At 46.3% G+C, this 569543-nt stretch overlaps 14 protein-coding genes, 7 long non-coding RNA genes, 3 other non-coding genes and 5 pseudogenes across 57 annotated transcripts in view, besides 1 other annotated feature; 16 read left to right on the top strand and 13 right to left on the bottom strand.

Moving 5' to 3' along the window:
- Nucleotides 1–31781, bottom strand: part of Gm36684 — a 160729-nt gene extending 128948 nt beyond the window's left edge. Inside the window, exon 1 of the long non-coding RNA XR_385245.4 lies at nt 29508–31781. This is a non-coding gene — a long non-coding RNA (predicted gene, 36684). The remainder of the gene's footprint in view (nt 1–29507) is intronic.
- Gm36798 lies at nt 18790–31913 on the top strand. Of its 2 annotated transcripts, none has more exons than XR_876420.3 (4): nt 18790–23527; nt 26414–26526; nt 26663–26810; nt 31718–31913. It is a non-coding gene; the product is annotated as a predicted gene, 36798 (long non-coding RNA). The 2 variants fall into 2 exon arrangements; XR_876421.2 differs by lacking the exon at nt 18790–23527 and adding an exon at nt 23535–24040.
- A 25617-nt stretch (nt 31914–57530) lies between these two features.
- Nucleotides 57531–69659, bottom strand: Gm36277. Of its 2 annotated transcripts, none has more exons than XR_003952298.1 (3): nt 69476–69659; nt 68899–69152; nt 57531–58471 (listed from the first exon to the last, which is right to left on the bottom strand). It is a non-coding gene; the product is annotated as a predicted gene, 36277 (long non-coding RNA). The 2 variants fall into 2 exon arrangements; XR_385237.3 differs by lacking the exon at nt 57531–58471 and adding an exon at nt 58533–58658.
- Unc93a (unc-93 homolog A) lies at nt 58495–93658 on the top strand. Of its 6 annotated transcripts, none has more exons than XM_011246216.2 (10): nt 58495–58907; nt 76285–76338; nt 76564–76708; nt 78824–79005; nt 79302–79531; nt 81389–81514; nt 84438–84655; nt 85961–86096; nt 86644–86775; nt 92422–93043. In XM_011246216.2, the coding sequence occupies exons 3-10, from the start codon at nt 76622–76624 to the stop codon at nt 92685–92687; spliced, it is 1377 nt and encodes a 458-aa protein (XP_011244518.1). In that variant the 5' UTR covers nt 58495–58907; nt 76285–76338; nt 76564–76621; the 3' UTR covers nt 92688–93043. The 6 variants fall into 6 exon arrangements, with proteins under 6 accessions (XP_011244518.1, XP_011244519.1, XP_006523396.1 ...); XM_011246217.3 differs by lacking the exon at nt 58495–58907 and adding an exon at nt 68217–68239; XM_006523333.4 differs by lacking the exon at nt 58495–58907 and adding an exon at nt 70285–70666 and having other exon boundaries at nt 78829–79005.
- Nucleotides 81580–81742, top strand: Gm23050. Its single transcript, XR_003952450.1, has one exon. It is a non-coding gene; the product is annotated as a U1 spliceosomal RNA (small nuclear RNA).
- Nucleotides 93659–103802: 10144 nt separating the features above from the next.
- Gm11166 (predicted gene 11166) lies at nt 103803–105615 on the top strand. Its single transcript, NR_024558.1, has 2 exons — nt 103803–103878; nt 104049–105615. It is a non-coding gene; the product is annotated as a predicted gene 11166 (long non-coding RNA).
- A 14422-nt stretch (nt 105616–120037) lies between these two features.
- Tcp10b (t-complex protein 10b) lies at nt 120038–141175 on the bottom strand. Of its 2 annotated transcripts, NM_009341.2 has the most exons (12): nt 141069–141164; nt 140303–140429; nt 139835–139986; nt 139210–139425; nt 135903–136061; nt 134530–134629; nt 132503–132606; nt 131331–131429; nt 128660–128800; nt 126585–126669; nt 122087–122204; nt 120049–120716 (listed from the first exon to the last, which is right to left on the bottom strand). In NM_009341.2, exons 3-12 carry the CDS (start codon nt 139937–139939, stop codon nt 120527–120529), a joined length of 1317 nt encoding a protein of 438 aa, NP_033367.2. In that variant the 5' UTR covers nt 139940–139986; nt 140303–140429; nt 141069–141164; the 3' UTR covers nt 120049–120526. The 2 variants fall into 2 exon arrangements, with proteins under 2 accessions (XP_006523376.1, NP_033367.2); XM_006523313.2 differs by lacking the exon at nt 131331–131429 and having other exon boundaries at nt 120038–120716; nt 141069–141175.
- Nucleotides 141176–141188: 13 nt separating this feature from the next.
- Gm36226 lies at nt 141189–145309 on the top strand. Its single transcript, XR_385236.4, has 3 exons — nt 141189–141345; nt 143985–144155; nt 145049–145309. It is a non-coding gene; the product is annotated as a predicted gene, 36226 (long non-coding RNA).
- Nucleotides 145310–149994: 4685 nt separating this feature from the next.
- Gpr31b (G protein-coupled receptor 31, D17Leh66b region) lies at nt 149995–150954 on the top strand. The gene has a single exon (NM_001013832.2). The coding sequence runs from the start codon at nt 149995–149997 to the stop codon at nt 150952–150954; it is 960 nt and encodes a 319-aa protein (NP_001013854.2).
- An 11257-nt stretch (nt 150955–162211) lies between these two features.
- Nucleotides 162212–167531, bottom strand: Gm36117 (predicted gene, 36117). 2 transcript variants are annotated; one of them, NR_155514.1, is made up of 3 exons: nt 167284–167531; nt 166937–167202; nt 162212–165317 (listed from the first exon to the last, which is right to left on the bottom strand). It is a non-coding gene; the product is annotated as a predicted gene, 36117 (long non-coding RNA). The 2 variants fall into 2 exon arrangements; NR_155515.1 differs by having other exon boundaries at nt 166937–167174.
- Nucleotides 167532–184155: 16624 nt separating this feature from the next.
- Nucleotides 184156–194436, bottom strand: Sod2 (superoxide dismutase 2, mitochondrial). The gene is made up of 5 exons (NM_013671.3): nt 194207–194436; nt 193889–194091; nt 191639–191755; nt 188663–188842; nt 184156–187249 (listed from the first exon to the last, which is right to left on the bottom strand). The coding sequence occupies exons 1-5, from the start codon at nt 194227–194229 to the stop codon at nt 187104–187106; spliced, it is 669 nt and encodes a 222-aa protein (NP_038699.2). The 5' UTR covers nt 194230–194436; the 3' UTR covers nt 184156–187103.
- A 15295-nt stretch (nt 194437–209731) lies between these two features.
- Nucleotides 209732–235476, top strand: Wtap (Wilms tumour 1-associating protein). Of its 4 annotated transcripts, none has more exons than NM_001379058.1 (8): nt 209732–209966; nt 216322–216359; nt 218763–218818; nt 220467–220525; nt 221326–221453; nt 226801–226979; nt 232716–232870; nt 234224–235476. In NM_001379058.1, the coding sequence occupies exons 2-8, from the start codon at nt 216330–216332 to the stop codon at nt 234805–234807; spliced, it is 1191 nt and encodes a 396-aa protein (NP_001365987.1). In that variant the 5' UTR covers nt 209732–209966; nt 216322–216329; the 3' UTR covers nt 234808–235476. The 4 variants fall into 4 exon arrangements, with proteins under 4 accessions (NP_001365987.1, NP_780603.1, NP_001107005.1 ...); NM_001113533.1 differs by lacking the exon at nt 209732–209966 and adding an exon at nt 210016–210198; NM_175394.2 differs by lacking the exons at nt 232716–232870; nt 234224–235476 and having other exon boundaries at nt 209736–209966; nt 226801–231255.
- A 3585-nt stretch (nt 235477–239061) lies between these two features.
- Nucleotides 239062–241312, bottom strand: Gm15946 (annotated as a pseudogene).
- A 237-nt stretch (nt 241313–241549) lies between these two features.
- Nucleotides 241550–259233, top strand: Acat2 (acetyl-Coenzyme A acetyltransferase 2). Its single transcript, NM_009338.3, has 9 exons — nt 241550–241666; nt 242146–242280; nt 245875–246056; nt 249906–250023; nt 253618–253761; nt 254796–254918; nt 255860–256014; nt 257765–257875; nt 258243–259233. Exons 1-9 carry the CDS (start codon nt 241612–241614, stop codon nt 258411–258413), a joined length of 1194 nt encoding a protein of 397 aa, NP_033364.2. The 5' UTR covers nt 241550–241611; the 3' UTR covers nt 258414–259233.
- Nucleotides 258600–266105, bottom strand: Gm20591 (predicted gene, 20591; annotated as a pseudogene).
- Acat3 (acetyl-Coenzyme A acetyltransferase 3) lies at nt 261680–278445 on the top strand. 2 transcript variants are annotated; one of them, XM_030249675.1, is made up of 10 exons: nt 261680–261736; nt 261934–262029; nt 262267–262401; nt 267273–267454; nt 272604–272721; nt 273637–273780; nt 274815–274937; nt 275743–275897; nt 276897–277007; nt 277445–278445. In XM_030249675.1, the coding sequence occupies exons 2-10, from the start codon at nt 261975–261977 to the stop codon at nt 277613–277615; spliced, it is 1194 nt and encodes a 397-aa protein (XP_030105535.1). In that variant the 5' UTR covers nt 261680–261736; nt 261934–261974; the 3' UTR covers nt 277616–278445. The 2 variants fall into 2 exon arrangements, with proteins under 2 accessions (XP_030105535.1, NP_694791.2); NM_153151.3 differs by lacking the exon at nt 261680–261736 and having other exon boundaries at nt 261879–262029; nt 277445–278316.
- Tcp1 (t-complex protein 1) lies at nt 277208–285946 on the bottom strand. Of its 2 annotated transcripts, NM_013686.4 has the most exons (12): nt 285646–285946; nt 284392–284477; nt 284104–284232; nt 282827–282924; nt 282350–282460; nt 281818–281999; nt 281409–281535; nt 279997–280172; nt 279543–279666; nt 278865–279057; nt 278582–278745; nt 277208–278015 (listed from the first exon to the last, which is right to left on the bottom strand). In NM_013686.4, exons 1-12 carry the CDS (start codon nt 285707–285709, stop codon nt 277799–277801), a joined length of 1671 nt encoding a protein of 556 aa, NP_038714.2. In that variant the 5' UTR covers nt 285710–285946; the 3' UTR covers nt 277208–277798. The 2 variants fall into 2 exon arrangements, with proteins under 2 accessions (NP_038714.2, NP_001277641.1); NM_001290712.1 differs by lacking the exon at nt 284392–284477.
- Nucleotides 279358–279418, bottom strand: Snora20 (small nucleolar RNA, H/ACA box 20). Its single transcript, NR_028479.1, has one exon. It is a non-coding gene; the product is annotated as a small nucleolar RNA, H/ACA box 20 (small nucleolar RNA).
- On the bottom strand, nt 282553–282690 carry LOC115488839. The gene has a single exon (XR_003952435.1). It is a non-coding gene; the product is annotated as a small nucleolar RNA SNORA29 (small nucleolar RNA).
- Nucleotides 284488–290930, top strand: Mrpl18 (mitochondrial ribosomal protein L18). 3 transcript variants are annotated; one of them, XM_006523344.2, is made up of 4 exons: nt 284488–285880; nt 286451–286637; nt 288274–288505; nt 290526–290930. In XM_006523344.2, exons 1-4 carry the CDS (start codon nt 285820–285822, stop codon nt 290595–290597), a joined length of 552 nt encoding a protein of 183 aa, XP_006523407.1. In that variant the 5' UTR covers nt 284488–285819; the 3' UTR covers nt 290598–290930. The 3 variants fall into 3 exon arrangements, with proteins under 3 accessions (XP_006523407.1, XP_017173106.1, NP_080586.1); XM_017317617.2 differs by lacking the exon at nt 284488–285880 and adding an exon at nt 286045–286328 and having other exon boundaries at nt 288274–288356; nt 290526–290593; NM_026310.3 differs by lacking the exon at nt 284488–285880 and adding an exon at nt 286184–286328 and having other exon boundaries at nt 290526–290920.
- A 764-nt stretch (nt 290931–291694) lies between these two features.
- Nucleotides 291695–313552, top strand: Pnldc1 (poly(A)-specific ribonuclease (PARN)-like domain containing 1). 5 transcript variants are annotated; one of them, XM_006523325.3, is made up of 19 exons: nt 291695–292424; nt 292756–292813; nt 293149–293222; nt 295738–295777; nt 296390–296513; nt 296681–296769; nt 298967–299067; nt 302358–302434; nt 302599–302742; nt 304945–305014; nt 306678–306763; nt 307860–307915; nt 309452–309516; nt 309902–309955; nt 310097–310139; nt 311455–311554; nt 311821–311996; nt 312101–312199; nt 313306–313552. In XM_006523325.3, the coding sequence occupies exons 1-19, from the start codon at nt 292364–292366 to the stop codon at nt 313367–313369; spliced, it is 1581 nt and encodes a 526-aa protein (XP_006523388.1). In that variant the 5' UTR covers nt 291695–292363; the 3' UTR covers nt 313370–313552. The 5 variants fall into 5 exon arrangements, with proteins under 5 accessions (XP_006523388.1, XP_006523389.1, XP_017172953.1 ...); NM_001034866.1 differs by having other exon boundaries at nt 292275–292439; nt 313306–313373; XM_006523326.2 differs by having other exon boundaries at nt 291697–292813; nt 295609–295777.
- Nucleotides 313553–324432: 10880 nt separating this feature from the next.
- Nucleotides 324433–326241, bottom strand: Mrgprh (MAS-related GPR, member H). Its single transcript, NM_030726.1, has one exon. It carries the CDS (start codon nt 325398–325400, stop codon nt 324435–324437), a length of 966 nt encoding a protein of 321 aa, NP_109651.1. The 5' UTR covers nt 325401–326241; the 3' UTR covers nt 324433–324434.
- Nucleotides 326242–334124: 7883 nt separating this feature from the next.
- Mas1 (MAS1 oncogene) lies at nt 334125–363434 on the top strand. 11 transcript variants are annotated; one of them, NM_008552.5, is made up of 9 exons: nt 334132–334176; nt 336417–336531; nt 339173–339342; nt 347168–347294; nt 347638–347838; nt 347942–347973; nt 354155–354198; nt 355863–356037; nt 359705–363434. In NM_008552.5, the coding sequence occupies exon 9, from the start codon at nt 359741–359743 to the stop codon at nt 360713–360715; it is 975 nt and encodes a 324-aa protein (NP_032578.2). In that variant the 5' UTR covers nt 334132–334176; nt 336417–336531; nt 339173–339342; nt 347168–347294; nt 347638–347838; nt 347942–347973; nt 354155–354198; nt 355863–356037; nt 359705–359740; the 3' UTR covers nt 360716–363434. The 11 variants fall into 11 exon arrangements, with proteins under 11 accessions (XP_011244492.1, XP_011244494.1, XP_011244493.1 ...); XM_011246190.3 differs by lacking the exon at nt 336417–336531 and having other exon boundaries at nt 334125–334176; nt 355844–356037; nt 359705–361408; XM_011246192.3 differs by lacking the exons at nt 336417–336531; nt 347942–347973 and having other exon boundaries at nt 334125–334176; nt 359705–361408.
- Airn (antisense Igf2r RNA) lies at nt 342391–460964 on the bottom strand. 4 transcript variants are annotated; one of them, NR_027773.1, is made up of 3 exons: nt 460851–460964; nt 343023–343168; nt 342391–342734 (listed from the first exon to the last, which is right to left on the bottom strand). It is a non-coding gene; the product is annotated as an antisense Igf2r RNA (long non-coding RNA). The 4 variants fall into 4 exon arrangements; NR_027784.1 differs by lacking the exons at nt 342391–342734; nt 343023–343168 and adding exons at nt 386718–387779; nt 422763–422985; NR_027772.1 differs by lacking the exons at nt 342391–342734; nt 343023–343168 and adding an exon at nt 372152–372450.
- On the top strand, nt 364117–364460 carry Gm17592 (predicted gene, 17592; annotated as a pseudogene).
- Nucleotides 381433–382460, top strand: Gm7162 (predicted gene 7162; annotated as a pseudogene).
- On the bottom strand, nt 382734–383490 carry Gm16574 (predicted gene 16574; annotated as a pseudogene).
- Nucleotides 409205–412558: an enhancer, noted in NCBI's record as "VISTA enhancer mm89". NCBI's record gives its function as "enhancer in: heart[6/10] | blood vessels[8/10]" and the evidence as "EXISTENCE:transgenic organism evidence [ECO:0001131][PMID:17130149]".
- On the top strand, nt 432569–519869 carry Igf2r (insulin-like growth factor 2 receptor). The gene is made up of 48 exons (NM_010515.2): nt 432569–432875; nt 453492–453631; nt 461869–461993; nt 462890–462988; nt 466176–466308; nt 468349–468478; nt 470762–470867; nt 475442–475604; nt 475920–476085; nt 476857–476960; nt 479983–480147; nt 482325–482462; nt 483480–483623; nt 484865–485002; nt 485559–485706; nt 486228–486402; nt 486782–486897; nt 487234–487402; nt 488135–488314; nt 490155–490256; nt 491534–491638; nt 492701–492896; nt 496423–496587; nt 497235–497378; nt 497467–497642; nt 497916–498003; nt 498699–498914; nt 499948–500078; nt 500245–500342; nt 500919–501055; nt 501743–501933; nt 502969–503095; nt 503631–503750; nt 503933–504189; nt 504732–504950; nt 506840–506989; nt 508111–508272; nt 508994–509201; nt 509490–509636; nt 510158–510392; nt 510982–511118; nt 512029–512143; nt 513139–513285; nt 513772–513959; nt 515467–515653; nt 516541–516684; nt 517068–517137; nt 518149–519869. The coding sequence occupies exons 1-48, from the start codon at nt 432742–432744 to the stop codon at nt 518563–518565; spliced, it is 7452 nt and encodes a 2483-aa protein (NP_034645.2). The 5' UTR covers nt 432569–432741; the 3' UTR covers nt 518566–519869.
- A 6567-nt stretch (nt 519870–526436) lies between these two features.
- On the top strand, nt 526437–553401 carry Slc22a1 (solute carrier family 22 (organic cation transporter), member 1). Its single transcript, NM_009202.5, has 11 exons — nt 526437–527029; nt 534945–535048; nt 535496–535650; nt 537717–537885; nt 539397–539511; nt 539632–539738; nt 542515–542729; nt 545229–545337; nt 549791–549903; nt 551304–551406; nt 553191–553401. The coding sequence occupies exons 1-11, from the start codon at nt 526616–526618 to the stop codon at nt 553255–553257; spliced, it is 1671 nt and encodes a 556-aa protein (NP_033228.2). The 5' UTR covers nt 526437–526615; the 3' UTR covers nt 553258–553401.
- The last annotated feature ends 16142 nt before the right edge of the window (nt 553402–569543 follow it).

The raw sequence follows: 569543 nt of genomic DNA, 5'->3' as shown, positions 1-569543 counted from the left end.
TCCCAGATGATTCTGTATTCTGCCAAGCTGACAACAAACATGAACTGACCCAGGGAATGATGTTCAGTGGTCATGGGTAGAGGAGCGGGTGGCTGAGTGAACAGACGCCTCCTGGGTCTCAGTCCAGAAATCTCAGCAAACATCACACAGGGCCAGTCAAAAGAAACTAAGCCACCAGCAAGTCAGATTCTAAGACCTTATGAATGTAACCCGTGTCAGGCTTCCAGAGGGAGAAGTGGTACCGGTCACACAAACTTGAAGATGGAAGGTACGTGAGTAGGGATGGGTGAGGTGGGGGATACAGTGGAGCTCCCACAGCTGAGCAGGACCCACTGGAGTCTGGACACAGTGGCCCAGCATAATAAGTTGTGTGCTAGTAAAGACTAACTCCTGCTTCACCTGTGTAACTGTGGAATAAGGTGTTGCAGGAATTATTAAAAAGAATGGCAAGCGCCTGCACTACACCAGATCGCTGTCTTCCCAACTCTGGTTCCCTTGTCTCATAGCTGCTGTACCTTCTTAGCCCTAAACGCCCTGCGGTTGGTCCCAAATTCCAGTAACCCAGTAAATCAAAACTCTTATACTTAATCAGTCAGATTTATATATCAATAAATTTTTTTGTTTGGTTTTGTGTGTTGGTTAGTTGGTTTTTCAAGACAGGGTTTCTCTGTGTAGCTGTCCTGGAACTCACTTTGTAGACCAGGCTGACCTTGAACTCAGAAATCCTACTGCCTCTGCCTCCTGAGTGCTGGGATCAAAGGCGTGCACCACCATGTCTGGCATCAATAAATTCTTAATTCACAAGATGCTCACACAATAATTTCAGAGCCAATTGATAGTGATACAAGCTGCCCAGCTCCATTAGACAAGCTATCCCAATTATTCGATCCTCTTATTATATTCACAGCTACTTGTAGCTATTTAAAGCCATTTAGAATCTGAATCGTGTTTCTCCTACTCCATCTTCCTTCCCCTCTCCCTACCTGTCTCCCCTGTCTCCATCTCTGCAACTCTTTGCTTTGTCTCCCTTTTCCCTGTCTAATCACAGGCTTCTTGTTGTATTAATATTTAACACAATTGGACAGGGAAAACTCTGCTACAATAAGGGAATTTTAAGTTTCTCTCTGTGCGTGACGTTTTTCCTAAACAGAATGAATCTTAAATTTAGATGTGTGGGCTGGGTAATGTGGAAAAGTATCTGTGTTGTCTGAGAGCTGAGAGCATCAGTAACTAAGAGCAGTAACTTGAGCAGTCGTGTACTCTGGGGACAAGATAGTGTCAATGGGACAGTCGCAAGTGTAAAAACCTCAAGAGAGAGGCAAACCCTTAGTGAGAATCAGTCACTGGGAGAGAAAGAAGACCCAGCAGCAATGGTGGGAAGACCCTGGGGCTGCAGAGGGCTTTCGCCAATGGAGGGTGACACAACCCATGGGAAAAAGAAAAGACTGAATATGAGTATTCAAACAGTACTGACAGAGTGGTTAGCCCATGATAATAACAGCTCACCAGGCACTAGGGGCTACTGTGCTTTTCAGACCACCCTAGGATCACCTCAAGAGAGATGAGTAGGGACCTGTTCTAATATGGAACCCTGAGGACAGAAAGTTAAACAACATAGTTAGGGCTGTTCTACTATTTAAAATCAGTGATTACCAATGCTACTATGAGTTCTTGTTTGTGGAGTGCATTCAATGGGCTGTGTGCTTTCCCACGAACTTATGTGCTTCATTTTTAGAATAACTTACAATATAAGTTTTTCATTTACATTGCTAATTAGTTAATTCTTTGGCTGAGTATACCCCCCTACACACACACACCATACACACACATGCACAGACATACACTACATTATAAAATTAGTAGGAACAAAGGATTCATAAGGAACAGTGTGTGTACAGATTGCCAGCACTAGCCCAGTCCCACAGGGAGCATGCACAGTGCTGACTAGAAAGACAGCAGGCCCCGCTGGTGCTCTGCTCTGTACTTGACGGTGCTCCCTTCATCTCCACACAGCAGAGCCACATCCTTTGGAGGTAAGTGCGCACTAGTGCACACACAGCTGCTTTGCTGTCTCAATGATTGCACAGAATCCCCTTCTATAAATGAGCTATAATTTATTCAGCCAGAACCCTTAAGGAACGTTTGGATGGCTGCCAAGCCTTTGCTTTTTAAACCCCGTTTGCACAAGGGATACCATGATTTCACAAATGGCCAACTGCCCAGACTCAGCTTCGCAAAGCCGATCCCTGCAGATCCCTGAGACCACCTCATGGGGTTTTCTTTCCCAGTTCCAGTCCTAAGCAAGGCCATATTTTCTCTCCACAGACGTCAACTAAAACAACACATCACAGTCTACAGGCAGGAACAAAACTGGGATCCAGCTGTCTCCGTAGGCCACACTAAACATACTGCAATATGTAAAACAGTGCCCTCTTTTCACTAATTTCTAACAGTATAATTTTCATGGGATGGAATTATTTTTAGTCTATAATACAGTAAATATCTTTACATTTCTTGTTTTAGCCAGCTGTGGAAATGGCTGACTTAGTCAAGTGTTTGGCTTGCCAGTCTGAAGACAAACTCGGTCTCTAAATTCGTTAATAAAACAAAACAGCTGGGCAAGGGTGGGGCTGTCTTTAATCCCAGCACTCAAGAGGCAGAGAAAGACAGGCAGATCAGATCTCTGCGAGTTTGAGGCCAGATTAGTCTACAGAGGGTAGACTACAAAGGAAACCCTGTTTCAAGAGGGTGGGGGTGGGGAGGAGAGGGAGGAAAGAAGGCAGGAAGGCAGGAAGGCAGGAAGGCAGGAAGGCAGGAAGGCAGGAAGGCAGGAAGGCAGGAAGGAAGGAAGGGAGGAAAGAAGGAAGGAAGGAAGGAAGGCAGCAGGCAGGCAGGCAGGCAGGCAGGCAGGCAGGCAGGCAGGCAGGAAGGAAGGAAGGAAGGAAGGAAGGAAGGAAGGCAGGAAGGCAGGAAGGAAAGGCAGACAACAAAACTCCAAAGATCCAAGCATGGTGGTGCACACTTGTAAACCTGGCGCTGGTAAGGTGGAGCCAGGCAAATACCTGTGGCTAACTGGTCAGCCAGCCTAACATACTAGGCAAGCTCTAGTCACTGAGGAGGCCTATCTCAACAAGAAAATGTGGATGGTGCCAGAGGAGTAACTCCTAAGGTTAATCTCTGACCTCCATAAACATAAACGCACACACACTTGCACAGTTTGGGGTCCATGGCTACGTGTACAGGCTCCAGGGCTTTGCCATATCTCTCAAATAATGTTCAGGTTTCCTGGGTTTTAGGTGTTTTCTGCATTTCAGCCAAGGGGAATTCTCAGCACACCCCTCCCACACTGGGCCTTTCCTGGGCTTCCCATTCTGTTCTGACATTTTTTTCCAAGGACCAGAAGTGGAAGACTCTTCTGGCCATTGGAGTCACTAATTGAGCTGGCCAGCCACTTGGCCAGCAGGCCTGTCTCCCAGTGGGTGTTAAACAGGGCCTAATATTGGATGAAAGCTCTGATTAGCCACCACGGTTGAGCTAGAACTGAAGCCTCCCTGAGGTGCAATGTAGTGGCTTTCCAAACACCCAGGCCCAAAAAGAGGGGAGACCATGACCTGCCCACAGGCCTGCTGTGTAGAGGGTTTGGAGTATAGTTTAGGGACTTTTCTATTAGTAAGATCAGGTCATCTGAAAACAACTTTCTCTTTTCCTATTTGGATACACCTTCTCTCTCTCTCTCTCTCTCTCTCTCTCTCTCTCTCTCTCTCTCTCTCTCCCTCTCCCTCTCTCTTTCCCTCTTTCTTTCTTTCTTTCTTTCTTTCTTTTTTAAACACCCTGAACATCCTAGAACCTTTTGATCAGGACTCTGTCTACAAGCATGGGGTTTCTCTGAAAGTAGAAACAGGTTCTGGGTTAAGCTTGAGCGTCTCACACTGCACATGGGAAATTACAGCAGGAAAAGTCACGAAACTTGCTCAAGGAGAGAGGTAGTTCTGGAACCAAAATCTCCATCTAAATCCATACTGCTACTTCCAGCCTAAAAATGGCTGACTTCATACTACCAAGCACTCTTATTTTAATCCCAAATGCTTCCTGTTTTGCTCCTTCTCAGTAATAGGCAAGCACTAACTTTTTAAAAATAAGTTATTTTTTATTTCATGTGTATTGGTGCCTTTCCTGCATTCATGTCTGCATGTATGTCTGTGTGAGGGTGTCTGGAACTAGAGTTATAGACAGTTGTGAGCTGCCATGTGAGTGCTGGGAACTGAACCTGGATCCTCTGGAAGAGAAGCCAGTGCTCTTAACTGTTGAGCCACCTCTCCAGCCCCAGACACTAACTTTCTTAAAGGATCAGATGGCACCAGCATTTCCTAAGAAGATGTTGCCTCTGCTGGTTTTCATGGAAAATGGCATTGAACAAGCCACTAAGGAGATGATCGCCACAGTGGCTCAGGCCCTCCATTCACCAAGTGGCCTCTCTGCTTCTTCCTCACACTCTGACATGATTAATAATCTATGGTGACTGCAGCCAACCTGAAGTTTTGACGTAGTTTTGCTAGCATGGGTGAAAACAGATGTAAACATAAAACTATGGGCGAGCTTGGTGGTGTTTCACTGACAGACCCTATTCTGAACCTGGAGTGACATGGAAAACATTAGCCTGGGCAAGGATGTCTCCTAGCCCCCATGGTGACACCCCTCACGTGGGTAGCAATGAAGCCTATTCCAGGAAATGGGGAGATTGCTTTTAGATGACTTTATCTCCCCAAAGCCCCCAAACCACACTCTAAACAAACAGGAATCAGCCCTGTCAGCAAATGGGTAGCCTGTAAAACCCAGCAAGCTCATGTCTGCACTTGAGTCCAGTGTTTGCTTCCAACTCTAGATGCAGGGTGGTCCTCAGAGTTCTCAAGGCTCCGCCGCCCTCAATGTCCCTGGTGGACTATATCCGGAGCAGTGAGCAAAAATAACCCTTTTATCCCAATGTTTCTTTTGTCAGAGTATTTTAATCATTAAAACAGAAAAGGAAACCAAGACTGTCTTCCCCCCTCCCCATACCTGTTCTCCATTGAGGAATTCAATATCAATACCAAACTCCAGGTAGGAAGGAGTGTGTCCCGAGTGCTGTGTAGTCAGGGGATGACAAATCCTGAAAAATATACTGAGGTGTTTCAAAAAAAAAAAAAAGCAACAGAGAAGATTAAACATCTTTGTTTGTTTGTTTTATGTGGACACATGTTTTCCCATCTGAATTTCTGTGCATTGCCTTTGGACCTGGTGCCTACAGAGGCCAGGAGAGGATGGTGGATCCCTTGGAGCAGAAGTTACAGATGGTCGTGAGCTTCTAGGTGGCTGCTGGGAACTGAATGGAGGTTTTTTTGGGGGGGGGGGTTCGAGACAGGGTTTCTCTGTATAGCTCTGGCTGTCCTGGAACTCACTTTGTAGACCAGGCTGGCCTCAAACTCAGAAACCTGCCTGCTTCTGGGATTAAAGGCATGTGTCACGCCTGGCCCCTGAATGGAGGTCTTATCCGAGGATCTCACACAGTTCTTACCAGCTGAGCCATCTTTCCAGCCCCACAAATTCTTTTGCTACAAAGAATTGACTAAGTGCCAAGCATGGCAGTTCTCTCCTGTGCTCTTGGCAAAGGGAACGCTGACCCAGGAGGATTGCCAGGTACTTGAGGCCAGCTTGAGCTACATAGTAAGTTCTATGCTGGGCTATCAAGTGAGGCCCTGTCTCAAAAAATAAGCCAACCCAACAAAAGAAGCCATAATTATTTGTGGAGGTCAATATGCTTACCCTGACTACTATACCAAGGACACACATACCGAAACCCCACACACTTCGGAGTGGGTAGCCTCATCACTCACAGTCACCTCATGTTGGGTAGCCTCGTCATTCAGAAGGGTGAAGTAAGAAACGTAATTCAAGGAAAGTCTGGGCTAAGAAGCAAAATCGGCTCTCAAAACCAAACAACCAACCTAAGGTCTGGGGACAAATCTCAGTGAAAGAGCACATGCTGGGGTATGAAAGAGTCTGTGTCCCACCCCCAGAAAGAGAAGCAGCTGATAGCCTGGTGACCTGTGGCTAAACAGCAGCACTCCTCAGCTTCCGGTTACCAGATAACTCGCACAGAGCCCGGGCAGGTGAAGTTACTCGTTTTCTTGTGTTGCGGTATATCTCCAACCCAAATATGCCCTGGCAATGAAAACATGACTCAACTATGTGTGCCTAGATTGGGCAGATCTACTGCTACACTACCATCTTCCATATCTATGAGACCCCTTAGAACTTGCCGTTTCTCCAGGCCATGGGCTTCTGCTCCTCTTTCCTTCCACTTCCTCTGCGTCCTCTCCCTCTTCCATTTTCTCCTTCTTCTCTCCCCCACCTTCCAGTTCCACCTTGCCTTTTTCTGCCCAATCATCAACTCTCCTTTATTTTACAAATTAAGGTGGGAAACAGGTTGACAGGAAGTCACCTGAGTGCTGACTCATTCTTTGTTTGAAGCCCCTCACAGGAGAACGGAATTAACATCAAATATAATTAGCCCCAGGGTCATGGCGCCTCAGCTCTAACTGGACACTGCTCCTGTCTCCCAGAAGCTCCAGAGCAAGCTGAGAAGTCAGTACTGGTATCGAGAAGAACAAAATGGCCCTGTTGGGAGGCTCTCTCCTCTTCCCTTCTGTGGTTGGTGCTATATATTGTGAGGAGCAGGTGTGGCAGCAGTCCCAAGTTGGCACCCGGGACTGCAGCTAAGTCTTATGACTTGCACCTGACTTCCTCATACACCTGAAAATAAGCCACGACCATCGTGAGAGCTGCACAGGTGCACCATGATGCTGGCGGTTTAAACAAGTCCATATTTGGGGGAGGCATGCCCCTGCCGCCCTGATTGGCTGAAGCCGCGTGCCTGGTGAGGTGACATGGCCTGCTGTGAGTGGATGAGGACTGAGAGTATATAAGAGTGAGAGGCCCAGGGTTCAGGGGAGATAGATGAAGCGAGAGAGATGAAGACTGAAGCTTGCTGAATAAACTGCTATTAGAAGGACTGGTGGTCGTTTCGTTCTTGCTGGTCGAGAGCAGACGCAACAATTGGTGGCCCATATGGGGAACCGATTCCCCCACCAACAAGTTCAGAACTTTCAGCAGTCAGTGTTTGCCAGCAGGGTAAGTTCATGGTAAGTGAAACTTATGACCCCAGGAGTTTGGGAAGGACCTCGGATAAAATGGAGGCGAATATAAAGTTGCCAGGAAGCAGGCACAAAGTAAAAGTGAATTGGGAAGGACCTCGGATAAAACAGAGGCGAATATAAAGTTGCCAGGAAGCAGGCACAAAGTAAAAGTAAAACCATGGGAACAAGTTAAGGTTCCCGGTCTTGGGACAAGTTAAGGTTCCTGGTTTTGGGACAAGTTGCACCAAGCACCATGGGGAATTGAGGTTTGCAGAGGAACAGAGGGTTTTACCAAAAGGGGTTTTGCCGGTCTGGAAGTTAGTGAGAAATTGCATAGAAGATAGAGAAAGATATGGCGCAGAACTCCAGAGAGGTAATGAGGTGCTGAATCAGGTGAGAGAGGAGCGCTCAGTTGGTTTGGGAGAGAGTGTTTGCTTGTGTTTCCCCAGGATCACCTACAACAGCTTTGGGTCCCAGAACTGCTGACCAGAGCAATTCAAAACAAGAGGAGCTATGAGGACGTGGATGTTCCTGTGGCTGGGGGTGCTCCCGCTAGTGAGAACTGAAGAGCTATGTTGCGGAATTATGTCTGTGTTCCTGAAACCCATGTCATTGACGCATTCAAGTGTTTCCTCAATTCTTTACATCTAATGCTTCACTACAATTGCCTTTTTTCTATGCTGCTTCAGCTAAAGGGATTGTTGCGTTTTCAGATGATTCAAAATATTTCACAGATGAGTGATTGTGTTCAGCTGTATCTACTAAAGCTAATGCTACCTGGATTTAGGGATGTGGCCTGCCAGTATATCCAAGGGCATTGGCACTATACCCTCCCAACCTAGATGGGCCCCCCTTTCCTTTTTGTAGGAGTGTTCCTGATTCCCTTCCGCCTTGGGCAGTGCCCCTTATATGTATGGTTGTTATGTGGGGTGAATGGTAGTTGCACTGATCTTTCCCCCTTAAGCCAGGTGGCTGGAAGGGCCTGAGATAATGCAAATTTTATTGGAATGGTTCTAATGTGTTTGAAACTTCTGTATTTCAATTTGCTAGAGGAAGGAATGTTTCTTTTCAGGCTACGCCTGTTTGTATGTGACCTCCTTTTGTGTTTATTGTTTATAAGATCCCTTGCCTCAGGGCTGATGGGAGCCCTGGGATGTATGCTTGTAATAGTGTGTTGTGTGTTTGGCGCATGTGTCAGGTGCAGCATGTGTAGGCCCGCACTTTCGCCATGGTAGCGCAGGCTTTTGCCGCAGTGGAGGCGGGACAATCTCCTCAGATTCGGTTTGCTGCTCTAAAGAAATAATGCTGCGTTATGCCACGGGTTGCGAGGCTAAGCACTGCACAGAGGATAGCTTGCTGTTGGCATCCTGTGGAAGGCACGTCTGATTGCATGAAGGTTCAGTGTCCTAGTTCCCTTCCCCCAGGAAAAACGACACGGGAGCTGGCCAAGACCTCTCTGGGTGATGAGCCCGAGGGATGGTTTTGTGTAGGGCCCCTATGCTTGCACACTGGGAATCAGACCTCTACCTTCACCCATGAGGCTTGCTTGCAGCAATCAAGATCTGGCCATAGATTAATCAGCATTCTGGCCTTCTGATGCACCTGCTGCATGCAAACAGGACAATCTCCCCAAGTGTGGCTTGGCATGATAGAGAAGTAGTCAGTGACGGATAAGACTCCCTGGGCATGTCACCAACCTAAGACAGGGATCAAACCAATGCTGTTTGTCTCACAAGGACGGGTAAGGGGCATTGCTGCAGGGGGCAATCTAAGACAGACATTCTCTCTGCCAAAAAAAAGGGGGGGGGAGATGTGAGGAGCGGGTGTGGCAGCAGTCCCAAGTTGGCGCCCGGGACTGCAGCTAAGTCTTATGACTTGCACCTGACTTCCTCATACACCTGAAAATAAGCCACAACCATCACGAGAGCTGCACAGGTGCACCATGATGCTGGTGGTTTAAACAAGTCCATATTTGGTGGAGGCATGCCCCTGCCGCCCTGATTGGCTGAAGCTGCGTGCCTGGTGAGGTGACATGGCCTGCTGTGAGTGGATGAGGACTGAGAGTATATAAGAGTGAGAGGCCCGGGGTTCAGGGGAGATAGATGAGGAAAAAGTTGAAGCGAGAGAGATGAAGACTGAAGCTTGCTGAATAAACTGCTGTTAGAAGGACTGGTGGTCATGTCGTTCTTGCTGGTCAAGAGCAGACGCGACAATGTATGTGTGTGTGAATATATATATATATATATATATATATATTGGAAGCACAGGAGTCAGGCTGAGGTGTGACAGTGGGGGTCTACTTGGTCATGGAGGCCACACTTTCTTACTGTGACCTACTCTTCCTCAGAGAGCAGGATGGTGAGATGGTTTTTCCTTCCTGGTCAGGACAGCCAGATGAAGTCTGGCTTATCTGTCCAGAGGGAATTCAGATAAGTAGTAAAAAGACAGTGTATCGAAGTACGTGCCATATACTTCATGGATCTATTTATACTGATAGTGTATTCATTATCTGTTTGAAATTCAAATCTAACTGAGCACAGCTGCAGAGATGATGTCTTAGAGTTTCTATTGCTTCAACAATGCACAATGACCAAAAAGCAAGTTGGGGAGAAAGTGAATCATTTGCTTACCCTTCCACATCACCATTCATTATTGAAGGATGTCAGGACACGAACCCAAGCAGGGGAGAAACCTGGAGGCAGGAGCCGATGCAGAGGTCATGGAGGGGTGCTGCTTGCTGGATTGCTTCTCATGGCTTGCTCAGCCTGCTTTCTTACAGAACCAGGACCACCAGTCCAGGGATGGCACCATCTACAATGCACTGGGTCCTTCTCCACTGATCCCTAACTGAGAAAATGCCTTACAGCTGGATCTCATGGAGGCATTTCCTCAGTTAAGACTCCTTTCTGATGATTCTAGCTTGTGACAAGTTGACCCAAAACCAGCCAGTACATATGGCTTACTCATTAAGAGTTCTTTCAGAGAATCTGAGTTTGGTTCCTTGCACTCAAGTTGAAAACTCACAATGACTTTTAACTCCAGCTATCTGACACCCACTCTTTTTTGGCCTTTGTAGAAATACACACACACACACAGATTTTCTTTTGATATATCCAGCTACTTTACCTAATTTCACTTTTACTTTGTGAGGGAAAAATTCTAGTGTGCAGAAACCATGGGGTGGGTTTCATTGGAGACATTTCACTGTGTTGTATTATATGGTGTTGTGTTGCATTGTGTTGTATTGTGTTGATTTGTATTGTGTTATGTTGTATTGATTCCACTTGTATTTAGCTTCTGGTAACCTTGATTTTCTTTTTCTTTTTTCTTTGAGACAGAGTTTTTCTATATAGCCTTGGCTTTCCTGGAACATGCTCTGTAGCATGTTCAAGGCAGGCCTCGAACCCACAGAGATCTGCCCACCTCTGAGTCTTGACTTTCAATAACTGGATGAGTGGAGACAAAGGCTCCTCCATTCTTTAGCTTCAAGACATATCACAGACTGAGGTGAGTCAAAGAAGACCCTAGTTTGCTGAGCTCTAGGTAACTTACTTCCATAACCCCAGGTCTTTGTCCTGAAAGGTCACCAGAAGCATGTGGGCTTGAAGCGCTGGCCTTGCCTACAGCCATGTGGCCATCAGCACCATTTCTCCACGCTAAGCATCAAAATCCCAGTAGAGGAAGCCCCGCCCAGCCCTTCCAGCCCCAGTACACAGGTCCAGGGCCTGGTCCAGTTTACTGTGACAGATGTGCCCTTCATGTTAGCCCTCCTGTGTTACTCCACTATTTCTTCAGAACACACTAGAGGCCACCAAGCACTGAGACATGTAAAAATGCTGAGGTGTGTTTCTGGCACTTCCCCTGGTGACCCAAGACCACAGGTAACAAAGGTCCTCCAGGGTCAGGGGGACTGCACCAGACATACTGTGCATTGCTGTTCCTGAAATTCATATGCTAGAGTGGAAAGTAAAGTTACACAAAATAGCGCCTAAGCAGGACATTTGACGGGGCTACTTCTCTAAGCCACAGTGCCTGCTCCCTGTCCTGCTCCCTGTCCTGCTGTGGCCGCCCGCCTCCTCCCTGCTGTGCTGGCGCCTCTGAGGACAAGAGCTACATGCTTGCTGACGGAGACATCTATCTCCATCAGATGGATGATCAAGGGTAGAAGGCCATCCTGTCAGAGGCGTGGGCTCTGCAGAGTGTCATGATGTTCAGAAAGTGCATAGCCATCTTCCCTGTCAGTTCCCCAAGGCCAGAAACAGCAGGCTAACCAGAGATAAGCCATGTCTCCAAACTGTGGGGCCATTTCTAATCAGAGGTGCCGAATCCAAGCCATCAGGAGGAAAGGTCAGAAGTGTATTTTAAACTACTAGACAACTGATGTCCTTAATGATGCCTGGGAAATTGCAGACCAAGAAGCTCCCAGGAGGTTTCAGCTCTTCTCCCAGCTGTCGCTGTGTCTGATGAGTGCCTTCAGAATGCTGCAGTTTTGAGATTATGATATAGCCTTGTATCCTGTGGTATAGAATTGTTGCCATGGTAAACAAAGAGTGGTTAACGAATTTCCACTGCTTGGTAGTGAGTAGTATGAGCAACACACAGTTGCTTAATAATGAGTCCTTATTAACCATGGTTGAGGTATTTATGTGAGTCTAAGTCTGAGGGTTTTTCTCCAGTTTATTACATAAATCATCATGAAGGTGTCAAGTCACGGGAGCTACTGTAATTGTCCTTAATCCACAGCTCTTTCTTCCCAGAAATGATTTTTTTTCTAAGTTAGATTTAAAGACTCTGTCACCTCAATCATAGCTCAGTAATGTGCCCCAAACATTGGCCCATGCCAAGTTTATCCCCTGAGCCCGTCAGTGCTGTAGAATTAAGCTATTTACATTAGCCTCAGATAATCCCAGGGTACCAGTCAGGTGACAGCCGTCCCAAGGTGAGAGATCTGTTCAGTAATAAAACCATTCACACCCAGTTTAGCAGCCCTGGTTAACAGAAATGGGATAAAAAAAAACCTCTGGGAACCAAAAATCCATACATTTTTAGAGTTTCCTTTAATGAAGTCCATCAAAGTCAAGAAATCTGCCTAGTCCAGATTGTCTAAGCTCATAGTTTCTATGTCACATGCAGAAAAATGTTATTAAAAAAAAAAAAAAACCAACCCCATTCATTACTTGTAGATTTTGTTCTTAGCTCAAAATCATTTCAAACCATCAAGGTGTTGAAGTGGAGTCAGGCTTGGGCCTGGTGAATACAGCTTTGGGCTCAGGGGAGATGCCAGCAGGTGGCAGCCTCAGCTGCAGCGGGATGGAGACTAAACTCAGGTAGCTATGGGTTTGAAGGATATCTTTTAAAAGCAGAGCACAGCCAGGCCTGGTGGCTCTGGCCTGTAGCCCTTAGATACTCAGAAAGCTGAGGAGGGAGGGGATGCAGCTTAGCTGGCATGTGCTTTTGCAGCTCTAGGTTCAACCTCCAGGTTTAGAAAACACAAAGCAAAACCAACAAAAAAGCATAAAACCCAGAGAATAGAAACAGTGGCAAAAGACAACTGCTAATTCTTATGAAAAGATCAACTGAACACCAGCCTCAGGATGGGGGTACCTGTGTCAGGTGAGGGGAGCTGAGGAGTGTCTGAGGTGTGGGTACAGGAGGAGGGCGGATGCCCACTGGGAGGCGAATGAAGTGTGTGAGTCACTGGCTCCCACTGCACAATGAAGGAAAGAAATGACAAGAGGCCAAGGTGGTCAAGTACCATGAAGGATGGGGACTCACTCAATTATGAACTTAAAATCCACTAAAAAAAAAAATGCATGAAACAAACTTACGGATGAAAACAAATGGCAGCCCATTAATTTGGTTTAAATTGGTCTTTCATCCTTGAATGACAAGTTTGACTAAAAATGGCCTCCTTATATAGTGAACTACAAGGTATCTTGTGTAAGCAGGCTGGATCCAAACTAAGTATGTACCATGGTAACCAAGCAACTGAGCCTCAGCCAATCACAGCAGCCAACACTCAGCCAGCCTTAAGTCAGAAGGCTGATAAGTTATGCACAAATAAGGCAAAGGGGGAACTGAAACAGTCAATAGCCTGTGTGGACGCACACGGACTTGAACATGGCTTGGCCCTGAAGACCTGACTGTTCTAGGACCTCTTGTTTATTCAGATAACCATGGCTAAATCTGACCAGTGTCTGGTTTTCTGGCTTGTTTGGGAAGATATTTGGTTTTCTCCAGCAAGCCCAGAATGGACTGAGATGTGAAGATATTTACAGCTTTTCAAAGGTCCTGAGGAGTTGCTTGGCTTTGGGAGAGTCCCATGGATACCGCTCATTGCAGGTTGACAGGCAACATGGTGGAAGTGGTTTTCACAGGTGGCCAGAGCAGGGAGGGGCACCGTCAGTGTGACAGGTTTCTTCCTGACTTCCATGGTCACCCTAGGGGAGGGACACCGAAGTTGGGGTTGAGGAATTTGGAGGTGAAACAGTTCAGGTGAGAGTCCCAGCTCCACAGCTCTGTGCATTCTGAGAAATGTCTTCTTGGACAGGCTGACTCTGCCAGCTTAATAGTATGTGCTTACAGATGCCAAGCTGGCTATGACATCATTGGGCACCACAACCACCGGGACCCCCCCACTGCCCATGCAGCCTACCAGTAGTTGAGGGGTCACTGTAGAAGCCTGTCTCTAACATGATGTCTGTGTTCAGTGCCTGCTCTCTGCTTCTCTGCCTAGACCACTGTGGTTCCAGTGCTGTTTTCCAAGCTACAAAGCTGAGAAAACACGCACACCAACTAAGAAGGAAGAAACTAAGCAATTCATTTGGCTGTCTACCTTTTTATCCAGGGTTTTAGTCTAGGTAGAAAGGAGCCCACTGGTTTCTACCACCCTTTGTTTTCCCAGTTGTGTTTCTCAGGGCCCTCACTGCCCGAGATTGTCGTCAGTTTACAGATTGCAGATCTAGCCCTGTACAAATACTACCTTCCAGATGGCACCAATCTCATGAGTCATACCCATGTCTGATCTCGGAGCAGAGCTGGGCAGACAGAGAGCTCTATTTCAGTGGAGATTGAACAGGAGGGTCAGGCAGTGCCGCAGGAGCCATGCTTGGCCAGGCAGCCTGAATCTTTGCCTCTGGGTCTCACCATCTGTGAGGGGCTTGCCCATTTCACGTGTCCCACTGTCACTGCAGCGTCACTGCAGTCCCAACAGGCCCCACAATGCACGAGCATCATTTTGCTTTGGCCTCTTGCCATCTTCTGTAAGATAGTGTGAACTCGGTGAGCCCCTGAGAAATGGAGGGTTTTGCTGAGTCACCTCTGGGTCAGGGCTCCTTCCCTGTGAGCACGTGAACAGGTGACCACACTGCTCTCCTGGGACCAGCACCCTTCCCTGGCTGCTGCTGTTCTTTCTAAGGCAGATGTTTTACTCTGTTATGTAAACAGTTTTCTAACCTTTATATTTTTCTGAGGCTCATTAGAGCTGATGGAGAAGTGGAAGGACCCTAAATTTGTAAGAGCATTCCCACCCTTCAGCATTCAATGACCTTTGCCCAGAGAGCTTTGAAATACTCCTGGGCCTGGCCCCTGCTCCTAAGCACATATGCAGGCATGATTCTAGCAGCTTCTTCAGCTGAATCCCAGCACAGAGCTTACAGTGGTTTGCAGCTCTTCATGTGCACAGTTGTACTGGGGAAGAAGGAAGTACAGAGTCCTGTTATAGGTTAGTTGTGCCCCACCCCAAGGCTCCTAGTTAGAAGCTTCAATCCTGAGACTACAGATGACCTTATCTGAAGATAGATCCTTATACAGGGGGGATCAAGCTATGAAGTCCTGAGTGTAAGCTTTAATCCAATATGCCTGTGTCCTTATAAAAAGGAAAAATGCAGACGGGGACAGATATAAAGGGAAGGTACTGGAAGGAGATGCCATTTATAAATCTCAGGTTAAGCCAGCCCTGCCAACTTGTAGTCTTGACTTTCAATCTCCAACATTTCTCTCTCTCTCTCTCTCTCTCTCTCTCCCTCTCTCTCTCTCTCTCTGTGTGTGTGTGTGTGTGTGTGTGCGTGCGTGTGCGTGCGTGCGTGTACATGCAGGAGAGGGGTGAGCTGTGCACTCTCCACCTCCTTGAGATGAGGTCTCTCATAGGAAATTCAACTGGCAGAAAAGCCAAAGGACCCTCCTGTCTTCTCCCTGCACACAGTGGGACTCCAAGCACATGCGCTGTTGTTCTCCTGTGTCATGGAGATCCTGCAGCTTTGGAACAGCAGGACTGTCCCTTTCACAAGTCTCAACCATTCACGAGTAGTATAGATTTGGGGGTGGGCCAACTCAGAGCCCTGGATCCTGGCCTGGGTCGTAGCTGAGCCGGTCAGCCACAGGCTCTCGCTTACCTACACCACCAGGGCAAGCTCTCCAGCATTGCTCTGGTTAGGCCACCCAATGGTACCATCAGCAGGAATCAGGGGCAGCTCTCCTGCTCTTGTGTCCTCAGGGCCAGGTCACCTGCACTCAGGTGCAAGGCAAGCTCCATTGTGCTGCGCAATCAAAGTTCAGGGTCCACTCTCCCAAGTGCTGCAGCTTACAAGGGATTGGGGCAGCTCGTGGGATGACCTTTTTAAGTCAAAGAGGGCATGTATGTGCAATATGTAAGTGGTACTGATTGCTTGCCTGTGTGTGCACCCGCCCACAATTCTCCAGCAGAGTGCAAATTGGTGCACATGGCTCACTGAGTGGTACAACCATTGACTTCGCCCATCTGTCTGATTAAAAACATCTGTGTATTTTAATTGACATCTGAGCAGTGTGCGTGCACCCAGACATTTCTGGGTGTTTATGAGCTGGTGCTGTTTGTGTAAAACACGCGTTCTTAATCCCTGTTAAGTTTCTATGGAGTCATGGAGGCACTTTCTTCCCTCTTGGCTATTTTTGGTCATAGGTACTGGGAAGGTCACTTTTCTATCTTGAAAAGTCACAACTATTTCTTTTTCCACTTGATTGTTTTTTCCTCTTGACTTTGATACATGCCATTTTTCCTTTTGTATTAAATGCTCCAGAAAAATCTGTGCAGCCAAATTGACTAATTAACTGTACCTGTTATGACTTTTGAAGTTTGAGAGCTATTTAGAAAAAAACAACTCTTTTGTGTTAGTTAATGAATGAGAAGGAAGCTTTCTCGAGTATCACACAATACACACAAAAGAGAAGTTATTTGAAACAACATATTTCTAGATACAATTACTCTCATTGGATGTCTGTGCTTGGTTTTTACAAACTTCTTTTGATTCATGACGAAAACTGAGATGGGGGCTGGGCAGTGGTGGTGCACACTTTTAATGGCAGCACATTGGAGGCAGAGGCAGGAGGATCTCTGTAAGTTGAAGGTCAGCCTGGTCTATGTAATGAATTTCAGGACAGCCAGGGATACCTTGAGAGACTTTGTGCCAAAACCAGAAAGACAGGGGAGAGGAGGGAAGAAAAAGTTTACTTCTGAAATGGAGTAAACTTGTTAAGAAAAGAGAAATGGGGCTTGTTGGAGCTTTCTAAGAGGGAGTGTGAGAGTGATACGGGAGCCTGGGGATGCCTCACATGGCCCCTCCCAGCTGTTCACTGTGCTGGTAGCCCAGAGAGGGGACATAGAGAGGGATCCAAGTGCTGAGATCCAAAAGCTTCATCACTTTCATCATGGGACATATATTACCCGTGAGATTTGTTGGGAGGGAAGCTGTCGAGTGTTTCCGAGAAGAATGGGGTATTCTTTAAAAGTCAAGGTAGGTGAGACTCAGGAAGGAGGTGGAGAGAGGTAATGGGCTAGCAGAGGGAAAGAAATGTTCATTTCTTAGCCAGGCTTCTCTGTAGCAGCTGGATGTATATTTGAAAATGGGAGGAGGCCAGAAGCTGGGAACCGCTACAGATGTATCTCTGAGAAAGAGAGAGTGTTCCTGCAGGTAAGAACAGGGCTCCAGTGACCACAGCAAACACTGAGCTATATGGGCTGGATGCCACTCAAGACAAGCAAGAATCGTTGCCTCAGCAAGAACACCATGTGGCTGGCTGCTTTTGCAATAGGCTTAGGGGCATTACTTTCTGAGGCTTGACATTTCTGGTGTCATCTCTTGGCTCGCTGACAGTTCAGTACAAACACAGCAAGTGTTCTATGCAGCAGTAAGTACCCTTATTCATCTTGAAGGAACTAGTCGCTTTTGTCAGGGTATTTCATCACAACAACAACAACAACAACAGCTGCAATAATGGGCTGCTGGGAGGGTAAAGTCATGTGCAAAGGGGCATGTACAATCCCTACAGAGAGGATGGAGGTGCTGGTGTCAATACAAGAAAGACATCATCACTGGAAAAGAACCAGCTCACAGATGGCTATGCCGAGCCTCCGGAGACAATATGTGCTAAGCTCAGGCATGGGGATTGTTAGCATTAGAGGCAGGCCTCATGGGTCTGAGTTCCCTGCCCTGTGCTTCTTACTTATAGTTGCTGGGTAACAAGCTGTAAGATGCTGAATGGCCAAACTCCAAGCAGGACGGCCGGTGTTATCAGAAGAATTCCTACTTTAAACTGATGAAGTTCACTACAGCAGCATATATCCATCTAACCCAGCAGCTCAGCATTCTACTACGGTACTGGTTAGTTTATGTCAACTTAATACATATTAGAAACTTCTTGGAAGAGGGAACCTCTATAGGGGAATTATCTTTATTAGATTGGTCATTGGCTAAGTCGCTCTCTCTCTCTCTCTCTCTCTCTCTCTGTCTCTCTCTGCTTTCCTTCCTTCCTCTATCTCCCTCCTCCCTCCTCCGCCCCTCCCTCCCTCCTCCCCCCCTTTCTTTCTTTCTCTCTTTCTTTCTTTCTTTCTTTCTTCCCTAATAATTTGTGTGGGAGGGTCCCCACCTCACTGTGGATGGTGCTAACTGCTAACCTTGGGTCTAGGCTGTATATGAAAGCAAACTGAGCAAGCCAATGAACACCATTCCACAATGGTATCTGTTTCAGTTCATGCCTCCAGGGTTTTTGTTGTTGTTGTTGTTGTTGTTTAGTTGTTTGTTTTTGCTTCTTGGTATTTTAAAAAAATCATTAGTATTAATTAGTTAGTATACAAAGTAAAGGCTTCCTTATGACATTTTCGGTTTCTCCTTCTCCTTTTCTCCTCCTTCTCCTTCTCCTTCTCCTTCTCCTTCTCCTTCTCCTTCTCCTTCTCCTTCTCCTCCTCTTCCTCCTCCTCCTCCTCCTCCTCCTCCTCCTCCTTCTCCTCCTCCTCCTCCTCCTCCTCCTCCTTTTTTTTTTTTTTTTTTGGACCTGGCTGTTCTGGAACTCACTTTGTAGTCCATGCTGGCCTTGAACTCAGAAATCTGCCTGTCTCTGCCTCCTGAGTGCTGGGACTAAAGGCATGCACCTTCACACCTGGCTCTTATGACATTTTCATGCACATATAATTCTACTTTGCTCTTACTTTATGTTCCCAATATCTTCTTTTATTTTTCTCTAATAATTTATTTATTTTATTCACTTTACATCCTGACTGACAGCCCACCCTCCCTTCTCTCTTTCCAGTACAACCCTTGCAAATCCCTCCCCTCATTGCTTTCTCCCCTTCTCCTCAGAGAACTGGGAGCACCCTTGGGTGCCTCCCCACCCTGGGACATCTGGTCCCAGCAGGATTACTGCCTCCAGGTTCCTGTGTTGAGCTCCTGATCTGTTTTCTCTAGATGGTGAGCTGTAACCTGTAAGCCAGATAAACTACTTCCTCCCCAAGTTGGTTTTTAGTCTGCATCTTATCATAGCTACAGGAAAGCCATCCAGGACTGTTACATAACCCCACAACAGCTGTCTGTAGGAGGTGACCTTAAGGGTGAGACTTGGACCTCAGAGCAGAAGGGATTTAAGAAGTTTCCTACTTGCACCTCATTCCCAGGGTAGGAGTGTAGCACCTGGGGACATGAACAGTTCACCATTTTCTCATTTAATGATGTGAGTTGGAGGCTGGGATCAGAGGCTGGCACTCTGAGGAAGCTCCTACAGTTCGCATGTGCTTTCCAGCATTGGGACCCTCACCCTGGGAAGGGACTTCTGCCTTTCTTTGGGACCTTGTCAACCCTTGGGAGAACTGTTATAGGAGACCATCTTGTCCTTTTCTCATGTGTTGCTATAGAGTTCTTACTTCCGTGCTCCTAATGCCTGCCCCATCAATGTCACTAGGACCATATTGCTTGGACTTTTACCCTCCAGCGAGATAACCACAGTTCTTCACCAGTAGTTGCCTCGTGTGTTTTGTTGTGGCCATGACCATCTGACTAAGAGAGGCCCAGTTGCCTAAATTACTCTCCCTCAAGTCATTGTCTTCAGCAGAGGACAAAGGGAGTTTGTAGAGAGAGACTTCAACTGGCCATGCAGCAGTGCAGTGGCACTTATGGCTGCCTTGTTATTCCTCTCTCATTGGCTACAAGTGTCTGCAGGCTTGTCTCTCAGCTCTGGGCTCTGAAAAGCCCCATTGTGCTGCTTGCTCTTGACTGAGAGGCAGGAGCAGAGTCTAAGGTGACAAGGACATTATCACCTAAGTGGCGCAGGGGATCTTTGCATAAGTGATTGCATTTCAATGTGCTTCAAATCTCTTTCTCACTGGCCCATCTTTCTGATGAGCTGTTCATGCTAAATTCCCCATCCTAGTTAAGGAGCTCTCTGTGGCACTGCTAATGATAATGCTAAGTGACTTTAAAATGCCTTTTGATGTGAATCCATTCTGACTAACAAGTGAGAGGCAACCCACCTATGCTCCAGGCAAAATTTTAGCCTAGTAAAGAAAACACACACACACACACACACACACACCTTAACCTGGAGGGGGAGGGCCAGGAGCATTGCACCCAGGCTGCTTCAGAAGCAGTGAGCTTCACACACATTTGCAAAGTAAGGAACAAAATACTGAGGTCTCAGTGAAGGTACCACCAGCATCCCTAACATCTCTCCTTCATCATCCCTCCTCCATCATCCCTCCTCCATCATCCCCCCTCTATTATCCCTCCTTATACATGAATTCAGAAGGCATATAAATTGCTTAAAAATATTTACCATATTTTATGTCTTAAACAAAAAATAGAGGAAGTTTTATTACTCAGATCTCAATATGATTGTCCACGTTGGTTTTGAGGATGGCTTTCCCTGGTAGTCACTGACAGGCTCACACCGAGCTCCTTGTTGCTTACTAGTTCTTAGCCTATGGGATAGAACTGTCCACATGAGCATGTCCCCTCATGCTGTCAGTATGAGCAGAGATGAGGCATTTTGTGGTTTGCACAAGCTTCCACCAAGCCATTTCGGAGTGTTGTATATTTCCATATCTAATCAAGTGCATAATTAACCCAGAGGGCATAATCATAAAGCCAGGCTAATTTAGCATTCCTGATTGGGGATGCCCCCCCCACACGGCAGAGTCCCCTCTAGCACCCACAGACTCAGCTGTTTCTCACATCGGTTTGGGGGTGAGGTTGGAAACAATGGTAGCACTCCTTTAATGCGTATCCCAGAGCAAACCCCACTCTGCTGACGTGAGAAGTAGTGGGTTGGCTACTTGGCTACAGATAAGAATCACAAGTTTAGAAGATGAATTGGCCTCTACCCAAAGAGACCAACAAATTCCCACTGAAGAACTGAGAAGACCATGAAGCAAGGATGTAAAAATATGTGCAGAAATTACCAATATAGACCACACCATTATTCATTTGCACCCCCCCCCCATGATGGTGATGGTTTGAAGGACAAATGTACCCTATGGCTCTTGTATTTGGTTACTTGGTTCCCATTTGGTGACACTGTTTTGGGAAGTTCTAGACCCTTTAAGGAGTGCAGCCTTGATGGAGGGACTATGTCGCTGAGGGATGGGCTTTCAGATTTTGTAGCCTTTCCCCAGCTGCTGTTCACTCTTTGCTTCCTCCTCTGGCTGTTTGCTGTCATGCCTTCCTGGGCATTATCTCCCTCTGGAACCGTAGGCCAAAGCAAACCATCTTCCTTAATTTGCCTTTTGCCGTAGTGTTTATTTACTGCTATAGAAAAGTAACTGATACCAACCATAATAAGATTCCAAGCATCGGCCAGCTCATGCTATAGTTTACACCAAAGACGTTTAACCAAGTACAGGGTGGGGAGTGACTATGCCACGCACACATCAAACTTCACCTTCTATAATGGCATCCTCGAGTTGTTTTATAGTTTAAGCTGCTGCACAGATTCTGTGGTGATGCCTCCTGAGCAGGCTGCTGTTATCAGCAAGCACATGGCAGAAGCAGACATTGGTGCCCCTGCTCACCTGCTGTGCATGTCGGACATCCCAGAAGTGAAACCTCAGCAGCTCCTATCAAACCGGAAGATGCAGCTCAGCCATGCTGAACCAGACCTGCAGATTCGGAGCAAACGGGCAAGTGTGGCTTGATATTGCAAGCTTTGGGATGGTTCCTTTAACAGCCAGAGACAACAGAGATGGGGAGGGAGTGCTCCGGAGAAAGAAGAGTTGGGCTAAGCCAGTTGGTCAGGTTTAGGCTTTTGTCATTTACTTTCCAGAAAAAATATTTGCTCTGGGTGTGCACATATTCCTCACATGCTCATGAATCTATCTGCTTGATTCAGAAATGCCAGCACTGAGCCATGAGAGCCAAGGCAGGACTAATCTATGCAGGCCGCCACTACCACATAAACAGGATCCACTCCATCTTCCTCACAGTGTTGACTTTCATATCTGCCCCCTTGGGTTTCAGAGGGATGCCCTTCAACTGAATGCAAGGAAGTTCCCGTAATTACAGATTTTCCTATGACGATTATCTTAATATTCCCAGATTTTAAGATAATAATGTATATCTGAGAGTCTCCAAGGAGGACATGCAGATTTCTGAATTTTAAGTATCATCAAGCATTCATGTTTATCCTGAAAAAAATCTTCACAGTAACACTGACGGCAACTGCCCACTTTCTAAATTTCTGGGATGTGATATATAGAACTATTTTGTTTTGAGAAGACCACTCAGACACACTTCAAGCCAATAGAACGTCTTTATTAGCTACAAGAAGACAGGCCAGTTCCAAAGGGAGAACCAGAGAAGGAGGAAGGACTTAACAGGCCTTCCCAGAGTCAGAGCATGATAGCTTGAGAAAGCCCTGCATCCTGTTTCTCAGACACAGCATGTAGGGGCTGGGCCATCCAGACTCTAGCAGCCACAGATCTCCCAGTCTGAGATCATGTGTCAGGGGGTAGAGCTGACAGCTCCTCCAAGGGTCCAGGCACTGACCCCTGACACCCGGAGGTTCTGTGCATGTAGCTTTCTACTTCAAATCTAGATGGAGAAAGCCACGCTCCCATATGTCATGCGCTCAGAGTCAGTAGAGATGATGGCGCCACTGGGTACTGCCAAGTTACATCATGTGCCCTTTGAGGCAGCCATGAAGTGTTGTGCAGGACAAGGGAGCTGAGCCATGCAATTGCTCAACCCTGAGCCTTCACAGTCTGGGAGATAGGAGGGGCAGCCCCATAATCTCTGATACACTTTTGGGATCGCTCTGCCGCTGTCTGAAGGACTAAGAGTCCCTGCTGATCCACAGTAACCCTTACACAACGGCCACGGCGCTCAACCTGGTGCTCTTCTCTGCCATGGTTTTTATTTCTAATCATGAGAATAAGCCGAGGATTTCTCCAAATTCTGCTTCCCTTTGGACCAAAACATCCACATTAAAGACATTTCCACTCTTGGCTTTAAATACCCAACAGGAGACACAGTGTCCCCAACACTTACTTAGAAATGTCTTCAGCCAAATATTCCTGCTTCATCCCTCCTACGTCTACCTTCCGCAGAACCGTGGTACCTAAACACAGCTCACCCAGGCCTGTTGCTCACACATCTACCTCCCACCAAACTCTAGGACTTAAACACAGCTCGTCCCCAATGTGGCAATGACAAGCTGTCAGTTTTCAGGACCTGCCTCTCATTTCCATTTAAGAAACCATCAGAATAGCTCTAGCTGTTAAGTTTAGATCAATATTCTCTGCAGGGTCAAGAACTGGGCTCTCACTACAGCCACCACAATCACTCCAAGCATTCTAGGGCCATATAGGTACTCCCTAGCAGTGCCAGAGACTCTCTCACCCTCTACCTACTGAGCTGTATAGTAAAACTGTCTGTAAATCACCAGGACTATGGTATTTTATTACAGCAGCCAACACAAATGAAGACATAAAACTGGTACTTGATGCTGCTGTGAGAAATGCCCATAAGAACAGACAGCAGGCATGGACTGATCACTGTTCTGTAGACTCTGATGTAAACATGATGCAAACATGAAAGATGAAGATGGATTGGTGTATGGTGAGCACTCACTTTCTGATTCCTGTCATGTGAAATAGGCACAAATGTTTTCTTACCAAATGGCTCTAACCTGTCCTTTGCCCTCAGGACACAATCAGTGCACAAAGATCCCACCTTCCAATACTACACAAGTAGGATTAGTTTTCTTTTCTTCTTTCTTTCAACTTTTTATCTATCCTTTGTGAATCTTACACCACGTATCCCAACCCCACTCACCTCGCTGTCCCTCCATATTGACCCTCTGCCCTTGCAACCTCCCCCCAAAGAAAACAAATGAACAAACAAATAAATAAACATCTCACCATGGAAGCTGTGGTGTGTCACACAGCAAACCCTTTTTGCCCACTCAGCTTTCCTTACAGATGTTCATTGCAATGAGTTATTGGTCTGGTTTGAGGCTTCTGGCTTCGGCTACACTATCAATACTGGATCCTCATGGGGACTTCTCTCAGATATCCTGTTCTGTGTCATGGAGATCCTGTGGCTTTGGATCTGCAGTACCAGCCACACCAGGTGCTCTAGTAGTTCTTATATTGGTGGATGTTGGGGTGGGCCTGGGTAGTAGCTGAGTTGGTCAGCCTGCCAGCTCTCCTACACCCATACCACCAGGGCCAGCTCTCCAGCACTGCTTCAGCAAAAGTCAGGACCAGCTCACCTCAGTGCAAGAGCTGGCAAGGGTTGGGGCCCTCTCCAGAGTGCTGCAGCTGTTAAGAGGGTGGAGCCAGCTCTCCTGCTCTCTTGCCTTGAGGATCAGCTCCTATGGTGCAGTGGGTGAGGGGTGGAGCCAGCTCTGCACAGCCCTCTGACATCTACCTGGCCCCAGACAGCAGCCCAGACCAGAGAAGTCCGCTTGGCCTTTGGAGGTAACATGGTCAATGGACATTGACAGAGACCCCTGTAACTTCAGGGCCACAATCCCAGACTTAGCCCTCAGTGACAGCACAGGCCTGTATATCACCATGGCCTCAGGTGTCAGCGTAGACTACTCACTCAGGTTGTTCCTCACCACTCTCTCATCTCCAGTTCCATTCTCTTTATAGTGCACTGTCAGGAAGTTGCTTTGGTCTTTAGAATGAACAGTAGAAGAATGACTGCTTCAGACGAATGTCAAAGACTGATGCTCTCTGACCTTATAACTCTGTCTTACAATTTAGTGCTAATAAGCGCTGGTTTCTTACTATTCTGTGACTAAATACCACTGGTTTCTGTTAATAAACTCCTGCTGGCGGTAGCAGAGGGATGAAGAGGAGGAAGAGGAGGAGGAGGAGGAAGAGGAAAGGCATAATTGCTAGAGCTCTTTTCTCCCTGACTCAAGGATCTCTTGCTGGTCAGGCAAGAGGCTTGGGACTCATTAACTCTTTGTGAACCAGAAAGAAAAGAAGGAAAAGCAATCATTTAGACAAACAACATGCATTGACACACACACAGACACACACACACACACAGAGAGAGAGAGAGAGAGAGAGGGAGAGAGAGAGAGAGAGAGAGAGAGAGAGAAAGAGAGAGAGAGAGAGAATACAAACCCTGATTGGGCTCAACTACCCGTTTCATCAACTCCACAGTGCTCATGCAAAATTACATACATACATATATGCCTACACACGTGTGTGTGTGTATATACATACATATACAGACCCCCTCCCCCCCCAGATTTGGTGCGTGGGTTCAAAGCAACAGTTTCCCACGGCCTTGCTTTATCACAGTGCACACGTGTGGCCTCATCCCTGGACCTGATCTAGAATGAATGTTTTTCCTTGATCACACATCTGTCCCAAGCCTATCTCTATCCTTAGTGTAATTTATGAAAATCATTGTATTCCTTATTATGCAGCTTTTACTTACAATTCTACAAGAAGGGGGCACATTTTATTCTTGATTCTAAGTTTATCTTTCTGTCAAAACAACTAAAACCACCTCCTAGAACATTCTTCCTAAAAGTATTTGAATCAAATCAGGAATTCTATAAAGTCATTAATTCATCGAAACAGCGTTAATTCATGAAAGTTCATCTTCATGTTGAGCTGCAGGGAATTTGCCTCATAGTGTGGGCTGATGCCCAGGAATCATTAGTCTATGTAGTAGTGGCAGGAGAGGCATACTAGCAGCAAGAAGCAATTTTGGGATGAAGTTTCTAAGGACCCTGCTTCTCAGAGCTCATCCATAGCAGCCATGCAAAATGCTGGGCCAGCTCCAGAAAATTTACTTGCCTTAGTCTTCCCGAGATGGCTTCAGCCAGCGCACAAACCCTTCAGCTTCTCTTCCTCTGTTTCTCCACACACTTGTTCATCATAGTGGCCCCCAGCCACTGCACCCGAGGCAGTCAGCGGCTCTCTGCCAGTTTCTGACTGCCTACTCAGTATATGGCTGCAGGCAGGTCTGTCAGGACTAGTTTTCAATACATAAACTTTAAAAGGAAACACATTTTCACATCATATCAGTCATTTTCCTCTGGTGTTCAAAGAAATAAGTACATTTATCCTTCACGGGATTGTTCTTCACACTGACATTTTGCCTGCAATTAAGACACGTCTGGCTGGATGGTGATGGCGCAGGCCTTTAATCCCAGCACTTGGGAGGAGGGGCAGGTGACTTTCTGAGTTCGAGGCCAGCCTGGTCTACAGAGTGAGTTCCAGGACAGCCAGGGCTACACAGAGAAACCCTGTTAAAAAAAAAAAAAAGATATGTCTCACCAGGGGATACCACCATTCAGACAGCATTTCCCTTCAGCTTTTCTCCGGCCAAAGCCTAATTTCATTTTTATCTAACGTCCTTGAAAGTAAACAATGGACAAGTATTACTGCCACTCCTGAAAACTGTCTGTATCTAAAATAGGAAAGGTTTTCTACATCATCATAAATTATTGTTTTTCTGTTAACTATCTTTTAGGTACAAGAAATTGGAAGACCTAAGGAGAAACCACTGTCACTTGCTCTGCCACCAGAGGGCAGTCACTGCAAACACACAGGGTCTAGAGGAGAGATGGAGAGGATTGAATAAGTGTAAGGAAAGTGCCTGGAGTTTGGTAGACATTTTCTAAAACTGCTGATCCTTCTAATCCATTTTCAATGTCCTGTTTTCCTCCTTCTGAGTGGTAATTTGGAAGTATCTGATAGCTAAAACTCTTTTCCAATGTAGAGTCTGCATAGCTTTCGGAACTGGATCTGGAAGAGATGGAACTCAGAGATTCCCTCAGGCCTTCTGATGATGTCCTGGGTAAATTCAGCCTGGCAGCCGACATGGAAGAAGTGGGCATGGATTCCCCAGAGAATTTCAACCCAGACTGGTAGGGTGTAACTTTGTCCTCATTTCCCAATGGGAGTGGCAGGTCTCATCCTGACCTTCCTCTCCAGGGTCTCCAATGACTCCCATTGGAACATAGTCACTGTTGTGTTTTATAAAAAGAGAAGGATTATCTTTGGTGGAAGTGGGGTATGGTGTGGGAGAAGGGGCTGCCTCTGTGGGCCCATGCTGAGGCATCCCTTCCCCCTGAGGTACTACCATACAGTCTAGAGTTTATTTAGGGCATGGGCAGGGAAGGTGAGGGAGTAGAGACAGAGAAGGAGAGAGAGAAAGAGAGAGAGAGAGAGAGAGAGAGAGTAGAGGAGTAGAAGCCGGCTGTGAGCACATGGAGACAGAGGGGGGAGGAGAATGGGGAGAGAGGGGGAAGAGGGTAAGGGGCAAGAGCAAGAGAAGAAAAAAAAGGGGGGGCAAGCAGCCTCTTTTATAGTGAGTCAGGCATACCTGGCTGTTGCCAGGGAACTGTGAGACAGAGGCCTAGACACAATGCCAACACACATGTGCTCACTCTCTGTCAAGTCTTAGCTACATGTACATTTATACTGTGAGGACTCATGTCGTATAGAGGAAGAGAATCTTTTTTTAAAAAAATTATTTATTTAATGTATGTGAGTACACTGCCTCTGTCTTCAGACACACCAGAAGAGGGCATCAGATCCCATTACAAATGGTTGTGAGCCACCATGTGGTTATGGGGATTGAACTCAGGACCTCTGGAAGAGCAGCCAGTCCTCTTAACTGCTGAGTCATCTCTTCAGCCTGAGGGAGAGGTTCTTTAGAGATCATTCATGATGTCTGGCAGGCATATGAAGAGGGGAATGGCCAGATAACAACTTTAAAATATTTATTGCTACGTGTATTTGTGTGTACATGTGTGAATTTATGTGTACCACAGGAATGCAGGAGCCTGAGAACGCCAGAAGGCATCAGATGCCCTGGAACTGGAGAGGCAAGTGGTTGTGAGCTGCCTGATGTGGGTGCTGAGAACCAAGCTCAGGTCCTCGGCAGAAGCAGTAAGAACTCTTAATCCCGGAGCAAAGTCTCTGGCCCCCAGAGAACTTCATAATAACTGCAATGGAATGGATCTACAACAATGGCTTCCTGGGTCCCTCTGACCTGCTCTGAGACAGCCACTCAACTTCATCTTCTCTCTCCCACATCTCAAGAGTTTAGCTTCCCGTTTGTCTCTCTTTCCCCCCTCCCCCAGGGTATTATTTCACCAGAAGGTGGCACTACAGGCATCTCACAGGTACAGTGTCACCAGTCTCTCAGTTGTCACAGTAAGGCTGGCAGCTGGAATACAAAATGATTTGTAAGGAGTGGGGCATTCCTGCCGGCTTTGACTGCTAAAGCCAGTCTCTCCATGCTCTTTATAGTCTTTCTTAAGTTGAATTTCCCTGGAGCAGAATATGGGAGATGAGACATTGCTGTTGGCTCCCCTTGACCCTGTTCGTTGCTTTGTATCATTTGATTTGTGTATGTTCTCTGGCCGGAGGGACACGGCATTCTGTGTATGGCCAGCCAGCAGACACTGAGCCATTCAGATAGTCTAAGTTACTGAACCCAACCATTCACACACCCAAAGCCACATTGTATCACTATGCTCCTCCCCGGTTACTTCTCTATCAGATACAAAATAACGGCACTGAGATGTTTTCAGGAAGTCTCTGTGACCACTTTCCGGTGAACACCAGAAGGCAGCCTTACTGATGCTTAGAGGGGTGCTGGGTGATAAAGCAGAGCTGTGTCTCTATCATGAATGGCCCCCTGGGTGTGGGCATTTTCGTGGGGCTTTAGTGTATGTGCTTGTGTGTGTATATGTGTGTTTAGACAGGGTTTAGCATTTACTATGCAGATCAACCTGACTATGAATTCATAAAGAGCCACCTGCCTCTGCCTCCTAAGTGCTGGAATTAAAGGCGTGTGCCACCGGGCTTTATTTAAAAAACTAAAATGCTTATAAAGAATTTAAGGGAGCCTCAAGCATGATGCTGGGGTATAGCTTGGTGGTAGAAATATATGTTAAGCTGGGCGGTGGTGGCACAGGCCTTTAATCCCAGCACTTGGGAGGCAGAGGCAGGTGGATTTCTGAGTTCGAAGCCAGCCTGTCTACAGAGTGAGTTCCAGGATAGCCAGGGATATACAGAGAAACCTTGTCTCAGGAAAAAAAAAAAAAAAAAAAAAAAAAAACAAAGAGAGAGAGAAAGAAAGAAGGAAATACATGTTTAGCATGCATGAAGCCCTGGGTTCCATCTGCAGCACCCAGGACAAATAGGGGAAATATATTCTTTGTGTGTGTAGAGGATGTAGGTATCTGTTCAGGTGGATTTGTGAATTTGTATATGTGGCTACACATACATGTGTGTGTGTGTGTGTGTGTGTGTGTGTGTGTGTGGAGGGTAGAAGTTCATATCAGGTGTTTTCCTGGATTGCTCTTCACGTTATTTTTTGAGATGGTTTATCTCCCAGTACCCAGAGCTCCTTGACTCAGCTAGATTGGCAGGTCAATGGGCATCACTACATCTAGCTTCTAGAAGAATCTGGATCCAGCCCCTTCTGCATATGTGCCAGACACTTTATCAACTACATTATCTTTGAGCTCTCTAAATCTATTCTTAAATGTGGTTGTATTTCAAAAGAAAAGAGGAAAGAGTGGAAAATTCCATTACGCATCAGCCCTCACCTTGCTGGGGGCTGCTGGAAGAGACTGGTCCTGCATGCTGGGTCTAGATTTGGTAAGTCCGAAGCAGAGCTGTTGGTGGCCCAGCAGAGCGATGAAGTCAGCTCATGTCAGCAGTAATGACAGTCACAGATCCTGGGAGGGACTGAAGATTCCTCCCTAACCACTGGCCAAGGCCAATGTGGCTTCCTGGCTATCACGTTGGACAGCTTCCAGAATCACGGCTTCCAAAGGCTTTTTCCTAGGGTCCGGGTTGCAAAGATGAGCCTCTGGAAAAACGTCCAACTCATGACCTGTGTCCCACATAACCTCTGTCCTGCATCCAGAAGCCTCGTTGAAATTCCACTCACCTCCAAAGAGCTTTGACTGGGACCAAAGACTTCTGTGGTATTGGAGGTTGGGTCTGCAAGCCTTTTTCTCCCTTTCTCTCCACAGCTTAGAAAGAGCAGAGTGAACACAGGCCTCATTCCCCAGAAGAAAACAAAAGCAGGAGAAGCATGATTAGTAGGACCCCAGTAAGCATGATTAGTAGGACCTCAGTAAGCATGATTAGTAGGACCTCAGTAAGCATGATTAGTAGGACCTCAGTAAGCATGATTAGTAGGACCCGTGTCACTCTCAATGTCAATGAGCCAAGACAACAACTCCAGCAGAGATTTTCTTAGTCAGACCGCCAACTATTTACATTTTTCTTATCTTTTTCTGCCAGAGAGCTGAGATCTGTGTTTCTCTGTACATCCTCCTAGATGGCTCCCCGACTTCTGCAGACCCAGAACCTCAGAGAACCCTGCAGAGGCTTCAGGAGCCAATGTTTAGGATGGGGTAGTCACTCTCTAAGCTATAAGCTCCAGGTCCTCTGTAGGGTAGTAAGGCCTGCTTTGGCTCATTCCAGCCTTTGGTTCTGCCCAGCCAGGTTCCTAACAGTCCTTGCCAAACTGTTGAGGGTTAGCAAGAGGCCAGATGTTCTGCCTAGCTTTGAGGAGGGGAGGCAGGGCAGCGAGGGGGAGCTAGCATGTTCAGCTACTTTGCAGGCTAAGCTTGGGTCACATATTACCCTTGGCGAATGAGGCCTGTCCTGCTGCCAGCCCTGAGTGCCCAGACTTGATTCTCCTGATGTTCTCCACCATTCCATTCCCCACCACTGGTCTTGTGCAGACATGTTCTTCCCTCCATTCTCACCAGTCTTTCATGGAGGTAGCATCTCTCCTCTGAGGGAAATGAAACCCCAGGGCCTTGACAGACTCAGACACACTCTCATGCAATCACAAGGTATACTGGTTGTCTTTCAAAAATGACTTGGGACCACTTTGCCAAGAACAGACATGCAGAGAGAGCCAGTCAGTCTACTCTGTGACCTTTTTAACATCATAAGCTCAAAATCTTCCATCCAGGATGTGGAGATCACACTTGGGGCAGGGCAACAGGGCCTGTGAAGAGGCCTGATGCCATCCCATGTCCTTTTTCTCTGAATGGGTGGGGGTCCTCCAGGGTAGTCCTCATCCCTCAAATTTCAAGTCTCTATAAGACTTCGTGCTTCCTTTCCCACTGAGGCCTGAGAAGGCAGCCTAGCTAGAAGAACATACCCTGCATACAGGCAACAGCTTTTAGAATAGCCCCTATCACTATCACTCAGGAACCACATGAAGACCAAGCTACACATCTGCTATATATGTGCAGGGAGGCCTAGGGCCAGCCTGTGTATGTTTTTTGGTTTGTGGTTCAGACCCTGAGAGCCCCAAGGGTCCAGGTTAGTTGATGCTGGTGGTCTTCCTGTGGAGTTCTGATCCCCTTAGGGGCTGCAATCTTTCCTCCTATTCTTCTGTAAGAGTCCCCAAGCTCCATCCACTGTTTGGTTGTGGATGTTTGCATCTGTCTGATCCACAGCTGTTGGAGCCTCTCAGAGGACATGATAGACTCCTGTCTGCAAGCATAACAGAGACAACTTATAGCAAGTCCTTGTTTGGCATTGAGAGGACCCTAGTATTTGGAAAAGTCAGTCCAAAAAGCAGGAACTCGGGTTCAGGGTGACTGACTGACAAGACCGAAGCCCTGCCGAGCACGTGGCTTTGGGGTGTGTCTACCTAAGCTACCTCCCTTCCTCCTGGGTACCATGCAGGGTGCCATGTCTAGTCTCTGCTGTCATGGACACCCTGTGATCCTGTGTTCTCTACAGACCGGGAGCAAATGATCTCTCTTTCCTCCCTCTTTTCCAGATTGATGGAAGGGCCGAGACACAGAAAGTGCTTCTCAGAAGGCAGCTCAATATGGCGGCTGGTGTTGCTCCTACAAATGCACCTCCTTGTATCCTGAAGCCTTGGAGGCCATTGTCACAGTTCAGGACAGTGACCCATCCCTTCCCAAATCAGCCAGAATTAAATGGCCTGAAATCTTCGAGGCCCCAGGAACATACACTTCTAGATCAGCACTTCTCTTCTTTTAACACAGCTTCTCATGTCTTTGACCACACAGGCCATCCCTGTCAGGGGTAGATCCTGAGCTCAGGGATTGAGCTCTGGGAAGCACTGGCCTCTCTGTCATAATTGCTCCTCCTCTCTGGGAACACAGACCCATGCATCAACCCCCACTTTGCAGCAGCAGGCTTGAGTCCTATAATTATAAGCATGATGAAGTCTGTCTCAGCTGGAGCCAGATGGGAACTATGCTATGAAAGCTCCTAATTACACATCTCTGCAAGGAGAACCAGGTGGGTGCGGATTGTAACGATGCCTATTGAGGAATGACAACCCTGATATGCCTATTGAGGAATGACAACCCTGATACACAACATGGCAACATACGGCTCTGGTGCTGGGAAGTTCTCGGGAGGTGCTTCCCTGCATTGGCTGCAGGGAACCCACAGAGCTGGGTCCCCAGGGTAAAGAGGAAACACAACAGTAGCCTGGAAGCTGAGTCTCTTCTATTGAGAAAGACATGGGTGTTATGCATCAGAGTCATTCCTAAAAGGAAAAAAATCAGGTTAATGGGCTCTGGGACCAAGTTTTCTCCGTGACAGTGAACTGATACAAATGTATGCACACATTCAACCCAAACACACATACCTCTTTGCTCACTCACTGTAAAACAGTCACTTACATATGCGAGTGTTACCCTGTTACTTGCAGCCACATACCTACATGTACTTAAGAACCTTAAGGAGCATCTATGTCTGGTCCAAGTCACATGACTGGTGAAGAGTAGAGGCAAAGCTTCATATAACACCGCAAGCAGTGTAACCAGCATACTACACAGTCCCCAAGAATCATTCGTGTCTGGCTCCATTAAAATTGTTCAGGTTTCACAGTGAGACAAAGAGAAGCCTGACACTCTGATATGGTCATTCTTCCGGCCTCTATATAAGGCATGAAATAACCTACGCAGAGTGTGATGGTTTGTATATGTTTGGCCCAGGGAGTGGCACTATTAGAGTGTGGCTCTATTGGAGGAGGTGTGTCACTGTGGGTATGGGCTTTAACACCCTCATCCTAGCTGCCTGGAAGTCAGTATTCTGCTAGCAGCCTTCAGATGAAGATGTAGAACTCTCAGCTCCTCCTGCACCATTCCTGCCTGGATGCTGCCATGTTCTCACCTTGATGATAATGGACTGAACCTCTGAACCTCTAAGCCAGATCCAATTAAATGTTGTCCTTATAAGAGTTGCCTTATAAGGTCATGGTGTCTGTTCACAGCAGTAAAACCCTAACTAAGACACAGTAAATCAAGCACTGCATATGGTTACCATCACAGGACCCAACACTGGGGCACAAGTCCAGTTCCCCAGAATCAGAGTCCCAAAGTACCCACTTGTCCTCGGAGGCAGCACACAAACATGAAGAATGTTTTGATGAACTGGAAATTGCCAAAATGGGGCGTTTATCTGCCAGCACTTTTGGAGGCAGGATCATGGCAGCCAGAGGGGCCATATGTCCCAAGAGATGTGTGGGTTGTTGTGTCCGGCCAGCAGACCACAACCTGGGTTCTAGCCTGGAAAGGCATTTTGGAAACCTGGAAGAGAAGAGGGGCTAGGTGGCGAGAGAAAGGAATGTAGCCAAGACAGTTACTCTGATCAAGGCTCAAATTTTATTGTTGCGGCACTAGTTATGAAGGAAGGGGGAGGGGACCCGATTCCCGCCGAATAATCTTCGTCCAGTAGAAAGGTGCACATGTGTGGCTCCGCAGGTTCCAGCAGTGGGCGTGGCAGAACGAATGAGCAGGAAGCTCCACCCCTGAGCAAGCAGGTTTCAGGCTGGGGGAGGGGAGACTACATTTCCTCCCTTTTATTAACAAAACTTAAAAAAAGAAAAAGCTGGCCTGAGGGGGAAAAAATTATCTATGCTCAATAGTTCTGCCTGGAATCTAGGGCTAAAGAAAAAACTTGCTTTCGTGGGATTCCTTAACTTTTCTTATGGTAAACTGTATCTGGCTAGACTGTCCTTTCTCATCTTAGTAAACAACTAACTGAAAAGCCTGGAGCTGTAGGCTCTGACTTTATAATGCTAATTAGTATTTGGTAGGTAACTTTCTAGTTGAATTTTGAGTAGGGCGTTGGAACTCTGGCTAAGTTTGACTGAACAAATGTGAAATACACTATAATAAGAATAACACTAAGTTGATATTCCTCCACATTTTTGGATGATAGGTGGGAAACAGGGAGAAGGGGTTCGGCCTGCTCTGTAGTACAAGGCCAATTGGCTTTTTTATTTGGGTGGGAGGCAGTGAAGACAGTACGGTCTCCAATCTCTCTCCCCCCTATTAATTAAGTTAAATAAGGCAACGCTTAACTGAGGTGATTTTCTCATCCGTAGATGAGTGGGCTTTTAACCTTGGCTTGGGTGGACATTGACCCGATTCCTCCCGTGGGTACTGTTAAGACCCACACCTGTGGCTCTTGGTATCTTTTGGGGAGGGGAGGCAGAGCCGAAAAATATTTTTGATTTTTAGCCAAAATTTGATACCAACCTCTTTCAAACCGGGTTTATCTCACAGGAAACTCAGAAATGGTCAAGCTGGACCTTCCCCTGCAGTGCTCTCTGCACCAAGCGATGCCCATACTGAATTTGTATGATCACAAACCAGTATGCACAGTTCTGAGAGCTGTGCAGCTCCTAAAGGAGAATTATCAACCTCAGATTAGCAAGGCCTAAGCAATAATTATGTCATTAGTAACACCACGATTTGTGGCTAAAATAGGAGCTGGAAGTCGTTCCTCCTCATCCCTGTTTTTTCCACAGCCTAAGGAGCTAAGGACACCTTGCAGTAACAGCAAGGGTGAAAAGCCAGAGGTCAGCTAAGGGACTAAGCCTGTCTATCAAAATAAAAACCAATCTTTATTAATACAGAAATATCTACTTTTCTAGCCCTCTAGGAAAACCTAAATTTTAAATCAGACTGAAGGCCACGTGCTGGAATGTCCTGAGAATGGAGATAACAGCTGCCACCTGTGTGCTCTAGGGGGGCGGGGATGCACATCCGCTGGTCCGGCTCGAGAATGTTGATTTACCTGCTTGAAAGACAAAATCTCGACAGTGAGAAAGTAAGGAAAGCAGAACTTCTTTTGGGGAAGTCCAGGTACTTTATTCAAATGCAAATTGTAAAGCTGAGGCTAGTCTCGGGCCTCCTGTCGGGGAGCTGGCTCAGAGAGTAGCTTTTTCGGAGCCTGAGTCCTCAAGCTGACTTTTAAGCAAAAGAGGAATTTTAGTCCTCAAGGTGATACTTTAGAAGATTTAGAATCTGTGTTCATCTGACGAATTAATTTATCTGGCAGCCACCGCGCTCTATCTTCATCTCGTGAAAAAACACAAACTGAGCCCCTACCCCAAATTAGAACTGGATCTGGACCCTTCCATTTGTTAGTCAGGGGGTCCTTCTATTTTATCAATGTATTAAGTGACCAATTGCTCTTTAATAGCTTTTTTTACTAGCTGTAAGGCCAGCAATCCTTCTGAGGTTAGGGATCTAGGGGAAGTGGGGGATGTGCTCTGAATTAACTTTGCTAGGTAATTTAGAATATAGGAATCTCTAACATTGGACTGAATATTAGACCAGTCTAAGATTGAGTTAGAATGACTGGTCACACTGAAGAAAAGAGAAAAATCATTATGACTCTATTAAATGACTAATTTTACTAAGTCTGAATATACAGTCTCTGATGTACTATTGCCATAAAGTTAAAAGGCTAGAAGCTAGTCTAAACTGGAAAAAATGACAAGTAAGGATGGATCTAAAACATGAATTTAATTTAGTTTTTTAGTCAATTCAATCAGGACATGAGTCAACTTACCTACCAGCTCATCACACGAATTTACTAATATGCTTCTGCAGCGTTCTGTGGAGAAAACCTGTTTTTCCCTTTTCTAATAAGGTAGCTGTTTTAGGATCAATCTATAAGCCAATAAGTAGATCCCTTTAAGATACTATAAAGCATTTATTAAACTCTTTGACATTAAAATATTAAATTTTGAAAATAGAAAATAAAGGTAAGACTTAAATAGTGTGCATGGGAATGCACTAAATAGTATGCACGGGGATACAATTTCTCTCTTTTTTGTCTTTTAAGAAGTTAAAGTTTTAAAATTTCACAATACCTAAACTTTTGAATTAATAACTAGTTGACAAAACATTTTAAATACTTGGCTGTAAAGGGGCAGTGACTAATTGCACTTTTAATCAATTTTCTTAAGGAGCAGTTGTAACTAGAAGGCTTGCAAAGTTATTAAGAGTCACATGTGCATAATTTATTTATTTATTAACTAGAAATATGCATAAGCAATTGTAAATTTGAGAATTAATAGTATCTGAGGGATGAACAATTTAAGCAATTGCGAGCTCAGAGATATGGCATTGACTATTAATATACAAATTAAGGTTTGATTGTTCAGCATTTTAAAACACCATCTACAGCACACAACTAGATCATCTGTGCTGGAACAGGGGAAACTGTGTCTTAAGACTCCGCCCCACAGAAGCTTAGTTGGGCCCACGTGGGCCAACGATCAGCTGGGAGGATGAGAAAAATGACTTTACAATAATGTTTTTTCTGGCCAAAGAATTGTTTTGGGCACAACCAATTTTTAATTACCAATTAATAACAATTATAAAAGCTTTCTTTATTTTTTGTAAAACCTTTTGTAGTAAACTAAAACCCTAAGTAATAAAAGGATATTGTCTCTGAATCTTTTGGGTGAGAGCAAGAATTTAAGGTAAACTTCAAGAAGCATTAGTTAATAAAATACTTTTCACTTAGGAAACAATATACACTGAAAGATTAAAACTCTTGGCTTCTTGTATAGAAGCAGAAACAATAAAAATTTTTCTTACATAATGTAAAGCTATATTAGCCATACCTAGAGGCAAAATTTTCTAGTGATTACAGTTCAGAAGCAAAACTCTTTGAATTAAAGCATTATTTTAAACATCTGAATAGATCTGCAACACTGTTAAAAAGAAATTCTCTTGAACACAGGGAAAAAACTTTCTCAGGCACTGTTTGCAAAACAAAAGAAAGGCCACAAGCCGCTCTGGGGCTGCCCAGAGCCCTGCATTGACTCAAAGGTAAAATACTTTTTAATCTGAGCATCTTGGCCCTCCTGCAATAAGGACTGATTCTAGAGAAACAATATAACTGTCTACGCCTCTAAATTTTGATACTCTTTCTTAAGATGACTTACAGTTAAAACGTTCTTCACAACTTTAGTGTTGTGAAAAAATTGCCCGTACTGCAGTTTCCTACCAGTCAGCAGCTATAGCCAAACTGTTTGTCTAATCTATTCACAAAGACAAACATAACTAGATAACTTTGTCACAGTTTTGTATGAAGTGAGCAGTATGAGTGCTCTCATAAGATGATTACTCTTGTAATTATCTTAATTACAGTATACAGGTGAATTAAAGATCTTAAATTTGAAATCAAACTGCAAGCTGCAGTCAATGGAACAATAGCAGTTTTAACCATAATTTTTAAGTTTTTTGTGCAAGGTTAGGATAATACCTATAACCTTGGGAAAGCAAAACCCAAGTTTAAAACAATTTATTATCTTTAAAATCAATATTAGAAGCATTACTATCATATTACGAAGTTTGGATGTCAATTAATACCTATGAATACCTATTAAAGCAAGCTTTAATGCTTTAATAAAAAGACATTGCTTTAAATCTTATCCTAAATTTTACTATTTAGGATACGCACTATATTAATTATTACCTAAACTAGAAATATCTTTAGAGACCCAGCCTCTTGGCCTGCTTTATGCCACGTGTCGGAAGGACTCTAAACTTGAGTTATCAAATTTAACACTAACCATCTGTAGCAATGTAACAATTATTAATCTTAACCAACAACTTATGAGCTGAATGTGAAGACACTCAGAGCACATTACCAATAAAAAAGAACCAAATGAAGCAGTTACATTTAGACTAATCAGAGAATAATAATTTTTGTAGCTACAATCATAGAATAAAAAACACTTTACCATTGTCAAACACATTAATCATGAACCATTTATTAGCTTTTTTACTCTGAAACTAAGAGGCTGTGCACTCGCCCTTATTTCCTAAAACGAACAGTTTTTCCAGCAGGGGCCCTCCCGCCATGTGTCTGATTCCTGGCTGAAACACGTGGCAGCTCTCGGCTTTGCAGATAAAGTTTTTTATACCATCTTTATTATCCAACACAAAACATAGAACATTCATTCATACAGACTGGACACGAACATACATGAATTGAACACGAGAACAGATTGGTGCACCGGACATTAGACAAGACACAAAAGGGAACAGAGTACTCCTGCTATAAGGCCCAGAGAGAAATTTCTCTCTGCTTTTTGGGACATTTTCCTCCCTTATGATGCATTTTTTATTAACTGGGGCAATCCGCCTATTCCTTTTAATAAACCCTTTCTTTTCTCACGCCTCATGTAGCTTCGGAGAGCTACGGCCTACCGCCTGTTACCCAGCTCCTCACTGCTGAACCTAAGTGAACCAGCGCTCGGGTTTAACGCTGTCTCAGCTTAGCCCATACCTTCTCCGGTATGAATTTCCTTTATCCTTTATTTTATGGAGCTCCGAACCAGCAGCGTCTCTTCCAAAAATCTTTTGCTGTTTCTCAGTCCCGCGTTGGTTCGCCAATTGTTGTGTCCGGCCAGCAGACCACAACCTGGGTTCTAGCCTGGAAAGGCATTTTGGAAACCTGGAAGAGAAGAGGGGCTAGGTGGCGAGAGAAAGGAATGTAGCCAAGACAGTTACTCTGATCAAGGCTCAAATTTTATTGTTGCGACACTAGTTATGAAGGAAGGGGGAGGGGACCCGATTCCCCCCGAATAATCTCTGGTCCAGTAGAAAGGTGCACATGTGTGGCTCCGCAGGTTCCAGCAGTGGGCGTGGCAGAACGAATGAGCAGGAAACTCCACCCCTGAGCAAGCAGGTTTCAGGCTGGGGGAGGGGAGACTACAGTGGGTGACTGAGCAGATGCAGTGGCATTTACCCATGGTTCCTGCTAGTGAGGTTAAGGTGGGAGAATTATCTGAGCCTGGGGGTTGAATCCTAGGAAACGTAATGAAATCCTGTTCTAACCCACAAAATGAAGCCCAGGGTGAGCAAGGTTGGAAACACAACAAAAAAATGCCACCAAGGTGCTTGTGAGATGCTGTCCAGAGCCTGGGCCATCATGGCTCATCAGGGAGGCTGATGTGAGGGATGGAGGGGACCTGCTAAGGTCAGAAGGTTGAGAGAGAGAGAGAGAGAGAGAGAGAGAGAGAGAGAGAGAGAGAGACCAACTGACCCTCAGGCCTCTGAAACCAAAGGAAGCTACTTTCTCCTTAAACATTAAAAATATATATATATTTACTTATTGTAGTGATTTGAATATGCTTGGCCCAGGAAGTGGCACTGTTAGGAGGTATGGCCTTATTAGGGGGTGGGCTTTGAGACTCTCCTCCTAGCTACCTGGAAGACATACTGCTCTTGACTGCCTTTGGATCAAGATGTAGAACCCTTAGCTCTCCTGGAACATGCCTGCTCAGATACTGCCATGCTTCCTGCCATGATGATAAATGGGTTGAACCTTAGAATCAGTAAGGCAGCCCTAATTAAATGTTGTCCTTATAAGAGTTGCCTTGGTCATAGTGTCTCTTCACACTTAGTTAGGAAACCCTAAGACTCGTGTGTGTGTGTGTGTGTGTGTGTGTGTGTGTGTGTGTGTGTGTGTGCAGGTGCATCTGAGCCATAGTGTGCATGTGCAAGTGGAAATCAGGTGACAACTCTTGGGAGTGTCTCCTGGCACCTTGTATGATCTGGGATTAAACTCTGGTCACCTAGAGACATGTAGGGGACCTGTTCCAGCACCTGCATGTTCCCTGTTTGGTAGCCTAGCCTCTCTGAGCCCCATGGTCCCAGGTTAGTTGACTCTGTGGGTCTTCTTGTGGTGTCCTTGACTCCTCCGAGTTGCTCAGTTCTATCCCCACTCTTCCACAAGACTGTCCAGATTCAGTAGGAAAGAATGTGCCTGCACCTGCTACGACTAGATGCCCCAGGGTGGCATGGTACTTAAGGTAGGCCCCATTCTCTGAGGAAAAAGGGTGGGGGCAATGTGGAGAGGGTGGGACTGGGAAGAGAGGAGGGACAGGTGCTGTGACTGGGATGTAAAATGAATAAAAAAATGTTAAATAAAAAGAAAATAAGTTAATAACAACAACAATATAAACAAAAAAACCTCTGATCATCAAGCCTCTGCTAGCTGGGCTATGTCATCCCAGGACCCGCTTTCTTGAGGCCCCGTCTTAGTCAGAGTTACTACTGCTATGATGAACACCACAAACAAACAATGACAGGGAGCAAAGGGTTAACTTAGCTTACACTTTCACATCATAGTCCACCAGTAAAAGAAGTCAGACAGGAACTGGAGGCAGGAGCTGATCCAGAGGCCTGGAGGCTGCTCTTACTGCCTCGCTCCCCTTGCCTTGTTCAGCCTGCTTTCTTACAGAACCCAGGACCACCAGCCCAGGGACGGCGACACCCACAAGGGGCAGGGTCCTCCCCTTAATGATCGCTAATTAAGAAAATATTCTTCGGGCTTGCCTGCCGATGGATTTTCTAGAGACATTGACTCAACTGAAATTTCCTCCTTTAGGAAGACTATAGCTTGTGTAAAGCTGACATAAAAACTAAATATCACAGGCCAGGATGATGGAGGCAGTTCAGAGAGAGCAGCCAACACTGGCTTCCCCCATCAGACAATCCCACAGGTATCAGAGAGACCCTGCATTTGACCTAATTCCTGCTGCCTCCGACTTTAAACCCTACGATTTAATCCTGACTTGTGTCCTGAGACTGAGGCAAGCTGGACGGATGGTAGGTGCTGAGCGGCAGAAGAGGCTCATGCTATACGTATATTCTCAGGGGAGGGTGAGTGAACTTCTTGGGCCCATGAGCCCAGGTCTGAGTACTCCTCTGTGGGTGCACAATGTGCCTACTAATGAGTTTCTTTGTTCTCTCTCTAACCTGTCCACTTTGCAGATCTTACCAAGGACGCTGGATGAATAGGCACGAAGGAAAACATTACCTTGCCTGCACAGGGATGTTCTAGCTAGGGATGGGAAACAGGAGCTTGTGCCCTAGTGACCAGCTGTCCACTGAACCACCTCAGGACAGATGACAGAGGGGAGAAGCAGGAGACAGCCACTCTCTTTTCCTTCCTCTGCTACCTGCCTCCCACAGCCTCCACAGGTCCTGCTTCATTAGCACACTGACTGAGGTTTCAGGGAAAGCTGACTCCTGCAAGCACCTTGAAACCACTGGGACATGGGGGCACTTGACACTTTCCCCAGTGGCACTGCTGTAGCTGGGCTGTTCTCATCAAGAGAAGGAGACCAGGACGAGCCTCACAGACTGAGCCTTTCGCAGGCCCTCATGGAGACAAGCCTGGGGTCACGCTAAGCTGAGTTTATAAAGGTAAAACCAGAAGTTTGGAAGTTCCTGTTGATGTAGTCACAATGGCTGTTACCAAGCATGACAGGACATGACTGTTTTAATAAGGATAGGGCACAGGAGTTTCACACGGTGTTTGATCGGGGAATAGAAAGCCTTGTGGTTACAGGAGCAGAAAGATGCAGGTTAGGAAAAGTTTCTGTAAGAACTGCGTGTGCCCCAACATCAGGCTGAGCTCAGTTTTAGCCTGGGATTGGGTCAGGATTTAGCGACCTCAGTTGACTTGTAGCCTGGGGAGAAAGGTCCCCATCCTCTTCATCATTAGCCAGATGTGGGACCTTGGAAGCTGTATCGAGCCTTCCTGAGCTCTGGCTTCTTGTTCTAAAGATGGCACCAGTGCCGGCGCTGCCACCTCAGTGCAGAGTTGCAGCATCTGCACCAGGCATGCAGGCAACAAGGGCAGAGGACGCCCACTGTAGGCCGCTTATGCAATCTACCTCTAGCAGGAGCATTCCCTTCACACCTGCCCTGGTTTGAACTGTGACCTGTCCCCCACAGGTTCCCGTGTCAGAACATTTGATCCCCCTTCTTGTTGGGAGCCGCCCCCACATTCGCCGTTACAAGATGGCGCTGACATCCTGTGTTCTAAGTGGTAAACAAATAATCTGCGCATGTGCCAAGGGTATCTTATGACTACTTGTGCTCTGCCTTCCCCGTGACGTCAACTCGGCCGATGGGCTGCAGCCAATCAGGGAGTGACACGTCCGAGGCGAAGGAGAATTCTCCTTAAGAGGGACGGGGTTTCGTTTTCTCTCTCTCTTGCTTCTTGCTCTCTTGCTTCTTGCTCTCTTGCTTCTTGCTCTCTTGCTTCTTACACTCTTGCTCCTGAAGATGTAAGCAATAAAGTTTTGCCGCAGAAGATTCTGGTCTGTTGCGTCTTTCCTGGCCGGTCGTGAGAACGCGTCTAATAACAATTGGTGCCGAAACCCGGGACGAGAAAAAACTCGGGACTGGCGCAAGGAAGATCCCTCATTCCAGAACCAGAACTGCGGGTCGCGGTAATAAAGGTTCCCGTAAAGCAGACTGTTAAGAAGGATTCAACTGTATGAATTCAGAACTTTTCAGCTGGGGAACGAGAGTACCAGTGAGTACAGCTTTACGAGGTAAGTCTGATCTTGAACTTTCTAAGGAAATTCAAGACAGTCTATCAGAAGTAAAGTGGAATATGTTTGGCCTTGAATTTTTTCTGGTGTTAGGAGCCCTTTTGTTCCTTTTCACATGTTATCAGGTGATTAAGATAGGGCGGATTCTAGATGAAATTCAGGACAATCTATCAGAAGTAAAGCAGGGAGAGAGAGTAGGAGCAAAGAGAAAATATGGTACACAAAATAAGTATACAGGCCTTTCCAAGGGTCTTGAACCCGAGGAAAAGTTAAGGTTAGGTAGGAATACCTGGAGAGAGATTAGAAGAAAAAGAGGAAAAAGGGAAAAGAAGAAAGATCAATTAGCGGAGGTCTCTAGGAAAAGGAGCCTGTGCTCATCGCTGGATGGGCTCAGGGAGCCAGCTCTTAGTAGCTCTGAAGCAGATGAAGAATTCTCCTCTGAAGAAACAGACTGGGAGGAAGAAGCAGCTCATTATGAGAAAAAAGGGTACCAGCCAGGTAAAGTGCTAGCTAATCAGTTAAGGAAGCCAAAAGCGGCTGGCGAAGGCCAGTTTGCTGATTGGCCTCAGGGCAGTCGGCTTCAAGGTCCGCCCTATGCGGAGTCCCCGCCCTGCGTAGTGTGTCAGCCCTGCGCAGAGAGGCAGTGCGCAGACTCATTCATTCCCAGAGAGGAACAAAGGAAAATACAACAGGCATTTCCGGTCTTTGAAGGAGCCGAGGGTGGGCGTGTCCACGCTCCGGTAGAATACTTACAAATTAAAGAAATTGCCGAGTCGGTCCGTAAATACGGAACCAATGCTAATTTTACCTTGGTGCAGTTAGACAGGCTCGCCGGCATGGCACTAACTCCTGCTGACTGGCAAACGGTTGTAAAAGCCGCTCTCCCTAGTATGGGCAAATATATGGAATGGAGAGCGCTTTGGCACGAAGCTGCACAAGCGCAGGCCCGAGCAAACGCAGCTGCTTTGACTCCAGAGCAGAGAGATTGGACTTTTGACTTGTTAACGGGTCAGGGAGCTTATTCTGCTGATCAGACAAACTACCATTGGGGAGCTTATGCCCAGATTTCTTCCACGGCTATTAGGGCCTGGAAGGCGCTCTCTCGAGCAGGTGAAACCACTGGGCAGTTAACAAAGATAATCCAGGGACCTCAGGAATCCTTCTCAGATTTTGTGGCCAGAATGACAGAGGCAGCAGAGCGTATTTTTGGAGAGTCAGAGCAAGCTGCGCCTCTGATAGAACAGCTAATCTATGAGCAAGCCACAAAGGAGTGCCGAGCGGCCATAGCCCCAAGAAAGAACAAAGGCTTACAAGACTGGCTCAGGGTCTGTCGAGAGCTTGGGGGACCTCTCACCAATGCAGGCTTAGCGGCCGCCATCCTCCAATCTCAGAACCGCTCCATGAGCAGAAATGATCAGAGGACATGTTTTAATTGCGGAAAGCCTGGGCATTTTAAGAAAGATTGCAGAGCTCCAGATAAACAGGGAGGGACTCTCACTCTTTGCTCTAAGTGTGGCAAGGGTTATCATAGAGCTGACCAGTGTCGCTCTGTGAGGGATATAAAGGGCAGAGTCCTTCCCCCACCTGATAGTCAATCAACTGATGTGCCAAAAAACGGGTCATCGGGCCCTCGGTCCCAGGGCCCTCAAAGATATGGGAACCGGTTTGTCAGGACCCAGGAAGCAGTCAGAGAGGCGACCCAGGAAGACCCACAAGGGTGGACCTGCGTGCCGCCTCCGACTTCCTATTAATGCCTCAAATGAGTATTCAGCCGGTGCCAGTGGAGCCTATACCATCCTTGCCCCCGGGAACCATGGGCCTTATTCTCGGCCGGGGTTCACTCACCTTGCAGGGCTTAGTAGTCCACCCTGGAGTTATGGATTGTCAACATTCCCCTGAAATACAGGTCCTGTGCTCAAGCCCTAAGGGCGTTTTTTCTATTAGTAAAGGAGATAGGATAGCTCAGCTGCTGCTCCTCCCTGATAATACCAGGGAGAAATCTGCAGGACCTGAGATAAAGAAAATGGGCTCCTCAGGAAATGATTCTGCCTATTTGGTTGTATCTTTAAATGATAGACCTAAGCTCCGCCTTAAGATCAACGGAAAAGAGTTTGAAGGCATCCTTGATACCGGAGCAGATAAAAGTATAATTTCTACACATTGGTGGCCCAAAGCATGGCCCACCACAGAGTCATCTCATTCATTACAGGGCCTAGGATATCAATCATGTCCCACTATAAGCTCCATTGCCTTGACGTGGGAATCCTCTGAAGGACAGCAAGGGAAATTCATACCTTATGTGCTCCCACTCCCGGTTAACCTCTGGGGAAGGGATATTATGCAGCATTTGGGCCTTATTTTGTCCAATGAAAACGCCCCATCGGGAGGGTATTCAGCTAAAGCAAAAAATATCATGGCAAAGATGGGTTATAAAGAAGGAAAAGGGTTAGGACATCAAGAACAGGGAAGGATAGAGCCTATCTTACCTAATGGAAACCAAGACAGACAGGGTCTGGGTTTTTCCTTAGTGGCCATTGGGGCAGCACGACCCATACCATGGAAAACAGGGGACCCAGTGTGGGTTCCTCAATGGCACCTATCCTCTGAAAAACTAGAAGCTGTGATTCAACTGGTAGAGGAACAATTAAAATTAGGCCATATTGAACCCTCTACCTCACCTTGGAATACTCCAATTTTTGTAATTAAGAAAAAGTCAGGAAAGTGGAGACTGCTCCATGACCTCAGAGCCATTAATGAGCAAATGAACTTATTTGGCCCAGTACAGAGGGGTCTCCCTGTACTTTCCGCCTTACCACGTGGCTGGAATTTAATTATTATAGATATTAAAGATTGTTTCTTTTCTATACCTTTGTGTCCAAGGGATAGGCCCAGATTTGCCTTTACCATCCCCTCTATTAATCACATGGAACCTGATAAGAGGTATCAATGGAAGGTCTTACCACAGGGAATGTCCAATAGTCCTACTATGTGTCAACTTTATGTACAAGAAGCTCTTTTGCCAGTGAGGGAACAATTCCCCTCTTTAATTTTGCTCCTTTACATGGATGACATCCTCCTGTGCCATAAAGACCTTACCATGCTACAAAAGGCATATCCTTTTCTACTTAAAACTTTAAGTCAGTGGGGTTTACAGATAGCCACAGAAAAGGTCCAAATTTCTGATACAGGACAATTCTTGGGCTCTGTGGTGTCCCCAGATAAGATTGTGCCCCAAAAGGTAGAGATAAGAAGAGATCACCTCCATACCTTAAATGATTTTCAAAAGCTGTTGGGAGATATTAATTGGCTTAGACCTTTTTTAAAGATTCCTTCCGCTGAGTTAAGGCCTTTGTTTAGTATTTTAGAAGGAGATCCTCATATCTCCTCCCCTAGGACTCTTACTCTAGCTGCTAACCAGGCCTTACAAAAAGTGGAAAAGGCCTTACAGAATGCACAATTACAACGTATTGAGGATTCGCAGCCTTTCAGTTTGTGTGTCTTTAAGACAGCACAATTGCCAACTGCAGTTTTGTGGCAGAATGGGCCATTGTTGTGGATCCATCCAAACGTATCCCCAGCTAAAATAATAGATTGGTATCCTGATGCAATTGCACAGCTTGCCCTTAAAGGTCTAAAAGCAGCAATCACCCACTTTGGGCAAAGTCCATATCTTTTAATTGTACCTTATACCGCTGCACAGGTTCAAACCTTGGCAGCCACATCTAATGATTGGGCAGTTTTAGTTACCTCCTTTTCAGGAAAAATAGATAACCATTATCCAAAGCATCCAATCTTACAGTTTGCCCAAAATCAATCTGTTGTGTTTCCACAAATAACAGTAAGAAACCCACTTAAAAATGGGATTGTGGTATATACTGATGGATCAAAAACTGGCATAGGTGCCTATGTGGCTAATGGTAAAGTGGTATCCAAACAATATAATGAAAATTCACCTCAAGTGGTAGAATGTTTAGTGGTTTTAGAAGTTTTAAAAACCTTTTTAGAACCCCTTAATATTGTGTCAGATTCCTGTTATGTGGTTAATGCAGTAAATCTTTTAGAAGTGGCTGGAGTGATTAAGCCTTCCAGTAGAGTTGCCAATATTTTTCAGCAGATACAATTAGTTTTGTTATCTAGAAGATTTCCTGTTTATATTACTCATGTTAGAGCCCATTCAGGCCTACCTGGCCCCATGGCTCTGGGAAATGATTTGGCAGATAAGGCCACTAAAGTGGTGGCTGCTGCCCTATCATCCCCGGTAGAGGCTGCAAGAAATTTTCATAACAATTTTCATGTGACGGCTGAAACATTACGCAGTCGTTTCTCCTTGACAAGAAAAGAAGCCCGTGACATTGTTACTCAATGTCAAAGCTGCTGTGAGTTCTTGCCAGTTCCTCATGTGGGAATTAACCCACGCGGTATTCGACCTCTACAGGTCTGGCAAATGTTACACATGTTTCTTCCTTTGGAAAACTTCAATATCTCCATGTGTCCATTGACACATGTTCTGGCATCATGTTTGCCTCTCCGTTAACCGGAGAAAAAGCCTCACATGTGATTCAACATTGTCTTGAGGCATGGAGTGCTTGGGGGAAACCCAGACTCCTTAAGACTGATAATGGACCAGCTTATACGTCTCAAAAATTCCAACAGTTCTGCCGTCAGATGGACGTAACCCACCTGACTGGACTTCCATACAACCCTCAAGGACAGGGTATTGTTGAGCGTGCGCATCGCACCCTCAAAGCCTATCTTATAAAACAGAAGAGGGGAACTTTTGAGGAGACTGTACCCCGAGCACCAAGAGTGTCGGTGTCTATGGCACTCTTTACACTCAATTTTTTAAATATTGATGTTCATGGCCATACTGCGGCTGAACGTCATTGTTCAGAGCCAGATAGGCCCAATGAGATGGTTATATGGAAAAATGTCCTTGATAATAAATGGTATGGCCCGGATCCTATTTTGATAAGATCCAGGGGAGCTATCTGTGTTTTCCCACAGAATGAAGACAACCCATTTTGGGTACCAGAAAGACTCACCCGAAAAATCCAGACTGACCAAGGGAATACTAATGTCCCTCGTCTTGGTGATGTCCAGGGCGTCAATAATAAAGAGAGAGCAGCGTTGGGGGATAATGTCGACATTTCCACTCCCAATGACGGTGATGTATAATGCTCAAGTATTCTCCTGCCTTTTTACACTAACTAGGAACTGGGTTTGGCCTTAATTCAGACAGCCTTGGCTCTGTCTGGACAGGTCCAGATGACTGACACCATTAACACTTTGTCAGCCTCAGTGACTACAGTCATAGATGAACAGGCCTCAGCTAATGTCAAGATACAGAGAGGTCTCATGCTGGTTAATCAACTCATAGATCTTGTCCAGATACAACTAGATGTATTATGACAAATAACTCAGCTGGGATGTGAACAAAAGTTTCCGGGATTGTGTGTTATTTCCATTCAGTATGTTAAATTTACTAGGGCAGCTAATTTGTCAAAAAGTCTTTTTCAGTATATGTTACAGAATTGGATGGCTGAATTTGAACAGATCCCTTCGGGAATTGAGACTTCAGGTCAACTCCACGCGCTTGGACCTGTCCCTGACCAAAGGATTACCCAATTGGATCTCCTCAGCATTTTCTTTCTTTAAAAAATGGGTGGGATTAATATTATTTGGAGATACACTTTGCTGTGGATTAGTGTTGCTTCTTTGATTGGTCTGTAAGCTTAAGGCCCAAACTAGGAGAGACAAGGTGGTTATTGCCCAGGCGCTTGCAGGACTAGAACATGGAGCTCCCCCTGATATATGATATATCTATGCTTAGGCAATAGGTCGCTGGCCACTCAGCTCTTACATCTCACGAGGCTAGACTCATTGCACGGGATAGAGTGAGTGTGCTTCAGCAGCCCGAGAGAGTTGCAAGGCTAAGCACTGCAATGGAAAGGCTCTGCGGCATATATGAGCCTATTCTAGGGAGACATGTCATCTTTCATGAAGGTTCAGTGTCCTAGTTCCCTTCCCCCAGGCAAAACGACACGGGAGCAGGTCAGGGTTGCTCTGGGTAAAAGCCTGTGAGCCTAAGAGCTAATCCTGTACATGGCTCCTTTACCTACACACTGGGGATTTGACCTCTATCTCCACTCTCATTAATATGGGTGGCCTATTTGCTCTTATTAAAAGAAAAGGGGGAGATGTTGGGAGCCGCCCCCACATTCGCCGTTACAAGATGGCGCTGACATCCTGTGTTCTAAGTGGTAAACAAATAATCTGCGCATGTGCCAAGGGTATCTTATGACTACTTGTGCTCTGCCTTCCCCGTGACGTCAACTCGGCCGATGGGCTGCAGCCAATCAGGGAGTGACACGTCCGAGGCGAAGGAGAATTCTCCTTAAGAGGGACGGGGTTTCGTTTTCTCTCTCTCTTGCTTCTTGCTCTCTTGCTTCTTGCTCTCTTGCTTCTTGCTCTCTTGCTTCTTACACTCTTGCTCCTGAAGATGTAAGCAATAAAGTTTTGCCGCAGAAGATTCTGGTCTGTTGCGTCTTTCCTGGCCGGTCGTGAGAACGCGTCTAATAACACCTTCTGGTGGCACTGTTTCGAAAGCTTATGAAATCTTTGGGAGGCGAGGCCCGGCTGGAGGAAGTGGGCGGAGTTTTACAGACCAGCTTCCTGTTACTCTCTGCTTCCTGACTGAGGATGAGACCAGCTGTCGATGCTATGCTTCAGTCATCATGGTGGCTGGTAGCAGCAGGGAAAAGTCTCCTTAGAGAGGAGCGTCTCCAGCCAGATGAGAAGGAAAAGTCACATCCATGGTACCACCTGCGGTCACAGCAGAAGCACTAAGACCAACCAGGCCCTGGTTCCTACTGCCACACCATGGAAACCCCCAAGCTGGAGCCCGTGAGTTTGTTCAGGGCCTTGGGAGAACCGAGGGGAAGATGTCGAGCATCTGGGCTGCCGGCCATACCCCAAAGGTTGCAGAAGCAAGGCACAGGGAGTGCTCAGTGTCTGAGATTCCTGTTGGGCCGGTTGAGCTTGTCACCTGCCACCTCCTCCTCACCCCAGTCTCTCCAAGGATCAAGGTCATCCCAAGAATGAGAAACTTGAATCAGAACCCCACTGGGTGTTCTGGCCTGTGGAGATCAGCTCGGCCATGCCTCTAGGAAGTCAGCAGTCAGAGGGCACCCAGAAGACATCTTCCTGGCACCGGCTGGAACTGGATAGGTGATTTACTGCCATATCAGCACCAATGTGGCCAGGTGTGCCTTGACAGTGAGGCCACGCCTGGCTTTGTGTTCAATGCACACAAACTTCCTACAAGTGGTTTCCTCCTGGCCACACCTCTCTCTCCCTGTCACAGCTCACACTGGAGCCCATGGGATGCCCTGCCCTCAAAGCCCATGACATACTGTCCTTGGGAAGTTTGCCGTTCTAATCTTTATTTGTTTAGATGTGTCCACACGAAACCATAGCTCTCATCTTAACGGAAATAAGAGTTTACTCAGGGGTCATTTTGAGTGGCTATGGGTCCCAGGAACACAGATTGAAGTCACCCCAAATTCCATGTCCCAGTGAGGAAGCAGTTTCAAAGTTTTACAGAACGAAGTCATAAATCAAGGCAAGTTTAAAATGGGTTGCTAGTTATTTCAGAAGTGGGTTCAGAAAGATGTGGGCAGACTTTATAGATCCGGGATACTACCTGAGCGCTTAGGTTAGTGGAAGCTAGGGATCTGCTAAATTAATAGATTGATTTTTTTTTCCTTTAGTTGCAAGATGTTAGTTCCAACTTTGAGGTGGGTAAGGGATAGTTCTGAGGGCTAGAACTAGCAGCTCTAATCAGTCCCCAGTGTGTGTGTAGACACCAGGGTGAACCCTGCAAGTGTCTAGCCAGGGAAGTGAATCTCGAAGAGACGAGAACAAAATCCTGGTGCAGATTGACTTTGTCAACGTGGATCAGACTTGGGAGTCTGATGTCAGGTGTTTCACTGTCTGCATATTGAAAACAAGGTGCAGTCAGTCTGGGAAAAGGTTTCTAGGCTACAATCATTCCTGTTCCAGAAGCAAGATAAAGCTTAAGGTGTGACCACATAGTGAGTCCTTTGGAAAGTACATGTGACCGTGACGGTGGAGCTATAGCTAAAAGGTCTAGAATCCAGTGTGGTCTCTGGTCAAGAGACTATAGAGGTCAGCAGGCTGTAGAATACTCGTGACATCTCTCCTAAGGATGGGCTCTGTTAATTGGGAGATAAAGGTGAGGGTAGGGAAGGAGAGTCTGGGATAGAGTTCCAGGGAATGGGTGAGGTCTGTCTCTATAGCAAAAGCTGGATGAGGCATTTATGCATCTAAAGAGAGTAAAAAGTCATCAGGTCATTAACAATATCCACTCCCAACCCTTTGGTTGGAAAATAGGTATTTTATCTCCTCCTTTGAGGTGGACCCTTGCATGTTTAACATTCCTGGTTCCCTAGTGCTCTCTGAGTGCAAGGACCTTTGTGTCCCCAGTAGACAAAAGAAGAGGTTTTGTGACATTTTCATACATGTTTTGTCATGAGGTGGGTGTTTTCCTAAGAATAATCAGACATGGGTATTCTTAGAAATAGAATACCAATAGAAAGTCTATTATCCAGCTAGTGACTATACTTGGTGTTTGGTATCCCAGTGTAGCCCCAGGCTTTTCTCGGGGTGAGCTTTTAAGCACAGAAAAGGCTATTCCGAGATTTCATATTTCAGTTAACAAGAACAGTTAGCCAGAAGCAGAACTACAGAAGCCAAAAGGCAAGGGTAGGACATTCAGACACTTCCCCACAACTACGGCTTTGATGAATAAGGTCTTTGTTTTTATTTTGGCAGATGGTGTTGTCTGCGTGCTGAGTTTCATAGCCCAAATGGTGCTTCCATCATGGAGTCAGTTCTATTAAGGTCTGGGAAATTGTAACAGTATGTAATAATCTTGCCCTGTGCAGCCCTCTCTCTGTTGCCCTTCCTGTTCTTCCCCAATGGTTGCACTCATGCTTTCCCATAGCCCTTATGTGATAGCTACTCCCTGGTTTTGCTTAATAGGATGATCTCCAAGTGCCATTCATTCTTCGCTGTGGTTTAAGGAAACTCCACTTGTAATAGGCCACATTTTCATTATCAACCTTTGCACTTCCATATCTAGGCTGCTTCTATAATTTGGCTACAGTGTAGCCAGTGAACAGTGTAGCAATAGACCCTGTGTGCAGGTGGCTCTACAAAAAGCAGACTTTGACTCCTGGGGTATAGACCCAGAAATGCAATACAATATCTCAGGGTTAGTAGTTCAGACATTGGCACCTGCTCCCACAGTGGCTCCACTAATTTACCCTTATGCCAGAGTGTTTATTGTCCCTTCCCTACATCCTCACTGATCTTTCGTTTTCTTGATGGTAGAGTCATTCCAACTGGGATGATAGCCTCTCGATAGATAACATTTGATTTCATTTTCTCAGTTTCTAAAGATGTTGGACCCCTTTGTGCATTGATTGCTTCTTCTGAAAAGTGTTTGCTTAGTTTATTTGACCATTTACTGGTGGAATGGTTTGTCCTTTTGGTAGTTATTTAGTTCCTTATGTAGTCTGGACATTAGGCACCCTCCGAGTGCACACACACATGAATTCTTCAGTTCTGTCGCCACCACCTTACTCCAGTATTTTGGTTCCTGTGCAGTCCCATAGCTGATGTTGTGATTTCTGTATCTGTTTATATCCTCCTCAGAAAGTCATGGCATATGCCAAGGTCTCTACCCCTTTCGTCTGCCTTCCTGCAGGGTTTGGTTTGGGTCTTACATGAAGTTGCTTGGTCCATTTTGAGTTGATGCTGTATAGGATGAGGACTGAGTCTCCATCTGAATCCAGGTTTTCCTCCCTGAACTTGAAGAAGCCATATCTACTCCAGCATCCACTTTTTGCCATCTTTGCCAAGAATCAGACAGCTGCCGCTCTGTAGATTTATTTCAGGGTCTTCTTTTCTACTCCATTGGTCTACACATCTGTCTTTGTGTCAGTACCATGCTGGTAGTTTTACTGTGGTTCTGTCATAGAATTTAAAGTCAGGAATTAAGTTGCCTTCAATAGCGCTGTGCACACAGGATTGCTTTGTGTGTGCACTGGATTGCTTTGAGTGTGTACAGGATTGCTTTGTGTGTGCACAGGATTGCTTTATGTGCAAAGGATTACTGTGTGTGCAAAGGATTGCTGTGTGTGCAAAGGATTGCTGTGTGTGCACAAGATTGCTTTGTGGACTATTTAGCATTGTTTGTGTTTTCATATGAACTTTAAGTTTGGATTTTTGTTGTTGTTTTGTTTTTCTAGTTTCCTGAAGCACGTCATTGGAATTCTGGTGAAGACTGCATTGAAAGTAAAGATGACTTTTTTGTAGCGGAGCCATTTTCATGGTTAATTCTGCCAACCTGTGAGCATGAGAGGTCTTTGCATATTCTAGTATCTTCATTTTCTCTTCTTAGTGTTTTCCTTGTAGAGGCTTTCTGGTTCTTGGGCATGCTTGCTCCTAGGTTTTATTTTGATAATATTGTTAAAGGGATTGTTTTTCTGACGTTTCTAGTGATTTTCTTCTTCTTGTTGTTCTTCTTGTTTAGTTGTTCAAGACATGGTTTTTCTCTGTGTATCCTTGGCTGCCCCCCCTGTAGACCAGGCTGGCCTCAAACTCACAGAGATCCACCTGCCTCTGCCTCTGCTTCTGCCTCCTGAGTGCTGGGATTAAAGGCATGCACCCCTCCTGCCTGGTTTCTGATTTTTTAAATTGTGTATAAATAGATGATTTTTTTCCAATTCTTGCTACTTTGCTGGCAGTGTTTATTAGATCTCAGAGTCTCTGACAAAGTCTCCATGGTCTTCAAAGTCTAAGATCAGTAAACAGATGACATCTTAGTTTGGGATCATTGGTGTGAAGGGACAACAAAACCAAGGTCCTTCTTATAAGGACAAATGTTTAACTGGGGCTGGCTTACAGTGTCAGAGGTTCCATGCATCATCACCATGGTGGGGAGCATGGCAGCATCCAGGCTGACATGGTGCTGGAGGAGCCAAGAGTTCTATATCTCAACTGAAGGAAGCCAGGAGACTGTCTTCTGCAGGTAGCCAGGAGGAGGGTCGGGGTCACACTGGCCAGATTTGAGACTATATATGAAACCTCAAAGCCCTACCTCCACAGTGAAATCCTTCCTCTAACAAGGCTCTATATCCTCTAATAGGACCACGGCTCCTACCGGTGCCACTTCCCATGGGCCAAACATATTCAGACCACCACAGATGGTGGGATTTATCTTACTTGCATCTTTCTTATATTTCTTTCTCTTGATTTATAGATCTAGCTATGAATTCAAGCAATGTATTGAACAAAAGTGGATATGGTGGACACCCTTGTCCCATTCCCAGTTTGGGAGAAAATGCTCCCACTTTCTCACTCAGTGTAATGTACTGTACATTTGTCATATGCCACCCTTGTTATGTTGAGGGGTGATCCTTCTGCTCCTAGATTCTCACAGGCTTTTGTCCAGTTCTGATGATGGTACCATGTTCCCTTTGCTTTTGAATGTTGTGCTCCTCTTTACTATTCAACTCATGAGTCATCTTCCTTTTGATTTGGACCCAAGTGGACTTCTCTGAGACTTGGGGAGAGATCAGCAAGAATTAGCCTGGGTACAGCAAGTTTGGGAAGAACATAGCATAGGCTTCAAACAACAGAACATTTCTTTATGTTACTAAAAGCAAGACTTGCCCTGGGCAAAAATATGGGTAGCTCTTGGGGCTGTTGATGTGAGAAGCTCTGCCCTGTCATAGCCTGGTCAGCAGTGTAACCAAGTGCCTTACAGATAGATCTGTGCTTCCCACTGTTCTGGTGGCCAAGCTCTGGACAGATCCTCCTCGGGTTTGCAGATATCTGTCTTCTTGCTGTATCCTTACAGCACAAAGCGATCCCTCTGGGACCCCTTTTATAAGGGCACGGATCTCACCACGAAGCTCTCATCTACTCAACATAGTCCTTCCTGTGGTAGTTTGGATGAGAATGGTCCCCAGAGGCTCACATATTTGAATGCTTGGTCACTGGGGAGAGGCACGATTTGAAACATTTAGGAGTTGTAGTCTTGTTGGAGGAAATGTGCCATTGGGGGGATGGATTTTGAAGTTTAGAAATCCCAAGGCAAGCCTAGCACCTCCCACTTCCTGCTGCCTGCACATCTGGATCTAGAACTCTCAGCTGCTTCTCCAGCATCATGTCTTCCTGCATGTTGCCATATTCCCCCTCCATGATGAAAATGGGCTGAACCTATGAAAATATAAGCAAGCCCCAATTAAATGCGCTCTCTCTCTCTCTCTCTCTCTCTCTCTCTCTCTCTCTCTCTCTCTCTTTCTCTCTTTTAAATAAGAGTTGCTTTGGTTATGGCATCTCTTCACATCAATAGGTCACTGGCTAAGACACTCCCCTAAACCTGAACTTCCAAATAGCATTGACTTGGGGGTAATGACTTCAGCATGAATTTGAGGCACAGAAGCAGGCAAACTCTGGCTAGAAGTTTGACATTCTTTGGGCTTTACATCTTAACCAAAGCAGAATGGAGCAACTCTCCAGTCACTCGGAAGGGTGACTAGCAGGGAGGCATAGGTCAATGGTGGGTGCCACTCAGGAAGAGCTACAGCAGACAAGTGAACTCCCCCGAGATGTCCCACTATCTAGCTCAGCCGCAGTGGGTGCAGCCCCAGGAGCCTTGCCTCAGCATTGCTTCTTGCTACTGATGTGTTTTCTCCTGCAGGTGACAGCCACACTCCTCCTTTATTTGACATGGGGTGAATGGACACTGGGAGACCCTCACTGCCTAGAGCCTGGTGTGGTTGCTTCCTGGGTGATAGCCCACTCCGTTGGGCAAGTTTCCTGCAGATCAGCATGAAGATGAACATTCTTGAGATGATGCTGTTCAGATGAATTAATGACTTCATGGAATTCTTGATTTGATTTAAGTAGGTTTTTTTTTAAAGATTTATTTATTTCATGTATGTGAATACACTGTTGCTGTCTTCAGACACACCATAAGAGGGTACCAGATCCCCATTATAGATGGTTGTGAGTCACCATGTGGTTGCTGGGAATTGAACTCAGAACCTCTGGAAGAGCAGTCAGTGCTCTTAACCGCTGCGCCATCTCTCCAGCCCAGATTTAAGTAGTTTTAGGAAGTTAGCTTGAGTTAAGTAATTTGGGAAGTTAGGGTAGTTGATAGAAAATTTAGCTGGAATCAAGAATAGAATGTGCCCCTTCCTCATACAACGGCAAGAGCTGCATGAGTTACAGAGAGGAACACAGGGAGCGTTCATGCATTGCAAGCACGTAATCTCCGTAGCAAGAAAAATAAGCTTGGGACAAGTTAATGATCTGAGGAAACATTCACTGCAGGTGGGGCCTGAGTTCCTTCATCTTGTGATCTAGGGATGAGATAACAGATAAATGACCGAGTTACAATAAAGAGCATACAGCTCTCTGATGAGTATAAGAACAGAGAACAGATGATTACTCAGCCTAGCTGATCAAGACGTCAAAAATAAGACATAAGACAGATGACCTGTTCCTTAGCAAAGGCAAACTGTCCTCAGCAAACTACAAGAAGAAATGTACTTCTACAGACTTGCCCTGCTTAAACTTTGTTAACCTATAACAAGAGAATTATTGCCTTTGGGTTAAAATGAGCTTGGGGAAAGAAAGAGAGACAAGAATTGCTTAGTTAACATAAGTTCCAAAAAATAAATACATAATCAATAATCCTGTTGTAAAAGTAAGAGGGAACTTGTGTAATGGTTTTAATCTGTTCTCTAAAAATATTTTTTGTGGGGATTGTTTTTAGAAAATGTGTAACTTGTGGCTATGAGGTAATTGTCTTTCTAATAGAAAAACTTCGACTTAAGGGGTATAAAAAGGGATTGAAAGGAAAAAAAAGGTGGAGTCTGCTTTTGCTTCAACTGAAAGACTCTGAGAGGAGCCCCTTGCTCAGGCCTCGGGACAATAGCGGACACCCAAGAACTCAAGACCAAACTTGATGTAAACCACATGAGGCTTTATTGGGGAAAACCAGAGCTCTGGGGACGACTCATATCCCACACAGGGGTAGAGGAGTCGACCTCGAGGGGAAAGAGGTCCCAGTTTTTATAGGCCCTCGGGGGGGGGGGGAGAGAAGGGGAGAGTAGGGGATTTCCAGATCTAAACAATGTCTATTCTCAAGAAATGGGTATGGGAGGGGTACAAGGAAAGAGTCTGGTGCAGGTGTAGCAACTCAGGATTGGCCGGGCTGTGGTTGCTGGGGAGATTTTCTGACTCTTTCTCAGCAACCAATATCACAAATACCTGGCAATGGGCTTCATCAGTGGGCACACACATGGGTTCAAGGAACGGTCAAAACATTGGCAGACACACAGGTTCAAGGAGTGGCCAGAGCATTGTGCACCTCTATTTTTCTAAGTCAGTGAAGCTAGTTCTGCTAACAGTAACATCTATCTTGCCAATTTCAGGGCTTCTGTGACCTTTTACATTCTGTCAGGATCTTTCACAACCACTGTGTGTGTGTGTGTGTGTGTGTGTGTGAGTGAAATGTAAGGTCAGTAGAAGCCAACAGTGTTTCAGGAAGCTGTGGTTTGGTTCAGTCTCAAGGTCCCCTTATATGGGAGTGTATGGGTGTCTGAAGTCCAGTTCAGAAGGTCAGCTGGAGCTGTTTGACATCTTACCAGCAATGGCCTCTTGATTCTACCCATTCTAATCTATTCTGTTCTGTTCTGTGTTTGCTTTTTTTTCCTTGACAAATACAAACATGAGCAGACCGGTGAAAGGCATATACTAGACGGTCAGGCTGTCACATGTGCTCACATGTCATTGCTCACATGTGTTCATGTGCTCACGTGTGCTCACGTGCTCTTTGCTGGTGCCATCTCATTTCTGTAGTAGGTTGTGGTTTTCCCTTCTGGGTCAGGCAGTGGAGGGGGTGTTATGACCTCACATGGGGAATTTATACTGCTTGCTCAGGCCTATGGGGAGTGTATGAGTGTTCCAAGTTATGGTTAAATGGAAGGTTTTATTTGTAGATATGAGGGAGAGACCAGCCAGAGCACCTGGAAGAGTGCAGAGCAGAGAGAGAAAGTAGACTGAACATGGCCAGTAGACTGGACTTGACCATGAGGGGAGAGAAAGAGAAGACCAGGGGAGAGGGGAAAGGCAGGAAGACAAAAATTAGAACCCAGCCAAAACAGCAGGGTCATAAGAAGGAGACGCTGTGGGGAGAGAAGCTTCTGGGCTGAAGAAGTTGAGAGTGGGAGGGGCTGCTGTGTGGAGCCAGGATGCCAGGATGGACTCTGAAATGTGTAACAGGCACTTGTGATTCCAAGGAAGCCTAGAGACCAACATGCACTTTGGTATGTTAGTAGGCACCACGGACAGCCTTTTGTCCCCTCTGCCAGTAGTAAGAAGATGGCTCCTATGGTAGAGGGGAACCAGTGCCACAAATTCCTAAGGAATGCTGACTTTAGTCTAGCCACTAGAGTTTGACCACGACAGAGAGGAGCAGAGATTGCTCCCTTGTTAGGTCGTTTCAATTGTCACCAGTTCAAAATAACCCCATGTCAGAGTGCCAGATGCCAAGGTGAGGTATTCCAGTCTCACAGTAACAGCAGGTTCCCACAGTGAGCACAGTGCTGTCGGTTCTCGCCGCAACACGCACGAGCAACTTAAGTATTCACCACAAGCCCTTACTACCTTCTGAGAGTGAACCCAAAGTCAGGAGGCGAACAGCCAGAGTCGGTGCATGGCTCCCAGGTGTCACCAGGGACTAGGAATCCTCCCTCTTCTCTTGTTCCAGGATCCGGTCCATCTTAGCTTACAGTTGGGAAGAAGTGAAAGAACAAGTGTCACAGGTCAAAAGTCACATCATCCTTCATAAGGCTTTCTGGGTTTATGGGCACAACTACCCTTGGCTGAGGGACAGCTGAGAACAGTGCAGTCTCGGGTAGGCTGCCTGCCTGCCTCAGTTCTGAATTTTGGCTGCTGTGGCTGGAGCTGCTCTCTGCGGAAAGAGAAGGGCCACAGTGAAAACGCAAGCCGCTCACACACGCTGCAGTGAGAACAGACACCGGGATTAGAGGATGATCATGGGCGAACACAGCAAGGCGTGGAACTCTGAGGGGAATAAGAGGCTCCGTAGCTGGATGTGAGATAGCAAAGCTAAACAATGAAGACTGGGGCTCTGAGGCAGCAGCAGCAGCAGCAGCAGCAGCAGCAGGCCAGTGGATGCCCCAACGCCCCTGAGGAATAGGTAAGGCATTTTTACATAGCCTTATGTCTCACACAGGTAAATGTAACAGACAGCTGTAGCTAAGGACGGCTTCTACCTATTCTACCTATTTCAGGAGAATCTTCTACCTATTTCAGGAGACCACCCAGACCACCTCAAATTATGCGGTAACCAAGAAAGATTGCAGCTACGTCTTGGTGGCTGTGTTAGAGTTAACTCTCTGCCATGGTGCAGGCTGCTCATGCAACTGTGAGAATGACCAGAGCTTAGTACAATTAGCAGCGCTTGAGACACTTGAGGCACTGAGTGACTAAACAGCAGATATTTGAGGTCAGCGGCTAACAAGTCACAAGGCAGGATGGACAGGGCTTCAACACCCCAACTAGGTGGGCCCAGAGAGTAACCAGCCTTTGTCCAGTTTCTGCCATAGTCCCACAAAAGTCCCCAGACAAGGAAGTTCATGGCTTTTCCTCTCTTAGAACCCCCTGCCCTCAGACTTTCTCTCACTTCCCCTAATTTTGTCTTTCCTCGGTTGTCCATTTTCCTGTAATAACTCTTGATGCAGCTTACTTCTGTTTTGCATACCACCACAAGACTACACCTTTAATCTTCTGTCTCAGCTCACCCTTTGGTAACTCTGAGTTCCTGCATGATCATGGGTCATCCACCAATAGATCTCAAAACCTCTGTGCCATTAGGGAGAGAGGGAGGGAGGGAGGGAGGGAGGGAGGGAGGGAGGGAGGGAGGGAGGGAGGGAGGGAGGGAGGGAGGACGGTGCTTTCCCTGCATACGCATGGGAAGGGTACTCTCACAATGACCACAGTGGCTGCTAGGCTCCAGCTCTTTCCAGGGGCAAACTTTACTGTGCCCTCATGGTGACAGTCCTAGGGTGTCTGAGTCATCCAGACCCTATGTGTCTGTGGAGCAGCCTTGTGTGCAGGGACCTGGGTGCTGCTCTTAAAAACTAAGGCCCACTCGAGGGAGGCACTATTTGGTCTCCCTTTTCTTCAGCCTTGCGCAGTAGCATTGGGCTTCCCATCTACTGGCAAAGGACCCAGGACTTGTTTGTCCTGGAACTCACTACTAGACAATTTGAAAGCAGCCCCTGTGCCCCCTCTACTCCCCGCGAGGCTCTGAGGCTCAGCTTGTCCTACCCTCCTATGCATTCGCAAGATTTTCTTAGAATACTATTGCAGGTGTTTCTGCTCCATTTCCAAGTTTCAGAAAGGGAGAAAAGAAAAATCCCGCTAGTGTCGGCTCTAGAATTTGGATTGTCAGCAATGGGGGAGAATTTTGAGTGCCCATGTCCAAGAAGAAAAGGACTGTGTGGCCACCAGGGAGTGACTGATGAGGGCTAGGGCTCCAGTTCATTAAAGGAGACACTGGAGGGAGGCTCTGTGTTGTGCCTTTGGTGGGAGACAGTGAATCACTCTGTCCCAGAGATAGTGCAAAGGCTTTGTGATGACCTTCAGAGCGGTCTTTGAACATTTGAATGACAAACCCTCCCCCCTCCCTCTCTCCCTCCCTCCCTCCTTCCCTCCCTCCCTCAATTCTTCTCCTTTCTTTTCTCCTTCTCTCCCCACCTCTCATTCTTTTTCCTGCTAAGGACTGAGTCCAGGGCGTTGTGCATGCTAGATAAAGGCTCTACCAGTGAACTATTTCCAAGCCCTTCTTTTAATCTTTCAAATTTGAGGCAGGATCGCACTAACTTGCTGAGAATGGCCTTGAACTCACTCTGTAGTGCAGACTGGCCTTGGACTTTCCCAGTGTCCGGAACTGTGGGTGTGTACTGCCGCACCTCAGCCCTGTTTCTTTTCTGTATTGTATGCGAACAGAATTATACAAAGGCCAATGGAAGTCCTATCCTCAGAGCTGTAACCTTCAGGAAAGCCGCCCATGTGATTAGCAGAGGCTTTCTGTTTTGTTTTGGGTCAGACTGTTCCATTTTGTGAGAAAGGATCTTATATTGCTCTGACTGTACTAGAACTAACTCTCTATAGACAGGCTGGCCTCTAACGCACAGAGATCTGCAAGGCTCTCCTTCTCAAGTGCTAGGAGAAAACATGATAGAAGTAGAAAAAAATCTCTTATGATGTCCTCTATGAATGAAAATTGTGAAAAGTTCCTGATTAGATAGAAACCTTTCCGTCTCCAAGAGAGAATACGCAGTTTAACTGTGGCTTCATAGAATGAACTGGGTAGTGTTCCTTCTGTTCCTATTTTCTGGAATAGCTTGAAGAGTATTGGCATTAGGTCTTCTTCAAAGGTCTGATAGTATTCTGCACTAAAACCATCTAGAAAATTGTGCATTTCATCCAGATTTTCCAGAATATCGGCTTTTGTAGGATCTGATGATTTTTTTTTTTAATTTCCTCAGTTTCTGTTGTTATGTCTCCCTTTTCCTTTCTGATTTTGTTAATTTGGATACTGTCTCTGTGCCCTCTGGTTAGCCTGGCTAAGAGTTTATCTATCTTGTTGATTTTCTCAAAGAACCAGCTCCTGGTTTGGTTGATTCTTTGTATAGTTCTTTTTGCTTCTACATGGTTGATTTTAGTCCCGAGTTTGATTATTTTCTGCCGTCTACTCCTCTTGGGTGAATTTGCTTCTTTTTGTTCTAGAGCTTTCAGATATGCTGTTAAGCTGCTAGTGTAAGCTCTCTCCAGTTTCTTTTTGGAGGCACTCAGAGCTTTGAGTTTTCCTCTTAGCATTGCTTTCATTGTGTCCCATAAGTTTGAGTATGTTGTGCCTTCATTTTCATTAAATTCTAAAAAAGTCTTTAATGTCTTTATTTCTTCCTTCACCAAGTTACCATTGAGTAGGGCATTGTTCAGCTTTCATGTGTATGTGGGCTTTCTGTTGTTTTTGTTGCAATTGAAGACCAGCCTTAATCTGTGGTGATCTGATAGGATGCATGAGATTATTTCAGTCTTGTATTTGTTGAGGCCTGTTTTGTGACTGATTCTATGGTCAGTTTTGGAGAAAATACCATGATGTGCTGTGAAGAAGGTGTATTCTTCTGTTTTAGGGTGAGATGTTCTATAGATATCTGTTAAATCCATTTGGTCCATGACTTCTGTTAGTTGCACTGTGTCTCTGTTTAGTTTGTGTTTCCAGGATCTGTCCATTGCTGAGAGTGGGGTGTTGCAGTCTCCCACTATTACTGTGTGAGGTGCAGTGTGTGCTTTGAGTTTTAGTAGAGTCTCTTTTATGAATGTGGGTGCCCTTGCGTTTGGAACGTAGATATTCAGAATTGAGTTCTTCTTGGTAGATTTTTCCTTTGATGAGTATGAAGTGTTCTTCCTTATCCTTTTTGATAACTTTTGGTTGAAAGTTGATTTTATTCAATATTAGAATGGCCACCCCAGCTTGTTTCTTGGAACCATTTGCTTGGAAAATTGTTTTCCAGCCCTTTACTCTGAGGTAGTGTCTGTCTTTGACACTGAGGTGCATTTCCTGTATGCAGCAAAATGCTGGGTCCTGTTTACATATCCAGTCTGTTATTCTATGTCTTTTTATTGGGGAATTGAGTCCATTGCTATTAAGAGATATTAATGAATAGTGATTGTTGCTTCCTGTCATTTTTATGTTATTTCTATATTTATGTGTCTATCTTTTGGGGGGGTTGTTGAAAGAGGATTATTTTCTTGCTTTTTCTAGGGTGTATTTCCCTCCTTGTGCTTGAGTTTTCCATCTATTATCCTTTGTAGTGCTGGATTAGTGGAAAGATATTGTGCAAATTTGGTTTTGTCATGGCATATCTTGGTTTCTCCATCTATTGTAAATGAGAGTTCTGCTGGGTGTAGTAGCCTAGGCTGGCATTTGTGTTCTCTTAGGGTCTATATAATATCTGCCCAGGATTCTGGCTTGCATAGTCTCTGGTGAGAAGTCTGGTGTAATTCTGATAGGTCTGCCTTCATATATTACCTGACCTTTTTCCCTTACTGCTTTTAATATTCTTTCTTGGTTTTGTGCATTTGGTGTTTTGACTATTATGTGAGGGGAGGGATTTCTTTTCTGGTCCAATATATTTGGAGTTCTGTAGGCCTCTTGGATGGTATGGGCATCTCTTTCTTTACGTTAGGGAAGTTTTCTTCTATCATTTTGTTGAAGATATTTACTTGCCCTTTAAGTTGGGAATCTTTACTCTCTTCTATACCTATTATCCTTAGGTTTGGTCATCTCATTGTGTCCTGGATTTCCTGGATGTTTTGGGTTAGGAGCTTTTTGCTTTTTACATTTTCTTTGACTGTTGTGTCAATGTTTTCTGTGGTATCTTCTGCACCTGAGATTCTCACTTCTATCTCTTGTATTCTGTTGGTGATGCTTGCATCTATGACTCCTGACTTCTTTCCTAGGTTTTCTATCTCCAAGGTTGTCTCCCTTTTTGATTTCTTTATTGTTTCTATTTCCATTTTTAGATCTTGGATGGTTTTGTTCAATTCCTTCACCTGTTTGGTTGTGTTTTCCTGTAATTCTTTAAGGGATTTTCGTGTTTCCTCTTTAAGGGCTTTAAGCTGTTTACCTGTGATCTCCTGTATTTCTTTAAGGGAGTTATTTATGTCCTTCTTAAAGTTCTCTATAACCATCATGAGATGTGATTTTAAATCAGAGTCTTGCTTTTCTGGTGTGTTGGGGTTTCCAGTGTTCGCTGTGGTGGGAGAACTGGGTTCTGGTGATGCCAAGGAGCCTTGGTTTCTATTGCTTATGTTTTTGCTCTTGCCTCTTGCTACCTGGATATCTCTGGTGTTAGTTGGTCTTGCAGTCTCTGACTGTGGCTTGTCCCTCCTGCAAGCCTGTGTGTCAGTACTCCTGGGAGACCAGTTCTCTCTTGGAGGAATTTGGGTATAGACATCTTTGGCACGGGGTCAGATCCGGGGTGCAGACAGAAACCAGAAGGATCCTGTCCCCGGCTGTTCCTTGGTTCCTGTGCCCTGATGGCTCTGGGTGGGTCCCTCTTGCGCCAGAAATTTGAGCAGAAGTGGTGGACTTACCTGTGCTCACAGGTGAGTCTGCACTCCTGGGACACCAGTTCTCTCCAGAAGGAATTTGGGAATGGACAGTTGTGGCACAGGATCAGCTCCGGGCGCAGACGGAAACAGTAAGGATCCTGTCTCAGGCCGCTCCTAGGTTCCTGTGACCTGAGGGCTCCGGGTGGGTCCCTCTGAGCAGAAGTGGTGAACTTACCTGCGCTCACAGGCTTGTCAACACTCCTGGGAAACCTGCTCTCTCCCAGTGGTATTTGGGTATAGAGCGCTGTGGCACAGGATCAGCACTGTCTTAGTTTGTTATCTGTTGCTGTGATACAACCTTCTGACCTAAAGCAGCTTGGGGAAGACAGGGTTTATTTCAGCTCACACTGGTACCACAGCCCATCATTAAGAGAAGTCAGGGCAGGAACCACGGAGAGTCACTGACTTGCTCTCTAGATCATATTTATGTTCTCTCTCTGCTTCTCTCTGTCACTCTCCATCTCTGTGTGTCTCTGTCACTCTCTCTCTCCATGTGTGTGTGCTCACCTGCTATCCTGGCATTCACAGGGATCCACCTGCTGCTACCCCCACCAGGCAACAATAAGACTACCACCACAATTTTTGAACCATATTTGCACAAGCTTTATTCAGTACTGGCCAGGATGATAGACACTGGCCAGATCCATTCCTGGGATGCCCAGAAAATGGCTGGAGATCATGTTAGTGAAGTGCTTATATAGGCATAGCCTATAAAGCTATAGACTTCCTCCATCCCTTTTCCAATGGGGGCAAGCATACAGCCTGAAATGCCTCCTGCCTGCATACCTCCCACCTACATTTGATCAAGCCCATCCTATGCAGTTGGGGCAACCAACATTATTTACATTTCTGTTTTGATCTCTTAAGCACAGTCATTTAGCCTTAAAGCATGACTTCAGCCCTCATACTGCCTCAGCTTTCAGAGTGCTGGTATTAAAGGTGTGTGCCACTGTGAGAAGTTTTCTGTTGTTATTGTTTATTTGTTTCTATTTTGTTGTAATTTTTTATTTCTATCAAAGGTATCTAGCCCACCAGGGGGCCGCTATTGCATAATTTCACCCTGTAAAACTTTTATGCAGGTATTAAAATCTCCCCCAACTAAGAAGATGTTTTTGTATAAAGACCCCACTGCATTCCCAGAGCTTGGTGGTCCTACTCAGGCCATTCCAACCTTCCTTCATTTCTTTTGTACCATTCATTTGAAACTAGCAGCTGAGAAAGATTGTGAGGTCAGCTCACAGCCAATGGGGGAAAAGACACAGTCACCACGTGGGCTAGAACCGAACCACTTGCGCTTCCTGTCCCACCCTCACCCATGCTTGCTGGTCCTGTTTGGTTTCTGCAGCACACTAGCACACTTGTTTTTTTGTTTGTTTGTTTGTTTGCTTGTTTTGTTTTTTTGAGACAGGGTTTCTCTGTGTAGCCCTGGCTATCCTGGATTTCACTCTGTAGACCAGGCTGGCCTCGAACTCAGAACTCTGCTTGCCTCTGCCTCCCGAGTGCTTTGGTTTAAATAAAGCACACTTCTTACAAAAAGAAATTGCCTTGCTGGGTTGCTTTAAGTGTGTGTGACCTTTGCTTCCAATGGCACTGTGCCCAGCACAGCTGCCTTACTCAGGCAGCCCAGGCCCACCTGCCAGGGAGCCAATTTATTGTTCTCAACATTATCTTTTTTGAGGTAGGGTCTTTCACTGAGCCTGGAGCTCACTGGCTAGGCTAGCTGGCTGGCAAGCCACAAGAATCCTGTCTGTGTCCCGAAGTGCTGGAATTACAGGCCAGCTTCTGTGCCAAGCTTTTTATACGATTTTTGGGGATCTGAACTCAGGTTCTCAAGATTGCATGGCGAGCACACTTTATGCCCAGCCTTTCATGGCATGTGATTTTGTTTTGTTTAGGTTTTTTTTTTTAACTTTATTTGATCAACATGAAATAATACAATAAGCTATGTCTTCTAACCAGCAGGCAGCCAGCCAGGAGCCATGTGTAGCAGTGTTAGAACCTGCAGCAGGCATGTGGGTAATTGTGGGGAGCTTTTAGGAACAGCTAGGGAGCTGTGTGGAGCTGCAGAGATGCAGAGGAGCCTGGAGGAACAGACCAGTGCTGTGGGCTGGGAGGAGCCCCCCTCACAGGTACTTGCTCAACGGCTCCACGACCATAAGCCTTGACTAAGTTACATGGACATTTTACAAATGGCACAGGATTGATTATGTCTGCTGCCAGAAGCCTCATGTCGATAAGGAGAGAGCTGGCCAAAAGGTAAAGTATGCTAGCTCCATACAGTGCAATAGCCACGTAGTCTCACAGAGAAAGAGGCAGGCCTGCATCATATCCAAATATGGCCAAGAATTTTATTAAATTAAAATGCAAACAGCAGAAAAGGTATAGAACAATCTGACTACTATTATAAACAGGCGAACCTGTCCATGAGTTAAGAGGCAAACAGCCCGTCAGACAGAGGTCAGTACCACAAAATACAGCCTTGGCCTTCGGCCTGTCTGCAAATGTCAGTGGAACACAAACTCTCCCTGCCTCCCAGGCTTCAGCCACAGGGTGCTGGCTGATTTTCTAGTCTCTCATCTGACACCCCCTCACCCCTACTGCCATCATCCAGGCTTGCTGGGAGTCCCAGGCTCTCTCAGATTGTTTCAGTGGCTTGAAACATCCTTCAAGTTCAAACCTAGATACCAGTTCTCCAGACCAAGTCCAGATCCTTCTGCAGGAACAACCAAAGCTGTAAGCCCTGTGGTAAGGAGATGCAGACCACAGCACCGGCCCTGTTAACACTGCCTCCCATCAGTGGGAAGTCTGTGAAACCAAAGATCAAGACGATCCACATTTTGTCTCTGGCCTCTTGCCACAACACTGGCGCCTAATGCCAATGTGTGCGCAAAGAAAGCATTCAGGGAAGAAGGCCAATGCAGGGAAACAAGGGTCCCACAGAGAAGCCCTCGAGACAGAAAGGAATTGCTGCAGCAGCTTGCGCCAGCATCCCTGGTAGAAGCCCAACACAGTACAGATTTTGTGTTTTATGGCTTTAAAATATATTCTGCAAACGTGACTCCAGTAGTACAAACTGGTTTCAGGTGATGGATGAACATGGGCTTCTGATCAAAGTCTGTGAACTGAGTGTGTAGTCTTTGAATGAGCTGAAAGATGTTATGGGCATACTGAGTGTGATAGAGTACTAAGTCTGGTGGGAGTAGTGAGTGTGATGGGGTACTGAGTGTGTGACAGTACTCAGTCTGGTGGGAGTACTGAGTGTATTGAGTATTGAGTGAGTATAATGGGAATACTGTGTCTGGTGGGAGTACTGAGTATGATAGAGTACTAAGTGTATGGGAGTACTGAGTGGGATAGGAGTACTGAGTATGAGGAAGTACTGAGGAAGACAGAATCTGTTGATCATTACAGGCAGCCTTCTACATACCACAGATTTATGGAGTGAGTTAATACTGTGTTTTCAGAGTTTCCTGGCTCTCCCTTCCTCTGAGTGGCTAGTGACAATGGAGTAGACACAGTGGGCAGTCCCTCTGAGCTAGTGCACATAGTATGGCTCCTCTGGCAGGGGAAGCCTGACCCTTGGGTCCCACCTGGAAGGAGCTTGGCACGTTAGACTTTCCCCACCCTGCAGCCCCCATGGCTGGTACAGGCACCTTGCTCTCGCACATGTCAGGCCTGGCCTGTCCACAGGCACAGGTCTGGTGTTATGTGACTCTTCTCTGAACACCCTGCCTGGGGGGACTTTCCTCTGTGGCTGGATGTATGGCTCAGACTGACGCTCTTCTTCATCACTCCTTCCCTCCCAGAGTTTGGGAACGTTTTGTTTAAAGATAGAATTGGGGAGAGGGAAAGTAGACTTTGTTTTTTAGATTTGGTGGTGATTGGAAAGAAAGCTGGTCCTGGTGACACCTATCAGTGACTTAAGTCTGAACTTCCTGTCTTATCAACAGAAAGGAGAAACGCCTCTCCCCCACAGCACAGAACCATCATCAATGGAAACATGGCAGATTGGTTTCTCTGGGCTCAGTCCAGGAGCAATCAAGCTGCAGCCTGGAGCTTCCCACTGAAGATGACATTTTTGAAATTGCTTAGTCTTCTTCCGAGGAGCCTAGGGAGGTTGTTTCTCCAGAAGGAGCCCTGGAGATCACACCCACCCTTAGAGCCTTCCCGTGAATGAAGCCCAGGGGCCATCCATGACCTCACTAGTCTTAGCCCTTATTAGCTCTTATTGCCTCAGTGTTATTGAGAGATACGACTGGCTAAACGTACTTTGGACAGCAGGCATTTGACACCCAGCACCAGAACGAAGTCCCAGGGTGCTGTGTCCCTCCAAGGACATCAAAGGTGGGCTCTAGGGTCTGGAGGGAGGTATATAGAGGACCTGGGGCTCCACAAAACACTACAACCTTGTAGTTGCTGAGGGAGACGGGCAAGCCATTGTGTGACTGAAGTGGGGGCTGTCTAGGATACATAGAGACAGATTTCTGCTTCCCATGGGCAAGTGTTCTTTCCCAGCCAGGGCTGGACCTGACACACAGATAGCAATAGTCTCCCTTCTTACTAAGACTTAGGAAGCTCACTGTCATTTCTCAGTCTCCTGTGAATGTGTATGGGATATCACAGGCAAAACCAACCTGTCAGGTGATAACAGATCTGTTAGGGAGAAGCCTGAATGGCAATGGCCAGCATTGGTTGTGACCTGGCCTGGGCCCTCCGTGAGAAACAAAGGCTGTGGAGGGGTGAATCAGAGGTAGGGACATCAGGGACCTGGCTTTAGACCTTTAAAAGTCCACGGGATGGCAGACAGGCAGAGAGAGTAGGTTAGAGCTGGGGATGGCTCCATCTACATGCTGACCTGGAAGTGTTTTTCTCTAGGTCCTGGTACTTTCAGAGGTCAAACGGTTATAATCTCAGCGGCCAACCCTGTGCGTGACTCCATCCCTAGTGAATCAGGGGCCACCTGTGATCTGAGGGTAGCAGAACACCTGGATATTAAACCTCACCTGAGCAGCATGGGGTGCGGCGGCATAGGCTGTGTAGGGGTGTGTAGTTGGTGGTGAGGCTGCTCTTTCAACACAAAAGGGGGAAGAGTTGAGACTGAGACTGCATATCCATCACTGTTTCCTTGGAGCCTGGGTGCAGCAGAAGTCAGCGGGGCAGTGAGGGAAAGGATAATCTTCATACATGTTCAAGGACAGCAGGCTTCCATCTCAGCTGTGGCTCTTCTTGTCTCTCAATTATCAGCAAAGGAGTGAATCTGGCACATGAAAGGAGGGGGTGAAAGGTAAGAGAATGAGGGCGGGTGGAAGGCTTTCTGGAGCCACTGGGGGATGGACCAAACCCTGGGAACTCAACCCCTTCCTCCTTTGCACCGAGAGCTGTATGTGCAGGTACATGTAGAGATTCATAAGATCTATACACACACATGCACACAGACACACATAGACACACTCATACATGCGCATACACACAGATGAACATGCACAGAGATACACAGATAAACACACAAGGACACAGGCACACAGACTAACACACAGTGGCTACTCAATCAAGAGAGGGGGCATGAGTTCAGAAGCTCACCTCCTACAACCTAAAAGACTTAAAGATCAGGGAAAGCTGGAAACATTTGAAACAGGCTGCATATAGGTGAGGACTGCATAGAGAGAAATGGCCCGTGCACGGGGCTGGTGGCCTCACTGTGATCTGAGCCCCGTTCTCATTCTGTTTCCCAAAGCTGACTTTCAATCTCCTCTTGGGAAGTGTAATAGCTTATTGTGCCACAGAGGCGGTCTTATCAATGCCAGCTATAAGCTAACCCCGCCGCCCCGGGGGCGGGGGGGTGTAAAAGTGCCATCTGGCTTACTTGAAGTCACATGACTGAGTCCACAATGTCCAACACATACCCAGGACTCCTGCCCAGTCCAGACACAGACTATCCAGGGCTGGTGTGAAGAATGATCCCTGACTCATCATAAAAGCACTGGAGACCCAGACTACTCCAAGCCAGGGGGATTTACTTAGTTTTGGTTTCTCAGAAGTCATGACAATAAGCAAAAATGCCTGGTGTACCAATTGGGCACAAACCCGTCTAACATAAACACATATCCTTGCTTATCTAAATGCCTCATTGGCTGAATTCTTCGTGGAGGAACAATCTCTCCTGTATTGCCAACAAAGCCCTCACTCCAAAGCTCCCATTCTCCTGGGGCTTGGAATCCCTTTTCCTTTTTCTGCTGGGTGGGCCGAGCCACACAGCAGATTGTAATAGAGTTACAATGTAACACTAAGACTAACTAAAATGTGCCTAAACGAGCAGGTGCCAGCTGCTGGCTCCGGAAGACAGGGGCCTAATATCTCCTACTTATTTGTGATTCTTTGGTGATACTGAAAATGGACCATAATGATTTAATTTCTACAGCTGTTTGAGAGCCCATGGGGTGTGTGCGTCTCATCTGGGGGCTCTGACATCACCTGTGGGGTGATGCACACCCTCTGTAGATGACATCCAGATGTGAAAGCCAGCCCCTCCCACAGCCCCTGCAGTGAGAGCAGAGCTCCTGCCTTCCCTTGTGACTCACAATCCTGCCTGCTCTCAATGCACAGCCTCAGCCTGACTTCTTCCTCAGCTGAGTTCAGTGTCCAGCCTGACTTTTTTCCTCCGCTGAGTGGATGCTCGCCTCCTTGTGCTGTCTCGGCCATCTCAGCCTTGCGAATCTGCTAGGCAGTACGACGAAAAGGGACAGAGCAAATGGGATGGGCAGGTATGGCCAGGTATGTGTTTGTTAGCCTTAGAGGAGGCAGTTGATGAGCTAGTCCTGCTGGCCACCCAAGCACAAGCCCCAAACCACAAGTTCAGGCTGGGAGGAGGGGTCTGGCTTGGTGGAAGTGGCAGACCATTTCCATATCTAAGGTAGAGAATTCAGGAGACATTTGCTAACCAACAAAGCTGTCTACCAGAGTTCACCTGGGCTCCAGGAGGGACCTGGGGATCATGGTAAATAGCCCAACCAAAAGGTGTTTCCCATCCACCTGCCCCAAGCAGATAACCCAGGGCCTGCAGGAAGGAGAATTGGTAGAGGAGGCCCAGGCTGCACAAGCTGGCCCTTCCACTTCAGTGTTTCTGTACCTGGGCTGGTGCGTTCTTTCCCGGCATCTGGGTAAATCCCTGGGCGGTGGTGTGGACAGATGCCTTCGAGAATCAGGGTGAACATAGATCGTGAACGCAGGTGAGCCATAAAAATGAGGTAACTCCTCTGACTTGGCCTGTGTCTGATGGTTGGAAGGAGGCCAGACATGTGACCTAAGACAGGACCCTGGCCAATTCCCCACCGACCAGTGCAGAAGGGGACTGCTCACACTCAGGGGGCTGTCTCAGTTTATTTTGCAAAATTCTTCCTAAGAAAACTTACTTTTGAAGTATTGTCTCCTTAAGAACATTTTTCTTTGTAAAACTAGATGATCTTAGAGGATAGGCTAGTATACAGCTCCATCAGACATGGACAAGTTTGCGCCTTTTCCTATGGAAGTTCAGCTGCTCAGAGGAGAACTTGATGAGTCAGACCTTAGAGCCACTGTATGTGGGTATGTGCACACAGTAGGTGGACACAGACATGTGCACCTATATAAAGTGAATATGCAATGCAATATGCTTTGCAGATGCATATATTTATAATATATCCATGTGTACATATGGAAATTAACTTTTCCCATGTTTTTCAAACCAGGTACTATTTATTTCCTTGTTAATTTTATGTGTATGGGTGTTTTGCCCCTATGTATATCTGTGTGTCATGTACATATGTAGAACCCTTGAGGCCAGAAGTGTGTATTGGATCCCCTGGAACTGGAGTTGCAGTCTGTCCCGAGCCATGGGTGCTGGGAATCAAGCCCTGATCCTCTGGAAGAGCAGCAAATGGTCTTAACCACTGACTATCTCCCCAGCCGTAGACACTACGTTTTAGTAGGAGCCTCTATAACTGGCCTTAACAATATTGGGTAGTTCCCCTGCCTGTCTCTGGAATCTGCCCCCAGAATCTTCCCCATGACTGGCTGATTTCGTAGCTCTGACCATGGCCAGCCAGGAGGCACCTTACAGACAGGCTTTGCTACTTGCTCATAGAAAAACAAGTGTTGCCCAACCCTGCTTTCCCAATGCACCCTGGCAAAAACACAACAGTTCTGAACAGTGCATTAGAGTTTTATCCTGGAAACCGCACTGACATCTGAAGATCAAAGTAGCCCTGTGCCAGGTAGTGACAGGAAGCAAGAAGGTCACAAAGTAGACACAGGGTGACACTTATCTAGCACGGGGACGGAGTACCAGTTTTATGGGTGTGTGTGTGCGTGTGTGTGCTGTGGGAGCAATTCAAACTTGTCCTTTGAGCTCTTCCAGAATAACTTAATAGTACTTGGCTTTGCTTGTGGGGACAGAGCAATCAATTACATGCACATGCAGGACACACCAGCTCAATGACCGCTTGTGTGTACCTTGCCTGAGTGCTGTGGACACACGTGAAAGTGTTCCTCAGCTGTCCAGCTCTTGGCCTCTAATTGCAGGTTGTTAGACCACGGTGAGCTGCCCGCTTCACTGAACTGACAAGCTGTGGAGGCCACAGAACCAGGCTTTACTGTCCAGATGGCAGATGATCTTCCCCTGGGGCATTTATGAATAAGAGCTGCCTTGGGTGGTGGGTTTACTCTGCTGCCCCGGTGGGGATGGATTTGTATGTGTGTTTTCTGCCTTAACTGAGTTTTGGTGCCTGCTCTGCCTTATAGTCATGTGAGTTTGCTTGATTGACTTCTGATTTTGCTTGGCTGTTTGGTTTGTATCTGTTTCCTCCCCTGGACCTTGGCCCATGAGCACAGGCTGCTGGCCACCCTGTCAGAGGTCAGCTCCAGCTTTGTAATAACATCCATTCCTGGTATCTGTGGCTAGATGAAGAGGAAGAGCTGTGTCTACAGCACTGGAGACATTTATGTGTGTCGGCACGTATGCATTTAGGTATATCCTAAAACAGAGCCTGGTGTCATTATGCTTTAGAGTGTGGGGGTGTGGCAGTGAGTGACTCCCTGAGCTCTGGTTACCTGGGCATTGCTACAGCAGCAGGGAGTATCAGGAAGGGCTGAGCCCCAGACTCCAATCTGGCCTCCTTCTGTACAGGGTGTCAGTACCTTAGCCAGACTGGATGCCGTGGTCATTGGCTCTGCAGGCTGCGAAGTCAGGAGTGACTGGTTCATCAGGTCACTCAAATGTCAACAGTAGAAGTGTGTTCTAGAACCTCTGAAAGGCAGCAAGACCCAGATTCCCAGGTGATCATAGTCTCTGCTGACCTGGGGCTCCATAGGATTCATCAGTAGTGGGAGGGTGAGGGCAGTTTCTACTGTCTGTTGTAAGACGGGCTCTCTGGAAAGTAGTGGAAAATAGCATGGATACACATTGCTAAGGGGGGGTTGAAGGGGAGGCATGGAATATGAGTATTCCTAGAACGTAAGAGTTCCAGAATTCCAAAAGGGAGTGGTAACCCCCAGTCTCTGAGTATGCGTGTTTTATTTCCCTGCAGAAAATTAGTAGAATCAATGCCCATTCACTTGGTGCTGCTTTTAGATTTCAGATGTAAATGCCAAGAAAACTAATAGTAGCTTGCTCACATGAGCATGTTTCCTAAAAGAGCAGGCTATTGCTTAAGCGTCTCAATGGGGGAGTTTACTGATTTATGTGACTGTGAATCTCAGAGTCCCTGCTTTGGGCAGTGGTAGAGCAGAGGTCCTCGGTGGCTGGTGAGTTACGTGATCCAGAGCCCTAAGGTTAAAGGACATTTCCCCCCTGGGGTCCTTCATTTGCTCTCTGCTAAGTGGTCTCCTCTCTGAGCTCATGTGCAGGACCATGGCTTCTCTTTAGCCCCATGTGCGTGCTTTTCTGGTTGTTGTGATTTTATTGGTTTATCAAGTTGACATAAACCAGAGTCACATGAGACAGGGGAATCTTAAATGAGGAGACACTGTCATAAGATTGGCCCGGAGGCAGGTCTGTGGGCTATCATCTTGATTGACGACCAACGTGGGAGTGCTCAGCCCACTGTGGTGTTGCCACCACTGGAAAGTTGGTCCTGAGATGTACAAGAAAGCAAACTGAGCAAGTCAGAAGGAAAGTCAGTCTGGCAAGTGTTCCTCTATGGCTCTGCTTCAGCTCCTACCTCCAGGTTCCGGCACTGACTTCCCTCAGTGTCAGAATGTGACCTGAGAGCTGTAAGATTAATTAAATCATCTGTAGTCAGTGTTCCATGGCTGTGAAGAGACACCATGACCATGGCAGCTCTTATAAAAAAGAAAGCATTTAATTGGGGGCTGGCTCACAGTTAGTCCATTATTCTCAAAGTGGGGAGCATGGAGGCATGCAGACAGACATATGCTGAAGAAGTAGCTGAAAATTCCAGAGAGAGAGAGAATGAGAGAGAGAGAAAGAGAGAGAGAGAGAGAGAGAGAGAGATTGTGCCCTGGATTGGGTTTTTGAAAACTCAAAGCCCACCCCTAATGATACACCTCCTCCAACAAGGCCACACCTCCCCTAACAAGGCCACACCCACTAATCTTTATCAAGTAGTGCCACTCCCTGGTGACTAAGCATTAAAATATGTGAGTCTATGGGGGGGGGGGGCGTTCTTATTCAAAACACCAAATTTGAAGTTGCTTTTGGTCATGGTGTTTTATCATAACAATGGAAACCCCAAGACAGATGCTGAGAGTGTGGCATGATGACCAGTATGGTGTCTAAGTGCTTTAGCCTAGGAGCTTAGCCCTGGGTCGGGGTCTTGTTCACAGTCAGATCTGTTTCCAATACACAGCCTGGACTTCTCTCCTCCCATCCAAGTGCAGGTCTGCAGGGTGTGTCAGCCAGTGAGGGTAGCAGTCCGAATCTGGGACAGTAAGAGCACCCTTGATTCTGGCCTCAAGAAGACTGTACCTAAAACTCATCTCTTATAGACTTTGAACAATATTTCCCATTTCAAAATTCCCCCTTGACACAGATAAGGAGACTATCATCTAAAGCATCGCCCAAAAGATTCACTAAGTGAAGCTAAAATTTCATTAGCTGGTAGCAAGGTTAGTGTGTGAGCGTCTACGTGATGCTAAGTATTTCTCTCCTTCATATGTTCCTCCCGCTCACCCTGTCTTATTGGCATTTGCTGGGGATCACTGAGTTAGGGTGGTTCCACAGTTCTCTATGCTGTTAGCCTCTTGGTCTTTCACAGCCTCCAGTCAGAGCCAGAGGACAGCTTCAGGCATATTGTCTAATGCTTTTGAGACAGGCTGTCTCATTGGTTTGGAGTTCACTCGGACTGGCTGGCCAAGGAGTCCCAGGGACTCTCTCTCCTCTTTCCACCTCCCTATCCTTGGCATTATAACTACTCACCATACCTGGTATTTTAACATGGGCTGGGATCGAACTCAGGTCCCTATGCTTGTGACATGAGTGCTTCACTGCCTGGACCATCTCCTCCTGCCCCCATTAGAATATCCTGCTAGTGTATAGTGTTGTTCTCATGTGCTTATCCGTGTAATAACCCATGTTTAGTAACTATGTAAACCAATGACTTCCACAAGGTTTGTCTTTTCACAGAAACTGACTAAGCTATAAGAGCCTTATCTCCATTATGGGAGGTCAGGCCAGTTACCAAGGCTGTACGGCTCACTTGCTTGGTCCACACTAAACAGAAATGACCAAAGACCCAGCACCTTGGGAACAGTCTAAGAACAGTTAGGTTTACTAACAACTGGATAGACGGTTGCTGTTTGGAGACAAGGTCTCACTGTGTAGCCTTGCCTGGCCTGCAATTCTATGTGAACCAGGTTGGCCTCAAACTCATAGAGATTTGCCTGCCTCTGCCTTTATAGTGCTGGAATTATAAGCACCTACCAATATATCCAGCATGGAGTGTTTCTTCTTTTACTTATACTTGGTGTGCAGAACACTCTGACACTCTGGATCTGGCCTGTCTAACACTTGCCCACTTGAATATTTAATGTTAATCAACTAAATGTGATCCAAATTCAATTCCACAGTGAGTGCCAGCTATCCCTCAAGAACTCGGTGGCCACACATGATTGGCAGCTGCTGAGTTAACGGGCACAGCTCTGGGCTGAAATCCTGGGCTTCACTGTCTTATGATGGGTCTACAATTTCAAATGCAAATTGCTACACATGAAATGGTACCTATAAAATTGCTCTCTGCATGTGATGAATTACCATGCCCTATCACTTGAAACATCATCGCAATATTGTGAAATCACCCGTCTTTGCACTTCTAAGGCCCTGCATAGTATCACATTAAATGTTTTTCAGAAGTTGGATGGGCATTCTAAAAGTTAGTGGTTTCTGCTTTGTTCTTCAGGACAGAAGAACATTCCATGTTCTGCACCACTGGCAACTTCTCTGGACATATGAGGTACTGTCAAATCAAATGTACAAGAGTGTGGCATTCCTCTCTGAAAGTAACATGGAGAAACATGCAGAGGAGCTGATAAGAGCCATAACCTTTCCTAGAGATCGAGCATAAGGTGGACTCTGGCTTGCAAAAGCTAGCGCACTATCTAATGGCCAACCTACTCCTAACTCAGAGATGATGCTTGGTACCTGTGCCATTTCCCATGCTCCAATTGGTTTCTCTTAGGGAGCTGGACGGGTACCCTCTTTCTGACATCCACTGGTACTGACAATCTGTCTGCATAATGGAGAGGAGTCTGAAGAATGTTCTGGTGGTTTCTTGTGGCTTCCTCCTGCTCTTCACTGCCTACGGGGGCCTGCAGAATCTGCAGGTGAGATGCACCCCTCATGTTATCCAGTTCACACTACCATATCCCACACACTGGCACACAACTCCCTGGAACAGTTTTCATTTTCAAATGAAGCCAAACAAGGTTTAGTCTTGCTCACATTCCTCCAGAGTGACTCCAGAGCTCCACAGCCCAGGAGTGTGTGGCCCTGGGGCAAGAAGGGGGTTGCTGAGGGCTGACAGGACACTGCCTGTGAGTGGCTTTGTGGTTGGGCAGATATGTGACCCTGTTGATCCTCACTTGACCTTACAAAAGCTTTAAGCGAATCATGAGCTTCGGCAAAATCGTCTGCATTTTGAACATTTATGGAATCCCTTCCAGCTCACGTCTGTGAGTCTGTGTGAAAACCAAGCAGTCATCTCCAAGAGGCGTGTGGTCATGAGCTTCTAGGTCATGTGGGCCTGGGGATGATCTGAAAGCTTTCCCTGTGTAATTACAGTAAAAGTAGATTAATCTCTTCCTCCTTCCCACCCTCCCTACCTCTCTCTCCTTTCCTCCCCCTCCTCTCCCCTCTTCCTTCTCCTCTTTCTTTCTTTCTTTCTTTCTTTCTTTCTTTCTTTCTTTTCTTTCTTTCTTTCTCTCTACAAGCTTTGTTTTTATTTTATTTTTAAGGATTTATTTGTTATTTATATGAGTACACTGCAGCTGCCTTCAGACACACCAGAAGAGTGTATCAGATCCCAGGATAGATGGTTGTGAGTCACCATGTGGTTGCTGGGAATTGAACTCAGGACCTCTGGAAGAGCAGTCAGTGCTCTTAACCACTGAGTCATCTCTCCAGCCCCCCTTTCCCTCCCTCCCTCCCTCCCTCCCTCCCTCCCTCCCTCCCTTCCTCCTTTCCCCTCTCTTTTGTCTGTATCTCTCCGTCTCTTTCTCTGCCTCCCCCCTCCTCCCTTCCTCTCTGTCTCTGTCTTTCTGTTTTCGCTCCCCTGTTTCCTTCCTTCTTTCTTTTCTCTCTTTCAAGACAGGGTTTCATGCAGCACTGGTGTTCAGTGCTGCTGCCTGCTCTGTGTTTTCTGACAGCTCCTGTGCTTTCACCAGCTGAAGGTAGCAGGTGCTTTGACTTTTGTGCTAACGCAGCCCTGCGTGGCCCTCTAGTGGAAAGCACATCCCAGCCTTTCCCTGGCCAGATAGAAAGGCTATTGTAATGTTTATGTAATGAGGTCTAATAGTGCAACACCCATGTGCTTATTTGTATATGTATATTCCATGGGTGAACTTGTCTAGCATATGCTGGTCCAGGCACTTGAGCATAGGTATTCATGTGAAAAAGGTCATTAGCTTCTAAAATTCTGGCCCTATTTTAGATGTTGATGAGTGCCTGCATTTTCAGTGGTCTGCAGTCAGAAGCAATCATAAGTCACAAATTGTCCCTCCCCTAGTGTGGGTGGCAGAGATATCCCAAGATTGACAGGTACTGTCAGAATTTCACTAGAAATGCAAAGCAGGCAAGCTCACGGGTACAAGTGAAGCACCCAGGGCAAAAGTGCTTTTAAAAGGGCCAGGCTGCACAGTGCTTCTAGCTACTTGAAGTCTCCAGGTAACACTACTTTAGAGGAAGGTGATTGATTCAGATTCCATCTGTCAGGATTCCATTTGTAAGGATCTTAGGGACTGGCTGGAGTGTATGTTGGGTGCAGCTGACCCATTTGTGCACAGAACATGGGAGAGGACAGGTAGGATGATGCAGGGAGTGGAGGCAGCGCTTGTTCGTCCCCTCCTCCCTCCTCTCCTCCCTCACTGTGTAGTGAGGGCTCTGGCTGGTGAATGCTCTGTCTCTGCTTTGAGGCTTCCAGGCTTTCCTCCCACCTTCCCATTAACTCCTCCCACCTTCCCACTGGCTCCTCCCACCTTCCCACTGACTCCTCCCACCTTCCCATGGACTCCTCCCATACTGCCTCCTCCCTTCAGTCAGAAGCTGAAGCTGGTTTTATTTACCTTTACTGCACTGTCCTTGTGTGAGAAGGCCGCTATCTAGTGGCTCAAGGGTTGAGGTGGCCCTGAGCCTGGGGCCAGCACTCAGACATATCTTGTCTCCTCACCCCACCCAGTTCCCTCAACTGTCCCCTCCTCTGATGGCTTGCCTTTCATCCACAGAGCAGCCTCTACAGTGAGCAGGGCCTGGGGGTGGCGACACTCAGCACACTCTATGCCTCTGTGCTGCTGTCCTCCATGTTCCTCCCACCTATCCTCATCAAGAAGTGTGGCTGCAAGTGGACCATCGTGGGCTCCATGTGCTGCTATGTGGTCTTCTCCCTGGGCAACTTCCATGCCAACTGGTACAGCCCCTCTAGCCGGCCCTTCCCAGTGTGTGTGCCTTCCTCTCTGGCTCCTGACCCTGGTGGTAACCCTTTCCTTGATTTGGGATCTCTCCTGGGGCCCTGCCCTCACACACACGGGTGTCTTCATGGCTATAGAGTATCTGATGTAGATGCTGCTCAGGGAGATTCAGCCAGCAAGGGACCAACGACCCATTCCCTGTACCCTCAGTTTTTGAGAGTAGGACAGAGGGAATCACTGGCCTGGGTGGGTGCACACTGATCCCTTTCTCCATCTTTGCTGGGTCTTTCTGCAGGTACACCCTGATCCCTACCTCCATCTTGCTGGGCCTGGGTGCGGCCCCTCTGTGGTCGGCTCAGGGTACCTACCTCACCACCATGGGAAATCTGCAAGCGGAAAAGGTGGGGAAGCTTGGCAAAGATGTGGTGAACCAGTATTTTGGCATCTTTTTCCTGGTATTCCAATCTTCTGGAGTGTGGGGCAACCTGATTTCCTCACTGGTGTTCGGCAAGATGTCCATGCAAGGTAAAGGGTGAGGGCCGAATGGCCTTAGGAATAGCCAGGTTTCCATGGGAGCTACGTGCGGTCCCAATTCCATCTAAATGCCTGTCCTTACTGTGGAGGCAGGCAGCCCTGCACCTCTGGGGAGCAACCAGGAGGCTGAGTAGTTGTCTTTTCCACAGGTACCCTGTGAAGGTTGGGAAACTCTTTGGGAAAGGGTGTGGTAGGGAACCTCAGAGTCACCTAAGACACCCCCCCAAACCATGCTCACAACACAAAGATTTGCCCCAGAAGGACAGACAGCAGGGATAAGGGACAAAGAGGTAGAGGGAGAAGGGGAAGAGAGCAAGGGAGAGGTGAGGAAAGAGGCAAGGGAGAGGGGAAGGGGTGTTTGTCCCAGAGTGAGGGATGTCACAAAGGCCTGACTCTAGATAGAGAGGAGACACATGTGGCCCATAGGCAAATGGCGGTTTATAAAGCTAAAATGGGAAACCCCATGTTAGGATGAGATGATTGGGCATGTTAACTGGGTGAGCCAAAGGAGGCTTTTGGTTGCTGGACTTCAACACTTTGATAACTGGACCTTGGAAGTCAGCCTCAGTAGGAGGAAGTGGCCAAATAAGACCTTGGAGCCTATCTTTAAGAATGTAGTCTAATGGTTTTTTTTTTTTTTTTTTTTTTAGCAAGGTAGAAGGAATTGGGGAGAAGGGCAAGGCCTTCCAGAGACACGTTTGAGACCTGGCTAGAGTCCCTTTAGTTGTCATGGGGAAACTGAGCACTCCCAACTTCCACATAGGTAGTAGGGATACACAGAGTTGCTAAGAAGAATTTACCTGGCTCATCTTCCTATAAAACTGAGCCACAGGCCAATGTTATGCCCATCTGCCCAACTCCTTATCCCCTGACTTGGGGAATGTTCCAGGCCAGTCTTCCCTCAACCCCACCCACTGGGGGCAGAGCCAGCATCTCCTTCATGCCACATTCTGGCTGGAGGATGTCAGCCTTTCATTCTTACAGCAGAACTTTCTGGAAGTGACAGGCTCTGGATCGGAATGATTTCCTCCCTCCACCCTGGTTCTGATGACAGGAAGCTCAGAAGTCACCCACCCACCTCCTTCCCTCATGATGACCGAGTTCCCAGGCAGGGAAGACACAAGGCATGTGGTCCTGTGCGTGATCACGGTCACTCAGCCAAACTGAGGACAAACCTAGTCTCTGTATCACATCAGGTGAAAGAAAGGCCACGGACTTCACTTAGATACAGCCAGGCCACCATGTCCCTCAGTAATGAGATAATCCCCCACTGGCATGCCCAGAGACTACCCTAACCTAGACGATAGTCCCTCACTCCCCAGAGATGGGCCCACAGGCTTGTCTCTTACATGACTCTAGATCTTGAGAAGCGGACAACCATTCATAGTAGTTCCAATTGTGTGTGTGTGTGTGTGTGTGTGTGTGTGTGTGTGTGTGTGTGAGAGAGAGAGAGAGAGAGAGAGAGAGAGAGAGAGAGAGAGAGAGAGAGGTGTTAGGCATGTATTTATCACTGAACCATGTGCATTTAGTGCCTTTAGATCCCGGAGCAGACATGAGATTCTCCGGAACTGCAGTTAGAGACAGTTGTGTGCTAGCATGGGTGCAGGGAACCAATCCTCTGCAAGAGTAGCCAGTGCTCGTAACCTCTGAGCCAGCTCTCCAGCCCCCCCACCCCCCCACACACATTGTCTTTTTTTTTTTTTAACACATAGAGGAACTAACATTCATTTTCTGGAAAAAAAAAAAGTATCATGAAATCACCTGCCACAGGTCACCATACTTTGACCGCTGACTTCGGCCTTAGGTCTTTAGAATTCTTACCTCATCGTCTTTATTCCAACTTTGTAGAAGCCATCCCAGAGGAACAGCTCATGTCCTGTGGAGCCAAAGACTGCCTGATGGGTCCAGCGGCCACCAACAGTACTCATCACCCCTCACAGCAGCTGATCTACACACTGCTGGGCATCTACACCGGTATGTACAAGTGCCCAACCTCTTAGTGTGCCCGTAAACCGACATTCTCCATAGAAACCCCTGCCACCCTTACCTGGCACGAGAGACGCCTCGATCACGAAGGCAGTTACCCAGGACAATGGTTTCTCATTGCACTCTGGGTATGTCAGCCCTTGTGATTTTTCCCAAACGTGCAGAATGCACTGTATAATTTGCAATAATGGGAGGCTATGTTTGTGCTTGTCCTTTAATAAATAAAGCCCTACCAGTTATAGGACTAGGCCAATCTCGGGTGCTGACCTCTGACAGCTAAGTCAGTGGCCAGGGCCGTCCAACAAAGCCCCATGTAATATGCATTGTTCTAGGATGAGGATGAGGTGGGAGAGCGAGAAGGAGGTGGGAAGTGGGTACCACAAGTGGCCTTTGTGTTTCTACCTTCTTTGATCACCTGAAATCTACACATGTGCTCAGTCAATATCCTGCTTACATTGCTGTGGCAATGAGGAGAGCAAGGGATCCTAGCTTGGGCTTTCTCATATCCACCCCAGCTATGGTGGGGGAGCCAGATGCTTATGGAACCTACTGGGCTAAACTGGTGTCCCTGTCTGCTCCTACTGTTCTTAGAGAGTCATAGAGAACCTGGGCTTGTGAAATGGCAGTGTTGTACAACTGGGGCAGTAGATAATTCAGGCTTTGGGCATCACATGGTCTCATGTGTCACTCACTATTATCTTTGTGGTGGGGGGAAAGCCACAGATAGCCTTGATGAATGAGTATGTTCTTTTCAGTAGAACTTTAGCTATATGTCTATAAGAGGCTGTTAAGGATGTCTTGTCCCTCAGACTGTATTGTGTCCATCCTGGCTGTCGAGAAAAGCACAGGCCACAGGCTGGTGTGTTCTTTGTAATTCTAGGGCTCCTCGCTTGTGGCCTTGTACCTCCACAGTGGGGATACCCACAGGCCTACAGGCCCCTCTCAGTACATTCTCTGGTAACAGCCTTCATCCACACACATAATTTATACACTGGATAAATCCTGTTGCCTATGTAGCAGGTAGAGGTGGGGGAGCCAGATGCTTATGGAACCTACTGGGCTAAACTGGTGTCCCTGTGTGCTCCTACTGTTCTTAGACAGTCATAGAGAACCTGGGCTTGTGAAATGGCAGTGTTGTACAACTGGGGCAGTAGATAATTCTACTGGTTTAGGTAAGGAGACCATGCCCAAGCTGGGTGGAGACATCGTCTTATTCTGATACCTGGAGATTGTCTATGACTCTTTTTTTTTTTTAAACATATCACCATAAACAAATAAGAAGAGATAAAAATGGACTATAATGTCCATAGTGGCATCCCTGGAGTGGTGACCTGGGGTTTCAAAGCATTGCATCCATAATGAAGTCTCTTGTGGTGTGTCTTTAGAGTCTGTGTCACCAGCTCACACCCTGGAAGGTCCTGGACCTCTGGCACGGGGTACATACACCTCTGATTAGAGGATATGGCTTCTGAGTCCATGACCCTGTCACTCGCAGACTCTCCCTGTTTCTTGTTAGAGATGGCATTCTCTGTGCCACTCCAAACTTGAAGTCCCTGGCTGCAGAGTGGCCCATGAAGAGGGAGCTTCCCACCATCAGTGGAGAAGAGACACTTGTTTTCTAAGCTCTACCCACAGCCGACATCTGGATGGTTAGAAAAGCACAGGGTGTCCCCCGTGTCCAGGCACCTGTTCACTTAAAGGGTGACCGAAGAATGCTCATGGCGGGAGCTGTCCAGCCTGCTCCGCACCTAATCAGCACCACCGAAATATTGCATTAGAGGGAATGCTGTGTAGTCAGGAGAGAACGTGGCTGAGTTACTGAAAGCTTTGAAGGGATCTGGACTTTTCTGAGTGTAAGCGTGTTAATGAGGAGGTTTCTGTGATGGGCACTGAGACTGAGTAGACCATCTCGGCAAACATTAGTCAGAAGAGGTGGCTTCGTAAATCCCACAGTTCAGTAAGGCTGGAGCACAAAGACATAGTCGAGCTACATCGGTGTCCACAGAAGTGCCTGTGGCTGAGATGGGAAAAGGTATTGGTAAGACAGACAAGATAAAGCCATAAAGCCATGTCATTTTTAGGAGTGCCAGGATTTAGCTGTTGGTGCTGGGAGCGAAAGGGAAGAAACACACACCCCGGCTGAGTCTAACCCTCGCTCCCAGAGTGAATCTCACACCTGGAGTTTGGACACTTCCATCCCTGGGGAACTGCCCTTGTCAGAAAGGAGAATATCAGTGTTCAAAAGAAGTCACAAAAGACACCTCTCACCACTAGGGGCTAGAGGGGTCTCTGTATGAATCAAAACACCCACTTGAATGTCTGTTTCCTGCGCAGGAGGATGGAGCTGACTGGAGAAGTAGGGTGGGCAGAGCATGAAGAAAGATTTATTGACTCTGTGCATTTCGGTTGTGGATATACAGAATGTTCAGGGTGAAATGAATACTTTTAGGTTCTTGTTTCGTCCCACCCCACCCCAGATAGCCTATTTACATGGTTCAATTCCAAATGTGACAAAAGGTCCCAGGACCCTTGGTGCCCTCTGTTAACTGTCCCATAAGCACATCCCTCTCGGAGGTCTGCCTGATGGGACAGCACCTACCTGCCGGGTGTTTAATGCACGAAGAGATTTCTGTATCCCTCTTTGACAGACACAAAGCTCTCACCATCTGTCTTGGGAGACTTTTGTCTTTTCTTTAAAAACATGCTCTTCCTCTGTGGGTGACGGCAATGCTGACCTACTGTGGTAGGCTTCAAGTGAAAGCGAGCCACAAGTCAGCTAGAGACCTAGCACATATGAAATCTAGAGCAGCTTGTCACTAGTTACCCGGTGGCTAGCTGTCCCATGGAGATGAGGAGGGGTGGAACACGTGTGACCCAGGTATCACTGACACCCGCCCATGTGTCCTTCTAGGCTGTGGTGTCCTGGCCATCCTGCTGGTAGCTGTGTTTCTGGAGTCCTTGGAAGATAAGCTTGAGAATGAAGGAGAGAGGAGGCCCAGACCACCACCTCTTTGGTCCACATTACTGTCAACCTTCATGCTGTTTAGAGACAAGCGTTTGTGTCTCCTGATGTTCCTGCCACTGTACAGTGGGTTTCAACAAGAGTTCCTCTCTGGAGAGTACACAAAGGTAGAGAAGCCCAGGGCTCATGCTGTGCACCTGGGCTCTACTTAAAGGGACCTTAGGGTGTCCCAGCACCAGTGGCCCAGGATCCTTGAGTGGATTCAAATTCATGGTTTTCCCAGTCCTACAGTAGCTGAATCTATGATTTGAGACATTCGTCCCTGACTTCTTATCTGACTTCTTCTTATTCCTTGCTAGACAGCTGTCTTCTCTAGAAAGAACAAGGCTGGCAGAAAGTAGCTGTTCCTAGCTGTGTGTGACACCCATGTCCTTTCTGCTAACCTGGAGCCCTCCCTGTATTCTCACAGCTGTTAAACACAGGGGAAGGAGTTAAATCTACGAGCAGTGCTGTAATTCTTCCCCACGCCCGCTTTCACACCATGTATTCCAGGCAAGAAACCTGTGTGGCCTGCTGCTCTCTTGCTCATGCCCCACCTGGTTTCTCTGTGCTTACAGAAGTCCCCTCACCTGGGGCAGTACAGGCAGTGTGGACACGCAGAGTGGGCCGTTCCTAGTGGCAGACACAATCACAACTACTGTCTTCTATAGGGGCCTGTCCCCAGGTTCTATTGTTCTGAGGAGCCCTGGTGCTTCAGGAGGGAGGGAGGGAGCCACCTGTGCCAGGTAGTCCCTGGCTGAGACTTCTTTATGCAGGAGGCAAGGCAAGGCTGGGATCACTGCTGTATCCCCTAGCCCTAGCCCTAAGCCTTGCCTCCTCATCACGCTAGGAATATTCCTACCTTATCCCCACCCGTAGGCCTCCCTCCAGAATAGCAAGACAGTACCCACCCAACCTAACCTGAATTTTTATAAGCTGCAACTATCTCTGGATAAATGTGCCTCGTGCAATATTGAGGTGTCCTGGGTTTATCGAGCAACACTACTCTTTTAACTGGGGGAGGGGATCAGTCTTCTGTCTTTATTAAAGAAGATTAGCAACCAAAGAGCTGTGTTCTTGATTCATCCAGTAATGGAGGCCAAGTGTTGAGGCTGCCTTATGGCCCTCCCTGCTGCCTAGCGATGTCCCATCTCCTTCACGGGGCCTTAGGCCCGATAGGAAGTGATGAGACCTGTCAGTGTTCTTGTGAACTGTGTAAAATAGTGTGTGTATCACACCTGTAGCAAAGAATGTATAGGAAGAGACTTTCCCAGATGCCTGTCCATTCTGGTCGAACCAGACACTCTCCCACATGCCAGTGTGAATACAGGTCCTGGGCCATATCCGCATGTCTGCTGTCACATGGCAGAGTTAGACTGGAACCATAGTGGAACCTATAAGCATAACTCATTGAGCTCTTTGCTTCCCCCTAGTCTTATGTGACCTGTGCCCTGGGTATCCACTTTGTGGGCTACGTGATGATCTGCTTCTCAGCCATGACTGCACTGTGCTCCCTGCTGTATGGGAAGATCTCCAAGTACACGGGCAGGGCGGCGCTCTATGCACTGGGTAAGTAGACACTTGTCAAGGAAGCATACACAAACACGGGGCAGGGAAGGCTGTAGAGGAACCTTGAAAAGGGAAGCCCTGTGGGTGTGCTTTCCTGCCTCCCTTCTGTTCTTCCTGTGCCCCCGACACCTCCTGCCTTCCTCCAACAAAAGGAGGCGCATGCTTCCCTCTCACAGGGATCTGCCATAGAAGTCATAGCTCAAGGAACAATTCCAGACATGTCACTGCTCTGATTTCTCCCGGTCTTCTCTTATTGTTTCTATACTGGTTAGATGCCTAGCTCACATTGTAGGGACACAAACTACGGGCCTCCCAGCCACACAGCAGGGACTGTGGTCCTCACAGCATAGAGGCCTCCCTCAGAGTCAGTCATACACTCACACACCAGAGCTTTCTCTCACCATCCTGCTTCTGAGCATTGCGTGAAAGCGTTAGAAAGACTGAAAGCACAGGGGTTCTGATGGTAGGTGCTAGTGCAGGCTCCCCGAGGTCCACCTCAGGCAGAAGGAACAGCCAATTGCTGCTCTGTCTTGTTTCCTCTGACCAGGAGCAGCCATTCACTTCTCTTGCATTGTGGTCTTCCTGCTGTGGCACCCAAACACCAACCAACTGCCTGTCTTCTTCGTCCTCTCTGGCCTGTGGGGAATGTCTGACGCTGTCTGGCAGACACAGAACAATGGTAAGTGCCCAGCACAGGCTAACAAGGCCTCCATCTCCCTCAGTCAGCTGTCTTTAAGGGTAGCAAGGTCAGGAGGCAGCCACCAGGGTGCAATCCCGGCTCTCTTTGTGTGGATAGTAGAATCCTCCAGTAGATGGCAGGTCTGGAGCCCAGAGAGTGAGAGAGACAGATAGGTCTCAAGGACCATGCTATGGATCTGAAGCGAGTTCTTATCCCTGATCTTGCATAACATAGAAGTTGGGTCCAGTTTGAACAGAGGCTCCATGCAGCAGAAGATGGTTCCTGAAGTGCTCACAGGTGTGCACAGATGCAGAACCAGAGGAAGAGATGGCACGAAGGGCCAAAGAGCATCCCGATAGGGGCCACAGGACACTAGAATGCATGCCACTGTGTTCTGTAGACATGAGGCCATAGCAGATGGAGAAAAGGATGCAAAGGAGAAAGACACCTGTGGGCAGAGGTTTATGGTCCTGATAGACAGGTGAGACGATCTGATGACCCCCCAAGAGAATCACAGGCAGGGAGTGTGACCCCTTTAACCCGAGAGGACTGACTGGTGGTTGGCAGTTGAAATGACTGTGAAGAAGCGGAGGTAGATGTCACCTGAGGAAGACCTTGCCTAGTCAGAATGCATGACCAAGAGGTCAGGAGGACTAGCAAGTGAGGGGCATAGCTAGACACAGGAAAATGCACGCGTTTGGAATGTTGCTGTCCCGATGGGCTGTGGAATGGGGGTACTAGACCCAGGGGCTCACCAGGGAGGCTCCAAGAGAGTCAGTGGGTAGGGGGTGTGTCAATGCTGTGTCAAGGTTGGGGAAATGCCAGGGTATTTGCACTGGATTTGCTAGAGGCTCTTGATTCTACCCCAGGAGCAGTCAGAGGGCTTCAAGGCTGAGAAGGATGTAGGATGCTGTGTGGCTGATAACTCTGGGCAGCTGACAGGGTATGCACTTGGGTGCCAGTTATAAATAACATAGTAAGCTGGGTGCTCTCAACCTTAAGTCCTGCACTAACACCCAAGGTCCTAGAGTGCCTAAGGATCAGGTAGGGAAGGGCTCTGTGTCTGGAAGGTCTTAATGACCCCAAGGGAGTTCTGAGACAGATGTGGTTCATAAATGACCCCTTTCCCACTCTGTTCCATCGGCAGTCAGGACACTTTCAGCCTTAGACACTTGCTAAAGGAAACCCACAACAGGGTTGCCAGGAACGGGAGGCCCGGCTACTGTCTGTGTATCTGCATGTGATCATACCACGTTACTGAAGATGGCGGACCACATCCCCCAGAGCTCGTCCTTGCTGCAATCCCAATGTGCTGTCTGTTTACAAAGCTGGAAAAAAAACACCCTAGGGAAACCTAAAATGGCCAGGTATAGAGGCCCGGCTGGGACCATAGCTCTGTTGGTTTTAGTGGAGACTGAACCTAATGACAGGCTGTGTGTGGTTGGTACCCTGTATCCAGTTGTTTTTGACCAAAATCAGTAACTAGGAACAAACAGCTAGACTATTCATGGGCTGGACTGGGCTACTGTTGGTAGGAATGTATGGGTTCAGTGTGTGTGTGTGTGTGTGTGTGTGTGTGTGTGTGTGTGTGTGTGTGTGTGTGTTGGGGTTGGGTAATCAGAAACTCGCTTTAGCTTTTATTGGAAGTCCAGAACTATAAACTAGTGTCGTGGCAGATCATGTAGGAATTTTAGACACCTTACACTGTCAGCACCAGAGAGAAATTGCATCGAACCCCATACAGGTCTAACAGAGTTCACTGAAACATACATGGAGTCTGCATGCTGGTGTCCTGAGCTCACTGCAGTTGCAGAAGCAGTATTTATGGATGCAAGGAAGACACTGGGACAGACAGCCTGCTTTATGTCCCATCCCAGTATCACAGAGATTTCAGCAAAAACAGTTTTTCTCTTTGACATATATGGATAATTACCTTAACTCTTCCTTTCTTTATATGGACTTGAAATATTCACAAAGAGTATCTTTGTTAAACTTTGCAAATTACTCAAGACTGTACACACACACACACACACACACACACACACGTGAACACTCAAATCCAGTGAGTAACTTGAGCGACTCTGTTGAACAAGGAATGAAAATTTAAATTGAGATAATTTCAACCTTTTTTTGTAGAGGTAAGAGCATAATTTTTGTTAAAAGATAAACCAGCTTCTTGGGGAGTAGTTTCTTTGAAAGCCTGTGCCTGCAGCCACCCCAGTGGGGAGTGTTGAGAGTAGAGTCCCTGCAGCTGGCTCCCGCCCAGGTCCCCAGAGTACAGCACATCCACACAAAGGCATCCAAATGGACGTCTGTTCCTTTACAACATGGAAAGTTGCATGTAGCTTTGACCACATGTCAAGAACAGTGCTGTGTGAGGCTGGGGAGATGGGATAGTGGGTAAATCCACTTGCTGCACGAACAGTATGTGACCTGAGCCTAGATCCCCAAGTCAGAGCATGTAAACCCAGCACTGGGGAAAGGGAGAGGAGGCTGGCTGGCCAGGCAGTCAGCCGAAAACCAGAAAGCTCAAGCTCTAGTGAGAGACTCATCTTAACGGTTCAGACTGCTAGAGAAGAATGTTCAATGTCCTCCCTGGCCTCCGACTGCACTTAAGCACATAAGGGACAGATGTGGCAATATGGGTCACCATTTTTATCCTCCCTCAGTTTAACAATCTGTCACAGGACTCGGACACTCGCTCCTCCTGCTGGGGCTAGGTACCCCGAGGGCTCTAGGAATCTCTTCAACCTCCCAGCAGTGAATCTCTGCCTATCTGCTCATTCAGTCTGACAGCTGAGGGAGGATGGATGCAGTTGCTATAGCAACCCTCACATGCCATGGCAGTGCATTTAAGACATAGCATGTCTCATCTAAAAATACACTTTGCCCTGTTAGCTGCTTGAAGGGTTTTTTTTTTTTTTTTCAAGTTCATAAGTGCATGAAGTCTGACTCCTTCTGGGTGCTCCATTTATTTAACCTGCTTTCCCAACAGATGAGATGCCTGTTCGCTCCTCACATAATCTCATCTAAGGACTAGAATCAGCGTGTAAGTCACTTCAACCTTGAGTGCCTTGAATAGATGAGGCAGAGAGGTCAGGCTGAGGTTGAGAGCAAAACAAATCTCTTTGTAAACAAACAAGTTAGTTAACAATAGTCTTATGTTTCTAGACAAGCTGCAGAGGCAGTACCAAGTCTGCACAGAGCCGGTGTCCAATCCCCCAGTACTGAGCATCTTTCACAACCAGGGAGATCTGGCTGCTCTCAGGAAATGGATTCATTGTGGCTCACAAAGGGCAGATATTGTGGGATTTCCCCCAGTTTACAACAAGCCTCCATTTCCAGCTGTAGGATCCTGTGTTGGATGCCACCTTGCACTTGACATTCATGTCTGTGAGTTAATACAGGATGGTCACCTGCTTGCCATGCCCCCTTGTCATCCATCTAGACATTACTGATGTGGACACCTGTTTTCCCATGTGACTTCCCTTGTCTGTCTGGTTGTTAGTAATGTGACAAACGGACATCCCTTCCCCTCCGTTGTCCGTCTAGATTTAGCTCACGTGGACAACTCTCCCTCAGGGCTGGTTTGATTAACAGGCATTCTTGAAGGGAAGGTGGCAGTTCTGGCTATGCATCCAAACCCTTAGCTTCTTTGGCTGTTTGGTGACCTGGCTTCTTCTGATGGAACTGTCTGTGTTGGCAGAGAGGAAGGAACAGGGCCATTTCTGCTGGTCCAGTTGCCAGATAGATCACCCTGACTCTCCACAGTTATCAGCTCTGGAGTTCTTTTTCTCCCAGCCTGGCACCCTCCAGCCCAGGGTCCTCCATGTTGAACCTTTCTACCCAGGATCCTTCACTCTGGGCACCCCATCCTGTGTCATCCATCCCAGGGCCCTCCCTCCCGGCATGCTCTATTCCAGATTCTCCATCTTAGAGCCCTTCATCCCGGGTCATGCTGGGAAGTCAAGCAGGGTTTCTCAGGCAATGTGGGGCCTGAGAAGAAGGGTTGTGTGAGTAGGAGCTGGGTGGAGCTGGATCAGCAGTCTGTGGCGTGGACAGACCGTGGAAGTTCACCTGGTCTGTCACTGTCTCATTGAGTCCTTCCCTGACGTGCCTACTACTCATCCATGCCATGCAATGGAGTCCTAGCTCTCATACACACCTATCTAAACTGTCCCGTCCCAGCACAGGAAGCAAAGGAAGCAGTTTTCAGGCTGTGTGAGTTTTACATTTGCTGTGACCAACAAAAAATACCATGGGTGGGGGACTAAGATAATCACAGATTCTCTCACCCTGGGGTGAGATTCCCTCTGCCAGACTGACAGACTCTTCTACTCAGAAAGGTTCAGGAATGAAGACACATGCATACACAAACACACACACACACACACACACACACACACACACACATGCTCACATATATACACATGCACACATATACACACATGCACACACTCATACACATATGAACACAGGCACACACATACACGCACATGCAAACAGACATGTGCTATGTGTCAATTTAAAACTAAAAAAAAAAAATCAAAACGGCTGATGACATTAACAAATAGAAGTCACAGAACTAGTAGTAGAAGTTTGAGAAATTTCCAGAGGCCTTGGCTCCACCTTTAAGCACTTGGGGGTGGGCGTCGCCCACTGGAATACTACTACCCAAGTTTTGGTGGCACACCCTGAGAGGACAAATGTAGGTCCCATGAGTATAGCTGATTTCTGTTTCGTCCTGGGTGCTGAAGAGGAGCTGCACTCCACCTTGCACAGTGACGCCTTAACCACTTGGCAAAACAGATCAACTGCTGCTTGCTTGAGTAGATACTGAAGGTCTTCTCATGGTTTTCCCCTTTAAATGTCTTTCCCTCAACCCCCTTCTCGTGGGAATCTCAAATTTGGCCCAGTGGTTGTTCTTTCTGCTAGCAGCTAAACAGTAAATCGTTGGTGATAATTGGATTGAGTCTACGGTCTTTCCTGGGGGTCACAAACTCCACAACAGCACACACTCAACTCTTTGCTCTTTTCTTCATCGTTAGAGGACTGAACAGCTCCCTGCAGTATCTAGTGCTCTGGGACTTCCATGTATCTCCTCCCATGCTGCCCACTGCCAGGTATCATCTGACTTGTCAGCATACTTCTGTGCTTTTACTATTTTTTAGTAAGAAAAACATCCAGATATTTTCAAGAAAACTGGCAGAGACAAAGCCTGTGTTCAGGACACTAATGGACCATGTTTGAGGTCTTTGTGTATGTCTGTGTGTCTATGGGTGGTGTGCATATATGTGTTTGTGTTCTTGTGATATCTGTACGGTAACTGGATGCATATGCACATGTATGCACATGTATATGCATGTGTGTGAACGTCAGAAGTCAACATTGTCTTAGTCATTCTTCGTCTTATTTTTTGAGACAGATTCTCTCTGACCCAGCTGGGTCAGCTGGTGAGCACACCCTAGAAGACCTCCCTTCTGTCCCAGCACTGGGGTTGCAGGCCAGCACCTGGCCTTTTCTGTGAATACTGGGAGTCTGAACTCAGGCTCTCCTGCTTACCCACGAACACTTAACCCACAGAGCCATCTCTCCAGCCCTGTCTGAGGTCTTGCACAACACTTCATTCTGGTCTCTCCTCCACAGCTCTTTTCGGTGTCCTGTTTGAGGAGAACAAAGAACCTGCTTTTGCCAACTACCGCCTTGGAGAAGCCATAGGGTTTGTCATTGCCTTTGGCTACAGCTCATTTCTGTGTGTGAGTACCAAGCTCTACATCCTCTTGGGTGTCTTGAGTCTGGCCATGGTTGGTTACGGGACAGTTGAGTACCTGGAAGTCAAGGCTGCTTCCAAGGTCCTTGGTGCAGAAAAGAAAAACCAGGCAGAAGAGGAAGAAATGAAAACAAAAATATAAATGTGGACAAGTGATGGCTGAGAACCCAGCCTGGGTCAGCAGAGGCGGTCCACGTAGCAGCGCTCAGGCGATAGACTCGACCCTCCACAACTGTTTCGTCAATATGTGGACATTCTAAAGATCATCTATAGTTTTTTTTTTCCTGTATTTTCCTCGATTTAACAAATTTCTAGTTTTCTACTCATGGAGATCAAAAGGATATGCAAAGGGCTGTCATTATAGTCCAGTGCTATTGTGCATCCTTAGCAAACACAAGGCCACACGATCAGCCCACAAAGGAAGCCGTAGCTAGGTACTAGGGTGGAGGAAGTGGCTCTGTCATTAAAGCACTTTCTAGGCTGAGCACGAGGACCCCAGTTTGAACCCTCAACCCATGTTTTTTTGTTGTTTTCTGTTTTGTTTTGTTTTGTTGTTTTGTTTTGTTTTGTTTTGTTTTGTTTTGTTTTGTTTTGTTTTGTTTTAAATCAGGGAAAGGTAATGTGCATGTATAATTCCTGTACTGGGGAGGCAGAGGCAGAGGCAGAAAGATCCGTGGAGCCATTGGCTAGTAGCCAGGAGGGCCAGGACCATGAGCTCCGGGTTCAGTCCCGAGATCTTGGTCCCAAGAACTAAGGTTAGTAGCAACCAAGGACACATAATGTCTACCTCCTACACAGACACACACACACACACACACACACACACACACACCACTACACATGGAAGTATCTACTAATTTAATGGTAAATATGAATGCAATCTCAAAAATTTCCAGAATATGTTTACCTTAGCTTTTTGTTGTGCTTAATAATTGGAAGAACCATCATATTATAAAATATAAACACCATAATTGTACAAATGGGTGAATACCTAATATCACAAATTTTACAAACGGGTACAGGAAGTCACCTGAACAAAGACACTGGGCAGTTTTGGGCCTCTTAAAAGTTCCCGGGGGATTTTCTAAATAAACAGTGAAATTGTTTTATGGATCTACGTCTTGCCCAAATATGTTTTCTAAAAGCTCATGCAGATCATAAATCATATAACACATACACATAACACATACATGTACACTTGTGCATGCATACTTGCCATGTTGGAGACTATACGTGTTAGAGGCCGTTGGAGGGTTTCCAGATGGGATGCTGGAAACACAGTTCTCACTCTGGTCAAAGTCAAACACACCTCACACATCGTACCTGCCAGCTGCTCACACTATGGTCACGGTGGAGTCAGACATGGCATGTGTGTTACATGCCACATGCCCACTCTATAGTCATGACCACAGTGGTGCCTTCATTTTGCTTCATCTTGAATAGCTCTATCAATGGCACAGCTGCCAGTTTTTCCACCCATGCTTTTTTCTCTAAGTCTTTTGTTGGAGATGGCGGCTACTCCGCATACCTTGGTCTTCCTACACGGAGCACAGTACTCCCTGGAGAACAATTCTATCTTCTTCCAGTGAGTTTTTCTTCTCTCCAACCAGTGCCCTGAGGGGTCATCATTGACAGAGGTGGGGAAATTTAAAATAGGACACAGGAGCTGGAAAGATCTGCCTGTATTATGCAGAAGTGTACCTGTGGCCTAAGGTGTTTCATGCATGCAAATCCCTGTAACCTGAATGACATTCTGAGGATGGCATGGAGTCCTTAGGAGAGGCAAGTCTGGGGGTATTGACAGTGTGGAACTCACTCACACTTGGCTGATGGGAACTGGATGCCTGCTGGTCCTGCTTTGGAAGGCCTTCCTACCTGGGACCTCTCATGTCTCTCCCTGGTTTTCTTCCCCCTCTCTATCATTCCCACTCTGCCCCACACTGGCTGACTTCAATGGCCCAGCTTCACAGACAGTGGCTCCTCTGAGGTGTAAGCCTGTTTTCTCCTAGTCCATCCTTCATGCTGAGAATGGAAAACAGGCTCATGTGTCACACAGACCCATACCACATGAACAAATTATGAGGGCTTCGTCTCTTCACTTGACAGGTGTTTAGTTAGCACTGTCTTAGCTCCAGCCAGCAAGGCAGTGGCAAGACAATGCGGTAAGACCATGTGCTTCCACTGTGGAGAAATTTTTTACACAGTGCAATGAGTCAGTAGTCAGCCACTGACACTAGCAACGAGACAGGGAAGACAAGATGTCTGGGTCAGCACTAGGGCAGGAGAAGAAAGGTTAGGAAGGCATTAATGAGGGCAGCACTTGCCCTGAGGGGTGAAAGTAAGAAGTGTTCAGGTTTGGAGTGCACTCTCTATATAGAGTCTGCAGGATGTGATGGTGTAGAGAAGGGGAGCCAAGAAAACTCCAGAAGGGTGACCTAGCAAAGAGTGGTCACCTCCTTACTGGAGAATGTCTTACATTATGGTACTGGGCATGTGACATATAAACTCTTGCATGTATATTATCAATAATGAGGCTGGGATTCACAGGAGAGAGGACATGTTGGTTGTTCCCATCACAGACATGACGGATTGCACATAGGCATTTGCTATCTGTCATGCTGGAATGAGGCATGAACACAGCAAGATTTTCTGGAACTTGTCCAAGCAGCTCTTTTCCTTGGGGAGATAGTAGGGAGGGAGGCCTTGGGGATCTGGTGTGGGGTGCATTGGTGATGTATGTTCAGAAGTGGACATTAGGGGTGGATTCGGGCCACGATGGTGGGCACACCAGGATTGTTAGCAGAGGCTGAGGTGACCCTGGACCATGGAACAAGCCAACGTTTCTCTGGGGCTGCTCAGTACCACAAAGCCCAGCCTCAGTATGGCTGTTACCGGAATACCACATTCTCTCAAACCGTCCCATGAGATCCTGTGGGCATGCAGCCTAGAAGAGAACCAAGCCATAAATGAAACCCAGTGGGAACCTGGAGAGAGTTGGCTCCCAGCCGGGCAGCCTAGGATGTGTGAAACTGGGCTCAGAAGGTGTGGATGTCTGTGTTCAAGTGTTCTTGGCAATGGCTGATACCCTGGGTGGCCCCTCTCCCTTAGTGTGGATGTTCAAACACAAAGTGACACAAATCCTGGAAGCTTATTCCTCTCAAATGGAGGGAAAATTAAAAACGGTTAAATTTAGGATTGCCAAGTAACTAAAATAGCTAATCCAGGCCCAGAAATGGCCATTCTCTGATATCTCTCTGAGTTGGATACACTATCCAAATAGAATACATGTCAAACCCAGCCTCCAGTTTATGCTCATAAAGAACATAAACTTAATTATATTTATTTTTTTTAAAAAACAAAATATACCAACACCTAGATCTGGAAGGTAGTGAATAATTTAAATTAACCAAGAAAGCAAAATGTCTGTGGATTGCATACCAACAGCCTTGGCTTGCTGGCCCAGAAGCACAGCTTGGGTTGGGTTGTTTTGTTTGCCTGGCAGAGTGAGACTTCTTGTACTTGCAGCATGTCAATGGTTAATCACCAGTCAGTGATGCTGGTGATGCAGGGGGCTGATCAAAAGGGTCTCTGGCTCAGAAACAAATAGATGAGTCCTCTGGCTCCAACCGAGATTCACTGTACAGGCAGGGCTCAGGTCCCTGCTGTGGACACCGGAAGCAGTAAGAACGCCTTATTATCTCTGGAGATGGCAAAATAGTAAAGATTTGAAAAACTCATCTGCTTTCCAGAAAGTGAGGTCTCATCTCCATAGGAATCTGGTAGGCCTCAGAGTCCCCATGCACTGTAACACACAGTACATGAAGTCAAGTCCCCAAGGCACAAGCAACACAGCCCCCCCCCACCCCGCCCCCTGGGCACTCACTTGCTAGGGTACTGACTGCCAGTCTTCTCTGAGGTAGGGAAGTCCCTCCCTTTGTGAGGACAACGGGCTTTGCATTGCTAAGCAACAAGCATTTCTGTCATCCTGCCCTATCCACTTAGCTGCACAGGGGACAACACCCACTCTTGGCATCTCTGACCCAAAGAGAGGCCATTCCTATACATTAGGCTGGGGACAGATCTGCAGAAGTGACATGTAGAGTCCAGCACCTTCTGAAGAGGGCACAGGCTATTCAGTGAGTACATACTGGCCTGGCCTACCACAGGACCTGCTTCAAGGGGATTAGCAACAGAGCTAGTCCTAGCCACCCAAGCTGTGTACCTACAACATACTTCAACCCAAAAGATGCATTTCTAGCATACCCTATGTGCCGGGTGCTGATCGTACAGAGAAAATGGTATTAGCATTCGTGTCTGTGGTAAAGGTGGTAATGGAAGGGCACTCCTCTCTCTCTACCTGGCATCTCATGGGTAGAGGAGAGTCTACTGAGTTGAGTGTGTGACTGAGCAAGATGACCTGCTGGGGCATCTCACTGTTCCAGGAACACAGGAAGTACCATGAATCCTGATAGGGAATAGGGGGAACCTTTGAGTAAGAGGGGGGGCCTAGCATTGACCTAATCAATGTTTCCTTCCATCCGGGGTGGATTTGACACTTAAATAAAATATTGGGAAATGGAGACTTAGGAGGGCTGAGCCTAGTTGGAGGAAGCTGGTCGATGGGGTCAAACTTTGAAAGGCACAGCTGGCCCTGGCCTTTTCTTATCTGTTTCCTTATGCTTTCTGGCCACAATGGGACAAGCAGCTTTGCCACACACAGAGCCTGCTATGATATCCTGTCTCGCTTTTAAACCAAGGGATCCATCCGACCTGGGATGGAGACATCATACACTGGAAGCTAACGCGAACTTTCCCTCCTTTCAACGGTGTCTTCCGAGTGTTTGTTACAGGACCGAAAAAGTAAGTGTGGAGGCCTGCCACTGCTGTGTGTCCCTGACTTAGAGAGGTGAACCTTTCCGATGGCTAAAAGGCTGGCGCTTAGAGTTAAGGCTGGCCGAGCTAAGCTGTGTGAGGTAGTCACGTGTTCCTGGGGTTTTCAGAGCAGCAGACCCCCCGCAGTAGACACGGGGTAAAGACACTAACCAGAAGGTGAGAAACTACGCACCAGCAAGAGGCACATGCCATATGGGTAAATGCTGAGAGCCCAGAAAAGGTAGCTAATTCAATTTAAAAAAAAAAAAAACACTAAATACAAATTAACTTTTAATTTAAGTAAAAGGTAGCAAGGGACAGGTCTTTAGTACCAGCATTCAGGAGGCAGGATGATCTCTGTTGAGTATGAGGCCAGCCTGGTCTACATAATGTGTTCCAGGACAGACAAAGCTATGTAGAGACCTTGTCTCAAAAAAAAAAAAAAAAAAAGCAAAGCAAAATGAAGTGTGGCTTTCCGTTTCCAGTTTTGCACTTGCTGGATTCCAGCATTCCCCCAGGGAAACTCACTGACTGCAGCGGTGGAAACTGCTTTTGTAGATCTGGTAACATGGTCCCCTAAAAGGGCACCTCTGTTTGACAGCCAAATATCTGACTTTCCCTCTCAGTCCCTACATGACTGAAGTTCATAGGATTTGGTTACGTGGACTTGCACTTGGGCTTGATTGTGGCCAGGTGTGGAGAGGCACCTAGCACGGCCTGTCATTTAAGCAGACACTGTGTCAAGGAGATAAAACACAAGCAAAGAGACTCCTAGTTCTGACTTGAGAACCTGTTGGGACAGGACGAGTGGCTGAGAACCTGTGGCTACTGTGGCAGTCTCTGGCTTCTGGGTGTGTAGGCCTTTGCACTTAGTCTTTTCTCGTGGGACCCCATCTGCCCAGGATTACATCAAAGCATGGGAAAGAGGGACCCCTTCTCTTTACCTGAGGCTGGAGAGCTTATACGCAGGGCTGAACTGGACTCAGAGATCACAAAACCTATCACTTTAACAGAGTTCTGGAAACGAAGCCTCCCTATGGTTTCTACAGAATTGGGGGTTGGTTTTCATTAGGCGATGTTTCTGTTCCGATGACATTAGTGTGCTTGAGGGTTAGCAGCAAGCAAGCTCTGCATATTTTAAAACATGTGGTCTGTCTGTTGGCGGCCCACTTGAGGGTTCCGGTGCCTTTACTGGCTCTCATTACCGTGCAGTTACGTGTTATTTGGTATTTTCTTTGACATGAGAGCTCAGAGCTTGCTAATATCCCACGGCTGGCATTCCATGGTACCAGGACCCCAAGCACACAGTGGAATGCACCTGCATTGCTGCTCCTGAAGGCAGTAACATGTGACTATCCTGGTTAATCCCCAAGATCTGGGTTGACTTTGTGCTGCTCTGAGGTGGGTCTTCAAGCGAGGATTCCTGGTAGAGACATTCCCCAGTGAAACACCATGGTGACTCCCAGTTCCTTGTCTTCCTGTATCTTATCTTGGCAGATAGCCAGGTTCCCTTAGGCAGTTTTTCTGTGGTAGTCTGGCCTTGGCCTCTGGGGATGCCCGCATATGAAGTTTTGATGCCAAGTGAGCTCTTAGCAGTGTGTGCTGGTAACAAAGAGGCCAAAACTCCTGTAGTCGCACACCTGTTAGACCTCCTAAGGGGCTCCCCCAAGAGGAATCTTCTAGAAATGCCTGCTGGGAATCATGACACCCTGCCTTTTGTGGTCAGCTTTGGTAGTTTGCTGTCCTAGTGAGAAAACTACAGTTGGAGTTAGTGGAGTTGCCAACCAAGCTGGGAACTGTGACTCCAAATGAATTTCTAAGTTTGCAAAGAATGCTGAGTGGTGTTCCTGTGACCAACACACTTGACAGAATCGCCTTAAGAGGGGAGGATTTACTGTAGCTCACGCTTTGGGAGGGATTCCAGTCCACCACGAAGGGAAGGCATAGTGGCTGGAAGGCGGGGTGGTGGAAGTGTGAGCCCTAGGCAAGATGTCAAGACCACTACTCCGGTGGGCGTGGCTTTCATTGCCACACTAAAGGCTCCGTGGTCTTCAAAATAGCACTTCAAATTGGGGAGAGCCTGTGAGGGGTGCTTCAAATGTAAACAATGACTGTTCAGAGTAAAGCTGTTGCCCCAGGAGTTCTGCTGATGCCCATCGAAGCTAAGGTACAAGATGAAGGGGCCAAAATGACTCTCTCTTCCCCAAGACATGGTGGGAACGGTTAGTTAACCATGTCCTGTTGTCTCTGTGATGACACATTTGCAGGTCACACGCTCATCATAGCATAGCGTGGTTTTTCAGTCTGAGTAAGATGCATTCAGTTTAATCTCGTATTTATATCAGTGCCACATGATATAAGCTGAAGCCGTTGGGCCTCTTGCAGGACCCTCTGCCTCTGCATCCAAGTGCCCCAGCATGCATGACTTTTAGCGTATTTGTGGTTTTCATTACAATTCTGTCTGTAACATCATCTTGCCAATTTTCCCGTCTTGTGGGTTATAGACTAGAAGTCTAAATAAACTACTACATGTTACGCACCTACCAGCACTCACATCTATACACTCACATATGTACACCATCTCCGGAGGGCTCTCCCATATCCCCCCCCCAACACACAAATACATATCAGACTTCACACCCCCACAACCACCCACATACACACCAACTCCCATCCCTACTCAGGCCATCTCCACACATCACACACACACACACACACATGCACACACAAATTTACCCCATCCCCAAATCTCCCCTCCACACACATGCACACACCTCAACCCCACCTACCCACCTCATATCCACCCACATCCACATCCACACATCCACTTTTACCCACATCCTTCCACACACTGAGACATACATACACAGATATTGCCACCCCCACATACTTAATGACTTAAGAGTGAGGTGAAGGTCTGGGGTGTGCTCTTTGTAAATGTTAGCATCTGTGACAACTCTTTGTCTTGGAACAAAATTTTCTTCTGAGCTTTGGGTTTAGGGGTTCGCTTTGGTGCCAGACTCCTGGCCTCTGACCTAGGTAAGGAGATGCTGGGAGCAGAAATGAGCAGTGGGTGAGAGTCTCACAGATGTCTGGTCCCCAGAGTATCTACTCATGTTTGATATGGGAAAATGTGCAGGGGCTGGGGATACAACTCAGTGAGTCAAGTGCCTGTCACAGACGCACCAGGACCAGAGTTTGTATCCAGAGCCCATTTAAAAGCATGATGTGGGAGGCCACCTGTAAATCTAATGCATTGGAGGGGAGCCAGAGAGACCCCAGAGCAAGCTGGCCAATCAGACTAGCTAAAGCTAAGTTCTGGGCTTAGTGAAAGAGCCAGCCTCAGTAAGAGAGCCAGCCTTAGTATCTAAGAGAGAGAGCAATGGAGGGAGATATGGCACCAACCTCAGGTCTCCACACACATGCAGGCACACATGCATACACACTTGCACACACACATGTACTCATGCACACACAGACATGTACACACACATGCATATACACATATACATATATGTGCATACACTCATATGCACACACATGCATATACATAAGCACATATATATGTACATACTCACATGCACACACATGTACACTCATATGCACTCAAATACAACAGACATGTACACACATGCACACACGTGCACTCACAAGCACACATATGCACACACATCACTCACATACACATGCACTCACATGTACACACACACACACACACGCATACACACAGAGGACTATAACACCTATGTCCCTCCCTCCTCATTCTTTGGCTTGCTGGCCCCCCATTTACTCTATCATGTGCAGGGTGCCTGATACAGGAACAAACAGACTTACCCCATGTGGGCAAGGCAGCCCAAGGGCCTTTCCTAAGCCCCTGGATCTGGAGAGGACAGAGAGGGACCATGCAGAGATACCCAGAACACCTGGAGGGACAATCTGCAACCTTTCCACTGGAGGGGACCTGCAGCACTAAGCTATACTTGCCCCGCAGTGCCACCTGCATGGCCTCCAGTGGAACCCAGCAGACTGCCCAGCCTGTCTGGGGAATTGGGTCAGGAGACTTAGTGTGTTTCTTTCTCTACTCTGGTTGAGGGGGTCGGTGAAGATGGGCATGACCTCTGGAGCTGTGCTGCTGAACTAGAGCTCGTCCCACTGAGAATAAAATCAAATTAAAGGGTGGTTTTCCCACGGCAGAGGGTGTAAGATGTTATCACACAATAAGAAACAGTGTCCCCGGGTTTCCCCGCATGTGGGGATGTGTTGGGCAAGACCAGATTGCTCTTGCTGCCAGGCCCTGGCTCTGACTGATAGGATCATGATGGCACTTTGAGACATTGGCAGCAATCAAAACTGGGCAAACCCCTTGCTCAGCTTCCTGGGAAGCTGATAAAAACAAAGCAAATTTCCACTACTAGGAGGATACACACCAAGAGTGAGCCGTTCCCATCAGAGAGAGGTGCACACCTGCTCTACTGGTGGGCTTTTTTCACAAGGTCCCATGGTTCTTCTGAGTGAATGGATCTCTTTCCGAAAGGTTGGAGGCTTCTGTTACCAGCTCTTGTGCTCCACGGTGGAACCCCTGGTCTGGAAAATATCAAGGGGCAATCCAATGACTGCAACATAGCCATGACCCACTGTATGGTCTATAGTATAGTCTGTGCTACAGCCACATATCATAGCCTATGCTATGGCCCTTTACATCATGGACTTCACAACAGCCCCTGTATGAGAACATGAATGTTTTGGACTGCTCATTAACTTATGAGCAGCTGAGAGTCTTGCTTCTGTGGGAGACGGGAACATTAATGTGCAAATGTACACAGCCTAGCTAGGCAGTCTGGCCACCACCCCTCCAGGGGAGGCATAGCCACAGCAGATCACTGTCTTCTTTTTCAGCCTCAAAAGCGTTCTGCACAAGAGTGGGGAGACACTGGAGATGGCCATTGGTCTTCATGAATCCATTTTCCTGCCCATGCGGTTTATGAAATCCTCACAGGCGCCACAGTACTTATGACCAAGTAAGCTTAGGAGACATGAGTAGTTCTTACAGGTAGACGATAACGAGGTGAGATGGTGGTGCCAAAGCAAGAGCTTTCCCATTCTAAGGAAATGTTCGACCCTGGAGCCACACCTCTGCCAAAGAAAAGCACTTTTAATGTAAAAGTAACTGACTGTGGCCCCTCAGTACCTGCACAAACAATTTACAACACAGTCACATATCACACCACACCACACCTAACACTTACACAAACAACCACACGTCACTTAGACACACACCACGTACACACATACCCACAGACATACATCACATACACAAAGACATGCATACCACATACACATACATCGACATACATACCACACACATACGACATACACAGAGACACACAGATCACATACACCATACACATCACACACAGAAACCCCTCCCCACATACATAGTGCACACAACACAGACACACATACTACATATACATACATACATACATACATACATACACACATACACACACATATACACACACCATATATACATACTCCACACATACCATACACAACATATGCACATAGACATACATCACAGACACACATATACACCACATACACAGTGACACACAGATCACATACACCATACACATAGTGCACACAACACAAACATAGACATACACACCATCTATAATACATGCATACATACACATACCACACATACATAAACACATATACTACACACACACACACACACACACACACACACACAACTTGAAACGCTTATTGATATCATTAAGCTCAGTTTGAAAATACACTATAAATGCAGGTCTCTTATTCAGCCCCTTGACCAAGGTTGTAGCAATGAACATGTGTCATTTGGTTGAGTCAGTCCTACCCCAGTATGCCCAGAATCACAGCTGCAAGCTGTGTGTGACAGTGGCTCTCACATTTGGAAACACATGGTTGAGGAAACTCAGGAATTGCACGGCATTCACTCGTGTGTGAGTCGAGTGGGTGTTAGCCTGTATGCACGCAGGCTATGCAGGTGTGCATGCCCTCGTGTGAGTGGAGACAAGAGGCTGATATTGGATGTCTTCTTCTTTCACATCCTACCCTATCATTTGAGACACGGTCTCTTGCACACCTGGAACTAACTCAGCAAGCTAAGTTGACTGGCCAGCAAGCTCTACCAGTGTTTGGCCTTTTATGTGGGTGTCAGGGATCCAAACTCATGCTTGTGTGACAAGTACTTTACCCAGTGACCCATCTCTCCAACCTCTCAATCTTTTTCAAAAGATGTGTTTAAATTTGCTTATGTATTAAAAAGTTAATATTTTTTGTTTTCACTAATTACCCTTATTCTTTCCAATACACTGCTGATCCCAGAGGCAGGACTACAATGGATGGTCTGCAGAGTTTGGGTGATGTGACTGCAGAGATTTTTGGACTGCCACTAGAGGGACATTCTGTAACAGGTAAGCAGACAAATGTCAGGCCTAGGCGGAGGTGGGTTTGTCTGCAGAGGTGGCAGGGAGGGCTCTGGCGCACAGAAGCCGGAGCTTGGGGGAGGGAGAGAGGGAACCATGTCACCTCTCATCGGAAGCTCTGTTGTCTCATCCTTCCTGTCTGGATGATCAATGTTTAGGAAAGCAAGCCTTTGAGGACAGAAGATGAAACCCAAGGGGCCCCCTTGAAGCCACTGGTGTTCCGAGTGGATGAGAGCACCCCTGGGCTCGTACAGAGTGTCCTCCTGGAGCGTGGGTGGGACAAGTTTGATGAGCAACGTCAGGATGTGGAGGACTGGAATCTATACTGGAGGTCGTCCTCCTTCCGGAGGGCGGAATATGTCAATGTCAAACCCTGGCAGAGGCTCAACCATCACCCAGGGATGACCAATCTCACCAGGAAGGACTGCCTGGCCAAACACCTGGCGCGCATGAGAAGTCGCTATGGTGAGTCTCTCTATGAGTTCACACCCCTGACATTCATCATGCCCACTGACTATACCAAGTTTCTGGCCAAGTACTTCAAGGAAAAGCAGGATTTGGGTACCAAGCCAAGCTACTGGATCTGCAAGCCAGCAGAGCTGTCTCAAGGGAGGGGGATAATCATTTTCAGTGACATCCGAGACCTCATGTTCAAGGGCACGTATGTAGTACAGAAGTACATCTGTAACCCCTTACTCGTGGGTAGGTACAAATGCGACCTCCGCATCTATGTCTGCATCACTGGCTTTAAGCCTTTGACCATTTACATGTACCAGGAAGGGTTAGTGCGGTTTGCCACGGAGAAGTTTGATCTCAGGAATTTGGAAGACTATTATTCCCATTTGACCAACAGCAGCATCAACAAATTGGGGGCCTCATATCAGAAGATCAAAGAGGTGGTGGGTCAAGGCTGCAAGTGGACCCTCAGCAGGTTCTTCTCTTACCTCCGCAACTGGGATGTGGATGACCTGTTACTGAGGCAGAAGATCAGCCACATGGTGATTCTCACAGTCCTGGCCATGGCTCCCTCAGTCCCCGTCGCCTACAACTGCTTCGAGCTTTTTGGATTTGACATCCTTATTGATGACAACCTGAAACCGTGGCTTTTGGAAGTCAACTACAACCCTGCTTTGACCTTGGACTGTTCCACGGATGAGTCGGTCAAGAGAAGCCTTGTCCATGATGTTATTGAGCTATTATACTTAAACGGCCTCAGAAGTGAGGAGAAAAAGTGTGGGAGAACTTCTCCAGGAAACTCCGTGGTCTCCCTTGCCAGGAGCCATCAGCATGAGTTTTGTGCGACCCCCAATTCCTCTTCCTATGCGTCTCTCATAGAGTTTACGATGGGCAGTAAAAGCGACCCAGCTGTCCAGAACATCTGTCCCAAGCACACTCGAACCTCCCAGTTGAGAGAAATGATGAGCAGGCGGGACAGACTTCTGACAAAAGAGGCAGCCAAAAGCAAGCCAAGGCACAAGGCTTGGCACTTGCCTCGCAAGATGGTCTTCCCGTATGCGTCTCAGTCACAGCCTCACAAGATGAAGGGGCCTGCGGGCGACCTCCCGGAAGCTGGAAGCACACCAAACGACCACGCCGGCAACTTTGTCCTCATCTTCCCGTTCAACAAGGCTACTTTCGGAGCCTCCAGGAATGGGTTAAATGTCAAAAGAATCATTCAAGAGCTCCAGAAGCTAATGAATAAATAACTCTTTAAGTGATAAAAGCTAAAATGAAGAAGTGAGGTGAATTTTTGAAAAGTAAAGATTTCTGTAGCCAGGGGAAGCCATAGGGCCAAGGCCCTGACCCGCACCTTTAGCACAGACATTGTTACTGGGTGCAGAGGCACAGGGTGGATGGTCAGACACCGGTCACACTGCTACTGTCTCGAATGCTACCCATTACCACAATCAAACAGTGTGTTCCTTATAACGTAAGGGGGGAAAAAGAACAAAAACAAAAAATATAACATCTTAAAGGGACTTCTTAGGTAAAATAGTACTAAACTGCCAGGAATTATTTATTTATTCATTTATTTATTATTTATTTGGTTTTCCAAGACAGGGTTTCTCTGTGTAGCCCTAGCTATCCTGGAACTCACTCTGTAGACCAGGCTGGCCTCGAACTCAGAAATCCACCTGCCTCTGCCTCCCAAGTGCTAGAATTAAAGGCGTGCACCACCACTGCCATTGTTGGTCAAAATGATTTTGGGGGAGCTGAGGAGATGGCCTAGTTGGTGAAGTATTTGCCATGACACATGAGGACTCACACCTAATCTCCCCCCACCCCCGCCCGCACTCAAACAAGGAGCCAGGTATGCTGGCACAGGATTGGGATCCCCACACTGGGAAGGTGCTCAGGCAGATACCTGGGGCTCCCTGCTCAGCCAGCATAGCTGAGTCAGTGAGCTCCAGTCAGTCTCAGAAAACACGGTGGTTGGTTTGGGAGGAATAACACTTGAGGTTGATTTCTGGCTTCCACTGACATGTGTGAGTGTGTGTACTCACACAGACACACACAGACACACACAGACACACACAGACACACACAGACACACACACACACACACACACACACATGTCATCAGCATAAAGCCATTTAGAGTGCAGTGGATTATAGAAAGCCAATTGTTTAGAGATGCTGGGTCCTAAATCAGATCTCCTGGAGATAGCTACCTGGAGGGTGGATCATCAGCCATACATATTGAGAAGTGTTCCTCCTGGCTGCACCTGTCGCCTGCCCCCATCCAGCACCTGATGACGGAGCCTCTCACACTTAGGCAAGTTATGGTCCTGGCAGATGAAAAGGCTACAGATCCCAGACATCCTTAGAACACCGTTAAGTGTGGCAACCAGCGACGAGGCGGAGTGCACAGTTCGCCAGGAAGCAAGTTATCACCCATCTTGTTACTGGGACAGAGCACCTGATAAAAACAACTTAGTGAAGGGTTTATTGGGGTCCACTGTCCAAGGGTACAGTTGGTTTTGGGAAGGCAGCAGGCCACTGGTCACACCATGTTCACAGCCAGGGAGCAGTGAGAAACAAGGGGCTTGGTACTCAGTTCTCTTCCTCCTTTTCATCCTGTCTAAGACTCCAGGCCAGGGAGTAGCACCTCCCAGTTTAGGTAGGGTCTTCCCACATCGATAAACCCTCATGCAGATGCACTCAGAGATTTGTCTCCTAGATTCTGCGGAGTCGATACAACATTAACCATCACGCAGAAGGTGAGTTCCCAGGGCTGGGGGTGGGGTGGGGTGGGGGGAGCAGTGAGTGGGGTGGGGACTAAGGGAAGGGAGGAGGTATTCCTTTTGGGGTGATGAGCACACTCTAGAACAGGGTAGCTGTGACAGCCACACGGCTTCACGAATTGGTCAAGAGTAATGCTTATGTTATGTGCATTTTATAACAACAACAACAACAACAAAACCATTAGGTAATAGAATAAGGGGGTCCCTGCTGATACGTTTTTTCAAACATTTGTGGACAAATGTGCTTTTGTGGGATGCTGGGATTCACACAGGTGCTTGTGAGACACTGCTGGAGGGAATCAAGACTCAGGAGGACGATTGTGGCTGTAGCTCACACTCCAGCCTCCCAAACTGCCCCACTCCACAAAGGCTGTAGCTCCATCTGTCCATGAGCACTGCTAGGGTTCCACAATCATTGTATCATTGTGCCCACTGGTGTTCCAGAAGGCAGCCCGGCTCACAGGGAAACCTATGCAGCCAACAGGTGTACGAAACTCCACCAGCAGGTGTTAAAGGGACCCTGGATTGGCTCCAGGCTTTGTTGACTGCAGTCTGTCTTGGGAATCATTCTGACACCACAGACAACTCCTGAGAGACTCGTTTGTGTGCTTCTGGGACAGTCTTGCAGACTATGTGCGCACACACACACACCCCAGGCTCTGAAAGGGCCTCAGTACTAGGCACTCACTATTCACTACTCTGAAAGTAGCTCAGCTCCAGTCCCTCCAGGTTGTTCAGCAGCAGTCCTCCTATGTAAAGAACTGCGCAGAGTTTCACCTCCCAGGGGACCCAGTGTGGGCTTCCTGAACTGGATCCCTGTTAGTTATGGCCTGAGTTTGCCAGGAGTACTCAAGCACCCAGCCTGAGTCTCTGCACAGGCTTGCCAACCTCTGTCCCATGTCTGCCAATGGCCTGAGACTTCAGACCCAATTTCTCTCTTAAGTTGAAGAATAAGCAGCTCTGCTAGAGGACTGGAAGGAGGTGACTTTCGCAGTGTCTCTGACATTTCCCTTTAATCATTCTTGGAGTCTTAGAATGTTTCTATAAATTGGCTTTTGCTATTCTCAATTGGCTTAAAGCGAGCATGTCAATCCAGGAACCACGTGGACACATGCCCATTCATGGCTCTGAAGCAACGTCTGTCTCAGTATCATAGAGTGGTCCTCTTTTTAGTACCAGACCCATAGACCAAGGTCCCGAAGAGTGTTTAATCCACTCCGTGGCCAAACGGAACTTAGAGAGCCCTTGGTAATGGGTCTGCAAGAAGCAGTCTCCAATATAGCCCCCAACGACAGCCGTGTCGTCCAGACCCCAACCACGTGCATGTGGCCCTGAGCACAGAAGCAATTCCATCTTCTCAGACCTAACCTGAGACCAACTGGCTAAAACCAGTGTGTGAGGGGAGGGATCAAGGGAGACTGTGACTCCTTTGAAAGCAAAGTACATGCAGACAGCAAGAAAACCGATGGGGTTAGGGAAGCAGCGCGTGGCAGGGACTGTGGGAAAGTAGCTGGAGATAGGTCAGTCCAGACTGTCATCTGAGGCTCTTCAAACAAGGTCTGGGATGAGATACCAAGGTGTGTGACCCAAGGATGGAAAAGCTCTCCCTGTGGGCTCCTGAGTGCTGTTTGTCCACCCTCAACCCCAGGTTCATCCAACAGCAGGTTAAAAATATTTTTCAATGGTGTGAAATAAAGCAGCATATGAATTAGAGACTGGGTATTATAATAGAAAACATTGAAAAGAACCAGCCAGAAGTCCTGGAGCCAAGAAAAGCATCCACAGGAAAAGTTACCAGGAGAAAGATTAGTAAGTCCTAAGACAGGGCCACTGGAATTATTCAGTCAGAAAAACAAAAAGGAAGAAGGTGAAAAAGCAGGGGACAGAGTCGGGGAACACGTGACCCATCACATGATAGCACCAGATGGAGAAGTGAAGGGAGCATGGGGACTCATCAGCCTTCAAGGTGGGATACCCCCAGTTTCACTTCCCTGGTGTAGTGGCAGGACACTTCACAGGAGCAGAGAAAAGGAGGGAGGGAGGACTGTGGCTCACAGTCTCAGGACATTTCGGTCTGTGATGGCAGGGAAGTTATGGCACTGGCCATAGGTGTGGACGGGCCCACACAACCTGGGCTCCTCACACCACAGCAGATCAGGAAGCAGAAGGAGCACTGGACCAAAGGTAAGGCTGAACCTTTAAGGTTCTATCAATCCACTTTTTTACCAATCTAGACCCATTCCTTAAACATTCCACAGCCACTCCCAGAAGTAGAGTGTTCAAACACGGGAACCCGGGGGGGGGGGGCAGTTCACATTCAACAGGTGCATGTATATGTGCATGCGTATGTGTATATGTGCATTTGCATGTATGTATCCCCAAAGACTCCAGAATCTTAAAAGCGTCAAGAAGAACATACATCATATAGGGGAGCCCTTGAGGTGCTCTCGGTAGAACTCTTGGCAGACATCATACAAACTGGAGGAGACCTGTTCAAAGTGCTAAGAGCTAAATGCTGCAAGGACTCTGTCCATACACTCTTGGCAGATGAAAGAGGAGAGGTACCACAGTGCCAGATGCGGCAACGGAGCCAGCGGGGGGTTGGGGGGTGCTTTGAGTTGAAATGAGAGAACACTAAATGCTAACTGAACCATGAAGGTAAACATATGCTCAGACTCAGAATTCTCTTAACACTGAAGAGCTGGAATGGCAATCACTCAATTCTAACGCATGAATTTAGCACAGGAGGGATTAACATAACCAAAGCATGAATTTAGCACAGGAGGGATTAACATAACCAAAGCCGGGGGAAGCCTTTTTACTTTCTGTGCCCTGTGCTCTGCACTGAACCCATCCTATACTCAAGCTCCTTAAGTCCCAGCTGGCTCAGGTTTCAAATGGTGACAGCAGGTGTTGCTTGTAGAGGAGGGTGACACCAATGGAAGTACAGTTGGGCCAAACTGAAAATCTTGAGTTCAAGAGACACTGTCTATAAGTCATGGCCACACGGACATTAGACATTATTCCATATTCCTGGCTCCTAAATTCCACATGGTAAGATCAAGGTAGGGTGATAAAAACTGGAAGCTCCCTAGGGTGCAGTTTCAGGCATTGTCTGAGAGCTCTATGTGGGTCTGTGTACCGTGGGGTCTGAGAGCTCTATGTGGGTCTGGGTACCGTGGGGTTGGGCACAAGGCAGCAGCTTGAGAAGTTTCCCAGGATTTCTCTTACATCCTTTCTCCAGCACAGCGTTCTCCAACTCTTTGCTATCCTTGTTCTGTCAATAACTGGTAGAGGAGAGGCAAGGTCCTAACTATGTCACAGCACACATGCTGACTTTCTACTCATCCCCCTCTGAGATACCATACCTTCCCATAGTTGACTTGGTGTGCATGCAGGTGTGGACAATGTGGACAACTACACTCTGGAGGGTGGCACCCACAGTTGTCTCCTTCTAGCTGAATCAGTATCCAAGATCTGGGCCCCAAGGCCTGTCTACTGTTCCACCATGGTACTGAGATGGTGTCCTGAATAGTTTTTTGTCAACATGACATGGGCTAGCATAATCTGAAAGGAAGGAACCTCAACTGAGAAAATGCCTCCATAAGATCTGACTGTGGGGGAACTTTCTTAATTAGTGATCAGCGTGGGAGGGCCCAGCCCATAGTGGGTGGTACCATCCTTGGGCTGGTGGTTCTGGGTTCTGTAAGAAAGCAGGTTGAGCAAGCCTTGGTGAGCAAGCCAGTAAGAAGCACCCCTCCATGGTCTCTGCATCAGCTCCTGTCTCCAGGTTCCTGCCCTGTTTGAGATCCTGTCCTGACTTCCTTTAATGATGAACGGCAATCTGGAAGTAGAAGCCAAATAAACCCTTTCTTCCCCAAGTTGCTTTTTGGTCATGGTATTTCATCGCAGCAATGGAAACCCTAAGACAAATTAGTACCAGGATAGTTGGCTATTGCTGTGACAGATTGACCTTGTTTTGGGAGGACTGTGGAAGGATTTTTGGACTTTGAGCCTTGAGAGCTCAGTGCACTGTTCTGTAGGAGTTTGAAAGATAAGGACCAAGAACAAGATAGGCAGTGGAGGCCTGGCTTGTGAAGCTTTCGGAGGGAAGTTGAAAGAACCATTATTTTGAATAGTGATTCTGTGGTTCTGATTAGCTGGGCTTAACAAGATTCCAGAACTACTAAAGCGAAACCTTTGATTTGTTGGGAGATTTGATGCTGGTTAGCTGGAGCTGAGAAATTAGCGGTGATTAAGAAGAGACCAGAGTCTGAACAGGTGAGAGGGTGCGCCAGAGAACCTGACAGCTTCTGGAACAGGCAGAAGCACAGAGGCGCTGAGGCAGCACCCTGTGTGGGCCGGGGACAGCCGGCCACCTTCCGGACCAGAGGACAGGTGCCCGCCCGGCTGGGGAGGCGACCTAAGCCACAGCAGCAGCGGTCGCCATCTTGGTCCGGGACCCGCCGAACTTAGGAAATTAGTCTGAACAGGTGAGAGGGTGCGCCAGAGAACCTGACAGCTTCTGGAACAGGCAGAAGCACAGAGGCGCTGAGGCAGCACCCTGTGTGGGCCGGGGACAGCCGGCCACCTTCCGGACCAGAGGACAGGTGCCCGCCCGGCTGGGGAGGCGGCCTAAGCCACAGCAGCAGCGGTCGCCATCTTGGTCCGGGACCCGCTGAACTTAGGAAATTAGTCTGAACAGGTGTGAGGGTGCGCCAGAGAACCTGACAGCTTCTGGAACAGGCAGAAGCACAGAGGCGCTGAGGCAGCACCCTGTGTGGGCCGGGGACAGCCGGCCACCTTCCGGACCAGAGGACAGGTGCCCGCCCGGCTGGGGAGGCAACCTAAGCCACAGCAGCAGCGGTCGCCATCTTGGTCCGGGACCCGCCGAACTTAGGAAATTAGTCTGAACAGGTGAGAGGGTGCGCCAGAGAACCTGACAGCTTCTGGAACAGGCAGAAGCACAGAGGCGCTGAGGCAGCACCCTGTGTGGGCCGGGGACAGCCGGCCACCTTCCGGACCAGAGGACAGGTGCCCGCCCGGCTGGGGAGGCGACCTAAGCCACAGCAGCAGCGGTCGCCATCTTGGTCCCGGGACTCCAAGGAACTTAGGAATTTAGTCTGCTTAGGTGAGAGTCTGTATCACCTGGGAACTGCCAAAGCAACACAGTGTCTGAGAAAGGTCCTGTTTTGGGCCTTCTTCTTCGGCCAGGAGGAGGTCCAAATACAAGATATCTGCGCACCTTCCCTGTAAGAGAGCTTGCCAGCAGAGAGTGCTCTGAGCACTGAAACTCAGAGGAGAGAATCTGTCTCCCAGGTCTGCTGATAGACGGTAACAGAATCACCAGAAGAACAATCTCTAAACAGAGTCAACTATAACTACTAACTCCAGAGATTACCAGATGGCGAAAGGTAAACGGAGGAATCTTACTAACAGGAACCAAGACCACTCACCATCACCAGAACCCAGCACACCCACTTCGCCCAGTCCAGGGAACCCCAACACACCTGAGAACCTAGACCTAGATTTAAAAGCATATCTCATGATGATGGTAGAGGACATCAAGAAGGACTTTAATAAATCACTTAAAGAAATACAGGAGAACACTGCTAAAGAGTTACAAGTCCTTAAAGAAAAACAGGAAAACACAATCAAACAGGTAGAAGTCCTTACAGAAAAAGAGGAAAAAACATACAAACAGGTGATGGAAATGAACAAAACCATACTAGACCTAAAAAGGGAAGTAGACACAATAAAGAAAACTCAAAGCGAGGCAACACTAGAGATAGAAACCCTAGGAAAGAAATCTGGAACCATAGATTTGAGCATCAGCAACAGAATACAAGAGATGGAAGAGAGAATCTCAGGTGCAGAAGATTCCATAGAGAACATCGGCACAACAATCAAAGAAAATGGAAAATGCAAAAAGATCCTAACTCAAAATATCCAGGAAATCCAGGACACAATAAGAAGACCAAACGTACGGATAATAGGAGTGGATGAGAATGAAGATTTTCAACTCAAAGGTCCAGCAAACATCTTCAACAAAATTATTGAAGAAAACTTCCCAAATCTAAAGAATGAGATGCATATGAACATACAAGAAGCCTACAGAACTCCAAATAGACTGGACCAGAAAAGAAATTCCTCCCGACACATAATAATCAGAACATCAAATGCACTAAATAAAGATAGAATACTAAAAGCAGTAAGGGAAAAAGGTCAAGTAACATATAAAGGCAAGCCTATCAGAATTACACCAGATTTTTCACCAGAGACTATGAAAGCCAGAAGAGCCTGGACAGATGTTATACAGACACTAAGAGAACACAAACTGCAGCCCAGGCTACTATACCCAGCCAAACTCTCAATTATCATAGAGGGAGAAACCAAAGTATTCCACGACAAAACCAAATTCACGCATTATCTCTCCACGAATCCAGCCCTTCAAAGGATAATAACAGAAAAAAACCAATACAAGAACGGGAACAACGCCCTAGAAAAAACAAGAAGGTAATCCCTCAACAAACCTAAAAGAAGACAGCCACAAGAACAGAATGCCACCTTTAACAACTAAAATAACAGGAAGCAACAATTACTTTTCCTTAATATCTCTTAACATCAATGGTCTCAACTCGCCAATAAAAAGACATAGACTAACAAACTGGCTACACAAACAAGACCCAACATTTTGCTGCTTACAGGAAACTCATCTCAGAGAAAAAGATAGACACTACCTCAGAATGAAAGGCTGGAAAACAATTTTCCAAGCAAATGGTATGAAGAAACAAGCAGGAGTAGCCATCCTAATATCTGATAAGATTGACTTCCAACCCAAAGTCATCAAAAAAGACAAGGAGGGACACTTCATTCTCATCAAAGGTAAAATCCTCCAAGAGGAACTCTCAATTCTGAATATCTATGCTCCAAATACAAGAGCAGCCACATTCACTAAAGAAACTTTAGTAAAGCTCAAAGCACACATTGCACCTCACACAATAATAGTGGGAGACTTCAACACACCACTTTCACCAATGGACAGATCATGGAAACAAACTAAACAGGGACACACTGAAACTAACAGAAGTGATGAAACAAATGGATCTGACAGATATCTACAGAACATTTTACCCTAAAACAAAAGGATATACCTTCTTCTCAGCACCTCATGGTACCTTCTCCAAAATTGACCACATAATAGGTCACAAATCAGGCCTCAACAGATTCAAAAATATTGAAATTGTCCCATGTATCCTATCAGACCACCATGCACTAAGGCTGATCTTCAATAACAAAATAAATAACAGAAAGCCAACATTCACATGGAAACTGAACAACACTCTTCTCAATGATACCTTGGTCAAGGAAGGAATAAAGAAAGAAATTAAAGACTTTTTAGAGTTTAATGAAAATGAAGCCACAACGTACCCAAACCTTTGGGACACAATGAAAGCATTTCTAAGAGGGAAACTCATAGCTATGAGTGCCTTCAAGAAAAAACGGGAGAGAGCACATACTAGCAGCTTGACAACACATCTAAAAGCTCTAGAAAAAAAGGAAGCAAATTCACCCAAGAGGAGTAGACGGCAGGAAATAATCAAACTCAGGGGTGAAATCAACCAAGTGGAAACAAGAAGAACTATTCAAAGAATTAACCAAACGAGGAGTTGGTTCTTTGAGAAAATCAACAAGATAGATAAACCCTTAGCTAGACTCACTAAAGGGCACAGGGACAAAATCCTAATTAACAAAATCAGAAATGAAAAGGGAGACATAACAACAGATCCTGAAGAAATCCAAAACACCATCAGATCCTTCTACAAAAGGCTATACTCAACAAAACTGGAAAACCTGGACGAAATGGACAAATTTCTGGACAGATACCAGGTACCAAAGTTGAATCAGGATCAAGTTGACCTTCTAAACAGTCCCATATCCCCTAAAGAAATAGAAGCAGTTATTAATAGTCTCCCAGCCAAAAAAAGCCCAGGACCAGACGGGTTTAGTGCAGAGTTCTATCAGACCTTCAAAGAAGATCTAACTCCAGTTCTGCACAAACTTTTTCACAAGATAGAAGTAGAAGGTATTCTACCCAACTCATTTTATGAAGCCACTATTACTCTGATACCTAAACCACAGAAAGATCCAACAAAGATAGAGAACTTCAGACCAATTTCTCTTATGAACATCGATGCAAAAATCCTTAATAAAATTCTCGCTAACCGAATCCAAGAACACATTAAAGCAATCATCCATCCTGACCAAGTAGGTTTTATTCCAGGGATGCAGGGATGGTTTAATATACGAAAATCCATCAATGTAATCCATTATATAAACAAACTCAAAGACAAAAACCACATGATCATCTCGTTAGATGCAGAAAAAGCATTTGACAAGATCCAACACCCATTCATGATAAAAGTTCTGGAAAGATCAGGAATTCAAGGCCAATACCTAAACATGATAAAAGCAATCTATAGCAAACCAGTAGCCAACATCAAAGTAAATGGAGAGAAGCTGGAAGCAATCCCACTAAAATCAGGGACTAGACAAGGCTGCCCACTTTCTCCCTACCTTTTCAACATAGTACTTGAAGTATTAGCCAGAGCAATTCGACAACAAAAGGAGATCAAGGGGATACAAATTGGAAAAGAGGAAGTCAAAATATCACTTTTTGCAGATGATATGATAGTATATATAAGTGACCCTAAAAATTCCAACAGAGAACTCCTAAACCTGATGAACAGCTTCGGTGAAGTAGCTGGATATAAAATTAACTCAAACAAGTCAATGGCCTTTCTCTACACAAAGAATAAACAGGCTGAGAAAGAAATTAGGGAAACAACACCCTTCTCAATAGCCACAAATAATATAAAATATCTCGGCGTGACTCTAACGAAGGAAGTGAAAGATCTGTATGATAAAAACTTCAAGTCCCTGAAGAAAGAAATTAAAGAAGATCTCAGAAGATGGAAAGATCTCCCATGCTCATGGATTGGCAGGACCAACATTGTAAAAATGGCTATCTTGCCAAAAGCAATCTACAGATTCAATGCAATCCCCATTAAAATTCCAACTCAATTCTTCAACGAATTAGAAGGAGCAATTTGCAAATTCATCTGGAATAACAAAAAACCGAGGATAGCAAAAACTCTTCTCAAGGATAAAAGAACCTCTGGTGGAATCACCATGCCTGACCTAAAGCTTTACTACAGAGCAATTGTGATAAAAACTGCATGGTACTGGTATAGAGACAGACAAGTGGACCAATGGAATAGAATTGAAGACCCAGAAATGAACCCACACACCTATGGTCACTTGATCTTCGACAAGGGAGCCAAAACCATCCAGTGGAAGAAAGACAGCATTTTCAACAATTGGTGCTGGCACAACTGGTTGTTATCATGTAGAAGAATGCGAATCGATCCATACTTATCTCCTTGTACTAAGGTCAAATCTAAGTGGATCAAGGAACTTCACATAAAACCAGAGACACTGAAACTTATAGAGGAGAAAGTGGGGAAAAGCCTTGAAGATATGGGCACAGGGGAAAAATTCCTGAACAGAACAGCAATGGCTTGTGCTGTAAGATCGAGAATTGACAAATGGGACCTAATGAAACTCCAAAGTTTCTGCAAGGCAAAAGACACTGTCTATAAGACAAAAAGACCACCAACAGACTGGGAAAGGATCTTTACCTATCCTAAATCAGATAGGGGACTAATATCCAACATATATAAAGAACTCAAGAAGGTGGACCTCAGAAAATCAAATAACCCCCTTAAAAAATGGGGCTCAGAACTGAACAAAGAATTCTCACCTGAGGAATACCGAATGGCAGAGAAGCACCTGAAAAAATGTTCAACATCCTTAATCATCAGGGAAATGCAAATCAAAACAACCCTGAGATTCCACCTCACACCAGTGAGAATGGCTAAGATCAAAAATTCAGGTGACAGCAGATGCTGGCGAGGATGTGGAGAAAGAGGAACACTCCTCCATTGTTGGTGGGATTGCAGGCTTGTACAACCACTCTGGAAATCAGTCTGGCGGTTCCTCAGAAAATTGGACATAGTACTACCGGAGGATCCAGCAATACCTCTCCTGGGCATATATCCAGAAGAAGCCCCAACTGGTAAGAAGGACACATGCTCCACTATGTTCATAGCAGCCTTATTTATAATAGCCAGAAACTGGAAAGAACCCAGATGCCCCTCAACAGAGGAATGGATACAGAAAATGTGGTACATCTACACAATGGAGTACTACTCAGCTATTAAAAAGAATGAATTTATGAAATTCCTAGCCAAATGGATGGACCTGGAGAGCATCATCCTGAGTGAGGTAACACAATCACAAAGGAACTCACACAATATGTACTCACTGATAAGTGGATACTAGCCCAAAACCTAGGATACCCACGATATAAGATACAATTTCCTAAACACATGAAACTCAAGAAAAATGAAGACTGAAGTGTGGACACTATGCCCCTCCTTAGAAGTGGGAACAAAACACCCATGGAAGGAGTTACAGAAACAAAGTTTGGAGCTGAGATGAAAGGATGGACCATGTAGAGACTGCCATATCCAGGGATCCACCCCATAATCAGCATCCAAACGCTGACACCATTGCATATACTAGCAAGATTTTATCGAAAGGACCCAGATGTAGCTGTCTCTTGTGAGACTATGCCGGGGCCTAGCAAACACAGAAGTGGATGCTCACAGTCAGCTAATGGATGGATCACAGGGCTCCCAATGGAGGAGCTAGAGAAAGTACCCAAGGAGCTAAAGGGATCTTCAACCCTATAGGTGGAACAACATTATGAACTAACCAGTACCCCTGAGCTCTTGACTCTAGCTGCATATGTATCAAAAGATGGCCTAGTCGGCCATCACTGGAAAGAGAGGCCCATTGGACACGCAGACTTTGTGTGCCCCGGTACAGGGGAACGCCAGGGCCAAAGGGGGGGAGTGGGTGGGTAGGGGAGTGGGGGTGGGTGGGTAAGGGGGACTTTTGGTATAGCATTGGAAATGTAAATGAGCTAAATACCTAATAAAAAATGGAAAAAAAAAAAAAAAAAAAAGAAGAGACCAGCTGAAAATTGAGGGGAAATCTTCTGGCAAGTGTTTCCTGAGAGTCAGCCACAGAAGCTGTGTCCCTGAGGCAGCCAAGGTTGTACCTTGCACTGGCAGCTGAACTGCTAGTGTTGACTCACCCAGGTGGTACTGGTTTTGAAGGCATGAATGGGGTCATGGAGAACAGCTGATCATTGGCACCGTGAACCAAGCCTAGGAGAGGCTATTGGTGAAGGTGCAGCCCAGTGGCAGCAGAAGACCCCAGCATTTTGGAGATACTAGTATCATGGGGTGACCACCAAGAACAGCATCAGCCTTGCTGTGGAGCCACCTGGAAAGCTGTGTGCACTGCAGAGGGTGGAACTGGTAGTGACCCAAGCCCTTTGAGGGATTCCAGAAGATCATGAGTGGGTCCCAGTTATCGGATGCTGAGTTATTTATACTGTTGGCTTTGCTTTGCTCAGATTGTGACTGGGCCCCAGTTCTTCCCTCTCAAAGTATGGAAGGATTTAAGTTATTTTTGATTTTATGAGATCTCACCATTTAGAGACTAAATTTTAAGAGATTTTACATTTTAAAAGAGACTAATTTTTTTTAAGGAACTGGATTTTAAAGTGTTTGAATTTGGAAATTTTTAAATTTATAAACTGTTTTGTATTGTGATGTTGATGTGAATGTATGACTATGGGGATGGATAAGAAAGGAAAGATAACAGTGCTGTGTTTATGTGTCAAGTTGAAAAGGGATCCAGGGAGGTATAGGAGAAGAGATGAGTCAAATAACCATGAACTTCAGCCACCTGTCCAGAGCTCTATAATGTTCTGTTTCATCTGCAGTCCAAGCAAGTCACTTTGCTTAGATTTGACCCAAAAGCTGGGTATGAAAGTTCCAGCAACCTGGCTCACACTAGGGACTTACACCACAGCTACAGAGCTAGCTTTGTGATGGCAGAAGACAGTCTGGACAGGGTTTTGGATCCTAGACCTTTGTGAACCTTGTTTCTAGCACCTCCTATCAGTTTTCATGATAATTTGAAGGCATCATCAACTGCTTACAAACTGCGAATCCCATGCAGAGGCTAACAGTGAGAGAGCGTGGCACAGCCACGGTCACACAAACAATGAGGATTTAACAGCTCACCTCAATGAGGCAGAACCTAGTTTTGAAGACCCTACCCAAGGCATATAAGACTCTAGTGGACAGGACATAAGGAAACAAGGGCATCTTACTGTCTGTTCCAGTGTCTGGTACAACAGCAGAATGACTGCACAGCCCAAGAAGAGTCCAGAGATAGAGGATTTTTTTCCCTACCTCGCAGATCCTCTGCCATCAAGAAGGCAAGCATGCTTGCCCTTTGGGACTTCTTATCATTGACTTCAGAAGGTGAACCAGGGCAAAGGCATGACAGGTGCTGCTGCCAGCCACTCCTCTCCAATGGACACCATTGGCTAACACACAGTGAGTTCTTCCCGAATCTACTCACTTTAGCAATATGGAGGACACAGAAAACAAAAGCAAAACAAAAACACAAAACAAACAAACAAAAAAACACCCACATTCTCAGAACTCCTCATCGGTGTAGGGACTGGAAGATTGAGATTGGTGGCTGCCTAGTAGCTAGGGAGGAATCTCTCCTACAGCATGGCAGAGCGCTCCCAGGAAATGAGGGGGCAGCAGGGCAGACTCACAGGAACAGATAGGAGGTGTGGCCCACTATGTTTCTGTCTTTGTTTTTATCTGTGCTTTTACTCATCTCCTTGTTGATTGACAGATCAAAATTGTGTGAATTTATGGGATAGAATGCCACATGAGGTTCTGTCTAGACACTTCAGGATGGTTAAATCAAGTCTATTCATACATCAGGCACCAGTGAAGATACATCCCCCTGGATCCCATTGATGAGGACTCTAAAAGGGGATAGAAGTAGATGCAGGCAGGTGTTGGCCAAGCAAAAACACAGAGCCAGCTGTTGTTAACGGCTGCTCCCAGGAACTAGCTGGCAGTGGTCACGTTGCTCCCATTGTACCCTCTGCTCTAGGGCCAGACTCCGACAGAAGGCATGGTCTGGACAAGGCCACGGAAGCCATGTCCAGGACCTCATTTCTGGCTACTGCTTCTCTGACCTCTCTCCCAAGATGGTGGTGGCTACATGGTCTCTTTCTTTACAATTTTTGGATGTCTCTTTACTCCTCATGTGCAGGGGATCTCCAGGATTGTCAAGGGAATCGTGAGTCGCTTTGAGTTTTTTGGTCAAAACTATATTTGGAGATTGGAGCCTACTGCCTGGCCTTGAGTCTGTTGGATGCACTACTTCCAGTCCAGGATGACAGTTCCCTTCTCATCTTTGACCCTGACCCTCCCTGAGGCATACTTGGTCTCCTGGCAGCCATTGCAATACACAGTCTTGGTGGTGCCATCTGGGAATTCCTTCCGCTTGAACCTGGCCGTGTGGATTTCTTTCTCTCCGTTGCTGAACATGATGGTTTTGTCTCCGTTCCTGTAGAATAGAGACACTCTGGTAAGTGGAGCCATGCAAAAGCCAACTACGTGAGTGTGGAAGAACTGGGAAAGATCAAAGCCATAGGACCACCTAGATCCCCAAGTCTCCCCTCGGGGAGTAAGCTGAGGCTCTCCAGGGCAAGAGTAGGGAAAGCATTTGAGGTTTAAAGGACAGGAGAAGCTCAGACTATCTGGGCATAGAAAGGTGGAGGGGCAGGGGAGCTGAGACCTGAGACCTGAGCCTATACTCTGAGATGGGTGAGCAGAGTCAGCGAGACTGCTCAGTTCATGACAGAAATGCAACAGAAAGGGTCCTGGGTTCTATGCACTCAGCTGAGACCACCAGAAGAGCTATGGAAGCTCTGGGTGTGGGATGAGAATCCTGAGCACACTGGAGGAGCTGCTAAGGTCAAGATCATGGAGGAAACATGCCTAGAACACACCAGAGTCAGGGGATATTGGGAACATTTAAGGTGGGTTTACTAAACTCTTGCCCAGGCTGTTGGGCATATGATGGCCAAAGGCACTGTGAACTTCACTGTCTGCACACACCAGCACCGACACAGTGACTTATCACATTCTTGTCATAGTTTAGATTCTTTGCTTATGCGTGCTGCAATAGATTCATGCTTCTATCCAGCATGGCTTTGAGGAGGTGGACACTGACTGCACTCAGGGTTGGCCAGCTTCAGTCACCTATTGACTGTGTCTACAACCTGTGTTGACATGTCACCTAACAGCAATGGCACACTTGAGAAAGACAGAATAGGATTCTTCTGACGTCAAGCTAGATGACGACAGCTGATGCTGTAAACTGTGGGGTGACCTTTGTCCCTGAAGTCAATTATGGCACAACCTTGGAGACACGCGACGGCCCCAAAATTCTATGTCTAAGCTCATGTTTTCTATAAACAGATTTGAACTGAGGTCACACAAAAAAATTCTTGTAGGACCAATGGTGTCATATATTTTCTGGTGTCATTTTTGTATTTTTTAAAATATTTATTTATCGTTATTCCCGTGAGTGTCTGTATGTATATCTGTGAACCACATGAGTCCCTGGTGCCCATGGAGGTCAGAGGTGGCCATTGGGTTCCCAAAGAACTGGAGTTACAGACAGCTGCAAGCTGTCATGTGGGTGCTGGGGACTGAACCTGTGCCCTCTCTAAAAGCAGCCAGTGTTGCTAACCACTGGGCCATCTCCCCAGGCCCTGTTGTTATATTTATATGAATGATTTAACTTTTGCATACATGTAAATGAGTACAGATGTATTATAGATCTGTAGTCTTCTATAGCCCAGGGTTGAAGTATGGGTTCACACCGTCTGGTGGGCTGTTGTGGGGGGCAGTTTGGGGTAGTGTGCTGACCTCTTCACTGTCACAAATGTCCCATCGGGAAACACCGTCTCTTCACATCCATCCTTAAGCTGTTTCACTGTCCCATCAGGAAACACGGTTTCCTTGGAGCCATCCGGGTAGAATTTTTCTGCAGGACACATTTGTTTAAAGTACATGTTATAATGAATGCATTTGGAAGCCACATCATATCTAAATGACCTATGTTAAAATATTAATGTGAAAGACATTTTTTTAACCATATGAGCTTGTAGTCAGAATTGGCAGATATTACACCCACTGCCCTGTTGATCCAATTTTGGGTAAGGCTCAGCCATAGTATGGATGGTCTCTGGTGTGTATAAGTGTGGCTGGTCTCTAGTGTGTATAAGTGTGGGTAGTCTCTAGTGTATCTAAGTGTGGATGGATGGTCTCTGATGTGTCTAAGTGTGGGTGGTCTCTAGTGTGTATATGTGTGGCTGGTCTCTAGTGTGTATAAGTGTGAATGGTCTCTAGTATATGTATAATGCTCAGCAGGAGTGTGGATGGTCTCTAGTGTGTCTAAGTGTGGGTGGTCTCTAGTGTATATAAGTGTGGGTGGTCTCTAGTGTATAAAAGTGTGGGTGATCTCTAGTGTATATAAGTGTGGGTGGTCTCTAGTGTGTAACAGTTCATGGGGTTTCTACTTGGTGATGATGAACAAGTGATAGACACACCTTTAATAGAAACTAAATTCAAGTTTCAATGTCTGACATTTTTCTGTGCTGTGGATTTGTGGTAAAAATCCTTTATTGGTGCCAGGTAGTGCTAGGTGATGAAGTTCCAGACTGAATTAAAATGGGAATGCAAGAGGCACCAGCGTTCATGATTCTCTTCCAGACCGCAGTGTGATCGGCCACCTCATGGTCCTGCCACCACACCCCCGATACATCCCTACTACGTCCCTCTGAACTGTAAACCAAAATAAAGTCTCCCTCCCTCTCTTGCCTTTGGTCAAATATATGGACACAACAATGAAGCAAGTAGCCAAGACAGTGTTGAAAATACTTTTACTGTTCTAAATTGATTTTCAAAGGCAACCTAGATTATTAGCAATCACAGTGACATCTGCTTTATTCAGGGACAATTTCCCACTGTGGAGTGTGCTTGAAGCTCAACAGCACCCAAGGTTGTCACCCAGGGCCTGAAAACAGTGCATAGTCATAGCACAGAGAACTTGCCAATGTGCATTTACAGAAAATGCAAAGGGCTTCTGAGCAAAATGGCAGCGATAGATTTCCCCCTGTTCTTCTGATGTCCCTGTGCTTTGTGCACATGTGTTGGTCAATCTTTGGCAGTTGCTGTCAGACAAAAAGGAGCACGAACTATACGTAGGAAAAATAATGTGTTGTGGAACCTAACACCCAAGGAATAACTCCATGCAGTAACTATTTGTTAGCATAAAAATCTGAAAAGCTCAGAGGCAAGTTGGTGCGATGCCCTGAGGAACTATGGGTTCTCTTTGATTCGATAGTTTGAGAATCTCAGAATCGTGCTGTGGTGAATATTGTTTGGGGGGTTTCCTTCCCACCTTAGGCCATTTGGTTCCTAAATAAAAGACACAATACCATAACATCTATTATAAGCCTTAAAAACACTAGAGCTGGGCAGATATCAACTCCCTCCCCCCATGCTAATTATCTACTTCCCTATCAATAATCCCATCTTCCACCATGATTCTATTCCAACAGGCTGACTCTCATGACCCCATGGTGTCTTTTTCCTTCCTCTTCTCCTCTCCCTCATGGTATCTGCCTCAGACCTCAAGTCCAGGAACCAAAATTCCACATATCTCTCCCAGCTATGAGCTGTTGGCATCTTTATTAACCAATAGCTTTAAACTAAGGCACAAAGTTTGCACAACAGAAGCTGGCACACAAGAGAATTCACTCATTTTGAGGCACGTAGACTTGGGTTATAGAATTGAGCATTACAGCACATAGCAACCGACAAAACCTCAACAATCCTGTGACTGCCTGGTGCAGAATCAATGCAAAATGGTCTTTGCTGAACTTTGCTGAACACCCAGAAATGGCAAGAGGGGACTGTGACGTTTTCTTTTCGAACTTTCACGTGAGGGTGCTCTGGAGAATGTGAGCTGTACATACGGACAGTGATAGAACTCAGAAACTGATATACAGTTAAGTGATGCATTTCAGATACATTCCGCACAGACCAGCCAAGATTCAAAGACCACATCTGCCTATCAAACCCTTTTATGTTTTTCATCAGACCTGGCTACCATCCACCAACAACCCCATAGGGCACTTGTGAACAAGCAAGTGTAATTTTTCAATGCAGAGTGTATGCCAAAAGTTACTGAAAAAGTAATTTCTCTCCTGTCCACACCTGTGCTCGCTAGCCTATAAAAACTTCAGGGGTAGAACAAAGACCATAATAGCACTGGCTTGCATATGAAGACTCAGCTAGATTCAGCAGGCCTGTGGCTGGGCCAGGGTCCACACAGCCAAGAGAGAAGCCTGAGCAGCAATGGATTCATTATGTCTGGGTATTGTCCTATATTACAATTTATGAATTCTCTCATCAGCAATGGATTCATTATGTCTGGGCATTGTCCTATATTACAATTTATGAATTCTCTCACTAACGCAAAATAAGATCACTCACACACACACTCACACACACACACCACACACACACACACACACACACACACACACACACACACACACACACACACCACACACAAACACACACCTATTTCAGACCCAGTAGCATGGGGAGGACTCCAAATATCAGATGTCACTAAAATCAGATCAGAACTGACGCTTCCAATGCTCTGGTACTGTTTGATGATCATAGCGTCCACAAGGCTCATCTTTATAGATACACTGATACAGGATCAACGTCTGTGTCTACAGATTGCGCCTGAGCGCGGGCTCAAAATACCAGTCTCAAAGAAGGGTGAACCAGAAACAAAAACAGAAACAAACAAACAAACAACCCTCAAAAACCCAGCAAAACCAAACTACCTGTTGTCAGCTGCTGATCACCAAGGGATACTCCTACTTTCTCTGAGTTCTCTCTCGAGAATCTGTAGCTATGGCCCTGAAGTGGGTTTGGCATAGCCAATCTCCTTACCTGCTGGGTCTAGGATACTCTACATTAGAAAACTAACATGTTCTGGGGATCCATCCCATAATCAGTTTCCAAACGCTGACACCATTGCATACACTAGCAAGATTTTGCTGAAAGGACCCAGATAGAGCTATCTCTTGTGAGACTATGCCGGGGCCTAGCAAACACAGAAGTGGATGCTCACAATCAGCTATTGGATGGATCACAGGGCCCCCAATGGAGGAGCTAGAGAAAGTACCCAAGGAGCTAAAGGGATCTGCAACCCTATAGGTGGAACAACATTATGAACTAACCAGTACCCCGAAGCTCTTGACTCTAGCTGCATATGAATCAGAAAATGGCCTAGTTGGCCATCAGTGGAAAGAGAGGCCCATTGGTCGTGCAAACTTTATATGCCTTAGTACAGGGGAATGCCAGGGCCAAGAAGTGGGAGCGGGTGGGTGGGGGAGCGGGTGGGGGACTTTTGGGATAGTATTGGAAATGTAAATGAAATAAATACCCAATTAAAAAAAAAGAAAACTAACATGAAGTGATCTTGGGCTATAGTGCCAGGGCACCTGACAGAAACACCCAGAAGCCTTTCTGGAGGGGCAGCTCCAGGCTGGGCCCCTAGAATCACCACCAAATCTGTCTCCACGGGACAAACTGAAAAGCTGAAGAGACACGGCACCATGAGGAACCAGCTGTGACTAGCCACACACTGGGCTCCATGCCTGGGGGTCAGGGGTCCCCAGAGCAAGACTGTGTGGCAACCATGTGTAAAATAACTTGAGACCCAAGGGAAAGGAGGAGAAAGCAAGAGATTAGGGAGTGTTCGCTGACGTGCTGGATAGACCTGAAACGGACCAGAGAAGGAAGTGAAGGGTGTCATCAAACCAAGAAGGAGAATAAAGAGCAAGTGAGATTTCGTTAAAGAGAAAAATGGCCAAAGGGGGGAAAAAAAAGAATTTACCTGAATGGAATGAATATAATGTGCTCAGCGAAGCGCAGACTGCGTGGCATGCTGTATCTAAGATTGGAAGGTTTAGGAAGGCAAGGAATGGAGGGGCGGGCAATGTTTGCAGAAGAAACAGCTGAGAATATTCTTGAATTTAATAACATAAAAATGACAGACCAAAAAAAATCCAGTACATCTACCCAATCCAATGGATTTCAGGAAAACTAAAAATGACTCTTCGGGTATAATCTTGCCCTATGTGATTCATAGAGTGATTTCTAATTTAAAAGGAAAAACACTAAAATCTAATGGGGAAGCCGGAGCGTCTCCTTTTCTTCGCTGATTTCAAGGCTCAGTGTCTGCTGCCCTCTCTCCGTGGTACTCACCCACCCGACCATTTCCAACACAGGCACACAGGCACTGAGCCAGCAGGCACGCAGAGGTGACACCACTCACCAGTCCACTTGTTAGGAAACTGCACCACTTCAACACCATCTGGGTAGGTTGTGTGCATTGTTTGTGCATCCGCATAATAATAAATCTGTGAAGATAGGGAAACACACATTGGGAGGCCGTTCCCCTTACACTGTGAGCAACAGGGAATCATCTGATCAATTACTCCCCATAGGTGGCTGAAAGTACAGGTGAGGGAGGCCTGACCACATCTGTGGGTGCTTCCACAGGTGTGGAACACAGGAGGTGGCACTAGACGCTGACACCCCAGGAATGACAATGGCTATTGGTTACAGGGAGACTGCGGGATGCAGCTTAGTCCTCAGTTTTGAACCTAAGTATGTTCTAACTTGTGACTTGCTGGGCCTTCATGCCTGTGGGATTTGTAGCTGGTGACATCTAGGCTTTGGTGGACATGGACTGTGAGCCCCAGGGTCCCATGAATCCCACAGTTTTCAGACCCAGTGGCTAACTGCAGCCCAAGAGAGTAGTGCTCACAAGGTGCCTTGGAAATCCATGCACCTGCGACTCGTGAGCTGCCATTTGACCTTGGTGTTCCTAATAGGCACATCTCCCTTGGTTTCCAAGGAGGAAGAAAGGGAGGGAGGACAACATTTACAAAGGGGAAGGGTGCTAGTTTCAGGGGAGTGAGTGTTCCTGATGCTAAGGCCAGTCCCTAGATCTGAAAAGGGAGACACTCTTAAAAAAAAAAAAAAAAAAAGCTACAGCCAAAGGTAGAGTGGGATTGAATGGGGTCGTTGTCTAAAAGGAAGAATATGGACCGAAGACACTGCTCTACTCCTGATCCAAACTCCTGCCTAGTTATAACAGATTGGTCCTCTGAGGTAGAGCCATGTCTCCCCATCGACAGAAGAGGGAGGAGAAGATGGAGTGTCTTCAGATGGAGTCATGTTATTGGAAAAGCTGTGACTCTGAGATCCAAATGTGGTTTTGGTTAGTATCTGTGGACTTGGCACAGGCTGACGTCAATGGAGAAGACAAAACACTAGTTGAGAAGACCTTCCCACTAGATTGACCTATGGTCAAATGGGAGGTGGGGGTCACTTTTTTGATGAGTGATTGATGTGGAAGGGTCTAGACTACTGGGTGGGTGGTACCACACCTGAGCAGGTGCTTCTGGATTTTAAGAAAAGCAAGCTGAGCAAGCCATGGGAAGCAAGCCACGTAGGCAGCGTTCCTCCATGTTTGCTTAAGCTCCTGCCTCCAGCTTCTGTAGTGAAGGTGACATGTAAGCCAGATAAACCCTTTCCTTCCCAAGCAGTTCTTGGTTGTGGTGTTTATTATAGCAATAGAAAGCAGAGTAGGAAATAGAGCTTCCGTGTCCTATGATTTTTAAGCATTCTCACTATATTGGCAATATGCCTGAAAGCCGTGGGCGTCGGGAGTGCCATCTCTACGTAGTGTCTCCATCACTACGTAAGTATCATGCTTCCTCTCTGCAGAAGGGGGGACACAGGAAGGGAATGGCAGCTCCTGGACAGAGAGCCCTGGGGAAGGGCACTCACTGTCCGGGGTTTCCCTGTCACCAGCACAGAGCAGGGGAAGCCCCTCCCTCCCAGCCTGCAGTGAGCCCTGCTCTCTCTCCTCCTCCCTCATCCCTATTGCTTCTTATCATCTGTCCATCCTTGCACCACAGCTGCCTAAGAAATGTGTTTGTGACCCCACACACCCCAAGGCAACACAACACATCTTTTTACCCCCATAGGGTCGTGAATTCCTGAAAGTCACCATTTAAACAGGTCTCCCAGGATTTCCTGGTTTATTTTTTTCTCAGCTCAGGTCTGTGAAAGGGCATCTGGATAAAAAAAAAAATTCACAACAGAGGGTGGGAGGCTTGTGGAAACACCACTGACGTGCAAATCTACGGGGTGAGACCATGAGGAATCTTGCTTGCATCATACACCACAGACAAAATTCTCATTAGCAAGAAAGTGCTGACCTCATGCCTTCCCTCATCTGACATCAGAGAAACAAAAGAGCATGCATCTATAAAAGGTTCGCTAGTCACTGGGTAGCCTCTGATTCTGAAAGAAGACATGCATGTCCACGGCACGCACCACTTTCTGATCGGACTTGATCTTCTTCATGTCACCGTTAAAAAACCTGATGAGGGTGGTCTTCTTGTCAGCACTGATCTCCTTCCTGGTTCCATTGGGGAAGGTGATGATGGTTCGCCCGTCGCTGAGCATCCGCTCCACCTTGATGGACACACAGAAACGCCCAGGTGAAGAGTTAGAGCAGGCATGATGAACATGTTTCCACTATTTCCTCTTGTATTCAAAATCACTGCCCACTGTCAGCCTGACATGCTGGATACTAACTGCTGTGCACACACACACACACACGTACACACATGGGCACACACACACACACACATGCACGCACACATACACACATGCACACACACACACATACACACATGCATGCACACACACACATGCCCTATTCAGATGAGCTCCTTATCCTCGTGCTGCATGTGGTTATCAATAGGAAGTGTAATGATTTGTTCCTCAGTGTCTGCCATGAGTCTGTATGATCCATCAACCCAGGATTGATTGATGAGCCTGAAATCCTGGGCCAGATAAAATTGCACGATTACTAAGTAGAAACGATTTTTTTTGTGCTTATTTTGTTTTCCCACTTCATCCTCTCACCTCCTACTCAACACTAAATGGTTTCAACTAATAATGAGCAAATGGTTTCAAATGCATAGTGCTAGGCTCTCAGTAGAAAGCACCACCCCTGTAAAGATGAACACAAAGAAAGACGCCAACAGAAGTAACCTCAGTTTGCTATGCCAATGCGGCCTCACCCACCACACCTGCCCCTTGCTCACATCAGAAGGCCATGGTGAGTGTCAGACCGTATCGAGGTGGTGTGAGTCGCTACAACAGTCACACAATGGTGAAGTCACCTAATGCAGTTCTGAGAGCGCGTCATGCGTGAGTATGCGATTTTCAAGTTTCCACTATTAAAATAATTTCTAATTTAGACTGTGTCATGGTTTTTTCTTTTTTTTAATGTAGTAGATAAGTATATAAAAATGGATTTGACAGGATGTAAAATCTAATCTGACTCTTAACGTCTTCAGAATGGCTAGTCTAACTGTATAGAAGTTCAAGATGCATCAACTTGGACGGGAGAGACAGCTCAACCATGAAAGGCTAGACTCACAACCAAAACTATATACAAAACTGTATATGCTTTGGGTCTGGTTACTTTTATTGTGTGTCTTTTCTTATCGCAAAAATTCTGTAATAAAGTTTTAACTAAAAATATAATTTATAATGTAAAATTAAATGAACAAGAAAAGAAGTCAGCATATCCAATGCAAGGCACACATAGATTCAGGGTGAGACATTGAAAGACACAGTACTGTGATGGGGAGCCAGGGATCTGGGAGGTGTGGCTGATGTCAGGTTACAGGACAGGAAGCTCATAGCAGAATGGCACTTGCTATGGACCACCTGCTTACCACATTTATACCCTACGGCTTCTGAAGCCCAAGCCAGTGATTGGTCCATAGCTTGTTGGCCTAACCAGCAAATGGCCCTCCTTTTTACAGACCTTGTCACCAAGGTCTGGGCTTTGCTCAGCTTTGTTTCTTTGCCTGACAACCATGTGAAACAACCACACTAAAGAAAGGCTTTGTGCTCTAGGAGTGTAGCTCAGTTGGTAGACTGCCCATGATGCTGGAAGTCCTGGAATCCCCAGAATTGCATAACAGGATGTGGGGGTACAGTCCTATAATCCCAGCACTCCGGAGTTGGAGAATCAGAAGTTCAAGGTCATTGTGCTACATGGTGAGCTTGAATACATAAGACCTGAGAACTGCCTAAGAGGAGGAAGAGGAGGAGAAAAAGGAAGCACAGGAAGAAGAAGGATGGAGGGAAGAGGGAGAAGAGGAAGAGGAGGAGGGGAAGAGAGGAGGGGGAGGAGGAGAGAAGGGAGGAGGGGCAAGGAAGAGGAAGAAGGGAGGAGAAGGAAAAGAGGAGGAAGAGGATAAGGAAGGGGAGGAGGAGGAAGGGAATGAGGGGAAAAGGAAGAGGAGAAGGAGGAAAAGGAAGCAGGGGAAGAGGAGGGATGGAGGGATGAGGGAGAAGAGGAGGAGGAAGGGAAGGAAGGAGAGGAGGAGGAAGAGAGTGAGGATGGAAGGAGGAGTATAAGGAAGAAGAGGAGGAAGAAGGTGAGAAAGGGGAATAGAAGAGATTGAGGATGAGAAGGAAGAGGAGGAGGAGGAGGAGGAGGAGGAGGAGGAGGAGGAAGAGGTTGTATTGAAAAGCTGTGAAGCCAAGCAGCCTTACTCATCTATTCAAAGCATTCTCTGCTTTCAAGGGTGAAGATCTATACAGCCCAAAGTTCCAACAACAAAATGAAATGCTAACTCACTCCAGCAAAAGTGGGAGAGAGTGAAGGTGCTTTGAGCACAGAGCTGGGCCACAGCAGCTCACCCCTTCCCACCCTCCCTGAGGTAACCCCAGCCTTCTGGCAGCAGCACTCTGGGACAGAAGGTGCTTCTTGAGGTAGCTGTTGGGAGGCTCTGAGGGCAGAAGGGTGGGTGGATGTTCCTAACAGAGCTGGTATTTGTTACTGGAAGAAGCTGGATATCAGTGGTGCTCTAGAGAGGTGCACCAGCCATTAGCTTGTAGCCCCAGGACAGATGGCATGGCTCAGACTACATAGCACAGAGAATGTGGCAGGGAAAGATTATGTGCAGCAGAAACCTACCTTGCCGTTTGGGTGTCGCTTTTCCTTTGTCTCATCAGTCTTTGTAGTGTCCGAGGTTTGCTGTATTTCTTTAGGAGCTCTTGACTTTGTTGGAATATTCTATAAGGAGAGTATAACCACTGCCTCATCTGTCCCCATCCCTAGCTGTGAGAACCATAGGTCCATCAATGCTGTGAGAACCATAGGTCCATCAATGCTGTGAGAACCATAGGTCAATCAATGCTGTGAGAACCATAGGCCCATCAATGCTGTGAGAACCATAGGTCCATCAATGCTGTGAGAACCATAGGCCCATCAATGCTGTGAGAACCATAGGTCCATCAATGCTGTGAAAACCATAGGCCCCATTAATGTTGGGAAAACCAAGGCCCATGAATGCTGGGAGAACCACAGGCTCATTAATTCTGGGAGAAACATAGGACCATCAATGCTGAGAGAGCCATAGGCCCATGAATGCTGAGAGAACCACAGGCCCATTAATGCTGGGAGAACCATAAGCCCATAAATGCTAGCTCTTGGGATCATGTTTGTGTTTGTAAAGGTGTGTCTTCCTCTTGTGTTCTCTGTCCATACTGGGGACGTGGGGAGTGTGGTTGACAGTCACCAAGTTCTGATTCTGTGTGCATGTCACTGAGGCCTTGGGGGAATCAGTGGCTGGAATCTGATTAACTAAACCCGTCTTACCTTTGCTGATTAGGTTGGGAAGTGTTACTGACTGCTTTTAGGGGATCCTCCCACTGCCTACTTTACACTCTAAATAACTTTACAGCCTGTGAGGTAAATACATCTTTCCCATGGAGAAAATGGCTTAGTTCTGCATGGCTGTTGTGTAGCTATGATGCGACCCTGGCCATGGAGCTAGGGTATTTCTTCTGCCTTTGATTTTTTCATTCCATTCATTTCTACTGAGCATTGCAGATAAGAACAGAATAATACTTTGACTTCTCAATCCCTACAGCCTCAGAAGCTCCACCCGCTTTGCCTACGGGCCTGGCTGTCCTCCATTGGCTGCAGGCAAGCCCGGTCCACTCATCTGAAAGGCTGAGCGAGCTCAGAGACTGAGGGAGGACTTGCAGCCATAGCAGCCTCTGGTGCTCACAGGAGCATCCGTATTTGCCTCTACCTCCGGGTCTGTCTTCCCCAGCCTCCCCACCCGGTAAAACTCTACCTACCTGCACCCACAGTGCATTTGGGGAAAAACAAGGGATGACCCTGCTTGCTTGAGCATGCAGGAGAAGTTCACCGTCCGAAGTCTCTGGATTTGAGGACCAGATGTCTGAAACAGTGGAGAAGGTGATTTCAAGAGACTATGCACACACTGTGAAAAAAAAAATGTCATATTCCTAGTGCAGAGTTCCAAGTCCGAATTAAGTTTCCTGAGGTCACTGTGCAAATGCCGGTGGCTGGCTCTGTGGAACACAGGAAGTGCTGAGTGCAGTCAGCCTTTGTCTGCTAGTTGTGTCTTCACTACATGTGGTGGTGGCCCAGACAACTAAGCTAGCAGAGGGTGGCATCTGCCCCAGTAGGGGGCAGACGTAGGAAGAGAAAATTTACGAACTCATGACAACTGCCCATGAGAAGGAAATGGGTGGCTGGGCAGGAGCACTGTGCATCCGAGGCAGTTAGAAACAGGCAGAAAGTTCATGTTTACCAAGGAACAGAGAGCAAGCAGACCTGCATCCAAGAACAGAGACAATACTACATGGATACTTTCTCTCTCTCTCTCTCTCTCTCTCTCTCTCTCTCTCACTCGCTCTCTCAGCTCCCTCCTTTATTATATTATTCAGGATCCCTTAACTATGGAATAGTGCTGCCCACTATGGGCTGAGTCTTCCTATAATGATTCACAAGGCAGTGAGTTGTCTTGTGAACTCTTCACAGGCGTGTCCACAGGCCAACCTGATGAAAATGACTCCTCATTAACCCTATAGGCGGAACAACATTATGAACTAACCAGTACCCCGGAGCTCTTGACTCTAGCTGCATATGTATCAAAAGATGGCCTAGTCGGCCATCACTGGAAAGAGAGGCCCATTGGACTTGCAAACTTTATACGCCCCAGTACAGGGGAATGCCAGGGCCAAAAAGTGGGAATGGGTGGGTAGGGGAGTTGGGGGTGGGAGGGTATGGGAGACTTTTGGGATAGCATGGGAAATGTAAATGAGGAAAATACCTAATAAAAAAGAAAAAAAAAAAAAAGGAAACCAGAATCATAAAAAAAAAAAAAAAAAAAAAAAAGATTCTTTTCCGAGGGAGGTGATTTTTTGTTTTGTCAAGTTGACAGCTAAAAACCAACCAACACACAGGTTATGGTAGGCGTGAGCATTTGCACGCTTGGTCTCCATTCTCTGGGGATGTTTCAGGGGTTCGGTTGGTATGACCTTGATAGAGGAAGTGTATTACTTGGGGGCCGGCTTTACGAGTAAAATGCCTTACTTACTATCAGTTTGCTCTCTGTTTTGTGCTTATAGTACCTGCCATTATGAACGAATGCTCTGGAAAGAGCTAATAAACTCTGCCATGGTGGTCATGGTGCTTTATCACAGCAACAGAGAAGTAACTGAGACACAGAGGTTACAAAAGTGTTACAGAGACTCAGAGAGAGAGACAGACAGACAGACAGACAGACAGACAGACAGACAGAGGTGCTTACCCATGCACAAGGGTCTGAGGTTCAGTATGTCAAAGGGGACCCACAAGGACTGTGCACGGGGTGGGTAGGAGCAGGCTACAGGTGGTTGAGTGTTCTTTCTGCCCACAGTGGGTGCAGCAGAGCCTAGCAGCTCTGTGCAAAGGCTCCTCAGCAGAGGTCATGCACACACACCTAGGGGCAGCCCAAGAGCACAGAGTGTGTGATAGCCACCTCTGGCAGCAGCTGGAGGGGAGCACTCCTCCTACTGTTGTGAGGCACTCAGAACTGGCAGGTGGGACCCACCGGGACAGGAGAGGTTGTATACCTGGATGGACAATTTGAGCTCAGGGGGAGGTCAGACAAGTGCTGGGGAGGGACACGTGCCACAGGTGGCCAGGGCTGTGGCAAAATTGTTGGGAGAGGTTACCAAGACAGACGGAGGAGCTCCAACTGGAATCAGACAATGGCCAGAACCCAGGGGGCTCTTGAGGCTTTACCCACATGCCACATCCCAGATCTTAATGGCCACCCCTTCCAGTGAGCACCGAGCAGGGACTCTCTTCTCACCAGCCAGTGACTCTGTGTCCAGGAATGTGCTGTCAGACAGTGGTTCTGGTGACATTCTGCCGAAGCTTCTTTGCAGAAATTTGGAAGACATGTGTATAACCTGGGTACAGGCAGAATCACAAAACCAGCATGTCATTGCCACCAGCAGTGACCAGGTGGTGTGCACAGCCATGTCACCTCTCAAGTGCCTAAGACACTTCTCAGGCTCTACCAAGAGTACTCGGCTCTGTTCCCTAGTTTCCAGCAATTGATGCAATGTAGAAAAACCCCCACCCATACACTAGGTTAACAACACCAAAAATGAGCCCTGACATTCTAGTCTTCTTTTGGAGCTGAAGGCACGTATGCAGCTTTCTAATCTATAGAAACATTGTCATGTTTAACAAATTCCTGAGTCCGTTTTGAGTAGCAAAGTGAGGGTTCTCACTGGGCTTCATCCATTGGGATAAAGCAGGATGTGTTCCTGGGGCGAGGAGATAAGGAGGTAGGGAGAGGAAAGGGCTGGCAAAGGGCTTTCTGCTCTAGCATGAGGACCCAAGTTCAGATGCGTAGCACCCATAAAGCCCAGGCAGCAGGATGCCTGAAGCTTGCTAGCCCGAGAGTGGAGTCAACCAGAGAAGGCCAGGCTCAGAGAATACATCTCACAAAATGAGGGAGAGGGCCTGGAGGACCCGCCCAATGCTTAAAAGCTGGTGCTGCCCTTGCAGGGGACCCCAGTTTGGTTCTCCGCACTTATGTTGGATGACTCACAACCATGTGAACTCTACCTCAAGGCGACCTAGCACAACCTCTTCTGGCCTCCCTGGGCACACACATGGGTAAAAACAATTTTTAAAAATGATGAGATGATACCGGAAGACAATATACACACATATATACATACATACACACATATACATGCATACACACACATGCATACATACATACACACACATGCACAAACACATACATACATACATACATACATACATACACACATACACACATACACACATGCATACACATATACACACATACACATATACACACATACACATACATACACACATGCATACACACATACACACACATATATACATACACACATGCACACATGCATACACACATACACACACATATATACATACACACATGCACATATGCATACACACATACACACATATACATACACACATACATACATACATACATACATACATACATACATACACTTGAAATAAGGTAAAGATGGATACTGGACCCCACACAAACAGAGAGAGGGGAGAGAGAAGGGAGAGGGAGGGAGGGCAGAAGGAAGGGTAGGGAGAGGGAGAGCAGGGGGAGAAAGGAAGAGTCAGAGGCTACATTCAAACAGTCCAAGCTCCCAAGGTCACCTTTTCATCCACAGATGTAAAAGACAACATTTCATCCTGGGAGTCTGTTCCTCCGGTGGCCATTGTGCTTCTGTTTGGAGGACTTCCAGAAAGCTCATCTCTTTCATCCCATGAGGTTGTCCTCTCGGAATCAATTCCCTCTATCTTTACGTACACTGGCTACAAACAAACGTGGGGGATTTATGTTAACATCAGTAGTACCATTCCAAAGTATCGATTAACACACCGCATTTGCTACCCCACATCGAGGACTTTAACAACCCCATGTTTTTTTTCAGTCCCCAAGGTGTGCGGAGGAGAAGCTGCTCTCAGCATGCCCTCCCCCACAATCTGAGTTCAGATCCACTGCCTTCTGTAGATTGCAATATGCAAAAGGTTCACAATCTGTCTAGAGAGGGGTTGATACTGTAGTGCTTAAAACATGTTTAACAAATTTTAAAAACAAATTTCTAGCCTTTGTCCTACTTTTAAAAATCACTTCCCTCATGTGCACACCTCTGCTAAGCAGTCTTGCTGCATTCGGATTATTAGTTACACTTTCTTCTGCTGTGGCTACTGAACTGGCAGCAGAACCGGGGCACAGAGGAGAGAGCGCAGAAAGGCCACATGTGCAAGCCACAGGCAGGCAGGGACGCCAGAGGGCAGGGGCTCCCAGGCTTAGAGGGCACAGTGAGGGAGGGACACAGTTTGAACATCTCACTAATATTGGGATCTCTTAGTAATGGCTTTAGTTAGGGGAGTTAGGACTGGATTCTGTCCAGGCTGGTGAGACTTCTGTGACCCGTGAGTGCCTCCTTCTTCTTGCTGACCTCAGTGCCAAACCATCACAGGCCTCCAAACACTAAGACTAAACAACTCTAATCTTCCTGCCTTTACATTACGCAACTTCAGCTGAGCATGCAGGAAAGTGGAAAATACACAAGTATGTATATATATTTTGATCATATTCTTTCCTTTTCCCAGCTCCTCCCAGCTCCTCTCCACCTCCCTACCTGCACTACTTCATGATCTATCTATCTATCTATCTATCTATCTATCTATCTATCTATCTATCTATCTATCTGTCTCAAAAATAACAAAAAACAAAACAAAAAAACAAATTAAAAATTGAAACGTAAAAAGAAAAAACAATAAGACAAAAGACCCCAACACTACCACTGCAACACACACACATGCACACACACACACACACACACACCAAAAAGAAAAAAAACAACAAAAGCCAAAACCAAAAACTGAAACAATCAAACAGGACATGGGGTCTGTTTTGTGTTGGTCAACTACAAGGTCTTCCTTGGAGCGTGGTTAATACGGTGTCCTCCCCCCCCCCAGCCCACCCTCCCCCAGCATTGAAGAACTTTTCTCTTTCCCAGGAGCTTGCATTTGCAAATAGCTTCTCCGTTAAAGGGGGCCCCTTGTGTCCAATTCCCCTTCTTAGTGCTGGGATTTTATTCAGCTTGACCCTGTACAGGCCTCGGTGTGCTGTCTCGGTCTCTGTGAGTTCAGAGTGTGTCAGCCCTGTTGTGTCTGGATGATGCTGTGTCTGTGGAGGTGTGAGGGGGAGGGGTTCGAGGAAGGTACCCCATCTAGGACCAAGTGCCCCAAAGTCTCTCTCTGCACACTATCCACTTGTGATTTCCATGTTAATTACCATGTATGCAAGAAGAAACGCCTCTGGTGAGGGCCAAGGTGGCACTGATCTATGGATATAGCAACGTGTTATTAAGACTTATTTTATTGATATGTTCCTTTAGCAGAATAATTCTATTTGGTTTTCTCCTCGACTCATGACCTATCTAGTCCCAGTTTCTTGTCCAATTTAGGTTTGGGTTCTATCTCCTGGAGTGATCTTTAAATTCAATAAAGAAGTGCCCGGTTACTCCCATAATATGTATGCCATGATTGCATCAATATATCTTGTAGGCAGGTCTCTGTTTTGGGTAAATGGGTTTGTAATGGGTCTAGTGATGGTTACCTTTCTCTTCTGGTAGCATGCAGAGTACCTCATAGCACCATGAACACTGGTCAGTAGAGTTGAAGCTCCTAGTGTCTAATAGCTTGATTTCTCTATTCCAGTGAGGAAACTGTGTCTTCAGACATTAGAGCCTTACAAGTCAGTTTGTAAGGAACAACCAATAGTCTTAGCTATAGCCTGTTCTGTTTGGGGAGTTCTGTGGGACCCCTCTGGCCAATGTCTCAACAAGATGTTATCCATTCCTAGCACTGGAGGATCTATTTGGTGGTATAAGATGTCTAGTTGGGGGTATTATCTTCCCCATTATATGGTGTATCCATTTAAATTCCTTCTGTGTGTGTGTGTGTGAGAGAGAGAGAGAGAGAGAGAGGGAGGGAGGAAGGGAGAAGGGAGGGAGAAAAGAGGGAGAAAGAGAGGGGGGAGAGGAGGGGAGGGGAAGCATAAGAGGAGGGGGAGAGAGTATCCTGAGTTTCAGGACTTCCTTCTTCACAGGCTATCTACAAGTGTGGGGTGGCTTATTCTAAGTGGCACACTCTTCCCTGAGGAAGAAGGGCAGTGTGAATCTCCAACACCATGTCTCTAGTGCTGACTTACAGCTTCACACACATGTGCACATATGGCTGACCTTCTGACATCATTCCTAGAACCGAGTTTGGCTACAACATGTAGCCTGGACAAATGTGAAAGTGTGGCACTCACAGTCTTGCTCTCTGTTGTTTTTGTTGTTGTTCAAAGATGTGTGTTTGTGGTGAGATGCTGTTCCTATCCGCAGTCACGTGAGGAGAGGTGTCATGTACCATCAGTGAGCATTTAAGAACTCGCCAAGCAATTACCTCACATCGAGGAGAGCCTAGCATCTGAAGATGTGGAGTGATATCTACCCACTTAGTATGTGCAAGGGGTAGTAGAAACATGATAGCAAAGGCTATGTGAAGTCTCTTACCAGGACCCCCTCAGCTTCTATCAGTGACAGCAGCCAGCTCCCAGTCACTCAGTTACAGGGTAGGATCTAAGTCCTACTTCTGCCTGTGCCTGGGTAGGGTTAATGACAGGATCCAGAACATCAGTTAAAGTAAAGTAGGAACCTGGAGTCCTGAGGTGGCCTAGTGCACAGCTGTTCCATCAGAGCCTGTGAGTGTCCTAGAGACAGGGTGGGGACATGCTCGCCCCTGGGCTCCCAGGAAGGCTGTCAGGATTTACTGTCAGTTCTGTGTGATTTGACTGACAGATAGCGAAGCCCTCATGGGGTACCCAGTGGAGACAGTATGCCTGCATGGGATGGTGTAAGCCTTCCTGTGCTGTTATCTCTGGAATGCAGAAAGTCTGCTGTACCAGAGTGTTGCTTGCTCTTGCTGGGGTGGGTGAGCCTATACAGGCTTTGGTGGCCTCCGCATCCTGCTTCTTCAAGGTCTTCAGCTCCGCACGGATCTCCTGGTTCTCCTTTATCAGAGCATCGATCTGGCTTTGGAGGTCTTTGTGAGCTACGCACCACCAAGATGATTGTCTTGTGAGCTCTGTCCCAAGGTCACAGATCTGCTTCTGCAGCCCCTGGGGTAGGAAGAGAGTGACAGACACTTACCAGGCAACCTGCAGGAGTACAACCCCCCCCCCCCCGACAGCCTCATTCTGAGAACAAATGGGGACGGATCCTAAGCAAGGTTACAGTACAGCCCCCACGGGACAAGAGACTGGATGTGTGAAAGCCTCTTTGTGTGTGTGTGTGTGTGTGTGTGTGTGTGTGTGTGTGTGTGTGTGTGTGTGTGTGTGTTAATAGAAGGAGACATTTTGCAGGCAGATGGGGGAACCTGACAAGGATCAGAGGATTCACTGGTATGATTTAAGGAATGCAAATGTCCTGACATTTTTTTACCCATTTTCAGAAGACTAGAGCCTTCTCCTGAACTAGAAGAAGACAGTTCCCTGTCCAAGGGGCACGCTGCTTCTTGGCCTGGCTTACCACAACCTCATCAAGCTTGCTGTCTTCCTCAGTGATCTGGGCTGTGCTCTCCATCTTCCTCTTCTCATGGTTGGACCCTTTTCCTTGACTCAGATCCTCCAACATGGCTTGTCTCTGCTGACTATTTAGCCTCGAGGTGACCAGTAAGCATTCTGGTTGTAAAAGGGAAGGCTTGTGAGACTTTCTTAGTGCATCGCACCTCTGCCCCTCTGATTAGTATCCAATGGCCTTCCTATCCTCCCCCTTAGAATGGAGAATGGCCCACCATGCTTCACCAAGTCCTGCCACCCTCCTGCCTGGGAACAGTCTCCACCTGGAGCTGACCAGGAAAAGGTTCCCGTGTCTGGAAACCGCCGAATGGAAAGGACCCAGTCACTTACAAGGGCTGTGTCCCCAGAGGAGGGTGGAAAACACTTTGGTTCAGAAAGTCAGCATGGTGCCTGATCACATGAGTACTGCCAGCATTACCTTGAGGTGAACAGGGCCTTGAGAGGGCGCCTGGGAGGTCTTAGTCCTTCGTCAGACCTTTGCTGTGGAAGGTTTCGCTGCCTCTCATCAGGACAAACCCCTCGTCCCCAACCTACAACTCCATAACCTAAAAGGATGACACAGAAGGAGGACTTATGGAACCTGAGAGTTGGAGCCGTGGGGGAGGAGCCCAGCGGGAGACAGTTGAGTGGAGAGAAAAAATGGAAGAGCAGCCTTCCAAAGGAGAGCACGGCATATGACACCAACAACTAAATCAACCCCTCTACCACTACTAAAGCCCCTTTGCAGCTAATTGCCACACCCTTACCAATGTAGAGAATGGTAGCCTCTAACCGACTTGTGGGAGGGGGTGTGAGGATGGGTGAGCGGCAGGGATTTCCAGGCAGAGCCTTTGGGAATGTCCTTACCCCAAATCACAAATATAACAGCACATTTCCTGTTTCTACACATAAACATTTGTATTCACCAACCTAGGCTGTATAGAAACAAGAATGAGAGGCTTAGCCACAGTGGTAGGGGATCTGACTGGAGACAAGGTATTTCACCCTGAGAGTCAAAGGCACCTATAGCAGAGCTTATTCATAACCCACTGCACCCTCATCTGGCCCGGGCCCCATGGTTTTCTGCAGGGGTAGACTGGCATCCATGGCTTCTCAGAAGGAGGACTCTATTCCCCAGCATTGGATCCTAAGCCCTTCTCACCAGGGAGTACCCTCCCTCTGCGCCCCCCAGCCAGTCACTTCACCTAGCCTAAGATGGTGACTTCTACCAGGACATTCCTCATCTAGGCCATATCCCAACAGCTCTCTGTGCCCTCTACACAGCTAGCTTAAGGAAACCTGTCCATTCTAAACCGACTCTCTGTCTTAAAGGGCCATGCCATCTCATGCAGTCTTGGGGTTTTACATACAGTTATAAGATTTTATAATTACCAACATACTCATGATTCAGCTAGAGTAAGCTCATGTCAACCCATATAGAGGACTGGAGAGAGCCGGACTCTCTGCTCAATTGACAACAGAGTAAGTTGCAACAGGATAAAAACCCAATTTTCTCAGCACGCATTCTTGAAAAAAAAAACTGTGAAATTTCTTTAAGATGAGATCAAACTACTCATAGATGTTCACAAGGAGAATATAATCTCTACGGGCTTAAACAGGAGATACGAGACAAGATTTTGTGATTCCACAAAAATGCTCTTCCCACTAAATTGTCCATCTGGTTTTTGTGATCATGGACAAGGATGAGAAACAGAGAGTCAGTGTAAAGCTGAAAGCCCCGGCCATCACTTCTTACCCCCAGCAAAGTATTTGGAGTGGTTAAATATTTAAAGGCAAACAGGGGGGACATTTTTCATAAGAGTGTGTCATTACCTACCTGGGGATCCTGGGGACATAGAGGGTTCTAGCTGTGTTGGAATTGACAGTGCTACTTCTGGGAGGCCTTGAATTGCTTCTCATTCTTTTTTTTTTTTTCTCCCAAGGACTTGGACCAGTCCTTGTTAGCTAGGAGAAGCCAGGTGCCCAGGGCTTTGATTGTATCCATTGAACGATAAGACATCCACCACCTGGCTGTGGTCAGAGATGCTCCTTCCTGGAAAGGGATCCCTAGTAAGGCTCCATGTGATTGTCCCCAGAGCTGGATAGAGTGGAATTTCTGAAGCCCAAAGAGGCTGGGTGGAGAGTGTCCAGAAGCAGGGATATAGGAAGAGCTGAACTTCATTGCTTCCTCTCCATTTTCTGATGGGCAAACATCTATGGGAACCTGTGCCGGTGTCAGTCAGCCTGAACCTGCTTGGGACATTGGTGTTGGATGGTCTGCGGCATGGGGTCAGCAGAAAACAATGATGTGTTGAGTGAAGGACACAGTGAATGCCTTCGCTGCACTCCAGACTTGGCTGCTCACGCTCTTACGTCCATAGGGGAGGTGACAGCACACCACACGGGAGGTGACAGCACACCACACGTTCACCTTCTGAGAGCAGAAATCGACTCCTGCGCTGCCTGTTAACAAGGCAGTGGACTTTCTAAGAAGGTCCTAAAGACAGAAAGGTTTCTACATGTGATCCCCAGAGACTGGCAAGGTGATTTGGGATTTTCCCTCCTAGTAGTCAAGTCCCTTGCCTTATGTTTGAGTGTGAATCCTTTACTGTGTGTTTGTGAGATCTATGCTAAGGTGTGAATCCTTAACTGTGTGTTTGTGAGATCTATGCTAAGGTATAGTCTCTCACACTCCAACTCCTCTGTAGCGCAGATAACCATGGGCAATGACAGTCCATTGTAGAGTAGTTAAAGCAAAAACTGAAATCCACGGCTAAGAGAGAACACAAGCCCCCAGGTAAGACCCAGACCCAGAGGTCCAAACATTTTTAATAAGCAACACGGTGTGATGGTAAATACACAAAGATAAACGTATTTGTCTGTTCCCCAGTCTCCTCTGTGGTGCTGAGACAGCCAATCCTCCTGAATTCTGTTGACTTTGCCCACTCTAAGAATGAAGTGGTTGGACAGACAGGATTGAAGAAATGGAGGGGGCTTATTCAGATGGCAATAATACTTCAAGTGGGAGAATAGAAGGTCACCATGTGGGAGCAGCCAGCTGAGGACGATAGAATCTTTCAACTAGTGGTAGCAAAAGGATTCCAACCAAAGGCTGTCAGTGAGTGTCACAGCTCTCACGACATCCAGAGAGCAGTCCTCTGAATAAGCCTTCAGAAGGTGAACTAGTCAGGGTTCTCTAGGGGAGCAGTACTTATAGAAAGAGTATACATATATACATACATATATACAGAGAGACAGGCACACACATACACATATACATACACACACAAACACACATACACTCACATACATGCACACATACATATATACACACATACACATACATATATACACACATACAGACATACACATACAGACATACATATACATACACACATACATACATATACATATACACACAAACACACATACATGTACATGCATATACACATATGCAAATACATACACACATATGACACATACACACATACACATACAAACACATACACTCACATACACAAATATATACACACACATACACAAAAACATATACAGGTATACACACATAAACACACATACATATATGTTCTTATAGAATTCCTACAGAAAGAATGCACGCACACACACACACGCACACACACACATGAATGGAATTTATCAGAATTGCTTGTGTTCCAGCTAGTTTGACAATGGCTGTCTACCAATGGAAGTCTCAAGAATCCAGTAGTTGTTCAGTCCATGAGGCTGGATGTCTCATCTGGTCTTTAGTGTACACTGGAATCCTGAAGTAGGCTCTCCTGTCAGTGAAGGGATGAACTTGCTAGCAAGAGAGAGGACGAGAAGGCAAAGCGGCAAAGCTTCCTTTTCCGTGTCCTTTATATGGGCTGCCAGGAGAATCTGTGGCCCAGATTAAAGGTGGATATTCACACCTCAAAGCTCAGGATTAGAAGTGGCTCTTCCCATTTCAAACAATTTAGTTACAAAAAAAAAAAAAAAAAAAAAATAGTCAAGTAGACAACGAAGAATAGCCACCACAACAGGCATGCCATTAAAGAGAGTGACACAAGAAAAGAGGTTCGAGAGGCTGAGGCAGGAGTGAGCCATCCATTTTCCCTCTCCAGGGAGCCATCCATCGAGTTTGACAATAAAGAAGCCAAGCACCTTGTTACACAGACCCCTGCATACTCTGGTTACTGGGTACATATATGCAAATGAGGTGAAGAATAAGAACCAATCAAGAGGAAGCCTGTTAGCCCAAGAAGCACAAACCCACCCAAAGGGTTCCCAAACAGGTCAGTGGCTCCATTTTCTTTTTCTGACATTTGTTGGCAGGAAGCAGGCACTCTGAGATTGAAGGGCACGACAGCATAACATATGCCTGGAGTTTTCACTTGTGGACTCTACTGCTGGGGTTTCTCATGTCTCCTTTAGAGCAGATTCTCTGATAACCACCCAGGCAAAAAAAAATCTGGCTACCACTGGCTCTAACCATCCACCACCATGGAGGCCCCTCCTACCACTGTGAATGTGAGGCTGGTGGGGGACATTTCAATTCACACAAAACTCCCTATTTCTTTGGAATTTTCTGGTTGAGTGTGAATACCACAGACCATGCACGCTTTAAACACAGGCTCCCTTTTACACTGTGTAAGGGTTGCAGCCTTTTCGTTAAACTCAGTGGTGAGACAGCCTAGAGCTGTGGTTCTCAACCTGTGGGTTCCAACCTCTTTGGGGGTCAAATATCAAGTATACTGCATACCAGATATTTACATTATGATTCAGAACAGTAGCAAAATTACAGCTATGAGGTAGTGATGAAAATATTTTTATGTTGGAGGGGGCAGGTCACACACATGGGGAACTGTATTACTAAAGGGTTGCAGCGTTAGGGAGGTCGAGAACCACTGACCTAGAGGAGCTGACAGTTAGCAGCACCCCATAAGTTCCTTGTCTAATAAACACCTAGCTGCTGAGCAGCGTGGAGGACACGGTATTTTCCACAGTGACTGTTCTCTGAGCAGAGAAATGTCCAGAGCCGCTGGCACAAAGAATTACTCTCCACATGTGTTTGGGTTTTTTGCAAGAGGATCCAAGTGACTTGGGAACTGGGTTGGGTACTAAAAGGAGAGGAGACACAGACTCACGTAGACCCAACCATGAGCTATTTCTTTCCTATATGACCCAGAGAGCTACTTCAAACCAACCTTGACTTCTGGCCTCAATGCTGGGAGGTCACTGAGAGAAAATCCACAAAGGCTCCTGACACCAGATAGTGACAGCTGTGTACAGTTTCCTGGTGAAACTCTAACCACCAAGGTGACAGCTCGTGATCCTGACAACAGAGTGACGTCTCAGACCCAGGAAGCATGCCCCCTTCCTGCTCCTCTGGAGACAAATTCCTTGGTTTCCATCCCTAAGGGATTGGCGCTCATTTTAACTTTGCCAGGCTTCTTCTATTGTTCAAAAAGTACTTTGTTATTTAACAAATAGCCCATTTAATCAAGCCTGGAAATTAGAAGTATACTTCTAATCCCAGTGTGCTTTCTCCATCCCTGTAGGCACATGAGCAGTGTAAAATAAAGGTGCCCACTGGGCAGAACCCTTCCAACCAGCACCGTGATTGTCTAGAAGGGGGCAGGGGGGGTCAACCAGGAGCCAGGGCAGAGCTGCGTGTGCTAAAGTTCAGGATGCAGCTAAGGGAACCCCATGCATGAAGGGCAATGAGAACCCCAAACACTTTGCAATCGACTTGGTCTCCTTCCTTGATGCAAAGCAGCAGACACAGAGTACTATCTTCTCAGAGGGAGGGCTGAATACGAGCTAACTGCAGGGGAACTCTGGTCCTATTTTGTCTGAGAAACAGACATGAAGACAAGATTTCTGACACCGTGGTCCTGGACCCCACAAAATTATGATCCCATGAGTCACTGGGATGGAAATAACTCAATGTCGTGAGCTTTTGTTCTGCTTTTCTCATCTTTAAAAACCCTTGAAACAGAAACCGGTCACTGGCTTAGCTCATGACGAGAGAGAAGTCTCAGGTGACTGAGTCTTGGCCTCAGAGGAAGTAAATTGGGCAGAGTCTGGAATGAACTGAGCCTGGGCCTAGACGCTCATACATGGTAGCATGAGTGAGCATGTAGGGCTCTAGGTGAAAGTATCTGCAGTATCAGAGAGGGGAGGTCTTACAGAGAGGCCAAAAGGCCAGGAGGGGTGATCAACTGCTGTCCCAGGAGACCACCCTTGAGGAAAAGAAGTTCTGGAATCTAGAGATAAGACTAAACTGTAGGGTCTCAGCATAATGCATACTTTATTGGTAAATTGTCCTGTGATGATAATTTGATTTGATGGCACGTGATTAATCTTGTTGAAAGCAGACTCTGGGATTGAGGTTGCAGACTCTACTCCCATTCCAGACCCAAGCATGTTTGTCTCAAAAAGGTCCCCAAAACCTCTTGTCTGGGGATGAGATGGCTCCCAAAACTCTGAGACAAGATGGGAAAAGAACAACAAAACAGCCCCAAGAGTAAAAGCACTAAGTTCCCGAAGGCACTATGAGGGTAACCTCTTCCAAAAGGGGTTACTATTGCTTATCCCAGGATATAAAATGTCTACAGTGGGAAAGGCAGAAGTTCAGCGGCGGGCAGCTCAAACACAGAGTGAAAGTCCACCAGAAACTTCTGACTCCCTCAGCTTCCTGGGTTGGTTTCTGCTGCGTGTCTTGAGACCCGATTTTATGATGTTAGTTTTTGCTTGCTCTTTCAATTAGGTTGCCCAGGCAATGGTGATGATGGTGATGATGATGGTGGTGATGATGGTGATGATGGTGGTGGTGATGATGGTGATGATGGTGGTGGTGGTGGTGATGATGGTGATGATCTTTTCTCTGTCTGCTCCTCACTATCTATTATTTCACTCCTGCCAACTATACACTTAATAAACTCACTCATCCAAAAACACAGCTATTATAGATTGTTCTCCAGACCACACAAAACAGTGTCCTTAGAAGTCATTCCTGTTGTATTTAGACCCTTGATCTTAGACTTGATAGAGGAAGCAATGGGGTCGGTTGCAATTTTGTCATCATAAAGCCAGTGGATTTCGAAAGAAGATTCTGGACAGAGCATATAAATAACTGAAAGAGGAAGGTAGGATGCACAGCCTTTCAGGGCAGAACGCAGCAGCCTGCCTGGGGAGAAGGCATCAGATACTGGTTGTTGGCTTCTTTGTTTGCTTAGTTTGCATTAATTTATTTAGACACTGTACCCTAGGCTGGTCTGAAATTCACCCCACAACTGAAACATATTGGCCATTCTCCCCCCTTAACCTCCCAAATGTTCCACAGGCCACCATGCTTGGCCCTTGTTTTTATATATTCTGTAAGTAGCATTTGTGGTGGGAAGAATAGTGGTCTCCAGAGATGCACCTCAAAAAGAGGACTTTCTGTGTGGGTAGGTCATGGATCTTATGATGGAGGAGGCAGAGATTAAAGACAACAAAGTCACTAGTGTGCTTGAATCAGGGGGCAGATGGACCCCTGGGAGCACCAATGAGTACTAATGGTCAACAGTGGGAAGCAGCCACAGTGCAAGGAACAGAGGTGCCTCCAACAGCAGGCAAAGGAAAGATTTGCCCCTGAGATCCCCCCCCCTGCCGAAGCATGTGGCCCTGCTGACTGCTGGACTCCAGTATGTGACCCTCGAGTTACACTTCCGACCCACAGAGCTGTTGGGAGAAACTATGAGGTTTGAAGTCCCTGGACTGTCAACTTGTCTTTCTTTCTCTTCTTCTACCTCCTCCTGCCTTCCCTCCTCATCCTCTCCTCCATTCCTCTTCTTTCTCATTTTCTTTTTTATTTTGTTGAAATGGACTCACCTAGCTCAGGTTGGCCTCAGACTCACTAGATAGCACAAGCTGACTTTGAATCCCCATCCTCTTGGCTCTTCCTCTTGAGTAGTATCATGTACAGTTAGCAGAGACTTTCTGAGCCTACCTTATAGTTCTGGATAGAGACTAAAGGTTTTTATGGTACTCTGAGTCATACAGCTTAGTTCTAGCTAGCTGGAATGGAAGAATGTCTCCCTAATGACAGAGGTGCTAAGAATGATACCAGGGATGGTGGTGATTGCCCTCTCAGACACACTGGCTCTGCAGTTGTTGAAACAGATGGTGAATGCAGGAGACATATTAAGGTTTGGTCTTTTGCTATCTATTGTAATGCTAAGTGTGGGCCCCCATGACCTGGTTGTCCCAGAGATGAGAGAGTCCTCACATACACCTTGGCCCCAAGATATGTCTGATTGGTAAATAAAGTCAATAGTTGGGCAGAAGAGACAGAGGTGGAGTTTAGGTTTCCCAGACATGGGGATTGGAAAGGGACCACAAGGGAGAAGGAAGAAGAAGCCACCATGGTTTAGGACTCAAGAGAACATGGCCCTGAGGGCTGTCCAATTAGATTAAGAGCAGCACAGATGAAACATAGTAACTAGTAACTTGGGGTTATTGGTAGGAAAGTACATTCTAATAGCATAGAACATAGACAGCTGCCAAGCTTTTGTACTATTTAAGGCTTATTGTAAATATAAAGGCTCTGTGTGTGTGTGTGTGTGTGTGTGTGTGTGTGTGTGTGTGTGTGTGTGTGTGTGTATGTGTGTGTGTGTGTATGTGTGTGTGTATGTGTATGTGTATGTGTGTGTGTATGTATGTGTGTGTGTATGTGTATGTGTGTGTGTGTGTGTGTGTGTGTGTGTGTGTGTGTGTGTGTGTGTGTTTTACCCTAGAAGTAAGTTGTCTAAGGAGAGGTAGAAACCCCAGGTCAGGATTAAATATTTCTACAACTGAGACATTGAGAAATGTGAACTCAAAACTGCACTCCAGAGGGTCCCTAGCACATGGAACAAGAGCTGCTGCTGAAGGCTGACACATCTGCAGGCAGGACAGTAGTAGATCAAGTGTTGGTGGCCAAGGCAGGGTCTGCCCACAAGAAAGTGCACATTGGGAGCAGGGGCACAGTGGGCTCTGGGTAGCACATTGCAGGACGTGTCTTGTAAACAGCCCTGGCTGCAGCTGACAATTCCAGAAAGGTGCAGGCATAGACAATGCACCAACCTAAGGCAGATGCTCAAGACCAAAGTCTTAAGGTCCAGCTCCTTCCTCTGTAAATGTTAGTCCCTCACTTCCCTCCTTCTGAGCATCAGAGGATCTTTCTCCCTGGACCCAGACAGAAGACTTAAATTATATTGGCTTCAGCCTTTGCATGATTAAAAGGAATTAAATTAAAATGAAGAATTCACTGATGAAATGTAGTTCCCATCTGGAAACTCTTGCTTGCAGGGCACAAAACCCAGTGTTCCAGGTCCTATGTAGATAGTGTGAGTATCAGGGAAGAGTCTCAGCAGGAAACATTCTCTTGTGTGTGTACACACACACACACACACACACACACACACTTTTGACTGGATAGAATAAATGAAAAGTTCAACTTTAAGTAGCCAAGAAATCTGAAATACTCTTTCAAGTGAATATGAAAATCAGCTTTGACCTAATGTGTAAAATCTAGCCACACTTAAGAATCTTACCAAATGTCATCATTTGAGGGAGGGAATTGTAAACGTTCCCCATGAAACAGTCAGACTGCAGAACCATCTAAGACCGGTTCACACCACAGAACGGTTCACACCACAGAACAGCCTGCCTGTTTCAATCCAGTCACTGTTTGAAGTGTCTAAAGGTGCAGATATCGTCATGTCATGAACTGTTTTCAGTTCCTTCTTCAGCAGCTGGGACATGGCTCTGCCCACTAAGCCTTCCTGGAACACTAGGGCCCTGGCTTTGAAGCCCCTGATACAAAGTCAAACACAGTTTCCTCTTTCTCAGGGACAAATGAAACAGCAAAACTTGGGGGCCTTCCCCTGTGTCCATTCATCCTCTTTCCCCAAACAAATTCTGCTGGCTACTTGGTTCAGATTCTGGCACTGTTTCAGTATTATGTTCTCACTGAATACATGCAGAACTTGTGTGCTTTGTGACAGGAAGGGGGAGTTTTCCTTTTTTCTCAGAGGAAGTAGCACAGTGAGGCCTCCTGGCCTCTCTCTCTCCTCGCATTGCTTTAGCTCAGTGAGGCTCAGGCCCATGGAGCGCACCAACTGCTCAGCTGCCAGCACTGTGGTGGAGACAGCCGTGGGCACCATGCTGACACTGGAGTGTGTGCTGGGCCTTATGGGCAATGCTGTGGCCCTCTGGACCTTCTTTTACCGTCTCAAAGTATGGAAGCCTTATGCTGTCTACCTGTTCAACCTGGTGGTGGCTGACCTGCTATTGGCCACCAGTCTGCCATTCTTTGCTGCCTTCTATCTGAAGGGCAAGACCTGGAAACTTGGACACATGCCCTGCCAAGTCCTGCTCTTCTTGCTGGCATTCAGCCGTGGTGTGGGAGTAGCCTTCCTGACGACAGTGGCTTTAGACCGGTATCTGCGTGTGGTCCATCCTCGGCTCAGAGTTAACTTGCTGTCTCTGAGGGCAGCTTGGGGCATCTCCAGCCTCATCTGGCTTCTGATGGTTGTTCTCACTCCCCAAAACCTTCTCACTTGCAGGACTACCCAGAATTCCACGGAATGCCCCAGCTTCTACCCCACAGGAGGGGCCAAGGCCATTGCCACCTGCCAAGAGGTACTCTTCTTCCTTCAGGTCCTGCTTCCCTTTGGCCTCATCTCCTTCTGCAACAGTGGCCTCATCAGGACCCTCCAGAAGAGACTCCGAGAGTCTGACAAACAGCCCAGGATCCGGAGGGCCAGGGTGCTGGTTGCCATAGTGCTGCTACTGTTTGGACTGTGCTTCCTGCCTAGTGTCCTGACCAGGGTTCTGGTGCACATCTTTCAGGAATTTAAGAGCTGCAGTGTCCAGCAAGCCATAGTGCGGGCCTCTGACATCGCTGGCAGCCTCACCTGCCTGCACAGTACATTGAGCCCAGCCATTTACTGCTTCTCCAATCCAGCCTTCACCCACTCATACCGGAAGGTGCTCAAAAGCCTTCGAGGCAGGAGGAAGGCAGCAGAGTCACCTAGCGACAACCTCAGGGACTCCTATTCCTGATGACTATTGGAATCCTCAGTTCACCTTTTGTTTGGGAACCACTTTGGATCTAAGTAACAACCCAATAGTCTCAGGATAAGGAGAAAGAAACTGCACTGCACGAATCCAGACACAGTACGTCACCATGGTGACAAGCTGGGCTCACTTGGATTTCCCCCTGATATTTACAGTGCCCCGTGGCTGATTTGAATCACCAGGACAGAGCCTTCCTCCATTGCACAGCGGCCATCCTGATGGAGTTGCCATGTTGCGTTGAGCATCTTTGCACTTCAACACAGGAAGAACTCACTGGCTGCATCAGCAGAGGAGAGTGTTGATGCTGCTCCAGCACCATCTGGTCTTCCCGGTCACGCTCACTTTCCATGCTTCCATTCCCCAGTGTGCAAACCACTGTCTTCTTGCCCTCCACGGAGCTCAGAACAAGGGAAGCCAGCAACCCCCAGGCTCTGAAGAGGTCACATTCTCTTTTTTTATATAAATTTCTCCTTTGTATAGGCTGTACAGAGTGTCTCAGAAAGTTCAGTGAGCTACCTCCCTCACTTTAAGAAATGTCTGCTAATTGCCTCAAAACTGATCTAGAAGTTTTTGCTTTGCTTTGAATGTCTGACTACTTTTTACTCTCCCTCCCCTGCTTTGGAAGAGATGCCTTAACTTTAATCTTCGTCCTGGGGAAAGGTACCTGGAATTGAATTGAGGTGCTTGAGGCAAGCCAGGGAACCTAAGGGCTGGCAGATCATGTCATGGGAGCTGGGGCTGCTCTTGTCTCCTCAGTCCTAGAGCACACAGGCCAAGGGCATCTGTTGAGCAGAGGGAAAGGCAATCTCATCACTTCTCTATCTCTGTTTGTATGCTCACATCTAGAAAGGCAGTTACAGCAGAGAAATCTCCACAATGCTTGTGGGGGCGCCTACTGCCGTCCTAAATGCTCTTACAATAGCCCTGGCTCTTCACACAGGCATCCTACAGTGTTCCCTGTTTGATGCCAAAGCTGACTGCAATGGCATCACCATGTCTGCTTACAGTGTTCCTTGCCTGCTTGGTAGATTCCTTGTCAGGACCCCACCTGTGACATTATGCAGAAAGGTAGAAAAGTCCCATAGAGTCCCCAGGGAACAGAGACTCTACAGCAGTATATTGGTTTTCAGGATTTATTTCCTTCTTAGAGAGCAGACTGTCTCTGGCCTGAGACAGAACTACAGCCTGACCAGGGTGTGACTAAAAATCTGCTGGGTGGAAGCATTCTGTGCTGTGCCCTCTTTCTTCCCTTTCAACTGAGGGAAATTGGCTCCAGTCTTCTCTCCCCACCCTCAGGCATCAGCAGTTTAAATGATGCTTTGAAAGCCTTCTATTTAGCATAAACATTCCCTATGTTGTGTTGTTATTGATCACATGAGTCTCAGATCTCTCCTACTCTTGGGTCTTTAAGTCTGCTACTGCACTTACACCAGACTGAACATCATGCCATTATCTGGACAGACTCTTCTCTTATGGAGCTGTAAAACAGACCATTGCCACTCCTTGTAAAGCTTTTCTGGGCAGGCGTAGGGAGGCCCAGGATCCAAGCTTTCCCTACCCATTCTCCAGTTTCTTGCCTTGGACTCCTCTCTCACTCCAGCGGTACTGCCTCATCTCTGCCAATTTTTGTCCCTGCCAAATGACACATCAATAAGCTCAGTGGTTTGGGAGACATCCTCAAACAACATCCCTGCCCTCAGGGTCTTATTTTCTGCCCCCACAGCAGGCACAGAGGAGGAAACACTGGTGCCTTAGCACGGACATGCTTAGCTGGACAAGATGGGGAATGACACAGTATTGACAAAGTCCCTTACCTTAAATCTATTCATGCATAGCCAGGGAGATCATGGCGATAGCATCTTGCTTTATCCCTTAGCTCTGTGCCCTGAGACAAGATGCATAACTGATTTCGTCTGTCCCCACCTCCAAGATGAGGGGAAAATATCTATAAGAAATCCTTGCAGGTATTAAACATGGAGAGCTTGTCCTGTCACAACCATTCAGTAGACATTAATTTAATCAGCACTTATTTCTGTTTGCCTTGCTGATTTTCCCATCAGTCTGTGGGCCTTGGAAACATTGTTTTTCACCAGCATGTCTCCAACCAGTTGAGCATACAGTTGATGCTCAGTGATGGGAACCTTGTAAGGTTCATTTAAACTAAAGGCTTTCCGTTCCCTTTGCCCACACTTTACAATGAGCATGCCTGGCTTCATCTCTCACATTGGGAAAAAGGATTTTTCTTGCCCAGGGTGGAGAGAGCTGTCCCTAAGGCATTCTCCTGGGTCACAGCTGCATTTGTGTAGAAGACTTAACCTCCCTCTAAACTGTCAGAGGGAGGCACTGACACAAAAGGAAATGGGGGACACTCGTAAACCACAGATCTCAGGGCCCCAGCTATGTCTTCTTTGGGTTGCACTGACAGGACCACAGTCTCTTTTTCAGCTAGCATCTCTCCAGGCTACTAGATTTTCAACTTTCTGGCAAAGATGGCACCATAGCTGTTATGGGTTTTGTTGATATTACACCTCTGTCAGATTCCCCTGGTCCTGACATCTTTTGTGAATATTCCCAGCTCCTGCCAGCCTCTGGCCTCCTCAGTCAGGGACATTCCCTTTGTGGAAACTCACCTGGACAACATCCCCAACAGTAGTTGGACACAGCAGGGACTCACCTGATACCCACATCCACTGTGTCCTTACCCACGCTGTTCCCTCACAGCCAAAACATCTGGCTCACTCTTCACCTCTAGTGATTTGCTAACAGCCCAATTCACAGAGACCACTTCATAAATGAACGGAAAAGGGAGCATATTAACCCAAGCTAACAATTGAACTCAATTATGTAGCAGGTTGGGGTTTGTTTGTTTTTAGATGTGTTGTGAAAGTCTGACTCCAGAGGCAAACTTAAGACGATCTCTTGGAGAGGCTTTAGGAAGACGCTGATAGAAATGAAAGCTAGTGGTGCTGTTTGCTGAAAGATTCCTTCTATGTGCACATGGTATTTTTGCCAGTAATCTAACTAACACTGGTCTACAGCTTATCTGTGGGGACTGTCTTGATGTGGAAGATCCAGCCCATTGTGGGCGGCACTATCCCCTAGGCTGAGGGTTCTGAGAAGTTTTGAGTCATTTCAAAGCCAAATGATGATGAGCAGGGCACAGCAGAATAGTGGACCAAAACATAGGGCTGGTAGAGTTTGGATGAAGACGAGGGACTCATGTTGACACCCCCAGAGGTTTTCATCTGTTAAAGTTCATGACGTCATATGCCATTCATGACATTATGTGCCATTTCACCGTGACTGCGTCGGTTCAGAGGCTCAGTCACTGTGCTGTGAAGCATTACCACCGTCCATCCCCAGAGCCTTTTCCTCCACAAGCACATGTGGTCAGCCCTCCTTACTTTGAGCCACACTCTCCTCTCTGTGTCTGGATCCAGCTCTCTAGATGCTTCTTATGAGTAGAGAACTACAGTGTGTGTTCCACAAAGGATGCATTCTACGAAGCATGGTATCCTCAGAGCTTACCCACCGGTGGCATGCATCACCTTCCTTTCTTTTCAATAAAAATAAAAACAGGAAAAATAAATCGTATCCGTTCCTGCATCTACTGATCGGTTCTTGGGTTGCTCATGCCTTTTGGCTGTTGTGAATGATTTGGTATGAGCACGTGTGCAGATGTCCCTGTAGGGTCTGCTTACAGGGAGGGAGTGGAGTTTCTGTGTCGCATGGTAATTCTCTTTTTAATGTTCTGGGGACTCTGTTTCCCCAGGGGCCACATCACTTTGACACTACCAGCACTTGCTGTACGGGGATTCCAAATCTTCACAACCTCACCAGCCCATTATAGGGTAGTTGTAGAAGACAGAAGGCAGAATTTCTTCCTGGGAATCTGAAAATGCTTCTTATGAAAACATGGACAAAGCTCTCAAAGCCAGCCCTTGGCAATGCCAGTGGGGAACACTGTAGTTATCCTTTACTTACATTCTCTTCCCATTGTTTTAGTCAATCGGGGCTGATAGAGCAAAACACCCATGGCTGAGGAGGCAAAGCGTGGGGGCTCACAGTGCTGGGAAGAAAGCAAACAACCAGGTTAAGACACTGGCAGAACAGGGTTGGTGAGGGCTGCTCTCAGTTCCAGAGGTGGCATCTTGAAAGTGTGTTTTCTTATGGTTGGAGGATCCTGGGAACATCTATGAGCCTTGAGTATAAGGGCATTGTGCTGGTTAGTTTTAAGTTTCAACTTGACATAAGTTAGAAATAACTAGGAAGAGAACCTTAATGAAAAATTATCTGGATCATACTGGCCTAAGGACATGCCTGTGGGGATTATCTTGGATGCTTGTTGACATAGGTAGTCCCAGCCCATTGTGGGCACCACCATTCCCTAGGTAGGAGGTTCTGAATGGTATAAGTATGAAGAAAGCTAGCTGAGAGCTAGCAAGGAAGTGAAATCCATGTATTTGTTCTCACTTTACTCTTGACTGGGCATGCCAAGCTTCAAATTACTACCTTGATTTCCCCACAATCCTGGACCAGAGTCCGGACTTGTCAGCCAATCAAATCTTTCCTACCTAACTTGCTTTTTGTCTGTGTTTCCCACAGCTTCAGAAGTGAAACTAGAGCAGGCAGAGATCTCATGGAACTCTTGGGGGTGCTTTGTTAATGGGTGTCTTCCTCCTGTGCCCTCCTTTCTCACAGCATTGGGGGCTGCATGACAATGAGGCAAAGTGCTCCATTAACAACCACTATCTGGATTTCAAGTTTCCGCAGGGTGACATTTATGTTCCCCTCTAGGACAGATCTGTGACTTGAGTCCTACTCCACTCTATGAGTAGAAATGAAACTGTCCTCCAGGGTCCTGCTAGGACTCATAGGCTTTTAAAGACAAGTATTAGGGCATGCATGATAGTGAATTCTAGCAAGCCAGCTAGGATCCACACGGGAGCCATGCTGTCCCCTGTGCTCACGGTCTCCTTTCTCATTCAGGACCTGACTCTGGTCAGGGAATGCGGAAGGAAGGAGTCCAACCATCTCTACCCAAGGGTCTAGTGTGGTGCTAGTGGGCATAACCATTACAAGTTTGATTTCTTTTCAGTTAGTTTCAATCTGTAGAAAAAATACCCTCCCTGGATATTTTGAAGTCCCGTTTCTTTGTGTGAGCCTTTGAGAGGCACTGAAGAGGCTTGGAGGTCCACAGCAACATGTCCTCAAGTGTCTGTGCTGTGGACTGCAAGCGAAGGGCAGCCACCAACTCTGTTTTGCCTTGGAGAGTGTGTTACAATGTGCTTGAAAGCGAACAAGAGGCTGGAGTGTGGCTCAATCAAAGAGCGCTGCCCTAGGGTGTGCTAGGCTCTGAATATGATTTCCAACACCACAAACTCTTCATCCATTATATTTTTAGAGGTGATTCTGTAGCCCTCATGTGTGAAATCCATGATATCCATCAGGGTTCGTCCACAGTCACTTTGGTAATAGGTTAGCTCACTGAGGGATGTCCTGGACCCCATTCTCCAACTGCCAGAGGTGTCACCAAGCAGAAACACCCAGATGAGAGCAAAAGTGCCCGGGAATGACACATGGGAGCCAGTGTGACTGTCTGCCGTCCCGAGATTGATCTACCTCCCTTAGCAGAATAATGGAGACTTAATCTAAGGGTGTAGGATGAGTAGTACTAAGACTACCTAGTACTAAGTGCTTAGTACATAGACTAAGGGATCATAGACTAGGGACGGCGGTTCAAGCATTGTGAGAGGGGAGGTGCCTCTCGCCCAAGTCAGTCACCACTGCCTGTTCCCCACTGTCAGTACATATATCCTCGTAGCCTTCCTCAGAGATACAATAATTTCACATCTCACACATGACTTTGGGGATTATTTTCTTTATCAGTCTCTGTAGGACCTGGACCAGCAGGTCTCTCTTCAGTGACAGGGTCCCAAGTGTAAGGACCAGGACATTAGAAGATAAGAAGTTGGATAAGTTTGGGATTGGGAAGTCTTGCATAACCTGTGTCTTATGCCAAACTGGCTTATTAAGAAGTACAGCTTCTTATGTACTATTTCCTGGGAGAAAAGGGGCGGTGTCAGCTGAAAGCTATCACACAGTGGAGCGAAATCAGCAAGAGGCTAACCAAGCATCCCTGTACAGAGGGAACACAAGATATCTCAAGGGTGCCATCGGCTGAGCACAGAGGCCTTGGGGCTGATAACTCAGGTGTCTTCAGGGAGAAAAGCCAAGTTCCCAAGAACCAAAACTTTAAACTCCCTCAAGGCCCCCAGCTCCAGAACAGCCTTGCCAGGTCTGGCTCTGGACAAGTACAGAGAACTAGGTTCCGTCTGTCCTTTCTGCAGAGTTCCTGAGAAAGCCTTGTATCAGTCTGGCTTTCAATACCTGCAAGGTACCCTGGGCCCCACACACTTCCCAGAGAGCCCCATCATGGCTTAACACCTTTCAGGCAGTGTGTTGGCTTAGAAATAAAAAAAAAAAAAAAAACTGGGGACTGAGAACAGACTGAGTCCCAGGACTGGGAAGGGTGATCTCTTTCTGTTCCAGTTTCTGCAGTGTCACTTTGCATTACAAAGGACATCTTTCAAAGGAGCTGGCAGAAGGCAATTCACCTCTTTCAGTGATACAACTGTCTGCGGTGAGGCAGGGAGGTGCTGCAGAGCCAAACTGAAGGGCTAAAAGGATCAGAGAATCTGGGTGGGGGGTGGGGGTGGGGTTAGCTCAGGGCTGCATGTCCCTGAGCACCTTGTTGGGGTGAAGGGTGACTTCTTAGTCACTAATGGCCCAGTGCCTGTCCCTACTCTACATGACCTTGTAGCCCTCCTTCCTCTGGGGTCAACAGCCCCCCTCAGATGCAGGCAGAAAGGCCTAGATGGTGCTCAGAGCTCCACTGGCCAGGGCTCTCTCCAGTGTGAAATTAAAAATTTGTGCATCTAAGCCCTTCCACCCAAGGAACAACTAGAGTTAACACCTTGGGTTCCAAGGATGCTGCCACACACTGGTCATCTCAAGGCTTTTCACCTGTGTAGGTCTATTGTGACATTTATGATTCTCAGCTTCTGCCAGTGTGGACCATCAGAGCACAGATTCCATGTTCTGCTCAGAACTCAGGACTAGCAGTCGCTTGTCCAGGATGCAGAAGGAACCAGAAGCAAACACTGGCTAGCAGCCTCACCTGGGGGCCCTGTCTAGAGCAGTGTCTGGCTTCTGAGAGAGCTAGCAAAGGAAAAGACCAGAGAAGCCTATCAGGGTTGAGCAGGGAAGTGTCGAGTATGTGGACGTACTGCCCTCTAGTGTCAGACTTTAGCAACTGCATACAGACACAACTTGCATAAGGCATGGTGGCCATGTTTCCAGAAAGAGCTCTCCCACACTCCCCTGGAATGGTGGAGGATATGTGTGTGTGTTTGTGTGTATGTGTGTGATGTGTGTTGAGGGCATGTGGAGTTGGCCATGCCCTACATCAGGGGTGGGGTGAGGTGGGGTGGGGGGGCAGGCAGGGTGGGAGGCACCTTCCAGATACTGGGTTCTCAGAAGCCAAGCGTCCAAATTTGGGCAGCCTGTCCTGACCCCTACGAATGACAACAGTTGAGGCTCAGCTGTGAGACAGGGAGACTCATCCGTGTGAACTTAGCTTTGTTCCCGTTCCACATGGTAAACAGGGGATGTCCTGTTTGAAAAGGGCTTGGGGACCATTTGTATTTAGGGCTGGGGCAGGGGGCTGTAGTGTTTTACCATGGTTTCTTCTCTTTGAGACAAACTCTCACTGCGTAGCTCAGGCTGGCCAGAAGCCTAAGGTCCTCTAGAAGCACACACCACCATGTCTACCACTGCCTTACTGTCATGGCATGGCTCCCAAGAGATCAAACTCGGAGACTGCTCCTGTCTGGTGCCAAGGACTTTACGGCTTTGGGATTCTTGAGAGATTTTCTGGATTCCAACGGCAGAGTCCGATAGCAGTTCAGATGTCTTAGTTTGGGTGAGGAGTCTAGTTCTCATCTCGGGTGAATGAAGTTAAATATTCTTTTCTTCTGAGGGCACACTCACCTTTTCAGTGGCAAGTCAGGACCGAGAAGCAAATCCTGCTGGACCCACTCTCTAGGTCCCTAGTTTTAATCACAGGCATGGGACGTGGCAGCCTGTGGGGTCAGTCCAGTCTGCCTCTGGCCAGGGTTTCCAATTGTGTCGCAAGTCCCATACTCTGGGGTGGAGTACAGGAGGACCAAAATCAGTGGCAGACGGGGACTCCCAACAGCACTTTCCCCCAAGCTGCTGAACCTGGTGCTGTGGTGAGAACTGGCTTCTTGCCTAAGCTCAAGTGGGATGAGAAGAACACATTGATGATGCTCTCTGTGCCTGCTTACCCGTCATTCCTCGCCGGAGCAGGGTGGCAAACATCCACACTGGACAGACGTCACATGGGAGTGTTTTTCAATTCTACATTTTGCTGTTTTATCGCGAGTCTTGCTGTGTTGCTCAGGTTGGCCTTAAACTCTTTGGTTCAGGTGATCCTCCTGCCTCAGGCTCTCAAGTGGCTGGGACTACATCCGGGTGCCTTTGTGGTCTGCTCATCTATTTTCACCTTAGATCATGGGTTTCTAGCCAAGAAAGGGGGTCAGGTCGATAAGAGGATAAAGGTGCTGAGTCAGCTATTGGAGGGGCAGGACCAGGCATGGTTTGTGCTCTGCTTCCTCCTCTGCCCCAACGCCAGCAGCTCCCTCTGCTCCCCGCCCCTCCCTGCGGGCTGCCCCCTCCCTCTCTGTATTTCACTCACTCGGTGGTTGTTCTGCCCTCTCCTTGCTAATAGGCACCAATTTCTTGAGAGGTAGAACCACATTTATGACAGGACAGACAGAACTCCCAGGTCAGGTGACTTTTACACCATGTGACCTGGAAGAGTCTCACCCTGGGCCACCCTGGCAATGACTGTTGAGTGGTGTCTGGCCTGCTTTGCAGATGAGATTTATTCATTATGTGGGGAAGGTCATGGGCCTTAACTACTAGAATCCGTGATCCTCAAATTCAGGTGACTCTTCAGTCCCAGAGTGAGGTGGGCCACTCTGAGAAGACTTGATCTCAGCAGCTGTTGGTGCCCTGTTGTGCTTGGAGAAAAGCAATCGGCAGAGTCAAGTCTGCAGTTGGCAACTTGTGATACCTTGGAGGTGGGTGTTGCTTAGATGCAGCTGAGCTGAGGAGGGCAGGTGTCTTGACAAAATAACACAAGAAACAGTGACAGTCCAGGACAAGCCTACCTTCTATTCCCAGCCTTGCAGACCCACGCAGAACTCTTCTGCTGGGAACGCAGAGCCACTTGTTGGGGTTGGGCGGGGACAAGTCTCTTACATGCTGCAATCACAGCTGCTTTGATTCTTGACTAACTTTCTAAGGACACCTGTGGAGCAGACAGTATTGGCTTGTCTCTGTGCAAGGGCAGGTGAGCTACCTGTCCAGTGTCTTTCTTTATAGGCAATGCTCATTTCAGTGTTAATTATGGGAGGGTTTGCTTACAGCCCCGCTCAGGAATCTTGGGATCACTGAACATACGACGTTCATGCTCTTATAAGCTGTGTGGTCCCTTCCCCAGTGGTTGTGAGACTTTGTTAGCATCTTCAGGACTGGCAGGCTCAGTTATTGGCCTGTAAATGGGGCAAAGATCAAGAAACCACAGTACTTCATACCTGATTCCTCTAACCTAGAAAGCACAGAGGCCCGCAGCTGGAAGCAGACCTGCACTTGACTGTGTGGGACTCCATCGGTGGAATGGAACTGCCAACTTCCCCCCCTGCCCCCCCCCCCGCTTCAACACCAAATCCCTAGAACCAGCATGTATGTCAGGTTGGGGGACAAAGAGGGGTTGAGGTGAAGACTGGAGTGGGAGGACAGAGGATCTTTCCATGTCTTCCATGTATCTGAGGGGAAGAAGCTGTTTTTAGTGACTTTGCTGTCATGCTGAAATCTCTTTAGGGAGCTCTGGTGTTCCTGCCTGCTCAGAGCTCCAACAGGGCTGGAAAAATCCGCCATGGTGGGAAGCCTGGCACATGGGCTTGTATGACAGCCAAGCATACATCTGTGTTTGTGTGGTACATGCCGGACACGGTGCAGGACGGTAAGCAGAGGACATACAGGTACTGCCTATTGACATAAACTCCCTAGGAATTCACCAACCAAGAAGTTAGATCAAATAGTCAAAGACTAACAGTGTAGATTCATTTTCACCTAATTTAAGGAAGGAAGGACCCATGAGGGCAGGGGACAAAGCAACTCTTCATCACTTGTTTTGATACACAGCATAATGTCAGTGCTCCCAGCTTAACACAGGAGAGCACATCTCATACGTGTAGATTTAAAAGCATGTGTACATAAATGTGCTTCTATTCCCAGGCTTGCAGACCCACGCAGAACTCTTCTGCTGGGAACGCAGAGCCACTTGTTGGGGTTGGGCAGGGGGCAAGTCTCTTACATGCTGCAATCACAGCTGTATATACATGCATACTCGCTTGCATTTATGCAAATATGCCAACTCATACCTCTCTACGCATACATGCCAATATAATATACACATAAGTGTGCACATATTCTCATACATTCATGGGTATGCATTTTATATATAACCACTACTTCCCCCCCCCGCCATTTATGCAAATATGCCAACTCATACCTCTCTACGCATACATGCCAATATAATATACACATAAGTGTGCACATATTCTCATACATTCATGGGTATGCATTTTATATATAACCACTACTCCCCCCCCCGCCATTTATGCAAATATGCCAACTCATACCTCTCTACGCATACATGCCAATATAATATACACATAAGTGTGCACATATTCTCATACATTCATGGGTATGCATTTTATATATAACCACTACTTCCCACCCCCCCGCTCTGAAATTGTAGTGGATGGTGTTCTGACTCATTTTCTCACGAGGTATACATATATAAATGCACACAGACACATATACACAACATTTTCAAGTGGATAGATCCCTGATGCTCTAAATTACAAATGCATGTATACACAAATAAGTGTGTGTGTGTGTGTGTGTGTGTGTGCAAGGCTCTTAAGTGGAGAGGCCAGTGCTATGCCTCCTCCCCACGAAGTTCAGTGGCAGCAGAGGTTCACAGTCACTTAGAGTCAGAGGAGAAGACAGAGGAACTAAGGAGCGTTCTGTGAACTGTTATTAGCAACTCAGAAAGTGCAAAGGGTCTCATTATCCCAGAAAAATATTACACTTCATAAAATCCATGTTTATTCAAAAAATCTCATGGGAAAGTTTGGAAAGCATAATAAATATCTGTACAGTGGCCGCCGTCTCAACACACAGCCAGAAAGTGTGAACATGGAGTGAGCTGTAAACGGAACTGCTGATCATGTAAACGCAGCGCAGGCTGGGAGTGGGGTGGTGCCTTTCACCTGCACAGACGAGCCATGCTGGCTTCCCCTTCCACCTGTCCCTGCCACAGAGGGACCCCAGAGACCTTTCCCACTCCAGGTGTCTCACAGTCTTGCGGGTGGTGAAGGGCAGCAAAATGTGCCAGAGAGAATGAAGAGTCACGGTGTATCTCCTCCTATGCTTGAGAGAAGCGGTACAATGCAGGGGAAATCCCAACGGGCATCTTAAGGAAGAACACCATTTAATCAGGAATACTGCTGACATTAGATACCATCAGGACGATCCTCACTTAAAAAGCCAAACAATATCCAAAGACCAGTGCACACAGGTAGTTCAAAATCACACACGTTCCAACCATAGGACAGGGGACGTTCACGGCTTGCCTGCCATTGACTCTGGGGTACAGAATCTGACAAGCACCCCATCCCCACCTCCTTCAGTGGAGCGCTCATCATGTTCTCAGCCCAAACAGGGCAGGAGCTGCAGTGGGATAGCCCAAAAGTAGCTCTGGGGATGGGTAAAGGAGTTCCAGGATGTAGGCTGGGCTTTCCCATGACAAATTCTGTAGCTACACAAGTAGTCATTTGTGTAGAGAATACAGAGCCTTTCCTCGTGTTGGGTAAAGGGTCACAGGCCAGGTAAACACCGGGGACACGGGGTTACATGCCACAGCAGACTGCTGTGGCACTGAAGACTTTAAAGAACAGGGATTAAAACGATCCTGTCACGTGCTCCTCTGACTGACTCCACAAGAGATTTCAAGTATCAAGTACTGGGTGAGGTGGGAATGTGGGGTACTCCACTCTCTGCAGGGCAAGGCTGAGCATCCTTCCAGACACATCCAGAGGATGCGTTTGGTTTGACTGATGGTCTCCTCCATCCCTTTGGCGAGAGTAGGCTGAGTGTAAAGCAGGTAACCTCACATTACTGAAAGAGGTGATGCGGCCACATGACCATGAAGGGGACAGGTTATGCTCGCCTCCTCAGCCATGCCTTCTGTGTTCTGTTGTTCTTTCTTTTCATTAGAACATGTACACTTGAAGCTGCAAGCAAACCCAGCCTGAGCCGTGAGCAGCTGGAGCAAGGGTGCATGCCAGAGAGGCCCTCGGAGGGTGCCAGAGCTCCTGTTCATTTCCCAGAGGACAGAATCTGTCACTAAGACTACCCACTATACTTTCCCTCTGGATTTCTATCAAGAATCGGAAGGATTCAGGCCCAGAACATTAACTGGGAGATGATCTCAGCCTTGGGCAGAGCATTCACTGAGAAAGCAGGAGACCATCCCCAGGGACACTGGAAATGGCACACAGTCTATCCCCACTCTGTATTTTATAATTCTCAAACAGAACAGAGTCCAGTGGAGTAATTAAAGCTTCAGAAATACGTTTACGTTTTGAGGTCTGAAATAATTAGACTGAGCAAAGGAATTATGTTCTGAACATTCCACTGGGGCAGGCATTGCAGAAGCAGCCGTGGTCCACCTGTGGTCTTCCTAGTGTAAGCCTGCTGTGGCCAACAGGCGCCTCCTACAGGTGCCTCTACTGGGCAGAGGGGCTGCTTCTCAGACTGGCAGGTTCTGAGCCACAGTGGAGTGTCTTCTGACCTGAGTCCACTATCCTCAGCAGCCTCCAGAGAGACTTCAGGACACACAAGTCCCTCCTCTCCGACCAGGAGGAGTGGAGCACGCCACGGGGGAAGGGTCTCACTCGGTTACTCTGCATGAAGAGTATGCCACAGATAGCCTGGTCCGTGTAACTACTGCTCCCTGCGCAGACTACAGCCTGAAAACAGGTTAGACAACAGAAACACAAGATGCAACATAGGACCACAGCTTCTAAGAAGAGCATCACTCCCACTGACAACTTGTCCAGGCACCTTCTGCCTGTCTAAGGCAAGGGGCTCAGGTGTCTCTCCTGTCCTCAGTCAAGAAGGGATAGAGGGGTAGAGGAGAAGACATTCTCTGTGGCCCAGGAAAGCAGAGAGAGAGTGAATATGCTATACCACAGCAGGCAAATATGAGCAGAGATGCCAACACACCCAGCAATGGCAGAGCCCCACTCTCTCCAGTGTCCCTGGGGCCACAGGGTTAAGGGGGCAGCAGTGTAGTGGGTACTGGCTCTGCCCGGCAATTTCCTGGGGCTCCTGTCTCAACCAACAGAAATCACGCTCTCAAATAGACTCTACCCATCTAGACTCTTGGGTTGGTTGCTTTCATCCTGCCAAGTCAGTGACAGAGTCAGGGAGAAGCTACCCAGCATCTTGCTTGAGAGCAGGAGGGTGGTGAGAGGCACTCTTTGGGTGATTGTGGACAGAGTCAGGCATCTAAGCTGGATGCTTTCACAGGGCCACTGGCATTGCCAGAACATCCAGAAACATCCAGCTCTTCGAAAGTGGCTCTGCTGTCTCCAGGCAGGGACTGTGCACTAACACTCTCAGAGAGACAGTGGGACACGTAGGTGACATCAGGATGGTAAAAGAGCTCTGCTTTGGGCATAAGCCATGACATGGAGACACTGAGAGCCCTGAGTGAGCCCAGGGAGGCCCCAGCAGGGTGCTATGAGGTGACAGATTCATTTGGTTTCACTCAGGAGGAGAGAGAGAGCGGGCGGAGAGGTCGGCGCAGCAAGGCTCAGACATCCTGGGCAGGACCCTTTCTAGGGCTGCAAAGGAAACAGAGAGATAGCCAAGGCCAGATCCATCTTTGTGCTGGACTCATGGGCACTCAAGTGCCCATGAACAGGACCTGTGTCTGGCGTCTGTGAGGCTGAGAGGACGTTGGGCAGGGCGACTGAGGCTGGAGACTTGGCTGGCCACTACAACCTGGTAGACGTGAGTCTCTTCATGCCTCTGCGTTGGGCCAAGCTAGATGAGAGCACAGGCTCTAGCCTCGGTGCCTGTGGGGTCCTGTTCAGAGCAAAGTAGGTGGCCGCCATGGCGCCCTGTAGGAGGAAAGGCGGGCAGGTGAGCATGGTGCCCAACTACTCTTGAATAGGAAGCTGGAAACACGGGACCTTGAGAGCCTCAGTCTACCCCCATGTAAAGCAGGGAAGGCCCTCCTCCAAGATTCCTGGTACACTAGGACACCAGTTATGCTGCAATGCCTACCACGTGGTCAGCCCACACATGACCGTTACTACCTCAGCATCCCAGGCTGGGGATTTAAGACTGGAGTGGAGCTCCTGGGAAGATTTTGGGATAATCTTCCTGATGGCAGGAAGGCAGATGTGTTTTGGGACCAGCTGGGTCCCCAGGAATTCACTGTCAATGATTCTTAGGCTCTGCTAGTCTGAAGCAGTGTAAACTAACCTGGGCGGCTAGGCTCATCTTGGTGTAGACACAACCAGGATCTGCCTTCTAACAGGACTGGGCTTGGACTAAATGTACTTACTAGAAGGGTGGTCTAGCCTGGACCTTGGGTCTGCCCAGCAGGTGGAAGCTGCTTAAACAGGACTTGTGAGCACAAAGGGAACTTTTACAGACTTCTGGTCCAGACTGAGGGCTCCGGGGCTTAGGGCTGCACAGCCACGGTACCAGACACCACCCCTACACCAAAGCTGTCACTTAGACACAATTTGTGCACAGGTGATAAAGTGACACTTACGTGCCTATACCTGGTGACCTTACACACTACAGTTTTTGGGTGTGGGCATTTTCTTGGGGCTTTAGTGTATGTGCTTGTGTGTGTATATGTGTGTTTAGACAGGGTTTAGCATTTACTATGCAGATCAACCTGACTATGAATTCATAAAGAGCCTCCTGCCTCTGCCTCCTAAGTGCTGGAATTAAAGGCGTGTGCCACCGGGCTTTATTTAAAAAACTAAAATGCTTATAAAGAATTTAAGGGAGCCTCAAGCATGATGCTGGGGTATAGCTTGGTGGTAGAAATATATGTTAAGCTGGGCGGTGGTGGCACAGGCCTTTAACCCAGCACTTGGAAGGTAGAGGCAGGTGGATTTCTGAGTTCGAGGCCAGCCTGTCTACAGAGTGAGTTCCAGGACAGCCAGGGATATACAGAGAAACCTTGTCTCAGGAAAAAAACAAACAAACAAAAAAAAAAAAAAAACAAAGAGAGAGAGAAAGAAAGAAGGAAATACATGTTTAGCATGCATGAAGCCTTGGGTTCCATCTGCAGCACCCAGGACAAATAGGGGAAACATATTCTTTGTGTGTGTAGAGGATGTAGGTATCTGTTCAGGTGGATTTGTGAATGTGTATATGTGGCTGCACATACATGTGTGTGTGTGTGTGTGTGTGTGTGTGTGTGTATGTGGAGGGTAGAAGTTCATATCAGATGTTTTCCTTGATTGCTCTCCACGTTATTTTTTGAGATGGTTTATCTCCCTGTACTCAGAGCTCCTTGACTCAGCTAGATTGGCAGGTCAATGGGCATCACTACATCTAGCTTCTAGAAGAATCTGGATCCAGCCCCTTCTGCATATGTGCCAGACACTTTATCAACTACATTATCTTTGAGCTCTCTAAATCTATTCTTAAATGTGGTTGTATTTCAAAAGAAAAGAGGAAAGAGTGGAAAATTCCATTACGCATCAGCCCTCACCTTGCTGGGGGCTGCTGGAAGAGACTGGTCCTGCATGCTGGGTCTAGATTTGGTAAGTCCGAAGCAGAGCTGTTGGTGGCCCAGCAGGGCGATGAAGTCAGCTCATGTCAGCAGTAATGACAGTCACAGATCCTGGGAGGGACTGAAGATTCCTCCCTAACCACTGGCCAAGGCCAATGTGGCTTCCTGGCTATCACCTTGGACAGCTTCCAGAATCACGACTTCCAAAGGCTTTTTCCTAGGGTCCGGGTTGCAAAGATGAGCCTCTGGAAAAACGTCCAACTCATGACCTGTGTCCCACATAACCTCTGTCCTGCATCCAGAAGCCTCGTTGAAATTCCACTCACCTCCAAAGAGCTTTGACTGGGACCAAAGACTTCTGTGGTATTGGAGGTTGGGTCTGCAAGCCTTTTTCTCCCTTTCTCTCCACAGCTTAGAAAGAGCAGAGTGAACACAGGCCTCATTCCCCAGAAGAAAACAAAAGCAGGAGAAGCATGATTAGTAGGACCCCAGTAAGCATGATTAGTAGGACCTCAGTAAGCATGATTAGTAGGACCTCAGTAAGCATGATTAGTAGGACCTCAGTAAGCATGATTAGTAGGACCTCAGTAAGCATGATTAGTAGGACCTCAGTAAGCATGATTAGTAGGACCTCAGTAAGCATGATTAGTAGGACCCGTGTCACTCTCAATGTCAATGAGCCAAGACAACAACTCCAGCAGAGATTTTCTTAGTCAGACCGCCAACTATTTACATTTTTCTTATCTTTTTCTGCCAGAGAGCTGAGATCTGTGTTTCTCTGTACATCCTCCTAGATGGCTCCCCGACTTCTGCAGACCCAGAACCTCAGAGAACCCTGCAGAGGCTTCAGGAGCCAATGTTTAGGATGGGGTAGTCACTCTCTAAGCTATAAGCTCCAGGTCCTCTGTAAGGTAGTAAGGCCTGCTTTGGCTCATTCCAACCTTTGGTTCTGCCCAGCCAGGTTCCTAACAGTCCTTGCCAAACTGTTGAGGGTTAGCAAGAGGCCAGATGTTCTGCCTAGCTTTGAGGAGGGGAGGCAGGGCAGCGAGGGGGAGCCAGCATGTTCAGCTACTTTGCAGGCTAAGCTTGGGTCACATATTACCCTTGGGGCATGAGGCCTGTCCTGCTGCCAGCCCTGAGTTCCCAGACTTGATTCTCCTGATGTTCTCCACCATTCCATTCCCCACCACTGGTCTTGTGCAGACATGTTCTTCCCTCCATTCTCACCAGTCTTTCATGGAGGTAGCATCTCTCCTCTGAGGGAAATGAAACCCCAGGGCCTTGACAGACTCAGACACACTCTCATGCAATCACAAGGTATACTGGTTGTCTTTCAAGAATGGCTTGGGACCACTTTGCCAAGAACAGACATGCAGAGAGAGCCAGTCAGTCTACTCTGTGACCTTTTTAACATCATAAGCTCAAAATCTTCCATCCAGGATGTGGAGATCACACTTGGGGCAGGGCAACAGGGCCTGTGAAGAGGCCTGATGCCATCCCATGTCCTTTTTCTCTGAATGGGTGGGGGTCCTCCAGGGTAGTCCTCATCCCTCAAATTTCAAGTCTCTATAAGACTTCGTACTTCCTTTCCCACTGAGGCCTGAGAAGGCAGCCTAGCTAGAAGAACATACCCTGCATACAGGCAACAGCTTTTAGAATAGCCCCTATCACTATCACTCAGGAACCACATGAAGACCAAGCTACACATCTGCTATATATGTGCAGGGAGGCCTAGGGCCAGCCTGTGTATGTTTTTTGGTTTGTGGTTCAGACCCTGAGAGCCCCAAGGGTCCAGGTTAGTTGATGCTGGTGGTCTTCCTGTGGAGTTCTGATCCCCTTAGGGGCTGCAATCCTTCCTCCTATTCTTCTGTAAGAGTCCCCAAGCTCCATCCACTGTTTGGTTGTGGATGTTTGCATCTGTCTGATCCACAGCTGTTGGAGCCTCTCAGAGGACATGATAGACTCCTGTCTGCAAGCATAACAGAGACAACTTACAGCAAGTCCTTGTTTGGCATTGAGAGGACCCTAGTATTTGGAAAAGTCAGTCCAAAAAGCAGGAACTCGGGTTCAGGGTGACTGACTGACAAGACCGAAGCCCTGCCGAGCATGTGGCTTTGGGGTGTGTCTACCTAAGCTACCTCCCTTCCTCCTGGGTACCATGCAGGGTGCCATGTCTAGTCTCTGCTGTCATGGACACCCTGTGATCCTGTGTTCTCTACAGACCGGGAGCAAATGATCTCTCTTTCCTCCCTCTTTTCCAGACTGATGGAAGGGCTGAGACACAGAAAGTGCTTCTCAGAAGGCAGCTCAATATGGCGGCTGGTGTTGCTCCTACAAATGCACCTCCTTGTATCCTGAAGCCTTGGAGGCCATTGTCACAGTTCAGGACAGTGACCCATCCCTTCCCAAATCAGCCAAAATTAAATGGCCTGAAATCTTCGAGGCCCCAGGAACATACACTTCTAGATCAGCACTTACTTCTCTTCTTTTAACACAGCTTCTCATGTCTTTGACCACACAGGCCATCCCTGTCAGGGGTAGATCCTGAGCTCAGGGATTGAGCTCTGGGAAGCACTGGCCTCTCTGTCATAATTGCTCCTCCTCTCTGGGAACACAGACCCATGCATCAACCCCCACTTTGCAGCAGCAGGCTTGAGTCCTATAATTATAAGCATGATGAAGTCTGTCTCAGCTGGAGCCAGATGGGAACTATGCTATGAAAGCTCCTAATTACACATCTCTGCAAGGAGAACCAGGTGGGTGCGGATTGTAACGATGCCTATTGAGGAATGACAACCCTGATATGCCTATTGAGGAGCGACAACCCTGATACACAACATGGCAACATACGGCTCTGATGCTGGGAAGTTCTCGGGAGGTGCTTCCCTGCATTGGCTTCAGGGAACCCACAGAGCTGGGTCCCCAGCGTAAAGAGGAAACACAACAGTAGCCTGAAAGCTAAGTCTCTTCTATTGAGAAAGACATGGGTGTTATGCATTCGAGTCATTCCTAAAGGGAAAAAAATCAGGTTAATGGGCTCTGGGACCAAGTTTTCTCCGTGACAGTGAACTGATACAAATGTATGCACACATTCAACCCAAACACACACACCTCATTGCTCACTCACTGTAAAACAGTCACTTACATATGCGAGTGTTACCCTGTTGTCACTTGCAGCCACATACCTACATGTACTTAAGAACCTTAAGGAGCGTCTATGTCTGGTCCAAGTCACATGACTGGTGAAGAGTAGAGGCAAAGCTTCAAATAACACTGCAAGCAGTGTGACCACCATACTACACAGTCCCCAAGAATCATTCGTGTCTGGCTCCATAAAAATTGTTCAGGTTTCACAGTGAGACAGAGAGAAGCCTGACACTCTGATATGGTCATTCTTCCGGCCTCTATATAACAGGCATGAAATAACCTACGCAGAGTGTGATGGTTTGTATATGTTTGGCCCAGGGAGTGGCACTATTATAGTGTGGCCCTGTTGGAGGAGGTATGTCACTGTGGGTATGGGCTTTAACACCCTCATCCTAGCTGCCTGGAAGTCAGTATTCTGCTAGCAGCCTTCAGATGAAGATGTAGAACTCTCAGCTCCTCCTGCACCATTCCTGCCTGGATGCTGCCATGTTCTCACCTTGATGATAATGGACTGAACCTCTGAACCTCTAAGCCAGATCCAATTAAATGTTGTCCTTATAAGAGTTGCCTTATAAGGTCATGGTGTCTGTTCACAGCAGTAAAACCCTAATTGAGACACAGTAAATCAAGCACCGCATATGGTTACCATCACAGGACCCAACACTGGGGCACAAGTCCAGTTCCCCAGAATCAGAGTCCCAAAGTACCCACTTGTCCTCGGAGGCAGCACACAAACATGAAGAATGTTTTGATGAACTGGAAATTGCCAAAATGGGGCGTTTATATGCCAGCACTTTTGGAGGCAGGATCATGGCAGCCAGAGGGGCCATCATATGTCCCAAGAGATGTGTGGGTGACTGAGCAGATGCAGTGGCATTTACCCGTGGTTCCTGCTAGTGAGGTTAAGGTGGGAGAATTATCTGAGCCTGGGGGTTGAATCCTAGGAAACGTAATGAAATCCTGTTCTAACCCACAAAATGAAGCCCAGGGTGAGCAAGGTTGGAAACACAACAAGAAAATGCCACCAAGGTGCTTGTGAGATGCTGTCCAGAGCCTGGGCCATCATGGCTCATCAGGGAGGCTGATGTAGTATGGCCTTATTAGGGGGTGGGCTTTGAGACTCTCCTCCTAGCTACCTGGAAGACATACTGCTCTTGACTGCCTTTGGATCAAGATGTAGAACTCTTAGCTCTCCTGGAACATGCCTGCTCAGATACTGTCATGCTTCCTGCCATGATGATAAATGGGTTGAACCTTAGAATCTGTAAGGTAGCCCTAATTCAATGTTGTCCTTGTAAGAGTTGCCTTGGTCATAGTGTCTCTTCACACTTAGTTAGGAAACCCTAAGACTCGTGTGTGTGTGTGTGTGTGTGCAGGTGCATCTGAGCCATAGCGTGCATGTGCAAGTGGAAATCAGGTGACAACTCTTGAGAGAGTCTCCGGGCACCTTGTATGATCTGGGATTAAACTCTGGTCACCTAGAGACATGTAGGGGACCTGTTCCAGCTCCTGCATGTTCCCTGGTTGGTAGCGTAGCTTCTCTGAGCCCCATGGTCCCAGGTTAGTTGACTCTGTGGTGCCCTTGACCCCTCTGAGTTGCTCAGTTCTATCCCCACTCTTCCACAAGACTGTCCAGATTCAGTAGGAAAGAATGTGCCTGGACCCTCCTAGGACCAGATGCCCCAGGGTGGCATGGTACTTAAGGTAGGCCCCCTTCTCTGAGGAATAGGGGTGGGGGCAATGTGGGAAGGGTGGGACTGGGAAGAGAGGAGGGACAGGTGCTGTGACTGGGATGTAAAATGAATAAAAATGTTAAATAAAAAGAAAATAAGTTAATAACAACAATATAAACAAAAAAACCTCTGGTCATCAAGCCTCTGCTAGCTGGGCTATGTCATCCCAGGACCCGCTTTCTTGAGGCCCCGTCTTAGACAGAGTTACTACTGCTATGATGAACACCACAACCAAACAAAGACAGGGAGGAAAGGGTTAACTTAACTTACACTTTCACATCATAGTCCACCAGTAAAAGAAGTCAGACAGGAACTAGAGGCAGGAGCTGATCCAGGGGCCTGGAGGCTGCTCTTACTGCCTCGCTCCCCTTGCCTTGTTCAGCCTGCTTTCTTACAGAAGCCAGGACCACCAGCCCAGGGATAGCACCACCCACAAGGGGCAGGGTCCTCCCCTTAATGATCACTAATTAAGAAAATGCTCTTCGGGCTTGCCTGCCGATGGATTCTCTAGAGACATTGACTCAACTGAAATTTCCTCCTTTAGAAAGACTATAGCTTGTGTAAAGCTGACATAAAAACTAAATATCACAGGCCAGGATGATGGAGGCAGTTCAGAGAGAGTAGCCAACACTGGCTTCCCCCATCAGACAATTTCACAGGTATCAGAGAGACCCTGCATTTGACCTAATTCCTGCTCCCTCCGACTTTAAACCCTACGATTTAATCCTGACTTGTGTCCTGAGACTGAGGCAAGCTGGACGGACGGTAGGTGCTGAGCGGCAGAAGAGGCTCAAGCTATGCGTATATTCTCAGGGGAGGGTGGGTGGACTTCTTGGGCCCATGAGCCCAGGTCTGAGTACTCCTCTGTGGGTGCACAATGCGCCTGCTAATGAGTTTCTTTGTTCTCTCTCTAACCTGTCCACTTTGCAGATCTTACAAAGGACTCTGGATGAATAAGCACGAAGGAAAACACTACCTTGCCTGCACAGGGATGTTCTAGCTAGGGCTGGAAAACAGGAGCTTGTGCCCTAGTGACCAGCTGTCCACTGAACCACCTCAGGACAGATGACAGAGGGGAGAGGCAGGAGACATAGGTTCTCTTTTCCTTTCTCTGCTACCCGCCTCCTACAGCCTCCATAGGCCCTGCTTCATTAGCACACTGACTGAGGTTTCAGGGAAAGCTGACTCCTGCAAGCACCTTGAAACCACTGGGACATGGGGGCACTTGACACTTTCCCCAGTGGCACTGCTGTAGCTGGGCTGTTCTCATCAAGAGAAGGAGACCAGGACGAGCCTCACAGACTGAGCCTTTCGCAGGCCCTCATGGAGACAAGCCTGGGGTCACGCTAAGCTGAGTTTATAAAGGTAAAACCAGAAGTTTGGAAGTTCCTGTTGATGTAGTCACAATGGCTGTTACCAAGCATGACAAGACATGACTGTTTTAATAAGGATAGGGCACAGGAGTTTCACACGGTGTTTGATCGGGGAATAGAAAGCCTTGTGGTTACAGGAGCAGAAAGATGCAGGTTAGGAAAAGTTTCTGTAAGAACTGCGTGTGCCCCAACATCAGGCTGAGCTCAGTTTTAGCCTGGGATTGGGTCAGGATTTAGCGACCTCAGTTGACTTGTAGCCTGGGGAGAAAGGTCCCCATCCTCTTCATCATTAGCCAGATGTGGGACCTTGGAAGCTGTATCGAGCCTTCCTGAGCTCTGGCTTCTTGTTCTAAAGATGGCACCAGTGCCGGCGCTGCCACCTCAGTGCAGAGTTGCAGCATCTGCACCAGGCATGCAGGCAACAAGGGCAGAGGACCCTCACTGTAGGCCGCTTATCAATCTACCTCTAGCAGGAGCATTCTCTTCACACCTGCCCTGGTTTGAACTGTGACCTGTCCCCCACAGGTTCCCGTGTCAGAACATTTGATCCCCCTTCTGGTGGCACTGTTTCGAAAGCTTATGAAATCTTTGGGAGGCGAGGCCCGGCTGGAGGAAGTGGGTGGAGTTTTATAGACCAGCTTCCTGTTACTCTCTGCTTCCTGACTGAGGATGAGACCAGCTGTCGACGCTATGCTTCGGTCATCATGGTGGCTGGTAGCAGCAGGGAAAAGTCTCTAAGACAGCTCCTTAGAGAGGAGCGTCTCCAGCCAGATGAGAAGGAAAAGTCACATCCATGGTACCACCTGCGGTCACAGCAGAAGCACTAAGACCAACCAGGTCCTGGTTCCTACTGCCACACCATGGAAACCCCCAAGCTGGAGCCCGTGAGTTTGTTCAGGGCCTTGGGAGAACCGAGGGGAAGATGTCGAGCATCTGGGCTGCCGGCCATACCCCAAAGGTTGCAGAAGCAAGGCACAGGGAGTGCTCAGTGTCTGAGATTCCTGTTGGGCCGGTTGAGCTTGTCACCTGCCACCTCCTCCTCACCCCAGTCTCTCCAAGGATCAAGGTCATCCCAAGAATGAGAAACTTGACTCAGAACCCCACTGGGTGTTCTGGCCTGCGGAGATCAGCTCGGCCATGCCTCCAGGAAGTCAGCAGTCAGGGCACCCGGAAGACATCTTCCTGGCACCGGCTGGAACTGGATAGGTGATTTACTGCCATATCAGCACCAATGTGGCCAGGTGTGCCTTGACAGTGAGGCCACAACTGGCTTTGTGTTCAACGCACACAAACTTTCTACAAGTGGTTTCCTCCTGGCCACGCCTCTCTCTCCCTGTCACAGCTCACACTGGAGCCCATGGGATGCCCTGCCCTCAAAGCCCATGACATACTGTCCTTGGGAAGTTTGCCGTTCTAATCTTTATTTGTTTAGATGTGTCCACACGAAACCATAGCTCTCATCTTAACGGAAATAAGAGTTTACTCAGGGGTCATTTTGAGTGGCTATGGGTCCCAGGAACACAGATTGAAGTCACCCCAAATTCCATGTCCCAGTGAGGAAGCAGTTTCAAAGTTTTACAGAACGAAGTCATAAATCAAGGCAAGTTTAAAATGGGTTACTAGTTATTTCAGAAGCGGGTTCAGAAAGATGTGGGCAGACTTTATAGATCCGGGATACTACCTGAGCGCTTAAGTTAGGGGAAGCTAGGGATCTGTAAGTTAATAGATTGATTTTTTTTTTCCTTTAGTTGCAAGATGTTAGTTCCAACTTTGAGGTGGGTAAGGAATAGTTCTGAGGGCTAGAACTAGCAGCTCTAATCAGTCCCCCAGTGTGTGTAGACACCAGGGTGAACCCTGCAAGTATCTAGCCAGGGAAGTGAATCTCGAAGAGACGAGAACAAAATCCTGGTGCAGATTGACTTTGTCAACGTGGATCAGACTTGGGAGTCTGATGTCAGGTGTTTCACTGTCTGCATATTGAAAACATGGTGCAGTCAGTCTGGGAAAAGGTTTCTAGGCTACAATCATTCCTGTTCCAGAAGCAAGATAAAGCTTAAGGTGTGACCACATAGTGAGTCCTTTGGAAAGTACATGTGACCGTGACGGTGGAGCTATAGCTAAAAGGTCTAGAATCCAGTGTGGTCTCTGGTCAAGAGACTATAGAGGTCAGCAAGCTGTAGAATACGCGTGACATCTCTCCTAAGGATGGGCTCTGTTAACTGGGAGATAAAGGTGAGGGTAGGGAAGGAGAGTCTGGGATAGAGAGAGTTCCAGGGAATGGGTGAGGTCTGTCTCTATAGCAAAAGGTGGATGAGGCATTTATGCATCTAAAGAGAGTAAAAAGTCATCAGGTCATTAACAATATCCACTCCCAACCCTTTGGTTGGAAAATAGGTATTTTATCTCCTCCTTTGAGGAGGACCCTTGTATGTTTAACATTCCTGGTTCCCTAGTGCTCTCTGAGTGCAAGGACCTTTGTGTCCCCAGTAGACAAAAGAAGAGGTTTTGTGACATTTTCATACATGTTTTGTCATGAGGTGGGTGTTTTCCTAAGAATACTCAGACATGGGTTTAAGCCAATAGAAAGTCTATTATCCAGCTAGTGACTATACTTGGTGTTTGGTATCCCAGTGTAGCCCCAGGCTTTTCTCGGGGTGAGCTTTTAAGCACAGAAAAGGCTATTCCGAGTTTACATATTTCAGTTAACAAGAACAGTTAGCCAGAAGCAGAACTACAGAAGCCAAAAGGCAAGGGTAGGACATTCAGACACTTCCCCACAACTACGGCTTTGATGAATAAGGTCTTTGTTTTTATTTTGGCAGATGGTGTTGTCTGCATGCTGAGTTTCATAGCCCGAATGGTGCTTCCATCGTGGAGTCAGTTCTATTAAAGTCTGGGAAATTGTTACAGTATGTAATAATCTTGCCCTGTGCAGCCCTCTGTCTGTTGCCCTTCCTGTTCTTCCCCAATGGTTGCACTCATGTTTTCCCATAGCCCTTATGTGATAGCTACTCCCTGGTTTTGCTTAATAGGATGATCTCCAAGTGCCATTCATTCTTTGCTGTGGTTTAAGGAAACTCCACTTGTAATAGGCCACATTTTCATTATCAACTGTTGCACTTCCATATCTAGGCTGCTTCTATAATTTGGCTACAGTGTAGCCAGTGAACAGTGTAGCAATAGACCCTGTGTGCAGGTGGCTCTACAAAAAGCAGACTTTGACTCCTGGGGTATAGACCCAGAAATGCAATACAATAGCTCAGGGTTAGTAGTTCAGACATTGGCACCTGCTCCCACAGTGGCTCCACTAATTTACCCTTATGCCAGAGTGTTTATTGTCCCTTCCCTACATCCTCACTGATCTTTCGTTTTCTTGATGGTAGAGTCATTCCAACTGGGATGATAGCCTCTCAATAGATAACATTTGATTTCATTTTCCCAGTTTCTAAAGATGTTGGACCCCTTTGTGCATTGATTACTTCTTCTGAAAAGTGTTTGCTTTGTTTATTTGACCATTTGCTGGTGGAATGGTTTGTCCTTTTGGTAGTTATTTAGTTCCTTATGTAGTCTGGACATCAGGCACCCTCCGAGTGCACACACACATGAATTCTTCACGCCATCTCCTTACTCCAGTGTTTTGGTTCCTGTGCAGTTCCATAGCTGATGTCGTGATTTCTGTATCTGTTTATATCCTCCTCAGAAAGTCATGGCATATGCCAAGGTCTCTACCCCTTTCCTCTGCCTTCCTGCAGGGTTTGGTTTAGGTCTTACATGAAGTTGCTTGGTCCATTTTGAGTTGATGCTGTATAGGATGAGGACTGAGTCTCCATCTGAATCCAGGTTTTCCTCCCTGAACTTGAAGAAGCCATATCTACTCCAGCATCCACTTTTTGCCATCTTTGCCAAGAATCAGACAGCTGCCGCTCTGTAGATTTATTTCAGGGTCTTCTTTTCTACTCCATTGGTCTACACATCTGTCTTTGTGTCAGTACCATGCTGGTAGTTTTACTGTGGTTCTGTCATATAATTTAAAGTCAGGAATTAAGTGCTGTGCGCACAGGATTGCTTTGTGTGTGCACAGGATTGCTTTGTGTGTGCACAGGATTGCTTTATGTGCAAAGGATTGCTGTGTGTGCACAGGATTGCTTTATGTGCAAAGGATTGCTGTGTGTGCACAGGATTGCTTTGTATGTGCAAAGGATTCCTTTGTGTGTGCACAGGATTGCTTTGTGTGTGCACAGGATTGCTTTGTGTGTGCACAGGATTGCTTTGTGGACTATTTAGCATTGTTTGTGTTTTCATATGAATTTTAAGTTTGGATTTTTGTTGTTGTTTTGTTTTTCTAGTTCCCTGAAGCAGGTCATTGGAATTCTGGTGAAGACTGCATTGAAATTAAAGATGACTTTTTTGTAGCGGAGCCATTTTCACGGTTAATTCTGCCAACCTGTGAGCATGAGAGGTCTTTGCATATTCTAGTATCTTCATTTTCTCTTCTTAGTGTTTTCCTTGTAGAGGCTTTCTGGTTCTTGGGCATGCTTGCTCCTAGGTTTTATTTTGATAATATTGTTAAAGGGATTGTTTTTCTGACGTTTCTAGTGATTTTCTTCTTCTTGTTGTTCTTCTTGTTTAGTTGTTCAAGACATGGTTTTTCTCTGTGTATCCTTGGCTGCCCCCCCTGTAGACCAGGCTGGCCTCAAACTCACAGAGATCCACCTGCCTCTGCCTCTGCTTCTGCCTCCTGAGTGCTGGGATTAAAGGCATGCACCCCTCCTGCCTGGTTTCTGATTTTTTAATTTGTGTATAAATAGATGATTTTTTTTCCATCTTGCTACTTTGCTGGCAGTGTTTATTAGATCTCAGAGTCTCTGACAAAGTCTCCATGTTCTTCAAAGTCTAAGATCAGTAAACAGATGACGTCTTAGTTTGGGATCATTGGTGTGAAGGGACAACAAAACCAAGGTCCTTCTTATAAAGACAAATGTTTAACTGTTTAAATGTTCAGCTGCAGAGCAGAAGGACACTGCTGCACACTTTATCATGAGGCCTGGTGCTTACTAAAGATTAAGCCATCTGTCACAAACTGAGTCACTTGTTATCATTTTCTGTCTATAAATTCTTAAGTGAACGAGTAGTTGGAAAGGATGTACATGTATATATAAATCCTATTTGTAACGAAATAAGATAAAAATACAATATACATAAAAGTCTATGTCTAAAAAAAATGGAAATTAAAATCTCTACAGGTTTAAATCACCCCAGTTATCTAACTGATTCTATCTATATTAGCATATATAAAAGCATGAAATGTCCTCCTGTTAAAATAACCATGTGCCTGAACTCAGCTTCTGCTTCCTAATATCCTAAAGAAAACCCAAGGAGAGAAAACATTAACTTAGTTTCATAAACTTCATTGTGTATATAATACATAAGCAGAAAGTTTCTAAATTTCAGTAAGGGTAACACCCCATGCAATTATATACATTAAGGTTGATAAGCTGTCATGCACCCATGTTTGTACTGATTTTCTCATGAATGCATAATAACTTTTTAAACTATGGCAAGTTAATCAAAGAATTCTCTATAATCAAAATGTTCCCACCTACATCTTTACCATTCACTAAAAATGAAATCATAGCACTCAATTTATTTCAATTTTCAAAAATCTTCAAGCTACCTATCTAAATTTAACAGTATCTTCAAAACTCTACCCTATTCACCATAGTTAATCAGCAAACATTTTTTTAAATATTTGCTTAATTTCTTTTTACTGATAGTAAGTTTTTCATGTAATATTCTAGTCACAGTTGCAAATTTGAGCAGTTTTTTCAGTACTCTTATACTGTCTTTCACAACTGACTCAAGACAGGTATGAGTGGTTGAGAAACTGGGAAAAGATAGAAAGAGCAAACAAAAACAGTAATTTCTGAGTAGCCTCTAGGCCATAACCATTACTGCTTTCCAGTGGGGAATTTTATAAACAACAGAAAGCCACAGTGCTTTGCTCAGGTGTCAAGGAAGAATTTTCCTTGCCATATTAGCAGCAATCCTCAACTACAGTTGGTACCTGGTACCACCAAGCCCTTCCTCCTGCCTATCTTCTTGTTTCACTGTTTACATCACCAAATGACCAGGGCAGACTGGAGTGTCACTTGGTACCAGGCATGGAGAAAATAAGAAGGTAAGCTGCATAAATCAGCTGAGCCATTTTAGGAAGAAGGTCTCATTTGTTCCAGAGTTTCTAACTATGATTATTTACAAAAATAATAGAGCAAAGTGAGACAAAAGCAAATAACTCACTTTTAAAATGAATTTTCTTGACATGATTCACAAAATCAGAACTACTTTGAACAGGATCATCACTGTCCTGTATTCTCAGTCAGTGTCAGGGAAATGCTGCACAAGAGCTACAGGTTCAACCAGACTTCAACTAGTGAATCCTATCACACAGTTTTCCAATCACACAGTTCTCCAATCCTATCACACAGTTTTCCAATCACACAGTTCTCCGATCCTATCACACAGTTCTCCAATCACACAGTTCTCCGATCCTATCACACAGTTTTCCAATCACACAGTTCTCAGATCCTATCACACAGTTCTCAGCTCCTATCACACAGTTCTCCGATCCTATCACACAGTTCTCCAATCACACAGTTCTCCGATCCTATCACACAGTTTTCCAATCACACAGTTCTCAGATCCTATCACACAGTTCTCAGATCCTATCACACAGTTCTCCGATCCTATCACACAGTTCTCCGATCCTATCACACAGTTTTCCAATCACACAGTTCTCCGATCCTATCACACAGTTTTCCAATCACACAGTTCTCCGATCCTATCACACAGTTCTCCAATCACACAGTTCTCCGATCCTATCACACAGTTCTCCGATCCTATCACACAGTTTTCCAATCACACAGTTCTCCGATCCTATCACACAGTTCTCCGATTCTATCACACAGTTCTCCAATCACACAGTTCTCCGATCCTATCACACAGTTCTCCAATCACACAGTTCTCCGATTCTATCTCACAGTTCTCCAATCCCCCTCTGCCCAAAATGAACTCACCTGAACTTGGCCGTGCTCCCTGACACCCAGCTGCCACAGCACTGAGACAGCATGACAGTGCAGGTAAGTGCCTTCTGCCTAATCCCAACTATCCCAATCTCATCTGAAAACACAGCTTATAAACACATCCCACACCCTACCACCTACACAAAGGCATTTTTTTAAGTAGCCATACTAAAATCGAGCTACATAAGAAAAGGATCATGTGTCAAGTGTCAGTCTCACTTGTACAGTAGTGACCTGTCTACCATGTGTGACTACTAAACAAGTAAACATGAAAATAGAAACTAAGAAAGGCACCTAGACCTGTCCTGCTAATACTGCATTTCTTAGCAGGCAGGTACACTTCTCACTCTCTCCTCTGAGACCACATGCTTTCATCTGTGTAAGCCAGCCTCTAACAAAGCCTGACAAGGAACAGGTTCTCAATCAGTCCTAGTCTGAATGAACAAAGACTGCCTGCACCTAAGACAACTCCTCACAATCCAAAGGTAACCTTAAATGCTCAAGGGTTTTTTGTTTTGTTTTGTTTTTAAAGCAGGGCTGGGCCATTAAAAAACAAATCAAAGAAAAGGGAACAAATGCTTCCTCGCTGTAGGAACTCAGCCTATGTTCTAAGCACCAACTACTTCTAAACTTTCTGTTGCTTACACACATCGCTCATGATGTAAACCAATGAGCACTGTAAAGTACAATCTGCAGTACATCTCTAGAACTGAGCTGGTATTAACAACCACCTACATTAGTAATCAAACACTAACATCAAAGCTTAAGACTCCACTGAACTAATAAAATGTCGAAGCACCGAAACTTGTTCCAAAGCTGCAAACTAAGAAGCAGGGCTTTGTGCCACTTCATTAAATTATAAATAATAAATACAAATTTAAAGTAAAGTAGTACTTTACTCAAGAATACAAAGGACCGTAGAGTCAGATGCTATGTTATATTTGTGTGTGTGTGTGTGTGTGTGTGTATACACACACACATATAGGTTTGAATATGCTTGACCCAGGGAGTGACACCATTAGGAGATGGCTTGTTGGATAGGTGTGGCCTTGCCAGAGGAAATATGTCACTGTGTGGGTGGGCTTCGAGACCCTCCTCCCAGCTGCCTGGAAGCCAGTCTTCTCCTAGCAGCCTTCAGATGTAAGATAGAGAACACTCAGCTCCTTCTCCAGGGACATGCCTGCCTGGATGCTGCCATGCTTCCCACCATGATAACGGACTGAACCTCTGAACCCGTAAACCAGCCCCAATTAAATACTGTCCTTTATAAAGTTGTTGTTGAAGGTGTCTCTTCAGTGATAAAACCCTAAGACAATACTAAGAAGGTTATTTTAACACTTATTTAGTGAGATTTGTTCTCATGATAAAATTAAGTATGCAAATACGTTATTCTTAAAATACTTAAGAGAAGGCCTCTTTTTCCTAAAAGGAAAGCATGAGGGCCCTGCGGTTGTGTAATTACAATTTCTACCACTTCAGTGACCTCTGTAGACTGCAGTTCAAGTAACTGCAGAAGTAAGTAGTTCTGAGGCTTTGTTTTTCGTGTGTGTGTGTGTGTGTGTGTGTGTGTGTGTGTGTGTGTGTGCGTATGATGTTTAGTATGTGTTATGGTTTATTTCTGTGTGCACATGTGTGCCGCATGCCTGTGTATAGGTCAGTGGGCCAGTGTTTCCTCAATCCCTACTTATTTTGAGACACAGTCTGGCACTGAATCTGAAGCTCACCACTCCAGCTGCACTGAGTGGCCAATGAGCATCAGGATCTGCCTGTCTCTACCCTTCCACCTTAGCATTAGGGTCACAAATGTACACATCAGCTTTTACACGGACGTTAGGTATTCAAACTCACTTCTTTTTTTTTTAAAGATTTATTTTATTAATATATGTAAGTACACTGTAGCTGTCTTCAGACACTCCAGAAGAGGGAGTCAAATCTTGTTGTGGATGGTTGTGAGCCACCATGTGGTTCCTGGGATTTGAACTTTGGACCTTCGGAAGAGCAGTGGGGTGCTCTTACCCACTGAGCCATCTCACCAGCCCTCAAACTCACTTCTTTATGCTTTTGCAGCAGGTACTTACTTCAACAAACAAGCTAACTCCCCTGTCCGAATCATAATTTTTAAATTGTACATAGCTCTGAGTCCTGCTCAGGACATGAACTCTCTTTGTCTTGAGTTTCCACAATGTATATGGTTTTTGCCTGTCATTTAGTAGCTATCTCTATTATCAAATGGACTGTTATGGTACTACAATGTTTAAGTAATACTAATTTTAGTTCATAATAACCACAAAATATAGATTATTTTAAAATAATGTACTACATAATTATTTTAGTATTGTCGCTAATTTCTGTTCCCAATCTATAAATTAAACTTTACCATAGAGGTGTATGTATAAAAAAATTGTGTGTGTGTGTGCGTAATTATATATATATAAATACGCACGCACACACACACACACACACACACACATGTGTTTGGTACTATCCCTGGCTTTAGGCTTCCATTGAATGAATGAATCCTTAATGAATCCCGACCAACCAGGGAGGCCAACTGGTTTAGCTCCCCACCCAGAAGCTTTCTCACCAAGCTTTCCTAACCTCACACAAAGGAAAAACAAAAGCTCATCCGTGGACGGAAGTCTCATCAGCTTACCGCTAAGCCTGCCCTGTATATGAAATTCCCTCCTCTTTTGGAACAGCTCACATTCATCTGCATACAGTAAGAATCTGCTAATCACAATCAAATACTGCCTATGAACTATTTTTCTAGAATTCAAGTGCTACCTTGAGAAAACGGATATAGAATATTATATATACTATAGTTTCATGATATCAAATTAGCTGAGCTTTAGCAGAAAGGAGAATCAGGGTCTCTAAAAGTCACAGAAGGAGGGTGTTTTGTTTTCAGTGAAGCAGTAAGAGGGAGGGACCAGGGACTCCTCCAGCGGATGTCAGAACACTGTCAGACTCCTTGTCTCATATTTATTTTCTCTTTCTCCCTGTCCCATGAGCACAGGGAGGTTTCAGTAAAGCTACAAAGTGTCGTTCACACATCCAGCACTCATGCAATTTTGGCTGTTATGTAGGAAACAAAGTAACTCCATACTCTGCCTGAGCTATTGAAATGTGGCATGTATCATCTGAGCCAAAGACAGAACAATCGAGCTCAAACAAAGACTGTAACAGAGCTTTACAAGTCAAGATAAAAATCAATATACTATAGACTGACTGCCATCAGCCAGATGACCTGAGTTCAATTCCTGGAATCCACATGATCAAAGGAGAACTGCTTCCTGCAAGTTGTCCTCTAACTCCAACATGTGCCATGGCACACACTCCCATGCATGTGCATGCACACAGTGAGAGTAAACAAACAAACAAACAAATGAAAATTTAGAAATCAATACTCTGCCAGGTGTGGATTACAAACACAGTAGTTAATAGGCAAATGTCATCAGACTACCTGCCCACAAATCTCTGCTACACAACTGACTAGCTGTATTCCCTCACACTAGTCATCTACTCTTACTCTACTTTCTTGTCCATTCACAACTGCAAACAGCAAAAGACCTACCCCCTAGGGTTGTCGTGAAAACTGAAGGAGAGAACATAGAGAAAGTATTCACATAAGTATCAGACTAACAGTGGGCCTCAGGAAGAGTGGAGCATTCTTACCAGAATAACCTGGATCAGTTTTAATAACTAAATTCTTGGCAGAGATGCATCTAAGAAATATGATTCATTACTGGCTAAAATGGAAATGATTAACCAGATACAATATGTACTCTCCTACCCCTAAGTAAAATAAAATCCTGCAAGAAACTCAGAAAGGCAGTATGCATTTCTTCAGACAGCATACCACTGGATACTTTGTTACCTTTGCTTTTATTAGTATTTTCCAAATATCTAAAACATGCATTTTACAATAAAACAACACTCACCTTTAAAACTGATAATTTACTACAGCTAATCCTGTCAGGTCTAACAGTATTCAAGAATACTAACAGTCACTCAAAACAAAACAAACAAAATCAACAACAATATTCCTCAAAACAACAATTTTGTAAATGTAATTTTTTAAATTTAATCTGTAAAAATCAGCAAATATGGCATAAAAATCACGTTAACTGCACCATGAACTCACCGAGGTCATCTCTGCCAAACTTGCAATAAAACAGTTTTAAACACTGGAAGGCCTAAACATTAGACTCAGTAAAATCACTGTCCATGGTACTCATGGCAGGCGGCGCCTCTCAGATAAACAGGGGCTTCGCTGATCTAAAGAGATCTTATTACAAATTCACATACTTAGGAATTATAATTCCTTGTCTGAATTGTAATGTCCTTATAAATTAATGTTTAATAGTAAGCCTATTTCACTAAATGGTTAAAAATAGTACACCATCAAAACAGTTCAGTAATGCTGTCTACAACATTAAATATAACAAGGACCCAATGAGCCAAAGAAACGTATACACACTCAGGAATTAACAGTATGCTGTACTGTTATGAAACAACTTGCCACTAGATTAAAAGCAAGGGAACCCTAAATGCTGCCAGTCAGAAATCCAAGTATTAAAATTCCAAATGGACACGATAGGTTTGGGCATATAAAAGCTGCCTGTGCTTGTATGACTATCTTTTTATCAAAATCTACTCTAAGAAAGGAAAAGATGACACGAGTGAGCACTGAGATTCTCTGTTTAAAATAATAAAAAGGTCTGTTTTGTCCTATTCATGTGTGTGTGTGTGTTGTTAACTGTTTTCTAATGGGAGGGAGAAAGAAAAGGTGTGGATTTGGGTGGGTGGGGAGGTAGGGAGGATCTGAGAGGAGTTGGAGAAGGGAAAACATGATCAGAATATATTGTATAAAAAGAAGTATTTTCAATTAGGGGAAAAAAAAAAAAGAGGGTCCAGGCTGGAGAGATGACTCAACGGTTAAAAGCACTGACTGCTCTTCCAAAGGTCCTGAGTTCAATTCCCAGCAAACACAGAGTGGCACACAACCATCTGTAATGGGATCCAATGCCTTCTTCTGGTGTGGCTGAAGACAGCTACATTGCACTCATATGAATAAAATAAATCTTTTTTAAAAAAAGAAAAAGAGCAGGGTGTGGTGGCACACGCCTTTAATCCCAGCACTCGGGAGGCAGAGGCAGGCGGATTTCTGAGTTCGAGGCCAGCCTGGTCTACAAAGTGAGTTCCAGGACTGCCAGGGATACACAATGAAACCCTGTCTCAAAAAGCCAAAAAAAAAAAAAAAAAAAAAAACTTGGGACAAATTACAAAATACGTTTAAGAAAACAATCAATATTAAAAAAAAAAAAAAAATTCCGGGGGCTGGAAAGATGGCTCAGCGGGCAAGTGCTTATTGCTCTCACAGATGATCCAAGTCCCCGCTCAAGGCCACCTGTAACTTCTCCAGCTCTAAGGGACCCAGACCCAACAAGCTCTTCTGTCTTCCATGGGCACAATGAACAGAACATACACAGACATGCATAATTAAAAAGAAAACAAACCTTTAAAAAATACTCCACTAACAAGGATTTGCATGCATGAGAGGCGCCCACGGCCTTTTTGGTAATAAACAACAATTAAACACCAACAAACTATTGACTATTGAGCAACCGATAAAACATCACATGGACATTAAGGATGACAGGAAGATGGTGAGACGAATGTGAAAAGGCAAATTCACTAAGGACCCCTGTGACAGATATCTCCACAGTGCACAGGAACACAGTCAGAAGCACTGTGTCACCTTGTCAGGGAAAGGGCAGCCTTCTATTGAATAACAATACAAAGGCCCTCTTGTGACTGTAAGTTCTTGAAACTAAAGAAAAATGAAAAATCTGTGTCTCTAAAAACTAATGTTCTGAAGACACCCTACTGACCTCACTCAGAAACCCATTTGCCGCTACTGAGAAAGGTGCCACCACACCCAGGGTCCAGTTCTCCAGAGATATACAATTCATGGGGCTGAATGGCTTCCCAGAATGCCCTGTGGCCTAGTGCCCATGGCTGACATCATCGGACAGGCCCTACCTACTTTGTCCATCTTGAACACATTCATACAGCACACTGTTGGTTTGTAAAGACAAGATTAGCTGTTTTTGCATGTCTGCCTATAGAAAACCCAGAGGCACCATTACCTTCCTCTCATAATAAGCACTCCTCAAGCAGGAGCAAAGCTATGTCTGTTGACCTTTTTTCATTACTGAGGTAGAGCCCAGGGCCTTGCATAAGACAGGCAAGGCTCTACCACTGAACTCCATTCACAGCCTTGAGTTACAGAGTTTGAGTGAAAAAAATGGTGTACTGTGAAACTGTGACCATAAACAAAGACTACTAGGTGATGTCCACTAAATAGAGGATTACTTACAAAAAATAGCAATTTTTAATAGAAAAGAGAACTATTTGGTTCTCTATTTCACTATTCAACAACTCAGGGGGCAGGGGGGAACAACTCAACTTTTTTTCTAACTGCAGTAGAACAGGATTACAGACTCTCCTACAGGCCCCCCAAAACAGAGATGGGATATTTCTGATGGTCTTATAATGACAGCTATAGCATCCAAGCAATTCAAGGCTCTAACGAAAATGTTCAATCAAGAGCAATTCACACAGAGTATGCGCTGTTCTCAAATAGTTGCCTAAGAATAGATTTAATTAAAATAAGAAATTATCATAGAATTATCAGGTATGTGGAAAGACATCAATAAAGACTACAGCACCCCAGTCATAGTGCTGCAATGCTCTACACTACTATAAACCAGCCCGGAGCCTGGCACTCAATGTGGCCGTGAGTGAGGTTTCACTTCTTGCAAGCTGTGTATCTTTCAGTAACATTCTCCCAGTTGATTACATTCCAAATAGCTTTCAGATAGTCAGGTCTGACGTTTTTATACTGAAGGTAGTAAGCGTGCTCCCACACGTCAATCCCCAGCAGCGGAATAAGGCCTATCAGAAAGAGGGAAAAATTACTCCTAAATACAACATCATTCACTTGCTTCTTAGATAACTGAAAATTTGCATATCCCTGCAAAAACATGTAAAGTTTTTATTTTGGAAGAAAATATAATAAATAATCTGAAAGAGCCCCTGAAAGGTCAAGTTAAACTACAGAAGCTTAATCCCTGATGCTAAAATAGCAATAGTGGCGCCTAGCGCTGAAGCCCAGCCTCCCTCCTAGTCTCAGGCAGGCACCACAAGCGAAAGAGACAGCTAAGGCCCGAGCTTCCATTCCAGAGGGCTGGAGGGCAGGAGGCTAAGAAACTGCTTCTATTCTCCAAGGGTACTTTCAGTTTTCTGGAATAAACATCAATGAGTCACTAAAAAGAATTGATTAACAAGAAGTTAAACAGAAGCAAAGAAAATGAACACTACCTTCAGAAATTAAATGGTATAAATGAAGAATTTAGTTCCATACGTTAAAAAAAAAAAAAAAAGTAAGTCCTCAAGTCAGTTATGGTAGCATAGGTCTGTGGTAACAGTGCACGGAGGCTCAGGCAGAAGAGCACGGAATAGGCCAGACCATCCTGAGCCTCAAAGCAAGACTCAGTCTTAAACACTTCTCAAGCCTTCCTATGAAAACATCTCCACCACTTTATCTAGGTAGTTGTGAGGAACAGAAGTCATTACTAATAAAGTAGCAATATTTTGTGTGACTTTTCATCCCAGTGTGCTTTCTGTATGTGGAGGAGAAGGGCAGTGGAAGCCACACCTCTCAGTGGGTACCCGAGGAGCAGGTCTGACTGAGGAACTCACTGTACACAAGCTCACCATGGGCTTAACAGACTCGGTGGCATCTCGTGTACATGAAGAACGAGTGACACGGTAGAGGTGAGAAGAGGGGCCGGAACTAATGTTTGAGATGTCACAGCAGAGACGGAAGCCACAGACAACTGCTACACACGGTGGCTCTCCACTTCCCTCAGTCTTCAGTGACATATAGGATAACCAGTTCAATCAGACCCAGGGAACAAGAAAGCATTTGCTAAGCTGAGAGTGTCACACACTGAAGCCATGCAGGGAGCAGGACCGAGGCCCTGAGTCCTGGTCCCAGTTTTAAGCACAACACTCACGAGGAAAGGACCTGTTCCAGTCACCCTCAGCCTGTATTCCTTTCTTCTCTTATTGCTTACCTAATAATCTCAAGTTTTTATTGTAGTGCATACAGAAATCACCCACGCTTATTTTACAGACTATCAGTCAGTTTTTACTATAAAAACTCCGGGTAGAATTTACTAACATTTGCTCAAATTATCACACATTCCTCACACACTTAACTCTGCTAATTTACCTTACTTCTTAGCTTAGTCCTTTCTAGGAAGCCATGGCACTGACATGGGAAGAGTTTTAAAGCTCACTCACCTGTTGTTCCTTGCAATGGGTCCTGATTAGAGCAGGCAGCAATCTGTAAGCGACCTTGCTCCTTATTGAAGCCAAGCCAGCCCCAGCCTGAACCTTGGACTCCCACAGACACGGCTGTCAGCTTCTCCTTAAACTTCTCAAAAGACCCAAAGTCACGCTTGATAGCCTCCAGCAACTCTCCTGAGGGGAAAAAAACAAAGCCAGAAAAGACTTCAAACACTACAATAAAATGTTAGGTTCACCACACTAAAATATTCTTGTCAAAGGACCAACTGGACCACACCTGAGAGAAGATGCCTACGTCCCACCGCAAGGACACTGGGCTGAGGTTGACTAGTGAGTGCAATCAGGGTCTCTCTGCTCCCTGTACTAGTGAAGAAAACTAGGAAGGGAAGAGCCTTCTCCATGGGCCTCCTTTCCGTTTCTCCCATTTCACAGTTTTATCCTATTCTATAACCCCATTTGGAAACTGAAAGTTACTGCTGCTATTCAACATCCTCCAATCCTAGATCTTCCCATCTTTATCATCTTGTTCTTTAAATGAAGGCTTCTCTTGTTACTGAGCTAATGGTACACTTAAGAGGGCTGGAGTGGAGCTCAATGAACACACCTAATAGTCACGAAGCCCTGGAGTTGACCACAACAAAGTAAAGGAAAGAGAGAGAGAGAGGGCAGTGAGGGAAAATACTAACAAACACGCACACCTGGACTCAAACTTCTGAGTCTCCTACCTCTCCCTCCCAAATGCTGGGATTACGGGCATGTAATACCCCTCCCCTAGAATCTTTTTACTCTATAGAAATATAGAACTGGAGCCGGGCGTGGAGGCGCACACCTTTAATCCCAGCACTTGGGAGGCAGAGGCAGGCGGATTTCGGAGTTCGAGACCAGCCTAGTCTACAAAGTGAGTTCCAGGACAGCCAGGGCTATACAGAGAAACCCTGTCTCAAAAAAAACAAAAACAAAATAAGAAAGAAAGAAATATAGCACTGATTCTACATGAAGCAAATCAACTGAATCAAATGGGTCCAACATCTCACTTCTCTCATTCTATTGGCTAAAACATAATTATCTTTTACAAACATGGCTAATGCTTCAGGTGGGACAAACTGTGTAACAGAAACATCAACAGGAGAAAGAAGAGAAGGAGGGAGAGGAGGAGGAGGAGGAGGAAGAAGAAGAGGAGGAGACCTCAACACACCTTATATCCTGGTCATAGCCAAAACCTGACAAGTATCAAGTCATGGTCAAAGTGATTATTACTAGTGAGTAAGTCAGGCTGCCTTTTACAACATGGTTTACATAAACAGCACAAGCAACATTATGCTGGGAATGTAGCTCAGCAGAGAAGGTTGGCCTAGCAATGGAAGACCACGTTCAATCCCAGCATCACCACCACAGAGAAAAGGACTGGAGAAGAACCAACAAAACCAGAAATTTAAGGCACATGCAAGAGGGAGAAAAAATCAAGGGAGGAGATCTATACTATAGCCCTCACCTCCCTAAATAGAAGATAACTAAAGCCACACAGGAAGTCAGAGGAACCATGGCGGCCATATAACTATCTAACGTCTTACAGAAAATATATTAGTGTACAGAGTGGCTAAAGAGTAGAGAGTTTGGTTTGTTGCTGTTGTTTTCATTTTGGTGTTTTGTTTTGCTTTTTAGGATTTCCTTTTATTTATTTTATATATATGACTACACTGTCACTGTCTTCAGACACACCAGAAGAGGGCATCAGATCCCATTACAGATGGTTGTGATCCACCATGTGGTTGCTGGGAATTGAACTCAGGACCTCTAGAAGAGTAGTCAATGTTTTTTGTTTTTTTTTTTTTTTGGTTTTTCAAGACTGGGTTTCTCTGTGTAGTCAATGCTCTTAACTACTGAACCATCTCTCCACCCCGAGGATTTGTTTTTGTTTAAAGACAAGTAAACTGTCTCTTCATTGCACAAAGTTTTTCTTTTTGTTGTTTTTGTTTTTATTTTCATAAAAAACTTGTTTTACTGGGGCAAGTGAGTTCTTCACATTAGAAATAATAATCAAAAGCACTACTCTAAGCACTTTACATATAACACTGAAAGCAGCCCCATAATTACTCCTGTATCCCATGGATGGCTACGTGACTACGTGTCTTCTTTCCCAGGGTCCAGAGCCAGCAGTGGAAAGGTCATAGTCTCTAAATACGAGGTTTGCCCAGGTTTTCCTTAACACTTATCCTAGCAGTGGGCAGTGCATGCAGCATTTTGTGTGTGTGTGTGTGTGTGTGTGAGAGAGAGAGAGACACCTCCCTGAACACACACACACACACAGAGAGAGAGAGAGAGAGAGAGAGAGAGACCTCCCTGAACACATTCTCTATTCCTCCCTTTGAAACTTAAGAACGTGTTACAACCTGACTGTAAAAAAAAAAAAAACACCAATATGAGAACTCAGGTAATAAGAAAACGCAAAGTCCTCTGGAGGCAGTCAATAGGTACATACTTTGGCATAGAGAAAATACTGAGTTCAGTCCCTAGAATAAAAAGAAGAAAGTCACCTCCACACACAGATATATATATATACACATAATAAAAATTATATAATAAACTGCCTCAAAAAAATAAACAAATTTATAAAGACTGTCTACATACTGATTTCCAAGAACTACACAGTAAAACTCTTGTAAAAGAAAATTTTAAAAGTTAAGAAAGAGAGGGGGAAAAAACCAACAATCGGGGCTAGTGAGATGGCTCAGCGGTTAAAAGCACTGACTGCTCTTCCAAAGGTCCCGAGTTCAAATCCCAGCAACCACATGGTGGCTCACAACCACCCGTAATGAGATCTGACGCCCTCTCCTGGTGTGTCTGAAGACAGCTACAGTGTAGTTGCATATAATAACGTACATATAATAAATAAATAAATCTTAAAAAAAGAAAAAACATCAATCATTCCTACTGTCCACCAAATATGAAGCTGTAGCAGCTTATACCAACCTTTGGGTTCTCCACCACCCTTAGGGCTCAGGTTTGTCCAGAAAATGGTGTGATTAATATGTCCCCCACCATTGAACTTCAGTGCAGGCTGAAGAGCGACCTGAGTTGTAACATCTCCTGAAATATAAAATAAGCACCTTTAAAAAAACCTGTCCTCAGCCAGGCAAACCAAGCCACAGTTTTCTTATTCTTGACAACATTCACTAAACAAACAAAGCTCTGGCTCCACAGAAGGATTACAATCAAGATGTCTGGACAACATTAAGAAGAAAGTTTTCTAGATGCCAGATGTCACCTTAAAGGAAATGCTTTCCCAACTGGGCTATTCCCCTGCTTCACTATTACCACATCCTCCCCAGATCTGCAATTTCCAAAAATCCCAGTCTCTTCCCGTATTTAAGATTTGTGTGATTTGCTTATTGCAAGTAAAATTTCCAGAATGTGGTAATATTTCCCTCTCTTGGATTGGCCACTTACACAATTATGTTGAAATACTATACTTCTCCACTAGATGCCCCTCGTCAGCCAGATGTCACTAACATTTTACTCAACCAATTTCCCAGATAAAAGTACATTTAAGAAAAGGTGACTCAGCAGTTAAAAGCAATGACAGCTCTTCCAAAGGTCCAGCAACCACATGGTGGCTCACAACCATCCTTAATGACATCTGACGCCCTCTCCTGGTGTGTCTGAAGACAGCTACAGTGTACTTACATATAAAAATAAATAACAAATAAATCTAAAAAAAAAGAAAAAAGAATTTTACTATCTGGTTTTTCAAGCAATATGACTAACATAGAGACATGACTACAAATTAATTCTCCTTGTAAAAAACAATAGATTAAAAAGACTATTTTGTTAAATACTATTTTGTTTAGCCATTAAAACAATATTCCCAGGGGCTGGTGAGATGGCTCAGTGGTTAAGAGAACTGACTGCTCTTCTGGAGGTCCTGAGTTCAAATCCCAGCAACCACATGGTGGTTCACAACTATCTATCTGTAAAGAGATCTGATGTCCTCTTCTGGTGTATCTGAAGACAGCTACAGTGTACTTACGCCCTCTGTCTGAAGACAGTTACAGTATATGTAATAATAATAAATAATAATAAAAATATAATAATAAATAAATCTTCCAAAAAAATTCCCAGAAATTGTGGTTGACTCAACAGGTAAAACACAAAAAGGCTCTTGCCAGGAAAACCTGACACCCTGACTTGAATTGACAATCTGAGCTTAGTTTCTGGATACCACAGTGGAAGGAGAGAACCAATGCCCTAGGTTATCCTCTAACCTCCACTGGCTCCGTGTGTCAGCACGAATCCATTCACACACACACACACACACACACACACACACACACACACAGAGGTTTTTTAATACTATAGCATTCCCATATACATCATCTAGGGGTGCAAACACAGAACTCTGCACTATGGATTTTGTTGGCTGAGCGCTTAAAAATATAGGTAAATAAATAAGCTTGCCTACTGTTCCATTCAGTGACAGATACTCAGTTTCTCACAAAATAGCTATTTTTCTTGTGAACTTTGACCCCAAAAGTACCAAGTCTAGCCTGTTCTGCAGCTAAGTGCTCGTTCCTGTCTTTTCCTCCCCCCCCCCCCAAGGGTAAAGAGTGTGAAACAGGATGTCCAGAGATATCCAAGGGGTCAGGGAGTCCCAGCCCTAGACTGAACTAATCCTATTGTTGTCCACAACGGTGACAATAATCACAACTCGGACTGCAGTCTTCTGATGCCACTTCAGACCCTCTCCTGCACCTGCTGCCAGGCCACCAATATCGCTTGCTCTCAGCAAAACCCCAGCCACTTCTAGCCCCAACCACCCTCTCACCCAAGGGCACCTGGCTGACCCAGCTCGGGCACTCTCAACCCTCCTGCAAATGGCTGCCAAGGCTACCTGAAAAATAAGCAAAACAAACTCTCCTGAAGCCACGTTATATAACAACCGCATATTTTAAATATTCATATGCAAAACAAAAACTAAATATTCATTACGCAAAAAGGAGCAGCGTCCGAGAGCTGTCTTTAAAGGACCACCACCAATGCTAGCTAGCAACACGGGTGACAAAAAAGGACACAACAGTAAGGTCCGTCAAGTACTTTCGTGAGGTCCTGTGTTTTCCGGGATAGGAAAGGACGTTTATGCGAACCAACGGAGGTATTCCCCGGCATCGAAACAGACCTCCGTCCGGCCACCGGGATCCTCGTGTGCAGGGGCCCCGCACCTACCCTTGGCCAGAGCCTCGTGGTACTTCTCCTCGGTGGCGTTGAGATTGTTCACGTAGGCCGCGTGGTGCTTGCTGTGGTGCAGCTGCATGATCTGCGCGTTAATGTGTGGCTCCAGCGCGCCATAGTCGTAAGGCAGGTCTGGGAGGCTGTGCTTGTGCCGGGAGCCCGCGGCACCGGCCACAGGGCCCAGCCTCCTGCCCGTGCTGAGAGGAACAGAGAGGACGGCGGGTCACGCCACTGACACGGCGAGCCAGCCACGCCCGCCGCCCCGAGACCCACCCGTAGGGGACGCCGAGGCCCCGGGGCCCTGCCGCTCACCTGCACGCCGCCCGACACAACATTATTGAGGTTTACACGACCGCTGCTCTCCTCAGAACACGGCCGTTCGCTCGCAGGCGCGCGTCTGCTAGGCAGCGTCCGCCCGGCGTCCGCAAGGACACAGCGAAGCGGTGACCCTGCCCGCAGCGCCCATCAGCGGAGGGGAGGACGGCGACACGGACGGCCCGGCGCATAACGGAGCGGCATCCTGGGAAGGCAACGTCTCCCCTGTGCCAAATTGGTAGAGGCCGCGTGCTTGCTACAGCCACGCCCCCACCATCGGCCTTGGCCCCGCCCCGCCTCGGGGAACCCCGTCCGCCCCGCGGTGTGGCTCCGCCCCTCCTCGGGCCGCCCTGTCCAGCTCTGGCTGTGAGCTGCAAAGCTTCCACTCTATTTCTACTCCTGCTTCTGGGAAACCCTGGAGACTTTCCTCCGGAAAGCCAAGGCTCTGCTGCTGGTCAGAATTATGGAGTAATCAGGGCCCCTCTGACCCAGTTAATTTATGCCCGGAGTGACCTTCCCTGGGGCCTAACCTGACATTAAATCACGTCGCAGGTTTGCGTGTGTTCATCTTTGTTGCCCCTGAGACTGGGGTTGCGGACTCCGGGTGCAGCTTGCCAGTTAACTAGTAAGAGTCCGGATTAGAAGGCGAGGTTCATCTTTCTTGATTAAACTCTGCAACATTCAGTGACTTCAAAAACCAACCCACTCGACCAAATGTAAAAGGACATTGTTTCCCTTTGTGGACTTATTAGTCTAAGAAGCAGTGGCTATCAAATGTTTCCATAACAATTATACAGCTTTCCTCTTCTACTTAATGGGTTTATGTCTTCCCTGATTAGAAAACACTAAGAAAGCAGAAGGCAGTTGGCTGAGTAGTTCCCGGTGGTTTTTTCCCACCCCCTTTGCAGGCCTCCTAAGGATGACAGGGCTTAGGGTAAGGGGAATTGCAAGAGGATGCTTTCCGGTAGGGAGAAACCTGTCCACAGGCGTCAGACCGGAGCTGTATGGATGACCTGTGTCTTAGTTAGGGTTTTACTGCTGTGAACAGACACCATGACCAAGGCAAGTCTTATAAAAAACAACAGTTACTTGTGGCTGGCTTACAGGTTCAGAGGTTCAGTCCATTATCATTAAGGTGGGAGCATGGCAGTATCCAGGCAGGCATGGCACAGGCAGAGCTGAGAGTTCTATGTCCTCATCCAAAGGCAGCTAGTGGAAGACTAACTTCCAGGCAACTAGGGTGAGGATCTTATGCCCACACCCACAGTGACACACCCATTCCAACCAGGTCACACCTATTCCAACAAGGCCACACCTCCAGATGGTGCCATTCCCTGGCCCAAGAATATACAAACCATCATGCTCCACTCCCTGGCCCCCCATAGACTTGTTCAAAAACATGAGTCTATGGGGGGCCATACTTAAACATAGCATAATGCAAAATGCTATGGTGGTGTGGTGGCACATGCCTTTGATCCCAGCACTCCGGAGACAGAGGCAGGCGGATTTCTGAGTTCAAGGCTAGCCTGGTCTACAAAGTGATTTCCAAGACAGCCAGGGCTATACAGAGAAACCCTGCCTCAAAAAAAAAAAACAAAAACAAAAACAAAAAAAAATGCATTTAGTCAAACTTTTCAAGTCCTCATAGTCTATAGCAGTCTCAACAATATTAAAAATCCAAAGTTCAAGGTCTCTTCTGAGATTCATCCAATCACTTAACTGTAATCCCCAAAGAAAGACAGGAAACCAGCTGGGTAAACTCCAAACTCTGCGTCTCCATGGCTGATGTCAAAGCGGTCTTCAGATCTCCACTCCTTTTTCATCTTTGTTGACTGCAACAACTGCTTTCTCCTGGGCTGGTTCCACTCCCTGTTAGCAGCTTTCCTTAGCACGTATCCCATGGCTCTGGCATCTTTAATAGCTTTGAGTCTCCAAGGCAATTTCAATGTTACAGCTTCTTGTTTCAGTGTCTGGGATTCCACTTGATCTTTTGGGCTCCTAAGGGCTGGCATCACTTCTCCAGCTCTGCCCTCAGTAGCATTCTAAGCTCAGGTTGATCCACTCCACTACGGCTTGTTCTTGGTGATCATCCCAGGGTACTGACATCTCCAATACACTGGGGTGTTCTACTCCAACTAGGCTTCACCAATAGCCTCTCATAGGCTCTCTTCATGGTGCCAATCCTCAAATCCTTTGCATGACCCCTTCAGTCCGGGGCCATCAACTACAACTATGGCTGCACCTTCACCAATGGCCTTCCATGGCCTCTCACAGTGCCAAGCCTCAGCTGCTCTTCATAACCCCTTCATGCTTTCAAAACTAGTACCAGCCGGGCGTGGTGGCACACGCCTTTAATCCCAGCACTCAGGAGGCAGAGGCAGGAAGATTTCTGAGTTCGAGGCCAGCCTGGTCTACAAAGTGAGTTCCAGGACAGCCAGGGCTATACAAAGAAACCCTGTCTCGAAAAACCAAAAAAACCAAACAAACAAACAAAATAATCAAAACCAGTACTATCTGGGTGACTCTTATACATTACCAAGTCCAGCTGCAGCACAAGGTACAACCTTGGCTATCTCTGGAACACAGCTTCTTGTGCTCCCAGAAAACACTTCCCAGAAGATGTCACCTCAGTGATGCTGGTCTCTTCTTACTTAATCATTACTAGTTTCTTAGCTCCAGCTAACCAGTAGTTCCTTCCATTCTTAACTCTAGAGCCAGAGCCACATGACTGAAGCTGCGAGTTCTGCTGCTTGCAGGAACTAGAACATGATCCCCTTGTACATTGTCACTGGCTTTCTGTTTTCCAAATCCTTCACTGCCTAAGCTTGGCTATCCTGGATCTTGCTCTGAAGCAAGAGACCTTGAATGCAGAGATCAGCATGCCTGTCTCCTGGGATTAAAGGTGTGTACCACCATGCCTGTATTTAATTTAGCTGGGTAGGATCTTGCCCCAAAGTCCCACTCCCTTAATCTGTTATCTCCTAGAACACAGGATTTTGCTCCATTTCACTTCCTGGTACTCCTTTAATACTCGAACCATATATTTTATATTTGGCCTTTCTAAGCTTGCTATGCTTGTTCAAACTTCTCTTCATAAGACCTAACCAGAGAACAGAGTCTCTGCTGGGCTTTTTTGAAACTTCCTTTGTCAATGCAGTTAATGCAATTAATCCAAGTCTCTTCACCTTAGCCTCAGGCAGACTTTTCAGACAGGGGCAAAAAGTAACCACATTCTTCACCAAAATACCACAAAAACAGTCTTTATGCCACATACTGAAATTCTTCTCTTTTGAAATCTCTTGGGCCAGGTAAACACAGTTCAAATTACCCCCAGCAACAAAGTCTTCCATATTCCTACTAGGATGACCCATTAAGCCCCATTTAAAGCATTCCACTGTTTTCCAAATCACCCACAGTGACACCCACAGTGACACACCTATTCCAATCAGGCCACACCTCCAGATGGTGCCATTCCCTGGTCCAAGAATATACAAACCATCACAGCCGGGTCAGCATGGATGAAAACAGAACTTGACATGTTAGGAGACTTAAGGTGGCCCTGACCGTATTCTTCCCCAAGGTGGTCTAACACTGTTACCTTAAGGGGCAGGCTATTCAGTTCCACAAACCTGAACTCAAAATCTCTGTATGAACACAATGATCTCAGCTGTGTCCTCTTTGGAGTTTTCTTTTCTTTTTTAATTGTTTAGGTCAGCACACAAAGCAATGGGTTTCATTAGGGCTTTTTTATCTAGATTTATTTTTCTTCATATATATATATATATATATATATATATATATATATATATATATGTGTGTGTGTGTGTGTGTGTGTGTGTGTGTGTGTGTGTGTGTGTGTGTGTGTGTGTATATATCCCAGACAGGAATATAAGCAGAAATGACTTATACCATCTCCAGAGACACAGTCCCAAATGCCATCATCCCAAATATTGAAGTCTCAAAAGAACTAAATCGCTAAAATGTAAATTTCCTATAGTTACAGTTCTGAAGATTTGTAATGCTGAAATTCTGAAGTCAAAAATCCCCAATATTTCAATTTCCATGTTTTTTTAAAGCAAGAAAGGTCTCATCAAATGGGTAGAAACCAGATTCTAAGGAAATTTCAACTCACAGAATATAGATGGCAACAACAATTTGCAAATGTGCCATCTGCCCTGTCACTCCTTCCAGTTAACAGAATTTTTGAGTTTTTATAATGAATCAAAGATACACTTGTGCCTCGACCTGCAGGACTTAAGCAACAGGGGTCTCGGGGAAGGGAGCAACAATGACAAATTGGGATCGGGAGACTCGAAGGAAGGATTTCAATACATTAACACAATTGGAACAAGTACAGTCAATACAACTTAAATACAACATTAAATACTATGGAAGAAAAAGTCATTTTTGTTGTTGGGTTTTTGGGTTTTTTTTTTATTTATACTATGGAAGAAAACATATTTTGTTGTTGTTGTTGGTTTTTTTGTTGTTGTTATTCTGTTCTGTTTTGTTTTTGTTTTTGTTTTTTCAAGACAGGGTTTCTCTGTGTAGCCCTGGCTGTCCTGGAACTCACTCTGTAGACCAGGCTGGCCTTGAACTCAGAAATCTCCCTGCCTCTGCCTCCCAAGGAGATTAAGTTTTTGAAGGTGGTTTCCAGTCTTCATGTTCTCTGCCCTACAAGGTTTAAAAGCTTGAAGGAAGGCAGTTTATCCAATCTGGAATATAGGCAAGCAAGGGTGGGGCAGGAACACATGTCCAAAACAGCTTCCCAGTCACCGTTGTCAGAGTACTCTGAAAGCTCATGTCAGCACCATTCTTTGTCCCAGCATCAGCATGTCTCACAAATCTCTCCAGAAGCTAGCATGCTCCTTCAGCATCCTGGGGAAGAAACACAAACATGTCCTCTTCCCCATGTTAAATACCTGAAGGACCATGCCATGTGCCACTATGTGGATCCTTCCATTGCACCTAGGCATAAGTATGCCTGGTTGTAGGTGGCATACACATTCAGAGAGTTCCTTGGCATCCAAATTTTATTTATTTTTTAAATAAAGAGAACATGATTTAAATAAATTTGTGGTGTATGGGGATATAACTCCTCCTTTTTTATCTTATGACAATATTGTTTTAAAGTTCCACAATACCCAATACCCGTTTCTCAATACTTTCTCCTTGAGGATTATCAGGAACCCCAGTAATATGGGTAATGTTAAATTGTTGACAAAACATCTCAATGCTTGACTGTAATAGCCAGTTCCATTATCTGTTGTAATCTGACTTTGAGCACCCAGAATAGAAAAACAATGCAGGCAATGACTAATTACATTTTTAGTTGCTTCTCCTGTTAAAGGAGTTGCAACTAGAAAATCTGAAAAGGTGTCAATAGTCACATGTACAATTTTAATTTTCCAAAATCAAACATATGAATAATATCTATTTGCCATAATTGATTAGGTATAAGTCCTCAAGGATTAACACCATTATGTGGTACAGGTAGAAATTGAGGGGCTGGCGAGATAGCTCAGTGGGTAAGAGCACTGACTGCTCTTCTTGAAGGTCCTGAGTTCAAATCCCAACAACCACATGGTAGATCACAACCACCCGTAATGAGATCTGGCACCCTCTACTGGTGCATCTGAAGTCAGCTACAGTGTACTTATGTATAATAATAAATAAATCTTTTAAAATAAAATTGAGGACATTCAGGATAAGTCTTTACAATTTGACATGCACGTTGTTTAGAAATACCAAATTGTTGTCTTAAGCTGTTACTAATTTGATGATGTAAAGATGAGATTGCAGCCAGGCGGAGTGGCACACGCCTGTAATCCCAGCACTTAGGAGGCAGAGGCAGGAGGATTTCTGAGTTCAAGGCCAACCTGGTCTACAGAGAAAGTTCCAGGACAGCCAGGACTGCACAGAGAAACCCTGTCTCAAAAAAAAAAAAAAAAAAACAAAAAAACAAAAAACAAAAAAAGAGATTGTTTGGCCGATTGTTCATGTGTAAGGCTATAACCTTCCTGGTATACAAATCTGCTGTGGCACTGCCCTCACTAAGGGGTCCAGGCAATCCAGTATGAGCTCTTAAATGACCCACAAAATAAGGAACTGTACCTTCTCTTAAATTGAGTTGTATTTGCATAAGTAATTGTAAAATTTGAGAATTAGCAGTATCTAGAAAAGGAACAGTTTCATGTAGCTGTAAACGATGATATATATATATAGATATGTATATATATATAGGCTATCAGTATACAAATTAAAAGTTTGCTTTTTCAGCATTTCAAAAGCAGCAGCTACAGCACATAGTTCAATTATTTGTGCTGAAGCAGGGGGAAACTCAAGAGAATAAACATGTGATCCAATCACACATGTAGCCTTCCTATTAGATGAGCCATCTGTAAATACAGTATGCATGTTCTCTATGCATAAATTTACAGGGAATACAAAAGCATCCATAGAGGCAAATTTAACAATTTTTCTTTTGGAAAATGATTATCAATTTTGTCTAAAAAAATTGTACATGTAATAGCCAAAAATCAGTATTTTGCAATAACCAATTTAACTGTTGTTTGGAATAAGGAATAAATATTTTATCAAGTTCTTTCACAAGATATTTCTGTGATTCTATCTTATAATTTTGTATTAACACAGCAACAGCCTCATAAGGTGTAAAAACTTTATTTGGAGACAAAGAAAGATGAATCCACATTAATGGTCCCTTTCGCCAAAGGACTGCTGTGGGTGCATGAGTTGTAGCAATAACGCACGCAAACAGCCAACAACTGATCAGTCTATATAATGTATCTGTTGACTAACAGCTTCCTCTACTTTCTGCAAAGCTATTCGTCCCTCATCAGTTAATTGTGGAGGGGAATTAGGATTTGCATCCCCCTTAAGAATATAAAAAAAAAAGGTTTATGTTATCCTGTAGTAAGCTTATGACGAGGTCTTAGCCAATTAATATCGCCTAACAGTTTTTGAAAACAATTTGAAGTAAGTAAATCGTCTTTTCTGTCTTGAATTTTCTGTGCCACAGTTTGTTTAGGATACAACTGAGGCCCCAAATAGTGAAACCTTTCTAAATCTAAATAACTTTGAATGTCCCCCAATCTTTACATATTCTTAAATTTTCGATCTCTTTAAAATATCCAAAGTCTTTTAAAATTCAAAGTCTCTGAACTGTGGGCTCCACTAAAATACTTTCTTCCTTCAAGAGGGAAAAATATCAGGGCACAGTCACAATCAAAAGCAAAAATTAATCTCCAACTGTCCAATGTTTAGGATCCAACTCACGATCTTCTGGGCTCCTCCAAGGGCTTGGGTCACTTCTCCAGCCCTGTCCATTATAGCACACAGCTTTTCCTCTAGGCTCCAGATGCCTGTACTCCACTGCTGCTGCTCTTGGTGGTCATCTCATGGTACTGGCATCTCCAAAACACTGCATGACCCCTTCAGTCAATTGCAACTGAGGCTGCACCTCACCAAGGGCCTTCCATGGCCTCTCACGGTGCTGAGCCTCAGCTGCCCTGCGTGACCCCTTCATGCCTTCAAAACCAGTACCACCTGGGTGATTCTAACACAGTACCAAGTCCAGCCACAGCACAAGGCACAACGTTGGCTATCTCTGGAACACAGCCTCTGTGCTCTCAAAAAAAAAAAAAAAAAAACACTTCCCAGAAGATGTCAAATCAATAATGCTGGTCTCTTCTTAATCACCGCTAATTTCTTAGCTCCAGCTAACCAGCATCAATAGTCCCAGCAGTGCAAAGGTTTCACTCTAGTGGTTCTGGTATCTAGTTAATCACAGCTGATTCTTCAGCCCCAGCTAACCAGAACCACCGAATCGTCACAATCAAACTAGCAATGGCCCTGAAAAGAGTCTTTAATCTTCCCTCTGAAATTTCACAAGCCAGGCCTCCATCTTCTGCACTGTTCTCAACATTGTCTTCTAAGCTCCTACACAACATTCGACAGAGTTCTTAACAGCAAATGGATCTTCTGGACCAAAGTTCCAAAGTCCTTCCACAGTCCTCCCCAAAACATGGTCAGGCTGTCACAGGACTACCCCACTTCGGGTGCCAATTTGTCTTAGTCAGGGTTTCTAACCTTCCATAAATCTTAAATTTGTACTTTATTTTGAACAACACCTGGATAGAACTGTTAAAAATGCTGTTCTGGCCTGAAACTTCCTAGGTAGGGTTTGCAAGACAAAGGCGGTGCCATACAAACTTCCCTGAGGCTGCTCTGAGCTTTGCATTAACTCAAATGTAAATATTTCTTACTCTGGGCATACTACCTGAGGCCAGGCTTAAAGATTACCCCTCCTGTGAGGTCAGATTCTACTGTCTGTCTATTTCTTTAATTTTTTTGGACAGTCTTTCCTAAAGTGATTTATGCCCCATACTTAAAACATTCCTTATTTCCTCAGGCTGTGAAAGCATTGCTTGAACTGTAGTCCTCTGCAAGGCAGCAGCAGCCATAGCCAGAACCTGATTGAATGAGGGTCCAATTTCTGCACAAAGAGGGATATCTGTCTGTCTTTGCTTTGCTGAATGGCCACGGTGGCAGGCTAATTTAGCATTCTCATAAGACAATTGTGTAACAAAAGGAACCCTTGCTTGAGGGGCTCCAAAAACTCTTACTTAGCTGTTTTGTTTTGTTTACCATGACCCCAGGCAATTCTGAAACTGAAGGTAAATTTAATTTTCCCAATCCGCTTTTAGGCCATCTTAACTACATGCAAATATCAAGGGCAAGCAGTACAATAAGGAACTAACAAGGCAGTAGGCAAAGTCCCGTGATTACTCCCGTGACTGTTGTTTCCAAGGGCTAGTCAGAACGACTGAAATACCTCAGCCCACTTCCTTGTCCAAGCCCAAAATCTTGCCTGAAGCCTACTTCTTTAGTTCCACCCTAAGATTACAATTCCTGCCTTAACCTACGTCCCTATTATAGCCTAAAGTCCCCTATAGTAAAATGTCCGGAGTCAACCAAAGCAAGATAGTAGAAGAAACAAGAGTGTTAACTAAAAGATGATGGCCTGCCTGGCATGGTGGGGCTCGCCTTTAATCCCAGCACTTGGGAGGCAGAGGCAGGCGGATTTCTGAGTTCGAGTCCAGCCTGGTCTACAAAGTGAGTTCCAGGACAGCCAGGGCTATACAGAGAATACAGAGAAACCCTGTCCCAAAAAGATGATGGCCGAGGGACAAGATGGAGGCTGAGATGCTAGGGGCTTTGAAAGCATACTCTCAATGCCACAAAAGGCCACAATGTTACAGGACTTGATGCCAAAACTAGTGGGGCTCAAGATGGCTGCACAAATGAGAAAAGGAGGAGCTATTACAAGAAACCAGCATGACAACAGTCCTAAAGAAGCCTCTCCCTTCAGTAACTCATCATCATTATTATTACTTTCTTTTTACTCATTCACTTTACATCCCACTCACTGCCCCTCCTGGTCACCCCTCCCACAATGCTTCCCCCATCCCCATTCCATTCTCCTCTGAGGGGTGGGGATCCTCTGGGTATCCCCCACTGGATATCTCCCCCTCCACCCACCCACCCTGGCACTTTAAGTCTCTGCGAGGCTAGGCGCTTCTTCTCCCACCAGGGCCAGACAGGGCAGCCCAGCTAGAAGAATGTATCACACATAAAGGCATGAGTTAAATGGAGTCACAGCTTGGGCACCTCTGTCTTCATGTTGTGTCTGCCCCTCGTCTGTCTTAGCTTTAGAGTCGGACTCAACTCGAGACTTTCCAGTCACTTGAGAAATGCTTTGCTGCAGACCATGGCACAGTGTGAACTTGGCCTGCTATGCTCTGGGACAGCTTTGTGTCTCTTTTGCCCCACCTGGTCTTTCTCTGAATCATGAGTAACTCTTGTGCCTTATTATATGGTTCAAACCAAACCATGAGGCTACGGCAGTTATGCAAGATGATAATGTCAAGAAAATCCCGCAGTTAAGCCTCTGCCGTCACCCTGAAACCTCAAGGCCAGGGCTTGCACTCAGGAAGAACATCGTCTTTTGAAGCTGTGTATGACTCGTGGACAACTAAACTTCACCACAACTCAGTAAAGGCTTGCTGCTCTTCATTGACAGGGCTCCTTCTCCATCTGTCTCCCTTCTGCTTAATCTGAAGCTGGCCAGCTTAGGCTGATGTCCTGTCTTCCCATTTGCAATATTTATAACCCGAGGAAACCTCCTTCCTCTGCCTCCAGGGTTCTTGGAGTACAGACATGCACCACCACCTCTAGCAGCTCGGTCCCCATTCTCCCGTGGCCTGGGATCCTATCATCTAGTATGGATAGTTTAAAGGAGCCAGCAGAGTCACTAACTGGTTGCAACATAGTTATGTAGGTGGATAAGACACACAGCAGGGATGCTGATCGCTCCTCTGTTCTGCTCTCTGACAGGCATGGGAAATGCATCTCACACCCAAATCCTGGGCTCACCCCCTTTTTGTGTGTAAGTGATGTATGTACATGGTCTTATGGATGGATGCTTATGTGTATGTAGGTGCTGTGCTCATGGAAGGCCAGAGATCAATGTCTGATATCTTCCTAAATCACTCTCCGAGGGGCTGGAGAGATGGCTCAGGGGTTAAAAGCACTGACTGTTCTTATGAAGATCCTGAGTTCAAATCCCAGCAACCACATGGTGGCTTACAACCATCTGTAATGACATCTGACACCCTCTATTGTGTGTCTGAAGACAGCTATAATATAAATAATAAATAAATCTTTAAAAAAAATCATTCTCCCAATGAGGCTAGAGTTCATCAATTTCCTAGGTCCCCATCTGTCTCTACCACTACCCCAACAGCAACAGAGTTACAGCCAGGCACTACCATCCCCGGCTTTTATGTGGATACTGGGGATCCGAACTTGGATCCTTACACTTCCAGCAGCCACTTTACCCACTGAGCCATCTCCCAACCAAGCCTCATACACATACACATATGGATCCTCCTTCCTTGGCTTCCAGAGTGAAGAGCTTACAAAGGGGCACCTTCTATGCACAGCTGTCAAACCTGCCTTTATACAGTCTGTTTAGAAATGTTGCTCCGACTGCCTCTACACACCTTCTCCATGTGTGCCTTTCGTCACCTGACCTTCTCATTGTATTTCTTACATTCAATTCCTCATTAATTTTTTTAACCCGAGGCTTGCTACTCCTCTTTTCTTCTGACCTTAGGCCTAGATTACATTTGCTTCTTAGCTTCACTGAAGACTCAGCCTCCTGCCATTTCCTTTGACTGGTACCTGACCAATTCTTCCCACCCCTGCAAGGAACCCAAGAAACCAGAACCAAATCAAGGAAGGTTGAAAAGAAGGTTCATCCCATATTTGAAACCAGCAGGCCCTTCTAAAAGCTCCCCTGTTAATGACATGCAATGTCCCCCAACTCCATTAGAAAATACACAACAATCACGGCTCTCACATCTATTACTACAAGGACCGATAGTTTGCATCCGTGTGGCCACCAGGTGGTGCTTCTTCCCAGAAAACAGTACTATACAGAGCTTTCAGCATAGTTTCTGTTGAAAAAGGTATGCCAGATGACCACAATTCCATGTGCTTGGGCTATGGAGTAGTCCTGTCCTGGTGTCTCAATAGATAACCACATCTCAGCTCACTGCTGTTGTTGGGCAACTTGCTGATTTTTCTCTGCTGTTTGGCAGGATAGAGCAGGTAGAGTAGAAATGTTACAGAAAGAATATGCCTTATCAGAGAGAAATCACCCCCACACTCATTGATTAGTTAAGGAAAAGCTCGTCAATAGCCTTTGGCTATCATACCTGGCAGCATAGGCAGAACATAATAGCCTGACCCATATAGGCCATCACAGACAAAGTGAAGTTTATTGTGGCATGACTCATATAGACCTTTGGTGCTGGCTAATCAATCATGGTATTTCCAATCATGAAATAGATAAGAAGCCTACTGTGTTTCTGTTTTGATTTGTATACCTAGGAAAATTCTCAAACGAAGGCTCCATTGGATTGAGGCAAAAGGAAATCTTGACCAATGAACCAATTTCCAGACTTGAGCCAGTTTGCAGACCCAGAACACCCAGAATGAAGGTACAGTTATATTCCCCTGAGGAAGGGCCTTGAATTATGGTTAGCTTTTCCCCAGCCCTTCCCCAGAGATAGATATACTTAGAGATTGGCAGCATTCTACATGTCTTAGTTAGGGTTTTACTGTTGTGAACAGACACCATGACCAAGGCAACTCTTTTTTTTATTAGATATTTTCTTTATTTACATTCAAAATACTATCCCAAAAGTTCCCTATACCCTCCCCCTGCCCTGCTCCCCTACCCACCCACTCCCACTTCTTGGCCCTGCCGTTCCCCTGTACTGGGGCATATAAAGTTTGCAAGTCCTAGGGGCCTCTCTTCCCAATGATGGCCGACTAGGCCATCTTCTGCTACATATGCAGCTAGAGACACAAGCTCTGGGGGTACTGGTTAGTTCATATTGTTGTTCCACCTAGAGACTACTCCACCGGGGATCCATCTCATAATCAACCACCAACCCAGCACTATTGCTTATGCCAGCAAGATTTTGCTGAAGGGACCCTGTTACAGCTGTCTCATATGAGGCTATGCCAGTGCCTAGCAAATACAGAAGTGGATGCTCACAGTCATCCATACAATGGTACACGGGGCCCCCAGGGGAGGAGCTAGAGAAAGTACCCAAGGAGCTGAAGGGGTCTGCAACCCAAGGCAACTCTTATAAGGACATCATTTAATTGGGGCTGACTTACAGGTTCAGAGGTTCAGTCCATTTTCATCAAGGCAGGAACATGGCAACAACCAGGCAGGCATGGTGCAGGAAGAGCTGAGAATTCTACATCTTCATCTGAAGGCTGCTAGCATAGCAGAACACTGGCTTCTGGGCAGCTAGGATGAGGGTTTGGTTTGGTTTGGTTTGGTTTGGTCTTTGTTTTGTTTTGTTTTGTTTTTTGAGACAGACACAGTTTCTCTGTGTAGCCCTGATTGTCCTGGAACTTACTCTGTAGAACAGCTAGCCTCAAACTCAGAAATCCACCTGCTTCTGCCTCTGCCTCCCAAGTGCTGGGGATTAAAGGTGTGTGCCACCACTACCGGGCCAGATGAGGGTCTTAAAGCCCACACCCACAGTGATGCACCTACTCCAACAGGGTCACACCTTCTAAAAGTGCCACCCCCTACTCCAAGTAAATACAAACCATCACACTACATTAGTTCCCCGACCTGTGGAATAAGGGCTGTTATATTTGGAAAGGCTAAATGGAAGCCTTTAGAGTTTCCTCTCTCAAGGAAAATGGTGAATCAAAAACACTGAAAGGGCTGGGCAGTGGTGGTGCATGCCTTTAATCCCAGCACTTGGGAGGCAGAGGCAGGCAGATTTCTGAGTTCAAGGCCAGCCTGGTCTACAGAGTGAGTTCCAGGACAGCCAGGGCTACACAGAGAAACCCTGTCTCGAACCACAACCCCAAAATAAATAAAGTTGGACCTTTCCACTTCAAAAGATCTGGATCAAAGGTTTATCTTTCTACCTCAAATCCTGATTAGCAGTAGGTCTCCCTACTTCTAACAATTCAATTAAGAAACAATCCCTCACAGTTATTTGAGTTTTACTTAATCCCAGATGTAGTCAAATTGACCTACAATCCAGAATTGGAAGGCTCACCACTCCAATCTGGGGGCTGGGAGATACAAGTTTCTGACCTGGATCTTGGCATGGAGATCTAGAGGCATGGTGGATATGAATTCCAGGAAATTAAGACAGGGAGATCTCTGAGTTCAAGGTCAGCTGTGGTTAAAGGCAAGGTGGCACACACCTTTAATCTGGGCCACACCTTCTGCTGGAGGCCTACAAAAAGACGTTGGAAGAAGGAAGATTTGCTCTCTCTCCTTCACCTGCTTGCATTGTGGGACTGAACAACTGCTAGATCCTTGGACTTCCATTCACAGCTGCTGCTGACCATTGTTGGGAGTTGGACTACAGACTGTAAGTCATCAACAAATTCCCTTACTATATAGAGACTACCCATAAGTTCTGTGACTCTAGAGAACCCTGACTAGTACAATGTGTTCAAATATATGTGTCTGTACCACAATATGCCTACCAAGACCAGAAATGGTCATCAGGTCTTCTGGAACTAGAGTTACAATTGTGAGCCATGATGTGGGTGCTGGAAATTGAATCCAGGTCCTCTGAAAGAGCAACAAGTACTCTTAATCACTGAGCCATCTCTCCAGCCCCAAGTTAATCTTTAAATTTAAAATAGTGTCTCTGAACTTCTTTGGTATTTGAATTTGTATCTCATTATCTTTTACACTAGAAATCTTTGAAGAAAGTAACATTAAAATGTTTGTACTACAATATATGTAACTTCAAAACCATAGCAACAATGTTATAACTACAAATCACTTAGTGAAACTGAGTGATTCTTAGGTATCTAGGACAGAGCCCTCTGTAGGCACAGAGCCAGAGCATGAAATTCAAACACTGCAGCTATATTCTTTCTTTTGTGTATCTTTCAGTTCCGCTATCAATTTTAATTTGAATTGATTCCTTTCAATTTGTTTTGGACTCTGGAGGGATTTTCTTGTTTTACCTATTCGTTTCATAAGTTTTGAAAACTCACAAGTCTTGCTGTTTCTACCTTTATCTCCTACAGCCATTACCCTCTTTTGAGTAACTATTAAGTTTCTGCAATATTCTTCCATTTTCTCGATATGTGCCTACATATATGTGTATATGTATTTCTACACCTTGCTTTATTCACTCAAGCCAGGACTCATTCCAAAGTAACACATAACTATTAATGTCTGCATCCTCACCAGGAAACAGGATTTCAATGTATATTTCCATTATAAACAAAGTTGATCCTCCTTCTATGGAATATTTTAAGGATCTGTGAACCATCTGTTCACGTCCTTCTCCATTTTCTTTAGTTTTCCAAGGACCCTGCGATGTAAACTACCTAGTGGTGGCATCTGGTCTCTACTGTAACTGTATCCTTATAAATGATCTCAGGCAGGGCACCTACGCTGGGGATTAACCGGGCTCATAAAACCGACTAAGCCTAAATATGACTGTCCCATCTGGGAAGTGCTGAAGAGACTGCCGAGCACCGCTGTTCTTGCTAGAGTACTCCAGAACCCTCACCCGGCTGCCTTCCCGGGGCTTCCAGTCTGCCCACACGCGCAGCCTCCTGGCTCCTCGACTCAAACCCAAAGACGCCCCGGGGCAAAGCCGGCGGCCCCAAGAACGGCGACGGCTTCTAAGTCCCCCTCCCCCGCCCCCAACTTAAAACGAGGGGCGCTTAAGCATGAAGCCGCTGTCTCCCCGTTCCGGCACGATGCGCGGAAGCATCCTGAGCTGTGAGACTGCCTGGAAGAGCCAATCACGCGCTTGTCGGCTCGGATTCCTCCGCCCAGGCCGCGCAGCAGCCGCAGGTGGCCCCGCCGAGCTTGTCCGGCAGCGGCCGTCGTCCCGAGATGCCTCGCGGGTGACCTCCGACCTCGCGGGCCCGCCCTTCTCTCCGGCCGCTTCCCTTCCCAGCCCCGCTGAGCTTGCAGAGCCCCGACGGGGCCGGTGCGGGCTTCCGCGGACTGTCTCCGTGCGGCGGCGGCGTAGTGCCGCTGCCTCTCCGCGCCCCGAGGTCCCGAGCGGGGCCGAGCCGGCCGCCCCTCGCCCCTTCTCTCCAGAGGCGCCCGGCGCGGTGACCGAGGAGGCGCCCGAGAGGCGCGTCTCGGGTGAGTGGGCCACGGGCGGGGTCTCCGCGGCGCGCTCGGGGCGGGGCGCAGTCCGGGCGGGGCGGGGCCGGCGGCAGGGCCGGCTTTCCTCCCTCAGCGCCATTTTGTGGCTGCGAGACCCGCAAATAAAGGTTCTCGCCAGCGCTGCGGCGGGAGGAGCGCGGGGGGGCCGGCGGCGGCGCGGCCTCGGCCTGTGTGACTGGCGGCGCCCGCGCAGCCTCGGGCTGGGAAGGTAGGTGCAGCCCGCAGCGGGAATGGCCACGAGGGCCTGTGGGGCCGGGGAGCGAGGCGCGGCCGCCCTAGACCCGGGGAAATGCACTCCGGGCCGGAAGGGCGACCGGGCCTGCGGCCGTGCAGGTTTCCCGTTAGGCAGAGCGGTTTGCTGCCCGTGGGGATCCTTGCACCGCTTCGCGGCCATTCTACTTCCGTCCCTGACGGCAGGGGACAGGGCGGGCGTTCCCGCGGCCGGGGAGGCGGGGAGGCCGGAGGCCGCCCTCTCGGGGCTGACTGGCCATGCCGGTCCTTTCCCCGCCTCTGTCGCCCCCTCCCACCTTCCAGGGTTCGTCACCGGGGACCCAGAGGTACCCACAGTTCTGTATGGCACAAGTGAAGCATTCTGTTTTGTTTTTTGGGTTTTTTTTTTGTTAAAAACAATTCCGTACCACGTAGTAGCTTGTCTTTGCAACCACGTTCACCTGTGGACTTCCATTTTTACATAAGTGCATGCATTGTGAGAGTAGTTCTTTTTTTTTTTTTTTTTTGACAGCTTAGTGGAATTTTTCGTGAACTTCTAGTCTAGTTTTGGATTTCTGTATGGCTGATTTGACCGTATTTAAAATTGTTTTGCATAAGACAGCGGGTGCACGGTAGAACAAGACCTAAGTTTTCCTCTCTGTGTACATGTTTTATGGGCGTGGGGGGCGGCTAGGCCTTGTGCATGCACGCTAGGCCAGCCTTCTGCCGTTCAGCAATTCCCCGAGCCCACAGTTCTTGGTTTGAGAATGAGGAAGTCAGTTAATTTGACCCCAAAGGACTAAGAATACACTGTAAGCTGGTTGTAAAGATCGGTGAGCCTGTTAAAGCTTCAAGGAGCATGTTATAATCCTCTACGTTTTATTTACGCCTTTTTCATCGTTTTCACGCTCTACCCTAGCCTTTTCATTTAGTTAATTTTATTGTTTGGAAAGATAGGTGGAAGTCACAGATCAGTTACTACAAATTCTACCTTTCTTTCCCTTTAGCTTATGTTTGAGCTTTGGGACTGGAGAGTTGGCTCAGCAGTTTCTCTTCCAGCACCGGAATGATGGCTCTTGACCATCCTTAACTCTTGTTCTGGAATTTTGACTTCCCACTTCTGACCTCAGTGGGTGGCATCAGGCGTGCACGTGATGCACATATATACGTGCAAAACATTCATAAAACATTTTTAAATGCGGTCTGGAGAGAGATGGTTCAGCGGTTAAGAGAACTGACTGCTCTTCCAAAGGCCTGAGTTCAAATCCCAGCAACCACATGGTAGCTCACAACCACCCATAAAGAGATCTGAAGCCCTCTTCTGGTGTATCTGAAGACAGCTACAGTGTACTTACCATATAATAAATTTAAAAATTTTTTAAATGCCTTTTTTTTAAACGCTTTTTTTTCTTTTAAACCAAGCATCATGTTTTCTTATAGGTAAACATGTAGACGATTTGAAACTATTGAAAACAGACATTTTTGAGGTGGCTAGGTTTCACTCATTCATTCACTACTGCTGGGGCAAGTTAGGGGAGGTTGCAGTCTACAGGATGGCTTCTGATATGATTGAAACTGAATTTTAAGGATTTGGGCAGATGGGTTTCTAAGAGTGCTTTAGTTCTTCACTCTTAAACAGATGAGTGTGTTTGTACACTATGTTATGACTTGTATTTTTTGTTTTTGTTTTGGTTTTTTTCTAGTTCATTTTTTTCCTTTTTTTAAATTTCATTTACATTTCCAATGCTATCCCAAAAGTCCCTCACACGCTCCCCCACCCACCCACTCCCACTTCTTGGCCCTGGCGTTCCCCTGTACTGAGGCATATAAAGTTTGCACGACTAATGGGCCTCTCTTTCCACTGATGGCCGACTAGGCCATTTTCTGATTCATATGCAGCTAGAGACAGGAGCTCCAGGGGGGTACTGGTTAGTTCATATTGTTGTTCCACCTATAGGTTTGCAGATCCCTTTAGCTCCTTGGGTACTTTCTCTAGCTCCTCCATTGGGGCACTGTGATCCATCCAATAGCTGACTGTGAGCATCCACTTCTGTGTTTGCTAGGCCCCGGTTTTGTTTTTCTTTTTCTTTTTTTTTTAATTAAAGATTTATTTATTTATTTATTTATTATATATGAGTACACTGTAGCTATCTTCAGACACACTAGAAGAGGGCGTCAGATCCCATTGTAGATGGTTGTGAGCCACCATGTGGTTGCTGGGATTTGAACTCAGGACCTCTGGAAGAGCAGTCAGTGCTCTTAACCACTGAGCCACCTCACCAGCCCCGGTTTTGTTTTTCGAGACAGGGTTTCTCTGTATAGTCCTGGCTGTCCTGGAGCTCACTTTGTAGACCAGGCTGGCCTCAAACTCAGAAATCCGCCTGCCTCTGCCTCCGGAGTGCTGGGATTAAAGGCGTGTGCCACCACGCCCCGGCAACTTGTAATTTTCAAGCCTCCTCTTGTCATATGTATCTAATGTAGGCTCCTCTTGTAAATGTTAGCCATCTAGATTATTGGTGTATAATAGAGTTGTATTTCTTGTATCGTGGTCTTTAGAAGCTTTACTTTATCAGCTTTAGCAAATCAAGATATAAGATAGCATTCTTATCTTTATCTCCACTTTCCTGCCTCTAAATACTTTATATTTCTTGTCACTAACTAAGCTTGGGGAAATTTTTCAGTATTCCCATAATTGAATAAGCTATTGATACAGGGTGTTAGGCATTTGTTCTTTGCCTGAAAGATGATGTTGGTAGAGTTTATTTTCTCTGTTGATTGTGTTCAAACAATCTTTGTTTATATAGTGTTTTTATGGTACCAATAACAGATCTGCAGCACTTTGTACACCAAGCAACACTGGCATTTTCTTTGACTGATATGGAAACTGAAGCCCAAAGTATTAAGTGACTTGATCAAATAAAGCTGTGAGACTGAAATAGCATTCTGATTTCTAACGAGTTCTCTTACTCCTGCAGTGCTGATACTTCAGCACTGCCAGACGATGCCATTTCTTACATCGTGATTTATTTTAGCAAGGCATATACATACCTTCTTTCATAAACTTACTTTGGCCTGTGATTGCCTTTCTCCAGAGAGTACTAAGTTGCCTAACTTAGGATCATAGTGTTATGATCTGGAATGCTAGGCACTTAGTAATTCCATAACCCAAGCTAGGCTTTAAGAGTAGATGGCATCCTCTATATTCTTTATACTGTCTACACAAATAACTTAAGTTTAAAAATATATTTATTCGGTTTTATGTTATGGGTGTTTTGTCTGTACGTCTGTCTCTGTACCACATCTATGCTGTGCCCTTGGAGGTTCAGAAGAGGATATCAGATCCCTAGAACTGGAGTAACAGTTGTTATGAGCTACAATGTAAGTGGGAATTGAATCCTGAAAGAGCAGTCAGTATTCTTAAATTCTGAGCCATCTCTCTAGCTGCTTCCCACCTTGTGTAATTTTAAAATCAGTCATTGGACGCTTGCCAAATTATTCGTGTTTTAATTTTTCTGTTTTGCTTTTGTTTTTTGTTTTTTTGTTTTGTTTTGATTTTTTTGGTTTTTCCAGACAGGGTTTTCTCTGTGTAGCCCTGGTTGTCCTGGAATTCACTTTGTAGGCCAGGCTGACCTCGAACTCAGAAATCCACCTGCCTCTGTCTCCCGAGTGCTGGGATTAAAGGCGTGCGCCACCACGCCCGGCCTTGCCTTTGTTTTTTAAAGAATTACTTATTTAGGTGTATGAGTACACTGTAGCTGTCCTGAGACGCACCAGAAGAGGGCATCAGATCCCTTTACAGATGGTTGTGAGCCACCATGTGGTTGCTGGGAATTGATTGAACTCAGAACCTCTGGAAGAGCAGTCAGTGTTCTTAATCACTGAGCCATCTCCCCAGGTGTATGTCTGTAGCCCTGGCTGGCCTGCAACATCCTTGCTGTGTAGAACTTGAAACTCTCCAGCCTCTGCCTCCTGCGTGCTACTGAACGATGTATGCTGTGCTTTTCTGGGGTTTGTTTGCTTGTTTTGTTTTGTTGAGACAGGGTTTCTCTGTGTAGCCCTGGCTGTCCTGGAACTCACTTTGTAGACCAGGCTGGCCTGGAAGTCAGAGATCTGCCTGCCTCAGCCTCTCAAGTGCTGGGATTAAAGGGGTGCACCACCACCACCCGGCACAGTGAGATTTTTAATAGAGAAGATTTAATTTATGATATGCTCATTTAGAGTGTTTTCCTAAAATACTGGTTTCTTCTGTACAACAGACCTGATTGAGAGCCAAGGGGTCAGTGGTGGTGTGACTAGACTATTTCATGCATATGGGAGTATATGTAAATTGATAATGGAAAAATCTTTATTATGACAAGTCAAATATTCATTAAGAAATTAAATAGTTTTTAAAAACAGTATAACAAAATGTTCAGTCAAAATCTTTTTTTGTTTATTTGTTTTGTTTTGTTTTTTTGAGACAGGGTTTCTCTGTATAGCCCTGGCTATCCTGGAACTCACTTTGTAGCCCAGGCTGGCCTCGAACTCAGAAATCCCCCTGCCTCTGCCTCCCGAGTGCTGGGATTAAAGGCATGCGCCACCATGCCCGGCTTCAGTCAATATCTTAATCATTTAGAATTTTGAGACAGTCTCTATGTAGCTTTGGCTGTCTGGAACTCTCAATGCAGGGTGGCTTCAAAATACAGGGGTCCACCTGTCTATCCTTTCAGAGTGCTCAAATTTGAAGCATATATTACCACACCCAGCTTATAGTTTAGAATTTTTGATAGGTATAGTTAAGTAAAATAAAGTGGGAAAAATATAAGGTAACTTTGGGAACTAGGATCTAGTAATAACTGACTCCTTGTTAAGTTTGAATGTTAGAAAATATCAGGTGTGTTATTACAGGAACTTTTTAAGATTTAGTCATTGCATATACAGTATTCTGCATGCATGCACACTTGCATGCTGGAAGAATGGCTGTGAGCCACCTTGTGGTTGTGGGAATTGAACTCAGGACCTCTGGAAAAGCAGCCAGTTGTCCTAACCGCTGAGCCATCTCTCTAGGCCCTAAAGATTTATTTTTAATTCTGTGTGTGTGCTAGTGTGCATATGCTTGTCTGTGGAGGCCAGAGGTGTTGGTTCTCCCTGGAACTGGAGTTGTGAGCCACTTTATATGAATTCTGGGAACTGAACTTAGATCTTTGAGAGCAATTAACTGCTGGGCCATCCCTTCAACCCAAGAATTCATGGTTTTTGTTGTTGTTGTTGTTGTTTGTTTTTTGGTTTTTGGATTTTTTCAAGCCAGGGTTTCTCTGCCCTGGCAGTCCTGGAACTCACTCTGTATACCAGGCTGGCCTCGAACTCAGAAATCAGCCTGCCTCTGCCTCCCGAGTGCTGGAATTAAAGGCGTGCGCCACCACACCCAGCAGAATTCATGTTTTAATTGTGTATAAATTATTACTTCAAAACAATTTAGATTTAAAAAAAATACTGTCCCTCAAACTGAGTCAAGTAATGTTTAGTGCTCAAAATCTTCAAGTGGAGGTTTTGTATTTGTTAGGTTAGCTGTCCCTATTCTGTCTATTTATTTCCCAACTTGTGTAGTGCATTGTTTAAGGTCCATTTGTTACATGGTTCTGTCTTTAAGGTATATATACTTTATATTTAACATCGTTAGAGTGTAGTGAATCACATGATGGCTTCTGCTTTACTGTCACAGCAATGCTGTACAAGTCAAGGCCAGCAAACTGGTGGCCGGTGCTGCCCTTCTAGGCCTTTAGCAACAGGCCTCGGTGGCCTTCTGAGGCCTGACTTACACTTTTTTAAAAATAATATAACCACGATGATGAAAGATGTTAGCAAAGAGGAAATTTGGTGAAAGTTACGGGGGTACTTATGTCTTTTGTGCCCTTTTTTTGGTGGTTGTTAATTGAAGCTATCCTGGGCTAACTAACCTAAATTGTGAAGAGTCCTAGGTTGAATCCCTTTCACTAAAATGAATGAAGGGACCAAAGTGCTGTGAAATACAAGATTGTTTAATAACTATTTCACAAAACAGTTTTGTTTTGAGGAGAAAAAACTTTAATTGAAAGAAAATCAACTGAAAATCTTTCCCCCACCCCCACCCCTTATTTTTCAGGGTGCAAGATGACCAACGAAGAACCTCTTCCTAAAAAGGTATGTCAGCAGCTTCAAACCCTCCTTTCTTAGAGTTTAAGGGGCTATTCTATGTCCTTATTTTCCACTTCCTTTACCTTGTACTTTGCATCAAGGGACTACAGCTTTAAGATGTCTCTGTATGTGCTCAGTTTCACAGCTTTTAGAAGGCATTACAGTATTCCTGTGATCTTCACTTCTTAGCCTGTATTACATTACCATATACACACGTGAACAATTTCTGAATATTTTACAGATTTTACACACATCTATACACACACATGTATGTATATGTTCCTATTTTTGCTCCTATTTTGTTAAACCCCCAGGGTTGTAACTTAAATCTATCCACCTGAGTATTTTTCAAGGCTACACCTAATTAGTTCTTGTTTTTTTCCTTTATTTTCTAACTTTGGATGTTCTGGCTCTATAGTCCTTTACTGAGTTTAGCTATCATTACTTATAGGTAATAACACTACATGTATCCTGAAGTTCTGTTAAACAGTGTGCTATAGGCTATGGAAGGATTTGTAATTCAGTTTGGAAAAGCGTAATGTTATATAAAATTCTGCCTAAAGTTTTGGAGTCAACATTATTCAGGAGTGAGTAATGAACTGTGGTTTGCTTTCTCAGGTTCAGTGTTTTTTCCTGTTTTGTATTGTGACACTAGTGTTACTGGTTAATACTTAGAAACTCTTTAAAGTGTTCTCTGTGCTTCTAGGAATCAAAGTCTGCTTCTTGCATGCTGTGCAGGCAGTTCTCCTTTTGTCTAGGCTCCCTCTTCCAAGAATTTTTTTGTTTGTTTTTTCGTTGGTTTGGTTTGGTTTGGTTTGGTTTTTGGTTTTTCAAGACAGGGTTTCTCTGTATAGCCCTGGCTGTCCTGGAACTCACTCTGTAGACCAGGCTGGCCTCGAACTCAGAAATCCACCTGCCTCTGCCTCCCGAGTGCTGGGATAACAGGCACACGCCACCACTGCCTGGCCAAGAATTTTTTTTTAATAAGAGAAATTAATAGAGCCATAGAAAAAGCATTTCTAGGGGCTGGAGAATGGTTCAGTGGTTAAGAACACCGACTACTCTTCCAGAGGTCCTGATCAATTGGAAGCAACCACATGATGGCTCACAACCATCTGTAATGGGATCTGATGCCCCTCTCCAGGTGAGTCTGAAGATAGCTACAGTGCACTCACATACATTAAATAAATACTTTTGAAAAGTAGAACCTAAGTTGAAATTGTTTCAAACATTTAGAAATGCATGCATGCATGCATGCTTGCTTTCTCCTTTCTTTCTTTCTTTCTTTCTTTCTTTCTTTCTTTCAAGATTTATTTGTTATTAGGTGTAAGTACACTGTATCCGTCTTCAGACACACCAGAAGAGGGCATCAGATTCCATTACAGATGGTTGTGAGCCACCATGTGCTTGCTGGGAATTGAACTCTGGACCTCTGGAGAAGTCAGTCAGTACTCTTAACTGTTGAGCCACCTCTCCAGCCCTCAAACTATTGAAAGTTGTAGATTGATAAGATGTTTAGTAACATTCTATGAGCTTCTTTCAAAATCAGCATCTGGATTAATAGTTTAAAACTAGGGAACTGGTACACTCACAAGTTTTTCAAATTTCTTCATTTTTTTCAAACGTTCTCTATACAACTGCAGTTGTATCTCAAGATAAGCATCTGAATCCTCACCACAGGGCACTTTGATGCCCTCCCTCCCTCCTTCCCCAGGCTTGTAGTGATAATCCATTTTCCAGTTTCTTTAACTTCCTGAGTGCCTCAGGAAGGAAATCAGGCATGTATGTCCTCCTAAGATTATCTTTTCACTTTGTATTGCATATCAGTAATCTTATTTCTACTTGCTGCTGAAGAATATTGAATATATGGCTGGATCAGTTTTTCTGTTTTATTTTTTTTCTGGTTTTTCATAACGATTTCTCTGTGTAGCCTTTGCTGTCCTGGAATTTGATCTGTAGAATAGGCTGATCTTGGAACGTACAGAGATCCACCTGCCCCTGTATTATAATTATAGTTTTACAAGCATTTACCTGTTAAAGGACACTTGGACGGCTCAAGGATGCAAATACTGGTTGATGTGGTGTGTGAAAGTTTAATCTGACTGATGTGAGTTTTTTATTTCACTTGTTTGTTTGGTTTTAATTTTTAATTTTTTGTGTATCTGTATTTTGGGAATGCTCTGAAGTGGAGAAATGGTGTCCTTTGGAGCTGGAGTTCCAGACAGGTGTGCACTCTGACTGATTAGGTATTGCGAACTAAACTGGTTCTCTGAAGAGTTCCAAGCACTGTTAACCGATAAGCTTTCTCCAACCTTCACATTTAGTTTAAAGCTATTTTCAGAGTTGTTCCTGTGGAAAACACTTTGCGCTCTGAAAGAATACTCAGTCTGTTTTAAATTTTCTTTCTAGGTCCGACTGAGTGAAACAGACTTCAAAGTTATGGCACGGGATGAGTTAATTCTAAGGTAAAATGTTCTTTCATCAAAAATACATATACATCATACTATGACTACCTACTTACCATTATGCCATCCCTAGTTTGGGTTTGCTTGTTCTGTGGGGTTTTCTTGTTACTGATTGTTTGAGACAGTGTCTTCCTATGGAAATTAAGATCCTCTTGCCTTAGCCCACCAAGGGATAGGAATACTGGCATGTTTCCACTACAGTAGCTGACATGGTTGTTTGTAGTGTTTGTTTGGGGGTTGGCTTAATTTGGGTTTTTTATTTGTTTGGTTTTGGGGGGTGGGGGTTGGGGTATGTATGTGGGGAGTTTTTGTTTTAAAACATGGTTCCTTTGTGTAGCTTTGGCTGTCTTGGAACCTCTAACCCAGAGTTCCACCTGTCTTTAAATCCCACTGCTGGAATTAAAGACGTGTGCTATTATTATCTGATTCAGTGTGACTTTTTTTTAATGTTAATATAGCCTCAAGTCACTTGAAATATTTTTTTGGATATGTTTCCTATGATTCTTCAGTATGTAAGCAAGAAGAACTATAATATTAGTTTAGGTGATTCATAGATTGATAGCAACCAAATTTTCTTTTAGAGCTAAAATACTCAAGATTAGTTACACAGAAAGCATTTATATTTCATATATACCTTGCTAGAGAATGTGTTTAGTTTAATAAATCAGCAAGCTCAGGGAGGGCACAATGGTTCAGTGGGTAAAGGCCCTTTCTGTGTAGACCTAGCTGTAGCCCAAGCTTAATCCCTGAAAAACAAAACAAAACAAACAAGTCTACAAGACGGTTCCTTAGTCTCTTCCACATGTGTACCATGGCAAATGTGAGCCCATATACAATAATAAGTTTTTACTAAAAACTATAGGAATGGGGGCTGGTGAGATGGCTCAGTGGGTAAGAGCACCCGACTGCTCTTCCGAAGGTCGAGTTCAAATCCCAGCAACCACATGGTGGCTCACAACCATCCATAATGAGATCTGACTCCCTCTTCTGGAGTGTCTGAAGACAGCTGCAGTGTATTTACATATATTAATAAATAAATCTTTAAAAAAAAAACTATAGGAGTGGGTGTTTTTCTGAAACAGGGTATATTCAAGTTGGCCTCAAATTAGAGATCTCCCTTAGTCTTCTGAATATTAGAAATACAAGGGTATATATACTAAAATAGTCTGACAGGTAGTCTTATTTCAATACAATTTCAAAGGATGATCCCTACCCCCACCTCCAGCCCCACCCCTACCTCCACCCCTAGGTTTTTCACGATGGGGTTTCTATATGTAGTCCTGGCTGTCCTAGAACTCTATAAATCAACCAGGTGGGCCTCTGCCTCCCAATGCTGAGATTAACATTACCACTACCTGGGTCTTTTTGTTTTAGTCTTGCTAAGGTGCCAAGCTGGCCTTGAGCCTTTGTAGGTAACCTATGCCCAACCTATGTGTATGTTCTTTTGCCTTACCTGTCTTCTGTAAATTGTGAAGAAGCAGTAAAGCTAATGAATGCATTTGCTCATTAAACTATGTTTGTAATTATGTCAAAGTTAAGTATAATCCAGCACAGTTTTTACTCTATGATAATGGGTGTGCTTTCCTAGTGTATTTAATATAAAGGTAATTTCAATGTAACCACTAATATGAATTTCCTTTTTACTTAGATGGAAACAATATGAAGCATATGTTCAAGCTTTGGAGGGAAAGTACACAGATCTTAATTGTAAGTTTGATCCTTCCTAGATAGAGATAGTATAGTTGTCTTTTTTTTTTTTTTTTTTTTTTGTGGTTTTTTGAGACAGGGTTTCTCAGTGTAGCCTTGGCTGTCCTGGAACTCACTCTGTAGACCAGGCTGGCCTTGAACTCAGAAATCCGCCTGCCTCTGCCTCCCGAGTGCTGGCTTCTATTTATTTATTTATTTATTTTTCCTTTGTCGATTTCCGAGACAGGGTTGTTGCAGGAGTATTCTTGGTTTTGTTTGGGTTTTTTGGTTTTTTGAGACAGGTTTTCTCTATGTAGCCTTAGCTGGCCTGTTACTCTGTAGACCAGGCTAGTCTTGAACTGATCTACCTGCCTCTACCTCCAGAGAGCTAGGATTAAAGGTGTGTTCCACCATAACCCTGCTTGAGACAGGGTCTCATACTATGTAGCAGAAGCTATCCTGGAATTATGATCTCCTGCCACAGGCTCCTGAGTGCTGTGATATAGCCAGGTTTCTGCTCTGCCAGGCCAGTTAATGTCATTGTTCTATTGAGTGGGTTAGAATGTATTATTGTGAGTTTTATATATTAAATATACTATAAATGAGTGTAGGCGTGTGGTCTCCTGTGTTCAGGTGTGACTGGTGGAGTACAGAAGCAGCTCAGTGTGACTCCCTGGGGAGCTCTTCCGAGCAGGAACAAATAACTTGTGTCCAAAACTGAAAACTTAAAGGCGTTAAAGGCGGTGAATTTTTTGATTAATCTTGACAAGAGAATTTTCTTTTGGTTAGTGAAATTTGTAATTTTGATTTCTTTTACTCAGCAAACGATGTGACTGGTTTAAGGGAATCTGAAGAAAAACTAAAGCAGCAACAGCAGGAGTCTGCACGCAGGGAGAACATTCTTGTCATGCGGCTAGCAACCAAAGAGCAGGAGATGCAAGAGTGCACCGTGAGTGTCTTTAAATAGTGATAATAGCAAATATAAGTGTACTGTTTTTAAAGGGTACAATGGAGAGTGGTTGGGAATGGAGGTTCTTTTTGGTGTGTTTGTTTGTTTTTGTGGGTTTTTTTGTTTTTTTTTTTTTTTGTTTTTTGTTTTTTGTTTTGTTTTTTTTTTTTGTTTTGTTTTTTTTTTTTTTGAGACAGGGTTTCTCTGTGTAGCCCTGGCTGTCCTGGAACTCACTCTGTAGCCCAGGCTGGCCTCGAACTCAGAAATCCGCCTGCCTCTGCCTCCCGAGTGCTGGGATTAAAGGCGTGCGCCACCACGCCCGGCTGGGAATGGAGGTTCTTATGTTTGCTTCCATCTCAATTCCTAATTTCTATGGAGTCTGTGTACCTTTTGCTATCATTAGGCAATTTGTGCTGCTTGCAATTGAATATGCAACTGTTGTGCATACAGTGGCACTTTGAGTCACCAGGGCTTTGAGGACGATGGTGCTCCCATCACCTTTTGAGATGGGTTTTAGGTTTTTGTTTTGTTTTGTGTTGCGTTGGGATTTTTTATCTATCTATCTATCTATCTATTTTGCCTTAAGCTTTTCTTGTCGTATTTTTAATATTTATTTCATGTTTATGAGCATTTGGCCTGCATTTATGACTCCGCACTACATGTTTGCCTGGTGCCTGTGGATGCCAGAAGTAGGCATTGAATCCTCTGTAAAAGGAGTTACTGATGGTTATAAGCCACTATGTAAGTGCCCGAGCAAGAGCAGCCAGTGCTGTAAGCACTCAACACATTGTTTATGCCCTTCCCTATGTAATACAGCCATTATTCTTCTATCTACAATTCAAAGGTGAGGCTTTGCAGGCAGCACTGGGGACAAAATAGGGAAAGGATACATAAAGTTGGAGTTACGGGTATGGCTGAAACTTGGTTAAGGGTTTAGGGACTTGTTTTACCCTAGGTATAAGTAATAGCTGGAGTTTTTTGGTTGGTTGGTTGGTTTTGTTTTTTTAAAGTTTTGTTTTGTGTGACAATATGTCACTACATAGCTCTGGCTAGCCTGAAGGACTCCTTATGTAGACCAGACGGGGCTTGAATTTACAGAGATGGACCTGCCTCTGCCTTCCTGGTGCTGTATTAAAGGTGTGCACCACTCTGTACAGCTACTGGTGGAAAATTTTTCAGCAAAAGACTCATGAGGTTGGTTAAGTCACTGGTACCTGGGAAGGGTGTCTTAAATAGTCTTCTAGGCACAGTCAGTAGGACCTGATCAATTAGATCTTGTGGGGCAAGCTATTTAATAAGTCATAGGTAGGTCTCATGTTTATACTGTGTGACTGTGAAAGAGATGGAATTTAGAAAGAGAAGAGCATAATGCTAGGGAAACAGGAACTGCAAATCACCTCTTCTGTCCACCCACCACCAGCTCACCAGTTAAGAACCACTGATAGTTAGATGTAGGCTAGAGAGTTGGTTCAGCTGTTAAGAGTACTTGTTCTTGAAGAGGACCCAGGTTCAATTGCCAGCAACCAAATGGTGGCTTACAGACTAACTCTAGTCCCAAGGGACCCAAACCCTTTTTCTGACTTCTCCTGGCACCAGGAATACAAATGATGCATGTACACATGTGTAGGCAAAACACAACATGTAAGAAAATGTAAATCTTTTTTGTTTTGCTTTGTTTTTTGAGATAGGTTCTCTATATGTAGTCCTGGCAGTTCTGAAACTTACTGTGACACACTGGTTTCAGACTCAGATCTGCCTCTGCCACTTGAGTGCCAGGATTAAAGATGTGCACACCACACCTAAAAAAGAAGTGTCGAGGCAAAAGTTAGTTTTAGTAAAAATAGGAATTGAAAACTTTTATGTTTAGCAGTCAGAAAGATAGTAGGCTACTTTTTAGTAGGACCTATTGCTTTGGGGGCTAAGGATAAAAGTAAGAATGGAGTAATTAAAGCAGGTGATAATTTCAGATAGTTAAACAGAACTAAGAGAATGTCTGTAGGGTTCAGAGCCTGAGTTCAGAACTGCAGTACCAGGTAAAGAGCTGCACATGGAGAGCCCTGAGGAGCCAGTGGAGCGAGGCAGACCTCTGGGGCTTCCTGGCTGCAGTCAACAAGCAACAGGCCAGTGAGATACTTTGTCTCCAAAAACAAAGTGGATGTTGTCTAGGGAGGGAAAATACTAGAGGTGTATAGCCAGGCTAACACTCAAGATGGTTCTCTGGCCTATACAGAAACACAGGTTTACATCTTTAGTAAAATTGTATTTAATGTGAAAGTCAGAGGACAGCTTGCAGCAATTCATTCTCACCCTACAGATCTTGGGGATTGAACTCAGGCCAACAGACTTAGCAACAAGTGCTTTCCCCCATTAGAAATCTTGCTAGCCCTTAAGATTTTTTTATTACTATATTTCATTTATTTATTTATGGATATTTTATGACCTGCGTATTTAAGTTAGAGGACAACTTGTGGGAGTTGGTTCTCTTTCCATCATGTGGATCCTGGGAATTAAATTCATATTATCAGGACTGACAGCAGGCACCTTTAGCTGCTTAGTCATCTTGCCAGCCCTAAAACTTTCCTCCTGTTTTCTTCCCTGGCAAAGGGGAGTTTGTTCTGGTTACATTCGTCTCCTTTTCTATTCGCCTCCTTTTCATGACCAAAAGTGCTAACTGTTGGGATTTAGTTTGAGTCAGTGTTGTGAGATTGTTGTAACCAATGAGGAGAGCACATGAGACACACTGACGTGATGTTATTTAACTCTCCTCTTAAAATACTTTAGTAGCGCTGGGCAGTGGTGGCACACGCCTTTAAACCCAGCACTCAGGAGGCAGAGGCAGGCGGATTTCTGAGTTTGAGGCCAGTCTGGTCTACAGAGTTCCAGGACAGCCAGGGCTACACACAGAAACCCTGTCTTGAAAAACTAAAAAAAAGGGGGAGGGAAAGGAAGAAAAAAACAAAACAAAAAAAAAACCTTTAGTAGCTAGCAGTACTTTGAATTAATGGGTAAACTTTCTGTTTAAAATTAATTTCTTTTACATTTTTCCAAAGGAGCTGGGCAAGATGATCTAATGGTTAAAGTGCTTGCTTACTGCTTGTGCAGAGGACTGGAGTTCCCTTTCCAGTACACTCAGTTCCCTATATAAATGCAGCCCCAGGGATCTGATGGTCTCTGGGGGTACCCTCAGGCACATGCTCATACTGACATACAGATACAAAAATTAAGTAAATACTGTTAGAGCAAGCTTGGGCTCATGGTGCTATCCTGCTGTGTACAGTATGGATCTCTGAATTCCAGGCTGGCCAGGTCTACATAATTAGACTTTGTCTCAAAAGAAAAACATAGTATCTCCATAAATATTCTTTTCTATTTGTGTACAGTGAACTCATAAATAAATGTAGTCTCAAGTCAGTCAGTATACTTGTGTCTTCTACTAAATTTATGGTAAGGAATTTAAACTTCATTTTATTAAAACATAGGGTAGGGTAGAATTGACTATATGACTCAGTAGTCAAAGATGCTTGCTACTGTGCTATATAGCCTGAGTTCAACCCCCATGACCCACATGGTTAGAGGAAGAGGACTGCACTTACCCCATAAGCACAAAATAATAAATGTCCCAGCACTTGGGAGGCAGAGGCAGGCGGATTTCTGAGTTCAAGGCCAGCCTGGTCTACAGAGTAAGTTCCGGGACAGCCAGGGCTACAATGAGAAACCCTGTCTGGAAAACAAAACAAAACAAAACAAAAAAAAGATGCTACAAAATTTCACTAATATAAAGATATAATGTCACTACTGTTTTAAATTTAGAAGTGGAAATTGTGTGAAATTTAACCTTTCTGTGGGAGTTTTATGTAGTTTAAGCAAAAAGTAAGCAATGAGAAACCCTGTCTGGAAAACAAAACAAAACAAAACAAAAAAAAGATGCTACAAAATTTCACTAATATAAAGATATAATGTCACTACTGTTTTAAATTTAGAAGTGGAAATTGTGTGAAATTTAACCTTTCTGTGGGAGTTTTATGTAGTTTAAGCAAAAAGTAAGCTAAGACCTTACCAGTTCTTCTATAATAAAATTTTAAACTTTGCTTCTTTCTAGCAATTGTCAGTCCTTAAAATAAAAACATGTTGCTTGTTTTTTGGTTTTGTTTTGAAACTAGATCTCACTGTATAACCCTGGCTGCCTTAGAACTCACTGCATAGATCAGACTGCCTCCCATGTTCCACCATGGTCAAGTTTGGTTTGGGTTTTGGTTTAAGTTCTTTTTACTAATGTTTGTGTCTGTGGGTTTCTGCTGAAGGATGCCACAGGTGTTGGATCCACCCACCCACAGCCCCACCCCCAACCCTGGTGGAGTCCTAAGCAGTTTTGGGCTGTCCATTGTGGGTGCTGAGAGCTAGAATTCTTCATCCTCTGCCTCTGTAAGAGCAATTCATGCTCTTATTTATGTATTTATTTATTTACTTATTTCCATTTTATGTGCATTGGTATTTTCCCTCATGCATACTTGTGTATGTGTGATGGTGTCAGATCTTGGAGTTATGGACAGTTGTGAGCTGGGATTTGAATCCCAGTCCTCTGAAAGAAAAGTCAGTGCCCTCATCCACTGAGCTATCTCTCCAGACCCCAGTTCATCCTTCTAACTGCTGAGTGTGATGGCAACCCTGATTTGGCTTGGTTTGGTTTGGTTTGGTAGAGTTTGGTTTTCAGACAGGGTTTCTCTGTAGTCCTGGCTAGCCTTGAACTCAGAGGCTTGCCTCTGCCTCCTAAGTATTGGAACTAAAGGCATGTGCCACCATTCCCCAGCTTATGATATGGCCTCTGTTTTGTTTTGTTTTAATGCTGTTTTGGTTGTACAGTGAAAGTAACCTCATGAATTGCCTTAAACAAAGACGTGTGTTTTCTTTTGTCCCCGTTTTTCCTTTGTGGTTGTAGAGACTAAAACGTAGGGCCTTTTTCATATAATGCCAGTGATCTGCTACTAGGCTACATCCCCAGCCTTTGGTAGCCTTCTTTAATTAAGACACAGTCTTTTTTTTTAACTCTTAGGAAGCTTAAAATCCTCCCTCTACTTCCTAAGGGCTGGAATTATAGGCATATGCCATTGTTCTCAGTTTTGGTACTTTTTCTAGGGTTTGTGTTGTTGTTTGAAATTGTGTGAGATTTGACTCAAGGGTCTTGTTCTGTGTGTATGCTCTCTGTTAAAGAGCTACACCCTTAACTTTAGGGAGACTTAATATCAAAGGGGTACAGACCTAACATAGGCTGACTGAGTGTTTAATAAGAGTGTTTCTCCTCTTAGGGGTTCTTTGGTTTGGTAGTAATTGTACCCTTTGCTTTGCACAGACTCAAATCCAGTACCTCAAGCAAGTTCAGCAGCCGAGTGTGGCCCAACTGAGATCAACAATGGTAGACCCAGCAATCAACTTGTTTTTCCTAAAAATGAAAGGTGAACTGGAACAGACTAAAGACAAACTGGAACAAGCCCAAAATGAACTGAGTGCCTGGAAGTTTACGCCTGATAGGTAAACAAATCATACTCCCCAGTCAAGACTTCCCTGACAGTCCCACCTCGAGAAAGCTGTGGTGGGACAGCCAAGTACTCGTTTCCACACCAAGACTCAGACTTTTTGAGCCAAAAAAGCCACATTCTTATACTGTCCAGCTTGTAATGGTTAATGTAAAACTTAGCAGATGAACCTTGTGTTTCAGCTTTTCTCTTCCCCTCCCCCTTGCTTCAGAGGCCTGATGCCGTCGGACTATTCCGAAGAAGAGGCCAACTCCGAAAAATTCCCCTTCTAGGACATGTAGACACTTTGAAAAGTGTTTCTGTTTGAAGAAAATAGAGGGAAAAACAGAAGTCTTAAGTCTGTGGCACACTGTGTCTTCAGACAGTTTCGAGGATTGAAATCCTAGAGGTTTTAAATCATGAATTGAACATGTAAAATTCCAGTAAAATGTAAAAATGGAATATGCATCGCTCTTAGCCATGAGCATAGTGACTTAGAGACACTGTACATCAGTTATGCCAATAAGACTGTGGACTTCATGATTGTTGAACTACTGGGTCAAAACTCAAATGAGGTGAATTTGCCTTTAAAGGACTTACTTATGCTAAGAACCAACTAATAGCCGTGAGACAATCACGTCATAGCTACCAGTACAAGTAGAGCAAATATTTATCCATTTAGCTCTGAGCTCTATATTATATAATGGAGCCTTAAATCTATGTGGTTTTTATCAATGGTTTGTCTTTTGAATGGTTGTGGAAACTGTAGATAACCTTAACCAAGGACTGTACAAACGTGAAGGTGTGGTCTCACACTTCAGGTTTAAAGTGTTTGAAGCATTATAAGCATTCATTTCACAACTAGATTGTATATGGTATTTGGCTGTGATGAGACTCCCATTATTCAGTAAACCCTCATCTCATTCAGCAGGCACATGTTAAACAGCATTGTCGTTGGTGTGAAATGGGGGAATGTGTTCCTTCATTGTATTGGGCCTTTTGTATCTATCGAATTCCTGATATTAAATTAAATGTGCCTTGAAATAGTTGGGTTTTTTTTAATTCAAGGAATACTCTGATAATTTTGTTGTATTCAATATTTTACTTTGGGGGGCTATGGAGAGCAGATCAACACTTTGGAAAATTTATTCTGTGCTCTTCAAAGTGAAGGGAAAGGCTGTCTCGCTTAAAAGACTATTCCAGATGGTATAAAAGACAAGGAGACTTGGCATTTGGCCCCAGGATATTACAGTAGAACATATTGTGGGACAGTCTCACAAGGTGCCTGCCAGAAGATTGGGGAAATAATGTGTTGGATCTCTGGGCTGGCCCAAGTGAGATGGTTTGTGAATTGAAAAAGGTATAGTGATCATTTCTAGCAAACTCATTTGCTCATTTAGATAAATGAGGCATTATATTCTTCATGCTTCCATCCAATCCTGGAGGTGAATTTTTTTCGTCTATAAGTCACCAGTTTGAATTTTCCCTTGGTGATAATGGAGTCTGAGATGAGTAGAAGATAAATGTTCCAGCATGCCCCAACGTTTAAGTGCAGTTTTAACAAGGGTGACTTAAGTTCTCTCTTAATCGTTCCAATCAATTGTAAGTATGCTTATGTTTGTGCTTTAGTGGACTGACTGTGGGCAGGGTGGGCTGGAGGAATGATGTGTATAATTTTTCAGGAACAAGTCTGCTTCTAAAATTGTCACTGGGGGTTTGGAGGGTAAGTAAACCAGTCTGTTTAAAAGTAGTTTATTGTGACAAAATTGGATCTTTTGTATTTATTTCATGCATTTTCAGGTTCATGGTTGAAATGATTCTGAATATAGTTTTAGTGGGTTGAATAGTAATTGGTAAAATGTATTGCTAGTATGTACTCAGATTTAGCCAGTCTTTCTCTGCTGCTTGAATACAGTGACTTTGAGGCCTGTGGGCCTGCTTTCTTGTTATTGTTAATCTTCTCTCTTAATAAGACAATACATGTTCATGTATACAAATGAAATACTAGAGAAAGATGGGAGATGGAAAGTGTCACTCATGGACCTGATGTCAAACTACCCCATTCTGCTCTACAGGACCAGTACCACTGTTAAATATCTTGGGTGTCATCGAGATAATTTGTGGATACACAATGATTTCATGTATATTGGTTTTAAAGAAATGTAATCATATGGTACATACACATGCTTCAAAGCTTTATTATTTCCCTTCATTTTTATCTTCTAGGTATTTTTTTAGCATATCTAGATTACTACCTTTTTAATGGTCTCTTAGTATTTTTTAATCTTATTTTAACAACCCATCAATGAGGTTTCATTATATAAAACTAAACCATGTGATATAATGAATCAAGTACTAAAACTACATTATTAATTTGAAAATAAGTAGTACTTAATTAGTAATGTGGAATGATTCCAATGATTGGGTTGTAAGGTTTCCTATATGTATATGGTATTCCTGCCCTTTGCTGCAGGTCTAATTTTGAGGGATAAAGATCTTTTTAGCTGGATGTGGTGGCTTATGCCTTTAATCCCAGCAGTGATGAGGCTGATACAGAAGGAGAGGGGACTTAGGAGTACGTTCATAGATTTGTATCTCAAAGAATAAACAAAAGAACTACTAAGAAATGGATTGTGATTCCTTCCATAATATTGTCAGCTCTACACTTTCATTTGACAACACAATCATTGTAAGAGTGTTTAGGAATATACTGGTCATTTTCAACTTAGTCATTTAGGCAGTTGTATGTACAACTCTACAAAGTAACCTGGCTTCCTTCCCTTGATTATTAAGGTAATATACTGATGCCCCTTGTGTTTTAAGTATTTCCTGTTACTGGGATTATTTGGTTTTAGGAGTCACCTCAGCACTTAGGAGGCAGAGGCAGGCAGATCAGGAAGTTGAGTGTAGCCAGGACATCACATTGAGAAACAAAAGGAACTAGAGGGTTTGGCCCAGTGGTTAACAACTGGCTGCTCTTCCAGAGGACCCAGATTCAATTTCCAGCACCTACATGGCAACTTACAGCTTTCTAAAACTCCAGTCCAGGAGAACTAATATGCTTCCCTCTAGCACCCGGCGTGCATGTGTTGCATAGACTTACATGCAAACAAAATACCCACACTCATGAAAAGAGAACAGAAATATTTTTAAAATACAAAGGCATTTTATTTTTTAAAGACTTATTTGTATGTATATGTGAGTGATTTGTCTACATGTCTTTCTCTCCACCATGTGCATATGGAGGCCAGAAGAGGATGTCAGGTCCTTTAGAATTGGAGTTATAGAAGGTTGGGAGCCAGCATGTGTGTGATGGGGATCAAACCTGGGTCCTGTAAAGTAGCCAGTGTTCTTAACTATTGACCTCACTTTCCAGCACCAATTTTTAAATTTTTTTTTTAATGAAAGCAATAACCTCTACTATCCATTTTAAAATAGTTGTAGTTAAGTTCTCTCTCTTTCTACTTATTTTGTGTTGCTGAGGATTGGATCTAGGGCTTTGACATGGCTAGATGAGCACTTTACAATAGAGCTATATCCTTAGCCTTTTCTTTGGTGAAGAGTACTAAGGATTGAACCCATGACCTCACTTGCTAAATAAACTCAGAGTACACTCCCAGGTCCCTCACTGTTTTATGTGTGGAGTGTGTTTATGTGTGCTGTTATAACCACAAGTACAGATTTTATACAACATAGTTGCTAACATAAAAATTAAAGCAGTTTTGAGGTATTTTAGAGGTACTCCTTGAGACAGGGTCTCTCTGTGTGTCTAGTGCTGGCCTATAAAACTAACTTCAGTTTATGCTAGGACAATATCAGCCTGCTAAGCATTAAGCTATGTTACACATTTTTAAATAAAATACTTTAACATTTTTGATATTTTTGTATGGGGCTAAGGCAAGTGACCAATTAATGTATTTTATACTTTTTTTTAAAGTCTTTATTTTCTGGCTAGAAAATCTGTTGTATATGATTCCAAGAAACAGGTAGCCATAACTTTAATCCAATACTTACAAAGTAATACAAACTGTAAGAACAGTCAGTTCCAGGGCAGCCAGGGGTAGTAAGAATCTTTCTCTCCCCTCACCCCCTTTTTTGTTTTGTTTCATTTTGTTTTTTTTTTTTGAGACAGGATTTCTTTGTGTAGTCCTGGCTGTCCTAGAACTCGCTCTGTATATCAGGTTGGCCTCAAACTCAGAAATCTTGCCTGCTGGGATTAAAGGCAAACACGTGTTGGGCCAGACCCTGTCTCAAAAGAAAAAAAGAAACGAAGTTATTGGAATATGGGTAGCCAACTAGAAGGAAGAAGGAGCTCTGGTGTCTTTGGCAGTGGTGTCCACATCTTGTTTCCTTGTTAGATTCTCCGTGCTTGTTTAGTGGAGGCTGAACTCTGAGGAGGTCGATAGGAAATGTGGGTAGGGATGTAGAGCTACAATAACTGAAGGCAATGGTTAAACAAAGAAAACTTAATACATGCACTCAGGGCTTCTACTGTGACTCCTTTGAACATTAGTAACCTGGGTTTTATTGTTCCAAAAACATCTGTAAGGAAATTTTAATTGCACTTTATTGTTGTTATTGAACTGTATTATATAACATGAGCTGTAAGTTAAGGAACCCTACAACATTACCTGTAAAAGAGTTGTCTACAAAGTACTACTATTTTTAGGTGTTCCTAGGATCAGATGAAAATCTGTGTATCTGGAAAGTGCAAGTCCCGCTATATATGGGAAAAAAAACACTCTAGTACCAAAGTGTTCCTAACACAATTTGAAGAATGTTAAACTGTTCCTATGCAAGTCTCAAAGTTAGTACCACAGTTACATATTAAAGTTATTTCTGCTGTTATTGCTAAGGCTGAAAGCAGTGAGATTTTTATTGGTTTGTTACTTGAAATTTTGATTACCCTTTTCAGTTGTTGTAGGAGTTGAATAGTTAGGACACTATTATTGAAAACTAAACTGTTCTGTGGCACTCATAATCTGGCAGATAATTCAAGGTTTGGAAAATAGCCCAAACCTTTGTGACTTGGTATTATACAGTCTAAATCACATCCCAGTATTATATGTTCATCAGGAATAATGGCCCACACCTGTATTCCTGGTGTTTAAGAAGTAGGAGGATTGCAATTTTAACATCATCCTCTACTACACAGCAAAAAGAAAGGAAATTATGTCTCAGTTAAGTTAAATAAGGAATTAATGGATTTCTATTTGGGAAGTCTTTTAAAAGATACATTCTTGTATAGAAGTTATATGTGCCAGAGAACTGCCTAGTTAAAGGAATCCATTATGTGTGTTTCCTAGTAAGAATATATTCTTATTCTTTTATAGGTATTTTATAGATGATAAAGGGGCATGCGTTTGTAATTGATACTACACGTATTTTCTTAAAGAACCTTTCTGTTTGATGAATTAGTACCTTGGTGTTACATTAACAGTTAAATCCAACATACACGTTAAATGGCCTATTTCTTCTTGAAATGATAATTTAGGATGAGAACCTTGATACAGTAGGAACAAAAAGTGGCTATTTGGCACTTTTTGTTTAAGGTTTATTTTTGCTGTTCTTGGTAAAAATACTGAAGTGCAGAAGATGGACATGTTCCAGAAAAGAAGATGGTAATTACAGGGTGGCATCTCTGTAACATAGTTATGTTCTGTACGTGTTGATGCTCCAGTTATTAAATTGTGAGCAAAGGCTAGAGAGAGCTTTGTCTTCATCTTGTGATGATAGGCTCTTTCCTTTGCAGCCAAACAGGCAAAAAGCTAATGGCGAAGTGTCGAATGCTTATCCAGGAGAACCAAGAGCTTGGAAGGCAGCTGTCCCAGGGCCGTATTGCACAGCTTGAAGCAGAATTGGCTTTACAGAAGAAATATAGTGAGGAGCTTAAAAGCAGTCAGGATGGTAAGGAGGTTTTTATTTTAACTTTGCACTGGCTTTATAGCTACCAGCCTTGTGGTGGATGAGATTCTGTGCATGTTCTTAGATGATGGCTACCTAAAATTGTGCATGTACCACCTACCATTGACTTATGAAACAAAACCATTGAATGTTAAAAGAGTGCTCCCCAAGGTACTAATAGCATGCAGGGACATTTTTCTAAGTTTGTGTGTGTGATGTTTTGTTTAAGGTGTAAGAATTGATAACTCAGTGCATGAGCATCACTAACAGTGTCTTCTAAATATAAATCTTGGAAACTTGGTCATTATACTTCCTTAAGGTACTCTTCGTTTAAAAGAGGATTTAGTATTGAAATTTGCTGAGACAAACTAAATGTGTTTGTTACTATAGTCCTTTTTTGTCTAAGTGTAGCTGCATTTTTTGTTTGTTTTGTGAAGTGGATTAAGAGTTAAAAATGGATCCACACTGTAAACTGAGAACCAGTGTAGTTAGTTGGTTCTTGGTTGCAAAGAAAGCCAATAGACAATGTTGTTGTCATTATTAGTTTTTACTGAGTAAACATGGAAGTGGGGAGAGTTTATGTAGTTTGTTGTTCTTAAAGCCTTAAAGACAAAACAACAAAAAAAACCCCAAAAACCTTAAAATTGACTTGTATACTTTGGCAAGCCCCAGTTATTTTTTATGATTGTGTTCTTGTATGTGGAGCAGACTTTGGTTCGTACACATACATCTTTGTGAGGTTAGAGTAAAAAAACTAACACTGTCTTGAGGGCTAGAGATGCTGTAGATTTAATTTAAGGCCCTGGCTAAGGGTGAAGAAAAGGGACACAGATAAGATTTTACAAGTTATCATCAATTGTATGAGGCAGGATGGTTGCAATCAAATTTTAGCTTGATTTCTTTAATATAGTATTTAAAACATCAGGCCACCCTCCAAATGTTTCCTTCTTGGTGATTAAAATTCCAAGTAAATTCTTTAAAGAATCTATTTTGGGGTCTTGGTGGTCAACTAGCCTAGCCAGAAGGGTAGGTTCCAGGTTCAATGAGAAGTAAAAAGCTGTAGAAAAGAGACATCTGGTGTTGACTTCTGGCCTCTCAATGCACACACATACACAGGTGAGTGGGTGTGTGTACATACAGCAGAGAAATGTTTTAAAATGTTAAGATATTAGCCGGGTGGTGGTGGTGGCGGTGGCGGTGCACGCCTTTAATCCCAGCACTTGGGAGGCAAAGGCAAGTGGATTTCTGAGTTCGAGGACAGCCTGTCTACAGAGTGAGTTCCAGGACAGCCAGGGCTATACAGAAAACAAACAAACAAAAAATTAAGATACTAAAGTTTGGCTCTCCTTTGCACAGAACTGAATGACTTCATCATTCAACTTGATGAAGAAGTAGAGGGTATGCAGAGCACCATTCTAGTTCTTCAGCAACAATTGAAGGAGACACGACAGCAGTTGGCACAGTACCAGCAGCAGCAGTCTCAAGCTTCAGCTCCAAGTACCAGCAGGACTACATCTTCTGAACCTGTAGATCAGGCAGAGGTCACAAGCAAAGACTGCAGTCGTCTGGCAAATGGACCAAGTAATGGCAGCTCCTCCCGCCAGAGGACGTCTGGGTCTGGATTTCACAGGGAGGGGAGCACACCTGAGGATGACTTTCCTTCTTCTTCAGGGAATGGTAATAAGGCCTCCAACAGCTCAGAGGAGAGAACTGGCAGAGGAGGTAGTAGTTACATAAACCCACTCAGTGCGGGGTATGAAAGTGTAGACTCTCCCACGGGCAGTGAAAACTCTCTCACACATCACTCAAATGACACAGACTCCAGTCATGACCCTCAAGAGGAGAAAGCAGTGAGTGGGAAAGGTAATCGAACTGTGGGTTCCCGCCATGTTCAGAATGGCTTGGACTCAAATGTAAATGTACAGGGTGCAGTTTTGTAATATTTTTCCAGAAAATTTTTATACAGTGTCATTTAATTGGGGAAAGGATACTGTCAAAAAATTAATGCATACTTTTGTCACAATTTACCTTTTTGTGGGTGTGTTTTTGTTTTGTTTGGTTCCTTTTTTTTTTTTTTTTTTTTTTTTTTTTTTTTTTTTTTAATTGCTTCAATACCTCTGCCACTTTGAAAATTGTAACAGTTAATTACTTTGAACATTGCTAAAAGGACATTTTGTGTAGGGTCAAGTTATTTTTATATGAGTTAATGTGAAGTTGTAAATGGGAATCTATAGCAATGATGTCTGTATAAATCTGTCTTATCTAGAACTTGTGCTGTCAGGGCACTCTTCCTCACGCTGTTGTTACTCATGCACCATTCAGACTTGTTAGAGTAGATGTGGGTTTAGGACTGCCAGGTTTGCCCAGTATAGTAGTTTTTATCACTAAAAAGTTGGACTTGGAGTCCTATAGTAGTTTCAGCGTTAGATAAAGTTTTTCCACCATACATCTTTAGGTGCATTCATCTTTAGGTGACTGAATGTTAAGAAATCTGTGTGCATAGTTACTAAGTTTTTATGAACTGTTGTGTCCTGTTAATGCATATTGCCCTGTGACTCCAGTATATCTCACCTGTACTGACCAAACCTAAATAAACATTTTTATTACGACTCTTGTTTGTTTTTTCCTTTTGTCTTGGGTGTGTTTAGCAATTGTCCTTTCTTTTCACTGAATGGCTGAATTGCTACTTACTCTGTAGTATATACAAAGATCACATTAAAACAGTCTATGCATTAAGTCTGACTATCCACCTAATTTTAATTTGCACTTTTCTTTGCAGAATGAAGTGGGAGTTTGACTACAGCTCAAGGACTTTGGTTTTGGTTTTTTTCCCTCTTGACGTAAAGATCTCATTTTTTAAAAAAACTAACCAAATTTTAGGTTTTTGTTGAAGAGCAGTTTGTTCTTCAGATCTGATTTCAGGGAATAGGTACAAAGATGTTTGCTTTAAAGCATTGGCCAAATAATGCTTTTTCCAGAAACAGCATCCTTGCATGTATTGTAAGGAGGTCTATGGGTCTGGACATGTGAAACAAGTACCCTTAACAGCTGTGCCATCTCTTTGTCACCACTCCCTTTTTGCCCACCTTCTCTCTTCCTCTTCTCCCCACCCATGCATCTGCCGGATTTATTATCATCCTTAGTTTGCCATTGTTCTCAAAATGTGGCAATGATACCTGGGCTAACACTTAGAGGACTATCATTTAAGCTCCCTTGACAACATCCACTCTTACGTTAGCAGGTCACCCAACCATGATTCTGAGCTTAGTCCTTAATGTTTTCCTGCCTCCCTTCGTGCTTCTGAATAAAAGGAAGAAAAGAAACAAACCTGAGCAGGGTTTGAGGTTGCTGTGCCAAATACTTAAGAGATTGGAGCGAGAAATGAACGTGACGGCTGTGCAGTAAAAATGCAAATTAAGGGCTGGAGAGGCTGCTCAGCAGTTAAGAGCACTGACTGCTCTTCCAGAGGTCCTCAGTTCAATTCCCAGCAACCACATAGTAGCTCACAACCATCTGTAATGGGATCCGATGCACTCTTGGTGTGTCTTAAGACAGCTAGAATGTACTCTAAAATGCAAGTTATAAAAGCTTTTAAGTATATAGTTAATGATGGCAGGCTAAGGCAACAAGCTTGATTAAATAGTCTTTGGAAGCAATTTGAGGATGGCACGGCTCTGCTTAGCATAGTCACAGCCCAGGCCATCCAAAAAAAAGAGAAAGCAAGCAAAACAAAAAACAGTTTATGAACAAAAGAAATTGAAAGCAGCATTAAGTCTAGCATTGAAAGGTGGGCTAGTTGTCATATACTCAGTTCAGTGAGTGAACAGTTGGTTGTGATGGTAGCTGTTTTATGTTGTCTAATCAAAACACTGAGAGGGTGAAACAGGATTGAGAAATCAAGGCCAACCTGAAGCTACTATCTCAGAGTGAATGCTACTATTGAGAAGACGAGTGTGAGCATGTGTAAAAAATGCTTCCTATTAAAAATATACTTCAACAGATGAGCTTGTCCTTTCAACTGTGTTTAATATGGCCTTTTGTAAAAGTAAAATTCATGAACAAACAGCATTTTTCTGACAGTTGGACTCCTGTAACTAGTCATGAAACAACCCCAGAATGACTGCAAGACCCCTTAAGGACAAATAGTTTGTAGCACCACTAAATTATTTTTTTCCATTTTTCCCCTCAGTCTAACAGATATAGGAGTTATTTAAGAAACTATTGTAGGGGCTGGAGAGATGGTTCAGCAGTGAGAAAGCACGTTACTGCTTTTGCAGAGAACTCTGGTTCCATTCTTGGCATCCAATAATCTATAACTTTGAATTTTAGGAGACCCAAAGCCCTCTCTGGCCTCCACAGGCCCCTGCACATGTGTGCTGCACACATACACAAGAAATAAACTGGGCATAGGGGGCTGGAGAGATGGTTCAGTGGTTAAGAGCACCGACTGCTCTTCGGAAGGTCCGAAGTTCAAATCCCAGCAACCACATGGTGGCTCACAACCATCCGTAATGAGATCTGATGCCCTCTTCTGGTGCATCTGAAGACAGCTACAGTGTACTTAGATATAATAATAAATAAATCTTTAAAAAAAACTGGGCATAGTGAGACACACCTTTAATCTCAACACTCAGGAAGCAGAGGCAGGGAATCTATAATTTGGAAGTCAGTTTCGTCTACATAGTTCCAGACCAGCCAGAACTAACTACATAATTCCTGTCTCAGAAACCAAGCAGCCAGGCAATGGTGGCGCACACCTTTAATCCCAGCGCTTGGGAGGCTGAGACCAGTGGATTTCTGAGTTTAAGCCAGCCTGGTCTACAGAGCAAATTCTAGGACTGCCAAGGCTACACAAAGAAACTATCTAGAAAAAGCAAAACAGGGCTGGTTAGATGGCTCAGTGAGTAAGAGCACCCAACTGCACTTCTGAAGGTCCAGAGTTCAAATCCCAGCAACCACATGGTGGCTCACAACCATCTGTAACAAGATCTGACGCCCTCTTCTGGAGTGTCTGAAGACAACTACAGTGTGCTTACATATAATAAATAAATCTTTAAAAAAAAAAAAAAAAAAAAAAAAAAAAAGCAAAACAACAAAAGAGTTAACAACAAAAATATTCTAGCCCTCTGGTTCCTGTATAGATTAGAATACTACCAATAGCAGATTCCTTCTTCTGCCATGTTTCCTCTCCCTGTTGCCATGCCTTTCTGCCTCAATGAATATCCTTTTGGAACTGTAAACCAAAATAATAAATGAAAAGAAAAAAATAGAAACTATTCTCTTAACCTTTTCCCCCTTCATTATCTTTGACTTGAATCTAGCACATAGGTCTCTCAGGAGCTAAAATGAAGACTTCTCGGTGTTGCTGTCAGTCATTCCACAGAAGCAGTTGGCACTGCTTACTCTGCGTATAGCCTCCAGGAAGGAGACAAGTGAACACCTTGTCCCTAGAAGAAAGTATTCCTGCTCATTTTTTTTTTTTCACGAGTGTTTACGTGTGGAGGCCTGAGACCAGTGTCTAGAGATCTTCAAGAGCACTTACTGTTCTTCCGGAGAACCAGAGTTTAGTTCCTAGGATTTACAGGGCAGCTGACAACCTATTCTAATTCCAGTCCCAGAAGATGCAACAACCTCTTTTAGCCTACTCGGGCACTGGTCTATCTTCTTTTGAGGCATGGTTGATCAGTAAACCAACAGCTAAGCAATACAGCTGATCTAACTAGCCACTTGTTCCAACCCACGGATGCCCTGTCTCTGCCTTGAGATTAGGATTATAAATGGACTTTCACATCCACTGAACCTTTACATGCATTCTCAGAATCCAAACTCTGGTCCTCTTGTCAGCACAAATGCTTCAGGCAGTGAACAGACTCCACAGACCCATGTTTGCTTGTCTTTTTAAAAACAAAACCAAGGCTCCTGCAGCCCATCTACCCTTGAGCTCTTTCTTCATCCTCCTTCGTCAGTTTTTGAAATGCTCAGCTTCTAGGCCTGTGTCACCACCCCTGGCTCATATCCATTTATCCATATGCACAGAACATCTGGAATATATTATTGTTCATCAGCTTTGCTACCTAAAATGTGCTAGGCATATATAATAAAACAATATGAGAAGGGACCAAGAGTACTTTGTTTTTTTGTTTTTTTGTTTTTAGTTGGAATCTGCTGACAACCACTTAGAGGTTTATTGGCAGGAACTTTACAAATACAAAATTTATTCTCGGTATCTGATGTTACAAACTCTAGGGTCTTTGAGATATGCAGGATCCTTGTATGTAACTGGCATAAACCCCATTTTCTGAGTTCTCTTAGTGGCTTTAGTTATTTCCCTCTGTTTCTTTCCACAAAGTCCTGTTATGTGCCTTCTGTAAATGCATCCGGTAAATGGAGAAATAAACTGGGACAAAAGCTGCACATTCTTGTAATCTACATGTTTCTCGCACAAGACACACTTCTTAAGAGGCTCCTTATAGGGCTTTTCCATTGGGATTGGCAGGTCCTCATTGCTGGTTACCTGTTCAGACTGTGAAAAACTTCTTCTCCACAGTACAGAAACTGCGTGAGTTCCGAGATCCATGAAGCAGCCAGTCGCGGTTCTCAAGTTCTTCCTCCCTATACCACTGCACAGAGCAACCAGAGCCAGCCGCCATGGTTCTCCCCCAAGAGTACTTTGTATAGCATAATAAAGAAAACTGGAGCCGGGCTGTGGTGGCGCATGCCTTTAATCCCAGCACTTAGGAGGCAGAGGCAGGTGGATTTCTGAGTTCGAGGCCAGCCTGGGCTACAGAGTGAGTTCCAGGACAGCCAGGGCTACACAGAGAAACCCTGTCTCAAACAAACCAAGAGAAAAAAGAAAAAAAAGAAAAAGAAAAGAAAACTGGAAACTAAGAGTTGTATGGTTAACGAAGATAAGATTAGGAATAAGAGCCAAGGCAGGATTTAGGAAGGCTTCCTGGAGGAAGTGAAGCCTAAGCGGAGGTCCAGAGATTTCTAGCTTAGCTAACAGAGCCTCACACCACTCACTGAGACGTTCTTCAGTCAAAAGAAATAAGCTGAAGAGGTAAACACGAGTTTGGGTTAGATGTCATAAGTTGTTTTTTATAGAAAGTTTAAATTGAGAGAGCCAGTCTGCTCACAGGCAACAAAATTAAAAGAAGGATTCCAGAGTTGTCAGCATAATGGGGGTAACTGACAGGATGGGGTGGACATGCTGTGGCATGTTGGGTGAGGGGCAGTGAGAGTAAGGCCACAAAGGGAACTGAAGAGTGGCCAGAGTAGTGGGAAAACAGAGGGCTAGGGAGGTGACACAGTGGTGATGAGCACTACTGCTCCTGCAGAGAACAGGGTTTGGTAGCTAGCACCCATATGATAGCTCACGACTGTCTGCAATTCCAGTTCCTGGGGTCCAGCATCCTCTGCTTGCCTCTGCAGACACTAGGCTCACATGCAAGGATGCATACATGCATGCAAGCAAAGACACATAAAAATAAATTATTAAGCCAGGCGTGGTGGCGCACGCCTTTAATCCCAGCACTCAGGAGGCAGAGGCAGGCAGATTTCTGAGTTTGAGGCCAGCCTGGTCTACAAAGTGAGTTCCAGGACAGCCAGGGCTATACAGAGAAACCCTGTCACGAAAAACCAAAAAGAAGAAGAAGAAGGAGGAGGAGGAGGAGGAGGAGGAGGAGGAGGAGGAGGAGGAGGAGGAGGAGGAGGAGGAGGAAACCATGGGAAGTCCCTTGCATTTCTTGGACCCTTGAGGAAACAGAGGACATAATCTAGAATTTAGCCTCATCTCTAGAACCTACTTTGATCCATCCACCTCTCTCAAAATACTATTTTTTTCAGGTTGCTTTACATTTCAGGAGGATATCCCAGCTTACCGGGTTGTTGTTGTTAGGTTTGTTTTCCTTTCCTACAATCTGTGGCGCAGTTCTCTTACTTCACTGTCCACTGTCCCCACTGAGGGCAAGACTTGCCTAGAAAGCCTTTCCTTCCACCACAGGATTCTGCTTTCCTAAACAGATGGCATTCTCTGTAGACCAGCAAGCTGCAGAAGCAAACCAGGATGACTCTCCTTTCAAAACACTGGGGACACTGCAGGTGACCTGTGATAGTGCTAGGGCTGGGACTGGGGGGTGGCCAGAGGGAGCCTGCAAAAGGCATGAGAATGACACAAGGCAGAGAGGTAAGTAGAGTCTGGCAGATTCTGTCTTTGGCTGAATAATAAGTCCGAGAGGATTGGACAGTAGAGATCCACTGCCCTAAGGATCTCTGTTAGCAAGGAGGCTACCCACTCAGAAGCTGTCAGCGCTGAGAAGAACCTTCAGAAGAAACGGGAGATGCCTATGTAGGAAAGGTTAGGCTAGGTTCCAGTGTCACCTGGAGGAAAGCCTTACCCTTGGACCCGACTCCACCTATGACCCCTAGACCGTCTGCACACCGCATCGCTCTTCGACACCCCTAGGCTGTCTACCTCCAACCCAACATCCCTGGATCCTCCACACCCCACCCTAACCCGACACACCTAGGTTGGGTAGACACCATCTACCCCATACCAAACCAAAGAGTCTCCATCTTACACAATTCTGGGACTTAGCCCTACCAGCTTCCTGCGCAGGCGTGAGGAGGCGTGGCGTGGAGGCCATAGCTCCGCCCCCCCCAGCACAGCCTGTCAGGCTGGAGGAAGTTTTACCTCAGTCGCAGACAGGACAAGGCTGAGAGCTAGCAGAGACCAGAGCGACAAGATGAATGCGGGCTCAGACCCCGTGGTCATCGTCTCAGCGGCGCGCACCGCTATAGGTGAGTGTCCCGCGAGGTCACTTCAGCCTGTGACCCTCCTTCCCGACATGATCGCGGAGACTCGGGCTCTCGTGACGGGGAGGGGGCGGCCGGCCACAGACTCCACAGCTCGCGGTGCCCCGCGCCTTGCCCGCGGACCCGCCCCTCGTGCTGCGATTGGCTCCTCGCAGTAGAGCCACCGCTCTGCCAGGCTCACCTATTAGATAACGTTGGGACGCGCTCTCTCTCCTGATCGCTGATTGGTCTGTTCGGCGGTGCACCATTGATCACGCTGTGGTGTCGGGGGCCCGAGAGATGGTGGTCTGAGCTGCTCCTCCAGGCAGGCCTTGGCTTTGGCATTGTTCTGGAAGTCACCATCGCCTTTGCCCGCCTCGGCTCCAGCCGTTTTTATTTGGAATGCATGTGACCCCTTCTCCCCCTCGGTGGTCCTCAGTGTGCTCTTGGTTCAGATTCCTTCCCTCTTCCCCATTCCATTGTAGGCTCCTTCAATGGTGCCCTGTCCACCGTGCCTGTCCACGAAATGGGGACAACTGTCATCAAAGAAGTCCTGCAGAGGGCCAAGGTGGCTCCAGAAGAGGTGTCCGAGGTCATATTTGGACATGTCTTGACGGCAGGTAACTCCTCAGTAGCCCAGGACAGATCTGGTTCACTAGAAACAGCATTTATTTATATGTGTGTGTGTGCGCGCACACACACCACCACCACCATACATTGCTTTGCTTGGAGTTCTCTCTGCTAGGATTCTTTCTGTCCCTCCTCCTTCCTCTGGCTGAAGTCACAGCTCCTTTACAAGCCTTTTCGGTGAGTGATCTTAGACCACGGGACTGTATCGCCTTTGCATTGTTAGAAGCACAGCAAAGTATTCACAGTCCTCCACATACCCCTAACATGTCACACAGTCAATAAAAGTGTGTGGGCCTGGCACTGTGCCACAGCTGCGAGTGGGGCTGCAGCAGAGCAGCTCTACCCTGGTCCACTTTGTCAGGAGATCAGCTGTCCCTCACTCCAGGGGACTGTCCGGAGGAAGGCAGGAGAGTCTAAGAATGCTTCATCATAGCTCTGATTCCTGCTGGGCTTGGAGATCAGTGACTACTGATGTTGATGATTGGTTTGGGGCCTGGGTGTATAGCTCAGTGGTGAAGTGTGTGGTTAGCATGCATGTGGTCATGAGTTCCCACTCCTGCCCTGCCCTGTGCTCCCTCAGCACACATTTGAATCAACTGTAGAGAAAATTGTTAATATTCAATACCAAGTTCTGCTCTTACTCTGTCTGAGACCATTTGTATGTGTGCCAGTTGAATATTGTTTTTTGAAACATTTGGGGCTAGAATTGTTTTGACATCAGATCCCCACCTCCTAGATTATGCAACATCTGTATATATATATATATATATATATATAAAGGATCATTGTTAGAGAACTTGGTGTCACAATCTTTATCTCAAGAAACCACGTTCAGCTAGTTGTCCTTCATATTCTAGGTGGAACAGCAAAATGGATAGTAGAAAAGGGAGCTTTATTTAATTTGGTTAAATTGGGAGGAGATCCAAGTATCCTCCTCAGGTCCATCTTCATACTCCAGAAGTGAGATTAAACTTTAAATAGACAGCTGGAGATTCGCACTTCTAAACAGTCAGGTCATGTTATGGCCCCACCCCCTGCATTGACCCATTGTCTGGGTCTCTATAGCAGGGTGGTCTGGCAAGTCCTCAGAGTGTGTGGAATCTTTTTCCCTGGAAGGAAAGATCTCCTTTGCCTTGTACCAGGCTTCAACTTGTTCCTTCTCCCAGCATGTGATTCCAGTCTTTGAGGAGTTCATTGTTTCAGTCGTCTGAAAGAGCAAAGAAGCCAAGTGTCTCTAAGAAGTATCATCATCTTTTAGAGAGTAAAGAGATTGCTCAGCTCTAAGGAGCACTTACTGTTCTTATAAAGGGCCCAAATTTGTTTCCTGGCACCCTCTTGGATTCTTACAGCCTTCTTCACTCTTCCAGGAATCCAGAATCTAGCACCCTCTTCTAGCCTCCATAAGTACCAGGCACCCTCAAACATACATACATACATACATTCATTCACGAAAAACATTCATACAAGTAAATATATATATAATATCACCAGACTGTGGTAGTACACACCTTTATTCCCAGCACCCAGGAGACAGAGGCAGGTGGATCTCAGTGAATTCAAGGCCAGCCTGGTCTACCGAGCAAGTTTCCTGGACGGCCAGAGCTGCGTGAGAACCCTGTCTTGGGAGGAAAAGAAAAAATATATATATGATCTTCATCTTCATCCCTGTAAGGATGTTTATGTCCTGGCTGGAGCCCAATTCTGAGTAGAAATTAAATCCTGATCATCGTTTGTAGCCCACTGCTGGACAGTGGTGGTCATGTCGTAGCGTCTCAGCGTTCACAAGTTGTACATTGCCTCGCTTGCTGATCTATAAATGTAACCTCACCACTCTGTAGACCAGGCTGGCCTCGGACTCGGAAATCCACCTGCCTCTGCCTCCTGAGTGCTGGGATTAAAGGCGTGCGCCAACACGCCCTGCATAGCAATATCTCTAATGAATAGTATCTTCTTAGTTTAATTTTAAAGTTTTGAGTTTTTTTACTTTTTAATTTCTGAGACATGAGAGGCTACCTTTCAACATATGCGATCCTTGAAGCAAACCCGTTACCTTTAACTCCTGAATCGCTGGGTTACAGTCAGGAGCCACTACTCTCAGACAGAACGTTGTTTGATGCCCTGGCCTGTCTTAACTCAGATCCTCCTACTGCTTCCTCGTTAGGGCGAAGCATTGAGGAGATGAATCATTTTATGTGCTTTTCACTTCTAAACCAACTTCAGATTAATGGCACTATTAATATAGTTGCTAAGTTCTGACGGTGTCCCATTGGTACTTCTCTAACAGGCATACTAAGGGAAGGATATGTAGATGTGTGTGTACCTGGAACTTGCAAAGGAGAAAGCCACTCTTTGTCATTATTACAGTGTGATTAATAGCATTTCAGAATTTTTGACTCAATTATTTTTCTGCTACTTTTAAGAAGTGGAATTTTTGTTTGTTTGTTTGTTTGTTTGTGTTGGCATCTGAAGGAAATCTTAGGTGAATTGTTGGCTCTAATTTTCTTAAGTATATTTAACTTCATTTTTTACTTTCTGAGAAAAGGCCTTACTATACAGTGCAGGCTGGCTGGAAATTCACTCATAATGTAATTCAGAATGCCCTTGAACTGGCCATTTGGCTCATGCTTTTCTCAAACTTAATATGTAGCCCAAACTAACCTCAAACTTAATGAGATCCTTCTACTTCAGTTTACAAAATGCTGGGATTACAGTGTGAGCTACCGCACCAGCATAGTGCATAGCTTTTGTGCACAGATTTCCTCCTAAAGTAACCCTCTTTCCTTCCTAGTTATCTTACACCCTGAACATCAGAGCACAGTGTACTGCATGCCTGAATTCTGCCTGTGTTAGATGGCTGTAACTAGCTGGCTGTTACCTTTGCTCTTAGTTAAGTTTCTTGCCTAATAGGAAGAAAAGTCAAGTTCTCTCTAGAGGTGAAGCTCTTACGGTTCTGTGTTATGGTATCAGGAACACTGGAGGAGGAGGCTTCTCTCTGAAACACCTAACAATTGCACAAGGTAGCATCTGTCCCAGGACTAGAGTGACAGGCAGAGAGGAGGACAGGCTTCTCTGCTGCTGTGGGAACTTAGCTGGCCCGAAGGCATGCCAAAGCGGCAGGCTATCTCCTGGCACTGAGCCCGCACTTGAACCTGCTGTCTTAAAAACCTTTCTCCTTCACAGGCAGCAGTTCTCAACCTTTCTGAGGCGGCAAACCTTTCTTACAGTTCCTCGTGAGGCGATCACCACAGCCATAAAAGTAGGGCCTTGGGCTGGTGAGATGGCTCAGTGGGTAAGAGCACCCGACTGCTCTTCTGAATGTCAGGAGTTCAAATCCCAGCAACCACATGGTGGCTCACAACCATCTGTAACGAGATCTAACTGGAGTGTCTGAGGACAACTATAGTGTACTTACATATAATAAATAAATAAATTTTAAAAAAAAGTAGGGCCTTGCTGCTTCATACCTGAATGTCCCTACTGTTATGAATTGTAATGTAAATATCTGAGATGCAGCCCCCAAAGAGGTCTCGACCCACAGCTTGAGAACCACAGACTTGGAGGCTTCTGTGTTCCTTGTGTTCCAGGTTGTGGGCAGAATCCTACTCGACAAGCCAGTGTGGGTGCAGGGATCCCCTATTCGGTTCCAGCATGGAGCTGCCAGATGATCTGTGGCTCGGGCCTAAAAGCCGTGTGTCTTGCAGCCCAGTCCATAGCCATGGGCGACTCCACCATTGTGGTAGCTGGAGGCATGGAGAATATGAGCAAGGTAAGTGCAGAGGTGCTGCTCATCACCCTGGCCACCTAGAGGGCAGGTCCTGCTGAGGAACCCACAGGAGATGACTCAGCCTGACCCCTGACTGAATGCCCACTGCTCTTCAGGTTGGATCAGAAATCCCATGTGAAGAACAGTCTATCAGCCAGGCAGCTGGAGGAGAACATACTTTCTCTAAGCAGTTGTTCTAGAAGCATACAGTGCTTTCTGAAATGAACCCACAAGATCATTTGGTTGCTATTCCTGCTTGTCATGTAGCTGAGGCTAGCCCAAGACTTGCTATGTAGCCTAGGCTAGCCTTAAATGCTTGCCTCTCCTGCTCTGCATCTAGAGTGCTAAGAATATCTTTGGATATTTTCCAACTCATCTAAACTTTTTAAGTTGTCTTCCTTAAAAATCTTAAAATTTTGAGAAAGCTCCTTTTCATTATGCCCAAAGAGTTAATAAACATGCCAGGTACAGCACATTCATTCTGAGAACACAAGAAAGGTAAAAGATAATACACAGGCAACTAACTTCTGAGGGTGTCATTCTTAGGAAGGTCATTAAGACCCTGAGTCATCCAGACTTATAATTCAGCTCTCTACTCATTATCAACGAATGAAAATTAGATGATGCAATAAAGGTCATGACTATCCTGGTGAGGTTCCCAAATTTTCCACTTGAGATGCTGTCGATGGTGAATTGTTTCCCATCATGCACTACACTAATTCTCCACTTCTTTAAAAAAATTTCAGGATGGGGTGTGGTGTGGTAGTGTACAACTTTACCCTCAAAACAGAATTAATAATTACAATACACGGAATAAAAAACATTTATTACCCCTTTTATGGGGGACGGCACATGCACCCACACTTATGGAGGTCAGAGAATGACATCCTGGAGAAGACTCTCTCCATCTCACCAGATGGGGATTGAACTCAGCTCATCAGGCTGGGTGCAAGTGCCTGTGTGCACTGACTGAGCCATCTCACCAGCACTACCTGCTTACATTTCTTTTTCCTGTGTCTAAAACCTATATGTGTGTATGTATATGTGTATATATGTGTGTATATATATATGTGTCTCTCTGTCTGTATATATGTGTATATATATATATATACATATGTATATATACACATACATATATATTGTTTGTTTGTCTGTTTGCTTGCTTTTGAAGGCAAGATTTTTCTGTGTAGTCCTGGCTTTTTCCTGGAACTCCCTATTTTTTTTTTAAAGATTTATTTATTTATTAAATGTAAATACACTGTAGCTGTCTTCAGACACCCCAGAAGAGGGCATCAGATCTCATTACAGATGGTTGTGAGCCACCATGTGGTTGCTGGGATTTGAACTCAGGACCTCCAGAAGAGCAGTCAGTGCTCGTACCTGCTGAGCCATCTCTCCAGCCCCCGGAACTCCCTATTAAACCAGACTACTGGCCTCAAATTCAGAGATCTATCTTTGCCTCCTAAGTGCTAGGATCAAGGGTGTGCGCCCCATGCCCTATCCTCCCACCCCCCAAGTTTAGTTAAGATCCTGTGTAGCTTGCACTAGCATGGAAATCCCTGTTTACCAGGCTGGCCTCAAATTCACAAAAATCTACCTATCCCTGTCCACAATTCTGGCACTCCCCCCCCACACACACACACACACTTTTGTTTTTGAAGTGACTAAATGTTCTTTGAGTAGGTCAGTGGAACATAAGCTGTGCTGTTAGAATCCTAGTTCATCCTCCACTGAACTTCTAGAGAGACTGTCCCACGGCTGAAAGTATAGGGCAACTGAACCCAAACAAGTCAGCTAGGATTCTTTGAACTGGGAGCTTCCTGTTCTTAGACTCAGCTCAATAAATCAGGGCACAGCCCATCCCTACAAAGTGTTCTTCTAATTTTGACCTGGAGCCAGAGCCCAGGATAATCCAGGCCATGATCTGCACACAGAGCACAAGGATCTTCTGTTGGTGTAGGATTTGCTCTCTTAGTGGATTCTTATTCCTCTACTCCCCTTCCACCCTTGTGCACCAGCATCCCTCCAACCCCCTACTGCTAGGTGGGAGAGAAAGAAGGCCAGGGGACAGGAGACATGGACTTCTTTTGACTGCTTCCTGCTGACTCCTTAGGGCATTGAGTTCCTTAGGGCATGTCCACTTTTATCTTCAGGATATGTCCCTTCATCTCTCATATATCTTCTCATCAGACCACAACAACAACAAACAGCAGCAACAGCATAGAGCAGGAGGCTCCTCAGAGGATACACATGCGAGCGCGCGCGCACACACATACACACACACACACACACACACACACACACACACACATGAAGAAGAGTCAAGTCACACATTGCCAGTTTTCCTTCTTGTCATGGTTCTTGGTCAGGACATACCCCAGGGGTCAGACTTCTGATCTCCTAGAGGGTAGGTAGAACACGTGAAAGACACCTGTGGTGAAGCATGCAGGCCCTTCAGGAGCTGAGGCTGAGAAGCACGTGAACCCTGAAGCTCAAGACCAGCCTGGGTCACATACAAGTCCTTGTCTCAGAAACTGAAAGCCTCCTCCCGGCCCCCCATCTTGCTGGCACTGCAGTGGAACAGCATCTTCCTCCTATGCTGGAGGGCTGACCTTGGAATCCACTGGTCAGAAACCTAGTGAGCTCAACTTCTGCAGAGCTCAGGAGGAGGCAGGCTGGAGGTCACAAAGTGAGCAGAGTCCCTCTCGTTAGATGTACTAAGCTGCATACCAGCACCCAGGGCTGTTGTGTGTGGTCACAAGAGCCAATATGGAGTCAGTGCTGTTATTCCCAACTTAAAGGTGGGAATACTGATGACTAGAGCCACCACTTAAATGCACAGCTTTTGTTTCTTCTTAAAAATAAGAAACATAAAAAACTATTAACCTGGGCAGTAGTGGCGCATGCCTGTAATCCCAGCACTTGGGAGGCAGAGGCAGGCGAATCTCTGAGTTCCAGGCCAGTTAGGTCTACAAAGTGAGTTCCAGGACAGCCAGGGTGATACAGAGAAACCCTTTTTCAGGAAAAAACAAAACAAAACAAAAAAACTATTTAACTATATCATTTTATTCATAGACATCATTATTTTCATTAATACCTCTGTTGACTCTTTGTCCACTAAGCTTTCCATTGCATTCTGGTTGCCTTTGAATTGCTGAATGTTAAAATCTCTTCTACTCAGAAACCCTCTTCTCAGTGCATTTTACAGCCTGAATATTTTCACTGTGGGTATTTTGTCTCCTACCAAAACAGATACTAGATGTGCTGGAGAAATAGGTCAGTGTGTGAAGAGCCTGTGCCATTCTTGCAGAGGAGCCAAGTTTAGGTCCTAGCATCCATGTCCTGTGTGTACCACCTATTACCCAGCTCCAAGGCATCCAATACCCTCTGTTCTCTTTGGGCACACACTCACATGGTACACAAAAACTCATTCAGGCCCCCACACACACACACTGCTAACCCCAACCCCTGCCATCTCACACACACTCACACACACACAACATCTTTTGAAAGTAGTACAGGAGTTAGGTTTCTATGCTATCTCCTTAGGTAATAATTATCTATCTGGAAGGAAATAATAGAATCTTAAGAATTAAGGCACAGAATGGACAGGTTTGATCAAGAAACAAAAATGGGCAGGTGATAGAGGAATAGATGGCTAAGAGAAGGCAGGTGGGATTGTCTGCTAACACCAAGATGTTTCAGATCCTGATCTGGAGAGCAGGGGATGGGGAGAAGGCCTGATGGGTAATGAAGAAGGAGGAAGTACAAGGCAGAGCCTCCTGACTCTGAGTGGGACCCTGAGAGACAAGTGACACCCCTCCTAAATCTGTTCTTCCTCCCTGTGTCCAGGCTCCTCACTTGACTCACCTGAGAACAGGAGTCAGGATGGGTGAGGTGCCACTGGCTGACAGCATACTCTGTGATGGTCTGACAGATGCCTTTCACAACTACCACATGGGCATCACAGGTAAGGCCGATATGCCTGCAAACACTAGCTTTAAAAAGATTGATGAGAATATGGGACAGTGAGGCTCATTTGCATAGACTCTGGTCTGGTGGTGTCTCACCTCCGTACATTGTCGACCATCTATATGGTCAGGAAGCTGAGGCAAACCATAGTACCCAGAGAATCATAGGATATGTGCGGTGTTGGAAGCTTCCTGGAACTTCCCTAGATGGCCTGTACTTTAGTTTTGACCAGATGCAGAAAGTTAGCTGTAATTGTGTCATTGGTATGCATAGGACTTTGGTGGCTGGATCATGTACACAGGCAAGAAGAGTTCATGCCTTCCAGATGTATGTAGCTCACTCATTCTATCTTTAAAGTTCCCTACAGTGCCTACTTAAAATACCACCCACATCTTACTGGCAGAGGGTAGATACCAATATAAAATAGTCACAAGACGAGGTAAGAAATCTGAAAAAGGAAAGGCAAGGATGACAGATTTTTACCAGATTTTAAAGTCATAAGAGCAAAAAATGTGAGACTATAACAGAAAATGAACTTTTGAACCCGAAGGGGCAGCAAGTGACTTCCTGAAAAGTCTGTGTTGCTAATGAACACCTGAACTACCAGTACAAAGATGACCAATATCAGCTGGTTCAGCAGTCAGGAGCACTTGTTGTTCTTGCAAAGGATCTGAGTGTGGTTCCCAGGACCCACATCAAGTGGCTAAGAACTGTCTGCAGCTCCATTTCCAGATAGTCCTATGCCCTCTGGCCTGGATAAGCACTACATACCTAGGGTGCACATGAGCTAACTCAGCCTTATACACATAGCATACACATAAAGAAAAATAAGTAAAAACTTTTTTTTTAAGGATTTAGCCAGGCACAATGGTACACACCTTTATTCCCAGCACCTGAGATGCAGTAATAGACAGATCTGTAAGTTTTAGATTAACCTGGTCTATGGCACTCAGTGAGTTTTTAGGCCTGTTAGGGATATACCACATGTTGCTAATGAACACCTGTCTGTAAATAGAAACTCAAAAAGCAAACAAAACAAAATTTAAAAGGTCACCACTGTGTGTACTTCAGGGTCTGGAGAGAGGGCTCAGCACTCAAAAGCACTTGTTGCTCTTGCAGAGGACCCAAGTCAGTTCCTACCACCCACAAGGTGATTTCATCAGGCCCAGTGCCCTCTTCTGATCTGAGTTCACTAAGCAGGCATATGGTACATAAACATACATGCAATGAAATGAAGTAAATAGATTAATTTCTAAAGGAAAGAAGGGTGTATTCCCAAAGCCTTATCCTGTGCAGGGAGCTGATGGGGGGCACCACGCCCTTAGGAAGTTCAGCAGTTGTGTGAGCCACAGCTCAGGAAGACCTCAGGTCAAGCTGAAAGCGGTGTGTACACTCTCCAGTGTGCTCCTCAGCTTTCCTCAGTCAGTACTCTGCAGTTGTGGGTCCTTGGTGCAGAAGGATGTTTGATTCTTCTGGATGGATTCCCCCACCTTATCAAAGGCTGTCTTGTCAGAGAGGTTCTGTCAGATAAACTCATGCTTCTCTGGTTACACACAATTGAACCATTGGTCATGTGTCTAGGTCCTTGTTTCCTGTGTTAACAGTTGAAGCAATTGGGAAGCCAAAACAAAACCTTTACCGAATGTAAATATAACTTAAACAGAAGTAGCATTTGACTATGAGTGAAGTCAACTGAGAAGTGAAGCTCATTGTTGAAGAGCTGGCAGCAGTGGCCTCGGTTCTATGAGAAGTATGAGTCTTGTGAATAAGGAAATAGGGACAAGGCTACACGCAGAAGCACAAGAGACAACTTGTGCAAATATAAGGAGAGAGGGCTTGGGATGTGACAAACAGGGACTCAAGATTTCTCTGCTTCAGTGAGATGATAGAAGGCATCATGGATCCTGGTTGCCCGAGCAGCTAGCCAGTTGCTTGCTTGGTTGATTTTTTTTGTTTTGTTTGTTTTTGTTTTTTTGGGACAGAGTTTCTCTGTGTAGTTTTGTCAGTCCTAGAACATACTTTATATTCATAGACCAGAGTAGCTTCAAGCTCACAAAGATCTACCTGTTCTACCTCCAAAAGATAAAGATGTACCACCTCTGCACTTCCACTCCCAAAGAGCCAGCTCCTTGTTCCTATTATAAGACAGTATATCTTTTTTCTTTTCTTTTTTAAGACTTATTTATTATTATATGTAAGTACACTGTAGTTGTCTTCAGACACACCAAAAGAGCGCGTCAGATCTCGTTACTGATGGTTGTAAGCCACCATGTGGTTGCTGGGATTTGAACTCTGGACCTTTGGAAGAGCAGTCAGTGCTCTTAACCGATGAGCCATCTCACCAGTCCCCACTAGCCAGCTTCTTAAGTGATATCCAGACCACCTGCACAAACATCAACAAGATGATTAATAAATATTTAGGACTTGGGCCTGGAGAGATGGCTCAGTGGTTAGGAGAATACTGGCTGCTCTTCCAGAGGACCAGGGCTCAACTTCCAGCACCCACATGTCAGCTCACAACTGCCTGTGACTCCAGCTTCAGAGGATCGGACACCCTCACACAGGCCCCTGAAACACATTTAACACACACACACACACACACACACACACACACATACATATCCTGAAGCTAGGGGTATAGTTTAGTGTTAGAACATTTGTTTAGTGTGTGCAGTTTCTTGGACTTCATACAAAACAAAAATATGTAGAAACCTGATCTCCAGAGGCACCAAGCATAACAGATTATCATGTATGCCAAGAAGCCATTATTCAGTATTCAGTTAGGAAACCTAGACAATGTGATGAAAGAAGGGCCTTCTTATCACTCTTCACAAATATCAAGCCATGGGTTAGAGAGACAGCTCACTGTTTAAAAGTGCTTGCTGCACTTTGAGAGGAACAGAGGTCAGTTCCCAGCAGCGATGTCAGCGCTCAGTTCCAGACATCTGATGCCCTGTTGTGGCCCCACAGACAACTGCACGCAAGAGCTCATATAGACACATACACACATAAAAGGAATAATATATCTTTTTAAAATTAAAAAAGAATATCAAGCTTACGGAGCATTAATGTCTGGAGATGGAAAGATGCTGATGGTGAGGAGCACCAGGTCCTGAGCAGGAAGGGGCCTGGAGCGCACAAACCTGCTGCCTAGCTGGGCCATCATGTCTGTCAAGCTGCTTTGCCCCTGAGTCTTATTACAGCCAAAGGTAAGGTTTCAAGATAACCCAGGAGTTAATACTAATGTTACATTTCCTGATGTAAAAAAAAAAAAGTGAGAGAGAAAACCTGCTATAGTTCTCTCCCTCCACCATGTTCATCCCAGGGTCAAACTCAAGTCACCATGCATGGCAGCTGGTATCTTTATCCTGTGGACAGTCCACAGAGGGAAAGGGCAGTCTGTGTTCTTGTACTTTTTCCCAGAAGGTTCCTATAGGAGATGTTAAGTAAAAGAGGTAGAAATATCAATGGTGAATCTGGACACAGATTTCTGGAAGTTTACAGATATAGGAAGGGAAAGAGTAGTATGAGTAACCCGAGCTACCAAAGCCCAGCTCATGAATTTGCTGTTTTTGCCTTTTCTTCTTCTCAGCTGAAAACGTAGCCAAAAAATGGCAAGTGAGCAGAGAGGCCCAGGACAAGGTTGCAGTTCTGTCACAGAACAGGGCAGAGCATGCTCAGAAAGCTGGCCACTTTGACAAGGAGATTGTGCCAGTGCTGGTGTCTTCCAGAAAAGGTGAGCGTGGAGGCCACAGTTAGGATGAGGCCGTGTGTAGGCACGGATGACTCCTGTGAGGATGATAGGGAGGCTTGGTGGATTTTGGTCTTTACCGCTTGTAAAGGTGTAGGCATTATACATCTGAATGGGGGAGGGCAGGTTGGGATGTGTTGCGTTCTGAGACGTGGTCTTGCTGTGTAGCTGGGATGGCCTAGTGCTCACTGTGGACCAGGCTGGGCTCCAACTGCTGGGTGATCCTCCTGCTTCTTCCTGATGAGTGCTGGGATTACAGGTTGTGGCAACATCCTTGTCTGGAAAATACTGCCACCACAGCAGGATACGGTCACATGGGAAACTGTCATCTTCAAGTGTCCACAGCTGCAGTGTGTATCCCATGGGTTTCATGAGAAATGGAGCATCAGTTTGTGGTTGTCAGAAGAAAACAGCTTTCCAAACCTTTCAGGAATGGCATCTGATCACCTAGTTGATCTTGCATGTCTCTTAAATTCACATTCTAAAGGGGACACTTTTAGGATATCTGTCTGTCTATCTCTGTGTGTATATGCACACATGTGTGTGAATACCCTTGGAGGCCGTCTAAAGGCCTTGGACCCTAGGAGCTGGAGTTACAGGTGTTTATGAGCTGCTGAAGAAATGCTAACCAGTCTCTAGAGTTCCTTAAGGACACACTCACCATGATCTGAAGCAGAATCTGACATTGGTTCCCAGCTCAGACAAGGTGGATTGCTCCACTTCTGACCCACTCAGTTGTACCTAGATGAATGAATGCACTGACCCAAACCTGTGTCCATACAATACAAAGAGCTGCTGTCCTTAGGAAGGGCTGAGGATTTGAAACACAGGGTGAGCGACTCATGAAGAGTTCTCATGGGAGAGCATGCAGTAATTCTAGCAATTCCTACTAGAATGGAAGTGGGTAAATGGTCATAGACCTTTCTTCCAAATGTCACTCCTTGTTTCTGAGAAGTCCCCAGTCCCAGAACTCTGCCTTCTCTGTACTCATTCCAAGTAACTGGCTTTGCTCTCTGCAGGTCTTACTGAAGTGAAAATCGATGAATTTCCCCGTCATGGGAGTAACCTTGAAGCCATGGGCAAGCTGAAACCTTACTTTCTTACTGATGGGACAGGAACTGTCACCCCAGCGAACGCATCAGGTTTGAGTTCTGAGGGGCACTGGGGGAAATACCAACTCTGTGGAGGTCTACCAAGTGAATACGTCTTTCTACACAACATGATTCCTAAAACTGGGTTTAGGGAACATTTATAGTTTCTCCAGGCTTCGCTAGTTACTTGATGCATACTAAATGAAGTGATTTGCTTGCTTTTTTTTTTTTTAAGATTTATTTATTTTATGTATATGAGTACACGGTAGCTGTCTTCAGACACACCAGAAGAGGGCATCAGATTCCATTACAGATGGATGTGAGCCACCATGTGGTTGCTGGGAGTTGAACCTCTGGAAGAGCAGTCAGTGCTCCTAACAGCTGAGCCATCTCTCCAGCCCTGTGATTTGCTTTCTTGACATCTAGACTAAACATACAAGTTTAAACATAAGACAATTAAATCCACGCGATGATGGTGTACACCTTTAATCCTAGTACTCTGTGAATTTGAAGCCAACCTGATCTACAAATTTACTGCAGGGCTACATAGAGAAGAAAGGAAAAAAAAAAGCCCCTGAAGTGGCCAGGCATGGTGAGGCTCTCCTTTAATCCCAGCTTTGCACAAGAGCTCTGTGAGGTTGAGGCCACCCTGGGCTGCATCGGGAATTCCAGGCCATGAAGGCTAAAAAGAGGTTATTTACCTTCACACTTTTCAAATTTTGGGAAATCTCAGAGGCCTAGGCTTGTTTCTTCAGTATCCTTCTCCCTCTCTCCCTCTCTGTTGCTTTTGGGGGAATCTTGTAATATTGTGTGGTCAGTATCTATCACGCTCCAGACTCGACCATTTCTCAGTTCACTGAAGTCTGATGGATCACAGCAAACAGAACCCTTTGGCAAGATGTCAGTAGCTTAATGCTTGCAGGTGGGCAGCAGGCCCTGGGTCCATACCTGAAGCAAAGGAGTGCTGTAGACACCAGGTCATTTGTTTCCAGGAATGAACGATGGCGCTGCTGCTGTGGTCCTTATGAAGAAGACAGAAGCTGAGAGGCGGATGCTGAAACCTTTAGCAAGAATAGTCTCCTGGTCCCAAGCCGGTGTGGAGCCTTCTGTTATGGGAGTAGGACCAATTCCAGCCATAAAGCAAGCTGTGAGTCTTACACTGTAGACTTTTAGTTGTTTTGTTGTCTGTCTGTCTGTCTGTTTATGACAGTGTTCCTAATAGCCCAAGCTGCCTTCATACTTGGGTGAACACCTTGAGCTCTTAGGCCTTTAGCCTCTTCCTCCCAGCTACTAAGACCACAGGTTTGTGCCTGGCCGTCTTTCTGTCTCATCTTTGCAGACCTCAGCTTGGCTTTGTTGACCTTGAAGGCAGCTGACCTGTAGCTCTGTATTAAGCCCTTGTAAGCCCCTCCACTCCCCTTTCCTCTGAAGTGTAAAGATGTGCTGGGCTTTGTTACTTCCACCAGGTTTGATTTGCTGTTTGTCAAACATTGTGTATGCACACCTAAAGTGAATTGAGTTTGTTTCCTTACATTTGGATCACATACTTGTATATGTATTTGTGACTTTGGGTTTGTATGAAGGCAGAGGATACATTGAGTATTATTTCATCTTGTAAAAACAAAACTCTACATATCACGCCTTTAATCCTAGCACTGGGGAGGCAGAGGCAGGTGGATTTCTGAGTTCGAGGCCAGCCTGGTCTGCAGAGTGAGTTCCAGGACAGCCAGGGCTACACAGAGAAACCCTGTCTCGAAAAACCAAAAAAAAAAAAAAAAAAAAAAAAAAAAAAAAAAGTCTACATACATGAGGGCTAGAGAGATGGCTCAGTGGTTAAGAGTGGCTGTTCTTCTAGAGGACGTGGGTTCGAGTCCCAGCACCCATGTGAAAGATAACAACCATCTGTAACTGCAGTCCTAGAGGATCTCAGGTGCTCTTCTAACATCACAGGCACCAGGCATGCGTGGGATGGAGGCACTTGCTTACCTGTGCTCAGGCAAAACATCAAGATACAAAATAAACATTTAAAAATAAACTACAGATATCCTTTAGTATGTGTCTGTTCTCATCTGTGTGCGTGTCTCTATGTGTCTATAGCTATCTCTCTGTCTCTGTGTCTATGTGTGTTTGTGTGTGTATGTCTGTGTATTTATCGGTCCCTAAGTCTATGTGTGTGTTTGTGTTGAGGGCCAGCCCAATCCAAGGCTTCTCAAAGTCTGGGTTGATAGAAGAAAGGAAATCTAGTTTAATGTCCTTGCCCAGGAACAGACTTGCAAGATGTAGTCTAGAGCTAGGGTCAGGGCCTGGAGAAGTTAAGGTTTCAGTTCTTGGAAGCATGGTGTTTCCCCCTGAAGAGACAAAATTATCAACCATAAGGCCATTTTGTGCACTGAAGATACCCTGTGTTCTTCTTGTACAAAATTGATTGGTTAGCTTCCTGCGGCCTTCATTATCCCATTTCTCCCCTACGAGCTGTATATAAGGTCCTGTGCTTATTAATAAGCTTGCAAAGTATAGGACATAGCTTGTGCAGAACATCCTGGCCAAGGCTTCTATCTTCTTTAACTTCTTATCTCCTGGTCATCTGCTTTAGGACCCTGTCACTGAAGAATGACCTCCTGGTCTGGTGTGTCTGTGTGGGTGTGTGGGTGTTTATGTGTGTGTGTCTGTCTGTCTGTGTGGGTTTCTATGTCTGTGTGTGTGTGCACACAGGGTATATGATACCATAGAGCTGGAGCTGCAGGCATTGGGGAGCCATCCACCCGTCAATGAGCGGTGGGATCAGAGGTTTGGTCCTCCTGATAGAGCAGCAAGTGTTGTTGACCATCTCTCCAGCAACTCATCTATATCTTTATGTTAGTAATGAACAGTTTGACCTCATTTAATCTTTCCTGTAGGTTGCAAAGGCAGGCTGGTCCCTGGAGGATGTTGACCTGTTTGAAATCAATGAAGCCTTTGCAGCGGTGTCTGCGGCAATAGCTAAAGAACTTGGATTAAACCCCGAGAAGGTAACCAACATGAAGTTGTGTTTGCCAGTGAACTTGCACAGTTCATATTTAAGGCTGTGAAATATAACAAATGGGGTCATTTCCCAGGACCATGGCTAGAGATAAACAAATACAAGTTAATTTTCAGTTGGGTTTTTTGTTGCTTTTCACAGCAAAGAACTGAGTGTGTTAGTTCACATCAGACTCAGTGGGACAGTCTAGAAACAAGAGAGACAGCCGGTGTCACATAGGCCTATTTATTCCTAAGGTTTACAGTGAAAGTTGAGTTCGAAAGGATGGTTTGCTAGCATAACACTGCGGGGAGACATATAAAACAGGCATTAGGCTGTGACCACAGAGGACTGACTTAGGCTCTTCTTCTCTATAGGTCAACATCGATGGAGGAGCCATTGCCTTGGGCCATCCTCTGGGAGCATCTGGCTGCAGGATTCTAGTGACCTTGCTGCACACCCTGGAGAGAGTGGGCGGGACCCGTGGTGTTGCAGCCCTGTGCATTGGGGGTGGGATGGGAGTCGCAATGTGTGTTCAGAGAGGGTGAACTGCATGACAGCCACCACCTTGGACAGTTCTTGTTAAATCAGTGCAACACTAAGCAGAAAGGGAAACCAGAGGACCAAACTGAGGACAGGAACCCAGGTGGACAGCTTGCTGTACTTTAATGTGAGACACCCAAGGCTACGGCATTGCACCTGACACTGTTATAAATAAGAGGGAAATCCAATCAGTCATCAAGGGCTCCAGAGTGAACAGCATTTTCATAACTTCCATGTTTATCGTCTTTACTTTCTGGGTGTAATTTTCTCTGATCATTGTTTTTTGTTTTTTTTGTTTTTCTTTGTTTTTGAGTTAGGGTCTCACCATATAGCCTCAAAATCGTTTTGTAGATCAGGTTGACTTTGAACTCCCGGAGATCCACCTTTCTGTGCCTCCTGAATACTTGAATTAAAGGCATGCACCATTATGCAGGGCCCCCAAAATGATCCATTCAAAACATGGGGATTCGGCTTCTGTTACGAACTTCAGGCTCTTCACTTTAACTATGGTTGGTTCAAACGCCCCTGCGTGCCTGTCTCTCGGTTTCCCATTGATCAAATCAAGACCAATCCTGTAGTGAAAGTCGGATTCAGTGACCTCTTCCAGGCTGAGGTGGGGTAGGTATTCCAGCTGTTCTAGTCAGAAGACTGGCAGTGCCAACAAGTGTGCCTCTGGATTGTTGAAAGGTGGGCAGCAAGCAGCATCCACGTACTTATTTCTCTGCTTGACGGGATGGGATGTTACCTGCTTCAGATATCTACCTTGACTTCCCCAAAATGATGACTGGAACTGGAACTGACAGTCAAATAAACTCTTTCCTCCCTTACATTGCTTCTTGTCAGTGAGTTTGATCATAACAACAGAAACAAAGCCAGAGCAGAGGATGTGGTGAGGGCAGCCAGCTTCAACAGAAAAGCCACAGTTTACAATATGTTCATTTGTGATCGTTTCTAATAAACAATATGTTACTCAGATGAACCTGCTGGGAGGTATGCATGTACTATGGAAATCATAAGCAAACTATAGTAGAGATAGCTTGCAAAAGTCAGCTATTTAAGCCAGGTGTCACACCTGCATGACTGGTCAGGTGATGGGCCAAGTGCACAACAGCCATCCCCTAAGAGTATCATGGATAGAAAGTACCTACCCAAGGGATGTCCCAGCAGCTGTAGTCAGGGTGGTGCATCCCTAACAAACAGGACTACAGCCAGCATGGTATGCACTAACCTCCATAGCCGGATGTGTCGCTGCATAGCACCTACAGTCTGATGGGAAGTAGTCTTGCCAGTCCTGCACGCCCAGGGCTACACTTCAGGAACATGTTCTGCCTCTGCCTCAGGAAGATGCAATGGAGTTGTACAAAAAGAAATTTACCAGGAATAAGCCAAGATTTATTTTTGTGTGTTTGTGTTCCCACGTTTGTATATGCACATTTGAGAACCGGAGGGCATCAGATCCCTGGAATGGATTGTGAGCCACCATGTGGGTGCTAGGACTGAACCCAAGTCCCCTGCAAGAACTACTAGTCCTCAGCCACTGAGCCATCTCGCTAGCCCCATTTCTAGTTAAATGGTGGGGTGGGCTCCATGTGAATAACCGGAGGGAGCCAGGGGCAATGGCTGCTCCTGGTGGTGGTAAGCCAGTGCTGGGTGCTGCGAATTGAACTCCAATCCTAGGGAGTTTAAATAGAGAGGACCAGTCTGCTCATAGACAACTAAGTTAAATACAAGGATTCCAGAGTTGTCAGCGAGACCGGTGGTTACTGAAGGGATGGGGTGGACCCGATGTTTCCCTAGAGCTGCTGCAAAGTTGGGTAAGGGACAGAGTAAGCCCACAAAGGGGGCTGAAGAGTGGCCAGAGTGTAAGGGGGAAATGGAATGGAAACCGCATGAAACTGCAGAAGCAAACCAGAATGGCTATCCTTTCAGAACACTGGGAGTCCGTCCGGCAGCCAGCCTGTGAGGGAGGGGGCAGGGGGTGGGGAGAATAGCCAGAGGGAGTCTGCAAAAGGAAGATGTACATGGAACATTACAAGATTAAATGAGACCAAGGGTGTTCCATCTTTAATTAGATAAGACATGTTCTGGCAGAAATACCTTCCTGCTCAGCATTTTTTTTCTCAGATAATAGTGTGTGCCCAAGGTTACATCTGCTTTCAAAAGTTACACTTGTAGTTTGCCTTGAGTTAGGCAACTATGTAATAACAGTGTAAGGCTAAAGCCAGGTGCTAAAGCCAGGTATGGGGGCACCCAGCTTTCACCCCAGCATTCAGGGAGTAAAAGCAGGTAGATCCCTAAATTCCAGGCCAACCTGACCTACATCGTGGCATAGGTCAGCTAAGGGCTACATTATAAAATCACGTCTGAGAGAGAGAGAGAGAGAGAGAGAGAGAGAGAGAGAGAGAGAGTTAAATTGTTGGGACCTGAGTTAGTTCCCAGCCCCCACATAGTGACTCAGAATCATCCTAACTCCATTCCAGGGAATCCAATGCCTTTTTCTGACCTACCTGGGGAACTAGGAACATAAACGGTGCACATACATGTATGCAGGCAAACAAAAACTCAAAACACTGATATACATAAAATAAATCTAGTAAGATTTTTTCCTTTGGAAAAATATATATACATGTATTTATGCACATATATATGTATGCGCTTGTGTGCGTGCATGGGTGCGTGTGTTTGTGTGTGTGGCCAAGCTCTGAAGTGAAGCACACTGGCCCTTCCTGTCTGAAAGCCCAGCCTCACCCCAGCCTGTAGGATTTAGAGTAGTTGCGTGGCCTCTGCAGAAATAACTTCTGCTTGCACACATTCTGTGGATTATTTGGACCGCTTGTGGGAGGACCGATTTCTAGCAAGGTAGAGGTAATTAGAAAGTCCAGACAAATTCTGACTTTGGCTGCAGGTGTTTTAAACAGCCGTGATCTGTGGCCCTAAGGGACCTTTAATGAATAAGATCTTCAGATCACCTTCCATCCTCGGCCCCTGGGGTTCTCCTCTAGCCAAGAACACGACTTTTAGCAACCAAGTGAACTAGGGTTTACAGCGCCCAGGCACACTTGGAGAAATCTCAAAGTTCCTGCGAATTGACCGACACTGTATCCTGTTCCTTCTGGCGTGTTCGGGAATTATAGCCAGGGCATTCCAGTCCCGGCTGAATCATCAGAGGTAGACTTTTAGTCACCCTCATTGTTTCGAAAATACACAAAAACAGACAGAAAAGGGATACAGAGAAAGATTCCGGGATTGTGTTGCAAGCGTTCAAAGTCCACAGCTTGAGACTTCCCCCAACGCTGATCGCTCTCACTCTAACACCCGGAACCCCCAGGTCTCTATCTATGTCACACTCTAAGACCCCTAGACCTTGCACACCCTGTTCTTCACCATCCCTGAGCTGAGGAGGAGTGGGGATCAGGGGAGCTGCTGAGCAGGGGCGGGGCGGGGAGGGCGGGGCGGGGCGGGGCGGGGCGGAGCCGTTGAGGCTCCATCTCCAACTCAGCCAGAATTTAGCAAAGTTTGCTTCAGCTGCAGCCAGGGCTGTGCAGACGCCAGGGGAGAGCAACAGGATGAACACAAGATCCGACCCAGTGGTCATCGTCTCGGCGGCCCGTACCGCCATAGGTCAGTGTTGCGGAGGCTTCCCACCTGCTACCCTACAGGTGCACAGAGAACCCTGCCAACTGCCTGCTTGCATGCCTGATGGTTCATCTGTCACCCTGTGGTGGCAGATACTAGTGGTCTGAATTTGGGCAGCCCTGGGCTTGGCAAAGCACTGATTTAAAGTCCCCACCCTCCCCCTCGGTGGTCCTCAGTGTGCTCTTGGTTCAGATTCCTTCCCTCTTCCCCATTCCATTGTAGGCTCCTTCAATGGTGCCCTGTCCACCGTGCCTGTCCACGAAATGGGGACAACTGTCATCAAAGAAGTCCTGCAGAGGGCCAAGGTGGCTCCAGAAGAGGTGTCCGAGGTCATATTTGGACATGTCTTGACGGCAGGTAACTCCTCAGTAGCCCAGGACAGATCTGGTTCACTAGAAACAGCATTTATTTATATGTGTGTGTGTGCGCGCACACACACCACCACCACCATACATTGCTTTGCTTGGAGTTCTCTCTGCTAGGATTCTTTCTGTCCCTCCTCCTTCCTCTGGCTGAAGTCACAGCTCCTTTACAAGCCTTTTCGGTGAGTGATCTTAGACCACGGGACTGTATCGCCTTTGCATTGTTAGAAGCACAGCAAAGTATTCACAGTCCTCCACATACCCCTAACATGTCACACAGTCAATAAAAGTGTGTGGGCCTGGCACTGTGCCACAGCTGCGAGTGGGGCTGCAGCAGAGCAGCTCTACCCTGGTCCACTTTGTCAGGAGATCAGCTGTCCCTCACTCCAGGGGACTGTCCGGAGAAAGGCAGGAGAGTCTAAGAATGCTTCATCATAGCTCTGATTCCTGCTGGGCTTGGAGATCAGTGACTACTGATGTTGATGATTGGTTTGGGGCCTGGGTGTATAGATCAGTGGTGAAGTGTGTGGTGAGCATGCATGTGGTCATGAGTTCCCACTCCTGCCCTGCCCTGTGCTCCCTCAGCACACATTTGAATCAACTGTAGAGAAAATTGTTAATATTCAATACCAAGTTCTGCTCTTACTCTGTCTGAGACCATTTGTATGTGTGCCAGTTGAATATTCTGTATTTTTTTAATGGGTGTTTTGTCTGCATATATGTCTATATACCACTTGCCTGCCTGGTGCTAGCAGAAGCTAGAAGAAGGCATTGTCTTCCCTGGTCCTGGAGTTATAGATGTTTGTGGTTGTGAGCTGCCGTGTGGGTGATGGGAATCACCACCCCCAGCCCCCCAGAGAAGCCAGTGTTCCTAACCACTGAGCCATCTCTTCAAACCCCTGAACATTTGGAAAGTTTTTTTCTTTTTTCTTTTTTCAAGACAGTTTCTCTGTGTAGCCCTGACTATCCTGGAACTCACTCTGTAGACCAGGCTGGCCTCAAACTCAAAAATCTGCCTGCCTCTGTCTCCTAAGTGCTGGGAATAAAGGCGTTTGCCACCATTGCCCAGTGGAAAGGTTCTTATTTCAGAATTTACAACCCCAACATACTTTTATTTCAATGTATATTAAATTTTAAGTATATGTTGGATAGATGTAATTGAAATTATATATATATGTATATTTGTGTGTGTGTGTATATATATATATATATATGTATATATGATACATATAATCAGCTGGGACCCAGTTCTGTGTAGAAATTTCATTTAGTATAGACTTTACATATATAAGCTGAAGGTAATACAAAATATTTATGATTTTGTACTTGAACTAAATAGTGTGCATCCATGTAAAGGGGCTAGGTGGCCTTTCACAGTGACCTAACCCTGTTATACACCTGCATTTTGATTTCTGCCTGACAGGAACTCTACAGTGGCATCATCTCAGCATCCAGAAAGTTCCACATTGCCCAGCCTGGGGGTGCATGGCTATAACCCCAGCACTCTAGAGTCTGAGAACTGAGCCTTATGAGAGTGAGGCCAGCCTGAGCTACTAGCCAGCCTCTTTGTCAAAAAAGAAAAGAAGGGACAGAAGGAGGGAGGGAGAGGCTGGCGTTGACACTATAGAGAGCTTTCCCAGCATGCACAGAGCTTGAGTTTAATCCTTGGCACTAAGAAAAAGGAAGCTTTGTATTCTGGGTCATTGCTGATTTTGAGAATAGGAGCGCTTACTTGACCTGTAGTTTCTTGTGTTGTTTTAGGTCTTGAAGTTTGGTTTTGATATTTTTCTTGTTAAAAATGTTAACTTATTTATTTATGTATTTATTTATATTTGAAGGATGCTACAGTGGATGTATGGGGGTTGAAGGACAACTTGTGGGTGTTGATTCTGTCCCCTCTCCACACCCTCCACACACACACTCCACACACACACACACACACACACACACACACACACACACACACACTACAGGTCCCAGGAATTGAATTAGGTCATCAGGCTCAGTGTCAAATGCCTTTCTCACCCAGAGAGCTGCCTCTCAAGTGTTTGATTTTGTTGCTGTTGTTGACATAGAATCCAAAGTTTATGTGTAGCTAGGATAATGACCTTACACTTTAAAGTTCTTGATGTTTCTGCCTCCAGTGCCCAAGTGCTAGGGTTTTGGGCATTCGCCATCATACCTGGAGTTCTCATCTTTTCTGACCCACTTTGTCCTCATGGTGCTTAAACTCTGGGTTGAGCCACACCTCTTTCTCATGGCCATCCAAGGTCTGACTGTGATGCCATCAGCTGTCTGTGGTCCACCACTGCCCTCCTCCCCTCTTCCCAGACCAGTGACTCAGAACTTTTCCATGTGTCAAAAGACATCCCATCATTTGGTAATCTAAGAGTCATCTGGTACTAGTTTTTTGTTTGTTTGTTTGTTTTGTTGTTGGTTTTTCGAGACAGGGTTTCTCTGTATAGCCCTGGCTGTCCAGGAACTCACTTTGTAGACCAGGCTGGCTTCAAACTCAGAAATCCTTCTGCCTCTGCCTCCCAAGTGCTGGGATTAAAGGTGTGCACCACCACCGACCGGTCTCCTATTTCTTTTTCTTTCTTTCTTTCTTTTCTTTTTTTTTTTTTGAGACAGGGTTTCTCTGTGTAGCCCTGGCTATCCTGGAACTCACTTTGTAGACCAGGCTGACCTGAAACTCAAAAATCTGCCTGTCTCTACCTCCCAATAGCATCCATCTCCTTTCTTATTTCATTTAAGCATTTGTTTGTGTTCTTGAATATAATTATAATGATTTCCTATGTCTGGAGTGTCATCTAACTCACTATCACTATATACGTTGTTTTATGAAGTACAACAAACTCCAAGCTTATCCCTGACTAGCTTACAAATGAATGAGACTCGGCCTATGGTTATTTTACTCGGCTTTGACAATTACTTGGGGGGCAGGGGGTAATCTCTAATCTATTCTTCTTTTTTTCTGTTTTTTGTTTTTTTTGTTGTTTTTTTTTTTTTTCGAGACAGGGTTTTTCTCTGTGTAGCCCTGGCTGTCCTGGAACTCACTCTGTAGACCAGGCTGGCCTCCATCTCAGAAATCCACCTGCCTCTCCCTCCCAAGTGCTGGGATTAAAGGCATGCGCCATCACTGCCCGGCTAATCTACTCTTCTAACTGCTGGCCAGGCTACTTCCCCAGTGGTGAGCCCCAGATACATGCTGTTTCTTGTGACCATGTCATCTTCCCCCATGGCAGCTTCTCTCCTCTCCCTCTCCCCTCCCTCTCCCGTCCCCTTCTCCTCCCCTCCTCTTCTCCTCCCCTCTCCTTCTCCTCCTGGTTTCTCCTCCTCTGACCAGGTCACTCCAAACCCACCCACCTCTAATCCCTCCAGTAATTGGTTGTAGCCAATTTTATTTAACCAGTAGTTTTAAATCAAGGAACGTGTTTGCACAACACAAGCTTGTAAATGTGAGAAATCGCTGGTAAGTATAGAATTTAGCATTACACTCCACAGCAACGCTCCAAATCTCAGCAAGGGGCTGGCCTTTGGAGGGCTATGTCTATGTCCTGTATTGGTGATCGAGGTATCTGGCGTTATTTGTTTACTTACCTTTTTTTTCTTTTTAAAAATCAGCTCTATTCTTTCAGTTGAAGTATTTGCAGTGTTCAAGGGGGACTTGGAGGTACTAGTGTTGAGTGTGTAGTTCTGAAAACAATTACTCAGTCCAGAAGCTCCGGATGCTGGGCAAAAGAAGCTTTATATATTCCCTAGGAGGGCAACAACTGTTCGCTAGAATCATTAAGCAATTATTATACTAGCCAATTAGTAACAGTGGCACTTTGACTTCAATAGCATGGAGAACAAACAACCACGGATAGCATGGAATGTACTAGACTCCAATTAATAAGATTAGGAGGGGGGAGGGAAGTAGGGTGGGTAAAGATAAAGGACAGGAGTTAAATGAACCCGGAGAGGCAAGCATGCGTAGGATGACATAAGCATTCAGGTGGACTTTGAGAAGGCAGAGTGGGTAAAGATTAAGCCTTAAATTGACTTTGGAAAGAGAGGGGGAAAAAACCTAATAGCTAAGAGGGGAAAGTTGAGACTGTTATACTCCACAGATGTTAGCTTCTGTTAAAGCTACAGAAGGTTATAATTAAGAAGTATAAAAGAGAAGAGGGCAGGGATGAGATGGGAGAAAGGGCATAGGACTAGGAAGGGTGGTGCATGAGGCATGTCCTCAGAGTGGAGTAGAGCAAACTGGGTGAAGAAACCCAACAAAATGGGCTGGAGAGATGGCTCAGCGGTTAAGAGCATTGACTGCTCTTCCAGAGGTCCTGAGTTCAATTCCCAGCAACCACAGGATGGCTCACAACCATCTGTAATGAGATCTGATGCCCTCTTCTGGTGTGTCAGAAGACAGCTACGGTTTACTCATATAAATAAAAATAAATAAATTAAAAACAAAAGAAATCTAACAACAGGCCAAAGACCTAATAGCCATATACAGAACAAACAAAACCATCATTAGACATGCAAGAATAAAATTAGAGACAAAGAATACTGGCACAGCTGGGCTGAGATGAAAGATGAACAAGTCTGAGAACATACGGAGCAGGGTATGTGGTCAGCATGACATTGCTGAGTCAAACTATTTTCTGTGTCAATGACTGGCAGGCATGGGACAAAATGGCTTCAGCTGTGCTAAAGGAGCCTCAGGAGAGATGAAGATGCACTGTTTATGGAGGAGGGAGCTTCTCTCTGAGAAAACCTATAAATTGTAATGTAAATATCTGAGATGCAGCCCCCAAAGAGGTCTCGACCCACAGCTTGAGAACCACAGACTTGGAGGCTTCTGTGTTCCTTGTGTTCCAGGTTGTGGGCAGAATCCTACTCGACAAGCCAGTGTGGGTGCAGGGATCCCCTATTCGGTTCCAGCATGGAGCTGCCAGATGATCTGTGGCTCGGGCCTAAAAGCCGTGTGTCTTGCAGCCCAGTCCATAGCCATGGGCGACTCCACCATTGTGGTAGCTGGAGGCATGGAGAATATGAGCAAGGTAAGTGCAGAGGTGCTGCTCATCACCCTGGCCACCTAGAGGGCAGGTCCTGCTGAGGAACCCACAGGAGATGACTCAGCCTGACCCCTGACTGAATGCCCACTGCTCTTCAGGTTGGATCAGAAATCCCATGTGAAGAACAGTCTATCAGCCAGGCAGCTGGAGGAGAACATACTTTCTCTAAGCAGTTGTTCTAGAAGCATACAGTGCTTTCTGAAATGAACCCACAAGATCATTTGGTTGCTATTCCTGCTTGTCATGTAGCTGAGGCTAGCCCAAGACTTGCTATGTAGCCTAGGCTAGCCTTAAATGCTTGCCTCTCCTGCTCTGCATCTAGAGTGCTAAGAATATCTTTGGATATTTTCCAACTCATCTAAACTTTTTAAGTTGTCTTCCTTAAAAATCTTAAAATTTTGAGAAAGCTCCTTTTCATTATGCCCAAAGAGTTAATAAACATGCCAGGTACAGCACATTCATTCTGAGAACACAAGAAAGGTAAAAGATAATACACAGGCAACTAACTTCTGAGGGTGTCATTCTTAGGAAGGTCATTAAGACCCTGAGTCATCCAGACTTATAATTCAGCTCTCTACTCATTATCAACGAATGAAAATTAGATGATGCAATAAAGGTCATGACTATCCTGGTGAGGTTCCCAAATTTTCCACTTGAGATGCTGTCGATGGTGAGTTGTTTCCCATCATGCACTACACTAATTCTCCACTTCTTTAAAAAAATTTCAGGATGGGGTGTGGTGTGGTAGTGTACAACTTTACCCTCAAAACAGAATTAATAATTACAATACACGAAATAAAAACATTTATTACCCCTTTTATGGGGGACGGCACATGCACCCACACTTATGGAGGTCAGAGAATGACATCCTGGAGAAGACTCTCTCCATCTCACCAGATGGGGATTGAACTCAGCTCATCAGGCTGGGTGCAAGTGCCTGTGTGCACTGACTGAGCCATCTCACCAGCACTGCCTGCTTACATTTCTTTTTCCCTGTGTCTAAAACCTATATGTGTGTATGTATGTGTATATATGTGTGTATATATATATGTGTCTCTCTGTGTATATATATATATACATATGTATATATACATACATATATATTGTTTGTTTGTCTGTTTGCTTGCTTTTGAAGGCAAGATTTTTCTGTGTAGTCCTGGCTTTTTCCTGGAACTCCCTATTTTTTTTTTTAAAGATTTATTTATTTATTAAATGTAAATACACTGTAGCTGTCTTCAGACACCCCAGAAGAGGGCATCAGATCTCATTACAGATGGTTGTGAGCCACCATGTGGTTGCTGGGATTTGAACTCAGGACCTCCAGAAGAGCAGTCAGTGCTCGTACCTGCTGAGCCATCTCTCCAGCCCCCGGAACTCCCTATTAAACCAGACTACTGGCCTCAAATTCAGAGATCTATCTTTGCCTCCTAAGTGCTAGGATCAAGGGTGTGCGCCCCATGCCCTATCCTCCCACCCCCCAAGTTTAGTTAAGATCCTGTGTAGCTTGCACTAGCATGGAAATCCCTGTTTACCAGGCTGGCCTCAAATTCACAAAAATCTACCTATCCCTGTCCACAATTCTGGCACTCCCCCCCCCCCACACACACACACTTTTGTTTTTGAAGTGACTAAATGTTCTTTGAGTGGGTCAGTGGAACATAAGCTGTGCTGTTAGAATCCTAGTTCATCCTCCACTGAACTTCTAGAGAGACTGTCCCACGGCTGAAAGTATAGGGCAACTGAACCCAAACAAGTCAGCTAGGATTCTTTGAACTGGGAGCTTCCTGTTCTTAGACTCAGCTCAATAAATCAGGGCACAGCCCATCCCTACAAAGTGTTCTTCTAATTTTGACCTGGAGCCAGAGCCCAGGATAATCCAGGCCATGATCTGCACACAGAGCACAAGGATCTTCTGTTGGTGTAGGATTTGCTCTCTTAGTGGACTCTTATTCCTCTACTCCCCTTCCACCCTTGTGCACCAGCATCCCTCCAACCCCCTACTGCTAGGTGGGAGAGAAAGAAGGCCAGGGGATAGGAGACATGGACTTCTTTTGACTGCTTCCTGCTGACTCCTTAGGGCATTGAGTTCCTTAGGGCATGTCCACTTTTATCTTCAGGATATGTCCCTTCATCTCTCATATATCTTCTCATCAGACCACAACAACAACAAACAGCAGCAACAGCATAGAGCAGGAGGCTCCTCAGAGGATACACATGCGAGAGCGCGCGCGCACGCACGCACGCACGCACGCACGCACGCACGCACGCACGCCCACCCACCCACCCACCCACCCACCCACCCACCCACCCTACCTACCTACCTCTTGGGGCTCTGGAATTTATTCCCTCTTCAGAGTCCACAAAATTTAACTACTTGCAGCTGGCAAAAATCATGCATCTTCTAGAGCGCAAGACAATCATAGTTAACAGCTGTGGGCAAACTGAATTTAATTCCATATCCCAAACCTAGAATTAAAACAAAAAAAATTCACATTATATAACTTATTTTTTGTTTGTTTGTTTTTTGTTTGTTTGTTTGTTTTTGTTTTTTGAGACAGGGTTTCTCTGTATAGCCCTGGCTGTCCTGGAACTCACTCTGTAGACCAGGCTGGCCTCGAACTCAGAAATCTGCCTGCCTCTGCCTCCCGAGTGCTGGGATTAAAGGCGTGCGCCACCAAGCCCGGCTCTATAATGGTTTTAAAGGAGCCAAAACTTTCACTGCAAGCCTCCTCAGGACAGATTTCCACTACCTCAGATCCCAGACTGGAGGGAGACAGGAATCAGGCTGAGTCAGTTTGGACTTGTTTTCCCACTGTGAAGAAGAGTCAAGTCACACATTGCCAGTTTTCCTTCTTGTCATGGTTCTTGGTCAGGACAGACCCCAGGGGTCAGACTTCTGATCTCTTAGGGGGTAGGTAGAACACGTAAAAGACACCTGTGGTGAAGCATGCAGGCCCAACTGTTCAGGAGCTGAGGCTGAGAAGCACGTGAGCCCTGATGCTCAAGACCAGCCTGGGTCACATACAAGTCCTTGTCTCAGAAACTGAAAGCCTCCTCCCGGCCCCCCTGTCTTGCTGGCACTGCAGCGGAACAGCATCTTCCTCCTATGCTGGAGGGCTGACCTTGGAATCCACTGGTCAGAAACCTAGTGAGCTCAACTTCTGCAGAGCTCAGGAGGAGGCAGGCTGGAGGTCACAAAGTGAGCGGAGTCCCTCTGGTTAGATGTACATACCAGTACCCAGGGCTGTTGTGCGTGGTCACCAGATCCAATATGGAGTCAGTGCTGTTATTCCCAATTTCCTGTGGGAATAACAGAGCCACAACTTAAATGTTCGTTTTTGTTTCTTTGCTTCTTAAAAATAATTTATATACAAAATTATGAGTTTAATTGTATCATTTCATTTTTTTTTCTTTTTAAGTGTGTGTGTGTATGTGTACATACCTACAGGTATCCCTTGGAGACCAGAGGCCTCAAGTTCCCGGTGTTAGCTAGCTGACCTGGGTGCTGGGAAACGATCTAAGGTCCTCTGGAAGAGCTGTAGAAGCTTCTAACCTGCAGAGCCATCTATCTCTCCAGCCCCCAATTATCATTTTATTCATAGTATACCCATTTATAGTACTATAATTAATTCACCTGTCTTGACTCCTTGTCCATTCATCTTTCCATTGTATCCTGGCTGCCTTTGAATTGCTGAATGTTAAAATCTCTTCTACTCAGAAACCCTCCTCTCAGTGCATTTTACAGCCTGAATATTCTCCGCGTGGGCATTTTGTCTCCTACCAAAACAGATGCTAAATGTGCTGGAGCGACAGGACTGTTGGGGATTGGTTCTACTGCTTTGAATTAATCCGGCCCCTAAAATCAGGAATCTTTGTGTTCAAATGCTGAAGGTCCTTGTCCCCAGTTGGTTTTTGATCAATCAATAAAGACCTAATGGCTGGTCAGATAAACAAAGGCAGGACTTTTGAAATTTGCCTGGGCTAGGAACCGGGAGAGAGGAAAGACGACAGATCAGATTTAGAGCTGCAGAAGGAAATTCATCCAAAATGTATGTGGAAGGGATAGTGGCCTGCCCTATGGGAGGGGCTGCCCAGCAGCAGGTAAGAGGGCAGCAAAGATAAAACATAGATTTAGAAGGTGTTGAGCCAGGAGTACCAGAGGAAAATGTGTGCTAGCTGTGTGGACAATTAGAACTGCTCAGCCTGGGGGCTGGAGAGATGGCTCAGTGGTTAAGAGCGCCGACTGCTCTTCCAAAGGTCCTGAGTTCAAATCCCAGCAACCACATGATGGCTCGAAACCATCCGTAACAAAAAAATCTGATGCCCTCTTCTGGAGTGTCTGAAAACAGCTACAGTGTGCTTACATATAATAAATAAATTAATTAAAAAAAAAGAATAAATAAATTAATTAATTAAAAAAAAAGAACTACTCAGCCTTTGAATTAGTCAGGCATATTAAAATTAACTGGTGTGTGTGTGTGTGTGTGTGTGTGTGTGTGTGTGTGTGTGTGTGTGTATGTGTCTTTTATTAGGAAATCCATATAGCTCCTGGGCGAGTTCATTAGTTCCACCCATGTGGATCTCAGAGAGAGCTAACTACTGTAACACAAGTCAGTGGTGAAGAGCCTGTGCCATTCTTGCAGAGGACCCAAGTTCAGGTCCTAACATCCATGTCCTGTGCCTCCCAACTGCCAGCTCTAAGGCATCCAATACCCTCTAGTCTCTTTAGCACACACTCCCATGGAACATGTAAACTCATCCAGCCCCCCCACCCCCAACATCTTTTTGAAAGTAGAACAGGAGTTGCTAGGTTTCTATGCCATCCTGTTAGGTAATACTTGTCTATCTATAAGGATATAATAGAATCATAAGAATTAAGGCACAGAATGGACAGGTTTGATCAAGAAACAAAAATGGGCAGGTGATAGAGGAATAGATGGCTAAGAGAAGGCAGGTGGGATTGTCTGCTAACACCAAGATGTTTCAGGTCCTGATCTGGAGAGCAGGGGATGGGGAGAAGGCCTGATGGGTAATGAAGAAGGAGGAAGTACAAGGCAGAGCCTCCTGACTCTGAGTGGGACCCTGAGAGACAAGTGACACCCCTCCTAAATCTGTTCTTCCTCCCTGTGTCCAGGCTCCTCACTTGACTCACCTGAGAACAGGAGTCAGGGTGGGTGAGGTGCCACTGGCTGACAGCATACTCTGTGATGGTCTGACAGATGCCTTTCACAACTACCACATGGGCATCACAGGTAAGGCCGATAGGTCTCTAAAGCGCTGGGCTCTAAGGTCTGTGCCACCGTGTCTGGTAAGTAAAGGTATTTTCTTATGACATAATTCCCATGATTTGCTGATTAGTTTTAAATGGAAAGATGGAAACTTTTCAATATAGAGCCCTGAGCTGGTATGGTGATAGATACCCATATCCTAGAATAAGAGTGACAGAGGCACATGTGAGTGAGCTCTGGCTAGCCTGGTATACATAGCAAGTTTCCAGCTAGCAATAACCTCGTAAAACACCACCACCGTACAAACCTGGCACATACAACTTATGTAAGAAAGCCAGCACTGCCTGAGAAGAGCAGATAATTCTCTACTCTGCCAGTGTATTCATGTCTTTACTGTCCGCGGTTATGAGGAAACAGGAGCAATGTAACAGAGCAGGCAGCCCTTGCTCTTCCAAAACATCACACTTAGAGATTCAAAGTGAAGTGCAACAGCCACGCAAGCTCTGGGTCCTCAACCATGGGACCAATTACTGTTTTGTTTAGTTTCTTTGAGACAAGGTTTCTCTGTGTAGGCCTGGCTGTCATGGAACTCATTCTGTTGACTGGGCTGGCCTTGGACTCAAGAGATCCACCTGCCTCTGCTTCCCAAATCTTGGAATGAAAGTGCATGTACCCTGCTTCTGGCTTTTGTTTTGTTTTGTTTTGTTTTTCGAGACAGGGTTTCTCTGTATAGTCCTGGCTGTCCTGGAACTCACTCTGTAGACCAGGCTGGCCTCGAACTCAGAAATCCACCTGCCTCTGCCTCCCAAGTGCTGGGATTAAAGGCGTGTGCCACCACTGCCCAGCTGTATACAAGTTAATTCTTGTTTAAATGTGAGTAACCCGAGCTACCAAAGCCCAGCTCATGAATTTGCTGTTTTTGCCTTTTCTTCTTCTCAGCTGAAAACGTAGCCAAAAAATGGCAAGTGAGCAGAGAGGCCCAGGACAAGGTTGCAGTTCTGTCACAGAACAGGGCAGAGCATGCTCAGAAAGCTGGCCACTTTGACAAGGAGATTGTGCCAGTGCTGGTGTCTTCCAGAAAAGGTGAGCGTGGAGGCCACAGTTAGGATGAGGCCGTGTGTAGGCACGGATGACTCCTGTGAGGATGATAGGGAGGCTTGGTGGATTTTGGTCTTTACCGCTTGTAAAGGTGTAGGCATTATACATCTGAATGGGGGAGGGCAGGTTGGGATGTGTTGCGTTCTGAGACGTGGTCTTGCTGTGTAGCTGGGATGGCCTAGTGCTCACTGTGGACCAGGCTGGGCTCCAACTGCTGGGTGATCCTCCTGCTTCTTCCTGATGAGTGCTGGGATTACAGGTTGTAGCAACATCCTTGTCTGGAAAATACTGCCACCACAGCAGGATACGGTCACATGGGAAACTGTCATCTTCAAGTGTCCACAGCTGCAGTGTGTATCCCATGGGTTTCATGAGAAATGGAGCATCAGTTTGTGGTTGTCAGAAGAAAACAGCTTTCCAAACCTTTCAGGAATGGCATCTGATCACCTAGTTGATCTTGCATGTCTCTTAAATTCACATTCTAAAGGGGACACTTTTAGGATATCTGTCTGTCTATCTCTGTGTGTATATGCACACATGTGTGTGAATACCCTTGGAGGCCGTCTAAAGGCCTTGGACCCTAGGAGCTGGAGTTACAGGTGTTTATGAGCTGCTGAAGAAATGCTAACCAGTCTCTAGAGTTCCTTAAGGACACACTCACCATGATCTGAAGCAGAATCTGACATTGGTTCCCAGCTCAGACAAGGTGAATTGCTCCACTTCTGACCCACTCAGTTGTACCTAGATGAATGAATGCACTGACCCAAACCTGTGTCCATACAATACAAAGAGCTGCTGTCCTTAGGAAGGGCTGAGGATTTGAAACACAGGGTGAGCGACTCATGAAGAGTTCTCATGGGAGAGCATGCAGTAATTCTAGCAATTCCTACTAGAATGGAAGTGGGTAAATGGTCATAGACCTTTCTTCCAAATGTCACTCCTTGTTTCTGAGAAGTCCCCAGTCTCAGAACTCTGCCTTCTCTGTACTCATTCCAAGTAACTGGCTTTGCTCTCTGCAGGTCTTACTGAAGTGAAAATCGATGAATTTCCCCGTCATGGGAGTAACCTTGAAGCCATGGGCAAGCTGAAACCTTACTTTCTTACTGATGGGACAGGAACTGTCACAACTGCTAATGCAACAGGTGTGAGTTCTGAGGGGCACTGGGGGAAATACCAACTCTGTGGAGGTCTACCAAGTGAATATGTCTTTCTACACAACATGATTCCTTTCTGTTTTTGTTTTTTGTTTTTTTGTTTTTTCCAGACAGGGTTTCTCTGTGTAGCCCTGGCTGTCCTGGAACTCACTCTGTAGACCAGGCTGGCCTCGAACTCAGAAATCCACCTGCCTCTGCCTCCAGAGTGCTGGGATTAAAGGGCGTGCGCCACCAATGCCCGGCTACATCTGAATTTGATGTTGGCCTGGTTTACAAATTGAGTTCCAGGACAACCAGACAACCAGAGCTGTTAGAGAGAAAACGTCAGGACACTCACCACCCCCACCCCCAAACTAAAACACCTGTACTTCCAGCACTTGAACGGCAAAGGCAGGTGGGTCTCTGTGGTTTCCAGGTTACCCTGGTCTAACAGAAATGTAGGCTAGTCAGGAACACATAGTAAGATACTGTCTGAAAACAAAACAAAGCCCTCCAATGTTCATCCACTTCATATTTCTCCAATTCCAGGAATCCCCAGTACCTGTGACCTAGGCTTGTTGGTTTTCTTTGATCTTCATCCCCATAAGCACACAGTTATTTTGGGACTATCATAATGTATGGCCACTATCACATTTGACTTGACTATTTCTAACTTCACTGAAGTCTGATGGATCACAGCAAACAGAACCCTTTGGCAAGATGTCAGTAGCTTAATGCTTGCAGGTGGGCAGCAGGCCCTGGGTCCATACCTGAAGCAAAGGAGTGCTGTAGACACCAGGTCATTTGTTTTCAGGAATGAACGATGGCGCTGCTGCTGTGGTCCTTATGAAGAAGACAGAAGCTGAGAGGCGGATGCTGAAACCTTTAGCAAGAATAGTCTCCTGGTCCCAAGCCGGTGTGGAGCCTTCTGTTATGGGAGTAGGACCAATTCCAGCCATAAAGCAAGCTGTGAGTCTCTTTAGCAATGTGTGTGTGTTGGTGGAGATGTGTGACAGGGTTTGGGGAAGCCCAGAGTGTAGAGGATGGCCTTAAATTTCTGCTCCCCCAGCAGTACTCTCAGCTTACCTTTAATATGCTTTTCTGAGGGTACAGTGTTGTTCTGCACTAAGCTCTCTTTAACAAACCTTTCCACTCTGAAGATGTGAGGATGTGCTTTGTTTCTGCTACCAGGTTCCATTTGCTACCACCTAGCTCTAAGACCTCCCACCCCAACACAGGGATTCCAAGTCTCCATGGCTGGCTCTCTTAGAGGATTGGCCTCTGGTGCCACGTAAAATACTTCATCTGTAGTCACTTTGCCAGTTCAAGCTTTTTAAAAATAGTGTTGTATTACCTGCAATAACAAGACAGTTTGGACTTTGTACCTTAGGGCCATTTTTTTTTTTTAATGACACAGGGTTTCTCTGTGTAGCCCTGGCTGTCCTGAAATCCGCCTGCCTCTGCCTCCCAAGTGCTGAGATCAAAGGCGTGCGCCACCACGCTCAGCACCGTAGGGACATTTTAGACGCCATCCTTTTGAGGCTGAGCTTTCTTTGTAGCCCAACCTGGCCTCAAATGAGATGTCTCCACCTCATAAATGCTGAGAGTAAGGGTGTGCCACTGGACCTAGAGAAGCTCTACACGATGGAATCACTAAAGAAGCCCACTATAATGCTCTTTTGGGAACATTATGCTGGCTTCTTAGATTCAACACCCCGGCAGTGGTGGCACACACCTTTAATCCCAGCACTTGGGAGGCAAAGTCAGGCAGATTTATTTCTGAGTTTGAGGCCAGCCTGGTTTACAGAGTGAGTTCCAGAACAGCCAGGACTACACAGAGAAACCCTGTCTTGTAAGAAACCAAAAATAAAAAAATAAGATTCTTCAACCCTTGTTATAGTCAGGGCCCAATCTTGTAGCTGTCAATTACTAATGGTTTAATTAAAGTTCCTTTTGTTTTTTTTGTAGGTTGCAAAGGCAGGCTGGTCCTTGGAGGATGTTGACCTGTTTGAAATCAATGAAGCCTATGCAGCTCTCTCTGTTGCAATAGCTAAAGAACTTGGACTAAACCCCGAGAAGGTAACCAACATGAAGTTGTGTTTGCCAGTGAACTTGCACAATCCATGTTCAAGGCTGCTTCTGCCAGGTGTTGACTTTTCACAGTAAATAACTGAGTGTGTTAGTTCACATCAGAATCAGTGGGACATGCCAGAAACAAAAAAAGACAGCAGGAGCCAGGCAGTGGTGGTGCACGCCTTAAATTCCAGCACTTGGGAGGCAGAGGCAAAGGCAGGCAGATTTATTTCTGAGTTAGAGGCCAGCCTGGTCTACAGAGTGAGTTCCACGAAGGCCAGAGCCACACAGAGAAACCCAGGAGGTGTCACATAGGCCTATTTATTCCTAAGGTTTACAGTGAAAGTTGAGTTTGAAAGGATGGTTTGCTAGCATAACACTGCGGGGAGACATATAAAACAGTCAGTTCACAGAGGACTGACTTAGGCTCTTCTTCTCTATAGGTCAACATCAATGGAGGAGCCATTGCCTTGGGCCATCCTCTGGGAGCATCTGGCTGCAGGATTCTAGTGACCTTGCTGCACACCCTGGAGAGAGTGGGCGGGACCCGTGGTGTTGCAGCCCTGTGCATTGGGGGTGGGATGGGAGTCGCAATGTGTGTTCAGAGAGGGTGAACTGCATGACAGCCACCACCTTGGACAGTTCTTGTTAAATCAGTGCAACACTAAGCAGAAAGGGAAACCAGAGGACCAAACTGAGGACAGGAACCCAGGTGGTCAGCTTGCTGTACTTTAATGTGAGACACCCAAGGCTACGGCATTGCACCTGACACTGTTATAAATAAGAGGGAAATCCAATCAGTCATCAAGGGCTCCAGAGTGAACAGCATTTTCATAACTTCCGTGTTTATCGTCTTTGCTTTCTGGGTGTAATTTTATCAGATCATCAATCCGAAGGATGGTGATTGCAGCCTCTGTTGCGAACTTCAGGCTCTTCACTTTAACTATGGTTGGTTCAAACACCCCTGCTTGCTTGTTGTCTCGTGGTTTCCCATGGACCAAATCAAGACCAATCCTATAAAGGTGAAAACTGGAGTCAGTGACCTAATTAATGTGGTGAGGTATTCCAGCTATTCTAGTCCAAAAGACTGTGGGAGTTACAACAAGCTTGCCTCTGGGAGAAGAATAGCTGACAGTGTAGCAGGGAAACCTCATCTATCGAACACTTAGCAAATAGTGACATGTTGCATACTGTTCTGGTTGGTGTAAATATGCTTTATGAATCTTTATAAACACCAGGGTGTCTACGGATACAATATTCTGAAACTGTATTCACTGTAAGCTGAGAGCTGCCTAAAATGAGAAAGCCCTACCCCAATATCATCCTCTCGGCCCTTTCTATAGACTACCCAAGGAGTCAGAATGGGACCAAGTGTTGCGACACCTAGGGCAGAGCACTAAAACTTATCAGCCACCATTATGTAAAGATGTTATCTCGAAAACGATGCCTGTGATGTTTCAATATGTGACAAGTCCCTTCATATATTTCCCAAACGTGGAGGGAGGGACAAAGGTACTATTATGAACTTACAATAGACCCATGGAAGTTGACAATAGAACACAAGGAAATCATATACTCACCACTTTAGATTTTTACGTTCCGGGTTCACTTGAGCCTCATTGTGAAAAGCTCTTAACTTGGCAACCAGGTCGGTGGAGTCCTGGGCAGCATTCACTGCCAGTGTATTAGGAATCACAAGCAGAGATCTTGCAAACTCTGCAATAGCAAGCTGTTCCCGAGATCCCTAAGGAAGAAACCATGAGGTGTGCCCATGAAAGGAGTCAAAGCCTACAGCGGGCCTGACAGGGTAAAACCCTACGGTGAACCCAACACCGCACCCTATGCCTTTGAAAGCAGCCTTACCATGCTTGTTGCATAGTTTTCCAGGTATATGGACAGGGCAGCTTCTACAGCACCTCCACCTGGGACCACAGATTTCAACTCCAAAACTCTCTTCACCACACAAAGAGCATCATGTAAAGAGCGCTCCATTTCATCACACATGAAATCATTTGCTCCTCGTAAGATGATTGAAGCAGATGTACGAGCCTTAGTACTACAAAAAACAAACGTGAGGCTATTAGCATTTTTGTTAGTGAAAACAGTAACTGCAGACACGTTGATTAAATCCCACTAATAAGATATTTAGACATGCCGGGCATGGTGGCGCATGCCTTTAATCCCAGCACTCTTAACAGAGGCAGAGGCAGGCAGATTTCTGAGTTCAAGGCCAGCCTGGTCTACAACAAAGAGAGTTCCAGGACAGTCAGGGCTACACGGTAAAACCCTGTCTCAAAAAGACAGAAAAAAACCAAACAAACAAAAAGAAAGGTATTTAGGCATAAGGCACCAGGAACAATGTCTAGACCATGTACGAGAGACAAAACACATTTCATCTCCATGTACAATGGCCCAATATTGTTTTATCCCATGCGTATAACCGCTCCTATCACTGACAGACTAGAGCAGCAAATTAATGGGAAAGAATTATTTTTACAACACAATCTGCATTGCTCTGTAACTTACAAAAGCACTTCTTACTTTTTGATTAAGATCAGCTCATCATCACAAATTCTCTCCTGTACGACCTCTTCCGCTTGTCCCAACATCGTCACTTCAAAAGTTTCTTCGCCTTCCAAATTGGCCAGCGTAGACAGGATACTTGCTATAAGAGTCATGTAAGATACATTTTTTTCTCATAGTTTTAGTATATGGAAAAGCAGTGCATTATCTCAAGGTTCCAGACAAGCCACTACCGTAACCCAAGACAATACTGCCACCTTCAAGGTAAAAATACCTTAGTTTACTCATTTCCAATAAATTCAGCATCAAAGAATGTTTTCAACTACCTAGAAAATGGCTCTATAAATCTATTAGAGCACAGCAAAGAGGAAAAATATTTCTAAAATTTAGTGTCAATATTTCACTCCAACCCTTCTGACCCAGTGACATCTATCTCTAAGCAGCCGCGTGTCCCGGCCAGGAGAGGACGTACCTCCAGAAGCTTTTGCAACATGCTTCAGGTCTCGTTTTAAAACTCTCCTAACAGCCATGGCACCAGCTTCCACAAAATACTTGAGATACATATCATCAATGCCACCAGTGGTTAGAATAACATTGGCACCAGTTGCCAGGATCTTCTGAATTCTCTCCTTGGTGATATCCGATTCTCTACAGAGAATGTTTCAATAAACCAAAATTAGCAACTTCAGGTTTTTAAACAATGCAGTGTTATCTTTCACTGGTTATACATGAAATTACATTAACTATTCTTTCTCACTAAACCCAAAGGTTAAGTCAGTCCAATTTATGTGAGTTTCCAGGACTTGAAAATAACTTTTGCTCTTTCTATTATTTGAGTTCCTAAGGGCAGTTTAAAAAGAAAAAAATACAAAAAACACAACCCTTGCACCTTCTATCTTGAAGATGCAGTAGAGATTTATTATTAACAATCTCAAGACTGCATCACTAAAGCTGTATGAAGCCAAGATAAGAACAAGACAGAAAATCAAGCCCCACATAGTGGGATAAGAAAATAGTTCAGAGTTGAACCAACAGAAAAATATTGAGATATGTAAGTATATGTTAAAACATAGATGGCAAAGATGCTTATGTTCTGAGACAAGGCTATGATTGTCAAAATATTTCTTTCAAACGGGCCTAAGTTGTTATCATGAAAATGACTAGAAAGATGAAAGACTTCAGAGACAGAAACCAGAGGTACAGAATGTATCAAGGACAGATACAGCAAGACTCCTGAAGTTGGGCTGGCCTCAAACTCAGAGATGCACCTGCCTCTGCCTCTTTGGACATATGTGCCACCACTGCTTGGCTAATTTGTGGGCATTTACAAATCAAGAGGCAGTCATATGATGTACTATGGAATATGAGACAGTAAATGCCTATTTAAGCTATGTTACATGTATATAACAGACATATTATAATCACACAACAGCAGTCCCCTGAAAGTAAGAGGAAGTGAAAGCTGTCTGCTGGGGTGATGTCACTGCAGCTACAGTCAGCACTGTGTACTAATGTGCTACAGAGGCAGTCTTAAGTGGACGCTGTCATACACAGTATCTAACACTTGATAGTTTGTACTTATTTGATATCAGTTTTGTTTGTGACAAGAGGCTATACCATGATGCCCATAATCCTTGATTTTACTTTATTATTTATCTTTTTATTTATGAGTACACTGCAGCTGTCTTCAGACACACACTAGAAGAGTGCATTGGATTCTATTACAAATGGTTGTAAGCTACTATGTGGTTGCTAGGAATTAAACTCAGGACCTCTGGAAGAGCAGCCAGTGCTCTTAACTGCTGAGCCATCTCTCCAGCCCTTATTTTATTTTACTTTAAAAAAAAAACAAAAAACAAAAAAAGAACATGCCTCTTCACTTACCTCTGTCTAATTTGGTCCAATTTCTCAGGGTCTGTAATAACCACCTGTACACCAAGCTTCATTTTTGTTTTCTGCAGGCTGAAGTCAAGACAAGCAATTTTTGCATTAACTATTCTCTTGGGCATGCCTATAAATAAATAAAAAGGTTAGTTAATTACACTAAACCTTAAAGTTTTGGTCCCAAATGCACATAATTCCTTTTTTCCTTTTCTTTTTAAATGCAAGGTTTCACTAGGTAGACAAGAATGGCCTGAAAATTCAGAGACCTGCCTGCCTCTCATAACTTAATGATAGAATCAAATGTCTGAGCCTCTAGCCCAGCACCTATCACAACATTTAGAACTCATTAAGAGTATAGTATATAAACCAGAGAGTGACTCTGATTTGTAAATAACAGAACCCCACTTACCCTGAGATCCAACCACACAATTGAGCGCATAGCCATTGATCAGCATGCTTTCTATCTGACTTCTCCCATGGGCTTTCAGAATATTAACAGAATTGACTGGATAGCGAGGCTGGCCTCTGGCATCTGTGTATTTAACAGCAAGCACAGCATCTACTACCATATTAGCAAAGTAATCACCATTTCTGAGACAACAGTTAAGGATAGCTGAAACAACAAAACAAAAGGCCCAGGGACCAAAAAGCTACTCAACTAGACTTACTTTTAGCAAAATAATTCACCAGTGAGGAAAAGTATTGTAACTACAATCAAAGTGACTTGTGCATATATACCACCACCATCTGTACTTCAAATGCAGTTTTCACCATAGAAATGTTGGAAAGGTGGTAGCAGGATCAGTTGTTTCTCTCTAATAAGATCAATTTGCAATAAATGGCACTTTAAATTTTACTGCAGAAAACTAATATTCCAAAAAGTCATTTTTTTTAGAGCAAAAGGAGTTAGGGCCAAACTGCACAGGAACATTCAAGGATACATTCCAATAATTTTGGATGACATGGATGTCTTAGCAGCATTGATCAGACAGTCTCTTCCAAGTTCGTCTGTGTTAATAATCAGGTTCTCATTGATATAACGCACCGCTTCCCTGTTAAGAATGTGGAAAAGAAAAATAGAAACACACCACTCCAAAGTTTTGCATCTCACCACATTTAACACATTGTCAAATATCACAGGGAATGGTTTCTGTTCAGCCATTTCATATAGAGGAAAGACACAGGACAGCTCCCCCTCTTCAGATCATGGCACCTTTCATCTATCCCATAAGCATAGCCACTAAACTCTATTAGGAGAAAAATGTGGTAGTCAAATGGGAAAAGTACACGGAGCTTAGTACTCCAGGTGAGCACTTGAATGCTAAGATGCAACAGTTCCAACTTAACGCTTAGCTACAACATTAAGATACAATTTACTACTATTCCACAAAATAACATGTTTTTGAAAGCAATCTTACTTGCAGGCAAGACGATAGCCACTAATAACTGATGTTGGATGAATTTTCTGTTTGACTAGCTCATCTGCATTTTTCAGAAGCTCCGCTGCAATGATTACCTGTTGATCAAGCATTGCTTTAAATATGCATGGCACTCAATATGCACAACAGGAAAACATGATTATTAAGCAGGTATTATTAATACCACAGTAGACAAGTGAGTAGCAACTCGTTGAAAACACAACATAGAGACCACTAGGAAGTATTCTGTGCCAGGCGTGGTGGCGCATGCCTTTAATCCTAGCACTTGGGAGGTAGAGGCAGGCGGATTTCTGAGTTCGAGGCCAGCCTGGTCTACAAAGTGAGCTCCAGGACAGTCAGGGCTACACAGAGAAATCCTGCCTCAAAAAACCTAAAAGTATTCTATGGAAATGGTCCAAGCTGGAAAAGCCAGAAAATGCTAAAAATCTAATACAGCAGAATTTATATCCATTACATTTACAGACTTACTGCAACAAGAGCTAGATAGCAATCAATGGAAATGACTGGTATCATTCCAGTAATTTCAATAAAATCTTAAGATCATTTAAAATAGAGAACACTGTGAAAAACCAGTTTTCTTAATAATAAAACAAAACAAAATCTCCAAAAAACTTTTCTTCTTTCGAGTGGAATTAAGGTTATTTTTAAGTTACATTGTCTATGAACAAATTAGATAAAGTCCATTTTCACTATTTAAAAACAGATTCAATTCTTTCCTAGTAAAGGGTAAGTCTATAAATACTTTTCCCTCACCATTTATTTTGCCAGGTCTAAAATCTGCCTCACCAAACAGTATTTTACTACTTAAGCAGGCTAACTCACAAAATGTTACACTATTCGCCATGTTTGCTGACTAGCCATTAGCACTATATGGTAGCAAATTAACTTCTGCAAATTTCTATTTTGAATTCCAAAGATTTCTTGTTCACATTTAAAATACAAAAGTATCTATTAAACAACAAAGAAAAAAGTCCAAACCTGGTAACATTTTCTACATGAACATCATCATGGTTAAGTAGGTTTAAATAAGGCTCCAAATTCACGAGACTCCAGTATTTAAAACAAGCTTGTATTTATTTAATCACCTTAAGTTCTTCCCTTACTTAAATTACACAAACTAGTTACAATGGTTAGTTTTCAAAAGTTTGTGAGACTGCCTTAAAAGGTGACTTATTTCTGACCTAGAGTATGACTCTCTCATGGATTCAACTCTAATAAATTGACTATTCTCTAGCCATTTCCTGGTAGCGTCTCACCACTGAGGTAGTTCCATCTCCAACTTCTTTGTCTTGCAGGTCAGCCAGCTCACACAGAACTTTGGCTGCGGGATGTTCTACCTCCAGTAACTTCAGGATGGTGGCACCATCGTTAGTAATGGTTACATCCTAAGAAATATGAAGGAATAAGTGGTCAACACAGAAACCAAGCTCTAGGATGCCATCCATACTCAGGTAAAAACAAAGACTTTACCAAAGATTTTTTTTTGAAATTTAAAACAATGTACTTTTATCAAGGCAAGCAAGAGCAATTAGATATATACTTACACCAATATCATCCACCAACATTTTATCCAAGCCAACTGGCCCAAAAGAACTTTTAACAATGTTGGCAATAGAAGCTGCAGCCATAACTGTAGATGAACAGTGAAAACTAATTAGAACAACACATAAACTATGACACTCAACTACCTATGATTTGCTAAAATCTAAAGTCTGTAATTACTATTTAAAAAAAAAAAAATCAAGCCGGGTGTGGCGGCGCACGCCTTTAATCCCAGCACTCGGGAGGCAGAGGCAGGCAGATTTCTGAGTTCGAGGCCAGCCTGGTCTACAAAGTTGCTTCCAGGACAGCCACAGCTATACAGTGAAACCCTGTGTGTGTGTGTGTGTGTGTGTGTGGGGGGGGGGGGGAATCACTTACTTAAGGACCAGTGAAGGTTAACTATTCTTTTTTCTATTTAGTATTGGTATATCACCGATTGCAAAGATTTTAATGCCTCAAATTATAAGCAATCTTAAGTTCATTCCTTACTACTACACTAGGGGGGAAAAAACCCTTTAAGTTCAGCCTTTCTCTTCAGACTCTGGCAAGTTTAGTAAGAATATTAGATAGTTCACCAGGATAAAGTAGTAGTAATTTCTAAGAGAGTTGTTTAAAAAAAAAAAAAAAGCACAACACAGAACACGGTTCCTGCAAGGGAATGCTTTCAAGAACAAATTCAACCACAGCAAACCACGTGCTTACTCGTATTAAAGTTAACCACGATAAAGGCAGCTAAAAGTATCGCTTAATAACGTTCAGTTTGCATTCCGTTACGTTTTACTGGGGGAGCAGCTGTCACCTGCAGATTCTGGGCATCCAAGAACCAGACCAGGGAAGGGAAGCAACGCAAAAGCCACCTAGATTCTATGAGCATCTTCTCAAGGGCCAATGGAACCGGTGAAAGCTACTCTTTTCTGGCTATGTCAGAGGTGCTCCAACCGGCTTGGAACCCAACAAAGGAGCAGAGGGGAGTGGCGGAGAAGTCTATCTGGAGCTCCTCTACTAGGTATTGGGGCACGGACGCCCACACCCATCTTGAACGCCTCCCCCAACCGTGTGCATTCTCGAACATTCTTCCCTTACACGGTAGGGCGCAATGGCGCCGAGCCGGCCGCTAGTGAGGGCGGATCCGGGATGGCTGGGCTTCTCCTGAAGGAACTTCACTGGGCCCGGCGGACAGCCCCGGCCTACGGACTGCGGCTGGGCTTCGGCCTGCGCCGCCGCGAGCTGGACCCTTACCATTCTCTCGCCCTTACCATTCTGGGAGCGGACCGCCTCCCCAGTGCTGCGGTCCCCGAACACGGACAAAGGACCCTCCATCTTCAGGAAACGAAGCAAAGCTCACTACGGCCGCAGACAACCGATAGCTCCGCTCTGAGACCGTTTAACGGCCACCACGGCGGGGACCACGGCGTGGAAAGGCCCGAGCGATGCCGCGGGGCCTGCTGGGTAACACGCCCTGCGCGCTCTCCACGCTCCACCAACCGCAAGGTCTGCCGGGAAAGCGGTAGGGATTGACAGACGAGGGCTGGGCGGGGCGAAAAACTGAAAACGCCGGAAGTAGGGGGCTGCGGGACGCTGGGTCAACTAGAGACAGTAGAAGAAAGGCGCGAAAGTGGAAAACGGAAGTCAGGCTCTTGGCCACGGCTAGCGTGTCCCGCCCTCCGCCTCAACGTCTGCGGTGATTGGTGAGCCAGGGATACCGATCGCTCACTCGGCCACTCAGCACCAGGGAGCTTGTTAGTTCCGGGTCCTTGAGACACCGAGGTACTGCCGGCCCTTGTAGCTTTACCCACAGTTAACATGGCTGCGACTAGTTGTTCCCCGAGACGACCCTGAGCAAAGGAAGATAGGGCACTGTGTGACTTTGCCCAGGTCCCGTCAGCCATGGCGCTTCGGCCGCGGTTCTGGAAATGTCTGTCAGTTTGCAGGAAACTGGGTAACTAATCTCGCCCCACCTCCTTGCCTGCGCTCTGTGCACAGTACGTGTGCATTTGCAAATGCGATTTTGTACCTGATGTGGGAAAGTGAAAGATGCATGTGATCTTTTTCATTTTCTAGAGTGTGGGTTCGCAGCCCTCTCAACCAGTTCCGTGCCGGCCGTGCAGCCCGACGTGGAGAGTAAGGAAAACGAAGCGGTGGCCCCGGAGTTCACCAACCGGAACCCTCGGAATCTGGAGCTCTTAGGGGTAGCTCGGAAAGAACGGGGCTGGGCTACCGTGTGGCCTAACCGTGAGTTCTGGCACAGGTAATTAAAGTCGGCTTGTGACTGACTAAGCTGTGCTTAGCACCTTACCAATTTCACCAATCCCCTGACTGATCCTGCCAGGTAAGCCTCGGGATGTGTCAGGAAGATGACATGTGGGTAGAAAGCGACCTTGGAGCAAGCAACTAGTTAGTTGCCTTGAAGAAAACTTAAACGGTAATTTGAGAATAAGCGGCTATGTCCTGAGGCCTCTCTGAAGGTGACATGTCAAAAAGCTGAGATCTAAAGGACAGGAAGCCGCGAAATCATTTGCCATGAAGGCTATTCTAGCAAAGGAGGCTAGGAGGCTGGGATTGAGTGTCTGGAACTGACAGGCCTGTGTACCTACCTGTTCAGTAAGTAAAGGTGTGTGTGTGTAAGCTGTTACAGAATAGAGTGCTAAGTAGAATTAGTTATTAGCGTGCACATTAGGGTAAAGTTTGAGCCTTAATGATTTTTTAATGGGGGGAATAAAGGTTAAAAGTTCATTAATAGAAACATTTTATGAAATACATTTTAAAATTTGTATTCATTTAAAGCACTTACTGAGTTCACTGAGGACCCAGGCAGCTTACAATGGTCTGTAATTCCAGTTCCCAGGGATCTGACACCCTCTTCTGACCTTGGCACACAGCGATACATTCCCAAAAATAATCATACACATGGAAATAAATGTTAAATTTTATTTTGGGAGAACTACGCAGTTTAGATGAGTACCTTCATCACACAAAGCAAGTGCTTTACCTCTGAACTGCACTCCCCAGCCCCAAGATGGCTACTAACTGAAAGCATTGGATTTACAAGCAGTTATGCTAGATGCTTTAAATGTATGTCTTTTTTTTTTTTTTTTTTTTTTGGCTGGCCTCAAACTCAGAAATCCACCTGCCTCTGCCTCCCGAGTGCTGGGATTAAAGTCATGCGCCACCACGCCCGGCTGTATGTCTTTTTTTTTTTTTTTTTTTTAATTTAACTTTTTTTTTTTTTAAGACTTATTTATTTTGTGTATGGGTATACACTGTCTCTGTTTTCAGACATACCAGAAGAGGGCATCGGATCCCATTACAGATGGTTGTGAGCCACCATGTGGTTGCTGGGAATTGAACTCAGGACCTCTAGAAGAGCAGTCAGTGCTCTTAACCGCCGAGCCATCTCTCCAGCTCTTAATTCAACTATTTAAACTACATTATTATCATTGTAGGGGTTATCTTTTTACGGTGGTTATTATTTTTGTTACAGTGGGATTTTTCTGGTTTTTGTTTATTTGGTTGGTTTTTTTGTAATTACACATTTTTATTGTTGTAAGTACACTGTCGCTGTCTTCAGACACAGCAGAAGAGGGCATCAACAAATCCCATTCCAGTTTGTTTTTATTGTTTTTTTTTTTTTTTTTTCAGTTGATTGGTATGTGCATATAGTCACAGGTTCATGCATATACCGCATATACTTAGATCATGGTCCACCTTGTGAGCCCTGGGGGTTGAATGCAGGTTGTTGGCCTTGGTAGGAAGCATCTTTACCCATTGAACTGTCTTAACAGTGGGCTCACCAAATTCTTGAAGAACACGTAGGCGTTTATTCACCTTAAGTGGCCCAACTTTTTGTTAATAGATTGTTTTATAACTCTTTTCTCCCCGTTTAGGTTGCGAGTTGTAAAGACTCAGCATCACGTAGAAGCATTTGTTGAGCATCTTAACGGCCAGGTTGTTGTTTCAGCATCCACTCGAGAATGGGCTATTAAAAAACACCTTTATAGTACCAGAAACGTGGTGGCTTGTGAGAGCATTGGGCGAGTGCTGGCACAGCGGTGCTTAGAAGCAGGAATCAACTTCATGGTCTACCAGCCCACCCCGTGGGAGGCGTCCTCAGACTCGGTACTTGTATTTCTATGTATTTACTTAAAAGGTAAACATTCGGCTAGGAATGGTGGTGCATGCCTTTAATCCCAGCACTCGGGAGGTCTCAGAGGCAAGAGATCTCCATGGTCAAGGGCAGCTTGGTCTACAGTGTGAGTTCCAGGAATGTCAGGGGTACACAGAGAAACCCTGTCTCAAGAAACAAAAAAAGAAAGCAGAAAAGAAACAAAAATTTGGTGTGGTATGGTAGAAGCAGATCTCTTGAGTTTAGGACCAATCTGGTCTACCAAGGAAGTTCCATCTAGTTGGGGATATATAGTGAGATCCTGTTTAAAAATAGAGGGGGTGGGGGAACAAGATCAGTTGTTTTTGGTGACAAGGGTCAATAATTCCTGCTGTCAAGAGGTTGACTTGGAAGAATCTCAAATTCTAGGCTTGCCTGAATAACTTAGTAAGACTTTGTCTCAGAATTTTAAGTGGGAAGGCCAGGAACTGCAAGTTATTCATTGGTAATGCATGCTGGAGGCTGTTTCATCCATGATACACAGAAGGTCCAGAGCTGGGGGCACAGCTCTGAGAGCGCCGCTACCTTGCGTGTGTAATCTCTAGCAACACGCAGAGACGCCAGAGAGTTTTGGTTAGTTCTTGGTGTTAGGTGTGCTTACATTATTTTCTTGAGGGTATTCTACATGGTGGGCCTTGGCTGGATCCTGTGACATTTGGTTTTTGCAGTAGTCCATAGGAGTTTGTGTTCCCATTCTCTGTACAAACTGAGGTCAGTCGGTATTGCAAGTTGGTATTGCTGGGTGACTGAGACCCGTTAGTCCAGGATGTTAGCACTGCACTTCCTGTTGTTATACTGGCATCTTTTTTTTTTTTTTAAGATTTATTTTATTTTTTTATTTATATGAGTACACTGCAGCAGTCTTCAGACACACACCAGAAGAGGGCATCAGATCCCATTACAGATGGTTGTGGGCTACCACATGGCTGCTGGGAATTGAATTCAGGACCTCTGGTCGAGCAGTCAGTGCTTTTAACCATTGAGCCATCTCTCCAGCCCATATACTGGCATCTTGTTGAATATGCTGATCCCTGATATCTTTCCATTTCCTTTTTCATATGTGTTTTATTAATTTTTATATCATATATTACATCTTGATGGCAGTTTCCCCTCCCTCCTCTTCCCAGCCCAACATCCTCCACCCCTTCCTTTTCCATTTCTCTTCAGAAGAAGGCAGGCCTCCTAGGGATGTCAACCAAACATGGTATATCAAGTTGCAGTAAGACTAAGCACCTCCCCTCATACTAAGGCTGGACAAGGCAGCCCAGTAGGAGGAGGAAAGGGTACCAAAACTAGGCAGAAGAGAGACAGCCCCCTTCCCACTGTTAGGAGTCCCATACGAAGACCAAGCTATACAAGCAGAACATAAAGAAGGGGGCCTAGATCAGTTCCACGCAGGCTCCCTGATGGTTCGGTCTCTGTGAGTCCCTGTGGGCCCTGTTGATTCTATGGGTTTGCTTGGTTCCTTTATTTCTCTGGTCCCTACAATCCTCCCTCCCACCCCTTCTTCTTCAGGATTCTCCACAATCTGCCTAATGTTTGGCTGTGGGTCTCTGCATCTGCTTCCATCAGTTGTTGGATGAAGCCTCTGATGACAACTATGCTAGGCTCTTGTCTGCATACAATAGAATATTATTAGGAATCATTTCATTGACTTTTTTTTTCTTTGGTCAGACATGGTTGGTTCCATCCTAGGTCTTGGTCCAGCCTCTGGTTTCTGGCCCTCCAGGCAGTGTCAGGGGTAGGCTTCCTCTCATGGCAGGGGTCTCCTGCTGGACCAGCCATTAGTTGGCTACTTCCCCAGTTTCTGCACCTTTACCCCAGCATCTATGTTCTTAAGATCAGTCAGAGAAACACATATGTACCCTGGGAGGTCAGTGGTTTCTTTGTCTCTTGGAAAACAAACCGATTTTCAGGTTTTTTTGGAGGCTGACAGTGTTTCCTTTTTTTTTCTCTTCTCGATCTCCAAACTAGATAAAACGTTTACAAAATGCCATGACAGAAAGTGGCGTGATGCTTCGGGAGCCTCGAAGAATCTATGAATGAAATAGAAGTGTTAACTGTTGTTGGCAGTGTAATATAAAACTACCATCTACAGCCACCAAAGGAAAGCATCTGCATTAAAAGGAAGAAAGGAAGGAAGGAAGAAAAGAAGGAAGGAAGAAGCATTTGGAAGGAGAACCAGACTGAAAGCTTCAGAGCAATAATGTGACTGAAAACTTATTTAAAGTTAGCTTCTTTCCACTTCTGTGTGTGCTTGTGTGATTTCATTGTTTTAATCAAGGGCTTAAGGTGTCCTCATTCTTGGACATGAGATGTATTTAAGGAAAGTAGTCACTATTCAAAGAACAAATTAAAGTGTTTATAACAAACTGTGAACCCTTACTGTGTTGTGCTCTGTAAACACCCGGTGGCTACAGGGCACGAGTGGAGTTCTGTGAAGCACTGGCCGGCAGGGACGGTTCCTGGCTAGTCATGGGGAAGGAGGATTGTTTGCTGCCCGGGATGTGGGCTGGGCTTGTTTGTTTTGTTTTTAATGTCAGTGCAATTGTAAACTCAGAAATAATATGTGGAGATAATATCACACGTGCCTTCTAGTCACCACCCCCCCTCCCGGACTCACCCCCTAGTGATTTCAGGCATATCTTAGAGAGGAAATGAGTGTGAGGAGCAGCCAATGGGAGGTGGGAATGATGGGTTACTTTGCCTTTAAGTGGGAATTCAAATGTGACTGTAGAAAATGCTTTAGAAATAATCACACAAGTGGCTGGAGCGATGGCTTGATGTGATTAGGAGCACTCACTGCTCTTGGAGAGGATTTGCATTTGGTACCCATGACCCAGAGAACAGCTCACAGCCAGCACTACAGTTCTAGGAATCCCAACACCCATTTCTGGCCTCGGCAGGTACTGTGAACACGTAGTGCACACATGTAGTGCCGGCAAAATATACATAAAATGTATTGAAAATTGTCATGCTAGATAGCTTAGGTTGGAGCTTGGGGAGATCACAACCCCTCTCCGAAAGTTGCTAAAATGTGAAAAAGACATGTAAACAAAGCGGCTTCATATTAGTCACGTATTCATTATTTTAGACAAGTGACAAGCATGGCTCAGTTTTTTTTTTTTTTTTTTTTTTTTAAAGCGTTGATGCCGAGGCATTCAGCATTCAATAGCATGAGTCAGTCTGATCAATATATACCAAACTGGAGACAGGAATATACACGTATATTTTTTTCTTCCCTCATGTTAAATACGGATTGAAGCATCTCACTTAGAAGCCCAGGTTCTCTAGGGGACTAAGTCCAGAACTGAGAGGGTGTATCAGACCATGAACAATGAGCATGGAGGCTGGGCATTGGTATCGCTGGCAGGCGTTTCTATAGGCTAAAGGCCATACTAGCTGATCGCCGGTACCAATGATCTTTCAGCACAGCTGGCAGTTTTTTTGTTTTTGTTTTTGTTTTTTGTTTTTTGTTTTTTCAAGTCAGGGTTTCTCTGTATAGCCCTGGCTGTCCTGGAACTCACTTTGTAGACCAGGCTGTCCTCCAACTCAGAAATCCGCCTGCCTCTGCCCTCCCAAGTGCTGGGATTAAAGGCGTGCGCCACCACGCCCGGCAAGCTGGCAGTTCTTGATGGCAACAGTCTCCACTTTTCCCAGCATGAGAAGATCAAGGCTGTGAGCTCCACACTGAAACTCCCACCAGCCGGCTCTGGCCTTGGTGTGACACGTGCACGAGCTTTAAGGCCCTGCGCAGCGGAAACGCGTGGGCAGCACGTGGCCGCATCCGGCGCGCCCTGGGACTAGCGGCTATGGACGTGGGCGCGGACGAATTTGAGCAGAGCCTTCCACTCCTGCAGGAGCTTGTCGCGGGTGCGGACTTCGTGGGTAAGGTGCCTGGGGTTGCAGGGCCTGTCAGGGACAGCCTGGGAACTGGTGTTTGGTGTTTGTGTACGGTATGGCTTTCCAGGCCAGAGGAGCTCAGAGAGCGTCCTAGGAAGGACAGGAGGCTTCCTTTCCCACTCGGCCAGGGGGGCTTCAAGCAATCAAACCCGCAGCTCTGGACAGCCTTGTCTGGGACCACATACTCTGTTTCTGTTTTCCATGACTGTGTACAGCTGCTTACCTCCTGGGGCATTTGCAGTGTGAAAGGTGGTGCTTTGCTCTGTGCCTGAGGATTTTTGTCTGTTTTGTGCTCCCGTAGGTCTGGATATAGAGTTCACAGGTCTGCGTTCAAACTTGTCTCGGCCCCAACAGATCAGGTACTAATTACTGTCTTACCTCACCGGTGTCTCCTTAGTTAGACCCTACCAGACAAACATTGTGTCTGATCAGGCTCCTGCGGGCTGGTTTTTGTTTTTGGTGTGTACTGGAGGAATTATTATTATCATTATTATTATTACTATTATTATTATTATTATATGTGTGTGTGTGTGGAGAAATCTCTCAATAAGTGACTTTTACTGGCCAAATGCTGATAGGCTTTCTAATTGTGGTAACAGGGTAGTAGGTCTCTGATGACAGGCACGCGCTGCAGAGACCTGCTACCTGCTTCTGATCCCCTTGCCTATGCAGTGAGATGCCTTTTTCTTCACAGTCTTTTTGACTTGCCATCTGAGTGGTATCTGAAGACCCGGCAGAGTGTTCAGCAGTTTACAATCTGTCAGATTGGTGAGTCTGATGTTCACTTCTTTGTTACGGATCATTCTAGAAGCTATTTTACTGTCTGGGTTTCCTGTAGGTAAAACCAGCTTTGGCGTTTTTCAAAGATATTGTGTATCATTTTGTATGCTTGTTCTGTTTTAAGTCTGTGTGTGTGTGTGTGTGTGTGTACACCACCTGGAACATTTACAGTGTGAAAGATGGTGGTTTGGGCCAAGCAGAATTTAACAGGCTTTTATTTCATAGCCTAAATAGACCAATGCAAGACAATCACTGTTAAACCTATTTTATCATTTGAGCAAAAGTGTATGTTTTGACTGTGAGTGTGGGTGATTAGAAGATTTTTTTTATATGTCTTTAGTGTTTTGCCTGCATGTATATATGTGCTCCACAGGCCTGAGATGCTTGGAGAGTGGTCAGAGGAGGATGTCACATCCCCTGTAACGGGAGTTACTGATGGATATGAGTCACCCAGATCCCTGACCACCACTGAGACAGCTCCCTGGCCCCAGTATGTGTGATTTTTTTTTTTTTTCAAAAGAAAACCTACAAGAACAGATTGAACACGTTTTACATTTTGTTTTTTCATTTAATGGCTTTTAGGAGGCTGTGTTGCCATACAGACCTGGTCCTTTTCACAAATCCATAAAAAAACAAAGTACAGATTAGAATTTAGTGTCCTGCCGGGCGTGGTGTCGCACGCCTTTAATCCCAGCACTTGGGAGGCAGAGGCAGGTGGATTTCTGAGTTTGAGGCCATCCTGGTCTACAGAGTGAGTTCCAGGACAGCCAGGACTACACAGAGAAACTCTGTCTCGAAAAACCAAAAAAAAAAAAAAAAAAAAAAAAAAAAAGAACTTAGTGTCCTAAATAAAGTATGTGTAGTAACCATTTGTTTACAATGAAAAGCATCTTTGCTTACTGACAGCCTTCCTATTTTCACACCTAGTGCACTTTTGTATATCTGGGATATTTCCATCAGTGAGACTGAGTTAGAGTGTGTGCATTAAAGCATTGACGATACAGCTTATCATCCACAGTGCTCTCGGAGACTGACACCAGCAACGGTGAATTGGCGTTCATATACAAAACCCCTGGGAATGAACCCGACCTGATAGTCTAAAAAATATTCTGGTTTGATTCTGATTTATAATACTGGGGTCTACAAGTTTATGTGAAGGACCAGATAGCATAAATGCTAGATAGTATTTGCAGGTACTGTGATTTCTTTTACAAGGCCCACCTTTGTAATGGAGGTCCTGACTTTTTCAGTAAAATGTATTATAAAACCAAGCTGTGGGCCAGGTTTTACTGCCTGCTGCTTTCTCTGAGGATGGATGTTTATGTGTGCTGACACCTGGGGCCGCTTCTCCTTTCTTCTTGTGTTTTGCTGCTGCCTTTTTTTTTTTTAATAAGATCTATTTGAGAAGTTCAAACACTCACTCTTGGTTAAGCTCTTTTGCTTTCCACCACTTTGGAAGGTTCCCACTTTGAGTGACTTATATAACATAGTAATACAGAGATTTTAAAGTGGTCACGTAAGCGGGGCATGGTGGCGCACTCCTTTAATCCCAGCACTCGGGAGGCAGAGGCAGGCGGATTTCTGAGTTCGAGGCCAGCCTGGTCTACAAAGTGAGTTCCAGGACAGCCAGGGCTATACAGAGAAACCCTGTCTCGAAAAACCAAAAAACCCACCCCCTCCCCCCCAAAAAATTCACGTTGACCCTTTTTGGTTGTTTTGAGTTTTAAAATTTTTTAATTTATTCATTATTTATTTGTAAAATATCACTTACTTATTGTACACGGTAGCTGCCTTCAGACATACCAGTAAAACGCATCTGATTCCATTATAGATGGTTGTGGTGGCTGGGATTTGAACTTAGAACCTCTGGAAGAGCAGTCAGTGCTCTTAACCGCTGAACCATCTCTCCAGCCCTATTCATTATTTATGATGTATGAGTGTGGGACATGTGTGGCGGTCAGGTCACTTGGTGGGTGCATTCCGCCCTTTCACTTTTACCTCAGCCTCAGGGCTTACTTAGCCACTGCCTTTATCCAGTGCCTTTATCCACTGAGCCATCTTGCTGGCCCCGATTTTTTAGTTTTTCTGAGACAGAATTTCACATGGAAACAGAGGATGGCTTCAAACTCATATTTCTTCCTGCCTTAGCTTCTCAAGAAGAAATGTAGCCAGACTCTTCAGGTTCTGATCCTCCTGCCTCCTCCTCAAGTGGCAGGATTACAAGGCATGTGCCATTGGGCCTGACTCTTGGCTTGTTTTAAAGCTACAAAAATGTTGATTTACCACGTTTGGGAAACCGGCCATGAGTACATTTTTGGTAATTTTGGCACACGCTATGGTGTGGTAGATCTCATGCCATGAGTCTGTTTTGCAGTAAGGATGTGCCCTGTTCTGCAGCCCCCACACGTCTGTGGGTACAAAGCTTGGTGAGGAATGTCTGGTCCTTGGCTGACCTCAGGTGGCTTTGCCTCCGTGTTCATTACGTCTGCCGTTGCTGTTCTAGGATTGTCCATGTTTTCCAGCATCGAAGGAGAGTCAAACAAGTATGTATGCCGACTGTGATGCACACAGCTTCTCCCATCTGTGTTTGGCAGCTTCACTTTGGCTGTCTGAATCACTTTGTCCTGGACACTGTCTTCTTACTTCTGGCTTTCACATACGCACTGTGCTCTCAATGGGGCCTCTCCTGCCTCGTGTCTGAAGTGTTCTTCTGGTTCTTGTCTCCTCCCGCTGGTGCTCATACATCTTGGGAAAGCAGTAAGGAGTGTTAACATCTGGAAAGATGTTTAAGCTGCCTGGTAGCTCTCGGGCACCAGTAGGCAGAATGGTGCACCTTTTTGGGACAGCTCTGCTTGGAAGCTGCCACAGGGGACTGAGCTGGGGGGGGGGGAGTGCTCACCTGCTGCTTGGACTGAATATTTGGGTGGTCATGGGCCTATTTCTGCTTTTGACTTTGCACCCCAAGGGCAGTATGACTCCCTGTTTTCTTTGGCCCCTAGACAGTGTCTAAAATACACTGAGCATTCAGAAACCATTTAGATACTTGACTGGAAGTCAAACCCACACGGAGCCGGCCTGTTGTATGAGCCAGGCTGGCTCGCCTGTCTGTCCTGTCCTTGTTTGAGGGTTTTCTCCTCGTTCTCTCTGCTTTATAGGTATGTAGCACACTCCTGCAATTTCTTTCTCTTCCCTACAACATTTGGGATCCTGGACTCAGAGTTCTCTTTCCAGGCATCTAGTGTGCAGTTTCTGAATCAGTATGGCTTCGACTATAACAAGGTATGCACCTGTTGAGGGGGCTGCGGTTATAGAGGGGATATTCTAAACGCACCGCCGTTTCCCCTCCCTGCTCCCTCCCTACACGAGGCCAAGGTGTTCCCCCTCACTTTGCTGCCTGGCCCTCAAAATGGCTCTTACCAGCCACCTTGTTCTTTTCCTGTCTTCAGTTCCTCAAAAATGGAATCCCATACATGAATGAAGAGCAGGAGAAGAAAATCAAGCACAGTATCCTAAGAGGGAACTGGAGAGTCCGAAGGTAGGCTCTGCCCTTCAAAGTGCCTCTGGTCCCCTGTTGATAGGCTTCCAGCCTGCTCTGAGAATGAGGAGGCTGGCTCATCGTTTGATGAGCTTAGCTGAGGTGGCTTTGGCCACCTGTACTCTCCTGAGAGGAGGGAACACTCCACTTCTTTCAACTCTCAGGTGAACATTATTTTAATCTTGAAAATGAAAATACAAGGCTTGGGAGGCAAAGCTCAGTTGGTCAAACGCTTGCTGTGAAGGATCCCCAGCTTGCTCCTTAAAGCAAATTAGAACCCCAGCCCTGGGGAGGAGAGAGAGGTGCATCCTTGGGGGCTTGCTGGTTAACAGCCTAGCCAACTTGGTGGGAGATTCAGGCCATTGAGAAACAGGAGCTCTGTCTCACAAAGTGGTGGAGAACACTCAGAAAGGGCGGGCTGTTCTCTGCCCCACCCCCGGGCACGCACACACACCCTTACATACAGCATAGTGGCACACACTGGTAATCCATCACCCAGGAGAGTAGGGTGGCACGATTGTGAGTTCCGGGCGAGCCTGGGCTACATAGAAGGACCCTCATCTCTAAAAAAGAAAAAGGAAAAAAGGAATTAACTTTGGGGGTACGGTAGGGAGGGTTAGAGTCAGGGTTTCCCTGTGTACCATGGCTGTTCCAGAACTCACTCTGTACACCAGGCTGGCCTCAAACTCAGAGATCTGCCTGCCTCTGCCTCCTGAGTGCTGGGATTAGAAGCGTGCGCCACCACTGCCTGGTTAAGAAATTAACTCTTAAGTTTGTTACTCAGACAGGAATTGGGTCTGGGATTTACAAGCTAACTTTGAGGTACAGAGGAGAGCAGCTAAGTTGCCAGTGTGTCTGTGTGAACCTAGAGTGTCGGCTCAGCAGGGGCTTTGCTCTGTGTCTGGGGTGAGGTTGCCTTTCCTTTGGTAGGCCCAGATCTTGTGGTCTCCCACTTGTTTGCACTAAGGTCCACAGTGACCACAGGGAGGTGGCAGCCTGGGTCCCAGCCAGTTGCCAGTTTTGAATTATTTGAGGTTTTTGGGGCTTGAGATTTTTTTCACCTTCATCAGGTTACACTAAAAAAAAAAAAAAAAAAAAAACCCAAAAACAAAAAAAAAAACCCAATTAGCTTTGATTCCAAATGTGGTTTTCACATGGTCTGGGTAATAATCTTGAATATTTTGGTCTTTTTTTCCCTTCCTTTTTTTGTATTTGGTATTGATGTTCATGCACAAATGTAGATTGTTTTGAAAGGAAAAGCAGGAAGTCACATATAGAACTTTGCCACTAAGCCTGCCTGCTTTTCTGAGTTCAGATTCGGTGTGGGTAGCTCTCCCCTTCTTCCCTTGTGGATCCCTGCCAGGATTCTAAGCATGCTTGCTCTGACTTCCAGACTTTCCTCTCTTTATTTTATTTTGTTTTATTTTATTGGGTCTTTCCAGACAGGGTTTCTCTGTATAGCCCTGGCTGTCTGGAACTCACTCTGTAGACCAGGCTGGCCTCAAATCCTCCTGCCTTTACCTCCCAAGTGCTGGGATTAAAGGCTTTCGCTACCACGCCCGCCTGGCTCCACTCTTTCTTTGCAGTCTCTTCCCCCTGCCACGCCCCCTCCCCCCCCCCCCCCCCATTGCTGCTTGAATCCTAACTCAAAAGGCCCAGCTGGCTCTCCTCCTCCTCCTTGCCTCCCTCAGCTGCCAATCATAGCTTTTACAGCTCACCTGCCCTGTTGTTTTCCCTCTTCAACTCTAATGAAATGGTCCTTGAGGTTCAAGAGTGAAAACCAAGGGAAACAGTTTGAATTTCTGATCTTGTATTATTTTCGAGTGTTGGAGAGAGCTTAAGATTTCTAACAGATGCTTGCCTTTTTCCTCATGTTCTCATTAAGTTCATTCCAAGTCCTCTGGGAGCCTCGGGCAGCCAGTCCTGACAGAGGTTCACTGGCTAGAGCCCCGGTTCTCTGCCACCCACCCCTTCAAAGCAGGCTTATGTCCTGTGGAAGTCTGAAGACCTGAGTTTACTTTCCTCTTGCACACAAAGACGTGGGGAACAAATGGCCGTTTTCATTGGTGCTGCCAATCTTCATCACAAAGTCACAGCGTTGAAAGCACAGGCTCCAGACACGAGTCAGTCTTACGATTGCCTTAGGTGTCTAGTATGACCTCTGCCAATGTCTCTGCTTTCCTGTGCCCATTTTCAGCTCTCTGGATAAAGACCAAATCAAGGTGGTGATTGATAAGGTGACCCAGTGGCTGGACCTGGCTGAGGAAGGTGACCAGATGACTCTGCCTGGCATCGCTGGTAGGCAGAGCGGGAGGCCTTTTCTCCCCACTTGGGAGCATGCGGGTGTCGTGGCAGTGTACCAGAAAGTGGGGGACAGATTCTCTTTCCTGTGTGCCCTGATCCCAAACGTCCTGCTCATGACTGAGTCCGAAGCCTTTGCTCGGTAGGTAGCTTAGCCATGGGATGAAAGTCCTGACCTGAATTCCCAACACTCATAGGCTTTTTAACCTACACTGAGTGTCATGGGTGACTCAGAAGCCAATCCTTTTCATCTACTCCAATGCCCGTTTTACTGACTTTGGGGAATCCATGCCCTAGTATAGCAATGCCCAGAGCCTGGTCTGCGGTCCCTTTGCCATGGAGTCTATGAGGTCAAAGCTGTCTCCAATGTGTTGCTCAGCTGTGATTTGTTAATGTGTTGTTGTTGTTTTCTTTTGTGTATGGGTGTGTGTGTGTTGTGCCATTTGTCCTGGTGCAGCAGTGACGAAGGTAAAACCTGCCTGCCCCATGGCACAAGCTATGGCAGGCTCGGCCTCAGCTGGCAGTCACCGTACTCTTCCCAGCCGGCCCATCAGGCTCCAAAAGGAAGTGCTACAGGAGAACCTCCTTGGTGGGAAGTAGTGCTCTTAGTTTTATGAAGCCTCAGCCCTTGGTCATTTCTTACTTAAATTCTGTGTGTCAGCCTGAGTGTGGAATGATTAGTGTGCAGACAGCGTTGCTGCTTTGGGCCGCAGTAGAAAGGCTGTGTTGGAATTGGGCAGCTGGCTGGCATCTTCCGCTGAGACCAGGATCAGCTGAGTACCTGTGTGCACACATCGGAGATCACAGTCAGGGCCTTGTGTGTTCTAAGTAAGTGTATCTCCAGCCCCAGCTGCTGCTCCTGCTGGAAAAACTGGTTTTAGTATGTATTTACTTAGTATTTCATGTGTATGGGTGTTGCACCTGTGTTTATGTATGTGCACCATGCGCATGAGTGATGTACAAGGCTGGCAGAAGAGGGCATTGGATCCCCTGGAACTGAAGACACAGATGGTTGTAAGTCACCATGTGGGTGCTGGGGACCAAACACAGGTTCTCTGTAAGAGTAGCAAGGACTCTTATTCACTGAGCCATCTCTCCAGCATCTTTTCTTATTTTAATGGAATATAACTTTAAAAAAAATATATGAATGGTCTATCTGCATGTACACCCGCGTGCCAGAAAAGGGCACTAGATCCCATTATAGTTGGTTGTGAGTAGCCATGTGGTTGCTGGGAATTGAACACAGGACCTCTAGAAGAGCAGCCAGTGTTCTTAACCGCTGAGCCACCTGTCCAACATCATATTTTAATGGAATAAAACTTGTACTTGAAATAACTGAAGTGAGATTATTTAGACCTGGGGTATTTTTCAGTCATTTTCCTCAAATGGAGAAGCCAGTCACCGTAAGACTCAGTGTTTCCTAGCTGTAACTTTAAGCTTTAAAGATAGGTGTATAGAGGCTTGGGACTGTAGCACAGTGGGTAGAGTACTTGCACAGCATGCACGAGGCCCTGGGTTCATTCCCCAGCACTTTATAAAGTCAGTTGTGACAGCCCCTTCCTTCCCCACCCCCACCTGCATCCCTAGCATGTGGGAGACAGAGGCAGGAGCATCAGGAGTTCAAGGTCACCCTCATCTCTGTAGTGAACTTGAGGCAGCCTGAGCCACATGAAACTGTCGCAGCACAGAAGCACGGATCTGTTGCCATAGGCTTGTCAGCCCCCTCAGCAGAGGCCTTTCTGATGAGGTCAGAGGCCCTGTGACCAGATGCTTTCTGTTGGTGTTGGCATGGTGAGCCGTGCGAGCGTCTGGAGGGTAGAACTGGCATCTCCCTAGCAGTGGGCTTGAGCTGTTTCAAAAGCAAGACCCACCATGGGCCAGTGATCGTCATGTCACCCAGTGACAAAGTTCCTAAGTGACAGCCAGCTTGTAAAGGATTGCTGGAGTGTACATTACACAGCATATGAAGACCATGTGCAGCCCAGCCTGGTGGCACATGCCTTTAACCCCAGCACTCTGGAGGCAGAATCAGGCTGATCTCTCTAAGCGTCAGACCAGCCAGGTCCTACATAGCAAGTTCCAGGCAGGCCATAGCTGCATAGTGGGACAGGCCCTGTCTGAAAACAAAACCACCACCTCCTAACAATCCTCAGACATCCTCCCAAGCCAAAGTCATTTGAGGCTGGCGACCTCCCCCTTCACATCTGTCTGGACCTGTTCTTGTTTGTTTCATTTTTCAAGTGTTTGAGGACCACAGCATGTCACAGTAGGTCACACACATGAGTAGATGTGTGTCCAGCCAGATGTTTGAGATATGAGCAGCAATGTCCCTTTCTGCTACATTTGTTGTTTAAAGGACTTTTTAAAAAAAGATTTGTTTTAGGTTTATGCGTGCTTAGCCTCCATGTATGCATACCAGGTGCATGCCTGGTGCCCTTGGGGGTCAGAAGAGGGCATTGGATCTCCTGAAGTTGGTGTTTTGGATGGTTGTGAGCCACCATGTGGGTGCTGGGAACAGAACCCAGGTCTTCTGCAAGGGCAACAACTGCTCTTAACCATTGAGCTGACTCTCCAGCCTCTCTCTTTTATTTGATTTCTTTAGACAGATCTTACTGTGTAGCCTTGGCTGGCCTGGAACTTATTTTTTATTTTTCTGGTTTTAGAGCTTTATTGTAGGAAGGTAGGGAGAAAGAGAGAAGGTAGAAAGAGGGAGGCCGTCCATGGCCACGTGGGGGTTGGGGGAAGGGAGAGAGAGGAAGGCTAGAGATGAGAGTAAGGAAGGTGAAAGCTTAAACAGGGCCTGGAACTTTTTATACAGACCAGGCTGGCCTCAAAATCAAATCTAGTTGCCTCTGCTCCAGAGTGCTAGGAGCAAAGGCACGCAACCACCATACCCAATTTACTAAATATTTTTATTTGAGAAACCAGTTATTTTTCTTAAAATGTTATTTTTAACTTTTTTTTGCTATGGAAGTGTAACTCTAAGTTGTAATTCGTATCAGTTCCTAACAGGGTTAATATCATCAGCCGCAAACTACAGAAACAGCCACACGAGTGCCCCCAACTGAAGAGCATCCTTGAGATCCAGCCCTTAGAGGTTGTGTTCCTAGAACATCCCAGCAGGCACACGTGGACATAGGCTCGGGCACCCGGGAAGCAGGCTTCCGGTGCAGCCCACTGGTCACAGGCTCAGAGCATCTATTCCTTGCAGACTTCTCCCGCGGCGAAGGAAAGGAGAGTTTGGTAGTGTTCAGGTTCTGTGTATGCCTTGTGCTTCCTTGCTGCAGGGTTCCAAGCCTTTGAGGTCCAACTGGTGCTGAGGCAGGCCCTCCCCAACATCTGGACAGTGCTGAAAGAGGAGTGGGTGAGTCCCTGCCTAGGTGTATGTCCTTAGTGCCCCCAGCTGAATCTGGCCTCCGAGAGGCTTCTGTTTCCTGTTTCTCTCTGTGGTAAAGACACATATGCTGCTTTCCAGCTGCATTGCCAGGCTCCCGCTCAGAGCACGCGTGTCTCTCTTCGCTGCTGCAGGTGATTGTGAAGAAGGTGAGCCAGCCACAACGCTGGTACCTTGAGCACGCCTCTTGTGACCAAGTCAGCTGTTGGAAGGAACAGATTCTTCTCTCTGCAAGAGGCTTCTCTGTCTTTTTCCAGATGTTGGTGAAAGCCCAGAAGGTAGGGAACAGCCCTTCTCTTGTTTCTGCTTGGCCTTTCCATCATCTTTTGTATTTCTAGCAGTGGAGTTTGAAAGCCGCTCTGCTAATAAAGTTATCTTTCTTCACTTGACCTAAAGCCAAGAAGTGATTAGAGATTTTTTTTTTTAAGTGATTCTTGGGGGCTGGAGAGATGGCTCAGTGGCTCAGGGCACTTGCTTTTGCGGAGGACTGAGGTCTGGTTCCCAGCACCCGCAGGGCCTCCCCAGCCATCTGTAACTCCAGTGGATCTGACTGGCTGTGGACACCAGGCAGACATGATATATAGACATACGTGCAGCCCAAGCACCTATATAACAAAATAAGTGACAGGTACATTTTTTTTTTTTTTTTTTTTTGGTTTTTCGAGACAGGGTTTCTCTGTGTAGCCCTGGCTGTCCTGGAACTCACTTTGTAGACCAGGCTGGCCTTGAACTCAGAAATCCGCCTGCCTCTGCCTCCCAAGTGCTGGGATTAAAGCCGTGCGCCACCACGCCCGGCTGACAGGTACATTTTTAAGGTGACTCTTTGTCTTTGGCAAATTGCTTCTGGCTTCGTGGGCATAGCCTTGCTTTTTCTGTGGTTGGTTAGTTTGAGGGGAGACAGTGCCTGAGATTCTCCTGTGTCTTTGTTCCTTGCAGCAGCATGGGAATTTTAACAGCAACGACCTAAAATTGCTTAGAGAAACTGTGTGCCTCACAGATTCCCAGTGTGGACCCTGCCTCAGGGTCCCTTCTGTTCATTCACCTCCCCTCTCCCCCTCTCCTCCCCTCTCTGTCTCCCTGCTCTATTCCCTCCCTCCATCTTTCTCCTCCCCTCTCTGTCTCCCTGCTCTATTCCCTCCCTCCATCTTTCTCCTCCCCTCTCTGTCTGTCTCCCTGCTCTATTCCCTCCCTCCATCTTTCTCCTCCCCTCTCTGTCTGTCTCCCCGCTCTATTCCCTCCCTCCATCTTTCTCCTCCCCTCTCTGTCTGTCTCCCCGCTCTATTCCCTCCCTCCATCTTTCTCCTCCCCCTCTCTGTCTGTCTCCCCGCTCTATTCCCTCCCTCCATCTTTCTCCTCCCCTCTCTGTCTGTCTCCCCGCTCTATTCCCTCCCTCCATCTTTCTCCTCCCCCTCTCTGTCTGTCTCCCGCTCTATTCCCTCCCTCCATCTTTCTCCTCCCCTCTCTGTCTGTCTCCCTGCTCTATTCCCTCCCTCCATCTTTCTCCTCCCCTCTCTGTCTGTCTCCCTGCTCTATTCCCTCCCTCCATCTTTCTCCTCCCCTCTCTGTCTGTCTCCCTGCTCTATTCCCTCCCTCCATCTTTCTCCTCCCCTCTCTGTCTGTCTCCCTGCTCTATTCCCTCCCTCCATCTTTCTCCCCCCCCCCTCTGTCTGTCTCCCTGCACTATTCCCTCCCTCCATCTTTCTCCTCCCCCTCCCTGTTTCCTTCCCTCTTTCCACCCCAGAGTCCCATTACCTTGTGTGGGAGCTGAAAGACACTGAAGGTGGATTTTATCAAGTATTGTGGGAAATATTTTTAAAAAATGAACCTGTTAACTCCCAGCGGGGCCAGGCCACACTCCTGCGCTCCTGCCACCACCACCAACTCTCTAGAGCTAGCCCCTGCACCAGGTGATCACACTCGCTCAGTCTCTTGGCCTGCCAACTTGCCAACCCTGTAAGGCCACATGGCTCCCACTGGGCCATCTCTTGGATGCCCCACCCCACCCCCCGAGTTCCTCTCGCTTTCATGCAACATCCCATGCACCCCTGGTTAGCCATCTCAACACCTAATTACTGGGTAGAATCAAGACTCTTAACCAGTCAGATTTATGTATCAATAATAACACAATTTAGAAGATGCCAATACAATAATTTCAGAGCCAAATGGTAATGATAAAGCCAATTATTCTAACCTTTTGATAGCACCACGTCAGCCTCCATTCTGGTTCTCTCACTCCTCCTCAGACCACACTTTCTGTCGCTTCAAAACCTCTCTGATCCTCCCTTCTCCTGTCCAACCACAAGCTTCCCACTGCCCTAATGTGATTGGACAGGGAAAATCCCGCAACAATCAAGTGATCTAAAACTATATTCTTTATTGGAAAAAAAAAAACAAAAACAAAAACAAAACCTGCTTTAGAGCAAGTTTCGGCCCTGATTTTTAGAATTCCTTTCTCTCACCTGTTGCTTTTCTCCAAGTAGCCCTTGGTAGGACATAACATGATGATGGACCTACTGCATCTCCATGAGAAGTTCTTCCGACCTCTTCCAGGTAGGGGTGAAGCCGGGTTCTTCTTCTGGCCTCAGGTCTGTGTCTGTACCACCTTCTGAGAGAGAGCAGGGAGCTGTCCTCAGGGAGCCTGAATCTGATTACATAACCTCCTCCTGTGACTGGCCCATGGTGTGACCTTGGGCAAGGTCACAAATGTATGAAGGAAAGAACCCACCTTTCATTGCTTGACACTTTGGATTTCCTCCCTTGTTTTGAGTCTTTACATACTTGTGTAGGCTGTGTATTTCATCTTTTTTTTTTTTATTAATTTATTTATTTATTACATGTAAGTACACTGTAGCTGTCTTCAGACCCTCCAGAAGAGGGAGTCAGATCTCATTACGGATGGTTGTGAGCCACCATGTGGTTGCTGGGATTTGAACTTCGGACCTTCGGAAGAGCAGTCGGGTGCTCTTACCCACTGAGCCATCTCACCAGCCCCTGTGTATTTCATCTTAAGGTTGGCTTTTCCTCCTCATGCATTAGAGACCTAACGGAGGTCTAGATGTTTCAGGGACTGCCTTGGCTCCTGTCTGGTGGCCGTGCTCCGTTCCACACCTGAGTCTGTCCTTGGACAAATGGCAGTACGGCAGAGTGGGTTGTGTGTGTGTGTGTGTGTGTGTGTGTGTGTGTGTGTATGTGTATGTGTGTGTGTGTGTATGTGTGTGTGTGTGACCTTCAGCTGGTGCCTTTGCCTTCTCTGCTTACCTATGAGGTGAGATGGGCAGAAGCGACCTCAGCTTGGTGGCAGGCACAAGAGGGTTCACAGAGATGTGGTAGGCACTAGACGGGAAGGGACAGGAAGCTCCAGGAGGGTGCTCTGTAAAACAGGACTGGACAGAATAGCTGCGTTTGAGCATATTGGAAGAATTAGAGGCAATGATTAAGGTACACACAAAAACTCGAGCAAACAGAGAAAACAGTCAGTGGGAGAGGAGAAGTGAGGCAGATAGGGAAGTTCCCGCAGCGGGTGGGCTCCCTGTGGCCCTGGGGGCTGTAACTGTGGAGAGGACCCGTGGGAGATGTGAGCAGTGGGCAGCTGGGAGGAGGAGAAGGAGGAGGTCAGGACTGTTTCACAAGTCCACAGCTGTCGCAGTACACCGTGAGCTGGACGCAAGGACCCCCGGGAGAGGCCCTGGCAGGTGTTCTGTCGGGGTGGGCCAGGGAGTATGGTGGAGAATCCTGGGGCTTCTTGCTTGGGGGTTGTGGTGAGGTTTTGTGTGCAGTAAACTTCAGTATCTAGGTGCAGTGTAATTGCACAGAGTATAACCTATTAAGTGTCTATTAAAAACCCCTTTCTTACCAGAGTGCTTTACTTAGTTATAAGGTATTCAGTTGAATTGTCTTGGATTGTTATCTGCATAGCCATTTATTACTTATGTGTGTCTTCCTGAGCTCCTGGGGTGGTGTTAGCTGATGACCACAGTGCACTGGGCCTTGAGTTTGGTGGGAAGCCATGTAACCTTTACCATAGAAAGTGGCAGTGGCCTCGTGGCTGGAGAGCCAAAGTCCTCCATGAGGATTAGAAATATTTCTAGTTTGTGTCTTGTTCTCGCTGCTTTACTGGTTGGCACTGGGCAGCGGCAAGGCGGACTGGAGGCTGGCTCCATGTGCTTCCACTAACCCACAAATTCACGTGTCCCGTTTGGACCTTCCCCCTCAGAAAGCTATGATCAGTTTAAGCAGAACATCCATAGCCTGTTTCCTGTCCTCATTGACACTAAGAACGTGACAAAGGACATCTGGAAGGTAAGGAGTGGCTTGCTTTGGGGTAGGGTGTTGAATTTCATACTTGTGACACTTTTCAATGGATTTTCACATATTCCAAGCCCCAGTTGTGATGTATTTGTAGGTAAATAGTGTAGTTTTCATTGGACAATAGAGCAATAATTCTGTGGGCATTTTATTCTGTTTCGGTTTTTAGGATAGGGTCTTGCTAGGTAACCTAGGCTGACCTTGAACTCACAACAGCCCCCACTCCTCCCACCCCCACCCCACCCTCGGCCACCTCAGCCTTCCACATCCTAGGATTAAAGGTATACACTATCATGCATGGTCCAAACAGTTTATTTTAGAGCTTACTACATATTTTATAAACCTATGAGGGATTCCCAGAAAGTATTATTCTAGAGGATAAGGCGCCCCTTGTAAAGTCTGGAGAAAACCCCGTTGTCAAGCACTGAAGTCATGGGTTCTCTGACAGAGTTAGAATCTCAGGAGAGGTTGCAAACTGATCCTGGCTCCACTGTCCACTTTATGCGTGGTCCAGAGTGGGGGCAGGCGATATTCCAAAAGCTCCCCAGGTGACTGTCCTATAGCCCAGGCCACACACAACGTGTAGAAAAGGGAAGCATTGGGTTACTTTAAATGCTTTTAGGAATTAAACAGAATAACAGCGCAAGGGGAACCCATCAGGGGTTTAAAGCCGCAGGTTCAAGTGGGCCATCCGAGGAGGGGCAGCAGAACTCGGAAGGAAGGGGCTCCTCAGAGCATTTCTGCCCAGAAGAGGCCTTGGGTGTTTGATCTTGGGACTTAGTAATCTGACGTTGCCCCAAGGCCTCTGCTCCCCAGAAAACCAGCTATTCTGCAGATAGAGCCCCGCCTTAGCCCAGAGTCTCAGATTCCTGTGTTCACATACTTCCTAAACAGAAGGTGTGAGTTCTGTGGCTGACACTGACCTCTACCAGGGTCACTGGGACGTCTTCTGTGATGCCCCCAGAGTCCTGCTCTCCTGACCCTGGGATGGTGTCAAGGCCAGCATTTGCCAGGTCCATGTAGTGACCCTTTGCGAGGCCTGCAGCAGATGGTGACCCCAAGCACAGTGCTCCGTTCTTCATGATTGCAGGAACTGCGTTTCCCACGGGTCTCCAACCTCTTGGAAGTGTACGAAGTGCTGAGCAGGTGAGGAAGGTGTTTCTAGAGCAAGGCCTGCAGCCTCAGCTGCCCTCTCTCTGATTTTAACTTATTCCAAGCCCCCTGGTTTTGATATCTTTGTATGTAATTGGCATGCTTTTCACTAGAGAGCAAAATAATAATTTTGTGGACCTGCTCCCTAGAACACAGCTGCTTGGACCTAACGTCCCTCCACCCAGCTCCTCATGCCTCTGTCTTGACCCCACTTCTGAAAAAACAAAAAATAAAAAAATCCCCTCAGAGGTCAAGGTCTGAGCCTGCTGCCTGTCTTCTTGAACATTTTATAAGTTCTGTCATCCTTATTGACATTCCTGTCCCCAGCAGACACATTCACCTTTCTTACTGGTTTCTTTTGAGGCAGGACCTCAGGTGGCTTGGGCTGGCCTTGAATTTGTTGTATAGACAGGGATGACCTGAACTTCTGATCCTTCTTCTGTCTCTCTTCCAAATGCTGAGATTATAGGCCTGTACCAGTATGCTCAGTTTTATGGGGGTGTTGGGGCTAGAACTCAGGGCTTTGTACATGCGAGGCAAGCACTTGAATAGCTAAGCTGTATCCCACATACCCTCCTTGTCTGAGGCCAGCAGGGCTGCTCTCTTACTCGCTTACCACCCTTTCCCTGCATCCTCCCTTCTCTTAGACCCTGCCTGCTTGTCCTTTTCCCAGGTATCCAAGCCGCCACACCCTTTACCATCTAAAACTTAAAACCAAGCTGCTCACTTTTTGACCCTCTCCCTGGCTCCCATGGTAACCCATAGTTTTCGAGAGAACTTGTGGGAAATATGTGCCATCAGGTTGTAGGATAAGAGTCAGAACTTCTTCACTGGTGGGAAGCCTTTGGTGGGGTGCCTAAAACTGGTATAGTAACATACCTGTTCCCTAGAGACAGGTTATCCAATCTTTAGTCCCCTTCACAGCCTCCCTTCACCCATGCCCACTGCTGTTAGGTTTCTTCCCCTTTGACGGTTACTCAGGATACCTGTGCTTGTACTTGGCAGGGTGTTGCACATGTGGCATTAGGACTAGACCATGGTCCCTGAGCTGTTCAAATTTGCTTTACAGTGCCTTGGAGCTTGGGCTTTCTCCTCCTTTGGCACGCTCTGGATTTCTTTGTCGTGGTGAGAGGGTTGGTTGGTGTCCCTGTTTGTTTCGTTTTTTTGTCTCTGATATTGCATCTTGGAGCCACTCCCCCTGAGCCCTCTTCTCGACCATTGTCTTTTCTTGGCGGGCCTTTACCCCCACTTCGCTTGTGTTACCACCACACTGCTTTTGTGCAGCTCTAGTTCACAGTTGGCCTGTTGTCTTCTGTTGTTTTCCTTTGTTTGAAGCTTCAGGGATTGAACCCAGAGCCTCATGGTCTATGGCCTTGTCAAGACCTCATCGGGGTCCATGCTTAGATAATCCATGTCTTTTAAAAAAGGGATGTGCTGAGCATGGATCTCTATAACTTAAGGAGCTTGGGGTCAAGAAGGAGGAGTTACTTTTAGTGAGTTGATCTTTATCCCCCTCTGTTTTTCTAATAGTAACTTGAATCCCACTAAGGATTCTGGACCGGTGATTATTCACGCAAGACAGTGTAAAAAATACGGTATGTCCCTGGCATAGCTGGCCAAGTGCCCTGGGGCTGAGTTGAGGGTTCTGCACTCTGGTCCCCCAGGCAGCAGGCTATAGCCCTGGGTTGGGTTCCTTCCTGGCCCGCCTTGCTTTGTTCCCCACAACTCTGCCTTACAGGTATGCTAAGCTAGAGAACTGTTCCGGGCACAGGAACCTGCTTTCTCTCAGTGTGTGAGGTATAGGCTGCCATCTCCACATAGCCAAGACCAGAGTGAGAAATGTTTATGAGCCGGGAGAAGGGTACACAGTGCGTGTCACACTTGCCACAGTTGTTGACTAGGATGGGAAGAGAGGTTTCCTCCTCACGATGGTTCTAATCACAGTTCGGTCATTTGTCTCTTTTGGAAAAACCACTTCAGCTGAGACCAAGTGCCCTCACGAAGCAGCCTATGACGCTTTCCTCTGCGGGTCAGGTAAAGTGTTCCGTTTGAAGGGTCTCGTGCTCTATTGCTGTGGACTGGGTCTTGTTTGGTTCCTGTTTGGTAGCACAAAGAGCTGACTTGGCATTTTCCACAGGCCTGAGATCCGTTCCGTCTATTGTTTTTTTCTTCTAGTTCTTTTGAAAGTGGCTCACTTGCTCCTGCAGAGGGTGCATGGGTGAGTGTCCTTCCTTTCATCCTGGTACTAAGTCCTCAGGTCTCACTCAGCAAACCCTTGTTAGAAGCCAGGACCTCCAAAGAGAAGGAATGTATAGTATGTGGGTGTCTCTCCCACAGCCAGTGCAGTGTTGAAGTGAGCAGTCTGCTCCACAAAGCCCTTTGCTGCCACGATGCCTTCTGCCTGGGTCCTGCAATGCCTTGGCAATATGGAGACTGGCGTGTGCATTAGGGAACCTACACAGCAGAGTTGGACTAGTGTCCTAGTTTCTCTTAGAGAACTTCCCGGCTCAGTGCTGTAGCCTTGCCAGCTACAAATGTTTCCTTAGCTCTCAGAGGCTACAGTGAAGAGAGAGGATAAAGTGTTCAAATGAAACACACATCACCAGGGGTTCATAAAGGCCGCAGGGAGGGCAGTGGCTGGGACACAGAAACCCAAATCGGAACATAAGCACATGGCCCCTGATGGTGGTATTCCATCCCGTGTACCCCTGAGCTGGTCATGGACACCAAGGGTACCGTTGACATGTGTCAGAGCTGTTATGTGGGTCACATTAATTCCATGGGACTCAATGGGCCCACAAAGGGAGCTGTTCACAGTTATAACCTGTTCTTCAAGACTGGCCTAGAAATGTTTGGACTATTCTGTGAATTTAGTAGTCTCTTCTGGCCACAGATATAAATACAAATATTGTCTGATAAACTGATGTGAGGATTATAGCTTTTGTGAGGAACCTGCTGGCTGGTTTCCTCTCCCTCTGGTGTGGCAGCATCCTGGTGCTCACTGGCAGGTGCTGTATGCTGGCACAGAGGGGGCTGCCTGCAGCAGCGTGCCTCGTTTTTTGGACCCATGCCCTACCCACTCTCTTCATGTTAGCTCTTGTGACTGGAAAACCCTTCTCAGGTTAGAGAAGCTCGTGGCTGTCTAGGCCCACCTGGCGCCTTGGCCACTGCTGCTTCTGGGATCTACATTTGGGGTGCAGCTGGCAGTAGAGGTGGTGGGGCATTGGAGTCAGGGTGATGTTACTGCAGAGGTTATAAAGTGGAGCTTCCTCCAAACAGGGGCCTCTCACTCTCACAGCCTCCTGCCGGTGCTGGTCAGTGGATACCAGAAGTTCTCTGTCCAAACTCTGCTTGTATGTGTGGGAAGCCCACCAAAATGAGCCCCCGAATGGGAGGGGTAGAAAGGAGAGGTGCCCAAGGCAGCTCCCTCCCCTGTAAGGTGCTGTATCCCCCCCAGCACCTTAGCTGCAGCTGAGGACCTGCATAGAAACCTATCTACCTGAGTGCTTCAGGGTCTCTCTCTGTTCATACAGCAACGGTGCTGTGCACGAGCCTGCCTTCCCCCAATACCTTGATGTGCTGGCGCCTTACGTGAACCAAGTGAACCTTATCCGAGCTGGGGTTCCGAAAATTGTGAGTATGTCTCATTCTGCACTCTCATCTCCCTCAGGCCTGGGGTGGGCAAGCAGCCTAGGGCTCCTTGGCATGTGCTGCAGGGTTCTGATGACGATTCGATTTGGGATGCAGTGGGAGCTGAGGAGGAGGGTCACACCTCATGACACTCCCTTCTTCTCCCTGCTCCCAGCCCCAAGCACAGCCTCTTCTACAGTCTTGTAGCATTTTCAGACTGTGTGAAGTATCAGAAGTATGTAGAGTTTCTCTTGGCTTTGTTTTCTTAGAATTTTTCTGGTCCCGATTACCCCAGCATCCGCCCTCCTGTACTCATCCTCACCGTCAAGAGGTGGCCTGGGGTGAGCGAGCAGCAGGTCTACCGTGAGTTCCAGAATCTCTGCAAGTTCGATGTCAGGCGGTTCACTCGAAGCCAGTTCCTGCTCCTGACCAATAAGTTTAAGGAGTAGGTACCCTGCTCCAAGCCCCGCCTCTTCATCCTTGCTGCCTCTTCGCCTTTAGTGGCTGTGGCCACCTTGCTTGCTGACCTGAGAAAACTTCTTTTGGCAGTGCCCGCAGTGTCTTGAAGGAGTACAGGAACCACCCAACCCTGCAGGTCTCCTTGTACCGGTCCTGGAGACATTCCCCCAACATCACCTGCCTGTTACAGTGAGTGACCTGGCAGAAAGTGCCTCTGCCTGCTGGGGTCCCATGTGGTCTGGTTCTGGCCACTGCTGTGAGTTGTCAAGCCGCTGTTGACAGGTGTGAAGTGAATCCCACCGGAGTGCTGGGCCCGGCTCTATCAGTGCACTAGGGTTGGGTTGGGCGAGACCTGGTGGCAGGATGCAATTCAGAGGAGATGGTGGAAGCCTTAGTAGGAGTCAGGGAAGTAAGGAGATAGCCAAGCTGGGGGTGGGTGGGCTGGGCAGCCACCCTTGTATGGAGGTGCCTGTGAGCGGAGGGCCAGTGAAGGGAACAAGGAAAGAGGAGATATGGTAAGGAATGGGTCCCATCCCACGAGGCTACACCAGTGAGGACTATGGATATGGGATTGAGTGGAGGAGGGGGACACGATCCAACTCCCATTTGCAAAGCCTCCTGTGCCAGGGGTGGGGTGGGGTGGTGGGGGCACAGCGGAGGCAGAGGGTAGGAAGCACCAGAGAGCAAATATGGCTGTGAAATGGTCCGGCCTGGGTAGTGAGTGGGAAGGGAACCAAGCAAGTAGCAGCCCCAAGTTAAGTCACATTTGAGTTTGGAAAAACAGACTTGGAGTTGATCCTTAGGCGCTAAAGCTACCATGGACCTACCTTTGAAGGCAGCCTCTTGTCCTGTCGGTCTCTGACCTGACCTCTAGGTGGAAGGCAGCTCATCTGTATTGACCCTGAGGGGTGGAAGTTGAACATCTGGAGGATGGATGAAGGGACGTTCATGGTGGGGGTGTAGCTCTGTTGGTAGAGTGCCTGCCTAGCATGCCCGAAGCTCTGGCCTCAGTCCCCAGCACCGCCTAAACTAAATGTGGTGCATACCTGTCACCCCAGCACTTGGGGTGTGGAGGCAGGAGGATCAGAAGTTTAAGGTCGTCTCTGGCCACATAGCAAATTTAAGGCCAGCCTGGGAATACTTGAGATCCTGTCTTAAAAAAAAAAAAATAGGAGAGAGACATTATTGAACAAAATTGGGATCTGAGAATGGGGAGCAGAGCCTGTGCCAATTGCCACCAGTCCCCAGGCAGACCCTGCCTCATCCAGGCCTCTGACTGTGCCTTTGTCTTACAGGGTCTGCAGCATAGTCACCACCTGGGCCATGATTGCATTTCTCCTGGGAAGACCCATGCCCTGAGAGCAGTGAGCCACCTCAGCTTCTGTCTTAGTCTCTGGAGATGGCCCTCGTGGCTCGTTTGTATAAACCAGTTTGTTTTCATGCAGACCCTTGCGGTCCTCTGTACATAGTCTGTTGTGTTGTAAATGTGAGATTCTGTAAATATGGCTGATGATAAAGAAACCCTTGTGTGTCGGACCTCTGTACATGGCCAGTGCATTCCTTCCTGTCAAGCGCTGGGAGAAGTCCCCGGCCTCTGGGGTTGAAGCCACTGCTCCAGCATGCCCAGAATTCTGGTGGCTTTGCGTGAGTGAAGGGGCTCCTAGGGACAAGGAGCTGGCAGAGATGAGGGAAGGGGCTGCTGTGGCTTCAGTAGATGCTGTGTGAGCGACACACTGGGCCAACACTGGGCTGCAGAGATCAGTAAGGCCCCCAGGGCTCCAGGCTCATGGAACTCTCAGGAGAAGAACAGAAGAGCAGACCCTGAACAGGTCAGCAGGAGAGAAGTTGCAGACAGAATATGAAGGCAAAGCACGAGGCCTTGTCACAGAATGGAGTGATGCGAATGACCCACGCTGGGGGAGGCTCCACTCCTGCTGGCCCTGCCCCAGTGGAGCAGCACAGGCCGTGTGTGAAATCCATAGTTACACGACGGAGCAGGCGCTGCACTAACGCATTGCTGCTCGAAGACCAGACACAGCACCTACCTATCTCACCAGAATGCTTTTAAAGCCTCAGTTTTTGAGATGAAGGGAGGAGCGTTATCATTTTCTCTCCAGAGCTGAGAAGACAGGTGACCCAAGCTTTTAAGTTGTGGGGTGGAGCAAACTCAGTCTCCTCACCCTGGACCCTCAGGGACTGGTTCTGAGCCTTGATTTCCACATTTCACTGTCCCTTGATAGAGGCCACCTTCCTCAGGTGATAGATAGGCCGCTCTTACAGCAGGATTCAGACAGTGGAGACCTGTGGAGGTGGAGGATGACTGGAGGAGCTGGCTGATAACAACCCTGTTTCACCTGACCTTTTTGTTTCAGGGCATTGTCTACAGAGCCTCCTGACCCTGGTAACACCAGCTTATCTCCCCTCAGCTTCTCTAAGGAGCCTGGGTGAAATCCGTTGGTCCCAGGGTCTTAGGTGGCTTCCTATCCCATTGGATGTTTATTTTTAGTTTTTTGAGACCAGGGACCATTGTGTATCCCGAGCTGTCCTGGAACTTGCTATGCCGACCAGGCTGTCCTCGAACTCACAGAGATCCATCAGGATCAAAGGTCATTTGACTTGCTTCTGTTTTCTTGACGGCCACATGCCACGTGGGTGACAGAACTCACTTAACCTCGGGTGCCAGCCCGTTCCCACATGGCTTTCTTGTATCTGGATGTGAGGTTTCCAAAGAAGGTCCCATATAGTTGTGAGGCCTCTGTAGCCTGCTGCCCACACGGGCTGTGGCCCATCAGCCCCGGCTTCCCAGCAGCCCAGCTGCGTGGACACTTATTGCTGTCCCTCCAAACTTCACTCAGACTCCTCAGAATGTAGGAGGTCTGCCATGAGCAGGTCATGCTAAGTTTTTAGAACTGTGAAAAAAAACAAACCAAATAAAGCCCCCCCCCCCCCTCTCTCTCCAGCTCGCTTCTGGGAGTCCAGGCATTTTGGCGTTCATCCCATTGCCTCTTATCCAGCTTTCCAAAACCCTAAATAAAGTAAGCTCAGAAGCCAAGAATTTGACTCTGGGCAAGCTTGCGCTCCCCTGAGATGATTGGCAGGCAGCACCACCAAACGGGGAGGAACAGAAACCCTCAGTCAAAAATCAAACATTTCCCCCCCAACCCCACTTCTAGTTTTATAAATAAATTTTCAGTCAGTATTGTGGGATGTGTCAGGCCGCTGTGCCTGGTGACCTCTGATCAGTTGATCTTGTGTTCCTTAGAGTCACAGTGCTTAAAAGTACCTGAGGCGGCTATCTTACTAAAGAGGAAAAGGTCTAGGTGCCAGGTTAGGAAGTTCAAGGTCACAGGGGCCCAGTTGGTTTCCTCTCCTAAAGAAATCACACCACCACGGTGGGAGGTAAAGTGTCAGGCGCACCTCGACTTCCTGCTCCTTCCTCACCTCCCAGAAGCACCGCCCAGTGGCCCAGCCCTCAATTACAGCATCCTCCTAGGGGATCTCCCACAAGCAGGTGCTGTTTAGAGCCTAGGCCTTGGCTCCTTCCTCCCTTTTTATTTTAGCAGTTGCTTTCCTGAGCCAGACACCATGAACAAACGCTATGTGCACCCAGACCACCCTAGCCTGGATTGGTGGGAGCCCTTTCTAGGCCTTAAGGCGCCAATAGAACTTAAACACTTAAACACAGACGTTTTAAACCACCGTAGTCCAAGTTCCTGTCAGCCAGGTTTTTGCTCAAATGCCATTTCTGCAGAGCCTGACCACCATGTCCAACAAAGTACTCTTTGGCTTTTACTCAGCTCCCCCCCCCCCAGGTGTCCTGAGTAGTGTGACATGTCCACTCCATGACAATGATCATCCAAGAATGAAAACTCTTGGACAGAGGTCCTTTACAGGATGGGTCCGAGTCCGTTGACAAAAGAGAGAAAGCAGCATGCCCTCTGCTTTTGGCAAAGTGTTTGTTTGTTTGTTTTAAAAGATTTGTGTGTGTGTGGGTGGGTGTGGGTGACTGCTGAGGGTGTGTGTATGTGCAGTTCCCATGGAGTCCAGAAGATGTCAGATCCACTAGAACTGGAGATGCTGGTGGTTTGGGAGCTGGGTCCTCCTCCGAGAGAGCAGTGTGTGCTCTTAACCATGGAGCCATCTCTTCAGTCACCCAGGGAAGCCTTTGAGTGTTACTCTGGGGGAAGTTACACAGGCTAGACATGGATCTCATCCTGTAATATTTTTTATCATTAACTAGGACAAGTTTCTTAGATTTTTCCCCCCATTGAGCCCATTTTCACCCAAGATATTTTGAGATGATCTCAGGCATGTAAATCTATGAAGTGTACAAACATTTAAGGCATGTGGGGGTTCATGTGTATAATCCCAGCACACAGGAAGGTGGATCTCTTAGTTAGAGGCCAACCACAGCTAGAGAATGGGAATCTGTCTTAAAACAGGAAAAAGCCCAAATCCTTACTAATCATAAAGTTTCCCCTTTGGTATACATATAATATTAACATTAAAGGTGAAGACAAATTTGCACACTAACGAGATAACTGCTTGTTTATATTTATACAGAGAACTAAATATTGGTTGAATATTTGAGAGCCTCGCCAGTGCTTTTCAGAACTGTCTGATATTTTGATTTTATAATTGTCAGTTTGTGAGGAGGATACTATTTTATATAAATTAATAGTACAAAGTGGCAGAGGTATGTTTGGGGCCATTTCAGAAACTGTTGGAATTCTGTCCCGATTCTAAGCCAAAATTCCTGTTACTTTTTTTTTTTTTTTTTGGTGTTTTTGAGACAGGGTTTCTCTGTGTAGTCCTGGCTGTCCTGGAACTCACTTTGTAGACCAGGCTGGCCTCGAACTCAGAAATCCGCCTGCCTCTGCCTCCCGAGTGCTGGGATTAAAGGCGTGCGCCACCACGCCCGGCTACATTTTTTTTTTAAGAGATGAAATTTAAACAACTCAAATTTCAGAATGTTAGAATCAAACATTCTAATACAATCCAGGGACCCACGACTGATTGGCAAACACACTGAGCAGCTATGGGAAGAATAGGCACCCTTTATTTTACCTAATGAGACCATGGCACGTGCAGGAAGTGCTGTGCGTATGGAAAAAGCTTTACAGTCCTGGTCTTGTACTCGTAACCACCGAGCCCCGCAGGGGACATTTAGGGGGTTGGGGGAGTGGTGGTGGGGTGTTTCAGGCAGTCTTTGTAGGCATGGCATGAGTCGGGGAATAACATGTCCCATGCAAAGCTTGCAGGACACATGTTCTAAACCAAGGCAGTGGTGAAGTCATGTGACACTGGAAGGGCTGTGGACAGAGGCATCCTGGGGACAGTGAGAGGATGCCCTGCTGCCATTGATACTTGCTGGTGGAATGGAAAGGCAGTTCATGAAACACATCTGACCAGGCACAAGGAGAAATTGGTTCAGCAAAATATGTCATTGCACCGAGAGCCCGCGCTGGGAGCATGTCCTCCGTCCGGCTCCTGGTCATCACTTGCCCAGAGTGTGCTCTCACCGGCCTCATGGTTAATACTCCCTGGGTTAGGCAAACAAAGGGTTCCTCAAAATATGCCAGGGAATCCTCAAAAGGTGAGGGAGTGAAAACTTAAGAACTGTGCACGGTGGACCTCTGCTGGCACATCATTTGTCCTCTCACAGATGAGGAAGGACCTGAAGCCCCAGAGAGCTGAGAAAGTTGCCCTGGGGTACAGAGCTGAGCAGGGTGTGAACCCAGGACTGGCCACCCCAGGGCATGTGTGCAGAGTCTGGTGGAGCCACGCACAGCGTGTGTCCTGTAGAAGGGCCTTGTCAGGCCATGAGGGCAAGGGACTCCGGTTCTTCCCAGCAACCCCAGAGGGTGAGAGGCCTCTGGAGAGAGGAGGGTCTCTGATAGGTTTCCTGGTCTGGCTCTGGTGACTAGTGTTGGCGTGTTTCTAGACGTCTCAGCAGGGAACTACAGGTCAGTGTTTTCACTGTTCGGTGCCCACCCCCTACCCTCCGTTAGCTGTACTCTGTCTGGATGGGCCAAAGCAGCCAGTGGCACCACCTGCCACCTTATTTGGTGGGGAATCCGTCACTGTCCCTGAGCCAGGTGCTAAAGGCCTCTTCCTCTCCTCACAGGTACTTAGTTCAGCCATCTTGTATTCCTGGATCTGGTACAGGGAGGTGCTTGGCCCTGTGACTTCATCACTTCTGTTCCTTACCAATCCAGAGGGCCACCACTCCCTCCTGTGAGGCCACAGGATCCTGATTCACCTCCCCAACCTCTCCCGGACCCCTGGGGTTTTTTGTTTTCCTGTTGTATTCCATTTAGTCAGGTTAGCAGGTCAGACGCTCTGCTACCCATAGAAGGGCAGGTAAAAAGTTCTCCATCTCCTGGCCGCTCCCTCCAGATTCACTGCAAATGTTGCTTACAAAATGGAGCAAGTGTGAAGAGTCTGATGTCTCTGCAGGTGAGTCCCATTACTCCCTTCAGCCCTCATTTGAGTGCAGGTAGAAGCTATCTCTCCAATGGCCACCTTGGTTCTGAGCATCCCCACCCAGTAATGCCTCTGGCCAAGATCTCAAGGAGCCTCAAATCCACTGGCCAAGGGTGACCTTAGCCTCCTTTTTCTTTCTGTTTCCACCCTTTAAAAAGCATGACTTATTTTGCATGTATGGTGGGTGTTTTGTCTGCACACATCTGTACTGTGTGTGTGTGCACTGCCAACAGAGGCCAGAAAGAGGGTGTGGGATTCCCTGGGACTGGGATTTCAGGGGGTTGTGAGCTGCCATGTGTGTGCTGGAGAGCCAAACCTGGCTCTCTGAAAGACTAGCTAGTGTTCCTAACCACTGGGCCATCTCTCCAGGCCCTGGTTCTACCTTCTGGGACTATAGTCACCTGTTATGCTCCTCACTCATGCTAATTAGTCTACCCACTGAGCTACACTCCCTCTCACTTGAAATAGTTTTTAAAAAAGTTATTTTAGAGAAGGAGACAGGAAGATCGGGAATTAAAGGCCATCTTCCACTACTTGCCGAGTTCAAGACCAACCTGAGTTTCTTGTCTCAGGAAAGCTAAGAACTATTAGTCCCAGCCCTAGGGTGGCCTGGTTCTCAAAGTGAGTTTTGAAGCCAGCTAGGGCTAAATAGTGAAACCCTGCCTTAATAATCATAATCATAATAAATAAAAAGGTAAAAACTAAAGTGTTATTTTAAATAACCACTCAATTTTGATCTTCCTAGCAAGCAGGGGCTGTCAGCTGTCTCTTCCTTGTTGTACGGACAATTGCTTGAGGAAGTGTCCATGTCCAGGTGTGCTCCAGACTTACCTGGGGAGCGAGCGTCCAGCATGTGAGGAGCAGGTCCCTGACACCGCCACTCCCACAGTCAGGAACTCACCCTGCCCCTGGTACCTCCCTTGTGTGCCCGAGCTCCAATAATTTTTGGAACTTAGCCTGGAAAGGCAGCCCCCCAATTCCAGAATAGTCCAAGTATGTTGACTTTGGGCAAGGGCAAGAAGACTCCTGTGGACGCACGCCTGCTAAGGTCAACTCTCTTTTCTACTGCCTGGAGGCAGGGAAAGCACCCAGGAGCAGTGCTGGCTCACTTTGATTTTATCTTTTTATCAAGTGGGCAAGGGTGGAACAAGCAAGAGCTTTGACAGCTGGACTGTGGAAGAGCCCCTGTGTTTCCTCCTTAACTAAGTAAGGCCAGTCAGCTGCAGCAAAGGCTAAGGATACCAATGTCCAATGCTTCAGAATGGCATTGGTTGGTTGTTTTTTTTTTTTTTTTTAAGATTTATTTATTATTATATCTAAGTACACTGTAGTTGTCTTCAGACACACCAGAAGAGGGCGTCCAATTTCCGATCTCTTTACAGATGGTTGTGAGCCACCATGTGGTTGCTGGAATTTGAACTCAGGACCTTCGGAAAAGCAGTCAGTGCTCTTAACCTCTGAGCCATTTTTCCAGCCCTGTTTATTTGTTTTTATGGTTTTCCTAGACAGGGTTTCTCCGTGTAATGCTGACTGTCCTAGAACTCACTCTGTAAAACAAGCTGGCCTCAAACTCATAGAGATCTGTCTGCCTCTGCCTCTGTGGGGCTAAAGGTGTGCACCATCACGATGTTTAGGCTATTTGTTTTACAGATCTAATTTTTATTGTTTTAATTATATGTGGCGCGTGTGTGTGTGTGTGTGTGTATGTGTGTGTGTGTGTGTGTGTGTGTGTGTGTGTGTGTCTGTCTGTCTGTCTGTCTGTCTGTCTGTCTGCATGGGGTATGAGCATGTGAGCTCACATGCCCATGAAGAGAGGACAAACGCATTGAATCCCTCTGGAGCTGGTGTTATAGGCACCTGACTCAGGTCCTCTAGAAGAAATGTACTTCTTGGACGTCTGAAACTTTCTAGAGTTGATGAGAGATGGAACACAGGCCTTGGCCTCAGGGATTGAGCAGCTTAGAGCAGTGGTTCTCATGACCCGTTCACATGGGACCCTTTCACATGGGTCTCCTTAAGACCACTGGAAATATCATATTTTACATTATGATTAATTAACAGTAGCATAATTGCAGTTAGGAAGTTGCAATGAACATAATTTTATGGTTGGGGAGGGAGGGTTACCACAACATGAGGAACTGTATTAAAGGGTTGTAGCGTTAGGAAGTTTGGGAACCACTGGCCTAGAGGCTGAGGGGACCCAGAAAAGCACACAGGTTTACTGGGCACTTTTCCTAGCATCTTGGACAAAGCCACAGACAGTGCATGCTCAATGAGTGTTTATGGGCCGGAGAAATGGTTCAGAAATTAAGAACACTGGCTGTTCTTCCAGAGGTCCTGAGTTCAATTCCCATGGTGTCTCATAATCATCTATGTGATCTGGTGCCCTCTTCTGGCAAGTAGGCATACATGTGGGCAGAACATTATATACATAATAAATAAATCTTCACAACTTTTAAATATATTTTTATTAAATTTATTTACTTTATGTATGTGAGTACACTGTGGCTGTACAGATGGTTGTGAGCCTTCATGTGGTTGTTGGGAATTGAATTTTTAGGACCCCTGCTTGCCCCAGTCGTCCCAGCTCCCTCTGGCCAACTCCACTCTCTCTGGCCCAAAGATTTATTATTGTACGTAAGTACACTATAGTTGTCTTCAGACACACCAAAAGAGGGTGTCAGATCTCATTATGGGTGGTTGTGAGCCACCATGTGATTGCTGGGATTTGAACTCAGAAACTTTGGAAGAGCAGTCAGTGCTCTTACCCGCTGAGCCATCTCACCAGCCCCTTCACAACTTTTTATAAGTGAATTTACATTGTTTATAAGTGAATACACAATAACAGTATTCTAATAGTGTTTATAACGGACTAAATGATAACAGTGTTCTAATATCTCCTTTTATATAGGATCAAAGACATTTGATGATTGAATTCTGCTGTTTAATTTTTAAATACGTATTTATTTGTGCGTGGGGAGTGTGCACACATTCCACAGCACACGTGTGGAGGTTAGAGGACAACTTGCAAAGGTTGGTTCTCTGTTCCCACCATGTGGAATCCAACTCAGGTCATCAGACTTAGCACCTTTACCCACTGAGCCAGCAGGGCTGCAGCTATAAAGTGCACTAATACAGAGAGAAACATATATTTGAGGCAGACATTTGGTGTTTCTCCGATCCCCAGTGATACAGAATAGGAAAGTTTCATTGCCCTGAATTAACACGGAATGAAGATCAGAGTCCATGAAGCCTCCAGATCCTGCACGATTTACCCCCTCTTTCAAAGAGCCTCCTTCAGTTCTCAGGGAAGCTTATGAAGGCTTCTGTTTGCTTGAAATTACTTAAAACTCCTGGCTCTGAAGTAGTTCTCTAACGCAGAACGAGCGACCCCTGGAGGTTGAAATAGGTAACTGACTTCGACCCGGGCTGAGTGTAAGGAAATGCTCAACCCAGCGAGCTGCTCTCTGGCATTGCTTTAGAGGGAGGCGGGTCGTAATTTGTTTCTTGGCTTTTTGACATTAAAAACAAAAAAAGAGAAAAATGCGAGGCTATCGGTGTCACTCTCGTGGTCTCACAGGATTTCGCAGTTACATTCCTTTCAAGGGGAAGGTCACTGTGACAGTCCCTGACAGCGTTTCTCAGAGCCAAGCAAATACACCCCATCCAAGAAGCGCACGTTTTTGAAGCAAAGTGTCCGTCAAGGAAGGAACGATGTTTTCTGACTTCTGGCTCCGAAGCCTCTGAAGCCGCCTAGCATCCCGCCAGCGTCAGGTCTCAGCCTGCTGGTGATTGCAAGAACTTTCTCACACTTTCATGTTTGATGAGGACGTGAGGTTGTATTCCCAGTGAGAGTTAATGACAAGACATCCTCCTAACTCAGCAGCAGGGTCAAAGGAAAGGTCCGCTTCCCTTCCCGGATCGAAACTCAACAAACCAGACCCATTTCAGGATGGAGTGAGCTGGGCGCCACAAAGATAGAGGCTCTATGATGTCTGAAGAGACCCCTCTCACCAATGTCACACTCGGGCTAGGATCATGGATCAGGACTGAGTGCTTGCTTAGCAGATGGTTTGTTCCTCCAGCACCGCACATATATATACATACAGCAATTTATTTTCAGCTTTGCCATGTGTATCAGCTAAAACGACATTCAGATATTTTATTTTATTATTTATTTTGAGACAGGATCTCATCAGGTTGCCCAGAATGGCATCAAACTCACAGGAATCCTCCCGCGTTTTCATGATGGATATTAATGGATGCTTCCATGGGCTCCATTTTTGGTGATGACTGAGGCCACTAAGTTCAAACACTTGTTTCTATGGGTCATTTTTGCCTGTTTACAGTGGGATTATAAACCACCCACCATTTAACCTTCTACCCACTTATCTATTGGTATCCACCATTTTTATTCTCAGTTTAGTCGAGCATTCCATATGTTAAGGGGTATTACCCCGCTGTCATGTTTATTTAAAAACCATTTTCTAATTCATGATTCTTTATAGATGGAACTTCTCATCATAGATGGGGGAGACCCAAAGCCACCGAGTGCTAGAGCATTCAGTATGATCTCTCATCTTGTTGGGTTTACATTTAAGGACTTATTTTATGAAATCCAGTCGCATTCTGGACTTATTCTCCCAGTAAGAAAATGACTGGATGAGCAAAATCTGTTAACAGTGCTGGGAAGAAGTTGGGCCCAACCTTAAAATAGCACGGTCCATCCACAGCGCCTTGGGACTGCCGAGGAATATTTTCTTTGCAATAAAAAAAGAACACACTCCATTTCAGAAGTCTCAGAAGCAGCATTTCCAATGAGCTGCTCAGCAAAGAGCCGAGGAATGAAGAAATGATGTGGTATTAGCTGTATGCCGAGACAGCTGAGGGAGAACACGGGTCTGCTTTGTCCACATTTTGTGAGAAAAATGCATTGTGAATTGTTCCTAGGCATGCAAGCAGCTCATATTTAAGCAAAAGGGAGAAGGAGTGGGGAGGAGCGAAAGATAAGAAGCTAGGGATGCTGGAACTGCAAAACCAGCTCTCAGGAGCCTGAGGCAGTAACATTGAGAGTTGGAGGCCAGGCTGAAATAGATAGTAAGACCTTGTCTCAAAAAAAAAAAAAAAAAAAAAAAAAGGATAGAAGAAAACCAGAGAAAGTGAAAATGTTCATGCCCAAGCCAAGCTTCTCTCAGCCTTGTGGAGGCCCCCTCTAATTCTTACAGGATGATATCTTTAAAGGACTCGTGGGATGTCCCATCCCCCTCTCAACTGGTCCCGTGATGAGTTCTCAAGGTGTGGTAGCGAAGATGCTTTGTAAGGTAGCTTGGATGTCCCTTGTATGGACTAACATGTTTCCCTCTGATGCATCCAGAGCACAGGCTAGAGGAGGCCAATGGAGAGGAACTTGAGAAGTAGTGACAACAACCATATACACAGTTTATAGTACCTCTCAAAGACTACCCTGGGTATTAGGGTCTCAAGGACGGATGGATTTGAAGGGCCGACCCCTTAGGTCACAGTCTGGCTTAGCACCACCCATATCCTAGAACCTTTCTAACATCTTGTCTGTGACAGTAGATTAACAACAGTGACAGGAAGGGTGACAGGAAGACGAAGTGCGACAGTGTTTGGGACAGGTAGAGCCTAGTGCTGGGGAGACAGAATCAGACCAGGGCCAGGTCTCTGAGCTAGAGTCCTAGCACACATGAGGTCCAAGATCCAATCCCCACTGGAAAAAGCACTAGCTCCCATCAAGTTCTCAGTGGCCAAGCGTGTCACGTGCACAGTGTGCCTTATTGTCATCTATTTCCAGGAGGAATGAAAGACTTTAATCATAGTGAGCCACCAGGTGGGAACATAGAGAAGGGCTTTCATAATAGTGTATCCACAGAGGATAACATCAGGCATCCTTCCTTGGGGATGTCCTAGCTAAAGGTCATGAAGGCAGCGAGAACTGTGTCACATTCTCCCTCGAGGCCACCACTGGCTTTTCCTCGAAGACTTTCTGCAGTGCTTCTTTTAGGGACTTCCTACTCCTCTTCCTCCTCAGGCTGCCTACCACAAAGTAGACAATTGGGTTGATGCTGCAGTTTATAGTGGACAGCATGTTCAGGTAGGGGAGGGAGTCCCATACAGAATCATCAAGAGAACTAGAATAGTAGCCGATGATAAGCAACACCTTCATGGGCATGGCGAAGACAAGAAACAGGATGACCGTGGTCATGATGATCACATAGAGCTTGGTCGGTTGACGTGGCTTCAGGTTACAGCAGACTTGGATGAAGAGGATCAAATTAGAGAAGATCATGAGAGGAACGAAGACCAGGAAAGTCAAGATACAGGAGAATATGTACACGTATCGGCATTCTGGGAATTGGGGCTTCACTTCCAGAATGCAGAAGAAGTTTTCCAAACCAGACACGAGAACAGAGAGGGCCCACAGCAGCATACAGGCCACAGCGGACTGGTGTTTTGGGCGTTGGCACTGGTACCAGATTGGATAAAGCACGGAGAGGCACCGCTCTACGCTGATGGCCGTGAGGAGGTGGAGCCCTGTGTTGTAGCCAAAGATCATGAAGAGGATGGCGTAGCTCTCTAAGGTCATATTGTAGATGTGAAAAGTGTTCACTAGCTTCATGATGGACGAACAGAGGAGGACCATGAAGTCTGCAATGGCGAGATGGAGGATGTAGATGGTGAATGGCTTCCTCTTGATACAGAAGATTAGGAACCATATCAAAAGGCCATTCCCAGCCAGTCCCAGGGAACAAATGACCAGGGAGACTAAGAAGTAAGTGTGGTCATCCGTATGCTCTGAAGACCAGGTGGTTTCATTTGGGGTTTTGTTTCTGGTGGGTTGTGTGGATTCCAGAGGATACAAGGTCATTGCCAATGGCTCCATTCCAGGAAGATGGCTTTCTCTGTGGCCTCCTGTGATCAGAAACAGAAGGTGGTGACCGGCGCCATCTGTTCTGCACCTCAGAACGGTTTTGTATCATGGGGAGGCTTCTCTCCCATGCTGAGGGACAGGGACGCCAGAGTCCCCCGCCCTCTCTCCTCATCTTCATGCCCTGGCTCATTCCCCCTTTGTCAGCTCTCCACTCAGCAGACGCTACTGAAATGTCCACATCCCCTCTACTAACACTAGGGCTGACTCCCAGCCTCAGCCTACAACAGTTCCTCTTTGGTCACGGCTCTCTGGGAAAGCTCTCTGTGTTTCTTATGTCTAGGAGTTCTTACCAGAACGAGGTGACAGAATTAGGAGTTTTAAAGTGATACATGGCAATACATTGAAATGATTTAAACTGTGGCTGGGGACACAGCCCCAAGAAAGGAGGAGGCTGCTGCTCTCCTCCTGCTGCTGGTTGTGGTTTGTCAAGTGGTTGTGAGCAAAGTTGATGAGAGGAAGAAACTGGATATCCTGACAATGGAGATCAAACTTGCCTGTAGGAACTCGGGGTCCCTAATCAGCAGGAAGTAGCCTAATGAGGCCAACACCTCCTTTCCCCTCTAACCTTCTTTCTTGCCTACCCAGTGCTGTGGGGTTTGAAGGAATGGAGGTGGAGAAGGTGGTGGGTAAAAGAACCCAATAACGTAGCCAAAAAGAGTGATTGATTACATTTGCAGCCCACTGAAGGATGAGAAAAACTCTCAGTGGGGCTTTCCCCTCCTTTCTCTTTTCCCCATGTTGGCCTGGCTCCACTTGTGGTCCTGTCAGTACTTGGATCTGTGCGGTGGTTCTTGGGTTTCTCTCATCAGCCACCAGCCTCAGTGGGTAGTGAGAGTGTTGCTCCACCCTACCCTGGAATGGCCCACCAACCGTCCGTCCTCTTCTTTCTAAAGCAAGCAGAGGACTGTCTCAAGCTTTTCCCTGTGACCTGTACTTGGGGTTTAACAGAGGAGGGAGAACGCAGGAGAGGCAATTCTTTCAAGCCCCTGCATCCCAGGCAACCTGTGACTTTGTCCTCCTCAGAGCTCTCCCTGATCTCTCTCTTCACAGCCAGATCTTCTCTTCCCGTTGATGAACCTAGCCTGCCTCAGGGAGGGAGTGTCTCAACAACTTCTGTGGTTTTGATAAAATATATAACTTTTATGGATGAGAAAAGTAAATTAATTTCACAGACTTTGGAGAGGTCAGAAGGAAGAAAACCAAACCCACTGGCTTTCCTGTTTGACCACTCAAAGATAGCTGCTTCCTCTGTTGTTTGCCTTGAGGCAAGGTTTTGTTAAGTAGCACAGGCTAGCCTCAAACTCGGAATACTCCCATCTCCACTTCTTGAGTGCTGCAGCTAGCAGCTATAGTAGGCATGGGCCACCATGCCCAGATGCATCTTATTTCTGATTGACACACCATAACGGTACACATCTGTTGAATGCATGGTGATGGTTGAACACATGTGAACCTGTGCAGTGGTCAGGGTGGGTGGCATCTGTCATCACAGACGTTTGCTATTTCTTAGTGTTGAGGACATTTAACATCTGCCCCACTATCTATCTGAAATAGTCACCTGATCATTATGTGTGCATGTGTGTGTGGAGGCCAGAGGTTGACATCTGGTGTCTTCTTCCTAGCTCTCTATTTTGTCTGCTGAGGGAGAGCATGCTGGTTGTAGGCTTTTGTCAACTTGAACCAAACTAGAGTCATCTGGGAAGAAGGAATTTCAGCTGAGAAGACGAAGCCATCAGATTGCCTGTAGGCAAGTCCATAGGACATTGATTGACAACTAGTGTGGGAGGGCCCATCCCACTGTGGGTGGTGCCACTTCTGAGCAGGTACTCCTGGGAAGAAGGGTAATCAAGCAAGAGCCCAAGAGCAAGACAGCAAGCATTATTTCTCCATGGTCTCAACTCCAGGTTCCTGCTCTGAGTTCCTGCCCAGACTTGCCTCCATGATGGTCTGTCTACTGTGAGATGAAATTAACCCTTTCATTCCTGTGGTGCTTTTGAAATAGAATAGAAAGCAAACTTAGTGGGGCTGGAGAGATGGCTCAGTGGGGAAGAACACTGACTGTTCTTCCAGAGGTCCTGAATTCAATTCCCAGAAACCACATGGTGGCTCACAACCATCTGTAATGGAATCTGTGACAGTGTACTCACATACATAAAATAAATAAATAAATAAACAACTTAAAAAAAGCAAGGACTCAGGGTGTCTCACTGAACCTGGACCCCCTCACATTTTCAAAGAAGCGTTTTGCACACAGAGCCATTGCCACAGCTCTGGATTGCAGATTACAGAAACATGCCAGTCCTCAGTCTGGCAATTCTCAAAAGTATGGTTCTCAGAGAGTGCTTGCTTATCTCTCACAAAGCCCTGGATTCCACCACATGCACTGGCAATAGTGTTTTATAACTATAATCTCAGTATTCAGGAGGTACAGGCAGGAATCCCAGAAGTCAATGTCAATGTCATACTCAACTCACTAGCTTGGGAGTTAGAGGCTGGTCTAGGCTAAAAGAGACCCAGCAGCTGTGCACAATACCTGCATAAAATCAAGCCACTTCATTCTAGCATGGAGTGGGGAGGGGCTCACTACCCCTTGCTGGAGAGCTAATGATAATAGATGACTGCTGGATGAGGGGGAGCCAGCATTCTTTAAGGTGATGGCCCCTGGTAGGTCAGTTATGCTCCAGTGACGGTCTCATTCTCCTGCGGACAGGTCAAACTGGACTCCATGAGTCATTAAAAAACAAACAAACAAAAAGGGCACAAAGTTGGGGTGGGGTGGGGGTGAGGTCCTGAGAGGGGGTTAGGTGAGGAGTAGGGGTAAGTATGATAAAATTACATTGTGCGCATATGAAATTCTCAAAGAACAATAGACAATATTTTTAAAAGGTTGCTTTTGGAAGCAGCATAAGAGAGAACTTGTACAGAGAAGCCCCCCCCCACTTTTTTTGATCATTCTCAAAAAAACTATCTAATAGGGAAAATGATATCCAGAAGTTTTTACTGGCAGGCTTAGCACTTAGCAAGGTGGTATTTCTTGGTATTTTGTTTCTTCTTGGACAGAATGTTCTGGATGCTTTGCTCATATTTTCTCCTCTTGGGAATTGGGGTCCTTGCTGGCCTATGAACATGCATGGGTTTTTTTCTATGGCCTTTACTGGTCTTCTCCAGGTGCAGCCCAGACCCCCAGTTTCTTCCCTCTCTTTCTCTTCCTTAAGTCCACTGTCACAACCCCTCTGTCCAAGGGCCAAGAGTGAGAGCAGAATTGGGGTGGGGGTGGGGCAGAAAGATCCTGCAGGGATCTTTGTCATAGACCAGGAGCCACCAGGCAGCCGCTTGCAACAGCCTGCCTGGGGGCCAAATGTTCAGTGCGGAGCAGTGTGATAAGTCAGCGCATACTCGTGGCTATCCTTTCATGGTAATCTGAACAAATAAGGGACGGGGCTGCCTGTGAAAGGAACAGCATCCACACTAAACTTCCTGCCCAGGTACAAGTGTGTTAGTGAACAAAAAGGAACTCACTTAAATCGTATGTCTTAATATTCTGGCCATAGGAACAGAGCATAATTTAAAAGAAAAAGAAGAGCTGGGTGGTGGTGGCGGCAGCGCATGCCTTTAGTCCCAGTACTTGGGAGGCAGAGGCCGGCGGATCTTTGTGAGTTTGAGGCAAGCCTGGTCTATGGAGCGAGTGTCAAGACAGCCAAGGCTACACACAGAAACAGAGAGATAGAGATAGATAGATAGAGAGAGAGAGAGAGACAGAGACAGAGAGAGACAGAGAGAGAGACAGAAACAGAGAGAGAGACAGAGAGAGAGACAGAGAGAGAGAGACAGAGAGAGAGACAGAGAGAAACAGAGAGAGAGAGACAGAGACAGACAGAGATAGAGAGAGACACAGAAGACAAGAGCTGAACTAGTAAGTACAATTATACTAATCAGTCAGATTGGCTGGCTCCACACGGTTGTTAAGGAACCCAGAGAGGTTAGAGGCCATTCTCACGTAGCATGTTGAGGACTCTGGGCTCAGTCCCCCAACGTGCTACCATACCATTTCCTGTAGGTAGGCACCCTTCAACCTCCTGTCTGCATGTAGATACCTCAGTCAACATCTGTCTGTAATTATCCACTGTAGTAGAGAGAACAGGAGGGCATAGCGAGGAAGGGGAAAGAGAGCGGGGTACAGTCTGCACAACCTGCCAGGGACAGTGCCACATGTTCTGGTGGCAGTTGCCTTCCCAGTTCCCCCACCCTTTTCTGGATTTACACCCGGTGTCTAGAACATGTTATTTATGGTCTTTACTAATGAGTTCTCTCAGCCTCTCAGACCCAGTCAATCAAGGAAGCTCGGCGGGGGTTAAATGTGCTCGCATCTGTGTGCCAGTTTTCTACTAGAAACCCACGAAACAGAACAGAGCCACATTTTATTTCGGGTGCTGTTTCAGTGCTCTAAGCCAAGTGTCGCTCAGCGGGTGTGCAGAACCAGCACCATGCACATTGTGCGCACACCTGTGAGCTTACCCACACATATATGGGGCACGATTACTAGGCACGCTTTTAATTTTTTTTTATGATGCTGTTACGGGGCGGCGGGGGGGGAGCGCCCTCTGTGGTTGTAATCTGACCATAACACCCCTGTTTTAGAAGACTTAAGCCCCCTAAGGTAGACCTTAAGATTCTCTTAGAGTGGATTCTCTTTCTACCCAGCGTGGCCCTCTTTGCAGAGGGCTGGGAAGGAGGAAGGCTCCCGCACACGCAAGTCACAGAGATCTTTTGGAACGGGCAAGTGGGAGCACTCACGGTCTGCTGGTGAGGAGCCACTGTGGTAATCTCTGGTTCTTCCCTCAGGGCTTGCTATTTCTGCTGGTTCTCATACCCTGTTCAGCAGACAAGAAGGTTCTGGAAGGCTGAAAGAGTGCCCACACCAGTCTGGCACCGGTCTGTTCTCAGGGTCTTATTTTGGCTTCAGATCTGGCCAGTGAAATTTAGATTCCTGTTGGCAAGCCCTGAGGGTAGAGGGCAGGGCTAGTTTTCCTCGGAGACCTGTCAGTCAAACTAATAAATAATCTGGAGACACTTTTGGTAGTTTGCATCAAGTCCCAGCTAATGGGAAAATATCCTGATCTACTCCAACAGGAGCCGGACACTGCATTCCTCTCTGGTTGTTAGTGAATTGGATATGTGCATCAGCACTCTGGTTGTGAACACCTTCGGGTCCCCATCCATCTCACTCCCGCCTCCTGCATCTCTAATCTCCACCTGGCCCTAGAGTAGCCCTCGGGATCCTTTCAGAGTGGACTCTCTTTCCAGCCAATGTGACCCTCTTTGCAGAGGGCTAGGGAGGAGGAAGGCTCTCTGTGTACTGGGCAGGCCAGCCTACAGGCACCGCTGGGACAGGTACTAGGGGGTTTCTTTGCCAATTCCCACTCAGATAATTACCCTCCCCACCTCTCTGCTGCAGGTGATGGCTGGAAGACCTGATTTTCAGGACGACTGCGGGGAGGCAGAGCATAGAATGAGAAATGGTCCCAAGGAATGTTTGCTGGGGAGTGGAGTGGCAAGCTGTGGGCCCTGTCCCAGCCCGTGTGTCCTTCCTTGGGGCTGTAACATTGTCCTGTTTTCATGAGCTACCAAGGAGGAGGACGAAAGCTAGCTAGCTAGCTCCAGCAGGCTGTGTGTGCACACGCACGTGTCAGGGCATCCCGTGGAGGTCAGAGGAGAATGTTTGAGAGTTGTTCTCTTTCATCCTGTGGGTCCCAGGGATCAAACTCAGGTTGTCAGGCTTGGGGACAAGTGCCTTTGACTCACCCTGCCCTACTTGGGGATTTTTTTTTTCTTTTTGAAAAAGTCATTGGTATTTGTGGAAGACTCCCCCTCCACATGAGTCACAGCCTTTGTAATCCCTCCTCTTTTTTTTTTTTTTTTTTTTGGCTTTTGAGACAGGGTTTCTCTGTGTAGCCCTGGCTGTCCTGGAACTCACTCTGTAGACCAGGCTGGCTTCGAACTCATTGAGATCTACTTGCCTCTACCTCTCAAGTGCTGGGATTAAAAGCTTTGGCTGCTGTTAGCGTTCCCTCTAAGCTCCGCCCAACAGTTACCTGGCAATAGCCTGGCTTGCTATAAAAGAGGCTGATTTGCTCCCCCCCCCCTTGCTCTCTCTGCTCCTTCTTTCTCTCTGATTCTCTTCTCTTCCTGATTCCTTTCTTCCTCTCTCTCCATTCTCCTCCCTGCTCCACCCCTTGTTTGGCCAGCCTCTTCTCATCTCTTCTCTCCTTCCCTCTCCTTCCCTTGCCCCTTGCCTCACCTCTCCTCTCCTCCTCTCCTCCTCTCCTCTTTTCCCTCCTCCCTCTCTGTCTCCACTCCCTTCTTAACCTTCCTTCCCATGCCCTAATAATATAAATAAACTCTCTTCTATGCTATACCTGTCTTATGGCTGATACCTTAGAGTGAAGGGATGCCTCAGCATGGGCCCACAGAGGCACCCTCCCACCCACCATATGGCGCTCTATAAGATATATCCTGGCACTTTTTATAAAACACAACTACTACCCCGCCTGGCTGTAGTACCCCTTCCTTAGGTGTGTGTGAGAGAGGGCTGGAAACTGACTCAATGCTAACTATGTAGATATGGCAAAGCTGGTGGGACACTATTTCAGTGCTAATTTGTTGGTTTATTTAGACAAGGTCTCCTATAGACTAGCTCACCTTGAATTCCTAATCCTCCTGCCTCCCCCTGTCATCCATTTCAAAGGATTGCACCACACCAGTGAGAAAAGTCATGACAATAGCCTCTCTTGGTGCCAGTATTCTCCAAGTCAGCCTTTCTTGCTGTGACAAAATAACAGAGGCAACAACATTAAAGGAGGGAAGGCTTCCTGGGCTCAGGGTTTCAGCCAGGGCCCTGTCTGTAATGTTTTGGGGGCCCAGCATAAGGCAGAGAGCATCACCGCAGGGAACAGAGGTTCTCACCTAAGCATCAGGATAATGGTAACAGGAGGTAGGGCGAGGGTGGGGGTAGGGGGTAGTGTGGGGGGTGGGGCGGGGAATGGCCAGGACCACATACCCTTTTAGAGCACACCCCCAGGGACTTTTTTTCTCTGAGCTGCTCTTCTAAAGTTTCAAGCTCGTTCTAGCAGCCCCAGCAGCTGCAGGAAGAGCTTTCAGCATGTGAGCCTTAAGACGCATCCCATAGCCAAGCTGAAATAAGACATTAAAAACCTCAGGTTACAGTCATACCTTTTTTAGTTCATGTTACTGTTCACAAGTGTAACAAGACCCCAGGCCAATCTCTAATTCTTCTTAAGAACAGCTGCTATGGAAGTGGAGAGATGGCTCAGAGGTTAAGAACACTGACTGCTCTTCCAGAGGTCCTGAGTTCAATTCCCAGCAACCACACGGTGGCTCACAACCATCTGTAATGGGATCCAATGCCCTTTTCTGGTGTGTCTGAAGACAGCTACAGTGTAGTCATATAAGTAAATACTTAAAAAAATAATAATAACAGCTCCTATCAATTATCCTCCTTTACCCTCAGTTTCACAGTGACAAGTACACTCCTCTGTTCTTGCCCACGAGTGTGGAATGTCATTGATCTCTTCTAGTTGAGGGATAAACATCTTGCTTTGCTATGCCATTTCTTGTCCAGCCCCAGGGATCGTCTCTCTTTTGTACTTCCCAGTGCCAGGATTAGAGATAGTTAACCTGGGTGCCTGAGGTCCAAACATGCTTGCCTTGTAAGCACTCTATTGCTGAGTTGTGTCCCAGTCTCCAAACCAAGTGTTTCATGATATGAGCTTACCTGAGCATAAACTATCACACAGCTTGCCAAGCAACATTTATTTAAAAAAAAAAAAAAACAAACAAAAAGAAAAGAAAAGAAAACCCTACCACTTGATGGCACCAGCAAATAAGGAACCCACTGGGGCTTCTCGATGCCTTCTGGCAGAGTCCTGTGCATTTTCCCAAGGGCCAGGGAGGGATGCTATTTTTTGAGGTGGTTTTGAAGTAGCTCTGTTCTCAGAGGCTCTTGTTGCCTGAGGCTGGGGCTGTGTTATCTGAGAAGTGTGGTCTGACAGACCTCACCACCCAGCCCGAGTTTAATGCAGAATTTCAAAGTTAAAAGTACTGCCAGTGGAAGAAGTGTTCTGGGAACTTCCAAGGCGGGTCTGTAAAAATATCAGTGGTCTCTCACGGAGGACTAAGCATAGGGTGTTTATTTTAAGACAGGCCTGGAGGTTTGGGGCTGATGGTGGGGGGTGGGGGTGGGGAGCAGGGGGAAGGAGTCCTGGAGAAGGGAAACTAGTCACTTCTCGTGGCAGATGTGTGTGGTGTGTGTGTGTGTGTGTGTGTGTGTGTGGTCCCCCACCAACTGATTTGTTTGCTCTGTGCAGACACTCTCCTGATGCCATATAATTACATATAATCATAATTCAGTTCTGACATGGTCCTCCTGGAGTTCGTGTACTCCAGCTTGAAGACTCATTCTGGACAACCCATAAGCCAGGGTCCCTCTTCAAGTTTGTTAGTGTGATTAGAAGACTTACAGATACGTTAACTTACATGTACCTATTGATTGTAAGGCTAAACCTCAGAGCAGCCAATGGGGATGCTCAAGTGAGGAATGTGGGCAGGGACAGAAGCTTTTAGAATCTCTGTGTCTTTTACCCAGCATTCCAAGCTGCATTCCTTTAGATTGTCACACACATGCACCTGGTTACATCCCTGGCAAAGGCAGGTAAGCTCTACCTCCCTCTATGAAACTCCCTATCTTCTAATGCAGCTCCTCTGGCAACTAGCCTCCCTCCTTAAGGGCTTTCCACACACTCCTCAGGAACACAGACTTAAGTGAGGCGGAGGAGGGCCTTGAAAGTTATCAAACAGTGTCTCTTTCCACCCGTCAGGATGGCTGTTACATACACACACACACACACACACACACACACACACACACACACACTCACACACTCACACACTCACACACACACTCACACACACACACACTCACACACACACACACACTCACACACACACACACACTCACACACACACACGATGTCTGTTACACAAACACACACTCACACATATACACACACACTCATACACATACACACATACATACACACATACTCACACATACATACATACATACATACACACACTCAGGCACACATAAATACACACATACACACTCAGGCATACACATAAACACATGCACACAAACGCATGCACACACACAGACACACACATAAATACATACACACACACTATATATATATATATATATATATATATATATATGCATGTGTGTGTGTGTATGCAAGTATTGGTGAGGACATAAGACATCCAGATTTTGTGAGTGGAACAAAATGGGGAAAGCTACTGGAGGCCTATAGGGAGGAGGCTCCAGGTAGGGACCTCCCTCCCCAAAACCTCTATATAAGTAGTTTAGATAATTATTGCTCACCATTACAGACAGAGCTAGAGAAGTTACCAACAGCTGAGGTGGCTCTCTCCTTTGGTCACTTTTTCTGTGTCTGGAGTGGCAGGAGGGGGAAGGGCGTTCCCCACTGAGTCTCTTCTTGACCCTCTACCCACATGCTAGCCATGGGCTTCTGACCTTGGCACAGCTGTCCAGGCAGTCTTCATTTTGCTCAAGTACTCTGTTCATAAGGAGCAGGGACACAGAAAACATCTTTAGCACGGGGGTGTCAATGGCAAGACGGAGGCCAGTGCACCATGCAGGGGACCAGGGGTGGCAGGGCCGCTGACTCACTCTGCTTCACGGAGGCAGCAGCCACGTCTTGGTGGAGCTAAATCTGCCGCACGCTTTTAGCTCATGCAGTTGTTGGCAACCTAACTCAACAGCCTGGGTTATTTTTTGCCTCCTGGAGATTGGTGAGCCAGCTAACGTTCCTTTAATAAGTGCTCCTTCTACAGAAGTTGGTGGCCATTTGAGTTGCCTGCGGATCCCTCGGCACTTGTAAAGTTCAGGACCAAAAATACATGCAGAGTGCCTTCTGGGTTTCTTTTGGTGATGTCTAGCAGGTATTGATTCCATAGGCTCTGGAAAATCATGAGGGAAGAGAGAGATTTCTGGGCTTGATCAGCAAACATGTCTCCTCTAATTCTATAATGCAGAGCTCTGAGAAAAGATGGCAGCCTAACTATCATGAGCTTGTTGCTCTGACAAAAGCATCTTGCAAGAGAAGTGGTTTATCTTGGCTTATAGTTTGGGGATACAGTGTATCATGGTGGGACAGGACTGTGAGGAGGCCGGACATGAAGCACTGGCTGCCAGGAAGCAAAGAAAGATGAACCCTGGGGGCTCAGCTCTCATTTCTGTTTCGATGTAGCCCAGGATCCCAGCATATGGGATAGGACTACCTACATTTAGACTGGGTATTCCCACCTCAAGTAACCTAATCTACAAAAGTCCCAGCATGCTCAGAGGCCTTGTCTCTTTACTGACTCTATGTCCATGAAATCGACAATATTAACCGTGGCAGCAATCAATGAAATATTCTCAAACAGCTAAGAGAGAATTCTTGTTTCCAGCATGAAGATACATCTGAGGTGATATACATAATGTGTTAAAGTGTCACTATACTCTACATGTGTATGATTGTTTGTATATACTTGGTCCAGAGTAGGTGTGTCACTGTGGGTGTAGACCTCATCCTAGCTGCTTGGAAACCAGTCTTCTAGCAGCCTTCAGATGAAGATGTAGAACTCTCAGCTCCTCCTGCCCCATGCCTACTTGGATGCTGCCATGTTCCCACCTTGATGATAATGGACTGAACCTCTGAACCTGTAAGCCAGCTCCAATTAAATGTTGTCCTTATGAGAGCTGCCTTGGTCATGGTGTCTGTTCACAGCAGTAAAACCCTAAGACAGAAGTTGGTATCAGGAGTGCATTCTGTTATATGTCACCTAAAAGTAAAGATACTTTATAAAATATATCCTCCAACAATTCAGGATCTATTCCCAGAAGAATGAATCGACAGAAAGTGATTTTTTTTCCCACGCAAGATTGAAAAGGGGAGAGATTTAGACACATGTTATAACATAGATGGAACTAGAAGACACCATGGTAAGTGGAAAAAGCCAGTCTCAAAAGGAAAAGCATTGTCTATAAGATATCATGACAGAATAAACAATGGAAAGGAGGGGATTATCCACTTGGGCCTGGTGCCAGGGTTTCAGTCAGCCTATAGTCTTTTGCTATGTTGCTTTGGGGCCACGATAAGGCAGAACAGATGTCTGCTTTGTGATAGACAAGGAGCAGGGAGAGAAGGCTGAAGAGGAAAGGGCAGGAGGAGGGATCCAGCGCCAGTACCCTACCTCCTTCAACCAAGCCAACCTTCTAATGCTTCCATCCCTTTCCAATAATGCCCTCAAATGCGACCCCATCAATGGATTAATCTTTTCAAGAAATCAGAAGCTGCAGGATCCCAAAACTGGCAACCAAGCCCTGGTACCTGAGCCTGGGTGGGAGAGCGTACTTCCATATCATGTCTCCTTTCACTTACAGGTGGTTCCTGAGCAGTGAGAGCTACAGAGAGAAAGAAGGATGATGGCTGGGAGGAGGGCCTGGAGCATGAAGAACATTGTGTATATATATATATATATATATGTGTGTGTGTGTGTGTGTGTGTGTATATGTATATATGTATATACACACACACACATATATATATACACACATATACATATATATATGTATATGTGTGTGTGAGTGTGTATTTTTTTTTAAGATTTTCTTATTTATTATATGTAAGTACACCATAGCTGTCTTCAGACACTTTTTTCTTCTTTCTCCAGCCCTATTCACTCTGGCCCAAAGATTTATTTATTTATTATATGTAAGTACACTGTAGCTGTCTTCAGACACCCCAGAAGAGGGCATCAGATCTCATTATGGGTGGTTGTGAGCCACCATGTGGTTATAGGATTTGAACTCAGGACCTTTGGAAGAGAAGTCAGTGCTCTCCAGCCTGAGAACATAGTATTTTAATGAGCAGAGCAGAGCTTCCATTTGGGAAGATGAGAAGGTTCAGGAGACGGGATGGCAGCGATGGCTGCACAGTTACGTGATCGTACTTAGTGGAGCTGAGGAATGCTTAGAGCTCCAGTTTCCTGAGCTGGGTAAGAAAACAGATCTTAATGCCTTTCCAACGTGCCCAGCAGGGAAGTTACAATTCAGCTCTGTAACTTGGGTACTATATGGTTTGAATTTCTGTGTGTTCCCCAACCCCTAAAACTGCATTAGAGTCTCAACTGCGGGCTCATTTGGAAACTAGGCCATTGCAGTCAATATGGGTCATACTGGAATAGAGTGAACTGGTATTGATTTAATCTAGCCTGATTGGTATCCTGATACAAATATGGAATTGTAAGGGCAAGGCCATGGGACAACAGAGGCAGAGAAATGCTGTAGTGTTAAGCAAAGGATGCCACAGCTTGATACCCACCACTGGGAGCTCAAGAGAGGCAAGGCTGGTTTGTACCCAGCCTCAGATGGAGCCTGGCCAAGCTGGCATCTGAATTTGCACTCTTGGCTTCTGACACTGTGAGAGAATACATTCTGTTTTAGGCTGCCCAGCTTGTGGGTTATAGGAGCCACAGCCAATGGGCACAGTGAGTTTTCAGAATGCCTGCTTACCAGCACACCCTCCCCTTGTGTCAGGGACATACACACACAGAAGCCAATCTGATGCAACTCACAGCAGGGTCTTTATTCTATTTGAGCTAGCTTGGGTCCCCCCAACACACCACCATCATGCAGGATGGTTTTGGTGGTGGTGGAGCCCTAAATGTCTATCAGGGCAAGGTTTTATAATAAGCAGCAAGCAGGGAATATGTGTGCAAGCATCTAATTGGAAAGCTGCTGTGGCCTTTAATATAACTGGCTGGTGCTGGGAGTCCTAACATAAACTTAACTTCGGCTCCCCTCTGCATTGGTGGTCGTTAGACAAGGGGTGGGCTTGTAACCGGGGGTGCAGGTTTGTTGGGGGAATAACCTGGAGACACTGGTCTTGTTGAGGGTGTAACCTGGAGACTGGAGCTAGGCTCAAGTTTTGTTGGGGGGCAACTTGGAAATTAGTGCTAGATACCAGCCTGTTAGCCTACTTGAGTTCAAACTTAGGTCAGGTTTTCTAAAATGGAGTCTGAATTTAAGCTAATTTAAAGCTTTGGCGGGGGCTGGAGAGATGGCTCAGCAGTTAAGACCACTGACTGCTCTTCTGAAGGTCCTGAGTTCAATTCCCAGCAACCATGTGATGGCTCACAACCATCTGTACAGCTACAGTGTACTCATATACATAAAATAAATAAATAAATCTTAAAAAAAAAAAAGCTTTGGCATCTCACCCTCAGTGCTCATCCTGCTTTCTCTGTAGTCCGCCAGTCAGGCTGATTTTATCAAGTCCCCCTTTCTACAGATGGCATTATAAAAACCATGAACCGAGTTATTGAAGAGTAATGGAACGTCAAATCCAAGGTCCATGTGTCTCACTGCAGGGCAGCACATACTGGGGTGGGGGCCCTATGATGTGGGTGTGTCATTGTCCCTATCTCAGAGATGAAGCTGAGGCTTCCAAGGTAAGCGACTTGTTTCAAGTTGACAGTGATGGAACTGAATAGGGACTCTGACCGACTGATGTCACTGTCACATTCAGTCTCACGGCTTCGAATTTTCTTCTCTGTCTGTTTCTACCCACCCCACTGGGAAGCTGCTTGCACCTGCTTGCCGAGTTTTGCTGAAGGAACAGGACGGAGGTTACAAGCTGACTAGAGATGGAGGCGTTCCTGAACATCCCTCCGAGAAGGTTGGGGTATAAAGAGAATAAACGAAGCTGTGTCCACAGTGTGGGCTGGAATTCCTGCCGTCTGGTAACAGCAGGTAGTTCAATCTTACTGACTCTGTTAGCTAGAGAGAAACCCTGGTCTGGTTTCAGATATGGTCTCTAGCAAGGGAGCCCCCAGGGAGTGTATGCCTCCTCCAGGGAAGCAATGGGTGAGATAGAAGGATTTCTCAGGGAGACTGTGCCAAGGGGGCCACGGAAGTTCTGAGCAGTTGGTCCGCTTCCCAGGTAGACTGTTCCTCTTCTAGAACTTTCACTTCAAGTTACTCCCCCTGCCATCCTGGCGATTCAGAACTATTTAGGAGATGTGCATGTAGATCCTATGAATATTGACAAGATCCTGGGTTGGGCTGGGTTTTGTTTGCACCAACAGTTTTCTGACTGTGATCTTGGCTTGGAGAGGTTCATGAGAAGCCAAGTACATTTCCCAGAATTCATGAGATTTTGTCTTTTGTGGAAACCTTCTTCTCTGCCATCTTTTCCTTTGCCCAACACTTAGAACTCCAGCCCACCACCTGCCCTGCAAGCCCCTCCCACATCTGTACCTGCCTGTCTCAGGGCCCAGAGAACATTGAGGCTTGCTCCTCTAACAGGAACCTAGCCTGGGCTAACTGATGTGTAGGGGCAGCCAACCACTAAGAGGTATTAATGGGAAGCCCTGAAGCTCCCTATCTCCTATTGGCCATGAGCACAGTTCCCTCCTCCAGCGTGTTCTCATAAGAATGTTTGTGAGCAGGGCTTGTCACCCTGGTAGGTCAAAATGAAGAAAAAGCAAACAGGAAAGAGACACAGAGACCACACCCACTATGTGGTTCAAGTCAAAGACATTAACACTAGCACAATGCTCTTCTCCCCTAAATGGTGGCTGAAGTCGGAACAAAGTTAAGAAGGTCAACTTTATGCATTTATTGGGTTTCGCTTGTACTGTCCTGGCAGGACATCTATTTTTATTTTGTCTTCTCCAACTTGGAAACTAAGCATAAGCTAATTGGGTGGCTGTTCAGTAGCTACAGTGGCAGGAAAGTTAAGCTCTGACCGTCTGGCTGTTGATGAGGGCCCAGAATTGGAACATTGACTTGCCCATGGCGAACCCCACAAAGTGTATGAAGTTCGGGTTTTGTACTGATTAATCTTAGACCAACACAGCAACATTATTTGCATTTTTACCTTGGCAGTCTGTCACCAAAATTGTTTAGGAAGTGCACATTGGTGCAGTAAGGCATTCTCTTCCATAAGGAACTTGACAAGATAGACTAGGGATGCTGAGGGTATTGTAGCCTTACCATTTACAGGGCTGGATGGTCTGCATTCTATGACTTTATCACAAGGGAGTGACCATTATTAACCAGAGGGCTCTGGGTCACTCATCACAACAAGGAAGCAGACACTTGTCAGACCATCAGCTGGCTGCCATACTATGTCCTTACGGGGACAATCAACACAGTTTCTTTCCCAAATGACTTTCGGTCTAGACCAGAGAAATTAAATTAACACCCAAGAAATCAGTCTAAGGTGGGAGAGATAAATAGCTCTGAAGTAAATTGCCCACACTCCACATAATAACCAAGAGGAGGCATACATTTGTAATTCCATCACTGGGTTCTAGGACGTGGAAACAGGAAGAGCCCAGGGGCTCAAACACTAGCCAGTCTAGTTGAAATACATGATTCAAAGCCGTTGTCTCATAAACTAAGGCTTTTGTGGATGGCCTCAGACCCAGAAGTATATGGACAAAACGAATTGAAGTTGGTGGATTATGAAATGAAAAAAAAATAAAGGAGGGCATAAAGGAGAATAGCAGATCTGGGAGGAATTAATGGGATGGGTCAGGGTAAGTGAGAACAAATGCTTTGTGTGAAAGAATTAATGAAAAAATAATAATAAAGGTAGAGTGTAATAAAGACATTCAAAGTTGGTCTCTGGAGTCCACATGGCATGGACAGGCAAGCATGCCTGTATACACACCTGCTCACATGCAAACACACATACACATACCCGCTCACATGCACACATACACACATACCTGTTCATATGCACACACACACACACACCTGCTCACATGCACACACATCTACTCACATACCTACACACACATATACAACCATTATAAAACAACCAATATTTTAAAATTGCGATATGAATTAGAAACACAATTTAAAATTAAGCTAATTTGGGGCCGTCTTATTTAGGATTTTACTGCTGTGAACTGACACCATAACCAAGGCAACTCTTATAAGGACAACATTTAATTGGAGCTGGCTTACAGGTTCAGAGGTTCAGCCCATTATCATCAAGGCAGGAACATGGTGGCATCCAGGCAGGCTTGGTACAGGAGTTGCTGAGAGTTCTACATCTTCATCTGAAGGCTGCTAGGAGAAGACTGGCTTCCAGGAAGCTAGGGTGAGGGTTATAAATCCCACACCTACAGTGACACACCCACTCCAACAAGGCCACATCTACTCCAACAGGGTCACACCTTCTAATAGTGCCACTCTCTGGAATGAGCATATACAAACCATAACAGGGGATTTTACCAATTCTAAATTAATGAGGCAAAATTGTTGCTTCAAGGTGTTATTTTTTATATGAAAACCAGACACACAACAAGTAGACATGTGGAATTTAATACATGCTATCACAGAGTTTGGAGAACCCTCCTGGAAGGATTCAGGCAGTACTCTTGAAGTTCTTTTTCTTTTTTTTTTTTTTTTTTTTTTTTTTTTTTTTTTGTGTAAGAACACTAAGCAAGCTGCTCTCATTTGGAGGTGACTCTTTTTTCAGCATCGTTGAAGATATTACAAGTGAAAAAACCCACCATTTTCCACAAAACAGTCATGGGCAGAAAAGAAAAAGGAGAACAACTTTAATGGTATCCAGGGTTGACCTCTGACTAAATTATTTCAGGCAACCAAATCGTGTATTTACAAAGCAGATCAAATGTGTGCTCTCAGGATCTCTAGCAGTTAACCCCTGAGGTGGTTAATACTGTCAGCTTGACGGGGTCTAGAATCACCATGGAGACATAGGAGTTTCTAAACTCGGTAAACCGAGGCAGGAAGACTCACCCTAGGGTTTTAGACCTCGTGGAAAGGGAAGGTGAATATACACATTCATCTCTCTCTGCATCCTGATAGTGGATGCCACGTCATGTGGCCTGCCACCCCTCACTCCAGCTGCTAGAGCAAACCCCTCCTTCCTTAAGTTATCTTTCTCAGGGATTTCCTCATCACAGCAAGGGGGAAAGCAACAGATCCAGGCCTACTACCTAGTTTATCACAAGTCCTGTATCCATGTGGCAAAACTGGGTGTCGCTCTGAAGGTCCAGAGTCTCCATGCAAAGCCAGTGGGTGTTGTGGGAAGTAGTGCCCATGACCCAAGGACACAGCTTCCAGCAGTTTATGCCTTTTCTCTTTGTACAGCTGATGAATATCTGCAAGGGAAAATTTAGAAGTTATATTTCTATGAAACAATGCTGACCAAGTATGCAGGGCTGAATCCAGGGAAATATTTAGAACAGCCACTGGCGTGGACAGACTCTGTGCCCCCAGACAATACTCCAAAAATACTCTTTCTCACAACTGGACGTTTTTTTTCTTGATGTTTGGATAAGCACATGATCAAAATCTAGGCAAGCGGCAAGGAGGGCAAAGTGCATGCGTCCAGTCAGGCACCTGCAGAGGACAAGGAGAGGAATGTTTATTCCCATTTCAGAGCTCACCTGTCCGAGTTTGCTTTCTCTCGCTGTGATACAAATACTGACCAAAAGCAGCAGTGGGGAGGGTTTATTTCTGCTTACGAATCCCCATCATGGTCCATCATGGAGAGAGGCCTGGACAGGACCTCAAGTCAGGAACCTGGAGCAGGCTGTGAAGCAGACCAGACAGGCACGCTGCTTACTGGCTTGGTCCCTGGAACATGCTCAGCTTGCTTTCTTATATTACCTGGCACCACCTGCCCAGGGGTGGCATTGCCTATCATGGCCCTCTGGATCAACCATTAATCAAAACAATGCCCCACAGACTTGCTGATTGGACAATCTGATGGAGGCATTTTCCTTTTTAATGTTTTAAAAAAATCTTTTATGTTTCTTGGTGTTTTGCCTGCATGTATGTTTGTGTGAGGGTGTCAAGCCCCCCTCAGGACAGGAATTACAGATAGTTGAGAGCTGCCATGTGGGTGCTGGGAATAGAACTTAGGTCCTCTGGAAGAGCAGCCAGTGCTCTTGATTGCTGAGCCATCTCTCCAGCCCCAGTGGAGGGATTTTCTTATGAGGTTCCCACTTTCTGAATGACTTTAGCTTGTGTCAGGTTGACAAAAACTAACCTGCATACTGCTCAACACTGTGTCTGTGGATGGTCACCTTATTAGGACCCAGGGAAGGGTGTTCTTGCTTACGAGGAAGTTTTATTATTTGGTATCTGTAGAAGCAACATCTCTGCTCGCTTTCCAGCACTGATAATTTTATTTTTTAACGTTTGTCAAGACAGTACAGGAAAGTGGCAAATGTATTTTGGTGTTTATTTTACATGTTTTTATTGGTAGTCTGAATGTGTTTTTTTTTATTTTTTGTTTTTTTGTTTTTAATTAGTTGGCTGGAGATTGTCATAGATTAAGCATGTTAATCCTTGCTGACCTAGATACCCCCTAGTGGAAATATAAGGGAACAGCAAACTAACTTTGGAAAGTTCATGAGCTTCCGGTGGTTAAAGTATCAGAATGCGGCTGGGGAGATGGCTTGGCTGTTTAGAGCCCTGGCTGGCTGCTTCTGCAGAGAATCAGGCTTGATTCCTAGCATAAACGTGGAAGTTCATAACCATTTCTAACTCCAATTCCAGGGGACCTGATGCCCTCTTCTGGCTTTCAAAGGCACCAGGCATGTACACGGTATGCAGTCACATGCAGGCAAAATATCCACACACATCAAATCAAATTAAATAAAAAGAAAGTATCATGGTGCTATGATGCTGTAGGCTGACATGAAGTCTTCCACTTACAATTAAGGTCTTGGTTTGGTTTGGTTTGGTTTGGTTTGGTTTGGTTTGGTTTGGTTTGGTTTGGAGGAAGTCTTGCTCTGCAGCCTATGTTAGGTCCAAATTCCTGCTTATTTAGCTTCAGCTCTCTGAGCATAATTAATTTCTTAGCCTATCCTTTCCCACCAAAGATTTCTATCAGGTAACATGAGCTACTTAAAAATGTTTTGAGTGTAGTAGGACAGTGGAGAGCAGAAGAAAACGGAAGTGAGTGGGGAAACAGCCTGTCACTTTAACATGTGACTTGAAGTTATTAAATAAACATGAAATTTATTTCTCTTGGAGTTTGCAAGGAAGGCATTTCAGTTTGCCATTCCACGTGGGTTCCAGCACAGACTTGGACTTAGTGCCTTCAGTTCAGTAGCAAGTCACCTTCTTAGACGTTGAAGGAGGAACATGTGACCTTTAAAATGACAGGCTCAGCTGTAAGAGTTCTTTGAACTAAGAAACATTTGTATAGAGGCAAAGCTTACTCTCTTAGTTGTTCCCTTTGGCCTAGCTTGATAAGTGCACATACCCATGCAGGCTGTGTCCCACCCTAGATGTGGGACACATTGTCTTCCCAAGCCAGTTTGACATGACCAGTGAGTAATAATCAGATTTCTATCACTATATGATAGAATGTTTTATATTAGATGGCTATCTATGCTGCTGCATGTATCTGGCAGTCTGTGCTTTTTATTTCAGAATAGTTTTATATTGTATGAAAATATATCAATTTGTTGATCCAGCTTATTTTTGATGGGCATCTTAACTGTTTTCAGATTCTGAAGTTTTAAAAAGGATTTATTTATTTATTTTATGAACATGTATACACTGCAGCTCTCTTCAGACATATCAGAAGAGGGCATCATATCCCATTACAGATGGTTGTGAGCCACCATGTGGTTGCTGGGAATTGAACTCAGGACCTCTGGAAGAGCAGTCAGTGCTCTTAACCGCTGAGCCATCCCTCTAGCCCCCAGATTCTGATTTTTTTTTATAAATAAGATGGTTATGAATAGTCTCACATGAGGATTTTGGTGAATATACATTTTCTCTTTTCTTTTTAAAGAGGAGCATCGAGTGCTCTCAACCTCTGAGCCATTTCTCCAACCCTAGATTTTACTTTCTCATGGATAAACACCTAACAGTGAGAGTCTGGTTCATAAGCAGCCGCGTGTGTTTGCTTTTTAATGAAATTCCTGCCCAGCTTTGCCAACTGGTTCTGCATTCCCACCAGAGCTGCTAAAGTTCTGATTGTCCCTCTTCACCAGTGTTTGGTCTGGATTCTTTGGTTTGCAAGCTTTTGTACCCACATTTTAGCAGGTATGAGACAGTATCTCTTTTAGGGGTAATTTACATTCCTCTGATGATTAATGTTTTGAGCACCTGTTCATGAGCTTACTAGCCATTTGTTTAACTACTTTCATAAAATATTTGTTCAATGGGGCTGGAGATATGCTTCAGCTGCTAAGACCACGCACTACTTTCCTGAGGACCTAGGTTCGGTAACTCTGGCCTCTGCAGGTATCAGGTACATGTATGGTGCACAGACATCCCTGCAGGCAAAATGCCCATGCACATAAAAATAAAGTTTAAACATTTAAGTGTTTTGCCTACATGTATTTCTGTGCACCAAATTTATGCAGTACCAGAAGAGGAGGCCAGAAGAGGGCATTGGATCCCTTAAGACTAGAGTCAACAGATACTGGTGAGTTGCTGTGTGAGTGCTGGAAATCAAATCAGGTCCTTGGGAAAAGCAGTTCCTAACCACCGAACTGTCTCTCCACCCCCAAAATAAATATTCTTTTTTTTTTAAGATTTATTTATTTATTTAATATATACGAGTACACTGAATTTTATGTACGTGTACACACAGATGGTTGTGATCCTTCATGTGGTTTTTGGGAATTGAGTTTAGGACCTTTGCTCGCTTCAGGTCAACTCCGCTCACTCTGGTCAACCCCGCTTGCTCAGTTCCTGCTTGCTCTGGCCCAAAGGTTTATTTATTATTATAAATAAGTATACTGTTGTGTACACCGGGGAATTCTCCAGGCCCTTAGCATAAACGCTGTCTTCGCTTAGGACTACCACCCATTCTGTGTCACTTGGTGTCCTTATAGCTCAGGAAAGGCTCTTCTACTGGGTGGGCAAAAACCTCCTTCCAGACAGAGGATGTCAGGGGGTTCTTGGGGCTGGGCCACGTTCAGGCTGCAGCTGTGACATCCTTGCTACAGCTATCTTCCTAAACCAGTTTTTTTTTTTATCCTCTTCTCATATCTAGAAATCTTCCATCTCATAGAGTGTTCTCACCAGACCTCACCATGTGGGCCTGTCTAGGTGGAAGGCCAAGCACATGCATGAGGGAGGTGGGACAGTTCTCTTTTAAACTCCATGTCTAAGAAATGTGCTCTGAAAAAAATGAAAATCCTTGCTTGGGACAGACAGATCCAGCCAATCCCTGTACAGGGTTAGGAAAGAAGATTGCCCTGGGCTGGCGGGATCAAATGGGCCTGGGAGAGTTTCATTTTCAGGGTTTTATCTTTGGCTTTCATCTGGTCACTGAGATCTGAAGACTGTTGCAGGATTAGAGGGCAGAGGGTGGGAAAGTCCTGCCCTGAGAGCCTGTCAATCAGGAAGATGGGGGGCTGGTTCTGTTCTGAGAGCCTGTTAGTCACAACAGAGAGATCCAGAACCGCTTAGCCAATTTGACTCTAGTCAGGTTTGGAAGATAGGATTTCTAGCATCCCTGAGGTCAATTCTGTTCCAAATGGTGGAGCAGGACAGTGCACACTGGGCTGTCTGTCAGCATGTTCTGTGGCTCTGACCCGTCTTCCTTTTGTCTCTCTAGTTACCAGCTCTTCCAGTTCTCTGGATTCTCAAAGTCAGAAGGGAGCCCTCAGCTTTGGGGAAGCGCTTGAGGCTATCTTCCTGTGATCGACAATCAACATCTAGGACTGGGCAGAGCTTGGTTCCAGGTGAGGATACATATGAGGGTACGGCTGAAGTGCACTGCTTCCCTAGGTCAGCGAGAGTCAAGTCCCCCCCCCCCCCCGCCCCGCCCCACCCCCGGCCCCCACCCAGGTACTAAGAGGCTTTGGAACGTAAGACATGGGGCTTAAGTTAGAAGGAGGGGATTCCAACTCAGGGAGCAGGGGTCGATCCACTTCTGGGTTTTGCCGCTCTGCCACATACGGACTCCACCACTATGAATCTACCATCTGGCTACCTGGGTTACCGTGTGTGATAGTCAATGTTAATTGTTAACATGACTCACCTAGGAGGCAAGCCTCTTGGCATACCTCAGGGATTATCTCTTAGGGTGACTGACTGAGTTTGGAAGCCTCTGGGCAGCGGCCTTCATACCATGGGTCAGGGTTCCGGACTGAATGCGAAAAAGGAAGCCGGCTGAGCGGCAGCGTTCATTGCTCTCCACCTCCTGACTGTTGATGGAATGTGACCAGCTGCCCCAAGCTCCTGTCCTCTTACCTTCCCCACCACGACGGATCAGACCCTTGAACTGTGAGCCAAAATCCTTCCTTAAGCTACTTTTGTATTATCTTTTCTTCTCCCTTGCTTCTCTGAGCCCTTCAAGGCCTTTTTTCATCTTTCTGTTGTTTGACAGGAGGAACGGGCATGTTTAAGGAACTCTGGAAGGTATGACTTATCTCTCGGGAGTGAAGTCTAGAACTTCTATGGAAGGAAAGTTGGGGGCCACAGACTTCTCTTCCCCGGGGTTGGTTGGCCCTGTTCCTGCTCTTTCAATACCTCCTTCCCCTCAAATCTTCCCACCTCTGAAGAAAATGATTCCTTGCAACGACAAACCAAGCACAGAAATAGCCATCCTATTTGTGGCTTCAATGCAGGCAGCTTTATTTTTACAGTAAGTTGCTGTATTTTCTCTAAGCATAAATAATTATCTACCACAAATGAAACTCCAGCCCCATCTGTGATAGTTCCTGTTTTGTTGGTGGTGCCAATTAGTCACAAAACACTTGGCACCTTCTCCCACCCACTCACTCTGTGGGAGGAGAGCGATCCCTAGCAGAAGTCCCCTTCCCTGGAGACCAGCTGACCTCTTAGCTTCCTGGGAGCTCTGCTCTGCATTCACCTGGTGACTAGTAACAACTTCCAGATTGGGCGACTGGTCCTTGGCCAGAGTGGCCAGGCATCTCTGTTGTGATAAGAGATGGGAAAAGTAAATTGGTGAGCTCCTCTGTTCTGTTGACTTAAACAAGGAAGGTGGAGCCTTCTCTCTAGTTGGTCACTCTGCTCAGGATTCCACTACCCGCCTGGGGACAACTGTTCCCCAAATCCGGACTGTCTCAGCTCTAAGAAGCTGCAAATGTGGATTGAGGAGCAGAGAAGATCCTTCTGTTCCTTCCTTCCTTCCTTCCTTCCTTCCTTCCTTCCTTCCTTCCTTCCTTCCTTCCTTCCTCCCCTTCGCCCCTCCCGCATGCCATGCCAGGGGAACCTCTTGGCCAGCCCCTTTCTTGGCTCTCATTGGATCCTACTGGCTCTTCTCATGAATCCCTCCCCACGGTGTGTCCTTCCTTTTCTACCTTGCAGTTTGTCCTTAGTGGCGTTTCCCGTCTCTCTCTCTGATTTTGCTCCTGAAACTTCTCCAGGAGGCAGGCCTTTCCCTCTGTTGGGACATGGAAATCAGGTAACGGGAGAGTGTTTTTGACATCTGGCCAGAGCTCACTGGTTCTGTTGACTTATCCTCTGTCTGTCTGCGCCTGCTGCTGGAACCAGCTGTGCTCTGAAGGTCTTTGGGGTAAACCTCTGTCCTGTGGTCCCCACCCCTTCACCCCTGGCCCCAGGGAGAACTGAGAATGGGGCTTCCTGCAAGACAATTGCTCTCCTGCCCTTCAGACCTGCTCTGGAAAGAGTTTGAGTGGACACCTGCTTTCCAATGGCTTGGAACCACCTTTCTTCCCCTTTGATCTGACTGGTTCCAGGGTCATTGCTGCTTTGACGCTGTGGTAACCAGAGGAAGCCCTCTGAAAAGAAGAGGTGTGGAGCAAGGGTGGCTCTTCACTGTGGGCGTGGCTACCTGTGGTCCTTCACTGTGGGCGTGGCTACCTGTGGTCCATCACTGTGGGCGTGGCTACTTGAGATCCAGGTGATCTAGAATTCTCTTGCTTGGTTTTATTTTGGGTTCTTGGAAAAAAAGTGGGCAGAGGTCAGGGGAAAAGAGGTTTAATGTGTTTCTGAGTTCCTGTGTGAGAACCTGTACCTAGCACAATTCCTGGGAAGGAATTTGCCTGTGTACTGCCACAGGGCAGACAAACCTCCTCTACCACAGACCTCTCTACTTTGGCTTCCCTTTCTCTCCATTACCTCAGCCCAACTTTCTGCACTAAACTGTTCGTGATATACTCCAAGGACTTGTAAGAGGGAATGCATCCTGAATTATTTATCCATGTGCCTTCCTCTATGCAGAGTTAGACATACATGTCCCTTTTTTGTTTGTTTGTTTTTTGTTTTGTTTTGTTTGTTGTTGATGTTGTTTGTTTGTTTGTTTTTAGAGACAGGGTTTCTCTGTATAGCCCTGGTTGTCCTGGAACTCACTTTGTAGACCAGGCTGGCTTCGAACTCAGAAATCCGCCTGCCTCTGCCTCCCTAGTGCTGGGATTAAAGGTGTGTGCCACCATGTTCGGCTATGTGTCCCTTTTAATACTCATACTTTTCTGAGGTAATATTAAAAATCCATTTTATAGTGAAGAACACTGAGTCTTCAAGAGCTCAGTGCAGGTCATGTGATCATTTCTGAGCTCAGCTAGGAATAGGAATGGGTCCTATGTATTCTGCCCTCTAAGACAGCATAATGTCTCAGGAGCACCGTTCTCCTTAACCCAGGCTGGCCCTTGTCTTTGAGGGTGACGAGCCACTTTGTGCTCTCCACAGCCCATTCCCACTGTGGCTCAGGGCACAGATTTTCACTTGTGTGTCAGCGGATGATGCCATCTGAAGTTCTGCTTCTGCTGATAAGCGTGGGACCATCTGCCTAGTGCAGCTCAAATATTTCAGCAGTGGGAGAGCAGTTCTGACTTCAGAGACTCGTCTGCAGCAATCCTGGGAGATGCTGGGACCGGGGACCTGGCAGGCTGGCCGGGTACGGATGCCACAGGATTCAAAGGAGCCATTCCCTTGCTGTCACCTCTGACCCTTCTCGAGCAAAGGACACCAGGGAGTCCACGCTCCAGCGTGTGGAGTTGTTCAGATGCTCTTAACAAGCACAGTAAGATCTCTCCCGTTCTGAGAGCTGTCACCCAGGCAGCGATTTCTATGCCGATTGCTTTTTGTGGAGTCATATTTGCTGTCAGTGTGTGTTGGCAAAAACTTCTGTCTCCCACTGCCTTCATTTGGGGAAATTTGCTTTTCTGCTGGGGGGGGGGGGGAAATGTTCCCAGATACTGTTTTCCAACTTTTGGGTTGAAACTTCTGCCATAGCTTTGTCGTCGTCTTGACTCATGACTGGGAAGGTATGGAAGAATCAGAGGACTGATTCACAGATTGGATGGTGGATGTAGATGCTTTCAAGGTCACATCAGGAGTAAGAGAGGAACTGGGCTATAACAGTACCCGATTCCTGCTTGACAGAGCCACCGGGCATGGCTAGAGGCAAGCCGGGCAGGTTTCTCTTTGCTTTCCTTAGCACCAAAGTTTCTGAAGCCCTATCCAGTCCAGTGGTGACAGAGTATATACTAAACAGGCTTTGGCATATCTTAGCGGTATTTCCAAGCCAGGGTGGCCTCTGGAGTAGGGAGGCTCAGCACTGTGGACATTTGAAGACTAAAGAGTTCTGGTGTGGGGCTGTCCTACATTTTGAAGGGCATTCAGACACTAGATAGAGGAGCCCACTCAGCTGAGCTTGAACTCTAAGCGGCCAGGCAAGCTAAATGCCCCAAGGGAGACATAATGCCCCTCTACCCCAGATAACTGTGCACTAAGTTGATTCTCCTGCAAACTCAGCAGGGGGACCTGTCCTTGCCTCTCTGCCCAGGTGGCTATGGTGTGAGGGTGATATGCTTAACACTGGACAGCTGTGCTGCCCCACACATGCCCTGCCTTGCAACGGAAGTGCCATCTCACAAATGGCTTTCTATTTGTGCAGGTTAGTGTGCAGGTTAGTGTACACACACACACACACACACACACAGAGAGAGAGAGAGAGAGAGAGAGAGAGAGAGAGAGAGAGAGAGAGAGAGGAGAGAGAGAGAGAGAGAGAGAGAGAGAGAAGTGTATCTACACACAGCAGGTTTCAGATACATACTCCTCCAATCCCTAGTTTATTGTTGTTTCTTTTATTTTTTTCTGCCTCTATCCTTTCTTTCCCTACCCCTACCCTCTCCTGTCCCTCTCTCAGAAGATGTGTAGTCTGGGGCTCAGGAAAGACTGTTTAAATGAGCAGGAAAGCGGGAGGGGGCATCTGCTCCTGAGTTTCTAGAGAAGGTACATAAAGATGTGGCATTTGTTGTTTTAAGAAGATAAAATGTATTATCATTGTGTGTGTGTGTGTGAGAGTGTGTGCGCGCATGCGCGAGCACATGCATGGAGACATGAGTGGAGGTCAGAGGAGAAACTGATGGAGTCAGTTCTCTCTTCCCACCTACAGTGGGTTGTAGGACTTGAACTCAGGTTCTCAGGCTTGCATGCACGTGCCTTCTGTCCGCATCCATTCTCCCCAGTCTGCTATCAGCTCCGCTGTGCGAAGTGCTCCTCACACATTCAGGGGAGAGATGAGTAAGCCCCAGGAGGAGCTGTCAGGGACCTGGCTCTGCACACTCCCCTCCTTCCACAGTTAGGGAACCCGCCATGCTTGCTCTCCTCTGCTTGCTGATTCATCGTCTCAGCCTGACATTTCCACAAGGCTCCTGTTGGCAAAGAACTCTCCAATCTCTAGATTTTCAGTTTCTAGTTTTTCTCCTATCTCAGCCTCCCAGAAATACATTTTAAAAAAAAATGCCAATTGTGTGAAGGAGCCAAGGTTTAGAGGGGCCAGGTTTCTTGGCTTAGGGCTTGCATCTGTGATCAGCTGGCTTGAAAGCTAAGCTCTGCAGCCAGACAGCATTAGGCACAGACAGCAGAGACCTCTGCACTGTAATGGCGCATGATGAAGTCTCTTTTGCAGTCTCTGCCACATCTACTGAGAAAACAATGACCGTTCTCAGAAATAAGGTTGACCACATTCTAGGCCCTTGACACTTGGAAGTCAGAGCCACTAGAGGGATCTTGCCGAGGGACTTAAGCCGCATCCAAGTAGATTCCCAAGTAGATTCCAGTCTCCTTGGGAAGGAAAAGGAAGAGGTTCTGACTTGACAAATGGCATAGAGATAATAAGATGCTGGCTGTCTTTTACTTTGTCTTTGGCAATACATAGAAGGCAATTAGGGGTGTCATGCCTGGGTTCTGTCACAAGACGCCTTTGCGACAACAGGTAAAGACAGGTCTGAGGCTGGAGAGATGGAGAGATGGCTCAGCATGTTCTTGCAGAGGACTCCCCTTTCAGTTCCTAGCCCACACTGGGCAGCTCACAGCCACCTGTAACTCCAGCTCCAGGGGGTCTGATGGCCTCTTCTGGCCTGTGTGGGCACTACACTCAGCTGAGCATCACATGCGCACACGCACACAGAAACACACCATACCCCCTTTCTTGTCCTTCCACTCCCTCTCACAGTCATGGGCCTCTTATTCTTTAAGTATTATTGCTATATATATACTCACATATACATATACATTTATAAATACAACCTTGCGAGCCTCTTTAGCATCATCATACACTCGTGTGTTTAAGGCTATCCCCTTGGGATTGGATAATGATCAAAGGACTCATTCCTGGAGAAGGTAGAGTTTCTCGTTCTCAGCAGCCATTAATAATCTAAAGCTTCTCATCTAGGGGTAAAGTCTTGCAATCCTTCCCCCATCTTTCTTGGCATGACAACTGGTATTGTCATTTTTCAGGTCTTATTAGGCAGCTATATTTTTGAGACTTCACCGATGCAGCCTCTCTGGCCTATATAGAAGATGTTATCTTGGCACAGATGTCCTGAGCCTCTGGGTCTCACAGTCTTCCCGTCCCCTCTTCTTTGATGTTTCTGAGCCTTAGTTGTAGGGGCTGAAAAGTAAAATCTTTTTTTTTTTTTTTAAAGATTTATTTATTGGTTATATGTAAGTACACTGTAGCTGTCTTCAGACATTCCAGAAGAGGGAGTCAGATCTTGTTACGGATGGTTGTGAGCCACCATGTGGTTGCTGGGATTTGAACTCAGGACATCTGGAAGAGCAACCAGTGTTGTTAACCTCTGAGCCATCTCTCCAGCCCCCCAAAAGTAGAATCTTAAAAAACAAACAAACAGGGGGCTGGTGAGATGGCTCAGTGGGTAAGAGCACCCGACTGCTCTTCCAAAGGTCCGGAGTTCAAATCCCAGCAACCACATGGTGGCTCACAACCATCCGTAACGAGATCTGACGCCCTCTTCTGGTGTGTCTGAAGACAGCTACAGAGTACTTACATATAATAAATAAATAAATAAATAAATAAATAAATCTTTAAAAAACAAACAAACAAACAAACAAACAAAACCCAAAGAACTCAGAGAATTTATGCAGGGGTGTCTGTGTCCCAGAAAAAGAAACAGTTCAGTAGGGGATGCATAATATCAGAGAGCTACCCAATGCCAGAAAAAGGAAAAAAATCCCAGATTCTCAGAACAATTTGTGACAGTTTAAGGACATAATAGAACCTCTACTAATTTTGAAGAAAACAAAAACCAAACCTTTTACACTCAGGTGTGAATGTACAAACTGCCTACTGTTGTTTTAATTCCTACAGATGGGTGTGTTTTACTAAGCATCGTCTTTCAGCTACTTCTCAAGGTGAGTGGTGTCTGCCTGAGCAGGGAAGGCAGCCCAGCAGAGGGGTGGGGGCATGGAGGAATGGGGCCCTAGCAGAGGATGTCCGCAGCAGACAAGGCAGGAGGGCGTCTGTCTGTGTGGGAGGTAAAGGGGACAAGGAACCCCTGCTAAATGAGAAAATTGTTCCAAAGCAGGGCACAGTGGCAGTGTGGGCTGCTCAGTCATAGAGGAGGGCTTCTTAGCAGGTTGTTTGCACACATGTGAATGGTGAATGATGGGAGCCAGGTACCTTACTGTCGTAGGAGGAAGTTATAAATATGGAGAGGTTGGTAAAGATGCATGTGTTTGTGTACACTCACCCACATTTTATGAATCTGATTGTAAGTACCTGGATGTGATTGTAAATTTATATATATATATATATATATATATATATATATTTCAAATAATGATGAAAAATTAGAAGCAGTTGGTATGTTCAAGGTTGGAGGATTAGCAGAAAATAAATACATTTTAGAGACTACCCCGATAGGAAGAAATATAATATGTTATCAAATGAGAAAATGTATGATAACAACCCTTATCCTAGACTGATCCCAATTTAAAACAAACAAACAAACAAACAAAAATGTGTTTGAGCCATTGGAAAAAAATCTAAGGGACTATTCTGAGTGTTTAATAAGGTTAGTTTTGAGTACTTGTCTTATGTGTGAAATTTCCAAATATTCTGCTATGAGAACATATTGTTTTATGATAGGAATAAAAGGTGATATAAATTAAAATCCTCCCATTTTGTATCATAGCTAAGTAGCTTACAGAGGAGCCCATTAGGATGGCTTGGAGGGGGGGGGCTTTTACCCAGGTAGGAATGGAAGAATCTGTCCCCAAGGGCCACTCCGTTTCTTGATGACGTTCCTAGAACTCTCTACATAGGTCATACTGTCTTCCAGCTTGTAGTAATCTTCCTCTGTGATTACTAATATGAACATCAAGACAGACTTTCAATGTAGACAGGGCACAGGAATCCTGGACCCACCCAGACAAGATCACAATTTGAAATCAATCTTAGGTCTTAGAAGGCAATGAGTCCCATCCATCAGGGAACATGGTGCCTTCAAGTCGTCAAATAGGAGGGCTAGAGTAGAAGACAAAATGTAAGCACAAGAAGACTTCTGCAAGGGGTGAGACCTGCAGCGGGGTGAGGCAGCAGGGCTTAGGTCGGGGTTTCTGGCTCGCTGGACCCTGTGTTAGTGGTGAGTGTTGGTCCACTGTCCAATCTCTCCAGCTTCCATTTGTCTGTGAAGTGAGAGGCTCTGCTAAACTAGTACTTTGCTCTCTGTTGAGTGGGACACAAGCTCAGCTGTTGGCTGGCAGTCAGGAGACTTGGCCAACTCCCTGATTAGGATCTGTGAGCATTTTCAGGCTCCACTATGCTGCTGCCCAGGGCCCGGCAGCTGCTGTGAAGCAGTCATGGGTGGTGGAGCCCCTGTGAGGTTGTGCCTTGCAGAGAGGCTCTAGCATAACTCCTTCCGTTTCCTCCCTGTTAGACGAGGGCTACGATGGCTTCCCTCCCAGCCTCTCACATTGGTGAGAGTGTCCATAGTTAGGCAGCAAAGAAGGGGTCTTCGGATGTTAAAGCCTTAATGTCTGCACTCTGATGCTCCAGGAAACTTCATTCTCCCTAGGAGGCGCTTCCATGAGGAACAGGGAGGAGGGAGCGAAACTCTGTGATCCTGCCAGAGCCACTGACTAACTGACTAACGATGCCACCGATGCCACCGAGACTGCCCCAAGCCTCTAGCCCTCTGTCCCCAATTGAGGTTCCCACCGCTGTGTTCCCCACCAAGACCTGCCAGCCAGGTAAACATGCAGTCTGCGACTCCAGTTACTCTATAACGAGATGATTTGCTTGTCTGGACAAAGAGCCTGCTGTCCCAGAGCTGGGTCTACCTGGAGACAGGAAGTGGCCCCAGACCAGTCAGTCATCCCTCCAGGGAGGTGAGGCCTCTCGTCTGGGAGCTCAATGATGGTGTTTGTGGGCTGTTGGGAATGTGTGGCTAGAGTAAATTCTGAGCCGCCACTTTGGCTCTGCTCACATCGTGCTGTGCATGGTCAAATACCCCAGCTGCTCACAGCAGATGTGCAAGACAGCTAGGAGCCTGAGGAGGATAGGGACTGGAGAGATGGGTACAGAGGGCCAGCTGGTTCCCAGGACTCCCAAACTGCTACTGGATAGCTGGAAATTCCTCTTGATTAACATTTGGGAAGTGATTTTTTTTTTAAAGCAATGTGTTCATTTAAGTAAAATTTCACTCTAACAACACGACGGAAGGATTATATTCGTTGTTTTTAGTGATACTTAGTTTTTGTAATTTAACTATTTGCATTCTAACCCCACGATCAAAATTAGCCTGACTGTGCAGTTTGTGAATTTTACCCTAACTCAGAAAACAGTATTCATTCCCTAGGATGCCCTGGGCAGAAGGGAGTGCTGTTTCTCTGGGGGAAAGCAGAGGTCCATCTGCCTCTGCCTCCCAAACACTGGGATTAAATGTGTGTGTACCACCATGCCCAGCTGGCCAAAACCATTCATTTTGTAGTACTGGGATTGAGACAGGATCTTACTACATAGTCCTGGCTAGCTTGGAGCTCACTGTGTAGACCAGGCTGGTCTTGGCTTTGTAATGATCTTCCTGCTTCAGCTTCCTGACTGTAAGGATTACAGACATAAACTATGTCCAGCTAGTAGGGACATTCTGTACCTCCTGGTTTTAATGCTCCTGTCCACAGTGTTCTTTTTTCTTAAAATGCCTCCCCCCACCTTGTACTGGCTAGTTTTGTGTCAACTTAACACAGCTGGAGTTATCACAGAGAAAGGAGCTTCAGTTGGGGAAATGCCTCCATGAGATCCAACTGTAAGGCATTTTCTCAATTAGTGATCAAGGGGGAAAGGCCCCTTGTGGTGCCATCTCTGGGCTGGCAGTCTTGGGTTCTATAAGAGAGCAGGCTGAGTAAGCCAGGGGAAGCAAGCCAGTAAAGAACATCCCTTCATGGCTTCTGCATCAGCTCCTGCTTTCTGACGTGCTTGAGTTTCAGTCCTGACTTCCTTAGTGATGAACAGCAGTATGGAAGTGTAAGCCGAATAAACCCTTTTCTCCCCAACTTGCTTCTTGGTCATGATGTTTGTGCAGGAATAGAAACCCTGACTAAGACACCCCCTTATTCAGCAAATGAACTCCTGCTGACCTTTCAAACCCCAGTGATATAAGGCCTCCCTTAAAACCATGTAAAGCTATACTTTGCTGTGTGCTTGCCTGGTTTTGGCAAGCTCTCCTTCATTCCACTCACAGAACTGAATTAGATTCTGTTCTTTCTCCCCGGCAAAACTACGCCGTGGTTCTTATTTTTAACACTCTGTACAATGACTTAAAATTCAATCTTGAAAGAATGGAGAAAGCCTGTTCCATCACCACAAAGAGAAATCTCTAACTATAGAATTAAATAAGGTGGGTTTGAGTTTTTTAAAAAAGACACGCAATTGGGCCCAAAGTGTTCAAACCGCTTTCTCAACTCTTTCTGTGAATTTAGTTAGAAGCTTTTTTGAGAAAGGGAGAAAAGTTGAACGGGGGGGTTGGGGTGGTGGGGTGGGTGGGACCTGGAACATAAAATGAAAGTGTGGGACACACATTTTCAGAGTAAGGAGGAACAGGCTGTGAATTTAGGGCTCTGGAGTAAGGAGAGGGGAGGCAGGCAGGCACAGTGGTGGGGACCCCTTGCACCCCATGATTACAATCAAATAGGAGAGCCCTCTTGGCAAGAAACCAAGAGCTGATTGCCTTTGAGGCTGGAGGGACTTGAAACTTGAGCCTTGTCTGAGACAGCAGGATGCCCCTGTCACCTTTCCTAAGAACACAGCTTAGGTCTGGTTTTACACATTTCCAGTATTTGGTTTGAGTCTGCTCCTAAGAAGTTAGACTACCCATCTTTGTATGAGACATTTCGTTTTGTGAGCGTTTGAAGCCTGAGGTGTACTACAGGGTAGCCACCAGTCACCCGCTCCACACAGGAAGTGTGGCTCGATGTTAAACGTGTATCATTTCCTACAGGGTGGCCATTGGTCACCTGGTCCTGTTGAGCACAGGAGATATGGCACAGCTGCTAGCGTAGATGCTACATGTGGAAGACACATCCTTTTTTTTCAATTTTAATTTCATATTGGATAAATGATTAAATGCTATTTTGAACTCATCAGGTTAAATAAAATAGAGCATCAGAATAAATTTCTCCGGTTTATTTTTGCTTCTTTAAAAAATTATTTAATATTATTTGGATGACTGTTTTGCCTGCATGTATGTATGTATGTATGTATGCATGCATGCATGTATGTGCACCGCCTGCATGCCTATATCTGCAGAGGTCAGAAGATGGCACCAGATTCCCCCATTGGGATGCTTGTAAACCACTGGGTAAGTGCTGGGAATTGAACCTGGGTCTTCTGTAAGAGCAATACATTTTTAGCCACTGAGCCATCTCTCTAGCCCCTATTTATTAATTCTATTTTGTATGTGTGAGTGATTTGTTCCCATTTTTGCCTGTATGTATGTTTGTGCACCATATGCCAGGTGTCCTTGAAGGTCAGAATAGGGTGTTGGATCCCTTGAGATTGGAGTTACAGGCTGTTTAGGAGCACCCATGTGGGTGCTGGGTGTAGAACCTGGGTCCTCTGTAAGAGCAGGATGTCTCTTGCCACTGAGCCATCTCTCCAGGATCTAAACTTTCTACCCACAATGTCAAGGTTATGATTTGTAGCTCTCTCTTTTTTATTTTATTTTATTTTATTTTATTTTATTTTATTTTATTTTATTATTTCTCTCTGTGTGCATTCATAGGCATGCAGGTACATATGTATGTAGATGGGTATATTTATTTATGGAGGCCTGAAGTTGGTCTTGAGAGCTGTTCCTCGGCTGCTTTGCACTTTTTTTAAAAAATAGGATCAATTACTGGCCTGGAACTTTCCACGTAGTCTAGGCTGACTGGCCAGAAAGCTCAAAGGATTTCTCTATCTCTTCCCAGTGCTGAGATTACAAATGTGTGTCATCACACCTAGCTCTTAAAAATACATGTTTTTATGTGTATAATTTTTTATCTGCATGTGTGTGTATAGACCACATGTATACAGTACCCACAGAAGCCAGAAGAGGACGCTGTATGTACCAGAACTGGAATTACAGATTATGAGCCTCTACATGGGTTCTGGGAACTGAACCCAGGTCCTCTGCAAGAGAAGCGAGTGCTCTTAATCACTGAATCATCACTCCAGGCCCCACACCTAGGTGGTTTTTGTTGTTGTTGTTATTGTTGTTTATTTGTTTGCTTTTAAAATGTGGGTTTAGGGGATCCAACTCATTTTCTTGTGCTTGCAAAGATCACACTTTCCTAACTGAGCCACCCTCACCCCTCAGCTGTCTCTTTCATTTCAATTCTTGAAACTTTCATACATCTTGTTTGTTTGATTTATCTACAGAAAATGACCTGAAGTGACCCAGGGCAAGAACTCCTCATGGACCAGTCAAATATGACATCCCTTGCTGAAGAGAAAGCCATGAATACCTCCAGCAGAAATGCCTCCCTGGGGAGCTCACACCCACCCATTCCCATAGTGCACTGGGTCATCATGAGCATCTCCCCTCTGGGCTTTGTGGAGAATGGGATCCTCCTCTGGTTCCTCTGCTTCCGGATGAGGAGAAATCCCTTCACGGTCTACATTACCCACTTGTCCATTGCTGATATCTCTCTTCTGTTCTGTATTTTTATCCTGTCCATTGACTATGCTTTAGACTATGAACTCTCTTCTGGCCATCACTACACAATCGTGACATTATCGGTGACTTTTCTATTTGGCTACAACACGGGCCTCTATCTGCTGACAGCCATCAGTGTGGAGAGGTGCCTATCGGTCCTCTACCCCATATGGTACAGATGCCACCGCCCCAAGCACCAGTCAGCATTCGTCTGTGCCCTTCTGTGGGCACTTTCGTGCTTGGTGACCACCATGGAGTATGTCATGTGTATTGACAGCGGAGAAGAGAGTCATTCTCGGAGTGACTGCCGGGCGGTCATCATCTTCATAGCCATCCTCAGCTTCTTGGTCTTCACTCCGCTCATGTTAGTGTCCAGCACCATCTTGGTGGTGAAGATACGGAAGAACACGTGGGCCTCCCATTCTTCGAAGCTGTACATTGTCATCATGGTCACCATTATCATATTCCTCATCTTTGCCATGCCCATGCGGGTCCTCTACTTGCTGTACTACGAGTACTGGTCAGCCTTTGGGAACCTGCATAACATCTCCTTGCTTTTCTCCACCATCAACAGCAGCGCCAACCCTTTCATCTACTTTTTTGTGGGCAGCAGTAAGAAGAAGCGCTTCAGGGAGTCCTTAAAAGTCGTCCTGACCAGGGCTTTCAAAGATGAAATGCAACCCAGGCGCCAGGAGGGCAACGGCAACACTGTATCCATTGAGACTGTGGTCTGAGGACAGCAGGGGAAATTGTGGACAGAAACAGTGGAATGCTGGAGGCTTTTAGCTTGTGCTTGGAATGCAATTTAAGCACATTTAAATCTCCTAACTATGATACAGAGGGAAGCATTCTACATGCATGGGGGTCATGCACTGATGACTTTGTATTGTTACCTATATATGTGATATGATGGGCTCTGTCTTTTCTATCGTTATCAAAGACTCATTCTTCTCGTAGCTGTCTGGTAGTGATCAACAGTGAACTATAAAGACTGCTCTAGCAGGAAGTATCCCAAATGTGACCTGGAGAACCTGGGGAGACTGTGTAATGACTGCTGTGTGCTCCTATGTGACATCAGGCAAGTGGCTTTGGGGAGCCTGGTTTCCTCCACTCAGTGGAAGTAGTGACAACCTGTAGCTCAGGTTATTGTCTAGTCTGATGAGGTAGGCAAAGCACCCAGCTCATTGTCAAAGTTCAATAAATATCCATCTCTCCTCATCCTTTAACTAGAACACAAAGTGCTTATACAAATATTGCCTTGTGTTTATAAATGTTGAATGTAGATCCCCAAAGGTCTTTTGGCTTGTAGCATGAAAGCTTTTTGTGGTCTAACACCTCCGCTGAGACATCGGCAATTGTTACAATCAAGGCAGCCACATATTGGGACATCATTTGAAATTCTGGAAACAAACATTTGTTCCCTCTTGGAAGAGTTTCACATGGCTTTCCTTAGGGAATAACACATGGAGTGGAAGTCTATGCTTGGAAATCTTTTTACTGCATATACAATTTCACAAATGGAACTTAATTCAGGAGTTTCTGAGGACAACTGTGCTCTTGAAGACCTGTTCCCCATAGTGATGGGTTATTTATAGCTAGGAAGTTCTTGCCTGCAGCTTCATACACATCTCTGCACCTGATGCCTCTTTTTCCTGAGGCTCTGTGTGTTTGTGTGCACATGTACACATGTACTCATGTTGCAGCTTACATACGTGTGAATGTGTGTGTCTGCATATGTGGTGTGTGTGTGTGTGTGTGTGTGTGTGTGCATCTATGTGAGTATGTGAGTGTGCACATTGTGCTCATGGCTGGACAAGGAGTCTTCATCCATCACTTTCCACCTTATTCATCGAGACAGGCTCTCTCAGTGGAATCCAGAGTCACCAACTGGGATGGATAGTCTAACGTATTAGCTTGCTTTGGGGATCATTGTTTCTACCTTCTTAACACAGGGCTTAGAGACAGGCTACCATACACACTCAGCATTTGTGTGGGTACCGGGGAACCCTGCTTCTCACTCTTGCATGGCAAGTGTTTTGCCACAGACACCAAGCTTTTTGTGTCTCATCATTCTGAGAAGGGGGCTCCTGGTGAGAGCTAATAGGATACCAACACATCTTTAAGGGATCTGAATGCTTTTCCCCAAAACCGACCTCTGAAGGGCCTCTCCACTCAGGACTGGCTCAGGCAAGCTGGTTCCTGCTCGAGTTGCCATTCCCAGACCACATGTTTTGGATTTTTGACTGAACACTGTCTTAGTTTATAGACGGATACACTGGGGTGCCAATTTCCTGACATTCCCTCAGGGAGTCTCATAGAGATGGCAGTGCTTGCTGGAGTTCTTCATGCAGACAAATGTTTAAATCCATAAATGAGCCATTAGTATTTGTCTCCATTGTTTGTGCTCCTCGGGGCTGGAAGATCTCTGGAGAAATGAGTCTTCCCTGCTGCCCGCTCCACCCTGTGTCTTTCTCAGGAGCAATAATGACAGTCACGTAGGGCTGCTTTGCTGAAGGAGAGCTGTGAGTCTCTCACTGAGCTGAGACCCCGATGCTAGCCAAATTGGATGCAGGACACTTTTCAGTGGGTGATGGCATCTGATTCAGAAGCGAGGCAGCTTGTGTTTGGGAGTCCAGATGGGGTGTAGAGCAGTGACATTTACAACGATCTTGTTTTCAGTTGGAAGCGGAGTTTCTGTACTAGGGAAGAGTGGAATATACCACACAGCCTGGCTCCCCTCTGATTCCACTATCTCCTGGATGCCATGTAGCAGGTCTCTGTGCCATTGGCAGAGGGTCAGCCTTATCACATCCCAAAAGAGATTTTGTTACCCAGCTTTCTGTCACTATGACAAACACCTGAGATGAGCCAGCTTATGAGCAGGATTTATGTGGTCTCATACTTCAGGATTTCAGTCCACAGTCACCTCTCCCTATCACTTTGAGTCCGGAGTGGCATAAGACTTCATGGCAGGAGCATGAGGTAGAGAAGGGTTGTTCAACACCATCCCAATATCCCCTTCCAGGGCACGCTTCCAATGCTCTAACATCCTTCCCCTAAGTCCCACCCACTAAAGGTGAGGACCAAAAGTCCCAGTATCTCCCAATGGAGTCACACACTCATGGCCAAACCATGAGGAACATAGGGCTTTGTGGACATTGTCAAGCCACAGAGACCTCAAGGGAAACACTCTGAGCTGACCAGAAGCCTGAATATATTTCCTTCCTGCAGATGAGGTGAGAAGACTGAATGGACTATTGTGTTTGAAGATTCCCCAATTTCTCAACAAGTGATGCTTTGTAGAGAGGCAGGGTTTGACGTTCTATTCGTCGTTGTTGTTGTTGTTGTCTTGTTGTTTCCTGGAACTCACTCTGTAGACCAAGCTGGCCTTGAACTCAGAGATCCTCCTGCCTCTGCCCTCCAAGCACATGGATTAAAGGCATGCACCACCATTACTTGATAGAATTATGTTTTTTTTTTTTTTAAAATCAGCTTTTATTTTCTCTTTTTTCTTTTGCTTTTATTTTTTTAAATTTTGTGTATATGAGTACACTGTCACTGTCTTCAGACATACCAGAAGAGGGCATCAGATCCCATTATAGATGGTTGTGAGCCACCATGTGATTGCTGGGAATTGAACTCAGGCCCTCTGGAAATGCTTTTAACCACTGAGCCATCTCTCCAGCCCAGAATTCTGTATTTTTAAAGCTGAATTTCTCTCTCTTCCCTTAAATCTATTCTCAAAGTGAACAATAGATTAAAACTAGGGTCAGAAATATGGATCTGCAGATAGAAGTGATTGCTGCCCAACCCGATAACCTGAGTTTGAAACCCAGGACCTGCATGGTAGAAGGAGAAAATCAAATCCTGAAAGATGCGATGTGTGTGCCCTCCCCCACATATATACACATGTGAGTGAGTAAGTGTGTGTGTGCACGTACACACAAAATAAATGTACTAAAAATTTAAAAACTCCTATCAGGTGTGGCAGCTCATGCCCACAACTTCAGCACTCAGGCAAATGAGGTAGAAGGATTGCTGTAAGTTCTAGTCTAGGCTACATAGTAACTTTCGGGCAATCCTGGGCTATGCTAATTAGAGTGTAAGATCCTGTTTTTAAAAAAGGCCAAAGTGGCTTGGTCTTAGTGCCATCTTCCTTGAGACTCCTGCGCCATGAGAGCGAAGTGGCGGAAGAAGAGAATGCGCAGGCTGAAGCACAAGAGAAGAAAGATGAGGCAGAGGTCCAAGAAAGCCAGCCCGTGCACCCACGACACCTGCAGGAGCAGAAGTGAGGGATGCTGAGGGCGGGGACAAGCTATCGGACTGTGTGCTGCCATCAGTAATGAGTCTCAGTAGACCTGGAACGTCACCTCGCTTCGATCGCCTGGAGAAATGACCACCTTTCTTACAACCAAAACAGTCCCTCTGCCCTGGACCCCCGGCACTCTGGACTAGCTCTGTTCTCTTGTGGCCAAGTGTCAAATGTCATAGTGAGGTTCCTAATCCCAGCACTGGGGAGGATGGAGTTGGAGGAGCGCCATGAGTTAAGGCTAGTCTAGATTTGGAGGAACATTATACATTAACAGTCAGCTTGGGCTTCCTAGCAAGATCCTGTCTCAAAACAGAAAAAAAAAAAAACAACAAAACAAAACAAAACAACTGAAAATAAATTAAAAACTGAAATGATAATACATAAATTTGCAGCCATAAAGAGAAAAGGGGCTTTTAGGCAATTTGCCCAAGTCACTCAGAGCCATTTCTAAGAAATTCTGGGGATGAGGAGAAGAACAGGCAGACAGTACCTGTTGAGGCCAGGCATACGGCATATACCTGTCTTAGTTACTTTTCGATTGCTGGGATGAAACACCATGATAAAGGCAACATCTAGAAGGAAGGGCTTGTTTGGGTCTATGGTACTAGAGGGATAAAACTCCATCATCATCCTGGCAGAAAAATGTGGCAGCAAGCAGGCGTGGTTACTGGACCTAGAAGCTGAAAGCTGAGGGTGGACACCTTGAAGGAATGCAGAGAGAACACACTGGAAATGGCAGTCTTTAAACTCTCAAAGCCCACCCTCAGTGATATACCTCCTCTAGCAAGGCCACACCTCCTAAGGCTCCCCAGAGTTACCAACTGAGTTACTCGGAGCTCAAATGCCAGACACCAAGGTGATGGTTAACACTAACAGCCTCATATCTATAACTCCAGCACTTCTGAGATGGACAGAAGAAGATCAGGAGTTCAAAACCAGCCTTGGTTATTACATAGTGAGTTTGAAGTCAGCCTGGGTTGCTTGAGACCCTTCTTTTAAAAGCCAAATGAGAACAGCACCCCTACTTGTGATGAAAGAAACAGTTTCCAGCCTCCATGCCTTTCTCCTGGTACCTAATCCATGTCTCACTCTTTATGAATGACCCAGGTCTTCTACAAGAAAAGCAAGCACTCCTACTTGCTGAGCCATCTCTCCAGCTCTGAAGGAAACATTTTCTGTAGTGAGTCGGTTGTGCATATAATTTCAATTTTACCCTCTAGGGTAATTTTTATTCAGTCACCCAAAACTATGCCCTCTCTGTTCTGAAGGAATGGAGAGACATTTCTGGAGGAAAAGACTGAAATAGTCATGCATAAGAATTTTTTTTTTTTGTATGTGTTTAGAAGCATAATGATTCCACATGTGGATCTTGGGTTCAGTATGAATTAAATTTAGTTGGTAACACATTCAAAACCCAAACACTCCTAATACTGGGCTGATTCAGACTTGGAAACTCTGTTCTTTCCCTGCCCGAGGCAGAGAATGGAAGCCTTGTCCCAAGCGGCTGCATAAACGTCTCAGGAGCTCAGCTACGAAGGTCATTCCTTACCACACTGATTTATTGGTGTGTGCTTTTGGTCAAAACTCAACTCTTAGAATGGTTCCCTGTTAGGCAAATGGAGAATGTGAAAATATTCCCTAAAGCGCTTGCTGCGATGTAGTGGCTCGGTGAGACACGGAAACCTATCGGGCCTCTTCATGCTGCTGGGCTGTGCCTCAGTGTTTCCAGGAATCAAACAGAACCATTGAGCACGCCAGGCTCCTCTCAAGAAGGAGATAGAAAGAGGAGTCAGAGGACAAGATTTGCCTGTCAGTCTGATGGGACATACGTCTTCAATGTTGGTCTTGTTCTCTGAGACTGTCCTCTAAGGAGGTGATGAACAATGTCTCCACATTCCATAGCGACCCTTCAAAAGTCATCAACCCTACACAGTCCCTGCTTGCTCACCTCCCTTTACTGACTCTACTTTCCACCTGTTGCTGTAATAAAGTAATGCTGAGCAGAGCAACCTAGGAGAGAAAGCACTTATTTGGCTCACACCGCCAGGTCAACAGTCCATCACTGAGGGAAGTCAGGGCAAGGACGCAGCAGGAACTGAATCAGACACGATGGCAGAATGCTGCCTCTTAGTTCATGATTAGCTAGTTTTCTTATATAGTCCTGGACCAACATGCCTAGGGATGGTGCTGCCCACAATGAACTGGACCTTCCGACTTCAACTGAAGGTCAAGACAATCCCCTACAGACTTGCCCACAGACCAAAGTGATCTAGGCAATTCTTTTTTTTTTTTTTTTTTTTTTTTTTTCTCGAGACAGGGTTTTTCTGTGTAGCTCTGGCTGTCCTGGAACTCACCCTGTAGACCAGGCTGGCCTTGAACTCAGAAATCCGCCTGCCTCTGCCTCCCAAGTGCTGGGATTAAAGACATGAGCCACACTTATGCCTGGCTAGGATGACTTTTTATAAAGGAGAACCCAGGCAGTTGCTTATAGAGCCTCATTGCTAAGCCTACCTGTTCTAATTGTAAAAGGTGTCATGTTTCTTTTCCTTCTGGCCCCTCCCCTCTTTCTCTCTGTCTCTCTCTCTCCTCCTTTCTCTCACCCTCTCCATCTCCCCTTCTCTCTGTGTCTCTCAGTCTCTCAGTTTCTCAGTCTCTCTCTCTCTCTCTCTCTCTCTCTCTCTCTCTCTCTCTCTCTCTCTCTCTCTCTCTCTCTCTCTCTGTGTGTGTGTGTGTGTGTGTGTGTGTGTGTGTGTGTGTGTGTGTGTGTGTGTTGGGGAGGGGATAGACCAGCCCAGATCCTGAGCAAGTCTTCTGGCACTCTGGCCATTCTTTCTCTGGACACCTCTTCCTCACCCCGTGCACCTCTGCACAGGCTTCTCTGTTCCTCTCATCAGGCTCCCTGGCCCCACAGCTGCTCACAGTTAAAGCTTCAAAGGCAAAGCTTCTGTACTTAAGCTACAGAGCCCTTTTCATATAGGTCTCTTTCAAGGAGAGGGAGAGAGCCTGGATTAGGTCCCAGGGGCTCGCTTAAGTTGGTTTCCTCTCTAATAAAATTGCTACTGGGCCTAAAATAAAATAACAAGAGGAGCCAGAGAGCCAGGGCACAGCCGGAAGGTTCCATCTGTGAACCAGCAAATATTTCTCACCATTCAAGTATTCCTGCAGGTTTGAACTTGGACTTCTGGCCTCTGCAACTGTGAGAAGTAAGTTTCATTTCCTTTAAAAATGTTATTAATTTATAATTTTAAAAAGTTTATTAGTTTAAAACTCTCCCTCTCCTCTTTCCCTTACTCCCTCCTTCTTTCTTTCCCTCCCTCCCTCTCCCTCTCTCTCTCTCTTTCTCTCGCTCTCTTTCTCCCTCCCCCTCTCTGTATACACTGAAGTGTAGATGCTTGCAGAGGCCAAAGGTATTAGGTCCCCCTGGAGCTGGAGTTACAGGTCAATGGGCAGGACTTAGACTGATTTACAGAAGGTCTCCTGCTGTGGGCAGAGACCCTGGCTGCTTACTGGTCACAGTGACTGAATAATGAGACTGAATATACAGATATGTTTATTGGACAAAGCGACTTCCTAACTACTGAATTTCATAATTAAAATATTAGCTGGGTGTGGGGAATTGCAGGCTGGTCTCCAGTTGAGCTGAGGTCTGAACCCCGATGGTCATAATTCACCTCCATGACATGGTAGGCGTTCCCTTATGCTCCTGCCTAAGTTACCGCCTCCCACAGTCCCCACAAGAGAAGCATTGTCAGTAGTCATGTAGGCAATGGCCCAAGCTTCTGACCTTCAGGCTAAACTCCTTCCCAGTTACCTAGCAACAGTAAAGACCATAAAAAGGGGTGTTCAGCCTCACCTCACTCTCTTACTGCTTACTCTCTTGTCTCCCTCTTACCCTTCTCTCTCTCTCACCCTCTCTCCCCTCTCTGTCTTCTTCTCTTGTTTCTCTTACTCTCTTTCTCTCTAGCCTTCCCCTCTCCCCCTTCTCTCTTTCCCCCTGCCTTTCTATAATAAAGCTCTTAAACCATAGAGTCTCTGCTCCATCAAGATCCGCTGCACACTCTGGTCAGTGTTGGGAACCTCTTCCCTCATCCCTCTCTCCTATAACCCCGGGGCTTTAGCAAGGTAGCTTCAGGTTCCCCAGATAGGGCTGCCCCTTGGCGACTCCCTGAAGAGTGGGATAGAGGAATGCCCACCCAGGGATGAGTGGAAAGGGTTGGTAGCAGCTCTCCCATGCCTGAATGACCAGAGAGTAGGGAAACTCTGGTGGGGTGTGGGTCTCTTCCCCTCCTTCCCCAGGGCCCCCCTTTTTTAGTTCCCACAGCTGGAGTTCTATATGACCCCTTTTAACAAAAATCTATTTAAAAATATTTTTACAAATTTTCTTCAAAGTTTCAGAAATCAAAACAAATAACAAAACATTCCTTGATCCATGAATAGTACCCTACGATGGGTACATGTGACACAGGGAACGGATTACCTCATGTGGGGAGGGGGATGGGAGGAGAGTGGGATTCTAATATCCCATTCAAAGGTACAAGTCTAGTGTGGTGACTCGGCTTCCTCTAGCCAAACACACCTCTTCTTTTCTTGATGCAGGCTGTGCGTTTAGGTCAACTTGACACAGGCTTGAATCATTTGAGAGGAAGGAACCTCAGCTGAGAAAAATGCCTCTATAAGATCAGGCTATAGGCAAGCCTGTAGGGCATTTTCATAATGATTGATGTGGGAGAGCCCAGCCCATTGTGGTTGGGGCCACCCCTGGGCTGGTGATCCTGGGTTCTATAAGAAAGCAGGCCAAGCAAACAAGGGGAAGCAAGCCAGTAAGCAGAATCTCTCCATGACCCCGGCATCAACTCCTGCCTCCAGTCCTGCCTTGTTTGAGTTCCTATCCTGACTTCCCTCTGAGAACTACTGTGGAAGTATAAGCCAAATAAACCCCTTCCTCCCCGAGTTCCTTTTAGTCATGCTATCTCTTTACAGCAATGGCAATCCTAACTAGGACACAAGGCCATGCTGTTTCCCAGGCTGGTGTTGGACTCCCGGGCCCCAGTGATGTTGTGGCTTCAGCTACCTGAGTTCCACTCCTTTCAACCCTTGGACCACACATGCTGGGGCCCAAGCCTTCAAGTCCAAAGTACATGGTCCTTGGGAACATCTCAGATATAGACTGGTCATGTCATATTGTATTGCGCTATGTCGATTGTCCTGTGTTGTGGTGTGCTGTATTGAGGATTTTGTTGGTTTTGAGACAGTCACTGTGTAAACCCTTGACTGGTCTGGAATTCACTCTATAGACCAGGCTGGCCTGGATCTCAGAGATCTACCTGCCTCTGCTTCCCAAGTGCTGGCAGGGATCAGAGATGTGCACTACCATGCATTGAATTTTGTTGGGTAGTTTCTGCAGTGTTCTGTGTGGTGGTGTATTGTGTGTGCTGTTGCACACTTTTAGGCTAGGTACAAACAAAAGCAGTCAGATGACTGCAGGGAGGGAAACTCTTGGATTTGTACCAGGGAGGCTGAGTCACCCGATTGGACCGGTCTCGCCAGCTTGCTATTTCTGACACTGGCCACACTGCCCCTGGAGACTGGGCTGCTGCCACTGCAGTTCCAGAAGGCCACCACAATGACATTCTAGCCAGTTATTTGTCTTCCCAAAATGCTGGTGAGGGAGTAGTTGGAAATGTCTGTGCCCATGCTCCCAGAGGGGGCCTCTCTGTCCCTTCCTCTCCTTGTGTGAGCTGGGTCTCCACAGATGACAAGATCTGTTCTGTCTGTACCTTTCGCAGCCACACATGTGTCATTCGCAAGCTCCCTAGCCTTATGTTAACCTTCCCCTCCCCCTCTTTCTATGTTCACTGTTCTCAGTCATCATGTACAAATCCAAGACCAGGTATGGCTGAGGGTACTGCTCTTCTGTGTCCCTTCTCTTTGCTCCAAAGTCTTTTCTCTGGGGTTAAAGAGAAGTAGCAAACTGGGGGACAGAGCTCAGGTGGTAGATGTGTGCCTCGCATGCACAAAGCCCAGGGCTCCCCAGGGTTCGGTTTCCAGTACCACTTAAACCCATAGTGGAGGCAGTAGTATCAGGATCTCAAGGTTGACTTTGATTTGCCTGGCTGCAAGTTCGAGACCAGCATTACAAATGTTCACCATGCTGAATGAGCCTCTGAAAGAAAATTACATTTCTTTCATTCATTTCATATTCTGTTGAAAGATCTATGTATCAAATGTTAACTTGCATAGATAATGATATGCAAATTAAATTTCACCACCTTGTAAAAAGTAGAGACTACAGGGGCCTACTAAATGTTTGTTGTCTTGAGTTTTGTTTGTCCTGCAGTGGGGCTGGAATGGAAGCTTTGTAAAACAGCATCTGGGCCCTGCGCCTACAGTAGTCTCCTCTTAACTGAGGTATGGCTTCCCTTAGTCTCATGATGCCAGCTACAGTCTGAAGATACCAAATGGAAAATTCTGGAAAGTAGACGGTTCATAAGTTTTAAATCATACACTACTTTGAGTGGCACAGTGAACTCTGGCGTGGCCTGTCTCCATCTCACTTGGGACATTTACCATTCCTCCATGTAGTGTATCCACATAGTATATGCCTCTTTCTGTTGTTAGACAGCCATCTCCGCTAACAGGTTTCACGGTTCTTGTGTCCAAGTAACTCTTGCTTTGCTTAATAATGGCTCCAAAGTACAAGAGTCGTGGTGGTACGAAGGGGCTGTAAGTGCTAACAACACGGACTGGGTAGATTACCTTCGTCCACCATGCAGGGTTAAGGGTACCCGAGTGTTCAGGCTTCTGCTGGAGCCTTGGGACGTATCCCCCTTGGATAGGGTGAGGCTGCTGTAAGACTATTTCCTGTTTGCAGGCACTCCTTTCAAGGTTCCCATGCTTAACTCACTTGATATTTTCAGCCATATAAGTGTGTACTCTCACCACCCAGCTCACAAGGCCTCAATTAAACCATGACTGTCTGACTCCAGCCTCCGCTCTTCATCTTATTCAATTATTAGATTCATTTCTAGACTGACTAACGCTTTGTTCTCTCTATTTCCCTTGAAGGAGAAGATAAGAAATGGACCTGGGACACAGATGATTTGGGAAGTCACTGGGGAAAACATTCAGCTGTTCCTTCAAGCTTAATATTGTCCAGAGAGATAACTACTGCCTAGCAGCAAAGCAAATCTCCATGTTCTGGTTCCTTCCCTGTCCCCTGCCTTCCTCCTCCAGCCCAGCTGCCAAGGTTTGGTGTATTACTGCTAAAGTTTGGGAGGCGGGGAGATGGAACAAGGACCACTCCAAAGCTCTTATCTCGAATTCTAAAGGGAGGTTTTGTTACTACTGTGGGCGAGCAGAGGAGAGCCAGGTACCAGCATGCATACCTGCAGACTGGATGCTGGGCCTGGCAGGTGTATGAATAACCTTGTTTTGTGGGCTGTGTCTGCCTAGAGGTTGCTCTGACTGAAACTAGATCCCGGGGTCTGAGGCCCGAGAGAAGCAGATGACATCAATGTTCCAGAGCAGAACCTGGCAAGACTGAGGGAACAGAATGTAAATATTAGACAGATGGGGCTGCTAACATGAAGGGCAGTCCTGGAGCATCATAGGAGGAGGAGAGAAATTAGATGCTGAAACAGAAGGCTAATGGGCATGAAAAAAATATTTTAATAATGGATTAGGAAGAATGAAATTACTTTAAGAATTAACAGTATACAGAGTTATGAATAAAAATAAATTATGTAATAATTAGTCAGTATCTATATCTTTTACCAGAGAGTTTAAGTGATTTTAAACAATTGTAAAGTCTTCAAGGATCTAGGGCACTTTCTGTTTCTGCAGCCTCTTCCTGAGCTGCGGTGATCCAGGCTAGGCGTTCACCCTTGGTCTGTAGTGTCTAGTTTCTGGAGGGGCCATTTCTTTGATGGCTTGCATCTCTCAATAAATGTTGAGTGAATTAACAAAAAACTTTCTTCCCACAAGAAAAAGTACCTAGTAACAAATAAATGATTTGCCTCTTTCCCACTTCTGTGTATCATACACAGCTTGGCTTTGAAGATTCCAGGTCTTTGTGTAATGTTCTTATGGACGGCAGTGGCTTAGTATGTCAAAGGTGCTTGCCTCCAAGCCTGGTGATCCAAGTTCAATCCCTGGCACCTTCATGGAGGAAGGAGAGAATCAAAGTCATTCTCTGACATCCTAACCCCACAAAATAAATATAATAAAAATTTAATCTAGTTATATATGCATTAGCCATTATTCTAAATCCCCCTCCCCCCACACCCTCTGCCTGCTTGACATGAAGTCTTTCAACTCCTAAGTTGGCAGGCACTCACTATGTAGCTGAGATTGATCCTCCTGCCTCTACCTCCCCTGTGCTGGGATCACAGGTATAACCCCAAGTTTGGTATTATGCAGTGTACAGTGCTAGGTATCAAACCTACAGCCTTGTCTTAGTCAAAGCTCTGCTGCGGTGAACAGACACCATGACCACTGCAACTCTTATAAAAGAAAGCATTTAGCTGGGCTTGGCTTTGAGAGGTTTAGCTCATTGCTGTCGTGGTGGGAAGCATGATGGCAGGCAGGTAGACACAGTGCTGGGGAGGTAGCTGAGAGTTCTTTATCTGGATCTGCAGGCAGTGGGCAGAGAGCTATAGAGTGGGACTTTTTCAGGCCTGCCAGTGATAAAAATAAGGACACAGAGGCTTTCTTAATATTTTAAAGCTTAGGTCTTTTGCTGGGCAGTCTCCCAGCTACTCTAACCTGACTAATCCTGGCACTATGTCCCACTGCATGGCCAGTTTGGCTTCTCTGCTCTCGTCCCTCCATTCACCTCCATGTATGTTGACTGAATTCCTGCTTCTCAGTTCTACCAGAGTCCCTCTCTCCTCCCAGAAGTCCTGTTCTCCACTTCCTGTCCAGCTACTGGCTGTCAGCTCTTTGTTAAAGCCAATCAGATACAATTCTAGATTGCCTTAGGCAAGTGAAGAAGAAACAACTATTTATAAAATACGAGGCTCTGACGGTATAGAATTAACAATTCTATTAACAGAGACACAGTGTACCCCAGTGGGGTATGTGGGGAGAGAGAGACAGAGAGAGACAGAGAGAGACTAGGCCTGGCTTAAGAATCTGAAACCTCAAAGCCCACCCTCAGATCACACTTCATCGGACAAGCCACACCTCCTAACTCCTAGGTAATGCCACTCCCTATGAGCTTGTAGGGGTCATTTTCATTCACAGGACACCACAGGCCTCACACATGGTAGGTAGGCAATCATTCTACCAGCTGAACCAAATTTCAAGCCCCTACATTTTCATAGCTTCCCAGTCAACATTGGGTCACACATGCAAATGATACATTGGGTTTGTGTGTGTGTGTGTGTGTGTGTGGTTCAGAGGCCTATAAAGAATTGTATCATAATCTGTCATTTTCTGCATCTTTCATCCATTTAACCTTATGCTTAGTGACTCGCTTCTTCTTCTTTTTTTTTTTTCTTTTTCTCGTATTGGGCCTAGAAGTTAGGGCCTTCTAGGTAAGGTAAGTGCTGAACCACTGAGGGCCATGCTCAGCCTGTTTTTCATGCATGGTTGCTGTGTGGTATACAGTCCCTCTGTTTTAACTGCTGAAATATACCCTACTAGGTCAATATACAACGCTTTATTTACCTTCTCAGTGGAATGTGTGAATTTGTGTGTTTTTTAAAAAATTATTTATTGATGTAATGAGTGTTCTATTTGCATGTACACCTGCATGGCAGAAAAGAGCATTGGATACCATTATAGATAATCATGAGCCACCATGTGGTTGATGGGAATTAAACTCAGGACTTCTTGAAGACCACAGCCAGTGCCCGCTGAGACATCTCACCAGACCTGTGTTTTTGTTTTTATTATCTTTAATCTTTCTTTACAGTCCAGTTGTTATCCTCCTCCTGTTCTGCTCTCTGACAGTTCCTCATCCCATTCCTTCCCCCCAAACCCCCCCTCTCCAAGAGGATATCCCCACCCCACCCTCCACCCTGCTAGGCCTCCCCATTCCCTGGGGCCTCAAGTCTCTCAACGATTAATTGCATCTTCTCTGACTGAGTCCAGATAGGCAGTCCTCTGTTGTATATTGTCTGGTTGGTAGGTCAGTGTCTGAGAGATCTTAGGGGGTCCAGGTTTGTTGAGACTGCTGATCCTCCTACAGGGTCGCCCTCCTCCTCAGCTTCTTCCAGATTTCCCCTAATTCAATCACAGGGCTCCCCAGCTTCTGTCCATTGGCTGGGTATAATTATCTCTTCTGTCTCAGTCAGCTGCTTGTTGGGCATCTTGGAGGGCAGCCATGCTAGGTTCCCGACTGTAAGTACATCATGACATCAGTAATAGTGTCAGGCCTTGGAGCCTCACCTTGAGATGGGTCTCAATTTGGACCAGTCACTGGACCTCCTTTCCATCAGTATCTTTGCCATTTTTGTCCCCACAGTTCTTTTAGACTGGAACAATTCTGGGTCAGAGTTTTTGACTGTGGGATAGCAACCCCATCCTTCTACTTGATACTCTGTCTTTCTACTGGAGGTAGATTCTACAAGTTCCTTCTCACCACCGTTGGGCATTTCATCTAAGGTCTTTCCCTTTGAGTTTTGAGGTTCTCTCACTTCCAGGTCTCTGCTACATTTTAGAGGGTTCTCCCACCTCCCGAGGTTGTATATTTCCATTCTTTCTGTTGGCCCTCGGGTTTCACTCCTGGTCCCCACCCCCAATACCTGATCAAGTCCCCCTTTTCCCCTGCCCCTCCCCTCTCTCACTCAGTTCCCTCCCTCCCTCTGCCTTCGAGTTAAAGCATCCTCACTTGGGCCCTATTGGATTGATAACCTTTTTGAGTTCTGTGGATTGTATCCTGGATATTCTGTGCTTTTTTGGGGCTAATATCTACTTATTAGTGAGTACATTCCATACATACATGTTCTTTTTGGGTCTGAGATACCTCACTCAGGATGATATTTTCTAGTTCCATTCATTTGCCTGCAAAACTCATGATGTCCTCGTTGTGTAAATGAACCACATTTTCTGTATCCATTCTTTTGTTGTGGGACATCTGGGTTGTTTCCAGCTTCTGGATATCACAAATAAGGCTGCTATGAGCATAGTGGAGCATGTACCCTTGTGGCATGGTGGGATATCTTTTGAGTATATGCTCAGGAGTGGTATAGCTAGGTCTTTAGGTAGATCTAATTCCAGTTTTCTGAAGAACCCCCAGATTGATTTCCAGAGTGATTGTACCAGTTTGCAATCCAACCAGCAATGTTCCTCTTTCTCTGAATTCTCCCCTAACATGTGCTGTCACCTGAGTTTTGATCTTAGCCATTCTGATTGGTGTAAGGTGGTATCTCAGGGTTGTTTAGATTTGCATTTCCCTGATCACTTTGAACATTTCTTTAAGTGTTTCTCAGCCATTCAATGTTTCTCTGTTGTAAATTCTTGGTTTAGTTCTATACTTCATTTTTTGATTGGGTTGTTTGTTTTCTGGAGGTTAGCTTCTTGAGTTCTTTATATCTTTTGAATATTAGCTCACTATCGGATGTGGGGTTAGTGAAGATTTTTTTTCCCAATCTGTAGGTTGCTGATTTGTCCTATTGACTATGTCCTTTGTCTTATAGGAGCTTTTCAGTTTCATGAGGTCCCATTTATCAATTCTTGATCTTAGAGCCTGAGCCATTGGAGTTCTAGTTAGGAAATCTTCGACACCCCCCTCCCCCGCCCAGGAGTTTGAGGCTCTTTCCCACTTTGTCTTCTATTAGATTCAGTGTATTTGGTTTTATGTCAAGGTCCTTGATCCACTTGGATTGCTTGAGCTTTGTACAGGTGACAAGTATGGATCTATTTCCATTTTTCTACATACTGACTGCAAGTGAGACCAGCACCATCTATTGAAGATGCTTTCTTTTGTCCATTGTATATTTTTGGCTTATTTGTCAAAGATCGAATGTTCATAGTTTGTGGTTTTATTTCTGGATCTTTCTCTTAGTTAGGATTTTACTTCTGTTAACAGACACCATGACCAAGGCAGTCTTATAAAAAACAACATTTACTTGGGGCTGGCTTACAGGTTCAGAGGTTCAGTCCATTATTAAGGTGGGAGCATGGCAGTATCCAGGCAGGCATGGCACAAGCAGAGCTGAGAGTTCTACGTCTTCATCCAAAGGCTACTAGTGGAAGATTGACTTTCCAGGCAACTGGGGTGAGAGTCTTAAGCCCACACCCACAGTGACACACCTATTCCAACCAGGTCACACCTAATCCAACAAGGCCACACCTCCGGATGGTGCCACTCCCTGGTCCAAGAATATACAAACCATCACAGTCTTCAATTCTATTCCATTGATCTACCTGCCTGCCACTGTACCAATACCATGCAGTTTTTATCACTATTGCTCTGTAGTACAGCTTGAGGTCAGATGGTGATTTCCCCAGAAGTTCTTTTATTGTTAAGACTTGTTTTCGCTATCCTGGGTTTTTTGTTATTCCAAACGAATTTGAGAATTGCTCTTTCTGTGTCTTTGAAGAATTGTGTTGGAATTCTGATGGGGATTGCATTGCATCTGTAGATTGCTTTTGGTAAGATGGTCATTTTTACTATGTTAATCCTGCCAATCCATAAGCATGGGAGACCTTTCCATTTTCTGAGGTCTTCTTTTATTTATTTCTTCAGAGACTTGAAGTTCTTGTCATACAGATCTTTCACTTGTTTGGTTAGAGTATCCCTAAGGTATTTTATATTATTTGTGACTATTTTGAAGGGTATCAGTTCCTTAATTTCTTTCTTAGCCCATTTATCATTTGTATAAAGGAAGGCTACTGATTTGAGTTAAATTTATATCCAGATACTTTGCTGAAGCTGTTTATCAGCTATAGACGTTCTCTGGTAGAATTTTGGGGTCACTATCATATCATCTGCAAATACCTTGACTACTTCTTTGCCAATTTGTACCCCTTTAATCTTCTTTTGTTGCCCTAATGCTCTGGCTAGAACTTCGAGTACTATATTGAATAGATATGAGGAGAGTGGGCATCCTTGTCTTGTCCCTGATTTTTAGTGGGATTGTTTCAAGTATCTCTTCATTTAATTTGATATTGGCTGTTGGTTTGCTGTATGTTGCTTTTATTATGTTTAGCTATGGGCCTTGAATTCCTGATTTCTCCAACAGTTTTAACATGAAGGACTGTTGTATTTTGACAAAGCTTTTTCAGCATCTAATGAGATGCTCATGTAATTTTTTTTCTTTGAGTTTGTTCATATAGTGGATTACATTACATTAATGGATTTTTGTATGTTGAATCACCTTGCATCCCTGGATTGAAGCCTACTTGATCATAATGAATGATCATTTTGATGTATTCTTGAATTTGGTTTGCTAGAATTTTATTGAGCATTTTGTATCAATATTCATAAGTGAAATTGGTCTGAAGTTCTCTTTCTTTGTTGGATCTCTGTGTGGTTTAGGTATCAGAGTAATTGTGGTATCAAAGAATGAATTAGGTAGTGTTCCTTCTGTTTCCATTTTATGGAATAGTTTGAGGAGTATTAGTTTAGCTCTTCTTTGAAGGCTGGTAGAATTCTGTACTAGGTCCATCTGGCCCTGAGCTTTTTAGTGACTTCCTCAATTTCCTTTGGAGATATGGCCTGTTAAGATTATTTACCTGCTCTTGATTTAACTTTGATGCATGATGTCTGTCTAGAAAATCATCCATTTCATCTTGATTTTCCAGTTTTGTTGAGTATAGGCTTATTGTAGTAGGATCTGATGATTTTTTTGAATTTTCTGTTTCTGTTATGTCTCCCTATTCATTTCTGATTTGTTAATTTGAAAACTGTCTCTGTGTCCTTTAGTTAGTTTGGCTAGGGTTTATCTATCTTGCTGATTTTCTCAAAGAACCAGCTTTTTCTTTTGTTGATTCCTTGTATAGTTCTCTTTGTTTCCATTTGGTTGGTTTCCATGTTGAGTTTGATTATTTCCTATAGTCTACTCCTCATGGGTGCATTTGCTTCTTTTTCTTGTAGGGCTTTTAGGTATGCTGTTAAGTTGTTAGTGTAAGATCTCTCCAATTTCCTTATGAAGGCATGAAGTACTATGGATTTTCCTCTTAGTCCTGTTTTCATTTTGTCTCATAAATTTGGATATGTTGTGCCTTCATTTTTGTTGAAATCTAAAAAGTCTTTTTTCTTTATTTTTTTCCCTGACTAAATTATCATTGAGTAGAGAGCTGTTCAGTTTTCATGGGTATCTGGGGTTTCTGTTGTTTTTGTTGTTGAAATCTAGCCTTAGTCTGTGGTAATTTGATAGGATGCATGGGATTATTTCAATCTTCTTGTATCTGTTGAGGCCTGTTTTGTGATTAATTATATGGTCAATTTTGTAAAAGGTACCATGAAGTTTGAGAAGGTATATTCTTTTGTTTTAGGGTGAAATGTTCTCTCTCTATATCTGTTAAATCCATTTGGTTTATAGCTTCTATTAGTTTCTGTTTAGTGTCTCTGTTTATTTTTTGTTTCAATGACCTGTCCATAGGTGAGAGTGGGGTGTTAAAGCCTCCCATTATTATTGTGTGGGGTTCAATGTGTGTTTTGAGCTTTAGTTTCTTTTATGAATGTGGGTGACCTTGCATTTTGGGCATAGATATTCAGAATTAAGACTTTCTCTTGGTAAATTTTCCCTTTGGTGAATATGAGGTGTTTTTCCTCATCATGCTTAATAACTTTTGGTTGAAAGTCTATTTTATTAGATATTAGGATGGCAACTTCAGCTTGTTTCTTGGGACCATTTGCTTGGAAGACTTTTTTCAAGCTTTCAACTCTGAGGTTGTGTCTGTCTTTGTTATTGAGATGTGTTTCTTGTATGCAGCAAAATGCTGGATCCTGCTTGCATATCCAGTCTGTTAGCTTATGTCTTATTGGGGAATTGAGTCTGTTGATATTGACAGATATTAAAGACTGATGATTTGTTGAGGCTGGCCTGTGGCTCTCATGTCCGGGTTCGAGCCTGGAAGGCATCTTGGAATCTGGAAGAAAAGAGGGAGCCTAGGTGGGTTGAGAAATAATGAAACCAAGACAACTAGTCTGCTCAAGGTTCAATTTTAATGTCGGCAAACACGCTTTATAAAGAAGAGGGGAGGCCCATTCCCAGTCATGCAAAATTCCTTTGAAGTTGTCAGATCAGCCTTGTAGTAGGAACTCTTGAAGATCACAGTTTGGTGCTAACTCTAGAAGATCTTGGAGAACCGGTTCAGCCTCAGGCAGGTAGCAGGTAGTGGTATATCAAAGGAGAGGGATGAGAAACAGCACAGCAGGTGGCTCTGCCTAAGTGGTGGATGGTCTCAGCCAGCCTTGCTAGGCTGGAAGGAGGTAACAATGATTGTTGGTTCCTATTATGTTTGTTGTTGTAGGTGGCATTATAAGTATGTGATTCTCTCCTTTTGGTTTTGTTGTGAGATGATTAATATCATTTTTCCTTTGGTTAGGGATTCTCCTTGTGTTGAAGTTTTCCTTCTAGAATCCTCTGAAATGGAAGATTAAATATTGTTTAAATTTGGTTTTGTCATGGGATATTTTGGCTTCTCCATCTATGATGCTTGAGAGTTTTGCAGGGTATAGTTGCCTGGGTTGGCATTTGTGTTCTCTTAGGCATTGTGTTCTGTATGACATCTTCCCAGGATCTTCTTTTAGGGTCTCTGTTGAGAAGTCTGGTGTAATTTTGATAAGTCTGCCTTCATATGTGACTCCACCTTTTCCCTTGCAGCTTTTAATATTCTTTCTTTGTTTTGTGCATTTGGTGTCTTGATTATTATGTGATGAGAAGATTTTCTTTTCTGGTTCAATATATTTGGTGTTCTATAGACTTCTTGTACATTTATGGCCATCTCTTTAGGTTGGGGAGGTTTTCTTCTATAATTTTGTTAAAGACATTTTCAGGTCCTTTGAGCTGGGAATCTTCACTCTCTTCTATTCCTATTATTCTTAGGTTTGGTCTTTTCATTGTGTCCTGGATTTCCTGGATGTTTTGGGTTAGAAGTTTTTTTTTTTTTTTTTTCTGTTTTGAATTTTCTTTGATCATTGTGTCACTATCTTCTAAGGTATCTTCTATGCCTGCTATTCTCTCTTTTATCTCTTGTATTACGTTCTTGATGCTTACATCTTTAGTTCCTGACCTCTTTCCTAGGTTTCCCATTTCCAGGGTTGCCTCCATTTCTGTTTTCTTTATTGTTTCTACTTCCATTTTTAGGTCTTGGACTGCTTTGTTCAATTCCTTCACCTGTTTGATTGTGTTTTCCTGTATTTCTTTAAGGGATTGTGTGTGTGTGTGTGTGTGTGTGTGTGTGTGTGTGTGTTTCCTCTTTAAGGGCTTCTACCTGTTTACCTATATTTTCTTGTATTCCTTTCAGTGAGTTGTATATATACTCCTTAAAGGACTCTATTATCTTCACGAGAGGATTTTAGTTTAGCATCCTGGTTTTAGGTGTGTTGGTGTATCCAGGACTTGCTGTGGTGGTAGAACTGGGTTCTGATGGTGTCAGAATATATTGGCTTCTGTTGTTTATGGTCTTGTGCTTGCCTCTCGCCATCTGGCTATCTCTGGTGTTAACTGGCCTGGCTCTCTATGTCTGGAGCTGCCTCCTGTGTCCCTTAGTTGCTGCAGGTCTCCTAGGAGGCCTGTGGCCCTGGCTGTAGCAGACCTCCTGCGATGCCTTCAGACTGTGGGGTCTTTAGAGGAGTAGACATGCTGATAGTCTGCCCAAGTGGAAGGCACAGCCCCTTGGTTTTTTTTTTTGTTTGTTTGTTTATTTGTTTGTTTGTTTGTTTTTTTAAACTAAAACATTGCTGTCTAAAATCTTTTACACATATCTCCTTACAGGTGCTTCAAAATATAATTGCTGGGGACCATGGAGCAGGTGGTGTGTACAACCTAGGAGAGCAGCTGTGGCAGGAAGGATAGGCGAGCAGACTGATCACTGGGCCCACCATACAGAGGCTCGGTGACAGGCCTGGCCCTCATGCCAGCTCTCAAGCAGTAACAGACTCATTTTCCGTCCCCCCGGCCCAACATGGCAGCATGGCTAGTTTGAGTTTACAGACCTCCAGGGTAGCCCACCATTGTAGTCATGGCCTCTGAAAACATTGCCAAACTGGCAGAGACCCTGGCCAAAACCCAGGTAGCCAGAGAAAAGCTACATTTTAAGGGCAAGTGTCTCAAACTAAATACTGCAGAAGATGCTAAAGATGTGATTAAGAAGATTGAAGAGTTTGACAGCCTCGAAGCTCTACGATTGGAGGGCAACATGGTGGGCACGGAAACGGCCAGAGACATTGTCAAGGGCTTAGAGAAGTCGGAGCTGAAGTGATGCCATGAGAGTGACATGTTCATCTGGTGGGCCTGGGATCCCACCAGCTCTGATCTCACTAGGGGAGGGACTCATCACTGTAGGAGCACAGCTGGTAGAACTTGACCTCAGTGAGAATGCATTTGGACCTGATGGAGTGCGAGGCTTTGAGGCCCTCCTCAAGAGCCCAGCCTGCTTCACCCTGCAGGAACTCAAGCTTAACAACTGTGGCACGGCCATCGATGGTGGCAAGATTCTGGCAGCAGCTCTGACTGAGTGTCACCGCAAGTCCAGTGCCTAAAGCAAGTCACTGGCCATGAAGGCATTTGTGGCTGACCAAAATCTCCTGGAGAATTATGGAGCCACTGCTCTGGCAGAAGCTTTTGGGATTCTCGGGACTCTGGAAGAGGTCGTATGCCACAGAATGGAATTAACCACCCTGGCGTCATGGCCCTGGCTCAGGCATTTGCCATCAACCCCCTGTTGTGGGTCATCAACCTAAATGACAACACCTTCATTGAGAAGGGTGAGGTGGCCATGGCTGAGACCCTGAAGAATCTGGGACAAGTGGAGGTAATCAATTTTGGATACTATCTGGTGCGCTCTAAGGGCACTGTTGCCTTCGCAGATGCTGTCCATGGGGGTCTGCCCAAGCCGAAGGAGCTGAACTTGTCATCTGTGAAATCAAGAGAGATACCTAGTTGCTGAGGCTGTGGCTGGCAAGGCTGAGCTGGAGAAGCTGGACCTCAATGGCAAGGCCTTAGGAGAAAGAGGGCTGTGAACAACTTCAGGAGGTGCTGGACAGCTTTCCACCCTTCCCCTGGGCATCAATACCCTACAGTGAACCTGGGTTGGTCCAGCAGGGAGATGAAGATCTGCAATCCAGACAGGAAGTACATGCCCACAGACATCAAATCAACACAGTATCATTGGACCAATATGACATGGAAGACAAGACCCTCCCCTGCCTCTGGTCAAAATCCCACCCAACGGAGATGCTGGCTTTGCTCAGTCTATCCAGTCCCCAAGTCACTGGGGCAGGGTGAGGGACAAGAAGAAGCTGGCTTTAAATCTAGATTTTTGTACAGTGTCTGTAGCAGATTATGGCAGGCAAAGGAGCAGGTTTCCAGTGAACCATTGGGCTTTGTCACTAATGCCAAAGACAGGTGTGCAAGGGCCTTGGGGAAGTAGTCCCGCTTCACCACATGGTTCAATACCATTGGGGGCCATGCAGGCTGGGAATGGCCTTGATCTTCACTCTTGAGCAGACCCGTGTGGATGGGCAGGCTGGTAAGGAAGGTGTTAGAATTGAAGGAGGAAGAGCTCCTGCCTTCTTCAGGAGGGCACTGATGGTACCAGCACTGCTGTCTTACTGAGGCCTCGCCCCGGAACACAGATGCCACCTTCGGGAAGGCTGAAACAACCTTCTCAGGGTCAGAGGGATCAGTCTGCTGGAATATCAGCACGGAGACCTTGTGCCTTGTCAGCCGCAGCCTCAGCAACAACTAGGGCAGCATTTCTCTTGATTTCACAAAAGGACAAGTTCAGCTCCTTCGGCTTGGGCAGGCCCCCACGGACAGCATCTGAGATGGCAACGGTGCCCTTAGAGCACACCAGATAGTATCCAAAATTGATCACCTCCACTTGTCCCAGAGTCTTCAGGATCTCAGCCATGGCCACCTCACCCTTCTCAATGAAGGTGTTGTCATTTAGGTTGATGACCCACAACGGGGGGTTGATGGCAAATGCCTGAGCCAGGGCCATGACGCCAGGGTGGTTAATTCTGTTCTGTGGCATATGGACCTCTTCCAGAGTCCCCAGGATCCCAAAAGGTGTTGTCATTTAGTTGATGACCCAGACACAGCAGCTCTTCTGGGGATGGGACAGGAAGGTGGAGAGGTCTGTGGGAGATGGGAAGGACAGCACAGGAGCTGGCTCTCCACTGTTAGGGTCCAGGATCTTTTTTGAGTGAGTAGCTGGCTCCTCTTCCTGACCCTTGCTGCTGTGGTGGCAGCTCTTCCTCTTCCTCTTCCTCCTCCTCCTCTTCATTCTAATCATTATCCTCTTCTTCCTCATCTTCGCTTCCCCCAACTGGTCAACTTTAAAAAAAAATCATTCTTTAAAACTATATGTGTTATTTGTATGAGTGGTTTGCCCGCATGCATTTATGTGGACCACATGTGTGCAGTACCAGTAGAAAAAGAAGGCATTAGATCTCCTGGAACCAAAGCACCAGTGGGAGTCTCCGTGTGGATGCTAGGATTTGAACCTGAGTTCTCTGCAATAGTGTCAAGTTCTGAATCGTCTCTCCAGCCCGACCACTGATCAGTGTTTGAAATGTGTCTACTGTGACTGCTGCAGCTGTATGCAAGCTCCACTTTCAGGGATTTCCCCGCTCCCTGTGGACTTTATTTAGTGACTCCTGCCCGTGCCCCCTTAGATGGCTTCCCATTCTCCCTGCCCTGGGAACACTTTGCCACACATGGTTTTAGCCTCAGTGGGAACCAACCTATTTTAAACTGTCTACACTGTACAGACATTTTTAGAATCTTGTCAGGTTAGGAGGAAATCGTTTAGAACCACTGTTGCATATTTTCTAAGGTGAGTCATATGACATGTTTAATTATGTCTGAATAAAGTTGGGTGTTCTTTTATGTCCCTTGATGGGAGGAATGAAAACGGAGTTTCTACCACCCATGTAACATGCTGACATTAAGTATTTGCTTCCCTGCGCTCTCCCTCCCTCTTTGAAAATCATCTTGTATGTGTGTGCCTGAACATTTGTGTATGTGAATGTGTGCATGCATTTTTCACGGTGTGTATGGAGGTAGGGAACAACCTCAGGCATTGATTTTAACCTTCCACCTGCTTGACACAGGGCCTCTGCTGTTCGCCACTGGGCATGACAGGCTAGCTGGCCGTGAGCCTCCAGAGAGTCTCCTGTGTCCATCTCTCTGTAGAAACACTAGTGTTACAGACACTTGCTACTGAGTTCACCCAGCTTAGTATGGGCTGGAGGGGTTCAAGCCCAGTCTTCACACTTATATGGCAAATGCTTACCCACCAAGCCATATCTTCAGCCCATTCAGTCCTGTCTCTTGTACATATTCCATGACTGATATCTTCTCTATATGTTAGAAGTGGCCACAGCCCAACTTAGTGTTGATGAACTTGGGATGGATCTTCTACAGAGCCTGCTATTTATTGGGTCTGCACCATTAAGGACTTACGTAGGGTACACAAGTACTTCCTGGTCCCCACCATACAGCTTTCAGCATGACAGAGACATCTGTCACTTTGCCATAATAGGGTTGATGCTCCTATCAGATAGGTCATAGTTGGTGGGGGCACTGTTCTTGACTAGCTCGCTGAGCTGGAAATTGAAGCCCTGACCAATCTATTGTCGGCCTTGCTGCTGATTGCAGCTCAGTGATGGTAGCCTATCTGTTCAGTTCATGCTAGAGAAGGCTACCAGGGCTGTGTGTCAGCCTTCAACACAGGTAACTTTGCATGACCTTTGGTGTGTCAGTAGCTGGTGACCTCTTTGCTCCTGGTCAGCCTGATGCCGTCAACCATCGCATCCTTAGGGAACACCTTGTTCCTGGAGATTCTGTGGCTGCCGCCTCTCCAGGTCAGGTCCAGGTTTTTTCAGCTAGAGTGCCCTCTTTACCTTACTCCCCCCAAGGCAGGTCTTCTGGTGGACAAGAAGCAGGCATACTGGCTGGTGAGATGGCTCATCCAGAGGTCATGAGTTCAAATCCCAGCAACCACATGGTGACTCACAACCATCCATAATGAGAGGAAAAAAAAAGAAAAGAAGCAGGCATACCTTAGTATGAGTGATACTGTGGGTGACCAGATCTTATGGAAGTGGCCTTTGCATTTGTTGCTGATACACTCGGCAGAGAAAGTTTTGGTGCTCTTAGGTTGAAGAGTGCTGCACAGCACACATGCCTGCAACTACCACAGAGGTGCTTCCATGGTGCCCTCAGCCTCCACAACTTTCTTGTCCACTTGGGTCCTGATCTGTTAATTTCCCAGACAAAGTAGGTCATCACAGCTCGTGAGACCAAAAAGACTATGAGGTGGGCAGACTTGGGAAGGTCCTCCTTGGGAAAGTCCTTAGCTTGTATTCTATGGCAAGCATCCCCAGACACCATGTCTGAGAGCAGAACTTCTGAGATGTCTTGTAGGGTTGTTTGCCTGTGTCTACTCTGACACTGGGTGGAATGCTGGGAGTTTGACTGTGCTTACCCCATGCCGCCACTGCTGAGGTGGGTGCTGAGCTGTAGGAAAGTGGCAAGACACAGATCTGGGGGTGGGAAGGTGCAGTCTGAGACATGGGAAATTGGAGCTGGCTTGGGGTCCCTGGGCCTGTGACAAGGCTGGGGCTGTGGGGTTCTTCTCAGACTCTTGGATATCCAGGCACCACTGGGAGTCACCAAAGAGCAGAGAACAGAGTGTGGGATCCGTGGGCTGGTATACCATCTAGCCTGGGGCTGGGGCACAAGGCTTGTCTCATGTGGTGATTGTCTTTATCTAGGTGGAGGCAGGCTTGGTGGCTGTTGTGGCGTAGAGGGGCCTTCTACGGGAGATTAGGCTAAGACTCTGTAGGTGAAGGCCTCCTTCATGGCTCCTCACTGCAGATCTTGATGAAAAGATACAGCCCATGGTTCTAAACAGTTTATTGTCATGGCAGAAAATGGATTCGTAAAACTATATCTCACTTTTCAGGGTGGGCCTGAGATTAAATACCTTTTGCAGGCAAGAACGGGAAGGGAAGCTTATTGGCTAAGCACTCCTCTGCCTCTAGGTACCTCATTAGAACGGGGAACTCTGTTTTGGGCAGACGTGACCATAGGACAGGTTTCTTTTATGTGAGAAGCATGGCACGTGTTCCAAATCAGGAGTCTGGCAGGGAGCTAAGAGTCACCTAAGCCTCAGGTGTGTGACCACCGAGTCTCTGGGTCTCGACCTGCTCTACCTTACCAAACTCCCTGGCATGGTTTTACACCCACATCATGTCACCCACATCATGTCATCCAGCTTGGCCTTAGAGGAGCTATATTTTTTTAAGACCCTGTTGAAATTTTATTTGGAATCATATTACATATATAGATTACTTCTGGGGAAAGAAGTGTGTCTTTAGGATATTTAGGGTATTTTCAGACATGTGTTTAAAATCTTTCTGTAGTTTTCTAATGGCCTGGCAGGTATTTTGTGAGATGCATTTCTAAGGTGGTTTCCGAGTCTTCTTCTTTTTTTTTTAGGTTGAAGGGTTCTTTGGAAAGTCAGTTGTGTTGGATGGTGTTTTGCTGGGACAAACACATGAAGGAGTTTTTCCCTGAAGTGGACACAGGTGAAAGGATGTTTTGCTAAGGCAGACTTGTGAAGGAATGTTTCACTGAAGCAGACACGCGTGAAAGGATTTTCTGCTAAAGCAAGCACGTGAAAGGACACATGGTGACGGATTCTTCATTAACAACACACAAGTATTGGTCTGCCTTAAATTGTGTAGTTGAGCGCCATTTGTCAGGACTCCAGAAATCGAAATACACCAAAAAAACCTTCTGGTAGTATGCTGCGGCTTCTTGCAGCTTCTGAGGACTTGGGTCAACTGGCAGAGTGATGTCAGCTGATATAGACTCGTGGAGTTTTGCTAAGACAGACTCACATGCTGAGGCAAGAGCTGTGGAGAGCACGTGATTTTTGGAGGGAGTGTAAATAGGACTGAGAGGGGCTTGCTTGTAGAGCTAGCTCTGCAATACTTCTTGGTCTCTCATCTTTGATGATCTTTGCTTCACTGAGAGAGGCACAGCAAAGAACTCCTGGTGTCCCTGTTGGTTCTGGTCCCTCCTGCTGACTTGTGCTGATCTGGCTGAGGCCTGGATGTCCCTGTTAGGTGATGGCACTACTGCTGATTCATGTTTGCTCTTCGGACTCTCCCGAACTGGACTGCTGGTGTATCTGTGAAGTGTTTGCAAGTGGATCAAGCTGCTGTTGCTGACCTGTAAACCAAACTGCCGATTTCCTGATAACACAGATGAGAGCTGCTTCAAAGAACCACTTCTAAACAGGTCCACTTCCCCCATGTCCTTTCTTTTCCACTACCTCTGGTAGGTGGTGGGCTAGAAGAAAGGTTAAAGCATTTGAGAACTGTCATTAAAAGTAGGTTTTGAAAAATTAAAGCTTACAGTAGATTACGATAAAACACACATTAAGAAATTACTTTTGCTAAAAACAATAAGAACAAAAGCCTCACTTTGGCCCCACAGAATAACTACAAGCAGGGTGAAAGTCTGTCTGCTCTGCCTGAATTTGTACCTGTCTCCTTCACTTTGAGCCACCTGCTCCCCTCTGCAGATAGGCATGTCAATCACCTTGTAAGGTGGGTCTATTTAAAAAACAGTAATCCCTGGGCAGTGGTGGCACACAGCTGCCTTTATTGACAAAAACAAACAAGCCAGTAATACCCCATCTACCTCATTCTCCTTCAAGGCTGAAGGCACAAAGATACCTGAGAGCCGGAGAAACAGTTCCATTGGTAGAGCAGTCACCTGGCAACCTGCCCTATTTCCTATCACCAGCAGTGCATAAAACCAGGCATGGTGGCACTTTTGTTTCCTAAGATTCTATGAGAAAAAGAAAAAGATAAAGGGACAAAGCCATAAACAGGTTAATTAAAGCTCAGGCCAGCCCTCAGATGAACCTGGTGTCAGGAGAGCTCCTACTTGTGCCCTCCCCATTCCGCACTGATCAATCCGTTCCTTTCTGTGAGCTTTACCACTGTTCATCAATCAGCACTTGAGATGGAGGCTGAGCCTGGGCTGGTGGGGTTGTAGGAGCCAGGACAGCCACCCGACTTCTGCTTACGGGTGGTGTTTCATTTTATGAATAGTGCTTCCTAACTGTTAGCAGTGAGTCAAGTTCAAAGGACTTGTATTGCTTGTTGCAGAGGGATTTTAATCCAGCAACATGGCTACTCTGGCTGGAATACAGACACACCATTAGTACACACCTTTAATCCCAAACAATGAAGGTGAAGTTAGTTTGTAGAAGGAAGCAGCCATGTTTGAAAGTGATGTCTAATTCAGTAGCAAACAAAGTGATGAATCAGAGAAAGATTTGACACAATAGGATCTGCCCAATCCTCATGAGAACAGAGAGGAAAGTGACATGACTTAAGAGAGAGCAGCACAGAGAGAGAAGACAGTGTTACTGGGACAGCTGTACAGAGACAGGCTGCAGAGAGAAACTAAGCTAGACATAAGTGAATACAGAATGAGCCAGAGAATGAGAAGGAGCCAGAAGATTAGAACAGATTGCCAAAAGTAGTATGAGGCCAAGCAGAGCAATTCAGTCAGAAGCTGAAAGAAGCCAGTTTGAACCAGTCAGCATGAAGAGGAGTTTTGAACCAGAACTGTGGAGTTGACCAGCCAGCCAGAGTTCAAAAGCACTAGAAAGGGTAAGCAAATTCAGCAGTAAGTCTCAGGCTAAAAACATTCGAGGTTAGATAAGACTGTATAGAGGGGAGAAGCTTCAGGGCTAGGCCTCGGTTAGCAGACTGAGCCTCCTAGATGACAATTACATCAGGCAAATAAAAATAAAATTTACAGTTTGTAGCCCCCCTCCTTTTGGTATGGTTGATAATTTGGGGTTGAATTCTAAATACTGAATATCATAAATTGTCAGGACTCCTTTGTTCATATAATGAAGGTTGTGGACTCCTTAGAAATCCATAAAAAAAACCCTACTCCTGGAATTACAGAGACTAATTATACAGCAATACAATTCTGTTCACAGATCCTTGGGGGAGCCCATGAATCTCCAGGCTCTGTAGAAGTCTTGGGTAGAGAGAGGTTTCTTGCAAACTCCGGTGGTGTGCATAGCATCTGGGAATGAGCTACAGCTCAGAAGTCTTTGTCCATCTCTGGTTGGCCCTAGCTTGCTTGGGTGCATCCTTCCAGGAGGCCCTTTGATGCTAGATATCTTTGAACCACAAGTAAATCCCAACCACCCAGAGTATGGGGGCAGATTGCATTTGGCAAAAGCAAACACACTCCACAGATGATAGCCTCAGACAGACGGCGGCTATCAAGACATTTAATCAGAGGGCTCTGGCATTTCAGAATTTGAGGGTTTGGAGTTTTGTTGGCTTTGGGGAATAGGCAGAACTTAATAAGCCAATAAATTATTCTTCAGCTCTCTGGTGCAAGCTGTAAATAGCCTTTGACAGGTTCTGCCTGTCATCTTATGAAGAGCATTAACCCTCTCTCTAACATCTTTTTCTGAAGGAAAAGCATTTCCAAATATACATATTAATTACAAAATAATAAGACAAATGAAAGATTACAAAGGCAGTTGCATTTTTTCTTTTTCCGGAATCAAAAAGAATTGTTTAAAATATTTTTAAAGTACATTTTTTTAAACTTTTTATTAATTTACATTGTGTTTTGGCAACAGGCAAATTCGGCTTCTTACCAAATAGTGACTGGAGGGGGAATGTCACTGTTTAAATTTAGAGATCTTAATCATTTAGTTGGGAAGCAATTTTGCCTCTCTCTCTCTCTCTCTTTGAAAGCATTGCTGAAACCAGAGCATTATAGTCTTGCTTAAAAGGAAACAATAATAAATATAATCGAGGGTTTTCCATAACACGTAATTGCAATCACGGGGCCTGCTGGAGAAAAAAATATATCCTCCACATGATGTAGTCAGTCTAATATTATTTACCATACCTATTTAAATTAGCTCAAACCTTCATCAAGCATGTTCTATATGCCATGCACTGTGCTAAACACGAATACTGCAATATTGGCTAAGAGTCTAATTTTTATAGCAGGCTTATATGCTTTGTGCTAAGCACACCAACAAGCCAGGGCCCTGAGGCCCAACAAAACAAAACACAACTTGAACATATTTATTTTCGAGTTTAAAAATCCTATGTGTTTGTGCATGTGTGGGCATGTGTATGTGTTTGTGCATGTGTGGGCACGTGTATGTGTTTGTGTGTGTATGGGTGCTTGAGGTATGGGTGTCAGATCACCTGGAACTGGAATTATAGGTGGTTCTGATCTGCCCTGCTTCAATGCCGAGACCAGAGCGTGGCCCTCTGACAGCAGTACAAGCTCTTAACTGCTGAGTCGCCTTTCTAGCTCCCTAGCCCAAATCTTTTTAAAGATGTGGTTATTGTCAATGGGAGTGCAGTGAATTTTGCATTCAGAAGAATGCAGACATTGTTTTTACCTCCACTCTTCCCCCTTTCACCCATAGTTGACCCACAATACCCTGGACATGGATAGAAATCCAAGGGGCTTGGGAATGGACTTGGTGCAGAAGTCAAGGTGATATGAGGCATTTTCCCAAGCACATGGCTGGAACAAGAAGGGTGAAAAGCAGTCTTCTGGTTTTGGACTATCCTGGGTGGTGGTTCAAGATTTGGTGGCTGAAGAAGTGCTTGGTGACAGGAGCCTGGTATAGCTGTCCCCTGAGAGGCTTTGCCAGTGCCTGACCAATACAGATGGGGATGCTCGAAGCCAGCCATAAGACTGAGCATGGGTTGTGGGGGCAATGGATGAGTTAGGGGAAGTGACTTTAAGGAGCTTAAGGAGATTGCAACCTCATAGAAAGAACAACAATATCAACAAACCAGACCCCGCCCCCCACCCCCACCCCCCAAGATCTCTCAGGGACTAAACCACCAACCAAAGAGTACACTCCAGCTTCATATGTAGTAGAGGCATCAATGGGAGGGGAGGCCCTTGGTCCTATGGAGGTTTGGTGACCCAGTGTAGGGGGATGCTAGGGCGGTGAGGCAGAATTGGGTGGTTGAGTTGGAAAGGGGGATGGAATGGGGGCTTGTGGAGGGGAAACTGGGAAGAGGAAGAACATTTGAAATGTAAATAACCAATTAAAAAAATTTTCGTGGCTGATGCAGGGAGAGGTTATACCACAAGGGGGCACTATTGCTGCATACGTTTCAAGGCGGTGCTGTGGCAGGGCTGGCTAAAGATCTGCTCCTAACAAAGGACGTCCAGAGACTGTAATCAGGAAGGCTACCCGGAGAGGACAAGCCAACTCCTCCACAGAAGGAGAATAGGAGACTAAGTTTGTCGTGGGAAGGCTCTAGACTAGAGCATTTCAAAGGATCAGGGCACGTGGGAACCTGTGGAGACTGACTTGACAAATCCACTGGACTGACTTAGGCAGCTCAAGCATTTAGCTAAAAATTAATCTGTACCGTTTGAGGAGATTGCTGGGTGAAATCACGAGTCTGCAGGCTGAGCTGGGCAATATGTTATCTCTGAAGTAGTCAGGCCCCATTCAGTCTGCTGCAGGCCCCAATAAGAAAGACTTAAAGAGAGAACTTGGGGACTGCCTGACTCTTTGAGCTGGGACAGTGGCCTTCTGCTGCAGGGCTCTGCCGGTCTCCAGCGTCCTGTGCGCCAAGTGCACATCTTGGGAATTCTCAGCCTCCATAACTATGCCATGCAGTTAATATGCATGCATGTATATATGATTGTATCTATTATATACACATACTATGTGCTTTATTAGTGTATATACACTATATTAGTACACACATATGTCTGTATGTCTATAATATGTACACATGTTTATATATTCTTTTGGATTTATTTCTCTGGAGAAGCCAGACTATACAGCTTTTACAGAACAGCGTTTGTCTTATATACATAGGGTTAGGAGATGTTTGGCATAGTTTGTGAGCTTTGTAAAGTAGGCCGGCTCTAAATGGCTAAAACCATATTTGGCCTGGCAGACAGGCATAAACAACAGGGGAGATGTGGAGGACCATCACACAGGGCTCATTACAAAACAACCGTAAAGGGAAAGAGGAGGACCCTAAATTAGGAAAAGTCTCAACACTAACAGTTATCAATGCAATGAGCCGAGGGCCTTACATTCCAGATGAACTCCCTGTCACCCTTGCTTGTCCAGGTACAACAAGGGCTCAGCTAGCAATAGCAATAGGAACGAATAGAGTCACCGTGAAAAGCATCCTGGAAGGTCCCCCAAAAGTTAAATCTAGGGTACCATGGGATCCAGTCATTTTTCTAGTCCCATTCCCTAACAGACCAACAGACTCAAAGAGACCCTCATGTGTCCACGTTGTGAGCTAGCATCCTCATTTCTAGAACAGGTGCCTGTCAGAGAGGGACAGATGAGCAAGACATGGTCCATATGTGTATCAGGGAATGCAAGCCGCAACTTCTAATATACATACAGAGTCAGCCTTTGAGGAGACAAGAGTCCTGATCCATGCTTGGCCAGCAATGACCTCTGAAGCAATCCTGGATGGAATGAGGGGATTGTAAAAGGACAAACATCATATGATTCTATTTACCTGAATTCCCCTAGTAGCTAGACTCATGAGTCAGAGGGTGGAACAGTGGCGGCAAACCTGGAATCCCAGCACGGGGAAGGTGCTGAGCATTTCTGCTCTATGAATTTTAAGTCTTGCTATTGTGGGATGCTATGAGATGTTTGGGAGGACAATCCTGCCTGCTGCCTCTGGACTTCACATGGGCTGCTGAGCCTATGATCCTGACTGTGACCATCTCCCCCAGGCCTCCCCAGGCCAGGCTTCTTCATGATGGTGGCTGCGTTCCCTCTACAGTAGCAGCCAGTGCCAGTTGCCAGTGGCACCTCATGGATTCATGTTTCTGCTCTGTTTCCTTAGCCTACACTGCGAACATAGACAAGCAGAGACTACCCAAGTCACTTGGAAGGTCGAGGTAAGACGATCAGGAATTTGAGGCTAGCCTTGACTTGAGAGAGAGAGAGAAATAGAGAGACAGAGAGACAGAGAGGAACAGAGAGAGAGAGAGAGAGAGAGAGAGAGAGAGAGAGAGAGAGAGAAAGAGAGAGAGAGAGAGGGAGGGAGGGAGACAGAGAGACAGAGAGAGAGAGAGAGAAAGTACATGCTCACGAGAAGGCTTTAGGTAGGCCCTACTATTGGGAATGGGAGGGTGTTGGTGGTGCATTGAGGGTTTATCCTAGACAGCTTACCAAGAGCCTTATGTAGCTGGAGGGGTGTGTGTGTGTGTGTGTGTGTGTACCAGTCACATCACATTTGTACTAAATGAAGGGTCAATTCCAGCTTTGTCCCTTTGGCACCAATTACAGTAATTCCTCAACTCATCCGCGGGGGGAGGGGGGGGTTGGGGAGGGCTTCCCTTCTGATCTTTGTGATAAGAGTTGAGCAAGGTTTGTGATAGCTAAAATCCAGCACAAACTGTTTCAAATAGCCCTAGGGGATGCTGCATCTTTAAGGCAGCCAGGAAGGCAAGGGAAAGCCCAATGTGAGTCAAATTGCCCATCTCCAGCATAGGAGGGTGTGGGGGCTCATACCTATAAACGTAACACTTGGGAGGCAGAGACAGGAAGATTGGCAAAGCTTATGAAGCTAGCCTGGGCTACAAAGTAATTTTTAGGCCAGCCTGGGCTATGGTGTGATACTTTGTCTCAAAACAAAACAAAGTACCTTTAATTGTAGCACTTGAGAGGCAGGAACAGGCAGATATCTGAGTTTGAGGCCAGCTTAGTCTACTTAGTGAGTTCCAGGAGAGTATGGAGGTATGTAGGGAGGCGTCTCAAAAACAAAGAAACAAGCAACAAATATTGGGGCTGGAGAGACGGTTCAGCACTTAAGAGCACTGGACCGCTCTTGCATAGGACTTAGGTTGGTTCCCACATGGCAGCCCACAACTATTTGTAACTCCAGAGCCTGACCAATGCCCTCAGGCTCTCTGTGAACACCAAGCATCAGTGTGGCACACAAACATACATATAGACAAATACTCATACAGATTCTAAAAAACAACAAACAAACAAACAAAAACAACACAGGGCTGGAGAGATGGCTCAGCAGCTAAGAGCACTGACTGCTCTTCCGAAGGTCGTGAGTTCAATTCCCAGCAACCACATGATGGCTCACAATCATCCGTAATGAGATCTGATGCCCTCTTCTGGTGCTGTCTGAAGAGAGCTACAGTGTACTTATGTATGATAATAAATAAATCTTTGGGCCTGAGCAAGCAGGGACTGAGTGAGCAGAGTTGACTAGAGCAAGCAGAGGTCCTAAAAATTCAATTCCCAACAACCACATGAAGACTCACAACCATCTGTACAGCTACAGTATACTCACATACATAAAATAAATACAATAGATCTTTAAAACAACAACAACAAAAATAGGCCATGTGTGGTATCGCATGACTTTAATCCCAGCATTTGGGAGGCAGGGGCAGGTAGACCTCTGTGAGTTTGAGGCTAGGCCTGGTGTACAAATTGAGTTCCAAAACAGAGAAACCTACAGAAAAATCCTGTCTCAAAAACAAACAAGAGAAAAACAGAGAAAACAAAACAAACAAACAAATAAAAATCCTTAAAGCTGGGCGTAGTGGCGCACGCCTTTGATCTTAGCACTCGGGAGGCAGAGGAAGGTGGATTTCTGAGTTCGAGGCCAGCCTGGTCTACAAAGTGAGTTCCAGGATAGCCAGGGCTACACAGAGAAACCCTGTCTCAAAACAAACAAACAAACAAAAACCAAACAACAACAACAAAAAAAAAACCCTTTAAAAATTCCAAACATCAGCAGGGGGAAAAAAGCCATCTTACTAACATTGTTAGCAGTTTTGACAGATTTTTAACAGATTTTTAATGATGCTTAGTGCCTTCCAAGAGCCCAGAAAGATGTGGGTCCCCTGTTTTAACTTCATGGGCACTAGGGTCCACAGGTAACTGTGTCCTGACCTCAGGACACTGTTTTCTTGGCTGCTGCTGTCCCCAGAAGCATCCACTGTCCCCAAGGTGCAGGTCACATGAAGAAGGAAGGAAGCATGACCAGAGATGCTTCAGCTGTACAGAGCATGGCCCAGCATGAAGCTGGTGCCTGTGATTGCTCAGTTATTCCATTATACAGTCTCCAAGTGTTTTCCATTATACAGTCTCCAAGTGTTCTTCCCATGACCGCCCCACTTTATGAAGACCATTGATAGTGTAAACCTATAGGGAAGTATGTTATATATAGTGGTGCTGTTTGCTGAGCCATCGCTCCCGCACCATTTTCTTTTTTAACATGTCCCTCTTCCTTATTCTGTTATTCTTGTTTGTGGGTATATGATGGAATTCAGCCTCAACTCTACAAAAGCCAGTTGAGAACATTTGCAAAGGACAGTCGAGCAGCTGCTTCTCTTTCGGTAGCCTGCTCGTGTGAGGAAGATGGAGGCGGCCTCTCAGCCCTGCCATGGCTGTGTAACTCTTGAAAGGCATCACCCTCTCTGAGCCGATTGTTCTGTCAAAGTTAAATGGGTTGGGTCTCATGCAGAATCTTCGGTGGAAAGTTATCATTTGGTTATTGTTTGGAGGGTTTTACTTTATTTATTCATTTATTAAAGATTTATTTATCATTATATATAAATTCACTGTAGCTGACTTCAGATATACCAGGATAGGGCGTCAGATCTCATTATGGGTGGTTGTGAGCCACCATGTGGTTGCTGGGAATTGAACTCAGGACCTTCGGAAGAGCAGTCTGTGCCCTTACCCGCTGAGCCATCTCTCCAGTCCCACTTGATTTATTTTTAATTATGGTTTGAAGACCACACACTTTCTTTGAGGAACTGCTCTGTCTTTGTACTTATTTATAACTGATCCCTGAGGACCTTCAGATTTCTCTCTCTTCCTTCCCTTCCTTTCCCTTCCCTTCCCTTCCCTTCCCTTCCCTTCCCTTCCCTTCCCTTCCCTTCCCTTCCCTTCCCTTCCCTTCCCTTCCCTTCCCTTCCCTTCCCTCCCCTCCCCTCCCCTCCCCTCCCTCCCCTCCTCTCTCCCTCTCTTTCTTTCTCTTACACTCTCTTTCTTTCTTTCTTTCTTTCTTTCTTTCTTTCTTTCTTTCTTTCTTTCTTTCTTTCTTTCTTTCTTTCTTTCTTTCTTTCTGTGTGTGGGGGCGGTAAGGTTGAGACCAGATTTCTGTCTAGTCTTGGCTGTCCTGAAACTCACTTTGTAGACCAGGCTCGCCTCAAACTCACAGAGACCCACCTGTGTCTATCTTTTGAGCCACCACCTTCCCATGGGATCTTCTGATTCCTGATTCTGCTCTGTAACAGTAGGGGAGTGAAAGGATGCTCCTTCGAGTGTGTAAGAATTAATGGGAGAAAAACAGTAGCAGGAAGTGACTGCACACACTTGCAGTCTTAGCACTCAGAAGGCAGAGGCAGGAGGATCACAGTGCTTGAGGCCATTCTGGTCTACAAAAGAAGATGGAATGGCTGGGTGACATAGGAGAATCTTCTGTAAGCCTCTGTCTGACTCAGCTGGGTTCTGGGCTCTGGCCTTGACACAGGCTGCTATTCATCTGAGGCTAAATGGTGGAGATCTGTTCCTGGGATCCAGCAGGTCATGGGCAGAACACACTCATTTTTAGCATCAAGCCACAGCTTTGGTTGCTGATGGGAAGCTGCTCAAAGTTACTAGAGTTTGCCTGTGGCTCCTTGCCATGGTCAGTAGGTAGGCCTTCTCTATTGTGGTCATTTCAGAACAGCTTCCTCAAGTCCTGCCTGTCTGTTCATAAGATGAAGTCTTATTTATGTGGGCACTTAATCATGGAAAGATACTTTGTCACTTCTGGAATAATCTGTTGTTACAGTATGAGTCACAGATCCAATTTCAGCAAAGGCACAAACTCCTGAGGTGGGTGTCCTGGGAGGGGACTCCCAGTAACCCCCCCCCCCCCAGCACATTCTCCCCTGGACCTCTGTCATAGATGAGTGAATCTGGCAGATGAGTGAATATTTGGTTTCTTCCTGGTCTTTCTAGGAATCACCTCCAAGGCTTGGGATGGCTCTGTGCTTGTCTGACACACTCTGAATGGTTCTTGTGGTTTTGCTGTGGTCACAAGCCCAGAGCTGAGGTTCAGGGAAGACTAAACCATCATGGGTTCCACTCAGCTAGAAGAAGCCTCACTGGGCTCAGGGTTGGCTGCCCTGTCATTTTAACACTGTGTATCTTTTTTTTCATTCATTCATTAAATTAATTAATTAATTTTTGGGGGGGGTTGTTGTTGTTTTTCAAGACAGGGTTTCTCTGTATAGCCCTGGCTGTCCTGGAACTCACTTTGTAGACCAGGCTGGCCTCGAACTCAGAAATCCGCCTGCCTCTGCCTCCCGAGTGCTGGGATTAAAGGCGTGCGCCACCACGCCCGGCCACCACGCCTGGCAGATACTTTCTTTATATACATTTCAAATGCTATCCCAAAAGTTCCCTATACCTTCTCCACGCCCTGCTCCCCTAACCACCCACTCCCACTTCTTGGCCCTGGCATTCCCCTGTACTGGGGTATATAAAGTTTGCAATACCAAGGGGCCTCTCTTTCCAGTGATGGCGACTAGGCCATCTTCTGCTACATATGCAGCTAGAGACACGAGCTCTGGGGGTACTGGTTAGTTCATATTGTTGTTCCACCTATAGGGTTGTTCAGCTCCTTGGGTGCTTTCTCTAGCTTCTCCATTGGGGGCCCTGTGTTCCATTTTATAGATGACTGTGAGCATCCACTTCTGTATTTGCCAGGCACTGGCATAGCCTCATATGAGACAGCTATAACAGGGTCCCTTCAGCAAAATCTTGCTGGCATATGCAATAGTGTATGCGTTTGGTGGCTGATTATGGGATGGATCCCCAGGTGGGGTAGTCTCTGGATAGTCCATCTTTTCATCTTAGCTCCAAACTTTGTCTCTGTAACTCCTTTCATGGGTATTTTGTTCCCTATTCTAAGGAGGAATGAAGTATCCACCCATCCCTCTTCTTGATTTTCTTGTGTTTTGCAAATTGTATCTTGGGTGTTCTATGTTTCTTGGCTAATATCCACTTATCAGTGAGTGCATATCTAATGACTTCTTTTGTGATTGGGTTACCTCACTAAGGATGATATCCTCCAGATACATCCATTTGTCCAAGAATTTCATAAATCCATTGTTTTTAATAGCTGAGTAGTACTCCATTGTGTAAATGTACCACATTTTCTGTATCCATTCTTCTGTTGAGGGACATCTGGGTTCTTTCTAGCTTCTGGCTATTATAAATAAGGCTGCTATGAACATAGTGGAGCACATGTTCTTATTACCAGTTGGAACTTCTTCTGGGTATATGCCCAGGAAAGGTATTGCTGGGTCTTCTGGTAGTATTATGTCCAATTTTCTGAGGAACCTCCAGACTGACTTCCAGAGTGGTTGTACAAGCTTGCAATCCCACCAGCAATGGAGAGAGTGTTCCTCTTTCTCCACATCCTCACCAGCATCTGCTGTCACCTGAATTTTTGATCTTAGCCATTCTGACTGGTGTGAGGTAGAATCTCAAGGTTGTTTTGATTTGCATTTCCCTGATGATTAAGGATGTTGAACATTTTTTCAGGTGCTTCTCAGCCATTCGGTATTCCTCAGTTGAGAGTTCTTTGTTTAGCTCAGAACCCCATTTTTAATGGGGTTATTTGAATTTCTGGAGTCCAGCTTCTTGAGCTCTTTGTATATATTGGATATTAGTCCCCTATCAGATTTAGGATTGGTAAAAATCCTTTCCCAATCTGTTGGTGGCCTTTTTGTCTCATTGACATTGTCTTTTGCCTTACAGAAGCTTTGCAATTTTATGAGGTCCCATTTGTCAATTCTTGATCTTACAGCACAAGCCATTGCTGTTCTGTTTAGGAATTTTCCCCCTGTGCCCAGCTTTTCCCTACTTTCTCCTCTATTAATTTCAGTGTTTCTGGTCTTATGTGGAGGTCTTTGATCCACTTAGACTTGAGCTTTGTTCAAGGAGATAAGAATGGATCAATTTGCATTCTTCTACATGATAATCGCCAGTTGTGCCAGCACCATTTGTTGAAAATGCTGTCTTTTTTCCACTGGATGGTTTTAGCTCCCTTGTCAAAGATCAAGTGACCATAGGTGTGTGTGTGGATTCATTTCTGGGTCTTCAATTCTATTCCATTGATCTACCTGTCTGTCATTGTACCAGTACCATGCAGTTTTTATTACAATCGCTCTGTAGTACAGCTTAATGTCAGGCATGGTGGTTCCACCAGAGGTTCCTTTATTGTTGAAACACTGTGTATCTTGTGAGACTTTCTTCCTGGGCAAAGCTATACCAGGAATCTAGAAACTCAATTGGTATCCACATGGGGCAAAGTCCTGTGCTCTTTTGAGTTCTTGCTTTGGAGGCTCATCCCTGGTATGTGATAGGCGTTTTCAGAATGCCTTTGTCAGCAGGGTTCCAATTCTCAGTTTCTGGGTGAATGGGCACACATGTTCCACTTGTACACAAAGCACAGTGATTCCTGGTAGTGACTTTAGAGTATAATCTCTCTTTGTGTTTTACGACGTGCCACAAACATTAAGCATCTCTGGGCTCTTCTCGGAAGGGACGTTCTGTATCTCTGACACATGAGCGAGAGTAATGTGGTCAAAGTTAGTTGGGAAGAGAAACATCTGGGAGAGTGAGGGCGCTGAGAGGGGCTGGGGGTGGGGGTGATTAAAACCCTTCTGCTTTGTGGAGCCCCGTGAGAACCGTTTTACAGCTTGAAGAAATAAACACACATTTCCAGCCAGACAGGAGCATCTGGAAGGTTGGAAGCCAATGGCTGTGTTGCAGTTGGGAAGATATTATAGGGATGACTATTTTTTAGAATCCAGTGTTTCACAGCAATTGTAATAAACTTTCCCTGGCTGTTCTTCTAAATGACTACTTTGATATATATATATATATATATATATATTTTTTTTTTTTTTTTAAAGAGAGATTCCCATTTCAGACTAGTTTTATGCTTATTGGCAGATTGCAAAGATCATTCAGGAGGCCCTATAAACCCCACTTCCCTTACATTTTGTCTAATGATTTCCAGTTGCATATGAACCTGGATCCTCTGCAAGATCAGCAAATGCTCTTGACTGCTGAACCATTTTCTCTAGCCCTGATAAGCGTTATTTTTTTTTTTTAATCTATCCAATTTTATAATGGGCAGAGATTTGAGCAAATACTTTAGCATAGGAAGTAAACAGATGGCAGATAGCTAGGCATGGTAGTCTATGCCTGTTACCCTAGCACTTGAGAAGCTGAGGGAGGAAGATTAGCATAAATTGGCTGGGCGTGGTGGCGCACAGCTTTAATCCCAGCACTCGGGAGGCAGAGGCAGGCGGATTTCTGAGTTCGAGCCAGCCTGGTCTACAAAGTGAGTTCCAAGACAGCCAAGGCTACACAGAGAAACCCTGTCTTGAAAAAAACAAAAAACAAACAAACAAAAAAAACCCAACCCAAACAAACCAAAAAAAAAAACCCACCCCAAATTACTGTCCCCAAAAGATATATAGACTACAAATAAGACAAAGTAGAATATCCAAGATTAGATGTAATTAATTCAAATACCGACTAAAACCAATGAGATACCACTCACCCTCATTAAGATAAATTAAAACATACTAACAAAGAAGATATGGAAGAACTCTGTTCCTTGGGAATGAAAGAATCATGCAAACATTTTTTAAAAGGTCTAATTGTTTAGCAGAGTCTTAAGCATGGCCACCATATGCTCAATCTACCCAATGCCAGGTAGTTGTTCCAAAGAAAAGACAGTACTAATCCAAAGACAGGGAGAGGGATCAACCCTGGAACATCCCCACAGTGGAAAATTACTTAGTAACACAGACGAATGAGCTAGCGGGCCCCATGCAACAATATATAACTATGCTGAGTGGGAGGATTCTGACAAAGGACTACATATTGTTGTAGGATTCCATTTCTGCTCTAGAAAATGATGGAAACACCAATGTCTGCTTGGTGGACACTGGAATGGACTACACTGGAGAGACAGAGGGCCATTCTGGGGGATTGTGCTGATGGTCTCAGGGGCCTTTGTATGCTTCAAAAAATGGCAAATTTTCTGCTATAGGCAATCTGTGTGTCAACAAGTTACGGCTTACTAATGATACTTTAATAATCTTCTGTTTGTGTGTTTGCTTTGTTTGCAGAGACAAGATGTCATGTACCCAGACCTCAAGATGTCTGTATAGCAGAGCATGGCCCTAAACTTCTGATTCCCCCCACCTCTGTCTTCCTTAGTGCTGGGATTACAGGTATGTACTGCCATACTCTGTTTATGTGTGGTTGGGAATCAACATAGTACCATGTGTGTGCTAGGCAAGCAATCTACTGAGTTATATACCCAGCTGTGAAGTATGTGTGTGTGCACTCATGCACATTTGTGCATGTGAGCACACCTTAGCTGTCTCTTTTATCATAATCCTTAAGTTTTTTGAGGCATGGTCTCTTTTAGAGCTCTGATAATGTGATCGACAATCTTGTGCTACTTATATGACATGGTCTCTCACTGAACCTGGACCTCACTTTTGTACTAGGCTAGTGATTAGCAAGCTCCAAGTATCTTCCTGTCTCTGTCTCTGCCTCTCCAGCATCCGTGTGGACCATGCCTGGCTCTTTTTAATGTGGGTGTAGAGATACATCCTTATCCTTCCCCAGCAAGCCCATATCCATCCACTGAGCCGTTTCCATAGCCCTCCAAGCTCATCCCCAGCAAGCCCATATCCATCCACTGAGCCGTTTCCATAGCCCTCTAAAGCCCTTTTTTTTTTTTTTACTTTTAATGATTGAATTTGTTTTTGTCTATGTATATGTATGAATGCACATATGAGTATGGATGGCCATAGAGGCCAGAAGAGGATTTCATGGAGCTGAAATTACAGTTGGAATTCTGTGAGTCACCCAGTGTGGCTGTGGGAATCAAATGCCTGCCCTCTGGAAGATTACCACTTAGCTATCTCTCCGGGTCCACCCCTCAAAGCTTTTAAAATGATAATATGAAAATTCTTCACTGAACCATTGCCAAGAAATTTTATTGCAAAATTCCTTTTTATCAAAGTAAGATAAGACGGTGCCAAAAGCTGCAAACCAAAGGGAGCCAGCTGCTCCAGGGAGGGGGGCTTTCTGTCTATGAGCCTTCTGCAGAGGGATGGGCTCGGCTGGATGGAGAGTGTGCGGCACTTGGCAGAGCACACAGGTACCATCCATCTCTTAGCTGTGCGGCCCTGTTCTCCCAGGGCTTCCTAGGAGCCTGATGTCCTATTGTACAGTGTGCTCTGAGTTCTGCAGTATCACCACTAGGGATAGCGTGTGCTTAGCAGTCGAAAGCCCTCGGCCTCTATATGCTTGGGCTTGATATGTGGAACTTAGCAACCCTGAAATCTGCATCTGCAGGGCAGGTCCACATAAAATTAACCTCTCTCTGCATGTGTGTATCTCTGTGTATCTGTGCGTGTTGTGTTGTGTTTTGTTTTGTTTTGTTTTGTTTTGTTTTGTTTTGTTTTGTGATGAGAGTCTTGCTATCAATCCTGGCTTGTCTAGAACTCACTATGTAGCCCAGACTGGCCTTGAATCTGTCAGTCTTCTACCCCTCAGCTTCCCAAATGTTAGAATTCATTCTCTAGGTACTTTTAGTCCACCAAGTCAGATATACAATATATAAGCAAATGTTTTTTTTTCTTTTTCGTGTGTGTGTGTGTGTGTGTGTGTGTGTGTGTGTGTATACTTGTGGAGGTCAGAGGACAGCCTTAAGGGCCATTCTTCCTCAAGTGCTGTCTAGCTTGTTTTTTACAACAGTCTCTGCTTGGCCTGGGGTATGCCAAGAAGACTGGGCTGAAAGGCTGGGGAATCAGCCAGCTTCCTGCCTCACCTTCCTAGTGCTGGAATTACAAGCACATGATCCTACGCCTTGCTTTGTTTTATATGTCGGTCTTGGGGAACTGAACTCAAGTCCTTGTGCCTGGACAACCTATTGGAGAGTAGAAGTCCACCACTCTTCTTGGCACCTTCTTCAGGGTAACTTCTAAGCTGAGGAGGCTTTATGTAGAACCTTGGGTGTGGGTGTGTGTGCAAATAATGGGAATTTTCTTAGCCTGGGCTACATGGAGATCTGGGGGCTAGCCTGGTCTACAAAGACAGGCCCCGTCTCAAACAAATGATAAGTTGCTTAACTCAAAGCGTTGTTGTAAAGATTAAATGTGTAGGTTCTTAGAGTAAGAGCCCAGTGAGTCTCTACTGAGTGATATTATCGTGTGGAGTTGGGACAGTGCTTATCCACTGTCCCCAGGAAAGCGGCCACTTGCCTCTCTGATCATTTCTCTTCAAGGGAAGAGCTGGAGAGGACTGGCTCGAAGGTCCATCAGGGAATCTCCTTGTTGCAGGCTCTATCAGTGATAAGAGCACATGTAAAGGCATCAAGTTTAGCCCCTCACAGGACATATTCTTCTAAAAAGCACTCCCTGTGGCAATGGTGGCATACGTCACTAACCCCGTGGCTGAAGTTCAAGGTCACACTGGGCTATGCAGTGAGACTACACCCCAAATCACAACAAAGTACTTTGACCAGACACTCAAAACCTAAAGCTAACCTTTGTGGTTTCTGGGGATGTTATCTGCTTGTTAAGTCCCAGACATGGACACCCCAAGAAACACTGTGGGACCTGCAGGTTGCGGAGAAACATGGGCTCATTCATGAAATGATCCCCAAAGCTAACTTCCTCTGGTTCACCAGGAGCCATGTAAGGCACTGGCTGCCCACAGTGCTGACCCCGAGGCAGGACTGTGTTCTTTTATGCTTCTGTTTTGAGATAGCTTCTCTCTGTGTTCTCTAGGCTGGTCTCACTCCAGCACGTGATTCTCCCAGGACAGCTGTATTCTGCTGCTCTGCAAGAGATCCAGCCTGCTGGGTCTGAGTCCCCCATCACATGCTCAGGAGGTAGGTGTTGCCTGTTGTCCAACACCTTTTGCAAAGAACAGCAAGACACAGAGCAGATAATCTGTAGGTCACACCAGCTCCTGTCAAAATTTCTTTGTGGGCACTTTCTATTCTCAGAGGAATGTCTAGTGATACCTATGATGTCTGGAAAAGGGCTGCAAGAATGTTGGACTGCAATGTTATTCTGCCATCTTGTGGTAATCACATTGTCAGGATCTATCTATCTATCTATCTATCTATCTATCTATCTATCTATCTATCATCTATCTCTCATCTCTCATCTATCGATCTACCTATTCTGCCTGCCTATCTATATCATCTTTCTATCTGTTTATTTATTGTGGACTGGAACCTAGAAGTTATCCAGGATATTTCCTTTTCTGAAAAGAAAAAAGTTCAGCCTTCCAGGATTCTTTATTAATAACCATTACACTCTATGAAGAATATGTTATCCAAACAGCAAATTATAGCAGAACGTGGTAGCAGACACCCATAATCCCATCTCAGGAGGCAGAGGCATGTTTGAGGTCAGCTAGTCTCTATAAGTGAGATCCTGTCTCAAAAAAAAAATCAAGTTATACTGAGATCAATTTTTTAAAACATATTTCTTAAATTTTATTCATATGGGTGTTTTGCTTATATTTTATGCCTGTGCACCATGTGTATGCCTGGTGTGAGTGGAAGTCGGAAGAGAGTGTCAGATGCCCCTGGAACTGGAGTTACAGACAGTTGTGAGCTGCCATGTGGATGCTGGGTATTGAACTCAGGTCCTCTAGAAAAGCAGCCAGTGCTCTCATCTACCAAGCCATCTCTCCAGCCCCTTAGAGTAATTTTAAAGTTGAGAATGGGGGTGCACACCCATTATAACCCCAGCATGTAGGAGGTGGAGGCAAGAGGACCATGGGTCAAGGCTGTCCTGGTCTCAAAAACAAACACAACTATCAGTCTCAGTTCTTGTGTGCGATAACCTCAAATGTTCGTTCAGTTGATGTCTGTTTGCTGTGTGGAGCAATGTTAGGCTTCCAGAGATAATGAGATATGATCTCTGCTTTCAGGGAGCTCTAAAAATGCTGAAAAAGGGCAACTTATATACACGTCTAAACTAGGAATGGTGGCATGGCACTCTCCTGCAACCCAAGTCACAGGAAGACAGAAGCAGGAGGGTCACTAGTTTGAGGCCAGCCTTGGCTTGACAGAGCCACTTGTCTAAAAATAAAAAAAGTTCAAATCTAAATTACAAGGCCCAAAGCATGCATTTGTTATAATAAGAGATACAATGGACTGGGGTTGAGACACTTTGGAAATCAGGCAAAATCTACTGAGAAAGGTGGCACTAGAGTCCCTCTAGGGAGTCACTATACCTTCTTGGGAAAACAGGGCATGGTGGGCCTGCCTGAAACTTCAGCATGTGAGGGATAGACACAGGCCAATCAGGAGTTGGAGGCCCGTCTAGCACACATGAGACCCTGTCATAAAGACAAACCAAAGGAGGCACATAGGAGGGTTCTAGGTAGAAACCTGTGGGTCAGTACAAAATTTTTGGATCAAGTACCACTATCCCAGTCATAGTACATAATTTTTTTCAGCTCTTTGAGGCAGAGTTTCTCTGTGTAGCTCTGACTGTCCTAGAAACTTACTTTGTAGACCAGGCTGGCTTAGAATTTACAGATCTGCCTGCCTCTGCCTTCTAAGGGCTGGGATTAGAGACGTGAACTAGTCCCATTGCCCAGCCTAGTCAAAGTATTGTATTTGTAAAATACTTGGACATAATTTAATGCACAAGTGGAAAGGAAGCTATTATGATTGGCTCTTGTGTTTTCTTCCCGCATCCCACAGGATTGTCAGGTCTGTTTACACACACACACACACACACACACACACACACACACACACACACACAGATAACCATACCCCCACACACACTCACATTCACTCACCCACCCACACCGGTGGCTTTAATGAGAAGGGTTATTTAAGATTATTCTGATGAGTTTTGTTTTAAAATTCAGTGTTCAGCAGGTAAAGGCCCTCACCACCAAACCTGATGTGGGCGGAGAGAACCAGTTCCTGTGAGGTAACCTCTGGCCTCCACTCGAAAGCTCCAGGTGGGCACATTCCCCTCCCCCAGCAAGATAAATAAATGTATGAGTGGTAAAACACTGATTGACTGAAAGTGAATAAGGGAGACAGGAGGGCGTCTGGGAAAGAGAGTGGGTCTGTTCTGCCTAAGCCAGGCGCTAATCCACAGCAGGGTATTGTTTATCTGTCTTCAGGAATCTGGAAATGTAACTAGGAACATCAGAAAAACCTCTCAGTAGAGCAGAGTCGACTGAGAGGTTGACAGCAAACTGGGGATCTGTGATGGTGTTCAGGAGGCACAAGGGAAAGAGAAGCGCACAGAGGCAAGGACAGACCTCAAAGGATGCAGATGCCTCTGGAACCCTGTAGCTTGAGGTGAACCTGAGATGAGGTTTTTCATCTGGAAGTGTCCTGACAGGGACAGACTGTTTGAGGACACCTTAGCAGTTTTGCCCAGTTATGGTGGCACACACACAGGATCTCAGGAGATAGAGGAAGGGAGATCAGGATTTCAACACTGTTCCCAGCTCCATAGGGAGTTCCCAGGCAGTCTATGTATCTCAAGTCCAGGGCTGAGACTCAAACCCTGGTCTCTTTGAGCACTAGGAAGTCTACCACCTACCTTTTTTTTTCCTTATTTTTTTAAAAGACTTATTTATTTATTATATGTAAGTACACTGTAGCTGTTTTCAGACACACCAGAAGAGAGTGTCAGATCTCGTTATGGATGGTTGTGAGCCACCATGTGGTTGCTGGGATTTGAACTCAGGACCTTATGAAGAACAGTCAGTGCTCTTAACTTCTGAGCTATCTCTCCAGCCCTACACCTCCAGCTCTAAGTGGGTCAGACCTCCTGAGGCATCTCCAGTGGCTGGGGGAGGCCTGGTCTGGAGGCAAAGACCATCAAGCAGCTATCCTGAGGGTGGCCTCGGAGATGGAAAAGAATAGACCGCTGATATTTTTCCTTGCCTGTGCGAACCCCGCGATGCCACATCATATACCCCTACATCCATTGCTTCTGGGCCCCATTGAGACCAGTTCCGCCCGTTTGTACAAGTGATTATTAACTCCACGCCAGCCTCAGGAGTCTTTTCAATATTTTGTGGTCTTGCTTCTGTTTTTCTTCTGCCAAGGACTGCTCACTCCATGGAAATCTTGGTTAACCGTAAGATCTTGCCAGAGAAAGCGAATGCCTTCGGGCGAACACACCCAGGAAAGCTGGTCTCTCTCCTACGTGGCTAGGAGCCTCCAGGAAGAGGGCTCCCTTGTTGTGATTGAATAGTATCGAAGCTGTTTTGTGTCTAGTTGTTAACATGTGTCTGCTTGCTTTCACCTAACATTCCAGCGCTGAGAAAGGCCCAAGTCCCATCAGTCTTGGCAGAATCTGTTCAAGATGCTTTCCTCATTTAGTAGTGAGAAAGGGTTGGGTGGAGGCCAAGGTCACTGGGAGACTCTCCCCTGGTGCTTGAGAGAGCTTCCTGCCAAGATTTCCTATCCCCTTTGGTGGCAGATTTGCTGTGGGAACAACCTCACCATCTGTACGGAGCCTGCAGATAGAAAACACACAGGACATGTGGGCCTCCCTGCCCCAGGCCTGCACGAGCTGTAATCGACACCCCTGTTGCCTGCTCTTGGGAAACAGGAAGTCTGAAGGAGTGCTTGTGGTTCCACTGGGCATTTCAGCAGCTCCGGGACAGAACCACTTAAACAGTCAAATGCAGCTCCCAGGTGCAGAGCAAAGTGGCAATCGGCAATAGCTGCTTGCAGGAACCATTTAGTACATAGCGATTTCAAAAAAAAAAAAAAAAAAAAAATCTTGGGGATGGAGAGATGGCTCAGCAGCTGCGAACACTTGCTGCCTTTGTAGAGGGTGTGCACATTAGCTTCCCAGGACCTATGCAGTGCCTCTCAGTGGCTTGCAACTCCATTTCCAGGAGCTCTGAAGCCCCCTTCTGGCTTCTATGGTCACTGTGCAAAGGTGGTTGGTGCTCATAACCCCCCAGAGGCTCACACACATAGTCAATGAATAGTTATTTTAAAAAAAAAAAACAATAGAACATTGTCTTTCTTTTCCCCCCATGAAACTGTCTATAGGTCTGTTGTGGTGGAACTATTCCACCCTTGCTTGTTGAGGAAATCATTTTTAAGAGGAATGAAGACAGGCCGAACTCATGTAGACCCAACCAGAAGAATGTATTATAAGGATTATGGGTAAAGTTTAATTGGAAGAGTGCTGACCAGGCTTGCATGTACCACATAAACCAGGAATGGTGGTACATGCCTATAATGTCAGCACTTGGGAAGTGGAGACAGGAGGTTAGAGGTTCGAGGTACCTCTTACTACATAGCAAGTTTGAGGCCAGTTCAGGTTACTTGAGACTCTATCAAAAAAAAAAAAAAAAAATCCCAAAGGCAAGATGGTGAACAATATGGAAAAAAAGAGAATTTTCTGCCTGAAGCGATGAACAAAGTCCACGGACTCTCACAATAGCAAGGTATGCCATTCAGGGTTTAGGTTTTTTTTGTTTTGTTTTGGTTTGGTTTTTTTTTTGTTGTTGTTGTTTTGTTTTTGTTTTTATTTTTACTTCAGAAAAATACCAGGATTGAATCAATCCAACGGGGGAAAAGTTTACTTTTGCATCCTGCTTAGGACTGTTCTTCCAAGGTCTTGCTGGGTACCAGGATGACTTATCTGAGCGTCTACACTGTTGTGTGGCAAGCCTGAGACACAGCTGATGGAGATAAGAACTGTAAACGTGTCAAAATGGAGGAAGGGATGAGTGAGCTGGTGGGACGGAAGAAAAGTGGATCAGAAAGAGGATTCCCTTGAGCCACCCCCTCCCCCATTCTGTTGTTAATCTGACATGGGTGAACCTAGGCTAGCATGGCCCCCTCTGTGGGGGACCAAGGCTAGTGACACAGGTCCTGTGCCCTGATCCTGGCTCTCATCCTGCAGTCTCACAGGCTGGATGCCTTGTCACTTTGCCTGTTCAAGGTTCAGCACGTGCCTCTCCAGATGGCCACACCCTGCCCAACCCTTGAACTGTGTTCCAGAGCCAACAGAACTGTGTAAACAAGAGCAGCTGGCAGGCTCCTGCTTCTCATGGTTTCTGCTCTGAGATGAGTTTTCTAAAACGCCTCTGGAGTCCAATAGTCCTGGATGTGACTCCAGACTCCTCCGCTTCCTTATTCTACGTTTTAGGCAAGCGGCTCAAACTTCTTGGCATTGTCGGTGCTAATTGTTGGTCCCTGAAAGGTTTCATCGACTGTCAACCCCCAGGCTACAGATTGCTGATACCATGTAGATTTGGACAAACTGAATTGGAGTTGTGATTTGTAATTCATCCCTGGTTATAGGATGGTTGCAAGCAATACAAGTTATGAAATATTATACTGATTTACTTCCTTTTCAAAATTCCCATCACTGTGTATCTAGGTCATCATGGAAAGAGTAAAACAAAAAAAGAAAAGAAATAGAAAAAAATACTGCTTTTTTTTCCTGCTAAACCTCTTTGGTGGGGCTATGTATTTTGACTTTATACTTAGCATGTATTATTATTATTATTATGAGTTATAGCTCCAGCTAGCCTGGTTCTTGCTATATAGACCAGGCTGGATTTAGACTTGTAGCCATTCTCCTGTCTCAGCCTTGCGAGGGCTCTGGTTATAGTGACCTGGCATACTGGCCTATCTAACTTTTTTGGTTATAGTGATCTGGCATACTGGCCTATCTAACTTTTCTGGTTATAGTGATCTGGCATACTGGCCTGTCTAACTGTTTTAGCTTAATAAACCACCTCAGTCTCTTGGAGTTTGGATTCCATTTGTTCCTTAAGCATTCACATGTCGGGGGTTTAGTCCTTAGCATGGTGACTTTAAGATGTGATGGTATCTACAGGAGGTAGAACCTGGCCTCAGGGGTTGGGGGATGTAGCGCTCAGGAAGGAAGGAATGGATGTGGGGCCCGTGATACCCTGGTTGGGCTCTTGAGAGAGTGTTTTTATAAAGGTACATGCCTGGGCCTGTCTCTCAGGCTTCCTGTCTGGCTAGCTCCGACACACTCTTTCCATGATGTCATCCACAATGGGAGAGAGGGAAAAGAATCTTTGAAAGAGCCAACATTATGCTGGAAGAAATTTGATAGTCAAACTTGGACGTAGTGGCTTGGGCCTGTAATCCCAGCACCCAGGAGGCTGAGGTAAGAGACCAGTGAGCTAGAGGCCAGTGTGTGTGAGAGGAAATGAAAGAGGGAGGGGAAAAAGAAAAGAAGAGGCCCAGAGAGAGAGACTTGTAGTTTTCTCACAGTTTTCTTCCTTTTCTTTCTACTAAGTTATTTCTTATGTAGCTTGGGAATTTCAAGCAAACTGAACCAAGAATTTACAACTGAAAAAAGATACTATGGAAGAGAGATGAAAGGCTTGCATTTCCCTGGAATCCGTGTGCCAGGGGCATGTGCCTGCTGATTATTTCAGTGGCAAGCCTTTTAATTAGCAGGCGACGGTCACATGCTTTCCTAGTGGGTCTCATAACAGCTCTTCCAACGAGGTTTCCACCAGGGATCCCGTTAGCTGAAGTAACAGATGACCCAATTCCAAGTTAATAAAGAGGAGATGGAAGATTTCCTAGCTCAGGTTAAAAAAAAAAAAAAAGTCCAGTGAGATTCCTCTCTCCCAGCCTTGTGATCAAAGTGCCCCAAGGCTGATAGCAGTGTCAGCCCCTACTAATCCTGTCAGCTTCCTGCCCATGCCTGTTGTTAGAGAGAGGTCAACTTCCCATGGCAGCATGAATGCTATCTTCCCAGGAGCTCTGGTAATCATCTCCTTACATCTTTCACACACAGGCTTAAGTGTACCCGGGGGATGGACATGTTTGTTTGGCTTACACTATCAGCTGGAGTGTGACAGACACTGAACAGTCAACCGTAAAGTCTTCCACATTCTTCCATTTGCAGGGGGCTGGGGAGGGGGGCGTCATCTGATCAGGGGCTGGCAAGCTATAGACATGGAACCATATCTGGCTATTTTCAAAAGTGAAGCTTTCTTGGCTCACTGCCACGTACATAGGCTCACACGTTGCCTGAGGCCGTTCTCATGCCACAGGGGCAGAGCTGAGTAGCTGTGCCGGAAAGCCATAGGATCCATACAGCTTAAACAGTTTACGGCCTGACCCTTTGATGAGTTTGCTGACCTCTGCTCTGGATGAAGAAAGCGGAACGGAGATTAAACAACCAGTCCAAAGTCAAAGGGTGGACAGGAAGCAGGGATGGGAGCCCATAAACCCACTGTCCCCAGATCTGCCAGGGGAGTTTCTGTGCCTGAGCTGGCATTTCTGCCATGCCAAAATAGAATGAGGCTGACCTAAGCTTGCATGAGTCAACCTCTGTGACAACTGATCCATTCTTAGAAACAAGTGTTTCAGGGGCTAGAGATTGTTCAGTGGTCAAGAGTGCTTGGGGGCTCCTTGGGAGGGCCTGGGTTTGATTCCCAGTACCCACATGGCAGCTCACAACTGTTTGTAGCTCCAATTCCGGGGGCATCTTCTGGCCTCTTCCAGTCCCAGGCACACTTACATGCAGGCAAAACATCCATACCACCCAAAGGAAAAAAAAAATCATGTGAATATGAAAAGGGGCTCAGTGACTGCCTGCGAGTAGCTGTTGCTCACAAGGTGGTTCACAACATCCAGTTTCAGGGCATCTGATGCCTTCGCCTGAGTTTCTCTGACACCAGGCATGTGCATGCTACGTGGGTAAAGCATGCAAACCCATAAAGTAAATAAGTCTGGAAAAGGGGGAGGCTGAAAGCAGGGCTGGAGAAAATGAAAACCATGTCTATGATGACCCAGAAGCCTCTAGTAACGTTCTATCTCATTTTACACACAGGCTTACATGAGCCTGGTTCTAAAGAGTATGGCTAGAGGAAGTCCATCACTGCTCAGAATAATTGTTTGGGGCATGGTAGATTCAGATACCCAATTTCTGAAAGACACCAGGACCAACGGGCATATTAGAATATTTCAATAACCAGTGGGATAAAATAAAAGTCGTAACAAATAACTTTACCTTGGTATGGTGGCACATGCCTGTATCCTAGTCCTTGGGAGACACAAGTAGGAGGGCAACTCCAAGTTTGAGGCCAGCCTGGTCTACAGAGAGTTCTAGACCATTTTATGGCTACTACATAGTAAGATTCTGACTCGCATATATAAAATGTTCATGCAGACAAAATGTCGATTCATATTTAATTTGATGATATTAAAACAATATATATTTGGTATTGACCACATTTTAAAATAATTCTTTTAAGATGAGCTCTCAGCAGCGCAGGCTGGGTTTGAACTCACTGAATCCCACCTGCTTCTGCCTCCTAAGTGTTGAGATTAGGTGTGACTTCTATTTTCATTTTTTTTAATTTTTACGTGTGTGTGTGTGTGTGTGAGTGTGTACACTTGAGAGCATGCTCATATATACAGAAGTTAGAGGAGATCTAGTGTTTTCCTCAATTATTTTGTACCTCTCTCTTTTTCTGTTTCTGTCTTTGGGTCTTTGTTCCCCCCCATTTCACCCCCTTTTCATGTGTGTATGCTCATATATAGAGGTCAGAGGAGATCTAGTATTTTTCTCAATTATTTGATCACTCTGTCTCGTGTGTGTGTGTGTGTGTGTGTGTGTGTGTGTGTGTGTGTGTGTATCTGAAGTTTGCCATTTCTGCTATGCTGGATGGCCATCAAGCTCCCAGGATTCTTCACTCTCTCCCTCCACACACTTTGCTTGTAGGCAGATGTGGTTGTGTTGGGCTTTTACATGAGTGCTGGAGATTTGAACTGAGTCCTATATTGTCCACAACTGTAAACGTTAACGTTTATTTACCAGAGGTGATTGTCTCACAGGCTTATAGCTGAATAAGCTCACTTTTTCTAGCTCTTTCTGAAGTCTGGCTTGCTGGTCTAACTCTGCTTCATATTCTCTTCATGTTCTGCTTCAAACTCCTCTTCAAGCTGACTGATTCAATCTGGTTTCTCTTGGGTTCTCCCTGAATTGCTCTGCTTGGCCTCAAACTAACTCTAGTAATTTGTTGTACTCTTTGACTCCTTATTCATTCTCTGGTTTCAGTTGCCTCTGCTGACCTGCACTGAAATGCATGATCTCACAAATGAACTCAACTCCACTGCACATGGACTCCCAGCTGACTCTCTCCCTACACTGTTCTTAAAAGGCTTCTTTCCTGTACTGTTCTCATGAGAACTGGACATATCCTTTCTCTGACTCACTGTCAAATCTTTTCTGATTCGTCACTTTGTCTGCCAGTCAATTAGATGTCATTTTCAAACATGGTTGCTTCCTTCTACAAACTAACTTTAGTTCATTGTTAGGGATTAAAGGTATGTAATGAGGGGGTGTCTGTATATTCCAGCTGGATCACACAGACCTAGAAGGTCTTTGTTGGTGATCCTTTGCCAGAGCAGCCATGTTGCTGGATTAAAATTCCTCTACACATGTCAAGCACTCTTACGCACTGAGCCATCTCCCCAGCCTCTGTGTGGTAGTTTGAATATGTTTGGCTTACAGGAAGTGGCACTATTAGGATATGTGGGCTTGTTGGAGTAGGTGTGGCCTTGTAAGCGGTGTGTCACTGTTGGGGTAGGCTTGGAGGTCTCATCCTATGCCAAGGCTCTGCCCAGTATGGAAGAGACCCTTCTCCTAGCTGACTGAGGAAGACAGTCTCCTGCTGTTGCCTTTGGATCAGGATGTAGAACTCTTGGCTCTTCCAGCACCATGCCTGCCTGGACGCTGCCATGCTTCCACCTTGATGATAATGGACTGAACCTCTGAAACTGTGAGCCAGCTCCAATGAAATATTTTCTCTTACAAGAGTTACCTTGTTCATGTTGTCCCTTCACAGCAATGAAAACCCTAAGACAGAAGTTGATACCAGGAATTGGATATTGCTGGGATAGGCCTGATCATGTTTTTGTTTGGAGGAATGTGGATTTTGGGACTTTGGATTTGGAAAGCAATGGAATGCTTTAGTTGAGACCGTCTTAGTAGGAATATAGAAGACATTGGTTCTGGGGGTGATTTGAACTCTTGGGGCCTGACTCAAAAGGTTTCAGAGGAGAAGAATGTTAATATGTGGCCTACAAACTGTTTTTGTGATGTTTTGGTGAAGAATATGGCTGCTTTTTGCCTTTGTCCTGAGGCTAAAGTGAAAAGATTTAGATTAATTGTGTTAGCAAAGGAAATCACAAAACAGTCTAGTATAAATTTTGTTGTGTGGTTACTAAAGTTCACTCTTATGAAAAGCATTTTGGTGAAAAGGAAGAAGCTGAGAAAGGAAAAATACAAAATATATGGTTAAACTATTAAAGGAGTGCCATGAAGTGGAATGAAGCTGAATCCTCCGTTTAAATTGATAAACAGATCAAGGGGCTGGCAACATCAGGGCAAGATCCTGCCCAGGTAAACTTATTGTTTGTGTTTGCAGTTGAACAAATGATAGTTATATCTAGGCATCATTATGACCTGGTTATTGTTTTCATTTGGACATAAGGAGATATGATTGTCTGTCCAATTGACAAGGAATGGATTGTGATGACTATTCTTGATTGTCAATTTGACTATATCTGGAATGAACTACAATCCAGAAACCTGTGATCTAGATCTTGAGGCATAATGTCCATGCTTATAAAGATCTTGTGCAAAGGTATAGAAAGGCTTAGGTCCAGGCATGGTGGTACATGCCTTTAACGCTGGCATTTGAGACAGAGGCAAGCAGATCTCTGAGTTCAAGTCTGGTCTACAGAGCAAGTTCCAGGACAGCCAAGCTTAGGCAGTAAAGGAGTTGGAAAACAGAAAGCTGATAATGATGTAATAGAACAAAGGGATCATGTTCCAGCCCCAGCAAGTAGCAGAAATCAGCAGCTTTGGCCACGTAGCTCTGGCTATAGAGTTAAAAATAGAAGACATTACTGGGACAATTGATGCTGGCTAGTTGGAGCTAAGAAATTAGTGGTGATTAAGAAGAGACCAGTATCCCTGAGGTGAAATCTTCTGGGAAGTGTTTTCTGAGAGCACAAAGAAGTTATATTCCAGATACAGTCAAGGTTGTATCTTGTGTTGCAACTGGACTTGGTAATGTGTAAGAGTCACCCAGGTGGTACTGGTTTTTGAAGGCATGAAGGGGTCATGGAAATCAGCTGAAGTTTGGCACTGTGAGAGGATGGAAACAGTCATTGAATGGAAGGTGCAGCCTCAGTTGTAGTTGATGGCCCAGGACTGAAGGGGTCATGCAAAGAAATTGAGGCTTGGCATCAAGAGGGGAGCCTATGAAAGGGTATTTATTGGTGAAGCCTACCATATTGCATATTGCATATTGTAGCAGAAGACCTAGCATATTGGAGATGTCAATACCATGGGATGACTACTACGAACAGCAGTAGCAGTGGAATGGAGTCAACCAGAGCCTAGAGTGCTACAGAGGGAGCTAGAGAAGTGACCCGTGCCCTTTGGAGGAGCCCAGAAGATCATGTGTGGATCCCAGACACTGAAATAAGAAGCTGTGAAGTGGGGGCTGGAGAGATGGCTCAGCCGTTAAGAGCACTGACTGCTCTTCTGAAGGTCCTGAGTTCAAATCCCAGCAACCACATGGTGGCTCACAACCATCCATAATGAGATCTGATGCCCTCTTCTGGTGTGTCTGAATACCAGTGTACTACTGGTAGTATACTGTAGTAGTCTAAGTATACTGTAGTATCCTGGTGCTAGAAGTGTACTTAGATATAATAATAAATAAATCTTTAGGCCAGAGCAAGCGGGGCTGACCGGAGCAAGCAGAGGTCCTGAATTCAAATTCCTAGCAACCACATGATGGCTCACAGTATAGCTACAGTGTACTCATATACATTAAATAAATAAATAATAAACAAATCTTAAAAAAAAAAGAGCCTGTGAGGTTGAAGTTGTCTTGGAGACCCTGAGATATTAACAATGCCAGAGCCATGGGATACGTGCTGAGGAAAGCCGCTAACAGGGAGTAGAACCAGCTCAAGAGAAAGCAGTTTGTTGCAGTCAGAGAAGACAGAAGGAGTTGGAGACCCGAGGAGTGCTTTGACGTCTGACGTGGAGATGCAGAGCTTGGAGTTTGCCCAGCTGGTTTTATCTTGCTTTGGCCCAGTGTTTCTTCACTATGCTATTCTGGAAGGATAATGTGTATCTTTTATTTTATTTTATTTTTTTGGTTTTTCGAGACAGGGTTTCTCTGTATATCCCTGGCTGTCCTGGAACTCACTTTGTAGACCAGGCTGGCCTCGAACTCAGAAATCTGCCTGCCTCTGCCTCCCGAGTGCTGGGATTAAAGGTGTGCGCCACCACTGCCCGGCTAATAATGTATATCTCATGATGTGAGAAATATGTGATCTTTTTTACTTTATAGGGGATTATAGTTAAGAGATTGCATGGGTCTCAGAAGAGGCTTTTGAACTTTTAAACATTTTCGAGATGTGATAGACTATGGGGACTTTTGAAGTTGGACTAAATGTATTTCTCATTATGCTATGGTTGTGTTTGAACCAGCCTATGGGAGAACAGGGAATGGAATGTGGTGGTTTGACTATACATGGCCCGTGGGAAGTGGCATGATTTGGAGTGTGGCCTTGTTGGAGGAAGCATGTTACTGTGGGGTGGCCTTGGAGGTCTCCTCCTATGCTCTGGCTCTGCCCAATGCAGAAGAGACCCTCCTCCTGGATGCCTGCGGAGACAGTTTCTTGCTGGTGGCTTTGGATCAGGATACAGAACTCAGGATATAGAACTCTCAGCTCCTCCAGCGCTATCTGCCTGCACACCGCCATGCTTCCCACCATGATGATAATGGACTGAACCTCTGAAATTGTAAGCCAGCCCAATTAAATGTTTTTTTATAAGAGTTACCTTGGTCATACTTCCCTTCACAGCAATGAAACCCTAACTAAGATACCCTGTGTGTTTGTTTTTAAAGACAGGATCTACATAGCAAGGCTGTTCCCAAATTCAAGATCTTCCTGCCCCAGCCTCCTGAGTGGTGGATTTACCAATACGGGCTGCTAAGCTAAGCCCAGCCAGCATTTGAACTGAGTTTGGATGTTTTCTTATGCCAGTAAATGTTTCCAAATAAAGTCACTGTGCTGTTTAATTTAAAAAATTATTATTATTATTATTAATTATTATTATTGCATTCAACTTAACATAAGCTAAAATCATCTGGTAAGATGGAGCCTCAGTTAAGATGTCTCCATCAGGGCTGGTGAGATGGCTCAGTGGGTAAGAGCACCTGACTGCTCTTCCAGACTGCTCTTCTGAAGGTCTGGAGTTCAAATCCCAGCAACCACATGGTGGCTTACAACCATCTGTAATGAGATCTGACTCCCTCTTCTGGAGTGTCTGAAGACAGCTACAGTGTACTTACATATAAATAAATAAATAAATAAATCTTTAAAAAAAATGTCTCCATCAGATTGTCCTATAACCAAGTCTGTGAGGCATTTTCTTTATTATTGATTGAAGTGTGAGGGCCCAGTCCATTGTAGGTGGTACTATCCCTGGGCAAGTAGTTCTGAGGTTTTGTTTTTGTTTTTTGAAAAAACAAAAAAAAACAAAAAACAATGAAACAAAGAAAGGAGCTAGAGAGATTGGCTCAGTGGTTAAGAGCACTGTCTGCTCTTCCAGAGGTCCTGAGTTCAATTCCCAGCAAACACATGGTGGCTCACAACCATCTATAATGGGATCTGAAGTCCTTTTCTGGCATGCAGGCATACATGCAGACAGAGCACTCAAACATTAACAAAAACCCCATACATAAAGACAAAATAAAACCCTAATGAGCGTGGGGAGCAAGCCAATAAGAAGTGTTTCTTTGTGACCTTTTCTTCAGTTCCTGCATGCAGGTTCCTGCCCTGTTGGAGTTCCTGCCATCTTCCCTCAGTGATGGAATGCATTCTGAAAGTGTGAGCTTTATTTCAATAAGCCCCTCTCCTACCGAGTTGCCTTTGGTCAGGATACGTTTCACAGCTACAGAAAGCAAACAGATAGAATCACATCCTGATATGAGGCTTGGGACCTCAGTGTCACTTGAGGGTCAGCTGAACTTATATGACATCTGAGTTAGGGTGCAGTACTCTAGGGGGAAAAAAAGCACCTGAGAATGGAAGGGAGCTAGAAGGCTGGGGAAAGAGCCCACAAAGCCACCGTGATCTACTTATGATGATAATTGTGTTATGTGGTGACTCCACTCAAAGTCATCTGGGTTTCACTTCCTTTATCGAAACTCCGAGTTTCTAAATACTTCACCCTGCCCCCGCTCTTGTCTGTGTTTAGCCACAGCAGATCTAGTGTACTTCCCAAGTCTGTCACAGGCCAGTCTAAGGCAGGCTGTTCCCCACCTTTGTGAATCTATACCTGTGAGTGTATGTTGTTCACACCACAGCATGCATGTGGAAGTCAGGCAACAATCTTTCACGTCAGTCTTTGCTTTCTGCCTCATTTGAGACAGTCTCTTGTTAGCCACATACATAAGGCTAGTTGGACCACAGGCTTCTAGGGATATGCCTGTCTCCACCCCCATATCCAAGTAGGAGCATTGGGATCGCAGATGTGTGCTACTCTGGCCAACTTTATGTGGTTTACAGAGAATCTCGCTCAGTTCATCATCCCAGGGGTGGGGGTGGGAGGAGTGTTCTATCCACTGAGTCATCAGTGCAGCTCCGTGAACTTTAGAAAATTTATTACATTTATTTGTATGTCATGCATATGTGCATAAGTGCAGGTGCTCTCTCCCACGCATGTGACACCTCCATGTTTCAGGCTTGGTGGCATGTGTGTTTACCTATAAGCCATTTCCGTATCCCCCATTTACAAAACTTTAAAAATTAGGTTTCCTGTCGTCCTCCTCCAGCTCAAAACACCTCTTTTGGGAATCTCTCTGCTTCTTGCAAACAGTTAGAATTCTAGGTGGCTGACTGCTGGCTTCCTAGTAGGTATTAAAGCTACCTGCCTGGCACACTGTCAATCTTGTTTCAAACCTGTGAGTTTCTCAGTGGGGTGTGCCTTTGCTTTGCCAGTAACAACACAGACTTAGGTCTTCAGCTTGCCCTTGCTCAGAGAATGTCACTATCTTCTCTCTCAACAATGTAGGAGGAAGGGACTTGTTAAGTATGGAGGTCTAATATGCTACTAACTTTTGCTAAAGTTGGGGAGAGAAGAGTCTTAGCAGGTGATATCTTACATAGATCTGCCCTTGGGAGTTCCTAGATCCCACTAATAGGGAGTTTTACGAAATGAGGAATCACAAAAACACAAAACAAACAAAGACATGCCCAGTACCTATGAGAATATAAAACACTGGATATATCATACACAGTTCCTCAGGATAAATGTCAGAATGGCTACTCTGAAAAATGTTTTTGTCTAGAAACTTTAGCAGTCAGCTTTGGAAAAAGATCTCCCAATTTATCATGTTCATTTGGTATTGTACTGTAATTTAATTGGCCAGAGGTTAACTTATTTTCCCACTTGTATGGGGATAACACAGTATATTAGATATGTAACTTCTTAATTTATGTGCATTTGATTATAGAAATTAATAATGTATTGCCTAAATAGTAAAAACCCTCAGAGTTGCAAATTAATTTTCTTTTGCTTTTCAAGACAGGGTACATAGTCCTGGTTGTCCTAGCACTTATGAGCTGGCCTCCTGTCCTGGAATTCAGAGATCTACCTGCCTCTGCCTCCCAATTGCTTGGATTAAAGGTACACACCACCATAACTTGTAGATTTGCAATTTCTTTTGTGGGGAGTGGTTTGAAACTGGAACTCAGGTACCTCAGGCTAGCCTTAAACAAGTTATATAACTGAGGGCTAGCCTTAAACAGGTTATATAACTGAGGGTGGCCTTAAACTTCTGACCTTTCTGCCTCTACCTCTGGAGTGCTAGGGTTTTGGTGTGAGCCACAATAAATGGTCTAAGTTAAAAACAAAAACAAAAATACAACATTAATTTCAGAAGTGGGGATACAAGCCGGTAATCCTAGCCTGAGGCCAGAGCAGGGGGACAATGGGCTTGAGGCTTGCTTGGGCTACATGTAAGTTCCAGCATAGCCTTAGCTGCACAAAGGTGCTCTTTCAAAAATAAGTAAATAGGAATGTATGTACATGACTCTTAGCTTTCCTCAGTCAGTGAACTCGTATGTGCCTACAAAAGCTTGCACATGTACGTTCGTGGAGCTTCATTTGTGAGGACAATGCAGAAGTCAGGAAACAAACCACAGAATGGCCACATCACCAAATACCTACTCAGCAGTAAGAGTTAAGAATTCTGGACTGCTTTGGGGAGGGAATTTGCTCCTTCCCATTCTGGCTCTGTGAGGCATGCTTTGCGGGCAGTAGTCCCCATACAGAACTCACAGGGCCCCTCAACTGCAGGCCCGCCCTCCTTGGGAGCTGCCAGAGGTCTGGTCTCTGCTTTCTTCCTAAAGGTTTAACCCTTTCGCCTACAACTTCTGACTCCTTTTCATGTATATATTTCTACAGAATCTCACTATACTGCTCAGGCTAATCTCAAATTTGTGGGACTGAGTGATCCTCTTGTCTGCCACTCCTGAGTACCTGGGACTCCATGTATACACTATTTGTCCTGAGTAGTGGTTTAATAAACAAACCCAGCCTTAGATATGGAAAGCAGATTAGTGGGTAGCAGAGGTTAAGGATGTGGCAGGAGACTGAGAAGGAAGTGGTTATAAAAGGAATCCCTCAAAGGCTTGAACTGTTTTGCTTCGTTTGGGACGGGGTCTCAGGGGTCCCAGGCTGGCCTCAAATTCACTATATAGTTGTTGAGGATGGCCTTGAACTCTTGATTCTCTTGCCTAAGTCTCCCAAGTGCTGGAGTCCAAGAGTCTATCAGAAACACACACACACACACACACACACACACACACACACACACACAAACAAAACTGGGAGGGGGCTTGGAGAAGATCTGTAGGTGTTATTATTACCCATACTTCATACTGTGGTTATGATAGAGTTTCATTTTTGTGAGTTGGTACTGTTGGGGGAAGGTAGGTAAAGGGTGTATGAGAACTTCCTGAGGAAAGTTTAATAAGGAATTATGAACTCTTTATATACTACATTCCAGCTATGACAAAAGATGCAAACTGTGTCCTTAAACTCAGAGCTCAAGTGAGCACTCTCTACCATACAACCTAACTGAAACCAGAGTAGAACACTGAATTAAAGTCAGTGGGAGCCGTGGGACTAGAGGAGCTGGTCTGGAGGAAATCTCCTCCTGAGAGGGCAGGGGTAGGATCACTTCCCCGCCTCCCTGGAGCCTGTATATCCCGGCCCCCGCAGCCCTGCACCCTCGTCCTTGCCCCTCGGAAGAGGTCACGTAGCCTGGCAGCCAGGGTGGGCTTCCTCTCCTTATAAGGCTATGTCCAGGAATATCTGACATTCCTCTCTATGTATGTGAAGCATCCTTGGCTCCCTGGCCCCAGCCAATGATATATACTCTCCCTGAAGACCCCTACCCACTCCCTAACGATTAAAAATAGCTTTTGTTCTCCCAATTAGATGAGCTGTCTCACTGAAGCCTGGGTTTCATTTCAAAATTTAAATCCCCAAAGATAGCATTATTAACTATCAGGAAAGGGGCTGGAGAGATGGCTCAGCAGTTAAGAGGAGCACTGCTTGCTCTTCCAAAAGAGCAAGGGTTCAATTCCCAAAACTCACATGGCAGCTTACAACTGTCTGTAACTTCAGTTTGAAGGAAATCCAACACTCTCACACAGACATACATGCAGGCAAAACACCAATGCATATAAAACAAAAATAAATCATTAAAATATGAACTAACAGGAGAGCTATGCATGAAGATACAAAGAAACTTTATGTGGGTCTCTGATTCTGCTCAGAGAGGTGGCTCGGAAACAGACAGCTTGGAAGGGACTCAGATCTCACAGGAAATGTGGTTCAGCCCAACATGGAACAGAAGCGCCTTGCATGAGCTCTGCTGGCGCAGGTCTGTGGTTGCAGTAAACATGGTTGTTAGCTATTTCCTTCTATTGACACACTCCCTCCTGGAGGAAGGATGGGGCCTCATAAGATCCAGGAAGCTCAGGTCCTTGCAAGGTTCATCATAAGGCTCCACCCCAAGATCCTCTGAGCAGTAAACAGACTCAGGGAGAGGCTTACCAGAGGGGTTACCTGCATGCTGCACAGTGAGATCCAGGGATGCAGCTTTCATGGTGGAGTGGCTTGATGATACAGCTGTCCCGAGTCACCCATGGTCCTGTAGGTCACCCTTCTATAAAGTCACTGGCTCCAAGCTGGACTTAGGTGGGATGACTTCTTTGGTTTGTCCTCGGGACACTATCTGGACGAGCAGGCCTTTGTTCACATCTCTTCAAGAAATGTCCTACAATAGCCACTTTGTAGCATCAAGTCCAGAACGGATGACCAGCACACACTGGTATGGACGAATGTGCCCAGCCCTCCAGGAAACCCTCTTCTGCAGAGCCCTTAGGAAGCTAGAAAGCTTAGCATCATGCTCATTTAACAGGCAAACTAAAGGCAAGTGTGCTGTCTGCATACTACAGCACAGGGTGAAGGGCATCCTTAAAGCTGATTACTGGCACATGGGGTCTTGGCAAACGTACTGATTCTCCTGCAAGGTGACAATCACACACTGGTCTGTATTTCCGAGGCTTGAGGGGAGTGGCCAGTAGTGGGGTCCCGGACCTCGGTCTTTTCCATTTTGTTCCCACAGTGTTGGCTGTTGTTCTAGCTCTGGTTTTGTTGCTATGATAAGCACCACGACCAAGGAGAAAAAGTTTGTCTTACACTTCCAGGTCACAGGCAATCATTGAGGGAAATCAGGGTAGGAACTGAAGGCCAGGACTTGAAGCCAAGACCACAGAGGAACATTGCTTTCTGGCTTGCCCCTCGGTCTTGTTATAGCAGGCCAATCATCTTAGGGATCTTACTACCTACAGTGGGCTGGGCCTTCATATATCAACCAGCAACCAAGAAAGTGCCTTCATGGACAGAGGCCAATCTGATCAAATTTTATCTTATTGGAGAGAAGAGCATTTGACAGCATGCCCCAGGTTATTGCCTACCAAGCCTCTGTCAGGATGGGGTTGAAAGGTATTGACTCTGGTTGTAAGCATAGTAAAGCCAAGGACCTCATGCTCTCAATCTAGAGATATCCTTTGCTGGCCAGAAGGGAATCAGGAGCCTACAGGAAGACAGCAAGCTCCACCTGCCCATTCCCCTCTCTGCTCCATGCTATAGGCCAGGATTCCAGTCCTAAGCAGATTTTTACCAACTAGAAAATATGCTGTTGAGGAGAAAAAGCTGTTGGCTTTCTCTTTTGTTGCATTTCCCCCTTTGAGAAAGGCTCTCACTTTGTGTCCTTCGTTGGCCTAGAATTATGAAGTTCAGGTTAGCTTTGGGAACATGATGCAACCGACTCAGCTTCCCAAAAGTTGGGGTTACAAGTGTGGGCCACCACAGCTGGTGACTTAGTTACAATTTCCATTGCTCCAGTGAAACAACACCATGACCCAAAGGCAAGCCAGGAGAAAAGGGTTAACCTGGCTTACACCTTCACATTACTGTTCAGTACCAAAGGCAATCAGGACAGGAATTCAGACAGGTCAGGAACCTGGGAACAGGAGCTGATGCAGAGGCCATAGAAGGGTGCTGCTTACTAGCTTGCTCTACATGAATTGTTCAGCCTGCTTTCTTATAGAACCCAGGACTACAAGCACCATCCCAAATGAGCTGGGCCCTCACCCATCAATCACTCATTAAGACAATGCCTTATATATGGATTTTATTGAGTTTTTTCCTTCAGTTGAGGTTCCTTCTTTCAGATATTCTAGCTTGTGTCAAGTTGTCAGAAAACTATCCAGTGTACACGTCGTCATATTAATTCTTGTTGACTTGCTTCTTGGGCTACTTTATTGGGTTCTAGTATCTACCATCCTTCCAACCCTTATTCTACCCCAATCCCGTCCAACTACCCAACACTAGGTAGGGGAGAAAGAAGACCAAAGAAGGTGTAGATTCTCCTGGTGTAGGCCTCCTTAGACTACTTCTTGCTGACTAGCAGCCTTGGGTTTCTTGGGGCAAGACCAATCTCCATCATCAGGATATCTCTAACCAGCAATCTAGCAAAATAGCTAACATAGCAGGGGAGCAGCATAGGCCCTCTTGGAGCTCAGACATTTATACCGTCTCAAGAGTCATCAGAATTCCAAACAAACTATCTGCAGCTGGCAAAAATCACACCCCTCCTAGAGTACTCCAGCATCTGTGCACAGCCTGCATCAGCCCCATATACCTACCACACCTGGGATTAAAACAAAAACATTCACCTGTTTTTTTTTTGTTTTTTTGGTTTTTTTTTGTTTTTGTTTTTCGAGACAGGGTTTCTCTGTATAGCCCTGGCTGTTCTGGAACTCACCCTGTAGACCATGCTGGCCTTGAACTCAGAAATCTGCCTGCCTCTGCCTCCCGAGTGCTGGGATTAAAGTCCTGCGCCACCACGCCCGGCCTAACTGGGTTTTTAATGAAATCAAAATTCTAACTACAGATTCTGACGGTTTGGGGCTGACAGAATGCATAAGCCAATAAAAGCCTTATAACTTGATGTGAGGAATCCGCAGTGGATGGAGAGAACTGATTGCTGAAACTGTTCTCTGGCCTCCATTAGGTACACCATGGCATCCATGGCATGCACACCCAAAGAATCACACTTTGAGACAGTTCCTCACTGTGATCCCACTCTCTGTGTAGTCCAGGTTAGACTCAAACTCAAGAGATCTGTCTTCCTCTGGCTCCTATGTGCCGGGATTAAAGGTGTGTGCCACCATGTCCAGTTCCTCTCTTGCTGTTCAAAGCTGGGGGTCTCACATAGTCCAGGCTGGCTTCTGACTCACTGTGTATCAAAGGATAACCTTGAACTCCTGAGCTTCCAGCTTCTGCCTTCATTCTGGGATTAGAGGCATAGGCCACCACACCTATTTATTGTTTTGAGACAGGGTTTCACACCATAGCCTAGTTGGGTCTGGAACTCACTGTAAACATAAAATGACCTTGAACTCAGAGCAGTTCTCCTGCCTCCACCTTGGGAGTTCAGGGACTCAGATTATAGGAGTGCCTACAACACCCGGCTGCCTCGGGTCCTTTGAATGAGGCAGCTTTCATCAATCCTGCAACAAGATGGGTCTGTATCCCAGTGACCATTTCTCTCTTGCTCTGAGTCTCTCTCAACTTTCTTTAGGCACAAATGTTTGGCAACCTACTTTTAATAAGGGTTCAACCTCTCCTCTAGCCCACCACCCAGCAGAGGTACTGGGAGAGAAAAGTTATTAGGATATGGAGGGAAGTGAACATGTTCTACAAGAGTTCTTCGGGGGCGAGCTCAATCTTCTTGGGCAGCAGTTTAGTCTCTTAGCAAACACCAAATACGACTCAGCAGCTGCAGACCAGTCCTCTAGGCAGGCAGACACCACACACGAACCAGCAGCTACAGTCCAGTCCTTTCAGCAAGCAGACACCCGGCAGCTGTAGTTTAATCCTGAAGAAACTGCCAGGCTCTCCAACCAGCCTGAGGAGAGGCCGCTGAAGGGCAAGCTGCTGCAGGAACCTCACGAGCAGTTCTTAGTCCAGCTTCTCACAATGCTGGTGTTATCACAAATTGAGCTCAACAACGCTATGTAAAGTGAACAAATACATGTGTGTCTTTAGCGAAGAATAGCAAGGGGGAGCAAACCAAACCAAACTGAGTGCTTGTCTCCCACTGTCTGTGGGGTCATATTTCTACTCCATCATCATGCGTTCTTTCACGTGTTTGCTATATCAAACATACTTTCATCTGTGTCTGCCTCAGGAAAAATTCTTTCACCTGTTTGCTTTAGCAAGGCATCCTTTCACCTGTGAGCCCTAGCAAAACATCATTTGACACAACTTTCCAAAGAATCTAGAAGTTTTCACTTCAACTTTCTTTTCTTCTCCTTCTTCTCCTTCTTCTTCTTTTTTTTCTGCCAGGGTATGACTTCGTTGCCCTGGTAAGCCTGAATCTTGATACATAGACCAGGCTAGCCTTGAACTCTCAAGAGATCTGAATGCCTCTGCCTTTGGAGTTCTAGGATTAAAGGTGTGTGTGTGTGTGTGTGTGTGTGTGTGTGTAGATCCAGCTAAAGAACTTCCGGGTCTCTCTGAGAAGGGGCAACAGATGAACTGCAGAGAACTGTTTTCTGACTGTGCTTCTTCAAGTCTGAGATGCTCATGCTTCATAAATGACAAGAACAAAAGGACCCAGGCCAAGGGGCTAGAGCAGGGATGGTATCAATGTGGCTTTGACTCAGAGTGAGCCTCAGTGTGAACTGCTGTCATCTGCCAGCATTTCCACTTTATGGCTAATTAAATGCACCTTTCTTAAAGAACTAGAGCCTCTAAGAATGGCTAGAAGACACCCCCCCCCCAAATTTATACTAAATGAACTATCATCCGAACCTGATCAGCTTGAGGAAAGGATTATGCTTTATAAGCTCGGGATTTAGCACCATTTTCAGCCAAAAATAGTTTCTATTCCCACGTGACTTCTCTCAAGCTAAAGGCCTTGCATAAAAGACAGGTCTTTCATGACTTGTTTTGCCTGTGACTTTCAATCGCCTTCAATGTCCTTTCTCTGTATTTTCAACCTGCTCTCCTGGGCTCATCTCCAAAGCTATCTGTGATTTTTATTCATTCTTGTTCTCAACTTCTCTTTTTGAAAAAAATAAAGTCAAAGTTTCAGGTAAGGTCATCCCATAGTCCAAGGTCAGGAAAGCTTCAGGAAAGGTCATCCCACAGTCCAAGGTCAGGAAAGCTTCAGGTAAGGTTACACCACAGTCCAAGGTCACCGTAACAGTTTCACCTACGATGAGCTCTTAAGCATTTTTCAGATCTGCTTTCTGTCTGTTTCCCAAAGCATTTGGAAGTTGCTAGCAAGCCGGGCGGTGGTGGCACACGCCTTTAATCCCAGCACTTGGGAGGCAGAGACAGGCTGATTTCTGAGTTCAAGGCCAGCCTGGTCTACAAAGTGAGCTCCAGGACAGTCAGAGCTATACAGAGAAACCCTGTCTCGAAAAACAACAAAACAAAACAAAACAAAACAAACATCCCCCCCCCAAAGTTGCTAACATTGAGAACTCTCGTACTCCTAAGAACAGAGCCATTTTTCTGCATAGCTAAATACCAATATCTTACCTCAGACACTAACATTAATGAAATATTATCTACTACATAGTTTTTTTTTCAAAGCTGGGCATTGAACCCAGAGTCTTACACATGCTAGGCAAGTATTGAACCACTGAGCTACGCCATCAGACCTCCAGTTGAGTTTTGAAAAAACAGTTCATTTATCTCTGAAGGCAAGGGACAATTAAAGGAATGGAAAAATACTTCCAGAATCTCCATACAATCAGGTTCTTCCTGTGTGTTCTGGGAAGTGTCTGGAATTTTCTTTAAGCCTCTATCTGAGATTCACAAGGTACTCTGGACACTGTCAGTTGGACAGCTTGGGGCTTTCGTGTTCCACAAAGGCAAGGGTTAGCTTTGCCTGCCCTACTACTGCACCCCACAGGAAACACGGGTGATCTGCCACTTGAGATGTGGTTCTAGCATCAGGCCAAGACAGCAGGGACAAAAAAAAAAAAGCCAGCATAATGATACAGAGGTTGAACCAGCTGGATTCTGAGCCTATTTTGCCCTACAGCAGTGATAGAACAAAGCACCACTGAGGGAAGGGAGGTCACTAAGTAATTCCTCTGGGTTTTGCAGGCCAGAAGCCCAAAATGAAGGTGATGGCAGGCTCTGGCTCTCACTTAGGTTAGGGAGATGTTAACCCTAGGCCCATTCTCTGAGTTTCTTGTGTTACCAGTGATCTGAGGCAGTCCTTTGGCTTGTAGAGGCAGTGTCACCGCTACCCTTGAGTGACATCCTCAGGTTGTTCTCATCCTGTCGGTCTCTTTCCTACTTCTGACAAAACACTCGCATATTGACTGAGGAGCCTGTTCTAGTATATTATCTTGGCTAATCCAACCCCAACTCTGCTTTCAAATACACACACATTCTGCAGAAGGCTTAGGGCTCTTACAGAGCTACAAGGGGACATAGTTTAAACCCTCAAAGAGAGTCTTGTGTACATCTTCCAGACTTCTGAGAGATAGCGTTTCTTTTATTTCTTTTTCTTTGATTTCAGATAGGGTTTCTCTTTGTAGTCCAGTCTGTCCTGTCCTGGAATTCATCCTGTATATCAGCCCAGCCTCAAGCTCAGATCTGCCAGCCTGTGCCTCCCAGGTGTTGTGATTATAGTGATGCACCACCATGTGTGATGTTTCTGATATATATTTAAAACATTTTAACTTTAAATATCAGGTCTCATATAGTGCAGGCTGGCCTGGAAAATACTCGTAGCTAAAGATGATTTTGAATGTCTGATCCTCCTACTTGTTCCAGAGCTGGAATTACTATGCCCAACAAATTAAACTGTTATAGCTTGTATTAGAACTGAGAGTTCTAATAGGCTGGCAGATGAGACCCAAACTGCTGGTTTAAAGGCAGCACTCCTGGGAACTGGGAACCTAAAAGAGGTGTTGGGTGAGTTTTCTTGGTGAGGGTCATGGTTAAATGTAGATACTTTAGGCTCTTCAGGCCATGGTTTCTATTATCTCTGCTCTTGTGGGCAAAATCAGCCAGTCCGACACATAAGCAATGGGGATGGCTGTATCCCAGTAAAAATATTTACAAAATAGCTGTGTGACCTGATTCGACCCATGGGCTATAGCATGATCCAGTGCTCTAGGGCAGTGTCTCACGGGGAGGGAGAGTGCTGGAGGTTTGCAGAGCGTTTGGAATCCTCCTGTGCAGTTTTTGTCAATCATGCTTTACTATGCGGATTTAAGTTAAGATGAACTTCTTGGTAAGGATGCCAATATAAGTCATAGCATGCCTTGTCTAGAACATTGTGAAAGACAGATATAGATCAAAATATTTCTGGCTAGGGCTGGGGATATAAAGTTAGTGTTTAGTAAAGCTCTTGCCTTAAGAGCCAAGGCCCTGGCTTCCATCTTTAGCACCACAGACACAAATGTGTCTCTCTGTGTGTGTCTCTGTGTGTATAAGCTTCAATGAAAAGCTACGTACTGCTTAATAAATCCTTTTAGATTTTCAAGTCTCCCTTATTTCCAGGGTCTATATTCCCAAACCCTAGAGCTAGCCTGGAACAACTGTGTGTGTGTGTGCTGTGCACGTGTTTATATGTGTGTTTTCTACCAATACATACTTATGAAAGTTTATAAAGACTTTTAAATAAATTTTACTTTTATGTGTATGAGTGTTTATGTATACATGTGTGCCTGGTGCCCACAGAGGCCAGAAGAGGGCATTAGATACCCTGAACCTGAAGTTACAGGTGATCGTGAGCCACCTGCTGTGGGTACTGGGAACTGAACCTGGGTCCTCTGCAAGCCTAGGTGCTTTTCAACCACTAGCTCTCTCTCCAGCCCCCAAGTTTGTTTTATAAAACAGGGACAATAAAAGCACAACATACCCATACAGTAGAACAATGATAATAACATGCTAATAGGTTATTGAGACCTTGTGACTTAATAATTCTGGAACCTTTCGTTTAGTATGTTGAATATGCCCTGGTCTATGGTGAGAAAAGGGGACCAATGGTTAATCTATGGCACCCGAGCTTTTCATTGTCACGAGGTACTTTACAACTCTGTAAGTTGTAGAATACTGTTAGTAAAATATCCAATTGTTTGACTTGAGAAATTAAAGCTGTGTCTGAGTCAGATAAGTATTTGATTTTTAACCAACCCTTTATCTATTGGCTAATTTCTCTTCTGCATTCCCAACTTTCCGTTGTCTGTATTAGGGTTTGTTTGTTTGTTTGTTTTTAAATTCCCTTTGAGTCTGTTTTAACATGATCTCAGTTCTTACTTGAATAACGTAAGGGATATTTTTTTGACACATCAATTCTGTACCTGTGAGGTGGCTCTGTGCTTTAGAACTCCGCTTCACTGAATTTTTATGGCATCACTTCAAGAAGAGATAATGAAGTCTTTTTTTTTTTTCCCCTCCCCAAATTTGTGATACCAGCTGCCATGGAACACTCTGAGCAGAAGCAGCTTGGGGAGGAAAGGGTTACAATGGCTTACATGGCACGTCACAGTCCATCACTGAGAAGACAGGAACTCAGGGCAGGACTGGCTTACATTCCACGTCACAGTCCATCACTGAGAAAACTCAGGACAGGCACTCAGGGCAGGACTGAGACAGGAACTGAAACAGAGCCACTGAAGAATGCCGCTTACCAGCTTGCTCTTCCTAGCTTCTGCCCAGCTTGCTCGCTTACACAGTCCAGGATTCCCTGTCTAGGGGATGGTACTGCTCACAGTGGGCTGTACCCTTGTCGCTCAATTTTTGATCAAGAAAATGCTCCACAGACATGCCCATGGGGCCATCAACATGGAGACAACCTCAGACAGCTCTGGGCTGTGTCACATTGAGAGCTGAAGCTAACTAGGAGATGCCATCAGATCATGAATCAATGAATGGATTACTTCATTGATCAGGTCACAGTCTTCGTGATACAACCACCTCTCAATAATGCCATCACCTGGGGACACAAGACTTCACCAAAGGCTTGGTTTATGGGGTGCTCCATTTCCAAAGCCATCCAAAGAAAATGTATTTTGGGGATGATACTTTGAGTGGAAGTTTACATTCTGGTTCACAGCTAACTCTTCATTTAGCGGTTTTCTCACTGACAACACTTGCCTGCATTAGTTCTAACACTAGAGAGGACAAACATGAACTCCAGCTTCTATCAAGGGACTACTCCTGTACCCCTGACCCTCAAATGGTCCTTCTTCATCAGGAACAGGCCATCCTCTTCCATCCAGCAGGCAGCTCCTGGAGGGATGCACGTGGAGTGAAGGAATGGAATATCTGCCTAGCTAGTAAGATCAGTTGACCAATCCTGGTGTCACAGCCAGATTGTCTTCCTGCCCAGTGACCTCTTCTTGGTTTCTTGGTAATAACAGCGGACCTGGCCACATTCAGCCAGCCTGGCTGGCCAGCAAACATCGGAGATGCCCTCGTCTCTGCCTCCCCACCAAAGTTCCAGGGGTTGGGTGCTGGGGCTTGAGCTCAGACCCGCAGGCACATTACAGTCTGAGCCATTTCCTAAGGCTCATTTACTGTACTTTCACTAGGTTACCGCCTTATGTAATATGGATGCTGCATATTATCTTTACAGAATAATAAAACTTTGTAACAGAGGTGGTGGTACACGCTTCTAAACCTAGAACTCGGTAGGCTTAAGTAGAGGGATCTGAACTCCAGTATAGCCTGAGCTACATAGTAAGCAATCTCACGCTAAAAGTTTTTTTTTGTTTGTCATTTGCTTGTTACATTTTGGTTTCTCTGCACACTGCATATTAGTCCACCAGTCACCTAACTTGCTGTAGAAAGCCCTGCTTGGGAAGTCACATTTCCACAGAGCTGCTGTGAGGCTCTCCGGGGCATGAGTCGGAAACTCCCACGCGGGATTCTAGAAAGACTGACCTCTTAACCCTGCATCCACTTGCAACACTAAACATCAACCTGGGCTTTTCCACCTAACTCCATCTCGGCCACCGTACTGGTCTCGGTTGAAGAAGAGAGAGTTAGGAAGCGCTCAAGCGCAGACGCAACCTGGGTGCTGGACGGGGAAACTGAGGTCTGGCTCTGAGGCGTCACCCCTCGCCGCGCGTGAGCAACCCTGGGGTTGTCAGGCCTCGAGTAGGTACCTGGCGCTCGTGCCCGGCCCGCAACACTTCCTGTCCCGCGCGCGTGCGATGCTCATGTGACCCGGGACTGGGCGGAGAGCACCTGAACGAGGACGTCACGTGAGCAGGAGGCGGGGCGGGGGCGGGCCGACTCAGGTCACGTGACGCTCCGGGGACGGCCACGGAGCGCCTCCTCGTCGCACTCCCCCCTGGCTCCAGTTCTCTCTCCTCTTTCTCCCTCCAGCTCCCGTTGCAGCTTCGACTCCGCTGTGGTGGCGCGACCGTGTCCCAGGCGCGGCTCCAAACGGCCAGCCGCCGTGAGCCCCACGCCACACGCGATGCGGGCCGTTCAGCTGGGACCGGTGCCCTCCGGGCCGCGCGTCGCGCTCCTGCCGCCGCTCCTGCTGCTGCTGCTCCTGGCGGCCGCGGGCTCCGCGCAGGCCCAGGCCGTCGACTTGGACGCCCTGTGCAGGTGGGTGTCTTGCGTGGCGGGCGCGGAGCCCCGAGGACACGCAGACCTCCGCCCCGCCCCGCCCCCGCGGGAAAGTTGCCCGCGTGGTGGCCGCGGCGGCGCAGGAGGACGCGCCGCCGTGGCACTGGCCCCCGGAGCCCCCCGTGCCCGGCCACTTGTGGCTGTCATAAGTCGGGCGGCTTTGTGCGACTCCCGGGGCCCGGTGTGTCCGTCGGAAGTTGCAGGGGGCAGAGCTAAGGCTGGGCTTTTGTCCCGCTGCACGTTTCCATTGAAGTTCCAGCCGTGGGGCTTCGGAGGCGTCCCCTCTAGTGTGCAGTCTCCAGGGAGTGCGAACCCACGCGATGCTCTTGGAGTTGGGTAGTGGTGGTTTCAACTGCAGATTGACCCCTTCTGTGGCAACTCTCAGTTTTCCTTATTTAAAGTAGCCATTTGTCAGTGGTTGAAGCTTTTTCTTCTTTTGACAAGGGTTGAGAGGTGGTCATCTCTGTAGGCTTTCAAGACTTTACCCTTCACGTCTCTCAGTTAGCTTCCTGTGTGGTTGCTCACATGATGTCATTGTCTCCAGAGTAGATTATTCTAGTGGAGTCTTCTGCTCTGGGATCCAAGGTTGTATAATTTCCAGTCCTGTCGAAGTTTGTTGGTGTTGGACACAGACTTGTGGGCCTAGGGAACTTCCAATACCATTAGTTTGGAGACAGGCCTCCTCTGGGCTCTTTAGGGTGAAGGGAAACCAAATCTTTTCTTGTTTTAAAAACTTTGATAAGAAGGAAGCGGGAAGAGAATCTTGAAGCCAGCTTTACCCTTGACTTTCAAAAGTGACTCAGAATGAGACGGGGCTGAGCCAAACTTGATGTTTCTAATGGTAGTCCAGGCTCTTTAGTCCTTTGTATCAGAGAGTTTTGTTCTCTCACCTGGAGTTAATAATTTGTAGGACTTGTTAGTGTAAGAATGAGCTGACCAGAATTCTATTTCTCATTTTGGAGAGTATTTGGAGGGAGACACTGCTGCACTGCGGCTTATAGACCAATTAGCTGCCCAAAGATAGATTGCTGCCCCGGTAACTTCATGATATGGAGGAAGGGTGCCCCTTAAACAATAGTAGGCCCAGGGGGGAACATTTAGAACAGAAAATTTTGGATTTAGGGCTGCTGTGACCAAGAATTAACACAGCTGGTCTAGTGCTGTGGAAGTCACGGTCTTGCTAGATAACTGGAATTTGTTTCTTTTGAAGGCGTTGGTACAGGGGATCCAACCTAGGGCCCAGGCATGCTAAGCAAGTACTCTACTACAGACCTGCGGCCTTTGCCTTAGAATTCACTTTTTTTTTTTACACCATTATTTTTAAAGTGTGTGTGCGCACATGCGTGTCCATTGTGTCTGCCATGCAGAGGCCAGAAAAGGGTCTCAGAGTCCTTGGAGCTGGAGTTACAGGTTGTGAGCAGCCTGCGTGGCTGCTAAGAATTGATCCCCCCCCCCTCCAAAGGCCAACTCTCTAGCTATAGTAGGTTAATTTCTTCGAAAAAATTAAGAGAATATTTTTTTATTCTATGTGTGTGAGTATTTTGTTCGAATTTATGTCTGTTTACCACATACCTTACGGTGTCCTTGAAGAAGGCACCAGATTCCCCTGAAACTGAAGTTACAGATGGCTGTGAGGCTCCACGTGGATGCTGGGCATTGAACATGGATCCTGTGCGAAAGCAGCAAGCACTCCTAACTGCTGAGCTGTTAACTGTCTAGTCTCCTAGAGTTAAGTTTTTTTTTTTTTTTTTTTTTTTTTTTTGGTGAGGGGAAGGAGGGGAGATAGGGTTGCTCTGTGTCACCCTGGCTATTCTTGAACTCACTCTGTAGACCAGACTGGCCTTGAACCCATAAATCTGTCTGCCTGTGTGCTCCCAAGTGCCAGGATTAAAGGCGGCACTTTAATCCCACCCAGTTTAGAGTTTATATTTTAGTAGAGTAGAATTTGTCAAGGAGAACTGAGCGTCATGGAGTCTCAGAGCTGCTCACTTGTGCATGGTCATCTCATTGTCTTGAACTTGTGGTCTTTCACCTCATCTCCAGTGGAGATGCTGGTCCTTACCTTGTGGAATGAATGGCCTTTGTACTAGTCTACTGGGGCCACTGTCTCACATGGTGTGACTTTGCCAGTGCTAGAGAGGGTCTAAGGTTGTGTTAGAGGTGCCCTTCACAGCTTCTGACGTCTCTAAGGTTCTTCTTCCTCTAGCTTTCCTCAGGAGTAGTGAACTTCCCAGTCCTTCTCACCTATCCCCTGCCTGTAACTATGCTCTTTCTTAGAAACATTTTGAGTGTCTTGGAGCCTGCAGAGTGTAGTTTGTCTTGTATGGTCTGTTTAGTTTTTTTGTTCTGGGAGCTTAAACCCAGGAGCTCAAAGTCAGGGGCAAGCTAGGCAGCTGTTTTCTTCCAGAGCTGGACTCACAGCCCTTTAAGAGTCTCTGCCACAGGCTTTTAGCCTCTTCCTTGGGAATGTGGGCAGTTACTGCTAGAAAACGTCACCTGCAAGTTCCTTAGGGTTAGCGCACACACAAGGAGGTTAGCGATTCTTTCTAAATCCAGTATAATGCCCATAACGTATCAAGGGAGTATGGCGTGTTTGTCCGCCTCACCGCCTACAGACTCCATGGCTGAGATGTAAATAGCCCCCTGGGGTCTCCTGAGTGAACAGTAGACTCCTGTAGTTGGTGCCCTTGTGTTTGTTTTTGGCACCTGGTCACTTGGAGGCAGCTCCTTATGTGGTCAGGACTGTATTCCAGGGGTTGGTAAACCAACTGAAACAGGGGCTACATTTTCCCTGTTGAAAAAAAACCCAGATGGATGTGGTGTGGTTTGGTGCCCAGAGCACTACCGGAAATTATTTCTGTAAAGGTATTGGCCTGCCCAGGCATCATGGGACGTTCCTGAGCCTGGGCAGTTGGTTCTTGGACTTGTGGGAGAACAGCCTCTTTCAAGAGAGGATACTTTTCAGAGAGCAGGAGGGGAGTCCTGACCCATTTCTGGGGTGTCTGGTTGGTGTGGAGCGTTGGGATGAGCTAGGGCTCTGACCACTGGGATAGGGGTGCAGTTTCTACGGAATCTGGCTTTGGGGGAGGGGTCAAGGAACCCAAGTGGAGGGATCATTTCAGCAGCAGGTCTCAGGATATTTGCACAGTGGAGAGGCCTGCTCTGTGAACTGTATGTACAGTAGACACAGCAGAGGGGAGTATAGGTTACTGGAACAGCACGGTACACAGCCTGCTTACTCTTTGAAGAGACTGGAGAGATGTACATGCACACAGATGCAGTCACACAGATACTGGGCACCAACTGACCCTGGGTCCTCATGCATGGGAGGGAAGTGCCATCCCTTCTTTTATCTTTTGTTCTGAGACAAAGGCTTGCCAAGCCCAGACTGGTCTTGAACTTGCCATCGACCTGCCTCAGTCTCTGTTGTAGCCAGATTTCAGGAACTGCTAGACCTGGCTGATCATACATATTTGTCAAATGTCTGGAGGGAAGTGTGCTGTAGAAGAAGTTACTTGGGTCTCTCAAGATGTGGGATGCTGGTGTAAAGAAAAGGTCACTAGACTGATGAGCCTGCTGGTGGTGGCACTGGCCTGGATAAGGTCTGGTGTAGGGAACATGTGAAGGTCAGTGGGGCAGGATAAGTGAGAACAACACAGGGAGGGGGGAAGAGGCCAGGTAATGCAGGACCCTCAGAGTGGACCGCATGCACTGGTGCTCTTGGCTGGTTGTTCAGTGGTTCAGCTTACTACTTTAAACTTTGCAGAATGCCGTGTTAAGTATGTAAAATGCTTCCCACCCTTGATTTAGGTGTTCACAGTGTTTTTTGGGGAAGGCTTAACAGTTGGAACTGATTATAAAGTGCTTGGTCTGGTGGTTAACTACTTTGAAATTTATACCGGACACGTTTTCTCCAAATTGTTTGGGTATGAATACTGGAGAGTTTTTATTATATTGAGGACAAGAGAATAATGAAGCCAGCTGGGAGTTGCAGTAGGTTTAGTTGCTATCTCTAGAGATTTTTCCCCCCTTCTCCTGTAACTCTTCGCAAAGAATAATGCTTATGTGCCTAATTTGGGCCACATGTTAGCCTGGATCACCTCCGTTTGTGTACATGCATTTCCTTTAACCATAAAAGTGTGTGTTAGCCTAGGATTGTTAATTATGGTTCCAATATGGTTTTTGTTTTCTTTTTTGACAGGATATCACAATGCCCTCACTACGACCTTGAACTCCTGGTCCTCTCGCCTTTACCTTCTCTCAGTTCTTAAATCACATCTTAACCAGGCGGTGGTAGTCCATGCCCTTAATCCCAGCAGAGGCAGTTTGAGGCCAGCCTGGTCTACAGAGTGAGTCAAAACCAAAACCAAACCTAAGCAACCAATCAAACAAACCTAGCATTTTAATAAACTCCCAGGAAATGAATAGCTCCTTAGGCTTCTATCTTTTATCAGTGTTTCACGTATAGAAAGAGTTTTAGAAGCTGGTGTGACTCACGCCTTTAATCCCAGCACCTGGGAGGCAGAGGCAGGCAGATTTCTGAGTTCAAGGCCAGCCTGGTCTACAAAGTGAGTTCCAGGACAGCCAGGGCTATACAGAGAAACCCTGTCTCGAAAAAAAGAGTTTTAGAAAATGGAATTCCAAAAATAATCAGGATGTCTATTCTTTTAAACGTTTTGGGGTTGCTGGGTGTGTGATGTGGTCTTGCGTGCGTGCTAGGCAAGCAGTCTGCCACAGAGTCTATCCCCAGACCCATCTCCTCTCTTCTGAGCTTGGCACACAGCATATTGTGCTGTGCAGAGATTTCAGCAATGTCCAGAGCAATGTGCAGGGGCCCACAGTGGTCCACCACTTAGTGGGTTACTGACATTACTTTGTTATTGACATCATTCTCTTGGGCTTGTCTCAGTGAATGGGGCCTTTCTATAGTGCTGCACCTGGTGGTTTTGGGTGGCAGAAGCAGAGCTGCCTCACTGTGTGAACTGCCAATCTGGAGCCCAAGTCGGCTGTACCGTTCTGCACCCCCATCCACTGCATGCAAGAATTCTAGCTGTTCCACATTCTTGTCAACATTTGGTCTTAGCAGTTTTGAAAAGGCATCTAATCTCACCATGTTTTTGAGTCTCTTTTCTTCACTCTCCACTCCCCCCTTTTCTATAAGGTCTTGCTAGAGTAGGCTTGGCTAGCCGAGTGCTCTTCCTGCTTCAGCCTCCTAAGTGCTGGTGTTACAGGTGTGTGCCCTCACAGGCTCATGGTGTAAGCAGAACTGTCCCTGTCTTCATTGCTAGACTTAATGACAGACTTGTTTATTAGAAGGACTAGGTAGGGCTTTTTTTTTTTTTTTTTTTTTTTTTTTTTTTTGTAAATAATAATTTGACTTTTGACCCCTTGGCAGTTTGTTTTTATCATGTACTTATGGAAACTCAGGAGTTTCTCAGGTGTCGAGGGTCAAGATCTTAGATATGTTTCCTTCCCTGCCTCCCTTCCCTCTCTGTTGCTGAAACACCATGGCCAAGACCATCCATAGTGGTAGGCGAAGAGACTGTTTTGGCTGGGTCATTGTGGCAGCAAGTGGCGGCTTTACCTGAAGCAAAGTCTGCCATATGTCCTCTACCAAGGCCACATCCCCTAAGCCTCCCCAGATGTCACAATCAACTGGGGACCAAGTGTTTAAATATGGGAGCCTCTGGGTGCTATCCTCATTCAAGCCACAGACCCTAAGAAATCATAGCTGTGGCAGAATTCCATCCCTGGAGGAGCCTTCCTGTGCATTGTTGGGTGTTAGGCAATGTTCCTGGCCCATACCCAGTAGGTCCAGGGCTCTTCACCATATGCCCTTACCTTGGTGACACAAAGGAAAATGTCCCTAGACATTTCGGATGAAACTCCAACCAGACAAAATCTCTCCTCTTTGGGAATCACTGGGCACCCCAAGGACACAGATTTCCTTATTGTTTAACTCTAGGATCTGTGAGGGGACGGGGAAGGTTCATTTCCCCCTAACTGTCATTGTATTCACCATCCTGGATGCTGAGGTGGTTTGTTTGTTGTTGTTGTTGTTTTTAAATTTATTTTTATCTTCTGTGTTTTGCCTGCATGTATATCTGAGGGCAGAGTTACAGACAGTTGTGAGCTACCATGTGCATGCTGGGAATTTAGCTGGGGTCCTGTAGAAGAGTGGCCAGTGCTCTTAACTGCTGAGCCATTTCTCCAGCCCTGGCAGCTGAGATTTAAAGTGGTATCATGCTGTAATTTTTTTTTTTTTTCTGACTGTGTTACCATGAATATGACAGTTTTGTGGAATCAGCCAACCTTTTTTTTTTTTAATGCATTGGGATCAATTTTTGTATGAACTAGACGTTTTCCGGTCCATACATTTTTGTAGAACTTAGCAGTAATGTTCTAGTAATCTGGTACTTTGGGAGAGGAGGGGTAAGTAGGGGGGAAGACCCTGTGCAGAGTTGCAAGGCTTTACCTTGGGGTCCCTGTCTCAGTCTCTGGAGTCACAAGCGCTTGATGCCTTACTCAGGCTGGCTGACCTTTGAGCTTCCAGGGACCTTCCTACCTCCTCACTCCCAGGCTCTCCCATCTGTGGGATTGTAAGTGTGTGCTGTGCCTTTTTAACATGGGCTCCAGGGGCTGGTGAGATGGCTCAGTGGGTAAGAGCACCCAACTGCTCTTCCGAAGGTCCGGAGTTCAAATCCCAGCAACTACATGGTGGCTCACAACCATCCATAACGAGATCTGACTCCCTCTTCTGGAGTGTCTGAAGACAGCTACAGTGTACTTACATATAATAAATTAATCTTCAAAACAAAACAAAAAACATGAGCTCTGGAGCTCCAACTTACGTTCAAGTGCTTTGACTGGCAAAGGCGTCTTCCCATCCTCAAAATGTCTTTAAAACGTACATTAGGGCTGGAGAGATGGCTCAGTGATTAAGAGCGCCGACTGCCCTTCCAAAGGTCCCGAGTTCAAATCCCAGCAACCACATGGTGGCTCACAACCATCTATAACGAAATCTGATGCCCTCTTCTGGAGTGTCTGAAGACAGCTACAGTGTACTTACATATAATAAATAAATGAGTCGTTAAAAAAAAACTTACATTAATTAGAGATAGAGGCTGCTGTCTAGCCTGGGCTGGCCAACTTGAGATCTGCCATCTTCAGCAGTTTTTGCAGTCACGCCTGGCTTTCTTTTTCTTTTTGTTTGTTTTCCTTATGTTAACATTTTTAATGTGTATAGGTATCTTGCCTGTATTTGTGTCTATGCACCATGTCTTTGTAGGCCTCAGAAGAGGGTGTTGGATCCCCTGGGATTGGAGTTACAAGCAGTTGTGAGCCACCATGTGTGCTGGCAATAGAACCAGGGGTCCTTTAGACCCGTGGTGGTGTGAATGAAAATGGTTCTGTCGGCTCATAGGTGTGGCCTTGTTGGAGTGGGTGTGGTTGGCGTTACTGAGGAACTGTGTCACTGGGCCTGGGCTTTGAGGTCTTAGAAGCTCAAGCCAGGCCTAGTGTGTCTCTTTTCTATTTGTTGCTTTCTGATCAAATGTCAGACTCTGAGCTACCTCTCCAGCACCACGTCTGCCTGCCTGCCTGCCTGCTTGCCTGCCTGCTACTGTGTTTCCCATTGTGACAATACTGGACTAAACCTCTGAACTGTAAGTAAGCCAGCCTCAATTAAACGTTTTCCTCTAAGAGTTGCTATGGTCATGGTGTTTCTTCACAGCAATAAAACAATAAGACACAGTAAGACAATGTTCTTAACTGCTGAGCCATCTTTTCAGCCTCTAAAAATTTCTTGACATTAACTTGTGGGCATCTTTATCAAAGGCTTGTCAATGCAGAAGCTCTAGTATTCTGATTCATATATTGTGGACACCTTTTTTCTATTTTATTTAATACTCACTTGCTGACCTCTAATTTTCCTGTGTTTAGTTTAATTGAAAGCTTAAATCTTTAAAATTAATTTACATTATATCAAGGCATGTCTTTGGATTCTGGAAAAAGAGCTACTTAAGAGTGCCTGGTGCAGAGGATGTGGGCTTGGTGCCCAGTATTCATAACAGGCAAAGTCAACCCATGGATATATAATTCCAGGCCCAGAGGATCCTGGGTGTACCTGCACATACATAGACACTCAGGCATGCACACATCCACATGAAATAGTAAAATGTAAAAACCAGTTAAAGCCATATGTCTTCCCCTGAGCGCCACAGCAGTCTGACAGTCTTTAAGCTCTCCGTTTCCATTTTCTAGTTTTAACCTTCCTGGGCCTACTGAGATGTATAGTCCTCCGGAAGCTGTGCTTTAAACGTAGGTTGGGGTCCCCAAAGCTTCATTGTTGACATTTAAATCCCTGTCATGAGGAATTAACAGGTAGATGTTTAATCCCGTATTGGTGTTGAGAGGTAAGGCCTCTTGGGAGGGGATTTGGATTACGTGGTACTTTAGGGTGGGGCCTGTGACCGAGTCCCAGAGACTTTATAGGAGGAGGGGGACCACACACACCACCTGGGCGCATGCATATTCCCATACCTTGACGAGTGACACTACATGTACTGAAAACTACAATCGCCTGTGTCACCCTGACCTCAGACCTTCAAGAACTGGGAGCCATAATATGGCCTGCTCCAGTCATTTCTTTATGGCAAAATGTGCTGATAAAGCAAGAAACGACTTTTAGGGGGTTTATTTATCTTTTCCACTGTGGCCAGTGAATGGAATTTCCCTTGTGGCCTGCCACCTAGTCAGTTGGAAGAGCCATGTATGTTTGGAAGAAATGGTCTCTATTTGGGTCAGAGTTATTAATTGTGCTGCCCAGCTGCCTCTGCCCTGAGTTATTCCTGTCCCACTTGAGTTTTGTCTTGTTTACTTTTTGTTCATGGCTCTGGGTTTGGATGGGGTGTGCCTATGGGCTTTGCAACTTCCCTTGATATAGACCCACAGCTTTGTGGTTGTTTTGTTTTGTTTTGTTTTGTTTTGTTTTTCTTTGTAGGAAAAAAAGGGTTTCTCTGTGTTTCCCTGGCTGTCCTGGAACTTTGATCACCAGGCTGGCTTCAGACTCACAGAAATCTGCCTGCTTCTCCCCCCAACCCCTACCATCCCCAGGACTGCTCAGCTATTTGTTTTTTTGAGATATGGTTTCACTACATAGCCAATGCTGTGCTTGAACTCAGAATTGTTCTACTTTAGCCCCCAGATGCTGGGATTACAATCAAGCAGTACCATGCCTGGCTTGCCCAACTTTTATTTTTTGTCTTGGGCCCATTTCTGTTGGTTGTTGTCTTGTGTTCATGTTGCCCTCAGCTGGCGGCTCTTGATTGTGCTCATTTTGGACATCTGTCGTCCTTGCAGCTGCTCAGGGCAGGGCTGGGAACATTTGTTGGAACTTGGCTATAAATTGTCTTGGGGGAGATGAGGAATGGGCGGGACATGCCAGAGACTGGTCTTTCCTTATTCTCCTGTGGGTCACCTACCTCGTGCTGCTGTTCCTGCCAGGAGGCAGCTGTTGGCTCCTCTTGATAGTTGGCAGAGCGTTGTGTGCTGCCTGTTGGCAGGCCGTGTAAGTCCTATCTGAGACAGCTGGATGACGAAGCTGGTGTCAGATCACCTTTGGGTCTTTGTCCCTCCCCCACACAGCTGCCTTACTTTTTGAGACTGGCTCTCTGGCCCCAGACTTGTGATCCTCCTGTCTTAGTGTCCTGAGTGCTAGGAATGTGGGGCGTACAGGAGTACCACCATGCTCCACTGGAAGCCACTGTTGGAAGTCACCGTCTTTTTGTCACCCCTTAGTGCCCCAAGAGTTTCTGCCTCAGTGAGTGAGTGCTTGCTCATGAGGTTTAAGAAAGGGTTCTACTTTCTGAAAGTATTTGAAGCTGTGGGTTTGTGGGTCACTAGTCCCACCTCACACTCAGTTCTGAGATACTGAGCTAGCAGATTGCAAGACTTTTTCCTAGCACCAGAACTTGTGGGCACAATAGGTGTGGGGTGTGGGCAGGTGCCAGTGCCGGTGCCCCCTATTGGGCTGGGTCCCGTTCGTTTTTGCTTTATTCTATTTCCTGGAAGTAGAAAGAGGCAGTGGTGTGTGTGTGTGTGTGTGTGTGTGTGTGTGTGTATGTATGTATGTGTGTGTATGCGCGCTCGCGTGTGCATGCATATATGTCTAGAGATCAGCGTAGCCTGCCTCTGTCTCCCAAGGGCTGGAACTAAAGGCATGAGCCACCAAGCCCTGTGTTGTTTGTGTATAGTGGAGGCAGCACCCTAGAGGTTGGGAATGTCTGCTGTACATATAGCCCCAAGAGGTTAGTGGGAAAATGTTTGGTCACTTCACCTTGCTCTAAAACTGGAAGTCGGCTATTGCTGACAAGATTTTGAGGTGCCAAAGATTGTGTCATGTCCTATTTTGGACTCTGACAGACCCACTGCTACACACACAGTCATTACAGTGGAGGAAAATCCCGTTGTCCTGTTCCCTCGGGTGTGAAACATCAGATCAGCCACTGACCTTTAGCAGTTTTCCCTTGCTCAGTTAGTGCTGGAGGGCAAGTTCCCTGGGGCCTTACTGATTCCTGCAGGCATTTGTGACTACTGATTGTAGCTGTGTCTTAAGTGTAGGAAACACCAAGCGATGTGCTAACAGGCCTGGCTAGCATTTTAAAAACAGATGTGACCAGTGAAGAGTGGCCTGCAAGGTAAGTTTCAAAGGTGGTCTTTTAGGTTGAGTCTTTAGGTTTGTGCTGCCACATGGCCACTGAGCTTTGACCAAATGTAAGATTGTTCTAATTCCAGCTCTTCCCTTCTCTTTTGGGGCAATACCAGGGATTGAAGTTAGGGCCTTGGTATATAGGTGGCAAGCACTCTGAGCTGTATCTCCAATCTGTATGTATGTATGTATGTATGTATGTATATATGTATGTATTTATTGAAAACTTTGAGACAGGGTCTCCCTGAGTTACCATAAGACAACTCTTGAGCTTGTGATCTTCCTGACTTAGCCTCCATTGCAATTGGTTTTACCAATCTATGCTAACAGGCCTGGCTGTCAGCTGCACATTTTAAAGCAGATGTTTAGTGTGGAAAAACTCCCTACTCCTCCGCCTGGCCTGCAAATAGAACAGCCACCAAACCAGAAATGACCCAGAAGAGGGCTTCTTAGAAGTGACAAGGGCAGTGCCCACTGAGTCATCACTGCTCCTCCGGCTCCCTCCTGTCACCTCGCCAGCTCACACGCGCTACTCTCTACTCCCAAGTGAAAGCCACCATCTGTTCCTGTATCTGGTCTTTTAGAGGAAGTGTGGTGAGCCAGTGGTGTCATGAGGCTTGGCATCCCTTAATAATGAGAGAGAGGATTGAGGAGCTTTTGGGAATAAACAAGGGTGTGGGTCCAAAAGGGCTCACCATGCCTAGGCTCTTCTGTAAGGTGCGAATCTAAAGGGGGCCTGGAAGGAAATGAGGGGTATGTGTGTTACTGTATGTAATGGGGAAGAGTCTTTGCAGGATCTAAGTGTGCCTGTTTGAGACCAAAGGGTCAATGTGGTTGAAGTGGGGTGGGTGGTGGAGGGGGTATGGACAGGGACTGGACAGGATGGGGTGGGGCGGGGCGGGGCGGGGCAGGACGGGATGGGATGGGACGGGACAGGAGAGATGTCAAGAGTTAGCTGGGGCTGGATCCCAGACGCGACCATATTGACTTTGGAGCTATTGGAAATCAGCTCCAAAATTGGAATGAAGCACAATGGCTCATATCGATAATCATTTGGCAGCTGAGGCAAGTGGATGAGCCTGAACTTAAAGGAGACTGAAAAACGACAAAATAAAAAATGCCCGAAAGTTCTGATTTCTTTGCTTTTGTGCAGAGGGCTTCTTATCGTTCAGGTACTGAAGTTGGTGACAGTTCTGCAGCCAGAATGCAGTGGGAAGTGGTCCGTGCTGGGAGCAGAGGGCATGGCAAGGCTCTTCCTGCTGTGTTTGGTCACTTGGTGATCTGGGACTGCCTGCCAAGTTACACCCACGCTCTAGTTTCAAGTCTCCAAAATGGGGAGGTTGGTGTGCTCCTTGACAGACGGTGAGGACTAAGTGATTATGTTCAGAAGCCGTGGATGGCATGCCCCAGGTGTGTCACTGTTTCTAAGTGAGGTGCAGCTGTGCTGCACAGGATTGGGCCTTGGGAGGTTCTCTTTGCCCAGTGGAGTTTCTTGCTGAGCCCCTGGTATGATCCCAGTACTTGCAGAGCAGGACTCTTTAGACATGTCATATGGTGGTCCAGGTTGGCCTTGAACTCAAAGTAGTCCTTCTGCCACAGGCTACCAGCCTGGGATTGCAAGTACAAGTCCTGGTCTGCCTACGTGGTTTTTGTGAAGAAATAGCATGTGTAGCCTCTGATAACCTTATTAACATCACAAACCAACAAGCTGAGCTGACTGTTCAGCAGTTAAAATGCCAGCCCTCCCTGTGTCCAGGGCCATAAAGGAAGCACATTGGGTCCCCAAAGAATTGGGGCCTTGCTAGCAAGAAGTTTTGAGTGGGTCCCTGTGCTAGCATTGCCTTCCTGCATCCTCACAGCAGAGCCTGTGCCACACACTGGCTTCTCCCTTTCCTTCTTTGGGACAGTCTCCTGTTGCTCAGGTTGGCATTGAACTTAGTGGTCAAGGGCGACCCTTAACATTTGGCTCTTTTGTCCCCACCTGGTTCTAGCTTCATGTCACTGCTCCTGGTTTATACTGTGCTGGGCAGTATTGAACCCAGGGCTTCTGGCATGGCACTCATGCACTCCCAGAGCTCTTCTGTGGAGCTAGGATTCTGTGCACTGGGTTCCAGCACACAGCTTTGGTTTTTTTTTTTTTTTTTTAATTTTTGGTACTAAAAATGAACTTAGGCCGACACACATTGAGGGAAATGCCCAGCCGTTGAACTTTAATGCAGCCCTCTTTCTTTCTTAAGTTAAGAATAAAGCAAGAGAGCATCCAGATCATTACTGTTTACGATGAGAAACTAACCTTAGTCTTAGATAAATGCACCAGTTTACACACACACAGGGAACCCACGTGGAGTAGGTCTGCAGTCTGAGTGGTGGAGTTGAGTTGAGCAAAGCCACATTTTGGGAGATTCCTGGTAGCTGTGTGTCTTAGAGGGCGGGTATTGCTTGCTTATTAGAGTTCTGGCTCCTGAGTAACCAGGCAGTGCAGGTTTACCTGGCCACTGTTTGTGGTGGCAGCTGTTAGTGGTTACATTTGGATAGTTTAGGGTCGGGGAGGCTCAGCTGCTGGCCTGTCCAGAGGAGACAACCAGGAGGAAGCTGTCTGTCTTTGTGGTCTGGTGTCGTGTAGTCCTTGGTTGTGTTGTGTGTCATCTCCCCCCTCCCACTTCAGATGGGGTGTGTGTGTGTTTGTGTGTGGGAGGAGGGGGTGGGGACAGGGGCAGGGGTGGGGACGTGGGTGGGGGTGGTTTAGGTATGAAGTGTGTCCCCTCTCCCTCCCCTGAAAAGCTTTGGTCTCTAGTGACAGATGAAGTCACTGTGAGGTAGCTGGGTTATCAAGGACCTTGATGTAATAAGGGAATTATTCACAGAAACATTCATAGTTTTACAGCACGCCTGGGAGACAACGGCAGTGCTGAGGTGGTGCCTAGATGGAGGAAGGGGATCATCAGGGTGCTGTCTTGTTCAGGCCTGCCCATGCCTTCCACTTTCCCTTATTCCCTGTGTTTTGTGGCTCAGTGAGGTTAGTAGCCTCACCCATCGAATACCTGTTGCAGTGATATTTGGTCTCAACTTAGGCTATAGCAATGGGGCCAGCTGACCATGTACTGAAACCTTAGAAACCAAGAGCCAAAGCAGCCCCTTCCTCTTTTAAATTGTCTCACATGTTATCACAGCCATGCAGAAGCTAGCACTGTGTGTGCATGCATACGCCATGCTTCAGTGCCTCTGGAGTTGTAGCTGGAGCCCAGATGCATCAGCATCCTGGTGGGTGTGGCCCAGGACAAGGGTCTGCCCTTGCCTCTCCTCCACCCCCTTCAGTGTCATGTGGCATTTTTCTTGGGAGGCCTCAAGCCGGCTTGTCTTTTTTGTGAATTCAGATCTTAAGCAATCTAAATCCTTGTGCTAGATCACAGTGCTGTGTTCCTCATCTAGGTTCCTCCTTATTCGTGACCTTTTGGTTTGCTCGGTTTGTGGACAAGGAAGTATATGGATTCCACTCTGCCCATAGGCCCAGGTCTGTGTGTTCTTCTACTGTGACCATGGTGCCTTTCCAGAGGCACCTGGGCTCCCTCTTCCTCACAATGCCTCTGCTAAACCTCCCTCATGATGTGGCTCAAAGACATTATTGGGCCCTGGTTGCCTGCCAGCCCTGTCTCTCTCTGCCTCTGAAAATGGACTTAGGTGTCACAGTTGATTTAGGGGTTCAGGCTAGACCCCTCTTTACCCAATTGATTCCTGCATTCAGAGCCTGTGCAGCTCTCTGGGAAGGCAGACTAATAATGCCCAGCACTCCCATCTGCACCTTCTCTCTGTGATTAGGCTTCAGATCTTTATCCACAGTCTTGTGGGTTGGTTAGAATAGGAAGTGAAGTACTTCCTATATAATCCTGGGCTCTGCTGTGTCAAACTCATGTGCTTTCCACTGTCATCGTCTGGTCAGGGTGAGTCACCCTGCCAGACCAGATTTTGTTCTTATAGTACACAGCCCACAAGATACACTTTTCTCTACCTGCCTTGCTGTAGGCCCACTAGGGACCCTATCTTGTCCCTTCCTGATCTCTCAGTAGAGACCCGTGTGCTGAATATGAGCTGAAACACTGGTGCTGAGGAAGAGTAAGCAGGTTGCAGCTTGTGTGCACTGCTGGAGCATTCTGGTGTGTGAGCCCGAAGCACAGTCACATTTGGAAGTTCAGGTTGAGTCAGATTTGTGCTCACTATAGAGTCAGAAAGCACCCCCAGCTAGTGACTCTACTGAGTGTGTACTTTGCTGTGTGGACCACTAACTTGTTTTTTTAAAAGGAAGACAGATTACAGATTCATACATGCAAATGGAAAGGTCAGGAGAGAACCTCTGCTGCCAGTCTTTGCCTTAACTGTAGCTGTGATACAAGGTCCTTGTGTTTCTCTCTTGTGCACACCAGGTCTCAATCTCTTAAAGGGGTGCTGAGCTGACAGACTTTTGGCTTTAGGTGGGTTCTGGGGATTTTTTTTTTTTTTTTTAAGAAGTATGTGTGTGTAGTTTTGTAATTTTAAAAAATACTTAAAACATGGTGCACACCTTTAATCCCAGCACTTGGGAGGCAGAGGCAGGCGAATTTCTGAGTTCGAGGCCAGCCTGGTCTACAGAGTGAGTTCTAGGACAGCCAGGGCGACACAGAGAAACCCTGTCTCGAAAAAAACAAAAAACAAAACAAAACAAAAAATTCCTTAAAACAATTTGTTATTTGTTGTGTATGTGTTGTGTATGTGATATCTGTTTCCCATGGCACATGTGTGGAGGTCAGACAATACTAAGGAAATTGTTTCTTTCTACTTTGTGGGTCCCAGGGATGGGCCTCAGGTTGTCGGGCCTGGCAGCGAGAGCATTACCCATTGAGCTGTCTTGCCTTAACTGCCCAGTTGTTAGGACACTTCACCACATGCAGTTTATTGTTTGTTTTGTTTTTTTTTTTTTTTTTTGCATATAGATTCTTGGGGACCTCATATCTGTTAGTATGAAAGCAGCCCTCTTTTGTGTAGCTATTGCCTTAGCCTGGCTTCCTTTCGAATGCTTTGTAAGTAGTAGTTCCCTGGAAGTGAAGTGCAGGTGACCTTCAGAGTAGTTGTGGCCAGGCGCTCTTAGTAGTTTAGACTGAAGAACTTAATTGAAGAAAGCAGTTTCTGTGTCCCAGAACCATCCTGTTTTGTAATATTTTTGAGACAGTCTCATATAGCCTAGTATGATCCCCAACTTGCTATGTTGCTATGACTCTACCTCCCACATGCTAGGATTACAGACATGTACCACCGTGCCTAGTTTATATGTGCTACTTGGGATGGAACTTGGGGCTTCTGGATTAGTTACTTTGATAAAATGTCAAGACCAAAGCTGGGTGTGGCTGGGAATCCTCAAAGCCTGCCCCCAGTAAGAAGGTTCTTTCAGCAAGGCTCCACCTCCTATTGTTTCATAATCTGACCAGAGCACCACTAACACGTGTGCCTATGCGGGACTTTTTTCACTCAGCCACCATAGCCTCATGTATGGTAGGTAAGCCTTAATACTGGCTGAGCGATGTCCTTAGCTGAGAATGGGCTGTGTGTTTCCCTGCTGGCTAGGGTTCTAGAGGCAGGAGTTAGATTCCAGAGGAACGATGTGTCAGGTCACAGACACCGTATACCTGTGCTAAGATCCCTCCCACTTCTACTGTGTGGCTTAGTGGAGCCATTGTGGCACATGGTATCAAGAATTGGAGCTTTTCAAGGGTGTATGATGAGTTGGGAAATTGGGGATTTAGTTTGCTTTTCTTTACTTCCATTCCTTTTTTCTTTTTGAAATGATGTCTTCAGCCCTGACTGGTCGCTCAGTGATGCCCTTGCCTGTGTGTCCTGCGTACTGAGATTAGAGGTGTGCACTCTGCCACTTCTGAGACTGATGCTCACGTTCAGTGCCAAGGTTTCTCAGTAGAGCTTAGTGCTCAGAAGGGTAGTTCTAGCTACAACTCGGTGTTCTCATTTGAGGAGAGTGACTGAATTTCTCAATGGTGGGACAACGGGATCCCTGGGCCTTGCAGGTTCTCCCTACTCCTCCTCCTCAATGCCCAAGGCAGTTCCTCAAATGAGCTGGAACTCAGAGAGGAGCCAGTGACAGTAAGCAGTACTGTGAGCAGCAGGTGAGGGACTTGACTCCTGTGCTGTGGCTCTGCTGTTGTAGCAGGTCTGCCTGCTACTTGGGTGCGAGTGGAGCCCGCCCGCCCGCCTGCACAGCACAGCCTGCACCGCGCTTTTCTCAGAGCCTTGTGTGTTAAGGTTAAAAGCTTCACTTGTGTAAACTTGGGTAAGGGTGGGTTGGGGCCTTTCAGCTAAGGGGCCTTTCTTGCTCAGCACTGAACTGTTGTTACAGGATGGGATTTTAATTTTGGCTATCCATATTCTCTGTAAATAGAGATTTTTTTCCTAAAAGACAAAATTTATTGCCCCTTAAAGATGCAACCGCACACTTTAATGCCCTCACTCCGGGGTTCTTTAATATGGTCATACTGATTTTTCAGCCTTTTACAAATATCATTTTAAGAATGATTGCAGCCCAGGCCATTTTGGCTGCTTGGCCTTTGTATGCCAGGAAATTTACAGTCATCTAGTTTGTAATTTCAAATGTGACAACTTCTACTGTTTATTTTTGCTTTCTTTTTCTTTTCTTTCTTGAGACAAGGTCCCTGGTCCCTGGTTGTCCAAGAACTCTGAATGTAGATCAGTCCGGCTTTGAACTCAACAGACTATCAGCTTCCAGAGCATCGGGATTAAAAACATGCACCGCTCTGCCTAGCCTGAAATGGTTTCCTGCCTAGTCTGGGCTGGCCTAGGCCTCACTGTGTAGCCAGGGCTGTCTGAACTATTGACCCTCCATCCTTCACTGCCTGTACCTGCACCATTACACTTGGCTGCAAACATGCGGCCCTCTCCTTAATAAACATGGCATTTGTTTAAAAGAATTGTCATATATTCCTACCACTCTTGGGCTTATTATAAACTAATTTTAAAGTAATAGTACCAGAGCACATGTATCTGCATGTTGACTCACTTTCACTGTTCTGCAGAACTAATTAACTATTTTCCCATGAGGTTCCTGACACATTATTTCAGTTGCCTGATTGTGCTCAGGAGCCAAGCATGTTGGATTGTTTTAAAGCAGCTGCAATGTTTGCTGGAATTAGGCCTTCTCAAGTGTTAATAGCCTGCAGGTCATCAGGTTTCAGTTTAGGAAACATTGCAACTGTTTCTTTGCTCTTGAGTGATGTGACTAAGCCAAGCTAGTGCCCTACCCCCCACCCACCGGGAACTGTGGGCCAATTTGATGGGGCTGAGTGCATGCGCCTATGGAGGGCTGGCGCCTATGGAGGGCTGCCTGTGAGCCGGTAAGTCAGTTCCAGAGAAAGTCTATTCAAGAACTAAAGTAGGTGATAGGCTCTGCCTTCTGTATGTATATCATGACTTCCATTTTGATTTTGTATGAGACACAGATAGAAGAAAAGTACGCTTTCAGAAAGCAGCCTTTCCTCCTGACCTCTGTGCAGCTCATTTCACCCTTTTCAGTTTTCTTCTGTCTGCATTTCTTTAGACCTGGTTCTCATTGCTAACTTCTTTTCTGTGGTACAGGCAGGCACTTCAGTCATCGGACTGGGAGGAGCTGTAATGATGACAAGCTAAGGGTTTCAGTGAACTGCCTGCCAGCTTGGAAAAACTTAATCACAGGCTCCCAATGAGAGTTTAGCATTTCTGTAACAGAAATGTACTGATAACCTACAAATCACTACCTAAACGTTTAAAGAAAGTTTCTAAGTGCCGAGGGCTGCATTTGTTTCAAATATATTTAAAGACTGCAGGACAGGCGTGGCTTCTGTGGCCTCCACACCTGCCGCTGACTCAGTCCTGCAGCCTAGGTCAAGTAGCTCTCCTTTCTTTTTTCCCCCACCCCTAAAGCTCTGCTGCTTGTCTGTCAGGGCTCAGAAGAGTAAGTTTCCCAGCCTGACATAGTTACGGGGTCTGTCTGTTACCTTCGGTAATGTGCCTGCTCAGTTCCCAGCAGAGCTTGTCCTGTGCCGAGTTCACTTACTTTCCTTCCCTTACTGGAACAGGTTAGCAGGAAGCTGGGGAACTGTTGCCATCTTATACACTTTATACACTGTTGCGTTTCTCAAGCAGTAACGTAGAAGCTCGGTAGTGGGGAGACATAGGAGGAAGGACATTTACAATTCCAGGCTCCCCCCCCAAAGAAAAACAGTATACACCGTGAAACAAATTAAGTTTCCTGCTGCACCCCCTACCCCCCCCCCCCCGCCCCCCAAAGGAAGAAGGAACAAGGCTTTATTGATGGTTTTCTCTGGGTCAGCTAGATTGCTTGAGATTTTTTTCCTCTGGCATAATCGTCCTGGCTCTGGAGGTAATCAGTCTGTCAGAGTTGAGTAGTTCCTGCTTTAAAGCCTGACATCACCCCAGGCCCAGCACTTAAGTAACCAGTTTTTCAGGTTTGTAGTATCTTAGTGGCCACAAATTCCCTGGTCCTGCCAGATGCTTGGATAGGGATGCTTTGGGGTGGGATGGGGGAGGGGTGGAGGTCTGATTGGACTCCAGACCTAAGGTTAAGTGAGTTGTCTAATAGCTGTTGGTGCTGGGGCAGGGTGGGGGTGGTGGGGGTGGGGACGGTGGGGGACAGACAGGACAGTGCCTGGTAGCTTTGGGAACTTCTGTGAGGCCATACTTAAAAGAGCCAAATGTGGTCCACTGGGAATGGGTGGGAGCTGGCTCACTTCCCTACTTCTGGGTAAGTTTATCCCAGCAAATCTGATTTAGCCGCTCAGGCAGCTTTGTACCTATTCTCTTCCTTTCCTCCTTGTACTCTTGCTGAGGAAATGAGTCCCAGGAAGAGTAGAGGATTGAGGATGATGTACTTGGGGCAGAAGGAACACCCCTCACTGATTTTACCCCGGTGTTGAGGTTGATAGATAGCTCTTAGAGTGCCTTTGGCTGAGCTCTGTAGTGAGGCAGCCTGCAGTAGATCTTACCTCATCGTGAGGCAGATGGCAGTTCTTAGCATGGCTGTCACGTCAGGACTGTAGTCTGTACCAAAAGCAGGCCTGCTTACACATTACAGCTAGTTTTCAAGAACAAAAGAATCCCAGGACTGGGGATGAAGCCCAATTGGTAGAGTGCTCGCCTAATGTTCAACTAAGCCTGTGTTTGGTCCTCAGACCACTTAAGTCTAGGTGTGGTGGTGTAAGTCTGTAATCTCAGCATTCAGGAGGTGGAGGCAGGGGCATCAGACGTTTCACCTGTCTCAAAGAGGTTAAAAAGCTTGAGAGTTAAGAACAGTCCCGTGGAGGGACTGGAGAGGTGGCTCAGCAGTTTCCCTGGCTGCTGTTTTAGGAGACTTAGGTTTGATCCTAGCACTCCTTGGAACCTCACAAACGCCTGTAACTCCAGTTCCAGAGGGACTGACACTTTCTGGACTCCTTGGGTATTGTACATAGGTGGCGCACAATAGACATGTTGGCAAAACGTCCATACACATAAAATAATGATAATTCAAAGCAAACTAAAATAATAGTCATTTGGGTCTTCAGAACTCTGGGGTGACTGGACCAGTCCCACTTTACACACAGTGTATTCTAGTATCTGCTTAATGGCGTTGATGTTCTTAGAACAAACATGGGGTTGTGTAGTCTGAGGGCTTCCTAGCCATCTTGAACTCCTTTCCAAAATGTTTTGCCGAATTTGACTTGGTATCTGTGGTTAATGGGAGTAACTTCTTATTTGTAGTAGTCAAAGCAAATATGGCTAGAATGCCAGACTAGAGAGAAGGTGATTATTGTCAGATCAATAACAATGACAAGCTTGCCTCCTTTATTTCTTTCTAGTTACACATGGGAAGCTGTTGACTCCAAAAACAATGCAGTTTATAAGATCAACGTCTGTGGAAATGTGGGTATTTCCAGCTGTGGGCCTACAAGTGCTATCTGTATGTGTGACCTAAAGACAGAGAACTGCCGCTCAGTGGGTAAGTAAAGCTGTCCTGTGAGCATGCCCTGCGGTACAGCTGTGTACACAGCTGCATGGTTATGATATAGTAATCAATGCAGTGTCTAATAGACATTTCCTAAAAGAGCATTCTGGCTGCTTGCCTTTTGAGTTCAGGACTCTGCTGGGGTCAGATGGAGCTGGGGCTGCCAGGTGGTTGTGAATCCCCAGGCCTGGGTGCTGGGAAGAGGATCAAGTGCTGTGCCTGCAGAGCCACCTCTCCAGCTCCTAGGTATTAGAATACCTTAAAAAAAAAAAAAAGCAGGCTATGCTTTCACTGAAAGTGTCCCACCTCTTCCACACCCAGGTGGCTTTTATAATAGTTAAAAATGGTAAAAGACAGTTTAGGGCAGGTTCAATGCTCAGTGGTTAAGAACGTTATTGTTCTTCCAGAGGACCTGAGGTTTTTATCCAGCACCCATGTTGGATGGCTCACATTGGCCTGTTTTCTACTGGCTACCACATGCAGGTGACACACAAACTGGGAAAAAATTTATAACTTTAACTTGATTTTTCACTTTGAATATCCAGTATGCGATAACAAGGTTATTTCCATGCAGTGAGTAGCATGCAGACAATAATTAGGGAGGATTATAGGGTGGATATTGAATATGGAAGGATGTTTTCTACCTGTATGGCTCTTCCTTCTCACCTTTTTCCTTAAATTTCTTATTTTATATGTATGGATGTTTGCTTTCATGTATGCCTGTGTACCCACGCGTATGCCTAGTGCCCTTGGAATTCAGAAGAAGGCATTGACTCCTTGGGGCTGCCATGTGGGTTCTGGCAACTGAACTCTGGTCCTGTCCAAGAACAAGTGATCTTAGCCACTGAGCCATCCATCGCTTCAGCCCTAAATTGCCTTAAATTGTCCTCCTCCTTCACCTCCATTTCCTTGTACCTCTTGGAAGCGATGGTGTTGTGGCCTCACAGTAAAGGACAGTTGTTGGACTCAAGCCCTTCCTTTCTTGTTTCCTTGGTTCAGTCATTCTAGAGTATCCTTTTTGAGGGTCAGGACCGCTTGGTGAGGAACAGGTTCCACTGAGATGGGTCAAAGCAGATGTGCTCAGGAGGAGAGGACTCTGGGTCTTAGCTATCTGTGGTCAGTTTTGCCCAGGGAGCGGGAATAGTGAGATTTGCACATAATTAACAGATTAATCTGGGAAAGAGCTGAAGGCAGCCATAGTAGGTTATGAGTTAGGGTGATGGTCCTGTAGTCCAGGCTCATTTTATTCTTGACCTACACCATCAAAACTTCCTGAGAGATAGTTGTGAGCTCTTTCTCCTGTTGATAACTGCGTTCTCTGCTATTTTTTAAAAAATGTTTCTTTTAAAGTGGGGTGGTCCAAGTTATTACTACTTTAAATTTGATTGTAATCATCTTTTTGTCATTAAAAATAGGAGCATTTAAAATATCAATAGTGGCCATTTATCAATATCTAAAAATTAAGTTTGCTAAAAATGGACTAGTTTTTCAGTAATTATATTAAAAGGCATATCAAAAATAGGCAGAGAAAAATAGACAAACCCATGTTTATAGTAATTGTGCCGTGACTTTAGACTTCAGTAGTACATTAGTAAATGGTTCACATTTAAATCACATTTGTGATTTCACAGTTTTGATAGAAAAAAATACCTCTTACCTCAGAGGGATTAAGAGACAGTTTATTATGGAGCCAAATGTGAGTGACAGTGCCAATGCTAACCTTGGGCAGCATGTTCCCATGTGGAACAGTAAATCAAGGCAATCAAGACACAGCATGGTGAGCGCAGAGGCAGGGTGCAGCAGCAGGCCTGCCTCAGTTGTCACCTGATTGACTCCCAAAGGTTAGGGCTGCTGCAGAGCTGGGCAAGGAATTTTTTTTTTTTTTTTTGTGGTGTGTGTGTGTGTGTGTGTGTGTGTGTGTGTGTGTGTGTGTGTGTTGGTGCTGAGGCTAAAGATAGCCCCCAAAAGAAATTATAATTAGGCTGTGGGATAGGCATCCTTGCATACTGTCCATAGTCATACAAGTTTTTTTATTAGTATTTTTATTAGTAGATCAGTTTATGGGGAGAGATTCTTTCCAGGAATTCATGATTGAAGTTGTCCCTGTTGGCAAAGCACCACAGTTCATGCTGGGGTGGAGTTGGCCCATTTCAGGATCTGAGAGAGATGAGGCTGAGCTGTGGGCAGCACACGAGTCTTTAGGAGGAGCCCACATCTGATCAGAGCCATTATGGAGCCTATCAGAGCGTGTGTAACTGTATCTACCTGACGGAATGAAGAAGGGACACTGGATGTACAGAACCAAGATTTACTTACTGACTGCATGGCTCCCTCCATGTAGTTTGTGCTCCATAAACCATCTGACCTAAACTTTTAAGTGATTAGAAGTGAAAATGGGTCCTGTAGTGACTCTGGAGTCTCTACAGGATTCATTGTTTTAATTAGCAAAATACAAATATTGTTTTTAGTATAAGGTAAGTATGCTCTAGGACATCTTGGTGGGCATTGTAAGAAGTGAGGGAAGAACTCAGACTCCATCTTGAGTGGCTGAGGCTGCTCATTGAAACAGAATGAAGGTTAGCTGCCTTTGAGGGGCTGAGGGAAATATGCACACCACATACACACAGCGCACGAACACAGAGCTATCAGGAAGTTACAGCTGTTCTTGTGGTTTAACTGGGAGTAGGGTGAGTTGTGCTTTCTATACCCAGCATATTTTTGTTGTTGCTGTTGCAGGTGGAGGGATAGGTGAGGCTGGGTTATCTCCCAGTACAGCCTGACTCAATCCCTCGTGCCCTGAGGGCATTACCCAGCATCCTGGCTCAGGAGCAAAGGGAAAACGTTTCTGGGAGACTACTGTCTTCTAGGCCTTAGAATCTAGAGGTTGGCTGTGATGGTCTCAAAGGTGGTAGGGGCTCATTGACCTTCTGGGTTGTATAAGGACTGGTACCCTTTGGCCATGAAGAGTTTGTGACTGTCTTGGCAATAAAAACTTGGAGCCTTTGTTGGAGGAACTTAGTTAGACAGCTGAAAAGGAGGGCCAAACAGCAAAGCTGTAAAAGTGAACATTTGGCCTGCCACATGGTCCCCAAATAGTCCAGGTATCTCAAGTGTTTTCTACTCTCTCTCTCCTAATAATCGTTTAGCCTTTCCCCTGCCGGGCTGGATGGTCCTGTGAGCCAGCAGTCTTCCCTAGGAAGGCACAGATGCTCCGCTTCCAGCAGCTGTTACATCTAGTGCCCACTCTTCTGGAGGATCGCTGTAGCCAGGGCGTGTATTGGATTTTGTAAGGTGACCATACTTTGCTATACTGGGGTCAGGTCTTTCCTAGTCTAACTGGTCAGTTGTCTGTGTTATACCTGTTGGAGCCCTGTCACTGGTGTGCTCGTAGCTGATGGCCCTGCTAGGTCTTTCCCAGGTGGACAGGGAATAGCTTGAAGTTTCTCTTTCTCTGACTGTTATGGACAGATAAGATGTCTGTAGACTTCCCACCCCTGGAACATCTTAGTCCAGGGTGAGAAAGAGTATCCTCTGGAGTAGCAATCATGTGAGTGTTGTCCTGATGTGCACATAAGTCCCAAGTTCCCAAGGCAAGGCAAATGGGGACAATTTGTTTCTGGTACTGAATTTAGTTGGTCTCCCCAGCTGTCCCAGCCAGGGGTCCTGCTAACAGATTTATATGTTCATGGTTGGTGTGTCTTAAGTTGAATGCCTACCCTAGTATAAGTTATTTGGCAGCCCTCAGACAAATCCAGGAGTCCTTCCCCAGCCCTGGATCAGAGATGGCTGGAATTTGCCAATGGTAGTGTTTCTATGAGAGGAGTGTTGAGATTAAAGAAGGGGTGACTGTCCTTGACTCTCTTTGTGGTATCTCAGTCTTGAGGTTTTGTGCTCATCGGAACAGAAATGACAGTTGTAAAGTTTGGAGGAGGCTCTTTGCCCCATGGATGTATAAGCCCAATTTGAAGTTGTAGGTACCCCACGTGGAGGGTTTTTTCCTGGGCAACTCCCAAATTATGTCATCCTTATGTTACCCCCTTCCTGTATGGGACTCAACTGCTTGCCCCTTTGTAGGTGCCTCTGCCTGTACTCCTGGGCTAACAAAATCAACACAACAGTATTTGAGGAAGGACTAGTAGGTGTCTCCCCATCCACCCTTATGTTTTCAAGGGACTGTAGGTTGTCATATTGTGGCCCAGGAGAGGTGTTGGCTCCAGTTCCAATACCACTGGAATGAAAAATTGCAGGGCTCTTGTTGAGGGAATAATTGGTTGGGATCCAGGAAGTGGGTGGCCCATAGGAGAATAAGGCTGTCCAAGTTAATTTGGTAATTATTCAGTCACAGGAGGGTAGCAGTGGAAGAAGGTTCCAGACAGGAATGTCAACAGGGGGATTTCAGGCGTTGGGGAGGGGCCTGGGCCTGAGAGCCATTTAAACTTAGACTGTACAGTGTTGCAGATGATATGCTCATCTGACCAGAGTGAAGGGGATGTCAAGGGGTTTTGGAAAAGCTGCCATGGTGTGTACTGGGCCCAGGGCCAGTTATAGGTCTTTCTGTATTGTATCCAGGAAAAGCAGAACTTGGAATGTACTCAGGAAAGGGAGCAGACAAAGAAGTTGGTGATTATTCCTCAGCGATTGATAGGAACTGGGAAGTCTGTATATTGTGAGCTTAAAAGGTGGGGCTTAGAGGTATGGAATGAAATTGGGGGAACCTTCTTGAGCCTGGAAAGATAGACAGGGTTTTAACATTTCATTTTGTGGTGGTAGGGGCCTGCCATTTATGTTTTAGAGAGGAGTGGGATGGGTCTGAGACACACCCTATTTGGATCTCAGGGAGAGGTGAGTAGGGTAGGATGGTGTCTTACTCCAGGTTTCTCTTGCTGTGATGAACCACCGTGACCAAAAAGCAAGTTGGGGAGAAAAGGGCTTATTTGGCTTATTTCCACATCATAGTTAAGCAGGCTAGGAACCTGGAGGCAGGAGCTGATGCAGAGGCCGGTGGTGGTAGGGATGCTGCTTACTGGCTTGCTACCCATGGCTTGCTCAGCTTCCTTTCTTATAGAACCCAGGACCACCAACCAACCCAGAGATGGCACCACCCACAATTGGCTGGGCCCTTCCTTATTGGTTACTAATTGAGAAAATGCGGCCTTACAGCTGGATTTCATGGAGGCGTTTTCCTCAATTGAGTCTCCTCCTTCTCTAGTGACTCTAGCTTGTGTCAAGGTGATCCCAAGATGTACCAGCCAGTACAACAGAGGAGGTGGGAACAATGGCCTGATTAATTTTTTTCAGGGTTTTGGACCGAGTGATAAGAACTACTAAGGCTTTTTAGTAACTGAGAATAGGAGTGTTGTGATGAGAACTGGTGGGTTGTTAAAAGAGCTGTTTGTAGTAGCCACTTAGCAATAGCCTAAAGACCGTAGTGGGTGGGGTACCACGTGGGTGGTAGGCATGAGGATAATAATTGGTCCTGGTGACAAAGTCAGAAGGGTCTCTCCAGGTTCTGAAAATGGGACCAGACTAGAGGGAATAGGTGGGCCCAGATATAGAATGTCACTGAGAGGTCGAGGGTACGGATATGACCGGACAGATGGCCCATCTTCCATTAGCCCCATTGTCTGCAGCTCAGACAAGCCTTGGGTTAAAGGCACTCCTTAGCACAATGGCCAACTTGATTGCATCGAATACAATGTACAGTCCCTTGCCCAGATTTGCGCTGAACCCTAGCACAACTAGGCAACATAACATGAAACCTGAATCCACTCGAAATGCGCTCTGAGGGTCCAACCCTTTGAACTCTCCCTTTGTATAGAATATGGCACCTTCATGTGCCCCTGAGCACAGCCTGGATAGTGCAGAGCCCTCTGAATCCTCCTGTCCGCTAGTGGGGCACCTTCATTTGCATGGCCAATGAGGAACCCTAATCTTGCGCAGGAGTGTGGCACCCTCATGCATAGCCAGGATAGCGCCAAACCCTGCCCTTCCCTCCGTCTCCTGCAACGCGGCACTTTTGAGCTTGCCTCTCTTGCAACGTGGCACTTTTGAGTTCATCTCTCCTGTAACATGGCACTTTTGAGCGTTGGCCCTGATCACAGAACCCTTCGAATCCTCCCCTTGTGCAGTTTGCACCCTCAGGATACCTCGGAATCCTCCGAGCCGTCTCTTCCCCTCCCCTCGCGCAACTTGGCATAACCAGAATCACAGCCCAACCGGAATCGCATTAAAACCCTCCGAACCTTTGGGCAGCGCGGCACCGGGGCTCACGCAGTGCCGCGGAACCCTCGGAACCCTGCCCTTGTGCAGCTTCGCACCCTCAGGATAGCTCGGAACCCTCTGAGCTTTCCCTTCCCTTTCCCTCACCGCAACTCAGCACAACCAAGGATCACGGCACAACCGGAATTGCTCCGAACCCTCGGGCAGCACTGCGGCGCAGTGCCGCGGAACCCTCTAAACCCTCCGAATCCCCTCCTTGTGCAGCTTTTCACCCTTAGCCTCTCTCGCAACTCGGCACAACCAGAATCGCAGCACAATTGGAGTTGTGCTAAAATCCTCTGAACGGGGGGGGGGGGGGGGGGCAGCGCACACGCCAGCACCCTGGCTCGCGCAGTGCCGCGGAACCCACCGAACCTTCCCCCTGCCCCGCAAACCGCGGATCAGGTCGTGTAGAAATCCTCCGATCTCCACCCCCCCCCCCAACTCTCCAGCAGCGTGGTGCCCTAGCGCGAACCCCTGCTCCCCTTGCGCAGCGTGGCACCCTCGTGCTCTAGATCGCCCGTAAACCCCCCCCCCCCCCAGTGCAGCAGTCGGCCCGCGCTGGACGCCCCCCTCCCTTCTCCTCTTGCTGACGCGGCATGGCGGCAGCGCGGCTTTCGGCTTTCTACCGGCCCTATCGGCCCTCGTGTAGTTCAGAACACTGGTGAGCAGTGGGGCACCCTAGTGCTGAGTTTTCTTGTAGCCCAGAAATCTTCACCCTAGCGCTGAATCTCGCGTAGGGGAACCTTTGAGCGGCCTGGAACTCTTGGTCGGAGCCCTCGAGCTGCCGGATCAGTGGAACCCTCACCTCGCGTAGAGCCCTTCCCTCCTGTGGAACCCTTCCTTTGCGGAATCCTCTAACGCGTGGAATCCTCCCCTTGCAACGGAATCCTACCCTCATCTGCAGAATCCTCCCCTCGCATTGCCGCGCTTCACGCGGGGAACCCTAGCTTACCTCAGTTCCCCAGGATGTCTGCGTGGTAACTGGCGGTGCTGTGCTTCTTGCTGCCCGCTAGAGCAAGGAGGGATAGATATAATGTTGAAGCCTCGGCAGGGGGTGGAGATTATTAAGTTCCGCCCCAACTGTGTCACTTAATCCCCCCTGCTCAGCCCAACCTCACCAGGCTTTGGCTCCTCCTCTTGCTCCAGCCTGGAGCCTGTGTTTTAGATGGCCTTACAGTCCTGGAAGTGTTTCTATAAATTGCCTGCTGAGCAGGTCAGAAAGATTTAGAGGAACACCAGAGAGACCAGATATTTCAAGCAGACTTGAATAACAGATATTACGGTTATGTTTCTTCTTCTTCTTTTTAAAAGCTGTTGTCTAATTGAGTAGTCCTTGCTTGTCTTGAACCCCGAGAGAGATACACTTCTCTTAGTCTTTCCATTGCTTGGATGCAGAGTATGCAGTGCCACTCCTGTGAAGGTTTTCCTGACCACCAAGCCACCAAAAGCATAGTTTTACAGGACATAAACAGGCAGTTCTCTTCCACACAACTCAGTTGCCAGTATTGGTTCAAAATTTGAGACTTACAGTTTATTTTAGGCACATTTAAGCAAAGCACAATTAAAAAAAAGTTCTCTGGTTTTAATTAACTCCATCCCATGTGTTCAATAAATCTTTACTTATGACTACATTGATTCTTTTGTGAGGTTCAAGTGAGTCTTCTGTATAGATAGATTCTATAGATTAAGGAAGTAGGCTCATGGGAGGAGTCTGGGGGAAGCAGGCTCATGGGAGGGGTCTGGGGCAGCTGCTGTGGCCTGGCCTTACAGAAATAGCACAGAGGTCACCAGGCTATTAACCACCCCTGCCCCCAGCCTCCTGGGCTGGAAACAGGTTATCTACTCTCCCTTTGAAGAGACAACCCTGCGTGTTTAACATTCCTGGCTTGCCTAGTGCTTATCTGTGAGAAAAGAGCCTACGTGCTTTTATGTTTGTTCATTGTGTGTTCATTCTTATCCTCTCCAAACAGGTGACTCACTTTTGAGAAGTTCAGCCAGATCACTCCTGGAATTCAACACCACTATGGGCTGCCAGCCTTCAGATTCACAGCACAGAATCCAGACTAGCATTACATTTCTGTGTGGGAAGACCCTGGTGAGTGGGGCCCTCTTCAAGCTCTTTGTTAAGAACATTTTCCCCTTCTGGTGTTCTTGTTACAGGAATTCTGATCCTGGAGGACTAAATGGTCAATTTCCCCCTCCCCCCAATTTATATTCACATCACGTCACTACCACCCAGAACCACCAACTAAATGTGTCTTAAAGATGGTGAGAATTGGAGTGAAACTTGAGTTAGGATGAATGTTAATTTTAGACCAACCTATAACCACACTATTGTGCAAATTGAGATCTTAAAGTCTGTTTGTGGCAGCATGAACCATGGAGGTCATGTTGCAGAGCAAGCTAGCTGCTGATTTACTTCTGTTGATTGTTCTTAAGAGCTTGGTGTTTACTGTAGGAGAAACAGGACTTGGAGGTGAACACCTTGGTCTTTCTCATGGGCTGGGGAAGGTAGAAGTTAACTGTTGCTCTGCAGGGGTTAACTAGAGTTAACTGGTCTGGTTGCCAGAAGGGGCTGTCTGGGGTGGGATCTGGTGCCTCTGCCCAGGCTCTGCTGCTCGTGGGCTCCTCGGGGACCTCCTTACAGGATGGATGAAGTCATACTTTCTGGCCCTGATTTTGCTGTTTTTTGGTTCAGAGACCATTTGGCTCTTGAGAAGAAGGCGAAGGATAATTTCCCATGAGTTTACTCTGCTTGTGGAATTGGGGCAGCTGGGCAGTCAGTTAGACAGGATGTCTGGAGACTCTCATCTCCCAACTTACTTTTCTGTTTGGGCGGATATTCTTGGTGAACTTGTTGAAGTAAGGCAGTTATGTTTCCTCTTGTTGCACCCTTATTTTCAGGAGATTTTACAATGTTTCAGGTTTAAAAACAAACTTGTATTACTGAGTGGTGTGTTAACATTCTTTTTTTTTTTTTTTTTTTAATAGGGAACTCCTGAATTTGTAACTGCCACAGACTGTGTGCATTACTTTGAATGGAGGACTACTGCAGCCTGCAAGAAAGACATATTTAAAGCTGATAAGGAGGTAATGGGGTTTGAGACTATTTGGTCATGAAATCTACTCTGGAGAGCTTGAAAGTCAGGGTGTGGATTCTGCTGGGGAGGAGGTGAGAGAGGGAAACCATAATCAGAATGTGTCCTGAAAATAAAAATCTATTTTTCAATAAAAGAAAAAAAGATAGAAAATTAAAACAACCTCTTACAAAGAAGGTTGTGACTTTGCGATGGAAAGATTTAAATGACTTATTACAGTCTCTTGAGGTGAGAGTTTGTTTCTGTGGATGTGAGGTTCCATTTGCACAGAGGTACCACGAGATTTAATTGTTAAAAACGTCTAGGCCAGCTTCTGGTGCACACAGCACAGCACAGCGCAGTCTGTTTTGGCTTTAGGGTTTGCCCTGCACCCCTTGGGCCCTCAGGAACCTGACTGCTTCATCTTCCTCTGTACCTGCTCCCTACCCATGAAACATCTCACTTGGATGATTCGTTCTCTGCCAGTTTCTTTTCTTTTCTTTTTTATAAAATTTATTTATTATATGTAAGTACACTGTAGCTTTCTTCAGACACCCCAGAAGAGGGCGTCAGATCTTGTTACAGATGGTTGTGAGCCATCATATGGTTGCTGGGATTTGAAATCAGGACCTTAGGAAGAGCAGTCAGTGCTCTTAACCACTGAGCCATCTCTCCAGCCCCTTTCTTCCAGTTTTCATTGTCAGAGTCTCATGTAACCTAGGTAGCCCCAGACTTGGTATGTGGCTAAGAATGACCTCAGAATTGTAATCTTTCTGCCTTCATGGTATGATTAAATCATGATGGTTTACTTGATAGATCTAGAATTACCATGGAAATAAACCTTATGGGTATGTGTCAGGGTTTCTAGAGTAGATTAATTGATGTAGTGTGGGTGGCAGCACGCTATGGGCCGGGGTCCTGGAGTGCGTGGAAAACAGAAGTGAGCTGAGACTAGCATCCTTCTGCCTTGCACTTCCTTGTAGATTAAATGTGACAGTGACTTCCCACTCCTGTTTTCTACCATGAGGAGCCTTGTTCTGAAATCCAGAACCAAATAAATCCCTCCTTCCTTAAGTTGCTTCAAAACTGAGAAAAGTAACTAAGATACTCTGCCTCCTGAGTGCTGGGATTGCACGTATGAGTCACTGTGCCTGGCTGTGCTCTGAAGTTTACAGCTCTCCTCTCTTCTCAGCCAGGGGCCTGGAATGCCTGTTGAGTAGAACTCTGTCACAGTTCCTGGGGACAGTTTTCCCTGCCTTCCATTCTCTACACTGCCACCTTGTTGCTTCTGCTACTGGCTTCCTTCCTCCTGGCTGGAGGGCAGCTGCTTGTTTTCCATCCTCATAGCAGATAGCTTGTTGCCTTCTGAGTGAATGTTTCTGTGTGTTCTTGCTTTTGGTGGTGACACTGAATTGTGGGATTTGGAGTACTTGGGTTTGCTGTTCTTTCTGGCGTTTTTGAAATTGTCTGGGAGTCATTACATAGCATAAGCTGTCCTCAAGTTTGCAGGATTCTGTCTCTTCTTCTGAGTTCAGGAATTATCCGTGCCTTGGTTGCTCTTGACTGCAGCCCAAATAGAAAACCTTTTTGCCACCATTTTTCAAGGAATTTGGTATTTAACTGGAGTTCTCTGCCTGCTCCTGGCTGTCACAGGTTACTCCACCTCTAGTGTGTGTCAGGGAGGCTATTTGGCTGTGTGGAGGAGGCTGGCAGCCCTGTGGAGTTTGGATTTTTACTTCCTGCATAGTAAGGACCTTTTAAAGCAGGCAATGTATGCTCTGGTTTTTGAAAGATTCATCATGTAATTGTGATGATGTAATGGGCGAGGAAGGGGATCAAAGCTGGAATTGTGGGACCTGTGGCGACTGTTGGATTCTGGTAGTTTGGACAAAGGTGGTGACTCAGGTGGAGGTGACAAGAAGTGAGGACATGAAGGACTGACAGAACTAGCCACCCTTTGAATGGGGGCTGAAGTTAGATGTCATGGTTTTGACCCAGGTCACTTGGTGACCCTCCCCCCATCACTGACTGAGATGAAGGAGAGCATGCTGTTGGGAGAAAACTGTAAACATACTTTAGTATTTTGAAATGATTTCTGTGTCCAGGCAGCAATGTTGGTGGTGTGGTAAGAGCAGTAGATCCTTCAGATGTGGGTCATCTGGCAGGTATTTGAGCCAGGCAAAGGACAGCCAGGGATGACTCCTGGAACAGGACAGTAGGATCAGGTGTAAATTTGGGAGCACTTCTGTATTATTATTATTATTATTATTATTATTATTATTATTATTATTATTATTTTGAATTTTGTTTATTGAATGTACACGATATGTGTGGTTGCATGTGTCATGGTGCACATGTAGAGATCAGAGGACACTGGAGTTGGTTCTCACCTTCTACCCTTTAAATTCAGGTCTCCAGGCTTGTATGGCAGGGGCCTTCCTACCGGAACCACCTCTGCATTTAGAATCAGAAGGGTGGTGGGGTGTTTCCAGGATGCATTTGAGGCAGCAGGAAACCAGGTATCTCTGGCCAGGAATCCAAAGTAAAGGGGGATGAAGGGCTTTATTGAGGCTGTGGTTCTGAGATCAGGGAAGCCTAGGACATGGCGTTCTGATCTGGTAACAGGCAAAGTCAGCTGTCAGGTATGGTTTTGCTGTGGTGAAGGGCAGGTACCCAGATATAACAGTGTTAGCAAGAGGAGACAAAGGACAGGGGTGGTTCAGGAGTTTTTCTCTAAGCTACAGAGATGGGAAGGTAGCTGAGGGAGAGCCAGGAACTAGAAAAGATCCTTGTAAGTCAGTGGATGTTTGTAGCTGCAGGAAGTGGTCTAGGACTGGGAAAGAAGAGGGATGTAGATGGGAGGAGGTACTTGCAGACATAAGCCTTAAGAAGGGGAGAGAGACCTTGGGAATGGTACAGAGGGCTGAACTGTTTTTTGAGACAGGGTCTCATTCACTTTGTAGCCCTGGCTGGCCTGGGAACTTGCTGTGTAAACTAGGTTGGCCTTGAACTTACAGAGCTCCTCCTATCTTTGACTCTTGAGTGCTGGGATTAAAGGCTTGCACTACCATGTCTGACAGAACCATGTTTATTCTATATATAAGGGACAGAAATCACTGTTCTGTATGTTCATCACAAGTTTGAGATCTATCAGCCCCATGGGGTGAAGGAAGTGTCTCACTTCTTCTCTGCTTCCTCAGGTACCATGCTATGCATTTGATGACAAGTTACAGAAGCATGATTTAAACCCACTGATCAAGCTAAATGGTGGCTATCTGGTAGATGATTCTGATCCTGACACGTCTCTGTTCATCAACGTGTGTAGAGACATAGGTAAGAGTTGGTTTAGGAAGAAGGGTGGGGTGTGGTCAGTGCCTGCCCTGACCCCTTTGACATGCACATCCTCATTAGATCTCTGAGAACGCTATTGTCCTGAAAGTGTTCTCTGGAGAGCTTCGTTTGTCTCCCTCAGCAAATCTGATCCTTTCCTTCCACCAAATACAAATTCTACTCAAGCTATTGATGGAGGTTTTCTCTGCCAGATTATCTGAAAACCTTCTGTTTGACATTTCCTCTACCAGACACTCTGGGATTTGGGGCTCCATGGTGAGCTTTGTTTCAATTTGCTGTGTTTACCCAAACCTTCTGGCTTTAAGTTGGAGAGTGGGTAAAAGGGCTGAGGGATGACAAAGACTCTAAGAGTGTGGTTGTGGTGTGTGCTTGGGGTGGGATAACCCCTCTGGTGTTCTCCGTAGAACTATGCGAGAGGCCAGCATATCTCTCTTTGATAGACAGAGGCTGTAAATGAAGGTCTCTATCTTAGAAGAGGGGTACAGTTTTACTATGTATTTATTTATTACCTGCTAACCTCACTAGTTTTTGTGCTTCCCTTGTGGGTTCAATACTGGGAGCCCTGTAGATCAGGACTGCTCTTTCTGCTGTGTTAGCTGTGATCACGCCATAAAGAAATTATACTGCCAAGTAAGGAAATTTTAAAAAGAAAGAAGTAAAGAGGGCATACATTTCTTATGTTTCAATCTTACTTTCTCTCTCTGTATATATGAGATGTTGGGCTTAGGAAAAATTTGCAGGAGTATAAGCCAGTTCAGTATATGATACTTAGTGGGTGGTAGGAATAGGGCCGATTTATAGTTCTTTATATTGTATACATACACATTCCATCTTACTTGTATATTCTAATTAATAGCTAAAAAAATAATAATTACACTCTACCCAGAACTGCCAGTGACAAGTGGTAATTTCAGGTTTCTCATGCAGGGTTACAGCAACTTAAGTTTGGTTATAAACTTCTGCAACAGTGCACTGTTTCAATTTGGAAAACACTGAGATTTCTAGTCCTTAAATTTGATTAGGAAAATACATTTCTGTTCCTTAAAAGCAAATCCTTCGGAGGCTTATTTTAATTCTTATTTTAGACCCCTCCTCCCCAATTTTCTGGCAGTTTGGGAGAAATCAGCCTTTATGGTCTTTAAGGAGGGTTGTGTGTCCCCACTGCGCATTCTTCAGCCCCAGGAAACTGCTCAGAGGCCCAAGCTAACTTTGAAGGTGCTCCTGCTGCCATGTATTCACGTCTGACCCGTGACTGGTATTTCCTGTCTTGAGGGGGTGGTACTTGCCTCTCCTCCTCCTCTGGGGTCCAGGCAGTCTCTCTGCTATTAAGGTCCGTGGGTGCAGTAGCCTCGAGTGACCATTGCTGTGTGTGGAAGCAGGCGGCTAGATCTGAGTTTTCGGAGGCTGGCAGGAGGCACGGTACCGTTCCTACTGTGGCTGAGGTGGATTTTGAGTCCTGGGGATGTGCAGTGGTGTTTAAGACTCTGGCCTGATGCCACTTTAGTGGTTCAGTCGTACAGCCTTAATTGTTCTCAAGTTTCCTGGAGCTTTGGGCTGGGAGGAGCAAGCATCTGGAGCGGGAGTGAAGTGTCTGGTGGGGGAGGCAGAGATGGGGAAGGGAGGGAGGGAGGAAGTCATCCTGTAGGATGTCAGCAGCCCAGACCTATCTGTGGTTTCTTTCCATTGACATAGGAGTGTTTTAACCCGTCCCTAGAATGCCTCATTTTCTAGTGTCTCAAACTCAAAGGGATAGTGCTAAAGTTAGACTTTAGGGCCGACGGGGACATTTCTTAAACACAGGTGACAAAGGAATGTCTGTCAACTGGGCCTCTTATGTGCCAGGGCAGAGAGGTACCTGGTAACCTGCGTGTTACATGGAAAGGTGGTGGTCTCATCCAGAGTGAGCCTCAGAACGTGAAGGTGGAGATCGTGAAGTCTGTCTATGGAAGAGACTGGACCCGAGAATTCCTGGGGTGCTGCTTCTGTGACGTGTGCTTTAAAATCATCTGTGACGTTTTGCAGACTCCCTTCGGGACCCCAGCACACAGCTGAGAGTCTGTCCTGCTGGCACTGCTGCCTGTCTGCTGAAGGGGAACCAGGCATTTGACGTTGGCCGACCCAAGGAGGGGCTGAAGCTGTTGAGCAAGGACAGGTTAGTCTGTGACCACCATGGTGGCTCATTTTAGGTCCTCAACAAGAGAACCTGCCTTATAGCCAGACTAATAGAGAAGAGAAGGGAGTGTGAGCTTGGTAATGGGTGGCTGGCATGATCAAAGAAGGCAGTGTGTGTGTGTGTGTGTGTGTGTGTGTGTGTGAAAATGCCATTGTGAGACCCATTGTTTTGTACAATTAATAACTGGTAAATTAATACTGGTAAATACAACTAATACTGAGAAAAGATACAAGAAAGAAAGACTTTGACTTCTTGGGAGGAAAGCATGTTCCATTTCCAACAGGCGTATTGGTCATTGTCTGGTCTTAGGCTGGTGTCCTGTTGCTCACTTACTTCACTTATTGGAGTTTGGTCCCTGCTCGTGGTTTTCATTGTGTGTCACTTGCCGGGTTATCTGTAACCTTTCTTTTAGAGTGATAGGTGGGGCAGTGTGCTGGTGGCCTTCCAGCAATGTGGTTTCTTTCTAGTTGGGGCATGTGGGCACCATCGCATACCACTTTTTAATATATGTAAGTTCCTGTGTCACCCATGGGCCTCAATGTCAAGAGCCTGTTCCCCTCTCCCGTCCCCAAATCCCGACCTATTGTTCCTGTATAGACTAAAACTTTTTTTTTTAAACTAAATTTATTCAATCCAATATCAGCTCTTCCTCTTCTCCCAGTATCCACACATGTCTTCCCCCATTTCCCCTTTGCCCTTTCTTTTGAGAAGGGGAAGTCTTCTTCTGGGTGTTACCCCCAGCCCTCCCCCTTCGCCCCCAATCCTGCATATCAAGTTGCTGAGGGGCTAGGTTCATCCTCTCCCATTGAGGCCAGGCAAGGCTGTCCCTTTAGGGGCATGGCATTCACAGTCAGGCAAGCAACAGGCTTAGGGACAGCTCCTGCAACAGTTGTTTGGAGAACCTGCACGAAGACCAAGCTGCTCATCTGCTACATATGTGCAGGGGGCGTAGGTCCAGCCTGTGTTCGCTCTTTTGTTGGCGATTCAGTCTCTAAGGGTCCAGGTTAGTTGACTCTGCTGTTCTTCCTGTGGAGTCTCTGTCCCCTTTGGGTTCCTCAAACCTTCCCCTAACTCTTCCGTAAGACCCCCTGACCTCCTTCTAAGGTTTGGGTATGAGTTTCTGTATCTCTTCTCATTGGCTGCTAGGTGGAGCCTATCAGAGGACAGTTATGTTAGGTTCCTGTCTTTGCAGGCTGTCCCAGGTGCCTCTGATTGCCTTGTGATGGTTGTAGGAAATGATGCAGTACTAGATTGCAGACTTGTGCGGACTGTTGAAGCAGGGCCTGAATTGGAAAATGCTGGGAGTTTTCTGTGTCTGTATTAATGTGCTCACAATGCCATAAGCAAATACTACAGGGTTGGGCCTTTGAACAATAGTAGTTTATTTCCTCAGCTGCAATTTCAGAGACTAAGACCTGGTACCAGACAGGTTGGTTTCCTCTTGTTTTGTTAGTGGCCATCTTCTCCCTATGTCTACACAGTCTTCTCTGGTCTGTGTTCTCATCTTCTCAAGAACAATAGAACTGGCTCGTGAGGGTCCCATTTGTTAACCTCTTTAATGTGCCTGTGGTCCAGTAGTTTCTGTTGAAGCATGTTTGTCAAGGCTGCACCATTGAAGTTGAGAGAGATTGACGAGAGTGACAAGTTGGTAAGAGAGGGCCCCAGGTGATGCCGAGGGTTCAGGGAAACGTAGGATGCCAGGCTTAGCATGACTTGTCTCTTGTCAGCACACATGTGGTGGTATATGGGAGGTAGGTGTGCATCCCGTGGGTGAAGCAGAAGCTAATGACTAGTATTCGTGCTTCCTGGTAGGGACATGAGTTGGGCTTTGGGGGCAGCAATTCTAGCTTGTAGCTGTTGTATCTGCCATCTTGATCAGTCAGCCACAGGTTGCTCTTTTGTTTGTACGTAGATGTTAGAGGGAGATCATGGGACCTCGTGGGCACAGTTGTATTATGTCTACTCAGCTATGTCGGTCTTGTTTTATTAGGTCTCTTACAAAACTGTTCCTTTATGAAGACAGCTCCCTTTGGTATTCTTAGTTTGCATACTGATCATGTTCATTTGACTTTCTACAGGAAGATACACTGAAGTTTATACTATGTTCTTGTTAATACGTGGAAATATAGTTGTAGTTGTATTGTTTCTTCTGCTACCCCACCCATCCTATCTACCCCTGAGGTGCACTGACTAGGGCAGTGCATCAATTGGAAAGTAACCTACAAGTATGTAATATAACTTCTCCACATGGCTTTTCTGCAGGCTCGTTCTGACTTATGTGAAGGAAGAGGGAGAAAAGCCAGACTTCTGTAATGGTCACAGCCCTGCAGTGACAGTAACATTTGTGTGCCCATCTGAGCGGAGAGAGGTAAGTGGCTTGTTCCTAAGTGACTTTAAAGTTAGTGATCCTCAGCCACATTTGCCCAAGTGACGTGTCCCTATGTATGAGTGTAGTTTGCGTGTGTAGGTAGTACATGAAGATCAGAGAAAACCTAGGGTGTCATTCCTCAGGTTCCCATAACCAGTTATGCCAGCTGATTTGCTCAGTGAGCCTCAGGGATCTGCCTGCCTGTGCCTTCCCCGTGTTGGGACTCCAGCTGCGTACCACAGTGTCTATGCTTCCCCTATGTATGGCTTTGTAAAAAGTACGGGTTCTGGAGATCAAAATTGAATGGCAGTAACATTGAATGCTAAGCTATCTTCCCAGCTTGGGATTCCTGTAGGGAGAAAATAAGTCCGGTCTCCCATTTTGTTTCCTGTCTGCCATTCCTCTCACTCACAGCTATAGGCAGATTGACCTCTTAGCTGCTTTAATTTTCATTTCATTTATTTATGTGCTTGCAGTTGAGGTTGAGAGCCATGCCTTGGGCGTGCCAGCAGCTTCTTTGCTGGAGAGTTGTTTTTAAGTCTTGGAGAGAGGTAGACAGTCAGGTGTCTCTTTTGAATGCATAGTTGATTGTCCATACATAATAAAGGGGGTGGGGATAACTCATGTGGAATAAATCTAACAACCTAACAGCCCACCTCTTAAGTGATGCCACCAATATCCAGAGGCAGAGTTCACTTAGGGACACTTGCTAGAGGTAGTGGCATCAGGCAGGTTATAAGTCTGATGTCCCAATGCGCAGTCAACCCCCATGTCCACATCCAGTGTTGGGGAGGTCATTGATGGGATGCTGGCTCCACTGCAGATGTCCCTTGAGAGTGACGAGGCTAACTGGTAACAGCCTCAGTTGTGCTTAGCCAGGTCAGCCTGCATGCTGGACACTCAACACCCACAAGGGTCAGAGCCAGGCCATTGGCAGGGCATCTGCTGGGAGACACGGTCACCTAAAGGGTCTCTTGTTAGAGTCAAAGCATGGTTCCTGGAGCCTGGATTTTTCTTGCAGCCCCTCTGGTCCATGCTCATGAGTGTTATGGGTCACCTGATCGCAGGGCACTGCTGGTTACACTTGAGGCATGCACATCAGCACATCTTGATGTCAGGACAGAGCAGAAGGGCCTCCATTCTAAGTCTTTCTTTTGACCTAAGTGTTCACTACACCTTGCAATGTCATGAGTCATTCCAGTTGTCTTCACTTGTGCCTGCCAGGCTCGTTTGCTAATCAAGTGAGAAAAGGGAGGGCTCTTTTTGTTTGTTTGTTTTGGTGTGTGTGTGCCCTTTTGTAGTAGAAATAAAGAGGTTTGAATTCTTTTGTCACTGACCTGTTGGTACCTGTGTGGAGGTCATTGAACACCTTGCCGTTGAGCACCCCGTCTGGTTTTCCTATCTCTGTCAGCTTGATGGATACTGTCAGATGGTCGAGATGTATGTGACATGAGGGGCTCATGTGTACTCTGCAGTTGGATCTGTAGACATGGACTCTCTTCCTGGTGAGCTGCTCTGGTTTCTACCAGGATGATTAAGTACCAGCAGTCTGCTTGTCTCCTGCATCCTCAGAGAGCTCCAAAGCATTTCTTGGTGCTGTTTGTGGGCCTTGAGGTTCTTAGCAGCTATTGGACAGAATGTGTGCTTGTGTTGACTCTGCTTGCCTACCATAGCCCTTGGGGAGTTTGTACATTTTTTTTGTTGTTGTTGACTTGTTGAATGCTTTAGCAGCTGGTATTTTTTTATTAGATATTTTCTTCATTTACATTTCAAATGCTATCCTGAAAGTCCCCTATACAGCACCCCACCCCTGCCCTGCTCCCCAACCTACCCACTCCTGCTTCCTGGCCCTGACATTCCCCTGTACTGGGGCATATTATCTTTGCAAGACCAAGGGCCTCTCCTCATATGCATACATATGCAACTAGATACACAAGCTCTGGGGGTACTGGTTAGCTCATATTGTTGCTACTCCTATAGGGTTGCAGATCCCTTCAGCTCCTTGGGTGCTTTCTCTAGATCCTTCACTGGGGGCCCTGTGTTCCATCCTATAGATGACTGTGAGCATCCACTTCTGTATGTGCCAGGCACTGTCATAGCCTCACAAGAGACAGCTATATCAGGGTCCTGTCAGCAAAATCTTGCTGGCATATGCAATAGTGTCTGGGTTTGGTGGTTGTTTATGGGATGGATCCCCAGGTGGTACAGTCTCTGGATGGTCCTTCCTTCTGTCTCAGCTCTGAACTTTGTCTCTGTAACTCCTTCCATGGGTATTTTGTTCCCCATTTTAAGAAGGAATGAAGTATCCACACAGCAGCTGGTATTTAATAAATATTTTTCTTGTTATATTCTTTTTGCAACAGATAATTGAATTTTTACATATTGTAAAATTCAAAAATTCACCTGTTCTGGGTCCTAGCATTTTTTTTCCCTTAATTTGTATCCTTTACCACAATTTAATTTTAGAAAATTTCCATCTCTCCCCTCCCTTAGGAATGCTCTTGCCTGTTAGCAATCAATTATTCTCTCCTCTTCTTCTCACAACATACACACTTGAGTCTGCTTTCTGGCTGTGAATGAAGCTGTGTTGTATGTGGGTCTCTGGTGTTGACCTCTCCACTCAGCTCTGCAGTTCCTTGGCAGCTCTACCGAGACTCATGCTGGGAAGAAGCATCAAACTTTAGTTAAGCAGGGGAGGGTTGGGCCTGCACTTCTGCCAGCTAATTGTGTGATCTAATATGAACCATGGCTGGCCTCTAGCAGGTGCTTAGGAAATACTGAGGGAATTTAGGTGCCTAGAAGCAGTACTGCTTCCTGGTCCTCAGCCCATGGCTTAGTTTCTCCAAGGGTTAAAAAGGAGACACTGACTTGTGTGGGAAACCTGCTGGCTTCCTCTGTAGTTCCCACCAAAGATTGAAGAACAAGATGGCATATGCTGAACTGGAGAAGTCTTCGCTCCATCTGGAGCAGCTTCTTAACAGAATTGTTAAAGTTACCCTTGTTTGTGTGCACATGCATGTGTAAGGGTGTGTGTACATGTGGTACCTGGACAGGACAGCTTGGTTCTCTCCTACCATGGGTGTCCTGGAGATGGAACTCAGATCATCTGCCAAGAGTAGCAGCAGGGACCTTTACCTGCTGAATGAACCATCTCACCTGCTACAGAAGAACTCTTGTGTGTGTGCATGTTATGTGTGTGTGTTGTATGTGCACAGTGCATGTGTATACGGTAGCCAGAGGACCCTGAGTGTTCTTCCGTCGCTTTCTACCCTGCTATTTCAAGAAAGGGTCTCTCTCTCACTGGGACCTGAGGCTTGTCAGATTCACCCAGGTTAGCCAGCCATTGAGCCTCAGTACTGTGTGTCCAGGGTGTGTACTATCACATGTGGTTTGTTACCTGGGTTTGGGTATTCAACTCGGGTTTTCTTGTTTTTGTTTTGTTTTCTGTTTCTCTTTCTTTGTTCTCTATATCTCAAGTGGTTAGAATGCTCATCTAACCTTGTAAATAGACTCCTCCTCCCCCACCCCCAAATTGGGTTTTCATACAGCAAACACTTTACTGTCTGAGCTATCTCCCTAGCCCGCATTTTGTTCTTTTTTTTTCGAGACAGGGTTTCTCTGTATAGCCCTGGCTGTCCTGGAACTCACTCTGTAGACCAGGCTGGTCTCGAACTCAGAAATCCACCTGCGTCTGCCTCCCAAGTGCTGGGATTAAAGGATTAAATGTGTGTGCCACCACCGCCTGGCCCCCACATTTGTTCTTTTGAGAGTGTCTTGCTTTGTAGGTCAGCTCAGGCTTACCTCAGACTTACAGAGTTAGGTTTCTAGTGCTGGCAAAATGAGTATGTATGTCCATACTGGGCTCAGAGAGGACAGGGTTTGGAGCCACCCATAATGCTTGCCAGGGTGGCAATGATTCTCCACTGACACAGTTCAGAGTGGACTTGGTAAGGGAAGCTGGTGTTACTCAAGGTGATCAGAAACGGTGTAGGCTTATAACTAAGTGCAGTTACAAGTTCAATGGAAGGAAAAAGGTTAACGAAAGTTTTAGATTATGGTGAGATGGCCCAGCCAACAAACTGCTTTCTGTGCATGAGTTTGAACCCCAGTCACCATGTCTGCATCTTCAGTGCTGGGAATAGGGTGTGTTAGGAAACTGGAGGATCCTTGGGTCTCATTGACCAGCTAGTGTAGCAGAAACAGCATTCTCCAGGCTCAGTGTGATATTCTGCCTGCAAAAAAATCTACACACACACACACACACACACACACACACACACACATAAACACACAAAAAAACCCAAACAAACAAAAAATCAAGGTGAGAAATATGAGAGGAAGACATCCCAGGTTGACCCATAGCTCATTCACATGGGTGAGTGCACACACACACACACACACACACACACACACACACACACTCCCCCACCTCCTGCTCTCAAACAGCACACATATGCACACCCATGCAGTTAAACGCAGAATTCTAACAGCCTGTCTTTGGGCTTTCCAGGAATATGGGAAGTATGGATGAATTGTATCTAAATCTCTGCCTCCTTTCACATCGATCCCTATAGGGTACCATTCCTAAACTCACTGCCAAGTCCAACTGCCGTTATGAAGTTGAGTGGATCACCGAGTATGCCTGCCACAGAGATTACCTGCAAAGTGAGAGCTGCTCCCTCAGCAGTGAGCAGCATGATATTACTATTGACCTTAGTCCCTTGGCCCAATATGGAGGTAGGTGTGTGGGCCCCTCTGTTCTCTCCCATGCTTTATAGAGGAGCCTAGCTGGGAGAGGGGAGAGATGGGCTTGGGTTTGCCTAAAACACCACACTTTCTGGGTTTTGTTTGTTTGTTTGTTTGAGACAGGGTTTCTCTGTATAGCCCTGGCTGTCCTGGAACTCACTGTATAGACCAGGCTGGCCTCGAACTCAGAAATCCACCTGTCTCTGTCTCCCTAGTGCTGGGATTAAAGGCGTGCGCCACCACGCCCGGCTAGAACACCACACTTTCTGATGGTGAACAAACACTGCTGCTTTGTGCTTTTTCTAGGGTCCCCCTATGTTTCTGATGGAAGAGAATATACGTTTTTTATCAATGTCTGTGGGGACACAAAGGTCTCACTCTGTAATAACAAAGAGGCTGCTGTTTGTCAAGAGAAAAAGGCGGATTCCACTCAAGTCAAAATAGCAGGAAGACACCAGAACCAGACACTCCGGTGGGTGAGAGTCAAGTGGTTGTGTGGACTTGTGAGCCATGGCTCTGCCCTTCTTTTCCTCTTCCCATTTGCCCTGAGCACAAGAAAGTCAGAGCCTAGCACGGCTTCCTGTGCACTTTGGCAAGTTGCCATTTGTCCCTGAGCAGTTGGACGGTCTCCTGACTTTGATAAGTGCACATCTGCTAGGACTATGGGTTTGTAAATGTATTGTTTCTGGGAGCATATTGTAGAGAATTTAGGTAGTTTACAGTTTATGTGGCTATTGTTTTTGTCCCCCCTCTTCTGTGCCCCCCCCTTTGGCAATTTGGGAATCTGAAATACTATTAGAATTATGCACAAGTTTAAAAAGCTAAAACCCTACTGTAATTCTTAGAACCTTAAGCTGCTAGTTGGCTTCACAAAACTAGGAACAAGAGACAGTTTTCTGAAATTGAGTCTTAGACCAAATCTTGTAGATGGTGGTTTTGGACGTTGCTAGCCAGGCTGTCTGACTGGCATTATTTATGTTGTATAAAGTCCCAGAGTGACAGCAAGAGCAGCTCTGCTTGCCAGCAGAGTGGCTGCCTTCCCTCCAGGCCGTTACTTTACAGCAAGGCCAGCAGCCTGAGCATTTGGAACTCATTTCCGCAGGGTGCTGCCCAGCTGGCTACGGAGCCTGCTGTTTTATGTCAGTAGTGATTTGTGGGTGGTATGCAAAAGGCTTAACAAAGCAGTTTTTTAAACTTCAAATTTTTTCTTGGTTCTATAAAACACTGTATGTTCACAACCTAGGTACTCAGATGGAGACCTCACCCTCATCTATTCTGGAGGTGATGAGTGTAGCTCTGGCTTCCAGAGGATGAGTGTCATAAACTTTGAGTGCAACAAAACTGCAGGTGAGTGTGTGTGTGTGTGTGAGTGTGTGCTGCCCACCCCTGCTTTGTGTGTGTGTGCACTGCCCACCCCTGCTTTGTGTTAGTGGCTTGTGTGTGTACCCAGGTGTCTTCCTGGAAGTGGGGTGCTGAGTAGGGAGTGAGTTGGCTGCCTTTGGGCCTGGCCACCTTCAGTCCTCAGGGTTTTCTGTTGCAGTAATCCTCTCCCTTCTCTTCCCCTCCAGGATGCATACATACATCCTGTTTCCATCTTTCTCTGCTCTCCATGTTTGTTTTGGGAATCTGCCCAGCCCTGGGTTTGCTGGGAGAGTCTGTGTCTTGGACTCTGCTTCAGGCACACTCAGCAGAGGAGGGAGGCCCGGTGGAGGCGGCTTTGGCTTCAACCAGCAGCTTCAAGTGTGTCCACCTTCTCATTTAACAATCTTTTCAGAGTGATGGAGTGGTAGAGTTTGAATTTGGAAATCTTGGGATGTTACTGGAAGAGTCCAAGCTGAGGTCATGCCTTCCTTTGGGTGACTAGAAGCACCCCTGAGTCACTGGCTTGTCTACTTTTCATGTCCTGATATTAGGTATTCCTGGCACCTGTAGAGGGATGATAAAGTTAGAGATCTGTCTTGTTTAAGCTCCTTTGGCTCTGTCTCAGGCACCCCTGGCTGACTTGCTTCTGCACTAGGCTCTCATCCTGTGGCTGGGCCTGGTTTCCATTTTCATTTGTATGCAATTGGCCCAAGCTCTCATTGCCTGTTGCCCTTGAGTGTGTTTGTTTTGTATGTTTCTATGGTCAACCTTGGACGATTTGATCATGGTCCAGTTCCTGTGTGATTCATAGTAGGATCTGGAAGCAACCACTGTGCCTAGAGTTAAGTTCTCACAAACTTGCTAGTTTTTAAGCAGAGGGTAGGTTAGGAGCTGGACTAGGGGGCTCTGAACCACAAGACTCAGAGGACCCTGAGGGCTGTGGCTTACTGGGGCCTTCTTTTTCCATTGACTCTTTCTTATCACTTACAGAGCTTGCATGCTTTCATGCCTGTTTGCTAAGGCACTCTCCACAGGGTCCTGATGGTGACAGATGGCTCCCTGGGAGTTCACAGGCTAGAAACAGAGATAAGGGTTTTTATGGCTGAGCACAGGGTATAGTGCTAAGGCAGAAACACTGACTGCAGAGTTTTGTTATCTGGAGTTCTAGGTCATTCAGGTCAGTGTGGTTGTGGACAGGGGGAGCTGGTACTGGGGTAGCCAAGGGACAGATGGCCAGAGGAGATGTTGCTTTAGCTGCCCGATGGTGAAGCGCGTGTACTGTAGGGAAGCTCACTCCCATCTTCCGTAGGGTGAAGCCATCTCTGTATGGCTGTAATGTGCCCCTGGCTGAGTGAGAAAATAGACTTTTTGTTGGGTGCCTCTCCACACCCACATCCAGTTTCCTTCTGCTCACTTCTTTGGAATGGGCCTTAGGCGACTTGCTTGGAATTCTGGATCCTGTTCTGTCCCTGGGCCACAAAGCCTGCTGTTGCTTCTGTGTCCTCAGCCAGCGGACACCAGGCTGGGTGCTAGCTTCTCTGATCTGGTCTCTCTTGCTGCTTGAGTCACTGTCAGGTGCTGTGACTCCCCAAGTCTTTTCTGCCTCAACTTTGCTTCCTGTAGTCTTGCTCAGGGCTTTTACTAAAGCTTGAGCTGAGGGCTCGTTTTGGGACGCTGGGAAGGTGGATTGATAAACCAGGAGAGGACAGGTCAGAGGATAGAAGATTGATAGACTTATTTATTGTTGAGACCATGACAACGTGGAACTAAAGTCCACTGAGTTAAGATTGGAATTTAATGCAAAAGCCTTTTGTTTTTCATCTTAACTTTTTATTACAAAAGTTTTCAGATATGCAAGTAGGAAGAACATTATAATGAAGTTTATACAGTTGTCTCTATAACCGTGGTTCTCAACCTGTGTGTCATGACCCTTTCACAAGCGTCACACATCAGTACCCTGCAGAGCAGATATTTACATTACAGTCATAACAGCAGCAAAATTACAGTTACAAAGTAGCAACGGAATAATTTTATGGTTGGGGTCAGAACATGAGGAACTGTATTAAGGAGTAACAGCATTAGGAAGGTTGAGAACCATGGCTCTAAAACAATCATTAATGTTTTTCCACATTTGTTTTGCTTTAACTGTTACTGTCTGGCTCATATTCCACTTGGGATGAGTTTGCTTTTGGTCGTCCAATCCTAGTGATTTAGTTCAAGACTTTATAGAAATTACACTTGAGAACTCATTTGCTTTTGGCTATAAAACCTAATTTCCCCTTTCCTTAGAACATGAAACTGCTCAGACACACCTCAAAGATACAGGCAGACACATGGGAGGTGCAGCCGGCCGGGATTATGAAACCACCAACGGTGGAAAAAAGGGCAGCTTTGTGCCAGTGGCCGCCGCTGGGAAAGGCCGAGGGATAGGGTTTCCAGAGGGAGGGCAGTTCTTTGCCCAATCCTAGGCCAGGGAGAAGTGGCCTGCGAGGAGCAGAGCCATCGTGCTGTTCTGGGTAGTGCATGGGGCCTCTGTGGGTGGAGGAGGATGTGGTGTTGACTCTAGTAGGGCCTTACAGACACATACACTGAAAGGTGTTGGTGCAGCCAGCATTGGGAATGTGCCCCTACCCTTGTGGAGGAATGTGAGGTCCTGCCTTCCTCTAGCTGAACAAGGAACTGCTCTGTGCTTTTGCCTCTGTTTGCCTTTCTGGATAGGTGTTGGAGAGACATCAGGTCTTGCTCACTCACTAGTCTGTGTTCTTGGAACTTGGGTTCCGGGGCCTGTACTCTTCTCTTTGTACTCTGGTGAGTTCTTTGCCATGTGACTGCAGCCTGGAGCAGCCAAACATCGACTGTGGTCCATGGCCCTCATTAATTCTCTCTCCACCTCCTCCCTGAGATACGGAGTACCACTGCACTAAGATGGTCTCTGGACAGCTAGGTGATTCCTGGGTGTGGGTCATGTCACCAAATTGTGTGCTTTCCTGTGGCTTTGCATGTCTAGGTAAGGATGGGAGAGGAGAGCCTGTGTTCACAGGTGAGGTGGACTGCACCTACTTCTTCACATGGGACACTAAATACGCCTGCATCAAAGAGAAGGAAGACCTCCTCTGCGGGGCCATCAATGGCAAGAAACGCTATGACCTGTCTGTGTTGGCTCGTCACTCAGGTATTGCTTGCCTTTCCGAGGACAGCAGTCACCGTGTTCACAGGAGATGACCCCAATGGTTTGGGGAAACATTTTTTAATTGCCAGTTGAGTCATGACCCCCATTCCCGTCTAGCCACAGTACAAAATATAAGGAACACTAGTTAGGAGGTGAACTACTTGCATCTGAACCTCACTTTTTCTAGTTGAGTTGTCTTGGCTCACCTTACTGGTTCAGTTAGAATGTCCAGGACCTGCTATGACAGGTATTGTGCACTGTGCTTAGAGACAGTTTCTCCAGCAACTTTTTTGGGTAGTGACTGAGGAGGTTGGTGGAGCTTCTGTCCTTTCATATGGCTGCCTCTTTACTGCCACTGAAAGCGGGTCAGCATGCCTCTGATCTATAGTCCTGGGAGGGTTGTCCAGCATGGATGACATGGTGAATCAGTGTGTCAGTGACAAGGTTCATTGCAGAAACTGGCAGAGCCTGTGTTATGTTGAAGGTGCTGGGTAACTGACTACCACTGAGAGCCCACATGCTACACCTCAGAAATGAGTGGCATCTTGCCGAAAATCAATGAGGTAGATGAGAGTAGGCTTATAGGAGCCTTACATCCCCTAAGACAGAGTGACTTGCATCAGTACCAGTTGTAACTGTCTGTTCTATTGTCTTTGGAGGCTTATCTGAAAAGTACTGTTGGAGGAATATCTCCTGTATGTCCGGTTTAAGATCAGGGTCCACAGTAAATGATTTGTGTTAGCTGATTGCTTTAACAGTAAGACATCTTTATGGTTTACGAGTTAAGCATCCTGGAAACTGTAGAAACACAGGAAATTTCTGTAGGAGTTAAAATAGCTTCAGGAAGCTGGGACTGAATCTTGTGTATGTGTGCTAATGAAAGGTTGGGTTTCTACAATGTGGAAGACGTTCTAATCTCTGAACTAGAACTCTGCCAAGACATGTGTAGCTCTAGCCAATGTGGACTTTAGAAAGCTCTCTAGTCCCTAGAAAAGAGCAGGACCATGGTGGGAGGACTCTAGTGAGCACCGCTCCTCCCTTCAGCTCATGTGTGTAGCTGAGTTGTACACAGCAACACAGCATTTTCTGTTTTTTGATTTTGTTGTGTTTTGTTTTTAAAGTAAAAGGGGGTGCATTACTTCCAGTTTAAGAAGGGATATAGTCTATCACAGCGAGGAAGGCCTGGCAATAAGGAGTGCAAATGGCTGATCACATTGCAACTCCCATTAGGAAGCAGAGAGAGAAACACTTTTTGTTTTTTAAGTTTTAAGTGTCTGTGTTACAAGACATAAACTGGGATCTTGAGAGGTGATACAGAGGCACATTAATGCCCTTAGCAGACTATGCTATAGTCTGGCTTTTGAGGAATCTGGAGTGTTTCTGTAGCATTTGCATCCAGAGAGCCCAGAAGATGCTGTGAGCTGAATGTTCCGAAAGTCCCACCCTGGAGATTGCAGCACACACCCCCTCCAGCCAATGCCCAGTGCTTTTGGGGAAACTTGGGCACACATGCTGTCTCTCAGAGTGTGTCTGCAGGCTCTGTGTGGACTTGAGAACCTAGCTCTCCAAAAACATTGGCAAGCTGTGGGATTTTACTTCTGGTTACCAACTTCCCAAAGGATCATTTCAGACAAGAATGTGTGCCAGCTCTGGGTGTCCTTCAGGGCAGTGTCTGAAGTGATAGGCACATTCTCATGACTACTCTTTTCTTTGCCTGATAGATACCCTTAATACCCAGTGGTGGTTCCCTTGACACAAACACACACACACACACACACACACACACACTCACACACACTCACTCACTCCACCCACTCACTCTCTACCCATTAGGATCCATCCTTACCTTCTGTGAGCCAGACCTTCCACCCTGCTCCCAGTCATCCTGTGTAGAAGAGGTAGACACTCTCTTAGCTGCACAGGCCCTTGTGGGATCTGAAGCTTAGCATGTGACCTGTGCCCCTTCACTAGGCTCAGGACAGCAACTGACTTTCTCATGTAGTTCAGAAAACATTGTGGGGAATGGTCTGTTCCTGACACAGTCAGTGAGGAAGTGGAGACGCCATGACTGTCTGTGGAGTACTAGAGATTGTCTGACCTTGGCTTAGTCGCTGTTTTAAGATAGGACTGCAAGAAAATGTTACTGCCTTTGGCTTAAAGGACTTTGGGTTTGATTGCAGAATCAGAACAGAATTGGGAAGCAGTGGATGGCAGCCAGGCAGAATCAGAAAAGTATTTCTTCATCAACGTCTGTCACCGGGTGCTGCAGGAGGGGAAGGCCAGGAACTGTCCTGAAGATGCTGCTGTGTGCGCTGTGGGTGAGTGACGTCAGTAGGGACCCTCTCTCTAAGGTGTGCAGATTCCCACTGCTTCCCTGGGGGAGACATAAAATGTGGTTTGCTTATGTCTCCTGCCTTGCATAAATACTAAGGACGATAAAGCGTTTTAAAGTTTCAGTGTCAAAGCCACTGAAGTCCTGATACTGGCAGAGGCGTTACTAGGCAGAAAGAACCATGTTGGAAAATGCTCCACGATCTATCTTCATTTTGTAGACATTTGAAGAATAATAATACTGTCAGTACTAGTAAAACTAACTTTGAGTTTTCCACAGCCCCTGGTCAGACACTTAGGGGAAGCAGGATACCTGCTGGTGCATTCAGTGGAGCAGCATGTCCGAGTGTTGTTCTTGCTGTCATTGTTGGTCTTGTATGTCACATAGAGGTGTTCGTCTTAGAGACACTGAGGTTCGGTGTGTGGTGTGATGCCAGGAGGAGGGTAAGGAGAATCTGTTACAAATATGGACGAGAGATTAGTGAGGCTTGGTTGGATTTTGGGGATTACCCTGGCATTCAGAACTAGAGACGCATCTCAGAGTGACTGAGGTCTGTTTTTGTCTTACTAAGGGCTCAGGCATAGACATCTTCAGAATTCAGTGTGGGGTGCCACAGTGGGGTGAGTGCCACACAGGTGTGAGTTTCTGCTTGGTCATGAGTAAAGCTTGTGACTTGGGCCGTGCTCCTCAGCTGCCCACGTTTAAGGGCAGCTGAGGCTCTAGATGCGGAATAGTGTCTTTTACAGATAATGATGGTGCCCACACAACCCTGTCCTTCAGATGCCTTTGGGGGAATCCCATGTATCATTTTCAGCATGGCAGGAGGTGGCCTCGATGTGATTGATAAATTTTTTCTTTTAAGAAAATTGGTTTCCATCACAGTCAGGTTAGGTGGGCTGAAAGAAGGTCCTGGTGACCCGCTGGCATTCGGCTGAGTCTTGGTATACTTTCAAATGTTTACATGATGAGAATTTTCTACTCCACCTTCTTTTTTTTCCCCCAGATAAGAATGGGAGTAAAAACCTTGGAAAATTTGTCTCTTCTCCTACAAAAGAGAAAGGACACATACAGCTCTCTTACACTGATGGTGATGACTGTGGCAGTGATAAGAAAATATCAACTAACATCACACTTGTGTGCAAACCAGGTAATGTCACAGAAGAAGAGACATACCCACATTTTCCATCATTTCTGTAGTAGAGCTGGGAGCAAGGGCGGTGCTGAGCACTGCTAGTACTAGTCTCTGGTGATGGGAATCAAGTCGTTTGGATTTCAGCCTAGAAATGGAGAAACCATATGCTCTCCACAGAGAGTTGTGCTGACACACTCCAAAGGAGTCGTGAGTCTCTGCATGACATCCTGTTCATAAGGACTGTCAGAAGATCAGGGGTGTGGAGTGCTGAGTTTCCTCCACGGGGGGATCATAAACGGCTTAGAAATATTTTCTTGATTGCAGCATCTCACCCGTGGCTGTCCCTCCCCTCTTGAGTTTCTGCATTTGTGCGTGTATTTCAGTGTTCCCAGGATGCTGTGTTCCACACTCCACAGTTCTGTTTATGATTTCTAGGGATTTCCTTGTTGACATGGCATAGTTTTACTATTTTAAAGCATTTTACTGCTGGGAATTTAGATGTTCCATATCCTCTCTACACCCACCCCGTAAAGTTTCCTTTGTATAAATTCGCAGCTGTGGGAAAAGGACACAAGCTAGGAATGTTTTGTTTCTTGTTTTATTGTGGTAGACTATATATAGCACAAAACTTATAGATGTTACTGTCTTAACTGGTTTCAGATAGGTAGCTGAGTGCTGTTGGGCGTTTGTGGCTGTTACTGCTGTTCATCCAGAGAGCTTTCTCATCTCTCCACACTTAAACCTGCCATCTTGGAAATAATAGTACTCCCAGAGTTCTGTCCCCTGCATCTGACACCTACCTATTTGCCTGTCTGTGGAGTTGCCCACTCTAGGCAACTCCTATCAACAAAGCCACATGGTATTGTGGGAGACTCCTTTCCTATCCACAAAGCCACACAGTATTGTAGGAGACTCCTTTCCCTGTGGCCCCCTTTCTTGAGACAAGATTCCACAGAGCTGAGGCTGGCCTTGAATTTCTGTGTCCCCATTTCCACCTTCTGAAGCACTGGCATTGTAGATAGGCAGGCCCTGCATATCTGTGTTAGACAGTGCTGGGGATGGAGCATGTGGCTGTGCTGGCGAAGCACTCTGCTGTATGAGCCAGCTGTATCTCCAGCTCTGTACGGCCGTTCTTTAAACCACCTCTTTCCTAGGACTTTTAACAGGGAAAAAGGTGTTAGAATCGGCAAATAAGTGTTTGAGTGTTTTTCTCCTCCCCCCCCGCCCCCCCCCGGTCCTCCTTTCCCTGTTGACAGGTGATCTAGAAAGTGCTCCAGTGCTAAGAGCTGCAAGATCTGATGGCTGCTTCTATGAGTTTGAGTGGCATACGGCTGCTGCCTGTGTACTGTCGAAGACAGAAGGAGAGAACTGCACGGTCCTTGATGCCCAGGCAGGTCTGTGCCTAAGCAGTGCCTCTGTTGTCTGGTGTGCATGACTTAGCATGGCTGTTAGGAGTAACCTGATGCAGAACTTTGTTCATGCCACTGGACAGAGCCCCAAGCGTCTTCTTGCTGTGTGCTTGAGCTGCGGCGGCAGTGCCCATCTTGAATTTGTGGCTCTGCTGGATTTACTGGTTCCAGCACAGGAGGATTCCCCCCCTACAGTCATTCAAAAGGCTTTTAGATGCGGCCTCGGACAGACCCCCTCCATAGTGGAGTTTACAAGAAGGCCATCATAGTGTGGTTGCTTGGCTATGCCACATTTGTGAGACCTGGAGCTACAGGTTTGAACAGGGTTGTAGGGCTCACACAGTGGAAAAGGGCAACGGCGAGGACCTGTGTCCAGGTAGGAGATAGTCACTGCAGGAATGGTAGCTTAAAGGCAAAGTGACCTTTCTCCTTCAGCGCTGTTTTGCTCTGGCAGTAGTTTCTGTCTGAGAAGCTTGCGTGGTCCGCTGTCCCCTGTGCCATGACTGGCCTGACATACCTGTGTTGTGTTTATGTTACTCAGGGTTTTCCTTTGATTTGTCACTCCTCACGAAGAAGAATGGTGCATATAAAGTTGAGACAGAGAAGTATGACTTCTACATAAATGTTTGTGGCCCTGTATCCATGGATCCTTGTCAGTCAAACTCGGGGGCCTGCCAGGTAGCGAAAAGGCAAGTAACCTGATTCTGGGTTTGCTCTTTGGGATTGTGGGCTAGCAAATGTTTCGTACAGAGGTAGTTAGGTTTCTCTTGGACACCATTGCTTGACAGGCATCTAACTACTGAGAAGACCTGGTCAGAAGAATCGCAGGACCCCAGAGAAGGGGCCAAGCCTTATCCTTAGGCTGAGAGAGGCCTGGGCTTATTGATGCTCACCTGGGAACTTGAGCTTTACTGTTGTTGCATACTTATGTATGTAGTTCTCCTTACTGTATAGAATAGGTTTAGTTGTAATGAATTGAGCTGCACTACAGGCCAGGAGTACTGAGAGAAAGTTGTGTGTGTGTGTGTGTGTGTGTGTGTGTGTGTGTGACTTTTCTCTTTCCACAGCCAAAAGAGCCACATATGAGATTCCCAGGGACTGCAGTGTCTTGGTCTGGCCTTGCTTTTGCCCCTATTTGTGTAGCCTTAGAGAACAGAACTCCTGCCCCATGGCACTCACTCCCAGAGTGACATTTCTGTGTTCATTTTAGTGGTAAGTCTTGGAACTTGGGGCTGAGTAGTACTAAGCTCACCTACTACGACGGAATGATCCAGCTGAGCTACAGGAACGGCACTCCCTATAACAATGAAAAGCACACACCGAGAGCCACACTGATTACCTTCCTCTGTGACCGTGACGCTGGAGTGGGCTTCCCAGAATATCAGGTGGGAATTATCTTGGGAAATTTTCCTGGCCATACCTGAGCCAGTTGCCCACCCTTTCTGTAGGAACAGAGCTATTATTAGTCTGGTTTTCTTGCCAAACTATCACATAACCATTCCTTTTTGCAGTTTTCAGGGTACCTAGGCAGTATGTAGTTACTGGTTAAGCTGTTTATTCAGAGGCCCATTTATCTTAATGCTAGTCCACAGCTCTGTTGGTTGTATTAGAAAACATGCAGAAGCGATTTCCCTTCCCCCAGGCCAGGCTCCATCCTAGTGCTGTTGTTAAGCTAAGGCCAGTTTTGCTGTGGGTCTTTGGGGATGTTACAGATGTAGGTTGTTTGTGCTATCCTTTCCTGTCTCCTTCTTGTCTTGGGATTAGGAAGAGGACAACTCTACCTACAACTTCCGGTGGTACACCAGTTATGCCTGCCCAGAAGAACCCCTGGAGTGCATGGTGACAGACCCCTCCATGATGGAACAGTATGACCTCTCCAGGTGAGCACTTGTTTTAGCCGATGGCAGTAGGTTTGTGGTGGCCCCAGGGTGCAGGGTGTGGTCTGATCTCACCAGTCTGTGGTATCAATTGATCTTTGTCATAGCAAACACTCATTGTTTAAAATACTAACTCAGTGTAAGGTGAAGGTGTTGGCAGGGCCCTCTGCATGTGGAGCTTCAGACTGTCCAAATGTTATGACATGTCCTGTGAGTCATTCACCACATAGTTTGATTCATTATCCATTGATAGTGTCTTCATTTCTCTAGTGACTAAACATGAACTGCTGACTTTAGCTAGTTCACCTTTGTAAAAGCATACTTTTGTGTGAAAACTAGTCTAGTGAAGTCTGAAGGTGGCTCTGGAGGAAACTGGTATGCTATGGAAAACTCCCGGGAACATGTTACACGGAGGAAATACTACCTCAATGTGTGTCGGCCTCTGAATCCTGTGCCAGGCTGCGATCGATATGCATCTGCTTGCCAGATGAAATATGAAAATCATGAGGTATGTGTGTCTTTCTCATGTTTTCTCTCGACTCTGAGGCCTGGTGTGTGAAGGCATAGTGATCTGGAATTCTTGATCAGAACAGGCCTGCTGCCTGCCCAGGTGCAGTCTCTGAGGATGTGCCTCCTTCACAGAAACACATCACTTGAATCTGTTCAGACGGGCACTGGCCATGGTTGATCCAGTACTTTGCAGGGAAAGCTCTTAGTGGTTATGCTGGCCTGAATTCAGGTGCCTGCGGGATTCTGCAGACATCCATAGCTCAGAGCCTCCGGTGCCCTGGAGTCAGTCGCATGTGAGAGTGTTGCTCCAAGTGACCCAGATGCACGTGGTAATGCCACTCTGGGCGCTGAGTGCTTTATCATCTACTGGCAGAGCGTTCACATCTTTCCTGTGGTCCTTATATGTGGTGGGCTTTGGAAGTTGCACACAGACCCCAGAAGTTGACTTCTGCAAAAACAACGTGAGCAATTGCTTTTGTTGCATATGCTAGTGGTGCCCTCTGGTGCCTCAGAGGCATTTGAGGCTGTATGTGTATGAGTGTGTGTTCTCTATCACAACAGCAGCTTCGGGGTTCAGCCAGCCCCCACTCAGGGCTTCCCCCCCACTCAAGGCTTCTGCATTTTGTTTGCCTGCTTACACAGTTCTTAGCTGTGGCTTCATTGGCAATAACTACTGTAAGTAGCAAGTTGACTTCCTGAGGAAGGAAGCCAAATCCACACTCTGTTGCAGGGCTCCTTGGCAGAGACTGTATCCATCAGTAACTTGGGAGTTGCAAAGATAGGCCCTGTGGTGGAGGAGAGTGGCAGCCTCCTCTTAGAGTATGTGAACGGCTCTGCTTGCACCACCAGTGATGGCCAGCTCACCACCTACAGCACCAGGATCCATCTTGTCTGTGGTCGAGGATTTATGGTAAGTGCTGCACAGGAGAGTGGCAAGGACTTCAGAAAAGCACCAGGGCCAGTGTGTACGATTCTATACTTTGTTTTAAGTTGCAGCAAAGTCTCTAGGGCTCGAAATTGGTCATTTTAGGCATTACCGAGTTACCAAGAACATTGCCTTTATCATGAGTGTTGTCCCACCAAAATCCATGTTGAGAACTTTGTGTGGGGGTCATTTTTTGTTTGAGATTTGCGTCTCACTGTGTGGCCCTGTCTAGCCTGGAACTTGCTATGTAGACCAAACTGGCCTTGAACTTGTGTAGCTCTGCCTCTTGAGTGCTATGGCACCTACCTCATATCTAGAGCTGTTATTTCCCCAATCCAACCTAGTTCCTGCTGCCACCTTTTTCCTCTTCCTCGTGTATGTGTGTGTGTGTGTGTGTGTGTGTGTGTGTGTGTGTGTGTGTATGTTTTGGGGGACAAGATTTCAGGCTGGCCTGAAACTCACTATGTAAACCTCAGACTCAGAGCAGGGATTAAACGTTTGTGCCACTGTTCTTTGTAGACTCCTGGATTCTCCTGAGCTCAGTGCAGTGGATGTGAGACCTGGTGTCCAGGCACCCTGCAGACATGAAATTCATTTTGTCCTTCTCTGAGGTTACGAAATGACTGAGGACAGTGTCTATCCATGGGTGGCAGACATGCTCCCTTACCTACACGATCCTGGGCTGCTGGGTGTTTGTTTGTTAGTTCATTTTGTTTTGTCTTTTCCTGCTTTGGGGAAGAGTGCTGCCCCCTTAGGTTGGTCTCATTTCATAGCCTGGCAGCTGCCTCCTAGGTGTGAGGAGCCCTGCCATCGACCATTCTTTGCTTTTCCTTTTTTGCTGTCATTTAGAAAATGCATTTAGTTCCAGAAAATTCTTTACAACACTTCTTAGTTTTCCAAGTATTTTCTGACAGTGGCTGAGCTGGTTTTGCCTATGGGCTTGGTGTACAGTGTGGGTCCTGGTATGACTCTTGGTGGAGAGGAGAGGAGGCCAGGTTCACAGAGTGTACCACAGGCTAGAGCCTGGGTCTTTCTTATCCTTAGGGAGCCAGGGTCCTTGGGTTGATGAGCAGAGTGGGTGGGACATACAGGTAGAAACTCTGGGCTGTGGGCTGAGACCGGGTGAATAATGCCAGTAAAGTCTTGGTGTGCTGTCCAGTTAGCTAACTGAGCCACTGCTGTCTATGATGGAGACAGCACTCGTGGAATGGAATGAGGCTTTTGTGGGGAGACTTTTTGTTGAACCCCCATGTATCATAAGACAGCAGTCCTCACAAATTAGCACATCTGTGTAACTGAAACCTGAGTCACTGACACACAGCCATTTTTTAGAAGATTTATTTATTTTTATGTGCATTGGTGTTCTGCCTGCATGTCTGTGCAAGGTTCAGACTCTAGTTACAGACAGTTGTGAGCTGCCTTGTGGTTGCTGGGAATTGAGCTCAGGACCTCTGGAAGGGCAGCCAGTGCTCTTAGCTGCTGAGCCAGCTCTCCTGTCCCACACAAGTCAGTTTTGCCTTATTCCAGCTGCTGTCTACAACTATGTATAGTAACTTTCTGGCTGCTTTGTCAGACTCTGGTTGTACAGGCTTGGATTCAAGCTGAGCTTTTCCATGTACTGCTGGCTTGAGCCCAGATGTGCTAACTAATGTCTGTGCATATGATGCCCTGTAGGGGTAATAAGAACAGTGTGGTATAGGAAGGAGGTGCATATCAGGTGCTGACCCATTGAAGACTGCCAGTGGATTCTAGCCTGCCTGACATACTGATGCTCAACTGCTATGCTGATGTCCTGCTGATTTCTCTATGCCCTGTGACCTTTCAGAACTCCCATCCCATATTCACTTTCAACTGGGAATGTGTGGTCAGTTTCTTGTGGAACACGGAGGCTGCCTGCCCTATCCAGACAATCACAGAAACAGACCAGGTATGTGTGTTGTCACATTGCCCATGCGCACGCCGGTTTTGAGTTGCTTCCTAGCCTCCTTTCTGACACATGTGTCACCATGCTCTGCCTCCTCCCTACTGTGGGTACCTAGATCTTCAGGACCACCCATTTCACTTCTTGCTCACCACAGCCCCCTTCAACTGTCCCTTTCCAATGCCAATGCATCCTAGTGAGCTCTCCATAACTGCCAGGATCTGATGGATTCACATTGCTGCATTCCAGAACATTCCAGTATCTGGCACAGTGATGCTCCTGAAGTCCTTATCCACAAGATGGAGCCCAGTACTTCATGTGATGTCACTGACAGAGTAAAGCCATGTGTCTGCTGTGACCACCCTCCTGGTGGAACCTAGTGCCTCATGGGATGTTACAGTTAGCACCCAGGGTAGGGCTTAGTGATCATGGGACCCGAGCCTGGGATAAAGCCCATGTGTCCGCTCTGCCCTTCCTTAGCTCCAGTGTGCAGCCAGGCGCCTCATGCTGATGAGGTCTGGACGGCAGACTCCTTATCCTCTGCTGAAGGCCATGCACTTTGTTCCTAGCATCTCTCCACTGCTGGCTGCTCTTGTCTGGGCGCTTCTCCTGGCTGCATTCTCTGCGGTGTAGCAGCATAGCAGCACACTGCTCTTTGGGCTCTTTGCTACGCTCCTGGGCCAGGAAGTTGTTTTATGGTACTGTGTGTGCCCTTCTTTATGGAGGAACATGTTTCCCTCCCCATCCTTTTAATTTCTTACCAGACTACAGAGTCTGGAAGAGAAACCTGGCCTGATACACATGATGATGATCTCAGCTCTGGGCCAGTAGTATCTTAGGCACCCTGTCCTTGGTCAGGGCCATGACTGCTCCCCTGACCTTGGTGGACATTGGAGGCTGACGGCAAACTTAGAGGAAGGGAGGGACTGTCTGTGAGTTAACCTGGTTATACTCCCATAGGTGCACTCATAGCAATGAGAGGTAATTCTTCAGTTTTATTTTTTAATGTAAAAATCACTGTTATTCTAGCTCCACCTACCCTTCCCTTTCCCCTTAGGAATTAGTGGTAGCCTTACTCTGCTTTGTAGTAGCTCAGCACCCATGGGGTGTGTTCCATTCCTCCACACATACATCCCACATTGATGCAGGCAAGGGACTGCATGAGCATACTGCTGTTCTCATAGAGATTTAAAATGAGCGGCAATGGGTTTCTGCAGGGTCTTCATGTCTGTTTTGCTCTTGTAGAATTGGTTTGAATGCATTTCCTTTCTTGTTCCTGATAGGCTTGCTCAATAAGGGACCCCAGCAGTGGGTTTGTGTTTAATCTTAGCCCACTCAACGATTCTGCTCAAGGACATGTGGTCTTAGGCATCGGAAAGACTTTTGTGGTAAGTGAAGCAGTAAATTTCTAGTTTGCTTTAAACAAGGCAAGCTGCATTCAAGTCACGTGGGCTGTGGGTTTGGGAATCAGGCATCCTTAGTGCTGAGAGAAGGACGGCTGCTTCACCACAAGAAAGGAAATCCAGGTTGGGGGGGTGGGTAATGAGCTAACATCATCACCACAGTCCTCATGCAGTTAGATGGGCAGTTTTCCCTCCTTACCTGCTGCTGTGCATCTACAGGTTTCCAAGAGGCAGCAGCATGGTGACAGTTAGGACCCGAGCTACATAAAGAGTCCACCAGAAGCAACCCAGAGAGGCCCTGCCTCGTGTACTAACCATGCTGTCAGGAGCCAGCGTGCCGCCGAGGCTCTTGGTTGTGGGTGACAGACCAATGTAATAATAGCAGAAATGGAGCTGCCTGGAAGGCCGCCCGAGCTTGTGGCTTGTCTGCTGGGCCACACCGCCCACCAGCCCCTCTCTTAGCATCACAGCGAGGGCTAGACTTCTGCTCCTTACTCTCCCTATCTCCTACCCTACTGGGTTCAGCTGCCCTGCACATTTGGTGGCTTTGTTTTCAGTCAGACTCCTGCATACCCTTCTCTGCACGATTAAAGACACAATAAAGTGATTTGTTTTGCTTCTTAGTGTATGCTTTATAATCACGTACAGTAATTATATCTACAGATAGAAGGCAGTAAAATAAGAGTATAAAACACTGTGCATTTAACCTTGAAATTTGTGTAGTTGTTATTTGGATTTGTGTTTTTGCCTTTCTGACTTAGGACCGAGATGCCCTGAAGTTGATAAACTGCTAGTGAGAACCAGATACTTAGCCCATTGTTGCTTTGGGTTCTAGGAATTTTTTTTTTTTTTTTGACAGGGTTTCTCTGTATAGCCTTGGCTGTCCTGGAACTCACTTTGTAGACCAGGCTGGCCTCGAACTCAGAAATCCGCCTGCCTCTGCCTCCGTGCGCCACCATGCCCGGCGGTTCTAGGAATCTTGTCTGTGGTAAGTCTTGGAATCTAAATGGGCCTGTAAAATTTTTTTTTTCCCTGTTTGGCTTCCAGTTCAATATCTGTGGTGCAATGCCTGCCTGTGGAACGGTTGCGGGGAAGCCAGCCTATGGCTGCGAGGCCGAAACTCAGATAGAAGATATTAAGGACCTAAGGCCACAAAGGCCGGTCGGGATGGAGAGGAGCCTCCAGTTGTCTGCCGAGGGATTCCTCACTCTGACCTACAAGGGCTCTTCTCCCTCTGACAGAGGTGAGCTGAGGGTCACTTGGACATATGCATATCTCCCGCCCCTTCTTTTTACTTGCACCTCTAGCTCTTCAGAGGTGGGTGTTGATTGTCCTTCTCTAGGTGCTAAGGAGGGGATGAGTTTATTTATTTATTATTTATTTATAAGTTTATTCTTTTCCTCCTGTTTTTTTCTTTTTAAAAAATTGGTGATATGGTTTCTTATGTAACAGTTTGGGTATGTTAAGCTTGTTAATACTTATTTTGTTAGTAAGTGAAAGGCCAATTCTGAGCCCTTCATCGTGTCAGCAGCTGTGACAGTGGATAGCCCCTGCAGGTGACGTGTACCACGGGTGCTATATGTGTGTTGTCTGGTGAATTCCCACGCCAGCTCTGTGAGTCTTCTCTTTTTCTTTTGTCCCTTTGAGATAGGCTCTTACTGTGTGGTCCTGGCTTTCTAGGCTGGTTATGTAGACCAGTCTGTCATCAAACTCAGAGGTCTTCCTGCCTCTGCCTTGCTGGGATCAAAGGCTTGGGCAACCACACCTGGCTTATACTTCTCCTGTGCTCAGTTAATGCTGCACTGTACAGGTGCAGCACTGGAAGGCAGAAAGTCTTATACCTAGGACAGAGCCTGTGCTTCATGAGGGGCAGCTTCAGAGTGAGATCCAGGGGGTTTGGATTCTGTTCTAGGTTCTGCCACCTGTTTATTCTGTTTTACAGATAAGGAAATGGATCCCAGGGTGAGGTTACTTCACAGTCCACACTGTTGATAGGCAGCAAAGTGACCCTCTGACCCCAGTCAGTCCCATTGAACACTGGGGTGTTGGTGGTTTGTGCGATGGGTTGCACACCATGCTCAAGCTGTCTGAGGGGCACAGGAGGGGGTGGAGTCTTCCATGCTACATGGTTTGCACCGACACTGCAGTCTTACTTTTTCTACTTCACTTCTCCAGTTAGCAGATACTGGAATTATAACACTATCATAACTGTATTCCGTAGAATACAAATGATCATTAAGGACTGATGTAAACAACTGTATGCCAACAGCCAGACAGAGTCATACCTTCATATCATATCTTCATAATAAAATCCCCCAAAATAGAAATACAGGTAGGTCATGACCACACCATATGAAACAGGGAAAACTGAAATAATTTGCTCTAAATTCAAAAACAAGACAGAATGTCAAGAGTTAATACTACTCAGTTACAGATCTCAGATGTGAATTTGAGGAAATCCTAAAATATAGGCAACAAAGGAAAATTCTTTGAATTTATTACATCAGACTTATACAAATTTTATGCAACAAAGACACAGTCAAGCGAGGAGAATCAATGGGATGGTAGGGAACACTACTTACAGTTACTTCTGAATATAGAAATAACTCAGCACAAAAACATCAGTCAGAGTGAAAATGGGCAAGGGTCAGAATAATAATACATTAAATGCTAAAATGTGTGTGTATGTGTCTGTCTGTCTGTCTTATTTATTTATTTATTTATTTATTCATTCATTCATTCATTCATTCATTCATTTCACATGGGGGTAATGCAAGTCCAAAAATAAGGGATAAGGGATGGATTCTCTCATCAGCCAGGACTGCTGCTCCTGATAGAAAAGCAGGTTATGCAGGGAGAAGGCCGGGTACGGCAGCTGTCAAGGAAGCAGCTACAAATGGAGCATGGTTACAATGCCCAGTGCTTGTGAGGTGGAGAGGCAGAGTTCATGTCTGAGGCCAGCCTGGAATACATGCAGGGCCTTGTTTTAATAAGTACCTTGTGCCAATGAGATGTTTGACTCAGTAAAGGCGGTTGACTGCCAGATGCCAGCCATCAAGTTGTCCTCTGCCCTCCGCATGTGCACCATGGCAGGCACACTCACAGATACACACAAATAGTAAAAAAGAAGAACTCAAGTCCAAAATCAAGAAAACCAGTTATGTAGAAACATTGTTTAAGTTCTATAGCAGCCCCAGTGTGGTATATATGCCCAGAGGTATTGAGCTCAGCACATCAGATACTGTACGTGTATTAATTGCAGCCTTGTTCACAGCAGCCCATGTATAAAATTGACCAAGTTTTCCTTGAATGATGGGTGGATACATAGAGAAAATGGGCACACAGTGGTCAATTACTAAAAATGAGTGAAAACCTCTTATTAGAAGCAATTTGCATGTCTAGAAGCCGTGTTTAGTGAAGTAAGTCAGACACAGATCCTCCTGTTGTTGGCAGTTGAAAGCTATGGTAAGTACTTGATCTCGGAGCAGACAGTAGAGTAGAGCTGTTGAGAGTCTGGGGTGGGGAGGGGTGGGTTTGAATAGCAGGGTTAGCGGTGTGCGGGGTAGGAAGAGTAATGCTCTAACCAGCCCAGGAGTTAAGTTGACCACACTGATTGTGGTTCTGAGTAGCTAGTAGAGAGGAGTGCTGAGCTCGGCTTGAGGCTGCGGTGACCGCCTGCTGGATGCTTTGGCTGAAATGTGATCACAAGTCCCATGAATATCTAGTTACAGTGTGTGGCAGTTAGAAATTAAAGATAAAAGTGAATTGAAAATGTTTTGAGTAAGCTTCTGCAAATGTAAACATAGGAAGGGGTTCCAGCGCAGAAGGAGGTGAGGCTCCTTGGTGACAAATATCTCTAACACGCCATTTCCAGGCGCGAGTGAGCCAGCGACTCCAGTTGGGAGGGACCATTGTGGTTGGCTAAAGACATAGTCAGAGTGCAGTTCGTGAATATGTTTGCTGCCTTGAGGGTGGTCAGGCCAGCCTTCAGTGTCCTCCACGTGGGTGTTTTGAAGGGCTGTGTGAGCACATGATTTCCCAGTGAGCACTGCTTCAGGGCCTCCTGAGTGGCACTCTTGGAACCCTTTCCTTGGGTAGAAGGGGTTCCGTGCTCAGCCTAGGATGGTTCTCTGGGAGGGAAGCTCAGTTAGCACGTGCGGAGGGACCACGGTGGGCAGTCTCGGCAAGCTGCTACTGTGTATGAAACCTCTCCGTCTCAGTATACAAAGCAGGGTGCTTCCTTTTGTAGCTACTTTGCTCTGCACTTGCTGACCACTCGTTTAAACTAGGAATGCTTAATCATTTTTCTATCATGTTCTTTTGAGGCTTGAGTTTTGAAAGCATTTCCCACCCAGCTCTATTAACATTGGGGAACATTTAATGACTGGTGAGGCTCCAGGCTTGGGTAGCGCCGAGGGTCCAGTCCACTTACATGCCTCCTTAATTTGTTCTTACCTCATTAACCCTGTAAAGTGGTTGTGGGGGAGGAGTAGGTGTGTAGAGTTTGTGGAAACAAAAAAGTCAGAAAACAAATTTGCTTTATCTGATGGAATGATAAACTTGTGCGAGATGTGAATTCATTCTGATAGGAAGAGAGGTAAGATCTGATCCCTGGCCTAAGCTTGTCATGCCACACCAGTCAATGGTGCTGGGACAGTCCTTGCACTGGCTCCCCTTTGTGATTACCCCAGGATGGCTATGAGGCCTCTTGCTGCCCTTGCTGTCCTAAGTGTGAGACCCTCCTGACTGGTGGCTTTCTTGTCCCACAGGCACAGCATTCATCATCCGTTTTATTTGCAACGATGACATTTACCCAGGAGCCCCCAAATTCCTGCATCAGGACATTGACTCCACACGAGGGATCCGGAACACTTACTTTGAGTTTGAAACTGCATTGGCTTGTACTCCTTCTCTAGTGGATTGTCAAGTGACTGGTGAGGCCTAGGAGTTGGTAGGCTGGGTTTCAGTGAGGGGGTAGTGTGTGTGTGTGTGTGTGTGTGTGTGTGTGTGGGTGGGTGGGTGGGTGGGTGGGTGGTCTGTCTGTCTATATTTCTTTGCCTCTGAGTCTCTACGTGCTTGAATGTGAGCTAGCCGTTTGTAGACGTGGCACATATGCTTTGCTCCGTAGGATTTATAGCGATTGTTGCCTGTTAAATGATGCTTAGTGATTATTAAATGATGCTTAGTGATACAAGTGCTTCTCTTGAAGAGACCCCTTCCCACTTACAGCAACGGTTTAAATTGTGGTTTGCGGGTCAGATGCTGCATAGCAATCTTGAAGAAAACTCAAGTTAAAAAAAATCAAATACAGATGTATGTCCAAAGTTCATATGAGGAAGGAAAAAGACATAAGACCTAAGAGCTGCTCAGTTGTGCCCTGAGGTGGCTGTGTGCTCTGACTGCTTAGCGTGTGTGCTGTGCTGCTGTGGTTTTTACAGAGGGACAGTTTGGACAGCAGGGCAGGAGTATGGTTCTGCAGTCCAGGTTTCCTGTGGGTTTCCTTGTGTCTTCACACGGTGGGGAAAGTGGTCCCAGAACAAACAGGAAAGCGTGCCTCCTTTTGTGTTTCCTTCCACCCCAGACCCAGCTGGGAACGAGTATGACTTGAGCGCCCTGAGCATGGTCAGGAAGCCATGGACTGCCGTGGACACGTCTGCATACGGGAAGAGGAGGCACTTCTACCTGAGTGTCTGCAACCCTCTGCCTTATATCCCTGGCTGCCACGGTGCGCTGGAGTCCTGTTCCACTACTTCCCCGGGGTCTGACTGGAACCCAAAGCAGCCTTTCCTCATTCGCCATTCTTGTCTGTTCAGGCATTGCATTGGGGTCCTGCATGGTGTCAGAAGACAACAGTTTTAACTTGGGTGTGGTGCAGATCAGTCCTCAAGCTACTGGAAATGGGTCTCTCAGCATCCTGTACGTGAATGGGGACAGATGTGGGGACCAGCGCTTCTCCACCAGGATCGTGTTCGAGTGTGCCCAGACGTCGGTGAGTGTGCACCTCAGCAGGAAACGCTTGCTTGGTGGTTACCTCTATTCCCATTTCCCCTTAATCTTGGAGTCTTCTGTGCTGTTTAAAGTCTGTGTTTATAGAAATGGGGGCATTGCTAGTGTCTGACTAGAGTATACTGTTTTCCTCAGGCTTATAATCGTCCGTCAGTACTGAACCCTTGGCTTAAGCGAGCGAGAGACTGGAGACTTCCTGAGGCTCTTGCTTGTTTTCACAAAGTAGCATACAGTGAATTGTTGGCTTGTGTTGCAGGGCTCACCTATGTTCCAGTTCGTGAACAACTGTGAGTATGTGTTTGTGTGGCGAACAGTGGAGGCCTGCCCTGTGATCAGAGAGGAAGGTAAGCCACAGGTTGCTGCCCCTGAGTTGCTGTACATATCTAGTGGAATATATGTGCTAAACCCAGGATGTCTCACATAGGAAGCCCTGTGGTGGTGGCTGCCTGTGGGGTCAGGAGGTGCCAGTGTCTGGGTCACCCCTTATCCTTGAGGTCTTTATTAAGCCACTTGTTAATTTTTACCACTGGCCTTTCTCTAATATACTTGGATTGGATTTTGTTTTTTCTTGAAACCAGTAAAGCAGTCAGGATGGGCTTGGTTTATTAATCTGTGGGTGTCCCTGGGCTCGCTCCAAAACTGTCTGTCTTATACATAAACAAGACAACAGAGAGGCAGACCACTTTCTGATAGCCATTGCCTGACTAAAACTTGTAAAACTTGCCTGGTCTGGTGGTGCAAGCCTATAACCTCAGCTTTGCAGGAGGCTGAAGCAGGAGGAGCCTTTGTTCAAGGCCTGCCTCCCTAGGCTGTGAGTGAGTTTGAGGCCAGTCTCAGTAACTTAATGAGGCCTAGCCTCAAATCAGTAAATAGAGCTAAGAATGTAGCTCAGTGGCAGGATATCTGCATAGGGTGTGCTGTCTCAGGGTCTCAGTATTGCAAAGCAAATAAGAAATTTTATTTTAAAAATTTGTTCTCATTTGGAACTACGAATGCCTGTGTGATAGCATTTGCTCTTGGCTCCTGTATGTTCTTGAAGGAGACAACTGCCAGGTGAAGGACCCCAGGCATGGCAATTTGTATGACCTGAAGCCCCTGGGCCTCAATGACACCATCGTCAGTGTTGGCGAGTACACCTACTACTTGCGGGTCTGCGGGAAGCTGTCATCAGATGTCTGCTCTGCCCATGACGGATCCAAGGCAGTCTCATCATGCCAGGAAAAGAAAGGACCACAGGGATTCCAGAAAGTGGCAGGTACTGGTGTTTTCTGTCTTCAGCTGTAACACGTCAAGATGTGACGCCAAGGACCACATTTCTCTAACTCGGGAGGAGCACGTGCTGAGTGACAGACACAAGGAAGCAAGCTTCCATCTGCCTGTCCATCCGCCCGTGTATCTTATCACTGAGCACAAGTGCAGGTCAGAGAACAATTTGCAGGAGTTGGTTCTCTCCTTTCACCATGAGGCTCCTGGGAATGAAACTTAGGTCATCAGATTTGGCAGCAAGTGCCCTTGCCCACTGAGCTATCGTGCCAGATCACTGAGGACAATTTGGTTAGAGTTTGGAAAAAACAGCAGGGCAAGGCAGTTGGAAGTCATGGCACTTGCCAGGAGAAGGGGGTTGGAAAAGAGGAGAGAAAGCTATGCTTTTTGCATTATGCTGCCATTTTCAGCTGGAGGCTTAAGAAGCAGCCATAAGGCAGATAGGCAGCTCTGCCTAGCAACTGGGAGTGGGGCTTCAGAGAAGGAGTGAGGAAGCCCAGAGTACCAGGGAAAGCAGAGAAAGAAGGCAAAGTAAAAGTTAGGACTCAGCTGAGTAGGCCATGAACTGCAGGGCCACAGAGTGTTTCTGACCCTAAGCCCATAGGTTTTTCTTGGGACACACCACATGAGGTGATGATGAGTGCCTCCAAGCAGTCTATCCCAGGGCTGCATCAAAGAAGGTTAGATGGAAAACTGACAAGGCTGTACTTGGCTCAGTAGTTAAGAGTATGGCCTGCTGTTGCAGAGAATTGGGATTCCATTCCAGCACCCACATGGTGGCTGACAACCATCTGTAACTATAGTCCCAGGGGATCTGAGACCCTTTTCTGACTTTCCAGGCATAAACATACATGCAGGCAAACACACTAACACACATGACATAATAAACCTAAAACTGACAGAGTTGACATGGTGGTGTCTGTTTTTGCATGTACACTGTCACAGGTCTTGCATTAGCACCGCAGCCCAGGAGCCTTACAGATGTGCTTTGTCTGGAGCCTTACAGATGTGCTTTTCTTGAGCAGGACTCCTTAGCCAGAAGCTGACTTTCGAAAACGGACTGTTGAAAATGAACTATACTGGGGGGGATACCTGCCATAAGGTGTATCAGCGCTCCACAACCATCTATTTCTACTGTGACCGGACTACACAGAAGGTGAGCCCCTGTGGCACTCCCACTGCCGTCCCACTCCAGCTGCTGTTCTTTCAGGGCTAGTCTACTCTCAACGTCTATAAGATGCATTATTTACTGAGCACCTGTTTGCATGGCCATCCTTCACCTGGGCTCCCATGTTTACATATTTTCTCCTTAACCTTTCCAGCCAGTGTTTCTGAAGGAAACTTCGGACTGCTCCTATATGTTTGAGTGGCGAACACAGTATGCCTGCCCACCTTTCAATGTGACAGAGTGTTCTGTCCAGTAAGTTCACATATCTATTGGCTTTTTGTGTCCTTCCTTGGCAAAATTTTGCTTCACAGGTAGTGTCTTGGTCAGTTCACCCACTTCTTTTCACACTGGGTAGATGGCTCCAGATAGCCACATGTGGGGCTGGTACATCAGACGCACATGGAGAGGAGGAGTCAAGGACAGAAACAGAGGTTCGGAGCCTTCCTGGTTTGTAAGGATGGAGTGGCTTCAGGTCTAGAGAGCAGGAGGCTTGGTGAGGCAGCTTTTGGAAATGGCTGTGGGTGCATACGCTCCGAGTGCCAGGGGGTGGCTTCTGCTGGCCACTGAGTTATAATTGTCACTGGCCTGTGTGTGGACAGACTTTTCCAAACTTGGCTTTTCAGATAGCTCATTTTGTTGAAGTGAACATGGACTCATCAAAGCTCAAGGCTGTGCCTTGCTCACTCTGCATTTGGAAAGTTATGTTCTGCAGTAAAGCTTGATTCACAGGACATCAGGGACACATTGATGCTTGAGCCCTCTGAGGAGAGTGCCAGACATGTCATTGGAGCTAACTGGACCCTGATTGTGGTGTTCTGTTCCCTGCAGGGATGCGGCTGGCAACTCCATTGACCTCTCCTCACTGTCAAGGTACAGTGACAACTGGGAGGCTGTGACCAGGACAGGGGCCACTGAGCATTACCTCATCAATGTATGCAAGTCTCTGTCTCCACACGCTGGCACAGGTGAGAAGTGACCCTCTTCTTGTAGGGTGGTGGTCAGGTCCTTGTAGGGAGTCTTCTGGGACAGACAGAGCAGGAGAGGCCTCAGTGGAAGGAGTTTGGCCTAGGAGCAGCAGGGGAAGGGCCTGAGGGTCTTGGTGATTGATTCCCATATGGCCCAGGCTCTGTTGATACTGAAGACTCTGCAGGGAACATATTAGCCTCATGAGAACCTGACTATGGGTACAAAGAAAGCAGGATGGGACACAGGAAGGGGCCCACTGTTTATCCTATCAAGGACTTGTACCGTTTCGAGAGCATTCTCCCTGAGCCTGCGATGAGAGTGGAGACTAGAAGACACATGGTGGTCAGCAGTTTTCCAGGGAATTCCTTGGAATACTGAAGGGGAAAGTCACCCACAGTCCCACCTCAGGGTGATGCTTTTTTAACTTCATTCTCAGGGTATAGGGCACAGGTGCCTGGAGAATAGGAATGCTGAGTTCCTAGTAATGTATTGACTAAAGAGTGAGAATGTAGGCTCTGAGAGTGCTCCCTTGCGTTGAGGACTCTGACCTTACCTTGCGCAGTGTTTTGAAATGATGGCGCGGGGTGGGTGTGGAGGGGTTGGATAATACCATACCTTGAGCTGCACTTTGCACTGTAGGAGACTGCAGTCACCCCAGGAGACTCTGATTGTATCTTGTGTTGCAGAGCCATGCCCTCCAGAGGCAGCTGTTTGTCTGCTGAATGGCTCTAAGCCTGTGAACCTTGGCAAGGTGAGGGATGGCCCTCAGTGGACAGACGGTGTGACTGTCCTGCAGTATGTGGATGGTGACTTGTGCCCAGACAAAATTCGGAGAAGGTCAACCATTATTCGCTTCACCTGCAGTGACAACCAAGTGGTGAGTTAATGGCACCCAGTAGAGTGTGGGACCCTGAGCCAGCGACAATGCCAGGCTGCTTTTGGGTGCAAGTTCGCCTGCATGTCAGGGTGGCATGGTTGTGGTGCATGCTGGTTGCGAGGTCTGTGATTTAGGGTCCATGCGTCCCCTTGCTGTCTGCTTAGGCACACAGTCCGACACTTGCAAGTGCAGGGCTAATTGACTCTTTTGAGTCTACTCTGGATCCTTAAAGAACAGAAGGGCAGCTAACACTTGGCTGCTTGTCCCATGTTTGTCAGCAAGATGTAGAGAGGAGACTGGAAGTTCCCGCATGACTGGTGCAGGTGTTATGACTGGCGATCTGGCTGCTCTCCTTCTGAGCTGCCTCCTTACTTGGTTGTTGGTGTTGGCATCTAGCAGGTGTGGGTAGCATGGGTAGCTTCTCTGACACAGAGGAACTTCTTTCTGTGCTTCTGTTTGTGATGGGACACATCTGTATTGGAGAAGCAGGGTCATCTCTGAAGGAGCAGATGCCTTATGGGCCAGGATACAGGCTGATGTACTGGAGGGTGGCGGGCCTGCCTCTGTGCCTCAGTGCTGAGAACTGTGCAGGAAGGAGGTAGAGTTGGGCAAATGGTCTCAGCTCCATAATGATGGGAAAGACCAGGAGTGATCGGTAGCCAGTGACCAGAAGAGTTAGTATTAGGGACCCACTCTTTGCTGGGTCCTTTTGTTTTGGCTGTAACAGGCATTTGCTAAGCATTGGCCGGTGATTTGCTCATGGAGTTCTTTGCCTGGGCTCCTTGGGTCTATCATTAGAAAATGTCTGGCTCGCTTAGCTAGCTTGTGGTGGTCCCTGGGGTATATTGCTGACTTACTTGTGTGAGGTCCATAAGAACTTACTCACCTTTGATTTTTTTTTTGACCTGTGCTTACCTCACAGAGACACCCCAAGACTTGCTGTGCTTGGCTTTGCCAAGCAGTGTTGTGGGGCATGAGTGGGTACCCCCTAGGCGTAATCAGTTATTCTGAAGTGGTTCTCTCTGCTTGCCCTAGAACTCCAGGCCCCTTTTCATCAGTGCTGTTCAGGACTGTGAGTACACCTTCTCCTGGCCCACCCCTTCTGCCTGTCCTGTGAAGAGCAACACACATGATGACTGCCAAGTCACCAACCCCAGCACAGGTGAGGGACAGACAACCACAGCCCCGTACAGGGAGGGCCCTAGGAGGTACATCCGTTGGTGTTTGGCATCTTTGGCCTTTAAAGAGAAAAGGATCTTGTGCTCATCCTATGGAGGCAGCTACCTTGTGCCTGGGAAAGCCAGTCTCCATCTTGTTTTGTACTATGCTCCTGGCTCGCTTGGCTGATGGTACATGAGTGCTAAGGTCTACAAAGCTGGCCACCTTTCAGAGCCAACAGGGCAGCCACCAGAAGACTTCTGCCCTTCCGCTTTGCTGAGTATCAAGAGGAATGTGGGTGGCAGGCTGCTGACCATTGGAGAGATGCGTCAGGCCAATGATGACAGCGACAGTGGCTGCTGGGGCACACAGAGGACGGAGACCGTGGTCCAGTGACAGGCGCTGCTATGCTAGTTGGAGTATTTTAGGGCCTTGATGAGTGTGTGAAGGAAGAGTCAGAGTCCCCACTGGTTGGCTGATGTGAGCTGGCTCGTCACAGCCCTCCTGGTCTGAAGCGCCCTCTTCTTCTCACCTGGCAGGCCACCTGTTTGACCTGAGCTCCTTAAGTGGCAGAGCTGGTATCAATGCCTCCTACAGCGAGAAGGGGCTGGTCTTCATGAGCATCTGTGAGGAGAATGAGAACTGTGGCCCCGGAGTAGGTGAGTGCCATAGCTCCTGTGCCCGCTGCTGTCCCTAGGGCTGGCCTCAGCCCCATTCCCACTTCTAAGACCCACACTCCCGGCCCTTGCAGTAGTTAGGAGACACTGCGTTCTTCTGTGAAATTAATCAGTTAGTCACTGACCCCTTACCAGCTCTTTCTTTATCCTTCCATGTGCTGCAGGGGCCTGCTTTGGACAGACGAGGATCAGTGTGGGCAAGGCCAGCAAGAGGCTGAGCTACAAGGACCAAGTCCTGCAGCTGGTGTATGAGAATGGGTCCCCATGCCCTTCCCTGTCAGACCTGAGGTACAAGAGTGTCATCAGCTTTGTGTGCCGGCCTGAGGCTGGACCTACCAACAGGCCGATGCTCATCTCCTTGGACAAGCAGACGTGCACACTCTTCTTCTCCTGGCACACACCCCTGGCCTGTGAGCAAGCGGTGAGTGACTGCGACGCAGCTGCACCCACTCCAGTTTGCTGGTTCCTAGCAGTCCAAGGCTGGGCGGTCTTGGTCAGTATTCCTTAGGTTTTTATTTATTTTATTTTAGTTTTTATTTTAATACTACTTCTTTTTTTCCTTCTTTTGGGGGTAAGGTTCTTTTTTTTTTTTTTTTTTTTGGTTTTTTCGAGACAGGGTTTCTCTGTATAGCCCTGGCTGTCCTGGAGCTCACTTTGTAGACCAGGCTGACCTCGAACTCAGAAATCCACCTGCCTCTGCCTCCCGAGTGCTGGGATTAAAGGCGTGCACCACCACGCCCGGCGGAGGGTAAGGTTCTTACACTTTATCCAAAGTTGGCCTTCAACTCACTCTGTATTCCAGGCTAGCTTGAACTGTGGCAATTCTCCTGCCTCAGTCCATTGAGTGCTGCTGGAACTGTAGACATGTTCTATCATACCTAGGTTTAGCTTTTAAGCTGTCATTCATGGTCATTAGAAAAAAAGTTACTTGTAGACTCAAATGTAGTCTTTTCTTTTGAACAGACGGAGTGTACTGTGCGGAATGGAAGCTCGATTATTGACCTGTCCCCTCTCATCCACCGCACTGGTGGCTACGAAGCATACGATGAAAGTGAGGATGACACCTCTGACACCACCCCTGACTTCTATATCAACATCTGCCAGCCACTGAATCCCATGCACGGAGTGCCCTGCCCTGCAGGTGCCTCAGTATGCAAAGTTCCTGTGGACGGGCCCCCTATAGTAAGTGTGTAAGGTCGGGGTTGGCAAGTTTCTAGTCATAGCCTGTGTGCTGGGCTCAGACAGCTAAGTGTGAGATCGAAAGTATGAGAGTGTACATGGAGCGGGCGGCCAACCAACAGTACTGGCCAGGGAGTCTGAGCTGCTTGAAAATTGAATAGTTGCTTCCATTTGCATTTTGAAAATACATGTGTATGTGTGAGTGTGTGCTGTACATGTATTTAGCCTGTGGAGGCTAGAGCAGGGGTTTGTGTGAGTGTGAGCTGTACATGTATTTAGCTGTGGAGGCTAGAGCAGGGGTTTGTGTGAGTGTGAACTGTACATGTATTTAGCTGTGGAGGCTAGAGCAGGGTTTTTGATCTTGTGGGGTTGGAGTTACAGGCACATGTGAGCTGCTTGATGCAGTGCTAGGATGGGGACCTGAGCATCCTCTGGAAGAGAGTACAAGTAGCCCCCTCATACATTTGGTATTGGTGGTCACATGACCGGCATTAACTGCTTCAGGGTACTTTTGATTAGTGTGGCCATCTCTCCAGATAGCCCAGATGCAATTTCTTTTTTAAGACTTTATTTTGTTTTTGTTTTTGGGTACATGTATATGTTTGTGCATGGGTATGTGCAAGTAGGTACAGTGTGCAGCAGACATTGGATCCCTTAAGCTGTGCTTACAGGTGATCATGAGCTGCCTGATGTGGGTGCTGGGAACTGAACCCAGGTCCTGTGCTAAAGCAGTGAGCACTTTAGCCATTGGGCTATCGCTCCTGCTTCCCAGTTATGCTTTCTATGTTAAACCTGACCAAGAGAGGTGTTAACAGAGCGGGCATCAATAGCACTGGCACAGCACATGCTTCTCTTTCAAGCACTTGTATAATTGAAAGGCTTAAGTGACACAAGTTCTTTCTAGTAACGAGTGACAATTAGGGCAAAACCAATTATGAATAATAAAAAAATACTCTGCCCTGAAAACTTACAGTGTAGATTTGGATGTGTGGAGTTCTATTTGTGGTTTGCCAAGCTCTCGTGAGGTTTTAAACTATAAATTCCCCTCTGTTGTGAGTTCCATTGCAGGACAGTAGGTGTCCTTTTAAATGTTCTGTGAAGTGGAGTATCTCGCAGAGGACCACCAAGGCATGAGCTACATTTTAATAGGAAGTTCTTTATGGCACTCTGCCTGGCCATCATTTCCCAGAAGTCCGATTGGCTAAGTTTTCCCACTTGGCCATCCTTTGTCAGGTTAAACTTTTGCTTGAGTTCTTTGATTGGTGAAGGTCTGACTTCATCTGCTCCACAGCAATGATCCACACAGTACACATGCTCATGCATGCACTCTTGCTCATACTGGTATGAACATACTGCCACATGGCACTTCATACACATGCACACATGCAGGCATGTTTCCTGTCCACCTGCCTTTTATTCATTCATTTATTCAGAAGAACTGACTGAAGAGGTATTGTGTATGTCTGCCGCTGTCCTAAGCAACAACATGAGTAAGCGAGAGTTGTCCCCTCTGTGGACATTCCCATCAGACACTGCTGAGATGAGCAAGAGGCAATCTCAGGGTAGTGTGGATATCGGAACACTAGGAAGGGCCTTGCCCAGGCTCCTGCCTTCCTCCTTCTGGGCCCAGGACTGTGGAATTCATGCTGTGAGTGAGGACAGAAGTCCTTAGTGCTCAGAATCTGAAAGCTGACCATGAGTAGGAACACCCTTGGCCTTTGTCCATGCATCTCTGGTATCTCTGCATGCTGGTGACCTTTTTGCATGCCAATCACAAAGCAGTACAGGTATTTCTCTAAGGCTGACAGTGAGAACTGCTGCAGTTCCATGTGAATTCCTAATCTGCCAACCTTGGCATGGTTGTAAAGCACCGTTCACTTCTTCTGTTCTAGGATATTGGCAGAGTCACAGGCCCTCCAATATTCAATCCTGTGGCGAATGAAGTCTACCTGAACTTTGAGAGCAGCACTCATTGCTTAGCCGACAGATATATGAACTACACCTCACTCATCACATTTCACTGCAAGAGAGGAGTCAGCATGGTGAGTGCCCGCCCTGTCAGCTTCACTGGAACCCTGCTTTGGGCAGTGTGCTGAAACCACCCGAGAACATGACTTGGGGCGTGAGTAAGTCTGAGTTAACATGGATGCTTTCTGTTGTTCAAAGTCATGGAAGCTTTGAGAGTAGAAATCATTTATTGAGCACTGATTCTGAACACATTAAAAGGTTGGGTTGAAATATCTTTATTTTTTTTTTTATTTTTTTTTTAAAAGATTTATTTATTTATTATATGTAAGTACACTGTAGCTGTCTTCAGACACTCCAGAAGAGGGCATCAGATTTCGTTATGGATGGTTGTGAGCCACCATGTGGTTGCTGGGATTTGAACTCGGGACCTTCAGAAGAGCAGTCGGCGCTCTTAACCACTGAGCCATCTCGCCAGCCCCCATATTAAAAAAAAAAAAAAAAAAAATCTTTATTTTTTTAAACTATAAGGTGATCGGTTTTCTGATTAGACTTATTTTTAGCATGTGCCATCATTCATTACATAGCTTTATTATCTCTCAGGACCAGATGAGCAGGTGGGACTGTTGTCTGCTCCGACCTGCTGACATCTGGGATGCACTGAGGGCTTGTCATTCACAGGGCAGCAGTGTCCTGAGCAGCTGACGCTCTGTCCTTCTCAGTGTTTTCCGTCTTTAGTAGAAGCTCTTTCCCCATATGGCTCAGTATGGAGCTCAGCAGCAAGTGTACAGAGTTCCTACCCACCTGGCGGCGGCGGCTGTGGCTGTGGCTGCTGCTGCTGAGTGATGGAGAGCTATGCTCTCATTCAGAGTTCATGGCCTGTGGCACATGTGGCTGAAATACTTTTGCCCTCATGGCATTCCTGGTGTCTAGATATGCAGGATGCAGACCTGCTCTTGGATTCTGCTATGCTTGCATTTGTACTGTGTGGCAGGGGTGTATGTCTTCGCTATTCCCAGGAAAGAATATGGTGGATCTTGTCCTCACACGGTGGTTTTTAAGACTAATGTTTTTCACCAGTTGTGGTGGCTTACACCGGTAGAATGTGCTGAAGGAGGCAGAGGCAGGAGGATCACGAGATCGAGGCAAACCTGGGCTACACATTTTTTAAAAAGACTCATGTTTTTCTTGGCCACAGGGAACTCCTAAGCTGATAAGGACCAATGACTGCGACTTTGTGTTTGAGTGGGAGACTCCGATTGTCTGTCCTGACGAAGTGAAGACACAGGGTTGTGCTGTAACAGATGAGCAGCTGCTCTATAGCTTCAACCTGACCAGCCTTTCCACAAGCACTTTCAAGGTAAGCTTGCCTTCCCATAGCCTTGCCAGCCTCCAGAGGGCTAAGATGCTTTGACACAGGGCTGGACAAGAATCAGTAACCTGTGAGGCAGGCCCTGGAGTTCTGTGACACAAGTGGATAATAGGCAGAGTGACTTGAGGACATGCATTGGAACACACACCTCTGGGCCAGGGCAAGATTTCTATAGTTACTGGGAGCCACAGAGGATCACTGAGTTGCCAGACTTAGCTCAAGGTAAAGAGATGCGGTCTGCCAACCACAGAGACAAGTGGGAGAAGCAGCATCGTGCGAGCCTTTCATGCATGAGTCTGTGGGCTGGGGGCTTTCACTGAGCCTGGTGAGTGCTGAGTTCTGAACCTTTCTCAGGGCTTGCTGCCTGCAGTTCAGGGATAGTTTTCTACATGAGCGCAGTGAGTGAGGAAAGCGAGGCCCATGCGCACGTGGGCTGTCTGCTCTGCATCCCAAAGGAAGGGGGAACCTGGGACTCAGAGCAGCAGCCTCAGGCTGGAGAAAGCAGATGGTGGCTGCCTGGGCCACCAGGGAGAAGGCAAGATAGAAAAGAGACTGGCCCAGGATGACTTCTGGTGTTCTCTGGAGGTGGTCTTGGCCAGGAAAACAGCAGGGGTCATGGTCCGATTCAGTACAGGGATGTGAACTGTGGGAGCCTGTGCTCTGGTCACAGCAGTCAGTAGCCACACATTGCCATTTGTTGTCCTTGCAGGTTACTCGGGATGCCCGCACATACAGTATAGGGGTGTGCACAGCAGCAGCTGGCTTAGGCCAGGAAGGCTGCAAGGATGGCGGTGTCTGTCTGCTCTCTGGGAACAAAGGAGCTTCTTTTGGGCGCCTTGCATCGATGCAGCTGGATTACAGGCACCAAGATGAAGCAGTCATTCTGAGTTATGTGAATGGTGATCCTTGCCCTCCAGGTAACTCTTCACAGTATGGTCAAGTTCAAATTTCTTGTAAATAGATTGACTTAGCAGAAAAATACTTGAGGAATGAAGCTTCAGACCTGTGAGCACTGTACCCTGCCACATCTCCTTCCCTGGTATGAATGCCTGTGTCTGGAACATGATGCTGTCTGTTGCTTGTCTGTTTGGGTGAATCCTGTCTAGCAGGGCAGGTACACAGCTTCTTAGGGAGTCTTTGGGTGGCATCTAAGGCATGGCTGATTCATTGACGCTTGTGTATAATCCATGCCTCTTTCCTTCCAGAAACGGATGATGGCGAGCCCTGTGTCTTCCCCTTCATTTACAAAGGGAAGAGCTATGATGAATGTGTATTAGAGGGACGAGCGAAACTGTGGTGTAGCAAAACTGCAAATTATGATCGTGACCACGAGTGGGGCTTCTGCAGACAGAGTGAGTGGGTAGCTGAATTTGGGGGAGGGGAGCAGGTGTTGTTCTATGGGTGGCCAAGCTAATTAGTGATTATTATGTAAGTTTTGTTCTTGTTGGCTAAGGATGATGTTCATGGAGAGCCAAATTTGAGCACCATAGCTCCTTTGCGACTTAGGGGTGGAAAGAGAGTGGCGTGAAGGCCCACACTCTGTAGTTCTCTACATGATCGAGGACAAGCATTTGACTCATGACTAGCTCCAAGTCTTCTATGGGTGGCCCTGAAGTTTTGAGGTTGTTACAGATGCTTGGCTGATTCTTTAAATTCTTGCCATTATTAATGTGTAGGCAAGTATTGAATGCTTTCCCAGGAGGGATTTTGGTGTGGTCTGAGGAACTGAGTTTGTAAGTGGATAGATTAAGGAGTGAGACAAACTGTGGCTGGGGCTGCACTTGGGGAAACAGCCAGGAGTAATAAAGAGGTGGGAGAAGTCAAGGTTTGTGCCCCGCCCTAGGTCTGACCTTTGCACACTATTGCTCCCCAGCCAACAGCTACCGGATGTCTGCGATCATATTTACGTGTGATGAAAGTGAAGATATTGGGAGACCACAAGTGTTCAGTGAAGATCGTGGGTGTGAGGTGACATTTGAGTGGAAGACAAAAGTTGTCTGCCCTCCAAAGAAGATGGAGTGCAAGTTTGTTCAGAAGCATAAGACCTATGACTTGCGACTGCTCTCATCCCTCACGGGGTCCTGGGACTTTGTGCATGAAGGAAACTCGTGAGTATGCCACACTGCCTGTGGTCCCTCAAGTTTTCAAAGTCAGGAATATCACATAGCTGTGGGGTTTGAGGCTTTCATTGAGACACAGCCTAGATTGTCAGTGTATGGGGAGTTCTGGTGAGCACCCACAGAGACCGGAGCCCTGACAGTTGCTCAGGTTTGAGGGCAGGATAGGTTTTCTAAGACTTTTGCCAGCTCTTTTAGCACTGCCTTTGCTTTTTGAACTAATTACCCTGACTGTTCCATGTGGGGAGTGCCTGCTGTGCCAGGGACCCTGAGCCTCACAGGGTCTGCTGCAAATCAGGGCTGCTATGAATTGGGGGACTTAGGTGAGTGCCTGCTATCCCTCCATAGCCTTTTCTCCTGTCTGTACTGTGTCAGGGATGCATGGGGACATGCCACTACATGTGAGCCCGTTGAGTCAGCTACTCTGTATGGCTGCTTCACTCTCCGTTTCTTCTGCACCCCCAAGGCTATCAGGGAGTCAGTTACCTTCCAAGGTAGTGTGGAGTCCACAGGTCTGTCCAGTGTACTCGAAGTAGAACTTTCATTTGCCCTTTTTACACCCCTTTGTGTCATTCTGTAGGTACTTTATCAATCTGTGCCAAAGAGTATACAAAGGTCCCCTGGACTGCTCTGAAAGAGCCAGCATTTGCAAGAAGAGTGCCACTGGTCAAGTCCAGGTTTTGGGGCTTGTTCATACACAAAAATTGGAAGTCATAGGTAAGGCTCTGGGGTGTTTGTACTTGACTCAGTTGCTGCATCAAGATTGGCAAGGTGAGGCTGTCCCTGGTGTGATGGAGAAAGTGCCTGAGCTTTGGTGGAAACCCGGTGACTAGTTGAAGCATTTCTACCCCCTTCCTGGAACATGAAGTCCATGCTGTTTTGATACTCTGAGGCACAGGGAGCCTGTTCAAAGCACCTTCGCTGATCATGTTCCGGATGCACATTGGCTTCTCAATGTACATCTACACACATCTAAAAAAGCTATGGTCACACAGGGCGCTGTACAGATGGCTCCGTGTTCCCTTGAGCTCTTGGCTAGGAATCATGACACGATCATCAAGGGAAGGAAGGGATCGGCTGTTAGAGGACAGGCACATTTTCCCAACTAAGGGAGCACACAAGGACCAGGCTGTGTTGGGGGTTAGACATTCTACTCTGCCTCTAAGGCTAGAGTAGGATCCCGATTGCGCTGTTTGAACTACAAGGTGACATGGATATTGAAATGGAGAGGGGATTCTGAGGGAATTCCCATGGCCTTTAATAACAAACTCAATCAAGAAAGTGGCCTCCCTTTGAGAATTAAAATCTCAACACATGAACCAGCTGGGCAAACTCACATCTTAGGAATTCTCTATTCCCGAAGTTCCTGACTACTGTAGAGCTGGATGCTAGTCATATAGGTGTGGCCATGGAGGCTTAGCATTCATTCCTGAGGATCCAGGAAGCTCATGGTCTTGCTGCTTCCTTACTTATGGTGGTATGGGTTGAGTGTATGGGCCAGTAACTGCCATTGAGTATGGAGGGCACCTTTAGACAGCCGGCACTTGCCTTTGCAGTAGATTTTTAAGCCCCGATATTGTTCTGCAGTGCACTAGAAATAATGCCAACTCATTGTCTCATGTTTCAGATGAAACGGTCATTGTTACTTACTCGAAAGGCTATCCTTGTGGTGGGAATAAGACTGCATCGTCTGTAATCGAATTGACCTGTGCGAAGACTGTGGGCAGGCCTGCATTCAAGAGGTGAGCCACAGGCGAGCACACTGTGCTCTCTGCCTCCCCCATTTCCACGTGGGAGTTGGGAATGTGCACACAGAGGAGAGGGTGTCTGGGACTGGCACTGTGTGTGGCAGAAATGCCCACTGAGACTGAGGCCTTAGAGGACAGATTGTCTCCCACAGGAGGTACCCCTACTCCATCTGAGGGCTAAGGCCACCTCAGCTTTTTTAGCCTGGTTTGCCTTAAGAAACATACTCCTGAATCAGCTTTGGAGGTGCTGACGCTAGCCTGAGCAGTGCAGATCTGGCTGCTGCCCCTCATCATGGGAGAATTAAGGGGGTGCTGATTGCACCACCAACAAGCAGGTTCTGGGTGTTGCAGGCAGTTGTTGGGTGATGTTAGAGGGATTGTGGCCAACAGGGGGAGCATGTGAACTGCTGTTTTGGAAACTGCTTTGAAAGGGTCTTTAATTTCTGAGACTAAGAGACTATTTGTACAAGTCTCGGTTCAGAGCTTCCAGCTTCATATGCTAAGGCATTTTTATTGAGTTTGGTTTTTCTCTGTGGGGATGGGGGTTGAACCTAGGGCTTCGAGCAAACCAGGCAGGTGCTGTGCTCTTGAGCGGTAGTTCCAGCTGTCTTGTTGTTTGACACAGGATGACACTAACGTGTCCAGGTTGGCCTTGGATTTGTTCTGTAACTGTGACAGGAACTTGCCACCTTTTACCTCTGTCTCAGTGGCTGGAGTCACAGGTTTGTGTCCCTAGGGTGAGCAGGCACTGCATCCTCGTCTGCTTCCCACGTTGCTAATGTTATCCTCGTACTGTGCTGAAGCATAGTGACCAGGACAGTCGTCCTGGCCCAGAGCTGTCACTCACACAGTCCCCGTGGGGACCAACAGCGGTGGCTCCCAAGGACCCTTAAGAACCCGGGCGACTGCCTCTTGCAGGCCTCTCCAGCTATGTGTGTGGCAGCCTTGCTGTGTGTGGCCCCGAGGTAACCGTGTCTGCTCCCTCTCAGGTTTGACAGTGTCAGCTGCACCTACTACTTTTACTGGTACTCACGGGCTGCCTGCGCGGTGAGGCCTCAGGAGGTGACCATGGTGAACGGAACGCTCACCAACCCTGTGACCGGCAAGAGCTTCAGCCTCGGCGAGATTTATTTTAAGTAAGTGGAAGCCTGCCTGTTTGGCTGACACACACTCCGAGGGAACAAGACCGTAAGTCTTGCCCTGTAGGCATGCTGCCAGGTAGGCAGTCTAGGCTTCAGTGACAGTTGGGAAGTGACCAAGTTTGGCTTACACCAAGCAAAAGGACTGCTTCTTTGTCATTTGACACTCAGTGGTGAATTTCTTATAAAAAGCAGTTTCCCTCTGCCCTTACTGCTGGAGCCAAGAGTCTCGGGACACAGAGAGAACAAGGAACTCTGGGCTGACCAGCATGTTAGCTAAAAGTAAGGTCCATCTCTTAGCGGTGTCACGGGCTGTCTTGGGGCAAGTGCACTGCATGTGCTGTCCGCAGTGTGTGAGATAGTGCAGTCATTCCAGGAGGCGGGGCTGGGCAGGCCGATGTAGCGTTAACGGCAAGGAGTGTTAGAGAAGGGCTGGAGCATGCAGAGGAAGGAGTATGACCGCTGTGCTCTCCTCTGCCTCAGGCTCTTCAGCGCCTCTGGAGACATGAGGACCAATGGGGACAACTACCTGTATGAAATCCAGCTCTCCTCCATCACCAGCTCTTCTTACCCTGCATGCGCTGGTGCCAACATCTGCCAGGTGAAGCCCAATGACCAGCATTTCAGCAGGAAAGTAGGCACCTCTGACATGACCAAGTACTACGTCCAAGGTAACTCGCAGTTTCCTGTTAGTGGTTCCGGGTACAGCTTTTCACAGGGAGAGCTTCCCGTGCTCATCCACACACCCACGGCATGGCTGTCTCACACACCCACGGCATGGCGGTCTCACACACCCACGGCATGGCGGTCTCACACACCCACGGCATGGCTGTCTCACACACCCACGGCATGGCTGTCTCACACACCCACGCATGGTGAGCTCACACACCCATGGCGTGACAAGCTCACACACCCACAGCATGGCGGTCTCACACACCCATGGCGTGGCGAGCTCAGACACCCATGGCGTGGTGGCCTCACACACCCACGGCATGGCGATCTCAGACCTATGTCAGCTCCCTTTACGAGCTGGCGCTACTCTGATGGGCCAAGGCAGGAGACGTCACAGGGCACACTCACTGCGGCCTGGCGTTAACATGCTACATCCTCCTTCAGAAACGGCAAGGAGTGTTAGAGAAGGGCAAGAGGGAGCTGGTCAGTGGGGAAGGGCCCTCCCGGCTGCCAAGCCCGAAGACCTGAGCTTCACTCCTGAGACCCACACGATAGAGGGACACACACACGTGCATGCGCACACACACGCATACGGGCGCGCACACACATGCACAGTGGAGGAATCCTGGCAAGCTCAGTGAGATGGGTGTGGGAAGGTTGTAGATGGCACCAGGCATTCTTGTGCTCTTGTGACTATGTTCCTGGCAGGTCACATGTGTATCTGTATTTTAAATAACTTACCATTCACCATATAATTCTTGTAATTTGTTTTTTTGAACTGTGTGGCCCTATGAACTTTTAAAATAGCATTTTGAGATGATCAAGAGAACATGGACTGATAAGAGTGAGGTTAGATCAGGGTCCATTTATACACCAAGTACTAGCTCGGTGGATTTCCACTTCAGTCCCATTTGGAAATGTGATTGAACACTCTTGGAATTAACTGAAAACTGCTGTCTTGATGCATGCAGTTGATCACAGTAGATGTTTAGTAGATGGTAGTCACTCATGACAAGATGCTCATGGAAGGGGTGGGGTCATGTACAGCTCTTCCTCTGGCCTCTTGCTGGGCTGCAACCACTGTGGGGACACAGTGAGGTGTGAGCCTCTCCTGTGGACCGAGGCTGTGCTGCAGCCACCCCCATAGTGAGGTGTGAGGCCCTGCATGTATTGCTGGCCAGCTGAGTTTGTTCGCTGAGCCTCACAACTTAGGACCTTGCTGAATTTAAGTGTCTAGGCACAATTGGTTGGTGTCCTGGTGGTCAGTCTTGCTCTCCAGGTAGAATGAGACCTCCTGGCCAGCCACCATAAATTGTCCTAGCAGCCAATGAGGTTAAAGTCGTCCCTTGCTTAGGGTGCTGTGTAAAGCTGTGAAGGCAGAGTGCACACATGGGCCTTTGCGGGTTTGCACCTTTAACATTAAGCCTGTGCCAGCTTTGACAGACCATTGAAGCATCCTCTTGGTGGGTGCTAATAGTGCTTGCTGTCTCCTTTCCTGTGTGACAGATGGAGATCTGGATGTGGTGTTTACCTCTTCCTCCAAGTGTGGGAAAGATAAGACCAAGTCTGTTTCTTCCACCATCTTCTTCCACTGTGACCCTCTGGTGAAGGATGGGATCCCAGAGTTCAGCCACGAGACCGCTGACTGCCAGTACCTGTTCTCCTGGTACACTTCAGCTGTGTGTCCTCTGGGGTGAGTGTGATGCCCATGTCCCTCTCACATGACTGTTCAGGAGTAAGCATGTGTGTGTCTCCTAGGTAGAACACTGGGGAGGTTGTGGGTGTGCCCACAAGATTGGCTTGCTGCTATCTGGTCTGTGGCATGGTTACCATTGCTCTTTGTCCCAGGTAGCATTGACTGTGCTTCCCTCAGCTGTTGGGGAGCAGGGCTGGCTGTACCCCCTTCAGCATTCTCTGTGTGCTCTAGTGTGCACTTGACATGGCGAAGCCAATGAGAAGCTCCCTCTGAATGCCTGTCGAGTGTACTCCAGAGGCTGGGTTTGGTGGGTAGCAAGGGGAGTGCACTTCTGTTCTGAGACCTCCAGGCCAGAGAGGAGGAAACTGGTGGTCTTGTGTCCAGGGCCATATTACATGTGAAAACTAAAACCCATTTATTTATAAGTAATCCTAAGTTTCAATGAGAAATCAAAGGTAGAATTTGAAGAAATTTTAAAGTCAACCTGTCATAGATATCCCCTCTACCCAGAAGCCCTGGGGTTAGGTCCTAAGGTGACCCAGTATAGGAGAAGCCCTACTTTTGCCTGGCCCAGAGGGTTTTGCAGGGCTGGGCAGACCCAAAAGAAATGATGTCCTTGGCTGGTCCACGTCTTCAGCTCCTGGTATTTATTTCCTGATCCCTAAAGCAGTACCATCTGCAGTCGGCCTGTTCCTGACTGCTTTAAGTGAAGTCTCCAGGCATTCCACATGTTGTTTTCTATGTCTGGTGGATGGCGTGTCCTGGGGGGCCTGGCTCAGCTGGCATTGGTTCAGTAGGCAGGTCCTGGTCCCTGGGCTCCTGGGAGAGCTGTTCGACACAGTTCCTGACAAAGCTCCCTCTCCTCCCGTGTGATTTCTTTCTAGTGTGGACTTTGAGGATGAGAGCGCAGGGCCAGAGTATAAAGGACTCTCAGAGCGGAGTCAGGCTGTTGGGGCAGTCCTCAGTCTTCTCCTGGTGGCGCTGACTGGCTGCTTGCTGGCCTTACTGCTGCATAAGAAGGAGAGAAGGTAAGGTGGGCAGCACAGTAGGAGGACTGGGTGGGGCAAGTAGCACATTGATGCTTGGACACAGGCTTGGGTTTTGAGCCTGACACAGCAAGCATCTAGATTGAGAATTCCAGGAGTGGGGCTCATGCAGAGCAGTGGGTGTATTTCTGTGGGAGGGGCCAGTGTCAGAGTAGGCTGGGCACATGCACAGTGTGTTCCTACTGCCAGCCTTGGGAAGCTTAAGGTGCAGCAAGACTCATTCATCTGCCTCGTGCTGGGCCCTGTGGTTCTGTTTGTGGGACACAGCCCTTAGGAGTTGCACAGACTCGACTCAGGGCCAGCTAGCTGGGTCCCTTGTCCCTGCTCATTCTGCTGTGGACTTACTGTGCTCTCCATTTTGACAGGGAAACTGTGATAAACAAGCTGACCAGCTGCTGCAGAAGAAGCTCGGGCGTGTCCTACAAGTACTCAAAGGTACTGTCCGCTGAGTCGGGCAGCTGCTGGCTGAGGGCTGCCCCGTGCTGCCTCAGCCTGTTCTGCATGCTGGGAAGGAAGAGTGTGTTGGTGGCTTGGCATTGGAAAGAAACCTCTCACCCTGACACCACTTCTGTGGACTTTCTGCCTTCAAGTTTCTCACAGCACAGTTCCTTTAGATGACCTGATATCAGTCTGTTCCCAGGCTTTGGAGGATTTTTTTTTTTTTAAGGGGAAAAAAAAAGCCATAGTGCTGGAATTTCTGTACTCCTGGCATTTGGGTAATTTCAGATAAACTTTGATAAACATTGAAAAGAGGCCGGTCAGAGGATTCAGATGTGCTGCTAGTTTTCATACACACCGCCAAATCACTTCTTAAGCTAAGTTGAGGCTGGGAAGATGGCATGGTTGGTAAGCGCTTGAAAAGGACCAGAGTTCAATCCTCTAGGACTCAAATAACAACAAAAACCACATGCTAGAAGCCCAGCAGGTAGGGAATTCAAAACGGGTGGGGCTCTGGGCCTGTGTGGCAGCCAGCCAGCCTCGCCTGCTTGGTGAGCTCTAGGACAGTGTGAGTGAGACCTTCTCTCAAAACCAAAGCAAAGCAGAAGGACCAAGGTGGATAGACACCCAAGCCTCTCCTATGTGTGCACACTTAAGTGAACCTGCACACATTTGGAATACACATAGATAAATACAATTTAAAAGCTAAATGCCCTGATATAAGCCCTTCCTGTGTCTTCTCCTACACACTGGACGCCCAGTCCCTAGATACAGTGGCCCAGGAGAGTCCCTCTCTGCCAGCACTGCTCAACAGTCATGAGCCCTGTCAGGTCCTGTCTGCCTGGCCAGCTCATTTGGCTATGAGGCTCTTGCCACAGGCTCTACTTTGCAGGTTCTCATCTCATACCCCAGAGAGAGGCCCTGGGGTGGCCTGTATCAGGAGAGCTCTCCTGCAGCAGACAGGTCTCTTTGCTGAGTCTCATGGTCTCTGCTTCTGTTCCCTGTTAGGTCAGCAAGGAGGAGGAGACAGATGAGAATGAGACAGAATGGCTGATGGAAGAGATCCAGGTGCCAGCCCCAAGACTAGGCAAGGACGGGCAAGAAAATGGCCATATCACCACCAAGGCGGTGAAAGCAGAAGCTCTCTCGTCCCTGCATGGGGACGACCAGGACAGTGAGGATGAGGTCCTGACCGTTCCAGAGGTGAAAGTTCACTCAGGCCGAGGAGCGGAGGTGGAAAGCTCACAGCCCCTGAGAAACCCACAGCGCAAGGTCCTGAAGGAAAGGGAGGGTGAGAGGCTGGGGCTGGTCCGAGGTGAGAAGGCCAGAAAAGGGAAGTTCAGACCCGGACAGCGCAAGCCAACAGCCCCTGCCAAGCTGGTGTCCTTCCATGATGACAGCGACGAAGACCTCTTACACATCTAACTCCGTGGTGCCTACAGAAGAAGGTGGAGCCATGGACAGCCAAGCACCTCCAACCAAATAAGACTTCAGCTCGATGATGCGTCTGTCATTTTGCCTTTAACAAAACTGCTTCAAAGGGAAGAGTTTCTGTAATGGGGGAGAGGATGGGGGAGGTGGGCACCACTCCTTCATGATCGTTTACAGTCAATGGAACAAGGTGTTGCTTGAATCGGCCAAAGGGCGGTACTTCGTGCCCAGGGGTTTGCCCCAAGTCCTCACTTACGATCATAGCTGCTGTGTGCTTCCAACAGGTGCCCAAGCCACATGCATCTCACAACAGAGGGCTGTGTTTGAAAAAAACCCTTGCTGCTTTAGACCCTACGGGGTGACCATTTATATTTTTAGCATTGTAATTCTCTCCCCTATTTATTGACTTTGACAATTACTACTCAGGTTTGCGAAAAAGGAAAAACAAAAACAAAAACAAAACCAGTTTCTTTTGCCAGCAAGGGCATAAGGTGAAGCTGGCCGTCTGCCGGAGCCGTTGTCCATGGCTCCTGAACTGGTCCTTGATGCACACTTAGTGAGCTGCAGTATTCTATTCTTCGCTTTGCATTTTGTGAGGGCACACACACATGCACAGGTCCCCGAGTGCCTAGGTTTGGGAAGGCCCACCTGCTCCGTGCCCTACCTCATCTCTGTAGTTGCAGCTCTTTGCACGAATCCCTCTGGGTGTTGCTCTTGCCAGCTGGTGACTCCCAGCAGCTCACCCAGGCGGGCGTTCGCGCACACGGTGGAGTGGAGGCTCTTGGGGAGGAGCTGCGCTTCAGGTTTGAGCTGTAGGTCTCATCTCTTCAGGGTCTCATAGTGCCACCTTTACTGTGCTTTTTGCTTTTTTTTTTTTTTTTTTTAAGGGGGAAAATGTTTATCACCCATTCGACCTATAAGAAGCCTTAATTTGCACAGGGTGACTTATTACAGACACCGTGAAACGCGGTGGGCCAGTGTTGGTGTAGGGCCAGTGTTGGTGTAGGGGCTGTGCTAGGGCAGTGTCCCAGGATGGAAGGGCAGGCCCAGTCCACTGGCTGTGGATTCTTTTCTTGATGTGTTCAGTGACTTGTCACATTATAGAGTTGTATATAGGTGGCATTTACATACCCAAAAGCAAAGTACCCCGCAGAATTTCTTGGTTTATGCCTGATTTTGCTAGCTTATTTGATTTCACATTGAGTGTATTTTTAAAAATTGATTTTTCTCTTCATTTTTAATCAACTTGACTGTAATATGAAGTATTCAATTTCAATAAAGATAAATTATTAACTAGGTGTAAGTGACTCACCCCACCCCCAACCCCCCTGATTATGATAACTTCTGAGCTAGTGGCCACCCTGAATGCCTGGCTTTTCCTTCTGTTTACCTTTCAGAAGGCATTCGCATTTGGTTTTTTACCACAGTGTCCTGTAAAGCTACTCCTCCCCTTTCCTGGAGTTGTCTAAGTCTGTCTTCAGCTGTCCCTGGATCTCAGGGCTACACTCTCCCTATGTGAGCCTCTGCTGCTCTGCTCTTCCCGTCTGCCAAAGCAAAACTGCCATTCATTTCTAGTGACCAGAAAGGCCCAAGTGAATGCATCAAGTGAATGCATGGCTTGCTTGCCACCTTAGCTCGCCGAGCGTTGACTTGGAAGCAGAAAGCTCCCACAAGTCACTGTTTGCTGCCTGTGGCTTCTGTTGACCAGTTAAAGATAACAGACAGGATTCATGTGTGCCACTCCACATGCCTAGGGTGTGAATTGTCTGTGTCCAGTATGTGTGTGCTCTGTACACAGCCAACCCACCTTGTAGTCAGTAGTCACGTGAGCTCTGCTGTGGTGCTTATATACAAACTGTCCCCCCGCTGTCCCCCGCAACCCCCCCCCCCCCGACACACACACTCTTTGAGACAATAACTTGCCTAGTGGAGCCTAGAACTTGCTCTTGTTCTATAGCCACAGATGACCTGCTGCTGCCTTTGGAAGTTCATCTGAGTGCTGGGATTATACACGTATGTTACCATGCCCATGTCTTGTGGTATTTTAGTATGAGGCAAGCTCTGGCATTCTCTCCAGGGGCTATTCTTCCAGCCATACTCCCTGTCCATACAGAGCCAGCATTTGCAGAGGTCCATTGCCACTTGGTAAGCCCAGTGGCAGAGTAAGGTTCTGGCTCCTGCCCTGAGGGCTTAGCTCTGGCCCTTAGTAGGAAAGAGGGGATGCTAAGAGGTATGGATGCTTTGGTCCTGACTCCTCCAGCCTCTTGAGAATATAGACCAGTGACCCTTGGCAGCTGATGGTACAGGATCTTTTAGCCAAACCTGCCTGACAGCAAATAGGAAAAACCAGAATCTTTTGCTGTTTTGTTTTTGTTTTTACTTTTTCTTTTAGCAAGGTTTTCTGTGCTTCCCCTTTTGAGTGTTGAATGCTGAGATGGAATGGGTGGAGGGCAAAGGAAATCATGGGACATTGTAAAGCACCTGAAAGTCCCAGTTTCCCACTAAACAGCACTACCCAGCCAAGCCCTTACTTAGGAAGGGCTGCACCCAGCCTGTTAGAATATCTGCAGATAATGGTCAAGAACCCATAGCTTATTGTTCCCTTCTGCCCCCATAGGAATCACTGCCCCCAGAGCCTGTCAGGAAGGTGGCATAGAGGACACAGACTTCTAGAAATCCTATTTCAGCTTCGGAGGGGCACTGGATCTTAGGCTGCCCATGCCCTTTGTTGTGTGGATCTTGTCTGGGCTCCATGCTGACCCTACTCTGGCCAAGCTTCTTGTAGGTTCCAGATCCAGTTCTGTCAGAGCAAGAAGACATAAGTCATTTGATTCCAGGGAGCAGGCAAGGCACAGAGTCACAGTGCTCACACTGATGTGAAGAGAATAGAGCTGCCTTTGCACATAGCCCGCAGAGGGCCAAGCAGCTGCTGAACCAGTCTTGGCAGAAGTTAAGTTTCAGAAGCTGCCTACTGTGGAAGGGGAAAGTAGATGATAGAGCCAGTGATAACTCAATGTAGGAGGAAAGAGATGCTGGGCCCTCGCCTCTGGTCTGTGGTCATACAGGCAATGTGATCACACAGGATAAAGGATGCCTTCTCAGTTTCATCCCTGACTCCCATCCCTGGGCACCTGAGCCTGTCATTCCTACAGATCAGGACCCTCTCTATGACTACAGTGCCACACCCAATGTGAGCGTGGGCACATCACACTGCAAGCACTAAAGCCAGGGTCCTGCTGGGGGTGAAGAGTTTTGGCCCTTGGCGCAGTAAAGGAGTTGAGTGAATCAGTGCTCACTGCTGCACCCGGATGCCTTCTCTCTCTTGAGTTGCCCTAGTGTGGAAAGTTCTTAAACTCTTAGGTTCTTGTCCCATGAGATCCCCTCCATACCCTGCTTAGGTTCCATCTACCCAGCACACACCTTAAAGCCAGACATCCACCTGTAGTCCCATTGCCAGAAGGCACTGCAAAAGGATCCTTGGGGCTTGCAGCTGTGCCAGTCTGAGGTCACTGAGACACCCACCTTCCCTGTCTGGCTAAGAGTGACAGAAGACACGCACCATTGACCTCTGGTCTCCACGTGTGCATGTGTGGAAAAACACACTTGCACACACGGGTTCAACAAACTGTAGAAACAATGTGTGGTGATGCATATTTGTCATCGAGCACTTAGCTGAACAAGGTTCAGAAGTTCTAAGTCAACCTCAGTTGCATTTATAGCAAGTCTGTCTTGGTTAGGGTTTTATTGCTGTGAAGAGACACATGACCAAGGCAACTCGTATAAGGAAAACAACTAATTGGGGCTGGCTTACAGTTTCAGAGGTTTAGTCCATTATCATGGTGGGAAAGCATGGCAGTGTGCAGGCAGACATGGTGCTGGAGAAGGAGCTGAGAGTTCTGTATCTTGATTCAAAGGCAACCAGGAGAGACTGAATCTCTCCTGCAGGCAGCCAGGAGGAGGTTCTCTTAAAGTCTACCCCTACAATGACACACTTTGTCCAACAAGACTGCACCTATCCAACAGGGCCACACCTCCTAATAGTGCCATTTCCCATGGGCCAAGCGTATTCAAATCACCACAGTCTGGATTACATTAGGTTATCTCAAAACAGCAGCGGCAACAACAAAGCCATACAAGGAAATGACAGGACAAAAGGAAACTGCTCCAATGGTAGCGCCTCACACTGGGAACCACTGGGTTCACCAGAAAGCCTGGTTCAGCTTTCCTGTTGAGTCATGGCTGATTTTTTTCCCTTTAGTGTGTATGTTCCCCAAACCCTACCTCAGTTCTGCAGGACTGGGTCAGCCCCATTTTACAGATGGCCTATGGGAAGGTCACCAGGATTTTTGGGTCACACATAGAGCACCCTGGGAATCTAGTACTTTATAAGACCCAGGCTTACCCTCAAACCTGGCTTCTCCCTTTTAAGATGAGCCCAGCTTCTATTCTTGTTCCTGTAGTTACTTCAACCCCTGACCCTAACACCCCTACCCAACCTACATTCCCATTCCTCCCTTGGCTCCAGGAGGTACCAGCACCCGGGGGCCACTTTCCAACAGTGGGGAAGGTACCCACATGGAATTTGTGTCTATTGGACATTAGATGAGTTGAGCTGATGCATAGGAAGTTTTGGAAAATGGGTCACTGGTAAATGGGTAGTGTGCGAATTACTGAGACATGACTCGGGGCAGGCGACTTGTGATCTTTGTATATATATAGCGAAACACTGCAGACCAGTCATGTCTAAAGGAAGCAGGTTACTTTGGGCTCACAGTAGAGGCTGAAAAGTCCAAGAATATGGAGCCAGTATGGTCCCATGATGCTCACTCATGCCAGAAATAAGGGCCAATGGGAACACATGAAAGAGAGGGGCAAAGGGTACTGGATGCTACTTAGTAGCTTGTCCTTGTAACTAAACCTGTGTCTTGGGAATAACCTTAATCTAAGGGTCCCAAATGACCCTCTCACAGGTGCACCTAACACAATTGGAAACATTTACATTATGATTCATAACAGTAGCAAGGTTACAGTTATGAAGTAGCAATAACAATAATTTTATGGTTGGGGGGTCAGCACAATGTGAGGGACTGTAAAGAGGCACAGCATTAGGAAGGTTGTGATCACTGCCTTAATCCCTTCATGAGGGTGGAACAGCATTACCCAGTATCTCTTAAAGGTCTTGCCATGCCTCAATACCATTCCATTAACAGTTAAATTTCAACCTGAGATTTGGCAGAAAAACACATCCAGACTGTATCATCAGCCCTTCTGGCTTTGGGTTCTCACCTACACTGTGGAGTTAACCTGGGAATTCATCAGAGCATGGCTCCCTCTCAGGAAGGAGTCTTGCAATTTAAATTGCCTGGGATATCTGGCCATTTGCATGTGGACTGGAACCATAGACCTGGGTAAAGATAAAGGGAACCACATAGGCTAAGAAAGACTCTCCCTCCATGGTCTCTGTCCAAACAAAAGAAAGAAGGCCTGAGCATAGTTCCTCTCTAGGCCAGGGCAGCTATATTCTGCATGGATAAGTCAGAGGTGGGCTTAGGGCCCTGTGTGGTGGGAGGGGATGTGAGGACAGTGAGGGGTGCTGATTTCTATTCTTGTCTTCTAGTGTGTGTTCAAAGTGGGACCTTTGCACCTTAGCTAGTCTGCAGACATACACATGACACTTCTCAGGGAAGTGTATATTTTGGGGGCTCAAAAAGGACAAGTATCCTGCTCAGAGTTAATCCATTGACTGCTCTTTGGGGTGGGGCTTTGCCTATTTCCTCCTTCTGTCCTCCTCACCCTATCCCTCATGCCTACCTTCCTACTTTTCTGCCTTTCTCCATTCTTCCAGGATATGTTCAGCCCTTCCAGCAGAGCCCCATAGGCTGAGCTCTTATGAAGAAGAAGAAAGCTGGCAGAGAGAGCGGAGCTTTGACACAGCCTCATGAGAAGTATGTTTTGAGTAGGCCAGCTTGTAGACACCTGAGCAGGAGGGGACCAACTCTGAGTTCCTTGGAGCAAGGAATCTTAGAAACACAGGGACTCATAAGTCTGTGGGGCTGTGTTCATGTGTAGGCTGTGTGACTTTTCTTTTAGTGTGATAAAATACTGTGACTGAAACCAGACTAAGGAAGGTTATTTTGGCTTATGGATGCAAAGGGATGGAGTTCTTCATGACACAGAAACCATAGGGGCAGGAACATGAAGCTGGCTGATCACACACACACACACACACACACACACACACAGAGAGAGAGAGAGAGAGAGAGAGAGAGAGAGAGAGAGAGAGAGAACAAAGCAAGCATGTGCAAACACACAGGAAGTGGGGTAAGATTAATGTGTTCTCTCTCAACCCCCTCTCCCTTTCCCTCCCCCCTTCTCCCCTCCCCATCTCAGCTCCACCTCCTAAAGTTTCCATAACTTCCCCAAACAGAATCAACAACAAGGAACCAAGTGTTTAAATACATGCCCTATGGAAGATATTTCTCCTTTAAGACACATTTAGCCTCCATCACCCAGGGATTTGTGGTCATGTCATAATGCAAAATACTTACAATCCAACTTCAAAAGTCCACATAGTCATTAATAATCTCAACACCTTAAAAGTCCAAAGTCTTTGGTGACACTTAAGGCAATTTTTAAATATTGATCCCCTATAAAAGAAACAAAACAACAACAAATCATATACTTCCAATATACAGTGGCATGAATATACATGGATATACACTGGGGAAGAATGGGGCATAGTAAGGAAAGATTAGACCAAAGCTAAAAACAAACAACTATGCCAGGACCATAGGATGACCGAGAACAGCCACAGTGGTGGAGCCAGCTGGAGCTGTGTGTGCGGCAGAGGGTAGGGCCAAAGAATTGACCCAAATCCTTTGGAAGAGTCCAGAAGATCGTGAGTGGATTCCAGACATTTGACACTGGGTTATTTACAGGTGGAGTTTGATTTTGATTTGTTTAGATTGTTTCTGTGCCCTGGCTCTTCCCTCTTGAAGTAAAAAAGTATTTAACTAATTTTTTTTTATTGTATTGGAGTCTACAGTTGAGAGACATTTGATTTTTAAAAGAGACTGGATATTTTAAAAGAGGATGAATTTCTAAGTGCTTGAACCTTTAAAGACTATGGGATGAGCCTAACGGCAAGGCTTGTTTAAAGGGAGATGAGGTGCTGAGCTGACCCGAAGGCTGGCAGGATTCAGTTCCTTTGGTTGAGGGCTGAGGGTCTCAGTTGCTCACTGGTCATTGTCTATGTTCCCTCAGCCCTTACCTCTTTGCTGCGTGGGCTTCTCAGCTAGGCCGCTAGGCTTCATTGGGCCCACAAAGGAAAGAGAGTACTAGAAGGTGGAATAGCCAATCTGTGTGGGGGTGACCACAGAGGTACCATCCTTGGGATTTGCCATTTGGTCCTGCTCAAGGCTACCTAACGGTGGCCTGCCATCCCTGAAAAATGATGGTCATGAGTATCTTAGTTAGTTTTTGAGACAAGATCTCACGTAGCACAGGCTGATCCCAAACGTGCCTGCTGGGATTACAGGTATGAACTACCATGTCTAGTTTGTGTGCTGTTGGGGATTGAACCCAGAGCTTCGTACATGCCAAGCAAGCTGTCCTACCTAGCCCGCAGAAGTAATAGAATTGCTCTTCAGAAGGTCCTGAGAGATTTTGTGTGTGTGTGTGTGTCTGTGTGTGTGTGTCTGTGTGTGTGTGTCTGTGTGTGTGTGTGTGTGTGTGTGTGTGTGTGTGACTATGCACACTCAAGCCTGTTTGCCTGCTTCCTCCTGCCAGGCCAGAGCCTTGGCTCACTTCCCAGAAGAGCAAACAAGTCTTCAGGTAAGCCTCGTGTATCCCTGCCCTGGCTCTCACACTGGTATCGCGGGGTAAAAGGTTGTTTCTGGTTGGTTGCCTTCCAGATGTATCAGGCTTGAACAGCAACTTGATTTCAAGCCACCGCAGTTCCAAGAACTTTAAATGAGACGCTGCACGAACCCCCAGTGGCAGTCCAGAGCAGGCCTGGCTGAGTTGGTGAGGGCCCTACCCAGCCATGCCCACCGTGGACGATGTCCTGGAGCACGTTGGAGAGTTTGGCTGGTTCCAGAAGCAAGCCTTCCTGTTGCTATGCCTGATCTCAGCTTCTTTAGCTCCCATCTACGTGGGCATCGTTTTCCTGGGCTTCACCCCCGACCACCACTGCCGGAGTCCTGGAGTGGCCGAGCTGAGCCAGCGGTGTGGCTGGAGCCCGGCAGAGGAGCTGAACTACACCGTGCCGGGCCTGGGGTCTGCGGGTGAGGCCTCCTTCCTCAGCCAATGCATGAAGTATGAGGTGGACTGGAACCAGAGCACCCTTGACTGTGTGGACCCACTGTCCAGCCTGGCTGCCAACAGGAGCCACTTGCCACTGAGCCCCTGCGAGCATGGCTGGGTGTACGACACTCCCGGCTCCTCCATCGTCACTGAGGTACTAATGGGTAATGTACACATTGAAAGCAAATCAGTGTCTTTCTGAGGCAGGAAGGAGAGGCCCAACTTCCTGTATGCTGAGAGGGAGCGGGCTGTGCCCTGGCCCTCTGTGTTCGTCTCACCAATTGATGACACTGAGGCATAGCTGCTATGTGGGTCCCTGGTTGATTTGTTTTTTTTAAGAATATTTTACATTTAATTATAAGTATATATGTATGTATATGCATGTGGGTATGTACATGTCATAGTGTGTATACGTGTGCACGTGTGTGTGTGGGTTTATCATGGTCATAAAACAGCGTGTAGTTCTCTCCTTCCACCCTGTGGGTCCCAGGGACTAAACTCTGGTCATCAGATTTGGCAGCAGGCACCTTGTCCTTCTGAGCGTCTCACTGGCTCAGAGCATCACTTTCTGTCCTTGACCCATCCCAGAATCTACAGTCTTCCCTGTGCCTGCTTCCCTGTGGTTGGTGCTGTGGAATCCCCTCATCTCCTCAGGTGGTAACAGGTGGCCTAAACCCTGGCCAGAGAGATAGTATGGGAATTGCCTCAGCTTGCCCCATCAGACTATGTGACACCAGCCAGGCCTCCTATCAGCTGGATAGATCTGGGTAAGTGCCTCAGTTTCTCTGAGCCTTGACTTCTCTGTAGCAGGCCGTATCACAATATCTCCACCCCCTGTGTTGTAAGGATCAGTTGAAAACCAGGAAGATGATCCTCAAACGTAAACACAATTACACTGTTGATGGCCTGGAGGTGCCGTGAGGATATCCAAGGGGATTGACCCCACCATTATGTTACCTATTTGTGCACTTGGCTTTGAGAGTCTTTGTTTGTTTGTTCGTTTGTTTTTGTTTTTGTTTTTGTTTTTGTTTTTGTTTTGAGACACTGTGTAGCCCCCATTGGCCTGGACTCTCTTTGTTGATCAGGCTGGGCATGAATTTACAGAGATCCTCTGCCTCCCAGACTGCTTGGGATTAAAGATTTTGCCACCATACCCAGAGAGGGAGGGAGGGAGGGAGGGAGGGAGGGGCAGTTTAGTAGAAAGTGGCAGTAGATGTTTATCCCCTTCATGGACTCTTCTGACAGTGTGGGAGGTTTGTCCCATGGACAAGCATCAGGCCCAGGCTCAGAAGCTATGCTAGAAATATCTCGGCTGTGGCCAGGGCACAGCTCACGTGGGCCATGGTCCTCCCCCAGCCAGCCCTGCCCCCACACATGCACATAGAGTTTCTTAGGATCCCTTCCTTCTTTCTTCCCTTTTCCTTAAAGGTTTTAACGTCAATACAGGCAGGGCTGCCTCTGGGAGGAAGCCCAGTGTCTCTTCCCCCTGGCCTGCTTCTGGTTACCTACAGAATGAGTGCTAGACACCTCGATTTATAAGATATCCCATCTCAGACTTCTTCCAATGACAGACACCAAGTTAAGATGGCTTACCTGGCAGGGATGCTTTGCTGGGAGATCTAGCAGCCGACCAAAACTGTCTCCTTGGTCCTGGTATACCCTTTGTTTGGCTGGGCTCAGACGAGTCTCAAGTTCACTATGTAGGAAAAGAGGGCCTTGGCCTTTTGAGCCTCCTGCCTCTACTTCCTGAGTGCTTGGATTACATGTGTTTATGTACCATTGCACAGTTTATGCTGTCCTGGGACTAGAACCCAGGGCCTCATGTATGCTAGGCAAATGCTCTACCAACTGAGTTATATTTCCCAGGCCCACCTGAGCTCTTTCTTAGCTGCCTTGTCATCTCCCATCTCTTGTGAAGCCTTCAAACCTATCACTAACCTGATTCAGAGCCACCCACCAGGCTTAGATGGGACTGTTCCTCTAGTTAAACAAGGCCACTTACACTGGGCAGCAGGGTAGAGTTGCTGTGAAATAAAGCATGCCCAGTTGAAGTTGAGATAAACAACAACTCTTTCTATGTAGCACAGGCTGGCCTCAAACTCACAATGACCCTTCTTGCCTCAGCCTCCCAAGTACTGGGAATTAAGGTATGAACTACCATACCTGAATAACATCTCTTTATATATAAATGATATTATATATATAATGTATATTATCATATTATATAATTGTATATTATATTATGTAAATACAAATATTCAAGGGATGTAGTATAATAATTATTTTTCAATAAAATTATGTAATAAAATTATATTATATATTATGTAACTTAAAAATCCTATGTGATATTTGTATTTCCAACATCAGTTATCAGAAGAAAATATCATATACTATCTGCAACCTCATTGTTCATTAGCTCAGTCTGGGTGATATGAGATTCTATCTTAAAAAACAAAACAAAACAAAAAACCCACAAAGAGATAAAAAAGTAAAGTGATTTGAGAAACAGCATTCAACACAGATGTTGTAGGACCCAACATAGGATGTAAGAGGCCCAGGTGGGGTTTATGGGTCATGTCTAATTGAAGGGTTCTGGCTTAGGGGAGTGAGATAGGAAGCTGGGGAGCCAGGGATTGAGGAAGGAGGAAGTAGACATCTGGGCGAGTGTCGAGGTGGTGCCCTGTAAGGTTGGGGTAGAGGGGAGGGGAGAGACTGAAAATGGCAGAAAGTGTCTTAGGAAGAATTGACTGTTCACACATGGGGAGGCTCGAGCTTGGTGACTATGTTGGCTTTTGTAGTGGCACATGGAGGGACAGTGGGGGCCTGGCTTTGGAAGAAAGAAAGAACATTGTGCCGGGCTGAGTTTGAAAGCCAGTGTGGTATCCATCTGGAAGCATTCAAGGGTAATAAGAAGCACAGATGTGAGGGCTGGGAAAGGGCGCATTTGGTGAAGTACTGTACTGTGCAATCAAGAGACCCAGTGTCTACACACAAGATCTGCCTTCAGACATCCAGAACGCCTGTTAAAAGCCAGGTATGGTAGCACGTAGCTGTACCCCATTGCTCCTCTAGTGAGATGGGAAATGGAAAGAGTCCCTCAAACCTTGTGGGCCAGCTAGCTTGGTGCACATAAGGGTAAACGAATGAAGGGCTGGTGAGCTGGTTCAGCTGGTAGAGGTCCTCGCCACCAAGCCTGACCACCTGAGTTCAGTCCCTGGAAGTGAAGGAGAAGATCATCTCCTGCAAGTTGTCCTCTGATGTACACACACACACACACACACACACACACACACACACACGTAAACACACACACACTCACACACTCACATCCCACAGTAAATAAAAGAAAAAAGAGACCCTCTCTTAAACACACACACACACACACACACACACACACACGCACACACATGTAAACACACACACACACATGTAAACACACACACACACACACACACACTCACACACTCCCATCCCACATTAAATAAAAGAAAAAAGAGACCCTCTCTTAAACAAAGTGGAGGGTAAGGCTAGCACCCAAGATTGTCCTATGACTTCCAGATGTATACATAGCATGTGTGTACCTGTCGTCCCACACACATGCACACACACCATACACATGGATACACACACACACACACACACATACACACACACACACACACACACACACACACACACACACACACACACACCAGCATACACACACAAACACATTTCACACACAAAAAAGAAAAATGAGGTGGAAATTGATAGAGGAAGACAATGTTCACCTCTGGCCTCTGTGCACATGCATGCACATGCCACGCACACATGTGCACCCACACAACATGTGCATGTAAGGCAAGGCAGGAGGGCAGTGGAGACTGGTCTGGGCAGGTGCTATCTCCTATTTGTTTTTCCATTTCAACTGCTTTCAAACTCCCCTCGATTCCCTTCTTATCCCAATTCAGAGAGATCGGGAGCTAAGTGTAGTTACTCATTTCTGCAAAACTAATTTTTAACTCATCATTGCCTTGGACATTGGAACTTGCTTTAGGAAGGAAGACAAGTGACCTTTGTTTAGGTCCCACCCCAAGACTGAGGGATTGGGATCATAAGGCTCCCTCGAGGAAGGAATAAGATGTTCCTTAACTTTTGCTGCCCTTCCATGCTCTGTGAGCCCCAGCTTCACCACAGCCCACATATCAGGCCAGAGAGCAGGTGGGGTTTCTGGGTTGTAGGCATTGAGCAATAGAGAGCAGCCTTTGAACAGAGGTCAGCTGAGGTGGCCACGTTGGTACTTCCCAAACTTACTTGCATTTGTGATCCACTGAGGTAGAAGCTGTAGAGGATGGGTGTTTGAACAAGGGCCCTGGGTGACTCTGATAAGGCAAACTGGGAAGGTTGGTTTGTACACTGGAAAAGCCACCTAGCCCTGGTGCAACCCCAGCAGGCATAGCACAGAGGCCTGGGAACCCCCATGCCCTCTATCCTTACCTTCTCTGTGGGCTGGGGCTTGCTGTAGGGGCACAAATGTGTCTAGGGTACAGTGGATGGGTGGAGTTTGGGAGCAAGGCCTCTAGATGTTGATACTGGACAAGGCTTGGGGGAGTGTTGGTTCTCAGAGAGTGGGGGCAACACTGAGTCAAGACAAGCAGGCTTCCTCTGGCTATGGCATCTCTTTGGATCCACACGCAGCCCCAGGGCAGAGTGGTCATCTCCACCTTTGAGGAAGGGGATAGAACATCCTATAGCAATGGTGACTTGCAAAGATCAGATTGAAAACCAACAGTGGGGGCTGGAGGTTAAGAGCACTGACTGCTCTTCCAGACATCCTGAGTTCAATTCCCAGCAACCACATGGTGGCTCACAACCATCTGTAATGGGATCCGATGCCCTCTTCTGGTGTGTCTGAAGACAGTGACAGTGTACTCACATGCATACAATAAAATAAATCTTAAAAAAACAAAAACAAAAACAAAACAAAACAAAAAACTAAAAGAAAAGAAAACTAACAGTGGTCAAGAGAAGATCACACTGAGGCCTGGGCAGAAGTCCCATGGGCTTTCCATCCCCTGGTGGCTTTAGTGACAGACAGAACATTGTCATGGGACAGAATGGACCTACAAAGTGACAACTGTGTGGATGAACATATAGGACGTTGGATGCCCAGGACACCCAGGATGGTCTGTCCCACTGTGTCCTATTGGCAGAGCACAGCTCAAGGAGAAACCTGGAGAACTCGGGCCTCAGAAGGACACGTTGAATGGGTCTGTGAAACACCCCATGTAGGTGTGTGTGAGATGTGATAGGCAGAGAGAATCCAAGAGACACTGTTCAGGAGCTCATCGCCCCCCCCCCCCCAGAGTGACAGATAGCAGCAGGGTCTGGGCACAGGATGAGGGGTGGCAAGGTTGCTCCTTCTTCCTGGAGTTGAGTGGCAATGTCAACCTTGTGAATCTTTCAGAAAAGCAAGGGGCTGTGTCACAGAATGAACGGGCCAGGCACAGCAACCTCAGCCAGATGAGTTCTCTAAGACTTGAAGTCTTTGAACCTGTGATAGGGCAAGGGCATAGCTCAAAGGCCAACTTTAGAATCACGGGATGAACTTATAAGATCTGAGCATTTAAATTAAAATGCTTCATCATTTACCAGTTTCCTAACCCCCCCTCCCCCCAGAGCTCACAGCAGCCCTGGAGGGACACAGCACGAATGCTTTCCACTGGGAAACTGGGGCCTCAAGTTGCTTGGTGATCTGATCCATTGCTCTCATACCTCAAAGTGTTGCTGCAGGCTGCTCAAGCCATGGCTTCACAGTGCAGAGCAGAGGGACAGAGAGGACAAGAGGGTAGGAAGAGCTGTGCCAACCCTAGGGAAGGCCAGAGGCCTTATTCAGCACTCATGCCCAGTGTCCTGGAGTCTGACCAGTCTGCCTCCTTCAGCTCTCAAGAGATAGTGAGCCAGCTGTGCACAGGCCCCAGCCCTGCTCAGAATGAGCCCTGTGCTTTGGGCCAGTGTAGAGGGCAAAACAGACCCTGTGCATACAGATAAGCACTGGAGAAGCCAGGAAAGTTAAACACAGCTGGGCTCTTCAATGGGGGGTCTGGGGTATGTAGCTGCTCTTCCCGGAATGCCAGGAAAGAGATGGTTTTACAAGCTGGTCATCCTTTGATGTCTGATGAGAAAAGGCCCTGCCTGCATCTTCCAGAATTCTTGTTTTTACTTATCCCAGACCCTTTCCCCTAAATCACCGTTAACTGCTTTTATGGCCGTAAAGCCCATCTTGTGAGTGATGTCACTTGTGTTTACAGCAGCCTAAGTGACTCTGTGTTATCTCTGGGCCCAGACAATTCAGACTCCTCCAGGCATTTTGTTTACCTCAGCCAAGCTCCCCAGCCCCTAAATCTTGGGCACTATCTCTGAGTCAACAGTACCCATTCTTGTGAAAGAAGCCAGATGTACTCATAAAGAGTCTCAGTGTAAACACGTCTTAAATTGTTGTGCCCATGGGACTGAGTTCATTGTTATCTGAATACCTTTTTTATTTTTTATTTTTAAACCTCTGGTTACAATAAAATCAGGCTGCATTCCATTCTTGTCTTTTTTCCCCCATTAATTAATTAATTAATTAATTTTACATCCGATTGCCGTCCCCCCTCCTGGTCCCCCTTCACACAGTCCCACCTCCCCTCCTCCTTCCTCTTTTCCTCTGAGAGGGTGCCCCCTCCCTCCTGTCTTCCCCCTCCCCCACTGTTATCTCCCAACTCTGGCGCCACAAGTCTCTGCAGGGCTAGGTACATCCTCTCCCACTGAGGCCATACAAGGCAGCCCAGTTAGGGGAATGGATTCCACAGACAGGCATCAGATTTAGGGACAGCCCCTATAGAAGAATTGGGGGAAAGACTGAGGGCCCTTGAAGGTGATAGAAACTCCACAGGAAGACCAACACAGTCAAGTAAACTAGACCCCTGGGAGCTCTCAGAGACTGAATCAACCAAAGAGCTTACACGGGCTAGACAGAGCACGAACCCCTGTCCCCCACATATATTGCAGATGGGCACCTCAGTCTTCATGTGGGTCCCCCAACAACTGAGTTTCATTTTCATCTTACCCCGATTGTTTGGACTCCAGGGGAATCACCACAGGCCAGAAAGGCCCTGTGTCTTGCCTCAGCCTGGGCTCTTCTGTTTTATTGCTTCTTTAGTAACAGAGCTCAGCTAAGGATATAATATCTACGTTCTCTGACAAACAAGACTTTTTTCTTTTTGACATAGGGTCTTACAGAGGCCAGACTGGCCTTGAACTTACTTTGTAGCTGAGGATAGATAACCTTGAAGTCCTGATCCTCCTGCCTCTACTTTCCTGTCTATACTAGTATCATAGCACGGGCCACCATGCTGGGCTTTGCATTTCCTTTGTTACACGACTTTGCACGTGGTTGGGTTTCTGTGTGTGTGTGTGTGTGTGTGTGTGTGTGTGTGTGTGTGCGCGCGTGCCTGTCTGTCTGTCTGTGTTCACACATAGGTGCTTGCCTATAGAGGCTAGAGGTTGGTCATGAGTGTCTTCCTCTAGCGCCATTCATTTTATTTAGTGAGGCAGGATCTGCCTCTGCATGTAGAGCTCTATAGTTTGGCTAGCTTGGCTGCTCAGCAAGTCCCTGGGAACTGCGGGTCTCCTCTGCCCAGCATTAGGGCTACAGACATGCACTGCTGCACCCAGCTCTTCCCGTGGGGGTTGGGGATCTGAACTCTGGTCTCCACACTTGCTCGAGTTACCCCCTGAGCCATCTCCATGGGCCTTGGTTGTATTTCCCTATGGAGAGATGTCCTGGCAGCCACAACTCCTCCGAGCGTGTCACACGGTTCTTGCTCTTTTTAGAATGATGTTTTGCCCAGTGACAGCCAGCAGCAACTGTCTTCACAGACACAAAGGTTTTGGGAAGAAGCTGGGTGTGGTGGGGCTAGGCCTAGGCTGGTGTTTTAGACACAACTGATCCCGCCTGGGAAGATGAACTTCCATGTGGCAGGCTGGTGGAGGATGGAGTAGGCTTTCCCATGATTCTCAGCTGTGTTCTCTCTCTGCTGCTTCAGTTTAACCTGGTGTGTGGAGACGCCTGGAAAGTGGACCTTTTTCAGTCCTGTGTGAACTTGGGCTTCTTCCTGGGCTCCCTGGTTGTGGGTTACATTGCAGACAGGTATGTGAAGGCGGTCCACTTGAGCCAGGCTTTGGAGAGTGGACAGGGATGAGGGGTGTGGTTGGCCAGGATCTATTGCAGAGGGCAGTACAGGCAAGATGTGACAGTTGGGGCTTCAGGCTGCTGTGGGACTGTCGGCAGGGAAGCTGGGCAGTTGTGCAAGGGGCATGCAGATTGGATGGAGGAGCAGGGCTGAGAGAATCGAAATGTTATGCTTTGAGCGGGGAGGTAGCCATGGGGCATTTTGGTTTGCAAGCAGTCAGTCTCAGCTCTCTGTGGGCCTGGGCTTATGCCAGAGGTAGGCGTTCCAACTTAGACATGTGGAGTTTGGAAATGTGTTTAACTGGTCTAGGAGATGCACAAGAAGGCTGTCAGGTAGGCGAGGGGGTATATGCATGCTTGACCCCAGATTCTTAATTCCTCCCATGTACCTCTCTGTCTCTGCAGGTTTGGCCGTAAGCTCTGCCTCCTGGTGACCACTCTGGTCACCTCCCTGTCTGGCGTGTTAACAGCGGTGGCCCCAGACTATACATCCATGTTGCTCTTTCGCCTTCTGCAAGGCATGGTCAGCAAAGGCAGCTGGGTGTCTGGCTACACCTTGAGTAATTATACAAGGGCTGGATGGGGCGGGTGTCCCTGGGCCCATGACGGATGGGGATGAGGGATGAAGTAGTGGTGGGGTACAGCGAGGTGAATCAAATGTAGACATGGATGTTTGTGGGGTCTAAGAAAGGAAAGCAGGAGAGAGGGGGAGGGGAGGAGGAAAGGGAGGGGGAGGGGGAGGGGGGAGGGGGAGGGGAGGGGGAGGGAGGGGGAGGGGGAGAGAGAAGGAACTAGGGCTGTTATTGTGTAGGTATGAGATCCTTTCATCTGTCATATTTGGCAAGGAGTGTGCAGGAAATGAGGTAGGTAGAAGACAATTTTAATATTGTAGAAAGAATTAATAACCGCCCCTGCCAACAACAACAACAACAACAACAACAACAACAACAACAACAACAACAACAAACCAAGCCAGGCTACAGATATATTGACTTGATAAAAACCTAGGAGGACATGAGATATCTGTATATCCTGTATATGGGGACAAAAGGAGGTTCTGCCTTGAGAAATGGCGCCTCACTAGTGAGGGTCAGGTAGTGAAGGCTAACCCATGACACCTATATGTTGAGCAATGGATTAAGAAAGGCCTTTTGGGGTTGAATCCATATTCCAGGTCCAAGTAGCTGTAGGATTTGGGGCAAGACACATCGTCCCTCTGCCTTAGTATCTTAGAAATGTGTCGCTTTCATCCTGTGGGTTGTTTTGAGAAGTAGGTGTGTGGCTGGGTATCCAGCTGACCTGGAGCAGTGCCAGGGATGTAAGCCCCTCTGTGAATGTGGCTGGTGCTGCCTGTAGGCACAGTGGTAGGGGATGGGGCACTGAGGTAGATAAGATGTCCCTCTGCCTCTTTGGCTCTCAAGGCTATGAGAGGGGCCTACAGACAGATGCCAAAGTAGATTTAGCTGGATATGGTAGGAGTCTCAGAAGACCTCTGTCCCCTGATGCTTCTGTTGGTTCCATGGCACTCTGCTCTGTCCCCTCTTGCTCACTGGTGGCTCTTTCTCAGTCTTCTTTCTTGACTACTTAATACAGCAGGACCTCAGGACATTGGGCTCCTACAACTCCAAGCTGGTTCCTCTGTGGATCTTCCTTGGTGATACACACCAGTCTCCTGCCAGCTGCTCAGGCACACACCCCATGACTCCACCACCTTGTATCCCCATATTCCTACAGTGAATCTTGTTACTGACTTTCATTTCAAAATATGCCCAGGCACCACATGGAGAGTGAGGTTCTCCTGGCGCTCTGCAAGCCCCAGGTATTCCTATTGTCCCCTAACTCAGCCTTACTCCTCTGCCTTTGCACTCAACTCTCTCTATCACCTGACTCTCCGCACAGTCCCTTCACCAGACAAGTATGGCATCCTGGCCACCAAACTACGCTCCTACTGTATCTGTGAGGCTAAGCTGCTCCCCTCCCCTGTGGCTCTGTTCCATCCACTCACTTCCCAATAATCCTGGGTAAAACAGTGGTCCCTCTGCCTTGGAGCCACCAATTTCCCTCCCTTGCTATCTCATGTCTTTGTAATGGAGTCATCAAATGCCACATTCCCATTCTATGCCTCCCATTGGGAGGGAGAGTGTCTTCCACCTGGGAACAAGAGACTCTACTTGCCTTCCAATGCCCAGAGCAGAGCCAGGTTCCCGCAGGCATACTAAGGTACTTAGAGTTATGTGCCAGAGCTGTAAGAGAATTTCCTAACTCAGTTCTATGAGGGCTCAGTTTCTATGAATATTCATGGAGGAGACGCTTAGGCCTTCAAGTGTGGCAGGGGAGACATAAATAGCAAGTAAAAAGACAATAAGGGGAGCAGCAAGAGAAAACCTAGCGACAAACTGGCCAGGCAAACCTGGGGGCCCAGGGTGAGTGGCAACAGGCCTGGGAGAGGCCAGCAGTGTAGACTTTTATGAGAAGGAGAGGGGAAAAAATGTACAGAAGCAGACAGGAGCAGAGGTGGGTGAGGTGAAGCCTGTGGCTAAAGAGAAGCGGGAATCAGGAGCAAGCCTCACTCTCAGTCTTTCTTCTCTGGGATGTCCCTCTGACCTCCATTTTTTTTTTTTCTCAGTCACAGAGTTTGTCGGCTCTGGCTACAGGAGAACGACAGCCATCTTGTACCAGGTGGCCTTCACAGTGGGGCTAGTGGGGCTTGCTGGGGTGGCCTATGCCATTCCAGACTGGCGCTGGCTCCAGCTGGCGGTGTCCCTGCCCACCTTCCTCTTCCTGCTGTATTACTGGTAATAATGCTTCCCCTGCCAGAGACCGGGTGGCTCTGAGTGACCTTTCTGCTCCATGCTGTGTCTGCTGGCAGGGCTGGGCTCTGGGGTCACGGAGAGCTGTGTACTGACCTTGGCCACTACACAGGCCACCTTCCAAGAGGCATGAATCTGCACTGTCACTCCTGCCTGCCTGCGCTTACACATCTTCCTCTATCGTAGCTATGCATGTTATTCTTTTGATGTGCCCAGGGCTCCTTACAGTGCGGGTTGCATTGCTTACACAGAGCACCCCACCCTCAGATACGAGAATGATACCACAGGAAAGCCTGCAGGCAGACTGGCCATCTTGAAGGGTTTGCACTTTCTTCCAGAAACACAAGGCCGAGCCCACCACAGGGAGAACGGCCTCAGGGAGTCAGCCCTGCACCTGTATCTAACAGTGTGTTACCCAGAGGCCCCGGGAAGCCTTGGAGATAGTCTTCATGAACTATCTAGCGCAGAGATGACAGACAAGAGGATGCTTTACTGTCATGGCTGCCACATTCTGCAGTCCCCAGCGCCCCTTGAGCAACACTGCTTTAAGTCAGGTCACTTCTCTTTGTTGCCTGCTTTCCCTCCCTCCCCTCTCCCTTCCAGTCTCACTTCATGTTTGACAGTGTCTCCATTAACCAGGCTCTCCCCTGCCTGCCATCTAGCTACAGGGCACAGCAGGCACTTGTTCTCAGTTAAGAGAGCTTACAAGCAAAGAGATAAGTGGCAGGGCTCTCCACTGGCAACCTTCTCTAGGGAAGATTCATACAGAGCCATTCTAGAACATGAACACCCCCAATGAAGTGTGTATTGTTTGTTTGTTTGTTTGTTTGTACACAGAATTTCCCTGTATAGCTCTGGCTGCCCTGGAACTCCCTTAGTTGTAGACTAGGCTAGCGTCAAACTCAGAGATCTGCCTGCGGTCTGCTTCCTGAGTGCGGGGATTAAAGGCATGTGCCACCACTGACTTTAGTGTCAATCTTCACAAAGTATGTGCTTTGTGGGTCCAAGGGAATTAGCAAGTGCACAGTGCTAGACTGTACTGTGCATGGAAGAAGTCGCTGCAGGAAAAGGGCGGATCTTACGGGACACTGAGCTAGATCCTGATTCTGCCTGGAAGCTGTTAGTTACCTGGGTGATGGATGGGGTCTAAGGAGCCTGTCTGCTCCCTGCAGAGTGAGAGGTCCTTTCTGGTAGAAAGGACCCTGGCTATTTATGGATTTTAGCAGGAAACCATGCCTGAGTTGTGTAAGACCATGGCACTGGAGACTCAGTCTCTGAGCTGCTATTTCCCAGTCCTGTGTGAGAAAGGCTCAGAGTGGACGCAGTGATGTATGCCTATAATCCCAGCACTTTATTAACAAGCATCCAGGGGAATCACAGTCCTCCTTGAGGATTTTGGGCTGCTCTAAGCCATGCATCGAACGGATCACTCTTGCTAAGGGTTAGGTGGGGCAAATTCTTAGGAAAAGGCCCTGAAGTTATGAGCTTGTCTGCAGGTTTGTCCCAGAATCCCCCCGGTGGCTGTTGTCTCAGAAGAGAACCACTCAAGCGGTAAGGATAATGGAGCAAATTGCACAGAAGAACAGGAAGGTGCCCCCTGCTGACCTGAAGGTACTGAAGTTCAGGGGTTCTCCTCTCTGTGGGGTTGGGGCATGATCTACATGGGGTCTCTCCTTGGAGGACTGTCATGTGCACACAGACCAAGTGTGGTGATGCCCGAGTCTCTCCCAGATGATGTGCCTTGAGGAAGATGCCTCAGAGAGGCGGAGTCCTTCGTTTGCAGACCTGTTCCGCACCCCCAGCCTGAGGAAGCACACCCTCATCCTGATGTATCTATGGTGAGCATCCTCCTTGCACATCCTTTGGGGCTGCTGCTGTCCAAATGCTGGGTACCAATGAGCTCTTGCACTGAGAGGAGCTCAGCACAGTCCTGACGCCTGAGTCTTCAGAAGGCCTTTCTGCTCCCTTGTTTTTAAGAACAGGTGAGAGATTTAATACTGAAAAAAGGTGAAGAAGCACAAAGAGTGTCTGAGGCTACCTCAGTCTAAGCATCTGAGGCTAGCCCAGGTTAAGTGTCTTATCTTCTGGGCTGGGGTAGGGGGAGAAGGTTCCAGTAGCTTAGTGCCTTTACACACCCTTCCTCACACCTGAAAACCTTGTGACCCACTCTGGTTCTCATGCATCCTTAGTTCATGGGTAAGGACCTGGTAGCTGGTAGCATGCAGATGCGCTTTTCCCCTATGCCTGCCAAGGGCAGTTTGTGGGCCCCTACCTGCTTTCATGAGGAAGAATTCTAGAATTCTACCTGGACATCAGATAGTTCTCAATACATGGCTATCTTTGCAAAACAAACTGAGTCTTATGCTATTTGCTTAGTAGCTAAGACCAAGCTGCTGGGCTCTGGGCCTCCTCTCTTACACAGGAACTGCCCTGAACCCTGTTTGCTTTCCTTTGTTTAGTGGAACACAGAGGCAAGCTAGTAGGGTATTACCTGGCACATAGTAGGTCTGTGGTAAATGTTTACTTAATGAATAATCATGGTTCCATGGATTCCTCTGATCTTTTTAGACACTGGCCTCCCCACTCTTTGGTTTCCTTCACCTCCTTCATTGAGGTTCTGTGCTCAGCCATGGGTGTTACAGCTGTCCACGTGACTACTCTGTGTTTGACTCAGGAGTGTGTCTCCTCCACGTAGCACCTGTGACCCACTGCAGATGGGAACAGTGGATTGCTCTGCTGTCCTGCCCAGGTTTTTCATCTGCATCGTAGACACACTCCCCCCAAGAAGGTGTCTCCAATTCCTAGCTCCCATCACATGGCCCCTCAGTGAGCTCCATATAAACTTGGCCTTGAAAGTGCGTGAGGATCCACGCGGTTTCTCGGGCGTACTTTCCATCCTGTGGGGAGCACTGAAAAGGGTCACCTCATGTTCCACAGCAGCCTGCGTCCACCCCACCTCCTTGGGGCTGCGAAGGGCGAGGCGGTCGCGCTTTCTCAGACTTTCCTGTGCTTTCCACTGGCTTCTGAACCCATCGGGAAGGCAGCTGTATTCTTTCTTGTGACCTACTTGGCCTCCTATGGCTCAGACCCAGGACAACTCCCACCATCTCTCTTCCACCCTCTCTACCTGCTTAGTGTGTGCGTCGTGCGTCTGTCTGCCTGTGTCCATGGAGGCCCAGAGTCAATATTAGATATCTTCTATCACTCTTCACCTTTATTTTTGAGGCAAAGTCTCTCACCGACCCTGGAGCTTGACACCTCATCTAGACTGCCTGGCCAGCTAAGCCTCCTGGATCTTCCTGTTTGTGCCGCCCCAGCTCTAAGGTTGCAGAGTGCACCCCATCGCACTGGCTTTTCACAATAGTGCCGAGGCCCTGCGCTTGTACAGAAAGCACTTTGCCAATGGAGCCGTCTCCCTAGCCCATACCTGCTTCTTCATTACCGCAACCCGGGGTGGGGGTGGGGGGCTGCTTCGACATCTTGGTCATGTGACCAGATGGGAGTACCTGTACCAGTCTGTGTCACAGGGAACTCATGGGTAGTGTGAGAAGCAGCATGCCTAGCTCACAGGAGTCTGGAAGCAAGTGAGACAATCTGTGTAAAGCTGTGGTGGACATCAGCGGCAGGGGTAGTTTAATATAGATGCAATTCCAGATTTTGCCAAAAGATGGCAGCACTTATTCACTGACTGCTTGACCAGTTATACAGTTTTTGTTGTTGTTGTTTGTTTTTTTGTTTTTTCTTAACTGGTGGTGTGGGACTGAAAGCCATTCTTCATGCTGGGATGCTAGTTTCTTATGGATTAAAATCTTACCATGCTAGGCCAAGTTTTATGCAATGGTGGCAGTTTCCAAAGTAGTATCATTACCCATTAATGACACGCAGGTCCCTTTAAGTTGGGACTTGAACAGCTGATTTAATGTCTTCATTGACTTGGCAACATGATGTTGCCAGGCTTTTCTGGAATATGGATGGGGTCAGTGTGGTGGGAGAAGAGAGAACATGAACGGTGCCTGACAAATCAGCTCTGTGGAGCTAGAGACCTAGCTAGCTGGGGATCTTTGACTTGGGAAGGGTGGCACTGATGGCCATGGTAATACCTTTGCTGTGTGACAGGAGCTCCACTAGGCTCATTTGCCTGCTATCTCAGTAAATATTCACAACAGAGCACTATCCTACAGGCCATCACTATCCCACCCACAGAGGAGAAGATACACAAAGTATACAAAGTAACCTGAAGCCAGGTCTTGTGCGCTAGCTTGTTGCCTACGCCTGCTCTCTATGCCGTGGCCTGAATGAGTGTAAGAGATGACTCTGTGTGGGGCTCGGGGAAGTCCCAGATACCTGAACTTGAAGCAATAGGAATGAATATCCAGTTGCAATCTCTCCCTGTCTTCTTGTTTCAGAGATCCCAGGAGTAGGGGGAGGGGAGTTTTAAAAGTAGGTGTATTGGAGATGCCTGTGAGACACACTGTGGGGACACAATCTCCTATCAAGGATCCCAGTAGGGTACTCTTCATGTCACCCCAGGGTGTCTTGTACCATGTGACCTGTCCTGTTCAGCTAACTGGATTCCTTGGAGCTGGCTTGTGACTTGTCATCTCCTCTTTGCAGGTTCTCTTGTGCTGTGCTGTACCAGGGCCTCATCATGCATGTGGGAGCCACAGGGGCCAACCTCTACCTGGACTTCTTTTATTCTTCTCTAGTGGAATTCCCTGCGGCCTTTATCATCCTTGTCACCATTGACCGCATTGGCCGCATCTACCCAATAGCGGCATCAAATCTGGTGGCGGGGGCAGCCTGCCTCCTCATGATCTTTATCCCACATGGTAAGTTGTCTGGTTTCATCGCTTCCCAGGTGACCAAATTGTGGGGACAGTGTCGTAACCCTCTGATAAGCATCTGGAACAAGAATAAAGGCAGGGCGTTTCCTTGGCTAGACTTGAAGCAGTTTTAGATTGAGGTATAGTAAACATATAACGACCGTGTTCTAAGTGAATGAATGACTCAATTTGTTAAGCATACAGATACCTGGGCTGCAGACTTCATGATCAATTCCATTGCTCTGCCAACCACCTTTCCTGACCTCTTGCCACAGATTAGCCTAGAAAGATAAATGGAGCCGCCTTGCATGTACCCTCCCCCGACCCCCACCCCATTCCCCTGTATCCACTATACCCGTGAGGCGTTTCTATGCTGTCACACGACTGTGTAGACTACTGTTTTTCTTAATATTGTCTTACTCTTTATATGAACATCACACTGTGGGATCCCCCCAGTGATCATTGCCTGTAGTGTTTGTCCACTGGGAGCTATGCCACAGAGTCCTTCTTGGTGGACATGAGTCCTTTGTTCTCTTGGGGTCACGTCTGTGAGCACACCAGCAGAATCCACGGGGACATCCAAGTTTAGCTTCAGTGGACGCCGGACAGCTTTCCAAAGATGGGCCAGGCTACTTTCTGCTTCCTACAGCGACATGGGAGTGTTCCAGTTGCCCCATGCCCTCTGTAGCTCTTCGTCCTGCAAGTCTTCAATGGCAGTCAGGTGGTGGGTGTGAGCACTGCCTCATAATTCTTACAACCCAAGACAAACACACTGCGTAGAGGGTCCAGGCAAAGTTACTTGAGGTGGCTTTAATTTGAACACATACATTGCCTTTTGTGGTGGAAACTATAGATTCCTATGAAGGCAGAGGGGCTATCCCTCCTCCCCACACCCTTTTATTGCGCCTGCACTGTAAGCCTAATGAGTCGCTTTGGCAGTCTCTCATGCAGGGAGTTATGGGAAAGATCTGCACATCTTGGATTTTCTCAAGAGTCATCCTGGTCAGGACATGAAAGTTGTGTGTGTGTGTGTGTGTGTGTGTGTGTGTGTGTGTGTGTAAAAGGAAGTCTCTGTAGTGTCTCTGAAGTAAGACTCCCCCCTTCTCCCTCATCTTCTTATTCCTAGAATCCCAATTAAGATTTTTAAACTGCATTGCATTGAGGCTGGGAAGGGGAGTATAGAGGTTGGAGGCCTTTTTAAAAATTTCTTTATTTTTGATGGTCAGAGCTAGGGCATTGCTGATCCTAGGACCCTCTTGGCCTTAGCATCTCCACTGGCTCTCTCCTAGGCCCTCTTGCTGCGGTGGTCCTTTTTTGGCTTCTATAAAGCATCTTAGGGCATTTCAGGCACTGGTGGGTTCTGGCGCCTCATCAGAAAGAGTAGAGTAAGTGCCTGCTATGGGCTGACTCACAGAGAAGGGTGAGCATTGATTCCATCAGGATCGGGAGACCTTGCTAAACCTCCTAAGTGGAGTGGGGCAGACCATATGGGTGTCTGGGATAGGGCTACCCTTGACCTTAAAGGAACAGTTAACATCTGAGCACCGAGTGTTGGACAGTTAGGGGAGTAGGTGGCATAGGGCCCAGAGTTAACTGGAGACACCAAGTGTAGCCCAATATTGGGAGCAAAACACTGGTGGCCTTGGCAGGAATGACTTAGCTAAACTTCTGTGTACGTGGATCTTTGACTGCCGCAGACTGAAGTACAGGTTAGAGGTATCTGTCCTCTGAGGGCAAGGATGCCAGCAAGTTCCAGTGGCCTAATTGGTGTGGATCTTCCGTGGGCAGAGCAGTGGAGCTGAGATCATGTTGTGCCCACGGGCAAGAAGTCTCCATTCTCTTTGAGATGTCACTAGTGAAGTCAGTGTCTGGGGACAGGGCCAAGATGACATGTGTGTAAATATAGAGACTTTCTTAGGGAGGGCACCTGGGTCAGAGTCATGGGCACTTGAGCTTTGGTGGCGAGGCAGGCCGAGCAATGGGTGATAAATCGCAGTACCCTCCCTCCCTCCCTGTGCAAAACCTTCCTTTCTTTGCTTGGAAATGAAGTCTAGGTTGAGGTTTAGTTCAAGGGCTACACCACACTACCTGTGCCTCAGGTACCGAGCTAACAACATCATCCTGTGTAATAGCTACAAGCCAGAGTTTCATTGCTGTGGCCAGGCTGGGCATTCATGTTACCCCTGACTCTCACAACTGCCTGCAAGCTGTGTAGATTCACTCCACGGGGGTTTAGCAAACGAAGGTGCAGAGAAATACATAGCTCATTTCTGCACAGCTGGTGGAGGCAGACACTTCAGTCTTTCTTCTGCATGATGGAACCTTCTAGAATATGTCATCAGAAAGTCCCCCAAGTCTCTTGGGCATCCGTTTACTAAGTGAAGATATAGCCAAGTGAGGCTGTCAGTGGTCCTAACTAGCCCAGTCCAGTCAGGCTTCTCCTCTGTCAGCTCCAGTTCATCCAGAGAGTGTTCTTGCTCCAACTATCTTCTTGTTTCTTCCTAGAGCTGCATTGGTTGAATGTGACCCTCGCTTGTCTTGGCCGTATGGGAGCCACCATTGTGTTGCAGATGGTCTGCCTAGTGAACGCTGAGCTGTACCCTACATTCATCAGGTGAGGCCACAAATGGGTTAGACACTGAAATAGCCACCGGATAGCCAGGCAGAGAGCAACATTTCTTTCCTTTTCCTTTTTTCTTTTTATTGGATATTTTCTTTACTTATATTTCAAATGTTATCCCCTTTCCTGGCTCCCCCGCCCTGGAAGCCCCCTATCCCATCCACCCTCCCCCTGCTTCTATGAGGGTGTTCCTCCTCTTTCCCATTCACTTCCTCCTCTCCACCCTTGATTCCCCTACACTGGGGCATCTATGGGGCCTTCATAGGACCAAGGACCTCTTCTCCCATTGATGCCTGACAAGGCCATCATCTGCTACATATGCAGCTGGAGCCATGTGTACTCCTTTGTTGATGGCTTAGTCCCTGGGAGCTCTGGGGGGGGGTATGATTGGTTGATATTGTTGTTGTTCCTATGTGTTGCAAACCCCTTCGCTCCTTCAGTCCTTTCTCTAACTCTTCCATTGGGGACCCCATGCTCAGTCCAATGGTTGGCTGCGAGCATCCACCTCTGTATTTGCCAGGCACTGGCAGGGCCACTCAGGAGACAGCCATATCAGGCTCCTTTCAAGCATGCATTTCACAGCATCCACAATAGTGTCTGGGGTTGGTAACTGCATATGGGATGGATCCCCAGGTGGAACAGTCTCTGGATGGCCTTTCCTTCAGTCCCTGCCCTACACTTTATCTCCATATTTGGAGAGCAACGTTTCTAAGGCACCTCTGTAAGAAGCCTGCAAGCTGTGCTGGGACAGAATTCTCCACAGAAGCAACTTAAGGAAGGAAACGTTTATTCTGGCTCAAGGAGGTACAGTCTATGATGGTTGGGAAAGCACAGTTTGTCAGCACGGGAGGCTGGTGAGCTGTTCACTCTGCCTCGGGAGCCAGGAAGTAGAGACTAAGCAGGAAGTGCGGTCAGACTATAAAACCAAGGCCCACTCCTAGTGACTCGGTTCCTTGTTTGTAGAGAAATGATGAGTGAAGTGGTTTCCCTACTATTGGAACGTCTTTGCTGCTGTTGGGTTGTGGTTCTTTATATATTCTGCATATCAGGCCCTCATCAGATGCTGGGCGTGTATGTAATCATCTTCCACTCAGAAGGGTGCCACTCTGTGGCCTGCAGCCCCAGTGAGCACAAGTTTTACATTTTCACATGGTCCAGCATCATTTTTCCTCTTGCTGTCCTGCTTTGGTATTGAAGAACTCTCTCTTTTCCCTTAAAGTCTCAGATTCAGAGAGTGAAAATGGCTTTTTCTGAAATACAGCTTGATGAGTTTGAGTGCTGTATGGGTCACACGCACGTATACATTTACATGTATTATTCTTCAACTTTTGGCTCTGTTTGCATAGTTTTGCCTTCTCCAGACCGCTGCAAATGAAAAGCCGTGACATGTAGACTGTTGCTTGGCTTCTGCGACTGATTGTGATGGGCTGTGTTCACTTCACTGCACGTGTCAGTGCCTTCTTCTTTCCTGGAAAGTACTCTAGAATGTGAGTGTTTAGTTCCTGCTTCTCCATCCGTGGGTGAGCCTAGCTGCCAGCATAGGGTGACAACAGGTCAGCTACTCTACACGTCCTAAAACCTTTGAATGAACACATGTTTGAATCGGGTGAACAGAGGAATGGGATTGGAGGGTCACAGTTAGATGAGCATGTGTTTTTATTTCCAAGACAGGGTTTCTCTGTGAACTTTCTCTGTAGATCCGGCTGGCCTTGAACTCAGAGATCCACCCGTCTCTGCCTCCCAAGTGTTGGGATTAAAGGTGTTCACCACCAGCAGTGGGCTGTGTTTAGTTTTATATTTATGAAAACTATTTTACCAAGATGCAGTACTTTTTTTGCATCCTCCAGGCGTATGTAGAGGATGGAGGTCAGTGTGTAGTGTAGCCACTTTGAGGTCCTCCCGGGAGGTCAAAGCATCATGGTAGCTAGGCTTTTCCTAGCCCCAGATGATATTCAGTGTCAGCACATGAGCTCATTGCCACCAGTATTCTAGGTGTGTGTGTGTGTGTATGTGTGTGTGTGTGAGTGCCTGCATGTGTGGTTTGTGTAAGTATATGTGCCTGTGTGTTTGTGTGAGTATGTGTGTGTGGTGTATACCAGTGCTTACATGTGTGATTTGTGTGACTGTGTGAGGATATGTGTGTGTTAGATGTGTGTGCTTGTGTGTGTGTGGAGAGAGAGAGAGAGAGAGAGAGAGAGAGAGAGCGAGAGAGAGAGCCTGTATGTGTGGTTTATATGAGTATGTGTGTTTGTGAGTATGTGTGTTTGTGTGTATGTGTGTAGGTGTGTATATGTGTTTGTGTGTGGAAGTCTGATCTCAACTTGCAGAAGGCTGTTCTCTCCTTCCACTTCTCCTTCCTCAGTTCTTGGGGATCGAACTGAGGTCATCAGACTCGGCAGCCTTGGTGCCTTTACTGCTGATCCTGTCTCCAGCCCCAAGCTCTCAACATGAAGTGAAGAGGATTTTAATTGTTAAAGCATCTACTTTATTTGACATTTTAAAAAAATGGCCATTATCATAACCTGCCCTTGGTTAGAATTTGGCCTATTACCTTAAAATTTCCTCCCCATGAATAATGTATTTCTTCTTCATTTGTTCTTGTGAAAATGTCTTAGAAACATTCCAGCTCCCTACTTTGTCTAACGCCTGCAGCTTTCCGAGCCAGAAGACACAGATGACAGCGGCCTACTCTTTGCTTTCTTCTGCCAGTTCCTTTATTAGAAGAACATGGTTTAGAGTCTTACTTGTAAAGAAATTGCTTGGTCTGAGCACAAGGAGATGAAGGAAAATTAAGGATACAGTATTTTCCCAGGCCTTCCAGGGAGGGTTACATAGTGAGACCCTTTCTCAAAAACCAAATAAAAACAAAACAAAACGAAACATCAAACCAAGAAAACAACAAAAAATTCAGAGAGATATAGAGATAGATAGATAGATAGATAGATAGATAGATAGATAGATAGATAGATGATAGATAGATAGGATCTTCTATGTTTGTATTTTTTAGTCCAGAGTCTAAAAATGAAAGAGCCAGGACAAATAAGTCCTCTGTCACAGTTACCAGATTCAAAGAAATGGTCTATCAAATGTGCTGTGTGTCACTGTGACAAAATATCTAAGATGATCAACTTTTAAGGAAAGGTCTGTCTTCACACCTTCTTTCAGAGGCTTTAGTCTATGTTCACTTGACCCTGTTGCTGTGGGCTCAGGACTTGAGATCTCAAGACAGCACAAAGCATTATGGCCAGAATGTGTGGCTAGAAAGAAAAACAGAGAGAAAGGACCAGAAAGGACTGGGGTCCCCATCTCCCACTTCAAGGCATTCTCCTGATACCAACCTTCTTGCAATTAGGCCCTGCCTCCTAAAGCAGTGGGTCTCAACCTTCCTAGTGCTTGGACCCGTTAATACAGTTCCTCATGTTGTGGTGACCTCCAATCATAAAATTATCTCATTACTAACTTATAAATGTAATTTTGCGAATGTTATGAATTATAGTATAAATTAGGCAGGATATCTGATATATGACTCACAAAGGGGTTCATGACCCGAAGGTTGAGAACTGCTTTCCTAATGGCTGCATCAGGCAGTGACCAACTGTGTCCATCAGGCAGTGACCAACTGTGCAACACACAGGCTTCTGCAAATGCTTTCCTAAATAATAACAGTTACCAAGCCTGGTCTTCCATGGAGGTGGCCTATTGCCTCCTTCCTGAATGACCCTTTCCACTGTGCGTAGGATAATGAGCAGTCACAGAAAGTAGGAGAAGAAGCAGGATGGCCAGGAACAACCTCAAACCCAGTGCCTATGAATACACACACAGCCATGTGAGTCCCAGTATTTATAGTCAATTGAATCAAATGCATATAACAAAATGACAAGACAGTCATTTTGGCTGCCCATTACTCTGTAAGCACTCCTGATTCAAAGAAAGGCTATTTGAACTACAGACCCTCTACTTATTCACAGGGATCTCTGTGCTCAGTAGTTCTCTTCTTCACACTCTGGGCGCCAGACTCATTTGGTGTTGAGAGCAGGCATTGGTATTTGGTATAATTCTGGGTCTTACTAAACTTAGCCACACAGAAATACTGTGTTCTCTTTCCAAGTGATAACATATCGCAGCCCTGGGACAGGAGTGGAGTGCAGCTGCAGTTTAAGTCCGAGAACACGCGTGCTAGCTCATCTCCGTCGGCCTGTAGCCGGCCTCTAGGAGTGAGGGCTAAGCATCTGAGAGTACAATTGCAGAGGTAGGCTGTATTTTTCAGCCGTCTGAGCAGTGATCAGTCTGTACCCATCTCCACTCTAGCCTGCCGCCTTCTCTCCGCACAGCTCTTCCCACTCCTATGGTTTTGGGGGTCCTGGCTGATCTCGTGCCTGCTCTAGGATGCCGTTCACACCTTGAAGGTGAAGCATGCATGTGATCTGTCTGGTCTCTGTCTTCCCAGGAATCTCGGGATGATGGTGTGCTCTGCCCTGTGTGACCTAGGTGGGATCTTCACCCCCTTCATGGTGTTCAGGCTGATGGAAGTTTGGCAAGCCCTGCCCCTCATTTTGTTTGGTAAGACTTTATGGGCTATTCTTTCTTTTCATCTGGTGGAGGGTAATTGTGTGAGCACTTGGCAGTTGCTTGTAGATCGAGGGTCAAGGGTGGGCTTCGACTGTCTCCTAGTTCATTCTCCCTCGAATTTCAGGAACCAATAAGATGCAATTCCCGTGTAGTTGCCAGAGATTTTTGTCCTGTGGCTCCAGAATCAACCCATCATGCACTCCAATGGCTGATGATCTTTTGACACAATCTACTTTCTAATGCACTGGATGTCTAATTTGTAGGCCCTGAGTATGTCATTGCTGGGCTAGGATTGTGTTGAATGACGACCCCTTTCTGAGTGTGGTGACACTAATCCATCATCCCTGCACACTGGAGGCTCAGAAAGGACAACCCCAGGACCAAGGGCCTACAAGGGATGTGCACGAGACCCTGTCTCGGAGAGCCCAGTGGGGAGGGGCACAAAGAGACATGTGGGAATCAACAGTGTTCTGTGTCCTCTCTGCTGGTAAAGCTGGGCTGGTGAAAGACGATGGAAATACTGTTTCTGTCCCCAGACCTAGAGCAGGAGGGGTCCAAGGCCTGCTTACCCATCAGCAGAAGGATAAATGTCTGCTTGTGGGAAGAGAAATGCCAGGCCTGGCACAGGCCAATGCATGGGAAAGGCAAAGGAGGGAGAAAGTTAGAGAGTGGATAGAAGAGAGAGGAAAGGAAAGAGAATAAGAGAGAGACAGGAAGGAAGGAAGGAAGGAAGGAAGGAAGGGAGGAAGGAAGGAGGGAGGGAGGGAGGGAGGGAGGGAGGGAGGGAGGGAGGGAGGGAGGGAGGGAGGGAGGAAGGGCAGAGGGGAGGAAGAGATAAGAGAGAGTAATAAGACAGGTTTATCCATGCACAGGTTGGTCTTACTCTCTAGCCCTGCCTGCATCCCTATCTCTATAATTATGCACCTATGATCTGTCATCTCTACATTTATTCATGCATATGCCTATCATCTATGTATGCTTTTTCTTTCATCTTTTTTGTATGTATTTACCATCTGTTTGTGTATCTATCTCATTATCTACTACATCTTTCTATTTACCATCTATTTATTCGTCATCTATCGCCATCTGTCTATCTATAATAACTACTTAAAACTGATGTATCATTTTTTGTGAGACACTCAACTTCAAATATCCTCTAATACTCAAATACCAGCTCCTTTGGAATCCGCTTCTGTAGTGGCAAATACTGCCTTGTCTTACTCTTGCATTTCTCTAACTATTCAGTTGCCTCCAGTTCGTTCCTAAACGTTTCTGATAACTTTCAAAGATGAGCAGCATCCCCTCCCTGCCCTCTGGCCCACTGCACTCATTTCTGTAAGGGACACAAGCCCGTTCTCATTGGACTTCCTTGGACTTGGTTTCATTTGTAGGGGTTTTGGGCCTGAGTGCTGGGGCTGTGACCCTTCTACTTCCGGAGACCAAGGGCGTGGCTCTGCCTGAGACTATTGAAGAAGCGGAGAACCTGGGAAGGAGGTGAGGACAGTGGTGCGGGGAAGGGAGGGTGTGGCCGTATCTTCTGTAAAGGGTCCCAGCATTGCAGCACATTCTCAGTTATCCCACCTTAATGGTGGGGAGAGCTTTTCCGGTGTCCGTGAGCTTAGTCTGACGTTCAGAGATGCTGGGGATGGGATTGGAGCTCAGCCACTGGATGCAAGGAAAACAGAGAACCAGAACCGACTTCTTAGTGTACAGTTATCCCACACTGCCTTAGGGATGCTGCATCAGGGACACTGGACACAGAAGAATAACAAAGGAATTTTGGGAAAAGGAAGATTCTTTTTATTGATATTATTATTTTTTAAATAGTCTCTCTATGTCACCCTGGCTGGCCTCAAACTCATAGAGGCCCACCTGCTGCTGCCTCCTGAGTGCTGGAATTAAAGGTGTGCAGCCATGCCCAGTGACCCTTCCCTTTGACTTAGACAGCAAGCCCAGGAACTAGTGTAAGTTGTGTCAGTGGTGCCCCCAGAGCAGGCGCCCTCTGAACCTCACCCGGAGACACTCTGGGGCTCTGAGCACCTGTTTAACCACGTGCATGGTTTCTGTTTGGTGATGGCCTCCTTCTTATGGTTGCAAGTGACAGGAATGTGCAGTTAATGTTCTGTCATCTGATTTATTAGTAACACGTGCTCTCATCCTTTAAAGCCTTTGTGGAACACTTCAGTCCATCCACTCCTGCCTGTAGGGCTTGGTGGGTGGGTGGGGGGAGGCTGTGTACTTTTGGTCTGAACCCTAATGTAGACAGCCTTTGTTCTATCATTAACTTAAAGGCCATACCAAAAGCAGGATGAGAGCCGTCCGTGTGAAGCCCTGTCTTTCTCTATTGCTGGCTCTCCTGCTCTCTCCATTTTGAGACACTCCTGCATTTTTTTCTTTTTGCAAACAAAACACCCCCCTTTTTAATTTGTTGACAGCTTTATACATGTAAATAACATATCTTGATTCTATCCACTTGCAACTGTCCCCCAACTGTCCCCAGGTACTCTGTCCCCCAACACTTTCCCCAGGTACTCTGTCCCCCAACACCTCCCCTGGGTACTCTGAGGAAGAGGATGGCTGTTCTGCTCTGTACCATACCCACTAAATCCAACCAGTGCTGCCTGTTGGAATCTTGACTGAGCTTATTGGCTTGATCTTGTATAGGGCTCATGTAGGTAACCATAGTTACGGTGAGCTCATGGGTGTGATGGCCATGTCCTGTCCAGGAGACAACATAACATAGCACCCATCCCCACCCTCTGGCTTTTTCTTCTCTCTGCCCCATATTAGGCAGTGTTCCCCATCTTTCAACTTTGCAAATTTCATTATCAAGATTGTTAAGTTGAGCATGATGATTTTATTCCTGCCATTCCAATATTTGGGACACTGAGGCAGCCTAATCTATATAGTGACTTTGAGAACAGCGTTTCCTGTGAGTGACAGGCCAACAAGGGATATATATATATATATATATATCCCAAACTATATATATATATATATATATATATATATATAGTTTGTTTTGTTTTGTTTTGTTTGTTTTTTTCGAGACAGGGTTTCTCTGTATAGCCCTGGCTGTCCTGGAACTCACTCTGTAGACCAGGCTGGCCTTGAACTCAGAAATCCACCTGCCTCTGCCTCCCAAGTGCTGGGATTAAAGGTGTGCACCACTGCCACCCAGCCTGGCAAGGGCTGTATTACAAGACCCCGTCTCAAGAATCAGACAAGCAAGGTGTTGATTTTTCATTAATTTAAATTTTTATTTATGGTTGCTACAGGAAATCAAAGGCCAAAGAAAACACGATTTACCTTCAGGTCCAAACAGGCAAATCCCCACATACCTGACAGGGATGCCGTGTCAGGAGCTGAGTGGAGAGAGGAAGGAGGACTGGCCACTTGGAAGATTCCTAGAAGCCTTTGCCTTCCCAGACACTTCTATATATTCACCAGGTTCCAAATGAATTCCCAACCTTAAAGACTTTTCTGAAAGTCCATTGTCTTGTTTCTTTTGACTCCCCAGATGCCCCCATTGTCTGTAATCTGTCTGTCTGTGTGTCTGTCTGTCTGTCACTGGTATTCTTGGTGTGGATGTTCTCATGCCTTATAGCAATGGTTCTCAACGTGTGGGTCTTGACCCCCTCAAAACTGCCAGAAAACCCAGATATTACATTACAGTTCAGAGCTGGTGCAAAATTACAGTTATGAAATAGCTCTGGAAATAATTTTATGTTGGGAGGGTCTCCACAACACGAGGAACTGTATTAAAGGGTCCCAGCATTAGGAAGGTTGAGACCCACCGCAGTGAGTACTACATTCATCTCGGAAGGAAAACACCTCTGTGCATGTGAGTATTTACATTTCGGTACACATGATGGGCACAAACATGAGCCATGTTCTCAGACCAGAATCACTATGACCCTTTTAGAAAGACATCTCTCCCACCTAGGTTTTGGGACTATGTTATTCTGTATTAGTCCAGGTTTTGGTTTTTAATTGGTGAGTCCAGAAGGTGAACTTCCACATCTACTGTACAATATTACAGTGAAAAGTGATTAATTGTGTCTGGAAATTTGAGTGTGGGCATCACATGAGCTAACTAGACTGGGGGTTAAGGGGTTCAATAGGCTTTGGAGCTGGAGGTCATGTCTATGGTAGATAATACCAGTGACATTGGGTAGAGACCAAAGGCAGGAGGTTGGGTGAGCTATGTGGAAGGAAAAGAGATTAGGAGTTAGGATAAAATCCAGGATGAGGAGAAAGAACTTGTAATCCTTGAATATGAAGAATTGGGAAACTGCTGGCAAAAAGGCAGCTATTGGCCCTAGGGGAGCCTCACCGGGCTGCTCGTAGGAGGGAACTGTTTCCCGTCCTCCAACATAACAGATCTGATAGGAGAGATACCTGCACTGAGGAGGAACCTCAGTTCACTTCGTTTGTCAGGTACCTGAAGCCTATCATCCGAAGGGCTGTGCTGTGCTCCTGTTTTGGTGTGCGTGGGAGAGATGAGGAGGGTATTTATTATCATTATATAAAAAGAAGGAAATTTCTACCTCATTCCCAAGAGGGAAAAGTATTGGAAGACGCATCCTAGCTTCTCATGGCCACAGCGTGTCCTTGCACGTACGTGCTCATTCATGCTCTCTTGTGTGAATAGCATTAGCAATAGCCTGTGGAAGCTTATTTTTGCTTTCTTGCTGGGCGCATGGCCATCAGTGTCTCCTGATGGTGACTTCCCAGCACCCTGGACTGTTGAGTTGTTCATGGTTGTCGTCTATCATGACTGGCCACCTAAAAAAAAATCTGTATTTATCGCTTCTCGGTCTTTTGGCTAAGATCAAGTGTAAAAATGTGTATTCATTTATGTTGAGGTAGAGTCTTATATAGATCAAGCTGGCCCTGAACTTGCTACAAAATGTCTGTTTACTTATTTGCTTCTTTGTTTATTTTGATATGGAGTCTTAAGTAGCCCTGTACTTACTATGTAGCTGAAAACGAACTTAAACTCGTCTTTCTTCTCTTGCCTGCTATCTGCTGGGATTGCAAGCCTGCATCACCATGCTGGTTTTATATAGTAGTGGGGATGAAACCCAGAGCTTCCTGCATGCCAGGCAAGCATTCTAGCGGTAGAACTACATTCCCAGTCCATGCCTGCGCATCTTAAAACCTTTGGTTGCGGGGCTGGAGAGAAGGCTCCATGGTTTAAAGCACTTGTTGCTCTGTCAGAGGACAGAAGGCTTGGGTTTAATTCCCAGCTCCTGCATGGTAGCTTACAACCATCCTTGACTCCAGTTCCGGGGGACCTGACATCTTGTTCTGGCCTCTGCAGGCACAATGTACATTGTATGCATACACACATGCAGGCAAACATTATACACGTTAAATCTATTTTTAATTTATTTTTCTATTAATTTATGTATTCACTTTACATCCTGATCTCACCCCCCTGCCTCACAGTTCCCCCTTCACATAGCGTGTCCCCTGCTCCTCCCATTTTCCTCTGAGAAGGGGGAGGCCTCCTCAAGGTATCACCCCACCCTGGCACATCAAGTCACTACAGGACTAGGTACATCCTCTTCCACTGAAGTCAGACAAGGAAGTCCAGTTAGGAGGACAGGATTCATAGGCTGGCAACATTCAGGGCCAGTCCACACTCCAGTTGTTGGGGGACCTGCATGAAGACCAAGCTGCACATCTGCTACGTATGTGTCGGGTTGGAGTGCAGTCCACTCCTGCAGACTCTTTGGTTGGTGGTTCAGTCTCTGGGAGCCCCCAAGGGCCCAGGTTATTTGATTCTGTTGGTCTTCCTATAGAATTTCTATCTCCTCTGAGTCCCCCAACTCTTCTACAGGACTCCCCAAGCTCCATCTAATGTTTGGCTGTGGGTCAGTCAGCTGCTGAGTAGAGCCTCCCAGGGCACAGTTAGGCTAGGCTCTTGTCAGCAAGCACATAATAGAGGATCTTTAATAGTGTCAGGGACTGGTTCTTGCCCATGGGATGAGTCTCAAGTTGGGCCGGTCATTAGCTGGCTGTTCCCTCAGTCTCTGCTCCATCTTTGTCCCTGTACTTTTTGTAGACAGGACACATTTGGGTTGAAGGTTTTGTGGGTGGGTTGAGGTACCTAGTCCTCTACTAGGAGTTCTGCCTGGCTACAGAAGTGGCTACTCAGGCTCCATATCCCTAGGAGTCCCAGCTAGAGTCATCTTCATAGACTCCCTGAGCCTCTCCCATTCCAGGTCTCTAGCACATCCTAGAGAGACTCCCTCATGCCCTAGCCTAGGATTTCTGTTCATCCTCCTGGCCCTCTCTTCCAGGCTCGCCCCATACCTGGTGTCTTCCCTGCCCCAAATCTGAAAAAATTGCTGTCTGGCACTATTTTCTTAAAAAAAAAATGAAGATTTCTACAGCTTTTGATGATATTGTAATTTAGGATGTTGTTTGGTGAGAGGGAAGCAAGCACACTTAATAAAAAGGTCTTTTCATCTTAGAGAACTGCAAGGGTGAGAAGGAAGCCAGCAGTTAAAGGAAGAAACATGTTTTCACACAAGAGCACAATACCACAGAGTAAACCATAATTTGCTATAATGGGGTTCTAAGAAGGGCTAATGTGACTAGACTTAAGGACACACACACACACACACACACACAGGCAAAGGTCACAAAGGCAGGCAATTGTTTTTGCCAAAGAGCAAGGCCTCAGAGATGTCCCGGGCAGTGTTAAAAAGACAAAGATGCCTAAATAAGGAGACCTCCAGATGGCCAAGCAGAGAGGATTTCAACATTGCAAAGACAGTAATTATGGTCACTTGGAATAAGTTTGGCTCTATAAAAAGAGCCACAGCGCGTACAGAGAACAAATAATAGAGTTTGCGCCAAAGAAAAGGTACCCGTGAGTTTCTATAAAGCTTACAAACTGTTCTGTCTATTCAACACAACTAACACGCGCCTTGTGCTGGGGAGGGGAGTTAACAGCATAGCTAGAAAGCATCCTCGATGAACACAGGGGTGAAGGGAGGGACAACTAACTCATGCTGAAAATAGAAACGTCTGTGCCTTCATCATTTTATACTAAAACGTGTTGGCTGCCCAGAGCCTCAGTGACCCTAAGGTCCAAGGTGAAAAATTTCAGGGTCTCAATGTGGATTGAAATGGATATTTTTGGAATTGAGAATATAAACTTTGTGTGGGCTGTGGTCCTGGCAGGTAGAGGACTACAGGGACAGGTCACCACCACGCATGGTGATTTACACTCATCTACTGCCTCATAAATTATGGTGCTGTCACATGATGTGACAGACAGTGTTAACTATCAATGACAGAATTTGGGATGCTTTGAAGAGCGGGCCTTGGGCATGCCTGTGAGGGGTTATCTTGATTCCGCTGAGTGGGAAAAGCCAATTTTATTCTGGGTTCCCTTGTCCCTAGGGCAGGTAAGCCTGGACTGTACAACATGGAGGGCCTAGTATTGGAATTCCTTTCTCTCTTAGTTAGGGTTTTACTGCTGTGAACGACACCATGACCAAGGTAACTCTCACCAGGACAACATTGAATTGGGACTGGCTTACAGGTTCAGAGGTTTAGTCCATTCTCATCAAGGTGGGAACATGGCAGCATCCAGGCAGGCATGGTGAAGGCTGAGAGGAGTTCTACATCTTCATCTGAAGGCTGTGAGAAGAATACTTGCTTCCAGTCAGCTAGGATGAGGGTCTTAAAGCCCACGCCCACAGTGACACACCTACTCCAACAGGACCACACCTTCTAACAGTGCCACTCCCTGGGCCAATCTCATTCAAACCATGACACTTTCCCTCTGGCTCCTGATTGTGGTGTGATGTCGCCAGCTGCTTCAAGCTCCTGCTGTCTCAACTTCCCCATCTTGGTGGACAGAACCTTGAACTATGAGCCAGAATAAAGCCTCCCTCTCTTGACTTGTATTTATCATGACAACAGGAAAAGAAACTAGATATATAAAAAGTAAAAACCAACAAAACCAAAAATATACTTAGATATTTTTTAAGATTTAATTTTATCACTTTGAATGGTGTATCCTTTTTTCTAAATCATATTTCAATTGTGGGGGTATGTGAACATGAGGTTAGATCCTTTCAGAGGCCAGGAGGAGGTGTCAGATCTCTTGGAGCTGGACTTACAGGTGGTTGTGAGTCACTGCAATATGGGTGCTGGGAACTGAACTTGGGTCCTCTGGAAGAGCAATGTATGCTCTTCATTGCTGCGCTAACACTCCAGCCTCTGAAAACACACTTTTAATGGACACAACTCCTTAGTCCATTCTGAAAAATTTGAAATTACAAGCTATCTCCTCCCACGTTGTCCCCCATAACCCTAACAGTTGTCACAGCCGTCACACAGTCTTCATAAAGGATTGCTTCCCTAACCTCCTTCTCCTTTCTGGATACCCAAACCTGCAGATGCTCAAGACCCTAGCAGGACACAGTATTTGCATATGCACACAACTTCATCTAGATTATTCAATAAAAATATGATTTAAGCATTTTGTAAATAGTTATTAGATGGTTCTTTTTAGGAAATACTTAGGAGATGCTGACAACCCTGTTCATGTTCAGTGTGGGCCCATGCTGCAGATGGACCTCACTTGGGTCCTCAATCCAAAGGCGAAACTCGGGTTCCGGTGGTTACAGGCGAGCAAGGAGTTGGCGCAGGTGACAAACAAACATGGACACAAGGGAGTGCTGTATCTGGATGTAATTTGTCTCAAAGCAAGCACCAATCTGATAAGTGAGTTTTACACAAAACAGGAATGCATACAAAAAACTAACGGGAATCAACTGGGATAAAAATCAATGTTAACATGGGATCAAAAGCAGCCCCACCTAAGGTCATCTTAATCTTAGAAGCCAGGGGCAAGGGCTTCATGCTCTTGTCATAGTTCCAATTCTAGTCTACTGTATAGTCCACCTTCCCCTAGGCCATTGTAAATTCCTGTGTATGAGTATAACTCAGCTATCTATAGTTCTAAGTATTTATTCTAGTTCCTTCTTAGACCACAACCTTCCTTCTTCCTAGGCCATTGTAAATTCCTGCATATGGGAGTAACTTGGCTGCTCTTTTAAGTATCTGTAGGGAATCTCCATTTGTCAGAAGAACTCACCGACTTTCTTCTAATATGCAATGTAGTCTGCCATACCTGACTGTAATGAAGATTCTAAGTATACTTTGCTAAGTTTGCCCTGAGATTTCTAACTCTATGTAGTAGATAGTAATGCCTGATTTCTTTCACTATCTCTCTTACAATACTAGAGGCAATTCTAGTGACATTCTGAATGTCACTGAATAGGCAACATTCTTACTGAATTACAAGCCCAGGGTTGGCTCAAGGACTACCTAGGGCATTGGTGAAGGGCAGGAAGCAAAGTTCAATTTTGCTTAGGTATTTGGCAAGTCATTGCTTGGAGGCACCTATAATAAAACAACACTTGGAGGCACCTTTAATAAAACAACACTGAAAGAAAGCACACAGATCCATTTGCAAGGACAAGTTTGGAGCATATTTGTTATATGGGATGCCATGGTTCCAGGAGACTAAGTTTCCGTGAACTTTTCACCTCGGGACTGTGTCCAGGTTTTTAGGCCTGCCACGAGCCACTACTAGAGTGGATGTAGCAGGCCTAACCACGGGCCTCACTACACAAGACATACCAGCCACTAATGGGTGGTCAGTTCCTCAGATGGAAAGTGACTTCCTAGAATGGTTCAGCTGCATCATTGATCCTTCCAAACGATAGAACTGTTGAAACCTGAACCACTATAGCCATAGCCTCCCCTCTATTTCACTTCCCCTAGTTCAGAGAGAATCACATCAGGTGACTATGAAGAAGTAAACTAGCCTTACCTCTGACGTACCCAGGCGAGCCTGCTCAAAAGGCCTGATAGCATGTCACTGAGGAAGGGAAAACAGTGATCTTAACTATCAAACTGGGAAATTTTGTTCAGACATACACACTTAAGACTTCCCCTCTGTCTCTCTGTCTCTGTCTCTCTCTATGTGTATTGGCATGCAGGTCATATGTGTGCACCTGTGTCTATGTGTTGTGCTTCAGGTGTTCTCTACGTCCTGCCCCTTCTTTTCTTGTATATGTGTGTGGTGGTGGTGGTGGTGGTGGTGGTGGGGTGGTACATGTGTGTATATGTGTATGTTCGTGTTGAAGTATGAATGGTGTGTATATTCAAATGTGTATGTGAGTGTGTCTGCACATGTGTGTGATTATGGAGGCCAGCAGTTGTTATCAAGCATCTTTCTTGACACTTGTTTCACTTTATTCTTTGAGGTAGGGTCTCTCAGTCAAACTCAGAGCTGTTTCAACAGACAGCTTGCTCTTTCCCTGTCTCTGCCTTCCAAGGCTGCAACCACAGGCATGTCAGCACACCCACCAGTGTTTCCATGGGTTCTGAGGGTCCAAACTCTGGTCTTCTTGTTTGTAGAACAAGCGCTTAATCTGCTGAGGCATCTTTCTGGACCCTGCCTTGTTTTTTCAGTCTCTCACTGGCCCGGAGCTTGCTCATCAGGCTGGGCTGACTTGCCAGTGAGCCCCAGGGATCTGGCTGTTGCCACATCTCCAGCACTGAGATTACAAGCATGTGCTACCTTGCCTGCTCTTCATGTTGGTTCTGGGGATTGAACTAAGGTCCTCATAGCTGCAAGGCATGAGTTACATTGACTGAGATAGCTTTCTTGCCCATGTATTCCTTTTGTTTAAGCAAATAGAAATGATATTCTGATGTCTATCTACTGATTACACTTAGCCAAAAAAGTTAAGAAGAAGGCAAAACCCTTCCAACCCAGAGGCTGAGGAGGAGGGAAAGGAAGCAATATGAAGGTGGAGTGCCTGCCACCAAACCCAAAGGCTCAGGGAAGTGCCTCCTGGGGTTTTGAGAGAGCTTCAGACCTCCCGTCATAAGTTAGGAGAAGTTAGGAGATGTTTTTCTCTTACAGTTTGGTAACTGTGGACCGACTGCTTTGTTCAAAGTTGAAGACACAGCCATTTTATCTGTGTCAGGCTTTCCCCTTGTTGGCAGGTGTCCAGACTAGAAAGCTGCCCTCTCTGGATGAGGAAGAAGTGAGACCAGAGTTATGTCCTTTCCTCATGCTGATGTGAGACCCACAAGAGGCATTGAAACTGCTGTCCTCTGATGTCTTCGTTCTGAGGGAAGTGGTGCAGCATCTGCTGCAAACACAGTTGAAGTCGCTGAGTTCTGGCCAAAGCCCATGTAGGAGTCACAGTAATGGTGGGTACAGAGACTGCAGCCAGACTACATGGGATCTCGGTAATGACAGAGACTAACCTGACCAGTGCAATCAATGAATCAGTGACTCCTTTAAGAATACTGAATGGAGGTTTCTCGAGAACAACAATGAGTCCCTTAACAGAGGAATGGATACAGAAAATGTGGTACATTTACACAATAGAATACTATTCAGCTATTAAAAACAATGACTTCATGAAATTCGCAGGCCAATGGATAGAACTCGAAAATACCATCCTGAGTGAGGTAAATCAGTCACAAAAGAACACACACTGTATGCACTCACTGATAAGTGGATATTAGCCCAAAAGTTCGGAATACCCAAGATTCGATTCACAGACCATATGAAGCCCAAGAAGAAGGAAGACCAAAGTGTGTATGTTTCAGTGCTTCTTAGAAGGGGGAACAAAATACTCATAGGAGGAAATAAAGAGACAAAGTGCGGAGCAGAGACTGAAGGAAAGGCCATCCAGAAACTGCCCCACCTGGGGATCCATTCCATATACAGTTACCAATCCCAGAGGCTATTGCAGATGCTGGGAAGTGCTTGCTAAAGGGAGCCTGATACAGCTGTCTCCTGAGAGGCTCTGCCAGAGTCTGTCAAATACAGAGGTGGATGCTTGCAGCCAACCATTGAACTGAGCACTGGGTCCCTGAAGGGGGAGATGGAAGAGTTGGAGAAGGCACTGAAGGAGCTGAGGTGGTTTGCAGCCCTATAGAGGGAGCATCAGTGTCAACTGGCCAGACTCCCGGAGCTCCCAGAGACTGGACCACCAACCAAAGAGTACACATGTAGGGACCCATGGCGCTGGCCACATATGTGGCAGAGGATGGCCTTGTTGGACATCAGTGGGAGGAGAGGCCCTTGGGCCTAAGGGTGTTCAATGCCCCAGTGTAGGGGAATGCCAGGGCAGGAAGACAGGAGTGGGTGGGTAGGGGAGTACCCTAAGAGAGGAAGGGGCGGGGGAGGATGGGATAGAGAGTTTCCAAAGGAAAGGGGGAAACATTTGAAGTGCAAATGAAGAAAGTATCCAATAAAAAAGAATAAAAAGCAAAAAGAAAAAAAAAAAGGAACAATGAGAAATACTCTCACCTGCAACTTTGAGTTTTTACAGAATTAATCATCTTGGCTCACAGGACTAGCTTCCTGCCTCTTCCTCTCCATCCATTTCTTCTTGAGTAAAGACCAAAGGGAAAGAATACTCTGCCTTAGGAATATGTCTTAGTTGTACTTTGTGTTGTGTATGTATCTGTGTGTGAGCATATGTCAAGTGTGTGCGTGCCTGTGGAGGCCAGCAGGGGGCACCAGATCCTCCCGGGGCTGAATGTGCAGGCAGTTGGAAGCCACTGGATGTGGGTTCTCTGGAAGAGCTCTTCACTGCTGAGCTGTCATCTCTCCAGTCTCACCAAGAGATCTTTTATCTGCTTGTACCCTCTGGCACATCACCTAACCATACACCATGCTGAGTTTAGCCCCTATTAGTCAACGGTTGCATGCCAGGCATAGTCCTATATACTGGGGTTTCAGTTCGAGCACAAGAAAGGCGAGGGTCTGCTCCCATTGAACCTTCACTGAGTTATATCTGGTCTCACTGAACTTAGTGACGGGCAACAACACAGTGAGGCTAGTCCTCTGAACTCTAGACGGTTGACCTCATTTTGCTGCAAGCATTCACTTATATACTCTGTATTGGAGTGTAGCAAAGCAAGCCTGCCTTCCAACAGTTGCCCATTGCTTGCAGAGGCCAGCAGAAGGCCCGGTAATGGCAGGGTGGGGTATACACAAACACACAGCTTTCCAGGGTCTGGCTTTACCAGCATTTTATGTTTCACCAGTCGATAGCCACCTCTGCTTATTTATTCTCTAAGTCCAGGTTCACATCAATTCTGACTTAAGCCATACAAAATAGGAGCTTAGAACATGGAGGTGTATGTGGGTTAAGGGAAAATGTAGCCTTCAGGAGTTGTTCATATCCCTGTGAGGTGCCACTAAGGAAGTCATTATAACAGGTTTGATGTGCGTGGATTGTTCCTTGGGCTATGGGTGTCCCTGGGAAAGTCAGACACCAATGATAAACAGATGGCAGGAGAGACAATCACTAAAGATGACCTGAGATGTGGGAGCATGTGGCGGATCCCCCACCCGACAACCTGCCTTACAGTAATTGCCTAGTTGGTCCCCTGTTTTCTGGAATAGACAACATTACTATGTTTATATCGTGTCTTCTGAGTGAGGTTGCAATTTGTTTGTTTGTATTCCTACTGAGGAAGGGTCAATAAGCAAAGTCAGCTTATTTGAAAGTCTTCCTTAGGGACCTTTTGAGCTCTCAGCCTATTCAAGAAGATAATGGTGTCACAGTCTGAGACCCCCTATTTTTTCAGTGAGATGTATTGATGCTTAATCCTAGCTGAGCTACGGGTAAATTCCTGTTTTCACCATGTTACAGCTTTTGTATCCTTAACCTTCATTTGCTAGGTTATAGCAGCCCCCCCCAAACTCTCCAAATAATCTCGAGGTAGGGGGCGAATTATCCTGCCCTTCTGCCTGCAACAGGAATAGAGGCTCACAGGCTCAAAAATGCCCCGAGGCTTGCTCTCCAGTCCCAGCGTGGACGCTGAGGGCGATGTGGCTCACACACAGAGAACATCCAGGTTCTGCATGCAGTCAGGAAAAAGGAGTGGGTGGGATCCTGTATTCCGTCCTCAGTCCATCACTCTCAGGGAATCAAAAAGCTGAGGGATCCCTGGACAGGCACCAAAACTCATCCGCCACGGGCCACAAGACCCACAACAGAGGAAGACACTGGCAGACCTAACTTCTGTCTTCTCTATAGGTCTATGCTCATATGACTGGAAGAATGACTGATCCACCTAGTCTGTGACACCACCACACATGGTGGTGGTCTTTCTGCTCAGCAGACGCTTTGTAGATCTGGTATCTGCAAAGAACAAATGAGCAGAGAAAAGAGAATCAAACATAAAAATGTTTCCTTCTGAAAAAGTGTCACCCCTGACCCCTGCAGAGAAGCAAACCACGAAGTGCTTCCTCCGACAAGTGTGAAGATGATGCAGTCATGGCAACAAAAGAATCTTTGGGTGTACATCTTTCATTTAGAGGAAAAGAAACTTTGGGAAAGCCATAGAGATGACAAAGAACAGATTGAATATTACGGGAAACCAGAATCAAGAGTCCGAAGCGGGTAGGCCCAAGAAATTGCAGGATTACAGAGAAGATGGGTGTAAAGGTGGGTGCAACCAGTACCAACAGAAGATAGGAAAAGCTGACATGACACACTAGACACAGCAAGCTCAGGCAGGGGGCTGAAACATGGAACTAGATTTCTCCTTACCCCCAATTCTGGGCTGAACCTGAATGATAAAACAGAGGGAACCTGAGCCAGAGAGGCTGAGAGTACTGCAGAGGGACAGAGCTGAGCCAGGGGTCTGGGCAGAGGGGTGGATCTGATCCAGGGGTCTGGGCAGAGGGGTGGAGCTGAGCCAGGGGTCTGGGCAGAGGGACGGAGCTGTGCCAGGGGTCTGGACAGAGGGGTGGAGCTGAGCCAGGGGTCTGGGCAGAGGGGCGGAGCTGAGCCAGGGGTCTGGACAGAGGGGCGGAGCTGAGCCAGGGGTCTGGGCAGAGGGGTGGAGCTGAGCCAGGGGTCTGGGCAGAGGGGTGGAGCTGAGCCAGGGGTCTGGGACAGAGGGGCGGAGCTGAGCCAGGGGTCTGGGCAGAGGGGTGGAGCTGAGCCAGGGGTCTGGACAGAGGGGCGGGAGCTGAGCCAGGGGTCTGGGCAGAGGGGTGGAGCTGAGCCAGGGGTCTGGGCAGAGGGGCGGAGCTGAGCCAGGGGTCTGGACAGAGGGGCGGAGCTGAGCCAGGGGTCTGGGCAGAGGGACGGAGCTGAGCCAGGGGTCTGGGCAGAGGGGCGGAGCTGATCCAGGGGTCTGGACAGAGGGACGGAGCTGATCCAGGGGTCTGGGCAGAGGGACGGAGCTGATCCAGGGGTCTGGACAGAGGGACGGAGCTGATCCAGGGGTCTGGACAGAGGGACGGAGCTGAGCCAGGGGTCTGGACAGAGGGACGGAGCTGAGCCAGGGGTCTGGACAGAGGGACGGAGCTGAGCCAGGGGTCTGGACAGAGGGGTGGAGCTGAGCCAGGGGTCTGGGCAGAGGGGTGGAGCTGAGCCAGGGGTCTGGGCAGAGGGGCGGAGCTGAGCCAGGGGTCTGGACAGAGGGGCGGAGCTGAGCCAGGGGTCTGGGCAGAGGGGTGGAGCTGAGCCAGGGGTCTGGGCAGAGGGACTGAGCTGAGCCAGGGGTCTGGGCAGAGGGACGGAGCTGAGCCAGGGGTCTGGACAGAGGGACGGAGCTGAGCCAGGGGTCTGGACAGAGGGACGGAGCTGAGCCAGGGGTCTGGACAGAGGGGTGGAGCTGAGCCAGGGGTCTGGGCAGAGGGACTGAGCTGAGCCAGGGGTCTGGGCAGAGGGACGGAGCTGAGCCAGGGGTCTGGACAGAGGGACGGAGCTGATCCAGGGGTCTGGACAGAGGGGTGGAGCTGAGCCAGGGGTCTGGGCAGAGGGGTGGAGCTGAGCCAGGGGTCTGGACAGAGGGACGGAGCTGAGCCAGGGGTCTGGACAGAGGGACGGAGCTGAGCCAGGGGTCTGAGCAGAGGGGTGGAGCTGAGCCAGGGGTCTGGACAGAGGGGCGGAGCTGAGCCAGGGGTCTGGGCAGAGGGACGGAGCTGAGCCAGGGGTCTGGGCAGAGGGACGGAGCTGAGCCAGGGGTCTGGACAGAGGGACGGAGCTGAGCCAGGGGTCTGGACAGAGGGACGGAGCTGAGCCAGGGGTCTGGACAGAGGGACGGAGCTGAGCCAGGGGTCTGGACAGAGGGACGGAGCTGAGCCAGGGGTCTGGGCAGAGGGACGGAGCTGAGCCAGGGGTCTGGACAGAGGCACGGAGCTGAGCCAGGGGTCTGGACAGAGGCACGGAGCTGAGCCAGGGATCTGGACAGAGGGGTGGAGCTGAGCCAGGGGTCTGGGCAGAGGGACGGAGCTGAGCCAGGGGTCTGGGCAGAGGGGTGGTGAACAGAGGAGCATCATTCTGGACACCTCCACAGGAGTTTATCCAGACCAGTTACCCTTGCACACAGGCAAAATATCCACGTGCACTAAATAAATAAATAAATAAATAAATAAATAAAACAAATTTAAACTTCTCTGTATAAAAAACGATTAACAAAAGACCCTTAAAAAGACTAGTGAGCACCTTAAGCAAATTGAAAATAACATGCTAGTAAAATCAATAGTCCTTCTATGTAAAAGGCTCTCCCTACTGTGATGTCTGAGTAAAGTCAGTCCCCATAGGCTCACATGCTTGATGCTTGGGGTTCATTAGTGGAACTGTTTTGGGATGAAAGGAGATGTGGCCTCGTTGGAGGGCTAGCCTTCTGGGGGCTAGCTTTGAGTTTTCATCAGATTGGGGTGATTTAAAATGTACACGCACATGTGTGTGCATGTGCGTGCATGTGTATGTGTGTATGTGAAGGAGAGAGAGAGAGAGAGAGAGAGAGAGAGAGAGAGAGAGAGAGAGAGAGAGGGAGGGAGAAGAAGAAGAAGAAGAAGAAGAAGAAGAAGAAGAAGAAGAAGAAGAAGAAGAAGAAGAAGAAGAAAGAGAACGAGGAGGAGGAGGGGGAGGAGAGGAAGGGGAAGAGGAGGAGGAGAGAGAGGTCGTTGTGGAGGAGCGTGTATATTGCACATGCCCGTGTGTAGGAATGAGGCTATAGAAAAGTCACCTTATCCAAGGGGCTCTGTGTAACTGTATACTGTGCTCTGAAGGACAGTTTGAGGGACAGAGCAGAAGTCCAAAAGTAAACGGGGAAACTCTCTACGGTGTCTACATGCCTAGCCACTCTCACCTTGTTGCCTCAGCACTGAATTTCAAGTGGGAACTCAGAATAAGTTAGGACTATTGAGTCTTCTCCTCCCCTTTCTACAGAGTCTCATTACTTACATATCCACATAGCACAACCACGTTTAAGAGCCTTGCTTGATCATTTATCAAGCTTTATGGAATTGGGCCACTTGGCTGTAGCAACTCCCCATTCTGGGATGCGTGAATCACTCCCCTAGAGTTCCCTGTCAGAGTTCCCTGTCGTCAAGTTTGAAGGGGTCTTTGGCATAGCCCTTTGTCCTTAAGTTACTCATTCCCAGGATCCATGTCACATGGAACAGTGATTCTCCTGTGTCCACAATGGCAAATCTTTATTTTAAGAAGACTTTGAGCAGAGAGGTGCACACCTCCATGCCAAGCCTTTTCTGGAATGCTGCTCTGCAGTCATTGCTTGTACAGTAAGTGCGTTACTGACTGAGCATCTCCTGAGCCCAGCATCTTCCCAGCCCAGCATCTCCCCAGCCCATGTCCTTTCCTACAGCACCCTTTCATTTCCAAGCAATGCCTCCTGCAGAAGAGAAGCCAGAATCTCCGACTTGGTACACACCAGTCTAAATCAAGACACCATATCTGCACCCCCCCCCCCCCATGCAACTGAATGTTGAGGTCTTCTCTTGGAAGAGTGAGGAGATTGTAGGGAAATACCTGGTGAACCTCCACACAATGGAGCAGACACCTTCCATTCTTCTGGAAGCTCATGCTACAGCCAGACTGGTTTCCAGCACAGCAAACTATTAAAGCAAAGACATCTTGCAGCAGCCTCCATCCCAGAACCAGCTGTTACAGGATGTCATAGTGTACAAATCAACAGTGGCCACTTGAACACTGTTGGTAAATGCTTGCTTTTAGAAAATAGTCATTTCTGGGCTAGTGGAATTCTGCCATTTTTCTCAGCCTCACAGATGTGGTTGCAGCACAAGCAGGTCATGTCCTTTTCTTTCTAAAAAAAAAAAAAGTGTGGAGGGGGAATCTCTGTTTCTCCAGAGGAAGACAGGGAAGATACACATTACACAGAGTCACAGCCCAGTCTTTGCCTTCATTGGGTTTGAGTGGATGAACACACAATGTCCATTTAATTCACTTGCTATCCAGTTTTGGATGCTTATCGGATTATTGGGTCAACTGTTTCCCAACATAGCTCAACAATCTCAAGTGTTTAATAAGCAAGAACCCTTGAGTTTCTTTTCCCAGATAGATATTTAGGTTACCATGGTTCATACCCCGTCATTTGATAGGAACTTGGAAGATCTGTCCTGGGTTACTAGTCACGTTGTTCTCTGTTAAGAAAAAGTAGATTTGTTTTTAATCCCAGCACTCGGGAGGCAGAGGCAGGCAGATTTCTGAGTTCGAGGCCAGCCTGGTCTACAAAGTGAGTTCCAGGACAGCCAGGGCTACACAGAGAAACTCTGTCTCGAAAAAAACCAAAAAAAAAAAAAAAAAAAAAAAAAAAGTAGATTTTCCTCCCCCAAAATGTAATGGTAAATATTTGCTCCAGTTACTGAGCAAAGTATGGGGAAGAAAGACTCAGAATTACATATAAACACAATGGCATGGGACCGATAACGTGTGTCCTTCAAAAATGGCTCTTCAGTCTTCTGAAAACCCAGGCAAGATGTAATGGAAAGGCATTTTTGTAAATGGCAGACACTGAACCAACGCTCTTCCTTTCATTTCAAGTGTGTCTTATTTTCCTGCATGTAGATTAATGAAACAGGAGGGGCCACACACGTGGCAGCATGGGCTCGAAATGGAAATGAACCCTACAACAAGAAGAGAACGGGATAAAACGCAAGGCAAAGATGCACAGCCAAGGCCAAAGTTGAATCCAGAGAAGGCTATGGACCAGATGGAACCCTGCTGAGACTAATGAGTAAAAACAGAAGATTGACACTAAGTCACAGTGATAAAGTCACATTGAAAATGGGTAAAGTCCCACAGCTGGGAGAGACTGAAAGGCAAGGAAGACCACAGACCAGTGTACCAGGATAACAGCAGAGAAACTCTCAGGGCCTCTGTCAAAGTTAGGAGAAAGCTTACACCACATATAGCGATAAGCAAAATGTATGCATGTGTTGATGTTTCTGAAAATGCAAGAAAATACTGAGGGGTCAGACATGGTTTGAGAATGTGCCCCAAAGGTTTACGGTGGAAGCTTGACTCCCAGTGGGACAATGTTTTCTTCCTCTTCCTCTTCCTCCCGTCTCCCTTCCCTCTTCTTCCTCCCCTTCTCCTCCTCCTCTCCTCCCTCCTCCTCCTTTTTGTCCTCCTCCTCCACTCCTCCCCTTCCTCCTCCCCTTCTCCTTTTCTTCCTCCTTGTCCCCTCTTTTTCTTCCTCCCCTCTTCCTCCTCCTTCTTGTCCTCCTTCTCCTCCTCCTTAAGGCAAAATCCTGCCTCCAATTGTACCACTAC

This window comes from Mus musculus, chromosome 17 (assembly GCF_000001635.26).
Source record: "Mus musculus strain C57BL/6J chromosome 17, GRCm38.p6 C57BL/6J".
Taxonomy (NCBI): domain Eukaryota; kingdom Metazoa; phylum Chordata; class Mammalia; order Rodentia; family Muridae; genus Mus; species Mus musculus.
Note: the sequence above shows the minus strand (reverse complement) of the source record. Positions and strands in the feature narration are given on the sequence as shown.

Bases quoted from the DNA above. Each gene is read 5' to 3' on its own strand.
- Tcp10b (NM_009341.2), bottom strand. From the start codon at position 139,939: ATGTTGGAGGATCTGAGTCAAGGAAAAGGGTCCAACCATGAGAAGAGG. The intron at 131,430-132,502 runs GTAGGTAGAGTT...CTCTCCTTATAG, and splicing joins CAAATGCACTGTGGGTGCAG to AATATTCCAACAAAGTCAAG. The intron at 126,670-128,659 runs GTGCGTGCCGTG...CTATCTTCACAG, and splicing joins TCAAGTCCGATCAGAAAGTG to ATTTATTATTATGCGGATGC.
- Mrpl18 (XM_006523344.2), top strand. From the start codon at position 285,820: ATGCCGCGGGGCCTGCTGGGTAACACGCCCTGCGCGCTCTCCACGCTC. The intron at 285,881-286,450 runs GTCTGCCGGGAA...TTCATTTTCTAG, and splicing joins CACGCTCCACCAACCGCAAG to AGTGTGGGTTCGCAGCCCTC. The intron at 286,638-288,273 runs GTAATTAAAGTC...CTCCCCGTTTAG, and splicing joins AACCGTGAGTTCTGGCACAG to GTTGCGAGTTGTAAAGACTC.
- Acat3 (XM_030249675.1), top strand. From the start codon at position 261,975: ATGAACACAAGATCCGACCCAGTGGTCATCGTCTCGGCGGCCCGTACC. The intron at 262,030-262,266 runs GTCAGTGTTGCG...ATTCCATTGTAG, and splicing joins GGCGGCCCGTACCGCCATAG to GCTCCTTCAATGGTGCCCTG. The intron at 272,722-273,636 runs GTAAGGCCGATA...TCTTCTTCTCAG, and splicing joins CTACCACATGGGCATCACAG to CTGAAAACGTAGCCAAAAAA.
- Unc93a (NM_199252.2), top strand. From the start codon at position 76,622: ATGGAGAGGAGTCTGAAGAATGTTCTGGTGGTTTCTTGTGGCTTCCTC. The intron at 76,709-78,823 runs GTGAGATGCACC...TTTCATCCACAG, and splicing joins GGGGCCTGCAGAATCTGCAG to AGCAGCCTCTACAGTGAGCA. The intron at 84,656-85,960 runs GTAGAGAAGCCC...GCTTCCCCCTAG, and splicing joins TCTCTGGAGAGTACACAAAG to TCTTATGTGACCTGTGCCCT.
- Mrgprh (NM_030726.1), bottom strand. From the start codon at position 325,400: ATGGAGCCATTGGCAATGACCTTGTATCCTCTGGAATCCACACAACCC.
- Sod2 (NM_013671.3), bottom strand. From the start codon at position 194,229: ATGTTGTGTCGGGCGGCGTGCAG. The intron at 191,756-193,888 runs GTAGGTGCGGGG...TTTATATTTCAG, and splicing joins CCACGAGGCTCTGGCCAAGG to GAGATGTTACAACTCAGGTC. The intron at 188,843-191,638 runs GTTGGTATAAGC...TTTTCCCCTCAG, and splicing joins GGGTGGTGGAGAACCCAAAG to GAGAGTTGCTGGAGGCTATC.
- Gpr31b (NM_001013832.2), top strand. From the start codon at position 149,995: ATGGAGCGCACCAACTGCTCAGCTGCCAGCACTGTGGTGGAGACAGCC.
- Slc22a1 (NM_009202.5), top strand. From the start codon at position 526,616: ATGCCCACCGTGGACGATGTCCTGGAGCACGTTGGAGAGTTTGGCTGG. The intron at 545,338-549,790 runs GTGAGGCCACAA...CTGTCTTCCCAG, and splicing joins CTGTACCCTACATTCATCAG to GAATCTCGGGATGATGGTGT. The intron at 551,407-553,190 runs GTGAGGACAGTG...TGGTTGCTACAG, and splicing joins GCGGAGAACCTGGGAAGGAG to GAAATCAAAGGCCAAAGAAA.
- Tcp1 (NM_013686.4), bottom strand. From the start codon at position 285,709: ATGGAGGGTCCTTTGTCCGTGTTCGGGGACCGCAGCACTGGGGAGGCG. The intron at 282,925-284,103 runs GTGAGACGCTAC...CTTGATCAACAG, and splicing joins GAGATGGAACTACCTCAGTG to GTAATCATTGCAGCGGAGCT. The intron at 279,667-279,996 runs GTACGTCCTCTC...TGACTCTTATAG, and splicing joins TGTTGCAAAAGCTTCTGGAG to CAAGTATCCTGTCTACGCTG.
- Igf2r (NM_010515.2), top strand. From the start codon at position 432,742: ATGCGGGCCGTTCAGCTGGGACCGGTGCCCTCCGGGCCGCGCGTCGCG. The intron at 490,257-491,533 runs GTATGTGTGTTG...TGTTCCTGATAG, and splicing joins CAATCACAGAAACAGACCAG to GCTTGCTCAATAAGGGACCC. The intron at 492,897-496,422 runs GTGAGCTGAGGG...CTTGTCCCACAG, and splicing joins CTCTTCTCCCTCTGACAGAG to GCACAGCATTCATCATCCGT.
- Mas1 (NM_008552.5), top strand. From the start codon at position 359,741: ATGGACCAGTCAAATATGACATCCCTTGCTGAAGAGAAAGCCATGAAT.
- Acat2 (NM_009338.3), top strand. From the start codon at position 241,612: ATGAATGCGGGCTCAGACCCCGTGGTCATCGTCTCAGCGGCGCGCACC. The intron at 242,281-245,874 runs GTAACTCCTCAG...CTTGTGTTCCAG, and splicing joins TGGACATGTCTTGACGGCAG to GTTGTGGGCAGAATCCTACT. The intron at 246,057-249,905 runs GTAAGTGCAGAG...CCCTGTGTCCAG, and splicing joins GCATGGAGAATATGAGCAAG to GCTCCTCACTTGACTCACCT.
- Wtap (NM_001379058.1), top strand. From the start codon at position 216,330: ATGACCAACGAAGAACCTCTTCCTAAAAAG. The intron at 216,360-218,762 runs GTATGTCAGCAG...TTTTCTTTCTAG, and splicing joins AAGAACCTCTTCCTAAAAAG to GTCCGACTGAGTGAAACAGA. The intron at 218,819-220,466 runs GTAAAATGTTCT...CTTTTTACTTAG, and splicing joins CGGGATGAGTTAATTCTAAG to ATGGAAACAATATGAAGCAT.
- Pnldc1 (NM_001034866.1), top strand. From the start codon at position 292,364: ATGGACGTGGGCGCGGACGAATTTGAGCAGAGCCTTCCACTCCTGCAG. The intron at 302,743-304,944 runs GTAGGGAACAGC...TTCTCCAAGTAG, and splicing joins TGTTGGTGAAAGCCCAGAAG to CCCTTGGTAGGACATAACAT. The intron at 307,916-309,451 runs GTGAGGAAGGTG...TTTTTCTAATAG, and splicing joins GTGTACGAAGTGCTGAGCAG to TAACTTGAATCCCACTAAGG.